This window comes from Excalfactoria chinensis, chromosome 18 (genome assembly GCF_039878825.1).
Source record: "Excalfactoria chinensis isolate bCotChi1 chromosome 18, bCotChi1.hap2, whole genome shotgun sequence".
NCBI lineage: Eukaryota > Metazoa > Chordata > Aves > Galliformes > Phasianidae > Excalfactoria > Excalfactoria chinensis.
The window spans coordinates 7,510,377-8,030,255 of NC_092842.1; the positions used below are offsets into that span (position 1 = coordinate 7,510,377).

The 519,879-nt window shown below is 42.2% G+C and overlaps 6 protein-coding genes across 40 annotated transcripts; 3 read left to right on the top strand and 3 right to left on the bottom strand.

Annotated features, from left to right (window-relative positions):
* Positions 1-3,339: 3,339 nt before the first annotated feature.
* On the bottom strand, positions 3,340-67,648 carry STRBP (spermatid perinuclear RNA binding protein). Of its 22 annotated transcripts, XM_072353141.1 has the most exons (19): positions 66,809-66,933; positions 46,723-46,890; positions 43,780-43,997; positions 39,821-39,986; positions 37,230-37,374; positions 31,968-32,062; positions 31,452-31,547; positions 30,560-30,671; positions 29,713-29,810; positions 29,154-29,265; positions 28,512-28,604; positions 27,522-27,721; positions 25,742-25,900; positions 24,202-24,336; positions 23,257-23,397; positions 21,432-21,558; positions 19,739-19,783; positions 13,335-13,399; positions 3,340-8,784 (listed from the first exon to the last, which is right to left on the bottom strand). In XM_072353141.1, the coding sequence occupies exons 2-18, from the start codon at positions 46,723-46,725 to the stop codon at positions 13,377-13,379; spliced, it is 1,968 nt and encodes a 655-aa protein (XP_072209242.1). In that variant the 5' UTR covers positions 46,726-46,890; positions 66,809-66,933; the 3' UTR covers positions 3,340-8,784; positions 13,335-13,376. The 22 variants fall into 22 exon arrangements, with proteins under 22 accessions (XP_072209242.1, XP_072209243.1, XP_072209241.1 ...); XM_072353142.1 differs by lacking the exon at positions 3,340-8,784 and having other exon boundaries at positions 12,431-13,720; XM_072353140.1 differs by lacking the exon at positions 3,340-8,784 and having other exon boundaries at positions 12,432-13,399.
* A 1,074-nt stretch (positions 67,649-68,722) lies between these two features.
* Positions 68,723-133,302, top strand: CRB2 (crumbs cell polarity complex component 2). Of its 3 annotated transcripts, none has more exons than XM_072353157.1 (13): positions 68,723-69,139; positions 104,770-105,465; positions 107,619-107,814; positions 108,311-108,450; positions 108,927-109,109; positions 109,600-109,713; positions 120,320-121,264; positions 121,709-122,265; positions 122,891-123,056; positions 123,820-124,687; positions 125,380-125,496; positions 125,975-126,101; positions 129,177-133,302. In XM_072353157.1, the coding sequence occupies exons 2-13, from the start codon at positions 104,889-104,891 to the stop codon at positions 129,402-129,404; spliced, it is 4,218 nt and encodes a 1,405-aa protein (XP_072209258.1). In that variant the 5' UTR covers positions 68,723-69,139; positions 104,770-104,888; the 3' UTR covers positions 129,405-133,302. The 3 variants fall into 3 exon arrangements, with proteins under 3 accessions (XP_072209258.1, XP_072209256.1, XP_072209257.1); XM_072353155.1 differs by lacking the exon at positions 68,723-69,139 and adding an exon at positions 95,439-95,725; XM_072353156.1 differs by lacking the exon at positions 68,723-69,139 and adding an exon at positions 104,100-104,159.
* Positions 133,303-133,342: 40 nt separating this feature from the next.
* Positions 133,343-311,860, bottom strand: DENND1A (DENN domain containing 1A). 4 transcript variants are annotated; one of them, XM_072353158.1, is made up of 24 exons: positions 311,634-311,860; positions 307,367-307,437; positions 283,753-283,796; positions 267,786-267,835; positions 263,268-263,387; positions 241,169-241,238; positions 239,957-240,037; positions 237,731-237,784; positions 231,620-231,730; positions 226,653-226,753; positions 217,355-217,400; positions 209,498-209,599; positions 203,689-203,814; positions 176,558-176,659; positions 176,242-176,329; positions 175,626-175,666; positions 174,010-174,081; positions 172,903-172,959; positions 166,748-166,879; positions 153,210-153,269; positions 148,839-148,927; positions 141,755-141,883; positions 139,855-140,110; positions 133,343-139,197 (listed from the first exon to the last, which is right to left on the bottom strand). In XM_072353158.1, exons 1-24 carry the CDS (start codon positions 311,648-311,650, stop codon positions 137,881-137,883), a joined length of 3,336 nt encoding a protein of 1,111 aa, XP_072209259.1. In that variant the 5' UTR covers positions 311,651-311,860; the 3' UTR covers positions 133,343-137,880. The 4 variants fall into 4 exon arrangements, with proteins under 4 accessions (XP_072209259.1, XP_072209261.1, XP_072209260.1 ...); XM_072353160.1 differs by lacking the exon at positions 141,755-141,883; XM_072353159.1 differs by lacking the exon at positions 153,210-153,269 and having other exon boundaries at positions 311,634-311,859.
* A 14,803-nt stretch (positions 311,861-326,663) lies between these two features.
* Positions 326,664-358,400, top strand: LHX2 (LIM homeobox 2). 5 transcript variants are annotated; one of them, XM_072352679.1, is made up of 6 exons: positions 337,540-338,499; positions 341,400-341,605; positions 342,069-342,451; positions 349,610-349,815; positions 351,468-351,516; positions 356,968-357,074. In XM_072352679.1, exons 1-5 carry the CDS (start codon positions 338,272-338,274, stop codon positions 351,501-351,503), a joined length of 1,059 nt encoding a protein of 352 aa, XP_072208780.1. In that variant the 5' UTR covers positions 337,540-338,271; the 3' UTR covers positions 351,504-351,516; positions 356,968-357,074. The 5 variants fall into 5 exon arrangements, with proteins under 5 accessions (XP_072208778.1, XP_072208779.1, XP_072208780.1 ...); XM_072352677.1 differs by lacking the exons at positions 337,540-338,499; positions 351,468-351,516 and adding an exon at positions 326,664-327,083 and having other exon boundaries at positions 356,968-358,400; XM_072352678.1 differs by lacking the exons at positions 337,540-338,499; positions 351,468-351,516 and adding an exon at positions 326,873-327,083 and having other exon boundaries at positions 341,403-341,605; positions 356,968-357,760.
* Positions 358,401-442,633: 84,233 nt separating this feature from the next.
* NEK6 (NIMA related kinase 6) lies at positions 442,634-490,991 on the top strand. 2 transcript variants are annotated; one of them, XM_072352580.1, is made up of 10 exons: positions 442,634-442,767; positions 460,628-460,752; positions 465,953-466,093; positions 466,380-466,442; positions 468,221-468,331; positions 471,711-471,819; positions 473,052-473,159; positions 481,840-481,934; positions 486,217-486,330; positions 488,844-490,991. In XM_072352580.1, the coding sequence occupies exons 2-10, from the start codon at positions 460,660-460,662 to the stop codon at positions 488,952-488,954; spliced, it is 945 nt and encodes a 314-aa protein (XP_072208681.1). In that variant the 5' UTR covers positions 442,634-442,767; positions 460,628-460,659; the 3' UTR covers positions 488,955-490,991. The 2 variants fall into 2 exon arrangements, with proteins under 2 accessions (XP_072208681.1, XP_072208682.1); XM_072352581.1 differs by lacking the exon at positions 442,634-442,767 and adding an exon at positions 442,846-442,960.
* PSMB7 (proteasome 20S subunit beta 7) lies at positions 476,483-511,633 on the bottom strand. Of its 4 annotated transcripts, none has more exons than XM_072352585.1 (9): positions 511,501-511,633; positions 511,328-511,421; positions 511,117-511,214; positions 510,514-510,654; positions 509,402-509,517; positions 504,198-504,256; positions 493,194-493,345; positions 491,730-491,882; positions 476,483-477,740 (listed from the first exon to the last, which is right to left on the bottom strand). In XM_072352585.1, the coding sequence occupies exons 1-8, from the start codon at positions 511,560-511,562 to the stop codon at positions 491,771-491,773; spliced, it is 834 nt and encodes a 277-aa protein (XP_072208686.1). In that variant the 5' UTR covers positions 511,563-511,633; the 3' UTR covers positions 476,483-477,740; positions 491,730-491,770. The 4 variants fall into 4 exon arrangements, with proteins under 4 accessions (XP_072208686.1, XP_072208687.1, XP_072208684.1 ...); XM_072352586.1 differs by lacking the exon at positions 476,483-477,740 and adding an exon at positions 490,857-491,219; XM_072352583.1 differs by lacking the exon at positions 476,483-477,740 and adding an exon at positions 490,857-491,486.
* Between the last annotated feature and the right edge of the window lie 8,246 nt (positions 511,634-519,879).

Consider the following 519,879-nt stretch of genomic DNA (forward strand, 5'->3'; position numbering starts at 1 on the left):
AGGGATGGGAAGGAGGAGGAGGAAGGCTGGCTGCTCACAGTATACATCTGAGCTCTCCACCTACCCAGGACATGCTGCATAATTCCATCTAGTCTGGAGGGGGAGGGATGGTGTTTCTAAGAGAAGATGATTGTGCATTGCCCTGAAGTGTTTTCTGCATGGTACACTGAAAAGCCCAGTGTGCCAAGGGGCTGTGGAAGCCTGTGCCAGACTTCTCTGAATTATGAATGAAGTGGCTGCTGCTAGCACAGACATGAACGCTGACTCTAGAGCTGCTGGGTGCCTTCAGCATTACAGTAACAGACTGGTTTTATATTTCAGTAGCTACTCAGCAGCCTCATCTCTGAGCTCATCGTAATGTCTCTAGACGAGTTGGGGCAGGGTGGGGCCAGGAATAGTATAAGTGGAAAGCTCTGAATTTCATTTTTCATTTATTTGTTCTCAGTGAGATCCATTTAAAACTCTTTAATTCAGTTTATTTGTCAACTTTCATTTGAACACAGCTTTGTTTTTCTAGTCTGAGTGTTTTGTTATTTTTGCAGGGAGGGCGTTGTCTTTAACTGTATAATTCTTGCTTTGTTCTAGTAACAAAATAAGTCAGTTGGTAGTCCCAGACAACCCTGAACAGTCCCTGTGCCCTTTGTGTACATAGCAAGCAAGGTGAGAGAATAAGCAGAGTGTAAGATATCCTGAGATAGCTGCTCAGACATGCAGTCCAGTCTTGGCAGCCCAATTCCATTGGGCATCTGTTGGGTGTTGTAAACAGATCCCTCCTTTAAGGAGCTCAGCTATTTACAGACAAAATGTACAGAACAGGGAATTGGAATAATGGCAGAGAATCTGCAGCTCTGCTTTCTGTACAGGGCAGCACGAGCTGTGATGGACAGGTCTTTATTTTTTATTCTGTGCTGTCACTGGTGTGGTTTATGGAGCTTGGTGCTTTCTGCCTTCAGGTGCAAAGCTGCTGAGTAAGAGAGATGTGGCACAGCCAGGGCTCTGCCCTCGTACTGCAGTGAGTGAATGAGATGTGCCAGATGTGCACTGCCAGAGCACCTTTCTGAGACTGCATGGAAATGGGCCCTCAGAGCTGGTTTGGAGCAGTTTCCTGCAGGTTTTGAGAGTCCTCAGCATCGCAGTTACTTGTAACAGAAATCTGCAGTTGCAACCTGTTTGTAATTACGAGAAAAGGGAACTGACACCTGGATAAGCCAAACTACATTAATAAATTAAGAGGCAGTAGGGCATGGAATTTAGATTGTTTGGTATTGGTGTTCATTGAAAAGTGAAACTAGAGCTGTGTGAATTTTTGGGCAGCCTTGGAGATGCATCAGGTCATGTAGAGTGACGAGCTGGCTTGTTCCTTCATGGCTGTCAGGCTGATCCTTTATTTGAGTTTTCTTTGTATCATGTGCAGTTTTTTAAGGTAAAGTTGATGGCGGCAAGATAAGCTGGACTTCTTGCTTGTTCAGTAGCTGCTTGCTTCTGCAGGGATCCCTTCAGTGCTTTGGCAGCCTAAGACAGGGCTGGTGCAGTTGAGCAGCTGTGGGAACGGCTTGAGCTTGGTAAGGGCTGTTCTTCTTGGGGAGCTCACTGCTTGCCTTCAGCTGCAGGCTGAAGGTATTGGAACAATACAGACATGGCAGTATGATGAGAAGAAGTAGATGGACTGAAGTGGTTGTGTTTTTTTGTTTGTTTGTTTGTTTGTTTGTTTTGGTTTGGGGTGGATGGAACAGTACTGATACAAGGGGCTAAACTAGCAGCCTCCCTGTGGTTGCCTTGACCAGCAATGTCAGGCCAAGGAGTAAGGAAAGACGGTCATGTTCTCCTTTATAGATCTAGAATCAGTATCGTATAACTCATGCCATGTGCCACTCTCTTATCTACCCCTTGTTTCATTCCTGGGATGCCAAAGGGCATTTCATTAGTTGGCACTGAGCAGCAGTTGCCAGGCTCCTGCTGAAGGGCTGTCAGTCTGCTCAGCACCTCTGAGATGCTAATCCTGAGGTAGCTTTCTGAATGACCTCTTAATAAGCTAGCTAACGCTGTGTGTACATCGGTAGCGTATTAGGGCAGTGTGTAGGGTAAAATGGAGCTCTATTTCAGCCAGTAGTGGTGTTTTCTTTACTGTCTACAGCCAGTTCTTCTTTGGATCATGCCTTCGAAATATTTGATGGAGCTCTGCATTGCAAGAGAAACGTGGTCTAGGCAGTTCTGGTACAGAGGTTCCCTCAATAGCTCTTAACGTGCAAAGCTGAACTGTTTGCCTCACAGTTGCAGGCTCAGCTGGCTGCACGCTGCTTTGCTGAGTGCAGAGGTCACACACCACTTCTAATTCCCATTGGTATTTATGCTAGGCTGTGGCTTTCCACACTTCTCATTTTATTAAGAGCACCCATGACTGTAGTCAGCTCCTAATGCTTTTTAAACCTTCCTCAGGGTTGATCTCCTTTGAATTGGATTAATGATCTCTGCAGTTAGATTTGAAAAGTTGAATATAAGATCAGAAAAAAAATACTTAGAAGACAAGGGCTCCTGATAAAATGGCTAGTGTTAGTTTCTGGAATAAGAGTATCTTCTGCAACTCCAGGCAACTGGACGTGTGTGTTCCAGGAAGTTGTGAGTTGCAGCCTCAAGCAAAGACAGCAAGCACGTGGTTCTCCTGGGATCCTGCTGGGCCTTCAGGGGCTCTGGACAAAGAAGAGGCCTGGGTTTGCTTCAGACCTCAGAGGGCAAACTGGGACCACAGGAATTTAATGTTCTAGGAAATAGAATGAAGGGATGGGGGTGGGATGGAATAAAAGTTTGAGAGAGGTTTGCTGTTTGTTTGTTTTTTTAATGTATCTAGAATTTACCTTTTAAGAAAACATTGTGGTAACAGAATGCTAGAAAATGTCCAGCTTTTATTCTGAAGTAAAACTTCCATTTCTGGCTAGTATCTTCACAGTCTTCTCGGAGTTTTGTGTTACTGCTTCCATCAGCAATCACATCCCCCCGCAGAATTTGTGTGCAGCAGCCCTTGCATAATAGCTGTGCCTCAGCATACATACACAGACATTACTCCCCTATGCTTTATTCAGTTGTAGTCTTTGGGAAGGAAGGCGTTGTACTCATTACAGTGTTAATGTACTTTACGTTTCCACTGCCCAAAACACAACTATGCTATTAGCCACCTCTGCTAAGACTGCAGCCTGGGAAGCCTGTCTTAACTTTTTGCAGTGCCTGTTACCTGACTGAAACAGAACAGGCGTATCAGTCTGGCTTCCCAGCCTTCAAAAAACCTGAAAGCCAGTTTCCTCTCTGCAAACAAAAATAATAAAAAAAAAACAAATAAGTATACAGAGATATAAGCCTTTATTGTATGCTATTGAAAGCAAGTGGGACATGGTTTTATATACAGAGAAGTCTGTAACGTTGGGTTACAATCAGTGGCGAATGAATTAAGATTACAGTGCAAATATAGGTGTTGTGTACATTTTATAACAGTGGCTGGCATATGAACCATAACACAGAAGCCAAATGAAGCCAAATGTACCGGGTACAGCATCATGTGAGGAAGCAACTCAGTATCCCAAGAGCATTCCATTTACTTTACATTTGCAGGTTTTTTGGCTAGTGAGTAGATCTAGCTCACTTCATTGAATTTTCTCCTGGTTCATAAATTACCTGTAGTTAGATCACAAGGATCTCTTATACTTCATTTGGAAGTTTATTTCTGAGTAACTTCTTGTGATACTTACTGGGAAGAAGGATGGAACTGTCCACCATACATACTTACTTCTGCAATTTGGTGATACTATTAAGATTTAGAGAATTCAAAGGCCTTGTTTTGCTTTATTCAATGCTGTAAGTAATGTTAGTGTAAAAATAAACATTCTGCCCTCTATGGGTAAATAAGTCCATCTGATGGCTGCAGGTCAGCCCTCTCAACTGGTGAAAGATTTATAAAAATAGACCTTTTCTTTAATGTTTACTGTGCTGACCCACAAAGGAAAAGTGAAATTCATTCAAGTCTAGAAACAGAAATACAGTACAAGTGATTTATAGAATTGCATTCCTTCTCTGTGCAAGCTTGCTGAGCATGAAACACTGCCCCAAAGCCCTGCCTCGCTCTTTTCCTCGTCCAGGAGTAATTGTCATTAGAAAAGTGACATCATACTGCATTGCCAGAGTACCTGTCTTCCTTGCAGTATGCACTCTCTTAGCAGAGATCTGCCTCCAGATGAGTCTTAAAGTTCTTCAGGTGGTGGTGGTAGTTTGGGCTACATGGGAGATATCTTAGCCCGAATTAACAGCAGTTGTTTGAATGGATTAGGATGGCAATGATTTTTGGTGGAAGCTCAACTTTTAAGTTTGTAAGATGAGTTGAATGTGGAAGACATCAGCCTTTCCTCAAAGTCACCTTCCCATGGATACCCTTTTTGTTAAGGGGCAGGTATTTCTGGCAGTACGGGTTTCATGCTCAACTTTGCCACTAAGCCCTGGGCAGGACTTTAGAAAGTGTACAGCCCACAGGGATTTGCTTCACTGTATTTAGCACTTTTGAGAATTACCCTCATAGCAGTGTTGCTCTCTTAGAAGTGCAAGTGTCCCAGAAGGTTCTGAGACAGCTGGAGAACAGGTGACATTCTGCAGTAGAAGTAGTAGTTAAGCACCAGTCATTGGCCCCTGCAGAGGCTCAAGAGGAGAACAGAATTGCTTTGTAGAGAGCTCATCAACCTAAAAAGCTTAGTCAGTTTGATCAATAAGTATTGATTTAGGGTTAGGATCAGAAATAAGATGCTGTACTTTGGAACTGGAAGACAGAGACAGCTTCCTTTATTTTCTGTCCAAAGGAGGCTGCCTTTAAAACATTCATCCTTAAAGGCCTTTGTGATATCTGATCTGTAACTCGCTAACACCTGTACCTTTTCTCAGGGAAGAGTAAGTGCATGAGTGGACAAAGCTTCAAGGCTTCTTCTGGGTTGTTTTTGTTTTAAACATCTGTTCTGTGTTCTGTTATCCCTGAAGGCATATTTACCCACTCTTAAATTATGCAGCATTGCCCAGAGAATGGCTCTGTGTAGTAGAACATGCTCTCAGCAGTATAGCCTCAATTTTTATCCAGTACATTTCCATGTAATAATGTGCTGTTGGAAAACTATGCTTAACTTTTTCCCATTTCTTTGAGCAGGGAACTAGTGATGCTAGTTTGAAAACACAAGAAATAATCTATACAGTGAATTAGAAGTTTCATAATTAAATTCATGTCACTACATTTCTGAAAGCTGTACTGCTCTGAATACTGCTCTTCAGCCCACAGCTATTCTGCTTTGAGCATTATCACTCTGCAATTGCTTATAAACAGCCCTTGGTGGGATTAATGAAAGAATAATACTCTACTTGTTTAGTTTGCAGGATGCTCTTGCAGAAACTGTAAGTTATACTAGAAGTGCAGGAATACACACATTTCCATATGCATAGATCATTAAATTATAACAGTACAGGTAGTAAAGCAAACCTGCCAAGATGTTCTGTTCCTCTTAATTAAACTTGATCTATTTGTGCCTGCTGACTTAAGATGCAGTTAGTGTCCACTGCTGAGATGACAAAGTACCCTGAGTGGCTTTGTGGTGGTTATGCTTATAGAAGCTTGTGCTTTTCTAAGAACATAGAAATGAGCACAAATAAATAAGTACATCAAGTTATTTCCATGGAATACTATTAACCAACTTATTCACAGCAGCTCTGAAATACAAAGCTAAAACTTACCTCCTGCTCTACTCCCTTACAGATTAGTGTTATAATTAAACATGCTGTTAGCTTAAGAAATGTAAGTGGATAGAATTTGAAAATAAGCTTTCATGGTAAGAAGAACCTACTTTGTCATAACGCCAGTATTAGAGATCTGAAATTCTTACATTAGAACATGTAGTTCTGGAAGCAGTATCTGCTTTCCCTTGTTACCATTCTGTTCTGTTCAAGACCAAATTGTCTAGAATGTTGTACAAGTACGTTACTAGTATTCCTATACTAGTATACTATACTGCATGGAACAGTCTCCCCATCTGGACAGGGCTGCACTGGCAAATAGAATTTGTTCACTGAATTTCTCCTGTTTCTCCACCTCCTCTTTGTATTACCTGCTTATTTACAAAAGTAGAGAAAAAGTATAATCTGCTGCAGCAGCTTTTAGCTTGTGATATGGATAGCTTAAGCCTCTTGCCTAATTTCTTGCAAACTATAGGAAAAAACAATATTATCTCCCATTGCTGTTAGTTTACTAAGGCTGCTGATTTACCATAGTAGACAAACGTCCTTTTTTACTGTAGATTGGCATTTATGGCTTTGGAAAAGGCAGTTCATCTTTTCCACCAAACTTGCTGTCTGTTATACTTAACTTCCTCAGACTGGAACATTTTACCTTCATTTTTTCCTTTTCTCTCTCTCTCTCTCTCTCTCAGTGCATTCTACCAGCCAGCAAACGTGCTCAAGTAGAAGCTGCACTGCACCTTGTAAACTGCAGAGTGGCTTATGGCAACTGGGAGCTTCTAGATTCACGTAAGAGGCAGGTAGTAGGGGTAAGTCCATATACTATTTTGGGCTTAAATTTTAATTTATTGCAACTCTCATCTCAGCTCCCCTGTAGCAGTGTATGACTACATTCAATTAATGCCCTCTAGAATTAGTGTGATTTATCATAGTGGAGATAAGAGTCTAGAGATTTTGACAAACTTGCGCTACTGGGCAGCTGAATTACATTTTCATCGTTGTTTACACAGGGTAGAAGAGATTGTACCTTTATCTTATTGCCACAAACCTTTGAAGTTGGAAATTTGATATCTTCTGCCTCAATCTATGGTTAGACTTTTTATATGCTCTTTAAATTCTTCAGCTCCCGTTTATCAGTGGATTATTAATTAAACATGCAAGTGAACTCACGCACTGAGACTTCAGTTGTTGCTACAGTTCCTGTAGGCTAGTTCAGTAACATCATTAAAGTACCCTTAGCCACTAAACTACCTCTTGTACAGTGTATTTAACATTAGATTGTAAAGAGTTAAGGCACCAAATACATAACAAAACAACATATAAGAAATTTGCTTTTGAACTGCACATCTCCACTTACCACTTTGGATCGTTCTGCTCCTCATAAGCGTCAAGGTAAGGATTTGGCCTGAATTTTTCATTTAGCCACATGAACTGGAGACAAAACACTGAATTGAATCTTACACTGAAGTGAATTTTTCTCTCACAAAACTCATAGAACAACTTTTACTAAGGCATTCCAATGGCTATGCATTATCAGCTGGGTCAAGCAGAAAGAATATCCTCTTCTGGAAGACCCTACTCATGTTTTTGTATTACCTTATGACCTGTATTACCACTTGTACGCAACAGGTGAATTGCTACCATTTCTGTGAGTACAGTGGGAAATGGGAAGATATTTCAGGGCAGTAAAGAGCCTGCACATAAACAGTCATGGATTTAGATGACAGAATCACAGCCCCATTCAGCCTGGCCTTGAATGCTACCAGGGAGGGGGCATCCACAACCTCACTGGGCAACCTGTTCCAGTGTCTCACCACCCTCACAGTAAAGAATTTCTTCTAGCTTTATAATCAGCCTTGTGATGAGAATTTTCTTAATGTCAAACAATTACTAGCTTAAGTGGTTAAAGTTCTAAATAAAATACGAATGAAAGCTGCTGTCATAACCAATAAGCACAGGGACTTGGATACTGAGTTTCTTCAGTGAACTGCTCTAAAATGACTATAACAGAAATTCTGCTTTACAGTAAGGATCAGTTTAACAGCAAATCAGATCTGTTAAAACAGAAGAATGAAACCAGAGAGTTGTTAGACAAGCTGCCTCATACTGATAGAGGATGCAACTGATACACCTTTGCTTCATTTTGAACAAGTCTGTAAAGAATCTCATTTTTCAGTAGTGTTTCTTTTCTTTCTTTCTTCCCCCCATAGGAAGCTTTAGAGGGTTTGTGTCTTGAACACTCAATTTCGGTTACTGCTTCTTCAGACAGTACAACTGTACTGAATGGAATTTCTCAGTGAGTGCAGCAGGGAGCTTTATTTATTTATTTATTCTTCCCCCCCCCCCCCAAATGAGAGGTACCTGCCCGCTTTACAGCTGAGAACCGCAATTTGAACTTAACTCATTCAGAACGTATCTCATCATGTATCCAAAAGAGTCCAACCTTTGCAGAGTTCTTGTTGTGTCTCCCAGAGCCTCAGGAAGTAGAAACCTTTTCTATAAGCTGCTCCTATGACTTGGAACTCACTTGAAGGTGGGAGGCAGGTTTTTTATTAACTAACTAAAATGCATCTGCCTACAGAGAATTTAGCTAAATGCACTAAGTAATAATGCAGAAAGATTGCATCTTAGCCTATGGAGCAAAGGAGGCAGAGAGAAACTTAGAATTTTGTCTAAGACTGAAATGCTGCACTATCTGTTTGCAATTCATTTATACAGTTCAGGGATCTCCACTAGACGGTGATGATCCATAGGTTCTTAGAAAGACAGGTGAAGAGGTATAAAGGAAGCAAGGACAATGTGCTTCTATACTATTTCTGTCAGGGATTGCTGACTGAAAATACTGAGGCATACAGGCTGGTTTGCTGTGGACATTGCTGGACTGAATCAAGCATGGTATGCTAAAGCTGCTCACATTTATAACTGTTTTGTTGTTTTTCAATTGCCAGGGGATTGATGTCCCACAGTTGAACAGCCTCCGGGCTGGAGATCTCTTCCCCAGACCACCTGGAAGGTTTCCATGCCACTCCTTTCTACCTAGTAATGCAAGAAACTCGTGGGTAGGGAAATTTTGCTTAGCAGTCCGATGAAAGGAAAGATAGACAAATAATTTTGAAATTGGAGAAAACAGATGCACTTTAAATCGCTTTTCACACCAGAAGGCAAGTGCTATTAAAGAAAGATCAAAGATATTAGAATAGTTGTCACAGATGTTTGCATGAGTAGAAATATTTCCTCAGCACATGGATGACTTTCTAGGAAAACCTGTTTCCCCAGAACTCTTTGTAGGCTGATTAAAAGCTTTCAGTAATCTAGAAGCATATACAGAAGAGTCTGTAATTCGACAGAATCAGTTATTTACAGGGATGCTAGAAGGAAATTCAGAAGAGGCTGTGGTAGGCACAGTATTTACAGGAGCAAAGGTATTTAAGTAAGTGCAGTGAAACTTATGGCAGCAGGGTTTACAGCACATTCAGCAGGAGCCATGACAATTGCTGAATCATTTTATTAACTCACGCTGGCTGCATGACAACAAATTAGACAGATTAGGAACCACCTACCCAGGCACTAAATTGTCTTTGTGAGAATTGGACTGTGTACTGTGTCCAACAGAAACTGTTTGGACAACAGAGGCTGCATGTTACACAGACCCTTCATGAGTAGAGGCTGGCCTTCCTCCATCTGTGTGGCTCAGTGCCCAGGAATAAGGTCAGCATGTTCCAACTCCTGAATGTGTGCTTAAGGAAGACAGCAAGCCCTGGCAGAGGGAGGACATGGTGGCAGGAAGCATCGTGTACCATGCTTTCATCTAGCCAAGTCCTTTCACTGTCATTCAATTCTGGTTCTGTAACATACAGGCTTTCAAGCACAGCATGATGATGGAATAGATCTCAAAAAGGTTTATGCAGATTTTTATATAGTGTTTGTATAATGTACAGTTAAAACACTAGCTCAAGACAGCAGTGCCCTTCCCAGTCAATCCAGTTTTAAAGCCTTCTCTAGACAGAACACGCCTGTAGAAATCTCATATGGCTGGCAAAGCAGGATTTAAGTTCCCTTATAAAAAGTATATAATTCCTTCAAAATACAGAGTTTCATATCTGGGTAAATTGACAAGCATTCCAGATGCCACTGACCCACTAGGAAGGAAAATGGCGAGGAATGGTTAGCAGTGTACAGTATCTAGGGATTTCCATCGGTGAAGACTGCTGTCTTGCATGGATAACTCAGCAGTCTGGTTATACTTTCTCCCTCACACAGTTCCATGAAACCCAAATTGTTACAAAAGGCAAGTAAGTACCTGCATGATTACAGGTTTGTACTGAAGAGCAGCTAAAGGCAAATAAATGCTGTTTTAACTATGGGACAGTCTGCATTTTAATCTCTCAGTTCTGTAAAGAGCTTTACTTCTCTCAGTGTCAACCAACCAGGCCACTTGAGCTCACATTTTTCTTCCAACGTCAATGTAAATGCTGTTCATCTCCAATCCAGACAACACACTTGTATGGGAGATAGGTAATCACAGCCTGAACCTCTGATTAATCAGCTGAGGCAAGTATGGGGTCAGCTGTGGGAGCACAGGTGAGAGTGATGTAGCTGTGCTCCCGGGAGGGGTGGAGCTTGACTCCATCCCCTCTGAGACCTCATTTAAGGGCTGACTCCCACTGGAGCAGTATCTCTTGGAGATCGCTCACCAGGGAGGACTGCCTCAGCTGCTTCAGTCAAGGCACCACCATTGGTGAGTTTTTCCTTTGCTTATTCACTTATATACCTTCTGTACATTTTGTTTCCATCTGTACATTTAAAACCAATACAACACTAGACAAGCCAGTTTTTCATTGTAAAGTTCTGGTTTCTTTTAATCCTTTAAGTGCCAGACATCATCTCCCAAAATACACACTAGCATCTGGTTAGCTAAAACTCGAGTTAAGGTGAGAAGGGAATAGATACAGACTTTTCCAAATGTCTTATTTATATGTAGCAGTTGAAAGGTACTTTTTCAGAATTCTTTCTTTTCCTTGAACCAGAAGTTCAAACTATAACATTTTTTGCTTCACAGACATGTTACTACAAATTGACAGCAGCTACACAAAGCACAGGGAACCAGTTTCCACATTTTACTGCTGGCTTTATCCAGAAAGACAAAGCTCAGTAACCATCAAATAACAGACCTCAAGCTCACAGGAAAGGCACTTTGAGACCATGCTCCCATGAGATGTCTTTTAAAAAGGAAATTAGCAAGTATTTATGCAAAAGAAAGCAGATTCTATCTCTGCCTTAGAATAATAGTGGTTGTTACAAAATTGATCGAGCAGCTGTTATCCAATTTACTCATCAAATTATAGCCTTGTATTTCAGCTAAGTAAAAAGCTACACTTAGAATTTAGTCCATAACTATTCTCTCAAATGCTTGTGTATTAGGCATGTGTGGAACTCACATGAGTGAGGCACATTCATGTTTTGCTCAAGTTCCACCAGGAATGAGTGAGGTTCCTGGGCTGTTTTACCAGCCATTCTGAATAGCTTCAAAGAAAGCAGATACAGGAGTACAGTATGTATTTCAACAGCAGGAAATGTTGTTCATCCTACTGAGAAAGGGTGCAGCAAAGCCATGAGGACAATTTTGGAGGTATCTACTGCTTTATGAGCAAAAACATACCAAAGAAATGTGGTATCTTTTCAGTGAACAAAAGGAGAAGATCCAAGAAAGTGAAAATTTCAAGAAAAGTAGTAAGGGCAGAATGGGTAGGGAGGGTTCCAGGAGTTAAAGCAGCAATGACAAAAAAACATGGAAGTTCACAGTCAAAACAATGCTGATGGAAAGCAGTACACATAAATTAAGCTGACAAATACAGGCCACAAAAGAGAGATCAAAGAAGTCAGCAAGACATTTCATTATTCAGTTCTCGAACTGGACAGATGACTGCTTGTCAGACTGTAATCAGTCTGAGTTAAACCTAGGAAAGGAATACTCAAGAGAAGTTAATTATAATGCACCTTAACGTTGCCTTGAAGCATATAAAATACTGTCTTCCAGAGGAAGCAGAGCAGCCTGCTGCTCCACTATCAGGATTGCTTAGCCTGACAAGCTGAAAGAATGAAATGAATTTTAAATGAGCTTCAGACCAAGCCTTGTGTTTGCACCTTGAAGGTAACAGAAGATGAAAATCTGCACCACCAAATAGGAAGTAGATTCTGATGGCTCATCAATTGCACCTGCAAATGCAATCGAACTGTTATGTGCTTTAACAGGCAAGTCACTGGTAAAGTTCCTTAAGTTCGTTTCCCCCAGTGCAAACACGTACGCCACTTGCAAGGTCAGGCTTCCACCAACATGAGCTAAACTAACAAAATTTGACAGCTACTTTTGTACATCAGCCTATGAATTCTATCCAGACATATCCTCAATTATGGAGAACCTACACATGCAGTTTATTTACTGAGTTTGATGTTTTCAATATTGAAATGAAATACGGTTTGTTCTTGGAATTATATTTTGATGCAAAACAACAAGCTTTGGGTCTGACTTACATATTTCATACCAAGTGATTTTCTAATTTTGAATCAGTATGAACTGTGATCAGTCAGGGCTATTTAATGCTTTCATCTCTGAATTGAGACCCTAAAATGTTAATACATCACCCTACTCCCCCCCCCCTTTTTTTTTTATTTTTTTATATTTAATATAAAAAGAGTTGTTTCCAGCAACTTCAAGTGCTGCAGTTAAGCAGCACTGCACTATGCAACTTTGCATAATGTAAGGTTATATAAATGCAAATTAAAAAAGTAACTATTTTAAAACTACACATATCATGTGCACCATATAAGTCTGAAACCATTTTCCTGCATGTAAAACAGTAGTTAAAACATCTACTACAGAACTGAAAATATTTATGGATGTCTCTATTTTCATTTCTAGCTTTAGAAAACTACAGCTGAACAATTTATCCGTGCAGGCTTAAACCCTTGCCTGCCTGCCTGCCTTCCTGTGCCCACAAGAGGAAAGCAAACCAGCTGCTTTGTGAAATAACTTGCCCTGGTGTAATCTGATCTCTGCAGATTTAGGCTGTAATATCATCAGAGTTTTTCATTCTCCAGTTGGAGTTCAGCTTTAGTAGTTTAGGGAAATAATTTCTCTTTTACAGTTAGATAGTGTTACATATTCCACTTGGCATTTTTATTTCACGTCCCTATCACCATGGCGTGGCTTTCAGTGCAGGCCATGGCTTTAGTACCTGTCCGAATGTTTTTGACAAACATGCAAGGAATGCAGTGCCTCACACACAGCAGTACCAGTACAGCTTTCTAGGCTATGCAAAAGGACATTTAAAGTAGAACAATCTGTTGATAAAACCAAACTATTTCTTAAAAGTTTTAACTAATATTTTCTCATTAAACTCAAACCAGAATATCTGAACTGGCCTTGACAACATAAAAACCTGGAATTTAGACCTAAGTATTGTTTAAGCACAGAAGTAAATAATAAAAAATGCACCATATACAAGACTTTCACAGGTAGGCGTGATTTTTAGGAAAAAAATAACAACAGTAAAAATACTCTTCAAGCTGAAAATAAAATCTCTTACCTTTTATATCACGATCTCGGCTTACAGTCATTAAATTTCTGCTTATTTTATACAAGTGCATATGGCTATGAAGGTCCAGAGAGAATGAGAATAAAGTGGTATTAACCTGCTGAAAACTGCTCAGAAGTCGTAACTGCAATATATAGATGTTCCAATACCATTTAAATAAGCAAGGACTTTTACCTTTCAGTTATTGCTGATTACTGATTCACAATCTTTGACTACCAACAAACAAACAAATACGTAAGAAGAAAAAACTCAACTAGTAAATAATAGCAGCAAAGATCCTGATCCGGAGATTGGCCAGACAGTACATTTTCCTATCATTTGGTGATAATTTTCAGAGACACAAAAGCAACTATTTCAAAGTCAAGTTTAGGCCTACCCTTTTTGTGCCTCACATTAATGATGTGGTAAAGAAAGAGAGAGAAAGAGAGAGAAAGAATAACATTTAGTCATATTTTGGAGAAAAATATACTATATTTTCCTGGCTTTTTGCTACATTTCATGTCTGCTGACATGTACAATGGTACAAAGCGCTACTGCTTCAGAAGTGACCATTGTAAGTCTTTGTAGCAATCTGTATAGGAAACATGCAAATAACCATAGTATTAAAATTCTAAAATACTCAAGTAATGCAGGATTCACTGCTTAGAGCAAGTGCCCTGCTAGGTCTTGTTTTGTATTTCCCTCCCCCTTAAGCCCACCCCTGCTAGACCAGTCTTTCCCTTCTAATGTAAAGAAAATAACCAGAAGTATATACACATCTATTGCTATGTACCCAAAGAAAGGACTGTGGCTTGGAGTATTGCTTTTCATTAAATGGACCAAAGTTCAAGAAGTGAGAAAAGCACTTTGGAGGGGGAAGAAAAAAAAAAAAAACAGAGAGAGGAAAAAGTTCAGATTCCATGTCTGAAGTTGAGAAACCTCAAAACGAGCCACTTTTGTTCTTGCTTTTAAGACATGTACAAAATGCCATTTCGAGCCACACAACCTGATGGTTCTAGAAGTCAGAGAAGAAATCTTGAGGGCCCAAGTGAATAATAAAAGGTGCGATGCTGAGAGGCTGGCAATAGGGACTGTCAATGAAAAAACCACCTACAGTGGGAAAAGAGCAGAGAAGCAAAACTTCATGTTAATTTCAGAGAGTGGCTGAAGCTAAAGCTCCATTTAAATTTCTCTGCTCTTTCAGCTGCAAGTGGAATTTTCATTGTAAAATGGGCACTTTGAATTCTGTGAAGGTACTGAAACATCTAACGCTTTCCACGGTTACCACTTTCTAAACAAAGAACTGACAGCTCATTCATATTTTCAGTAAAGCAGAGAAATGTAAAATATGCAGCAAGGGGGCAAGTTTACAATGTGGTTAGTAACTCCCAACAAATGACAAAAAAAAAAAAAAAAGACTTTTATCAGTTGTCTGAAATGACTGCCATCATGTTGGAAAAGAGCATAGCGCCCTCCTTGTGTTCGAAATAAGGAACAAGTTATTTGGTATCCAAATGTTTATTGTATAGAATTGGTTCAGACAATATTTTGTTAGAAAGTTTTACAAATCTGGGGATTAATGAAAAAGAAAACAGTTGCCAATTGGGAACTCCAAAACAGGGGCCAGGGGGGAAGGAGGGGCAGGAGGGAAAGGGGAAAAACGTGTGCAGAGGAAATACTCCTTTAATGAATATTTGATTAACAAAAATGGGCTCTTATCAGCCATGCTTTTTCTGCTCCGTGATGGCTTCCTTTCATCCATAGGCCAGCAAAATGTGTTGGTGATTTATGACCACCTCTCAATTTGGTTACAGCCTCCAGACCCTGCTCTTTATTTCAATACTAATGCATGTATGACAACAGCAGGCTCATCGCTGCTTGTCAGTAGATCTTCATTTTTATTAAAGTACCACCAGCACCAAACAAAAGTGAGAGCTATGGCAGGGCAGAAGAAAAAACATTTAAGATAGAAATATTTCTAAGCATAAATACTCATCTTAACAGCTGCAGTTAATTCCAAGAAGAGCAGCTTGTTACGTAAGCCACCCCTTATTAAGCTGTTCTGTAATTTCTTTCCCTACAGTGGAGGGGGTGGAGGAAAGGAGGAACTTTACATTGCTTTAAGCAGTTCTTAGATCCTCTTCATAAAGTTCACCCCTGCCTCAATGGCAGAGTCTGTTGGGGAACAGTGTATAAAGACAATCATGAAAAGAGCATGAACTAAAGCAAACCTCTGGTGAGCAGCTGGTGAGGTCTGAGTAGAAGTACTTTAGAGAAGTACAACCAGCAGTGCTGCTTATTTTGTGGGGGTGATACCTTAATAAAGACTACTAGAAGCCTACAGCAGGTTTTCTGCATGATTCTAAAATACACGGAGACAGCGTGGAGCTGGGACCTGTCTGGGAGTCCAGGACAGGTGCACACACTCCTTTACCTTAGAAAGGATTCATCTGGTTTGTGCACTAACTCTTAAGAAAAGTACTGGCCTATGGCTGAAGTGTGTCACTTTCCACAGCAGCACTCAACAAGAACTGGGACAATTAAATAGCAGGTTTTCATGGGGACCTTGTTGCTGCTTTAGATTCTTATAAATGTAAGGGGTAAAAGGAGAACCTTTTGTTTTAATAAGAGATTAACAAATAAAACCCTCACTGAAAAAATAGTGAATGGAAAATCAAGGGTGGGCAGACAATCTTAAGAGTGAAGAAGGCCACAAGAACAATTGCTTTTTTTTTTCTTTGCTTTTTTTTTTTTCTTTTTAAAATTTTTTGTAAAAAACGAAAGGAAAACAAGCAGTTTTTGAGTTCTAAAGAATCAGATTGTAATGTTATTGTTGTCCTTTCTCTGGGCAATACGGACTTAACTGTGTATCACTGTAATTACATAATGAGTCCTTTTGTGGGAAATTCCATTGTTATGTTTTTCACAGAATGTAACCTAACACAAAGAGACAGTCTAAGATTAATTCCCTCTGTTTGCTTTGCAGTATTCTGTATGCAAGTGAAGAGTCTTGGATAATTAAGACTAAAGTCACTGAGAGTTTCAGTACACCAACTTTAAAGATCCTAAGGAAACTCAGGTACTGATGCTTAGCTCTATAAAATAAGACAATATCTAACCCAGATCTTACTAAGTTTATTACAGACCATAATATTTACAAAGTTGTATTTTAACTGTGAAGTTTCTGTTGTGTGGTTGTTTGGTTTTTTTTAATTTATTTTAATTTTTTAAAGAACTATGCCCTATTTTAGGTAACCCTACAACAAATACAGGTCATTAATTGAATCTGTGCGACTGCATTAGGAAACAGGCAGTACTCTTGTGTTACAACAAAACAGTTTATTTGTGATCAGTGTTTTATATTCTATACATCCTTCACAAATTTAATTTTACATAATCGGATACTTCATTTAAAACGTAAGGTTTAAGCTTCTAGTTCTTCCCTATAACAGAAGGCTGGTATAAGTTATTTGAAAATGAGGTAACATTTCACAGAACATTTTTTTTTCAAGTTTTAGAGAACTAAATTTGCATTTTGTTAAAATCAAAAAGTAGGAAAAAGATGTTTCTTTACAAATGACTTTGCTCAAGTATGTGTTCAAAGAAAACAGGATAAAAAGGCTTTTTTCTTCTAACATTCTGTACTGTACTGTGTTGTTCAATCAATAGGAATTAGCTTCTGCCATTTGCTAAAAGAATGAGTAGTGGGGAACAGGATAAGTTGGGAATTTCATAACTGGTAACAGAACCATTCTCTTGGGTAAACCTACAGAGAGAAAAAAGGGAGAGGACTCCAAATAAGTTCAGTGATCCAAGAAAGTCAGATAAGAGCTTATAATCACGTTTCCATTAACCTTTTCCAGATCAATTGATGTCATTTTAGGGTGCAGAGTCTCAAACAGTAACATTTCAACACTCTGTGCTATTTCAAACAGATGGTTAGCTTTAAGTTTGCTTTTGTTTTTGTCGCTGTATTTGGTAAAATTAAGCAGTATTCTCAAAAGAGAATGTATTTTGTTGAAAAAAGACTGAATATTAACTATCATTTTGAAATAGCTTCATCTTTACTACCTATCATTCTGTTTTCTGACTTCATAGGCCAGTTACAACTGCAGGTATTCTAGACAGGGACTGGTACACATAAAAGAAAATTCACAGGGAAACTGTTCAGCAGTTCTGATAAGCATCCATGTAGATCAGTCAGAAATCAAGCACCTACAGTAAATTCTGTATCTCCTTTATTTTGTTTTTTCTACCCTGTATTGAAGTTGCAAGTCTGGATAGATTAATATATGCCTGATTCCATGATTATGATAGAGTTCTTGTGGCCTCGCAAGCTTCTGCACAATTAAATGCTTTTTAAAAATATTCTTTCCTATTTATATACTAGTTTTTAACCTACGTATCCATTTAGAAATCACAAAGCAGCAACAGCAGGTATTCCAGAGCATCAAATGATCAAAGTGAAGTTTCCCAACATGCAACAGCTTACAAAGGCAGAGAGACATGTTTACCTTACAGCCAAAAAGCATTATCCCAGTACTTCGCATCACAATCATAAGACATTAAAAACAGAAACTCTTTATGTGAAAAATGGGGGCATCCAATTCCACAGTGCTTTGAAGTCAGTGGTATGTCACATATACACAAATAAGTTATTAAAATCCAGCTCCCAGAATAAGCATCATGAGAAAAACATGAAACAGAAGGAACGAAGAAAGAAATATAAAAAGCTGCAAGTAAAACTCATACTGCAGGAACACTGGTAACAGTTGTTCTGTCTTCAGCTGGGAAAGGATTCGTGTTATGTCACTATATGCTTTGGCTTGTAAAAATACATATGGGCAGGTATCTACTGACATAGATTATAGCCAGTCACTACAGGTTTGAAAGAAATAAAGGGATTTAAAAAAAAAAAAAAAAAAAAAAAGCATGCCATGAAAGAAGCTAAAAACTTAATTTCCTTTTATTTTCCCTTGAGAAAAACATGAAAAAAACAGATAGTGTACAAAATACACTCAATTGGAAAGCACAGCTGTAAGCTGCCATTTTTCAAAGCACGTGGCTAGTCAGTGGGACAGGATTTGCAGAGCTAGAGAGGTTTACTTGAATTTACAAGGGAGAATTCCACACAGAAGTGCAGTCCATTGTCCACTGTACTGCCCCTTTCCACTGTAGAAGTATAGAATAGGACCAGCTAGTCTTAGTCAAGCAAAGTGAACGTTTTTGATAAAGCAGCACCATTCTTCCAATGCTTATTAGCTCATACCTCAAAAAGAAGGTGATGAAATAAATATTTGAAGCTGTTTCTAACTTCTGTAATGCTATCTGGGGAGTTGGTATTTTCCAAGCTATGCAGATTGGAAAAGAACAAATATTATAAATACAAAAAAAGCTAGGAAATAGGAATGCAAGCTTGGTTTTCCCATGTGAAAAAGAATTTCAGACCTTGAAATGTACCAGTTTGTCATTTGAGTAGCAGGATTTCCCTCCTGTCCTGTGACAAGTGTGACAAGTGAAGACATTGGTTCTAGTGGATGCAGGGTTTGTTGTTTTGTTTTTTTTTTTTTGTGTGCCAGGACATATCACTGACTCCAAACTGCTTTGCTCCCATTGCCACATAAACCTCATTCAAAGTAACCAAAAGGGCCAGTTAGAGGTAAAAATGCTACGTTAGTCTAACATTAAAAAAAAGCAGGTAGGGTGAAGTTGAAGTAAGAAAAACCTTTCCCATCATCGCTAAATTTTAGTTTACTTTACTGTCTTCATGAAACCAATCCTTTACTAGCCTGATTTTAATGTGTTTCTTAGTAAAAAACATTGTGGCAAATGACCATATGCTGTCATCCATGCAGCCTAATCACAGTAGAAGTGACACAAAATCATTTTGCTTGTCCCAAGTAGCAGTGGTTTTATCCTGCAGCAAGGGGGTGTGAGTGTTGGGGATTGGCCTGTGTGTGTACATTGACTTAGACTATACTGGATGTTTCACAGAGTTGACTTTATTAAGGGAGCTTAGTCCACAAGCCAGTTAAACTTGTGGACAAACATTTTACTGCTGTCACTCAGATAAATATTGCTCAGAGATGCTGACATAGGCCCTTCGGTAGTCTTTGAATGGAGCACAAATTGGCTGTAAAAAGTAAGAAAACTATTTCCGTTTCAGTATGAAAGGGAACAGGCAATTAGAACAAGCAGTCCTTCCACAACATCAGGCAAAGCATAGGCAAAAAGCTACTCCAACCAAAAAAGAACCACAAGGTTAAGGCACGGAAGTGTTCTTGTAGTCATGGTTTAAGAGCTTTAATCTCTTAAATTTCTAGTGTAAATCCTAAGCCAGCTTGGACTGCCACATTTGGACTGGCACAAGAATTTCTGTATATTTTCTAATTTGTTAATTACTGGGCTATACGTACCGTAAGCTGGCGCAGCTGTACTATACCCATACGGCGCTCCATAGCCTGCAATAGAAACACATGAAAGATGGGTTTCATTTTCCCTGGTAACTGAAGAGAGTTGGTATTTGTGCGCCAGAACACATGTACCCTTTCTGGTACATAGGTTTTCTTCAACTTCCACAAAAAGGAAGGTAATGCTAGAAGCCTGTGGCAGATGCCATGTCATTATCAGTGAAGTTCCTATGTGAATTCAGCATTTTCTGACACTTTGACAGCCAAAAGAAAGTTTCACAAAGAACATCTGAACATGTAGATGCAGACTGAGAACAGGAACCTTTTTCCAAAGAGGTAGGCGTTACTGTGGAGTAGGGGACAGAAAGAGTGTGTAACACCAATCCTGGTAACAACATCTCAATAATTAAGACTTCACAGGTTGCGTCCCTCACCTGCTTTATCTGGTGGGATCACGTGTCCATCACAAAAAACAACAGATTTCTGAGAAGAGGATGAAGAGAAATACTCTGTTTGCCAAGACCAATAAAAGCTTAACAACTGCAATGACTGGGAAATTAAACCCATTCCTGGAATAATTCCATGCTGGCAAAGAACATGCCCCTGACAGGTTCAAGTGTCTCGTAAATGACTCCTCAGGCAGAAAGACAGTTCCAAAACCAATGTTAATAGCCATTAAAAATGAATCACTGTTTTTTAATATTTATGATTACATCAACACACAGGAACAATGAAGACATCGTGCTGTTTTACTGTGCCAGAAAGGAGGTCTACCAAACAACAGTGCTTTGCTATTAGTATGTGTGAATGGCTGAAAGGTATAATTAGAACTCATACCGTAATCTGAAAAGGAGAAAGCAAATATTAAAGATTTCGTGCAGTTCTGTAACACCTTATATTGTGTGTATTTCATACCTGCTTGCAACCTACTGGTTAAACAAACAAACAAACCATCACTATTTTGGATGAGTCACTACTAGCTGAGCACCTAACCTTTCTAGCTTAAACAGTTTTGCTTCTGATGGTTGCAAATCTGCCCTGAAGAATCAGCAGTAAGGTAACCTGATTAATAGTTCACTTTCTCTATACAGTAAGTATGACATGCAGATGTGAACTTGGAGGCCTCTGAATCCCAGAAGATCCACTGCTCATTGCTAACCAGAACAGTACAACCAGGATGATAAATTAACATCAGCCAGAGTACAAATGGAAATTCTTTTTTAATCACTACAGAAGGTAACGTTAGATGCTGTGCTTGTATGCCCAGTTCATATGGACAACTTCTGGGATCAGAGCGACTCCTAATTCTGCCAGATTTATCCCTTCAAGAGGTTCTTAAGAGGGGCGCTCATAATGCTAAAGGTCCATGATCCAAGAGGTTCCTTAGGAAAAAAGTTTTGGGAATTGTGCCACGGCAGAGAACTACAGAAAAATAATTAAAAAAAATAAAAACAGCATGATAAAACCTAGCAAGGCATTGTGGGGATAGCTGCTCTCTCTTACTCTGTGCGCATGGAGTTCCAAATTGCAGACCTGTGAAGGATAGGTGCTGCCAGTTTTTGGACTCTGATTTATTTAAAGCCCCAAGGGAATTCTCTCTTCTGCTTCATCTCAGATAACTGAAGATGAATAGATAACTAGCACACAGAACACACCAGTGGTCAGAATTGAAGTATTAGCTATTTGTGCCATGCCTTACCTGGTGTTATGTATCCAGTAGCAGCAGCTGCTCCAACAAATGCACCTCTTGTTAAAGCACCTCGTCCTCTACCTCGCACAGCCTGGACTGCTGCAGAAACAGCTGTATTGACAACTCCTTTAGTCTGCTTGGAGTAATAATAATAGCAATTCAGAATGTTAAAACGTTGCTGGAAATAGAAGGCCTTCAACATTAAATCACTATCTGTCCTAAACCTCTTTAAGCACGCTTGTTGCATTGTCCTTGCTTAAGGCCGAGTACAGAATGGAAAAGTAATGTCAAAAGAATTGAAAGAATTGAAACAGAATTGACAGAATTGACAGAAAAGAAACTGACAGAAACCTAGTCCCCTCAATGAACAAGTTCTAGAGTTCTAGTTCTGAACCAGGACCGTATTCACCTTACTCAGACCTTGCAGTCAGCATGATCAGGCTATATTTCCTTTACTGGAGTTTTGGTTGTGTGGTCATGACCTACCCCAGTGGTTTCTGCACCTTTCTTTGGTATGCCTCTCTGCTGTCTTTTCCCACAAACTGCCTCTCACTAATTTACAAAGAGGCCTTTGCTTTTCTCCTACCACCCTGAACTCATGTATCTTCAGCAGGGCCAGGACTTCATTGCAAAGACAAATAACCACCTCACAGAAACACTAGACTGCTTTAGATCAGCATTTTCTTTTCTGCTGTCATAATATCTCAGAATACTGCAAGGAGCTGCAGAAGCTGTTGCTGCTTCCTGCATCAGAGCAGAGCTTTGCGTTACTAGATGTGTCCCTATCAAATTTCCCTATCATAATATAAAGACAAGTTATTGCCATCATTGCTTTCTGTAAAAAAGTGAACAAGTGAACACAGAAGTAAAAAAAAACAGTAAAAGTCAATTTAGAAAATGCCTGAATCTTAAGTCTTCATATCTTGGCTGCCAGTGGAACACTATCCTATGAGGTAGTGCTTTTCTGATCTCATAGACTTTCAGCACAATAATGGAAATAGAAATACTCCTAACCAGAAGTCTTAGTAAAATGAGGATTGTTATTATTAACAGAACAAAGACAGAAAGAGTTGGCTTGTCATTTAAGTCTATTTTATGATACATCCTGCTCCTGAAATGACAAGAAAATCCTAACGTTAATGTATTTGTACAGAAGAGACCCAGATGGTAATCCTCAGGGTTTGTTTTTCTTGTGTTGTGGTTTTTTTTCCTCTGTCAGCAGTTCTCTGTAGGAAAGACACTGTTGATAGTTTCTGCTCTATTCGTCCTTAAACTTGAGTCATCACTGAGGCTGTAAAACGTAATGGACAAGACCAAGTTTATTTTTTGTTTGTTCTTTAAAATTTTAGAAGTGCTCCTCACCAAATGAAATGTCTCATTTGCGAATCTGGTACAGAAATCTCAGCCTACTCCGGAACTCCAGAATAATGCTTTTGCCAAACTAAATGATTCATTCTGTGTATATAAGTCATGGAGGAGCACAGTACAGCTCTGACAAAGAATAGACTTCTACATCATCACTCAACCACTGACTTCCTGTATTTCCTCCAGCTCATCACCATCTCTTTGTGCTGCCTTTCCTACTGTATTTCCTGCAGCTTAAACTCCATAATAATACGAAAACATTTCATAGTGGCAGTAGTACAGTGTGGTCTGAAATGTCATAATGTGTTGTTATGCTCCTGTAGTTATTGTCAAAGAATAAAAATCAGAAGCCTTACTGCAAGCCCATAAGACAGAACACTGAAATTACTTCCTGTAGAGAATCCTCTACCATAAAAGACACAGAGCTGTGGTAACAGAACATACTAGAAAAGCCAGCAACAGTTCTTACCTGAGGAAGAATTTTCTTTTTCTTGTTGTTTGCTGCATTAGGTCCAGAAAACAGTTTCTCAAGTGCTGCTAATGCAGCACTTGCTTTTGCTACTTTCTTATTTGGGCCTGCACCTCTGAATTTCTGGCCATCCACTTCCACCTGAAAGATGAGATAAGAGTTTCTATTATATACTCTTGGGAATAGCATGCTGTACTTGCTGGTCAGTGACGATACTGCTTCAGTAGTTAAAAAACAAGGACTCTGTTGCTTCTGAAACATAATAAGAGAATACTGAAGTGATCACATGAACCACTGTTATCACTGAATCAGGAACCTAGAAACTACAGCTGAAATTAAAAGAGGACCAATATAGCTGTTTAATAATCAATTTAACCAATATGCTTTTAGTTCAACAAATAAGTGATGCTGCTTGGAAATGGGAATTCAGAGTCAAATTTTGAGGCCCCCTCATCTTTAACAATGCCTGATATCCCAACATCTTTGCTTACACTATACCTGCTATTTATCTGAAGTGCTACCTCATACTTCTTCTAAAGCTCAATGCTACTTCAAATATAGCAGAAGTAGATGAAGACAAACAAATCCAATCTCTCCCACAGTCATTTCAAATAATTCTGCAAAGATGACAACAGAAAATTCAAACTATGAGGTTACCAAGCATGTTTGCAATGCTTGCTAATCAGATATTTTTGTTTTCCAGGCTGTGGATCTTACTTTTCTCGTACTTGTGTCAAGATATGATATAGTTTAGGGCTTTTGAAGTCCAGTTTTAATTGTCATTTTGTTCTCCTAAAGCACAAGACATTCCCTTCCGCATGAGGAGCAGTAAGAGATACAAAAAGCAAAATCAAAAGAAATCTAAACTGTAGCAGCAAGCAGCTCCAAGAACTCAAGCACTGTTAGTAAAACCTCTTACTAACTCTACAATTCTGTTTTGCTTACCTCCATCACAAAGCGCTTGTCATGGCTTCCACCTGTCTCAGAGATGAGCTCATACTTCAGACCTCTTCTCTTTTCATTGAGCTCCATCACTGGATTTTTGCCACTTGCTGTCAGTATAGGACCCTGAGTTCTTACCTAGAGAGACATTCATGGAGTTGCTTTAGAACCTTATGTATTCAAATGGCAGATGAATATCTACAGCATGATAGCATACAGTGTCAAATGGTCAGCCATTTGGCAGCATTTTCACTTTATAAAGCCTCTGCAATAGCATGTTCTTACCAATACATGTGTCACTGGGATTTCCAGGTGCAGACCTATATCAAGGTAACACAGCCTTGATAACATGATGCATGAGAACAGCATGTAGAAAGTCTCATCTCTAGTGTGACAGCAAGCTAGTGGTTTCAGAGCCTAGTCTGCTATCTGCATATCACCAAGCATCACACCAGCTGCACTTGCAATTTAAAACTGCAAGGTATCCAAGACTGAAGTCATGGTGTCAAGTTCCTTGAAATCAAATCCCAATACAGGGGACACTGGCCTTCACAACCTTGCACACTTCTCTGCTGCTTGATCTAATTACTTCCTGGTACTGCTGAGTGCTCTGACTGAAGAAGTTTCAGCACAGGTCTGTTGAAAGAAACATACCTGGAAGCAAGGAAGGTTGGGCTGAGATCTAAGTGCACCAGCACATGGGCCTGCATTATAGTGCACTCAGCTACAGGTATAAATAACCACTCACAAGTAAAGAATGATGGATGGAGAAAGAAGTTTCCAAAAGCAGGTTCTAACTTTGGATATGGATCAAGAGTTCTAATGCTAGGAACTGTCCTTTGAAAGTAAATTAATATACTAGAGGCCCATATCACCATGATTTCAGAGATGTTCAGTGAGGACTGCTAAAACTACTGGAATTTTTTCCTTCGAGGAATACTGTATTTTTCACTACTTCAGTGAGGACATAAGCATAGCTTTCTTCGTTACAGCAACTGACTTCAAGTGCCAGTGGCAAAATTAACATTGACTGTATTGAAATTGATTCATTTTCAGTGCAGCTTTTTCCAAGCCATCAGATATGCACAGAGATATTAGGTTTACATTTCTTAACATCTCCTAATGAATTTTTAAAATATTTTATTTGTCACACAGATATATCATTAAGGTGATGTCTCCAGAACCATATACCTTTTTGACAAGCCTATTATAGAAGAGAAAATGCCAGATTTTCATTACTAAGGCCCAAAAGCAGCAAACAAATATTCCTTGGACCATATGTGAGCAAAGCAGGAAAGAATATCTATCAAAAAGAATTTATGATCAGAAGAGCACAAGATGGCTGCTCTACAAGAAAAAGCAGCAGAAAGATCAAATTATCAGTCTGCAGCCTATGGCAGGGCAGGTCTAAGACTGGAAAGTCCTCAATCACTGCTGTAAATTAGTATGTCATCAACTTCCAGGATAGGAAAGAAGGAAAAAAAAAACAACAAAAAAAACACTATTCCTCTCCATCACTTTGACTTTTCTATGGACTACTCACCTCTAGGGTAGCAGAGGTGTCAGCTGTAGAATTTCCAGTATTATTGCTTGAGATTGAAGACACTGTTTCATTTTTACCTTCATTATCTGATTTTTCATCAGAACTTACACATTCAACATCTGCATCAAAACCAGTTGGATAACCCATTGCTTGTAAAACCTACAACAAAAATACAAGTAATTGACTATAAAATAGGTAACAGTAATAGTACAGAAACAAAAACAAACAGAGAAGGCTGATCACAAGAAGAATGGCCACCAGACACTTTATAAAGGCACACTGCTTAGAAAATGTATTTTCTCCTGTGCTGAAGTAGAGAAAAGCAGAATAGCAATACGGAAAATAGTTCCAGGTTTCCAGAAGTGGAATCAGTACCGACAAATTTTTGTCTCTTTGTGCTGTACATTCAGCTGAATTTTCAGGGCTTCTAATTTTTAGGTCAGATCTAGAAATGAAAATGTTAAGAGTAAGTTCCCTTTTCATATGGGAAACCAGGGCCCAAATTTGCTTGGGGTGAGGGGGGGGGAGGACAGTGAGGGTGGGGTGCTGGCAGTCAGGGAAAGCTAGGGAAAACTAGTCTGCCGCACCATCCATTTGTCCTTGGCTTGAATCAGGGATGTTTTTAAGTGCAGCCCAGTATATGTGTGTGTAGATTGAGAACAGAGCTGGGTAGGTACCAGCAAACATCTGTCAAACACAGAGGAGTTCAAGGGCAAAGAAATTACAGCCCTCCAGAGCAAGTCTTATTTCCCCTTCTGCACTCCCTCTCTTTTGCTTCCCTGCAAACAACTGCAGGGACTGAGGTAAAATAAAGATGTGAGGAAAAAAGTCAGGAAGGAAACACATGCAGAGAGTTGCTTTTCCTGAGGAACAACGCATTCCCTCAGATACTTTTGGACACTTTGAACTTGAAAGCAAAAGGACAATGGGATTTTCAATACTGAAATCAAAAGAAAGCACAAAGTTGTCTGATGAAACTTCTGAAAAATGCAGTTCTTCCTAAAAATACATAGAATGAAGCACAGAATGAGAGATGAGCTTGTTTATATCATAACTGCAGTTCTGTTAAGAGGTTCTCCTACAGGTAATTCACATGAAAGAAACTTCCCTTTCTTCCCAGAAACCCAATAGGCTCAGTCTGCTTTAACATCTCTGCTATCCCCTTGTTGTGCAGTAAGGGTGCTCACATGGGGCATTCCAGTCTACTAATGTTTAAAATACAAGAGCTCTGCCAATGTACAGCACCTACAAGACGCAACAGTAAGTTACTCAGTGACTGTATTTTAGTCTCTTACTGAAAAACTGACTAGAGACCAATTGTTATGCATAGTGTTTGCCACTGTGCATGAAGGTATTCCAGTACTGAAGACAGGAAACAGCTCCTTGTTTCAAGGAGTTTAACAGTCTGTGAATGGAGAGATTTGGAGAAGAAAGGGGTCAAAAGAAGGAGCCACCAACATGTGTCTTCTAATCAACAAGAGGAAGAACAAAACTGACACAGACACCCCTCCCACTGCTGATGCAGAACTTAAATACTGCATTCAGTTCACAAGCTGACATGTAGAGCCATGAGATTTTCCTTCCAGACTGTTCCTCTCCACTATTCTAAAACCAGTGATGCTTCTTCATCCATTGCCCAACCGCATTCTGAGTACATAGGTAGTAACTCAGCCTCACTCAGTTATTACTGAGTTTCACTAGCATTACTAGTTCTGACAACCGTACTTTGTGCTCTGTGCTCCACGATCTGAGGTTAGCAGATTACTTTAGGCTTCCTTACCTTCACTGCCACGTGGAGCTTGGCTGTTTTCTTAGAAGGTCCTGATGCTTCATATGTCGTACCATCAACATCTACAGACATTGTGAAGACTGGGGCATGGACTGGACCAGACTGGGACAGCAGCTTGTACTGAAGCCCTGGCCTGATTTGGTTCAGCCTCATCAGAGCATTCATGAGATCTATTGCTTTACTATCTAGTACTAAGTGGAGGAAAGAAGAAAGGAGGGAGATTTAAAAAACAGGATGAATAAAGGAACAAAACAGTTTGTATCAGTTAGCATTTAAGTGCATTCTGTTGGTACAAAGGTGCAAAACAACCTCCCAGTCTCTCAAAGATTAAGGGTAGTCACAGCTTTTTACAGATGTGCTATTTCACTTTTGGGTAACTACAATTCTCCATATATTAAAATTAATACAACCCTCTTGCAGCTCTCTGTATTCTTCCTGGCCTTTATAATAAAAGTTTTGTAAGTAGCCAAGAACCAAACACAGAACTGGCACTAATGGCAGCACAATCAAAATATCCTCTAGAATTGACTGGATCACAGAAATACTGAGAGATTTTTATTCTGTGCATAAATACGATGTCAGTGTTTTGTAGATGAAGCTGTTTTATGCTTTTCTCGTGGGAGGGTATTGAGAGACCAGTAGCTATCTCAAGAAGGGAGTGCAACAAGGCAGATCTTCACAGTGCAGGATTACTGGGGAAAATCAGTAGAGGGAAGTCATCAATAAAATACTTTAATCGCTTAGTATTTTCCATGGCCTGACAGGTTACTAGAATTTAAAATGCTAATCACTGAGTTAGCAGTACATATCAGGAGACACTCAGATGCTGTATAACATTCTCAGTGCTGGACAACAGCAACAACATTTTTTATTCCAAAGACTTTTTCACGTGCTATTCCACACCACCACAGAGAAGCTCTTAAACCAATTCCTATCGTACGGTGTATCTTCGAAAACAGAATGGAGAAGTGTTGTGCTTACTTTTCCTCAGATTACGCTTCATCTTTTTATTTGGATCTTTATCATCCCCAACACCATCTTCAAATGGTCTCTTGAGAGCAGATGAGCCTGTACCTAGGGTATAAATTCCCTTGTAATATGAATGTACTACTAGAAAAATTCACAATAGTCCCATACTGTTCTTTCCATGTTTATAACTGAAAAAACCCTCAACCTTCAGTCAAAGCTTTCTTATTTGTACATGTGAGCCAATAATAGCTTATTACTCATTGTACTAAGCCATGGAAGATGTCTGTTTCCAATATTATATGCCATGTAAATTCTTATTATGGACATTCATTATATACTTTTTCACCAGTCTAAATTCTCCCCTTCCCCGGCATTACTACTATTTATCTTTAGATCCCCAGATGACTTTGTGCGTAAGGAAAATCATCTGTACGCCAGCTGAACTGCTACTACTCTGTTGGTAGTTCTGGAGAAAAGAACTTCTACACTTTCTCCTAACAACAAAGTAATTACATAAAAGACATAAACAAAAATTTAACATAAAGAAAAGCTTTCACCTTACATTCACAGCACGTAACTCAGGAATGTTGTTCATTCTACATTAATTCCTAGTTTACTACCAAATTAGTAACTTTTGGAGCAAACAATACCTACCTTCTTTGTCAGCTACTGACCAGGAATATTTCTGAAATGACTTATTTGATGGGAGGGGATCCATCTCCAAAACCTTATAAATCTGACCAAAGGCTGATAATCTGAGGGCATGCTATAAAGTGACAGTAGAAATAAAAGTTACATCACAGCACTGTTTCTTCCACAGTTGTCTACATTTCTAACTAGGTTTGCAAACACAGTCATTTCCTTTATGTGAAATGACAGCTATAGAAAAGTGTTTATTTATAAAAATCTAAAACTTTTTCCATAATACAAAGTGCCGGCAACACTGACAGGAGCCTACTCTAGGACTCTGGGTTGTGAGCACTTGAGATAGGATGCAGACAGTACGCACACACTGGGCTGCTAAAGGATTTATTTCATCTCTATTAAACTCTTGCACTCATAATATAATATCCTTTCATCTTTACATTGTAGGACAATAGAAGAACCATCAAGAGTGCTTTTAAAATATGCCACCCTGTCAGAGAATAAATTGAATTAATTATTTTAAATCTTTGGTATTATAGCATCCAGCTCTTCAGTATGAGTTCTGTACCTGAGCGCTGTGCGTAATGGCTTCTTTTTGCTGAACAGTCATATCAGACAAAGCATCTGTTGGCTCCCGTTCACAGGGGTCATGCAGACCAGGGCCTCCTGGGAAGAAAGAAGATAAAAATAGATTTTGTGACTAAACACACAATAATATGAAAACAGAAACTACTGGATTTTGCATGCGCTGGTCTCTATCTTCAGCAGAGTGGGAAATACTCCTTTTCCAATAAGGGATTCAAATACCATAGAAAGCAAGCTAACTGTTGAAGCAGGTGGCCACAGTACTAATCTCTGTAGACAATGCACACATACAACTGTGTGAACTAAAAGTAAGAGGTTTAATAACAGTAACGATTTGGGTAGACATGCTGATTTCAGTTTATCAATAGAAAGCAGCTAGTGATTAGGTCAGTATTTATATGTAACCCCGTAATGAAAATAGAAGTTTATTTATAAGCAAACCTAGCATTTCCCTAGAGGTGTTCATGGCCAGGTTGGATGTGGGCCTGGGCAACCTGATCTAGTGCCTGATTTAGTGTTTGGCAACCCTGCCCATGGCAGAGGTCTGAAACCTGATAATCTTTGAGGTCCCTCCCAACCCAAGTCATTCTGAGATTCCCCATGAACTCCTAACTGTATTGGAAGTACTTCATTCAAGCAGTTATGACTGTGCAACCTTCTTTTTGTCTTTTAATTTTAAACAAGAAGTCATTCATTTAGTTCCACAGCAGGCAGGGAGCACAAGGTAGGCGTTTTTCATGTAATCATACAGCAAACAGCAGCATGCTGTTAGAAGGATGAGGACTGCTTGATAAGTCTTTGGTATTCCTGAAGTTAATCCAGCCCCTTACCAGGAAGCAGAATTCCAGATGCCAAGCACTCCATCACTCGTCGTAATGCTTCCCCAGCGCCCAAAGGTCTATTACAAGTACCTATAGATTTTTCACATATAAGCTCGAGTGGCTAGAAGACATTAAATTATGATTAGTATGGACACAAGGGTAACTGTAACTGTAATTAAAAACCAAGGGGTAGAGGGGAAGAACATTCACATCAGTTACTCCAGTTTTAATGCACTACGGTCCTAACTGCAGATACTGCCATTCCAGCATGTATTTGTTCCCTGCATTGTATTAGTTACCTTCTGAGGAAACAAATGCTCTCCATTAATGGCACAGGAAAGTCTAAAAGGATGAGCCTTTTACAGACAAATCATGAATATTCTCCTCCCATCTAAGGAATATCCAAGGAGGTTGGACTTGATGACCTCTATAGGTCCCTTCCAACCTATACAATTCTTTGATTCTGTGATATCAGTTCTACATGAGAGAAAACAGCCTTCTGTGACCTCTGAAGCATTCCTTTCTGGACATGCAGAGTATCTGGCCCTCTCCAAACCTGCTAATATAGAATAACGTGCTCTGATTTGACCACCATTGCCATTGTAGCAGGAGACTCTGAGTAGCTGAAGTTGGAGGTAATATGGGGAATTCTATTGTAAATCTGTAACGGCGTGCAAGTCCCCACAGTGTCATTCCTCCTTCCGTGGTATTGGCACACCTAATAGACCAAACAAATACTCGTGTTTTGTCCTTCCTGCAGGCAGCAGTTAATGGAAAGTTCAGAGAGTTGGGAGAGAAGCTAAAGGAGACACGTCACACAGCGCACCCCAGTTCAGACACCACTACAATCCTTAAAAAAGTCTGATCTGAGCAGGTTGCCTTCAGCTCGTTTTGTACTTACCCATCCTTTCAGTGGTGCCCATGTGGGGACTCTGTTGCACAAATCCCGCAGAATACGAAGCACAATTACACATGATTTTAGTCCATTTGCCCTGGCCTAAAACAAACAGAATGGTTCCAATATACCTGCAAAAAAGCTTGCCTTCACTTTTCCTTTTCTTTTTAAATGCACTCCTGGGATAGACTTTTTTTTTTTTCTTTTTTTGATAACTACTTAATACTTAATCAGACTCATGCAAAATAGGAACAGTTAAAGAAAGTAAAATACTTCAATTTATAGAGAGACAAAGAAAAGGAAACAAAATGTCAAGATTGCTTTCGTAGTCTCACAACAACTCTAGACCAGTTGGCTGTGTACCTGTCATGCCTGCCCTTAGACAGTACAACACTGAATTCGGAATTGTAGACCTTTGCTCTACTAGGGACTAATCAGAAATTAAAGAGGCATTTAAATTAAATAGCTCAAATTAAACCTCGTAAGGCTACAGTAACAACAAGGTAAGAACAAATAGCCAACCTGAAACCATTTGGCGTGCCGCAGAGACGCCAAGGCCTCCAGGCATTTCTGCCTGTCCAATAAGTCCGGAGGATCTTTCATCGCAACACTGTCTACTGGTAAAAATGGGATAAAAAGAGACAGATACAATTTGACCAAGGGGTTTCTGTCACAATACAAAAAGAGCGGCAGCATCTCAAAGAGGTAATAAGACTCCCAGAATTTAAGTGCACTGTTATTTAATTTAAACAAGCCATTAAATGTAGTAAATGTGCACATGTGCAACAGAAGCAAAGGCATTCGCTCCTTATAGAATAATAGTAATAATAAAGATGACCACTGCTATAGACAATCTGGGATCTTATTAAAAATGCAGAACACATTGCAGGGCAGAAAAAAGCTGTATAGCACTTGTTTTGGTTGTTCTTTCCCTTCTTTGTGACTTGAAGTGCACAAAAATGGCACAGAATTTCAGACAAGCTTCTTTTGACAAGGGGAAGATTTTTGTGAGAGGGGTAGAATGTAAGAAAACCCAGTCGGTACAAAGTACTCTGACGTTACTCCCATGAACATGTTGATAATTTCAAAAAAATCAGATTTATCTGAAGTGTTTTTTATTGAGCAGCATTAGTAGTATTGAACAGTAATTCACTGAAAGAAATATGTAAGAAATGAGACATTTCTACGGTTGATCTTTCATATAACCAAAACATGTGAAAGAAACACGTTTGGTAAATTACAGATTATTAACGTTTTGAGAAGCAGCCCCCACTTGTAAAAATCTTCGCTCTCAACAGCAACCAAAAACAGACAGATGAAATTCAAAGAAGGATTGTAGAGACAAGACGTTTTCTGTTGAGCTTTACACCTTTCTCGCATCTCTTTTTTTAATCCAGCGTGCACTTAGCAGTCACATCCAACTCTATAACAAGGAATACTGTATCAGTCCTTTCCTCCCTGATTTTTATCTATATACAATTAACATCCAGACTTTCTGGAGACTGTACAAATGACAGACTGTACATATCTGAGAGGATTTAGGTTTCAATGTGAATTTTCTCTGATATGAGAACATCACAGTGGAAGCAAAATGAATTCATGGCTCAACTGTAACCTTGAACATGTTGTTTTCCCATGAATATACAACTATTCTTCAAAGTAAATATTTTGGAAAAGCTAAAACAACCTTTCCATTGTTCCTAATGGACAACTCTGCAGGTTGCAAGGGAGATTATGAATGTCTGGATGAAATCCAACATCCAGTCCAAAATCTGTGCTGGATTCAGTATCCAGGAAGACTTTTAAAATATCAGGGTGTTAGGAGAAAAAGTACAGTCGGTTTGTATGCTGAAATGTTACTCATCATTTATAAGTACTTTCCCATAGGCTACTTTCGGTGGTATTGTTTCTAAGTGTAACTGCACCTTTAATGTTAAGGTGCTCCTCCTCCTGTGCCACCAGTGAGAAGGGTACTCTGGTAAAAGCACATGATGTTACAATGGAGAAAAGAGCCCAAAGCCAAACAAAAGAAAGTGTAAAGCTGAACAGAACCGGGTATCTTGTCTGATAGTTCATAGTTGCATTTTGCACCTGCTTGTTCTGCTGTCAGCAGAAGACTTAAGTGCTATAAGCTTATTTTCTGACCCCGATGAACTTCACAGCAGATATTTGCATTGTTTCTTATTGCCCTCAACACCACCATTACAATATTGAGATTAATCACTCCTCTTGCGTGTTCTCCAAATAAAAGCTGCAGTCTCAAGGTACTTGATTGCTGTGAGAACAAAAGGTCACTTAGGAACAGAAAGCTGGCTTCTAAATTTTGCAGTTTCATTTATTTTAAAGGAGTAGTTTTATGGCACAGTTACTAGATATACATCTGTATAGTTGCATTAAAAGAGCTTATATTTTGGACAATAAAAACATCTGCTTAAAGCTCACGTATTTTATAAAACAGCTACTGTCAATGAATGATCAGAATCTTATTTTTAAACGTTAGAAATAGCAAAGATGACTGACTGCAAACTCATTGGTTTTTGTCAAGACACAGTTCATTGCCAAGCAAGTCTATTGCACAAGACTGCTGTAGCACATGCATCTAGTGACAAAGTAAATTTGTTTGCCTTAAAACTATAAGGCCACAGACAGAAGATGTCATCAGACATTCCAGTGAATGAAAAGGCTTTTCCATTCTCTTAAGATTTGTTCTCAGCAAACTGAAATCTCAATTCTCCAGTAGGAATAAGACTATTTCAGAAGGTGTATATTAGAAATAAGTTGGAGAATTCTGCTAATTGCAGTTTCAGTGCTGGTGTTCTGAGCACTCTGTGCAGATGCTGCAGTCAGCCAGCTTCTGGTGCAAGATTCTATTAAACAGGAGGATGAAGAGAACAGGCAGTGAAGAGGGTGAGCAGCTCGTAGCAGACTGCCTTTCAACATCCTCAGTAGAATGGCATGTTTCTTCATGCTCTGCCAGTCAGGAAAGTGAGACCCAATCAAAATTTTTCAAGTGTGGTTGCAAAGCTTTCTTTTTTTTTTCCTTGTGGTTTTAACAAAAGCAGTGATACAAGGAGTACAAACAAGTAGATAAAAGTAAAGCCCTGACATCAGCTCACACTCTGCAGCATAGAACCAATCTTCAGTAAATCTCTCTCCACTTGTTGTATTTACATATTTACACTCTCCTTACAGCGGCTGCCAACTTCATTCACTTAAGTCAGCCACACAAGGAGGAGCTGCATTCTCCACAGAGGCAAGGCTCCTCTGTTCTGAGCATCGCTGTCTGCCAGCAAAGGCAGGTTGTTTATGCAGTAGGTGCTCAGTTATGGAGCAGGGCTGATTCCAGCACCACTTCAGTAACTGAACTTGTTTATTATTACATAAGCTTATGTGACTATTGCTCAGTAGCAATAACTGATTTGCAAGGTCCGGCATTCTGGTCTGCAGAGCTCAATTTATATTTGATGTTATGGCTAAAAATTAGTTTCAGTTTAATCTGAAGCAAAATGCAAGCATTTAGATGCTTATCTTCTTAACAGGAGAAAGCAGAGCTTTATGGATAGCCATTGGAGAAACACTGAAATGCACGCGCGCACACATACACACAGTAGTCCACTATTTATTTTTGCTAACAAGCAGCAAAAGCAAATAGGGCAAACACCACAGCTTAAACATGAACACTTTTCCAAAGAGGTGGGGACTGAAGAGAAATCCAGAAATGTTTTTGATACATTCTGACATCAGGGCATGAAGGTACACACAGCATTCCTACAGAACAGATGGGAGCACTGAGAAGGAGGCCCATTGCCCTAACCTCACTGATTTGGTTAGAGGAGGATTAGTGGCTCACCACCGAACAGTGAAACCTTGGTCAGTTTCTTGCGGCCTCTGCACCCTGGGGGAGGCTCACAGGACACCTGAATGCAAGCAGCCTGTCTTACACTAGAGATGAAAGGCAAACTGACAACCATTTGAATTCCTCCATTCAAAAGAAGGTATGGAATAAACTTGGAACAGTTTTCAAAATTGCACAAGGCTGTAATTAATTTTGGTTGGCATTTTTTCCAGGAGTATTGAAAAAAATTGGCATATTTTCTTTGGAGATCAAGGTATTTTTAGCTGAAAATTTCTCTGAATATTTTTCCCTCGGTAAAAGGGACTCAGAGAATTGCAAATATTGTGAAAAAATATGAGCTTATCTATTTACCACTTTTATTGACATATCAATATCTGCATACCTTTTATAAAGGGAGACAATACATTTGTTTCACTTGGGATGAATCGGTGTCAAAAAACCTGTGCTTTAAAACCAGATCTATTTACCCTAACTATTCCTACCAGCTTTACAGAAATAACAGCGTAACACTGCTCCAGAGGCAGTAACACAGAAATATCTGAAAACAATGAAAACAAAATAGAGTATTTAAGATACAGGAAAGTATTAAAATTCAAATCCTCATTCATACTGAGATCAATTCAGGAGTCTTAAGAGTTCACTGCCACAGTGACATCCCTTTTTTTGTGTGTGTGTATCTCCTCATAAACATCCATCAGCTGCAGACACAAGCCTGACCAATATCTTGTGCAAAGTTGAAGAACAACTAAAGTAATACACAGGGTTTTTTTTAGTGGTCTTGCAAAAGAGCATAGTTACTAATTTGAGAATAAATAGACACTGCAATTAGGAAATCTTTGCCATTCATCTGTTTTGTAAGATTTTTCTGCATCCAACTGCTGCCAGAGTGCTCAGATTTCTTTCAAAATGAGCCTTCCTGCCCCCGCCTCGAACAAAAATGAAGAGAAACTGACCAACATTTCGTATTGTATCGGTAGTTCATGTGGGAGAGGGGAGGAAGCAAAGGACTTGTGGCAAGTCTAGAATGGGAAGAGAGCGACAGGGAGTTCCCTAGCCCACATGGGCCCAGCTGCCTCAGTTGTCATGACAGAGAATGGCCAGTTGGTCAAAGGTCTGACATCATCCAGTGGCAAAGTCTCTAGGGACAGGCTTGGGAAGTGAAGCAGAAATTACTGACATGATTTAAAAAATAAAATATGGCTACATTTGCTCTTCTCTATTTCTCTTTGTTTCCAGCCTCATTGATGCTACCAGTCAGCAGTTCTTCAATAGGGGGCTTATGACTAGATCGGAGGTCAGGCAGTTAGGGAGAAGGAATAGAAAGAAACTAAGTTACAGTTTTCTAAATCTATTTTGCACCAAAGATATGAGGTACAACATTGAATTCAGAAGCAGAAGTACTCCGTTATAGCACCCTAACTTCAATTGAATCCAAGTTAGGAAACTCTTAAAGCCAGAAACGTACACATGTATCAAGAACAAAAATTGAGGGTCAGGGGGATATACTTGCAAGCTTTGCAGGAAAGTTGTTATATATCAGAAGAGAAACGGTTTTATGAGTTTGTCAAGATACTACGAACCAATCCCACTTGACTGACTGAATTTAAAAAAAGACTGTGCAGCGCTGGGGTGCTCAAGAATCAACCAGCAAGTCTGAAAGAAAGGAGAACTAAGATACTCTGTGTCAAAATTAACACTACCAATATTGCTTGCAAATGAAAACTAATGCATAGTTACATGACGATTAAGTGACTGTTGTCTTCTTAAAGCACAAATAACGTAACCAACTGTGGCAATAGCCAGTCTAGTTAGTAGAAAATACGCAATCAAAAACCTACTCGCTAATTAACCCTGTGCTGCACAGTCGGGGCATTTAGATAGGATTTAGATATAACAGTCTTAAAAACAAGTTAAAACGCTCCGTGTACCTCCTTCCTTCTTCTCTGCTTCATCTCGAATGAGAGGGGATGTAAGTATCACCTTCAAGGTTAGCTTGGGCTCCTTTGTGTTACGAACAATAATAGCTGCCTCATTTACATGCTCCTCCACGAGATACTTCTCTTCTGTAAGTTTCTGAAAGTCACCAAGAAAGATTTCAAGAATCTCCTAATCAACTGGAAAACTGCTTTCTGTACCTGCAATACACCTCTTGAACTAACGAGGAGGCTACAAAAGATTGCAGTAACAAGTATGGCCCTGCCTCCCTCATTAAAAACAAGCTGAAAAACCCCAGTAATATGACTGAGAAAAATAATCTGCAACAAATTTAATTACAGTGCTAAGTAGCTCTACTATCAAAGAACACTCTATTATCACATTTTTCTTTATTTTAATTGAAAGACAGAAGCTGGCTTTTGTAGCTGCTAGTATGAGAAATACTGATAGCTCCTATTAGTCTTAGAAAATGCCTGTCCATTAACGCTGCCTCTAACTGTAAGAGCTCTCATGTGCACTAAGACCAGCACAGCCATAACTGTCAGCACACGTGGACAACAACCTCCAGAACAGGAGTGGCTTATGAAGGCCATCTCTTAGCAACTCTGAGCCACTCTTCAAATCCCCACAGATAGTTTGGAGGTGGTGAAATCTCTGCTGATTCTTATCCACACGCAATTCTGATGGCCTGTTTTGCAACAAAACTGCCTCATGCTACTTGCCTCTTCCGAATATGCGAATTCCACTTTAAACTACCATTGGTAGCCATGGCAGGTACTGAAGCCCTGCCCCTTTATAAATAACCACTGCCATCTTTTACAAATTCACAGTTGCATTCCATCTTGCATTTTTCCAAACACAAACATTAATCTTTCTTCAGAGGTTTAAGGTGCTCACTCTTTTCTGATTTTGTCTCTTGCTCCCTTTTCCACACAGCACTTGAATCCAGATGTGAGATTCTGCTGTTCCCACTGCACTCAGTAATAGCAGCCCCAGAAGAGATTCCTGAGAATGCCTGGAAAACCGGACCTTCCTCTCCTGACAGCATGTCAGTAAGTCAAGAGTGTTTCTTTTAAATCGATCTATTTTAGGACTTTTTTTTCTTGCTTAATTACTACCTACAAAAGAACTTAATGTAAGTTGCCTAATAATTTGTCCCTGTAACCAGCATCAAAATTATCTCAACTGATCTGTATCTCTCACCCTTAAGACCTGCTCAGAAAACTACAAATTAATTCTTAAGCTAACTCCTTGTATTTGTATGCTTTGGCAAGATCATAAGGTTAGAACATCAGTAGTTGGAACATATCTAACTACTTTTCCTGTTGTGACTTGCACTCCTGCTCCAGTAATGCTGAGATGAAATCACTTAAGCATCTGCTCATGGTTATCCTACAAGGCAAAATAAAGCAGAAGCTAATGTCTCTGTACATCAAGTGCAGGTTTTGCCCACTAACAAACCTACAGCTTCCTTGTCTGTCTTTCTCTGGCATGTCTGAAAAGCTTCTTTATTGTCATGATAGTTGTAAACTGGTTTCGTGATTCAGATCCCTCTTACCTCAGCTTCAAAAGAAAACCACCACCACCACCACCAACAAACCAAAAAAGCCAAGCATACACTAACTTTTCTCATCACTTTCAACCTTTCTCAATTCACATCTTGCTACAAATATTTAACTTTACTTTTTGATACGTTCCTAATATTTTCAGCTATGGATAGGGCCACATCTGCAAACACAGTATCTACTATCTCATTAAAATAAACCCTTTATGTGAACAAAGGATCAGTGAGAACCAACAGCTGTCAAGAGTGGCAAGAACACATGTAGTCTATGTGGAAATAAACACAAGACAGAAAAACAGATCAGGAGAGAAATGAACCCAGTTTGGACCTGGTTTGGAGAGAGGCACTTGCAGTAGAATATTCTGGGGCACAGTTTCTCAGTAACAGCACATGGTGCAATCTGGATTGGACTTAAAGGTATTAATCCTAGCTGCTTTAAAGAGACCGGCATTAACTCTTATGTGTTGGATGCCAACATTAGAATGAAATAGCCATAAATAAAAACAACTTGAAGCTCATGAGTAAAATAAACTGAGTGACCATCTAAATTGACATTTTTCTCACTTCAGACATAAGAGGCACTTATTTTGGGAAAGTCTAAGGAAAGCAAAGCTGCTACAGTGTAGAACTTAAAAAGTTCAGGCTGGGAAGCAGAGAACAAGGACCACATGCATGAGCAGGGAGTTATTTCTGGGACTACCAATTAGCTCACATTAGTGATTGGAGCAGAGAACAAAAATCAGCAGTATTAGTTACTAAATAAAGATTAGCTATCAGCATAGGAAAACTGACATCACAAAAAGAAATTAGGACAGCACCATGAGCAAGACGTTACATTTTGTGAATAGCTACCTCATAATAACACAATAGAGATGATACACACCTTACATGTTGGCCTAGATTCAAAGTATGCTCTCTATAATCTATAACACATTTCTCTTGTCTTCTCTTGGGTCTTTACCCAAACACACCTTGCAGTGCTATCAGCCATTACTACAGGACTATCCTGAATTAACTCACCTGAATTTGAACGGGGAGATTGTCTTTGACTATACATAATAAGGTCTTTGTGGGTTTTTCTTTGCACATGAGAACCAGCTCCAAATCCATATCATCTTTTATCAGCAAACCCTTTGCAACCAAGCCAATTCTCATAACACCACACAAGGTCCGACCACTTTGATCCCTGGAAATGAAATAATTCTGAGTAATTAAAATGGTATTTTTGCATATTCAAAATACTTGTATTATGCTATAACAGTGAGGAGACAAATGGATGGGACTGATTACAGTGCTAAAGTGGCATATTACTTATTAGAAAATTAAGCATAGAGTGCTTTTATAAAAGTGGCTCCTATGAAAAAAATAAAGCATTGATTTGCAGTTCACATGAATGCAGAAGATGCCTAGCTCAAAGTCACAAAGCACAAAAAAAGCAAAATTAACTATCTGCAGATCTACCATAAGAATACAGTAGTTATGATCTAGACGAGCTCTGACAGAGTTCCCGTTAGCAGAAGTGATCTGAGCTGTCTCTTAGCAATGCTCCAAGTTTAAACATGGCCATAGCCCTTCATGATGCTTTTAATTCATAGATTCAAACCTTTACCTTAAAAATTATAAAACGTTTTATTATGATTATTTTTTTAAACTTTAGCACCTCCTGCAAACTGATTTTTCAGGAAAAATTTTAATTCCAGAAAGCCTTCCAGGCTTAATTCCTTCAACAGGTCTCACCAGTGCAACCTACAGGAATAGAGGTTTTTGAGGAATAGAGGTTTTTGAGTACTAGGTATTACATTCCAGTCCCCAGCTAATGTTTAGGGGAACATTTAAAGACCACAGCAAACAACTTGCAAAGCGATGTAAGAACATTTTAGTTCTGAGTATTGAGAAGAAAACTGCAACAAAAACCAGTTTAGTAGGCTAAAGAAAAACCATAAAACTTGCATAATAAACAGCAAGGAAAATGCAAGAAATGCACCTTTGACAGTTCAAAACCAGCTACTGCCACGACTCATCTCACATACTGTGGCACCAACTAGCGGCACATCCCCCTTACAAAAACAACAGAAAGCACATAATCAGTAAAAGTAGGAAATCATCTCAGCCAGTAAGGCAGCATCCCAGTTCCTGTCATTCTTACCATCCAAAAGGTTAGACTGGTTAGAAAAAAACAAGGCATATCACGTTGTAATCCAAGATCATCAAATAGATCTTAAGAGATCTTAAGCTTCACTCAATAAATAATGTCATCTAATCATTTCACAGATTTTGCCTGAGTATTTTAAGTGGAAATGCTGCAAAAGGTGTTTGCACAGAAGACAGGGAGGTCAGTCTTGTGGCAATCCCACTATCCCTGGAACATCCAGAAGCAAACAAGCTTTGGTTTTTTTGCAACCAATGTTACAAAAGCAAACAGTATCTCAACTTCTAGCCTGGAGCTATGCTACTTAACCAGCATCTGAATGCAGATACTGAGAAAATGCAGAATTCCTTTAAATATGGTTTGTAGCTACCAATGAAGATAATTTACATTGTAGGGAAATATACCTTAGCCCCTCCCCTTTTAGCTTGTAAGTGATTAGTAAAATAATCTGCCCCCAAACAAATGCATAAATAAATTGTTCTCTGTGTATAAATAATGCATGGCTGTGTACAACAGCTGTACTCCAGATTTGTAATAGAGCAGAAGCACAAAATATACAACATGCAAAGGTATGAATAGCAAGGCTATCCAGTTGTTTTAAAAGTGCTGAATGCAGGCCTGGAACTTTACTGTTTTAAATTTATTATTTAAGAACCCATTCCATGGCTTATGTTGTCCAGATTAGAAGACATGTGGAAATGCAGCCAGTAATTCTAAAAGTAACCAACGAAACACGTAGTGCACTGCATGGCAAGAAAGACTCTTCTGTGGGAATCTGAACTTAAATACCTTCTTCAATAAGATGACAAAACTTAATTGTCCATCTGTAGAAGAGCAGCCTTTCAATACCCTGCAATTATTCCACAGTGGTAATACAACTGGCTGTCTAAAATAACTTTTTAACATTAGTTTATGTAACAATATCCATGAATTTATATGATTTGCTATTTTTGTTTGAATACATTTCACACCTAAAAAGTGATACATCACAGCTCAGCCTAGAACAAAAATGCCAGTGTTTGTGTCTGTTAAATATTTATTAGGGAAAACATAAAGCCACAGGAATCAAAATGAGTACGTTTACTTTTCAAAGCTATTATATTATGGTCTTCATACGGCTGAGCACTTCCTTTGTAGACAATATATCCTCAGAAGGTGGTACCCCATTTAAACTTCACACAGAACAAGCAGTTCTTTTGATAGCTCCCAGGCCCATAACTTTGAATTAGACACAGTCAAAGGCAACTATAAATGCTAAAAACAAACAAAACAGAACAAAAGCAGAAAAATGCTATTAATGCTTGAGGAATTTTCTGTAGAATCCACAGTGTGTTTGGAAATAGCAAGACACCAAGTCACAAATGCTTGCTGCTCCTCCCACCCATGAAGGATTTTTCCCAGTTAATACAGTAGCACATTTCATGTTTCTAAATTGGAGTTCATCCAGCAGAGCTTCATACTGCACTTCCTGAATGTTACTCTAAAATTTTTTGAGACCTGGAAAGAGCTGAGAACCACATTACAACAGGAAGCAGCATTTCATTGTCATGATTTCAAACATACCCCAATATGAATTTAGGAATAACTGATAAATATAATGGTTATCAGTGTCTCCTTCACATTAAGCAAGTATACTTTATTTTCAGTTCACAAACTGATACAACTCTGAATCAGGAAGACTGTGTCTTCTTCCATTATCTGCACTGAATTGCATCTCACTCCAGAAGTACACAGTGTAGTCCATCAGTATTTGCACTGCTGCTAGAGTAGTTTGTATTACACCCTGACTGCGTGTGTAAACAACTTTAAACACGTATTATTTACCAGAACACCAAAAAAAAAGGCCTCACAATAGAACTCTGACTAGCATAAAAGGTGTGAGAAAACATAAGGAATATATATATGGATAAAGAATACACCACTTATCAGTTTTAAGAACAGAACTTACTGGGCAAAGCCCATGTAGCTGCAGGCTTGCTTAATATTCCACACACCATAGGAAAGGAAATTGGAAGTCCTTTGACTACATCTCTAGAGCAGGTTACGTTACGGATGTAACCAGATTAGAGTCCCAAGAAGTTCAATGGAGAAGTATTATCTAACAGGAAGAGCAGAGAACTGGAAATCAGGTTTTTCAGGTCATGACAAATTTGCTGTTCGTCTCCTAGTGCTTCACTTCCTCATCTGCAAACTGGAGAGGATACTTACCAGAGCTGGAGAGCATATGAAACAGGAAGCCCAAGTTCTGGTTCTAAGTGCCCGAGTTAAAAAGTTATACATCAAGAAACCTAAAATAAGGAGCCAGTTGTTTCAGCTTCTTCTTCAACTACTGGAGTGATGCTAGAACAAGAAAACTAGGCACCATGTCAGGGAGCAGAGCGGGACATACAGCAAACAGATGTTTCACTCAGAGCACTACATAACAGAAGATAATGGATCCTTAGAAAAGCTGGTTTGCTACGTAAACAATAAGTTTATAAAAATCTTTTGTTTCTTAAATGGAAGGAGTCCCTAAGCTACATGACTGTGGATTTGCATTCAGGTGTCACAGGCACATATATACACTTATTGCTGAAACGTTTAACTGCTAAAATGCAACTTCATATTACATGAAAATAAAGGAAAGGGAGCAACTGCTGCCTACATTTTTCTTATTGCTATTCCTTCCACTCACTCTGTACGTTCCCACCTCAAGCAGTGCAAATATATCCACTTCCACCTATGAATATTTGTAAGCAGCAGACTCAAAGTACACTACAACTCTTATTTAGTAGGAAAGGAACCTATTCAGAGCTGTACAGTAACACATTATGAGGCTCAACTCACTCACTTGGCATTGCTTTCTGCAGCTTCCTCCTTTGCTTCCACATCACCCTCACATTTTACAGACTTGTTCTTTTCATCCATCCAGTCAGACACATGTTTAAGGGCACATTCTACTGTTGATACCATGTTCTGAACAGCTTCAAGTTCTTCTGGAGATGGATAAATGGTTGAATGTTTCACCATAACATGGCGGTCATCGTTAGCAAAAGATCGGATAGATCTCTGTTACAGAGTGGGAAAGGAGAGGAAAAAGAACAAAATTACTCAGTTATCAATAGAAGGACACTACCTGAATGGCAGTCCTCCTGAGAGATGTAAGAAAATGTTTTATGATGACTGTGTGTTATAATCTGGCAGGACTGATTTCTTACTAGGGTGATACACAGACACCAAAGACTACTGTGGAATCAGCATTAAACTGGCAAATGTATAAGGCTTTAGGAGGGGTTTCTTTTGGCACCTAGCATTAGATGCCTTTACTGGCTACTAATACATACAGGCTGCCAAAAGGAACTGGCACATCTGGAGCACAATTTATGTTTACGTCCACAGCAGGATGAGATTAATTGTGCTCTGGAGGTACATCCCTTGGGTCCTGTGCAACTTATTTCACTTTAAAATGTCTTCCCTCATCCTTTGACTTGCTTGTTAATTTAGATGAGGTTTTCAAGGTCAGTGAGAGAACAGCTAGACCTCAATCTTACCCAAAGCACCGACACATCAAGGAGATACAAACTGTGAGTAACAGTATTGAAGGAAACACCCTACCCAGGAATACTTGCAGGAACTTGGATCCTGAATTTCAGTGACCTTTGCTGACTTGTCTCAAGCTTTAGTAGCTGGACAGCTCAAAGCAAACAGAAAAAACCCGGGCATTCATTCCAAAAGGTAACCACATTTTAAAGTAGGCAAATTCAGAACATAAGCAGCCCAGGATGAAAGCAGAAGGCTGACAAGGATAACATGGAGATGACTCTAAATACAACTCTGTATATTCTAGATGCACAGAGAAATCCTCAATTTCTTTTACAGTCAATGGCAACCCCTTTAGAACAAAGCAATTAAACAGCCTCTCCCCTATGGTTTTGTTGCTGCTGCAGACGAAGTCATAGACACTACATATTACTAAGTGCAGCTTAGCAAACTGCACTGGGATTTACAAAGGCATGAACAAAAATGAGGGTAGGGATAAGCTGGTAAGGAATGCAGAAATAATTTCTTAAAAATTTGATGAGTTTGCAGTGAAACTTCAATACTGTTGAAGGAGGTAAACGTAACCGGTTAAGTGACTTGTGCCAAGAGGTTATGATTCGCTACACCCTATCCAAGTGAGACTTACCTGATCTGAACAGTGACCTGGACCAACTGCTCTCACAGCACAGACCTCCAGCAAGTACCCCCCTAAACATTCTCTAGACACATGCCAGTCACTGCTGAAAGTTCCCTGGGACGTAGAATCGTCAACCAGAACTCTGTCCTACACATTAAACACTGCAAATGGCTTTAGTTTTTACCCCCTAGTTTGCGGGTTTGTTAACAGCACATACTCTATAATAGCACACATCCTTCAGGTCATGGAAAATCATACAACTGCTCAGGTTAGAAAAGACCTTAAAGATCATCAAGTCTAACCGCAAAATGGGCCTGTGAAGGATGCGGAAAGGTTTGGGGTTTAATAAGTGTTAATGAACAGGTCGTGGCTTCCTAGGTTATTACATTCAAAGGTCAGCTACAGTTATTTCCTTAACTTCTCCAAGCACAACAACAATTCAGGTAGTAAGAACTCATCTTCCAGGGGTCTGGTGTTACTCCAGTACTTTCACAGATTACAAAAATATCTCCAGAAGGTTCCTCTTGAGGTTTATCTGCAGCTTGGGTACACAAAGGAGCTGCAGTTCTGCAGTGAAAATTGACAAGCTGGATTTATTCATTCATCCCTACCATCTCAAACCTCATGAAATATCAATCAGGAAAAACAGTCAAACAACAAACTATTAACTCAGATTTGAAGACATTTCTGTTCTTCTCTAATAGACAGACATTGGCAAGATCAATTATTCATTTCAATTTAGGCCAAAATTAATAGCACAAGAAGGCTTAATATTGACAACTCTGCTGCGTCAAGTGTTCTCCCTCCCTTTGTGCTCAATAACACGTAAAAATCTTGTTTTGGATCATACATATATAAATATTTAAATATAAGCACACATCCTGGCTATCATCAGCCATACAGGTGTTAGAGAACAGTATTTAAAATTTATTCATTTCCTTTCTCTCAGCAATAATGCTTAAGAGGACTTAAATCTACCAGAATGCTTAAACTGCTCTCCACAGTATTTTTCAGAACAGAGCAGGTTTTCTGCCCCTTTGTGAACACATCTTCAGAATCTTACCATCACAATCCTTCACATTTATACAGCTTGATAATTTAATCATCTCTGGTGTCCCCTGCCTGGGAGCAGCACCAGGTAGACCAGAAATGACTCCTCCTTTAGTTAAATCCTTTACTTACATCTCATCCGTGTTTTTAATGAAAAGCATATAGGATCGCATGCATTCAGCTTTTCACACACATGTACAAAAACATGAATAATTTCACACTTACTTGTGAGCAAGGAGTGGAAGCGGAATAGCAGTATTTGGTTACGCAGTCTGCAAGTTCAAGGTCACTCACACTATTTGCTACAGCTTGCTAATCCTAGTTTTATTAGAAAAACTTAGGAGCATCCCCTTCATTCGCATTTAATAATTCATGCAGTGCAGGCTCAGAAGATAACTCTCTGGTTTTAAAAGGCTGACAAAATATCAAGCCTTATCTGCTTTGCTCACAGTATGCAGCACTATCTCCAGTTTAGTGCAAGGTCAAAATATCTCCTTGCTTGTTTCATCAGGCCCTGTGATCAGACAATATTATTAATGCAAGCCTATGAAAGATAGAGATACCCACCATGATTTGTTACTGTTTCAGCTCTCTCTTTCTTCTTTTCCCTCCTCCTTGGTGTCTTTGCTAAGAGCTGTTTTGCTTGACAGAACCTCTTCATAAGCCTCTCAGTCCCTTGACAGCTCAGTAGTTCATAGAGCTAAGATGCTGTAAGAGTCACTTTCTGTAATTCACCTGAAAAAAAACACAAAAACAAGAAACAAAACAAAAAAAAAAAAATAGAAAAAGAAAAGAGAGAGAGAAAAACAAGTTAACAAGTTGAAACCAGGAGAAACATGTTAATTCCAATAAGTGCACTATGCAGAACACTAAGTCAAACCACTGACTAAAGCAAGCTGGCTTCACAGTAGAGAATTGCTCACCAAATCATTTTCCCCAGAACAATAGCAGATGTCACTACAGGAAGCAACTTCATGTGATGTGCCCACACATATGTAACCACCTTCCCATGCCAGTTAGAGCTCCTCTCAGTGCACTGCCAGCCAACTGGCAACCTACATTTCTGATGTGAAGAAGATTGGAAATCCAAAGTCTCAAATATATGAAACCAATTTGAAAACATGGCTATTGTTAACACTAACTTAATTGTTAAAAGTAATTAGCAGCTAAATTCTCGACTTCAGGTGGCGATAACCAATTTCTTACTGAAAACAGAGACGTACATTATGATAAACTGACGACACGAGAACTGTGATCATGTTTGGCTGAAATCATTCATGATGCTGCTTCTGCCCTTGCACTGCTTTTTGCAGCACATAACAGCTAAAAGCCTCTAAAGCAGCCCTCTTGTACTAAACTAGGAGAACAACAGAGCAAGTAGTGCTAGAGAGGAAAGTATGAGCTTACTGCATAGCACAACACACTAGTTCTTGGAGAAAATGTCTGTCTTCCTTTCATTGTATATATTGTGGCATCAGCTTTTTGGCAACATTCTGAAGTAACTGGAAAACCCAGTCACAATTTCCACAGGTTGACACGCACACAGAAATGTTTTCCTTTACTCCTGTATGTCAGTCTTCACTTCTCCAGCTGTATGTTGCATGTTGCCTGTCAAAGAATCCTGATGGCTCTAGAGATTAAAAGCAAGTTTGGCAACAGCACAGGGACAGGTGAGATGACTTGAAGGCTGAGCAGATGTTTAAGCCTCTGGGCTGTGACAGGGAATAATTAAACTGCTACGTCTTATAGAAATATAAGCATTCTAAAGGAAATGTAACTATAAATTCTTCTTCCCAATTTTTAAAGTTAAGAAGAGTAGGTTGCACTACTGGATAGAAAGAAAAGCCGAGTCTGCTTCAGCAGCTCAGGATTGCCAGGGAGTAACTCCGTAGAAAGTTAAACACTCATACTAAAAATGCCTGGGAAAAGCAAGCTAATAAGAGCCCTGACGGACCTCCTTTCTTATCACAAAGACTATATTGTACCAAGTTATCTTAACACTCTGCCAGATTGCTTCCCAGAAGTGATCAAATAAGATGTTCTTTAATGGGACCAGATTCCTACCTTAGGTGATCTTGAAAGGCAAGCAGGGACAGCCTGAAGCACAAGTAAGCACCAAGATTACTGCTTTGGCATTACTTAGTACATGAGCTGATTCAGACTTAACAGCTTTTCACCATCTCTGGTACCAGACTCTTTATGAGGTTTTTTTTTGCTTAGCTGTTTTTATAATAGTAATAATAATAAATAATATGCCTTAGAGTCGGCAGATGGCAAGCTAGAGATACTTATCAGACACGTTTCCAGATCATCTCTTTCAAATTAGTTGGATTCAATTTGAAGAGAAAACCATTTCCACATAATCATTCCTCCTTGTGACTCCAGCATTTCACTTTTCAGTTGCTGTCTTTGTAATTTGGCAAATCCAGGCAGAGGACACTGGAATGCGCTGCTGACTTTAGCATGAGCCCAGCACGACATCTCCAGACTCCAAGCAACAGCCCAGCCTGGACTCCCTCCTAAGTCTACTGCAAGCTGTTGCTTATCAGCTTGTACAGTATATTGAAAGCAGATGGACAAAGATAGCTGAGCAAATTCTGGTGCTTCAGAAAAACTGCAAGCAGGCTGTTGTCCAGAGGGCAAGCCTGCAGTCTACCTCACAAGTCCTGAAAACAGCCGTACCCCAGGGTGCAATTCTGGATATATTCAGTGCTTTTCAGTGTTTTTTGACAATATGGAGCAGATGTGAAACATTCATTTTCAGTCTATGATGCAGACAGCTGAATCAGAACTACCAAAACCTCCCAGCAGTCTGCTTGAAAAGGGTGGTAACCATCTTGTCTTAAAAGAGGTTCGAGTTTCAACAACATGCAATAGAGCTGGACAAAGATATTTATTTATGAGTTTATTCTACCTGCCCTTTTTCTCATCCATGAGTGGCTGAGGTCTGAACATACACAGCTGAATTACAGAGGAACTTGTATTTCCACTGGTACTCATAACAACTTCAAGTTAAAAAATACCTTCCTGAATGATGAGCTGGAGCTAACAACATACCTGCAAGTCATGCTAATTAACATTCCTCATTTCAGAGAAACACACACAGGAGTGAAATGAGAACCTAATATAATTCAAACTTTAGTAGAAATTTTTCAATAAAAGCACTAAATAGGATGTTTAGTACAAAAATACATAGACAGAGTATGGAACAAGGCATGTTTGAAAACATACAGAATTAAGGAGAACTAAAATATAATCAAATCTGTTTCAACCAAATGGACCAAGGCAGCACAACGCAGCTCAGCATCACACACGTCAGAAAGTATTACATGCAGTGAGCAAACAGCTGAGGTCCAGAGTAGAGGTACAGTAATATTATGTGTGGTTGTCCTGTGCAAGGGTTTCCACCCACACTTGCAACAAAATTCTAGAACAAGCTACCAGCAATAACGAGACCTCGGTGAGCTCGAGAAAGCCACTCCAGCGCTGTATCATGTGGCCCTAAAGTGTAAAACAGGGCCAATACTCGCTGACTCCAAACCGTGCAATGGAGGAGTTGAGTAGAGTCTGCAGTGTGGTTTAATGTCACCAGGAATCTGACACAGTAGAAATGTTATTGAAACACCACGACAGCCTAACAGTGTTTCCATTAAACATCCCATCCTTCACAGAGGAAGTTTATGCTTTGGTGCAAGACAAACAAGGAAAAGAATTTCAGATGAGGGCTTTGTAATAGGGCATCTTCCTGCATCTGGCAGTTCTGTTCCCAAGAGAGACATTCAAACAGCCAGAAATAATGAATGTGCTTACATACCTTCAGGTGCTTGGGAACAGAACAGTGAAAAACAGGAGAAACAGGTACTTGCCTTCCTTAAGGAGGGCGTTGTAACATCCAAACCTGAGAGCTGTGACCTTCTAGAATGCAGAACTACTCTGGTGTTCTGAGAGCCTCTCACAGCACACAGCAGTATTAGCACGGAAACAGCGCAGAAATGGCTTAACAGAGGAGGAAACTAAGGGTCACTGCGCTCCATGGCCTCACTTCATTGTGCTGCCGTTAAAGGCACAGATGCCATGCCATTTATTACAGTGTAAAAACTGCTCTTAAATGCTATGGCAAAAGGCGCAGGCCAGAAGTATTTATCTGAAGGAAAAATAACCTCCACCCTCGTAATCTACCCTTACGGCAACATCTGCTCCCAAGAGCTACCGTTTACAGCATACACACACCACCCTGATACCCCTCTGAGTTTACATTAACAGAACAGCAAGGACAACTACAGCTGCCGATAGCAAATGAGCAAACATCTAACAGCCTGAGGTGCATCAGGCAATAACAGAAAATAACTCCAGTTTGCATAGAATGGGTAAGAAATGGTGGGATTTATATCATTTTTTGGTACTTTCAAAAGAAGATCAGAATAAGAGACTGTAGCTTTAAATTGCAAGTTTATTTTCACTTCTGCTTTGCATCTAGGAGACAGGTAATTTTCCGTCACACCGTATATAGCGCTGCTGAAAATATGCTGGTTTTTTCTGTAGTATAATTTTATTGCTGGCCTTCTGCCAAGAGTCTTTCTGGCAGCATCTCCCACAGTTGGAAACTGTGTATCTGGGTCAGAAAAGACAAGTTGCTTTTCAGAACAGCTCAATACATTTGGCAGAGATGCTGATATTATAATTGAACTCTTTCAGCAACTCTTTTTGTGATGTACCCAGACATCAAACAAAACAAGATCTGCAAAGTTGATTAGTGTCAAAATAACTGACAGCAAAATAGCAAAATAGTTTTCTCTCATGTTAAAAGCATCAACAAACCAAGAGATACAGATAAGAAATACAATTCAAGAGGATTCTGTGAGAAGCGTGGGGCCGAGACCTGCACAGTATGGTCAACCTTCCCTTTGTGCAGATGTTGGCTGTTTTAAATGCAGACTCCCTGCGTGCTGTATGGAACTGCCTTCCTCATTCTGCATCACCAAAAAAGAGAAGCTCTTGCCAACTGCAACCATCAAAGCAGTCTATGAAGAAACACAACCATAACGCTGGGATATGTATTTATTCAGACACAGATCGCTTGCAACGATTTTCTCAGCATCCATCCAGTTTCACCTGGAGACCGTATATCCACATGAGTTTTATTGTTTTCAAAGTAATGCAGATTGTGGCAAAGCTGTATCTGGCTTTGCCTTTGGTCTGCAATTTTCCAGCCAGATAGAAAATTACAAAGCAACACTACAGCTGAGAGCTGGAAAGGTACTTCCTCTGACATCCTTACCCTACATACAGTACATACTGATCTAGTATTATTCCTGCCTGTTCAGTTCTTAGGACAGTTTGACAAGAGGCTCCCACGTTCAGATTTCTTCCAAGTAGGTAACCCCAACACCCCGCTTTTACAGGCGCCTAAGACAGGTTAGGCACTCATTTGATAAACAGAAGAATCACCCAAGTCACTGTTCCAGGAACTGGAGATCACAGAGCAAGGAAAGCAGCAGCCCACCTGTCAGTGTTCAGACAAGGCTTCAGGAAAAGCTACTGGAAGAGCTCCTAGAGAAGGTGTGGCTGTAACACGTGGATTGGGATCCTGGGGACCTTTTGTTGCAACGGTGCAACAAAGCATTTGCAACTGCAAACAGATCAGCAAGCACAGATTCCTCCAAGTGGCAGAGATGAAGAATTAAAACCAATCAGCTCATCAGATTAAGTTAAAAGGAAACAGATGAGTAGAAAATACCTTACATTTTTAACTCCTGGAGAGGGTGAAGAAAAGATCTTCATAGAAAAATGGCCTTCAGTGCAGCAGAGTCAGCTTATACCTGAGAGTATTTTTTGTTCATTATCTCTCTCCAGATTTTTAAATGGCCTTATGTTCCCTGGCACCTGTACCATACCAAACATGTCAGTCACAGCTAGTGCTACAGAGGCTCTCTAGTGAAATGGAGACCCTTTCATCCCTTGCTATTAGCATCTAGGTCAAAGACCAAGTCCAATAATAAGTACATAAATGTAAGAACTGGCTTTTGGCTCCTAAACAACAAATTGATGCACGAACATGAAGTGCAATGAACTTCATTAACATTCAACCTGTCAGTAACATCCAGAACAGAACTGTCCATAAGACAGCACTATAAGAATATATATATACATATATAAATAACAGAAAGGGTGAACTTCTTGGCAGGGTCTTAAAAAAAAACCAACAACAAACAACAACACAAAAGACCCACGATTAGATATTACATACATAAATAACAGCAAAGTATTCATCTTCGGACTAGACAGAAACCACGACTAGACTCTCCATGTCTGAAACGTTTAACCGATGTCCAGCTTCCAGCACCTAACACCTGCATTCCTGCTCTTCTTGCTAAACTGGACACTGGAAAACCGGAGCTACTTGGCAGTACAGAGCTGTTAGCGAAGCAGTCACAATCTGACATCAACATTCCAAAAGTAAATAAATAAACAAAATTCATAACACAGGCTGCATTCATTTACATTTGAAGAATTAATTAATAAAAAGGATTTCATCATACTGAAATGACTCCATCTGCACTGTCAGTTTTCCCAGAGACAGATCAGACTTAAGCAAGTTTCTGGATCTAGGTCTGAAATAAAATCAAACTCTCCAAAACAGAACCACATGTTCTACCTCCTCAGGCACACACTGCAGTTCAGTACCACGCTGGGCTTCCTACTGCCTCAGCCATGGCTTGCTCTCTGATCTCAGTACCACAGTTCTATGGACCTTCAAACTCTTAGACATTTTCCATCCCCGCATCATTTCTGTCCACATCCTTAATTTTGTGTTTTCCTTTGCTCCAGAACCATAGTGGGAAGCAGTCACAGCAAAGGAGAGGATAAGAACTGGGACATTCTTTCCCCAGCATCCTTCAACTTGTCTCAAAAAGCTGCAGTGCCCCAGTTTCCTTCCTGCTATGATTCATACCCCATTGACTGCAGGTTAACCTAAGCTGCAGATTTTATTCCCCTCAAGACAAAACCACCTAAACACCATAGGAAACACTTATACAGTTTCAATTCCTAGAAGACAGTCTCTGCAAGTACCGTTTAGCACATAGGCTTACTGCCATGAAGTGTCACTGGATACTTGCTGGGCACTCCAAAAGGTCACTCTTTGTGGCCACTTACCAACACAGAAGAAAATGTTTTAAAAATTCTCATATAAAAGAGACGGACCTTTTTCCCTCAGGGTATCAGGATCAGCCCCTGCCCTTGAATTTATTCCTTGATGTCCCCGGTGCCAATGCATGAGGAACCTGGCATTTTCAGTATTGCAAATTCACACTGGTTGGCGTGCACATCAGCCAGCTTAAACATTCATGACTCCACTTAAGTGCATTGTTTGGTATATCAGTCTTGCTGCCTCACTGACAGCTTAGTTTTGTTTTGTTTTTTTATAAGAGAGAAGATGCACAAGGATTTGGAAGAGAAGACAAGTAGTGCCTGCAAGTGCTGTGCAAAGAGTGCTCCTGCTCTACCATCAGACCTGACCAGGTTCTGGTTCCACTCTGATGACCAAACAAGGTTTAGTTGTCAGTTTCTGTATCCTCGGGTATTTCCTGGATTAAGAACTGAATTTCCTAACTCCTTATTCATAACAGGATATCAGAGTTTTATAAAGGTAAATATACCAAATACGCTAATCTGTAGCATCATACTCTAATTTCTTTGGACAACATAGCTAAGTAATTGTAATTGAAGTAATTGAACTTCAGAAGCTACATTAAGTATTTTTCTTCTTTATTTGAATTTTCAAGTATAATATCTTAAAAAAAAAAAAAAAAATAACCCCAAAAACAAATCAAAAAGAACCCCAACAACCCAGGGAGCTGTCAGCATAAATCCACCAACCTCACCTGGTTGTCATTTTAAGGACACAACTGCAACTGTGCTGCTTTGGCCCATTTCCCTTCCATTTCATGAAGTGCCATAGATTTGTTTAATCTCTCTTCGCAGGTAATGATATCATCTCTAATGTACCACTTTACTCAGAACAGCATGAAACATACCAATGGTTCTTCAGTCTTTGCCATTCACCACCGTTTTCTCTCCATCATGTAATTAGCATCTCACTTTGCTCCCTCAACATTAAGCAACACACATAAACAACAAAATACAAGGCTGTGCTGAACACTGGTGTCTTGGAGGCAACCTGCTTGCCACAAGCCAAAGATAACAGCATTTCAGTAAGTTCGTGGAGGTTAGCAAGATGTCATCCAGGTTAGGAAGCAGAAGTGCATGACAGCAAGCTCCAAGCATAAAGGAGGGCGGGTACCCATTTTTCCTCTGAAGGAAGCAAATAAACCATGGAATCAACAGCAGCATTCAAAATGCTCTCAGCTTTGCAAAGAGATTGATTTACAGCCACCACCACCACCTCACTTTCTGCCCAAAGCTCCCTCCATACACTGTAGTTGCTAGAAGTAACACTTGAAATTGCCGTCAGGGGAAAGACTGAAGAAAAACTGAGTTTGTTTATTTGGGGCCATTAACTGTATTTTGTGCCTAGAGATTTCAGTTTCCCTGATAACAGGAAACCTGCTGTTCCTGAAAGCAACAGCAAAGGGATCTTTGGCTTTATTTTTTTTAAAGAAGGCAGGCTTGGAAAGCTACAATGTGTCAGGGTAGGAACGCACAGCTCCAAGTGCAGAGGACGGGATCAAAACCAGAATAAAAATCAGCTACTTTACAAACTAACAGTATTTCTGCTAAGCAGCAAATACTACATGTAACCTTTCATCTCAGTCAGGATTTCTGACAGCTGCATCACACTACAATCATACTGGTTTTCATACCTGCTTAGCCATCTGTGTAAATCTGTGCCCATGTCACAACATCATTATTAAAGGATACAGCGAAGAGAACAAGAACCAGAGAGAAGCAGACACTGAACTCTAATCTTGAGAGCACAAATAAGTAAGTCTTTACAGTCAAAAACCAGTTCTTTAGTGTTAAAAGAATTTCAGGTTCTAATGTTGTCTAAATGACTTCTTCCACCCATGCAGAAGCCTCAATGAAAGAGCGGTGAGTGCCTGGAACTCAGTGGACAAACACTACCAGACAGTTTCACGCTTTACTGAGACAAAACCTGTGAGTTAAATTTAGACTGATGACTTCTGCAGGCGCTCAGATGTTTCTGCTTTAAGTTTTCTAGAAATTGCAAATTAGAACTTGGCAGACTTTGAGTTGACCCAGCTTGTGTCTCTGGCATCCTAATCATATTCTGTCCTATTACTCTGCAAAACTGTTAAGAAAAAAAAAAACACATGCTTTTCAACGCATGGTTTCAGACAACTGACAGAGACATCCCATTCATTTCTGTGCTGAGCAAAAACAGCCCAGGTACAGCGTTTTTCCTTCTTCAGAAGTCACTATAAAAATTAAAAGTTAATGGAGGAATCAGAGTTCGCTCCCTGGCAGCACGAGCAGTTTGATGAATAACACTACTTACGTAACCATATTAATTCAAATATGGCTGTGGTAATTTTTTTCCATTCACCATGGGAGAAGTACATTGCACTTGGAGACTCTGATCTCATTCTTAAATACCAGAACTAGATACTTAGCAGAGCATGCAGGTGTCACCGAGCTGTTCTGCCAATGCAGCTGGTAATCCTCGCAAATTTATCTGCAGTCTTTGAATGGCAGCAGAGACATCACGTTTTTTTTGCAATACCACAAACAGTTGATTGAATGAAAAGGCTCAGAGGTTACCAACTAAAGAAATGTAGGTCATTACTTCTCCATCTGCTGGTAAACAAACAGTACTACCCAATGTTCCACTGCTAACCTAGAGGATATTGTAATACTCAGATGAAGTTAACAGCAAAGACCAAACTATAATAAGCTTTCCCCTTTTGTTTGCAGTATGAACTTTCAATGTGCTTTTATCACAGAGAGAAAAACACTATCGGACTTAGTTACACACACAAGAGTTTCACAGCACTTTCATAAACATTACTTTTCTAATCCCTGTAATAGGAAAAAATTAGACAATTTCCATTTAGAAGAGACCCCATTCACCAAAGTCTAAAGTGACACTCCTAATATCATGGCAAAACTACAGTAGGTCTTGGAAAATAAATTAACTTTCCATTTACCACACACACTAAGCTGCAGAATATACCACCACCTCATCCCTCAGTTTTTACTTAGACTTCTTCAGTTTAATTTGAACAGACTGCTGCTGGCTGCTTCTGCTACTCAGTTTCTCCTTCATAGGACCACAGCCATCCTTCAAAGGCCAACTTGGCAAGAAGTCACAGTACATGCTTGACAACAATTACCTGTAGACTCATGAGATTCAAATTAGCAGTTCTGTGTCTGAGCATGGTGTGATTAAACTCAAGAATCTAATTCAGAATCTGTCCTATTTTCAGACATGAGATTTTTTTTTAACCACTTTGGAAAGTCAGATGCCATGGACTCAAACCTCGTGTCTTTTGAAAAAGAGCACAGTGGAGTCCCTTTGTTAGTCAGCACAAGGCACAGAGTCTGCTCTTGGGAAGAACAGAAGCCAGAGAAACGAGAACATTTCAGGACACTAATAAGGGACCTGTGCCATTCTGGAAGGTAAGGAGAAGCCACACAGCCCCACTGTGCAAAGCAGTCCACTCCTTAGCATCAAACTTCTTTCTCTGGGCACCAAGCTCTTGCATATTGTTTTGGCTTTGAATGTTGAATTTCAGTTGTTATACTCCACAATTTGGAGTCCAACTCAGTACTGACGTTAGACACAAACCACAGAGAAACTCTTCGTCATTCAAGAGCCATTGTCCTGCTTTCTCACAGATACTGAGCTCCAAAATATGTCCTCTGATAATGCAAATACGTAGAACTTCCCTCAGTTCTAGGATGTTTAACTCTTAAATTTTCAGTTACTTTTAATAAATGCTGCTTCTTGTAAGAATGGACAAACATTTATGGCTTCACTGCATAAGCTCTCCAAAAATAACTTGAAAGTCAGTAGTTAAAACCTATCAGTGTATCATGTTTATTTCTCAGATCTGTTACCAGCTCCTAACATAGAAACTCTGCCAGACATGAAACTTTTAAGAAGTTGTTCACCATTGAGTCCTGCTCTTAAAGACTCTCCAAATTCCTCTTCCAGCACCACTGCTGGGAGAAGGAGGGAAAAAAAACAACTGCTTTTTTTAATTATTATTATTACTTGCCTGTTTTTGTCACCTGAAAAACCACATGTGAAGCTGACGCTCTGACAGGCAGCTGCTTTTCAACACACAGAAGCATTTGGCCATTGAATTTTTTCTTCAGTGGTTTCTTCAAGATTCTGATGCCAATGTACATTCAAAATAGCAATGTGTGACATACCAGGATGAGCCGGTAGGACAGTCCCCTATTCCAGAGGCATGGGTGAGGAGATTTCTGTGCTCACAGCACCAACTCTCAATGCAGTTTTCCTTGACCAGAAGTGTCATATCCTCTCCCTCAAGTCTCCCTTATCCGGGATAGAAGATACAGTGAGAAAAAATGATGTGTGCCTTTAAAGACCAAGAAACACACCGAGGCCCACTGGACAAGACAGGAATGTAACTTCTCAAAAGGCATTATATCCAGGCACCACAGGACAACTCAAAACAATCCCAAACACAGAGCTATCGCTTCTTACAACTAACTGGCAGGATTCATCCCAGAATAAAATTGCGAGCATGTTTCACTGCGTTGTGCTGGGAGACACTTTTCTGCCATGAACCTGTGGATGGTTTTAACCAGTTTTTATTCCTCTTACAAAAATTCACTGAAAATTCAGCATGCAGGAGGTAAAAGAAGAGGTTAATCAAGATAAATGGCACTGAAGTTGGACAGTTGCCTCCTTTAGAACAGTGAAGCAATAATGTCCCATAGATGTAAATAATCGTTCTAAAAACTCCAATCTGCACAATTTCAAAACCACCAACTATTCAGTTGGGAAAGAGTGATTCAGGATAGCTTATTAATTACCAGTTAATTGCAGAAGGAATAAACACTTTTCCAAGAAGTGCGTTATTGAGACAACAGAGATATGGTGTACAAGGTCAGGTGTTACCCCATCACCAGACCCACTGCTACCAGTCCCACAACAGTGGCAGCTGGTTCACCATGAAGCATCCACAGCGTGACAGAAACAATTCAGGGCTGTGAAACCTCACATATGTAACCACAGCGGTACACTCTGTGAACTCTGCACATTAGGTTTTCTCTCCTGTACTGCAGAGAAGCAGAGTGCTCCAGGAGCTTTTCTCCCTTCTCCCCACACAGCAGGCAGTTCCATTTCTGCTGTGCTGAATATCTTCAAGCTGCTCCCATGCTGCAGTGCTGGACAGCCACAGCCCAGCAGGAGAAGCAGTTTGGAGCTCCTGCAGCTCACAGAGGAGCACAGCAGGCGGCCTGACCCCACCAGCCAGCTCTGCCCAATGTTCTGTCTCCCCGTCCTCCAGCCTCCCCTTCTTTACACACGAGGATGAGACCAAGCTTTTGCAACCACATGACAGCCTTAGGAGAGATTTTTCTTTCCCAACAAGAGTAGCCAAAAAGCACTTTAAAAAAAATCTTTTCCACACCACCAACCTTCTCTTTAAACACTTCAGTGAAAGAACACTGCAGTCCCTTCACAGCATAAAGCATGACAGTTTTCTGATCTCCAAAATTCTGAAGTATGAAGATGACTTAGGACTGCATTTTGCGGATGATATGCATGCAGTACACACCACACACACAGTTCTACAGGAAATATTCCGAGCTTTGTAAACACGAGAAGGACGAATGGAAACAGAACAAGGAAAAGGAAAGAGGGGAAGTACAACAAATCCCTGTACTCCTCAGCTCTCAGCCAAAATTCAGTCTTCTATGAGCATGAGACTTACTAGTGTACTGTGCAGTGAGGGTAAAGAGACCTCATTGAGACACTGCACACCTGCTAAAATTGGCAGTAAAATCAGTCAACTCCTGCAAATCAGTAGTGCCCAGTGCAAACAGAAAGCAAGTCTTTATTCCCCTGGCACAAGATTATGACAAGCACCACATACAGATCAAACATTTATGAACAAAAGTAAAGAACCTAGCCAAGGCATTTACATTAAAATAAAGATTACATTTCACTCTGTAGAAAAACAACAACCAGTAAGTGGACCGGAGTCCTATGCTCAGATGAGCTCTCCTCAAGCAGTTCTTCCTAGGAAAGACTGCATGGAGACAGCCTGAGCCAACTACACCCACTGCAGAAGCACCAGGATGATATTCAAACATTGCAGTAGCTGCTACAGCATCCATAGCAAAAGGATAGGCAAAATAAGGAGTGAACTTCTGAGAGGTTCATCTGGAATTCACCCACCTACAGAGAACTCATTGATCCAAAGCAACTCTGTATTAGAGTGTTTCTACTCGGAATCCTTTCCTGCCGTAACATTGTCAGTACACATGCTCTCCACCAAATATCATTAAACTTGACAGTCAGAGAAAGGTTTGTAGATACAGCACTGGAAGGACGACCAGCATCATCCTGTAAGGAAGAGACCAATGGCACCTTTGCACGGTACTGCTGCAACTTCTCACCAAGGATGGAATGCTGTTATGACAATGCTATGTTTGTGCTGCATTACTAAAAGCACATTTGGAAACGTCTCAACAGAAACCAAAACAGAGGTATGTTACTACCCAACTACACAGAAAAAGAAGATTCATTTGTAACACGCGGTCAGTTTAACACTATTGCACAGTCCATATAAAGAGCACAAAACTTTCCACCTATGCACAAGTTAAGTTTGACTAAGAACTGCAATTTACTAACGCTCAAAGCAGGCTGTACCGTTTCCTATTTAGTAAGTCACAATTCCTCAACAGCTGTAGCTTTATCAGTAGTTCTGTCCAAGCCCTCTGCAAGTTTTCTCAGCTCTGCCATCCTACTTTATTTCTCACTGAAACTGAACATGAAGCTCAAGCTTCAAACCCACAGCAAGAAATTAAACAACAGAACTTCGTTCATTTGTTCTTGAAAGAGCAGGAAGTCTCCAGTTCCAGGTTCTTCAGTGTTCTGGTTAGGGTGGAAACAACATAACATGGCCAAAATTTAGGAGCATTCAGCTTTTAATCAGAGACCTGCTCGAGATGCATATTGCCTTTTACCATCATTACCTCCAATAGCGCCATCACCATTCAGACAGCAGCAGTTTCTTTTCTCTAAAACAGGTAGTACTGTGAAATCTAAAATGGAAAAGTATCACACTGATTAGCCGTTACAGCATAAGCATGCAAAGAAGTGTTCTAAATCAAATGTGCTCCTTAGCAGGATAGTTTTGAAAGGAACAGCCCAGCCCCAGTCAGTATCTTTGAGTAGAAAAAAATGTAAAATGTATTTAGCAGCTACAGTGTCAGGATTCACATAATTTACTAGCACTGAAAATTCTACCACACTTCTTAAATGGTCAAAAAATACTCCAGTTACAAAAGGTTCTTATGCACTTTCAAGGTGGGAGTAGTGATTCTTTTCTCTTACACAAATTTAGACAACTGTGTTCTCTTTTCTGCCTCCTGGCCATCTGTAGAGATAGGGAGGTATGTGCAGATGTGGGCTCAGAGCAGGATGAGCTACTTGTCTCAGCTCGTATTTTTGGCAGCCAGCAATTCCACCCTCACCCACCAGAAGCAGAGCACTTATCAGTCTTGTCTTAAGCCCCTTTTCTAAGTATTTGCCTTTCTTCCTGGCTTTGCTAGAACACGTGTCACCATATTTAGAATCACCAAGGTTGGAAAAGACCCACAAGGTCACCAAGTCCAACCCGCCATTTGCCCAAATACATTAATTAGTGGCTTTAACAGTTTTTTTCCATGTATGGAAGAGATTGAGATTGAAAGTGGAAGAGGAACAGATGTCCAAGTTCTCTAAGTTCTTACCATATACGTTTGACATACAACTCCAGAAGATATCAGAGATTACATCTGAAATCTCGTTTTTCTATCTAATGATGCCCTAAGTCTTCATGAGGCAACTAAGATGAGCTCCGCTTCCTTTGCTTAAGTGAGGATCCAGCTGCTACTCCAACAGGAACTTAGGCAGAACTTCAGTCTAGATTAAAGAAAAACTGGCGGAAGCTTCCACTTTCACTGCACCTGTTTTTCATGAAAGGAACTGAGGCCCCACCAGGCACACTCATCATGCTTTATATAAAAAGCCAAAAAGCCATAGAATCATACAGCACGGCCTGGAATAAAGATACCACATAGAAGTTTCTAAAGCTTTACCCGTTTCAACAGTGATAACTAAATTCAGTGGGGTGCATCATGCTGCCTTGCATCCAATGCCCTACAACAAATAGCAGTATTTTTCATGCCTCCTTTGAGATTAACTCTGCAACCCAACAAAATTCACTGCTAAAGATCCATCCCCCCAACAAAAAATAACTCATAGTATTGTTCTAGTAGGATAAATCACTTCACAGTGAAGTCTCACCAGACAAGACCAGCAGCATTGTGTGCCCATGAAGATCCTGATCCCAAGTCTCAAGTCTCCTCATCCTCTGTGACCATTTGGCTAAAGCTCATTTCTAGAAACAGGCAATACTTGCTCCAAAACCAGCTCCACATGCTTCACGCTCACTTGTAGTCCCTGAATTCTTTTCCAGGAAGGCAGACACTGTCAGCTGAGAACTATGATTAGGGACAACTCTGTTCAGGGTTAATTCAGTGGTCCATAACACAATGACTTAACATCATGTCTGTGCCTCAGAGGATACTTAAGGACACCTCAGGGCCCAACGCTTTGAACACTATGCTAATGCTCATATTTGCTGTGTTACAAGTCAAACAAGAAATGCATTTAATGAAAGTGCCTCCCATCCCAAGAATAAAAGGAAGGGCAGAAATAATGGCCTTCCAAATCAGCTCCTCCTTTTCTGCTCCAACTGTGGGCAGTGTAAGGGGCAACAGCGGTTCCTCACCACTGAGTTCATTTGCTGTTAAGTTCGGCTCCAATCATTGCTTCACTTCTAACAGTATCAGGAGGTTTAAGGTCTAAAACCTTAATAGATTATGTTTTCTAAGATTTCTCCAGGTTCTGTGACATCTCACATTACCCACTAATGGCAGTGTTGTTCCCAATCAGATATTCAAACATTTAATTTTTCAATAAAGTCAATTTAAAGTAAATGGGCAGTAAGAATGTGAAGTAGCAAAATTTAATTTACTGTGCTAGCCAGACATGCCCCAAATTTATTTTTAAGCATACAATTAAGAGTAATATAATTCCCTTATGCAGACATTACATAGAAGAGAAACACTGTTGTAAAGAGTTTACTACTATTGGTACACAAACCTTACGGCAGATCAATTAGAGTCCAGTAAAACAGCACATACTTTACATTTTGTTACGTCCATCACAAGTGGCATTTTGAGGCCCTTCAACAGTTTGCCAAGCCACAATATAAGAGAACTGCTTTAAACCAACCCATGCAACAGCATCACTTCAGTTTCCACAATCCAACATATCCCCTAAAACTGTTAGCAAATGGATTTCATAAGATGATTTCTCTTCAATATCCACCAATACCTTCTGTTTACCAGCATATTAAGGATGTGTTTTACTATGAAAGGGGAAAATTTTTGCTTAGCTGTGGAAAAATCCCATGAAGTGAAACAATGAGGGCATGGCTTTTAATAATCCATGGCCTTCACTACTTGAGAAACCAATCAGCAAATGTGCAGATGGCCCAGTAACAGAGCAGCTCCGGTTGGCTGCACAGAAAATCCACACATAGGATTAGTCTCAATTCTTGGTTTTAGCTGGCAGAGGGCAGACAGAGCAGCCCAGCACCGTGCTTTACATACCTTTCAGTAGCAGCAGAACAAACCACATGCTCTGAATTTTTCCTTACGTTTCCCCTATAACTAGCACCTTGCCTACACTCCTCCACTGCACAGGAAACTAACAGAAAGGTCAGAATATGCATTGCAAAGCAAAACTATGAATACAGGGCAACAGACCAACACGGAGCCGGGTCCAAAAATTCCCAGTCCTCTTTCATTCCACAACACTTAAAGGTCCAGAAACATAAGGCGATCTTGCTTCAGAATGAAGTTAAAACAAAGAAAGTGGGAGCAGTTTAACTTCTCCATATCATTGGAAACAATTCCTACCCACACTTTTCTTAGAGACATCAATTTGCAGTTATTCAAAGAAGTTGGGCAGGAACACGATCTGTGTGTGAGCTGACACAGTGCACCACTATCTGCATCTCTGCCGTCACTGCTCTGTGAAAGGCTCACACATAAGAATGAAAAACTGCACAAGTGCCAAGAAATGCAGAAGAACAACTGAAAAAATATTGTCTCTGGTCTCGTCGTTTTTATTAACTGCTGCTTTAAGCAGAAATAGAAGCAAATATTTTCAGGTAGGGCATCTTAGGCTTTTCTTTCCAGAAACTTTGTACACCAAAATTCTCTTTGTCACATGCATGCTTCAAGTACAACATCTGTACCAAAACAATTATTTCCTCACAATTGTTTGAGATTTGCATTTTTATGCTATTTAAACCTGCAATTGTAACTTTCATGTTGCTTTTAACAGGATTTTTCCCTTTAATTTCATGGCTGCTGTGTATACAGCAGGAAAATAACCTTCACTTGCCAATACTGCTCAGTTTATAGGAAATCCAGGACACTACATCAGCCAAGCTTTCCTCACGCATGTGTTGTCAGAACAGAAAAGCCTCCTCTCCCTGACCTCAATACAAACTAAGTTACAGAAATGTGATGCTGAAGTCCTCTGTTGGCATGGCTACACTTATCTTAAGCCCTAACTCACCTACAGCTGCCAGTTAGCATAGCAGGGCACAGACTGAATGTGACCATGACACTGAAGCACAGCATTCTCACTTCCCTGGCACCTCCCTCAGACAGACAGAGCTGCGTCCTCACAGCTGCCCCAGGGATGCTCTCCCATCCAGCCCAGGCAGCACAAGTACTCAAACTGCCACCTCCTTACAGTTTCTTTTACATCTAGAAGTGTCAGCATATCTATGCGCATTACCACAACCAAGGACAAGACTCCGAAAACTTGTCTAGTGTTTTAATGGACACGTAATACCGATCACAGTGGCTTTTTCCACACATAAGCTTGTTAACCAGCCAGGGCATCTCCCCCTCCCTCCTTTCCAGCCATGGACATGCTCTTCAAAGAGCTCTATTTACATGCCAAGTTACAAAGTTCAGCTGCTTCCAGAGCAACATGGAAAAAGTGCAGCTTTTATGATTCCACAGTGAGGCTTTTTCACTACATGAAGCAGCCCGGACTGGTTTCTTTTCTCCCACAGCCCTCTTCCCCCCACCTCTACATGATTCACTTTATACATGACAGTCCAAAAGAAAAAAAATCTGCCAAGCCACAGACCATTGAGGAACATCAAAAGGCTTCCAAAGAAAAGAGCTCTGCAACCTTCAGCATCACTGAATGAACATTCAAGGAAGCCACTGCTCACAAGCTAGAAACAGGGGTTCTCCACATCTGCACATCCACCACAAGTTAAACCACTTCACAAGCATATACACAAGACACGCCTTCTGCCCTCTGCTCCTCTTGTCCCAATGGCTTTCTATACAACCGCTCAGATAACTTCAGGCTCTGCTTTAAGGACACGGACCTGCACACGTGGGGCCGATCTTCTGCAATCATCTGCCATTTGCCTACACGTTCCTCTTTCTCCTGAACCTTTGGTATGAAACCAATTGCACCTGCAGTGCCATCTCCTAGGAGCAGCCACGAGGCTGGATTCGGGCACTTACTCACCCGGGGCTCCCCAGCACTGAAGGATTTCTAGAAAAGCCTTAAGAAATTCAGCCCTGGGTTCCTTCCTTGCTTTTCGCTCCTGGACCCTCTGGGGCAAGAACTGGTGCTTCATCAGCATCCTCTTTGTGGAGTGATGACATTGTTAATAGTTCAGTAATAATGAATTGTGGAACAACAGCCTCCCCCCTTTTATTTTTTATTTACAAACAGGCATAAGAAATTCCGCAAGGACAAAAGATTCTACCAGGAATGTGAGAACAGCGCTGGGCTTCCACTATCAATGACAAGATAACGAGAAACAGAAAACTGCAGATATTAAAACCATACCATTAGCAATCCATACCCACTCTTTCCGCATTCCTCCCTTCTACACCAACACGAAAAGCTGGAAAGTTCCAGAGAGGATAAAAATAAATAAATAGAAAAGAAACACGCGCCATAAACACAACCAAGAACGCAGCACAGGTTTCAGGCAGCCCCAGCCGCTCTCACAGCCTCCTCAAACCTGCAGGAATAACTGCAGCCCATCTTCTGATGGTCCATCTGGGAGGCAGACCGTCCACCTTGGGGAATGCTTCTGCTTTTTGAGGGGCTACGAGCAACATACAAAGGAGTAGCACCAACACAATCCCTGCAGACACAGACAGGCCTTCCTCCCATCCCATCCCAAGAAGCTTTACCCTGTTACGTACCAAAGGCCTCCCCTACACCCCCTGTCCGGGCAGCACATCTCCATCTCCCTTCCTTCCACCAGGCCCTCCCTGCCTCCTTCGTTGCTTCCTTTGGGTGTCCCAGAAATGGTTACTGCATTCTCAAAAGGAAAATCCCATAAGACCAACTCCTCAGAGAGCCCTTCCTTCCCTGTTCTTTCCAGGAGCATTAAATTACGCGGCACGATTGAAGGAGAGGACTTAATTCTGTTTCTTTGTCCCCAGAGCACACAGCCACAGCTGCGGGCACATTTCTTACTACGGGAGATGCAGAATACCTGACATTGCCACACAGCAACAACACCCAGTAAAGCCGATCGCTACGTCAGCCACGTTTCTTTACAGGAGGCCTAAAATTTCTGTTCTAAACTCCGCAGAAGTTAAAGGGCAGCAGCACGCGGTGAAGGACCCGGCCGGGGCAGGACCGCTCCATCTCACACGTTTCAGCGCTGCATTCGGTGCCATCAGGCGCAGCTCTCGGCGCAGGACATTTTCTTACTTTCCGCAAATCACACAGCGCCATTTGCAGGGGCGTGTAAATAAATAATGCCACCTCGCCAGGTAACGCGTTCCTACTTCGACTCGAAGCTCGGGACCCCGTTTCTCCTCCCGGCTCGCTCACCGCCTCAGGACCCACCAGCTGCACGATTCACGGAGCGCAGCCGGCGCCGGGGGACAACAAAGCTGACGGCCACGAGCTGACGGCGCTCCGCTCAGCGCCGCGGGCGGCACGGCACGGGCCAACTTCGCGGAGGACACCCGGTGCCTGCCCGGTGCCTGCCTAATACCTGTCCGATACCTGTCCGGTACCTGCCCGCCTCCTCCGCCTCTCCGTCCCCGTCCGAGGACGCTTCCGCCCCGCCGCCCGCCCGGCCCCGGCCGCCCCGCACCTGCCGCCAGGTCCGGCCGCCCCGGAAGGAGCGGGACCCCCAACGGCCGCCGCTCGCCGCGACCCTCCTCCGCGCGCGCACCAGCGGCCCCCCGCCCCGCGCCGCCTCCCCTCCCCCGCCCTGCCCTTGCCTCCTGCCCGCAGTGCCCGGTGCAGTGGGAGGAGCGGTGCCCGGCGCCCGCCTCCCCTCGGGATCGTTCGGGGACCGCCGGCGGCTCCCTCCGGCCCTCCCCGCCGCCCGCCCCGTCTCACCCCGCTCGCCGCCGGCCCCGGCGCAGCCCCCCCCGGCCCCGGCCCGGCTCCGCGGCCCCGTCCGGTTCCTCCGGCTCCGCAGCGGCGAGCGGGGCTCCGGCACGTGACAGCGCCCGGCGCCCCCATAGGCTGCGGCTGCCGGGCAACGTGAGCCCGCCCCCTCCCTGCACCTGAGAGAGAGCCTTACGCCAACGACGTAGGGAGATGCCGGCCCGCCGCGCCGAGTGCGTAGCGGCGCCCCGCCGGCCGTTTCCTCCCTCCTCGCGGCATTGCAGCGCAGCCTTGCGGAATTGACGTAAACGTTCCCGGTCCGGCCTGGCCGATTTCCTACCTGCGGCTGCTACTCCTTGCGTAGCCTGCGTAATCCTCTCCGTCCCCGGAGGAAAGGGCTCTCTGCAGCTCAGCCAGCTCGCGCGGATGTGCGGGTGAGGAGCGGCCAGGCCCACACCTAAGAACGTCACTTACGTTAAGCCCCTCAAAGAAGTCGGTGTTTCTTACGGATTCTCCGTAATGTCGTCAGCAAGAGCACTGCACCTGAGAGAGTTGCTGGTGCGCAAATGCCGTAGGTGCTAGCGTGCCGGGCGCAGAGTGCGTAAGCGGCGTGGTAGGGTCCTCCCCATCCCGGCGGGCCTGGTGCGAGGCGAAGGCGGGAAGCAGGTGTGCGCGGGGTGCCTCAAGGCCGCCCCGGGGCTCCTCAGAGCGCCAGGAGCCGCCGACCCGCCCCGGGATCCTTTGGCGGCAGGACCTGAACCGCCACCCGCCCGCCACAAACGGCCCGGGGCCGTGAGGGTAATCCTCATCGTGACCCCGTAGGGTGGTGGGCTCGGATAAGGCCTCGGCCTGAGGAAAAGATGGATGGAGGAGGTGAGGGGTGAGGCAGAGTCCAACACCCCTTCACCGGTGTGTGTGCTTCACAGATCTTACGCCCTGCTCTGAAATCTGAAGCAGTGCAGAAAGAGAGCAGCTGCCCGGACTGAGCTGAGAAGCAGTGTTTCCCGGTGGGTTTCTGCTCTCCATCTGGGCTCGTCAGCTGTTGTCAGGGAGTGTTAAAATCGATGCTTTCCTGTGCTGAATGCGGCAGGCTGGGCTGCACGAGGGGCACAGCAGGCAGCAGTTATGTCTTCTAGGGATGGGGACAAAGCCCTGTGTCCTGGGTTCAGGTTAGGTGTCAGCTGCCCTATGACAATTCTCCCACAGACATCAGAGAGCTCCAGAGCTCCATCCGCCACCAGCACTGCTGTTGGAGTGTTCAGAAACACTTTCCAGACCCTTCAGAGAAGTCCCCATCCGCCCTTTGGATGAGTAGGGAGGGCTGAGTCTGGTGCTTGGTGGGTTTTTGTTACCTTTGTATGTGTGTTTCAGAGTATCTCTGCTTCTGCTTCAACATCCAGATGGTCAGTGCCTTCACGTTTCATGGCCTCAGATGATATTTGACTCATAATTTGTGCAAAAATATATATTTTTTTTCTTCCAGACTTAGCAGCCTTGATATCAGTGTAAGGGATGAGTCTCCCAGAGCTGTTTGCATGAGCGCATCTGCATTTCTGTGAGGTTTTCTAGTCTAAGTGCCTTTTTCAACTTTGAACATGACAATTGTGCTGCATGGTATTGCTTTTCAGAACTAATTCTATATAGGCTGTAAGATGAAAGAAATTGACTGGGGAGTTCCTTGCTAGCATAATCAATGCACAGCATGCTGTGCTAAAGCAGCCTGTGAGGAACTTTGGCAAAGGCAGTAGGTTCTGGAACTCTGCAGTGCTGAAGACAAGCAGTAACTTTCATTCAGAACAGCAGTTTGCAGCATTGCAGTGGAGGAAAAAAACACAAATGCATGGAAACGTGACCTGTAGTGGGAGGTTCAAATTGAGCTGCTGGTAGTTGGTATGCTTCTTCACAAGGCTCTGTCTACAGCTGTCACCCTAGTTGTGAAGAGACACAGCTCTACTTCAGTAGTGGTGTGTAAGGAGGATTAAAAGGGAAAGCATATCTAATGAATCTCAATTACTGCTTTCCAGTCTCGAACTGAGAACTTTTGAAGCAATAAATGAACTTGCTGATGTCTCCTGTTGCCCTGTAGTGTTGGCCTTTGAGAAGGGGCTAGAAAGTAACATCAAGGAACATTCCAAGGACTTGATGTAAGGACATTTTTATTTGAAATTGGTACTTTGTCATTTGCTGCAATCAGTGTAGCCTGAAGGAAGGCTGATGGAGGAAACAGAGGAATGGGCAGCTGTGGAAGAATGGCGACTGTGCAATGAAGCTGGAAATGGAGCAAGGAGAGAAAAATATATGGGAGACCACATCTCAGATAGTGAAGAAAGGTATTTTCAGGTAAGGTATGAGTTGTATCTTTTCCTGAATTTAAAACTTGTCCATGGAGCCGTCCTTTGGGCTAGATGTTTGCCAAGGGCGAGGGGAAGAAAGGAAGGCAAGGGGAATGATGGATTAATTTAGAATACAGGCAATTGGAATAGCTTTGGCACTGCAGTACAAGGTTATCTGTTTAACGCTGAAAAGAACATCTGATGTTTGAAGGAAGTTTACTAACTTTCTTTAGATTTCATGAAATAAAATGGAAGAAATATGAATGTATATTTTAAGTATAGACAGTAAGTGACGAGGACTTGATCTGTGCCAAAAATCAGTCTGCATGTAGCCAGTTACATGGAAGCAGTATACAGAACTGAGATGGTAATACAGAGAATACTTGTAGCAAGTGACTGAGGTCTTCTAAGACTGTTTATTTCACTCAGGTTTACTGAGACATTAAATGTACTTTGTGAAAATCTCAGTGCCTGGACTGATTTTACAGCTTGCAGATCTCATGTGTGGTTATCTTGTGTTCTATAAATCTGATAAAGAAATTTTATGAGCAGTTTTAAATAAAAAATAGAAGTCAAGCAGGAGTTGCTGTGTGACCAACGTGTGAAAACAGTCTTCAGAGACCAAAAAAAAATCCCCCAGAAAAATGGAGGAATTCTTTACAGGAAGCTGTTGAAAGTCTCCGATTTTAAGGTTGGCGTGAATGAGGCCCTGCAGCAAGGCAGCCTCGTGGGAGGATGTCCTTGGATGGTTGGCATCAGATACAAATGCTACTTTGAGGGCTAAATGACTATTAGCTACAGTAAAGAGAAAAAATCCTACCTGAGCAAGGATAAAATGTAACTTATCAAATTTCAAGTGTTTGGCATTGTTTGTGGACAAATGGGATTGTTCCTATAGTGCCTGAGGGAAGAGATACTCTCTTGTAATAGCTCAGAAAAGAAATCTCTGTTTGAGACTTGCCATTGTCCAGTGACCCAGTTCTTCACAGGTTTCAATTTCTGCCTTTAGGCATATGTACTAAAGTTAATGGGATTTGTGCACAAGTATCTGAGGACAGACTGTGAACTGGAAAAAACTAATGTTGTATCAGGCATATATTTCACAAATCTTCATGAAGAAGCTACCTTTATATGTGAAATCAGTCTCATAAGGCTCCAAGAGCTAAAAATAACACACACAAAACCCACAGAATTTGAAAAAAGGAACTTGTCTGACTGTGTTTTTAATCTATAAAACCAATTTATTTCATGTTCTGTACTTAATTTCAGCAGGACTGAAGATACGTTTATTGTGACTGCTTGCATGCTTTGAAGTTTGGCAGTGTTTGATTACTTTCCACAAAGGAGACTTGGATTTAGAAGGCTGATAAATTAAGATGATGATTTGCAAATGTGAAGTATTTGGAAAGAATCGTCGTCTTTAATGACAAGAATGAAGCCGGAAACAATTCCATGTAACATAGAACAATGTCCAGGAGCCACTTTCGCATCTTGTGTATCTACTTTGTGAGCAGTAAATAATAACTAAAGGAGGCAGAACGTCAAACGAAACAGGGGAAAAATGGAAGATCACAATGCTATATGGTTTATACAGGGGGAAAAAAAAAGAACAGCAGCAATACATACAGCATAAAAATAAGTGGAGAGTGGATTAGAGCTGTGCTCAGGACAGGTAAGCACATGAAAAGAAAACCAGCCTGTTACAATAGGAAAGATTAATGCTTTGGAAAGGCAATACAGGAGTAGAACAGCAAAAGCACCAGCATGGATGGAATGGTGTTACAAAGGAAAAGGAAAGTGCCTCCCATCTCTGAACATCGAGGCTCACAGGAAGGACTCCACAAGAAAGCAATCTCCAGCCAGAGCTCCTTCCTCAGTGGCAGACCTTCAGAGAGGTCTAACAGAGGTGCAGTCAGGCTCCATCCCATTCTCTCCCACAGCTGAATTGCCTTCACCTGTGCTCCCAGGGCTGATGGAATCCTTTTCCCAGGAGCTCTGTCAGTGGTTCAGGCTGGGACTCAGCTGTTCCCATACATAGCCTATCTTTGCTGGGTAACTGTGCATGTATTAAAACCCCAAATCACTAAAAATATTTCTGCAAATTGCATTGAAATCCAAAGCTAAAAATATGAGTAGTTGGTTTGTTGGAGTGCTCTGAGAGTGGGGGAAAGGAAACCAGCACTGAGAACCTGGCAAGATTTAAGTTATTTTTTATGCAGTGTGTGGATGGAAGATTCATGGCGAGAGAAGAGAAACTCAGGATGGTACCAGCACTGAAATGCTCTTTTCTAGGGTAGATAAACATTTGGTAGGTGTATTGGTGCATATGTATTCATCTTCTGAAAGTATAACTGAGCCTTAACCAAGCAGCTCTTCTTTGAACTCTGTGCCTTATGTGACTGAAGCCTGAGTTCTCACCCTATGTTAGGAGCTGTAATGTGCTTCAACATGGACTTTAATGTGTTTGTTAGTGAGCATCCCATGAAAGCTAAGTTCCTGTTTGGTAGTACTCAGATGCTATCTTGGGCATCCTGCTTTGCTCAGAATCAACTTTCTGTTTTTTATCTAACTGACCTCAGGTTTAATTGTTTTGTTCCCTTTTGCCTTTGTTTTTCTTTAGCCCACAGCGACAAGTTGGTTAATTAGTGGGATGATGTAGCAAAGAGTTCTATTCTGACAAAAGCTTATAAGGTCTGTACTCTCTCAAAAACAAAAACATCGGAGAAAGAGAAGAAGCAGATGACTCTGGGTAGAGGGTACTTAAAAATGTCAAATTTGTGCTGCAAATCAAAAGACTGTATGCATAAATCTGGCAGTTCTTTGCATTCCTGCCTCATTGCTGAGTTTGTCAGAGTACTTGCTAGTATGTCCTGAATGGCACTTTGGTGCTTGTTTTGCTTTGAACTGGAAGAAAAGGTGATAGAATTGTATGGGAGGAAAATTAAACAGCGATGAAGTGTATTGTGGTGCTCATCAAATCTCAAAGCAGTCTCTGTGAGGTAACATTGAAGAGATCCTTTTAGCAATGGGGATATGAGGATCAACCTGAAAAGCGAGCAAAATTGAACCAAGTAAGTGGGAAACACTTTCAGGTTATGACTAATGCAATTATTAGAGACTACTGCGTGCACTGAGGTGGATTTAGCTTCAAATAAGAACAGAAGTTATGCCATGTGTGATTGATTCCAGGTTGGATTACAATTTAGAAGTGCAATTAGTGAGTCATTTACTATTTTATATCAATTATTAAAAACAAAGGTCTAGGTTTAAAAAAAAAAAAAAAGGACCTATTCCAGAATGTGCTTTTCCACCTGTTAGTCTTCTGACTTCTTGTTTTGTCTGATGTGCCTCAGCTTTCCTGAGTGTGGTGGCGTGGAATGTTTTGCATACTAGCAAATGAATTTCTGTGCATCATACCAGCACTCAGCATTGCAGTCCCTAAGGTATGACCCCATCTCTGCATCCCTTGCTTCCTTTGTTTGGCTAGAACCAGCACAAGTAAAGTTGCCTGTAGTGAACCTGGACATCAGCAGCTTCCTGAACCACCTGTAAAAGAAGCACACAGCATGGCTCCTTGCGGCCATCCTGGCATCTGAGCTGTTCATAGGCCATGCTGTCTGCACTCCGCTCATTTTACCACCACCTGGCAACTGCTGAATGTATCATTAAAACTTTTCCACTGGTGGCCATACAAATCTCATAACAGTAAATGGTCATTTTTAAGACGTGTGTGCACGCAGGTGTATTTTCTGCTAATATTATTTAACTGTGGTGTTTGTTCCAGGAGTGCTACCTGAGCAATTAAAACTGTGTAGTTAATCTGATGGTTCCTCAAAATACCAATTGTGTCCTCCCTTACAGGAAAGCCCTCCAGAGGGCTGGGCCATGTTGCTTGTCAGTCGCCCAGAAGAGGCACATGTCCACACGTGGGAAAATGTGCCAGTGTGAAGGGGGAAAAAAAAATAATTCCTGTCTGCAAGTGTTTACATAAGTTGGTGGAATTTAGTACATCCGTGGTGCTGGTATGAGCTCAGTGCCTACAGAAAGGGAAGTGAGAAGCAGCAGTAATTTTTTACTTCATACCCTCTAACATCAATAATGCAATAACTGCAGACTGAGAGTAAAACAACATGCCATGGGAGGTGGCCAGGCTCCTCATGCTGTCTCCTGCTGCTTTCAGACACAGTGCCATGTTCCACATGAGGGTGATCTGACCCAGCAGAGCATTCCTTATGTGACAGGCAGTGCTGGAAACAAGCAATATTGCTAACCTCAAAAAAGCCTTTAATTAAAATTTGTAACAGGAGTGGGGCTCTAAACGATCATCTGAAATCTCCTGATCCTTAACATCTCTCCTTTGGGAAATGGAGCATTGGTATGTGATCCAAGTTTAACATTTGTCTTTTCTTGTGAAAGGAAGTGCTTTCACCTACTGCATACAAAGAGAAATACTTCGATGGATACGTGAAGGAGTATCTATGGCTTTCTAGAAGAATGATTATACATTTGTGAGGGTTATTGCATTAGGGAAGGGTATGATGGAACAGGAGGAAGAAAGACAGGAGCGTAGTGCTGGTCCTTGGTTTGATGTATTAGGTTGGTTCTCACTTTGTTTTTGTTTTCCTTTGAAGTTTAGGATTGAAAACCTGTCGTTGTTCCAAAGTAGCAACAGCTTGGGTGGCCTTTTTATCACTGATAATCAGAGTAAGGAGACAGGACTGTGACTCCGCTGAAAAGAGGCCCTGTCATAGAAAAGGTTTTCCAGGTCAAGATTAAAAGCAAAATATCTCTCATCGCAGAAGCCTTTGTACTGCACCCATACTTTTCTAAATACTTTTGGCTTATCTTTAATGATTGTGCTCCTATCAAAAATAAACCCAGCTTCCATCTCTGTGGGTGTTGTATAGAACATCAACAGCAAATAGGGTTTTTTGTTCTTAAATGCTGCTTTGCTTTCTGCTTTCAGTCTGTTTCTGGTACAGAAAGTTTTGGTTTTGCTCTTTTGTTTTGTAACGGCGTGTTTTCTCCTGCCTGTATCTGGTTTTGTCTGTGCTCTGTGTATTTTGATGAAAGCAGTAGCTGAGTGTCCATCAGTGACCCTGAAGCCTAGAATGGGAGTCAGAGTTCATGTGACTGCAGCTGGCAAGATAGTCATAAAAAAAGGGGGGGAGGGGAGTAAAAATCTTTTGCCAAGATTCATTTTCATCAACAGAAAATGGGGAGCTCTTAGGAGATAACAGATAGAAATAAAAAGCTTTGAACCATGGACAGAAATCTGGTCTACGTATTTTGCTGTAATGAGAACTGTGGTTATGAAGCAGTAGTTTTGTGACATCATTAAAAAAATATCGTGAGACTATAAGAAGAACTCGCATTTAGAAAACGTTCATGAGCTGTATCCTTAGCATAAAGTCCTGCCCTTGATGAAGCTGCTGTGAGTGCTCCCTGAATGTGGTGCTGCCCAAACCCAATAGCTCAGCACGGGAATGGAGCAGTCCTTAATTCTGATGTCTGTTTGTTTCTGAGTAGCTGAACAGATGTGGTCCAGGATGCTGAAAACTGTCTAACAAACATCTAACAAATGGATATTGGCAGAGTCTCTAACCAGAACCACAGAAGACTTTGTAATTTGTTTTGTCTCTTTTGCATTACCCTGCTCCGTTCTTTGTGCTGTATGAACTCAAAGTAAGCTTTCAATATCAGAGAATATTTACCCCAAGTACTTTGTATGCTACTGCTTAACTAGCCAGTATTGTCAGATGAAGGTGGTAAATGGGAAACAGATCTGCACCAGGTACAGATCGTATTCCTGGCATTCAGTGTATACCTTCAAGTTTTTTAAACTTTGTTATGCCAAGACATTATGTAGATGTAGGATATGCAGTAGCTGGAGGTTTCATTAGGCCTTTACTAGCAAGTGAGCCATGTGCTGCTGCAACAGCAGCAAGATTTGTATGTCTGTGCCATATGAGCTCTGTAGACTGAAGTGCTGACTATCAATTTTGGAGTATATCAGATTTCCCCTTTAAGGGAAAGTTGAGCCCAGTCTGTAAAGATGATCCCCTCAGCAGCCCGAAGTGTTTGGTAGGAAAAAAACACACCCTCATGGCAATCATGGAGTAGCAAAGAAACTCGAGGGTTTACCTGCCCAAGTGCAAACCTGAAGTGTCCACATTAAGTCATTAGTTTAGAAGACTGTAATCAGCTGTAGTGTGGGATCTGTCAACAAAAATGGGTTGAGAAAGTTGTTTTGAGGAAGCAGGTGCCTATACATGTGGAATGTGGAGCCACTGTGTAAGATACAGGGGTGAGTAGGAGTCTAGAAATAAGTGAATGAAATACTTGACAAGGTAGAAGTCCAATTTCGCTGCTGAGGCTGAGGAAGCCACAGTTTGAAAGCCAACCCTGAGAGAAAAGACAGTAGAAGATTTTAAAGTAAGACAGGTTGGCTTTGAAATGGGGTCAGGCAGGCAGGCAGGTCCCTGCTGTTCTGTGTCTTATGCTTTCGTGTGTGACCTATCATTTCACTCAACAACTACAAAGGAATTTGCATATAAAAATCTATATTAAATGTACGCGTTTGTGGAGCTGTGGCTTTTTATTTGTCCCACTTGCTATTTGATAATCTAAATGATTTTAGCTCCTCTAATTACTTATTTAAGAGCTATTGATGTCTCATGTTCCTTCTGAGAGTCTGTACAGAACAGTGAACTACACAGACAGCGTTACAGTTGCTGGCAAATGATGGAGTTTCATTATGGAAATCACTGCTGAGCAGGACTGAGAACGAGACCAGTAACTAATAATTGAGATTTGCTGGAGCTGAGATCCCATTGTCTGGGATGAACCACTTCAGTAGACTTGGAAAACACCAACTTTTTCCTACCTTCTGACACTTCTGAAAGTCTCTCTTCTTTTGTACATGGTCATTTACATGTGGTGTAAAACAAACAAACAAAACAGCAGCTTGTGTTAGGTGCAGAGACAACAGCTAAGTCTGGTTCTTCCAGATTCTCTGCATTAGAATCTCCCGTATGAAAGAGAAATCATAACGTAGAGGTTGCTGTGTGTGCAGGAGCTCTGAAGCTGTGCATCACCAGGGACAGCAGAGCGCACACATTGCTTCTCTGGAGATGGTGTCTTTGGTAGCACATGTGGTGGTTTGGACACGTGTAACTGGTAGGTGGCACAGGGAAAACCCCTACAACATTCTGGGCTTTGGTTCATCCTATCTAGGAAACAGGGTACAATGGGGATCTGGGAGTTTATGTACCTTGCTTGAAAATGCTTTCGATACCTCTTTGGGTTACAAAGTCCCACAAAGTCCCACAAAATCCAAATAAAAGAGAAGAATCATGATCTGCTCAGCTTCAATGCTTCATTACTGCTAGAACAAATTAGGCTGGTTGATGGTTGATTGGTGGTTGGTAGTGGTGGTTTGCTATTTTGTTATCTGTACTTTTTTTGTTTAAAGGAATTCCGTCCCTTCTAAGGCATTTCTCTTTCAAGGCAGAGCATCGTGCTTTTTAAGGTGTGCTGAGGATGATAGATGTTTCAGTTATGCTTGAATGTTGCTGATAATGTTTCTCTTCCTTTGAAGAGAAACAGAAAATAATAAAACCCATGAAAGCTCTTCTTAGATTCATTCAGGGTTTCTTTTAATTTCCGTTTGCATGTTCACAGTTAATCTTTACAGACTGACTTTTCCCAAGTTTTATGAAGGACTAAATGGGATGTGTGAAGATCATGCTTGAAAAAGACAATTTCTTATGGGCACAACAAGCACTCCTAACTTTTATGTTTGAACCCAGTGTCGTGTTCTGTTGTATTATGCTGGTTGTCTACATTTTCACTGTATGTGAATTTAAATTATTTTCAGATTATTGGAAAATTTTAAATGGTGACAACAAAGGAAAAAGGAGATTTTCCTGTTTCCTTTCAGTCCTGCTGCTTTTTGCATCTTGCAGTTAGTAGGCAGCCTGCGTATCAGCACTCCAACTGGATAACAGTCTTCCAGGTTTATGCTGCTTTTACCCTGAAGCATAGCTGCTGTTCCCAGGGGACAAGCAGAATGCAGTCAGTGCTGCTTCTCTGTTCTGTACTGCTAATTGATCTCTGGCTTGGTGACTTCCAGCAAGGTCACAGAATTAGCAGCTAAAAAAACAATGTCCTGTGGAAAATTTAAAGGGAAAGAGTGAAAGTACATAACAGGGGCTGATTTAAGGCTTTTAATTAACTCTTTTTTTTTTTTTTTTTCCTTCTTTTTCTGCAGAATCTTCTGTTTTTGTTTTTGTTGTGTTCTAAAACTTGGGAAGATCTGTTTCCATTGTGACTTATCCCTATCCTGAAAGCTGTTCTGCTCCCTGTAATTCTACTTCAGTCTCCATTCTGACAGGTCATCAGCATTCTAATTGTATTTCAAATCCTGTAAAGGTAAGATGATTTCTAAGCAAGTACAGTTTGATCTTCTCAGTTCTTCTTTTTAGAAGGTTTGTCATCACTTTGGTCTTCAGAGGCACCCATGTGTGCTTCTTGCAAAAAGACTTGAAATCATGTACTCTGCTTTCCCAAAAATGACTATCCAACTAATTCAGGCATTCTGTTATTCAAGGGGAGATGAAATTTGGTTAAAATACACAGAGTACCTGAACTGTCAGTCTCCAAATATGTGTTGCTCATTTAGATGCTGTGCAAGTAGCGCTCAGTCTTTGTCATTGTTACAGTAATGCCCTTTTTATAATACTCTGAATGCTGGTGGCTGTGCTCAGCAGGTAGCGTTACAATGAGCAGGGCCACGTACCATCTGGTATTCAGTTGAGCCATTCTAAGGGCATTTACATGCTTTTTTTTTATTTTTAAAGCTGCATTGCATGCTTTATGTGTCTAATATAGCAAAAACCAGCAGAAATGAAAATCAGAAGATACTTCAGCAAAACTTAGGTGTTTAAGTATGTAAAAAGCTGAAGAGTCCATGAGATTTGAATGTAGGAAATGGTCCAAACTAATGAACACAGGCCTGGAATACTCAGAGCAGAATTCAAGTGTGCTGTGTTATAGGGAGCTTTACCATTGGTGTAGCAGAAACCAGAAGATCTGTTTGGCTGATCTGGTGAAACTGGTGGTATAGAAATACAGGGATGTTCTGCAGTTCTTGTGAAGGTCTGGTGTAAAGAGCTACAGCAACTCACAAAGGAGCTTCTGCAGATGGCCGGACTAGCAAATGCTTGCACAGAACCTACGTTCTACTGGGCAAAGCACTGACTGCTACCGTACTGTGTCATATCAAGACAGTGGAGTCCACAGAGCTGCAGTGTTGTCACTGCACTGGTATCTTCATTTTCTGCTGCATTCATTTACTGTCATAGCTTTTCAGTAGCAATAGCAGGGTGCCTCTTGAGAACTTGTGTTCTCGGTAACAGAATGTTATTGTGTATGTATGGAAAGTACCGAAAGTGTTGAGTGTATGTACGAGATGTATGAAGTGTGTTATGTGCAGAGGGAATAAGCATGTACCTGTGAAGCATTACAGTAAATAAGGGAAGCAGACTGAGATGATCCAGACTGATAGTCGATGGTTCTCTACTTCTTTACAGTAGTAGATAGTGGTCTAACAGTGATGTTTATTTTTAGTGACTTCTTTAGGAAATGTAGGTCTGCTAAATTTATCAAGTAGTACCTATGAAAAAAAGTGCAGAGGTGTTGAGTATATAGTCTTAAGTTTGTGGATGCAATGATAAGGATGTATTTGTCTGTACTTCTTCACACTGAATGAAGACTCCAGGATGTCTCAGTGTTGGCATAAAAGATTTCTTTGAAGACTCCTGAGTGGGGGAGGAGGAATTCTAAAACTATACATGTTTGGAAGCAGGAGTAGATGTATGGGTTGGAAAACTCAACTATAAGTAGGATAGGAATATAGTGGGATACCAGTTATACAACGCCTCACCTGCTTTGAAAGAAGAGGTGAATGGGGATTTCACCACTCTGGCAGATGTGACTTAGATTTGGAAAATATTAATGTAATGGATGAAAAAGTAATATTCCAAGTGACATAGTTCTGAATTAATGGAAGTTTGATGTAGTACATTCAGTCTCTGCAGTAACTACTTCTGTTGAGAATTTATAAGTTATGCAAAACAGTTGGTTTCTCTCTTATGTGTACAGTTACTTTCTGCTCCGATTTTTTTAAACTAATGTTTATTTGGAAAACTAATAAATCTTCAGTAGCAGCAATAATTGCTCTGGAGCCTGAAAGTTACCCCTACCAAAGCATCTTGATGCATCCATGCTCTGCTCTGTGATCACTTAGTGTGTCAAAAGAGACCCAGAATATTTGGATTAACACATGCTTTGTAAATAGAGTGCTCCTATTTGATGAAGTGCAGCTGGTGTGCACAGAGCCACCCTGGCTAACCTGCTAAGCCTGCTAGATGAAGTTCAATCTAAGTTCTATGAAATTGTTTATTCTGAGATAATCTTTAATTATGCCAGTGTTTCAGATTAGAGTTTTCTTGTGTGGGCTAAGCAAACAATAACTGCTATGGGTAGGTGAAATGATCATTTTTCAGGGGGTTGAGATATTTATTGCTGAGGTTAAATGCCTGTGGATTATAAACTCTGTCTGAATGTCAACTTGTACAATCTGTACAAAGTTTCCTGTCAGGAAAAAAAACAGTTGATAAAAGTTACTTGCCCTTAAAGAGCTTTGTTCCTAATCCTGCTTCACTAAATATTGTCTAGTGGGAAACATTGTGGTTTGGAGTGTGGCAGCAGAAGTGTTCTGCAACTGTAACTTTCTCTGACTGGTATTAGAATTATTATGGAGTTGGAGATGTGGCCAGAAAAGAGTAAAGGTTGAGGTACCACATTTGTAGGAAGTAGAGAGTATTGTGGCCAAGGTTAGGCATCAAGTCTGCTCGTAGTGTTCAGCCCTGACCTTCCGCCAATGGGAAATTCTCCATTCCCTTTCCTCTACAAATAAACAAGATGGTTACTGCTCTATGTATTTCTGAGGCTGTCAGCATTACGACGGCTTTGAAAAGATTCTGAAACAAAAAGGGGAGAACACAGATGCAGGAAAGGAAATACCATGTAAGTTCAGGTAGGTCCTTGTGGCTTGAACAAGAGCTGTTTCTTTTGGCTAGCTCTTGCAGCTTACTGCTGTGTTGGGCAAAGGTGCTGAAGACATGAAGTTTCCCCTCTCCTGGAAAGGAAGGTTGTGGCCATAGAATCAGAGCTGTTGCAGCATATGAGGGATAAAAGATACTGCTTCCTTAGAAGTGGGATGTTAAGCTAGGTTTCATGAAGTAGGCAATAAGAAGCACCTGTTCATTCATGTTGTGAAAGAAAGCACACAACATAATATATGTTGTGTTTAGAGCTGCTCTAAATAAAACAGTAATTGAGTTATCTGCTAAAGACTTAAAGATTAGACATGATAACTTTGGAAGAGGAGTGTAGAACAAACTTCATTTGATTACTGCAGTAAATCAATTTTGGCTTCAAGCAAAGAACTTCTTATGCTCTTTCGTTTAAAAAGGTAGCTGCTGAAGTCTGATGTTTTAACTAACATGAGACATGATGCCTCAGAACAGAAAATAAATGTGTTAAATTCACAGACCCACCCCCCCCCCAAGCTAATTCTGCTTATTCTACTAAAATTGAATGTGATTAATAAGAGAAAAAAAAAAAAGAAAAGTTTGTTTGTATCCTTAATTGTATCTCAATATGTGCAATAATTAATGAGGTAGCAAGATGTGATCTTCAGAGTCACCTTGAGCAGAGAGTAAGTGTGCATGATGCACTAGAAATGTGATTCTGGTATTTAGCCTCTGCCACCAAGTGGCAGGTAGATAGCACTGCCTGCCACTGGACCCAGCCAGAGGAGGCCTGGCAGCAAAGCTGCACTGCTAATCAGCCTGCCTATGTGGTTCACATTTCAAGGGAAGGAGGACATTGTGCAAAGTAGAAGACAAAAGCAGAAAGGTTCTTAATACAAAAGTAGATCTGGATTTTCAGAATATTTTTCTCAGAGTGAAACAAAATCTGCATTTCTCCTGGTACGAGGTGCAGCCCTAATCTAAAGAGGCAGCAGGGTGGGGGAGCACATTTCATGTTGATGTGTGCCTGCTGAAATGAGTATGACAAACCTACCTGAGAAACTATCTTTGAGAATTAATAATTTACATGTATGGTATACATGTTTAAAATGAAGAACATTTAAGAAAAAAGAAAGAAGGGGACAGGTTTAAGGATGGACTGGATATAGAAGTCTTTATCTCAATGAACCAATCTGTGTATGAATATATCCGTTATAGGCAGAACTTGGTATCACCTCACTACCACCTCCTGTCAGGAGTTGTAGGGAGCAATGAGGTCCCCTTGTGCATCCTCTACAGTGAACCATCCCAGCTCCCTCAGCTGCTCCCCATCACATCTGTGCTCCAGACCCCTCACTGCTCCACTGCCATTCTCTGGACACGCTTTAGGGCTCCCATGTCTGTCTTGTGGGGGGGGGGGCAACACTGAACACACTACTCAAGGTGGTAAGTACCAGTGTATTATGTTATTCTTTAACAATTCTTGGTCTAAAAAGCAGGATATAGGAGGAAGTTCTTGCTCACTAGCAGTGTGAATGTTCTTCTGAGAGAGCTACAGTAAATTTCTTGCAGTGAGAATGGATGTGGAGATTCTGTCTGGGAATGGTAGCACTCATTTCAACTAGAGTAAAGCTGTGGAGGGCATGTTTATGTCTTATCCTGGGTGAGGAAACATTACTACACGGTACTGTTTCTTTCCACCAGAATTCCTGTATGCTCTCTGTTCAATACATAATTCAGATGCAATGTATAATTAAAGGAGTATAAAGCCACATTTACTTTTGTATATTTAAAATACCTGGGGAGCCTGAGTTGGTGTTTGCCTTGCCTGTGCCTTTGTTTGTCTTTTCCTTCAGAGTGTTGAAAAAGTAGGGACCGTTTTTAAGAAGAGCTTGTATGACATCTGTTTTCTCATACTGCTCTACAACTGAGATTGTCCTACATGTGAAGTAAAAAGGTTTTTACAGAAGAGATACTTATCTCTTGAACTTCCTCACAGTTCTCTTCTGTTCTGGTTTTTCTTCTCTTTACAGTAGTGGCTTGTGACTGGGTGTCACTGCAGTACTTCTCACTGGTCTGTTCTGGGAGCAGTGCTCTATAAGGATTGCTTTTCTTAGGCACCCTGGGCCTTTTTGTTTCAAACACTGGATGAGTAACATTTAGTGTATTTAATCACCACCAAGCAAAGTGATTGGATACAGACTATTTTGAGTAACTAGTGTCTGTGCTATCACAACCCACTCAAGGCCCCAAGAGACACCGATGAACAGAAAAAGATTCACATTTTGAAGATCTGTTTAGAGAACACTGTGTTTTAAAACAAGCAAAACTGTTCAGAGACTTCACGAAAATATGGCAAACGCTGCCTCTCTATGCTCTGAGCACCAGAAGATTAGTAGCTATGAAGAAAGCATCAATTATGTTGAGCATGAGGTAAAATCAATACCTGAAACATCCTTCAAAAGCAGAATTGAAAAATTAATGTCCTTTTTATATCACGTGGCAGAAAGGGCTTCTGCTTTATCTGAACAGGTGACCATTTAGAGTGATGTAGCAAAGGACATCCTGTCAAAAAGACTAAATTTTAATATATTGTTAACATTTTTAGTAGATAAAGCAGTACTTCCCTCAAAGTCTGTAGTGCTCAGTTAAAACTTGCTTGTGTATTTCGTGATGGTGATCCATAGCCTTTGATAGTTCATGTGGTTATAACTAAGCCTTTTCCACTGTGTGTTGATAACGTATAGTTATTTCATTCCTTCTGCTTGTGGGACATTTCATCTGTTGTACTTCCTGAACTATTTTGATAAGTGGGGGAAAAAACGAAGGCTAAAGTGTTACTTTTGTCACCTGATGATTCTCTGCTACCCAGAATCTGCATGAATGCTCCTGTACCCACTGTCATGGCAGAGCTGGTTGTAACACCAGGCCATTAGTCTGCAGGCTGCAGCACTGCTGAGCACAATTATTGGCGCATCCAGTTCTGCAGCGTGTGTTGCTTAGTGGTGTGGTGAACCGGTCCATCCCTGGGGATCATTTGTCTCTCAGGTTAAGGACTTCTGCTTATACCACTGCTTATCCCAGCCTGTGGGAGTTGAGCCATGTTTCTGACAGATCGGTACAAGCAGGACTTCACAGCATGATGATCTCCTGCAGTGGGACTCTCGCTTTTTTCTTTTTCACACTTCACTTATGACACCTCCATCTGTTTGCTGTACTGTACTTGTATCATTAGTGTGAAAAAAATGCAATCGTGTCTTTCTTTAAAGACACAACAGATGAGATTAGAAGGTCCCATAAAGCTGACATTATGTTGTATTTCTAGTGCATTGGGCAAGTCTTGTTCAGGATTTACGCTGTCTCTTTAATTTCTACAGACGTTGGCAGTATAATGTTTATCATAGCCTTCTGAAATGTGGATGGACTGAGCGTCCTAGCAGTGTTATCTTGGTGGGCCTGAACTGAAACCTACTGTAATTGCTAGGGATCTTTAATTAATTTACTGGGCTTTGGGTCAGATGCTAAGTGTAGAAGACATTCAGTAGCTAGCAGGCATGTTCTGGTATGTTGTCTTCTACCCCTTGTTCTGTGAACACTTCAACACTTCTTTGTTACTTTTCTTTTAATCTTCTCATTTTAGTATCTCAACTTTATGTTCCACCACCTAAAGCTGCCAGACCATTTTGGTGTGAGTAGGGCCTTGGATAACATTTGGAAATGAAAGACTGAAGAAAGTATAGTAAAAGCGTGTTCTATTTCCATGAGTTTGTACTGCCTTTCCCTGTGTCTCAGTTCTTCAGCAGCAGGAACCAAACTTAATAATTCTGCACTGATGGAGAATTTTGTCCATGGGCTTTATGTTCTGAAGAGGCTTCTGCTTTGTAAACAGTGAGAGCTGGACTGGAGAATGCTTTACTCTCATGTAGCTGCATACAGTTTTTCTTGAGCTGCCTTTTGCCTAAGTAATCATCATCATCACTTCCAGTTGCTGGATTAATATTCTTGATCATGTGAACAACATCTGTTTAGGGAGTTACTGAATTTACAGTTATGCATGCAAAGCAGAGAGGGTGTGCTCATGTGGAACTGTAACAGTGAGTGATTGGGTAGCAGCAGGTTACTCTTAACCCATGGAAATGCAAACACAATAGCATATCTAATCATGTACATATCAAAGTAAGTTTGTGTGACATGAATGAGTGTGATGATGAGTGGGCACTTCTGTTATGTTTAGCATAGTTTAATCCACTCCCAACTCCTCAGTGCTTTAATTTTCAAAAAAAAAGGTAGGTTTTTCTTGTCATCTTTGTGTACCTTATTAATTATGGCTCTCCATGCTAGTACACACAACAACTGCCCTCTTTTGTGCTCAGCATCTATGCATTTGTATGTGTTTTGGGATATGATTTGTTGTTGTTTTTTTTCCCCCATAAAATGGCAGTCTAGTAGGCCAGGGAAGGAAGCAGGAGCCTCATTTAGAGATGAGTCTACATAACTTTTCACAATCTGTTACCTAATTGCGTATGCTACAACTGACAGTCTCATAGACTAATCACAAAATGGGATTCTGGAAAGGAACTGTGTTAGGAAAGGAGATGCCATGATTTCTATGTGTACTACCTTGGAAGGAGGACATTGCTATTATGTTGCTACAGATCAGCATAATTCAGAGCATTTTATGAAAAGTGTAATAGTGAGAGGAGGCACAGAAACAACTGCATCAAATATTGATAAGGAGGATTATTAATTAGAGCAGGGGTACAGGATTAAAATGTCTCTTGAGTTTCATTCCCCATTTGGTATGAGAGTGTGGTTTTGTGGTCAGAGAATGGGAAGCTCAGGACAACTGGAATCTTATCTCTTCAGAGTGTTTGCTTAGCATCCTCAGTGGTTCAGTGGATATATAATGCTGTAGACCAGAGCTCTTAGAGTTATGTTATGCTGTTACGGTGGCACTATACAGCTGGTCACTATACTATACTGGTCAGCTTTACAATAGTCTTTCCGTTGGTGCAGCTTAGTCTGTGTAGCTAACAGAAATGAAAAATACCTGTGAACAAGCAGGTGCTGTACAGTCTGGTCATCCTGGAGTCTCACTCTCCTTCAAGAGCTGCATTCTTTTGTGAGGTGAAGAAAACAAACTGGATCAGAACTGTGGAGCAGAGTATAATACTACTGGACCATTTGGCCCTCTAGTGCAAAATGGAGGACAGTGTTTCACTTCTGACAGAATGTGTAATGCTGAACTAATTACCAAAGCAAAGAGAATGAATTAAGTTTTCTGGTTAAAGCCCTTGTTTAAAAAGGAGCTTTCAAATGTGCTGCATTTGGAAAAGACACTGCAGGTTAGAAATTAGATTTCCTTTTAGAACAAAGGCCTGATTTGCATTACTAATAACAGTCAAGGTTATTAAAACAGAATTTCCCTTTGATTTTGTTTTTGAGCAGCATCTGCATCATTCTCTGCATGTTATCTTGTTTTGTTTGTTGTTTTTTCCTCCCACACACAGTTTTGCTCCAGCAGAACTGTGCTGTGTGGATTTTTCCCCTCTTTAGGCTCTTCCTGCTTCTAACATAATACCTAGAAGAAATATCTTAGAGCCATTAGAATCTTACAAATTCTGTAAATTTATTTTTCCATTCACATGCATTGTGTTACTTCAGTATGTGTCTGTATGTGCAGTAGCTTAACATTCCCTGCATGCCCCAGAGCTGTTTTGACTGATAAAACTGTATAGCATATAGCATATTTGCACCCTTTTCTTTTTCCTTTATGTCCCCTGAGTGTTTCCCTGCTCCCACTGGAGCTATTAGATGTTCTAACTGTGTGCTTCAGAAGATCAATATGTTTTTGGTGGGCAGGGGAGAGACTGTACAACTAGTATGTATTCATCCTATTAACATCTGCTTGAAATTCCCAGTAACCCACCACAGTTAATAGAGAATGACAACTTTGTCCTTGGCTGGGCTCTGTTGGGCACCTGACACCTACCAGGTTGTCACTGATGGAACAGATTCCATTTCACTCTTTTGTTTCTGTTGACTTTTTTTTTTTCCCCGCTCACAAAGTCTCAGTTCCAGCTGAGGATGGATGAGTGAGCATGGAGGAACTGTCTGGTGCTGCTGTGGTGATTCCTGAGTCATTGCTCAAAACAGTTCTTCTGGTCCCTCAATGGTAGGTACTTGCTTTGGCCAAGCAGTGAGATTGTCTCAGCCCACAAACTGTGCTCATAACTGACATACTGACTGTGTGAAGTAATAGGAAAAGGCAGGAGACAGAGTCCTCTGCTGGGCAGAATCAGCAGGTCATGGCTTTTTACTGGCTTGTGTCATGGCAGGTTGTGTGCTTTAAAGTCATGCGAAGAGGAGGAGCTGTGACTTTCACCATAGCTTTAACTACAGTGGAGATTTTGTGGTGGGAATACAAGGTGTTAATGTCATGATTTTAACAGAAATTGTCTGTAGAGCTTAGTGACTGAGGGGAGGTAAACAAGGAAAATGGGACTAGTGTACAGCTGCAGTGAAGTATTTAATAGGCAAGAATGAATTCACAATTTTAAAATTGTGTTTGTAGGACAGAACCTCCTACTGCACTTGATGAAAGAGAGGAGACTGTTCCAGGGCAGAAAAACAATGTGCTGTCGTTCCTAGTTTTCACCGGTGCGTTTTGGTTTTAACGTTTTTCTTATTGATGTATTATTGAAAGTTGGTTGCTATAGTCAGAGTGCTGGATCATTCACATAAGTGTGCACTTTTTGAGTGCTGCTTGGGGTTAAGGCTTTCTGACAAAAAAGCCCTCAAGGTAGTCATTATTTCATTCAAGGTTTCAGAGAAGTCACAGTATGCCTTGGGTTACAGGAGGGAATGTTGTATAGCCCCTATAGTTGGTAGTGTTGCCGATGGTCTTTGTATCTTTTAAAACCAGATAAATCTGCAAAATCTCAGAAATACTGGGCACTGTGTAATGTTTAATCTTCATGTTATGTTGTCTGGTCTGAATAAAAGAAAATACAGAAGGAAAAGGAACCTGTGGTTTGACAAGCTTGGCAGAGAGAGGTAGAACCAGAATTGGAGATATTCCCATTTAGTCTCGTCTACCCCGATGGACAGTGATTTTATCTTTTTCTCAGAACACACACATCTAAAGAGATTTTCTGCTTGCTTCTCGGATTCCGTTTTCTCCAGAGTCATAGCCCTCCTGACCTTTTAGAAGTGAGACTAGCAGAAATATGCAAAGCCCCTTGGTTCAGAGTCATGCATTAAAAAAAGATTTAGGATCAAATGGAGTTTACATTTTCAGCCAAAGGCTTTTTCTGAAAAGCATTGACAGGCTCTTACCAAACATCTGTGACTCACTGAATGTACAAGCCAGCAAAGCTAAAGATCCAGAGAATGATCCAAATATCATGGAGTGAAATTAATTTTCTGCCACTGTTCTACTATAACAGGAAGCTTGTCCTTCTATACTTTGGCTTGCTTTCTGGTTACAGATACTGAAAGGAAATTTTTCTGAAGTCAAGTCCTTTAATAGAAAGAGGAGGAGCTAAAGCTGAATTGGAAGCAGATTCATCCCAACCATATACTCAAACAGTATAGCCAGGCTGGTATATTCACCCACTCCCAAAGCAAAGGAGAATTTAAACTGTCAGATTTGTGGCTTCCATCTCATAGGGCATTCAAGCACAATAAATTTTTCTGGCAAATTGGCCTTGGCATGGAATCTTCTTTAAATATACAAGATGCTGCTTCTTGCTGTGATAAATATAGGGGTGACTTAGTTGCAATGGAGTTTCTCAGGCATAAAGTGGATAGTGTTCCAATGAGCTGTCAATTATCATGTTTCTTTCCAGAGATATATATCGTTGGTGGATGGCAAGGCTGGACTGGCATCACACATCTGATTTAAAATATTAGAATTCTTTCCAGGTTTCTTGCCATAGTTCTTGGGAAGTTTCTGGATCCATCCTCTTATTTTGTATGCAGCATCAGAAGCCTTACATGTTTCTGGCCAAGAGAGCTGCCTTGGTGCTTATTCTTTCTCTTACTGAAACACTTGTACTCTTGGTGAAGCCACCGTTGTGCTCTTACAAGGATTTACCAGTTCTCTGTTCCTGTGGATTTGTTCAGAAATAGGTTGGAAAAGTAGAAAGTAGTTCCCTGTGTGTTTGCTTTCATCTGCTGACATCACTCAATACTGTAAGTTTCTGGGTCCTCTTGTGTATATGGGCTCTTCTGTCTCAGATGTGTTCTATTGCTGCTTCCATGTTTTTCCCCCCTAGAATCATAGAATTACCCAGGTTGGAAAAGACTTCAAAGATCATCAAGTCCAACCGCAGCCTGACCATAGTACCTCAACTCTAACAATGCTCTGCTGAATCATATCTCTGAGCACCGCATCCAAGCGGCTCTCAAACACATCTAGGGATGGTGACTCAACCACTTCCCTGGGGAGCCCATTCCAGTGTTTAACTACCCTTTCTGTAAAGAAGTGTTTCCTAACATCCGACCTAAACTTACCTTGGTGCAACTTGAGGCCATTTTCCCTCATCACATCACCAGTGAGAAGAGCCTTGCCCTGCTCTCACTGCAAGCACCTTTCAAATACTGGAAGAGAGCAATAAGGTCTCCCCTCAGCCTCCTCTTCCCCAAACTAAACAGCCCAGCTCCCTCAGCCTCTCTTCATAGGGCTGATTTTCCAAGCCCTTCACAAACCTTGTTGCCCTTCTCTGGACCTGCTCCAGTAAGTCCATCACACAGTTGTTGTTTCAGACATATTGATGATCTCGTGTGCACATTCAGCTCACCAGTTAGCAGAGCTAAAGATTCAGATGCTTCTGTTGCAGATCAATATTACCTTTTAGCAAAAGCTCAGCAGGAACTTGCTTTGCCTACTGTTGGAAGAAATGATGTAGAAAATGTGCACAAACCATGTTCCCTAAAAGAACTAATATAAACTAGAGCTTCCCTCAGGGCAGAGAAAAAAGCGCTGAACTCCTAAAAGCTTCAGCCTACCCTTGTCCAGGTACAAACAAGGCTACTGCAAAAGCACTGAGGGATTAGGCTTAATTAAGTGTGCAAGAATAACAGATTAAGGTGCAGATGCACAAAAGCAAACCCCACATCTTTGTCATCCAGGAGAAAACTCTTCAATATTTGGCAGATTTGTGGTCTGCATCCATGTTATGTCTCCGCGCCTGCTGTGGTGAACATGCCCTGTTTTCTGTGGAGGCTTCATTACAGAGCCTGCTGTGTGCATGATGGCTGTGAGAGATCAGAGGTTACTCCTGCAAGGCAAATGAGGCAATGCTTGCTGGTTTATGCAGTTTTCAGAGGTGTGCTTTTCTTGGTACCCACATCATATATGGCATGCGATGGGACTCGGGCTGGGCTGTTTCAGAACATGCTCACTGTGTGCTCACCTGGTGCAGCTCCATGTGTTTGTTGTTCATCTCCAAAATTCCCTTTTCTCCCCCTTGCGTTGGCCTTCTTTTCTGTTATTAGGATGCTCCTTTCCCCTGGGCTCTGCTGCAGGGATCACCTGTATACTCCTTGCTTTGGCTTTGATGGCAGGCAGCGTTGGTTCTGCCTGAGCATTCAGCTTTTCCCCTGAAGCCTATTAAGCGCCCTGGGGATTGGCGTCGCTCCAGGGTTGCCAGCAATGCAGACAGTTGCAACAAACATGCTAATTTAGAAGGTTGCCTCGGAGCTGGTTTTTGGCTTGTAGGTCAGAAAACTGCTCGGCACTGCCCCCGAGTGGCCCGGAAGCGTCTCTCTAAGTGGCACTCCTCAGCAACAAGGGACGGTTGGGAGCATTGGAGCATTCTGACAAAAACGATCTCATAGTAAATATTCAACACAGCTTCAAAACTGTCTTGGATTCAGGCACCGTCTTGGACACGTGCTGCCTCCTGCCGCAGCGTTTTACTTGCTGAATCTTTTGCCCGGCACCTCTGACAGTCATTGAGCTGCTTCCTGTGAGCGCCGGCTGCCCAGAGAGGCCTCCTGCAAGGGGCCGGCTTCCACTGGGGCAGCTGTGAGCCGGGAAAGAGGATCAAAGGGCCTCCAAGTTGACCTACAGAGCTCCGACAGAGCCTGACGGAGATCAAAGGCTGCATGCATTGGTTAGAGCCTGACTTCTGCAACTTCTCTTAGAGATAACTTGGCAGAAGCTTGGCTCCATCTTTACTATGGCCTCATCTGTGTATGTTTTGAAAGGGCTCATATGCTGGAGAAGAAGCTGTAAGGCTCTCTGCATGTACTGGATATTATTGTTATAGTTCTAGCGCTTTTCTGAGATGAGACGTGTTGTAATGATCTCCACGTGGCCAGTACTGCAATACAGAGCAGATGATTTCTGGCTTTAGGAAGTCTGCTTCAGTTTTGTCCTCTCGAATCCTAACTCCAGACCTATGGCAAAAAGGTGTCTTCTCAGAATTTGCTGGTAACAGTGGTTAGAAGAAATTTGTTAAGATGCCATTTTTCTTAAGAGGATTCAGTGTTGTCCCAGTTTCTCAGTAAGATTTCGGAGACTTTTTCCCTCGTTTGAAGCTGTACCGCAGACACGAGCTGTTCTTTGTCCGCTCCAGGTCGCTGGTGCATCACTGCAGGGAGAGCCGCGTGCCGCGCGGTGGCGTCGGATGGCCGGGATGTGCGGAGCGGGACACTGCCAGCCTCCCATAACGTGTTTGCTGCGTTCAGCCTTTGCCCGCACGGATCGTTCTGTGAAACTCCCACACATAAATGTTTGCTCCACCTGTGTCTTCCTGGGCTGCTGTTCCTCCTCTACACTATGGTTCTCTATGAAATCGTGATCGTGTTTCAGGAAAGTGAGGCTGGGTCAGAGTTCTGACCATCCTTCCATCCCTCATGTTTCTCTATTCACTTGTTACGTAGCATGAAGTAGCAGCCTTTTTGTGATGTCTTCTTATGTTGGCAGTTTATTTGCTGTTGTCCAAGAATGATCACTGTCATATATTAGATACTGTGTAGTTAATTAAGTTTATTATGTCTAAAAGGCGTGATTAGGATGTATTGAGACTGAAAACGTGTGATTCTTTTAGCAGCAGCTCTCAAGTTTTGACTTGCAGACAGAGCTTTTTCTTGGCTTGTCTGTCATGTGTGTGCATGGTGCAGTGGGCCTTGCAGTGCTCAGGGTGTTGCCTTGGCACAGTCCTGCTGCATTTCAGGATATTTCTAGTCGTGTTTGTTCGGTAGCACAGGTGATGCATAGTACATTATTTTCAGTCTTTGTGTGAATTTGTGCAGTGCAGAAGGGACATCTAGTGGCCAAGTGGAAAATTGCTGATGTGAATTGTAAGGGGAGCTGTCTTACAGGAGGAGACGTTGGGAGATTGGACCCCAGTGAGCCCTCAAGAATGACCTCATCTGTGTTACATCAAACTGTGTGTGAACCTTTCAGTTTGTGAAATTGGCCTGTCTGTAGGCTTGGAATTCCAAAGCCTGAAGTCTTTTTTAATGTACCCTGCACTTTCCACTGTGATTGAGAGCAGAAGAGTGTATTGAAACACTGGTTGGTTTGTTTATTTATTCATTTTCCTCACAGTTGTTTTGAGTGGAACTGGAAACTTCTTTCTTAGGTAGCTCAACATGCCCAGTTCCAAGTCTGCAGTCACGTGGAGTTGTGCCTAACAACACTTAGAGGAAAACAGGGAGGGGGGAAAAAAGGGGGGGAAATTGTGATTCTTTTGTGTTGTATTGTTCAGTTCAGAACAGTGGAATATTTGTGTTGAGGTTCCAGAGCTGTAGGGAGGGAGAGGTGAGACTCTCTCAGTACAGTATGTACACAGGCAGGAGGTGTGAACAACTGCATTCTTACCAGCTTCTGTCTGTGACACTGACTGACATATCACACAGTCTGTAATATTAGCAGATTATTTAACACCTGTGTGAGGAAAAGCGGTGCAGTATGTGCAAGTATACATAGTTCTTAGAATTGAAAGCATTGACTTTTTATGTAGGTACTTCACTGTGCAGTCCATTCTGAACTGTTTGTAGAAAAATGAATAGGATTGTTTTCCAGAAAGTTTACAGACGAGTACAGAATGTAGAAAACAGGTTCTGCTGGGTACCCCAAACCTGCACCCTCTCTTTTCTGCTAATCCAGCTTGCCTGCTGCTGCCCCATTTTCATGGCATGCATTTCCGGCTTGCAAAGTTTCCTGCCTACCAGCTGAGAATAGAAGCCTTGCTGTTTTGCTGTCCTTAAGTCTCCGGTAATGAGTGTTACACAGACGAAAGCAGCTGTGTCCTTTGGCTCTAATTTTAATACTATGTTAAAGAGCAGATTATAGTGACGTTGGACTGCAGTAGTGCAGTGGTAGCACAATCCATGGCCAGTTTGGGGAAGGCTTTAGCAAGGATGACTAAGGACTTGCAGCTTATTCTTTAGATAACAAATCCACCCAATTGTGCTCTTTCTTTGCAGATGTAGTCAAGCCTAACAAATCAGGGCCTTAGCAAAGTTGCATTAAGGTCCTTTAATTGGACTAAGCTGGTTAATACCCACATTGGTTTTTGTAAGCCCAAGGGCCCAGCACAGAAGAGGTCTGCCATTTATGCTGGCAAAATCCCATACAATTGCAGTTGTGAATGTTGAAAAATTAAATTTTAATACACTTGGATGCAGGCATTAGATTAAGGTATTTTATTTACTATAATGAAAGAAGGTATCTTATAACCCATGTAGACTTTAGCAGTTTGAGCAAAGAGCGATGCTAAATGAACCTTAAGTCCCAGCAGGTTATGGAGGTGTTATCAGGGGCTGTAGAGAATAAACCAACCCTTTTTAGGAGAATCATCCCCCCTAACACACTCTGCACTGCAGAATTCACAATGTCTGGCAGCAGTACAAACATGAGATTGTGACACCTCTTGTCTGTGGAAGCCTTCAGCTGGGAACTGCATTCTGCAGGGACTTCCCAGGTAGCTCAAATCCAAACCCTGTTGTGGCAAATGCATGAAATAGTAGCATCAAAAATATTAGAGCATTCCTACAGGTATAATATTATTGATAAAATGACCATATAAGCAATTTGGTTTGAACCCAACAGTATTACAGTGGCTGACTAGATGAAGGCTCTGGAGTAAGAACTGCATGTTTGCACAGGAAGCTGCTGCATGAGACATCATCTCAAATGCACCCAGCCACCAATAATGTTCCTTTTGGCCTTCTTAGTAGTTTAGCCTCAGCTAAACTGTTTGCTTTGTTCTGAGTCTTGCTAGCATGCAGCAGGTCTCTGTCCGGGGTTGTAGTGGTTTCTTCCCATGTTAGCTGTGCAGTGGATTCATACGTATATGCTTTGATCTGGAAAAAGTGCAGTGTGAAAAATTAGAGCAGTGCAATTTACGCAGGTGAGGCAGAAAAAAAATATGAGCAAAAAGGTTCTGCATGTGTCAGTGCTTGGTTAAGTCCTTGACAGCAAAATGAGAATCTGAAGAGAAAGAAATGAGTTCCAGATGGCTGAGGTGGCTGTAAAAAAAACCTCAGTGAGGCTGATCTTGAGAAAACAGACTGAAGACACCAGAGATGGAGATGGGAACGGAGTGGTCCAGATAAGGTTGATAACATGTGATATATCATCTCTGGAGCATTCCAAGTCAGCTAAGTGAGCCAAACCATTTGTGTCTGTGTTTTGGTAATGAAAATGTTCTTGCTGTTACTATCCTGCCCTCTGCACTGAAGGTAAAAACAATGTAGTAATAATCCATTTCACTGCATTGGTCCATCATCCTGTCTGTTCTATAAGGATGTGCAGATAATATAAATTGCCCATTGCAGGATTGTTGTTGCTTTCATCAGGTTCTTACGAGGTGGCTGTCTTTTTAGTTTTTGGGTTTTTTTTCTTGCTAGGTAAGATCCCACAGTCAGCAAACACGTAACAGCAAAAGCACTGGGAAACCTCACACCTTAGTTCCAACCACTGTTGTAGTTTCACATTCAGCTTTGTACCCTCACGTAAGACCCTAAGAGAGGCTTCTCCTGATTTTTAGCTACTTTTACTTTCAGTTTTAGCATTTAAATATACCAACTTGGAAGTGTCTTTATTCTGTTGCACGTTACCCTGTGTTTTCAAGTTAAAATTGGGGAAATTTGTGTGAATCTGAGTTTATTTTGGGTGTTGTTGAATTCTTTACCTCTTCATACCTTGTGGCTGAAGCTTATTTCTGGTATTCTCTATTTAATAGCAGAATGTCTGTGAGAAGGAGTCCGTATTTTAGTGTGTAACTTGTCTAAAATGTGGAACTATGTTGTCATCAGTTTCACACTTGCTTTTGAAGTGTGGCACAGGTATTGCTAAGAGTTTGGGAATGAGGGAAACTGATGAAGCTCTGGATTAGGTAAACAGTACAGGCTGGTCTGCACCAATTCCTGCCCTCTTCTTTTAAACTAGGAATTTGTATGGCATCTTCTATTTTTAGTTGTCAGTGGAGGGGTGAGGCAATATACGTAATTCTCATTAGGGTTAATTTAATCCAATTGTGGTGTGGGTTTAGAGGTATTTAGCAGGTCACAATTGAGTGTGAGCTCTGTCTGTTTCCAGTGACTCCCATAAGGCAATGGATGCTGTTGATTTTTTCCACTTCTAAAAATAAGCACGTCTAAGTGTGGAGGTGTGTTTTGCTGCTTGTGATATTCAGATACTTCTGTTGATCTCTGCACTTGTTCCTTAATTAGGAAAAGAAGGTTTATCTACTTTTTGTGAGTTTGTGTATTCTGTGGGTTCGCACATCTCATGAGGCAGCAGTGAAGGCTGATGTCTCTGCTCTTTGCAATGAATAGTGAGGCTTTTTGGCTTTTGACTTGACTTTGAACAAGCCATCTTTTATTGGAAAAGTATTAAAGATCTTCACCTGGAATTCAAGTAGTGACTGTATAGAAACCTGCATCCTAGAAACAGTCCTCAGCCCTCCCTTAGTCCTCAGGACAGTTCTGAGCTCCAGTGGCAGCGATGGAGATACAAGGTTCCTTTCCCTGTGGAGGGAGTTCAAAAAGCAGGAAAAACACCTGGGAACCCATTTTCTTTTTGCCTTATACCTTGACTCTCCCAGTTATCCAATTTCCTGCTACCTCTGACAGCCTGGGACTCTTTTCTGACTGGGGGCATGGATGAGCTTCAGCTGCTGTGCCTGTAAATCCGGCTTGTGCTGCCCTGTGCAGTTCAATCCATGTGATCCAGGCAGCATTTTCTCTGTGTTCCAGGAACATGAGTAAAGCATTTCAAAGTGAACAGGGACTCTGTCCACGGTGTTAGTGCTAGTCCCCAGTTCGGAGGGGTATGGAGTGGGTGCCTGGGGTAGAGAAAACTTTCTGAAATCCGTGATGTGGGGAGAGCTGGTAATCAGTAGCTTGCAACTGCTGTTTCTCCCCTGAGGTTTTTAGAACAGCCACTCTTAGACTTGTCATGGAATTAAAGAAAACTACATCCAGGGTATACAATGCTGCTCTCCTGATGCCACTTTTCCTCTTATTCTGGGGTAAGTTTTTGTCTTCTGTGCCTAATTCTTACCCAGCTAATATGCAGTAACTTTGGATCAAGTCTGTGATCTGCCCTTGTGTTGTAAAGGTAACCCGACAAAATGTCACCCTCACAATTAGATGGAGCCTGAAAATTTCTTATCAGGAAGATAAAAGGCATTCTGTTGTAGATAAGTTTTTCCCTTTACTTATTTCTTGTCTCCTTTTGTCATTCTCCCTGTGCACATGTGAATGAATTTATCCTCTAGAGCTGAAAGTGTGTGCACTTCCATGTAATTAAGTACTCAGCTGATATTTTCTCCTCTGAAAAGTTATAGATTTCACCATTGTGCCCGCACAGAAGAAATAAAGAGCTTTATTCCAATTCTATATATTTTAGAGAGATGTCAAAGCTAAAGAGGATAATATATAGGGGAATATACCGGCGTGCTCAAGTGTCAGGCATCTGTGGTACAAAATGTGGAGGAAGAAACAGCGCATGAGAATTCCCTTAGAAATTTTGAAGAAAGCACAAGAAGTGATGATGTAACAGCGTATGTTATATTGATTGTCTTTCATTGTTTTTTTCCACATTGAAAGCTTATTTTATAGCCCGTAGCATATTGACGTTGTGCAAGTCCATGTGAATGTGTCTGTGCTTCAGAAGTCACCTTTGTGTACAATTTGTTAGGCTCTATAAGAAAGAGATTTGTTTCTTCTGGAATAGGTGTCTGGTGATCTGCTGGGCCTAGACATCTGTTTTAGTCATCTGGGGATTATAAGGTCATGTCGGGAAAGTGTCTAACCTTTTACTGGAAAATATGATTGGGATTGAACTGGCCTCCTCCTGCTCTCAGCACTGCATGGCCAGTACCTGTCTGTAAATTCCTGTTTGTTTGCCACTCAACAGTGATGAGTGACGTGAAAAAGGAAGGGTAAAAAATATGGTCAAAGCGCCTTCTTGCTGCTGATACCTGCTGAACGCTGTATTTGGGTTTTTCTCATGGCACTGGATGATGCTGATGTTCTTTTTGAGTGTTGGATAAGGTTTTCAGCTTTCTTTTCATTCCTCTCGGTCTTTATTTTCTCCTGAAGCCTCCCTAAATTTACTTTGCTCTGGTCACGTCTGACTAATACTATGAAAGTCAGACTGGTTTTGGTTTTCACTTTTAGTCTGGATTCCTTTTTGTTTCCCTTGTACCAGCTTCTTTGTGTGGGCTCCAAGTGCCTGGAATTCCTCTGGCCACAGGGAAGCAGCAGGATTGTCTTTTGTATCTAGTAACCATAGCTACTGGTTTGAAGTGTGAAGCAATTATGGTGGTTTTGTATTGTGCAGAAGGAAGGCCCATTGCACCTACTGTATTGCTCAGTATGGGGCTGCTGGAAACTGGCATGTTTCTGGGGTTTTGTGCTGTTTGATCGTTGCACTCACAGCTTTTGGGTGAAACTCTTTTCTGGAACAGTCATTTACTGAGAATGTCCTTTGGAGTGCAGGTGGGCGACACCTCTCAGTACAGCCAGGGAAGCTCAAGGAAAGCTGCTTTGCCAGTCTCTGCCCTCTCCTATTTTGCAAGGGGAATTCTACCAGATTGTAACTGTACTGAATGGTGGAATTTTTGTAGCACCTGTAGCACTTCTAAGGCCATGAGGAAGGAAATGTTTTTCCTTGCCCTTCTGAGGCATGTGACTATTTTAGTTACTTTAATTGGCTAGGTATGAACGTCATTGTAGCACAGAGTGGCTTAAGTTATTGATTGAGAATGTGTTGATAAAATTCTGGTTGTCCGGATGGTCAATTGCAAGCTGTAACCATAAGAGCACTCTGCTTCCAGACCCACGCTATCTCCAGTTGTTTAAAATAAGCTCCAGAGGGAGTGGAACAGACTCTGCACGTCATTCCAGTTTCACTGCAATTTTCTGTGTAATGAACAGAATAGCTCTCAGCTTAATTTGTTGTGTTCTGAAGAGCATAGTAGATTCTGGAGAACAAAACCAAGTGTCTGCTCATTCCTGTTTCCCCAGCAAGCACAGTAACTCACATACCTTTGGCCTGGAACATGCTTTGGATGCCTATTGGGAGAGCACGTGCAGACAAAACTTTTCTTGGGCGGCTCACTGTCTGCTCTACTTGCAGGCTCTTGAGAATAGCTCAGACACACAGTTAGTTTAAATCACACACTCTCTTCTAAACCTGGGAACAAAGAAATATGAGCTTTCCAACTTTGTTGATTGTCAACATATTGAAATAAGAATTGGAAATTAAATCTTATGACTCATTTTGGTTAACTGAGTACACAGGAAACCCCCGTCTCTGTATTTGATCTGTGGAAATGGCTGAGAGATCAGAGAATGCGTAAGCCATGAAGGTTAGTTAGCTTGGAGGAGTGTTTATCAAGGGGAAATAAAGGAGTGAGTTAAGAACAGATGATCAAAGGGTTACTGTGGCAATATATTCAATGGTATCATAAAACATTTATTTATAACTAGTGTCTTTCTCCAGGTGTTAGAAGCAAGATAATAGAAGGTACATCTTCAGATGTGTGTTAAAACATTGAACAGATAATGAAAAAGATCTAGCTGGCTATTTGTTCTGTGTTAAGAGTAAATTTAATTCCCTGAAGTGGTACTTCTTACTAATGGTGTTAATGCCTCAGGCCATAATATTGGCACTGATGCTGCTCACCATTTGGCACCTTTCAGCAATTCACTGGGTAAGCTGGGTGGGAGAGAGGCAGGAATCAGCATTCTTCTTCTTTGATGGGGGAAATATTATGCATTTTTCACAGTAGGAAAATGAGCCACATCTTATGCTTGTCTTCATGGAGATCTAGTGGTCGAGGCCTTTATGAATTCTTCGTGAATACTTTATGCTAATAGTCTTTGTGCATATCTGCCATGAAATAGCTTTGCCATAACAAAAACTTAGCATGTAAATGTTGTGTGGAACCTGCTGGTCTCCAATAACACAGAAAAACAATGCATGAGGTAGGCTGACAACTTAGGAACACCCCAAAACATAGTTTGTATTGAGACTAGCAACATTGTCCTGTGTTGAGAGTGACATGGGGCTTGTAAGGATGCATTAAGTGCCTGCTCATAGTCCTTATGTGTTCCCTGTACCGGTAAACTGAAGATACTTCACAAGGAAGGGTTCGGTTTCATTCAGTTATTACATTCCATAGCAGATGCTTCTGAAGTTAGCAAGGAAGAAAGGGAACACAATGCTAAAGCCCCTTTTCAGGCTTGCCCAGGCCTTGTTTCTGTTGAGAATCTGGGAACAGGTCTCAGCGTGCACCCTGCCACTAATCCTTTACACTGACCAGGACAGGGAAAGATCAGCAGAGGTCAGCAGGGATTTGCTAATATAAGCACACGCATTCCTGTTGTCATGGAAACATAACTCTTTCTGTTCCTTTTTTCATTCTCTGATTTCTAAATTCCTTGTTGCTTGAGGTGAGGAGTGCCCCTTCTGCCCTTGGTATCTTTCCCAAGCAGGAAACGTGCAGGGGTGAGCGCTGCATTGGGCTGAGCTTTTGGGCCTATGCAGTTTAGACTCTGAGGATTCCTCTAGCTCAGTTATTGTGGTGCAGTTAGGGGCTGCTGTTTGGAAGCCTCTTTTTCTCACAGTTGGTTGTAACTTGTCTTTTTTCAAGTTGTTATAGCAAACTGGGCTGCTGAAATATACCTGAAGGAAACCCCTTTCTTCTTGAGTCTGCCATAAATTTTCATCAAAGATGATAATCATCAAGGGTAAGATGTAAAATATCCTGGAAGTCAAAGAACTTAACAGGGCAAATCCTTGCACAAAACATACTTAATGCATAATGGATGAATAATAATTTCAGAAACATAAATTACAACTTGTAGGCAATAAGCAGTCTTTTCCCAAAGTATATCATTAAAATAATAGAGGAGACTGCGTCTAAATCCTGTCTGGTAGAACTTGCTTAATAGAAAACAAAAGTGCTAATTGAGGAGACGAAGCATGTAATCTCTTTTCTCCTCCTTTTGGGACTCCTTCACATAAATAGGTCCTTGAGGAGCATGATGTGTGTTCTTGCTGTACTTGGTTTCAGACTTGGGGAAATGCTATTGGTTAGACAAGTAGCCTGGTTACCTGTTAAAAGCTCTGCAGCTTCAGTTTGACATTTTACATCCCACTTTTCATCTGGGTGATGTGAATTGTACTGGCTTCCTGGGAGAGAAAAGCTGAGGTGGATGAGAAAAATTGGACCCGTCTAGATTCTTATCTTTTAGTCTCAGACAGCTTGCCTTGGGGCTGACCCAAAGACAGGAAGGACAGGTCCTTCTGTCATTGGTGTTCCTGTAGTCTGGGTAAAATGCCCATCAGGCAGGGCTGTAGGGACTGCCTCCTCCTGCTAGGCATTGCCTGCTTCCTGAAATGGTTCAGGCAGATCAGAGAAGTGGGTGAACGTTCAGATCCTGGAAGTACTGAAAATGTGTGTGAATCCAGAAACAGGAAACAAAATATGCCCTTCTCTGTGATCATTTCTCCTGTTGCTCGGTGGTTGTAGTAACGATGTCATGTGCAAAAATACTATCGAGAGGGGAAAAATCCAACTTTATATTTCCCTAATTCACTAATACCTCTAAAGTATTAGATTTGCATAGTTTAATCTTACAGGATGCTGGTGAAAATAAACACTTGTATATATTTCAAAGGTTGGACAGTCTGATACAGAAAATTCAATTGACTTGCCTAAGCTCACATTATGTTCTTGCCACATCAGGAAATAATTCTCTGGTATCCTGACTCTTGCAGCATTTGTGTCTATGATTAAGGATACTTTTATGAGAGATTATAATCAGGAGAAAGTGACAAGATGAGAATGTACTGTGCGTGCTGTGCACATGTGTGAGCAGGTGTTCAGAGGGGAAGATCTTCAGTAGTTACCGCTGACTCTGATCATCATTTTTTCGGTGTGTGTTGAGAAAATATTGTCTTATTTGAATGAGGCATAAAATATCTTTTGGGGAAAAAAGCAGTCACAGCATTGGTTGTGCATCAGTGCTGTCCTTCAGTGAGAAGGAAGCAAGGTAATCTCTGGGCTAATCTCAACACCAGGCATGCCACTTCCCTTTTGGAATGTTAAGTGGCCTCTAGGGCACCTTTAAGGTAGTCAGTTATCAGTGAGTATGGTCGGTGACAGTTAAGGGATGCCATGTGAAGCAACAGCTTGAACTGCTAAAATTAAAGTGAAAGAGAAAGAGATTTATTTATTTATTTATTTTTTTAAATTTTAGGGTTTTTTTTTTCCATGAAGGTGTGGTACTGAGCATCTGCCATGAGGCCAGGTGTATCCCCAGCCCATAAGCATCCAATATCTGTCATAGTTTCCTCAGGCCTTCAAAAACCAAACTTGTGAAAAGCAAAACCAGAAGATACAAGGCAGTGAGTAACACATCACGAGCTGTGAATACATTCAGTGTATTATCTTAGCAATTGTTTGGGGTAGACTGGGAAATCTGAAAGAACTGATTTCAGTGCAACTCATGCTGTGGGACAGTTACCGCAGAGGTTTCAAAGTGTGTAAGACAACAGAATAAACAAAGCTACAGTTGTGGTGTTTTTTTTTTTAACTAAAAGGACAGCAGCCTTGAAGGGCATCTTCCTCCCACAGTCTCTGAGTTCTCACAGCTCTTTGGCATTGCAGGGCACCTTGTCCTGGCACAGTGAAGCGAGAGATTCCTCCCAACTCTCAGGGGAGAGATGGTGAACTCCTGCAGGGGTCTCAGGCTGCCTGCTGTCTTGTTAATTTCTTGCTTCTAATTTTATTGATATATACCTGAATGTTGTAATTGCCATTTGACAAGAACATTTAATAAAGTTATCAAGTATAAATTGAGTGAAGTCAATTATTAAAACAAAGCCTGGCAAAAAAAACAACTCATTTGCCTTAAAGTGATAGAAAAGGTCACAAACTGCATGTTTCAGGGAGAACCTTTGTCAGCTATTTCTAAAGTGTAAAACCAGACCTATCCTGAGAAAGCTCAAGGAATGCTTTATATCTGACTGTTGCCCTTTGAAGTCCCTCCTAATCCAACCCTAAATGCCTGGAACGTGTTCTTCAAAGAAACTGTAGTCTTCTCCAGTTTCATTTCAGAGTAGGATTGCAGTACAGCACTACTTCATTTTTATTTTTTTTTTCATGTTTTTTCACTTAAAATTGTCACTGATTTGTGTTATTCCTGTGAAAGGTAAAGGAGAAATCCTGAATGTCTTTGTTGATCCAGAACCAACGGCTTCTGTGGAAAGTTATGAACTCCTGCCTTTTGGTGGCTACTCTCATAAAACAGCCTGGTCTGAATTGCCTGTTTTTATGGTCAGTATGTTGTGTAGCAGGAAAGGCTAATTTTTCTGTTGTGCTTATTAGCACAACATTAGGGTTAGTGCCCCTGCAGCCTCTACTGGGCAGGGGAAATGCATGGTTAACTATCTGCAAGCTACAGTACAATGAATAATTTGAAGCGATTTTGGTTCCGTTATATTTCATGTGACATAAAGTTGCATTTTCTTCAGCTTGCTCCATCCATGTCCTGTGAGCAATTCTACTTCAGGATCTCAGCTAATGTTGCCTGGGCATCCCTACCAGCAGCCAACTGCTTGGTTCTCCTGGGCACTTAAGGCTTTGAGTTCTCTCCTCAAAGCCTTCTTCTTGCTTTGAGAAATTTACTGTCTCTAGTAATGACCTTTCTCCTTGCCTAGCATCAGTCTGTTAAGGGAAAAGGTTAATTGACGCACACAGGTAATGTACATCTTTTGATGTGGAAAGATTCCAGTGTTATGCTTGAAGCATCTCCAGCCAAAGAGCTCTCACAAGGAGTGGAAAGGAGCCTTTGCTAATGACCTGTTTGATTTTCAATTCCAAGAGGTGCAGCATTTCCTGTAATGACCACTGCCTTGTTCAGCAAGAGCTTAGAACAGTTGGGAAGTAGTAAAAAGGGGTTTTGCTTTCAACTTGGCTCTGCCTTCAGTGTATCCAACTGCCTCTTCTGCCTGAGGCCAAGAATGTTTTAAATTTACAATTAGAAGATAAAATACAGAAAGCAGGAGAAAGAAATTTTGTTAACCATTGAGACCCGTGGCATACAGAATCAGAATCTGCAGATCAATATGATAACGTAAGCTGGTTATTAATAACTAATCTTGAAAATGGGATCATTTTTCTCCACAGTGAGGTCTCAGGTCCTACTGATGTCATCACTTTTAGACCTAATTCAAGTAACATTTGGTCATAGGAAGAAGCTAAATCTAATAGAGTAGTAGTGCAAGAAATGACTTTATGCCATCCTGTACATAACTGATTCTGTTATTCTATTTGGTTATGAATACACATAACAAGATAGCTTCTGCTGTTGTTGGTAACTGTAGTGACCTTCGAGGAGACTGGGATTTTACCTGTTAATTTGCTACTGTCTTTGGTAAACCAAGAAGGCCTTCTGTCTCTTGAAGAAACTTCACATTTGCTTAACTTGGTATCTACGTAGTTCAGCCCTTTTGTATCTGACTCAGTGTTTTGGATGTCATGGGCAAGACTTAATGACTAATACACATCATTGAGCAATGCAGTCATACGATGAACCAAATTAGAGTAGCTGCAGAAAGGTGTACGTGCTGGGAAAGAACATTGGAAGAGAAGGTAACATGAAATTAATTTTATGCATCCTTATTTGCAAGAAGTGTTTAGACTGCCTGCTTATAATGGAAACAGAAGATGGTGCACGCAGCCTTTGAGATGATTGCAGCCTTCTACACTAGCAGTGCTTGCTGACTGTTTGTATAAATGTGAGTTTCTTTGTAGTTGAACTCTGTTGCAAATCGGAGAAATCATTCTGAACACATTCGTGGTCTTAGGCTCTTCTCTTGTCACAGACTGTACTTCTGGCCTCTGGAAAGTGCAGGCTGGGGCTGGTTACTCATTAAGTTTACAAAAGCTCATATCTCCTGTCTAGTAAATCTATTGGGAATAGTTTCCTGGGCTCCCACACTAATTGCTACAGAGATTCCAGGCAGATTCCGTCATCCTTGTTTTCTGCCTGACTGGGAATCTGAGAATAAAAGGGTTCATGGCGGAATAATGAGATTGCTGGACAGTGCAATGCTCAGCAACTCTCCCCAGCATCATATGAGAGAGGAAGGGGAGGGGTGAGCAATAGAGATGATGATGGGAATAGAAGGGGCTGTCTAAATCCCTGAACTCTCTCCCTCCCCCATCAATACTGCATCTTAAAAGAAGACTTAGAATCACCACAGTTTTCTGGTGAGAGGAATTAGGGGGAGGTCAGGGCAGGGGCAGGCTTTTGTAAACCAGAGTCTCCTATAAATCCCTTTCAGGCCCTAAAGCCGGATGCTTCCACCTTCATGTACAAAGGCTGGGGAGCTGATGGGGGTGCAGAGCTGATAGAAAACCATTGACACAGATTAACTACTGGGTGTGTAGAAGGTGCACCAGAGCAAGGCAAATATAACCAGAAATAGGCTGGAATAACGATAGCCTGGATGAGAGAATGGTTAAAGTCAGCTGAGAAGTTCTGGTGTGCAATCTTGGCAAATGCTTAGACTAGAGAACAGCATCTTAAAGCTTTTCTCAAAAAGCAGTGCTGCAGCGAAGGCAGGGAGCTGTGGGCAGTCAGATCTATGTAGGCTCCTGGCTGTTTGATACCTGCCACTGTTTCTTGTTGGTGTGGGGTTTCCCAGAGACATTCCTGTCAATGGATGGCCCACAGATATATACAGAACGTGGCAAAAATGGCAGAGCTGTTTGTGCTCTGACATGTAAAAAGTAGGTTAAGTTCTAGTGCTTCCACTTTCAGTGTGAAACAAAGGCAGGACTCTCACAAGGAGCGTTGCCTATTTCTCTGATACCGTCACTAGTGGACTAGCACAAAAAATAAAAGAATCCTTAGAAGCAGCAGCTGAGATATTAAACCTCAGTCAGTATATTAATACATACCTCTGAGTCGTGTGTGGTGATTGGTAGACGAGCTTTTATTTTCTTAGACTACTTAATGCTAGCTAACCAAATGTCTGTTTTCTCAACAGGAACTTCATACTCTGAAAATGATAGCAGTTGTTCATCATCCCCGTGTGAAAATGGTGGGAGCTGTAAGGATTTGGAAGTGGGGTACCAGTGCACCTGCCCCACACACCCCATAGCCTACATGGGCAAAAACTGTGAACTCCTCTATGATGCATGCACTAAACACAATTGTCCTGCCCATATGGTTTGCAGCAAGACTCCAGGACTTCCAGAATATGAATGCATCTGTATGCCTGGCTTTGCAGGTATTGATTGTAGTGTTAATATTAATGAGTGCGAGAGCAACCCTTGTAAAGATCCTCGTTTTGAATGTGTAGATAGTATAAGTGGATACACCTGTAAATGCCAAACAGGACTGAATGGAGAAGGCTGCCAAAGTTCTATGTGCTCTAGCCACCTCTGCCTAAATAATGGGACATGTGTCGAGGGTCCTGGGGACTATGCCTGCATCTGCCAACCTGGCTTCACCGGGGCCCACTGCAAAGACAACATTGACGAGTGCGCTTCCAACCCATGCCAGAACGGAGCCATCTGCCGAGACAGGGTGAATGAGTATAGCTGTTTCTGTGTGCCTGGGTTCCAAGGATACAACTGTGAAATAGACATCAACGAGTGTGCATCCCGGCCCTGTAAAAACAATGGCACCTGCCTGAATGAGATGGATCACTATCTGTGCGAGTGCATCCCCGGCTACACAGGTACCCTTTCATGCTCGTGTACTACCCTGTTGGTTGGGTTACATCTTGCTATTCATGTAGCTCCACGTGTCTGCTGCTGACAAGTTCAGTAGTGCTAGTAGCTGTCATGAGAAGCTGTTGTTTTACAGCTATGAGACTAAACCAGGTTCTGTGTTGGAGTAATGTTGTAGTGTTTGCAGCTTCCAGGCAATAGTTGAGGCTGATTTCTGTGGACAGTACAGATGCTGAGAGGCATGGATCTAAGAATGAATGTAGGGGAACAATCCGAGTCTAGGAGCACTAGATATCATGTAGGTGTGATTAGCCTCACTATGTAACGAAGGGAGATATACGAGAAAAGAGATTTAGTATCAGAAGGAGTACAGTTAGTGTTTTCAAGTATGACTGTTAAACTTGTTTGTAATTCTTTGTCCCATCCTGCAGGATTTGTCTAAGGGGAGTGAATAGAGTGGCTTTCATTTGGACACTTCTTTTCCAATTCTTTGATGTTCAGAGAATGTTTTTTGGCATATGACTTAAGTATCCCTTTTATGTGCATCATGCTATTGATGACTCAGAGTAGTCTACACCTGTGAGTTATCTGAAGGCAGTGGGAGGTTCTTCTAGCCCTGCTATCAGAGTGGAATGCAGTTGTCCTGTGCCCATTTCTGCCTGGTACCACTTAGCACATGAACTTTCTCAGCCTTCCACTGTCACAGATTGAAGTGTTTCAAGGGTTTGGTTGCTGTGAAGGAATGCTGCTGATTACCAGCGGAATGCAACATCAGGAATGTGCCTGATGCTGAGTCACTCTGATAAAAACGAACAGAGACTTGGGAGGAAAAAAAAACAGAATTTCTCTTTAGGTCTTAAGATAGCTACCGATGTGGGGTATCAAACATAGTTTTGCAAATCAGTTTCCTTTGACTCTTTTCTTGAATCGTCTGTTAAGGATTATGGGATTCTACTGATAAGGAAGTGATAAAATAACTCAAGTGGCAGGAGGAGTTTGTACTCAAGTTATTTTGATGTTGGATATGAGCTTTGTGGCCTAGCACTCCATCCTGACCTCAGAGGTTCTAGCACCTCTGTTTACTAAGGCAGGTTGTTTCCTGGTGCTTTCAGCTGGAATTTGGGTGAAGGGAGTTTTGCCTGGGTATTGACAGGTTTGAATCAGCAGATTAGGGGGCCCACATTCCTGAGGATTAGGATGGCCACTCCAGTACGTCCTGAGCCTTTAACGAGAAGCGGAGCTTAGATGGATTGGCAGGTGCCACTGCAATGACTAACACGTGGAGATGATGTCAGGTCATAGACAATTTCAAGTGGTGGAATGTAGAATGGCAAGACAGTTGCCTAGGAGTTTGCATGGGAGGTCTTATTCTGTCAGTGAAAGCTGAGACTTCGGACCAAAAATGCCAGATTTCTTTTTACTTTTGGCCAAAATTTTAGTAACATTTCATAATACGACTTCCTATAATTACCATCTTGCATTGCTCTAATTCTTTTTTCCTACGTGTCTCAAAGCAAGTTACAAATATTATTTAAACAAAGGGATCAATGTCTTGGAGAACCAGGTTGTGATCACTTTTCCCATTCCCAAAATGCAGCTGCCTTTAATGTAGGACACTGGATCTGCTTAATAACTTCACAAGTGAAGAGTACTGTATCTGACTTGAACTGTAAGAGCTACATAAAATACAAAAGGTTAAATAACACTGACTAGCAGTGTGATTCTTCTTACCCCTGTCCTCTCTGCCCTGAAAGGATTCCCAATCAAAACAGCTCAGATTTTTAAGGAGTGCATGCAAGTCAGATCAACGTGGTTTACTCAGGAATTGAATGTTGTTTGTGAGGTGCTGTCTAGTTGGTTGCTTCAGCAAACCCGAATGAGAGAAACTAAAGCTTTGTATATTCTCGAAACGACTTATAGTTTTGTTTTAAGACTAACATCCAGAGAAAACAATTCCATTTTCCAGTAATAATGAAAGGTCCTTAATCTCTAAGAATTGCACACTGTTCATAAGCTCACAGTGTTTTTACAGCAAAATTAGAAAAGATGGCTGTGCTGGCCGGTTGGATCTGATAACACGGCTTTTGCAATTCCAGCTCAGAAATGCAAGCAGCACAGGTTGATGGATTTTTAACACAAATATTTCTCTTTTCTAACCAAGGTATAAACTGTGAAGTGGAAATAGATGAATGTGATTCATACCCTTGTCAGAATGGGGCCCTGTGCAGTGATCACATTGGGTTCTACACCTGCACCTGTATGCCAGGTTATCAGGGAATCCAGTGTGAGGTGGACATCAATGAATGTATAAGCCAGCCATGCCAGCACAATGGGACGTGTCAAGACCTCATTAACAGGTGAGAAATCAGTATCTGTGCAGTTAGATACCAGTACTGATGTAAAATTCTACTTAGTGCGACCTAAAAAATCAGAGTAAAATACATGGAAAGAGTTGGATTTAGTGTTTTGTACATCCCAGTGGTAGTAACTGAAGGAGTGATTAATGGCAGCATGTTGTGAGAGGGGCCTTTCCAGTAGCAGAACTCCTCAGAGGCTTAAAAGAAGGTGGAAAGTGGTTCCTGTTGTTGTTTCCATTTGACATCAGATGCAAAGGGAAGTGATTTGCAGATCACGATCAGTGCAAGCAGCTGGTGAGAATGTACCTGTGTGTCAGTGTGCCTTTTCACAGGCACATAGGTTTAGAGATTGCTGAGGTTCATCTGCTCTGTAGTTAGTGTGGCCTGTTTGTTCAGTATGAAGACTAACTCCAGTCAGCCCAATTTGCTCTTTCCTCACACAAGCTCAACAACAAAATCAGGAGCTTCTGCATCACTCTGTTTTGTTGTCCTACAGTTACAAATGTGACTGCAGTGACACAGGCTTTGAAGGGGACCACTGCGAGGTGGATATCCTGGAGTGTGCCTCTGAGCCCTGTCTAAACAATGCCACGTGTATTGAAGGAATCAAGAACTACAGCTGTGCCTGCTGGACAGGTAAGTTTGAAATCTGTTTTGTATGTCAGCACCTGGGCATACTGCAACAGAGAGCACGTGCTGAGTTTCCCTGTTGAAGCAGTAAGGATTTAACAGTCGTACAGCATGGCCCAGTGTGAAGTTTTGTTATCCAAAACCATGAGGCTACCACTGCATCTCCCTTTACCGGTCATCCAGGATTGGATCAACCTCTTCACTGAGAAATGCACCCTGATCTTCAACCATAAAATTTCTTTCTCTTCTTTTCTGCATTTTTCCTGTGTGTGTTTTTCTATCATAAATTAATAGTTTCTTGCAAATTGGTTATCTGGCTCCCTCCTTTGATGTGCTGGAGAAACTGGAGGACTCTGGGACTCCTTACACAATGAGTTGCAATGTCTTTTGGCTCCTATTCTCATCCTCAAGGCAACCACAATACGTGGGTGACTCGTTTTAGTGCAGTTGTGCATGATGCTTACACAGATGTCTTCTGGCAGGTTACACAGGGCAGCGTTGTGAAGAGGATGTTAACGAGTGTGCGACAGATCCCTGTCACAATGGAGGTGTGTGCTTTGAGCGATCCAACCAGTCCTACTATGGGTCACAACCTGACTTCCCCAGCAATTTCAGCTACAGCCAAGCAGCCGGTTTCCTCTGTTGGTGCCAGCCAGGCTTTGCAGGTAGGTTTTGTGGTAAATGTTGCCCCCTTCCTGCTGCAGATTGACAGGGGTTTGAGTAGATAGAAACGATGGGTGAAATACCACCCACCCTTTCCCCTCATTTATAAATATATGTAAAAGCATGGATTTAAGAGCTGGGGAAAATGCTTGGAAGGAGAAACTAACAATAATTGGGGCGGGGGTTGTTTTTTGTTTTTAAAGAAAAAGATAAAAGTTTGGTCCACTGTTGTGCAGCAGTTCTGATTCTGGCACAGTTCCCTTTCCTGACGCAGGCAAATTGCTTAAGCTTTCCTCACTTCACTTTGCATAATTGTTTCAATGATAGAATCTATTTGTCAGGGTGTTAGGAGTGGCACACACAGTTTACAGAATTCTTCCATGTTTTTAGAAGACAGAAAAGAACTGCAAAACATCATGAATGCAGTTGCCTTTCAATTTGTATCCTTCAGTAGTACATCCATGCACTAACATTGGTATTTTTGCTTCAAAGGGGAGACCTGCTTTACTAACATCGACGAGTGCGAGTCCCAGCCATGTCAGAATGGAGGTAGCTGCGTGGACCTTGTTGATGGCTTTCTTTGTCATTGTTTGCCAGGTTATTCAGGTAAGGCTGGTGAAAGTGGATGGCTGGAATCAGGTCAGTCTGGCTAACTAATGCAGGGTTGCTGTGTTATTGTCTGGCTGCAGGACTGGATTGCAGTACTGAGTAGCCCAGACTGCTGGGTAGGACTGAGAGAAACTGTGTGGAGCTCAGTAGCTTTGAAGGGGCATTTCTGTCAGTGCTAAAAAAAAGCCAACAACATAATTTTGAGCAAGCAAGTTGATAGACTCTAAACTTGAATTTGAAACAGCTTTATGGAAAAAACCAGACTATCTGGAGACCTGCATCCTGGAGTAAAAGTTCTCTTGGAGAACTGTGTTTTTTATACATAAACTATGAAATGAACAAAAAGAGCATTCAAATAAAACATAAGAAATACTTTTTAAAAGGTGTGTGACACTTTGAATGCCACAAGCTACTTACTGTAGCAGATTGGATCATCAGCACATAAAACATCTGGTAAAACATCTCTCATCCCTGACACTCCTGGATGATAAGAGCCAGAGATTTTTGGCTGAAGGCAGTAATTTGCTGGGTTAGGAGGTCAAAGGTCTTTGTGATGTGAGCAAATGCAGCCTTCTCTGTTTACAAGGGAGCAGGGAGTTTAGATTCTTATACAAATGCCCTGCCTGACCCTAATGGGTCAGGGGATAGTTGAGTACGCAGCATCAGCTCTGCTGGGAGGGTGCATTGCTGACTGATGCTAACTCTTATATCAGTTTAGAACATTGATTTTCAGTTTTCTGCACCTTTCAATTCTCTATGTACTTTCTGTTTTGAGCAATTTGCATCAAAAAGCAGTTTGTAAGAAAGGTGGTCCCCAGCACAATCATGTATTTTTGAGGGGGATGTAACCTTTCTACTGTGTTCCTAGGCTGCCATCTCGTGGGAAAAAGAAAAACTAGAAGCCAGTATAAAATTGTCTTTCGATTTCTTGGAACAGCAGGTAGCAGCAGTAGCAGCATTCCAGAGTCTTAGGTCTGTTTTATGTGGGAAAGTTTTGTTTCCTCTCTGTGGTCATAATGGTTGAACAGAGCTGGAGCAAGTCTGCCCAGCTTTTTCCTGGGAAGACCCATCACCACAGGTACTTTCACACCCAGAATCTCAAGTCAACTCCTAGTTAACGTGTTCTGTTAACTGGGCTGAGTCGTTTGCGATGTCATACTGTATCTGCTTTGCTTTGGATTCCTAATTTAGGCTATGTCAAGAAAAAGTTGTTTTTGTATGTATGGCCTTTGAAAATGGACTCTTACTGACATTTTTTTAATGGCTGCTTTTTCATTAGTTACAGTGCTGCACTCATGAACTAAGATCTTGTCTAAAGAGATGGTTTAAAGTTCATCCTGCTTCTCATAATTCCCACTCACATGTGTGCCCTATTCCCTTTTCCTCCTTCATTGCCTCTGCACCCCTCACAGAGTTCAGAATTTCATTTTGCTCTGCCACACTGCAGATCTGTTTAATCCTTTCCAGTTCTTAGTGTGCTTATGGGTAGAAAAGCTGACAGGAACACAGGATGATGGGCGAAGGAGTGCTAGAGTTCATTCTGTTGCATCAAATTTGGGTTCATTAGTACTTGAAGGGGATTAGAAGCAAGTTGCTCTTCTGGACATTGCTTTTGGTAAAGGACTTTGTTTCATCTGAGGTAGTTCTGACACATTAACACAGTGAAAGGCTGTGAGCAGTCTCTGTGAGATCAGTGAGTGCATGTGGAGGAGTGAAGCTGACAGGGAAATAATAGCAATTAATCTCCCCTCCTTTGTCAATTAATCCCAGTACAGTCATGCTGGGTAAACAGCTTATTACTTCATATTAGGATCACAGAACAACTCTGTGAAGCTTCCCATAATGTTTCTGCTCAAAACACATTTCTGTGGCAGCTTAGATCTACCATGAACTTGGGTTTAAGCTGCCTCCGCTGATTAAAGTGAACTTGCTACTCTGATGAAGAATGCTTTCTTGGGGCAGCGGGGGTTCTTTTGGTATTTTTATTTCTTCAGTCTGAGGAATTTAGGGGGGTGTTGTGATAACAGTGTGAGTAAGGAGAAATTTACTCGTTGCAAATTAACTGCCTCTGTGCTGTCTCAGGCTATAGGATTGCAGGGAGGTGAGCTGCTCTTCCTCTGAAATGTAGTAGTTGGAAAAGCAGGGCCTCTTTCCATGGAGAGTTTCATAGTAGGTCCTGAGAGTCAGCCCAGTGCATTGAGTTGTGCTTTAGCAGAGGATGTGCCCTGAGAGGATATAAGAAGTGTGAATTAAAAGATTGCATGGACACAAAATGAGGTAAGAAGGAGAATGAGTCTTGTGCAGTCCTGGAATAATGTCAACTGTGGTCAAGAGAAAAAGCTCTCTCCTAATAGGAGAAGGCAATCTTTAGTAAAAAAGACAAAATGAATCATTTATTCATAGGAATGATTTCAATCCATCTTGTGTGCATGGGCTGTGGTTTAGGACAGGACATTAAAAAAAAAAAAGAAAGAAATAAGACTGGTGCCTCTGTTTGAAATGAGAACCAACTTTTAACCTGCAAGCATGTAATCACTGAAGTGGAATTGGACTAATTTGTTCTTTGAAAAGTTTTGAATGACTTGAGCACTCCTCATATTTCTGCTCCTGCTGAAGTTGCCTTCAGAAAGGCTGTGGCATTGGTCAGCCCGAAGGGGAAGGGAAGACCACCATCATTTCAATTGCAACCTTCCCGTGGTAGGAGAACCTTGTGATCAAGGTTACATTTTGAGCTTTTTAGCACATGGCTTAGGAATGCTTGTACTTCCGTGTGAAATCAGAAGGTAACGTGGTGGTAAATTTGGGAAGGATTGTCCTGTCAGTAGTAGTTAGAGTGCTTCCCAACCATTTCACTTTGTTCAGCCATGATGTCTTTGTCATTTGTCCTTAAAGAAGCAGAACACCTTCTGTGTAGCTGTGAATTGTTCTTTGCAAGCGTGCTGGCCCAGATCAAATAGGCTTGAATTTCTGGGTCGGGAGTCACAAAGTATCTGGGAGATGCTTCTTCCTTCTAACTGCCCTTGTGATACAGGTTGGCACTTGGACAGATTTAATTTCTTTTTCACAGATATTTCCTGATGCCAGATCTGCTGTAGAGATCTGGCGTCCACAGAAAGAGCATTAGCAATTAAAGGACTTGCTACCCCTTCAACAGAATCACACTTCCGTACCACAGAGGAAGGGAGTAAGGGAGTACTGCATGAGACACACACACACACCCAGCTCCCTTTCCATTCCACTTTGCATCTGCCTTCTGAGGTACAGCTCCGTGATTAATGAGACCTTTTGACTTTCTTGTCATCTGATGAAAATGCTGGAAGCACGCACACTTCTAGATCCTGCTTCTTGTACCAGATGTGTTTGTTCAAAAACATCTTCTGAAACGAACTGAAATGAACCTGGAGGTGTTCAAGGCCAGGTTGGATGGGGCCCTGGGCAACCTGATCTAGTAAACGTGGAAGTTTGGTGGCCCTGCCAGGCAGGGCGGTTGGAGCTTCATGATCCTTGAGGTCCCTTCCAACCCAGGTCATTCTGTGATTCTGTGAAATGCCAACACTTGCAACCATGCAGTCTGTTTGAGCTATCCCTTTACATCATCTTTCTGACTGGTGGACAGCCCGAGATGTGCCAGCTGACCACAGTTCAGAGAGGGTTACAAGAGGTGGAATGACTCAGATAAATTAAATTTTATTTCTGTACTACTTGAAATGGGTGAAGTCCAACTTAATTAAATCTTCAGAAGCAGGAGAGGCAAATATGTGGGCAGAGTGGTGTCCCAGAATAGCACTCCATGTAGGTATGGTGAGCAGGTGAGGTGGCTGTCTGCTCATGGCCGCTGCCAGGAGAGGTGATTTGAGGATTCCAGGCAGCAGATTAGATCCAGTGTGTTGATTTCTCTCATAAAATGCTGATAGCAGAGATGATCCTTTTCAGTGATAATGGATTGATGTGCCACTGAGCCACCACTTGCAGTATGTGAACTGTGCAGATGAAGTTTCTGTTTTTTAAGGTGGGGATGGCTGTCCCTGAAGCCTGGAAATAATTTCTTGCATTTCGGAGGACACATTTACCAACAGAGTGAGAAAGTTGCTAATTGCTTTCTGAGAAATGAGTGGAATTTGGAAATCTGTCCAAAGTTAACATTTAATTTTCTGCCATTTTTCTGTTATGAAGCCTCTGACATATTCAGTGCTGTTTTTTTATCCCGTCCTCCCTCAAGAAGTTTTACAAATGATTGGGAACAAAACATGACTGAATCTTGTAACTCGCATGGTTGCCAGCATGTAAGAAGTGGGAATTAAAACCTCTAGAAAATGAATCATCTGATCATTTTCAATTTCTTTAGACTCCTTCAAAGACTATCATAAGCTGCTTTGGAAGATACCTTTTATAAGTATTTTATCGCAAACATAAATGTGTACGACCTGGAATTTTCATGGCATTGTATGAAAATACACCATCACCATTATCTGTCTCTGAGAAGATCAGACGGTCTAAATATATCCTTAAATTGATCCTGGGAAAAGAAGCAACTGCAGCTTCTAACATAATGAATTTGGAAAGATGTGGGGGATCAGAATCTGTGCTGATTTATGCTACATGAATTCCATATCTATATTTCTAATCAGCAGCATACAGAGACTCTGTATGTGTGTGTGTAAATACATATATAAGTAAAACTATAGGTCTTCCTGAAGGGAACTGACATTCTTTGGTCTTCACAGTTGTCCGCTGTTGCAGTGGACAGCTGAATGAGCACAAACTACTTGTTTGCATTTGAACAGGAACAGCAGGGTCACCCTCTACTATAGATGGCACTGAAAATCTGCATGAGGATGATAAGACTATGCCTACACAACCCAGATGTGACTATCTGGGAAGTTTTGACCTCAACAGATCCTCACCATATCCCTGGTACGTGGTATGTTGACTGGTATGTTTGGACTGAATTAGCACAGAAGAAAGTAAACAAACTGCAAGAGTTCTTGGAATGCTTTCTTTTAATATCTTGAAGTCATACTGCTAATGCAGCTCCCTTATTCCAGAGAGTTTTTGTTTGCTGGGACCTTAAGTGGATCCTAACAAAGACTTGATGTTTAGGAGAGAAGCTTCCAGATAACATTTCTTCACAGAAATGACAACATTCTCAGGCTGCCTCACAACACAGAAGTTCCTGCTGGGACATTTGAAAGCAGCCACATTTTTCTGAAACCAGATCCTCAGTGAAATTGCAACAGCTGATTTTGTAAGATTGATAACGGAGAAAGGGAGCTTCGATTCTGCAGTCCTGCGGTTGAACTGGCGCAGTCAGCACAAAGCAGGGTGTTTCCTTCCATTCAGTTAGAAATCACATAAATGTGGTAGTTAAAGCTTGAGACCTTTCTTTGTGAATGCTGCACAGTGGAAATGCTTGTGCACGCATATGCACAGAGTGGAGCAAGATGGAGGAAGGAGACTGCGTGAAGTGCTGGTCCCAATGCTGAATGCACAACAGGGCAGGGGCTGTGCTCTGCGTTTGGAGCTCTCCTTATTCATATGCTTTGGTGGTGGAAATATTTTTTTTTGTCTCAGCTGGTAAAAAGAAAAATCTGTATTTTGTTCTTTATTTCATGGAACTTGGCACATTCACCTGGGAGGTGGCAAGGGCAAGAGATTGTCTCTTGACTTTCTGCTGCTGGAGCTAATGCTGTGGATACTGCAGGGTATTACTGTAATGCACCGAGGGAGAGCCCTGCAAGTACGCATTCTTTGTGTCAGCACTGACAGAGGCCAGCTGGGGAGGTTTAGAGCAGGGCTGGATTAGATCTCACAGCAGCGCAGGTCTCTGCTATATTGGTTAGTTCCATCTCCAATCCCTTTTTGTCTGACTGGCATCAGGGAGCGCTTACACACATTCTGCCAGTTCACTTCAGCCTTTCTGCCCTTCCCCACCCTCATTCACCCCCATTTTTTTTCCTTTACTGTCACAAATGTCCACAAGGAGTCGGCCATGAAATCTGTGCTGATTGGCGTGATCCTGAAGGGAATTTTTCTGCTAGCAGGTAATGAGATCTATACAGTAATTGCAATGTGTCCTGAATGTTTGCGTGCCTGCTCAGGGCAGGGAGCTGCTGTGCGATTAATGGTAGCTGGAGGCATGAGAAGGACGAGAATTCACTAGAAAGGAAGAATGTTTTTATTTTGAAGAGACCTAAAGTTTTGTTTTGGAAACTTCAGGACCAGGAATTTCCTAGTTGCCTCAAGATAAATGTGGAGCAGTGCGCACTCCGTGTGCATCTTTGCTACAGCTCTGCCTTGCTCTGAAAGCTGTCGGCAGAAATCCAACCTGGGGTGCTGCTCTGAGGCACGGGTCCTTGTTCTGTACTCAGGTGTACTTTGTAAACATGTCAGTGTCTCCTGTTAGTTCTGTGAAGCGTTAGATTTCTTTGGATGGAATCTTTTTGCCATTTTCCTTTTTGCTTTAATGATTTAAAACTCCTTTATCAAGAAGTAATTCTTTAGCTCAGGGGACAAACCCTTAGCTGGCCTTTGCACTTCTGCGTCTCCTCCCCCACATCTCCTTGAGGAGTAGTGCTCGGTGGGAGAGAGGTCAAAGCAGTGTGTTGCCATGGAAATGGCAGTAATTGTGCAAATATAATTGTGGCCGGGTCTGTTTGTTGCTGCTAATTCTCTCTCTCTCCCCATCTCTCCCTTCGCCTCCCTTCCTCCCCCCCATTTTTCTTTTGGTAATAATACAAATCCTAATTAGGATGCACCAGGGAAAGGTTGCTTGGAATTCAGCTGTCTTAAGGGGAAAGGACGTCCAGGGTTGGCTGGGAAGCCCCACTGAACTCACGTTTCAAGATATGAGACCATGAATAGACCCCATCCTTCAAGTTTTTTTGGCATGCGACAGCTAAATTAGAATCTTTTTCTTTATATGTGTTTTTTTCTTTTAATTTATTTATTCTTATAGTACAATGAATCTTTACTTATTAATAGCAGCTAGAAATGATTACTTTCATTCAGAGTAGCTGTGTGGATTTGCTTAATGCAGCTATGAAACATTTCATACCACGTCAGTAACAGTTCAGAATTTAGGGAATAAATTTCTGTTGGAAAATGATGCAGACTGTGAGAGCTCACTTAGCAGCTTCTGACCGACTGCTCCTGGCCCTGCTGTTACTGGGACCGTGCACCCAACGCTGCCGAATTATGTGGAATCACAGAGCGGGTTGGGTTGGAAGGGAGTGTTTGATAATAACCATCCTCGGATAGCAGCTTTTTAAATAATACTTTAATGATTTTTTACATAATTAATTCTATTGATTTGCATTTCTTAGTCTTTAACTGTATGAGAAGATCAGTACACATTTTAAAATCTAATAATGTAACAAATCACTGTCGTTCAAACAGCTTTGCCAATAATAAGAACAAAAGTAAATGTTTGAGCTTAGAGATTTAGAGTGCAAAGGAGACTCAGGAAGGGGAACTTGCTTTAAGTGCACACCTAGGAAAGGATGTCTAAGCCTTCCTTGGAGAAGCAAATTAGTTTAGAACTTCTTTGAAATCACAGAGTAGTGGATCCTGTGAGATGATCTGCACTTCTGGGCGCTGCGATGGCCGAGACCAAAAATCTTGATTATTATTATTTCTCTTTCCTGAAGATGGGAAAAGTTCCTTTACTTTCTGGAAATCTCTGGCTTTGTTTGCACTCAATGATCTGCAGACAAACCCCAAGTAAATACTTCTCTGCTGAGCTGAAATTAGCATCTAGGCAGCAATATTCAATTGAAATCTCCATTTTATTTTGGCGTAATTAAGAATTTGACAAATGAAAGATGTTTGTAGTTGACAAAAATCATTGGTGATAATGAAGAAGGAGAGAGGGAGGCCAGCTGCTTGCTGAAGGGTGTGATTATTGCAAGCTGTATACGGAGCAGTGATGTAGAACAGGGCTAACTGCTAAGCAAGGGGCCACACTGGCTGGAAAAAAACTGTTGCTAGATTTTTACAACTCTGGCACAGTTACCAGTTCTAAAAAGTGCTTCAGACTCTAACCTGATGCTGCACTGGCTTCTAGGGGGGGCAAGGATTCCTTTTGTTGTTTTAGAGATCTTTTCTTTCTGTTTTAGCCATGCGAAGGCTGCCTGTTTGCTGGCAGAAACAACGAGGGCGATAGAGACAAAGCTTGTTTTTAATTCCTCCAGGAAGAGCTGCCCTGCTGCTGCTGCTGAGCATTTGCTTGTGAGGTTAGACAGGAGCATGTAAAGACCTGAAGTTGCCAGCTTATTCTTTTCACCCATTTTAAATAAATGATATAGAAATCACACCAGCTGTGTCCCATGGGAAAGCTTGGTGTTTAATTAGCCACCAGCCTGGGGTTGTGCACTCACCATAGGGACTAATTTGCCACCTGGTGTGAAGCACTCACCCACAGGTGTCAGCTGGGAGCTGGGAAACAGCAGCACAGGCAGGTGTTCTTGCTGCTGCTCCTGGGGAGAGTGCTGGCCAGAGGGGATGTGTGCAGGCTGGGAGGGAGAGATGGATAGCAAAATGGGGCTCTTGTTTGCTGCTGGTCCAGCCAGACATCTTAGAAACAAATTAATGGCCTGTCTCCATTTGTTATTCAGAACAATGCTATTTTCTCCTTGTTGCCCAAGGAAATAAATGTGACTGCTCTGATCTCAAAAGGGGTGGCATCTCAAACACTTGGGACTATGCTGACCCTAAGTATCTTTCCAGTGCCATTCAATGGCCTCTCCCCTGAAATCCTCCTGCAAACCTGGCTCATAACATTCTGAAAGCCCTTCAGTCAATCCACTGATCAGTCAGAAAACCCACCCCACGTGGTTTCTTAATTCTTCCCATCTTCTCCCACTCGAGGGTTCTGCAGGCCTAAAGACATCCATTATGCCTTTTTTATTCCAGTGCTTTTCTATCAAGTGTGGTCGGAGCTTTGTGCCAAAATCTCATTTCTGCCATTGCTTCTTCCATTTCCTTGACAGTTAGGATCTTGCTCTGTGTGCTGAGCATTAACTGCTGGAGAAAAAAGGAAGGGCTGAGGAATTAGGAATTCTGAAGCTGGGCTTTTCTTCAAGGCAGATGTTACTGGCCAAATTCAGTGCTTTTCTAGAGGCACTACACAGAACAGTTCCCCTTTAATTTAAGACAAGTATAGCTGTGTCCTAGAGGGATCTGAGATAATGTTGCTGGCAGAACAGCTCTAGCATAGCTGAAATTACCAGAGCTTCCTGTTTCTGTGTCAGTGCTTCTAAGAGCACGTATATGTTAAGGTCTTATATTGGAACTGGAAGGTGGTGTTGAGCCTTCACATATCTGCAGATAGCACTGTCAACAGCAGCTAAATGTCTGGGCTCAGGAGAGTGAAGCAACTTGGTTAGACAGCAGTACCAGATGTTTGTGCAAGACTGGCTGCGAGGCATTGCTGGGGTGTGAGGCACTTCACAACATCAGCACACAAATTCAAGAGGCTTCATATCTTTGTTAATTTTCTCTATCATGCCATCAGGTCCGGTTCCAGTACTCCTAACACACCATCTCCCCTCATCCCTTTTTCCCTCTGGCAACTCTCTAATCTCTTTGACTGTCTATGTCTATTCTGTCTAGTGGCTTTTCTTTACAAATGTCTTTTGTGTTTTGATTCCCCTCCTTTGTGTGTGAATTCCTTCTTTTTCTTTCTGCTGTCCTCGTTGTGCTTGCTAGGTAGATTCTGTGTGTAATGCTATTAGATCAGGATAATCCATGCTTGGCTTATCTGTGTGACTGTCTCTGAAGATTAGTGAAAACCAATGTTATGGGCTAGATAAACAGTGAACTGGTTCAGGAGGGCTCTAATGTCAGTCTGGAGATGCTCAGGAAAATGACAGCTGATTTTCATTAACTAGATTTGAGCGTAATGGTCTGTAATTTCATTGAGCCCTGTTGGGATGCACGTGCCTTGAGGAGATGCACTAACTGCCACACAGTGCTCTTCATCCAGCTCACTTCTGCTGGATTGGAAAGAACTGAAATCAGCTTGGTGCAAGTAGGACAGAGTCCTGTGGAGCATGTGTTCCTTTTTTGTAATGAACTGAGTTTTGTGAATGTTTTACAACAGGAGGGCTGTCTGGTTCTGTTTTCCTGTTAGATGCCCCAACAATGGTGCTTAGAATATGCCTCAGTCAGATGTACAGACTTGAGTTTAAATGCACCAAATCTTTGTGTGGAAGATGCATAAAATCCTTGTCTGGGCTGTCTTGTCCCTTTAATATCCTCTGCTTGCTCTTCCTGCATGCTTATTAGCTGTGTTGTCTGAGACTGGCTGGGAAAGGACAGGGAAGTCTGTTGGATGAGTCAGTCTGACTGGCTGAAGCAAACAGCAATCTTTGCAGTACCTGGACAGGCAGCACAGAGTTATCTTTTGTTGCTATGTTAGTAGTAGGCCATTCTGCAGTGAGCGCAGGGCTTCTTGCTGGCAGCTCTTGGGCTTCTTGTGCTTTCCTGAAGAGAATGGCTTAGAGAGCAGCAGCGCTGGGGAGGTCACTGTGCCTAGCAGGCTGGCTCTGGGGAAGGGAATTGCAATCCCCTGCAGTGAGATCCCATTTCTAAATCTCTTTCGCAGGTGTGGAATGTGCTGTTAACATCAATGAGTGTGAGGAGGGTCCCTGCAAGAATGGAGCTGTCTGTGAGGATGGCATTGCTGACTATACCTGCCACTGTGCCCCTAGCCAGGATGGCATTGTATGGGGAGGGAAGAACTGCTCTGTGAAGCTCACTGGGTGCCAGACACATGACTGCCAAAATGAGGCCTTGTGTATCCCGACTTACCAAGCTGAGAGTCACGGCCACCTGTGCCAGTGCCAGCCTGGTTTCTATGATGCCACATGTTCCACACCAACAACATTTTCCTTTGCTTCCAGAGGGTATCTCCTCGTTGAGCTGCCCGTGAACAATCAGAGCAGGAGGGAGGTAGCAGGAGAGCAGCTTGCCAGTGTGTCCCTCCGGTTCCGAACCACCTTGCCCAGCGCCATCCTTTTTTACCGGGGCCACGAAGCTGAATACTTGTTCCTGGAGCTCTTTGATGGCATTCTGCATGCAGAACTGAAGAGGCAGGATGAGTACCTGCTGCTGCTGGAGGGACTGAGAGTTGATGATGGCCATTGGCATAAAGTTGAAGTTGTTCTGCAGAACACTGTGCAGCTCAGACTCTGGCACGAGTCCTGTGATGCAGGTGTCTGCGTGCAGAGCTCTCCTGTCCCACACAACGCCACTCCGATCCCACATGTCTTCCAGAGCATGTATATTGGAGGTGCTGAGGATCCACTGGCCAACAACACACAGAGCCAGCAGGGCTTTATTGGCTGCCTGGAAGACTTGCAGGTGGATGCTGAAGCTGTGCTCCCGGTGGCTCTCCCTGTGAGCGAGGTTTCCCCTGTGACACAGGGCTGTGACCGCACTGAGTGGTGCCTCTCTGAGCCCTGCTTTCATGGCGGGCTGTGCGTGGACCTTTGGACAACGTTCAGGTGTGACTGCTTGAGGCCATATGGAGGCCCTGCTTGCTCATATGGTAAGTGCCATGTGATTTACATCTGCCAGCTCCTTTGTCAGTTGGTGCTTCTAAGGTACTAGATAAGCACTTACAGTACCTCCAGAAGCATTATTGTCTATTTGACCAGAGAGAAGAATAAAGCAAAACCCTCCATAAAGAAAATTCTTATTGATTCCCTGTCACTTGCTCCTGCAGAAATGCTGATCAGATTTGTGGTACAGATGTTATTCCTGGTTGAACCAAAGGCTCCAACTCATCTTTGTACCAGATCTGAATAACTGTAGGAGAGTAGGGAAGTTGTTTTACTGTGAGAAGCTGAGCTTGAGCTTCAAGTGAATGGGAATGTATTGCTCTATAAACAAGACAGCATTTCTGAGTTAGAATTATACTTTTTTTTTTTGGTATAAAGTTGCTCTGCTGTGTCAAAGAGCTGATGTACATTTCATTTCATTTCTCTTCCAGAACGCCCAGCAGTAACATTTGGCCTGGAGAATTCCACTGGCTTTTCCTCTTTCATCCTTTCTGAAAGCCTTGGTACAGATTTCAACATCTCCTTTTTCATTCGTAGTCTGAAACCTAATGGTTTACTATTGCAAATCAGCAATGAAACAGACCCCTGCCTCACTATATACTTGAAGAATGGCAAGCTGAAGATTGAGATGTTATCTACAGATACGGTGACATTTCCAGAACATTTAGTTGATGGCAGAAGACATTTGGTAACTTTGTCTTTCCAAGGAGGAATGGTTGGTGCTCACCAAAAAGACACTTATGTGGAGCTGGGACAACTGGTAGGAAAGCCTCTTTTAACTGGCTATGAAGTGTATGTTGGTGGACATCCTGACCCAGACAGCACTGACCTGTGGGGAGGGTATTTTAAAGGCTGCTTGCAAGACATCCAGCTGAACGGCCGCAAAGTGGAGTTTTTTCAGGTTGAGAACTACAGTCTGCCAGATGAACTTAACAGGACTCGAAATATTAATCTGGTAAATGGATGCATCTCTGATAACACCTGCAAGGTAGGGGGTCTTGTTTCTCTCTGCATGTGTGCAGTTGTTTATTGTCAGTGTGTGACTGCAGAACAGTTTGGCTGTTGCTGGTACCAGGGAAACAGAACAGGACACCTGCACTGTTGGGCCTCACTGCTGTGATCGAAATTCTTACCTCTCTTTGCCCTTTTTTTTCAGTGACATTGTTCTGGCTGGAGTGATATGCTCAGAATAACCACATTTTTCACAGAAAGCTTTAGGCTGGTGCCCAAACCATGACTACAGTAGTACATGTATGCATCTGCACATGTAGAGCTTGCAACAGCTTGAAGGTCAGCATGCTGCAGACCAGTAGCTGTGTGGATGGATGCCCTCTAAAGTAGTATCTTTGCAGACGTGCTGCCAGCTGTTCTTTTCTAAACTGATGGAGTTCTACCTGGAGTGACTTTGTTGATCAGCACTGTATATAGGGAGAGGTGGGGGTCTCAGGAGTTACTTGCATAAAGGCTCCTGTACTTCCTTTGCTGCTGTTGAGTCACTATTTTAATTACTCTTTCTCAATTTGAACACCAATTGTCACATTTTCTTCCACCAGGTTCTCTTAGATCTAAACATGAATTATACTGCTCCTAAATTGTGCTATTTTGCCTTACAGTCTGAACCATGTCAGAATGGTGGCAGGTGCATTGTCACTTGGAATGATTTCCATTGCAGCTGTCCAGCAAATTTCACTGGGAAGTTTTGTGAAGAGAGAGTCTGGTGTGAAAGTGACCCATGTCCTGAAGCTACCACCTGTGTAGATGTTCCAGCAGGATATGTGTGTGAGTACTGTTATCCTGCTTATGTTAGTAATGTCCTTAGGGTCTACAACCAGTATTCCTAGTTCTCACTGTTCTGATAAACACGTGCTGCAATTAGCATGCTAAGAATGGTGGCCAAGTACTGCTACAGACAGCACATACTTCATGGATTTACCACCAGTATGCGATAGAGTGAAGGCAGCACTCAAAGATGTTTTCTTCTGTTACTGAGACTTGATCAGGGAGGAGCCTGCCCTCTATTAGAGAGTGATTGCATGCCTTATCAACACTGCACTTTTTCTCTAATGTTCATTCATTCCGAGAGTCTTATATTGTTTAACTAAGACAACTAATGTGTTTTCAACTAAGACAGAACCAAAAAGAATGAAGAAAACTAGTTTGTTTATGATTCCCTTCTTTGGAAGGGTTGTTCTTAGTGGCTCCAAGTGCCCAGGAACTCAGGATGTTTGCCAATTTTCAGCAGCTTTGGATGTGTTGCTTTCCTGACTTAGATCCTAGTTCTTCTGTAAGAAAAAGGTTTGTGTGCAGTGCTGTGAAATCAATGAGTAAAAATTGCTAGATAAGAGCTACATATTATTATTAGAAGTGTAACTGTAAACAGGAAGAGCTTTAATGATGCCAGCCACTGAGCCTCTAATCCTACTCACGTTAAGCTTACATGATTCTGAAGGGAGGAAACTCGTCAGGAAACTTGCTTTGGCCTGCTGCAAATATTACACCTACTGTCTTTCAAACCCATAATGCAGTATTCCTTTATTTATAGGTCTGGCTAATGCAACATTTAATAGTTCTGCTGCCATTGAATTTACCACCAATACATCAGTGACTAGAACTCTGGGCAGCCTCCTCGTGGATTTCAGAACCAGAGACGAAGACGCCGTTTTGCTTCGGGCTGTGGAAGAAGTGGACTCCTTCCAGATAGCTATTAAGAACTCCTCCTTGCTTGTTGACATCAGGAGTGGGAATAGTATTGAAGGTGTCAGCTTCATGAGCCAGAATGCTGTCACGGATGGTGCCTGGCACACAATCTCTGTGTCCATGGAGGAGCCTTCTGCACTGTCTTCCAGATGGGTGGCTCATTTGGATGGGTCTGTTAATATGACTCTGCAGGGAAATGCTGGGAACCTGGACTTCTTAAAGAACAATGCACTGATTGTTCTAGCTGAAAACTTCACAGGCTGCCTAGGACAAGTGAAGATAGGAGGGATCTACCTGCCCTTCACCTCCCATCTCTCATATCCTCAGCCAGAACAGTTCCAGCAGTCCAGCAGCAGAACTGTCCAGTTAGGCTGCACGGGGGCTGATGTTTGTGCTTCTAGCCCTTGCAGCAATGCTGGCATCTGCAAGGACTTGTTCAACTCCTTCAGCTGTGCCTGCCGTGGTGGCTGGGAGGGGCTGCTGTGTGAGATTAATATTGATGACTGCCAGTCAAGCCCATGTGTTCATGGGAACTGCTCTGATAGACTAGCAGATTTTCAGTGTGAATGCTTCCGGGGATACATTGGGAAGAAGTGTGACATCAATGTGGATGACTGTGTGCGGCACCAGTGCCAAAATGGAGCTACCTGCATTGATGGGGTTTATGGCTACTCCTGCAAGTGCCCAGCGCAGTATTCAGGACCTCGCTGCGAGTGGGTGCCTTGCTTGCTTTGAATCAGGATAGAGAAACCCCATATAAATAGCACTTTTCCTTTGGGCACTTGGGGAATTTTTTAAAATAATGTTTATATTGATAGCATTTGCATTGGTTTGGAAAATTTCAGCATATTTTAGTTACAAAGATATGCTTCATATTGCTAAAGGAATTAGGAATCAACGTATTAGTTAGACTTCCATCTATCTGTGCTGTTTAAACAGAATATCGAGATAAGCATTTAAATGGTTGAACTTCAGTTCTCAGATCCACGCAGGTTGAATTTCCTGTTGCTTACTCCATTTCTGCTGCAGATAATTACCTAGTGCTTGCTCTTTCCTTTTTGTGGCCCATCTGTGGTGCAGTTTGGTATTCCACCAATATCCTGTCATTAGTTCTATCTTCTTCAGCAAGAACAGGCAACTGTGAGAAGGGTCCCAGTACTGATACACTGCTACCACATATTCTATAAGTTGTACAAACTGCTTTTTGGGGGATGCTTAAAGTAATATTTGGTTACTATGGATTATTTCTGAGATGTTTCCCTTCTCAAACAGTGTCAAAGCCCTTCCTAGAAAAGCCAATGACTGCTTATGACCCTTTATACCAGCTCAGACTCCACTGTATCCGAGAATGTTTTTACCTTCCTAACAACTGATGTTTTTAAAGGCGATCTTCTGCTTTTCCCAGATGGCCATTCCCACCTGAGCAGTGTGGTAAGAACTTCACCTGTCTGAATGGTGGCAAGTGCATCACTGAGACCTGGGGAGCCAACTGCACTTGCAAGCCAGGCTTCACTGGAAGGAAGTAAGTCTTATTTTTCTGATGCCTGCAGTCGAGCTTGTGCTCTGATTTTTACATCTGTGGGATAGTTGAACTGGTTCAAATGCTTTGTCCTCTTATATACCTCTTATATATCCTTGTGCCATACAAATGACTCCTCCAAAGTATACAGTTTATTTTTAGAAGGGGTGGGCTTGATATTATACTGTTAACAGTATCAATTTTCACAGCATGCACCACTTCCAAGTATTTCTTTTGCCTCGTGAGGATTAATTAACTATGCTAGAGAATCATACTGGCTTCAATCATACAGAAATGACAAGTGGAGGATTAGTGCGTGTAAAACTTCCACATTGCTGGACTCTGGAGAAAGCACCTAAGAAAGATATAACAGGAAGTTTTCATATAAATGAGGTTTTTGTAGGCTGTTTGATCTCGTGTTCTATGACACAACAACGTATGTGATAAATTTCATTTAACTCTAATAGTTTTTCCTTTCCAGTTGTCAAATTAATGTAAACGAATGTGATCCAAACCCTTGCCAGAATGGAGGTACCTGTCAAGACTCTGAGAACAAATTCAAGTGTTTGTGCAGTGCCAGCTACACTGGAGAGCGCTGTGACATTAATGTAAGCACTTCCTTCCTTTTGCTTTTGGAAGCTCTTCTCTGTTCTTCCAACTTTGAATTATGAGAAGCATCGGCAGTAGGCTTAGTGTAGAATCCTTGGGTACCAGGGCATTAGTGACTGCCGGTGTGTTGTGTCTTGGCTAAAGCACACTGGTAAGCACACTTGGTGCCAAAGAAACTTGAAATGTGGAACAGTTTTGTGGCACTGCTGTTGTCTTCAACATTTAACGGCAACAAATACTTCTCAGTATCTGTGTAGGCAGCCAAATGGTTTACAGAGCTGCCTCTTGGACTTTCCTTAGATTTGTACTTTGGACAATAATCAAGCTATTGCAGCTGGACCTACAAAAGACAGCCTTACTTACATCTGCCTTGTGCTCGTAATGGTGGTACAAAAGGAAAATTAGATATTGTAGTTAGATCTTTTTCAAATAATGAAGACAATGAAGACGAATTTGATCCGAAGCTGGAAATGACCAGCAGCAAACGTAATGCTTGTGGAGTGCTAAGGCTGTTTTCATCTTCAATAGTGTAAATAAGTAAGAAGAGGAAAGAATGTGGAGGACAAGTTGATAGTGAATAAAATCTTCCCCCATTTACATTAAGTAGGAAGCTACTGGATAATATAAAATGCATAAACCAGGACTGGTTGATCCAGCTGAGTTCACACAGTGTGACAGAGATGCATAATGCACCAAGCAATAAGATGGTGTCTCAAGTGTTCAGATGTATTTTTTTTTAACTCTGTCCTCTTCTTTTCACCACTTTGCTCTCCCTCCCAGTTTCTCGGAGAATGGAATTTAAGCTGGCATTTTGTCTTGGATGAGCTTAGTTACAAAGTAGCTTCTCTCTCCAGAGATCATCTGCCTTGAAATTTGTTTAGAGATGACAGTCAGATACACCAAGCTGAATGTGATAAAAAAAGTAGCATGCTTCTATCTGCTGTGTTTACTTCTGCCTGGATGGGCAGTTTCTGCGATGCTTTTCTTTTTCTGCATAAGCGAAGCATTGCTGTTTGAGACTGGAATCCTTCCTGTGCTGAAGCTGTTATGTCACACACACTTGCTTTTTTTTCTGTAAAGCTGTTGCATGGGCAGATGGCTTGTCTGGTAACCTGGGAATGTACTAACCAACACTGCATGGAGTAGGCTGTGTACCAGGGTGGAGTCTGCTGCTGTTGCTGTTAGTAAGGTCTACATAATGCATGCACCATGAGGTCACCCCTGACGTTTCCAGTTTGCATGCATGGACTCCTTCAGGTATCTGTCTCTTATCTCCCCGGACACTTCTTGTAGATTCCCTGGGTTCGTTTTCATCACACCCACTGCTTTCTGCAGAACGGCCTTTTCCCTCTGTTCAGGACGGTGCATGTGGTGGCATCAGGGAGGACAGGCAATGTCTAACAGGCACATATGCTGTGAACGGCAGTTGTAGAAGCAAAGGCCTTGGCTGGATTCTCTAGCTCTTTCTCCTTCTCCCCAACAGCAGCAAATAAAGAGCATGCAACAGGCAGCAGGGTAGGCTGCTAAAACTCCCTCCTGTAGCATTGGTAAAGTGCGACTAATCTGCATGCTTGTGCAAAACTAGAACTAATTGCTAGAGCATGGCTTGCGTTCCTGCATTCTCAGAACCAATTTAAACTGCAGTCATTTGAAAATGGAAGAAGGGCTTCCAGGTAGTCTGGGAATAGTCCTTCTGTCGTGTATTGCTCTGTGACGTGGGCAGAGACTGGCATCCAAAAGCAGTAAATATTCGAGCTTGGATTCTTAGCAGATGGTATTTTTAGCAAAGAGAAATATTTCTTGGTTTTAGGCGTTTTGTTCAAGGTTTCTTTTAATGATAAAATTCCACATTAAAAAAAAAAAATTCTTTGTTGTTGCTCGCTGCCACCTTAATTCCACCAGTATCAGGAGATGCTCATTTGACTGTTTCTCTGCTCTGTACTTGGGCCTTTTATCTCCTCCATCTCCCATCCATGCGCTGACTTACCTAACATCTCCCTTCCTGCTGCAAGCTGTCTTCGAGTCTGTTTCAATGTATTTCTTACATACTGTGGACATTTAAGTATGTCTTTCTAACTTAAAAGTTTTGAGCTCACCATTCAGTATTGATATTATTTAAAATCTCATCAAGGTGCTGTGCCTGCCCTCGTTTCTGTAACTGCTGACTGAATGCTCTGCATGGCCTTCAGAGGCACCACGGAACTTAATAGCGTTCTCCTGCTCATGGAAGTTGTAGCGTTACTGAAAAATTCACGTCACTCTGGTTTGACTTTGTAGTTTTTGTGTTTTGAACTGCCAGTTAAATCATACTGGTGACACCTACGTATTTTAGTCTTACAACAGTAAGGAGGCTCCTTAAAAGATTCCTACTTTGATTTGAATCTTATGGGGCTGTCCTGCTGTGGAAAACCATATAGAAAGAATAGGGAGTGTGATGTTATTTGGATAGTCTCAGCTGATCTAATGCTGTCCGAATTGTTGGGCAGGCTCCTAACACACAGCCATTTGTTACAGTTAGAGCAGCAGTAGTTACCTTCATTAGCAAGCTGTGTGCCAAGGACAGCTTTTCTTTGTAGCAATTGTGTGGCCCCAAGATGAGTCTCACAAACTGCATTTAGTTTTGCTGTCCTGATGCCAGCCAGGATTTACTGTGTTGGGTAGCAAACCTGTCTTTGTTGTGGTCATTGCCAACATGTGCCCACTTGACTGACTTAACTGTTCCATCAGTAAATCCGTACTTGTAACTCATCCTAACGTTAAATGGCAGCTCTGGTTGGAGACCATTACTGCTGGATGTCACCTTATGAATTAGAGGAAAATTTCAGAAGCTGTTGGTAGTTTTCTTTATATCACAAGTAATCCATTAAAAAAAAAAAAAAGCTTAAACATGTTTTGCTGAGAGATTAAAGAATGAACACAAGCATTCCCTCAAGCCCTGTACCTCCCCTTTTCCAATAGGGTACAGATCATCTGCTTTTTTTCTTACTTTCCCTCTATTCTGACCATGTTGAGCTGTTGGACAGGTGATTGTAACCACTGGAGTTTCATTGTTTTTCCATTAATTTCTTTTACAGAAAGGGACTCCAGGTGCTTTCTTTCCCTCCCCAGTAATTGAAGTAGCTGTCCCTGTAGCCTGTGGCTCTTTACTGCTGCTCAGTATTGGTCTCATATTCATGATTCTCACTGCAAGGAAGAGGCGCCAATCAGAGGGAACCTACAGCCCAAGTCAGCAAGAAGTGGCAGGAGCTCGGCTGGAGATGGACAGTGTCCTAAAGGTGCCACCTGAAGAGCGGTTAATATAGGCACTGCCCTGGCAAGGAGACACACCTGCAAGGTCTGCTTTGACCTTGATCTTTTTCCAGCACTTGCAGCAGCAGATCCACTCTTATCTCAGTTTCTTTAAGGCATGGCAATGAAGACCTGGACTTAGAAGTACAAGGCAGTCTGTATATGTGGTGGCTATTCCAGCTGGTTTCATTTTATTGTCAGCTGCACACCACTGGCTCACAGTGAGCCTCTTTACTTCATTCTTTCCTGCCCCATGGGCTGTCCCATACTTTTACCTCAGTAGAAGCTGTTGAAGTGCACCAGCTTTGAAGCTCCTCTGGCTCCATTACACTTTTCACGTAGCAATGGCATATTTAAAACCATTTAAAAAGGTAGAGGGTTAAGTTAGGCACTAACAGACAGATAAAGATCTGTATATACTTGTAAGAAGAACTGGATAGAGGGTATTTATGACTGATTTATACACACTGTTCTGTTTTTGTCACAAACTTCTCAATGTACTCAAAGCTTTTTCAGCTCAGGCATATGAGGTTTTCAAATCTGTTCTCAAAAAGTGTTTTTCAGCAGCAACAGCAGCTGTGACCTCCTGCCCTGTGACGGACACAGTGTTACGGGGAATTGTCACAAATTACTGAAATCTTTGGTTTATGAAGTAATGTTAGACATTCCCATGGGTACCACACAACAGAGGTACAGTTGGAGCTCTGCAGGTTTGTGAACCAGCGCTGGAGGTACCTGCAGTGTCTGTTGCCAAATACTGAACTTAGGCCTCACAGAGGGGAAGTGTTAGCAGGAAGAATCACCAAACTGCTTCTGTATTACTTGGACTTGTAGGGGACCATGGTTCACAGCCGGGGAAAGGGAGGAAGTTCCAGTCAAGCACTGCTGTTGTCATTCTGATGGTAGTTTAGAGAGAGGCTGTGGGGACTGTGATGAGGGATATGAAATGCAGCCTGTCCCATGGAGGCTCTCAGTAACACCCTCTTCTATCACAGCAGCCTTTGTGGGCACACCTTAGCAACTCCTCCGTTGTGGGAGCAGTTGGGGCTGCGGGGACTGCCCTTCTCCTTGCAGTTGGTGCAGCCACTGTGATCGCCATGAAGAGGAGGCGAGCAACTCAGGGAAGATACAGTCCAAGCCGGCAAGAAAAGGATGGTGCTCGTGTGGAACTGTGGAACGTAATCAAGCTGCCACCAACAGAGAGGCTGATATAAGAATTAGGATCACAAGTCATCCTTTAACATAATGGAACTGCTGCAGTATTTCTGTCTTAGGTCTTGAAATGTGTTGGTTTTTTTTTGTAGGACAGGTCTGTTCTGCTCTAAGCTCCTTCACAGGACACAGGTAACTGCCTTCTGCTCACCTGGTAATATTCAACTGCTTGAAAGATCCTGGTTACATTATTAGAGTTCATTCCATAAAAGCTTTGTAGAAAATTGGTCTGTGAGCAAGGACAGTGAACCCCAGGGGAAAAAACCATCCTGGAGGGGCTACTGAGGAGAAGTAAGTGGTGGCTGCGGCACAGCAGAGAGAGGGTATTTAGAACCACTAACAGAATGCAGTACTGCGGGTCAGGGAGGTGGTAGGGCCAAGTCCCGCAGTCATCCAAGGGCTCATATCTGTAGTAACTGTCACTGCCTTGCAGTCAGTACAAACTGCACCACACAGGTAAGTAAGAACATAAGTAAGGGTGAGGAACAACCCACAGTATTAAGAACTTCTTTCAGAAATACACGTGCCTGTGCTCCCTCTGTAAATCCAAGGCTGGTGGCTGACCAATGGAATAGAATTCCCAGAGCTGCTGCTGTCCTTCCATAATGGGACCAGAGTTAAGAACCACTTTGCTGCAGTAGACACTAAAATCATTTCCTAAGATTAGACTAGAACTTTAAGTGCCTTTTTAAGACTGAGTGACCGGTTACAGAATTACCTTTTGTGATATTAAAACGTTTCTGTGATCAGATTTGAGCAGTACTGAAGTGAGCAAGCTGGATTTTTCCCCCATCTTTTCCTGGCCTCAGTATCTGCCATCCACACAGAGCAGACTGTACTGAGTCAAGAGCTGGCATACATAGCATGACCACACAACAGTCCTTAGTAGGACATTCAACATTTGAAGGTTAGATGATGCTTGTGTGAAGAGGGGCAAGGGAGTTGTTTCAAGGCCTGTACTCTTGTGGATGGCCAGGTTTGGGCTCGTCAATACAGAAGAGTGGAATTTAAATAAATAATATATTGAACTTTAATATAGAACTATTTTTTGGGTTGTAGCACAGCATTCATTTTCTACTTTTGCTATAAGAAGGGATATTGATTTTGTGGCTTTACTTCCTTTGTTTCTGTTTTAGCTGATAAGCGCCCTGTTTTTTTTCCTCTAGCATAATGTGGTAACGCCTGCAGAAAGAACCGCAGCAGAGCTGGCCCAATAAGGCCTCAAATGAGCAGGCTTTCAGGATAATTACTACAAGTATCAGTGTGAAATATTTAGAAAATAGTGACTGCTTTTTTATCTCCAAAATACGATTAATAAGCAGCGTGTGAATCTGCGCCCCACACCTCTCTGCCACTGGAAGAGCACGCTCCCCGTTATGCTCCTTGTGCTCTCAGATTATTATTTTTTTCAAACTGTAGCTGTTAATTTCTTCTGTAATTCTAAGCAAAGGGAAGAGATAAAACCACCGATCAGGTCTGTCCAATTAAGAACAGCTCTTCTGCATGTGTGAAACTGTTGATGTAAGGTGAGGAATGAACATTTTGAAAAAAAAAACAGAACAAAAGGAAGCATTAGAATGTGTGATTGGTTCATATTTCATAGGTAAGGTCACTTTTCCTCTAATATTTAGGGAAAGTTGAAAGAGCGTGCGGTGATCCCACCTGGCTGCGGTTTGGGAAGGAGCTGGAGAGGACAGTGCTGATAACTACAGAAACTACCTAACATCAGTTCAGGGAGCTTGCTGTCACTTTGATTTATTAGCAATGCTGCTGTTACTTTTAACAAGAATGATTTGCCCTGTGATTTTTCCAGACACTATTTAGGAGGGTCTAATATACTTCTAGAATAGAGACGGTTACACTGTCCCGTCACCTTGCTACAGGGGAATAGTTCAGTTGCACACCTTAAGAAAACAGTGAGTGCAGTTTTTTCCCTGACAGCATTTGGACAACAGGGGATAAACAAATGAAGCAGGCAGTGCTTTTCTGGGAGAGCAGTTCTGAAGGGGAAGAACGCTGCAGAGCTGGTTACCGCGTCTCTAGGGAAACAAAAACGCAGGCCTGGTCTGAGACTTGCCCTGCCTTAAGCTAAGGGTGGGTTTATCTCCTGGGGACAAAGGACTCACGTGCCACACTCCTATCAGTGCGCTGAGGCAGAGCCCTGTTTCATGTCCTGCCCCAGTCCTACTGCATAATTGTTACTTAAATTGCAAAGGTATGTGAGGTTTTTCTTCATCCTATAAAGTTACAGCAAGATTAAAATATGCTTCTGATTTTCCCCGAACAGGCCTGATTAACCTCCAGGTTGGTGCCAGGAGATGAGAATTACTGCTACTTTTTAGGTCTGTTCCACTCTTTTGTGTTAAAATTGTAGAAAAATGAAAGCAGCAAAAGGATCTGAATGAACAAATTTTACTCTGACCTCTATTATTGTGTTGTAAGAACTGACTATTACTGAGCTACTGAAATATGGTGAGAGGCAGGAAGTAGCTGCACATCCCCCAGCAGCAGACACCAAAACCCAGAGCTGCAAGCAGGGAATCTGTCTGCATCTCCTGCTGTTCCCAGGGCAGTCAGCAGGCAGGCTGCTGCTCAGTTGCTTTACAGGATTAGTAGAGCAGATGTTTGTATTTCAAGCACCCAAAGCCAGTACTAGGAAAAGTGTAAAAATACTTCGTCAGTGTCTTGAGCATTTCTGCTAAATAATTTATGAAAGTTTTTTGTTTGTTTTTTTTCCAATAATGAACTTAACTTTCTTTTGATATTTAATTTTTGAATATATTTTTTCACAAAACTGGATTTGTTGTAGTTAATTGTGATCCTGATTTCTTTTCTAATTGTAAATTTTATAATTTGTAAAAAATAAATAAATAAAACAACAAAAAAAATAATTTAGAATTTCTCTCAAAATAAGTTTGCAATAAAAATACGCACAGAATAGGCCCAGTTACCATCACCTGTGATTACTTGGTTTCTGGGTTGCTGATTTTGGTCTGTAACGGTTTGCTCAGCCACAAGCTTCAGTTTCTCATTATTTCTGTCACACACTGTAACTGAACAGCAAATCTGCTCAACAGCTCCAGAGTCCTGTAGGAACACAGAAGGGAGCTACTGAAATCTGTTGCGTTCTCTGTTAACCTATCCTGAAGTGTGTGTGTAGTGACACACTGTACTGGCTAAGCAGAGCTAGCAGCGATACTATTCACCAGTTATGAGCAAAGACACCAAATCAGCCTGTGTTTAGAGCCCTGATGTAGCTAACAGCCCATGTCAGGGCAGATTTCTGCAGCAACTCTGTTCTGGAGAAATGGGTACAGCACACTCCAGCAGAAAAGAAAAAAACCAGCAAGGACCACCCTTCAGTCTTTAGCACATCATCTGATCCCGTGTGGCTGGAGAGATTCTGCCCACAGCCAGGACTGAACGTCAAAGGAAGTTCACATTCAAGCATTTAGAGGAACATTTTCTCTGTAAAAAGACTTCACAGATCTCTCCTACCTCCGTGAGTCCGAAGACCTCCCCTGTAATCCCCAGCTGCAGGGACAGAGGCAGAAGTTGGAGGTGGGACCAGCTGGGCTCTTGATCTGATGTGTCCTCAGCCAGTGCGTCACGGGGGTGGATGCCGAGATGTGCTGTGTAAGGACCAGGGGCTCAGGCTGTGCTGCTGTCAGTAGTGCAGAGGTACGGCTGCACCGACACCACTTATCCCACACAGTCTTGGGAACTTCACGGTGCCAGTGTCTGGAGGTAGTGCCACAGGAGCTGCTGGTGGCAGCCCGGCTCCAGCTGCAGGACAGCTGCAAGCCCTTTCCTGGCAGGAGAGCCATTAACAGGCAGAGCTCAGAGTGAGCAGCCTGAACTGGAGCAACCAGAAAGGAGGCTAGAACATGGAAATAAATGACTGTAATGTACCGTGCGTGTCCCTGTGCAGTGAAACACCCAGAGCCACTGAGGTACATCTGACACCACTAAAATGCACATCCAGTTTGCTGCCGTGTAACAGCAACACATCAACATCATGGGGATTAACAACCACCTTGGTACTGAGGTAACTGCTGCAATAAACACAGCCAGGTGAGCCTGAAAGCAGAGACAGGTAATCAAAACGCTGCAGAGCAATGGGCCAAAATGAAATGGATTTAAGTTATAAAAGATGTGAAAAAGTTTGGTGTGTGTTCCTGAGAAGACAATTCTCAGTCTTCCTTTCAGAGAAAATACACTCGGTTTCTGTCAACTTCAGCAAACATTCCACAGAAAATTTACTAACTGTAGGCATACGCCTTTGCTTCAGTTCTATGCATCCAGTAAAAGAGTGGTGTGATTTCACAGAGCCCCTACTCTGCCAAAATGCTTAACCCTCTTCAAGCAATGAATTTTACAGTGCTACACAATGAATCATGTGCTCACGTTTGTTTTATGAGGGCAACCCACTGCGCACAAATCACGGGCACAGGATTATCACAGAGCTGAGCGTGGTGGAACCAGGCAGCTCCCGGGGTGGGAATTCATCTCCTGCATTCCTGCATTGCCACAAACTTCTGCAGCTCCCGAAGGACGTCGGGGGACCAGAGCAGCTCTTGTCATCACAGTGCAGAGATCTACAAAAACTACGTCTGTTAACCTCCAGCAGTCACAAACTGGAACAGATTTTTCCAAACGTGGATGTTGTAAGACGCAGCAGCAAACAGGCCTTGTGTTCACTACTGAGCAATTAAACCCGCCAGTGCTGGAAGAGGCACTTTGGTCACAAAGCCTACGGGGTAAGCATGTGAAAAGCACAAAACACATTAAAAAATTACCAATAAACTAGCATAAATCCTGTCGTGCAAATAAATGGACAGAGTTTGGGAAACATTCAGCCAGCATTCACTCTCATGCTCTTCTGAAGGCAGCACATCACACATTCCTATTTAACAGAAGAGACGCTGCTGCACGCGCTGCCTTCTGCAGTGTCACTGAACCAACCATTCCTATGGCTGGGCAAAGGGATATCACTTCTCTCTGACAAATGGCAGTCATTTGTTACAGACAGGCTCTAACCACCTCCTAAACAGAAAGAAAATGGAGCAGGTGCCAATCTCCTGTTTGAGTTTTTCACACACATGTAAAAAGCAGAAAAAAGATGCAGGCAGCACAGACCATTCACTGCAGGTGAGAAAGAAATCAGTGTGTGGCAAGAAAAAGAAGGGGGAAAAAAATAGATGTGAAATTCAAATGGCACATCATCTGCAGGGCTACCCGGTGCTTGTATGTATCCATCACACATGAGGAAGGGTTTTTTTCATCTAACTCACATTAAAGGAAGTCTACAAATTCCAGACTGGATGTATGTGCAATGTTTGTACAAAACAAAATGGAGCTATTGTCTTAGACTTTAAATATTTTACTATGCAATACTAAAACCATCTGTCTTCCAACACAAAAAGAAAATACAAATTCAACTGAATGGCTTGTAAGAGTAACAGTGCTTTACAGAAATATTAATGCAACACTATGTTCTTCCTCAAACTGTTTGCATTTCAGATATTAGGAGTATTTTTTTTCGTATTGCACAGACTCAAACGCACAGACAGCCATTTTCATACACTAGAGTAAGAAAACCTCCAAGATTATATGAATAAAATAGATACATTGGAAATAATTCAGATAAAGCTTACAAGAATTTCCCCGTGTGTTCAAAACGATTTCCTTTATCAAAGGCTTAATGGTGATGTGATTACCTCGATGGAGTCATGTTTTAAATGTGACTCTGCCCAAATACAAAACAAATCCAAAAAAAGCACCACTTAAGTAAAACAGAAATGATCGCTGCAAAGAGAGCAGGTTTAAAGGAGCTGCTAAGATTAAGATGAAATTTCTTGAGAATACTATTGCCACAGCTAAGTGTCTTAGAAATCCAGAATGAACGTACCCTACGGACCCTTTCACCTTTTCATTACATCTTTGTACTTTGTGACCTCACAGTCCTTTCCATGGTCCAGTTAGCATCTCGTTACACCAGCAAATGGTGCTCATCAAAAGCAGGATAAGGATTGTGGTTTTTAAGACAGGCTGAAGGAGTGGAGAGCCTTGCAGACCAGAATGAAATCCCACTGCTTCAAGGTAGCAGTTAGCACTTCTGAAGTCCAGCAGTGACGGGCAGCTGCCAGGGACTGGCCTTCCAACATTACATTACTTAGTTCCACTTGAGTCTGATTTCTGTCTGTACAGACAAGCACGGCAGCTTTCATCTCGCTGCACTTGGGCCATCTTGTCAGTCCACTGGCATTCAACTCAAACTCATCAGCCACGGACTTTTATACTTCATTTTTTCTCTTTTTTTTTTTTTAAATAATCAGGACATTGGTACATCCCATTCATATACTGCCATCTATAATGCTTATATATAATATTAACATACACATACATAAGAACTAAGATACTCTTTATGGATTCTATTTTCTGATATATTTAACAAAAAATAAACAACAACAAAAAAGTAAAAAAACCAAACACAAACGAACAAACAAAATCAATTGCTGGTGTTTCCAGTTTCCCAACAGGGATGCAGGACCAAACCCTGAGCATCTGCTCTGTGCTGTGGTTTCCTTGTAACGAAGGACTATGACAGTTCTACACCAGAGGTCCCCGTCACCTCTCAGTGTCAGCACACTGGGGGACGGAAATGAAAAATCTGCAACAAAAGTTCACCCCATAGTGTGACCTAAATGAATGGCTGACAGGACAAACTTGGAGCCTAATGGATTATTAACTCAGTACAGCCCGTACGTCTGGGATTGTTCGCTGCACTCCACACGGGAAAGCAAAGTATTATAGTTATGTATGCAACACAGGAAAAACTGAGCTGAACACCATTCAGACAGGCAGAAAGAAAACACTATATGATGCGCTGTGTCATGCTGCTGGCTGCTCTAAGGGCTGAAAATACAGGGAGTAAATTCTGCTTCAGTAGTATTGTCTGAAAAGCTATGAGTGGAAAACCAAGCTACATCAAACCCAAACCCAACCACCCTCATGCTTTGATCAGTGCAAGAGTCACTTAGTGGCAGAGTGTTTAGTGGCAGAAAAGTGAGGAAACAGTTGCAGGGACCAGGACAACATGGGAACTTCCCAGCAAAACAAATTCCGGGCAAAAAGCAGTCGTGTGAATTGCAGCATGGCAATGGTCCTGCAGCCATAAAAGAAATGCTTAGTTGTATGCTGGCTCAAAAACAAAACAAACAAACAAAAAACACCCTCTGCCAATTCCAAAGGGACATCAAAAGGCCACTGAGAACATTACTCAAAGGTTTCCCATTGCCTTCTGAGCTGTTCAACCTTACCTGGTGTGGATGACACGTCTTGCTTGGTCTTTTTTAACAAATCTTCAAATGGATCTTTTGTCTCCTCAGATTTTGAGGACAGTAACACTGACTCTAAGCCCTTAGCTGGCCTGGAAGGGATCAAAGGGGGTTCATTAGACAGAAGAGCTAGTGCTTGTTTGGTATCTACCTTGGAAGTGGACTTGCCCACCTGTAATGTTCTGGTTTTAGAAGGGCCACTTAAACATGCTGGCTGTAGAGAGCTCACTGGAGAAGGGCTCTGCAGCAGTAAGGAGCTAGCTGGAGACATCGCTGGAGCCTGGCTGAACAAGTTAGGCATGGACAATGTTGAAATGTTTGGCTGAGGTCTGTGTGGTGGGTAGAAACTAGAATTAGGTGTTATGAAACTAGAACTATAAGCATGACCTAAGGTGGGGGTAAAAGAGCCCCTTGGGGGCCTAACAAGAGACACTGACTGCGGTCCTGGCACTGTCTGTGTAAATGGATTAGGAGATGCCTGTAAAAAATGTGGCAGTGCTGGAGAAGGATAACTGAGTGACTGGACAAATGGTGCAGCTGGAGGAGGCATAAAGTCACTTGCCACCGATGCAAAGCCAGCTCCAGAAAGTGGAGTGGCTGAGCTCTGCAGGCTGCAGGAACCTTGCTGGGCACCACTGCTTTGCCAGCTGGCTGTTTTTAATGGATCCAGCAGATTCAGAAGGTAGTCACTTTCATTACCTGTATTATCTGTCTTCACCTTGACAGGCTGGAGCATCTCTGCAGTGCTGGTAGCACCAGACAAAAGCTGAGATGAACAAGAGGAATAATTTACAGACTGCTGGACTTCAGGTTCTAAGGACAACCTAGCAGCTCCTAAGGGCTCTGGGATAAGATCTGAAACCAATTGGCTACATCCTGCAGTGTGAGTGCTGGGAATTTCTGTTGGCCCAGTTGGAGTCTGATGCTTGGAAGCCCTGGGTGCTGGCGGTGGTGGAACTATCCCCAGTTCAGGAGTCTTTCTTCCCTGTGGCCTAGGAATGGTGATATTCCCTTGAGCGGTAGGATTTGAGTCGTCCTTTTCTGCAGGAGCCAGAATGCTGTCTCTGCTCCGGGGTCTCCTTGTGATTGGTGGTGCATTACCAAGTGCAGTCAGGGGCCTTTCTGGTGAGCTTTGGGAGTACTTAGTAGGAATAGCCATGTCATCGTGACCCATATTCCACAGCTTGTTGTAAGGGTGAGACAGCTTCACTGGTGGCACAATCCTGTTCCTCTCAGACCCGGCAAGATCCATTCTCTGCAAGAAAACGATGTTAACTTTCACTGATCTCCTCTCAGCATGAAGACAGACTGTTCAGCTATGAGTGGACAAAGATCTGTCCACAGTGTGAACAATGAAAGGAGAGGAACAATTGCATATAGCCTAGAAAAGGCAGGAAAGCAGAAGCAGAACTCTGCAGTTTTAATTACAGCTCTGCCTCTAATAAGTTATTCAGATGTGATATATCGTGGCATCTGTTGTTAGCCAAATAAGGAGCATGCATCTATATCTAAGGTACAGAACTGGTCAAACTTGAATTGAACAGCAAAGGCTGTTGAGTGAAATATCTGGATGTAACACTAAATTGAATATTATTTTAAGGTAGAAATGACATCCTCTTCTTTCCTGTCTGAGTTTGTCACTTTCTCAGCTGTACATCTTCAGCGAAGTTCCTCTAAGAATATTTCTCTCCAGCAATCTAGATTGTCCAACTGATGTTTTAATGAAAAAAGCCACTGTCTTTCAACTGAGTCTCATTTCAATAGTTTCTTAATTCAGAAATGAACTCTGAAACACATGGACAAATGGATGCACCTATTCAATACTAAGAAAATACTTTCCAAGGAATAATGGAAGACAGACAACCCAGTTCTTCACAAATTCCCCCCAGGGCAAATGGAACTCTGTCCAAACCTGGTAATCAAACGTGCATCGCTGATCTTCCTCTTCTTTTGGAGTCCGCAGATCTTCCAGGCTCTTAGCCTGGCTGAGAGGCTGAGGTTGTGTTTCTACTCCTAAGTTGGGGAAAATGTCTTCAAGGAGGTTGATTTCAGTGGTGTTGCTCGAGAGCAGAGGGCTTGGAGGCAGGGGCTTTTTTGCCTTTTCTGGACTGACAGTTTCTTCCCCATCAGCACTATCAGATTCTTTCAGAGCCCGGTACGGCTGAGGCCTACAAGACAGGAAAACAAAAATCCTGCTGCAAATGACTGTCTTCCTCTTATTTTTAAAAACAACTGTTTACCAAGGAGCTGGATGGCTTTACAGGCTGATTTTGGGTAGCAAAATGCAGCATACAGCATCTCACAAACAGCAGGCATGTGAGCAAAATGACTGAGGGCAGACATACAAAGATGACTTTGGCACTCAAGTAGTTTTCAGAAGGGAAAAAAAATGGAAGATGGAAGTACTTGGAGGAAAGCTGTGGCGATGCAGTTACAGACAGGCTGATAAGCCAAGTCTCCCAGAGCAGGAATAGCTGGATGCCAGCTCTCTGCTGTGACAGCCTGGCCCTTCCCACCCAGGCAGATGGCTGTTCCTGTGCTCAGGCCTCGCACACAGGAAGTCAGAGCAAGCACACAAAGTGCTCGTGTTCTGCAGCCACTTACATTCTGTTTCAGGCTAACTCAGCACAAAACATAATTCAGTGTTTTCCTGCAATAATTAGGAACACTGTGCAGAGTTCCAATGTTTGTACTGGTGTCATGTTATCAAGAAACAACACAATCCATTATGGAGACACCTATTTTACATTTACAGCCAAGGCCAAGTTAGCAAGCTGCTTTCCATGTACGTACCTCAGCAAAAAGAAATGAACAACAGCAGATTTGCATATAGGCCCTGAGTACAGAGAACAGCAGCATAATGCACATCCAATTAATAACAAGAAGTGACATACGTATCTGAAGTGATTGGCATTTGACTGGCAGTCAATTTTACTGTGGCATTTAAACAAGGTTTCAATTAAAAGAAAATATTTGTGAGACCTCCAAAGCCAAGGATAATATGGAAGAATTCTCCTCTTCTGTCCGTATTTTATTATAATACATCCTTATCACACAAATTCATAAAGTCCTGCCTTCCTTCATCAACAAATAAGTAGTAAGCATTCAGCTAGCAACACAAGAATGTAATAATGTAAGTACAAGACAGATAGCTGATGGTACACGTCCTCAGGAAAATGGTGATCTTGCAAATCTTGATTGTATCTTTAATCTCTCACATTCTGCATGCTCATCTGCTAAGCATGAAATCACACTGCAAAAATACCGAAACACCGAAGAACCCTGCACAAAAAACCAACAAACAGCTTGCTATTTCTTGTATAATTCTAGCTCAGGTTGTATTCAGAGCCCTTGGAGGGCCCCTGCATGGCAACTCCTCTGAGTCACTGAGGAGCTGGTACATGGGGGAACACGCAAGTGGAACCAGAAAAAGCTGATGACTGCACTGAAATAAAGCTCACAGGACAATCCAAAAAGCACAGCTAGCACTGTACGAGGAAGAACGGCAGAAGGTTTGGACAGGAACACAAGCAGCACGTTGGAACAAAGGGCAAGTGGAAGGAACCTCCTGCAGAGCCCAATTTGAATGTAACACAATAAACTGTGCATTACTGCATAGTGTTTCATGCAGAAGCATTTTGCATGCCTTTAAGTATGAAAGCAAGCAGGAGAAATGCAGAACATTCATCAAGTGCTGTACAAAGATTACAAGATTATTTCCAAAATTTCAAGTATAGGAGCAGGCACCCTGACCAATGCAAAAACCACTGTTTAAAGATTGAATTAATACAATGAAAGAATAAAGGATAGACCATTCAAAAGGAGCAGAGAAGAAAAAGTTTTCAGAGAAGCCAGACACAGGATCCTCTTCCTGCTGAAATTCATCATCAGAAGAGTCCTCAGAGAGGAAGACTGTATAGTGTCGCATTGGCTTTACAAGGCTGAGGGAAACAGGGAGAGAAAAGGAAGTTATCAAGTTGTCACATTGAAAACTGCAGAGGAGAGAGAAAACCAAGTGATTCATAGGCTCTAAGTAATTTCTGAACGTGACTGCCACTGCAGGGAGCTCTGCAGACACGTGTTGAGCTGTACTTTCTAGGCAGAAAATAAAACTCTTCTAAAAACGTCTAGGCTTATCTGGCTGGGTAGGGAGGGTGCTAAGACCTGCAAGCAGATCCCTCTTGCAATAGAAGCCAATACAAAAACCCACAATTCAGCCAACAACATTTTGTCAGTCACATATCACTGAGAATATCCCAGCTACTGGACTGATTCAAAACGTACATCATGACTGACAACTGAGATGGGAGCTTAGTTTTGCTAATACTGAGGTCCGCAAGTTTGTTATTTCAATGTAAGCAGCATCAGACTCGTCGTGTGGAACGAAGGACCGGTCATGACCCTGTGAGCAATGCAGAACAATGGTAATATATCTCACAGCTACGTACATCACAGATAAGAAGAGAATACGATACACAAGAGGGCCAAAAGCATAGGAAAAAAAAGGAATTTGATTTGTTACACTTACAGTACAAATATAGTTGCTCCTGTATTCATAATCAGCCTTCAGTATCTCTTGGTTCTTTGGTCTAATTGTTAAATAACTATGTAACTGTTCTGAGAAACGGCCCCAAACATTAGGTCAGAAAAAGAGAAGTTGGACACTGCAAGTGACAGCTCAAGAGGACCCAAACTGCCACCATGAATAAATGTTATTCACAATCAGGTCAGAGCTAATTAATAAAGTCTAAAATAGCGGTGGCAGCAGATGCAGCTGATAGTGTTAAATCATGGTCTGTGGTACTCCAATTAAAGCTGTTGCATAGCTGTTCTTTTCCTCTCATGCTATAATAGGCATCCAGGGAAGGAGAGGGAGCTGCCACTGCATTAGGAAAAAAATTGCCTTTTTTTTAAAGTTTTTTTTGTCTTTTTTGCTAAAAGGGAGCCTGCTATCCAAAGGCTTCAACTTGCATTAGAAAATCCATCTAAAACAGTTTTAGAAAGCAAAGATGCTTAAAGAGCATTCAGATTTATATTAGAACATAGAGTGTATATAAAACACAGGTTTTTTTTCTCTTTGTAAAGTAAATTAACATTTAATATGATTCAAGCAAATTTAGAATTGTTTTCCAGACATCAAGAGTGCTGCTGAATGTCCACGCACCCCGTGCCAGGCCGTACGTCTGGTGACGGCATACAACAGATGCCCAGGTGCAGCTGCCCTCGCAGCACCACCTCTGATACCTTTTGTTTGCCTTCAGAGCACACCAGATTCAAACGTATCGTGTCTGTGTGTGCGTACGAAGAAAACCAGCTCTGAAGAAATAAGATTTCTTTTGCTAATTCATCAGTTGCCCCTCAGTGCAATAGGATTACATTTATAGTAAGATAATATGCACCATCTTTGTTGCTGTTGCACGACTCCTGAAAGTGGGATCTCCTAATTAGAAAGAAGAAAGCACTTCAGCTTCGGTGTCAGTGTGCTCTGAAACAGATTTTGGCCAAAGATAAGGGATGAACAGTTTAAAATTGTCCGAGTTTAAATTTTTTATTAGCTTGAGGCAGTGGAATCCAAAAAAAGTACCTATTCCCTCATTAACCCAATTCGCCAACTCTCCTGCAGTCTGCCACCCACCACTTGCTAGGATTTCATACACAAAGAGCTGTCTCTGAAAGGCAGGTCACAGCAAGCTCGGCTACAAGGCAGGCGCTGCAGCAGCCTTAGAGGGAAGAAAGGATGTGTCCGTCACAGCTACAACCCTCATCATCTCCACATGACTGCACCAGCTCCTGCCTACCTAATCTCTTAGCTGAGTTACCATGCAGATGACTTGCTGATCTCTTTCTAATGTTTAGTTTAACATGTCTTCGGTTAGCACTAGCATATGACAGTACTGACAGCCGTGGCTGTTCCTTTTTAAATATCGTGTCAGAAACACAGTGCAATAAAGCTGGGGATGCGCTCCATGGCTCTGCGTACCATTATGATAGTATGGGTTTCTTTTTTAATGAGGAAGATCTGCATCTCAGGAGCTTTTTTCATGTGTCAGGATGCATGGACAAATCAGCAGCACATCACACTGGCCAAAAATGAAATGCTGACAAATGTAGATATTTCAAATTTAATTGACACCTAAATGTACTTGAGATAGAAAAAATACATACTGAAAACGCGAGGACAGGATTTGGATTTGGGCATTAATAAGGAGAATTCTGTAATAATTTTAAAAGATAGTTCAGCTATGAAAAAAATAAATTTGTGTATTTTATCAACTGTTTGCTTTTTCCTGATTACAGATGATACAGTGGGGTAACGTTGGACTCAATGTCATTGTTCTCCTGAAAAGGGCCTCCCAAATTTGAGGAAGATTTTATTCTTTATAATGTAAAGAATAGCTGTGCCGCTACTCCAGGGAATTAAGGAATTTGTCCCTCTTAGACAGTTAAATGAAAAGAATGAGGGTTTTGGATGCATTGGCTTTTTCTTGCCAGCATAAAATAAGAGATTTGGGGCTGAGGGGATTACCCTGTAACTCTTCACTATGAACAAAGCACAGACCTATCCCTGGAATTCCTTCCTGCATATTCTGAGCACTCAGCACACCTGAGTGTGAGCTCATAGAAACAGTAAGATATTGTATTTTTTAAGGTGACACTCTGCACACTGTGAATTTTCATAGAAGCAGCCCAAGAAAAATTAAAATATTTAGCATAAAGCATATTTTTGAGTTAAAGTATTAAAAAAAAAAAAAAAAAAAATCACAAGTAATCCAATTGGATAGCAGAAATAACAAGCTGTGATCACTACGAGCAGAAGGACAGGTAACTGTTTCCAACTTTGACTCAACTTTCCGTGCATTTTCTACAAAGTTGGAAAAAGGAACAAAGGATTTAAAGTGCGAACAAACTGGATGACACCTCTGCCTGCTCTGACAGATCTAGATGCAAGATTCTACAAAGACATCTCACATTTTCATCCTATTTCTCAATAATAAGTACACATTCACCAATTCCACCTACAGGTATCATAGCCGTCTCTCTTCACATAGGCAAGCTGCATACATTTGGTAGGTAGATGGCAGAAATGAACACCAGAACGATTCTTTGCAAAATATCTACTGGAATAGGTGGGAGAGACAGGAAGGAATCTGGGAAGGCTCCCAAGGTTCTTGCTTGGCCATGTACAAAGAGCACGACTGCTCTCAGTATGCATCTTCCCCATTTGCTGTCCTTTTGCTGGGCCATCTGCATTCTTGGCACCACTGTTATTGAATGTAGCTTTTTCTAGATCAGTTTTCTTGTGGTAGAAGAATCAAAGCCATGCAACCAGTCTATCTGCTACGGTCTACAGGACAGTCCTTTGGATTGCAGCCAACTTTGTTCAAATGAGTACTTGTGGGTTTAGCTTTTTCCTAAGCAAAGACCCTTGCTTGAAGTGATGCCATAAAAAAACCTGTACAGTACACAAATTCTGTGTGGCAGAGCTTCGAGAGTCTGGTTACAACAACTGGAAGTTAATGGGCTTTATGAGCCTGTATCATTTAACACAGCCATCACGCTGACTTCATGCTAAATTCGGTGTAATAACCTACTATTGCACTGCAGCCTAATTTCATTCATATGATATAAGAGAAAACCATTAGCTTCTCTAAGTCCTACATGAGTTCTGGAAAGTCATAATGAACTGCTGTAGCACTGACACGGGTTTAGCCAGCCCAAGACCCTTTTGACATGCTGTTAATTGTGAGCCTGACCCTTTGATTTCCTATTTTAATTTCCTCCCACTCTGCATGCCCTAGATGCCAGCTCCTCAGTAAGCCAGTACTTAGAGAACAGATCCTAGAGCTCTCTGGAAGCCTATTCTACGCTTAATAGGAAATCTTGCTGTGGTGTAAAAGAGAGCTCTTGAAAAACTGCTTATCTGTTAAAAATGCAACACCTTATTTCTGTGAACAGCTAATTTGTGTTTAAGGACATATGTCCCACATGTTTAATATTGCCTCAGATGGTAATCCTGTGTTTTCTGAGCTCTCAGGTTCTTCCTGCTACCTTATAACTTAATATTTTTTAAAACAATACATTTCAGATTTAATGGCAACTTGGAAGAATCTTTGTACATGATAAACCTTGCTTTTTTATCTAATTGCAAAACAAAACAGAAACACCAGATTTCTATTGAACTGGGAAGAAAATCACTGAAAATTGTGATGGGGGAAAAATAATTCTTCCACCAGCTCTTCTAAATGTGAAGGTTTAACAAGATTCCCACCCTCCTGCATTTTAATCGAAGACTGGTTAGAAAATGAGCACATATGTGCCCTAATAATATTATTTTGCACAGATTTTAAAAACTGACTCCTATAACATGATGCAAATTTTCTAATATTTTAAGAAATTCATTAATAAATGAATTAACAGTTGAAAGGACATCTAGATGATAGCTTACTGTTCAGAGATAACAGGCACCACCATGGAAAGAAAGGAGGCTGCACTGAAACCAGCTTGCTTGTGATCTGTGCCACAGCACCAGGACTGCGTCCCCAGCAGCCCGGAGCGGGATGCAAGTCCCAGTCTGAGTGGCGATCACACTGCCTGGGAAACGGCTCTGAAGCTTTCAGATGATCAATCAATTCAAGACCAGAAATGTAGTGTTAGTTTTAAATAGAAAAAAGATATTTCTCCCGGAGCAGATGCTTCTCCTCATAAGCAGATCCTACATACGAGCTCCTGATCATCACTGGCTAATAATTAGCTTCAGAACCAATGCAATTAAGCTAAATATTTTGGTTAAGTTCAGGTCAAGAAAAAGCACTCTCTCAGTGCTGCCGTGCCTTTCACGGAATCGCCTCTGATCTACAGTATGAATGTTACCAAGTTACAACAGCAAAAATGCAAACCGTAGTGTTTTTATTCATTATAGTATTATCCAAGAGGGAGAAAAATAATGGATGTCTTTTAGAGATAGAACTGGTGTTATAATTTTAGTTCAGAACAATAAATGAAAATTATTTTGTAAAGGGATAGAAAATACTTTTTGTGGAAAATGTCATTATAATCTTTAATTACTTTTTAAAAATATATACACTTTGTTTATTCAAAATATCATTTTGAGGTAAACAGTAAGAAAGAAGGTCAATGAGTGGTTCTTTCCCTATCTCAAAGGGGCTACAAGCCACTTATATGATCTTTCAGATATTCCTGCCATCACAACTAATTCTGGCTGGTTTGTGATTTTGCCAACTGCAGAAATTCAAAGTCTCATATACTGCCTTCTGTGCTGGAGATCTGTATCTGTCAGTGCCTTGAAGGTTACATTTCCTCCACTTGTACATCTGAAATCACAGTTCTTGTCCTCCTGCCTTTCTAACTTGCTTTTATTAAAAACTAACCATGCACATTATGGGATATCTGGTTGACTGTGATATTCTACAATTAACCGTCTGGAAAGAGTTCTGTATACATTTGTTTTGTCACCTGAAGCTCATGAAAAAATGAAATACACCAGTAGCTGCTGTGCCACTGAATTTGAACTAGAAAATAGTGAAGCTGAGGCAGGCAAGGAAAAGATCAAGTCCTGCCATGGCACAGCAAGTGCCCGTGGTTCTAGGAACATGACCTGCTTTTCTTTCACATTGATATGATGGAGAAATCTCTCAGTACTAATATGATCATAGAGAAAAATACATCAGCTTTATAGCTACAGAGAGCCATCATTATCTCTGGTAGATTACCACCAATAATTTCGACTCAAAAATATATATAAAATGTGTGAGAACAGCTGAAATGTACAGACTCACTAAAATTAACAGCTATCAATTAAAATTAAAAAAAATAATATTTGTAACTTAGCATATTACTAGCATTAGCATAAATATTATGCCTGTCATTCATGCTTCTTTATTTTTGCTCTGACACTGCCAGGAACTGAGAATAAACATTATCAGGAAGTCACAGTGGAATATCGAGCAGCTTCTGAATCAAGATATGCATAATACTTCATGAGAAACATACACAGTGACTCAATTACCTTCTACCTGGTATATTAACCAAGCAGTGAGTCATATTAAATATTAAGGAAAAAACTTATTTAACAATTCCAGTCATTTCTGTGTAGACATCTACCATCCCATAACCTCCCTTTGGCAGGATTTGCAATCTACTCCACAAGAGGGCAACCAAATTCCACTATAAAATGAACAAATGTAGCTGTAGAATTTACAGTTACCATTCATTTCTAGCCAAAAGGCAGAATTCCACTTCATTCTAAACTGACTGGAAAAAAAGCTCCAAGCACGTAACTTGAAAGGGGGCTGTGGGTGGGAAAAATACTCAACCTCCAAATCTTCTTTCCTTATGAACAATGGTGCCAGCAGTTGTATCCATGTGGGAAAAGGAGTACATAAAGAAACCAACCACTTTTCTTTTTATGGGATTTTCTTCTCTTCAGATGCAACAAATATCCTAAAATCTTGGGCATCAGCGAAAGCATTTCACTTTACTGAGAATAAAGCCACCATAGACTGGAACACAAGCAAGTAACTCCAAGTGGCTATGACACAAGCAATTTGTGCTGCAGTTAAGAGAAGACTGACAAGGAAATCTCTGTGACAGTTCAGATCAGTGCAACCATCTTGTCACCCTGAGTCCAATTCCAGTGTGATTTCCTGTACCAAGAGTGTACTGCCACAATGCTGGATATCTGAGAAGTGCTAATGCATAATTTCTCACTCCTCTATAATGCTCTAAAGATGTAAAAGTTTGTACAGTAGATCATTGTGGATTTGTAGGTTTTTTGTTGTTGTTGTTTTTTTAATAATTTTTAAATTTTGAATATACAGTCTACTAACATCAACGCAACTATAGAGAAGCAGAGCAGAAGAGCTGCAAAATACTTACTGTTCTGGACTAGAAATGGAAGTCCTTCGTCCTTCCACAGCAATGTTGCTCTTGGGCCTCTTAACGACATGAGGTCTTGGAGGGCGAACCTATTACATACACATACAGAAACACTTCATCAGATACTTCAAAAGCTGGTCATGCAACAGACATAAATGGCAAGATATGCATAATTACCACTACCTTAAAGGCACCTGACATTCACAATCAGTTTTAAACTTTTATGCTTCTACAAAAAATTCGCTGGTTTGGGTATAAACTACAGCGTCCCACAATTAGTTAAAAGGCAAAAAACCCACATGTTTTGAGTTGTCAATGACACGTTTATGCTTGCCACTGACTATTAGCCAGTCAATGAAAATTTGCTCAGCTGTCCTGTTTAGTGTAGGGTAATGTTCTGATAAAAAGGTTTCCTAAATGTAAGCTTCATCTAAAAGAGTGAGTTGACGGAGTGAAACTGGAAAGTCTGCAGTGCATGTTATACTGGAAATTGTCATTCAGCTCTGACCATCACCGTCCTTTTGCCCACCTGTTCACAGGAAGCCAGATCCTCAAGTGACTAATGCTGTGAAAGTGAGCACTGAGAAAAAGTTGTACTTAAGAGTAAACATTATAAATGAAAAAAATGCTATTTTTCTTTAAAAATATGATTCCTTCCAGTAGCTGATCAGAAAACCTTCGCAGACACATTATCATTGACATCACTGAGGTTATACTAGAATATCTTTTGTTGTCAGCAATAACAATCAAAGGTTTTCTGTGGAAGGTGATGTTGTTGCCAGTTGAACTGCACATAACATCATAATCTTCTGATGTTCAGAATTTACCCACATGAACTCCACAAGCAAACAAGCTAAACTTCAAAGAAAGGAATAAGCACACCTGATACACTAAATGGGCAAAATTTACACATGTGCTTACCAATACTAATGAGTAATCCTGTTGGTGAATTTACTCCTCTGAGCCAAATGCAGGAATGAACAATTGCAGGGTCAGGGTCATTTGTTGTTGTTTGTTTGTTTTGTTTGTTTGTTTTCTTTTTAAATTTTCTTTTAAACTACTACCCAGCTTGGAACATTGGAACAGAATCTGACTTGCTGGCTTTGCTGAATGTTAACCAACAGGAATTTCCAAAGCTCTCAACAAGGTGAGGAACACAACTCAACTTCTGCCCTCTTGGGCCTGTGATCCCTTTAATAGCCACAATATAAAAGGTGTCACAGCACCTACAATCCAAGTATTCTTTGGACAACTGATGAATTTGTTTGCAATGACAGCATTGGCACCCTGGTTTTGTTTGTTTTCATTCAGTTGGTTGGGTTTTGTTGATTATTTTTAACTTTTTTTTTAGGAACATATAGCTCAGATTCTATTGCCAGGATAAAGCTACTGAACGGTGAGCACTGTTTCTGTGCTGCACAATGGTGTGCAGAACTTAACAGTAAGATCATTGTATTGAATTTTCATTTCAAAGAAAAAGGTGTAGAGCAGATATGATGAAGAAATCCTGAGATGTATTGCCACAGTTTCTTAGGAAAAAGAGTTTACACAAAAGTCAGAAGTTAAGGTCTTCAAGACGTGTCCCCACACAGGGCTGTTCCTCTCTTCAATAATGATAGTTTAAGAATGTGAATTTATGGAAGGATTAAGTTTGTGGAAACCAACTGAACTTGCAACGTGGTGAAACATGGGGAAAAGAACAACAGAGCTAATTAGACAAGCTGAGCTGTCAGAGTGCGGCTGAATGGCTCGGTGCCAACAAACAAAAGGAATGGGCTGGCAATCAGCAGGATCGATGAGGAATACTGCTTCATTAGGGCTGATAAAACAGAGAGAGTGAGCAAGAGAAAGAGTGTGTACAACGGTGAGGGAGAGAGAAGCAAGAAGAACTGGGTGGGGGGGGGGGGGGGAACAAGAAGGGAAAAAAAAGAGGAAGAAAGAAACTTGTTTAATTAAATTTAAGCTGAAAGATTGCATGTAACACTGGCTTGTCATCATACTGTGAACACTTTCACCTTTTGGTTGGTATCCTGGGGGAGAAATGGTGATAAGCAAAAGAGATGAGAATTTTGGATGCCTCCAGGGGGCCACCAGACCAGTAAAGCATAGGGTGACATGCTAAGTAGGATTCTGAGTATTGTTCATGAGGGACTGCAGGGAAAAATCAGGAATCAAAGCCAATTCCTTGCTGGATTTTTAGCCAAATAGGCAGGGTTAAACGCATATGAAATGCAAAAGTAGGAAAGAAATCCAATTATGCAAGCACAGAGCCTAGAGAATAAAGGTAAACATTCAGTACAGGGTTAAATGTGCTTATTACTGTCCCTATCAACTTTATGAATAATTATCATATTACAACTTTTGCTAATTGAATGAAGTTTCCAAACAGTTACTATTAATTCTAACAGATCTCTATTAATTATAAACAACCACCCCCTTACAATATCACTACAATTCATTTCCAAAACAACAGAATGTAAAGAACATATCTGTTCTGCTTCTTTAACCTTCTTTGGTTTGTGTTTTTGTTCTCACTATTAGTAATGACTCACTGCAAGGACTAATTCCCACAGATTCTTTCTTGTAACAGATATAGCCTGAAAACAGCAACAATTTCTCAGCAATTCCGGCATTATGTTGACTTGGTTGGAGAAGCAGAGAGCTGGCCTCTCATCCAGGCCTTCCTGTGAAAGGTTAGGATGAATCTTTTGCTGATACCCACCTCTCCAATATATGCCAAGACTATAAGAGGGAAAAATCAGCCTGAACAAAATAATATTTACACACAAAAAATGTGTTTCATCTATTAAAAGCCAAATAACAGCTCAGAGTAACAACAAATTTACATACATTTGGTACAAGCATAGTTTTGGGACTGATTATAATTATTTACATTTTTCTTGAATTTCCTTTTGACAAATGAAGAACTTCTGTTCCAGTTACTGACACAGCAAGATGAATGCAACAGGAGCTTTCATTACATTTCCAACCTTTTATCAATCACATTGGGAGCAAAGATAGTTGACACGAACACATCATAGCAAGAACGTTAATGTACGGCAGTAAGATTAAATAGTCTTAACAAGACTTTCATGTAATAAATTAATCTGGACAATACTGTTCAGCAACCTCAGTACAGAGAAACTGCAGTGAGCCCTCATGGGGCTTCCCCTGCCAAGCACAAAACAAGAGGACCAAGAAGCAGTATGGGAACCCCTTTGTACCACAGAAGGCTTGTTCCCAGTGTAATGAATCTGGGAAGGCCTCCCATACAAATTATGTTTCAGAGAACACCAGAGTTAAGAAGAGGGAGGAAAGAAAAACATGCTACTGAAATGTCACATAGGAACATGCATCAAAGATCAGAAGTTCACACACACCCAAGTGCACTTGTTAACCAGTTGCCTGCTCATCCAAAACTACACATTTTTAACAAGTTTTAGCAAGATTAGATTTGAAAACTTGCATCTCTCTTTTTCTTACACACCTTCCTGTGTAAGGAAGCAAGGAGTAAGGTCTTTTTGCGTTTTGGTGAAATTATATTCATAAAGCAAAAGTCCTGAATAGAAACAAATATCTTTCGAGGCTTCTGCATAAACAACACCTCTCTAAACTGACGTCACTTTCCTGTATGAATAAGTCACTGAAACAGGCCCAGTACAGTCTCCATTCTCAGAAGTATCTTGTATAGTTAATATTTAACAATCAGCCTACAGTACTGTTTTGAATGAAAAAGTGCTTCGATAATGTATCCCATCCTAACACAGGAGTTACACTGAGAAGAATTTCCATGTAGTTCTGACTAAGACTCGTTTCTTATGGCCAACATTTTTCATTCCAGGTAATTTTAAATGAATATGAATTATATAAGTATATTATCCACAATGTGGTACTAATATTCCACTGTCCAAATAAAGACTTTGCTTTTTTATGTATATTCACTCATCTATTCCATGGTGAAAAATGAAGTGTCTGAAATGAATTTAAAGCAGAACTTGTGCAATCTCTTCAGACTTCTGCTTCCTTTTGTATTTGAGCTTAGTGCAAGTCTTCAAAAACTCACTGGCTAAAAACTTATCCCAGCCTAGCAAGACTTTCTGTTTAAGAAATCACCACAAAAGTAAAACAAATATTGCAATAGCAGCATCAGTTACCTGCAGAACTGACTGAAAGCTGCAGAACTCGTCAGAGAAAAGCAGAATAAATGCAGGTCCCAGGGCTGTGCCGTAGCAGAGAAGAAGGGAGTTTAGGTGCATAATTCAAACATTGTTTGTTTGACAATCCAAACTACCAAGGTTTAGTATTACTACTAGGAGAGCAATTCAGGCAGTGTTAAGCTGTGGCAGTGAAACAAAACTCCCAGCTACTCACGGGCCTAGTTGAACGCTGTATCTTTGGAGGCGGTGGCCGAGGCGGACGGAGTCTTTGCTGCTGTATCAAAGTGGAAACTTAAGTCATAGGTAAATTAAATAGTCACCTACATGAAAACACCTCTTATCTTGTGGGAAAAGCAGTTGGAGTGGAAGACATGATTTATCCGACTTCATACTCACCGTACAACATGCAATTACTTTCAAAACAGAGATAATGTCATGACCTTAAAAGTGCCATGTCAGAAAAGGAAGCTATCGCTACCTCCTTGACATTGGTTATGCCAGATCATCCAAAATTCACCTAAGACAACACAGATACTTAAGAAGGATTCTGACCTACAGGTCCACATGTTCTATGGACAAATGAAAAGAATGCTGCAAAACATGATTTTCAAAATCGCTTACATTAAAATCCCAAGAGAGATTTTAGTGCTAGCCAAAACTTACACTCTGAAGGCCTCAAACCAGCAAAGACATTTAAAAGAATGAGGGAAAACTGTAAGTCAGTTAAACCTTTCATAAGCAGATGAGCACATGCTTAGATACTATAGTGGACTGAGGTTTAAATGAATTGTCTACAGCAAGTGTGCACTGTTATAATAAAGAAAACAAATCCCTGCATTCCCAACAGTTCTAGTGAAGACACGAGCAGTGCACTGAGCTGCTTATTTTGGTCTCTCACTTTTAAAATTAGCAGTTGGTCAACTTATTGCTTTGTAACTGTGCTGGAGCTGTTCCAATTGAGCTGCTTTTGACTGAGCCAGCAGCATGACTCTCCTCACACAGATGGTATCTTAAGGTATGCTCTGTTAGACAAGGAACCTACTGATAACTAATGAGATTCTAAATAAAATCTTCCTAAAGTACAACTTTGATATTGAGAACAAGATCAAAGTTAACGTCTTTTCTGCAGTATCTTGCATACATGTATTAGCACTCAAAGTGAGAAGTAGAGCCTGCAGTGAGGAGTGTGCAGGAACTCCTTCAAATGCCTGCTTGAGCAGACAGCAGACCGTGCTGCTGGCTGCAGCACACGGCAGTGCATCCTATGGACAAAAGCGTGTCAGCCCAACAGAGGAAACAGGAACTGGCAGCAGGAGTTGGATTCCTCACACAGAAAAAGAAAGCTTACACAAATTACTGAATTTCTCTCAAAAGAAGATCCCAGACTCATATTTCAGCAGTTTTTAACTTCTTATTAGCGTAGTCTTTATTCCAGACTGACACACATTCTTTCTGCTACCCTCATGCTGTGTCACAGTCAATACTAGCCTACCCTTTTTCAGACCATTTTCATGCTCTTCCTGCAACTGATCACACATTCCCATTAACTCAGAACTTGCACCAACTGGTTTACTGCCTGTACTGTACACATTCATTCAGCTCATACTTTTGAGGTGGGTGAGGAAAAAATGGCACTTGCCGTGGAGAGCTGAGGCTAAAATTTTTCCATGTGATAACTTCCAACTATATATTCCAGGAAAGTAAGCACGAAATCAAAGAAAAATAGAGAGAAATGACCTGCCGGTGAACTGAGGTGGTTACTGTTAGCCCTTCTGCATATTTTCTCTTCTGCACCTCTTATTATGCAGTTCAGTCACAGATGTTGAGTTGTAGCACTGAGTATTTTCCCACTTTACCTGCTCAGGCTGAGAGCATAATCTTAAAGTATATTTAACTTTGTTATGTGACATAGCATACTTATTTTCCATTATGTTTCAGAATCATAATGGAACAGCTGAAAAAATCTGAAGATTTGCACTTTTCTTGTTATTTTAAAGATGCCCACTTATGACACAGCTACTCAGACAAACTATTTGATGAAGCAGGAAAACAATATGCTATTATTCTCCTTTTTTTCCCCTAGTGCCTCCTCTGTGTATGCTTCAGTTTGCATGAAGTCTTCTATGTATCGCATTACATATTAATTTTTGAAACCTTAAGGAGACATGAGAAGAACAATAAGACAAATCTCCACATTAACAGCAGTGTGTTCTCTCAATTATAGAGGGACAGGGAGACAGTACAGCTTAAACAACCAGTGATTTGAAGCACTGAAAAGAGCATAGGCAAAGGGCAGGGAGGAGTAGCTGAGATGGAGGCCCACCACCGGATAACAGTTATCAGTCCTTTGCCAGAGTTCCACTGTTAATGTTGATATAAATATGTGTCACCAAAATGGGACAAGCAAGTATATTTGAATTATATGAAGACCATATTTACTGGAAAAGCCGCTGATTACAAGTTAATTTGTTAATGCAGCAAAACACTCTGTTTCTGAAAGGTCAGTAGGGGAAGCTGTGTTGGATTATCAACTTAATTACCTGTGCTGTAAGGATGAAACAGCCCAGAGCTACATTGCTAAAAGCTGCTAAATTGCTATCCTAGGTATGTCCCTAAATATGTATACTATAGTGGTTTTTTTCTTCAAAGAGGAGAAATGTCTAAATTAGCACTTTCTTACCAGTAGCTGTTTACCAGCATACTTTTTTACTCTAGGTATTTTCTTAATTGTTTTACTCTAAATACTTCTGAAGGAACAAGACAAAGAAAATTTGCAGGAAGCCAATTTTATGGCTGCAGACATGGCACCATTTTCTAATTACAAGACAAGCAATTTTAAGCTGTTAGATGTTGGAGGAAGAGAAAATTCTTACCTTCACTTTTACACTGTAAAAGTACTATTTAAAAATTATACATATAACAGATCATAAAGTAGCTCCTATATATCCAAGAAACTTTCACAATACGGCAATTTAGTTTTTTATACTAGAGAAAACATTACAAAAAGATCATTTTTGTACTGTGAAGCAAGAATTCATGAGCAAAATATTACCTCAAACTAACTGGATGTCTGTTGAGATTTTTGTAAGGTGGTATTCAAAACAAGGCCTTTATCAGTAAATCAGAGGTGCTATTTCATACGCAACAAGTGCAATTAGAAACAAATGCATAAAGGAAACCCAACTAGATGAAAACTGGTTTGTCAGTTCATACAGAAAGAAGAGTTTCTCATTCTCAAGTTAGTAGTGAGGCGTTTCCAATGATTTCCAAAGCAAAGCTTTTCTACACAGACATCTTAATTTCTTCAGAAGTTAAGGGCTGATTTATAAACTGTTTCTATGTTTTAAAGACAATGAGAAATGGGGTAAAGATGCGCTGTCCTGAATGTACCCAAGACTCAAATACATCATGCTGCAAAGGATTTGGATCACACTGACTTTGGAAAAATATGCTGAAAATATGCTGAACATTCAGCTCAACATTCAATGGAGAGAAAAATAAAAAATAAAAGGGGTTGGGGGGGCAGGGGGAGGAGCGGAGAGGCAGGGAGATAAAATAACAACACTGAAAAGTGTACGGTACCTAAAAAGATTCAGTACAGAAAGCAGATGGAATCTATGAAGCAGATGTTTTATTACACATTCAGATCCCTGCACAGCACATACACTACTTTTTACATACTCCCATATGCACTGTTCACAAACTGGTATGACAAGAACAGTGTATGCTTTACAACATATATTTTTAATTTACACTCTAAAATAGTTTAACAGAAATCTGCTTGGTCCTGCGATTAAAACAAAAAACAAAAAACAAAACACAAAAACCCAACAAACCTCCATGTTTTAAGAGATGCCTCTTTCTCTGAGCTGTATTTGTAGATTTGGAAGGTAGCACGAATCTGACAAAAAGCCATGGCAATGCCTATAGCTATGCCAAGAATTTATGGAAGGGAAGAGAATCTGTCACAATTAAACCCTCTGATTAGTCTAATGAGAAAACGATCCCCTTACCTCTCTAGCCAGGAAATCTTCCGTTACATAACACAGAAGCATACATTCAGAGAAGGAAGTGAAAATAGCCTATAAGCTTGTGGTTTCCCCAAGGAAAGGAGAACAAAGAACCTTATTTCTGGCATGTAAGTCACACCCAGTGTCCTGGACACAGCCAAAGATTCATCCCAAGGTCACCTGGGACTCAGACTTTACAGAAGGGAAAGAAGGGGTTTTCTGAAAGCCTACTTTTCACTTCCTTTCTCTTGGATGAGACCGATTCTGCCCTTCCTAATCAAAGGTTAAAAAAGATGTGCATCTAAACACAGAGCATGGATAAACCATTCTCATTTGGCAATGTTGATTATATATATGTCACACAGAGCAAATAATCCCAGAATATCTAATTTTCAAGAATGTTAAATATTACAATGTACATCATACACAGTTTGCTTTAAATCTAGGATTTGTAAGGTACCTGCCAGATGTTGACGGGAAGAATATACAGCAGTAGCAGTTAACTTGTAATGGTATCTGTGTCTTAAAGACTTGTCACCTAGCCCCAGTGACAGAGGAGATCACGTGCAATACAAAGAAGCAATACAAAACCCACAATAGATGATTTCAATGGAGTTTCAGATTGTGACCACATCGTTCTTCTATTCCACTTGTTTACTGTGCAGTTGAAAATAAACCTTGCATTCGGTTTTTCTAAATTACTGTAAAATGCCTAACTGTATTAGACTGATGCTTTTCAACACTTTGCAGTTGGAAAATCCCTGAAATTTTCTAAAGGAGGTAACAGTCAACAGCCTCTTTTTTAACTGGCACAGATCCTAAGAATGTGCAGAACACAGCTCGATAACCATTGTAAGTTAAGCTCCATGCAGCGAACATCTCTTCCCACAGAAACGCATGTACAGAACACAAGATATTTTAGCCAAATCTAGAGTAGCTTAGGTGACTAAGAATCACTGCAGATGGCAATACAACATAAGTCAGGAGCAGGCTGGCATTAATGCAGATCCTAATCGTTCTACTCTGTTTCTGTAGTGCTTTGCAGTAACTCTTCTTCTCCGAGCCTTCCTTACTGCAGTTTGCTTCAGTTCTTTGTCTAAAGGGGTAATTTGCAACAATTCACTAGCTTAAATGCATACGTTATGCTTTTGTTATTGAGAAAATATCAGAATGAAACCAAAGGCGTTTCTGCTTATCAACCGAACTAAGGTTTCTTTGAGATACTCGCTTTTACACAGACTACTGTTGCCCACTTTATTTGCTCTCCCTGTCCTTAGGACAACTACTAGTGACTTCGTACCATTTTTTATTTCGTATTTCTTCTTTGTGCCTAATCCTTTGCAGCACATTTTTTTCTCTCCCTGCAATAATGACAGAATCCTGTGTTGATGGTCTCAGTCCCTCATATCCCAGATGGATAACCTGGTCAACATACAGGTATGTGCATGGTAATGAGACAAATTAACACCCAGACAATAGCATAGCCATGGACTCCACATCACCCAATGCACCTCAGCCTGAAAGCAGCATAACTTTCATTTGTGCAGAAATCCCAACCTCTGGTTATATTACTGCATGATGAGAGGACCAAAAAGCAAACTCCCCATGCGTATTCAACAGCACTGCACCCCTTCCGGATCACCAGTAAAACTGCAAGGAGGTTTTTCAGAACTATTCACAGAGATAAAATAGGGAAGGGTGTTGAGACACCGCTCACCGAGCAGACTTTCAAATTTCCAAATAACTTTTAGCAAAATTAGGTGCGATTTGCAGTTGCTTCTTTTCATTCTATTTCTCAACATATATAGGATGGAGGCAAATGTTGCAAAAAAAAATCCCAGACCCTATGAATATATTTATCCCTATGTATTAAAGTCTATCCATCTACTATCTCAGCAGAGTTTAAAATCACAGCTAATAGGTTAACAACTGTTTTTCTTTCGCTTCAAATGAAGAATATCAGAAAGCTGGGGGAATATTCGGCTTCCCAATTTGTACTGACTGCTCGCTGCTACCTGCAATGTCTGTTTGACAGGACTGACATTTTGTACTGCTGTGAGATGGGAAAACGTGTGACATTTTTATTCATGGTGGCGTACGCCCTTGTAATGATCAGCCCTGGTCGATGTGCTTACTGCAGCAGCCCCGAGCCCTCGGAGAACAAACAAGAACTGGAGGTGCCAGCAGTTCGGCTGCCTTATTAAACTCCACCAGGATTCTAACGAAGAGCAACCGCTGGAAAATCTCACTGTCAAATCCTCAAGGACACTGTCAACATGGAACTAACTACATATATTTTTCATTTAAAATACTGGAAAATACAGCAATGTGATTTTAAATATAAAGAAAAAAAGTCACTTTTCATCTGCTTTCTTTTTAAACCGGTCATTTTGTCAGTTATATACTGGGCTTTCTGGGGGCCTGATACTGGGATTCACATCAAGTAAACTGCTCAAATCACATGATTTGAAATGTTGGAAAATGTGTCTAGCCCTTGTTGTCTATTATCAGCTACAGCTCGCTAGTAAGTAGGATACTTGTATTAAAAAAACAAACAAACAGAGAGAGAGAGAGAGAGGGTCTCTTAGATAAGGAATCCCATAACAGCAATGACTATCCAATTGGTTCAACTTCATTATTCACTTAGGACATCTGCATAATCAGGGTGATATTTTTCCACATAAACATACAAAAGTACATGGTTCCTGTATCTGTAGCATGGCATTGTTCAACCATTTCACTAGGTCTTAATCAGCTCAGCTCTGAAGGGCAAATCCAAAAGATGCTTGGCCAAACAAGCAATCACAGAGGGGCTAGCAGCTGGAAGAATCACATGCTCCACGTATTCTCTCCTTTTAATGTTCTAGTTTAATCAAGTGATTTAGAGGTCATTTCAGACAGTTCTGGCCTATCCACTTCATGTAGTACATAAGAAACTTCTGGATGCTGCTCAACATTGATACACTATGCAAGTCATCCATAAAGCCTCTGAGCTTTTTCTAAAGTTGTCAATCTAGATGACTTGGTTAGCCTTGCATGCACTGACGTATTTATTTTATATGTATTATTTATAAAGCACAATTTTGTTTCCACATGCCAGCAGTGACGGACCAAGAATCTCTCTACAAGATATTTATGGGTTCCTCGACATAACAAGACTAACAAGGAAATTCTGCACAGACACGTTACAGCTGCTACTGCTTGTCACAGAGCACTAAGGAGGTCAGCTCAACCACAGTATTTTCTCCATACATCCAACCATTATGGCATATAACTTGAATGTACTCAGGGCAGTAAATTTATTCTGATCATCCTTGTTTAAGAAGTGCTTGAAAAGCCACGGCAGTTGGCAAATACTAAAAGCCACAGCCCAGAATATGCTGTATGGATGGATGAACAGTTCTGCTGGATGCAGGAGTAGAGTCACAAAACCTTACTGCAAAGTCTGAATTCCTACATAGTATAAGCTACACACATTGCTATGTTGGAGTAGCTGCCAAAGACATACCTGTCTGGTTGCTCATTACAAAATACTGGCAAGTGTGTGCCTCAAAGGCAGTAACTTTTGGGTATGCACTGCAGGTGGTGTATATGTCTTCCTAAAGTGAGAACCAGGTCTCACTTGTCAAATACTTACATGCATGACAAGAGTGCGAGCCTTTTAGTTAGATAATTTGTATCCTGTGGATTGTCATTTCTGAAAATCTTGCACACCACACAGCAGAATTTCAATCAAAGGAATTACTTTCTTGTCAATTGACATTGTTTTTATTCCCCTTACTACAAATACTGTAACCTAAGAACCTGATCAAACATTTGAGTTGTCTCAAGCAGACATGAGATGGACAATACATTTTCATTTCTATCAAAAAAACTTCTCCTGAGTTACGGTGAACTCCTTTCTAAAAGGAACAGTTAAAGAAATAAGTGAGAAGAAATCAGGATAGAAAATATGTTTTCTGAAGACAGAAGAATTTTAAAGAAAAAAACTTATACTCAAAATAAAAACACAAAGAATCAAATGGAGAGAGAGAGGAAACTCTACATGGTTCAGCAGAAAGGAACAGGGAATCCATAATGCTCATCACTGGGGAAGAGAGGAATGGAAGCTCATTTTGCTAACGAAGGTATCTCTATTGTCAGAATAGTTCAGAGTGGCAAGGAGAAAAAGAGGCTGGCTTTGCAGTCACTGCATACAGTTGCACGAATATTAGAAAATGAACTTGTTTTCCCCTTTCCCCTTTGGTTTCTACCTCAGTGCTATACAATGCTTGCTGTGATCTGGGGAAATCTGCTATTGTTCCAATGCACTTGGGTGTGAAGGGAGTCACAGGGTCTGGAAAAGCAGCCTTCCTCCCTTCCTTACTTGCTCTCTTTTACACAGGAGTTAATCCCTCCTTCTGCTTGCCTCTGCCCTCACTGATCCAGTTTTGCATTTCTGGAATGTAGCTGGCTGGTTTTCTCCCCATCCTCCCCCTGACCTCTTAATGCTCTTTAATCTTCTTGAAGAAGAAACCTACCCTAAAAAGCAGAGTTCTTCATTTTGCATGTCTTGGTACAGATCACAAATGGAATAAACAAACATTTCTGCACAGTTCCTTCACAGCAAATGAAAAAAAAACAGCAAATAAGGCGACTATTTCAATTCTGTGACCCAAGAAAGTTTAAGGTTTTGGACAAGTTTTTCCACAGTCTGATATGCTGCTTTACCACATGAGAACATGACTATTCTTCCATTTGTTTATTAACATCAATCCCTGAAATAGTAATTCTCCCTAGTTTGCGTACATAGTGGAGTATGACTGAATCTCTTGAGATCTATTTAGAAGTCTCTTTTAATTTTATTAAGCCTTATATTTTTGCCCATAAATAAAATAAAATGTTCCATTTGCCGGTAAATAAAAGTAAACCACAGAAACCAAAACATAAGCTTAAGCTGACAAAAGACATTCTAACTGTACTATAAACAATTTGAAAGCTAAACAGATCTGTCAGTATAACTGGCTTGTAATGAAACAACATTCTTCCCCAAGCAAAGAATGATTTTAGCAGCTTGATATCATTTGCTATTTTGGTTGTACCTGACCAGTTAGATTTCTGACTGTAAAAATCTGCAGAGAAACAAGTTTAGATTTATTGGTAAAGAATCCCCCTTTATGTTTACCTACATCACTTCTCAAAGACTAATGAGAATACCGGGCACACGTAATGATCTACCAAGAACATGTAGGAGCAGTCATGCAGCATCTTACAGGAGCACCATGAAGATTTGATTAGGGGTGGCAGGGGAAGGATGCAGTATGGTTAGTAAAAACCTCATTAGAAGAAGGATGTAAAATCCAAGTATGTTTTTGGAAAATAAAGTGCTCCCTTTACTCCCCAAGAAGAGAGCTGCAACTGCCAACCATGAGTGCTCTGTTGGACCACGTGACCACATGTTGGATCATCTCAGACTGCATAGTGCAACAAGTTCCAGCGGAGCCATACCTGCACACAGCAGGACACGCAGCTGCAGCAGTTCAAGTGACCAGTCAGTGTGTCCTCTGAGCTTAGTAGGTCAAAACTGAAAAATCATTGAACATTCCCTGTCACAGCTGTGGCACACAGACACAGTAGGTGTTTATCACAGCTCTTCTGGTGTACGAGTGGCCTAGTAAAAAACAAAAGTCTTTGTTATCAGATTTGGATACTAAACTACCTTTCTCCCTCAGCAAAATCATTCATTCTATTTATTTACTTTCTCCTTTAGATAGTGCAAAAAATAAATGCATAAAAACAAACAGAGAAAGCCTTCTGCTCATTGAAAACTCAGCAAGCAATTTAGGAAGCTGCCTCGTTACTTGAAACAGGGATACAATGAACATCATTAAGGAGACGCCGGCATTGCTTTTTAGATATAACATGTATAAATATTCCTTACCCAAATACTTGAAGCAGACATTTGAGACTTTTGCCTCTAAAAAACCCCCAAAACTACAAAAAAAAACCCCAAAAACTCCCTGTCAGGATTGCTAAGTCTTGCAGAAAGAAAATGTAAATGACCTATTCCATTTCTTGCGTGATTTTCTTTCTCTCTCTCTCTTTTTTTTTTCCTGGTGGCATAAAGGCAGCAAATAAGAAGTCATGATCATGCAGGGTATAGAGATATTGAAAGCTCCCCAGACAACATTCACAGCAAACTTCTAAAACGGACAACATTCAAATGCAATATAGATCAATCATCAGCAGATGAAAATCACAGAGCAGAAGAGCTTGAAGGTTGTTCATGTTATGCTCTCTGCAGCATCCTCACCACTGCAGTTTTCCCACCAATAACAGATCAGTAAAGAAAGTGAAATTTATTGCAAAAACACAATCCCCGCAGCATTAACATAAATATCATGAAAAGGTATTTTGAACATAAAAAGATAAAACCGAAGACCAATAAAGAGAACTAAAATCTCTGTAGCCATTAAGGTGAAAACAAAAGGACATATTTAAAACAAAAGGACCCATAAAACCTAACAAGACCAGAACCCCAGCAGACCTCAAGGTTTCAAGCTGTGGGTCCTGTCACAGGAGCCCCTAATAGCTACACGCATGGACAAGGAATGTGTTTCAAATGGCCACAGAGACACAGTATTTATTTTCCACACAAGAAAACATGACAAATATAAATATGTATGCTACCTAAAAAGCAGGAGTGTGCACATGGAGCTGTAACTGCTACCCCACAGTGCAGCTGAGCTGCAGGCTGTGGGCTGGCATTGCTGGCACTGCATGGCAGTGCCACACAGCCCCACATCAGCAAGGTGGTGGCTGCCAGAGGTTGAATATGCAGCACATGTTTGGATGCGTTAGGTAAGTTTTGGTCACGTTGTAAGGCAAAAAGCAGGAAGAAGGTAAGCAATAGCAAGATACTGTCAAAGGATGTTCTCTGTCGCAGAGTATTTTCTACTAAAATGATCCCCAGTTTTCCCCAAACCAGTCAGTATTACTCAGTACTACACACTGGAACCTTTCCAGTGATTGGAAAACTGCTCCCCCTTCTCCTCATTCATTAAGCCCTGGCTGTCTGTACTGCTCTTGCTACTTGTTGAGTAACTGCATTGCCTCAGAGTCCCTGAGACTTCCTTATACCTGCCTGATCCGAGGGCTCACATTAAAGCTACACCCTGTGTAAACTGAAGAGCACACAAAGTCAAAGAGAAAGAGCTGTGGTCACACTCTTCCACTGCAGTCTCTTCATGTAGTCTTCCCAAGATCACTTGTCCTTGTCCCAGGCTATCTAGCTAAAATCCTTTTCATAACCAGGGAGAGCCTTTGCACAATGTTCTAATATTGGTTTCTGTAACACTAAGACAATTCTGCAATAAATAACCCTTTTAAACAATGTCTGATAACCACTCATCAAAATGAGGTATTTCACTCCAACATCTCATACAGTTAGGTAATTGTTGCTGAATGTCTGAGAACAGTCAGTTGAAGTGCTATACATTCAGAGGCAATTTAAGATATTTTACTGGTTTTTTTTGTACTCTAAGGACTGCAGATACACAACTGTATTTGGAAAAGCTGAAAACCAACTCACTATATGGTGAGAGATAATGAGTTAAAATTAAAGGTTGCTACTGGCTTGCTAGCCCATCCCCCTTTAGCTAATCTGTCATGTAATGAAGAGAAGCACCTAGCATAGGACAGCTAGCTGCCGGCTCACTTACAGCGAGCTGATTAAGAATGTTCAACCAACAGCAGACTGCAGACCTTTCCAACGAAAATAAATAGACTGTATGCAAATGTGTTTGTCACTTTGACAGCATGTCTCAATTAAAGCATCTCGCTGCTGTTGGTAGGCTCTCTCACTGCAGTGGTATGGACGAGGCTTACTGCATTACTGATACACAGGGCTTGACCCTAATCCGCATGCATGCATTTTAAAAAAGTCTGCCTTTGCCATATATACCAGCATAATACTAGCAGACATAGAAAGCAAGTGACAATGAGAAAAAAGCCTCTTTCATCCTCTTCAGTTTATAAGAACTGTGAATGCACAAACAGCCCTTATTTCAGAGTTCTTGTGGCTTTTTAATTGTTCCCACCTACTGTATTCTAGACAGAGTTAAAAGTGACGCTAAAATCTCTCCCTTTAATCACTAGTTAGAAGCCATCTCCCATTTAAACAGTAAATGCTGCTTTTTTTCCCCTCTCAAAAGCCTTAATTTGTATTTCATAAACCTGACCATCTTTGCCTTTTGAATGAAAGTATGATTTAATTTTCAGTTTGGCATTGGGCTATTGGGAAAAAAGGACTTGTAAAAGGACAAAGGCTGTAAGCAAGATAGCCGTACAACTATGCAAAGCTGGCTGATTTTTTGGAAAGCAGCATTTGTAACGTAATGTCAGCAAAAGGCATTCAGCAAGAGTCGTTCACCACTGCCAGAGGTTCACTACAGCTAATGTGTTTTTCCTTTTGACACACAGAAATTTACCATTCGAAAATCTCATGAAATTAAATTCACAATTTCCACTTGATTATTCATTTCATTAATCACTAAAAAGCTCGAACCATCCATCTTTCATAAAATCTCTATCTGGATTTTTGGCTGTTAAATGAATTGAGATCGCTACGTTTCTCCAGCAGTCCCAGTTCTTCTCAGCTCTACTGGCACAGACAAACAAATTGCTACTGCAAATATTTAATTGGAAGGGAATCTGTTTTTGAAAGAACACCCCCAAGAAATTACATTTAGCACACACCGGAAAAAGTCCTGAAAGAAACAAATCAAATTCCAAAATGATTCCGACAATACTGCTCTGAGCAATGATTAATCTGACATACTCGTGCCCAGTATCTAACCAGTCAGTGCAGTTTATATTAATAAATACTTATCTAAAAGTCTGATTTGCTTCACATTTTGTAATTATCATCCATTTTATATTTTTTTAAAAGTCACATTATGTTTGCTTAGGAAAAATCAAATTCTAACTTCTGTTTTTTGATCATGATTAGATACATGCACGATACATACAGAGAAAGAAGATAATTGAAAGAAAATAATGTTATTTTTGAGTCAAGCAGCACTTAATAGGGGAACACTGGCAAACTGGTAGTAAATATTGTATGTTTTTCCATGATAATCACAGCAAATTCAACATTTTCTAAATAATTAGCTCTTAAAAACACACTCACTCTTCTGTAAACATATTGAAATAAACATTTTTAGAGTAACTAATGCGCATATCTCAGTTGTCAATGCTGAAATGGAGCACATAAATAAGCTATTAATTGATTTTTTCATCTTAGTTCATCACCTTTAATTTTCAAAGAATGCTAAAATGCTTTAATAGTTGGATGTTCCATATTGACACTAATGATCTGTCTGGGTAACAGAGATCATTTTAAATTATACATACTCAGTCCTGGGGGCTGTAGTACTTTGCATGCTAAAATGAAATGCAAAATATCTTATAAAGTTGCTACAATAATTTTACTTTCTTTTTTTCACCACTAAATTGACATAGGATCTGTTTTCCTTAAAACCATCATACGAACAAAAGGAATCCGTCAGCCACAGGCAATAGGTTTCAAAAATCCCACTTATACAGATATAACAGAAATTAATGTATAACAGTATAACCCAGTCACCAAAAATAAATAAATCAACAAACAAACAACTGGTATATTTGTTATTTGGAGCTTTCTCTGAATTACTTTTGTTCTTTCCTGAGTTGCACAGTTTAAAAACCTAACACCAACACGTACCTGACCAAAATGTACTGTGATTGGTCTTCTGTCCTCTCTTAATTTAGTGTCCTTCTTTTCAACCAATGGAGAAGGTGCTGGTCTTGGTAGAGACTGCTCTGGTACTGCTGAACACCCATTCTCAGCTATGTCCTATATGGAAGAAAAGGTGAATAGCATGGCCAAAAACATTCTTGATTAATAGTAAGAAGCACAAAGAGGAACACTAGAAGATAACGTTGACCACCCACTCTTATGTTTGCAAGATGAGAAAAACAAAGTGTAGGAAAGAAAAGCTCATTAGAATAAAACATTTCATTTTGTCAATCAAAGGCATTGTGAACAACCACACCGTCATTCAAATACCAATGCTGCGTGCAGATACATTCGATAGAGTCTGACTTAAACATGAAAAAGCTAGAAAATACATACTGAGAACAAAACACAGCTCAAAATTTTCATTCTTTGAACACAGTCAACAAAAACATAGGAACGGGGCTCTTCCATTTGTTGATTGGTTGCTACGGGCTTTTTTGTTTTGTTTTGTTTTTTCAGATGAAAACAGTAATTCTACATACCAACTTCCCAGAATGATCTGTAATAGAACAATTACTTGTGGAAGTAGCAAGGAGAGATCAAACTTACAGCATAGTTAACTTTGTATCTCATCTTTGAGTCTGTGCATACTGAGTTCGCCTGCAGGAGATTCTGTAAAACAAACTGCCGCGCAGCAGGATGCTTTTTTGTTTTGTTTTGCTTTTGAGGTTACTCCTCATCTTCAGAAGTAAAGTGACCCATCAGTCTAGGTTACAAGACTTGGCAAGAGTATGGATGGTGTGTCTAACACAGGTTTTGAAAAAGACAAAGGCATGCAGACACAAGGAATCAGAAAAGGAGAAAAGAGTTTGAAAATCAGTTGAGAAACAGTCTGTAACGCAGTGGGCCCCAAACCTTAAATCTCTTTGCAACAATGTCAAGGAAATAATGCTTGGTAAATATAGAGAGAAACCTGCACACACTGTAGCTCTGCAAGACTGACCTAAGGTTGGCTGCTGACACACACATTGCTTTGATTCACTGACCTTTGACATGCCCCCTCAAGTTTCCGTCTTGCTAAGGTACAATAATGAGACATGTAAGCTGATGGCCAATTAGAAATGGTTCCTTTGGACACTGACTGACCTAATGTGTTTAGGTCAAATGAAACAAAAAGCTGGATGGACTTTCTAAGGGTCTTTGTCTGCTCCACAGAGAAGCTGAGAGACCTTTTCAGATCCAGCCGGTAGAGCAGTGGTTCACCACTATGGGCATAAGGATCATGGGGAAATTAACAACTTCTTAAAGTCAAACTAGAGAGAAAAACTTTTTACTCCCCTCTCCCCCACTGGCAGCACAATAACAATACTACCTTGTCTTTATAAAACACATCCATGTGTGCTGAATTAGTAACAAAGTCAGAAGACAATGACTAGAAAGTTTCTGTCAAATTCATACTTCTGCTCCAAAACAGCACCAAACTATCTAGGGGTCTGGTCAGTTCTGGAATCACATCACCTGTGGCAGCAACACAACTGTTAGGACAAATGTAACACAAAGAAAACTTTTAATACAGCCTAGCCATATTAAAGGCACACCAAGCCAGGCTCTGGGCCTTTTGTGCGTACACTGCTCACAGGTCCAACACATCCAAAGCCACCTGGAATGCACAGCCCTGCTCTGCTGAGCTGCCCTGCAGCTGTGGCTCTAAACAAGGCAACCAATGGAGAGCAAAGCACCTCCCAGAACAGGCATTCCAGAAACATTTAAAGTACATGAAAAAGATTGGACACGCGTGCAATGAGAAAGAAAAGAGAAGGTGTAGACAGACCAAAGCCATTAAGCAAAATCCCCTAAGATGTATAACAATCACTGCAAGTCTTTGCTGCTTTTACTTGCTGTACTTCTCTGACAAATTAATTGCATACAAATAATAATACTTTCCTAAAATGTACTTCACCTGTTTAGTGTTCAGAGTTTGAAAGAAATGGCACCAGATTTCTGTCCAAGTTCTTAAAATATATATATGAGATTTAACTGGTTTGATACATGTCCATTTTCTCAAAACTCTGAAGAGATACTAATCAGTGACACAGCTTCAGTCATCAAAGTAAAATTTGCTTCTCAAAAGTTTGCTTTCTGCCTTTAATGACAAAACATTTGAGCTGAAACACATCCCAAGTAAGGGTTCCACATGCTCTGCAAAGATTAAATGTTAAAATAGATGACAATCCTATAATTGGAAAGTAGACAACAGTCCTTCAAGGACTGTGACAGGCCTTCAGTCCACTCTCAGATTGAATACAGCTACTCAGAGTTCTGTCAGTGCAGAGTACAAGAGTAAAAGATGGAGACACAAACCATGAACAGGAAATCAGGAGACACCAACTCTGAAATTCTGTAAAATATCAGTATTTGCAAAATGTCCATTGCTAAAAGCTGTGCCTCCACCTGCGAGCCCAAATGACTGAACAACTGCAGTGGAGTGCAGGGCAGAAAGGCCTTGAAAACGCAATCACCTTTCCTGATGCTGCTAAAAGAAAAGCAGAGTAACATCTGCATGCCACCCGAGGGAGAGGATTTCCAGCCAGATTGCTGACTCGTGTTTCCATATTGCTTTTGAGATCAGTGCTGGGACTTCATCTGTGCTGCGTAAACATATCTGGTTGGTTGGAGCCTGCAAGCAGCTCTTTGCACCGCCATGCACCAGTCTGTGGATGATGTCCTAATACTGACTGCTCAGTTCTGATACATTCCAAATATGGGATTTTGTATGAGTCAGTAAGACATTCCAGAAGTAGCTTAAGTCATCTATCATTCAAGATAAGAAAAAGCCTGAGTCCTCTCTCCCAGAACAGATAGCATTAAAAAAAAAAAGATGATGATGAAGTTATTCATTACTTTAAAAAACTCCAGAAATACAAAAACCTAACAATGCCTCATTGTCTTTTTAATAAAAAGAAAATATGTTAAGAATATTATTAAAACAAAAAACTTTAGGAAAAGAATATATTTTATGAATTACTGGATAAAGACTATCACACTCTGTAGTTAACTCAGTATAAAAATGGTGCTTCCCCTAACAACTATCTGTCCAGGGACAGTCTTTGCTACCTATTTATCTTAAAGGTGGAACTTCAGAGCAGAAGCAAGTTATAACTAGACATGTGTAGTTTAAGTTGAATAAGGTTTTCATCTGCTTAAAAATGCATTATTAATTTTTCTAGGGATCTTATATAATGGAATACAAATATTGTCTATTAGGAGCACAGGAAGCACATGCCAGAACATCCTTGGATTATTTTATAAACCTCTAAATGAGATGTTTCCAGCTGCACTGATAATAAAGCACTGACAACAGCCCATTGATAACAGACATTAACTAGAGCCACACGGGGCTCTAGTAAGTAAAATAATGTTGAATACATTAATGCCAAGTGCCCTACCATTTATATAAATTGTCTTATCCATAAGCTTTCAGTGAGTTATATTCTCGTTACTGAAAGTTGAGGATGGTACCATTCGCATTCCTTCTTCTTCCTAATTCTATGTAGTTAAGCTTCAAACGAGCCAATAGCAGAGTGACTTGACCACCACAGTCCATTTGTAAAACAGAAAAAGCAGCCTTTACAAAAGGAGGGGGAAAAAAGAGAAAGAAAGAAAAAGAAAAAGAAAAAGAAGAAGAAAGTTCTGTAGCAGATATAAAATAAAGCTACCATGCTGTATCTATTAACAATTATTTGCTATCACTCATAAGAATCCTCTGAAAACTATTTCTGTTGCTTTGAAATACTGTACCACAAATGAACAAGGGATGGAAATAGAACCCCATTCAATCTCTACTATCATATTAAAGAAGGACCTTACACACACCACAGTGACCTCTCAACAGGTCAATCCTGCATTTCCCATTTGCAATTCAAACCCAAGACTGGAGCAGACCAAGGGCAAAATGGGCTCTTGATTATATTTAAGAGGTCATCATTGCTATGCAGAGTTGTAGGAAGCAGACCTCTAGCTTTATTGCATTTTTAAATTCTGCCTTGTACAGAAGCTGCTCGTATTTGGCAGTGAAAACTGGAAAAAGGATGTTTATATTTGACTTTTCCTTACCAGTGGCCTTCATACTTTCTGTATTAATAATGGGAAATAATATTTTAAAATGCAGTGGACAGTAAATTCAGTTTAAAAATAACCCTGGGTTATCTATAGAATATGAAAGACCGTCACCCCAAATTTGGAAAAAATTAGCATTTAGCAACACCAGAATTTCAAACACAAAACATCTGTGCATACTGCAAGTAAATACATGAAAAATACAATGTGTGCCCTCACCCATTTCCACCTAATAGATTTAGAAATAGAGCAGCACAGACATCTAGATTAAAAAAAATACATGAAGGTGGTCAAACCAATTTTTGCTTTTATCACCTTAAACAGAGCAGTATCTTTTTAGAATTATTTTCTCATATTACACTAGAAATGGAGAAGAGGATGGGAAAGAAAAGATCTACTGAAGAAAGAAGAGGTAGAACAGTGTCAGCTACCTACAGAAGCCTTTTAAGCTCTTGTGAAAATGGATATTGAACAATCACATTTCACTACTTTATAGAAATGCCACATGGTAAGAAAAGTGAAACAAAATTGGGCCATTTATTTGTAAATGTTGTATGTGTTTTTTAAAAGGGAATGCCTGCTGCTTGAAGGACTAGGAAGACAAAAATAATAAAACAAAGCAATGAAGGAACGTTTCTCAGCCTTTTATACAAATGTCACAGAATAGCATACAATTATATTAGCATTTAAGATACAGGAAAACAATCTGGTTATTTTACACACCACCAACTGCTTCAGAAATGCACATAAGAAGGGCAAGCACTTTATTATTCATGAAGGTTATGTCCAGGAGTGAAACACATGGAATTATATATAAATTTCCACGCACAAGAAAACTGTTTCATGTTTCTTTTAATATTCTCATACCGTAAGTGGTCAGATATAAAGTAGTAAATGTGATAAAATGAAATAGAATTAAAAGCATCTGAAGCAGTTTTATCTCTCCCCAAACCTCCCACAGTCTGCTAGAGTATTTACAGACTGTGCACTGTACACAGAGTTAATTTCATGAGTTTATAACCTTGGTACAGAAGAATCCCATTGTATCAATATTCCGTGGACATGTTAAGGCCAATTTCTACTTGTGTTATATGAAAACATTTGCAGTATTATCTTAAGATGACGGTTTAGAAATTTAGTGAGAAAATTACTGCTAGCACAGACTAAACACACACACACACAACCCTTTTATGCAACAAATTCTAAATAAGAACTTCAGTTATATTAACAAATTAGCTATCTTGTTTTCCCAAAACTCTCTAGTAGCTTTGCTTCAAAGAATAAACAGAGTATCTGAAGTAAACCAAGGCAGAATCAACCATTCATCCATAAGGCATGTATCAGAACGACCACGCTTCTGGCTTAAAAGGAGCAACGAAAATTGGATAACACTTTTCTCAAACACAATTCAGTGTTCTGGGAATTGCACTGTTTACAAACAAAAACAGATTCAGAGAACAACAAACAGTTTGAGTATTTTTTGCTGCAAAAATTCAGATTTGAATTGAACATAAATATGTAATTCAGTTCCTTCTGCCTAAACTTTACAGTACATGGTCACGGAGGGTATAAACCCTTTGCCCAATGAGAGATGCTGTGCCGTTTTTCCTGAGAGATTACTGCAGAAATGACAACAATCTCCCATTTGGAAGAAGTTTGATGCCATTTCTGTAAGAAAGATCTCCAGTTCATGCAAAGTGCCCTTCCATAATGCCCCAGCAAAATGGACAGGAGATGAACCACTCCAAATAGAAAACTCAGTTTTCTGGCTTTTGTGGGTTTAAGTCAGAGTCTTAATGTGTTTGAAGACGGTGGGTTTTTGTTGTTGTTGTTGTTTTGCTTTGGTGGTTTTTTTGGTCTGTGAATATTTATAACAGTGTGAAAAATCCAGGACAGCTGGTAATGCATTTTGAAGTGTGCTAACAACACTGTATCAAACAGCTTCCTATTGATCACATAATGCTTTTTGTGACTAAGTGTTTCATACATGGTGCTTATACATTTTGAATAAGAACTTCAAGTACCTTTTGCTTCAAGCGGTTTTTCACTTCTTTTATTCCCATTTTTGCATGATCTTTTGCCTGCATGAAAAATTAATTTAAGTTAAAATTTCTTTCTATTTCTAGCAGTAAGTGTGCCTGATATCACTACATGAAGATTCACCTTCTCCAGTTACTAAAAATGGCAAGGAAAAAATTGAAACAGGGTACTGAAAACATACAGAAGCAAACAGAAAGCTAAAACAATGATAAAGAAATACTAAGCATACATTCAATTTACAGAAATTTTGCTTTCTGCTTTGATGCCAGAGACATCTTTCATCTCTTCACATTCTACACCCTCTGTCCTTCCCCCTACCTATTTATCTTTGCTACTGGTTAATGATCAATACCTGCAAACTTCTTCCTGGATGTCTGTTCCATTTAGTAGAACCAGTTTCATCCTACTCATTTCTCTCAGGTTGGAGAAAAGCAGGAAAAGAAAAATAGTTATCTCGATGCTTTTTGTAGCATTATTTCCTAAAACTGAGCTTACAGAAATCCGCACTTCTTTCTGTGCTGTTTTACTTTGCACAGTGAAACTGGCAGCCACAAATGACAATACAGTAAAATGCCAGGTGTTTGTTAACAGAACCAAAAACGTTTTCATTTAAAGAATAACTCAGTAAGTTGAACTCTAATAAGTATGTATAAGAAATCTCTATGGAAAATTAATTGACATTCAGAAAAGATGGAATAATTTGGAAAATGAGAGGATTCCCTTATTTCGATGAAACTGCAAGCGGAGAAACCTGAGGCAACAATGATTTCCAACTGAGTAATGATGAGATGGTAGAGCTGCTTAGCAGAGCATATAGGCACTATTTCTCAGAAACAGTTGTATTCAATAAATAGAATGTATCATCTATACTCACAAAAGAAATCGCAGGTTCTCATTCTCCTCTGCATTTCAATTATGTTTAAATTTCAAAATGACTTTTCTATTTAAATTTGAAATTGAAATGAATACATATTTTAAATAATTTTTTGAGTCCAAGAAAATGAATTGAAGCCCCGAGTTTCATTTGAAAGGTTAAAACAGGATCATAATTAGACTCTTATCTCAGTAGTAAGCCAATACTTGGTACTTACGAACTTATAGACAGTCTTCATGGCAGGGTTAGCTTTGGTCTTTACTGTGTTTAAAATGGCTCCACTTCCTTTCTACAATTACAGTAACAATGGAATAAATTTTATCAAAGCTCCTTAAAGTCAACAGCAGTCCATTCTTAACGTCATTCTTAACTTTAACAAAGCATTACCCATGTTTATTTGCAGAGCTCAGTATTACAGTCTTAAATGAAAAAGAACAAAAGTAAAAACAGATTGAATCTTTCTTTCTGTTTTACTGGAGGAACCCTGACTCTGTTTAACAGTGCAGTTTTCAAATTAAAAGATGTCAGTTTCTTGTAGCAACAACAGGTCAACTCATAAAACAGTATTATATGACTGTTCCACTCACCCCCAAGATGTCCTGTAAACTGCATTAATATCCTAAGCATGTTTAAGAAAAAAGTATCCTACTAAGTCAATACCTGAGGCAGAAAACTCAGTTTCAGGAAACCCTAAATATTCAACTGGAATTTTTTTTATTTTAATTTTTTTTAATATTTTATTTTCTTAACCTTTCTAAGATATAAATGGATAAAGGGATAAATTGAAGGAGAAAGAAATCTAACTACTAAGCAATCATAGAGAAGCTGATTGGCAACTGGCAAATATAAGTCATAAGAAAGCACTATGTCAGAAAGAATGTAATTTTTTATACATCTTCCACGCACCAATGACTATTGCTGAACAGTACCTCGCTTGATAAAAGAGATGGGCAAAATTGAAAGAATCAAATCTTATAAATCTTTGTGCTTTCCTATTTTTGTGCAAAATCGTACTTCCAGACATCAGATGCGTAAGCAAAACAATTTTTAAAATTGCTACATATGTTTCTACAGAACAATTGATCTTTAACAAAAAAATACCAAACTCCAAATGTAATGACACAGATTTTCATGTTAACTGTCAGCCATTCACCATTCCTATAATTTTAAAATCGTCATCCTATGTATTTATGTGCAGAGATTTTTGACTTTACTATCATAAGGTATAGTTCATTCAAAATTATCAACATAATACTGGGCCCAGCCTTTTTGTATTAGGTACGTAATTCCATTCATAACCAGAAAAAAAAGGCAAATGGAAAGGTACAAAACCAAGTCTGTCAGGAAAGAAACTGGCCCTTCCTACTGACTCATACTCGATATGATACAATAAATATTTTACCTTTTGATACATCATATCATATTTTAGGCATTAAAAGAGATGTCTGAAATCAGGTGCGAAATACTACGAGTAGCTTTTTGCAGTGGCAATAGTCCTTTTTCTTTCCTTTTTAACTGGTAAGGAAGGATAAAACACACTACTTCCTCAAATGACAATAACTTATTTCTATCTGTTTCCAAGACAGGTAAGAAATGGTGTTCAAAAACATGAAAATTCCTATGTTGATTTTAGTGTGTATATATATATATACACACTAAATATATATATATTTCAGCTGGAGCGTGCGTTATTTTCTCACAGCTAAGCTCAAATTCATTACAGCTAAACCCTGCAGGAAACAAGTTAGTCTTGTTCATGACTACAGATACACAGAACTGTCCAATGGTCCAGTGAGAGTTAGAATGGCTGTTGGAAGAGTTTTGTGTTCTTACCCTTACTGTAGAGAGCCACTGGAGGTACAATTTGTCACTACCTAGACAGAACCACAAAAATAAAGTGTAACTCTCCAACATGGAAAACAAGCTAGAAATGCAAAGTGATAGCACTCAGTTGTTCTAGCAGCAGGAATACTACAGGAGAGGATAATCATCTTTTAATTTTACTGTAAACAACAATACCAAAAGCTGATCAGGTATTTACATTTTTTTCTTTTACTTGCTAAGAGGAACCTCTATTTTATCTGGTCTTTCTTTCAGGAATTTGAGAATGCTAAGACTTCTTAGGTCTGCCAAAAGAAACTTCAGGTGATTCTGGGTGAAGACAAGGTTTTTTCAGTGTCCAGCACTGCAATACCTCTTTCAGTTGTACTTCAACCAAGTGGTAAAGCTGAAGTTTTGTAGGGCCAAACAGATTTTATTCAGACTATGATAAGTTATTTAAAGTCCCTTAAGCAGAAACAAAAAGTTAAAATTAAGATACTTTAATTTACAGAGAGATCACTACTAATTAGGTGAGTGCAAATAATGAGCCACTACGTCATGATAGTGCAAAAACAGTAAATCAGGGACAATCTCTGAAATTACTTTAATTTTTTACCATCTTGCTTACCTGCATACTCTCCCATATTTATCTCTTCTTCAAAAGCATCATTGAAGCCCTCCCCAGAGTTAAGAAGATCCAGGCGGCCATCGATGAACTACAATATCAGCATTAAAAGAGAGTGTTTTCCAGGAAGATGTTATTCTACATTGCAGCAGTAAGGACAACATTTTTAACATTCGTCTGTACATCTACGTTCTCACTCATTCTTCTTGAGGCAGTAACATCATACTCAACAATAATATGGTTTCTGTACAATAGAGAAATAAAAAACAGCTGCACTGTAAAATACTCTGCTTCTACATTAGAGCAATGAAGCCAGTACCTGCTTAAAGAGCTGGAGCTGAATGGCATTCTGCAGGAACTGCCTCATGACAGCAGAACGATGGGACACAAATGTTTCTTCACAAAAAGTGATGGGTTCACCCTGTAGAGTTCAAAGAGGATTAAGAATGAATTCATTTCACAGTCACAGTCTCCATTTTATCTACCTCATTCCAAAAATAAGTAGATAAATAAAACTTGCATTAAGTTCAGTAAACTGCAGGTTTATTCCAGGTTTTAATCTGATAAATGAGAAACAGGTTAAAAATTGTGGCAAATTATGCATCACCAAAATAAAACACATTCGCTTTCTACACATACTAATAAAACTGGGGAAGGACCTTTCACCAGACAAAACAGGTAATTTTACTTAATGTTCCCAGAATATGACACAAGGCCACCTAAATTTTGTGTATTGTACTCATCTTTTTTTCAGTTAATGTGCACAAACAAGTCAGTAATGTCTACTCAGCTCTTTCCACAGTTCAGAAAGATTACACTTTCATATACTGAAATGAGTGAAATTTCCCTTTTTCACATCCATGTTGGCAAAAGACAGGGATTGTTTTGCAGCTCTACTTTTATCTTATTTTAATGAGTTATGTTAATGCTGAAGTCTGCTGTACATCTGCCATAAGGGCACAAATTACCTCCACACTTAAACTGACAAATACTCAGTGTAGCAAGCAAATACATTTACTGAATTAAAACCAAGAAAGTAGCAAAGCAAGATAAAATTATACTGATGTATAATTAATATGAAAGCTTTTTCATAACCATGTTAAAATATATTTGTTGGGTTTTTTAATCTGTTGAGAGTAGAATCAACATTATATAGTAAAAATAACCCGAAAGCACATCTTTAAACATCTGCTACCATTGCATTTCTGAAAGCCTTCTATATTAGAAACATGGTTTGCCATTGGCCGTGTGAAGGCAGGGCAGCAAGGTGACCCAATGCCGGCTCACAGCCGCACCCACTGCATTGCTGGAGGGCGCAGGGTTTTCCCCATCAGCTTCTGCAGGAAGTTGTCACGTAGCCACTGAACTGACCCTGCCACTGTCACCAAACGGTGCGAGCAGTTCTGTCAGTTTTTAATGCAATTCATGAGGATTATGCAGGATTTATTTGGCTTAAAATAACTGGAATGTAGTAAGCTAACTGCTCCTGACCCCAAAGAACTGGAGCACCAGGATCACCGTGGGACTATGTGACGTACCTCACCCCTAACCCCACAGCCAACAAACGGCAGAGGTTACAGGGTGTTGTTAACCTGAGGAAAAGACCCATCCCAAGTGGGTGTGTGAACACATGTATGAGCCTGGCTGGGTCTTTCCCAGATAAGAGCCATTCCCAGGACAGTTCAACTTTTCCTGGAGCCAAAGAATGTCCAAGATTTTGGAGAAAAAAGCAGGTTTCTTATGTGACAACTATCATTTAGAATGTTTAACCTCATTTTAAAAATATCAACCTGCAATACCAACCATTTCCCAAATTCAGCTGTTGGAACATAATAAAGGCTGCACAAAACCCATTTGTGGCTAACATAGACAAAATCTGCAGTGCGAAAACAGCAGGAACAATACCACAAAGAAAAGCAGAAATTTAGCCCATGATCAGATTGGAGTAGTACCTCACTACAAGAAGGCTTAGCTTTCATTTAATCCTCACCCTCAAACTACTATAAAGAACACAAGCTCCTTTTCCTATAACTGCAATGTTACATTTGTCCCATGGCAGGGGAATGTGAGCACTGCAGACAGAAGCAGGCTCTGCCCAGCAGAAGCTCCCCCAGCACTGCTGTGCCCAGAGCTGGCATCTCCTCATGCCCAGCTGAGCCTTACACACCGCTCCTCACAGCACACACACAGCAGCTGGGGAGAGCAGTACGGCGCTACGACACTTCCTTCCCCAAAGTACTAATGACTGAGTTTGTTCATTAGGTTGATTAGACCTTTTGACTTCTTAAGAGCCAATTCAGGCTCGACTGCTGCTGGATGATAGGAAAAACTTTAATCATCAAGGTCAAGCGTGAGCTTTTCAGCTCAGAATGCATTAGTACCTCCCATCCTCCACGACCTCCAGAAGGGTGAACACACTGCTGCTAACCTCCATCCACAGCTTCATTACAAAAAGGCAAGGTGGACAGCAAGACCATTTCCTTGACAGATTTACTTAGCTGTAAATTATGAAGCTTATCAGCTTCTGCTTTTACTGGCAGATGACATTACGTGAGAGGGGATAAGCTAAGAATCACAGATATTTGATGAAATCAATAGTCTTGTTCACAGGTAAAACAATTACAAATGACTTCTTACAAAAATCATCAACTACTAAACTTGCTATCTCCGACAATTAGAATGTAGGCCTTGATTTATCAGCACCCTGAATTTCCATTTTTCTTCTCTCCAACTAAAAGCACAGCATCATTGCAAATAGTCTGGATGTGCAGACAAAGTAGCCCAGCAAGGAAACTGATTTACCTGCAAAGTTAGATAAACACACCTATACATCAAGTTTAGGTAACATCATTATTATTGTTTTAGAACAGAGAAGTTCACACATTTAAAAGAAACAATCTACAATCTTAAAGCATGGAAAGAAACTTCCAAATATAAACAATAAATTACACTTATGCTGTAAAAGCCCAACAGTGACATTTTGGGTTTTCAAGACAATCACTGCTCAAAAAGCAGAACTTTCTTGCAGAGAAAGTTGCAGGAGCTCCTGCAGACAGTTACTGGAAGAACCAGACCCGAAGTGCCCAAACTACCCTCCTGCAGACAGGGCAGCTACCTGGCTACTGCACTAGCAATCACAGCACAACAGAAAGGACTAAAACTACGTGTGACAGAGAAGATAGTGCAGGACAGAGAAAGACTTGGAGGTGGGGACGAGGGCAAACACCAACGATTCTGGAAAGACACAGAGGTGACCAGGGAAGTCACAAAGTCCAACTATTTCCACTCCAACTACAGAACGGACGCCCAACGTGTGGAACAACAGGGCTTCAAGGCAACCACGCACCTACTGGAGAGCACATGAAGACAAAAAAGACAGCTCTTTGCTGTCTTTTTAATTTAATTCCAAGGGTAGAAAATAAATAAATAAAATAAAATAAAATAAAATAAAATAAATAAAATAGCAAATAAAGATACTGAAGACTTTGTTTAGAAAACCCTCAAGTTACACCATGGAAGAGGCATGCAATCTCCTCCGCATTATCATGGTCAGCATGTGGTGCAGGGTAATGAATTTTGTGCTGCTGTATGCATGCCTTTAAACCACGTAGGTGCTCTTTCAAAACCTCTCTAATAAATACACAAGCCATTAAAGCCGCTCTGTGTACTACCCACGAAATGAAAAAAATGTGGGAGGAATTTAAAGGTGCAGCACAGGTTGACAGTCTGACAGTCTACAGGCTGTAAGCCTGGTGTCAGTACACCACGCAGCCAAAACCCAAACATACAGCAGGAACAGCGATGTGTAAGAGATCCATATATCACTGTTGCATTACCAATTAGATGTTGCAAATAACCACATCCTTTACTAAAATTGGTTATGCGGCAGGTGACAAAGTGAAGCCTGTAGAGATATTCTAGGAATAATCATTCTTAATTCCATCCAGACTTACAAGGAAACTAAAGATACGAGAACAGTCTCACTGATCCGGATATATCTGTCAGTGTCAGATACAACAGCGACCAAAGGCAAGCCACTGCTCTGCAGGCCTTTCAAGAATTGTGATTACGATGTCAAGGAAAGATTAGCTCGTCACAGCTGAAGAAGGATGATCAGTCAGCCAGCAGGATTCCATAAAGGAAGTCTGAAATTGGTGATAGACACCTGAGAGGACACTGCCTCATTCAGCTTGCATTTGCAACGACAAATAACCTCCCCATAACTAGTACATACATTCAGCACAAGAAAGCTCTTTGCATCTGCCTCAGTCATAATGGAATCAAGAAAGCATAGATCAAACACTCTGCATTAAGCAAATGGTACAGAGCTTTATTAGCATTTCAAGATGCTGCTCAGGAACAAAGAAATCACATGGTCAGAGATTTGACCAGACTTCTCCTAAAGAAAAGTGAATTAAGGCTCTGTTCAAAAAGAATCCAGTTTACCAGGTCTGATAAATTAGGATTTCTAAGGGCAATCTTGATAAGTATTTCAAAATCATGTATTTACCAATCCAAACTGAACTCTTCAAACATTTACTGTCTCATGTAAATGTCTGTTTCCATCATCAGTCCAATTTTGGACTTCTTATCATGTTCCTCAATAGAGTAGATAATAGCTATGGGTAAAGATACGGCTAGAGTGAACTTTTTTTCTGACATAAAAAAAACCAACAAAAAATGACAGTATTTACAGCATGTGTATTGTAAATCTTAATAAATCATCTATTAAAAGTATCAAACAAAATGGTACATTTTCCTAAATTCTCTTGCAGGTGCTGGTGAATTTAAATTCCTCTCTGACTGCTGTCATTTTTCGGCACGTGGTCTGATAACCCCGGTAATTATATAATTGAAGGACAAATAAAAGGGAGAATGAATGCAAGTCAAACAAATCACTGACGTCAATCATAACACTCAATCACATCAACATTGTCTCCAAAATGTTATAAGTCAAAACTTCCCTTACACCTGTGCCACAGCTCATAGGTACAGGCATGGGCAGCAAGCTGTGCCAGTGCCGGAGACACCATTACAGTGTTTGGGAGCCTTCTTTTTAAGATGGACCTCAGACAGCTCATGAGAGCAGTGAGAGATGGCATGGCACTCCTAGCTTGGACTGGATTAAACAGGCACAGAAGATTTTTCTGGTTGTATTACAAAGTAGAATCCGCTCTGCACTAATAAACAGAAATTAGAAAAATCTGAAGGAATGCAGAGGTGGTTTTTTGTTTTTGTTTAATGCTTACACGACAAAAACAATCCCACAGCAGTAACCAGGTGTACACTCATACAGACCCAAACTAAACAAATCTCAATTACTCACGTAATTCTCTGTACAAAACTAGACACCAGCCGGGTCTGACTGCAGACAGAAGCAGATTCATATCAACAAATCCATTCTTGATCAAAACTCAAATAAAACAGAAGTGTCCTCAGAAGGGACACAGATCTGCACCCTACAGCCACTTTACATTTACCAGCAGGCTGCCAGCTACGATGAAGCAAATTTAAACACACAATTCAACTTCGAATGTAAAAGCATAATGAGAATTCTGTGGCCATAAGTGCTTCTTCTATGCCTTTGATAACAGTATTATTACATTATTGTTATGATGATTATTATGCATGACTAGGTTGTAATTAATTCTACAAAAACCAAAATGTCTTCAGATCCAAAATCGTTAGCCATCTTAAAATCACTATGAAACCTTTGTAAGAAAGAATACAAAATAATATTTAATTGCTTTATAGCACTGAGAAGAAAAAGTTCAGATACTGACAAAGACAGCAGAGTTCAACACTCCCCCTCACAACTTATTTCAGCCCATAACTTCCTGCATCATGAAGGGATCAGACAAACTTTACACAAAAACTTTAAATAAAAGATGAAACTAACAAAAAAAATGTCACTGGAAAATAACTAAATCACATTTAGTTATTAGCTTTTCCTTTCAACCCTTTTTAATTTCCTGGCATAGCTGGCATTTTCTTCTTAGACCAAGTACATATTCACAAATTCGAAAACTACTTTCCAGTAATAGACAAGCTGTTTCTACAGGAGCTTGTCTGCTCTGATGTCAGAATCATCCACATGGGCCAGCTGTTCTCTCACCCAACTACCAATACAGTCTCATGCCTCCAGAGCTCAGGCAAGAGCCCTGGAAGACAAAGTGCAAAGAAGCCAGTAATAATACATTTAGGGCTGGGAGGGAGGGGGAGGATGGAAAGAGGGAGACAAAAAAATATATATAAAAAAATAAAAAATAAAAAAATATATATCACCATTTCACAGATCAAGAATAGAGGCAAGAAAATAATAAGCAACTTTTACATGGTCACAAAAGTCTCTGGCAGAGGCAGGAAAAAGAACCAAAATTTCTTTAATCCCTGCTCAGTACCTTAAATATAAGGCTATTCTTCCTCTTCCTACTTGATATTGTGTCAATGCACGAGTGTAGGTGTTGAAAGACTAACAAAAGGAAAGTAATAGTATGGTATTATGAGCTGAGAAACCTAATCTTTATCAGATACAGCAAATCTCTATGATGCTGCCTGCATCGGGAACTCTCTCTTTGTCCTGGATATGCTTTAAATTACTGGTATAATGTGTACTGTATATTGTTCAACTCTTATATTTATTCCACAAAAACCCCTGTGGCCTGCATGCGATTTTATCATTAGCTGGCAAGGTAATTTCAGGGCCTAGTTCTGCAATCACTCCATGAGCAGCACTCCCATTGAAGCTAGTATGTTCTGCATGCAAAGTGGCTATCAATTCCCTATAATGAAAAAAGCCTTTTTCTATTTTAGCTATTGTAGTGCATTAGCAACAACACAAAAAAAGAAGAAAAATTGCAGAGCAATTCTTTCTATGAGTTATTTTATACTGTGACAAAATATAGAAGTCAGTCTACACCAAGTATTTCCCAAGAGATGCCTGATGACCTTTTCTTTGTTTCTCTTATTAAAATTCAACATATTGTTAAAAGGAAAAAAGAAATCTCTGCAAAAATCATGAATGACGAGTGTTCATAAATAACAATTCACAACAACGAATTCTTTTGATTCCTTAGATACATAAAAAAGCCCAACAATTATCCAGAACAATGAAGCTTCCAAGATTCACTCATTAAAAACACTGCAAACATGTCTTGCACTAATGCATCTGATTGCGTTGTACAATGATCTCCAAAACCACACTGAAGATAGAAATATCTTAACATGTAGCTAAGACGTGGAAGGAAAATAAACAGGTTTTAAACTTCAGTAATGCAGGGTAAAGGAGAAGTTTTAGACACAAAGGCACATAATGAAAATCCCACTTAGCTCAGTAACAGCAACAAAATACAACCTTATAAATAAAAGGAATTAACTTTAAATTTTCACTGAGATCTAGTCTCTGGTAGTACATTAATGCACACGAGATGAGATAATATGATATACATCATCTCCTTTCAATAGTATCTGGCAGTTTGTGCTATTACTGTAACAGAACTTACTGAGGTGAGTCATCATGTTACACCTCTTGCTAGTTTGGTGTGGGAACCTCAGCTACTGCCATGAAAATGAGCCAGAAAAGCAATCGCTTCAGACTGCATTAGGAGCACTAGAAAAGGTTTCATTCCTTTCTGCTTTAGTCCTGCAATGATCTCTGAGGAAACTTAAGTGATCAGTCATTAACATATAAGTACATGCACACTTGCTGTATTAGTTTTCACATGATGGATTATAAACCCTTAACTTTCAGTCACTACTCTTAAAGATGCCTGCTCTTGGGATCGCCAGACCTCAGTTCCTGCCAGACCACAGCTACTCACACTGCAGTGATTACTGCACACCATATAGCATTCCATGTCTGCACAAAATGGTCTGGAAAGAACGAACACACCAGGACCACAAGAACTCGAGACGTTTCTCCTCACAGGTGAGGACCAAAGTAAAGCATTCCCTTTCAGAGTACTCAGGGAGAATTCTGATATTTTCTTTCACCACTTACTCTTGGTTTCTCAGAGCGAGGCTGTAACTCAACCATGAGACAACGTACCAAGCCTGGAGAAACAGCCATGTTGGTGCAATCTCCAGAAGCGTGGTCCTTTTCCTTTACTTTTAACAGAGCTGCTCTATTATTTGTACTGAATAAAGCCCTTTCCCCAGAACAACAACAGGTTGAAGATCCATTTTTTTTAAGTTAGGTTTGATTTTCTTTCCCCGTGGTCTCCTCTGTATTTCACTTTCTGCAGTCTTTATTCAAATAGTTGTGGGGGGGTGGGGAAATTCAGCCTCAGAGCTGAGAGCGCAGCACACTGCAAGAGCTGAGTGCAGGACGTGCAGTCTGTCCCAGTCCTGGGACAGCTTCCAGCATGTCCCAAAAGAGAAGGCTACACCGAGCATGAGGATGACAAAAGCAGATTTATCTTACCACCACCTTTGTCCCCCAGGGTTTGTTCAATCCACAGTAAAGTAGCCAAAGGGAATCTGTTCTCCATCACTGTTGAGCATGCAGGTTGTGCACACTGAAGCCCAGCTTTGTGACAAGTGGAATTATTTACTGTTTGGCCACATTACTCCTCCCAGCTCTCATTATTTCAGCTACATACTTTTGACATGGAAACAACACAAAATTTCTGAAGTCTTTTGTGAAGGGAAAGCTGCCACCTAATTAGACTATCTGAGCAGAGACACATCTGGCTGGGTACGCAGCATCCACGCAGCTCCCGGAGCTGTCCTGGAGACGGCTGTGCGGTGCCGGCAGCAGGCAGGGCCTGGCCGCACTGCTAACCTGTTCTGACAGAGAGCAGCTGGGCAGCTGCCTGCCGGGCCAGGGCACCCCTCCAGGCCCACACACCCCCAGTGCTAATTGTATTTTGTACAAGTCCTTCTCACCTGCCCCACAACCTCAGGCCTTCTCACCCAGGGAACACAACTAGGCCTACAGGGGTTTCTGTCAAGAAGGCTCCACAGACTTAGATGCCATGCATGCCAGTCATAAGTAGGACTAACTGACAGAACAGTATCCAAATATTTGCAGGATCCTTCACTGTGATGCCTTATTTTGGCATTCATTTCAAACTGCATTTATGAAACAATGCACATGAATTTCTGCAGCTCACACATCGCAGGATGACGTGCTCTGTGGGTGAGGCTCAATGCTGTTCCAGCACAGCAAAACTTCATTTTGTTCTGCATATTCCAAGAAGAGCTAACTATAAAGTCCATTCTTATGGTATCCTCAAAGATCAAAGACTCTGATGTCACTCACTGTCTGCTCAACTGACTGATGCTCTTTTCCCTGTTTTATTCTTAGCACTATAAAATTGTATTTCTCCACCTGCAAAAGTTAGACATCCATGGAATGAAAGTGTTCTCAGTTCTAGTAATCCAAGTGTCCACGTTCCACAGCAGTTCAAACTCATTTTTCAGGGTTAAGCAAAATAAATATTCAGGAACATTAAAAACACCTCTTGTCACATGCCCCTCTACTCTCCCCCACGTGCCCAATTTCAGTAAGTATAAAATCTTTGCTCACTTAGATTTCTACTCTACATTAATATCTTTAAAGCTTAGAAACAACTCCTATGGTGCTGAAGGAGTTAATACCGTGTATTGTGGTCACTGTAAACAAGCACAATTTCAGCTAAACAACATTGCTTTCAGAGACACAGGGCTTTGCAGGTGCGAGCAATAATTAAAGGTTTCAGCACATCTACCTGGGTGAGGTATTTCTGCCTCCTATTCCAAGGAGGAAGCCCTCTCTGTGGAGAGCAGAAGAGCTCATTAATGAGGCTAATTAGGTGTAAAGGGGGTAGAGTCTGGCATCAGCTGCAGCTTAAAGAAGCTAATCATTAAGCTTTGTAATCTCCACCCCAGAACAGCAGATGAGCATGTTCCTGGGTGACCAATGTTGCTAAGAAAATTTCCAGCACCTGAGTACCTGACCAAATACTTTTTGGTGATGCTAACAATTCTCTTAACTCTCACCAAGCCAGAAAGTGGACTCAACATCATTTCTTCACACACTAGGTTTCTAACAATGAATATCTGCACGGATCTGAACTTTACATGAGGTCTATAATGCGGTTAATCTCTTAATTACAAGAAGTAATAATATCAACAGTACGCGATAGAAGGAGCACTATGAAATACTGGCTGGTAATGTGCAAGAACAACACAGATAAGAGCAATAATGCTTGAAAAAGAATGATCATGTAAACCTCCCTCAATGTTTGCAAGTTCTCCCTGTAATTTCTTTGCACAAAGCAGTGAAGTTACAATACCACAGGGATGAAAGCCTTGTTAATAAATATGTAAAATAAGGATTTCATTGTACTCATCTAATTTGAAATGAGATAAAGGACATAATTTCCATGGAGAGTGAATACATGAAAGCAGAGCTCAGTCTGGAACTTGTTTTTGCAAAATGAATTGTAAGGATGGCAAAGTATTGCAGCACCTCAACGTGAACGTTTGAGTCGAACAGGCAGCTACTGCTGTCCTTTTTTTCCTCTAGTTTGAATCATCCTGCAAAAATCCAAAATCCTTAGATTTGAATTCAAAAACATCGAAGAGTATTTTTCATTGCAGATCACAGGGCTGGTAGAGAGACTTTTTTTTAACTTCCTGGTACCCACATGATTTCCAGTCCCAGAACTTGCAGGGCAGTTTACATTAATTCCCCCTCAAAAAGCATTCTACTAAATTGTGTCCCCTTGGGTCCTGTTTACCTGGGATCTCTCTGGCAGAGCACCTCCACCTACTCTCCCTGCAATACATTGACAAAAGGTACATACATTGAATACACTGAATAATGCACTGAAAAATGCTGACGAGAAGAAACTTTGATGAGTTGTTGTTGTTCCTTATAGCTTGGTAATTTTATCAAGTTTATATTTAAATAAAGTTTACATAGAATCTTTTCATCTATAGTAGATAGTAGATAGTGATGAATATCTTTGCTGTGCATCAGAAAAATACGCTGTCCTATTATTGCACGCAATGGTAATCAAAACACTGCAGTGCTTTGCAAGCACACCTTACTCCATCTTCTGGAATACTTCAAGCCTCCAAAGCACAGCATCCCTTCAGAACCACTGGTTTCCTCACAACCTTTTATCAGCTGCTTGTACCACTCACAGAAAAGATTAGCATCAGCAAGAGGGATAAGAACTAGGTCTAGACAGACATTCAACGTTTTAACTGTAAGAATGGGAGCCTGCCCAATTGCTATCAGTAACATGCGTCTTCCCCTTCCTGCTGCAACAGGACCCAATTGCCAGCACCACAGCTGGACATACCAGCCATAGGTAAACTTTAAATACCTAGTAACACGAAACTTGCAGGCAGGAAGAAAATCTAAAGGAATCCTCCTTAAGGAGAACCTGGAGACATTAGTAACTGGAATAAAGTAAATCATGCTACACATCGTAACAATGCCCCTTAAATCACCTAGGTCACTAGCACAGCATTATGCTCCTCAATACCAGCACTACATACTTTTCACACATATTACATTTATTATGCTTGCAGTAACTCACCTTTGCAGATCCTTGAATTGCTTGAAAGAATATTAAACCAAGGTATCTGAAACATATTGCTTACAACTCTTGAGTTTTCAAGAAAAGCTATATAGTTTAAAGGGTGCATTTTCCTACTAAGAAACTAAGCTGTAACTTTGTATGGGTCCCCATACTGCAAAAGTGATTAGATCAAGGAAACAATTTACTCTTATTGTCAGTGGAATGTAGAAAACCACTCAGTTTATTGTTTACTAACTGAAATGGTTAAGGATTGGAAAGAAAAATCCCTTGCAAAACCAGAGAACGTGAAAGTATCACTGAGGTCATAAGGGTTGCAGCGTATATAATATGAACTCCCTTGTCTTCATATTTCCTGTGGACTTTGAGCTGCACAGATTAAATTATGGGAGCTGCTCACAGGTGGCACCGGCTCTCATTATCAATCAGGGTATGGCTGAACACATCAAAATAACACACTGGTAATCCAAGACTCTTCTCAGCATGCGGAAAAAAAAATATCTCAACAATAACCAGCACCTCCTCTTACAACAATGCAGAAATCACTTGAATAGGATGACAAAAATACTTTATAACCTGCACTACACTGCTTTTAATAATTCTGCAGGATATACAAGAATACATTGTGTAATATAGGATTAACAAAAGCCTTGAGATAAGCCCGTACCGCAGTACTGAAGGCACTGTGGTTTTAGCTTCTTATACTCCAAAGGGACGGGTATACAAGAAGCTTTGAGAAAGTATACAGATATTCAAGACCAAAGGTACAACATCATTTCTTAAACAGAACCATAAAATCTTCTGACACAAACCTGTTACCAAAGTACCTGACTGTACCATAGGAAGCTGGGATGACAGAGCCTCATTCACAGTGTCAGAAACAAGCTGTTGCTTTTTCTTTCTAACAAGTTACATAATACTCAAGCAACAGCATTTCTCATGGTTGATCCCCAAATTTAGGACAAACAGGGGGAAAAAAATAGAAAATCACAGTTTTAGTAAAGAAATGCCATAACTGATCACATGAATAGGCTGTCTCCCTGGTTATCTGTCTCTGGCGGAGTCACAAGCAGATGCTTAGAACAGACCAGGAAGGTAGAAATCCTGAATGTTATTTCTCTACTATCTGAAAAAATGAATGGAGTCTCCTGTTGCTTGTTATTAAACAAACCCAAACAGAGGCCCCTCTCCAATGTCCCCTAAAGCTGATACAAAGTTCCTCAGTATCATGCCTTAAAGGTTCGCCTGGCAGGTCTGCTACCTATTGTACAAAGAAAAGCCTCTCTCTGCTTGCTTCAGATCTTCCCTGTTACAAATCCTCATCGGTTTTCCCTGTTGTTTTTCATATGGGAGTAAACAAAATCTCTCCCTATCCGCTTTCTCTAACTTGTCTGGGAGAGCCTTTCCTGCAAATAAAATTACAAAATTGGCTGATACGCGCAGAATCTCCAGTATTTAAATTAGATTAGGCATTTTATGGAGAAAGTGTGCAAAAATGATGCCTGTAAGCAAAAAGTAGGTGTGTTAACAATCTGCTAAGTATGTCCTAGTGCATGAATAAAAGAGCAGAAATGTAACCATACAACAATCTAAGCATACTGTGTTTTTGACAGTGACGACGAACTTTGTCTCCCCAAGGTCTAACTGGCCACCACAGCTATGCATGTCCCAAGCTTGCTCTTTACGGCCAGAAAAGAAAACCATACCGATCGACTCCAGCATTTGGCACTATTTCTGCATTGTTTTAATGTTTCTGACAAGTGCTCCATTGTTTCTTAGTCATTTACACACTTCATTTCAGTAATTAGCTGTCAGAGAAGGCCCAACAGCAACTTAGTGTTGTCTGCTCAAATCATATTAATGAAATGCAATGCACTCAAATGTCCTGAAAGCATATCTGTAATTGTGTTAAATGGAGAGGCTGGGGACATCAGCAAACTTCAAATTCTGAACAGGGCACTATGATCGAGTGCATCAATCCATTATTTCTTAGGGATCTGACAACCAATTAATACTACAGACCTTCCCGTGCAATGATAAGGACTGATGTTCCAACACCGTTTTGAATTTTTTAAGCAAAAAAAGTGATTTGATTTTTTTAGACTCTGAGATATCAAAATAAAATCTGTATCTAATGTGTGTGAAGACAATGCCTTTCAAGGTAGGAGAGCAAGAACTGCAGGTTACAGTGTCATGGAATTAGTTTTTATATTTAGAGATTCAGTATCTGCATATTGAAAACTAAACGTGGGATACCCATTGTATTTATTACACTGAACATAAATAAAATCAAATAAACCCCATCACTCTTATCAAATATATAGGTTTTTAAGGCTTCTTATAATGCTATTAAAATCAGTGGTCCAAAAGAATACAAAATGCAAACTGATTTCTTCTGTTTGAGTAATTGCCAGTCAAATTGCTGTATCATTTCCTCCTTCACACATCACCAAAGACTTCCAAAGGACAGCATTGGGACAAGATGAACAACAAGAAGAAAGAAAAAGAAGTAGGGGAAATGTCCTGCAGGTTTACTAGACTTTGGAAAATATTCACATCAGTTATGACTGAAAAAGAGCGATTCAAATGTAATTAAAATTGAGCGCAATATAAGCTATGGCAAAATAATAGGAAACATAATTTTTAGTGCAGTTCTGATATCTAGAACTCTGGCTAGATGTAATGCATTTTGGGGAAAATATTTACATACGTGTTGCAAATGAAAATTATTTACCTGGACTTATTATTTACATGAACTTCATTGCCAGGTTTCAGCTCCTGTCAGAACTAATTTAGAAGATCCCAGCACATTATGAATATTGCTGGTTGGGTGCTTTTGATTACAGTTAATACACTGGAAAAATTATCAAGAGCACATCCAGAGAGCTTTACTCACCATCACCCAATAAAAACTAACCACTTTCACAAGATTCCAGTACAAGGGACACATCAGTAACTTAGTTACTAACTTTCAGGCCAGTAAGAAAGTTAAATGACAGTATTATCATTTTTTGACTGCCCTCAGGTGTTGAGTATGAAATATTTGTATGTGTAAGAAGAAAAGCATCTGAGAACAGTGTTCTTTATTTCTTATATTTTTAGTGGAGAATTTGGTTGACAGGTGCAGGATGAACCTCACGATACTAATACAGACAGATCTTTAAAGAAAGGCAAATTAATCCTATTTGTGATTCCTACAAATTGCTTTCATTTTCTCCAATAATCCCTGCTAAGAACAAACGTTCTAAAGACACAGATTTTAACCACACCTCTGAGAGCTTCACCAAAAATAATTATTTGATACATCTTTGACTTCTAGTGACAATTCTAAGCAATACGTGTACACCTTCAGAGCTTATAAAGCGTATTCAGAGCAAAGAATTGCCATTCTTGCCTCTGCATCACTGTGAAAAGTGCCTGTTGTGTAACTTACTGAGTAATACTTAATGCTAAATAGAATGCTTCAAGAGAGCAACATCAGTAAAAAGCCTTTTAATTTTAGAATGAACAACATCTATGTACATATATATAAAACAGGCATATGGTTCTCACACAAGATAGATGATAAAATTTCTTATGATATAAGTCACGTAACTAACTGCTATCTTGGAATTTATTCAAATGAGAGCTACACTAGGAACACAAAAGTAACCTTTAAGGAGTTAAAATGTCCTCAACTACAAGTCAAGTTGAAACTTATTTAATTAGGTTCTGTATTTGAAAAAATGAAATAAATTCTTTCATTAACTAAACCAAACTCCCTTAAAGGCAACAATATGTTCCCTCTCTGTCAGGACAGAGCGCAATGAAATCTTTATTTTAATTGGGGTTAGCTACAGGGCCATTTGGCTTCAGATGCTTTGTTTATCAGCCCTAAGCTTTACAGCTTAGCCAGTACTTGAAATATTTTATCACAGAATGATTTCATATTAAAAAAATAAAAAATAAAAAACCCGCTCTTCCAAGTGCTTTTACACAGAGATCATTTTAAATACGCATTTCAAAACTTGGAATTCCAAGCCAAAGGTTTCTCAAAAAAAAATAAATACTGATTTCCCTTTGCATTCTTGTGATAGAAGTGTCCTTCATAAATCCCCTATTTTAATGGCACCTGCATCATGCCCTTCCCTGAGCAGCCCAGCAAAGATGCAGCTGTAGAACAACAGATCTCCCCACAGTGCCCACTGCAGTGAGGCAACCAGCACACCTCGTTCTTGTCTTTTGTCACAACCACACATCTACTATCCCAGACAACATTTCAAAATGCCTTACACCGTGTCAATATATGCTTCATACTTTAGCAGCGATGCAGGAAACAAGGAAGGCCTTCTGCAGTGCATAAGAACTGAGAGGCAAACCTCTTACAAGAACAGGAACACGCTGTAGATGCAACTCATTCCAACACACAGCGAAACTTCCATTTTTTTTCTGTACATTTTTGAACTAGCACAAAGACCTTGTGATCTGAAAAGCCTCGAGTTGATCATGCTTGTTTAAATACAGTTTTAAAACAAAGCAATGAATTCTTATTCAGTAGATGATACCTTTTTCCTGGATTACACTAATTTACAAATATCAGGCGTGTTCAGTAATGCATTTACTGCAAATATTCTGGAAAGCAGTGATCACAGGAATGGAAAGGGAACAGAAACTGTACAGAAACACCACACCAATTCATTCCAAACTGCTGCTAAAATTAATGCAACAACCCATGAAATTTCCATTTCATCATGAGGATTAAATACAGACAATTTTGTATTTATTTTATTATGAAACCACAAAGGCTTGGGAATGTTCCTAAAATAATAAGCCCCCCCTCTGAATCCAATTTCCACAGCTCAAATACAGTACTATGATATTTTCACGTCACTAAAATCTGATCCGTCAAAGACAGACTCTTCCTCTTTTCCAAAATTCTTCATGCAATTCCCAGCTTTTATTCTGAAGGATACTGAGGTTAAGTTGCCAACAGCTACATACAAATTATATGCTGCAGCAAGATATGGCGATTACTTAAGAAACAAAAACTATGCCAATATTATTTTACTGAGTCCAGTTTCAGAAATTTTCTTGATTTTTCAAACAAATGTACTGCCTTGGTTTTGTTCTCAGTGATAAAAGCACTGCAGCAAATGTGACAGAATAAAGCTTAATTTAAAGGAAGCACTGAGTTCTGTGCTTTGTATTTATGTTACTCTACAGAAAATACAACAATCTGGAATTAAATGTATAATTCATATATTTCTTTAATATTTAGTGTTGACAGCCATACGTTATTCTCTGGATGACTTTTTGCACATCTCTGTACTGTTCTCTCATGAGAACTACAATGAGATGAGCTGCTCCTGCAACTCCTCAGCAGGTATTTTGATTTGAAAGTAATCACAGTTATCTCTAGAATCTTCATACAATTTACATCCTGATCATCTAACAAATAAGTAAAAGACATAAATTGACATCAATATGTATACTTTTCTCTAACAATGCAAACTAATTGTATATCTTTAAATGAGAAAAATGTTTATTAAAAAAAAAAAAAAATCTAGTGAATATACCAACTATTGAGTTCAAAGCAAAAACACCACATGTGTCTAAATAAATATCAAGGAAGTGTCAGAGGTAAATGAGGAGAGACCAGGTGAAGTGTGTGTGATGTGTTAATTGTATTCAAAAAAATAATAGAGGCAAGACAGAGAAGCTGAACTTCCAATTATCATAATGGTAGCTACTTCACAACACATTTTCAAACTTGAAAGAGACATTTTAAGCCATAGGAATTCTGAGCAGAATACCTCCAGCTGTGTTCTGCATAAATCTTGCACACTGTACACACACAGTGTATTTAAATACCAAGTAAAGCTACGACTTACAAAATGCATATTTCAGTCACAATAGAATATCTGTCATTGCCAAAAGTTACTCATCATTGAATGAAAGGAACAGAGCACAATGACTCAAATTACAAAAAAAAAAAAAAATGAAGAAACCCTCTCATTTGATGTGGTACTAGACTGAAGTTGTTTGGTTTTTAAAGAACAGCACAGCCCTCTGCAGGGTTTATAGTTAATATACAGGAAGAAGAAAAAGGTGGTGGTCCTCATTGCTGACACGATTTCTGCCCATGCAGTTTCCTGGCTATAAGCCAGAGTTGATCTTTCATTAATGCTCTGTCCATAACAAAATCAACATTTTGGGGGAAAAGGTGGCCTAGTTCTCTGACAATATGCACAATCCAAACCAAAAAACAAGACTTAGTCCCCTTCTTAGTGCTTTCCAGAAGCCTTAAGCAAGTGATGAGTCCCAGACGAATACCCTGGACAGCAGCGCGCCCATCCCTCCCCAGGACTGCAGAGGCGAGATGACAGCGAGAGCAGCACTGAGGTTTCATTCACATGTGATTCTGCTGAGCCCCAGGGCAGCATCAGAATACCTTAATGTGATGCTGAGTTAAAGTACAAGTCTGAATGAGATCAGGTCTCCTATGCTGTCTGTCATGGAAATCAATCACACTCAACTGTCAACTATGTCATGCATACAAATGTCTCATTCTGTCTTTACACCTGGATCTTTTTAGGCTTTCACTGAATGATCTCTATCACTTACCTATGCAAATCATTGCAAATAATTTTGATTTACTGCCCCTCACTTTACTTAAATACCTTTTTTTGTACAAGTTTATGTTTCAAATCTTACAAAATCTATGTTGTGCATGGTGAAAGCCCACGGCAGCATGATTTTTCGGTTATTAGGTGCTATTAGTTTGCCCTTGACCTATTTTAATATTCTAATTTTTTTGCAAATCTGAAGTCTTTTCTGTCAACTGCTCTCGCAGGAAGCTACACTGATGCTGAGCCATCCAGTTGCCCACATCAGGGAGAATGCAGATTTTCCCCTCTTCATCTACTGATCAGAATTGGGTTTTTTTGCATTCTGTTGGTGGTTTTGGTTTATTGGGGGTGCTCTCTGTTCTTTGTTTTGGTTAGATTATTTATTTTGCCAATACAAATGCAACTTATTCATAGCTCATTTAAAAAACAGACAGACGTGAGTACCTTACACAGAAGCCGAATTCACGGGTTGTGTTATTTTATCCTTGGCGTTTGTTTACTTGCTTCATTGTTCTACTCTAAGTCCCCTGCGCTTTATTAGTTCAGGAAATATCTTCAACTTTTCCTGCCTGGCAGCATTTGCACACTGCTTCATTGCTTGCTGAGGCTGTGCACTCTCAATTATAAGTAAAGTATCAGGAGAAAATGCAATAAAAGCAAAGGGTAAAAGTAAGACAAAAAACTAACAAAGGCTTGAAACAAATTGAGGAGAAACAAAACCAAATGTATAAAATAGTACAAAACCCAGAGAATCAGGTGTGAAAGGCACAGAGGAATAATTTATCAGCTGAGTGTTCAAATCCTCCCCCTGTGAAGCTGAAATATGGTTCTGCTCCTCACTTTACAACTTTCCCTGGTAATAGGAAGATCTGGGGGCTTTTGAACAGATGCTTTTATTTCTCCAGCACCAAGGCAGAAGACCCCCAGCCTGACCCCACCCAGCCTAACAGCTGAACATGTAACATCTGCTAAGGCTGCAACATACACAAACGCTTCTCTTCAACATGCTCACAGGTTCCAACAAAGCTAATGCAGAAACTTCAATGTCAGTGTGTTCAGATAAACACTGATAATCTCAAGAGCAGTCTTGTGAAAGTCAGGCCTCAGAAAACCACATTCAAAGAAACTTCAGATTTCATCTGATGCTGTTGATTGTGCACCTAAGATGCACTGAACACGATCCCTACCTTGGGCACATTTCCATTCTACCATTTCTGGTTTTTCTCTGTAACACGTGGTAGACGGGAAAGTTTGACAACATACATAGGGTAGAAATGCCCTTCATGGGAGTTTAAGTTTTCCTGTGTTCTGTGCCATTTTCAGCAGAGCTGTGATAACTCGTCTCAAATATAATTTTTTATTATCTTTCATTGAGAATCTCAGTGATTTTTAATTCTCTTGTCATTCCTCCCTGCTGTGGTACACAGAACAGCAGAGCACAGTACCTCATCTTGGTTTGGAAGGTATAAAAAAAGTATACTTACCTCAGTTTCAAGATATTAAAAATAATCCCTTTAAGTTTCATTATATATGTTTATATTTAAAAAGATGTATATCATTAAATGCATTTTGAAGAGCCATAAATGTGTTATTAGGGGGAAAAAAGCCTTTTTAAGGTATAAAACAGCACAAAGGCTGAAATCTGTCTACAGCAATAGCATTACTGATAGAGAGAACACAGCAACAGGAGTGAAATGCAAATACGAATTACTCAGAAGCAAAATAAAACAATATTTCCCCAGTAACTAAAACAACTTTTTCACAAGTTACCACAATGTCTTCATACTGGGAAAAAAGTCTCAATTCCCGAATATAAAAGAATTCAATTTATCTCCACTTTTATAATGTAAAAAACTCAGGTTTTATACTCTGTCACTTTGCACTCCTATCAGTAAAGCCAGCAGGATGAGGCTGGGGAACTGCCATCACACAGGCACTACCAGACTGCCTATACAGGCACACAGCAGTGAGCTGACACGACAGCAAGTAAAATAAAAATGCAAAGCTATATGGGCCAAAGATGCTGTCTGGAAAGGATCGCAATAAAACTGAAAGCGAAGTACTTTACTTTATATATGCTTCTGCTCACCATTTGCCCTGCAGTGTTGTTGTTTTTTCTGAGCAGTTTGTACACATACAACGTAATCACCAGTGCAGCTCCTTCATTGGTTTTTCTACCTGTGAACAAATGCTCTTACAACACTACAATACTCTGGCATACCAAGACAACTCTCATGGAAAGGATCCATCAGTTCTGTGTACAATGCATATCTTTAAAACTTACATCTAGAGGGGAAGAAAAAAAATAAGTAACACAAGTGGTGGTTACATGGAAGTAACTGAGATGTGGCAGCTCCTGGGAGCTGGAAACAACTATTTACCCTTCCACTGAATAACTTAAAAAATAAAAAAAATCACCATGGCAACAATCAGACTTCACAGAAGATAAAGCATCAAATGCTACAGAGCATTTTCAAAGTAAATTATGTGCCAGTATGTAACACACACGTTTTGTGCTCCTGCATACACACATCCCAACAAAACTTCCATTCGGACAAATCTGGCACTTGCTTCTTTACTCTGCATCCCATGTTATCTATTCTCCTTTTCTGACACCTGCCCACTCGGATCTCATGGCTCCGGAACTGTTAAAGGAAATGACAGTGCCTGTCTGAGAAAGAGACTGATATAAAATAATGCACTGGCCTTACATCACAGCATCACATCGCTGCTTTGATGCGTATCGATTTGTCATTGTACTTCCCAGAAGCATAATAATTCTTAGAGGTACAAAAACAACAGAACTAAAGATGACCAAACTATCCTCAGAGTATGGAAAAATCCTTACTGTGATAGTGGCCCAGATTGGAAGGAGGGAATTTGTAACAGGGGTGGAATCAAAGTTAATACCTACTTACAATTGATAAGTCAACAGTACATCAGAAGTATCTTACACTGTGAAATCTTTACACCAACTCAACATTAGAACTGGAGAACATCTTCATGTTGTGTGCTGCAGGGGCACTGGTGGAAGCAGAGCCAGAAGGCTGTGTGCCCTGCAGACAGGGAGAGCTCAGAGGCCAGCTAACTGCCAAGAGAAGTGCAATTGAAACCCATGTCTCCAGAGGTGTGGATACACAGCAGTGCAGACATGACTGCTATCTTTACCGGACTGGATAACAGAAACTGTCAGCAGAGAACAAGGGCAGAGAGCAATTCTCCAGGGATGTCTCTACACTCCTACACCAAGGCAGAAAAGTTGGAAATGCCATACAGGAGATACCTTTGTTTCATTACATGATCCTTATGAAAGTCCAATGTCCTGCTCTTTCTCCAGAAGCCCTTACACTGCTGAGGAGCTATGACAAAAGCACAAACTGAAATGACTCATTTCCTTACAATGAATTGAATATTATTGTTATAAAAGAAAACACTTTCTTTTTTCTATTCACGTTGTTGTTTTCCTTTTCCCCACAATTACTCACAGAAAACTTGCACTGAAGTTCCAATTATGAAAAATAGTAATACACCATCTTCTCTGTTTAGAATTCAAATATAAATTAGCAGGGCTTGAAAGGACAACAAAACTAAGCCAGAAATGTATGCATACATACAATGTAATTCAGATAAAGCAGCTTGAAAACTGAGTTATATAGTTTCAACAGGTACAGGTTCATATTAAGATTAGGGAGTTTCATAAGGTCTTAAACACACAGTTGTCCACTTCATAAATCACCAACTGATTGTACCACAGAGAGTCCACAGCAAGTGTGAAAGTGGAAAAGTACACTCACTCTGTCCTCCGAGATGTTGGTTAATCTGAGATGGATGTATCTAAAGAATATTTAAGTCAAATTTAAATCAGTTCAATCCAGAAGAACTGAAGTTAGTCAGAAATTATTCAGTTATACAAGGAACAGTTGGACAGGCTGATAAACTGAGAAATACTGATTAACTAATCACAAAGGTGTAAAAATAAATTAATTCTTCACGTGACGCTAAAACCAATTTTTTTATTTATTTATTTTTTTTCCAGTTTGATATTGGTTTCACAACGCCTACATAAAATTACAATTACACTTACAATACAATCAGTTTTCCTTGCTCTTTTCCTCCCTCACTTTTCAGACTTGGTTTGTTTAGAATGAAGGCAAAGCTCAATAGATAACATGTTATTGCTCCATTGCAATTCATTTGCAGATAGAGAGAAGGGCCTCTCAAGGAGAGCGGAGCAATAAAGGATTTTGTTGGGCTCAAGAAAACAGCAAAAGCCAAATAATACAGACTGCAGTTCTCACTACAACTATGGAAACTGTATTAATCTCACCTCCTCAGAGACTTTGCTACAAATTAGAGCCACATACTGGCACACACTGCAACTACCCACATACATTGCTACTGTATGAATCCAGTGTAAAAAATGATAGATACTTGTCATTTCCATCAAAATCAGATTTATACAGCTTTTTCAATACAAGAAAGAAGCAGTTTCACAAACAAGGCAGAGTTCACCACTCTAATATTTGCATTAATAAATCCATAATCAACTTTAAAAACAAACGAGGGCAGCATGATTCAAATCCAAACAAACATCAGAATCTCATGCACAGACAGGCTTCCTCAGAGGAAGATCAGAAGGAAAACAATTTGCTTTATTTCACCTTGTATTACAAATACCTCTCAGTTTAGCATGCCATGTATACTGAGTCACTAAGAAAATATCAAATTCTGCAGTGTCTGCATGTAATGAGGAATTATCAAATCAAAACTGTGAAGTTGAAAACTACCTGCAGCAACACATTGCTGCTGATATCTATTTGGATTATGAATATTAAAATTAACTTCCTTAATTATCCATTAAAACATAGCAGCACTCAAGAAAAGCACAAGTTTTCACCTTACAGTGTATTTATGGCAACAAAATAAAAAAAGGAACAAAGATCTGTCAACTGAAATGTTTAGATTATACAGTGCAAGTAAATAAGCTTTTCAAACCTTCCAGCAAAAAAGTAAGTTGTATTCAGAATACATAAGGCCTGCTGCAATATCTACTGGATGGACCACATATCCAGAGAGCACACAGCCTGTCATTTCAGAAGACTGCCCAACTTGGAGCCTGCAGCTGAGCTACCCCACATGAGTTCTGGGGGAAAAAGCACCTCATGTGGTTTATGTTACCTATATGGGCATGACAAACCTCAAACCAATTCACTGTACTGCATCACACCCAACCTGCTACGGCTTTTAGTGAATCAAGTCAGTGAACTTACCTACATCACAGATGTGATGATGATTGATTCTTAACAAAGATTATCAGTGAAATAAGATCAACGAAATGCTGCTGCTAACCGCTAGGTGTCAGCATAGCAAAGTGCACAGGCAACACCCGCGGCGCAGATAACAGGTCGTATTGTTTCTCCCCCCATTCCCACCCGGTTACCAATACACACAACTTTTAAGTACAACAAACAACTCGAAGGTACCGCAGTATAATAAAAACATCCCCTCCACAAACGGCAAAACATTGGGAATTTAATAAAAAATCGTGAACAAAGTGCTGACAATGGTAACACTGCTACAGATTTAAGTAACATTCTTAACATTAACAATCTGCATCAATACAGCCAAAGTAAACACACCACTTCTAAAGTGATTTACTGCACCTGACAGCAGCAGAGGTTTGTGGAGATGTAAGTACACCACGTGTAAGAGATATACTTTCACACAATCTATCTGGCTTAAAGCAATTTCCAGAAACACATAATGCACAGTAGAAAGCATAAATGAATCAGTTATGTTACATCAACATTTATGATTACAGCTGCAGTTTGCACTATCTGGATATGTGTTTTCATGTAGAAGTCATAGCTACTGAACTCCTCAGAAGGGTCACAGCAGCAGTGACCCTCTGTTTGCGCTGATTTGGAAGCACAATTCATAAGATTACAATCTTTGGATTAGAAGCTTCCAGAGTACGAGCTCCTAACAATGAAATATACAACGAACATAAAGTCTGCAGGTCTGCCATGTGACACATTCTGGGCCTACACAGACTAATGAAAAATAACTTCACACCATTTATCCCAGAAAGTCAACTCCTGCCAGATGAGACGGTCTGTGCAATTAAATTGCCTTAAGAAAACTATGGAAGGAGGCAAAGCCATCAGTTCTTTGATTTAGGATCAATAATTCTAAAGAACAGCCAGATTTCTTGAGTTACAGGACAGCAAATACAACAAACTACATTGCAAGCAGTATTGCTTATGGCACACATCTACACTGACATGAAGGCAACAAGAAAAAAAAATAAAGATGGGGATATCTGAAGATACACTCTGTCCTTTTCTTAGTAGCTGTGTCTGCCAGCGGGTTTTGTACTTGTCTCAGAAATATAAAATATATTTGATTTACAACCATTGAAATCAGTAACAATTTCAAAACAGTTTTTCCAAACAGGCATTAAATTGGTTCAAGTTAGCAGCTGTGGTCTTTGCAGACTGACCTGTCAGTGGACAGCAACCAAAGAGCTGCCGCATCCACCATCAAACGAGAAACTCCCATCACCCCTCATTTCTTTTGCAAGGATCTCAGTTGTGTGCTGTAACCACTTAGAACACCTGTTTGTACAAAGCCCACAAACACAGCAAACTGAGCTACTCAGCCACCAACAGTGAATGTAACTGCCATGCAAAGATGGAACTGCATAAGAGCAAAGAGAGGTATTTCCAGTGAAGCATCCAAAGTGCCCCACTCCAGAAAACAGTGCTTTAAGCTGAAAGATGTCAGTTAAGTTCCAAATTGTCAATGATGATGGCTTACTATTATATTCACATTTCCTTTTGTGAACATAATGAGTACATTTCTGATCATTTTGCTGCATTATGTACTACTGCCTGCAGCTTTGCTGCATCTTCTTGAGATGAAGTTTTCCAACAGCTTTGAGTTAACTTTGAAACATGGTTTTCCCAAGAGCAACAAAAGTTTCTCAGCAACTGATTTCACTGTTGGCATACTTCAAAATGAAGCAAAGATTAGAGTAGTTGTGTGACCTACTCAATACCCTACAAGCTGCCCAGTGGCAGAGCTGGAAACAGAACCAAGGCCATTTGATCCTGATGTGCTCAGCACGTGAAAGACACACTTTCTATGTTTTGCAAATTATTTTTACATAGGACATGATATTAAATGATATTAAAATTTATAATCAGAAATCAGATTTTTAATGTATAACTTGGGAAATAATGATTTGAAATTTTTTTGGCTCTCAATCCTTAAAGATGCAGTTTATAATATATCTGGGCAATTATATTTACACATTTTCTTTGATAAAATCACACACAAACTAAATTTCTTCTACTTCTGAGGTTCACTGTCCCTTGAAGTTGCTATTTCTAGGGATGTGCCATTGTCAACTAATTTGGAATGTTCATCTTTAACATTCAGCCTTCAAAATACCAGATGGTATTTCCAGAAAAGCAATTTGAATTTTTATTTTTCTTCACAAATTCCTTAACTAGATAATCTCACACACCCAGGCAAAGCACACACCAATATTCCCAGAGTTGCCTGGCAACTACGGGGAGGAGCATCAGAGAACAAGACGGCCTGTGTAAATAAGGGGAAGTCTCCCTGACATCCTTGTTATTTATATGGACAACAATTAAAATATCTACCACTATTTCACCTCTGAAAGCACAATACTTACACCCAACTACACACGTACAAGTTGATGCTATTTATTCCCCCCCCTTCCATCCCCCCCCGCATGCCACACATGCATTTCCCCAAGTAAGAAGTAGAAGGAATTACACTGATTGCAAAAGTCCTTTTTGAACCTTGAATATGGCTTCTTGGAGAAATGCTTATTTGATGCTGATAACAAGACTCTAAAATTCAGACTGAGTAGTTTTTTCCCTTTGGCATTAAGAATAACATGTAAAACAAACAACAGAAATGATGAGATTTTAATAATAGAAACATCTTGAACCTCAAGAAACACTGTGCTAGCCATTCAACTTCCTTTCTTTTACACAACGACCAAAATTAGATTGGCAAGTACTAGTAAAAACGTCTGGCATGTAGACAAATTGTCTTCATAGAAAAGCAAAAGACAAAATACACCTTCGTTCAACTAGCAAGCCTTCATTCTCACTCCCCTCATTTACCCTCCCCACTCACACTCAGAATGTGTTTTAGCATCTCCAAGGGGTATTCAAGCTCTCTGCAGGTACCACCAGCTTCCTGCCCTACCTACAAATGTTTGTTGATGAGAGATGGTGATGTTAAGGCAAGAGCATGGTTTCCCCTCTACAGACATCCTCTGAAGCAGCCAGTGGTCAAAACAGCAGCAGATCAAATAAGCCTGTGACCACCACACTGAGATTTGTCACTGCATATGCTTAAATTTCCCCTGATTAAGATTTAGGGATAGGAAGAGAATATACATGGCACTTTCTGGGAGTGTTGTGCTGAACACTCTACACTTAGTATTTTCACTTGTCCCATTTCCCCATATTTCTGGAATGTATCTCACAAATTACACCTTAGTGCTCATCACTTCATCTCTCTTGACTCTATCAGCTAACGCACACACTTTAATAGAAACCTCCTAAGTACCTCATAGAAATGTCACAAAACATGGAAATAAGTGAATTTGGCTGGAATTACTTGTATTTAAGTCCACGAAGCACTTGCAGTAAGCCAGGAGCAGATGCCTCACTAGCAGCAATAAAATAAAGGATCAAGTACTGAAAAATCTTTCCCCCGCTCAGATGGCATGGAATCATTGCTAACTACAGATCAGTTTTTGAACCAGAAGCACGAGACTGAATTTCTGCAAGAGGACATTTAGTGTCAATAGTCAGAACTCCAGACATTCTTTTTTCCTATAAAAGCACAATTTCTTCGCTAATTTTTACTATCTTCTTAAAACATGTGATTCTATAATTGGCATTTATTTGTTTCAAATTTACACATATATCACATTAAAGGAAACAAATCTTCTACTGCCTTCAAAAACAGTACAGTGAATACTGAGGTTTTGCTGGTCAGCTGCACAATAGCTTCCTGTGATCATTAATGAATAATTTTTGTCATCTTTCTTTTAATTTTATTCTCTTCTAAAGGAAGCAACTCTCTTTGCTGTCCTGAGAGATTTTCTCTCTATGTGACTGGTCACGCTCGTTGCATTTCTTTATAGTTGATCATCCAGGCGGCCAAAATACAGACCTCAGGCAGTGGGTTACGCACTTTGAACTCCTGTTGGTCCCCCCACCCACCCCACAGAGCCCAACTTCTTCCCCACTTACGGGTTCGATTTTCAGTGCGTTCCTGTAGCTCCCAAAGAAAGACGCCTGCGCCTTTAGAAAAGCTCTGGCAACACCATCTCCAGTGGTTGTAGAAACTTTCTTCAATCTGTTCTTCAGAGCAGAAACCTGAAATCACACCACCAGTGCAGGTGACTCTCGTATCACAAGCAAAGCTTCACACCACGGGACACAGCTCTCACCACAACAACAGTTACAACAACAAAGGACATCATTAATTCAGAGTTGAAGTCTTCCGCTCTAAAATTATTACTCTGCCATTTCCGTCCTCCCAGGTTTGACTACTGTGGAACCATCAGGATAACAACAGCTTCATTTCAGCCCTCCCTCCCACACAGAGGTGCCCACACGAACACCTGACAGCGGGCACCCAGTGCAGGGCAGAGCACCGAGCCCACCACTTCTTCCAGCCCTGCATCAACAGCAGCATTCCTGTGGAGGCCGGGCTGCCCATGTGCCCACCCTGCTTCGCCCTCCATATGCAGATGTTTTCTACATAGACCAGAGCTGAAGTTGTAAGAGTCATCCACTGCTGTTCTCTGCACTCAGCACTGCTCAGACACACAAGGAGGTTCTTAGTTTGATACCTTTCCTGGTGCTGAGAGCTGCTGAACTAAGGTGGTGTACCTATATGTTATTGTTAGTGACAGCATTTTTCTCTCCCAAACACAGGCCGTGAAAGGAGATAAAAAATCTTTCAAAGACAAACATCAAGCTTGCCAAGCCTGTGCTGCAACCGTTATCGGGTTTGTTAAATCATTAACAAATAGTTATGTCAGTAGCAATTTTTTGGTACTGAAGACAGAACTAGGACAAGGTAATTTTTTGAGACAGATCTCACAGAACACCCAGCAATACAAAACAACAAATTCCACCAGTGCTCTTAAGGCAGCTCAGCGCGGTGGGATTTGTCACAAGGAAAGCAAAGGAGCTGGCACTCCCACAGGATGCAGGAAAGCCTCACTCACCCCAACTTGCACAAGAACATGACTCCATGAAAATACCTATCTATTACATCTTTAAAGACATAATTCTGTCAATAAAAAGTGAGACTTCCCTTAACTCAAATGCTATTCTGAAAAACTCCTCTGGACCAGCACCAAACAGCTATTTTAGGAGTACAGGTTAACAAACTGGGAGATTCTGCCACAGTGAACACAACCGACTGTGTTTGCGGGAGTCTGGACAGTACCTCATAAAACATACCCCAGTGGTTCAAATCTTCAGATTAACTTCCAGGACATTTCCAGAACCTTATCCTACATCTCAGAACAAAAAAGCTTATTCTGGCCTCATCCATATCTCCAAAATTATATCATGAGTTTTTTCTGTCTTGGAGTTTTGCTACAAGCTTGCCTTCAGTAATTTGGAATTAGGGAACTGCTCATTTGCTTCAGTTTTACCTCTCTGGAAAGCACATCACTCCTTTGTTGTTTTCATAGGGAAGGGAGTAATTCCTGATCGTGTTGTGAGGTTTTAAATACATAAATATATAAAACTAGATATTTCCACCTATTTTTATTAAAACAATTTTAAAAAGATTTGCTTTTACTTTTTTTTTTTTTTTTTTTTTAACTTTTTTTTAAACTTTTTTTTTCCCTGCAGCATCTATTATAGAATTTTCATTATGGCTATATAGGGTAACAGAAATAATCAAGAGCATGTCCAGTACTGTTTATACATTGGGATGCTGTGGCTTATGTCAATGATCCATGCGCTAATGAGCCTATGAGAACATACTGACATAATACAGGATAAGAGACTCAGTGGAAAGGCTACCACGTCCCAAAATCAAGCTCACAGATATTCCGTGAGATCATGACTCTCAAAGATTTCTCATATTCTACAACTGTAACAGCTTAATCAGATTTCAAACTGGAACAACACACTGAACTCTTCCGTGTCTGAAGGACTCCAACAATAGTTGTGATGATGAAACAGGACTTCATTTCCTGTGTTAAGTAGATCATTTACAGGTAGATCTTAAAAATGAAACAAAATGCTTCTGTCCATGAAAAACTTCTAAATCCATTTCAAACACTTTTATATGTGTTTTGTTTTGTTGGTTTTTTTTTTTAACCATTAGCGTGTTTTAACCATCTGTGTACAAGGAAGACTATTCTCAGCCACAAAACAAACTGAAAGTTTGAAAAACTGTGTTTCAGTTTCTCTAGAGAATGCTGATAGATATTTTGCTTATTCCTTAAGCTTTCAGCTCATTTGTTCCCCCTAAGATTAAATCTAACACTGTATGATGTCTGTTTTATGTATGCATTCATTTATTCCCTCTATCAAGTAATTGCAATAGGAATGTCATTATTTTAAGAAAACTAAATGTTAAGAGACTAATAAGTAAGAGAAAAAAGGTTCATTTTTTACTCTGGTAAAAGTTAATACACAGGACAAATTAGATTTTGCAGTACAAAGTTCTGCTTAGCACACAAGCAAAATTATGATTTTCTCTTGCCTAAAAGAAACAGTAGTACTTTGATAAAAATAAGACTGTGACCACTCGATATGAAGATTATTTCTAGCCAAACAGACACATATACATGCAGTCTACCCTGAGAGTGTTTTAAAGAAGATTTTTATACTTCTGGCAGTTCAGGTTTAAAGGTCAGATTTAAACTATCACCATGTTTCAAAATGCAATCTGTGCAATGCAGCATAATGAAATGGTTCAGTAAAGGTGCTAGTGGAAATTCTTTTAATTAGGTCCAAGGCTTTTCAGTTGTCAACATGAATAAAGCAAGAAACATTCTATTGCAACACAGTCTAAGATATAAAAATGGATTCACCTTTAAGAAAATGGCTTTCCTGTAGAGTTGTAGTTTAGTACTTCTTGCTCTCCTATAAGCAGTTAATTTCCCACTAAGTGGAAAAAACGTAACACAGGCTTCCCACTTGTAGCAACTTGCTAACGAATGGACAAAACCAAATTACTGACAGCCTAAAACATTCATAGAGCAGTACAAATGTACAATACAGAGTCATCAGATACGTAAGATCTTTTTACTGCTGCATACTGTACATTAGGCATTGCAGCAGGGCTTCATTTAATAAAAACTACAAGTTGACAGAGTCAGTTCGTCCTTTATTCCTTGTAATATGAAGCTCTGGCTACAACTAAGCCTAGAAGATGACACTTATTTGGAAATACATGATAAATCCATAAGGGTTGCATAAAAAAAAAAAAAAAAAAATTACTACCCCCTCTCTTTGCTATTCCTTGCAACACAGACGGTGGTGTAGGAGACTTGTCAGCAGCAGATGCACTTATTGTAATCACAGTCCTTAATAAATCTCTTCTTTTAATATTGACTATTTTAAAGGAAAGTTACTTCCCAGGGTGCTCTCATGCTGCCAGATTTTCAGCAAGCTATCAGAAGCAGAAGGTGATGGAGGGACAGTTTTCACGTTTCAGTTAATCAGTAACACAGTAGTACACACCTTGATTTTCAGGGACCCAACCTGAATTCTGCTTGCTGCCCGGTACTGCCAAGGTAACCAAGGCAAAGAAATGACTTAATCTGGTTCCTCCAGAACTGTCTCAATACTGTCCTGCTCCTGCAATGCAAACATTAACTGGGAAGACATTTCACTATAGCCCCTGTTCATCTAGACAGTAGGAGTAACAGCAGTGAAAGTTTATCTGAGACTGCTGATATACTATACTACTGTATAGGTAGCAACATCACTATCCTGAAACCTGAGTATGGTCCACTACTTCAAACTCCAAAATAATGATAGGGCTTCAAGGCATTGTTTTACTTGATTTAAAAGGCTGTTTAAGGAGAGGGAAAAAATAAAAAGAGCTTTACAATTTTTCCACTGGATTAATTACTCAATGGCAAATGCATCACACAGATGTTTGTCCTCACTACTGAAGATAGGTACATTTAATTTAGCAAAGTAACTATCGTGCATATTCAGCAGTGCATGAATTACTTGCTGCTCACACTGAGTAGAAAACTGGCAGAACAGTCTGGCAAAACAGCTATTTATGAGCATGAAATTGTTGAAGACGTTTTTAGTTTCTCAGATCATAAATGCAACTTTTTGGACTGAGATCCATGGGGGGACACACGCTCAGAGTCTCCCCATCCTTCCAGGGAAGAAATAAAATAAATAAGAAAAAGAAAGAAAAAAAAAAAAAAAAGTATAATGGATTGGCTTTAGAGTCTCCCTGCTGAGATGAACAACTTGATCCACTTACAGTTCCAAACACATGATGCATGAAAGAACTGACAGAAATTCAATTCTTGCAAAGAAGAGCAGCTGCTCTCTAGTGGTCAAAGCCAAATATTAAGCAGTATGAGGGAAAGGAAAAGACCTGGAGGAGAATACTTTATTATCTAGGTAACGAAAATAATGAAACGAAGCTAAGTAAGACATAAACAGTGATCCCAAACATTAATTACACAAAGCAACACAATTCAAGTTTAAGCTTTGTTACAACAAATATTAATCCCAGCTGTATTTATGTAGCAGTTGTGAAGAAGAAAAAAAAAATTACACCCTACATGCTATTTGTGAGCCATGCCAGTTAATTGAATTTGCTGGCAGCACTTCCTCTGCTATGCTCCAAACATCCTCCAAGATAAAATGTAGCTTTTAAACAGACCTGTGGAAAACTGAATCAAGAAATTTGAACTAATAAAACACAACTCTTTACTGTTAAAAAAATAAAGTAAAAGTAAATAACGAAAGGAAGGAAGTCTCTTAAAATTTACTGCATTCCAAAGCTTGAAGTTCTGTGTTTATTGGTGAAGTCTCTTCTGATGTTCTACAGTGCACCTACAACAGCTCCTTTAATGAAGTCTCATAAAGTCTAATATAATACTTGATTGTTGACAAATCATATACATGTTTGAGGCCCAGCACTCACTGTTATCCAGACATTTCTTACATAATTTCGTGAAATTTACAAGTCTGTCATTTCCCGGGTTGCGGATAATGGCACGAGTGATGACCAGCTGGCAGATTTGGATGCTGGGAGTGAAATCAAAATGAAAAACTATAAAAAGCCAGAAAGATTCATGGAAGTAACTTTTATAGACTAAATGCTTGACTAAAGCCAACATGTTCACAATCAGACGGACCTTTTATCTTCAGCTCACTGTTTTCGAAGAATGGCTCACAGATCATAGAGAAATGACGGGATGTCACAGTAGGAGGCACCGGGTATTCACCATTACTTGAATTTTTCGTCAAACAGACCAGCTCATATTGAGCTCCCTGCATATCAATTTTATTTCTCAACTACACATGAAAAGGTATAGATCTTTCTGCCAGAGCAATATTTTGAACTAGTTAAAGAAAGAAACAACAAAAAACCCCACAGATTTTCCCTTTTCTCCTAAACAGTCACCCTCTGACTCAAAAATATCTTCTTACACTCTGATTCACATTTCCACTCTTCGTTGAAGATAATTATAGCAGCAAGAAGAAAGCTGAATGTATTTTTGTCCCAGTAAAGGGATATATCAAACACGAATATTACATTTCTATCAAATTACTAAAAAATAAATTACCAGAAGTTATAATGAGAACAAGAATAAGTTTGTTAATTATTTGCATTGAGCAGTGATAGACATGAATGTGAAACAGCCCACTTAGTATCAAAGTTCAGGATGAAAATGCACCGTGCTCATCAAAACTCAAGTGAGGTAGAACAGTTTGCTCAAAATATTAAGAGCAGCACAATGGGACACCTGAAGGTACAAATAGGTCAAACGCATTTATGGTTCTACAAAATGGAATGGTTGAATAAAATATATTTAATACATACCACGTCATTAGGTAGGCTCTGAAGGTCATCAAAAGGGGTTTCCAGTGTGTTGGTGTCTACATTAAGAATCACTACATCTTCCAGGGCCATGTTTCTCACTTTCTAAAGATAAGCAAATTCAAGGGAAGAGAAAGGAAGGTATAAATACTAGGAGTTAAATCCTATGCATAAAGTACACAACTGACAGCACAACATCACGGTGTTACAATACTTGAGCACTTAAAGAAAACATCAACATTCCTGTCTTCCTGTCACTGCTTGTTTTATTTTTTCACCTTAGTGTTAAAGAATTAACATTCAGTTTGTGGAAGGGAGTTCCTAAGATTGCTCATTCTGAAATGTGGTTTGAAACCACACGGTTACTGGTTGAGATTATTCAAGCGGGGTTACTTCAAGCACCTCTGCTGATGTTCATCTTAACACTGACACGCTGCTCGTACACTGAACAGCTTCTAGCAAAGTAAAGATCTGAAGCTTTTTTTTTTTATTATTTGTAAACTAATTTAAATAACAATAATTAGTGGCTTCTCCAGCAGGTAAGAGATGTGTTAAGTAAAGAATGCAGCTCGACTTCTGAATCAGTGCTGAATCTTGTACCTCTAATGCAGAGAAACAAGAACAACTTTTAAGTATTTATTTTGACACTATTTCCACTATCAAGTCAATTGAATCATAATGTTCTCTTCTTGATTTTTTCTGTTGCTGGCTTTTTGTTTTCCTAACTAAAGTTACGCCCTTTGCAAATTCAGTTTTCTAAGTTCAAAACCAGAAGAAGCTTAACTGCAAAATATGGTGATCAAGGAAATTTCCCACTGCGCTGTAAACAAACATTCAAGAACACAAATACTTATGATATGCAGTACTAAATGTGTGTTATCAAGGAAGAAAATGAACAAACACATTCACATATTGTAATTAAGATTTTGTGGGGTGGAGGGAATTGTTTTCTTTAAACGAAAGGAACTAGAGCTCTAAAACAATGGCAACGTTGAGCCTTAGGCATCTAAATAATTACCTTCAGTTTTCAAGGCTCAGTTCTCTGTCTATAAATAAAGCTGCTGTGTAGTTATAGGAGTGGTGGGGGGAGAACAAACAAAAAAGCCAATAACTATTAAAAACATTTTGTAGACATTTAAGTTTAGGTCTTCTGTGAGGATTTTCTTTAATGGAAAAAAAAAAACAAAAACACCCTACATTTAATGCTTTCCATACAAAAAGCACAAGTACCGCATGATAAACCAAGGTACTTTCCTCTCCATTTCAGGAACCAAAGGTCACTCCCTTGGCTGCATCTGATAAACTCTAAAGCAATCCAGGAGTCTCGCTCCTTCTAGGAGTCCGGAAGCACCAGACAAACTGATTTGCTCCTTCCTGTTTCAGAAAATTAAAAATCTCACTTATACTCAGAGGAGTCTAAAAAGCCCATACAAAAAGGTCTTGCAAGGTACTTAACTAAAGCCAGAAGCTTGTCAAAATCAAGTGCTAGTAGGACAAGACAGAAGAAATTAAAACCTTCTCTTGATTCCTGCCAAAGAAGCAACAAATGTGCTCCAAGTTGTCGATGGGCGTTTCTGTAACTCTGGTGATGATTTTGAACTTTCCCTTCAGCAAAACTTTGGGATTTTCTGCAGCCACATAGGCTTTTCACAAGCATATATCTGCCAAGGCATATAGTACAATGGGATTCAGTTCACAGTGCATGGACTATAAATGCTGATCACTGTAATCACCTCCACATACAGCTCAGAAATGACTGTATCAGAAAGGCAGGGTAACATTTAAATGCTGTGTTATGTCTTTACAGAGTAAAGAGCACAACCTTACTTTAAACACCTCAATAGACGTATTAAGACGGTGGATTTCCCTGGAGACAAACGCTCAAATTTAATAAAACACCAGAGAATAACTTGATTTATAGCATCTCTCTGGCACTGCACTCAAAATAAATAAATAAATAAATAATACAGTTTTTCAATGGTCCATTTGTGCCTTATCCCAGAGAAACGCAGACTGATTGATCCACCATGAGCTGTTTACTTTCATATCACTACACTTTTTAATAAAGATATTCTCAGATAGATATAAGGGCTTTTGAAAATAATCAAATGGTTCTTTAGCTGACTGCAATACGTATCAGCCGAGCTGAACCTGGAAATTAAAGTATTTACTCTGCTGGAATTTCAATAAAAACTCCAAGCATCCAATTGCTGTTTTCAGATTAAATCCCACTGCACGCTACAAATTGCAACAACATGAAGGTTATTTCACAGGTATGCCTTGCAAGCTGTCCCAGATCTCTCAAATTACAGAAAAGCAGCCACTAAACTGTATACAGCCATATTCCACATTTCACAACTTCCTGAATATGCAAACAGCATTTACAAATGAGATGATACCTGCTAAATAGTGCGGACTATGATCGGTATGGTCAGATTTTGCAGAAAATGTGGAGAAGTAAAAACAAGAGAAAACATTAATATTCCTGTTTGCTTATCTAAACTTTCTGCACATTACAGATTTGCTGGGCCAAAGGAAGTGATTCAGTGAAACTGAACATCACAGATTACAACTGCAAGCCTTTTTTAACCATCCTTCCTGGACTCCTTGTAGCCATAATTAATCATCTAAACGCACCCAAATCGGACTAACATCTACACCTGCCTTTTATTTTATATGTCTCTGTTTAAAAGAGTGGAGAGGTAAGGAAAGCTGGTTTAACAAGCACACTGAACCCATTGTTTATGGCCTCTATAAACATGGCTTAGTAAGAATTACTGACTTAATCAGAGAGAACTTATCTCCTGGTGAAAAGAGCACTTTAAATTTCAGAAATGGCACCTTTACTGTGAAAATCTCTTAACTTTTCAAACAAACTCCAGGGGGCCTTAAACACTAGGTCAGTAAATATGCAGCAGTTAGTGCAACCTGTCCTGCTCACAAGCAGCCACACTTCAACTAATTTAAATGTTTCCCATGAAAGTTAACAAAAATACTGAGGAACTATATAGAAATGTTAAGAGGTGTGCCTCTGCTGTACTTGGGTCATATGCCAGAAGAAATATACATCAATACTACTAATAACATTTGTTCTAAACGTTACTTTATTTTCACCATTTACTGCTGGCAACTTTTGCTTCTCCTACCATAAAAAGCACCGAGTCACACTCAGATGAGCAATGGCATTGGATAGCTCCTCTAAAAGAAACAGTGCCCAGGCACAAACCAAACCGACTGTGAGGATTGATGGCCAGACACAAACAGATCAATATATTGAAAACATTGTAATAGCAAAGAAAATTTACCTTCCAGTAATCATTTTGAATCTTAAAATAACCCTCATATTTTAATAGCTATTTTGTACATGATATGTGAAGCGATTATGAAAGCACAATTCACTAGTCTAAAATCCATTTGCTTAATGACTCGCCTCTAATTAGTTAATAGTTTCCATTTATTTTCTTAAGAACACCACAACACTGCAGACAACAATGTGTCAATCTGGCTGCCAGAAGCAGGAAAGGCAGCGGATATAAAATTTTATTATTTCATGCCCCAACAGCAGCCAGAAGGACTTAATGAAATCACCCTCAGATTTACAACCTGAAGCAGCGATTCCGCAGACAGGCCCGGCCGGGTTGGCTGTGCCCCCTGACCTCGCGCCCCTTTGATCTGGGCACAGCAGGTGGCCCGCACCCCCCCGTGCATCTTCCACTCTTCCGCCACTGCCCTGACCTTGATGTGCTGAACCCTGATCCTGCACAGGTGATTCTCCAGATCCTTATCGCAGGCAGCTGCTGCCAACTGAGTGACAGACGTCACCGGTGCTGCTCCAACGCCGCGGGGCAGCGGCAGCAAAACCTTCTGCAGCTACCACTGTACCACCCTGCTACTGCACAGGTCACATTAACACTTGCCTGCTGGGAGTCCATACTCTCCAGAATCTCTTATAAAAGCATAGCATCATTTTCATTTCTTCTAACAATCGGATAAAGGAGAGTTTAATAAGTAATTTGGTATGTTTTAAAATGCGCATCTCTCTCTGGTGTCAAGAAAGGATGCTAGAAACCCATCTTCACCAAATTTCACTCACAAATTCACTCTGGCGAATTTTAACAGAATTAAGATTCCAAAGTCTCAGGAAAAGCTCTCAAAGTGACTGGAACCTTAAAACTAAATAGATTAAATTAATAAACACTTCTCTATTTTTTAACATCCCTTCCAAACATTCTGTTTGGGCCCTGACCAGAGGGAAGCCAGGCCAGGCCCTGCTGTAACGCAATAGCTGGAAGCCTGGCACAGCAGATTCTGCCACCAGCAGCTCAGAACCAAACAGCTAAAAGAGCCTTTCCCCGTGCTTAATGAGATCCACATGTGCCCACATTCCAACGGGCAGTGTACCAGGTCAAGGGCGCTCCTCTGCCATCAGCGCCATCACGTTAAGGGCCTTTGCTACAGACAGCTGCTGGAAAAACCATTTGCTACAACACAAGGTAAAAGGCTGCCAGCACAGTGTGATGCTGCGTGTAGCACAAAGGTCGATTCACTGTAATATTAACAATAAAATAGCATGGAGCATGCAGGCACAACATAAGGTAAGATTATGAAAGGGATGCGCTCGTTTGATGGAGTTTCAGCTCCATATCTCGTTATTTATCGGTGCTAAGTACTTATCCTCGTCTAATATGAATTCAATTAGTTCAGTAAGCATGTTCCATTATTCATGTGATAACTCCAGCCTTGCTTATCCAACAGCTTATAAACTTTTAGCCTTCTTTGAAGTCACTTTATGGATTGCTAAATGGAAATCTTATAAAGAATGACTAACTAGGTGATGATAGAAAAGCTGAAAAATAAGAGCACAAAACACAGCTCTACATTTTCTACCAAGATTTTCAGTCATATATCAGCCAGAGCCCTCTGACCTATAACAGGAGATTATCTTATCTCACTGGAGAACATTTCAGTCACAGCAAATTAGATTTAACAGTCAATGGATATGTTTGATATTTTAATTGCAAGAAAAATTTGTCATTTTCCATTAAAAGAGTTGTTCCTTCTAGAGACCCCGTACGATAGGATACTGGAAACTAACTTTAAGATGCACAATGGTCTGAAATAAAACTTCTGAGGTGAGACAGAAGGGTTACTATGTTTAAAGCATTATAACTGCTATGGTATTTCTGCCAGAGGTTCCACTGTGAGAAAGGGACAGCAAAAGTCCACAGAAGGCAACACCAAAGCAAAGCAAAACTGTTCTTGTTCCTACACTCCAAAGTCTCTTCCCTTTGCACCGCAGCTTTCTGTGCAGAAGTTTAGGCTTCACAGTCGTCTACGCAACAAATTCTGCAGAGCAGCTGGAGCACAACTGTGAGCATGCACACACCGCAGCTACTGCTGTGGGGCTCTACAGTGGGTGAAGAGTCCACCTGTCTTAACCTGAATGGAAAAAGAGGAATTAATCCCTTATTCCGAATCTAGAGTGCATGAATTAACACTTCTACAAGGACTGAGTGCTGAAACATCAGCATTTAATGGAAAATGGATTCTTCATAATGACAATATTTTATTTGCAGTTTATTAAAAAAAAAAAAAAAAAAAAAAGAGATGGAAAAATTAAAACAATGTGTTTTATAAAATACACAACTGCGGGAACATGTGAATAAATTGCCATTGCCACTGAACAGGTATTCTAACAAATAAACCTACACACGAGGAAAAGGAGAAAGAAAACAAGCTTTCAACACACAAACCAGGCTAAGAGGTAAACTAGTTATTGTGTAGTTTGTTTGACAAATGTCACCTTTCCTTCTCCCATGGCACAGGCAAATTACACAGTGCTTGTCAACAAACAACATATACAACATCTCACTGTGTGATTTGATTTGATTTTTCAGTGGTAAAAACACAGTTAGCTGTATCTGGAAGTATTCAATTTATCCATAAGAACAGGAGAGAAGACAGTTTTATTTATTTAATTTACTTCATAAGGCACTTTGAATAACTGTACTTTGCCAATGCGTGTGTGTTCCAGAATCTCCAGCTATTCAAACGCCATACTGGATTTAGTACTAAACAGATTTTTTCGCAAGCTATAGAAATGGATAAAAATTGGCTGCTCCAAGAGCAGCTCGGGTTTTGGGTTTTTTTTTTGAGTTTTTACAGATGGAGTTTGGAAGGCCTACAGAGCCCTGCAATGTGAAAAACTGAGCGGAAGGAAGAACTAATATCTCAGTCTGCAAGGCAGGAGTGAGACAAAGCAACTCTAACAAGTAGTTATTAGTTTTTGTTTCTACGCCCATTGCCAGGCTGACCACGTAGCTCTTTGTGAAAGAAGATGATCTGTGAAAGCTGACAAGCGCCTGCATTAAGATGTTACCCCACCCTCTAACAGGCCTCTTACTAGAGGGACCCTAATAAGCATGACGATGATTACCTGACACAGATATCGGACAGAAAAATTCTTGCTCAATATGAAAACTACATGCTAGGCTGCTCCCTAGGTATTACACTGGTCCTGCCTACGCAGTATTCAAATGCAATTATCAGAAATCCCTTTAACAAAAAACATACTACGTGCATGATGACTTTTGGATCAATAGATTATTCGCCAACACATCGTACTAAAATTCAGTGCTTTACTGGGAAATGCAAAGGGCATCAAAAATTATCTGTGTGCACAGCAGCAGGGGGAATCCCTGAATGTTCCACCCAGCTTATGAAAAAGTGACTCCTAAGAATTTACTTCACATTAATACTGGAGAAAAAAAGGAAAGCTACACAGTATAGTGCAGAAGTTTTACAATGAAGACAGAGAGGATCATTGTTTCATAGATATGCCCCCATGAAAGAACACATTTGATGAATACTTCCAGAGAAGTAACAAAATTTATGGGCATTATATAAACAAGTGTTCTAGTAATATGAATTAATTTATATGATGAAAAAATCACAATCATAAGTTGTTACATACCCTAAACAAACAAGCAAGAATCTAAAACAGGGGCACAAACCAACTGACTTCCAAGGGCAGTTGCAAAGCCTTCCATGTCAGCACTGTGTACTGATTTAAGTTCCTGCGAAAAGGCAGTGCTGTCTGAGAAGGAATGCCTCATCAAGCACATACACGGCACTAAGGCTTCCTGTGTAAAGGGGCACAATTAATAAGAGCAAGCATTTTCATAGGCATCTAAATTAATAGCTTATGTGCTCCAGATACTCTTAAAGAAAAGTCATCAAGTGTTTCTCCAGTATGGGAAGCAAAAGGAAATGTGTTATTTCCACTTTTAAGAGGGTGTGGGTTGTTTCAGTTGTTGTTCACTTGGTTTAAAGTCACACAAATTACTATGGATTGTTTGTATGTGATGCTTTCTGTGAAGGCTGCTTTTCCGCCAGTTTGGTGTTAACGTTAACAGCAAATTCCTTCTTTTCAGGTTTTTCAACATTAAAAAAAAAACAACAAAAAAAAAATACAATCTGTCTCTAAATGCCTAAAAGAGAGCTATAAGTGTCTACATGTTGGTTTAATATTAACTCTGCCTTTGTGAATACAGAGTAAAACTAGAGGCAGAAAGCTGTCTAAATGAAGCAACAAAAAGGAGAGGGGAACACACCATGAACTCACCACTGACTGCTGAACAGCAAACCAAGTACACCCAGAGGGTATGAGGTACCAAGGAGGACTTCCTTAAGATATGGAATGATTACCTGTGCCTAACTACAATTCTCTGCAGACTCTTAAATGAATTAATGGGATTATTTCATTTTTAAATTCATTTGAATGAATGTAAAATTACTTAGAGAATGTGGGTCTAAGTAATAAAACTACATGTATTTTCAGAAATGGTTAGAAAGACTTACCTCCATCAAACTTAAATGAATTCCAATGAGGTAGGGCATTGGGGCGCTGCAAAGAGGAGGAAAAACTTGCTTTACATTCTCATAGTACTGGATTAACATATATGACTTATAAAATTAGCAACAGAAAAAGACCCGGATGCTTGATTAGACTTTGGGATATATATGTATATATACATATGTATATATAAAAACCATGTGTTAACAAAATTTTAATCCATATTTGAAAGACTTATTTTACACTACACAATATTCACTCATTACTGTAAGACTTAATTTCTGTTGACATCAGAATTGCTGCGTGTCTATGTTAAGACAAGTACATAAGGGCAGCTATTAAACACGCACATGCACACACAAAATAAGGTGATTTCCTAAAGTACAATTTTCAAATAATTCTATATTGTCTGAGCAGACTGATTCAGTTGTAGCACTGAATGGTTAGCTCAGGGAATGCATATCACCCAGCCGTGTAAGTATTAAACCTTTGATTATGGGTTCAGACACATTTTAAATAATTCAACTAAGTATAAATCTTGAAATACATTCATAAAACAAGGATGTAAAAATTACTTTGTAAGATTTTGATCAACTCTATAATTACGGTGGCATACACTGGAATCATTTTCCCTTTCAGAACACAATAACAAACTACACCAAGAGGTTCTTAGGCCAAATTTATAGCTTCAAACATGGGTGTGACACTTCTGTTATCAAACAGAAAGTTAAGAAAGACTGATCTTTACAGACTTCAGTTCAATCGTGTTAGCAAACAGCAATATGGGCTACCATGTAGCACAGGAAGAATACTGAATGAAAGCTGGATCTTTGCATATACAGTATTCCTAATATTAAGCTTTACTACAGGACTCCCACTCAGCTAATCAGGAAAAGCTCATATTTGCATTGCTTATTAGAACATATCAAAGAGGATGCCAAAACTGCTAGCTGCAAATATGGCATACACTGCCTGTTAAACTGAAAGCACAGACAGACACAACTTTTAAAATAGAGCCTCATTTGATTTTGGATACAGAAGCTCAAAGAGCTCATTTTCAATTTCAGATGAGGAAGAAGAAAAATGTCACTGTTCTGCCTTGTTTTAAAATATCTTCCATATTGCTTTTATAGACGGGTGCCTACTGTTCTGTACAGGGAAGAACTACTGCTGCACACCAGCAAAAATCACTCTGCTTCTCATTTTTGTGAGGAAAAATTGTTTGAAAAGTATCGATTTCTGATATGCATATTAATAATTATCATATTTACTACTGTACCTTGAAAACTGCTACTCTGTTGGATGCTGCATCAAGAGATATAAACAGCCTATATGCTAGATACTTTGCATGAAAACATTGGTCTGTTCTTCTCATTTGAAAACAAACAGAAATAGCATCAATAACTGCAGAGAATCCAACAAGTTCTGAACCAGTGTGTACTGCATCACAGCTTACCCAACTGCACGGCCTGGCAGCAACGCCCTCACCCAAGCTTCACCCAACACAGCACTCTGTTACCACCCAGAGGCACTGTTAACTCAGGAACTAACTTGGTGCAAGTCCCAAAGCCTCTGCTTCCTTGGGGATTCCACAGATGAGAACCAAAACATATATCCAAGTTCTTGGATACAATTTTTTACCATTCAACATGATACACACTTAGTGCATATGGATTGCTGCTCATCTGAGGAGTATTTATTTGTCATTTTGCATGTTTTATTTGTGACAAACACTCTCTCTTTCACCCACATCTCTTCATTTCCAATGGCCACATTCCAGGAGCAAGAAAATACCCAGTAATTTCATATTCAAAGTATAAACCATTGGTTTGGCTGCCAGCTGCACAAATGCTCAACTTCCCTGTGTGCCTTGCTATGCTGTTCAAGGCTCCTCCAGTACACGCTGAAATGAATGTGTTTCTAATTAAGTAGTTTCAGAAACACGACAGCTTCAATCTCAAAAATACAAAGTCTGAACCTCGGCAGGAAGTCTTACGACTGCAAACGTCTCATCTAGTAGAACCTTGGCTAATGTAATGAAAGGAAGCAGGAAGAGTGCAGTATTCCAGAAAACCAGCCATTTTATTAATGCATCCAAAAGCAGAGCCTGTCACCAAGCATAGGAAAATCTGAATCTGCACAAGTTGATTAACTATCGTGTCCTTCCTCCAGCCGCCCAGTTCATCAACAAAAGAATGCAAATGCCTAAACCCTTAAAACCTTGCACTCCCAGTAAAATTTTAGGGAACTGATAGAAAGATGTGCCTTAAGACACAAGGGTCACCTTTGAAAACGCAATTAATTGCATCCAGTTTTCTAGTGAAAATCATCATATGTAAAGGCAATACAGCATATAAAGCTGTTACAGGAATTATATGAAGGCCACAATGCTCTAATTTTTGTCAGGTTTTGAAGGCTTTTTTTTTCCTGTGACCTTGCATTGCTGTGCATTAAAGGACTCCAGGCAGGTGCTTCATTGTGCTGCACTTGGACAAGCCGGAGAAAGCAGCAGGACAATTTGACCAGAGCACTGCAAGGAGTGGTTTTTTTACTCATTCATAAAAACCCCTCAGGTTCTGCTGATCAATAAGAAAAAGGAAACTTCAAAGCAGAAATCTGTTTTAAAATGTGCTAATTTTGCAACATTTGTGTTACTTTTATGAATAGTTGCAGAGATTTCATCTAGGGAATGAGGTAGAGCCCAGGAGATGATATTGAGCAACTTTATCTCTGAGAAAAAAAATATTGTTCCATGAGATATAAACCACAGAGCAAAAGCAAAACCATTTTAAGGATAATTCACTGTGATAGCTCCGTATACCTGCAACAGATTAACTAAACAAACCTAAATAACCACGATATAACGTATTTCTGGTAAAGAGCACATAATTATTTCCTATCAAGTCTACCAAAGAAATTACATTCTTCTGTCATCACTCATCAATGTGAGTGAGAAAGAAATACACCTGAAGTGAACGTTGAAGATTCACATCTTTATCATGTGCCATTACTTACTCAGCTACCACACTGTACTAGAGAACATTGTGCACTTCTCACCATCCAGACCACACTACAGTAATCCTTCCCCACTGCCACTCAGGTCTCAAGCCATTTTTACCATGTTCCATGTGCATTTCCAAAACTTTCCAGTCAGCTTCAGTAACATCCATTGCTTGTATAAACAGGGAAACACTTTGTGCAATCTAATCCTTCTGAGACCCATGACAGATTAAAGACTGACCAGTTTTACACACTGCTTGACACGTCTTGGGGCTTCCTACAGCCACAACTCGCAATTACTCCAAGTTGTTTGATCGAGGCAATAGCCATTAAGTGCGCAATAAGAAGTATCAGTTCTGCTGTGCACATTCACTGCTTAAACAAAAAGCCTGCCTAAGCCTTTTAGAACAAAGAGTGAGGCTATTGCTCCTCTTTTGCCACAGCAGTTCCCAATGCAGGGTTATTTACAATCAAATGAGTTATATAGGTAAATACCAATAAAGAAGCAATGCATAAGCATGAATATGGATACTGCGGACTTAATGGCGAGATATTGCCCATTTATTACAGTTGCATTTTACAATTTCTTTAATTCGTTTCCTTAGGCTAACTAGAGACCTCTTAATTACGCTCCCCAGAGGTGGGCAACAACTAATTGGAAGAGAATCAGGTGAAATAGAGGGACGCTTCCTCTTAAGTGAAAAACAACAGCAAATAAAACCAACAAAACAAGTTCATCTTAACCTACAGATAAAGAAAGTTGATAGTTTACAGCCGTGCAGGGATTTGCACCAATTTGCTCCATAGTTCCAGGAAAATTGATTAGATCCCGTTTACTAAGTTCAAGTCCTGACACAGAAATGGTGACTTTGTGTGTTGCTCACACACCACCTGCATGTTATGCTTTAAGAAGTCTCCTGATTTCAGATTACTTACTGGGATGCAAAAGATTCGGTCCCAAATTTATCAGGGTAATTGATGCAAATTAGAAACCTGACTGCATAAATTGGAGTGATGTGGAAGAGGCACAGCTAAGAAACCACAAGAGTAACTACAGCAGCTTTCAGTGAGTCCAGAGAAGGGCAACGAGGCTCGTTAAGGGCTTGGAGAATCAGCCCTATGAGGAGAGGCTAAGGAAGCTGGGGCTGTTTAGCCTGAGGAAGAGGAGACTGAGGGGAGACCTTATTGCCGTCTTCCAGTACCTGAAAGGTTCTTACAGTGAGAGTGGGGCAGGTCTCTTCTCACTAGTGACAAGTGACAGGACGAGGGGAAATGGCCTCAAGTTGCGCCAGGGCAAGTTTAGGTTGGATATTAGGAAGAACTTCTTTACAGAAAGGGTGGTTAGGTACTGGAATGGGCTCCCCAGGGAGGTGGTTGAGTCGCCATCCCTGGATGTGTTTAAGAGCCGTTTGGATGTGGTACTCAGGGATATGATTTAGCAGAGGTTGGTTTTTTTTTGTTTTTTTTTTTTTTTTTGTTTTGTTTTTTGTTTTTTGTTTTTTTGTTTTTTTTTTTCTTAGAGATGGGGTACTGGTTAGGCTGCGGTTGGACTTGATGATCTTCAAGGTCTTTTCCAACCTGGATAATTCTATGATTCTATGATTCTACACAGATGAAGCAGGTTACACCAAAAGCTACTCAGAGGCCCACAAGTAAGGAACCTTTGTTTCCCAAGCAGCAGGAGGATGTGCCCCTCGGTTCGCCTCTCCACCTTTCTAAAGGCTCACACTGAGCAATGCACACGTTTAGAAAACGAGAGAAAGGGAGTTTAAAAAACAACAACCACAAAAAAAAAACTACAGGGAAAGGGAAAATCGCACCTCTGCACCAGTAGAAACATTTGTGCAGCCCCTGTGTCAGGGTGCTCTGCAAAGGGCTCTCTCAATGAACCATGCTGGCTGCTAAGAGATCTATCTAATATAAAAGGCACTTTAAATCACCTTAGAAATTTTTTCTGCTGCTTCCAGTCGAAGCACACATAATAACCAGTGATAAAGCTCTGGACTGAGAGAACATGCTAGCCTGCAGCATGCCTAGTAAAGACCGTATTTACAGCCCAGTAAAAAAGTATTTTCTTATAGGCTAATTTTAAACACAATGAGAGCAAAAAGAAAGAGAACAGACACAGTGGAGATGCTCTTATGCCACGTGAAAACCAAACTGAAAAAAGTAGTGAGGAAAATTAATAGACTGTTTCACATCAAGAAATATTTAACTCTCAGCAACAAAGTAGATGGATGTGATCTGGCCAAATTTAAGTATCTGCACATGCTTGGTTACTGAAGCTTGGTGGCAGGAGCCCATTAACCAGTGCATCTGGCACCTGCTGGCATGCAGTCCCACCTCCTATGGCAACAGTTCATCTGCCTCCTCTGTTGCTCTCTATTCAAAGGAGGATGCAATTGTGCATTAAGGTGCAAACTCTACCAAAACCCACCAATTTTCTGTCTCCTCCACCCAAAATCTTTCTCTGGTCTGGAAATACATTGATGAGTGGTTCCTAGTTAGAAAAATACCACAGAGCCACCCCTCAGCACACTAGGAGTCAGGTGACTGAAATCACTTTCACACATACATGAGCCACTGTTACTGGCTCTGCATTCCCAGCACAAAGTGCAAGCGCAGGGAGAATAAATGTTTTGAAGATGGGGTGTTGGCCTTTTCAGTTCTGTTAGGTACACACATAAGGAGTGCAGCTGCACATAAATATTAATTTTTAAAAAATCTTTTCAAGAGGGAAGGGGGAAGAAAATGTATCTCTTTCTCTGTCATAAGCTAAAAAAAATTAGCAAAGGTCAAGCTGCAAAAATCAGAAACCACAGCGGTTTGAAAGTGTGTGATGTATAAACAAAGATAAAGGACACGATGCTACAGAAAAAAAAGAGCTTTAACCATGTCAGTGAGACGTTCACTGTACGCATGCTTGCAGCAGAGTTATCATTAACACGTAACAATATCCAATTATCCACCTTTTCCTTCATCGTCTTTCTCACAACAGCTCAAGGGAACTCTCCCCACTCTGAAATTTCTCTTATGTGCGGTTGGCGAAAAGAATCTTCAAATGCCGTGAGCAGAGTTGCCGTATTCTACCTTCCCAGTCTCTGGAAGCAGAGCTGCTTTTTTTTTCTGTAGTTCTGGAAGGATCCAGCAGTCATCGTGTGTGTCACCCCAGGGAAATGCAACGGATTTCAAATTTCACAGGCATGGAACTGAGATGGAGCGTATCAGTCAGGACATTAAAAGTTCCCTTTACATAAAAAGACTCCAGTGAAACTCAAATGATTAAAAGCAAATAATCATATATGGAATATCCTTTTTTTCATGAACTTTCAAGGGATAACAAGTAATAGAGCAATCCTATTTCCTTCAGCAATTTTCATTAAGCTCAGAAGGAGACTGAGAAGCACCAACAGCACGGTCAGTACGCACCAAAGGACAGCAAACAGCCAACTGAAGGAACGTCATTTTCTGCATTTGTAAGAATGGAAAAATTCACATCACTTCAAATCTTCTTAGTTTCCATTCCAGCTCTTTAAGATTCTTACATCACATTTGTGAAATAAATGACAAGACAGGGAATAAAACTAAATTAAAATAAACTCTTGTGTTTTTAAATAGTTTTAGGTCATTTCCCCGTAGAGACAGATGCTGATAAGTATCTGATTGCCTTAAACCAGACAGAGCGAAGCTGATTTCTCAGAACAGATAGGCAAAAATTACCTTTCCAGTTTCACACAGTTAGAAAATAAATGGACTCTATTTTAAGAAATATCATTCTGGCACACAAATTGTTATTAAACCTAATTACTCAAATGATTTGTGCATGTGACTACCTCTCCAAATGAAGTTCGTATCAGGCTAAGGCAATCTGTTGTATTTATGAGTGTGCAATTACAACCTAATAATAATATGTTTTAAAACCATACTTCTCACACACTGGCTGGCTTATTTGTTGTATGGCAGGGTGTTATACCATGAAAGAATTCATTCAAGTAGAGCTCAATGTCTCATGTCTTTATCTCTGGGTACACTGCCCAAGTGTTTGCTTTTGCACATCTCCGCACAAAGCTGTGGGATCTGGACTCAGCCCCTTTTTAACATGGCTTTGTCAGAAAGTCAATGAATATCACATCTTCAAACCCAGCAAAAAAGCCTCTTGTGGTCCACATCCTGGTCCTGAAAACTCCTAGCAGCATGTACCTGAAGAAAAAACTGGCAGCAGCAGCCTTCATGTGTTAATTACACATGCAAAGCCCATTATGCAGAGAAAGGGCACCTGCTGGCAGTGCAAATGACTAGAACCTGCCCTTCCTGTGCAGTGAGTAAATTGAAGGTTCACTTCTACAGGAGATAATAGTTTTTAGATTCCATTCTGTGTATCCTCGCAATAGGCACATACTTAACATTTAAATATTCTACAGAGGAACAAGCTTCCTTTAAATCTACATTTCAGCTCCTGTCACTTAAAAATGCTAGTTATCCCTGCTAGCTCCTTCCTCTTGCTTAAATGCAGAGAAAACATCACACAGAACAGTATCTCTCTTAAAAGAAAAACCAACAGAACAGCCTCCCTCCCCCAAATCACCATACCAAGAGCCAAATATGAAATAGTGTGACATAGTCAGTGTCAGCTCATTTTTTTCCGGAGGATGTTTTAAACTGCCAGGGCATGTGGTGAGAGAGGGCAGAGGTGGTGCTTTCATGAAGACTTGTTCCAAACTTCTTTGAGGAATAGAATCAGAGCTGACTGGCCTGTAGTACCCTGGATCTTCTTTCCTGCTTTTTCTAAAGATGTGTAACACTTCTCTGTGGACATCCCTTGCTGCCAATGCATTTCACGCACAGTGAAGCACAGCCTTACGACTTCCAGGATCAGCAGCACTCTCTGGTCAAATCCTTCCTCTCCCATGAATTAACAAATGTCCTGCTTAAGCTCAATTCCTACACAGAGGATTTGAGACCCGATTCCCATAAACCTTCCTGCTCCACGCAGAGTTGGCAAGCTGGCACCAAACCCTGTCAGCAAAGACATCACTGAGTCCTCAACCTTTTCCGCGTTCTCCGTCACCCAATGGTGTGACCATACAGCAGCAGGTCCACATTTTCCTTAGTGTTTTCCTTCTGGTTCTAGAACTGTGGAAGCCTCAAGTACCCTACACATTCCTCACTTCAACTCAAGACAAACTTTGGACTTCCTAATTCCACCCCTGCATGCCCAGGCAACTATTTCTTTAACTCTCTAGCACGGCTTGAAATTTTAAGTTCCCTGGGCCACTGAGGTAAGGGGGCAGCCAGTATTCCAGGGCAAACTTCATTTGCCTGCTGCATACAGAGTGGGAACAAAACCAGCAAGTCACACAAACTGAGTGACTAACGGCTGAGCAACTAAATGCTGCAGTATCTTAAATTCTTTCGCTAATTACTCAGAATTCTCTTCCTCCAGTCCCATATGCAGCAAATGGGAGATATTACGTTATGGCTGATTAGGCTAAACTGTTTGACTCTGTGCCAGAAAAGAAATTAAAAACCAAGAGACTGCTTGAGAGGTGCTGTAGACAGGCTTCTGAGCAACTGACCAACAATTCCAAGAGATATCTAATGGCAGACTTATCTGGAGATGTTAGCAGCAAAGAAAGTTTCTTAAGCCACATAGACAGTGTGGAATCACAGAACAATTTATGTTAGAAGGGATCTCAGGAGGGCAGCTGCCCCAAGCTCATGGACAAAACAGGGTCAGCTTTGACAGTATTTGGGATGTGCCAAAATCTGAAACATCACAACCAAACAAAATTGTTTTCAAATGAATTATAGTCATTCCCCCTAAAATAAGGAAAATACATTCTAACTACACAATGAGAATAAGAAAATATGATTATAGGAAAATGAATAGCTTTCTCCCCATCTCCAAAAGAAAAACAGGAAAGTAGAAAAACTAAAGTATGTTCTCCACTGTATCTTTTACTTCCAGAATCTTAATTCAATTTTTATGATTTAACACAAATACACTGAAAACAAATTACAAGTACAAAATATTTAAGTGGCAGCACTGCACAGTAACCAGTCACATCATTGTATTTCAACATACTAATACACAATTCTCTGATGCCATTAACATTTTTTTTTACTTCCTAGGTTCACCACTTCCTTAATATACATATGTATTTTTGGACTAACAGTATCACAATATAACGGGAATTCAGACTTGCAATATAGGAATATGAAAGCTGTTGTGAATCTAGATTTTATATATACACACACACAGGCATACACATACATATATATCGTATATATTTATAGCCTTACCAACAGTAGTCCAAGAGATGTGGGGGCAGAACAGGAATGTAAACGTGTTGCCAGAACATTGGGTAGAGCATAGCTGCAGATCCATGAATGCAAGCAGTTAACTGAAAAACAGTTTAATGGAGGAACATTAATGGAAGACAAAATAAACAAACAAAAAACTTTAAAAGATAATGAAATAAGAAAAAAAGTAAAGAACCAAATTTGGTTTTATAACATGCTTTTTTAGACAATATTCAGTGTTCCCATTGAAGAAAGGGTACTGGTGGATAAAGCACAACTAGTTTTGGTGGGTAACATTGACTGACTTTGTTAAATAGCTGAAAACACAATTCATTTAACAAACATAACCTGAAATTAACACCCAGTGTTTTATAAAGCAAAAGAAGTACAGAAATAAAAACTCAAAGGAAAGAAAAAGATGGTAAGGGTAAATAAAACCCTGATCCTAGCAATTACCACCCATTAATACAATAAAAATGCACTGAAATTATAAAACAAGCTGAAAAAATATTTAAGCTCAGGAAGGCACAATATCAGTAGCATAGTTTCTTAAGAATATACCACATCAAACTCCATGACTATATTTTTATTACTTGGAAAGTATCTTCCTCTTCTTCCCTTCATCAATCGTCTGAACCACTGATTGTTAAAAACTAGTTCAGAATGGTTCTGACATTGGCAGGTACTGAGTTAAAAAGCTCAAAAATAGCAAACAAAAGTGCTGGTCCAGCCCTGGGGAGAACCCCTGTAGTGCTTTGCTGGAAATTATCTGTCTCAGTTCTATAAGCTTTCAGTTTCTCTTCTCCAAATCAAAAAGATATCTAAAACCAGAACTGCTTAAAAATTTAATTTTTTACATAAGAATTGATTCTATCAGGTTTAAATGGATTATTTCCTGGCATTATTACAGAGCCTGGTTGATGCTGTAGTGGACTGAACTCAGTAATCCAAGAAGGCCCCTTCCAAATCCCCCTTCCATTGGTTTTAAAACTCAGCAAGAAAAGATTAAACAGACATAATGCTCAACACTGCAGACATCTGAGCAGAACCTGTCACTTATTTTTGAGATGTACTCCCACCTTGCTATCTGGCATGAATTCAAATAACACACTACCACAAGTAAGCACTGCTACTGTCCTTCAACTCTGCCAAGATAAGGACTCATAAAAAAGAAATAGCATATTTGCTGGAGACCTCACCTGATTAGTGATTGCCATACAGAAAACAGGAGCTTAATAATAAGGCAGCCTGAGAAATGCCCAACTGTCAAAACTATGGGAATCCAGCATTTTAAAATAAGATTAGTTCCGCTACCTCAGCTTCCTGCAGCTGTTGTTGGAGAATGTAAAAAAACAGCGATGTACAAAAGACACTGAGATACTGAACCACATTCTGCAATTATGCCTTTAAGATTTTAAAAGCAAATTAATCAATGGAGTTTTTTCATACACATAAAAATGATGAACTGATGTTTAATTATAACAGGCCATTTTCAGTATATTTTACTCCCTCCCTACTGATGGCTATACACTGCCCAGTGTTACACATTTGTACCAACATTTGAGAGTAAGATCTTACTGCATCACTCAGGGCTAAAAGCACAGCAGAAACATGGAGACTGAGTTGCACAAGAATTAAGCAGTGAAAGCAAGGCTGTTGTAAAGACTGTATGGAGGTGAAAGCCTATGTTGGCAGCTGGCTGTAAGGGCTGCAACAGAGCTCTCCAGAAGGAAGAATTCACACATGTAGAAGAGTAGTTGTAAGGCTGCTGTAGAACAAGAACAGCACAAGCTTTTAGCTACGTTGTATCACAAGGACATTTAGTGAATGGTATTGATCACACCTTGCGTTTTCCCTAACCTTAGAGCCCTGAGACATGTCAGAAACCCATCAAGGAAGAAGAGGCAGTGTGTTAGCACATTCTGTGACAAGGGAGAAATGAAATGGCAACCTCTCAGCTCTCAAGAACAAAAGACTATCAATGCCAGAATGGCATTTTTTGCTTTGTAATAATACACTACTTTAACACTGCTTTGTAAATAATGAAATTCACTCCAGTAAGACGGAGCCAAGCAGAAACATGATCATCTTTCACAAATTTATGCTTTTTAAGAATCGACTATTTTCATGTAAGCCATCTTTTTATGTCGAGAGACAACCTGTTGTCATCACACACTGTCAGCAATCCTTCCTGAGACTGGGCTGCAAGGGGAAGGTGTGATGGAAGACAACACTGGGCTATAGGAAGGCTTGTTTCCTTTTTCTAATGGTGTGCTCCCACCAGTAATTGCTCTTCTGTCTAACAGTTCTTATTCATTCTGATTCATATTTGGCTATGTATGAGCAGTTAGATCAGGGTATTTTTTGTTATTGCTGTTTTCGAGAAAAAGTAATTAATATTTTGAGAAACTACTTGAATTTCCTTTTGTAGAAAACAAAAGAGAAAAAATTGAAGAGGACAGAAATAAGTCGCCCAGGGGATCAGTACACATAGTTTATAAACTAGTTAATAAATTCAGACCCACTTACCTCTAACTGGCATTAAGGATATTTCAAATTTTACGTAATTTACTATAACATGAATTCATTCAATCAAAAAAGACTTTTCCACTCAAGACTGCTTAATAATCAGTCTTTTACTTGATGTTATATTTAAACAAGAATGAAGTGAGCCGCATCTCTCACAATGGAAAGAAATTAAGTGCACATGGGATCCTCCTGCTTTTTTTGTTAAAAAAAAAGAAAAAAGAAAAAAAAGAAACAAACGAACAACACCACAAAAAAATACCAACAAAACAAAACCACCAAGAAACCAATCCCCTCTCCACCACCACACCACCCTCCCTCTGCTTTGAGAATTCTCAGTTTGGTACGTTTCCAGTTACAAGGTCTTGGCTTCCGCTGAGCACAGTTTGAAATAAAATAATGCAGCTTGTTCCTACTGCTGGAACATGCAGAGCAGAGCGTGCAGGCAAGGAATCACTGGCTCCGGCCCAACACTTCAAACCTGTCTTACACTGTCACTCCAATCTTGGAGCAGTTATATATAAAGTTGTAAGATAAGAATGCGCAGTATGAATACCCTTCCCTACCAAAGAACGAGACATGCTTTTATCTTGGACAGAGGCAAAAGGAAGAGGAAAAGCAGAAGATAGGAAAGAAAACACAACCCTACTTGTGAAATGGCTCATTAAGGAAGGCAAAGTGACAGGTAAGTAATTCTTCTTTCCAGGCTCTGTCACAAAGAGAGAGAGATTAAACCAACCAACCACACATTTTGAAATGCTTTGGGTAGTTATTCTTTCCCTTTCTCTGCTAATTCCCTACTTTCTTCATTCCTTAGTTTTATAAAATAATCAACTCTTTAAATTTTATTCAGTTTACTTTAGTAGAGAGGACCTAAAATACTTGGCAGATGTAAAATTAAGATTTTACAAGTTCATTACGATACTGAGCTACGTAACACTCAAATCCTATCAGTTACATGTGGGATAGACTGTAAACATTTAATAATTATTCAGAGTTTCCAGAGTTTACTCTAACTTTCTGAGTTTTACCTACCTTACCAAGGAACATGGGAATAACTATTGTAAACTACTCTTTCCTTTTTCTGCCTTGTATCTTACATCCTATAACTTCTGCCTTTCACATTATTTACAATTCCAAGAAGTAGTTTTAACCTCAATCAAAAAAGTAGGTCATGGTCAACAGTAACAGGGTAGCTAACACCCAACCAAATGGACATGGAGGACTGTATTTTAGAAAGGATCATTTGAGTACTTAGGCCATAGCACTAGAGAGCAGCATTTATTAAAACCATCTTACGCTTCCCATTCATAAAGGAAAACAATCAATATCCATTTACAGAGCAAACAAAATGAAAACTTAACATTTCCTTTTAGAAAGAAAAATCACAATATTATTGACTGAAAAACCTTCAAATGCCTAACACAAAACTTTGAACTAAATCAAGCTTATGCTTGGTTTTGATGTGCAGTCATTTTCAGAAGAGAGCACTCCAGAGTGTTCAGTACCTTTTATCTCTCAGATCCTTGATGGAGCCTAAACAACATTAAGACTAAACCTTTAAAAACAAAATTGGAAAAAAAAAGGAGGAAAAAGAAGCAGATTGTCTTATTTTAGTCCAATTCTTGGGTCCATCCAGAGAAGGTTACTAAAAAACATATGTGACAGTATCATTTATCTGTCTTCTTTTCTGTCAAATAAATTATGAAATGCAGACTTCACTACGGCATGAACACTAGTATCCTTATTCACCAAAAAGCCCAACAAAGAGTGCATCAAAAAACTTTTTCATTTGAATGTTAGAGGGGAAAAGAAGTTGAGTAAAGTCATCATTTAGAACCACAGAACTGAGTTTAGGTTGCATGGCTAAGGCTGGAAGGGGCCCTGGAGATCATCAGACTGTATCTGCCCAGTTCAAAATATCACCAACTGCAGCTCTTTGCTCAGGGCACTGGTCAGTTGGGTTTCAAATATCTCCAAGCACAGAGACTCCACAGCATCTCCAGCCCCTTTTTGCAGCCCAAGTACATTCATGTACTTACTGCTTTTGTGTATTAAAATATATACATATTTCTTTAGTAAATAAACCCAAGTAATCTGAATGCTTAGTGGCACATCAATGTACACTTTTTTTTCTAGGACTCCAGAAAAACTCCATGCCAATCAACAAAATTATATAGAAAATAATGAAGGTAGTTATACTTAAATGTAAAAGCAGGGTTTCATCTCTGCTTACTGTGTTCTTCAACAAGAAAAGAATTTTTCACAAGTTTCTGGATATCCTCTTGTGCAGGAAGAACAACTTTCAAAACTATGTTTTCAGCAGGGACTTTTAAATGTTGTTTTTCACATTATAGATGTTTCAGCTTATTGCCTGTGTATGACTGTTATTTAAAAAAGCAGTAGAGTGAATGAAAGAAATTATTCTGCAGTTTACTTACAGTGCTGAGCTTACTACAACAAATGAGGATGCGGCGTTCATACAGCATACTGGCATAGAGATGCAGCATGTTGTTGACATCAACTGCTACAAAATACTCTGTCAGATTTCTCTAGGAAGAGAGATAAAATAATTTTGATTCATGATATTACAAAACAAAGTCTTCCATTTAAAAACAACAACAAAAAACCCCACATCAGATCCCATCCTCTTGTTATGCTACATAGAGTACATGGCTACACACACAGTAGGTCACCCTGTGTCAGATCAGCTTTTAATTAGCAGTAGCTTTCCCCTGACTTCTGGGGAGAGAGGTCATGGATTAATAAAATTGAGGATGCTTCATACACAATTCTAAAATACAAGATAATTCTCAGAGAAAGAAAATACGTTCTGTCACTTCTACAAAAAATGCTTCCTGATGAAGCACAAAAACCATGTTCTAATACGACACTTTTACTGAAACAAATTCTAGTTTTTTAAGGAAAGAAAGGGTAACTCCAGTCTATACCAAAGTAATTCTTATCATTGGAAATTCACATGGGTATTTAGCACAAGCTATGATCAGTTATACAGCTCATCTGATCTCTCTGTACTCTTGACAGCTGAAAAACCAAATTTAACTGTCCAGTTGATATGTTTATGCAGTAGAAAGAAAAACAAACAACTGCAGCACAAGAATATTGTAAACATAGTTCATTTGCAAACCGCCTCTAAATATAGGAGAACAGGAAGACCAAGACACAAGCAGGTAATGCTTCTGAAAATGTACACATACATCACCTGAGCAACAGTGGTTAAAAAATCTAAAGCACAAGAAAAAATCCAACAGAAAAAAGCAAGTTTCATCCACAGACTATCCCATCAGCCAGGAACAGCACCCAGACATCATTATCAATGTAACTGCTCTGTGCTCGTGCTGCAGTGGCATGAACATTGTATTATTTACTAAGGAATTAAGATTATTCAAAAAAGCAGCAGAATTAAAACTTCAAATGCAGTCCTTTTTACCAACAAGTTTAGAAAGCTATCAGGTAGATAACACCATCAAAGTGTGTTATGTTCCCCCAGAATAAAAGCTTTTGCTGCATAGTGTGAGGTCAACTAAAGGAAAAAAGTTGTTTTTTGTTTACAAAGGGTGTTTTCTTAAATCAGAGAAATTAAAAAAGCCGCAGTAGTGGAAATGTTAACACACTCAAAAATGCTGATCTAGGTAATTTGTTTCCAAATTGCTTCTTCTGGGTATGAAAGGGTCGCTACACAGTAAAGGCAGACTTGTTCAAAAAGCACATGTGAGAGCAAAATTGGATTAGTCATGAATTCAAGTGCAATCTTAATCATCCTTAAATAAAAAAGCACAGAAAAGCAAAAAGCAAATATGATTTAGAAACTTAAAGAAGCTCAACAAAGCCCATTAGCACTTTTGACAGATCCAAAGATAACTCTAAACCCACCAATACTTGGCCTGAGGAGTCTGCCAAGACGCTTCATACTGTGCAGAAATATGTTCCACAGCTTGCCATCCAAACACAAAGAACCAAAGAAAATTAAGCCTTGTATTTGGAAGATTTTTGTGCCCACATCTACATTGGTAAAAGCTAAGCTCATTAGAGTTAGCTTCAAACATGTTAACATAAAACAGTCATTCAGGTCTTGTTATAGAAGAGCTGTTGCAGCAGACAGGTACAGGCAAAAGGAAAAAAAAAAAAAAAAAAAAAAAAAAAAAACAACTGAAAAAAACAACCAGCCAACACATTTTGCCAAAAACCTATTAAACTATCATGTACTTTTTCTGTATTTCTCATCCCATCTGTGCTGATTAGCATGATATTTTTGTCTAAACATAAGCTGTCTTCTCTACATTTCTTCTTCCGCCTCTCACCCATCTTTCCACGACACCAAAACACAACGCATGACGACACAATTACCGCAAATAGTGTGAATTAAAAGAGTTCTCAAGCAGCACCGAACTTCTTTAGAAGCCACCCAAATGAAGGGCACGGCAAAAGGAAAACTTAATCCCTACATCCTGCCTGAAGACGTAGGTAGATATGAATGTGCATGTATATATTTGTAAGGCAAAAGTATTGACTAGTGAGAGGGAAAACAGACACAGGGAATGGGTCTGTAATTATTCTTTCAAGTTTACTGTAGTGTAATAGTGGCTTTGACACAGAAACGTACTTTCAGATGGAAAGATTTACAAGGCTTTAGTCTTATCTGCGCTCAGAAATTTGCCAACAGCACCTGCAAAGCATGTGGGCTGCATGGTAATGTATTGATACTAGAGAAATTCACGTGTTAGCTCTAAGTTGTATTTATAAGAAAGCTGTCATCTTTGAAGATGAAATTGGGACTTACACATGTATTTTGAAAGACATGTCTCGTAAGTGACAAAACCATGAATGAGTTAAATAAATACAAATGAAAGCGTTCCAATTTGAAGTATAATTGTTGCGTACTTTGTTTCCTAGGATTTAAACCTTTCTAAGAAGAAATAAGACTGGCATTTTCATAACAGAATACAGGATCTGGTATCCCCACTCCTCAAAATTCAGCAGGAATGGCAATAAAATTCCACTGTGTTCCTTTGGAAGTTCATTCGAAGAACAATCATCTTTTTGATCATTTTCTATTTAGTACCAGTAAATGGACGTGCAAACCGACTCTTGAGATCAAGAATAGTCCTTTCTTTCTCTGTCACCTAATGAAGAACTTTTCACTAGAAGCAGAAAAACAAAGGGCTCTCTCCTCTGCAAAGAAAGAGCAAAGCTCAAACATATTAAAAACATGTTTTATACTTCAGTAGTTTACACTGCTGCTGAAATGCATTTCCAGGACTTCTGTAAATGTTTATTTGGACAGATCAATAGAAGAGCCAAGTTTCCTTTTCCACCCTCCTACTGGAAATCCCTCATCTTCTAAATAAGTTTATTTTCTTTGTAATATCACAACTTCAAAGTCTAACATGAGTTAGGTCACTTGTTATGCAGTTAACATAATTTACAATGCCATGCAGCTACTCCAGAGACCAGAATAACACAGACAATACACTCCAGAACAGAGTGTAAGTATAGAAATAAGAAGTGAAGAAAAATAAGAAAACAGACAGCAAATGATGTACAGTATGCCAAGACAAAAAATAGGCACTGAGATAAGAGATGTAGCAATAAGAATTTCCAAAATAAAACAGTTAATACTAGGAAATTTAAACACTTGTGCTATATTTGCTGCAATTAATTCAATTTCTCTCTGAAGTTACAGCGTATTTACAAACTTTGCATATAAAAAAACCTTTTGAAAAAGTTAAAGCAGGCCCTAAAGTGTCTGTGCTAAATGCTTTGTGGTTCATCAAACACACTGGTGTGACACAGTCAGATAACTGCAACAAGTAAGTTAACATTCCAAACAGGCCTGTGTAGGACTCCATTAATCACTACATATGACATTAAAGTTTGGTACTACTAAAACTTGTGCTAATATGAGTTTAAAAATGTAGTTATCAATAAGATAGGTAGGATTTTGAATAAAGCACTCCAACTGATGAATGGAAATTCATGCTCATTTAATATCCTAATACTACTGTCAAATACACTGCAATCCTACATGAAAGCTGACCTGATAGATAAAATTCTTATAATGAATTACATGATACTTATTAGGAAAAAGAAAAACACACAAACAAAATATAAAATGGTCAACTGCAACAAGAGTCAGACGAGCGGATCTGAATTTTAACATTTTTCCCTCATAAAACAAGCCCTATATTTTTAAACCTGGATGTGCATGCATGCATACACACGTGTTGATGAACAAAATGTTCATCCACCTCCGTTCCCAGAAGTGCCCTGGTTCACCCCAGACACTGTGCAGAGTCCATCCTTCACAGTGACATCAGTGCACAGGATACCTGCAGCAAAAGCCACATTCCCTCAGAGGCACATCAGCACCACTCAATGATTCAAAGAGGATGCTTTTTAGCATCACACAGCACTCCTTTCCATGAAGGCTGAACATTCAGCTTTCAAAGGGTTTCCAACTCCTTCTGGCCCAAGGCCTCTGCTTTTATAACTGCCTTTGATTCATGAGCATTCATCACATCTCCTGCTCAAATGTTTTGGGAAGCTGACTCATACCTTTGAATATAAAGCGAACACTACCAGCAGACATAACGAACAGAGCATAAACACTTAGTAAAGGCTTCAGAAAGTATAGCTGTAGTGCATGTGTTAAGCTGCTCTACATCAGTTAAAGCAAGTCCAAGCCAGAAGACCTACATTTTATCCTGTCACTAGTTTCTTACTGCTCATTTCTTCCTGTTTTTGATTTATCAGCCTGTAAAATGGAAATGAACTTCATTTCACGCTCTCCAGGAGATTTGAGGCTTACCAAATAGAAATTATTAAAGTTTGAGATTATCAGCATAGAAGAGATTAACATAAAATATTACTCCTATAAACAAATAACCAACCATGTCTAGATTAGGACAGGAAATACTCCAGATTGATAGCCATTTTAGATTCAGGAACTGATTCTTGTTAATGTATCATATTTCTGTAAAAATAAAGCACTTTAGAGCAAAAAGTGCATCTACTGAATTTACTGATATATGTCTGTATGGAAAGCCTATGATACAGAAAAGCTACCAGTAACATTTTTAAGCAGACATAAAAAGCCCCAAGTGTATCTGCTATCCAAATCATCCACAAATGAGAAAGAATGCCCTAATCATTCTCTTCATTCTTTCTTTTTTCCCTCCTTTTTTCCTCCTTTCATGCCATAAAGTTAAGTGTATGGCACTAAGGTAGAATTCAAAATACTGTTAAGAAAACAGAGATGGCAGACACAGAAAATTGGCTAAGAGATATAGCAGGTGCATATTAAAGAATATCTAAGAGAAGCAAATGCTAGCACTGTCTTCCCACAGGCCTATCATCTGGTTACAAATTTGAGCAATGTTGAAAAGCATACAAGACAATTTTGTCAGGTTTAAAAAGTCTCACAAAAAGTGGCCCTAAATAGTCCAGGTATATAATCTCATCAAACCACCTAAGAAACAGATTCTATTTTCCCAGTCTCTTATGTCATTCTTTCAGAAAGGTCTCACTGTATGAATCATGATAGATCATGATAGATCTCCTTTTTTTTTTTTCCTTTCCATATCAATTTATCCATCAGTACTTCAATAAATTTCAACTTGCAATCACAAGAATGGATGACAAACCCTTCAGTGTTGTAGCCTAAATATGATACAGAAGGAAAATGTTATCACAAACGAAAGAATGACAACTCTGCACAACAACAGTTAGAAATGTAGCTTCAAAGCAACACAAGACTCTGCAAACCTAGATGTCCTTCTGAATTAATACAGACATTTTAAGTAAGGATATATGGTGTCTGAACATACCGACAGCATCTTGAAGAACAAGCCAAGTTAATGCCAAACTGGTATTTGATCTTTACTAAATACTAGCTGTGTAGATGTTGAGATCTTCCACTATGTAGATTACACCCTTGAGACACTTGAATAAACAATAATCATATTGTTCCAAAATTTTTTCTTTAACTAAAATTTATTTGAACTTAGCATGCTTCTAATACATCAAGAAAGCCAACACAACTATGGAAACATCACGGAGAGAACAAACTTGAATCTGGATGCAAAAGAAAAAATGTTCTCACTCATTAGGACAGAGAAATTATTGAGTGCTAACAGCTTGTAATAATAGAGTGATAATAATACATGGCTTTGTATTTTTTGAGTAACGATCTCTACTTACAGCTTAAGATAATTGTTCTGTAAATTTGCTACTCACTTGGTCATTTGATACCTTTGCTTAATTATAATGGCAAATACTAAAACCTTCACTCTGGTATGACGCAGATGTACTTCAATAGGCCTTTTACTCCTGTATCTTTATGCAGAGAAACACTATTTTTTCTCTCTGACACCACTTAGTATAAATTAAACATCTAAATTTTAATTCAACAACCAGCAGTATTTTACTGAATGCAATATATTAGTAGGCCAAACAAAGGTAATGCTAGCTATTTAGCATTTCTTTTTAGCATCAGCAGCAAAATAAAGTGCATGGTCCTCTATGATACTCACATTTTCAGGTATACTAGGAAGCTCTCTGATGTCAGGCACAGTAAAGTAAGAGTGCTGTAAAAGAAGAGCAAATACTGAATATTTTGATATTGTCAAAAGTATTCTAAACTTGTTGCTTCATATTAGCAGTTGCTCAACCAAGTAATACGGACAGAACATTTGTTACCAACTACCAAGATGACTTGTTTGTCCTAGATTTCAAAAGCTGCAATCTTAGATCCCAAATGCAACATGAAATATAATCAGATAGGAAGTATATCAAATACTCCTGAAGAGAGAGATTGCACTGCTTTGTTCTGCAGAGGTACTGACATAGACAGACTTGTACAATGTATGACATATGCCAAGAAATATCCAAGGCAGTCTGTAACTCAAACTTTTCATAGTTCACTGCAAGATGCACAACAAACCAGGAAACAACCAAGCTGTTGTTGCAAGGAGGTCCTTTTCTAACTTTTTAGTGAGTTTCATTAAAGGTAATCGTACAGTTATGGAACTTTACAAGAAATACATCCTATGTTTTTATGCCTATCTGTAGAATTATGGCTGAAGTTCTCAGCCACTTTTATCTTCCTTAAAGAATTTGAACAACAACTGATCTCCCAGTTTCACAGTCCATTATAGTCTTAATTTTTATTTTAGTAAATTGACTGCATTCTAAGAAAACAGCTTTATTCCAGTTCCTATTCTGATAACGCACAACTTGCATGATTCTTGGTTACAGCACTGGGAAAGAAAAAGAAAGCATGCAACTAAGTTGTTCTTGTAAACTGATGTTAATACAATTTACATTATATTTACAATGTTTACAATCTTAGGCCTTTTTATTATTTGCTGAAGCTTTATAGGGTTTTATATCCTTGGCACAGTTCCATAGTTGGCTCTGTTTTCTTGTATGCATCCCATACACTTCAATGCTTCATGAACAGTCTATAGTCTGAAATAGCAAGTGGGTGTACCAGCTATGCTGAACAAAATGAACTTCTATAAACATAACTTTTGCTTTTTGATACATCACTGTTTTACTTAGGCTAGAAAGATGTAATGAAGGGACACAGCCACAGAAGATGCAACTGTATCACATATAGGAGCCTCACTCCAATCCCAAAACAGGCTTGCAGCAGCCAAAATAAAATCCGTAAAGATACCCTAGCAAACAGCCTTTCAGCTGCTTCTTGGTAAATTTTCTTGCTTCACTGCCCATGAAATGTCTGAGGGAAGGGAGAACAGCAGCATTCCTTGAAACCACTGGTATGAAAAAAAAAAACAACGGAATATCCTAAATGATCACTGGCTTTCAAGACAGCTCTTCCTTTGGTCAAAGAGAAATGCTCTTCATAAAACAGCCAGCCCCAAAAGGACTGGGGCATTTCTACTGCCAGCTGGTGACCTAAGCAAGGCCACAATTATTACCTGTCGATGGACATCACAGAGTGAAGTGATGAGAGTAACCTGGTGGTTGCCAAAAAATACTTTAGAAGAAGGACTAAAGGCAAAGAGAGTGGGAGAAGAAAACTGGCTGCACACATCACTAGTTTCCATGTGAACTCCAAACAACTAATTGGCAACTGCAGCAATGTGCATCTTTAGTATTTTTCCACTACAACCTGGTACACAAGGTGGTTCTATAAAAATTAATTTGAATGCAGACAACCCAAAAGAGTAACTTCTATTCACAATCCCTTCAATAAAATCCAACATCTATTCTTGTGGTGGTCTTCGATAAAGTTTCTTACAAAATACTTATATGAAATAAAACCTTATTTGTGAGTCTTTTTCCCAGAGGAAGGAGAAGAAGGAATGAGAAAACACAATTAACAGCTAACAATCAGAACACTGTTATGACGGTACGGGACTGATTTCCAGTCTTGCCCCTTGCACATTCACATGGTCTAAGAGCTCTGCAGAAGTGTGGACAATAAATGTCATGCTGCTGCTCTGTGACCTCTAGCAGGTCGCAAATGATATGGTGAGACATTTCCATGGGGAGTACACACAATCTTCCTCCAATCAAAGAACAGCATTTCAAAGACATGTGAGGTTACGGAAAGGGAAACAGAGGGCCCCAGATGTGAAAAGGCGAATTTCACAGCTCTGAGTCCTCATAGGAAAACAATATCTGCATGCCAAGTTCCAAAAAGGAGAACTGCTTTGTACGTTTCTATATCTTTGCAAGCAATGAAAATTAAACACCTCAGCTTACATCTTATTTTACTCTTCACTTACCAATCCAAGCTGAACAGGGGTTTTTGGCTCAGGGATGCTAAGTTTATGAAATGTTTCCAGAAGCTCACTCCTTTGGTTATCCTGAAAGAAGAAAAAAAATAAAAAGAACAAAACAAGAAAACAAAGGAAAACAAAGTACACATTACTACAACAAACTAACTGGAAAACAGAAGGGTAATGTCTGTGATGGGGGGGCTAGAGAACAGGTAGGTGTTAGAATGGCTCGATACATCAGACTGTGAACAGTAATAAATGTAGTTTTCTCTGATGGCTGATTTTATAATTTTCATTTTAACATTATTTTTTCCCCATATATGCATTTGCACGTATTTCTAACCTACTAAGTCACCAATATATCACTACAGAGTTACTCAGCTTGGAGCAAGCCAGTTTTCACTTCAAGTTCTTTACAACATCTCATTATCTTAGGCTAAAACAAAAAGTATTTAGCCCCCGTAGGTGAAGATACAGTCCTACATGACCATACCTCAAACATCAGTGTTTCTGACAAATGGAAACTAATTACTGGAAAATAAATCAAAGCAGCAACCTGAGGTTTTGCTTACAACATTTTAATCTGTGAAACTAGGCTAGACATTGCAATCATGATTTCTCTGTATCATGAACTATCTTGTATAAAATTAGAATCAAATTTTAATAGTTTAGTTCATATTCTCACATTATCGCAAAACTTTTTTTAATGTTGTTTTGCTTTAAAAGCAAAACCAGCAGCTAAAAGAGCAAGGCCAGATTATACTAGGTGGGTCAGCATTTATTTTGCATCAGTAAGCTTAGTTCTTCACTTACTTTACATGACAAGTAAGGTTTGATAAGACACTGATCTGCCCAAGGTGCATGAAGCACCACGATCTGGGAATTGCATGGATGTGGTGAATACACCTCAAGTCATCAAAGAGTCTGTGCAGTGCAAGTGACTGCAGGGAAACCATTAACTTGAGTAGGATCCACAGTCACATTCTTAAATGTATTCTTTCCCCCCAAATAATCTAAAAGTTGGTTTATTTTTCATTGGTGATTGACAAACTTTCAGCCTAGCTCAACACATACTTGCTATAATTGCACAGCAGAGATTCGTAAATTCACATGACCATGTCTGATACGAGCATCTCTTAAAACAGCTTGCTTTTCAGTCTCTCTCCCACATTTGATACTGGGGCAGGGAAGAGAAGGGTTAGTACTTTAGAATAATACCTGTCCTTTTGCTGAATAATCTGCCAAGACATTGAGCAGCTTATAAAAGACTTCAAACCATGGTAGGTAACTAAAAAAAAACACACACAAAAACAAAACAAAACAAAACAAAAAAAAAAAAAAAAAAAAAAAGGAAGAAAGGAAGAAAAAAGCATACATTTAACTTGTTAAACTTCAGTTAATAAATCCAAGATTGCTGGCTATATATACTTGCATCCTCAACAATAGTCTTCACTGGACACACTCTACAAATATCTGTTAGTCACATCGGACCTTTGCTGAAGGACTTCATGTGAAGGACAGCACTGCTAGAAGGCTGAACATCCCCTTCCATTGGCAACTGAGCTTCAATAATAACTCCCTCCCAGAGCTTCCAACCATTCAGGGCACCTAGCTTAAAACTGAGTACAGGCTTTAAAGACACACTGAGAGCAGGGCAGGCAATGCCAGAAGTTCATAGGAGTTTCTTCTCATCCCATCTGTACCAACAATTCAGATTGTTACACAGATCCATCAAAGAACTGCACACAGATTATCCATGCTCACGTGTGGTGGAGTATTTTAAATTGTAATCATCACCCAAAAAGTACAGCTAGTTACTGTCATCAGAATAGCTGCTGAACATCAGGAAACTGAATATTAACAGCTGTTTTGGTTTTGAATACCGATACAACAAACTCCTTTGTTTAATTTTATTTACGTTACAAAACCAGTGTCTTGATTTTTTAAATAAACCATCATAACTACTAAATCTTATTCCGCATCCTATATCACTGCATTTAGCACAGCTAAGTTATATCAAACAGAAGTAAATCTGCTAACAGCTTACAAAAGCATTAAATTAAACAAAGACACAACACCCAGAAAATCCCATCTTTTTCATTTCCTTTACATCCCCACTCAATAAAATAAGACAACTAAGATGTTAGTTTTCACCAGTTTGCTTTGGTCTGATTTTGGACCACCTCTTCATGGCACAGTTCTTAATTCTAGCTCCCCTCAGCTGCTGCGAATGGGAAGGAAAGTTGACATGATGCACAGACTGACTCTTCCTTTAATCACAGATGCTTTCTGAAGCAAATGGATTCTATTTTGATAGAGTTAGACAAGATTTAAAGTTTTTATAAAATATGGCTACATTCTGACATCTATAAAGAATTGAGTGCCCTGTGGTTCCTAACTGTACAGCTTTTAGTAATAAATGAAGTGAGAAGTTATATATGAGACAGATAAAGTGAACGGCACTCCATCATTATCATTTGTTTGAAGACTGAAAATGCTACTGTAACATGTAAGTAGCTTATCAAAATGCGCTGATAAGAAACTTAACTTTTCATGCTATATGACAGTATTATCATTTAAATAAATATGCTTTAAGTATCTTTACAAACAATGTATTAGAATAGAGCAGAAAGACAGTCAATTACCACTTTAAACAGCATTTAAGTTTGGCATATATTGTAAACATTCAAGAAGGATTAGGCAGAAGATAGGTTTCTTTTTTTCTGTTTAGTTAAATAAACTTCAGTAGAGTTAAAAGCCATTACAAGAGTAACAAGAAATCCTCTCAAAACCTATCTGCTAAGTAGAGATTAAGAACCCAGGAAACAAATCCTTGCAAGCTATCAACCAAAGATAGTCAGGAGATGAAAAAAACAGAACACCAGGAAGACAGAAAGCTCCCCAGCAGAATAAAAACCACAACTTATTTCAGGAAGGCACATTTAAGTTCTGCTTAATTGCTCAGGAAATAAGTCAGTGTCTGAAGCAGACCTCAACACAACATGATACACAGAGGGATTTATGCTTGTGCTCAAGAGAGGTGCAAGACAACAACAACCATAACAAGACACTCACTCTGGAAAACTCCCAAAAGCTGCTGTTTCGGATAAAAAGTTTAATAATGTCTTAATAAAGAGAATTACAGCCAGCACTAAGTAGTTTTGAAAGAAATCAATGTATTTATTGAAGATCTAAATATCTAAATATATATGTCTGGGTTCGTATGATGCATAGGATAAAAAATGCAAAAAGAAATCACGTATGAATCTCTGCAAAGCTTCCATAAAGCGACTTCAGCCAAGTTTGACATAATGAATATATCACATAATCAATCACTTTAAGCTCTACCATCTTACTCGACTATAATATCCGTGTATTTACCCTATCTATTACAAATGAATTGTATGGCAAATTTATTACCACCACAAGTTACACTGCTGGAATCTGTGGGAGTTCCTTCTACTTTTTAAGGGCCAAAGAGGAGCACAAGCAGCTTTAGATTCAATTCAATGTATTTTAAACTTTTAAGGTCCTGTAGAGTCCTGCAGGTATTCAGACTGCTACACTGCTACCACAGATCAAGAAACAGTTGTTTGAACCTCTCTCTAGATATTTCTCATGAAGAAGAAAGGTGTGGGTTATGCCTCTGAGCAGCTCCTGCCGTAGAATTCAGTCAGAGTCCCTCTGTGCCACATGCAGCTGAAGTAGCACAACTGGTAGCACTGCTGAAGATTTATGGCTTATGACTCGCTCATATTTAATTTGTAACCAAACACTTCCCCTTCCTCTTAGGTACCTTAGAAGTTTTGATTAACTCTTGTTTTCACAGGTCAGAGGTTAAACAAAGGAAGGGAAGAGCTCTGCAGTGAAATTGCCCAGAGCACCACAGCATGCGAGCACGCGCACACACATGCACACACACACATACACATGGCTGTTCAAACAACATGAAGAAGGTGGCGGATGGGAGATTATTCACAGAACTTGAAGTTCAAAGACTCCAAGAAGCGTAAGCAGAATGTGGCTGCAGAGTGAACAAAAAAAGGGCAATCTGAAATTTACTTATAAGTTTTATGCTTCCAATTTCCTCACAAACGCGAGTGTGTGTGTATTTCTTTGCCACAAATCACGACAGCCAATTCCAGCCTGACCCAAGCAGGCAGCGAGGTCTGTGCTCTGCTTTGCTCTCCTCCTGCGATGCAGCTCGCTGCTGGAGGCAGGCCAGTCTGACGGGAAACAAACATGGGCACAGGAAAGCTGCTTATTATGCTACATAAGGTCTGCACAAACTCCACTGCACAAGTCGCACAGTACCTTATTCAGAAACTCGTATGTCATCACCTTTTTAGTGCGCTCCTTGAAAGCACAAAACATCATTAGTTACATGTGTCACAGCAATTAGGGACAGTCAAAACGTTAAGACAACAGTGCTGCACTGCAGCTTGTAAACACAAACGTTCCCCAAAAGCAGATTTTAAATAATACTGATGCAAAACCAACGACTGCTTGAGACATCGGGAAAGATCTTTATTTCTTATGTACAAAAACAAACAAACGAGCACAGTAACAAACCGCAGCAGCTGTGTGGCTGGCTGGCGCTGCTGGAAAGGGGTTCTCAGGGCTGCAGGAAGCAGCAGAGCCCCTGACGCCCCGCAGACCCGCTGGCACAGGGAGGCAGAGGGCAGCGGCCCCGCATGGCAGCTGTGCGCAGGGGCAGAGCGCGGCCTGCAGCACACCAGTTACGCGGAACAGAAAATGTCATCACCCAGCATGAGCTGCTGCACAGATGAAAATGCTGTACTGCAGTCAACTGAGCTTTGAATTTTTCAACATATCAATCTGTGCGTTTTAACATCTGAAAGGAAAGAGCTACAACAGCAGCACATGTGAGGTCACATTTCTGACCTCCAGAAAGGGCAGCGGCCAGAAGAGCAGAATACAGAGCCCTCCTCCCTGAAATGAAGGAGCTGCCCTGGGTTGTGCATGTGCATGTGAACAGCGTGCAAGCACACACATGCAGATAGAGTCTGCACAGCACAAAGTTGGGGGGTCTGAGCAGAACTTATTTCCATGGTGGTAAGTTTTATGATTGCCAACAGCAATGAAATGAGGTGGAAAACTACACATCTAGGATCTTCTTCCTACTAATGTTAAACACTTAGTAAAAAAGCTTAAAAAACAAACAAAAATCATTAACATTGCTTGTAATCTTATATTTTTTCTTAAGTATAAGGAAACACTATTTCCAGTTGAACCAGAACATTAATAAGAAGCAGAACATTAATAGAAACTAACACTTTGTTTCCACAGGTACTATTTGATATGAACAACTAGGAAAGGCCTCAAGAGCACATTAAAAAGAGTTGCCTGATTTTAATCAGTGATTTGCCCAAACTCTCTCCTGGTCTGTTTCACACGGATAACCCTGGAAATAAAATTTCAATATGTACAACCACACATATTGCTCAACTTATGGCAAAAGTTACATGAGAAAACACTGCGGGCTTCATTGTACTGCTCTTGTACTCTGTCTGCCATGCAGTTCCCCAGTTTGTAATATTAAATGAAAGTAAACTTACTCCTCAGAAAATACTTAAGAGACTGAAGAAATATCCTTCATAAGAGCTTTGGCTCTTAGGTAACATGCAGGGCACCCTGATAGGATGCTGTGGGGCTTCAAGCTGTGCAGATGCTCCAGTGCTATCAGTACCCAACAACTGCTTCCCACTGAATGCTCAAGCCAAGAAGGTTATTTATATATATATATATATATATATATATATATATATATATATATATATATATATATATGTATGTATGTATATATCTGTATATATATATATCTGCCTTATAACAGCTGCCTACATGTAAAGATGTAGCTAATTTAACTGAACATAACTGGTCAACAAATAAAGAAGAAAACACAGAATCCCTAGGAATAGCAAAGGAGAAATCTCCAAGAAGGCTTTCTACACATCCATGCAGCTGGTTCCTTTATCAAGTAAAACAGCATTTCCTCAGGAAAAATAAATAAATAAATTATCTTACTGTTTGATTCAGTTACAAAGCATTCCTAATGAACAGAGGTTTTGATAGCAAATCTGCTTTCTTTGAAATGTGAGAATTTCACCATTATTGCTTCTTTGGATATTTTTTGAGTGCTCATTACAATGAAGAGGAATCAGAGACTACAGTGTGTACCACTTAAATCAGCACAGCTACCTCATGAATAACATGCACATCCAAGGTCAAGTGCAAGGAGAGGATGACAAAGTGGCCAACGTGTGTGGAACCAGGAACTACTGTCAGAAAGTGAAGTCAACTTAAAAAGGTAAATCTTTTCTGGTGTTAACTGTAAGACAACAGCAGAGGAGGAAGCAACTCAAGATACCAACATATGCAGAAATGGCTCGTATGGAGCATTAAGCAATTTGAAAACATTGAGAATTTCAGCAGTAGAACATGCCATGTTCCAGTGCAACCACTGGTAACCCTAAAGGCAAGGGGTGCATTTCAAAATGATTTATGAGCGCTTGCTAATTAATATACCAAATTCCTCAATCTGATTTTTGACATTCTATTTTACTGGTGTGCTGACAGCAGTCAAACACAAAGTGAATGTCCGTGGATTCCTTTCTCACGTGATTTACCAATCAATGCAAAATTTAAGCAAATTTACTGAATTTTATGGCAGGATAATTTCTGTTCAGTTTACATCAGAATAATCTTTGAGCTCTGTTCTGCTGTCAGGAACTTTCTGTTTTCACTCTGGTGGATCACTCCCCTTAAAAAAAAAAATCAAGGATTTTAACTTCTAACATAAAAGTTATTCACAGCATTGGGAAACATTGCCAAGTGAGATTTCTCCAGTCAGTCCACATGCAGAAAAGAGAAAGGATTTCCTTTAAAAGACAGAATCCAGGGTCTGCTGAAATGAAATGTAGAACTGTAAGTGGATTTTGGAGAGTGCATACATCTCTAAAGCCTGGGGCACAGGCTCAAGACAGAAGAAAAGAACTGTGTCATTTGATCAGCTTTACAACAGAGCAGCACTACTACACAAGTCTCTCACAGCTTTTATGGAGTGGAAAGCTGCAGATTTTACTGTACCCAGCTAATCTAAGCATGTCTGACCAGGTAGGGCTCCACTCTCAGATTTAGCATCAAGAGCACTCACTTAAAAATAAATAAAAGAAGTTTGTTAGTGGATGTAAAATGAAATAGCAAGCCTCAAACACCCTAACCCAACAAAAGGTCTCTTGTCCCTTTTTAGAAGGCAGAGTAAATCTCTGTTGATTTCATAGTGGTCTTTTGTTGTTTTTCAGCTTAATTCTGAGAATGCAAGTTCAAAAGCAAGGTTCTAATGTAGCAACACAAAATAAAGGTGCATAAAGAAAGTAATTTTGTTTGCACCTACAAGGCAAATACTGACAATTAAGACACTACACCCCTATTAAAAGCTACAGGCAAACAACATCCCATACATCAAACGTGGTGAGAAGATGGATATAGTGAAGTGTTTGACAGATAACGTGTGAGATTTATCAAGTGCAACTAGATAGTCTCGGAATTAAAAAGTCACCAACGATTACATTCCACTCAGTGCCAAAGCAATGCATTGAGCAATGTTTGCTTTGGCCAAGGTTAACAAGGAGAGGGCAGAGAATAGACTTAAGCTGAGAAAAGTTACAGACATTACCTGCAGTTTGCTCCTCAGACAAAAAAAAAAAAAAAGACTGGGCACACAGGGCTTGATTTTAAAAAGGCAGGATGTGTTAAAAAACATGAGAGCCTAAAGATCACCACTGAAGCGACAATACAGAGAAAGGATTCCAAAGGCTTAACTTGTCAAGGAACCTCTTCTCAAACCACGTTTAAAAGTACACATGAAAGTGCTGGAAGAGAGAACTCTAGATGTGGCAGACAGTCAGAGATCCCACTAGGTTTGAGACATCTGGCATCAGTTGAAATCCATCACATTTCATTTGGGGATCAAAGAGTAGTGTTAAGTCTATCACAGGTTGAAACAGCAGATCCTAAACACCCTTTTTATCCCGGCACAAATTAACCCTTCTTCCTTGACCAGAAAACAGCTCCTTTTCATTAAAGATGCCAATCACACATACTTATTGGCCTATGTACTCTAGTACTGAATTTGATCTAAAATTTCAGTCGAATTATGAACTTCTTATTATAAATCAGGAGTGCTCCCTGTGAGGAAAATGCCCAATGTGCTACATCACACTGCTGCTTCCTTACAGCAAGGATCTTGTGTTACAAACACACCAGTTTGCAAAAACCAAAGTCAGAGCCTGATGTGATTGCAGACTGTCTATGTCTACAGTGCTAAATCTGTTTCAGGATTCCCAATGAGTATTTAGACTCATTTAGCTATTGGGCAAATAAGCGCATTAAATATAATAGTGCTCAACTCTCTGCTTGCAGAAATACCACGGATGACCCTGACCATCAGGCATCCCATAAATGTGATACAAATTAACAGAAAAGACTCTGGCCCTTTAGCTGGCTGGAGTGCCCAATTTTTATTTACAAGCCATTCTGCAATCAGTTTAAACAAATAATTATGTAGGAGATCACTCACTATCATTTTATTTTCTGAACACTCAGGCTGCAGCACCAAGAGAAATGAATTTGAAACTCACTGAGGTGAATTAGGGCCAGGTAAGTAGCACAGAAATTGTGTAGGTGTGAAGGAAGATCTGTCCCTTTATCAAGGATGATGATAAACATCTGCAGTTGTAACTTAAGGTTTCTTATTTCACATACACACACAGTCCAGATAACACTGATTCTATACAGCCACGTAAAGTCTTTCCATCTATTATTTCAGTGTAAATAAATCATGATTTCTATTGAAAAGAAAACACAAACAAGAACATGCGAAAATCAACTCATGCAGCTTTTCCAGCAGTTTTACCTCTCAGAACAGCCCCTGCTTCTCCAGTTACTACCACATAACCTGAGGGTTCCTGCCAGACCTTGATTTTTGAAGGAGGAACTTGCCAAGTACAGGATGGTTTCACTCCTAAGATGCATTCTCTTAACTTTCTGAAAGCAACAAAATAGAGCTCCACTTGCAGAAGATCTATTCATCTTATACTTAACTACTTCCTACTTTTTTGATGCCAGGGACCTAGGTTTTCCCAAGGGTGATGTGCTAATTCTTTTTGTATAAGCACTAAAATGTAAGTTTTCAAACCAGTCAAACAGGGCCAAAGGTAATAAAAAGTGACGTGATTTAATTACTTCTGTTACAGTTGTTCAGCAAGTAAAGGAGGTGTGACATGAAGCCCTAATTAAGTAAAATTGGTTTCTGGTCAGTAGGTAAGACCAGTGAACAAGCTGGACTAGACTCCCTAGACTCGCAGCTTTATCTAATTCCACTGGTAGTAATACATTAATATTATTAGCACCTGACATTCTTTGTTGTGATTCTTATCACTGATATTTCACAGAAGTGTGCTGACTTGCCATCAAGTTGAAAGCTTTAGTAAAATCTTCAAAACAACTTCCTTTGACACACCTTCATCACTCTTTGAATACAATAAAAGACAGTTTCCCTGGATTGGTGATAGAGAGGGAAGAGGAGGATTGTTCACTTGTTTTGTAGTCTTGTTTTTAGAGATTCATTTATTTTGGCAACATTTACCTTAAGTTAAGTATGGAGGATGGAACAAAGAACGATATCACCTGTGGAATAATTTTAAATACCAGATAAAAATTTAAGGGGTCTAACTTTCTTCTTCAACCAGTGCATTAATCATCTTTTACCCGTCCATCCTTACTTCTAGCTTTTTCCTAGAACCATTTTGAGGATTTGTCTCTCCCTTCTGCACATATTTCTCCTGCCCCTCATTTTGTTTTTTCCTTCACTAAACAAAACAGGAATGCTTAACTATATTATAGCAGTGCTCCTCAGCCAACATACTGGGGCCTCTGACTGCGCTTCTCTGAGTGCAACATCCATGAATTCAGATCCTTAATTTTACTACTGCTATGATTAAAAGCAGCAGGCAGCAGACTGAGATGAAACAAGAACAAAGGACTTGTTGCAGAGGAGCAACTCTCAGATAGAAGCACCGCATTCATTTATATAGCTTCAGGAAATACACAGAGTAATTCAAATCTGTGGTAAATTCAATCTAGGGCAACACAATTATACCTTTCCCTTGTCCCTGCACATCTCATAATAGTTTTTGGAGTCAGCACGTGGACGTTGCTATTAAAAAGAGAACGAACCGTGTACTGATAAGAACTCCAGGCCTGGAAAGAGTGGTCATACTACATTATTATGTGGAATATTTATTTTATTTTTAAGTGTTTAAATATACAGCACAGACTGTTTGCATTCTGGCCCCGCAGGTGAGACAACTGATAACACTTTTAAACAGTCACCTAAAGAAGATCCCATTATAAATAATGAAGTGAAACATGCACCTCTCTGGATTTGCCTGGTCTCCAGGGTATAGTCAGAAAGTGAATCACCTTCTGGAATATTCCCCCAGCTTAATCCATTTCTAAAACTCCTGTAAATACTGTGAGCAACGTCTGTGAGAGTCTGTGCATGACTTGTTGCCACCTTTGGAGAAACAGATGAGTACCTTACAGCACCAACCATGACATCGTGAAAGTGATGAACTGCACACGGACAAGCAGGAGTGCCAGCACTGCCACACTTTTGAAGCTGTACAAGTACAAGCAAGTTCACAGATTAGGTTATAAACTTTCAAAAGCAAATATACAAAATAAATAAAGAAATAAAGCAAACAGGACTACGTATGTTTAGTATGACTGTAGTCACAGATAAGATTCCTGTTCTGAGCAGAACTGGAAGAGCTGACAAAAAGCACAAGCATGGAAATAGTTTATTCTGGAAGGCATTAATCCATTCCTGTAGATTTGAGAGCTTCCGACACATTAACTCTTTTATAACATCATAGGATGGCAACTCCCCCAACCTGCTGCTGCATGCCTTACAGCAATTCCACAGTCGAGGCCCTTTCCAAGCCCTCCCCATCTCCATGATCCCCGCTCCCACAGCACAAACCAGGAGCCGCATGCCAGGGCAGCACAAGGAAGCCCATGCTGGGAGCACTTCACTTCCTGCTCAGGATCAACAGAAGGCGCAGGCAGTGGAACATTAAGGGTTCAAGCAAAATGCACATTTCTCTGTCCCATAGTTTTGAACTTGAGAACTGCTATGCTTTTCTGTCAACAACTTTTTTTGCAATAGCACTTCAGAACAAACTTCCTTTGGCAAAGTAACAGCAGTGATCCACTGGTGCAGGTTCTAGAGTAAGATTTGGAAGCATTTTACTATTACGCTCCTCATAATTCAAACTCTGTTTTGCATCTGCCTTTATAGGCTATTGTTGGCCAGATGGAAAATATTAAGGAAAACGGATTGCAACTAAATCATTCGGCTGTAGTCTGCTGCCAAAAGGCCCCAGGCTAACTACAAGCAGATTTGCAAGCAGGCTCTGCTCCGTTACAATCTGAGATCTGGCACATCCTTTGCCCTGACTAACAGCAGGAGGGCACAGGGCCAGCTGAGAGCAGCTACTGTGCCAAACAGACTGTGCAGGTCTTGCTGCTTGAATGCTTCCACAGAAAAGGAGAATCGATGGGACTCTTTTGTAAACAACTCCCTGTACTTTCTGGCTGCTACTAACTTCAAAAGTGGTATAAATTTATCCCCCTACAAAATAAATGCGAATACACAGCTTAGGCTTATTACCAAATCAAGACAGAAATAAACAACAGTGTTAATGCACAACATCTAAGCTTTCAACTACAATAATTATGCATATATGCACACATATATAATGAAGAACATTTTTTCCTCCAACAAACATTAAGAACAATAAAGAATGACTGAACAGTAGCCAAATAGTGTGTTCTTATTAATATTCTTTGCAACCTCTTATTTACAAGAAGGTAATTAAGTTCAATGATTGGAAAATTTACTCTTAATGCTTATTTCTAAGATACGTATTTCCCAAGGCACTCCTTTTGTTCAGCTCATATATTAGTTATCAATCAGCAGGAATGGTTTATCTAGGATGTTCAGTGAAGAAAAAGAAAAGACTGAAGATATTTTCCTAACACTAACCAACTGTCTCAGGCATTCAACATTTTATTCCAGATGTTCCCTCTTTCATTATCTGCCCCTATTGGAGCACATCAGGTGCTCTGGAAGGGACGGGTGTGCAGGTATCAAGGAAGCAGACTGGTTGGCATTCACACTTCATAGTATTTAATGTAAAAAATAAAAAATAAAATCTTGCAATGAAAATCAAACCACAAACTTGATGGATACAAATCAGAGCTGTTAGCTGTGAGGGAAACTCCTGTTTCAAACACCATCATCATACAGTCACATGCATCAGACATCTGCAGAAGGCCTTCATATCTCTGTTTCAACCATGAGGCATGTGCCACCGCTGAACAGAACAGAGGAGTGAGCATGTGCATGGCAAGGCAGAAGAGAAGCCAAAAATGGAAATATTGGATCTCTCAATTCATCAAAAAGAAATATACCAGTGTCCTTCCTTTTCCTAGAGAGACCTCAAACTCATTCAGAACATTTGTCATTACGGAAAAATCCAGACTTCAGCACTTGCAGAATTCCATTTTCTTCGATCTTTTTCATACTGTCGTTAATATCACATACGACAGCATCACACAACTTGCCATTACTACCAGAGGACTCAGCGAAAAATCAATAATACTGAAGTGCGGACAAAAATTAAAACAAAACAAATCAAAATATTTGGAAAAAGAAAGTACGTTTTCAGGTGGACTTATTTTGTCTTTATGAAGAACTACAGAAACTGAATTAAGCAGTATACACACTGCGGTATGCTTAAAACAATGAAACCTACAAACACAAGACCTTCCTGCAGGCCTGTCCATTTCTGGCAAGACATACAAGGAGTTTGCCATTTTTGTCTGTGCGGTGTAGCAGGGTTCTACTCTATTTAAGTTTCAACAATAATATTTAAACCAGTTCAACTGTACTTTAAAATTTCAAGCTCAGCCAGCAAAGCTTTTAACAGATCTACTGACACCATAACGAAAACTCAAAAGCTTTTCACTGAGTGACACTTTATAAATTCCCTCTTGACTTGTTATTTACCGAGTACATCTAGTTGAAAATAAGAAATTATTATTTAAGACTTCAGTGGAATCGACTCCTTTCAACGGTGGTCTTAAAACTCAGAACAACAGAATGCATTTCTACAGCTATTATTGTGATGTTGCTTGCAATTTCAAGGAAAAGAAATAAGAGGCAATATTGTACACACTTCACACATTAATAAAAAAGAAAATGCAATCCACATGTAGAATCAACAGGGTTCTCAAAATCTTCCCTTAGTTTGTGACACTGCTCTTTAGGAAATGCCTATATACAAAACTATTTATATACACACACATAGAAGCTGGCACATTCTTATGAAATACACGCCCCTATATTAATTTTGAGTATGTATTAAGAATAAAAACAGTAGAGGACCAGGAAAAGTTATTAAAAACTCCTGTTGAAGATTTTTAGCAATGGGACAGAAGAAAAAAAAAAATTAAATGTTTTTCTTATTTAAGACTATTTTAGTAAGCACAGTTTGTTCAGCACTGCAGGTATTACCATTTTTGAAAGCTAAAATAACTCTAGAAACGCTTCGAGAAGGTTTTTAAAGGTACCAGAATAAGAAAAGATATTAAGGCAACCATGAAGGCTGCCATTCAGACCTGAGAAACAGCCTGTGATTTAGCAGGGATAAAAACAAAAGCAAATAAGCAGATATAATAACAAATGTTTTCTGTCCTTTCTTGCTATATTTTAAAATAGCTCATCTCTATCCCCTAAGATTGGTAAGGAAAATGAGAAAAAAATTACAGGAAGTTTAGAAAACCGTACTGAAAACCATATCAGAAAAGAAACACAAAGCAGATAGCTGAATTTAATTGATGTCAAGCTCTCTTTCTACTAGGTTCATCACATTTCCGTACATATTCTGACAAGTAACTGAAAATAAAAGCCAGTGTTTGCTTAAGCAAATCAGTGGGGGTAAAAACCCTGAACTTTTAAGATGTAAACTGTTTTATAAACACGTCAAGTTAAAGCAAAATGCCTGCAACAACTGGAGACCCTTTGCAACCCTGCACACCACATTCATGGAATTCTCACATTTTTTAAGCCACTTTAGATCAATTTCCTCTCAAACACAGAAGAGGAAGTCTAACTGTTTTCCTACAGTTCTAGCCTGTAATTTCTGTGAAGGAAGGTGGGACTTCACCAAGTCTTGCTCGCCTTTTTCTCTATAAGGTCTATGCAAAGAAACTGAGAAAGAATCTTCAACCCTCACATAAATGGATGTGTTGAATTCACAGCTAAAAGGGAATTTAAAATAAAAATAAAAAGAAAAAAGAAAAAAATCCATGAAGAAGACAGACAGAGGCTCAATAACAACATTTTTATTAAGTACAATTTTCTTGTACTGTTGAATCAGAGGGATCCAATTTCTCATGACTTATACATGTACTTTTTGTGGCCTCTGCCAATGTGTAATAGAATCAGTTTGCTATTTGCTTTCATCTCTGAAGCATTTTAAGAAGTACAGGGATTCCAGGGTCGATACAGAACAAAGACCAAATAGACTGTCCAAAAAGTGTTTTGTATCATTTCCAGCCATTACCAAACATGTTTTCGGAAGGCTTAGAAGTATTGTACAGACAGATATGGAAGCAAAACATTGATTTTCTGTATTATCATTTTCTTTAATATATAACTATGGTCAATCCTTATGAGACTGGCCTTTTTTTTTTTTTTTTCCTTCTCTTATTTATATAGTGATGTAGGGACAGTTTTTTCCATGTCCACACAGAAACCTTAACAGCAAAACAGGGGAGAGAAAGAAGTGAAGGTAAGTAAGTAAAATTAAAAAATATCTATAGTCACTGCTTGCAGCCTGAGCTTCGTAATTACAGCTTAGAAATGAATAAAATAAATACTTCCCCTGGCCCTAAACAGTTAACAACTCATTTCTGCAGTTGCACAGTACTTCTTCAGTAGACAGATAGTATTGTGATTGCTGAGGACTGTGACTTTTCCCCCTCAAAAGTTTAACATGGGTCAAAATACACTAAACTAAACAAAAACTACACTAAATTAAATACAGTCACAAGACTGCTGGAAATAGAACTGATCCTGGCAGTCCTGGTGCCATGTTGCTCTCCATGCAAACTCCCTTCCCAATTTTCCAATTAATTCCAATTAATTCAAAATACAGGCTGAGTTCTCTATACATACAGTGGTGACAAGGGGAAAAACAGGAAAACAAGTGACAGCAATGTATACTTTTGAAACCAATGCCTATAAAACATAACTAGATTACAAATCTGTGGCAACAGAACACGAATTCAAAGATGGTGCATACAGAGGAGAGGGAGCAGGCTCTGATACCTTCAGTAGAAAAGGAAGTCTGCAAAGGGGAAGCGCTTTCCAATTTCTTCCACTACCCCACTTCTCCATCCCTAGAAAACAACTATTACTGGTTTATGCAGCCCCATCCCTGCAAGAAATGAGGTTGATTCACAATTTTATCTTTTTTTTTTTCTTTAAAGAACAAAAAGAAACTCCACGAAAGCTTTTCCAAGAGACAATCAGCCTTATGAAGTTGCCCTTTCATAAAATCAAGCCTTTACGAAATACTTCAACCAAAACGGTAATATTTGGGTGGTTACACATTGTGGGTTGTTCAAAGAGTTTCGAACCAACATGATTTTATCCTACAGAAGAGAAAAAGCATAAAGTCTCGTAAATCAATTAAGTACTTCTAATCCCAGTTTACCAGCTATTTGCTTCACAAAGATAATGCTTTTTGTGTACTTCTATTCAACTTACAATTAAGCAAAATTTGTATTCACCCTCCTGCATCCTTTTTGTACCTATCTACACCTAATGATGAGAATAATAGCAACATAACTTACTCACGTGAAGGTAAATTCTACTTCAAAAATAGAATTGAAGCCAAGTGAGGAGTCGCACAGAAGACCACATAAGGAATCACACCACGAAATCACCTCAGAATGCACAAAATCCACTGAAGTGGAAAGATTTGTAAAGAAGCAAGTAGAGCAGAGAACTTGTAAACTCAACATTTTATAGGGAGCTAATCAGATTTTTTTAAGTACAAAAAAGAAAAAATGAAAACATAAAGCACAGTCAATTATACAAATCCAAGTGTCTTTTTTTAGTGTCTTTTTTTTTTTCTTTTCCTCAAACATAAATTTCTGTTGCTTCTGGTCTGGTGAGTGCAGGGAGAAAATTCTAGAAGACAACAGGACAATTCTTTCATAGTTAAATATATATGTATATATTTATAAATATATGTTTGTTTTTTCAATTTCTTTCCCCAAGATAACTGAAAGATGTGAAAATAGAAGTAGCATAATGGATTTGGGATATTTTTTCTTTAGATTAGAAGGTATCACAACAGAAGCATGTTGTTTTGGAGGCACATACACAAACAGTGGTATATGGGCCCTTAAAGCCGTTTGTCCCCTATGCATCAGTGCCCTGCCAGTTGGCAAGCCTGAGCCAGGAAGCTGTCAATTCCAATCAAGTTTAGGTGATGCAGTCCTATTAAAGAAGTCTTGCTGGTTAAGGGGCGTCCACTGTTTCCAAAGCATGGGAAGAAAAAAAAAAAAAAAAGAGGGGGATGGGGGGAAGGGGCTTGAAGTAAAAAAAAGGCTCTGCTTTCCTGCTTTCCTTAGATTTGAGCTGGCAACTTTCACTGACTAGAGTTTTCAAGGAGCTATGAATGAGCTTAACAAAGGAGTTCTGTGGCTAGTTTCTGGCTGAAATCCATGTCAACAGTTTTTAAGGTCACAGGTCACACTAACTAACATTTATTCCCAGCAGACCCTGCTCTAAACACAAGCTGTAAGTAGTACAAATTTGGAATTTTTCTGTAATCCCTTGAGATATTCCTGATCCTTCCACATGTTTCTGCTCAATTAAAAACAATTCTCACTTTGCACCACAAGAGAGGCCCCTGCTCAGAAATCTTATTCTATCCTTAGAATAAATGGACAAAGACCGCAATCAAAGGAAAGGAAAGGGGGGAGGAGAGGAACTCACAACAAATCGCACCAAAAACCTCAAATAACTCCATACAGAATCACATTCAGTTAGTTACATTTTCTGCCATCTGCCACAAACTATTATAGATCCATTTCTTTTTATCTTAGAAAAAGAGTGGTGCAGAGCTTAACTATTTTGGCTGAAAGGGATTTCCACACCAACGTTTCTGCATTTCACTTCAGAAGAATGATTTTCATTTTGGTACAAAAGCTGAATACCCACTGAAAACTTCAAATCTGAGTTCCACATGGGTACAGCACCTTTGTATGCCAGTAACCGGCCAGTAAGTTGATGAACCAAGGGAAATCTATTTATAAGTTTTATCCTTTTTTTTTCTTATTATTAACTTTAACAGAACGTGAAGTAATATAAAAGCCATAAGCTTAAGTTATTAGTGCCCCTTCCAGCAATTAGAAGTAGGTGCTATAGCTAACTGCTTAACAGATAAAATAGAAAATCTACTAGTTACTTTAAACAAAAACAAAGTACACAAGGTACACGAGGTACCTATCGTGAGATAATAGCACCTGAGAGAATTCCTACTCACACCAGTTCCATTGGTTGACTTCCAGCACACACAAGCCTACAGGCCTCTGGGCCAGCACAGACCCCCAGCAGCACGCACCTCCCTCGTGGCATCAAAGCAGTAATTATTATCATCTCATCCACGTATCAGTGACCATGTTCCCCTCTCAGAATGTTTCATTATTATTACTGCAACCCTTTCTGATAGGAAGACAAAAACACATAGCTGGCGGCTTCTGAGGGAGAATTGATTCTGTATGGCCTGGCAGCATTTGCCTAATACCTTCCAGAGCTGCTTTCATGTTATCAGAAGCAAAGACACATTTCAAATTAAATATGGGATTAAACTGACCAAAATCATATTCATGCAGAAATGACAGTTAACACAGCAATGCATTCACCTGCATGGAGCTGCCAGAGCTCTACTGAGTTCAACTGCTGTGGAAGTGGAGAACTATAGCGGATGTTCTGTATGGCTTCACAGTTTTAGAATGAATAAACTACGGTGCTTTTGTGACATCCCAGAAGATATGTTTAAAAATAATCAGTAATGTACAAAAGTACAGATTCTGGTACTGTACCATAGCAGTAATCCAATCTGGATTAACAATTTAGAACTGTTCTTACACAGTCTGGTAAAGTTCTTCAAATAGGTAAAAACCAAGTTTATTCTGACTGTTATTTTGTACTATAGAAATTTTGAGGGAGGTTACTGGTGTTGGTTTTAAAAACACCTTTTTATTTTCAAGTATTTTTCACTTATTTTTTCATGTTACTACTTTTAATGCAAAATAACACCTCTCTCTTGTTTTAAGGATTAAACAATGAGAATATAAAATAAAGAATTGAATTTGAAGAAATGAATGAATCTTTTCTCTATATTATGAACAACTTCTCCCACATCAGCAGCTGGGTCCTCACATTGAGTTCTGGAAATATTTCAGATCACAAAAGGTAAAAAAAAAAAATAATAATAATAAATAAAAAAAATCTTTTGAAAACTACAAAGTTGTTGGTTTTATAAACATCCTGCAGGAAGGGTAGAAAAAGTTTGAGTTGTCCACATTTCATGTATTCTTAAAGCAGAACTTTTTTTTCCTTCAAATCTGCATGGAAGGACAGAGCTGTCAGAGCTGCAGAGTCTCCAACATATTCAAAAAATTTCAGCTGCAAATTTATACGTACTTTAATTAATACCTTTCTCAGGGAATAAAGCAAGGAATAAAGGAATTCCATTCAATGTCTCTTGAGAATTTAAGCTTCATACGCTTAGCAGCAGCTTCACAGCTTTATAATACATTATCTTCACACATCTTCGGAACATTCAAAATACTGTAAGAAACAGTTTAAGTATTAGAACTAACATGCTTGTAGTAACTTCAGCTGTGAGGCTTTCACTCTGCCCGCTTCTGAAGCAGACCATAACCAAAAGAGTTCCTCAACCTAATCGTCAAGAAACCAGACTGTGATATAAATCACAGCACTACTCTTGGTACACTTACTGACACCAATACAAGTTGTTTTCCATATTTTTTCCCAACATTCAAATCCATCAGTGTCCGTGCAGTTCGAGTTCTACGTACAGAAGTTAGCAGCACCCACAACACAGCCAACAAGGCTTCAGGAGAACTCTGCACAGAGAGGGCGGCTGGAAATTTGAGTAGACCAACTAGCAAGGAGACTAAAAGCAGCGATGAAATTAAAACTAAGTGCCAACATGCAAATTCTTAAGAATCAGAAGGTATCCATATACTTAAAGAATACAAGAAAGCTGAAAATTATGCAATTATATTACATTATTTTCTTTCAAGAACAAATTTTTTATGTCTTTGTCACCATGAGGTTAACGAAACTTTTTCACCCTATGAAAGAGCACTTCATCTACACAAACACAAACTTAAAAAATATGAGAAACTAGAGCATATCCATTGCAGAACAGAAGTGTGGGACATGCCTGGTAACAGAGTTAAAAGGATGCCTCAGAACTGGATGAGAAGCAGAGTATGGGACTTTCTCTATGCCTTTTTTAAAATAGAATGCTACAACTCTTCATTGAATTCAGAGCTATTTATACCATTCACCCTCAAAAGCCCATTACAAACCCAATGCAAAGTTATACGAAAGCAAATCTATGGAAACAAATCAAAGAAAAAACACACAAAACCAAAACAAGAGCAGCAAAACCCACAAAAACAAACATTTTTTTAATTCACTTCACTTTTTAGAACCTCAAAACACCCACCCGACCATCTGTGACAATTGTTCTGTGCTTTTGTTCGCCCTCTGCTGTCTGAAATGCAGCAAGTAACACTCCTACAGAGAGCTGTACAACTCAGCCATTCAGGCTGCATTAGATCACTGCAGCTGGTTTTAGCTAAAAATCAAGAGGGAAAAAGACAAAAAAAAAAAAAAAAAAAAAAAAAAAAAAAAAAGGACCCAGAACACCCAGACAATGCAGTTTTTCTCAACTTACCAGTTTCCAGAAATCTGTATGTTGGTATCCATAGCAGGAACAAAAGAGATTACAGAAATATATGAATATTAGGGAAAAATATGTTGCCATTTCTTGCAACAGTTATGAGAGCTACCTTGAAAGCAGATTATTAAACAGCACTGATTAAAATAGCCAAAAGACTTACACTGTAAAACTGAACTGCCTTCCTGCTGGCCACAGGAGCAACATCCATGCTGATAACATTGCTGCTATTGAAGTCCTAGAAGTGCCTTACTGTGCTTTGCGTGCATGTGAAAAGTCTCTGGATCACTTCACATCTCAAGGTCCAGGCTATGATTTACAGCATTCTGAGAGCTGTCACAGCTTTCAACTGTTTCCAGAATTCTGCTGACATTTTTTCAAAGCACAAACTGAATGAAAATAATTTCCTTTTCCCGTTCCTCTTTATGATAAACCAAAACTTTAGCAATTTTCTACCTCCAAATCCTTTCACCATGGCCAAACACACCAAACCTTTCACTGATAAACATGAAGATTATCTCCAATAACAAACAATATTGCTTAATTTATATATTGCCACTGAGCACAGCAGGGAATACCTGAAGCTTGCAGCCATCCGGTTTTCCACTGAGTATCTACCAGAGACACAGCATGTACAATTCTAACAGAGCGCTGCCAGCAATCTCCAACAAAGTGCACTGAGGCAATGCAATACTTTTAACTCAGAAACAGTCTTGAAATAAAAAAAATTAAGTCTAGTCCAAAAGTGCTGAAGCAGGTAGGGAAGCTTCAAGAGGAGGAGTCAAAAAAGTTTTGAAGACCCTTGGTGAAGGCTGCATTAATTTGCTGGGCTTAGTGTTCAGAGTGCACTGCTTACACAACTGCCCCTAATACAGTCTGTCTAGAGTTAGATGGTGCAGGTGCAAATGCAATCAGTTTGGTGACAGAAAAACACGCACTCCCACATTTTAAACAACCTATAACTTAAAACTAAACACATGAAGAAGCATTCTTTTCATCGTTACATGTTTTTTTCATAAAGTTCTCACATGCTTCAGCATATTTTGATGCACCCATTTATAGCAGCATCCTTTACGAATTAAATTAACTCTACTAATAGAACTAAATTATTAGAATTGTATATCCTAGTCATTTCTAATTTCATTCATGAAGGACACCAAGAAGATTCACATTATCAATGGCTGCTGCAGCTCTGGGAACAGAGAAAGTAAACCCATGTGATGCTTATTTATATTCTTCATTATCCTCCAAAACTTACATTCATTTGCATTAATCACCATCTTCCATTTCCTCATTAGTCCACAGATGAATGAGACAACAGGAATGAAGCTGAATCCCAATTCACCTACTGCTGCTCCCTGCATTGGTTTGGTTGTTTCTTTTAGTTGGTTGAGTTCTTAATTTTTTTTATTTTTTATTTTTTTATTTTAATTTTTTTTACTTTAGTTATGAGTTGAAGCAGAAGGCATTTAGCTACAACATAGCTCCTCCAATTCTTCTTGGCATTCACTCAACATAAGGGAGCTGACAGCAAAGAACTCTTATCCAGGAGAGATCAAGCTTGGACTCACAGTAATCGTTTAGACTCATTTCTTAAACCGTGTCTCCCCTTTAATTTATTATTAATCAAGAAAAGTTACTTTATGTAACCAGACACTCCCCACACGAGGAAATCAGCTTCCTGTCTACATAGGGGATCTAGGGAAACACCTCTGCCTTCGATATGTGGTTCACACTGCAGGATTGCCATTGCCATAGCTGTTAATAGCTGAAAATACTAAAGAAAGGATGGAATGAAAGAAGCTACTGACAAAGCACCTGTCATCCCTCCTCCCACACAGGTAATTAGTAATTTTGATAGACTTCATACTATTTTTTCCAAATGTTAGACTTTATCAATGAAGGTGTAGTTAGCAGATCACTGCTGCCAGTTAATGCTGAAGTGCAGGACAGTGAACAGTTGATATCTTTACAAGTCAAGTGCCAACACAAATTGCACAAATGTACTCATGTTAAATTACACACAACAATCATGATCTATTTCATGGCACTGCAGGATTTAACTCAATGAAGGCAGAAATGTTCTTGCACTTGACAGTTTCACTTATATTCTGCAACAGCATTCCCAAAATACTCCAGAGGCATCATCACATTCAAAAACACACATGCAAGAAGGTCCCATTCTGCCACTGCGATGGGCAGTATTTGTATGCCAAGGACAAGTTCTTTTTCTTCTTACACTGGATTCTCCCAAGCAAAAAACAAACCAGAAACAACTGAGACAGATGTTGACAATCACTGAGAACAGGATCCTCATTCATGATTGTTTCAACACCCAACTAGCTAAAATCTCAACTCTCTTTGTCTAGGTCAGTGCACCAATACATTCAATTTCTCATGAACATGAAGAAGCAGAAGACAGATCAATAAACTTATGTTAAAAATAGACAAATAAAAACAAAGGTAGGGTAGCATGTAGAAATCTTTATTTCCATAGAATTTTGTAACGGAACTAACATATGGGTAGATATGAAGCCTGATTGTACCTGCATCAATTCCTGCAGAAAATGTAAATAAAAATCACAGACTATTTCAACATGTCCTCAGGAGGTATCATAAATACTTGGATGGAACTTCTTGCTCTACATGCATTGTTCCCACCTTCAGTCATCCAGCTCTTTATGGCAAACACTACAAAACCCTCAACATGACAACATAAAGCTGATACACACAAACTTTCAGAATGTGGACAGCATGAGCTCTGAAGATATTTCCTCAGCTACCAGCAAATTCATCATTAATAAAACTTGCATATACGGATGTCCACAAAATGTCTTAACAAGATCAGTTCTGACAGTGAAAGATAACAACTGCCATCATGCAATGTCATAACAAATTACTGCAAAGAAACATTGATTTTTTTTTTTTCCTCCAAATGGTTAATTCAAGAAAATCGACTACAAACAAATACAGTTATCTACAGAAGGACTCCAAGTGCCACATATCTTGCAGCACTTCTGCAGAAGAGCAGTGACTTCACGAACCAGATACGAAAATAATTTAGAACAGCTGGAAATTGTAATTGCAATGTAACAATGCAAAGTCAAACACTGCTTCCCTGTCTGCCCAAAGCTAAACCACAGACTTACCTCAAGATACAGAAGCAGCTTTTGGCCCCAGAAGATAAGCGACAGAACCCAAACCTCTGTTTGCTGTCAATGTCTGTAAGGACAAATGTAAAGTTCTGTCCAACTTGGCTAACTGCATGGCTGAAAATAAAGAGAATAAAAAGGAAAAACTTAATGCTGAGCTGACTTCAAGTCAAAGGTATCTAATCTATGCAAGTCCTGTAGCATTTTCTCTTTTACTAGAAAGTTGTTTTGAAGTTTTTTTTGTTGTTGTTATTTTTCCCTCCAAGAAATTAAGTCAGAAAATATATATCCTCTAGAAATTTAAACGTGCAATTGGCTTTAGTGTGGGATGATACTAAACTACGCATTTATCTTTATATGAAAATGGATACAACTATAAGCTATGTTCAAAGCAGTACATACAGCACAAACAAAACCCATGTTCTGTCATGCAGGCAAAATATTACTCTTCATTTCAAAATTGGCTTACTCTAAGAGCAAGACAATCTTTCATAAATAACATGCTGAGCTTATTTGACACTTGGATATTGACTTGCTGAAGTTTTACATCTATCTACCAATTTTGTAAGTATGCCAGATAGACCATTCCTCAGCATCCAGCAACTCTGCCCATGCCGGATGACTCTCCTTTACTCTAGCAGCTATGCAATCAGTAAAAGGAAAGAACACACCAGTGTGCAAAGAAGGAAAAGATAACTGGGATCAAAAGCATACTGCCAGCTAGGACTGTAGACATAATTTTTCAAGACTTTAATACAATTTTTCAAGTCATTTGCCTCATCTGTAGGATCTTAATGACTCTTGAAGAGCAGCACAAATGAGCTAATAACTTCCATGGATATTGGCTGCCATTCAGACCCCAGTGGGAAATATCACTGTAGCAAAATACGTCTGAATTGGAAAATTCAGGTAAGTGATGCTCAAAATGGTCACAACAAAAGAATACGCTTTACATTTAAAGCACAATACTTTTTGAATGTTATATAAGTCTTTCATTCTATTAATAAGTAAGACATACCACATCTATCTAAAGTTAATCAAACACTCGTGCAGTGATTACAAATTCCACATAAACAAAGCCAATTCTCCTGCCACTTTATTGTGATGCAGTCATACTGCAGAGATGTAAGTTTGCTACTTAACACAAATGCTGACTTTCAGAGAAGCTGTGACTAATAAAATTATTAGCAGACTTCTTAGATTTTCAATTTGATTTCTCATAATGATACGAAATTAACACTTATTTCAGGTCTTTTCAGTGAGAACTGAGAAATATTAACAGAATTTACATGTGCATCTTTACAATGCAATAACAAATAAATAAATAAATAAATAAATAAATAAAAGAGAGAGAACAAAAATTCAGGCCATTTATCTATCACAGTAATGAGCCCTAACAACAAGCAAATATATAGAGAAAATAAAGAAGACTTTCACAAAGAAAAGTTGGATCCATCCAGCACTAAGTGCTCCATATTCACAGGACAAAAAGAAAGACACTTAAGAGCATTTCAGTAGCCTGAGAATTAGACAGCATAAGCATTAATATCCTACAGAATTCTAACTGTCAACAGAACAGCCATTTCCATAAACCATACTGAGCTGGTAGGGTATACCAAAAAATCCCTTACTGGTGTTAAGTTTTATCTGTAAAGCTTGGATGTAATGTTACTATGGTGATTTTACTATGGTGTTTTAGAAGGGGATTATATGCTTAATTTTAACAAGGCCAAGAGCAGAGTGTGTGCAAGAAAAGCATTCTAGCTGACAATTAAAATTACGGAACAGGAGAAAAAAAAAAAAAAACATGCTCACTAGCAGCAGGGATGAACTTGTTTATCACACAATTGCAACAAGTTGGTAAGTTCCTTCCCAGCAAACCTAAAGATTTTTGCATTTATGCGATTCACAGAAAATAAACACACCTAAAATGCCTTGCTCAACTTTCAGTTGTTAGTTCTTTATAGCGTAAAATAACCTATTCACTATCCTGGCTAAAGACGTCTTTCCTTATGCTCGCTCTAATCAAAGTATTCTTGCAGGCCCTTGTGGGAGGATCTCACACTACTTTGGGCTCTGAGTTGGTGAAAGGAAAAGTAGTCTCTGTTCATCGTAGTGAAGCATGGATGATCACTTCCACCAGAACCTCTTCATTCATATCGAGTGTTTTTCCAGAAATGCTGAAGAAATGCCCTACAGAGTATACTTCCAACAGAATAATTCCAACCCATGTTCCTAAAGTATTAGAACAACGACCTAGTATCTCCACTGTTATAATAAGAGTTTTTAAAATCTCAACCTAACAGAGAAATTCCAGTTCTAAAACTGTCACAGCTTGAAACAAGGCCATCTACTTAACTGGAAACAGTACCTAAATATTTGGAATGCCTATCCTGAAAAATGTTTTGGTGTTTATCTCTTCTTTTGTTTAGAAAGAACAAAAATATATTTGGGGAAAAAAAAAAAAAAAAAAAAAAAAAAAAAAAAAAAAGTCACCTAGAAGTAAGAATGACAGTAATTGTAGACCTGATCCAACATACTACTTTTGAGGTATACAGAGAGGGTTAAAATCACTGGACTACAAGTCAGCTCCATAGGTCACAGCTGCTAAGGACATTTCAGACATATAGACGAAGAAAATATTTCTTTCTGTCTTAGGGCAGGAAAACTGTTTACTGAGAAGACTGAGGAGAATATTAAAGCACTGTCTGTGATAATTTCATTATGAGGCTACCTGCTCCCTACTTTCAGTAACTTTTAAATGCAGTATAAGAAGTGCATGAAGAAATACTTAGTAATTAACAGTTAACAGGAAGAGATCAATTACTGTACATCTGTCACTTGCTGAAATGCAGATAAAGTCTCTATGAACGGGTATTCAATTGGTTGTAAATCTGAGGAAAACTTTTCAATTAAGATGGACTGTATTGTTCTCTTTGCCATGGCCCCACTAAATTTGTTTGTAGTGACAGAAGACTGTTGCTGCAACATGCAGGTTAGTTCCTTAGTTCCCACACACGGTTCAAACCAAGCCAAATTTACATCACGAAGGACAGCAGCAAGTGATTACGTACTTGCAAGCGCACACTCATAAGTGAACATGTGCATTTATTTATTTGTATATCAAGAAGAGGTGTGGCAGAATCTCTTTCAGGTGCAACTAAGGACATCTTTCAGTTTAAATTTTAGGTATACCCCACAGGCTACAAACCCTTCTTAGTTTTCAAAAAGGCTGGCTTTGTTATGTCAGCCTGTGATGCCCAGTCAAAAAGCTGAATCCAGAAATGAGACTTAATGAGACTTTTCACTATGTTCTCATGTGCATCCCATATGGGTTTTCAATGTTTCTGTCTTTCAAAAATGTTATATAGATGGGGGGGGGGGGGAGAGGGAGGAGAAAACAATAATGAAACCCCAGGTACAACAAAACTATACATTGTAAATATAAATGTGTCCACAGTATAAAGGGAACAACCTTATAAACGCACATTAGAAAAATATATACACCTACTTCCTCAATTCCATCCCTTAAACAAGGGAAAAGATCAGCACAAAGTGATTCCAAATTACCAGGAGAATTTGTGGCTTTCGGAGGTCACACAAGCCAACAGGCATTAGTTAAGAAGCTGTTGCTGACTGTCCAGGATATTCAAATTCTCTTTTTATGTACAAATCAGGTACAGCAGAGGTGTTGCCAATGTCAGCTGTCGCCAGCAGTGCCTCACAAACATCTCTCAACCCTGACCTACAGGGACTGCCCAGAGGGCTGAGAAAACATTATCACCTGCACGACCTGTTCAAGCTTTTAGCTTCCTCCAGCTCCAGATTGCCACGTGGCTGACCTCAGACATGTGATTCTAACCAATGAAGTGCTGCTGCTGCTACACAGCACAAACTGCAGTATACCCTTACAAAATCTGAATGTTTGATCTCGCCATGAAATCATCAGTAAGAACAAAAGTAAGCATCTAAAACATGAAAATACCTCTGACAATTCCTAAATCACAAGAATTAAATACTCTCAGCCAACTACAGTTCTTCTCTTGTCCAGTAGAAACTAGACTGCATTTTTTACAAAAAACTAGAACTGGAATTAAGTTGTCACAAGGCACCAGCGATCAAGCTAAGATCGAGGCCTTGAAACGTGAAGCACTTCATTATTCTTCCCAAATTTTGTCAAATGAGAAATAAAATTCAGGGGTAAAGAAGTACTGACATTAATATGCATATTTGACCATTACTACCCAAATGTTTTCACATCCAAACATTACACAGAAATAAAACAAAGCGCAATTTGTGGCTGTCACTGCACAGCTCAAACCTAAAACTTTTTTTTTTTCCTGACAATGTCCATAAAACGTCCAGGACAAAGGGATTCTGAGACTAGAATTGGCACTTCGGTGCTTTAAGTCACAGCCAAGCACACAGAACATTAAAAGCAATAAGTCTTTTACTTTCTGCAGTGGTTTGACTGGGAAGCTCATTTTCTTGTCAAGTTTGAAAATCTAATCCTACCTGTCCACATAGAAGGGGAAACAAAACTTGGTCAAAGTCTGTAGAACTTCCTGTGGAGAGAAAAAAAAAAAAAGAAGAAGAAGAGATAATTTATACATCTAACGGGACCAATAAATCTAATATTAACCACATCACACCATTTCACAACTTTGCCCTGAAGAAAGACGAGACAGATGAAGAAATATGGGCTTTATCAATTACATGGAAGGAGTACCAGGCAGTCAATCATGTGAAATAATAAACATGATCAAACTTCATTAAAAATGAAAAATTAATCAAGATTCACACATGGGCAGGCAGCAGGAGCCATCCAGCAATTCTCCAAAGGGTAGGAGGAGGTTGGATTGTTGAGTGTTAACACTTCTCTAGGGACAGTCTCTACCCTGACCATATGGATCATAGTGAATAACACCAACCCACATGGGTTTGGCCTGGCAGGACCACTTCTGCTGGCACAGCTTTTGACTGTTACCTAGGAACAGAGGTCTGGGGGATTAGAGAATACTTCCCAACATCAGCAAGATAAATAACAAAAGATAAAGCCAATAGGTCTCCTAGCAGGAATGTTTAACACTGCCTACTGCTATTAGAAAGAAAATGTGAGTGTTACAAGACCAATTAAAATAACGTGTATTAAAATAAATACAAACTGTTTAAACTACAAACCATTTTCTGAATGTTGCAAAACAGCACCACACAGAGAGAACTCTTAAACATTTTACATATAAGTATGATCTCAAATAAAAAAGCATGACTGTGAAAACTGAAAACATTATTAATATTTTAATAAATCACCTTCTATTGCACACCCTTAAATGAATATATTGATTAAAGAAGCAAAAAAATACATATACCAAATAATTGTATTCACACACAGAAGTAATCTGTTTGCACTGTATCCTCCTATCATATTCAAATTTCAAAGGTCAACTCGGATTGCAGACTTACTACCAGTCAGTTCATTGTCCACTGTCCTTCACAGTAAAATGCCTCAGGACCCACAACATCAAATATATTTCTGATTTCAGCTACAAGATCACCCTGACTAGATGGCAAACCTGATAAATTCAACACTTTTCTGGCCTATAGTAATAAATTATCACCAATAACTACATTGACACTTCTCACTTCATTTGTTTCTAAAACCAATGCCATCATTCAACAAATAAACTACATCAATCTAATAACCTATTCAATGAAGCGGAAAGCATATTGACTCCCTTGCAAGAACATGTTCCTCCTACATAATTCAAACAAGCACATCCCATTCTTAGCAATGGTTTCAAGCTCAACTACTCGAGAACTACTCTTCAGAGGTCTCTTGACAACTAAAAATGTAGCAAGTTCTTAAGATTTCAGGCAGAAACAGATATGGAAACTTTGACTTCTTGACAGTTTATTGATAGATTATTTAACAACCTTCTGTTTTTAAAGAACAAGAAAGAATCTATTGAAGGTTGGCATGTAAAGCAATGAAAAAATCCTTCTTTCAATTTTAACAGAGGAAACTTGTGAAACAACTATGCAGGTTTCAGAGTAAAGTCTGCAGAAATACACATTTTCATACAAAAAGCCTCGGTAGTAAAGATCGCATTAACATGACTGGATTCATCCTTGCGCAGACTCACTGACTTCCGCAAGGTCTGGCAGTCTCCTGCACAACTCCAATTGCTTATGCACAAAAACTGCACCTTGACATATGCACGTTATTCCACACTTGTCCTTTACCCACTGCCGAAAGCTCAAAGCACAAAATAGAAAGAAAAAAATTAGAACCATAAAACAATTGAAATTGTAATTGCAGGAGAATCAAGTGACTACCGATATATTTATTGACTTCACTGTATGTAGCAGCTACATAGAATTCTAAAATACAATTGTTAAAAGGTAACAAATAGCAATCACATGAAAGTAGAGAATAACATCCATTATTTTGGTAAAGACTGTTTACTGTAACTGCCAGTATAAATACTCATTTGATAAAACATGTTAGCATCTCATCAGCATCGTGTTATTGGAGGATAATAGAACATACTACTCAAAACTTTCCACTTCTCTTAATTTTTATAGCTTCTTAAAAATGAGAAGTGTGCTTAGGAGAAAATACAGCAAATTTATATCACTATACACTACACTGCCTTGTCTGTCAAAGAAAGACTTTGCAATGATATTATAACATAGTTTTTACATTTTTGGACAAAATCTGCCTCTCGTTATATACCAAAACCTATCTGTGTTGTCTTACAACCAAAAAATTGAGACTAATGCAGGTTAATCACAGACTTAGTTCTAAATTTTAACTATTAAAAATCATACACAGAATTAGGTTCTAAATAGCACAAATACTGATCTTTTGCATGTAAGACATACAGTTACTAGAGATCTACCCTATTTTTGCTCAAGTAGGAAGCTTGTTAATATAAATATGCCTTTTTTTTTCCCTCCAATTAAGCATTGCTCAGTTTTGAAGCTTAGCAATTCCTACATAAAATACACCTTTAGGCGATCAGTTATTTACAGCCTCGAAAAAAAATCATTCTCTCTTTAAGACTCCAAACAAACAAACAAAAATCCACCATAAAACAAAACCTGGAACTCCTCCCTGCCAGCATCTTATAATCCATTTTATGTTTTTACCCGACATGAAAGATAAGGTAGTATCTATAGACTTTTTTCTTATTTTATTCCCTTATGCCTATTTTTTCCAAAGAAAAACCTACAAAATGCCTGTAAAACAAAACATCTGAAAAGAAAACAAAACAATACAATCCAGGACACACAGCTGATAAGTGTAAATTACCCAGTAGCTGAAACCCACATCTCTAGGGTATCGCATGCCAGTTTTCTGGATCAATCCCCAAGTTTATATTTTCACAAATCTTCTTACATGCAGTTTGATTTTTAACATTTTAATGAGCAAAAAGTGCATCTGTAGCAGGCAGCCAACACAGTTAAAGTGCAGGGCATGAACTGCGTCCCCTGAGGGATTCAGCCCAGCCGTGTCACCAGTGGCTTTAGGACATACACCACCTGGTTCCATGTCCCAAGGTTCCAACTCTTTTCATAATCAAAACACTGCTGACATTATAAACCCCACATGGGTTTTCTAAAATCCTTCCCAATCAATAAAGCCAGTACATAACTTATCGGAGACAACACAGAGCTCATTGATTAAGTTTGGTTTCAGTAGCAAAGTTTTCAAAATAAATGAGCCAGGAAGAGAGTGTTCAGCCCTTTTGTGTCACACAGCAATTTATGAAGGAAAGGCAGTCTCTGAAACGATTTCTTTCTCCCTTCACACTCCACACAAGATGCACTTCCAAAGCACACAGAATAGAAGGCTGCTAAATACCATTTGGCTTACATCCTGAATTATCTCTAGTGATGAGAAATGGTGCAGAAAGCTCAACATTGCTGAAAAAAATTTTGCATATTTAATTGCAAATTTAATACACATGCTGTAACTTAAGGCTTACTTTTAAACCTTCCACTGTTTCCACTTTCAAGCCAATGGAACAGAGCCTCTCACACATCCAGGCCTGCTTTACTGCTCTTGTTCAAAGGAGCGCTGCTGACAAGTAACTGCAGTGCAGGCAGTGGATGGACCCAACAGAGACACAGCAGAGCAGGCTGGCAAACACGTCCCTGAGAGATGGCTGCTGCAATAAGGTGGCCCTAAGTGGAACAGGAAGTCTGAGTAGAAGCTGCAGCAAAACAAAATGAAAACACAGGCAGGGCAGATCTCTGAAAAAATAAGTGAGTAACACAAGACACTGTAATATTAAATGCAAATCAGAGAAGGAAAGCAACACAGCACAAAAAACAACAGGGAAATCTGTGCTGGGAAAACCTCTTTGGAAACCAGAGAATAAACATGCTGAAGTTGAACAGATCATCCAGAAAACAGACAGGACCTTTACATGACAGAAATCACAGAAAAAAAAAAAAAGCAGCTTCATGAAATACGTGCATTTTTATGGGAGAGAAATTGTGAGAGAATGGAGCACTGCAAATAAGCTGGGCTTTGGCATGGAGAGGAGACATAACTCAGTGATGAAAGAAATGAACACCAGTTGATATTCCTGACTTCACAGGAAGTACAAGTGAGGTTGTCATAAGCAAAATGCTGGACAGAAAAGGTGGAAAATGCAAGCGGTCTGTCTGCTGCAGTCAGAAATACCACCAGAATCCATGAAACCAGCGTGAAATGCATCCTGTTTGCATGGAGGACCACCCAAAAAGCTGCAGGAACACCTCACCAGGCTGAGGAGGGAAGAAGGAGCATAGAAAGCAGGGAGGGGTACAGAGGGGCTGCAGAAGCACCGAGCAGACTTCACTGGGGACATGGAGCTCTGCCTCGGCCTAAGCTGCAGATGCTTTTGTGAGAGCTATTTCAGCTGATAGATACATAACAAAGCAACTTCTAGAAACTGCAGGCTACCATGAAGTGAAATGAGGTACTCAAAGAGAAATTCACCATTGAAAGTCTTTGTGTATTTATTACTTCTGCTCAGAAACAAAATCAAATTTGAACATGTTAATGTTTGATTAACGTTAATATTAAAAATGGTAATACAGCATAGGAGTGCTAATACATTAACTGAAACATTATTCAACTATTCTTAAATTTGAATATTTCTTTAATCTATCTTATTATCACAAAATTGTAAACTGCTTTCAAATTTAAATCATCCCTTTGCATAATTCTAAGCTAAGAATTATTTAGATCACCCACTGCAATGGAACAACAGGATTAAGAACTCCAAACAGATGTCAGTGCACCCAAATAACCAACTTAAAACTCGCAACAACTCCATGCACAGAGCACTGAAAGGAAATGTGCAAAGTCTACAACAACGTAAACTCTGTTTTTGCCATGCAGAGTTGGTCAGAATTTCATATATGTGTTCCTAGGAAAGGAAACATCTTTATGCACGCCAATAAGAAGCACCTCAGTAACAAGTGCTGCTACTACCTTAAAAAGCACTTTACAAAGCAGCTACTTACAATGACCAGGAAAACATAGTCTTGCATCAGCATTTTATTGAAAGAACATAAATCTAAGAAAGTAATACTAGAACAAAAAAAATTCATCCGCTAACAAAGACAACAATGAGTAACGATCAGGGATCAGTAAATCTCATCTTCTGAAGGTTTAGACATTAATTTGCATTTATTAGTAATGTTGGCTTATATCAAATTGTCCTAAAGTTATTATTAAAATTATTCTCATCAATTATGTAATCGTGCCATGTAATCATGTACTTAACATTCAGAAGCATTCAAGCAGCTTTATAAAATGCATTCTTAAATTAAAGTAAGGTATCCTGTGTGGAGAGGCTGCACCACAACAAAGAGCTCCAATTTTTGCATGATATCAGAGCACAGAAAGCAAAGAACAATAAACATAAAAGCACGATTTTTCTCCATTTTAAAGAATTTATTTTTTTCCAGAACTGACAACATGCATTCTTAAAGGAAGAAAACCTTGGCTTGCAAAACGCATCAAATTTCATCTTGCGTTCGTTTTAACGATATCATTTTACATCTTGCAGTAGTGTTAAACATCAGCAGCTTTGACAGTTGGCAAAATATATCGGGAATCAATTTTAATCACTTCTTTAGAAAGCTCTTCCACTTTAAAAGAGAACAGGTGCATCATTTACAATTATATTGTCTCAACTTAGCTTTCTCTCTACTTTTTTAGTTCTCTTTGTATGTCAGCACAACCGTCCAGGACCAGATCATCTGTTTGCTTGGTGTCCCACAATTCTAGCAGCTCTTTCTAAGTAATTACAAAGCTTGAGCTAGAGGAGGGTTTTTTCCCTACAAAAGTCACTTCTTCCCTTGTGGAGGTCAGGAGTGAAATGATACTCAATATGAAATGGCATCGTTTCACTGACCTCAGGAAAATGCTGCTTAAAACAAAAGAAAACAAACACACACAGACACAATCACCATAAGATTAACTGCAAGAAATAAATAACATTTCTAACGTATAGCGAGGCCTGCTATTATTTAAATATTTTAAACATAGAAAATATGTGCACAGATGGGAAATTTTTCTCATTGAATTACTAAAAACATTTCACGATAAAGCTCAAAATCCCTGAATTTTTTAAACCTAATTGTGACTCTGTTTCTTAGAATTCACACCCCAAGGCCAAAGCTTTCCTGCCACCAGTCCTTCAAATCTGATTTGGACATTACACGGGAGGAGGCTCCAAGCCTCCCTGAGGTCTCACTCCTTTTACAACATACGCAAAAACAGCAGATAATGGGCCTATGCTGAATTCACCGCTCTGCACAGCTCCTCCTGGGACACAGGCCTAGCAGATGTGATAAAAACTGTGTCAGAGAAGTAGCTCTAGTTTTTGCCTTAATGACAACTTCAACCTCTCAACTAATAGAACAAAAGAGCAAAAATGACTATTACTTGGTTTTTGGTAGAAAAAAGCTGAAAGTAAAGCTGAACTAAATATTTAAGCAATTTTGCAAAGACGGGTCTTAAGTAAAGGCCTTTAAAATCCCTCCAAGTAAACTGAATTTTAGTTTTATTCTGAGACAATTGGATTTCAGCTAATGTGCTATGTTGACATATGAAAACCTACAGCTGTTGTGATAAGAATCACTGTTCCACCCAAATCATGAAGAACCGAAAAACTGTATAAACAAGCATTAAAATCAAGGTCAATTATGTGCTCAAACACTGAACTATTGCTACAGATAAGAAACACCAATATCAGATAACTAGGATTACAAACGTCTAGCAATTAAAGATGAGGAATATTTTCCTTTCAACATTTAGGAAAAAATAAGTTTGAAAAAATAATCCTGTTTCTCACACTGCAACTCAGTTGCACAGGTATCTCACATCAAGATATAGCGTTAAGTATATCCATTGGTTCACATTTGTTAAATATTATAATTCTGGCTTAAGATGACTGGCTCTTTTACACATTGCCTCAAATGCTCTATTCAGCTGCTACCACATACCCACTTAATCAGCAATCATTGTCCTTCGAGGCAGGACTTTGTTGTCAAGACAAGCACCGAAACCTTTAAAAAAATTTCAGAACTGGCATAAGAAAAAAGTGATCTTTGTCAAACAAGGAGAAATTTATGCAAATCTTTTATAAACATTCACAAACATTTATTTAGCTTTTGAAATGTTGGCCTCATTTGAGAGCATGAAAATGAGGGGGAAGTAGGAAGATGCAAAGGACAGCTTAGAGGCTGGCACACTACATAAATATTCAGAAGGAAGATTATAGGATTCGTGTTAGGCTGTCTTAGGTTTCTCCAAAGTCCACATAGAATACCAAAGAACAAAACTAACGAGAAGTAGAGCAGATGTTAGACAATGCAGCAGCCCTCTTTTCCACACTCACTTGGCTATACTTGGATGCTTTCATTTTTTCTTTCAATATGGTTAGGTCATTCAAGGATTCTCCTATAGACTCCGTATTGTGGCTGCAGAGCTATAAGCTGGACCTCTGTCAGCTTTCCAAAAGTTTCCAATGAAAAGGCATTATGCAAATTCCACCTCTCTCACTCTTTCAGGAAAAAAAAAGAAAAAAAAAAGCCTCCAGTATGCAGTCATTGGAGTATTGGAAGTCCCAGCCTTCATTTCTGTATGGTTGTGTTTGCCTTAGGGCCATGCTGCTTGTTTTGACAGTGGATCCCCCTAGATAGTTGGGATTAGTCGAGCTTGTTTAGATAAACTTGAAATCAAGGCCTTCTCTAGGTAGACAGCTAGATGTAGCTACTGAGTTTCCAGCTGCCTTCTTCTTTCATCCCAAAACAACTGCAGATTCACAGTAGAGATCACAGCCACAGGCTATGTCACATACATAAGTACAAAATTAAAGGCTGCTAAAAGAAGCCTTTGTATGCCTCAGTGCTAAAATAAGGAATCTGTACCGCACAGTTTAAACAAATTATTCAAAAAGCACCAATAAGGGTCTGCAATGAGTAGCTAACAAGGTGTGCTCACTAAATACGTACTGATTACGTACATGGACAAGATCATGATTTATTTTTTTTTCAGTCATTCCTGCATCATTCACTGACCAACCTTCTCAAAATATATGTGCAAGTAAAGACTTTTAAAAAGTATCTACCAGATTGTCTGAAAAATGTGTTCTGTTTATCAAACGCAAACTTTGTGATCAATTAGATTCTTAGTCACGTCCATGAAAAGAACTGGCTAGATGTGATCCTTGTGGTAAGAACACACTGCAAAGCACAAGAACTCATTCACACAAACATAATACATTAAAAGACAAAAGGCTAGCTTTCCAAAGCCACTCTGAAAACTAAAAGCAAATTCCACCCATGTAACCACATTACACCTTTACTGATCTGCATTGTAGCTTAGCCCCAAAAGGGCATTTATTCATCAGGGTAGGAAGAACAGTTCTGACTTTTTAAAATTTCAATCTCCTCTTGCTGGGTGCAGGATTTTACAGACACCTCCGCAGCATCCGGGCACAGACAAGAAACAAAAAGGAAAAATTAATCACAACGGTGTTATGAACAAATAAAGCAAAAACAACAGCCACTGAAGTGTTTAAGGTAACACTGAAGGAAATAAATAAGCAAGCTACTTCCATGAATTTTAAGTGTTATTAAAAATCAGCTCCCATCCCTTGTTAAAGAAAAAGGGCCTGAAGAAATTCACCATGTTGAAAGCAAACAGCTTGAAGACAGCAGCAGAAATTTACAGTTAAGAAGCAAAGAAAAGAATTTGCCACAAACAACTTCTTTGCCTTTTTTGCAAAGGACCTCAGCATCACTTTTTATTCATCTCCATAATTACAGCAATTCTACCATCTCTCATGGCAAAATTAGGAGATTTCACTGACAAGATCATTCGTAGAAATTCAAAGTATTAAAAAGCATAAGAGAATAACATTAGAGTCCAACTTTGTCCTGCACCAGTTACCAAAGGGAACATTAGACTGTATTCAGTGAGTCATTCCATAGACTCATCATCAACTCAAGCACAAATTCTCCATTAGTGACATCCTCAGCATCAAGTAAGCTACAGATTAGGAATTCTAACCAGTCAGTGAGTAAAATACGCAATTATTGAGAAGTAAACAGTTCTATTCTATTTGAAAGAAAATAAAACAACACATGTAGAATTGTTACTTAAAAAAAAATGAATACAGCTGCCAAGAAAAATGCCATGGGTATGCATAGCACAGAGTTATCAAATATAAAAATTTGATATAATTTCTCACAAATGTCTTGCAATTGCAATGACCAGGATTCTGCTCACTGCTGCAGAGAAAAGCACTAAGTTCTTTAAAGCCAGTTGCTGACAAAGTTACATATCAGCTATGCTAACAGGTGTTACCTGCTCTCTGCAGGTAAGGAAACATAACAAAACTGAACTATACCAAAGGGGGCAACATCCAGCCGCATTTTAAAACCTAGGAGCACCCATTTCTCAGGCTCACATTCACCCCAGTTATGCCAATACAAGCCTCACAACAGCACTACAGGAAAATGTACTGTCAGGAAATCAGGTTATGTAAAAATCCCAAAGATCCAGTTATAAACTCTTACACACCAGTTCTCTTTTGCAGCTAATAGTAAAGCATCAAAAGAACACATTAAAAGAACCATCCAGAACACACGTTCTGTTCTTCTCCTGTGTGTATTCTTCTTCTTACTGTGTGTATTATGTAGGGCATCCTACCAATACACTCTCTAAACTATATAAGGCATAGGGTTCTGAAAACCATGCAGAAGACCACAACTGAAGACTTAGTATCATTGAAGTAACAAATCACCAGCTGACTTCTTTAGGAAACCACACTTGCATATAAAATTATGTCTCCAGAAAAGAAACAGGCAGACGATGAGATCTTACAGTTCTGTGTCATATGAGGGAGCCCATAAAACATCATGCCTGCTTCAAAGAAGTTATCACACATAGTAAGACTCTCTAGTTTGGCGGGATGGGGGGGGAGAGGGGGGGGGTTGGAAAGGGAAAAAGAAGAAAAAAAAAAGAAAAAAAAAGTTGTATTTCCATCTACCACCACCCAGCCCGAACTCCAGGAAGTCCCACTTCTGTCAAAATCAGTCAAGGAAATCAAGAAATCTGCTCCTTTCAGTCAAGGAAACCCTGGAAATCAACAAAAGCAATAAAGGAGCAGCCTGTAGAAATCTTTCATAGCCTCTGCACCTGGCTGCAAGAATTCAAGATGATCTGAATATAACCACACACTGCTGGCATTTAGTTTAATCCTGTTTCAATCAGCGTCCTGATCAAACACTAGAACCTATTTGCCACTACTGTTCTGCATACAAACATCAACATAACCAACCATAACAAGAATGACCATTAAGGACACTGAGATGACAACAATTTTAATACATTATCTCTACCACATTGCTGGAATTTTTTATTATTTTGACAAAACAAAGATATTTCCTACATGTTACTGATTTTTGAAATTGTTCATGTACTGATCTACAGCACCAGGAAGTAACTGAATAGTTTCAGGAAACTGAAAGAAGAAAAATTTCTCTAACATTTTGATAAGGATTAATTTAAACAAGTAGAATATTACTGCATAAGCATCTCCCATTTAAAGGCTCTCATCTTTACTCGATGTGAATATTTTATAGTTTTATCAATGAATTTAAACATAGGTGATAATGATTACTCACTTCAGGCCTGATCCCACAACCTTTACTCATACGAGTAGTCCCCAAAGGATTTCAATATGGCTACCTCAACGAATAAGGGCTGGAAGGACAGGTTTTAAATTATTCATATATTCAGAGGTTTTTAAGGCCAGAAGGGACCATTATGATCATCTAGTCTGACCTCTTGTATAACAAAGGCCAGACTATTGTATTCAGTAATATTTGTTCTCAATTGAATAATTTGTGGTAAAATCAAATTGTGTTTATTAAACTTTGATACCAACTCAAATTTTACATGAAAGAAAACTGAAACTGTTTAGAAAGTTGCTTCAACCACTTTTCCTCACACTCAAACCCCATTATTCCTCTATTTCCATTCTAAATGTATCCCACTTCTGAACACTGGCTTTTGGCATGGCTTTCCCACACAGACTTCAGAGTCCAACACCATCCCAGGAACTCACAGGCCCAAATCAAGTCACCTCCTGGGCCCCTTCCAAAGATGAACCAGCAGCTCTTGTCATTTGTTTTCTACACTTCGACCACTGCTGCCATGCACCATATTCTCTGAAATGTTAATATCAGAACTGGTAAAACATACCACCAATGTTTTCAATGAGGTAACAAAGAGAGAAAACAACATCTCCAGCTCAACTGCTTTGTAGATACAAACAAATGCAACAACTGCTGAGATTGCTTAACTTGAAGACTAAAAAGCAAACCGTTCTGAGTACTTTCTCACTCAGCACACTCAGGCTTCAGGACTAACTTTTTTCAGGTACTGACTTAACTACTTTGCTCGGCACAAATCCACTGCAATCATTTTTGCAGCTTAGCACCTGGCAGTAGTAAAACAAATGTACAAAGTCATAAACAAGTCTAGAATGTTATGATGTTATGCAAAAACTCTGTTCAGTACCTGAAGAACTACTTCTGAATGACCAGTTTTATATATTTTGAGTGACTAATTACTCAGCCTTTCCAAATTAACTTCTTCACCCACTTTCTAAAAGATAGGTAACATTTCAAATTACTCCTAGGACAGGTTTCATTACAAAGCATACACTAAATGTCAAAGCAAAAACTTCATACTGAAGATATAACGCACAATTCAGAAAGATCAAATTGGATTACAGTCCTCCCTGTTCAAGATACTAAGTGTCCTCAGTTAACACAGGCTTTGCAACATGAGAACTAACATTCCATTCTGAGAGCTAGCATTGAGTACATATTCTCCAATCATACAACACTTTAAAATGATAAAAAGGTGCTTTTTGTTCTGTCCTGTGTGCAGCATTTCTGCAGTGCTCACAGAGAGCCCATTAGTTTCCATATAAAGACCACCACAAAAGTTTAACAGTTTCTATAAATGTAGAAATATTGTTGATTTCATTGCAGCCTCACTTTCAATGCCAGTGGAAAGAAAAATTACCTGCAGAATAGAAGCACCAATCTGTGTAAGTATCAGCTTGCAAGCATGCCTATTTGAGGCTTGCTTGTAGGTACTGATGCGTGCAATACTTCACCAAATTATAGAGAAGTTCTCATATCCACTTGAAGCAGCACACAAGTAGAAACCACCACAACAATCTTTTCCTTCCCTTCCAGACAAGCTACACAGACAAGACAGTACATTTTTAAAATGCATTTTACAAAATTGTGCAGTTCTTGCTACACTTTCCACTAATTGACTATTTGCTCTTTTGATATGCTTATATATTGACTTTGCTGAAGCATTCTTCCTGATGGAAGTTCATATTATTGCAACAAAATTCCTTCACTATAATTAGCTGGACCAGGATAGCCATTAATCTTCTGATTTATCTTCAAGATAGTAGACAGCAAAAGTTCATACAATGATAGGAGTAAACTGACAAAGCATAATTTGTATTCCAATAACACAGAATTTCACCTGCAGAAAAATGAAGGTGAACTCCATTACTATATCTTTACTAGAAACCCAAATTCAAATTCTGGGTTTTTGTTTGTTAGTTTTGCTTTTTCTTTGGTTGGCTGTTGCTGTTTTTAAAAGGATACTTCTAGCTACTGTGATGTTGTTTTACAAAGAAACTAAGTCTTCTCATCAAGATATATACCTAGCCTTGTAAGTGTTACAAATGTTCAGATAACAGGCTAACAGCTCAGCCCTTCAGACTTCCTGCACTTCATGTTACATACAACTGGGTATGCAAAAATACACATTTTATTTTCAAAGGCTCTTATAAAGCACCCCAAAAATTTAATATATTCTTATACCTTAAAAAGTAGCTCACAATTACTTCAGCCCTTGCCCCCAACACGTGCCATTCAAAAACAAACAAACACCAACCATGTTTTAACCACTCCAAGTGGCCTGGAGCCATCGTTAGCATTTTTGTTCCCTAGTAACGCTCCAAAGGTACCTTGTCTATGACACTTCCTATAAAATATTCCGTTATACAGTTATTTAGCAGATTTCAACCATAGATGTCATTGTGGTCTGAACGTGTCAAAGACAACTTGGGGGAAAAAAATAAGGACATGCTAAATTCACTTTGTCAGTAATTATAATCAAAATTCCTACAATGTGGCTAGCCTGCTCATTACTTCCTTGCTTTGTATCAAAACCCTTATTTACATTTCAGATTACATTTTTCATGAAACAGTAAGATCTATCAGAGCTGAGAGGACTGAAATAATGAGGGAGAAATATTTTAATAAAATGCGTTGGGTCTGCATTACTTCCGTGTCAGAAAGAAAGGTTTCTTCTGTAGCAATGGATCATTTATTCTGTCTCTAAATGAGAAGCAAAAGATGAAACTGATGAACTTTTACTGCCCATTTGTCTTTAGCAGACAATTAAGATAGAAGATCAAAATGGATTATCATACCACGCAGACAACTGGCCCAACAGTAATACATCTCCGGGACCACAGATTTGTAACTCTCTTTTATCCCTCCCCTTTCTTCTTACTCCTTTTTCCTCTCTAAAGGCAATGCTAGCTTTGTGGCTCAAGGGGAGCCAAAAGGCTGGTCATCATTATTCAGTCACAGATGTCAATCTAACCTCCCTTTTTTCTCAGTTTCTAAAGCAGTGAGGCACAATAATTTGTGACAGATTCTTTTACTGTAAGGTACAAAGAACACACAGAATAAAACATCTAGCAGCAGCGAGGGTCTCTGATCAGATGTACTGGTACATGGGAAATACAGTGTATGTAAAAACAAGCACTGATAGTTTAGATGAATAAAAAACCTTGCTTTTTTTTTTTTCTTACTAATAAGTGCTTTGCTTTGTGTTGATTTAACTCAAATATTCCTTCTGGATTAAATCATAAATGTTTGATTGCTAGAAACAATTTTTGCCTGCACTAACATGCACGCTGTTACCTCCCTTCTGCATAAAGGGTATGTATAGAAAATGCAAGTTGTTTTCTATTTATTTTTTTTTAATGTGCACCTTCACCATAAGTGACACAGCACTTCTCAAAACTTCTGATTTACTATTTTTAGAACAAAAAAAATTTAGAAGTAAACCTACTTGACCAAGTTGTAACCACTGTGTTTCTCAGAGCTCTAGGTTAGCCAGAAAAACAACAATGACGTAGCTCTTCCTTTCCCTATCTTTTTTCTTCTGGCCTCCTTCAATATTCACAAACAAGTGAATTTTCAGAGATATTTTTGAAGATATAGTCACCATTAACATAGTAAGTATTCTTCCTATGCAACATGAGGAAAACGGTTTCTCAAGTCTCCTGGAAGTTTGGGAAGTTGGCTTCTTATGCTTTCTCTAAAAGTTTGTATGTGCAAAATATTTGATGATTCTATGATCCGTCCCACTCCCCTACACACACAAACACACTGCTGTGATTTTTGTGCAGTCTGAAAACAGAGAGAGGGAATTCTGACTATAACTTGGCGAATACCTTAAGAATTATACATGAGCCTCTGGTTTCTCCGAGTTTTAATCAGTCTTGTATGCTCATGGCAGTACTGCAATAAGAATTATTTGCAGGAAGAAAGAAGAAAACTGCCAAGAATGAACTTGTACTGCTAACGTACAAGACTCCTGTACTACTCTGAACATAGACAATTGACTGCATCAGCCCTAAAGGGCCATCAGTCCACAGAGGACTAACCTGATAGTCCGCAGTGTGCTATAGTTAGTCTGCCATGTAAACACCAACCAAGGGATCCATCTACTCACAAGTTACAAACAGCAGCAGTAGGAATGCAGAGTTTAATTCCATACTATACTTCACAGGTAAGGGAAACCTTAACAATAAAGTCTAGTGAAAAGCAGTCAGGCTGCTTAAAATAAATAAACAAATAAATAAATAATTCCCGCTACTACAAATACTACAACAAAAGCACTCGGAGGCCCTGGTCAAGGTCCCATTGCACCAAACAATTACAGCTACTTATGAAAGCATTCGTTCTGGTGTTGATGAGCTATCATGTCTAACGATTGTTAAATGCATTAAACTAAACACCACAAGATTTTACTTTTCAGAAAGCCATAAAGTGAAACAATCTGAAATAAAACAGCTCTTCAGACCTTAACGCAAAACCAAGACTCACTGATGAAGCATTTATCGTTATATTAAAGACAGTTAAGAGTTATTTGAGCACTTCCTAAAAATAAAGGTGCAAGAAATAAGATTGCAGTCACAACCTAAAAATGGTAGTTACCCTGAATGACAAACAACAACAGCACAGTGTCTCCAGAAGTACCCACAGACACTGCAGTTATAATTCCCTCTGCCCAACCGCTAACCCATACCCCAATACATTACTAGTGAGACCCAGCAAAACACATGGTAATTTGAAGTTGTTAATTCCGAAGTCAATTAGAGATCTGTATATAATCTAAACAATAAATATCTGTGCATTCTACCTGCACAGGCAATTTCACACCAGCTTTTTGAACCAGGCTGCATGATGCAAGAATTTTAGAAATGCACAGTAGTGCCAGGTGCCCTGTTAAACACAGCCATAAACCCTTCAGACAACGAAGTGAGGACTGTCAAACAAACTGCAGACTGTGACACCCAAAGGCAAAAACTGAAATTTGTTAATGACTTTTCCTTCCCCTTCTCATGTTTGTCTGTAAAAGCAAGATTGTAAAACAATCTTACGAGATCCAAAATTCTTCCATTTTCTACTTTAAATGTGAAAATGTTTTTATCCTCTTTCCTCAATTACAGCTTCTTTTTCTTTCTAAGAATGCATTTATCTCTTTCAGTAAAAAGAGCAGCAATAATATGTTGTACAACCCTGAAATAAATTTTGTCATGTAAAAAATTAATTACGCATTCCAAACCTGGTCACTGTAGTCCTCTGGGAATTGCCTCCGCACCTCAGGATCTGTAAATAATTGACAGATAATATTAATTGGCTTTGGATTAGTGAGCAAGCAGAGAATCACACATTAATATTTGATCAGAAGATGATAGCAACCCTGGCAGGGGATCCAAGGAGGGCAGCTGAGGCTGCTATGTTGATAAGAGCAGGGAAGGACTTTTCAAGGCTCTCCCTTTACCCTCCTCCAGAAAGACAAAAAGTGTATATAAAGCATGCACACACAAAATGCATTAAGTCATAAAAATCAGTGAACACACATACAGATGTATGGCTACAAGTCAATTAATATATTAATGATTTTGTGAGACATCTTGGTGCTACACTGGATTTTAGTCTGTTGCCTTGTGCACTTTGTTTCTGGCAGAAGTAAAACATTGCTTCAAATTAGTGTTTATAGAAAAGGCTACACTCCTTAGGAAAAAAAACAAACACACACATATTCATCCAGATTTTGAAAGACCTAACTAATACCACCGGGTTAACAAATGTTAGCCGCTTCAGATTAGTGAGCACTCAGACTGATGCAATGTCCTTATTCCTTTGGATTGTCAGAAAAAATATTCTGGTAATATTCCCTGAGAAGTTGTGTTAAATTTAATTAGAGATGTTCTTGAAACAACAAAATACCATGATTGAAATTATTTATATGACAACCTATTTAAAACCGCACTCTTCAAAGCCATTCATTTTTCAAAGGAATATGGCTAAGAAGGCCATAGTCCTTACTACAAAGGAATTTTTTAATTATTAACAACAACAACAACCACCACCCATACAAAGATCATGTAACAGTTCACAATAAGAAGTATCATGCACATAATGCATAGGAAAACCAACCAGGACACTATGCAGCTTCTACCTATTGTACAGACTCCATTGGTTTGGGTACCTGCAGCTCAGCACAGGGCTAAACCCACCAGATTCTTCACTGTTTATACGTTTCCAGAAATGTTATGTAGGGAGGAATGTTGCATACACTATCTCTGCAGTTCAATTACTGTTATATCACACTGTACCTAAGGCTTCCAGGGTAAGTGACTCACTTTTACAACACATGCACATTATACTGCTGTTATAGGGCAGCACCACCCCAGGTTTCTCACTGACAAAGCTTATTTTAGTTTTGCTGCGCAATTGATTTGCTAGCAGGAGCAAACATTTTGTTAAGGTGCAATCATTTTAAGTTAGCATTACAGCAAGACTGTACGCTAATAGACAACTTTCTAGCTTAATTTTTCCAGCTATTTGGATGCTATTCATATAATACACTGAATTTCATATATGTATAAGAGCAAATCCCTCTACATTAACAAACTGCAAAGCAAGAAATTGCCTTTTAAAGCCTTAACCTGAAAATTCTTATATCTCTATGCAGGTTAAGTGTGTTATACTAAGTATGCAAACATATGAATGCAGCTGAACTCACGTGAGCAGTCCCTTTTACACAAGTCTATTAAGTAACAATTTACAGGACAACATATTTTATATTTCAGCAAAGCAAGCGCCTTATTGGTAAGATGGAATGTTGCAACGTCTACTTACAGAAACCTTGAGAGTGTGTACTGAGAACACTGTGTGGTAATGCACAGCAAGCTGTACCGTTTTTAACATACATGAAAGCTTCCCGTGTCAATCAACTGCATATATTAGAAGATATCAAATACATCCACAATGCATGAAATTTAACTTGATTTCTCGTCCACAAATTTCAGTGGAAAAAACAGAAATGTATACTGAGATGCACCAAGTGCCTGGTGGAACCAACTCCTGATAACCTCAGGTAACTTAGACATTGGGATATATGCCTTGGCTACAGTCTGCTTTGATACGTCTCATAACAGCATCCAAACAATGAGTCCACCTAATCTGGAGTCCTACAGTTAAGAAAGTCACCTTTCATTTACACCTGGCTACCACATTCTTGCACATCCGCATGTTTTTACAAGTACTGTATATCTTATACTGCACCCACTCTGTCATTTCAGCTTTTAAATGATCTGAGAATGTTTTCTAAACTTTCAGTATCTTTATTTGGAAAACACTGTACAATGGAAAGAGAACACACTACATGTTGTTACAGCTTTCTTTGCTTTCTCTATTCTTCGTTACTGATACAATCTTCATATAAGAGTTATTTTCAACCCTGCTTAGATACAGTATAAAGTGAGACAGACTGACTTTATGAAAGAACTACAAAACAAACAGGATTATTACTCAGTATGGTTGACTGTCCTCTGGGAAAAAAAAAAAAAAAAAAAAAAAAAAAAAAGCACAAGTTCCCTAATTATCTAAACCTGCTCTAAACCACAATGGACACAATCTCCAAATTCTTCAAAACAGGGGTGAACCGGCACACAAACTGAAGAACACAGAGGAGTAGCTCCAACAGGAATTCAGCAGCTATTATACTTTGATAAACACCACTAAGCATCAGCAAAATACCCTTCAGTACTCACGCGCTCATGTTTTAACTGAGCATTTCCTGACTGACAGCTTTGCCTATCAGCCTAAACTAACTTAAAATCCTTGAACACTTACTTGGACTAACAGTAATTTGCTTTGCATTTTGCATGCAGACAGAATTAGATGTAGCTTCGCTGTATCTCCAGACAATAAGAAAACCCTTCACATCTCAAAATACACTGAATACTTACTAGAGGTTCGTATTCTAAGACCTAACACAATTATGTTCAAACATGTTTTCACTTTTGCACTCCACAGGCAAAGTAAATACATGTAAAAAACTTCTTCCAAGCTCAGAGAAGTCTAATCCATTTGCAAACATCAGAGGAATTGATAGTCTGAAATCCTACTAACCAACCTCTTCCATAGTCAATGAAGTGAAGAGCTTGAACACTTCCAGTCATCCACAATTATTAAGCATTAAGAGCGCAGCTTAGGTCAGCAAAAGGACACATTACAAACCAATGAACAAAGTGAAAGTTCATGTCAAGAAAAAAAAACTCATGAATTATGGAACTAGTTCACAAGATGAACATCCCAAAAACTGAAACAAGTTGTGCCACAGGTTGAACTTCTGCATTGATGGTAACAATCATCTCACATTTATGTTTATCATATCTGATTTTGTAAGTTGCACCTCACAAAAGACAACAAGATTTGTATTTCTGCCATTAGCAACTATTGACAAAATATGGGTATTAACAGCATGCTGAAATATTGCACTGGAAATACCTAGGCTGTAACAAATGTAAAGCAGAACGTATATACTAATCCAAAAGGAAACTAAAATACACTGCCTTATTTGAAGCCTCCGCTCCTGTACAGGTACAGGTGCAATGAAACACAAAGAGGCAGATTTCAGAATAAAACTGCACTAAAAAAAGTCAGATTTATTTTATTGCTAATGTTTATACTCATCTTTAGGAGCTTTTAATCCAATGGCACGTTGTGAACTTCCCTGTTTCCTGAGTGACTTCACAGAAGTCAGAGTAGGTTCAACTTACCAACCTCATGAACATCTTTGTAAACTCTCTTCCCAGAAGATACAGTTCCATGCAAAGCAGTTTGGCCAAAGACCTACAGATCCACTATCCAGTATTACCCACAACAGATGCTCTCTTCTAAGGAGAAACAGTGAAAGAAACAAACAACAACAACAACAACAACAAAAAAAAAAAAAAAAAAAAAAGCCCACACCAAAACAACATAGAAACAAAACAGACTACAGTTGCTTTTTTTTGGTTGTTTTTTTTTTTGTTTTGTTTTGTTTTGTTTTTTGTTTTTTTGTTATTTTGTTATTTTTTTGTTTTTTTGAAGCTGCTTCCTCTGTTGCTGCTTTTAAGATGTGTTTTTTAGGGAAACTACCAACAGAACAGCTGAGTCACTTCTCACATGAACAGTGTGAAATTTCTGTCACTGAATATACTTCTCATTTTGAGAAGAAGGGAGAAAAGACAATGCCGCTTTCCTGTGAAGAGAAGAGTAAAATTTTCCTGCAACTGTCACAGCAGCATTTTGGTTTTGTACATGACAGGTATTTATAGACTATCAGTAAACAGACCGACCAAACCCATGGCTCCCTACTACATGAACACACCAAGTTCATGAAGTTTCAGAGTTCCAAAAGTCACCATAGCCTTACCCTACAGAATCACATTCAATGAAAAGCCAGATACAGAAGTATACGGTCTGCAGCTAATTTGAGTATAGTCCCATTGTTCAATTTCATGGCATTTAAGACGCTACCTTCCCCTCCTCAACAGGCTAGATGTTAATCCATGCTGTAACCTGATTTAATTTTCCAGATGACGGGATGGGAATATGCTACATTGGCATATTACTGTAACTTTGATGCCCTTTTACTCTCAACTTTTCATCAAAGATAAGATGAAGTGTTTTAAAAGAAGCATAATTAATTACTTTTTAAAATAGTGCATCTTGAATTGCTTTGCATTTGTAGAGGTTGGAAACTACAGAACCAGGGAAGTTCTTCAAATAATCATCAGAAAATACTTCCTAAAGTTAAGCACACAAACTACAGCACACACTGCCTGCTTCCTTGCGCAGAAAAGTAAATAAGTCAATTTATTCCATAATGGCTACAGATCATTCAGATATAGTAAATTCAAGTTTATCGCGCAGTGAGGATTGCTTCATTTTTCCTCCCTAACTAAATGATTCCTCATACCTTTTTTTTTTTTTTCCTTTTAAGACCTTTACAGCTGTCCATTTTGTTGTCCTGCTAAAATGAAATGGAATTTCATTCAAAGCAACTTTAATTTCAACCCCCACTAAACATACAGCTCAATGAAAAAGTAATTGAAACTTCTTTCCAAATCTCTGCAGACTTCTTGATGTCCTACACTCGGTACAGCCGGACACTTGGACCTGCCCCTAAACTGCTGCAAGCCTGGCATGGAGACAGCAGCTCAGGGTGGGGAAGAAAAGGGGAGGAGGAAACAAAGGGGAGTGGAGAAAACTAGAGAGGAGAAACTCAGACACATATACAAGCCAGTCAGACAAGAAGCCTCAGAACAAGTTCAGCAAGAAAACATACATAAAATGGTTTTTTCCTGGATATAAACTATATATTTTTAAACTTTTATTTATGACTTCAATTTTTCTTGTTGAAGCATTCCTCACTCTGAAAGTGTAAGGTAAATAACCAAAGTATAAAAGAAAAATCTATAATAATACCTTACAAACTATGTTAAAACAACAACAAAAAATGCACACACAAAGAACCATACTTAAAACACAAATACTGCCAGCATCACAATGAAGCTACCCCAAAATGTGAAGATACCAGCATGCATGACTGCACTGCATTTATGAGCTGGATGTCATATATCTTATTTCCTCCTGGGAATACGTTTGCATAATTTTTTTACACACAGACAGAACAGAAGAAAGCAAGGAAGAAAGTCTCTAGAAGAGCCAGTTACAAATTTATGGCCATCTAGAGCTCATACCTGAGTCACATGTCACAGCTAAAGACTGTCATTACTTATCACACAAGAACCCAAGAGCAGTGAAAGAGCTCACTGACTGCATTTTCTCTGCAAATTCCTCGATTTTTTGACTGAAACAGCTCACAATTTCCCTGTGAAAGCTGCTCTTAAGTTTCAGCAACCCAGCCACATCAAATGAACCAACAACTCGTCTTCTCACATCTATTTATCAGCCCACACAAATAAGTCTCAGAGGAGCTTTAACTTTAAACAGGAGTCTTCCACTGCTTCAAGCATCCAATCCAACTTTCCATCTATGAGCATCTTGATTAAACCTATTTTACAAACCTGTTAAAATACTGAAAGACTTTATGTGCAAGATAGAAACAACACTTGCTTCTCAGATAAAAATGCAGGAAAACATCCATTGCCTTGGGGCTTCATTAGTTTCTTCTTACCAAGTAACTGGCTGGGAGTTGCTGTCACATCAAGACACTGTTCTGTCCCTACTGTCATTTAGCACCACACACACCTTTAATTACAGAAAGGTAGCAGACATTAAGAACAATTTATCCAGTTTCCTCTGCCATGGTTACAAGTTCAAAATAACCACTTCTTTTGTTCCAATATCATTTGAAAAATCAAAGCATCATGAAATAAGTAGGTGTTCAAGAATTTGGAAAAGAATCTTGGTTAGGACTGATCTAAATGTTAACACAGGCATAACCACAAAACGTGAAATTAAAGAATCAATTCAATTTATATTATTTTAAACCTTTTCTGTACACGAACTCCTTTGCCTCTCAAGGAACAAGTTCAGCTTCTCCCCTCCAGAGCATCAAGTTGTAAGAGAAACAGATCAAGAAGCAACGGACTGAAGAAAATGTGTCAGAGTCAAGACATGATAAATGATAAGTAAAAAGATATTAGTTACACATCAGACTAGTTAAGATACTTTTATAAGACATCATGTCCAACTTCAACAACTACTGTTTAATAACTCGTCTTCTTAAATGGGATGGTGCCGCCTTCAATCGAAAACAATTCTTTCAGTCACATATGTGAAAGAGCAGTGATGCTAAGCAGAGAATACTGTGCACAAAATACAGCTGGGAAATTACCTCTGTACTGAATTCATAACTTCTTTTGCTACATCCATGTCAAGAAATCAGCATAAAATCCATCATGTTACAGTACAGATTAATTTCTCTTTGATTAACATTATAAAATGTAAGAACAAGGACAAATTAGGAGGTGCAAAATCACTCTGATGACCATAAAACTCAGAATTAAATCTTTAAAAGAAAACCAGAAAGCTTTCAGCTCTGATAAATATTCTAAATGGTGATATTGACACAACAAAGCTAAAATTACAACAACTGGATGCATAAGACAGCTCTAGAGCTAAAATAACATCATAGCTCAAATACAGAAGACAAAAGTGAATTTATTTGAAGTCTTGTTACATATTTGTACCATCTTTAATGGAGGTCATCAGACCTTTAACATGCATAGGTTAATTACTTTGGTAATACCTCAGGCCCACATTAAAGCATGGTTGACATATTTTGAGCTTGCTTTACTATGAACTTAAGTGAAAATTTCTGTTCATAACCAGCTTTTCTTCAATGAACCCAGAAATTCAGTAGCATTGGAAATCTAAGCCAAACTCCAGGAGTCCAGGAAGGAGTCAATTTCAAATGAATTAAGCTTTTCTTTTCCCTTTTTTGTTCCCCCTCCTGTAATTTTAGCCAAATTACACAGAAATTAAAATGTATAAAAATACCATTAGATAACATCCCAATTCGGTGTTCAAGGAACCACAAAGCCTAGCTTATGAAATAAAATACAAAGCATTTTAAAATGTTTTACAGACTAGTAATAATTATAGAACAGTAATGAAGAAGCTGTATAGAAGCACATCATTTTGGTAGGACTTTGTTTCGGGAAAATAAATAAATAAATAAATAAATGATCATTCATTTCTTTCCAGTGAGAATTATTTTTTCTTACAGCCTTTTCAGCGCGCTATAAATTTAAAGGAAATCTGCTCAGGCCATGAGCACCGAATCTGATTCTCTCCTGACGCTTTGCATTTATATTCTGAGGCAGCAGAGTTGCCTGGTGACAGCCTCTTCACTTCAACAACAGCTGGCAAGCACTCCTTGTCCTAAGAAATAGTTCACTAATATTTCATACTACGATTTACATGTGGTGATCTGGAACTGCCAGCACCACCCAGGGCAGAATTTACAAGTTACAATTTTTCTTCACTCTCAGAAGCAATAAAGGAAGTAAAATAAACAGACCATCACACGTAGCTGGCATACAGCAAACGAAGCAAGAGTTAGTGCGTCGTTGAGAGTTCAGTACAAGACACAATTAGTGATTGCACAAATCTGTCAATTTAGCTTATGTTCCCCAGAATGCAAATTCTCAAGTTATGCAAGATAAGACCAAAGCAACTGGAGATTTGACATTTTTACAAGAAACAATCTTCCTCTTTAACAGTTAAAGGCGTGTATTTCAACATCACTTACGCACACCAATCTGCTTTCCCAAGATTGTTTTTGCTGAATGGTCAAGCACACATAGGCCCAAAATGTATTTATTCGTCAGCTTCTTAAAGCAAAAATATAAGATTTACATTTGTAAAGTGACAGTTTATAGCCAATGTCATTCATACATAACAATGGCATGTTAATAAGCACTGTCATTCAATTAATTTTACGATAAATTTTTGCATAATGTCACATTTCCTACTTTCCTGTGTCAGCCAGCTGATTTTTAATTCTCTTTGTTGTTTTGAAGAAGGCCGGGAATAACATTTTAATGCAATATTGCTTTTTAGGAATACTGTATTAAAAGAAACACATAAAACCACAACATGGACATCGCAATCAATCAACTACATTACAAAAAGCTTAAAGACTTTATTAATGAAAACAAACTGCATTTTCCAATGTACTTCCAGACCCTTCATTAATATAAAATTGTTTATAAACCTTAAAACATTATCCAAACTGCATTATTTTCACCACATATTACTTCTGCCATCATAAATTCTGATAGACATACTATTAGTCAAATACCACCTACCAGCACTGTATAAATATATTCACTGCCATACAGACCATCACATTTCAGGTTTAATCTGAACCAACTGAAAAGGCACTGGGAACGAATGTGTTCTAGCCAGCCATAAGCTCTTGAAGTGTTGCAATAAAAAACAAACAAAAAAATCCACAGTAAACCACGACTCAGCAGCAGTTGCATAATTGCCTAAACTACACAGAGAGTACCTCCTTTGTTAAACACGCAACAGTGAATACTGATTTCTAAGCCTCAAGCTATGTAACTCTACAATGCCTAAAACTCTGACCTTACTTTCATACTTTCAATATTGATAGTATCAAACCAGTTTCAGTTTCAAAGTTACCACGTGTTACTTCAGTAGAACACCTGCTCCCAATGACTCTGTTATGCTTTATTGATCTGCACAAATACCTTCTCTTATGGGAAACTCCTTGAAAAGCAATAGAAGATCATATATAAAAGCTCTTCAGAACCATTCTGGGTTTTGAGAGCTTCAAAATTTCCGTAATTATATTTCTGTTTATTTCAGAATGCTTCAGTTACTCAAATAGCATTGAAAAGATTCTATCAGCAATGAAATTGTGCCACAAAAAAGTGGCAGAACATCATTTTTCAGGATAGACTTTTATGAAGAGCAGTAACAGTATGGTTGTGGTTTCTACAAGAGTGTACAATTCCTTAGAGAGTCATGCTTAATCTTGTTACAACTACTGAAATCTAAATGACTTCTCATTTTAAGGCAACCAAGTCCACATATAAAAGCAGCAATAATCATCTTGTTTATACACTTAAGAACGTAACCTCATGCTCCTCAGTACTTAATTTCACATTTTCGTTTCAGCTTCAACTGCATAACACCCCTATCTCAACTTATCAGCCATATTAGCTCTCTTCACTCTAACAAACGTTAATGAAAACTTGTAAGGGCCAGTAAACTGAAAAAGAGTTAAAAAACAGACAGGTCACAATGTGTATCAACAACAGGTTGTTGTGAACAACACTGTATGTTGTGAAAGCCTACAAGCTAGAGCATTACATGAAAGGCTGCAAAAACAGGAAAAGCGTTCAATACACTCTCACGCAAAAACTTTCTGTGGAGTCAGGTGTGTTGATGACGGATGTTGAGCTTCTTGAACAGCATTCAAAATTTGGTGAAAAGGATGTATGGGAAGAGGTTTTTATTTGGAAAAGCACACCTCATCTACCTATTGACCAGAGGATGAAAGAAAAAAAGAAAATAAAAATGACTTCCCTCTTTTGGAGCAAAAGTTTACAGAAGACAGCATCAAGCACTGGAGGACTGTGGGTATATGCACACTTGCAGTATTGACGTACTTTGTATGAGCAATGCGTTCAGCAACTATTAACAGAGCTCACTTTATGCTGTGTGTGATGCTATAATAAAAGACAGTTTCTAAGAAAGGAAGTTTAGCACATTTATAGCAGTACCAACAGCTGAAAGAGTTATTTGTTTTACGTAAAGAGGAGCTTGCTGATATTCAGTACAACTAGACAGGAAACCTACCATATATCCCTAAAAAAATTTAAAATATTTTTGTTACTGTAGAAAATGAAAGGCTAACAAAAGAATTTTAACTGCAAAACAGAAGCGTGCAGCAAATCTGTAAAGATACTGGACACTTCCACAACACATGCTAGCACATATCCAGCCGCCCACATGCTACTCTAGTTTTGAGGTCAAACATTTCACAGATCACATTATACTCATTTAATAACCAGCCCTGAAAATCAGGTATGTATAAAATTACCAATTCCATTTATTTCCCTTATCACGTCCCTGGTCAGTTTTGTTACATAAGAAAATCACATTTTAAGACTTTTTCAATAACTGCCAGTTCTTCACAATCTGCCCATCCTTAGCAGCTCCACTGAAAATATTTTTCCTTCACTATGAATTTCAAAGGAAACCTAAAAATGTAACTTTAAACCTCTTCCACATTTTTGCCCCTACAGGTTTATCTACAAAGCAGCAAAGTGCATGCAGATGCCATTGACTCCCATTGTGCTACCACACAAATCTATTGAGGGTGACCAAGGAAAAGAGAAGTGTAACTTGTGAGTACAGGAGGCAGCACCACCAGATTCTCCCCTATTGGCACATCATAACTGATTTGCAAAAACAAGCAGTATTACACAGGACAGGACGGAAATATGTGCCCTATAGACAAAAAATCCTCAGATACAACTTCTCAGAATAACTCAGAGAGATGATGGAGAACGTAAGAATGTCCAGAGACATTTTTCACAGCACTTGGTAGAAAAAAACACCAAGTGGAAGCCTTGCATTATTGCACACAGCTGAACATTTAGCACGATAAGCAGAAAATGAGGAGGAGATTTTAAACAAATCTTAAAAAACGAGAAGTAAGCTCAAAACCACTGCAGTATGCCCAATAGAGATGGTGGCTATCAACAGACAAACACACCTAAAATAGGAGTATATACTCTTTTCTCATTATCTCATACCACACCTAATCAGTCTTGCAATCTCTTCATGTTCTTGATGCTACTTTTGCATTGTAATCAAGGGACTTCAGTCTGCTGATTGAAGAGAATCAACAGGTCGCTTCTGAGAACTCTCAATCCCATCAAAATGCTATTTGTCCTGTATTTCATCAGTCATTACAGAGTAGAGAACAATATTTCCAGTATATTCCTTCTTGAATAGTAAACATACGTATCAGTAATTGCAATATCACAACACTAATGCTTCACACCATTATTCCATAGTGGCTCTACTCCCATTTCTTAAATGATATTTTTACTACAAACATATATGTTTAATTTTTAAACAGGAAAGATTAAATTAAAAGCTACACACACAAACACAACTCCTCTTAGAAAGGCTCAAAACACTGTATTTACATCTACTAGTATTCACCTTATTACTACAACCTTTATAACTGAGCTTAAGTTTGCTTCGAACAAAGCAGGGTTCTCAGCAACACAAGCACAAGAAAAAGCCCTGCATACAGTTAGTCTACAAAGAATTAACTGGATTAATTAGCAAGGGATTTGAGAAGCAGCTTGGAGCTAGAAAACCAAAACACTAAATTGTTTAAATACTTTGGCAATGGATCAAGGTTTCTAGGCAGCCCTATGTTCCATTCTCCCCTTTTTTTCTTTCTTTCTTTTTTTTTTTTTTTTAATTTTCCTCGGTGTTTTAACACATTTAACCTGACAAGGTACTTTTTCATGAGATATGAATGACACTGTCAAAATACTCAAAAAGAAGATGTGAATTAAAAAATGCCACAAGCTGTTAGCAATTCTGCCAACATATATGAGCCCAGGCAACACTAATTAAAAATCAATAGCTTGGGACATAAATAGCTCTTATCTCTGTTATACTATATCTCTAACATAATTCTTTCATAAAGAAAAAAGCCAGTGTCTTTGCTATTATACTGACTGAATTGACCACAACAAAGCAACGAAATATGGCAAAAATGCTGAGCAAAGAAACACATAAGAGAGAGGGAGGACAGGAGTATGAATGACTGGAATGTTTCAACCTTGCACCATCATTAACACATAACTGGTTGGATACAGCCACTCCGCCAATATCCGAGAGTAAGTTACCAGGAAGAACACATCAGGTTTTCACTGCTAATACAATTCTATACAGAAATCCTGTATGCCAAGGAAATAATAGCACATTTCTCTGCTAGCTAGACCTTATTAACCATTTTTTTTTTGTTATATTTCTCAACTAAAGAATAAATTACTGTGCATTCTCTGATAATTACAAAATAAGGGTGAGAAGAAAAAAAAAAAAAAAAAAAAAAAAGGACAGCAAAAAGCATTCAGTCTCTTCTTCTGTAATAATATGATGTTCAAATTAACATCAGAAGGTACCTAAGCTAGAAGTCATACTAAGCTGGGAGCTTAAGCCACCACTTTTGAAAGCTGTTTTCAAGCATCTGGCTTAAGGAGACTCAAAAGAATTAAACCCATTTTCTAATAAGAGACCATCTCAGATGCATCAAACTGGTGCATGCGTTGGGTCAGCCACACATAATTATGCAAATTTAGACTTCTGAACAGTTTCTACAGAATAAATGAAAATCAAACCAAAACTGAAAGGTTAGATTTAGTTTTACTTCTCATCTAGTGAATCCTGAACTATTCAATTAGTACTGATGATGGATACATCATAAACCTCCATACCTGTCTAAATGAAGAATGGCATTAACCAGGCAAAAAACAATTTAGCAAAAAATTTCCTTGAGTTTAAAATAAAAAGGAAAAAATATATATATTATGTAAGACCTAAATACATATTGGTCAAGAAAATAAAACTTATGAGATGCCCATACAAAAAAACAGTGGAAAAGCAGATAATACAACAGTAGCACTCCTAACACAAAGTTTACAGGACCACAGGAAAAACATGAGCTTTCAGGAACAGCTTATTGAAGCTAATTGTATGAAAGAGCAGTATATACATATAAATACATATAAATACAGAAGACAGCTTTGCTATACCTGCAGAGGAACAGCAACACCAAACATTTGGTAATGCTACAGTGGGCAGACAGCCACTCAGGAATTAATGTCTGGAACACATTAAAAAGTTGGATTTATTAAAAAGCACTAAGAATGAGCCACATCTCCATTGGAGATAAAATTTTCAGAAATACAGATCTGAAACACTGAACATACACGTCAGACTCCACCTTAGTGAAATTACATGCCAAACAGAAACATATTGATAGGAATAATCAGATTAAATAAAAATGTATTTCCATTATCACAATACAGTCAATGAAGTATGAGCCTTTCAAATCTTAAATGACAACACTTCACTAAGTCAATTGGATTTCAACTTCTATTAGATGAGTTTGGAGACATTCCTTTTTTTTTTCCTCCTCCCACTCCCTCACTACAACTCCACTTCAAAAACAATGTAGTTCATTGACCAGAGTGCAGCCCAAAAAAATCAAAGATCCCATTCACAATTTGCAGACACCAGGTGTGAAGACAGTAAAAAAAGACAACCTCAAATGTCCACAAGATCTTCCAGACCGTCTTACTTCCCAATGAGCTACAGTCAGAACCCCATGCATACACGGGGCAATGGTGTCTAAAGGGGAAAGAAGGGGAGCAGAAATAGGAAGTTAATGCAGCACTGTTATATTCTGCTTGGAAGGAGGTGGGTTTATTTGTTTATTTAATTATTAATATTATTAGAACACAGAACCAGAGCTCATACTGTCCCTCTAAACTGAAAGACTGAAATTCCAGAGTTCTTCCAATAATGCTTCAACTCAACATAAAAATACAAACCATTACTTCATTAACACTTCAATCACCTACTACATTGAAGGCTCAGGAAAACAAAAATTCAGAAGTTTCGTTACATCACCCTTCTCACCATTCTATCATTACAAATTAAGCTGATTATAAGACGGACAAGTAACTTGCAGACTCTTTCAAAGGACATGATTTACATTTTTCCTCTGCAATGATTAAAATATCCTCCTAATATGCTTAATACGTGTTAGATATTAACTGAAGATACTTCTACTATATACATAGTATATACCTCTATCTGTACATAAGGCTAAAAGCAGAAGATATCTTTATGTCTTGGGATTACTTTTAGTATTCTAACATTGTTTATAATACTGGTACAAATACTGCCACCAATAAAGAAACAAACATTAAAAAGGTGTCCTTTAAGCTTTCCTTTAAGGCATCCACCGTAATGGCATAATTTGCTATGGACATCATTAAAATGTAAAGTTAATGAGGATTCAGCTGAAAACAGAAGAAATGTAACCTATTTTCAGGCAAAACTTCTAACGCTGCAATCAGAGGGAAAACCTCTTTGATGTCTCTTTGTCTCTTCTCATTAATTTTCTTTTCGTTAAAAAAAAAAAAAAACCACAAAAAAAAAAACAAAGGCTGTTTAAAGTAAAAAATGCATAGAAGTTTAAACATGGCAATTATAGTCAAGCTGCAATGAGGTCGTTAGGTTTTTAAAACTTTGAGATAAACAAAATATGGATGTATGACTATTTTAAAAACAATATCAATACTCAGTTTTAATCGTTCATTTGAATCTACTGTATTCCAAGGGTTAAGTCTTTGCATATGGAATTGATTCAGGATGGTTTACTGAAGGACCTAATCCCATATCCAGGGTAAAGTAAACAATCAAGAAATAGATCAAAAATGAAGAGCACTATAACTGCTGCATTACTAGATATCACATTTGGTATTCTAGGAGTAACAAAGCATACATCTTGCAGTCTCCAAGAGAGGTGGCATACAGATTCTGCTACTTTTTACCTCTACGTTGATCAAAATATGAAGTATTGAATCATTAAATAACTCTATTTACTCACTAACTCGGATTTATGAATACTGCAGAAGCTACATGCTTCTGTTTTAGTATGCTAATTCTTTCCATCAGAAAATACTTCTAAAAGCTGTTCAGTTAAATAGCACTGACAGAATCCAAGACAAACAGAAGCACTATGTATTTTTAGTGAACAGTTATCAAGCAAACTTTCTGAAGCCATAATCAATATGATTTTTAATATTATTAAAATAAAATAAAAAAATAAAATACATGATCAAAAACAAATACAGAAAGTAAAAGCAAGAAACATGCAGGACAAACATTATCTTCAATGTATAAGGACATCAATCACAACAGAGCAAGATAAACAGGTACCTATAGCATTTTTCCACGTACAAATATCATATTCAGATAAATCAGCGTCAATTTCCATTCTGCTGTATCTCTTTCTCTTGTCCTACTATCTTTCCTTACTTGCCTGCACCATCCTACAGTCATTAACAAAAATATAAAGATCATGGTTTGAATAATATTAGTTGAAATGCAAATCTTACAGATACATGAAGGATGCCTGACTCTACTGCATAACTATACTATGATACTCAATTAGCCGTTTTGTCTTCACAGTTCAGTATCTGAATTTTTTTACTTACTTTTTAGAGCAATCATTTATTTATTTATGAGCCTTTGGAACAGAAGATCTCAAAAATATCTGAGTACCTTAGAGGTCAACTTGACATACCTGAAGAATTAATTATTTACTTAAGGGATAAAATTATTTAAGAACCAATTCAAGAGGTAACATTGTTTATATTCCTAACGATGTAGTTTCAACATATTTCTCATATTTTCTCTTCAAAGGAAGTAAAGATGGGATTCAGTAAATCCCAGTAGAATGCAAGGGGACTTGCTAGTTCAGTTCCCTTCAACAGCATATAAAATCCCTGAATGAATTCAGTGTGTAAAAATACTGCTAAAAATACTCCCAACAAGGTTTTGTTTTGTTTCTTTTCTTTCCTTCTCTACGCATGTAACAGTCAGTGAAGTCTAGGACAGATCATGTATTTTGGCACAGTGAATATTATTTTGGCAATAGTTCTTCATTCCTGTTTTACTATGGTGCCTTCCATCCAGATGATGATATTCATACACGGTCCTACACAATTCTATGGTATTTGACTATCCGTGTCATGTATCCTTTGTTTGTACTAGTTTATCTATCAAGTTAGAAAACATTATTTTCCATGTGGCCAGTAACAAAAGTTTGGAAAAATCACAAGCAACTAAGCAGGAGGCAGAGGAGTGTGCACATCAGTCTCCTATGGAAGTACAAACAAATAAACAGTTCAGATTATATCCCATTCTGGATAACAGACTGCCATTATCAATTGTTTACTCTCGATCCTCTACCCAAGATTATCATCCTTAATCTCTTGTACAGCTTTCTTGGTTTTTGTTTCAATTTCTGTGAAATAAGTTTTATCAGAGACAGAACATAAAGGTGTAAAGCATGTAAAAGTTTTCCCCCCAACAAACTGACCAGAAAAATAACAGGCCATAGCAGGGCCCACTCTTTACTCATCAGCCACAAGTCAGGAGCATCCTATGGCATTCCTTCCTCCCTCCCCAATGAGAGAATTCAGCAGAGTATGTACCTTAATCACAAAGAGTATGTTAGCATATTAACAGAATATGATGCAGCGATTAAACCATCTTACCACTGTTATTCACAAACACTGCTACAGGGAAGTGAACCACACTCTGACCCTTAACTATGAATCAGTGCACAATAGCATTTTATACAGAAAACTGCGCTATTCTCTGATAGCACAAAAGATCAGAGCTTTTGTTTGTTTGTGTTCTTTAACATACAACCATGGCTGAACCAAAAAAGTAGTCTTGGATTGGTTTTACACTAATAATTTGACAATAACTTCATCTTGCTAACTCTTCTCAATTGAAAAAAGAACCATCACATTAAAGAGGAGCAGGTCAGTAGTGCCTAGAGCACTCAAAAAGAATAAGTAACAATAATGGACCCGGATCATCTCTGCTTCACCGAATTTACTTTCCTTGTCTGTTAAACTCATTCTCTGGGTAGAATTACTGGCCCATGTATCAGCAGACTAAGTGTGGACACTGCTTACAACATTAGGAGGGAAAAAAGTCCCTACTCTTAACCTACAGGGAGTCTTCTTTAAAGTCATTATTTCTTATTTCTTTTCCATCTGAATGACACTCTAATTAAAGTCTTTGTTCTGCACAAGTTACAGAAACATCTATACTGAGATTAACAGCTGATTTCAGATGCACTAAGCAGAAGTTAACACTCCTTAATGAGATTACCTGTTGTGATTAAATAAGGACAAACAAAAACAAACCACCTTGGAAATTTCTGTGACTGAGTATGAACTATAGTTAAAATTACTCCTTTAATTTAAGTCAACACCTCCATAACAACAACTTTTTGACTCTATTCAAAGTATAATCTGTTTGCAGTTATTGGGATAACAGCTTTACTCTTAAAGGAGCACATTAACAGAGTTAATTGCAACAAGCACTGTGTCAAATTCTTAAATACTTCAAATGCTGAAATATCGAATGCTTCAGTAGCATTTGGTATCTAAATTGAAACTCACAAGAACTCTTTAAAAAGAACCACTCGAAGTCCTCTATAAATCCAAGGAAAATGCAAATACAGCTAGTGAATGAAATTTTTTGTTAAAACCATTTCAAAAAAGCTCCCTAAAAAAGTTTCAGTTTAGCAGTTAATTTCAACCTGCAGTTAAAAAGGCACTAGCTGTCAGTCAGTTTTCTCACCCAACTCTATCATGAAAAGAAAAACTGACAGATCACAGGAGCTCGCCTTTGTAAACCAATTCAGGAACTTTCATGCTTCTTATTTGTTAGGTTAAAGGTTAAATTGCTGACCTCTGCCCTCCTGCTTAGCAGCCTTTCCCTTTTTCTGTAAAGCTTTATTTTGGGGCTGTATTTACATGGATTAGTCTCTTTTCACGCTAAGAAGGAATCTGTTCACAGCCAAAGCCTTAGTTCTGGTTGTACAAAAAGCAGTCACAATTATTCAGCAGCAGACAATGACCATATTGTGGATTTACAAAAAAACCACCTCAGCCATGGCCAGCTCTGTCCTTGCTGCACAAAACAATAGAAGAAAAATCTTATCAAGCATTCAAGAGAAAGCAAACAAAGCAGGCCCACTGTGAACTTGATGAAGATGTCAAGCTCCTTTAAAAAAAATATAAATCAACAAAAGAGTTTAAAGTCTTGTGAGTAAGACTTTCTGTGCAGAATTTTTCTCTCTAGTTAAACAGTGCCAGCAGCACCAATATAGCGCAGACTAGTAAATACTTGAAATAGAAAAGACTGTAGACAGAAGCAGTTAAAGCACAATGCTAAAAGAACAGATCTCTTCCCACAAAGTAAATTACAGAAATGGAAGAACATTCATGATTATAGCTAGCTTTTTGCTTTTTATTACAGCTAGCAAAATGAGCTAAGAACATACATCAGAAATGTTTCAAGTAAAATGTATGAAGACTTGCAGTATGACAAATTCTAAGATGTTTTATAAAGTGAATTGAGTTACATATTTGATTTATTCTGTAGAACTCAAATTGGGAACTGCTTTTGAACAAAATAGTTCAGACAGTTCTACTTGATCTGGTTACTCCAGTCTTAGTAAGTTCTTTGTGAATGTCTTCCACCTTGTTGGCACTTAGAAGTGATCAAATGGAAACAGAAAAACAAAATAGCAGCTTAGGAGAATCATCATTCCCAAATGCTTAGATTTAGTTATTTTTCCATTCACATCAAACAAAGTTTGACACAGTACCATAAGGGTAGGATAGGAAAACTTGTGGTACCTGAATTATGGCACATGTTCAACTCAAAGCCTTTTTACCAGAAAGGAGTATGTATTTTGCATTTCCTTTGTTACTTATTTAATGTTACCTTTTTCCCCAATACATAACAGAAAGATCTCAAGCACAAAACGTTTTCACTTTACAAAATCAAGGTTGCTCTATTGGTGCATGGGTAAGATTTACAAACTTCTGAATTACTAACTCTTAACCTTACTCAAGTAACTTTGTTTATGTTCAAGAAAATACACCAATTTTAGTAGGTACTGATGTATTACCTAAAATTACAACCTACAACAAAGAGAACAGGATAAGGGGCAGCAGTACGTGCACGCCGCAGAGGCAAAAGCCTGCTAGGTCTTTCTACCTGAGAAAGTCCTATCATGGAAACCACAGGGAGAATTGTAGAACACTTTCAGAGCCCAAGTATATCGTATCACCCGGTAGAGTGAAGGACTTCGATAAATTTCAGTTATAACATTTGTGATCTACCGGGGGGAGGGGAGAAGAGGGAAGAGCTATTACCACACTAGGCTAGAACATGAAAAGTAAAGAAGGAAGTACTTAAACTACTCACAAGCTTCTAGTAGGAACAAGATTAGTAGTACATGCTACTCTCCGAGCCAATTCAAATGCAAATTCCATCCTTTCTCTCAAACAATGATAAACTCCCTCGGAGTTAATAGTTTCCTTCTAAGACTCATCTCCCTTTTCAACTTAGTGGTATGTTTTCAAGAAAAGAAAGAAGCACATGGTGAGTCTACAGCAAGACCTTTTAAATTCTGTCATAAAAGAAGTTGTATAAACTACATTTCCTTTACTAATCCAGTGAACATTTGTTAAACTCTAACACACTTACACTGTGTCCACGCTATCACATTTAGGCTTCTAACTTAACATGATTTAAAAAGGAAAAAAAAAAAAAAAAAAAAAAAAAAAAAAGAAAGAAAGAAAGAAATCCTTTAGCTGTACTAGACCATTTCAGCTTTTTCCTTGAACACACAGCAAGAATTTATGCTACACTCACAAAAAGATGAAAGATGAGGTCCTTGGAGAGAAAGGCCTTTTGGCACACTACATGGCAAAGCTACAGCTTTGACACACTTTTATAAAGTCTGCTTTGGCGAGAACACAAAAACCCTATACAAAAGCATGCTATGTCCTCCCAGATAGGGGTTGGGGGGGAGTGCCTTACTCTTATGAGCATTTACTTTCAAATTTTCATACTTTAGAGACTATTCTGATCTGTTACTTTAGACTAACAAATTCTTTTTCTGCACCAACAGTGCGATAGTTATGTTCCAATTCTCCTCACAGCCCATTCAAACAAGAGAGAACCTTTGGCTCAGGTCCAGCAAAATCCTCAAATTTGTCACACATTTCTGATGAATCACGTGCACCAGTTTTAATATCATAACGTGCTTTGAAAAGTGAAAGCAAGTAGTTAGTTAGTACAGTTTTGGTTTCTTTAGATAGGCATTTAAACCAAAGCTGCTATTAATTTATTTCTACTAGTGCGTCTCAAAAGTTCTGGTGAAAAAAGAATGTTTTAGCTGAGGTTCAAAAGTAACAAATGCAGTTCCAGGGTAACGCAGTCATAAGCACACACTATGTCCAAAGTACAGAATGCTACTGAATGACCAGAAGTCCAGCAGCTATGATTTATAACAGAAACAATTAAAGTTCCTTGTAGTTTACATCAATGTCTGTGAATTTTTAATATTACAAGATGTCAAGACAAAAACATAAATGAGATAATCATAATCTCATGGAATGCATTCTTCCTTTACATGAGATTTAAAAGCAGGAGAAGAAAATCAGTTAAAGAATAGCACTTCATACAAAGCATCTATTTTGCTCTTAAATTATGCACTGAATAAAATAATTCTGAAGAATAAAAGAAGACCAAAGATACAGGTCCCATCATGAAATCTCAGTAACAGTTAGGACTGAAATAAGTAAGAAAAGACTACACATATCCAAACAAGATCATCTATGAATGCATAAAATGCAAGATCACCAGCATAACTTCAAGATACAACTTAATTAGGAAATCTGTAATATATTGAAGACTTCATGCATCAGAAATACAAAAATTGCTGAGCACAGATATTTAATTATTTCTAAACAGTTCAGAGGGGAGAGGGGGCAAGAGAGCCCACAGCTGAGCTGATCCAGCAATCATTCCTTTCTCAATTCACACACTACATTGTGGGTTGGCAGAGCTTAGAGCTCTGTCTAGACTCAAAGAAAACCATTTGTGATTTATCAGCTTTCATGATTTTGATGAAGTCCTCTCCATGCCTTTACTAGAAATAGAAAGCACCTCCTGCATGTTCTGGAACTTACATTTCTAGAAATTGAATCATATGACAGTTCAAACTGGAAGGGATCTCAGGTCTTGAGTCCAAGCTCTTGCTCAAAGCAGGATAAGGTGCAAGGTCAGGTTCAGGCTGTCACACAGTCAAGTCTTAAATCGCAAAGGATGGAGACTGCATAACCTGCCTCAGTGTTCAACACTTTGCTGCGCAAATTGCAAACATGTTTCTCCTGATATTCATTTGGAACATCTTATTTCAATCTACGTAATTGCCTCTTGTCCTCCTGCAATGCACTGGCATGAGAGCCTATCACCTTGACGAACATCTTGTAGGTATGGAAGTCTCCTGAAGTCTTCTCCAAGCCAAACAAATTCTGCACTCTCAGCCTCTCCATGCAAGTGCTCCAGCTCACCCACCATCTTTGTGGCCCTCCAGGAACACATTCCTGTTTATCAATATCTTTCTTCAAGCTCAGGACAGGTCTTTCTTCTTTTACAGTCACCTGCCTTGGAAACTGATGGAATTTTCTACATGGTAGACAATGCATAATGCTCTCATCCATTTAGAAAGGTTTTAACTATGAAAATATTTAACGTAAGATTGTTAAGTATTGTACAAGCAATGAAGCTACTCGAATTTACAATTGTCTGCTAGAAGTTAATAACAAGAATCAATATTTCCCATATTTGCAAGAAGCAAATGAACCATGAAACATTTTAAAGCTTTTAATTGCAGATGATATTTAACGGTCACATGAAAAATATCCTTTCCTACACAAACTTTTTTCTACAGCTCTGGAGTAATCCATACTCCTCAAAAGTATATTAGAAAATTGATGTAAGAATTAAATGCACTTTAAGTGATCAATACTATTATCACACCAGACATAAATTTCAAAATCAGTTGTCTTAGTTAATTTCAGAATCCATTACATAGGAAGAAACAATTTGCCTGACAATTTGCTCCTTGCACATTTTTTATGTTTTGCATTTCTGAATAGTAATTGTTCCTCATCATTTAATATACATTCCTCTGACTCCAGTAAAATACAGATATAAACTCTAGGTTTTCCAGCATAGAATAGTTAACCAATAAAGGGAAGACTGCAGACTCAAACAACAAACACTGATGAGAACAGAAGAACAAAATATTTGGAGACACACTGATCTAAAATTTCTGAGAATAAAGGGCATCTTTTAAATGTTTTCTAAGAATGTGGGGAAAAATGCCTAAAGAATATTCAGACAATTAACTAACTTCAGAATATATAAACTATTTTTTACAAAGTAAAAGCAACTATTACTGACAATTTTGCACTTACAAGTAAATAGAACAAACTTAAAAACACAACTGAAACTCCTACAGAATCAGTTGGTTTATAGAACAAGACATATACTAAATTCTCCAATTAAAAACCTGTAAAGTAGTTTCAGTGCTTTTTAACCCACCTTCCCACAGCAGGGAATTAATCCCTCCAGGGGGATGCAAACACACTTCAAAGAGAAGATTATACCCAGACACTAGTACTGTACAATGTAATGTTTACGGTCAGATTTGTTCAGATTTTCTGGCACTAGAATCCAGGTCAGATGTGCAGAAACAAAGATTAGTTATTAAAAGGGCTCCTGCAGTTACATCTAATAGTTGTGACGGTGTACAACAGTAGAACAAGCCAAAACTGTATTCCAGTTACAACTCTATGGAGGTTTTGGCACTACAGGAAAAAGCTGCAGCAATTCTACTTTCACAGATAGTTACAATCTTTATCTACAGACAGAGAAGGAGATAAGTGGTTTTCAGGTCAGTGAAAGATCAAAATCCATTCTATTGGTATGCAGTACCATATGTACAAAACACAAGATTTTTTTTTTTTTTTTTTAAAAAAAAGGTACATTATTACTTCAAAATACGTTGTCTAGTCTTATTCGACATCTCTCCTTTTCATAACAATATAGAAACTGATATCACAGAACAACACCTTGAAATAAGTTCTGGCTATAGGAATTTCAACTTCATTTTATCTATTTCAACAGTTGCACAAAGTAAAAAGGTATAATCAAACATTTGCAAATATATTTACATGCTGGTTTAAGCTGCTATGGGACTTCTCTAGCATAAACATGGAATCTTTCTTAGAAATTTTGAGTATGAACATAGAACACTTGTGAGTAGTATGTAAAAAACAGTAAGTAAATCAAATTTCATAGAAAACTATCTGGAGTATGTTTTGGTTTAAACTTCACCATTCCTTATGTGAGCAGCAAATACAAACCTGAAAATGCATTTATTTCTTGAACTCAGTAAAATAAGAGTTATTTCTGTTTTAAAAGACAAGAAATGCTGAAACTTCTACAAACAAGGACAGACTCTCATTATTAGTTTCAACTGTAGAAGATTCTGTTTGCAGAACTAGTAAGACATCTTTAAATCCAAAACAGCATAATACTGAATATAGATCTTATTATTTTACACTGCATGGTTCTTAAGAATAGTTTTTGCCATGAAATAGAAATACAGTGTAAAACATTACCTTTCCCAATGCAGCTGATGCCTGAATAAGTTACTTCTGCATACACTTCAAAGGTAGTTTCCGGATTTTGTCTGAAAGGAAAAAAACATGATTTTTAATAACTTCATCTAAAAGGGTTCTAGGAATGTACATATTAGTATGACAATTCAATAAAAATGGTTATCTTATTTCGTGACCTGATGATCTCAGATTTTTCAGCCTTACAGGTATGCAACAGGTGTGTACTGAGTTCAGGTTAGTTGGCAGAAATAGCATCTAAATCAATTCTACTAGGAAAGTACAAGTAAATCAAACCCAACAGAGATCAAGCACAGATCCTTTTTGTCATTTCAATTGTTTTGACTAGATACTGCAGTGTCACAGAGCTGTCATTCAGAAACACTGCCAAAAAAACAAACAAACAAACAAAAAAAACCCCACCTTTTTGTAACATTTATTCTAGTTCTTGGCCATAATATTGATTAAGGAGTTCAGCCCATTCTTCAGGGAATTTATGTTATCTTTACCCTACTTCAACAGCAAAATTGATTAAAACAAACAAACAAACAAACCATTTCTACCCACACCACAGACCCAGTTAGCGGAACTGGAGTGGCACTAAGCCATGCTCTACACCTATCTGAATTAATAGAAAACCTGCCACTGGTTTCAGTAGCACAGGATCACACTCTCCAGTTTCATAGAGCACCTTTCAACAGCAACAATATTCTCCATAATTCAAATTATTTTAATTTATTTTTTGACAAGTTCCCATCTGATCTGCATGTAGTAACCATTTTTCAGAAAACTACATTGGTAAGATACAAGAAAACTAAAACCAACAAATAATTGTTACTTTGCATTATGAATAAACCTGCAGAATTCTCTTTGTGCAACGCAGAGGTGCTGCAGCACATCATCTGTTTCAGATATTGAGATTCTTAGCCACATTCCTACAATCATGGCACAGGATGGCTACATGATATGGCATCTACTTAACATCAGAGACGAACTTTCCTTTAAAATATACTGCTGTGCCGTCCTACCTTACCACACTTGTTCACATCTATTTTTAGTGCTAAGTTCTCTCTATTAAATTTTAGAGCTTTTCAAATACTTTTACAACTAATAGATAAAATAACAAATGTCTTTTTAGTATTATATTAGGGTCAGTGTTTAAATTATTTAATGAAAATACTTCTTCATGCAGCTGGAAATAGAACATACTATATACCAAAACTTTCAGACCAAAAGACTTTAGATTTTATATTTAATATCCCATGACAAACATCCACTTATTTCTACAAACAGTTAAGTTAAAGTAACTTTGCCAAGTTAGAAACCTGGTATTAAAGACTGCATTCAACAAGCTAACACCTCAGTATGAGAATGGAGCCATTGTTAAATACTTAATATTTTATAACTTTTCTGTCAAATTAAGGAAACAACTCACTGTGAAACTTTGTACACTTTGCAAATACAGCATAAACATGCATCACAATATGTATATTTTGCAGCCCCTTTTTATGACTGTTAGACTCCTCTGCAGACATGTAATGGCATGCACATATTGTACTGAAATCCTATCACTGACATTGTCCATAGCATTATGAACCTCAAAACTCACACATGGTTTTTCCCTCCAGGTAATGCTTAAAGAGCCATGGTCCGTTATCAAGAAAACACAGATGTGATTAAAAAAATTAATACACAGAACACACATAAATGCACTTTTTATTTGATAACTGAATAATCAGACAAGTGCAATTTCTTAATGAACAGTAATTTAGAATGAGATCTATGACAAAAGATTACTCCTGTGATAAACCTTCCTTGTAGGAATTACTTCAAATCTGTTTGATATATAAATAGCTGTAGAGTACCACAGCAATCCATAGGAAATTCAATCTTAAATTGAAATATTTTTAAACTAAGCCTTATGCAACTGTTACAACCAAAATTATTTCTGTAACCAAGAGACTTATGAATAATAAAATTAAAATTCTCTCCCAAGCTGTATGCATGGAAGCGTGCATCTTACATACATAAAGCCACAATTTGAATTCTCTCAGCACCATTTTCCCTACACATGGGAAAAATACAACAGCTCTTGTGACACAAAGAATCATTCTACTTTAAAAATAAAAAAATAAAAAAAGAGGTATAAGAGAGGAGTCAACACTATTCAGTTATCACAGTCTTGTAACAAGACGGTTACCCAACTCTTCAAGAAAAATATATTAGAACAAGTCTATAGTTGCTAATACAATTCAGAAATCACATTTCCAACCCTTATTATTTCCATATTTTAACTTTTTCTGCCTTGTATTCTATTCCCTAAGGAGATAACGTTGCATCTCAGTACACAGCAAGCTTTATGGTAAAAGTCTCAGACAAGCGTTAGAGTTCTTTCAGCAGTGAAACACTATTGCCTCTGAAATGGAGATTGGTACTGATACATTTAAAATACATTTAACACTGAAGGCTACCAAGAGGCGATAGCCATGCTAAGCAGATTCCTACTTTAGTCACCCTCTTTGGAACAGAGTGCCTTGCACATACTGTGTGCAACATGCTCAACGTGAGGCTCAGCCCAACAGCATAACCCAGCATTACCTTTTCTCACCTGTGGTACCACACCAGCCAAAAGCTTACTGGATTTCTAGCAACTTCTGATTGCTTTCACTCCATTTCGATGCAGCTGCAGGTAACTTTCTCTAAGCGATCTTTCACTCTAACGATTCATTACTATAAATCCATCAGAAATATAACTGACACATATGCCTAGGTTTCATGCAGAGCAGGTCACGTGCCAGGAAGTTTAACATCCCTCATAACTATCAATCTAGAGTAAGAAGTAAGAAACCTGACTACAGGATTTTTGCTAGGGTTTCAAAACTCAATCAAAATCCAAGAGAAGGCAAGCAAAGCTTGTGGATTTTACATGCATACAGAGGAATCACGATTTAAAGTAAGCCGTAACCTTTTGGTTGATTTAAAACAAGATCATCATAAAAAGTAACTTCAGACCATATTCTTTAAGCAACAGCTGCGAGGCCCACAGCTGCAAACTGCAGACAAAACCTTCTCTGCTGCCAAACTGACAACGATTTTAGATTCTACCTTGATTTGGAACATAAGGACTTTAATTCATTTTTCTGACCTTGATTTATTTATTTATTTGTAGCAACAGCTGAGAACACATACTCCAAAGAAGTGCAAAATGTATCCCCCCTCCCAGAAAAAGAAACAAGTTTACTCCTGGAACCAAACATCACCTCAGCATTGTCACTACAAGCACGCAGCACCCATTTGAATCTTGAAACATCGGCACACTTATGTCCACCCAGCCTAGGAGCTTGGGAAGTGGAAAGTAACAGGCAAACGACGTGTCCTCCAGTCTTACAGTCACATTAAACAACAAAGGTAAAAAGTTAAAGCCCTCTGTTACCGTGAAGAACAAGGTGTTAAATGCCGCAAAGCAATTGCTCAGCAGCACCCATCCATACTGCTCCAGGAAATGCAGGCTGATTGGATGCCCCTTCTCGAGTGCAACCATCAGCACACTGCTTGGCAATAGCGTTATTACACATCCACCAGTCTCAAGCGAACAGAATTCACCTGGAACAGCATCATGGACGAGCAGGGATGAGCAGTGCTTACCGATATGTCACAACCCCAGTTTGTGAAAATGAAAGAAGTACTGTGGGCACAGACCTGCGGGGCTGGCGCATCAACAAGCTCCAGCACTTCTCGCCTTCTTCCCTCAAACTCCCTTGGCAGCGCAGCCTAGAGGTACCACAGCCAGGCTGCCCCTTTCCTTCAGGGCACTAACCCGGGCAATGAGGCTTTGATCACCCTCGACCCTACCGCGCCCCCAGAACAGATGTCACCAGTGCTGAGGTTAACACGTTCCCGTTCCAGCAGCACCGCTCCTCCTAAAGGCCTGCACTGACTAAAAAATAACACTGCCCCCGCGCCAGGCCCTGTTCGCTGCCGCCCAGCGGGCCCGGCCCAGCTGGCCGCGGGCAGGAATCGGCACCGCTCCCCTCAGGGCCGCGCAGCTCCTGCCGCTCCGTAGGGGCCCTCCCGCCGCGGCCCGGGGGGGCTGTGCCCGCTGCTGCCCCCTCATCCTCCTCGTCCCACGCCCGAGGCCTGTGGCCCGGCCCGGGGTCCCGCCCGCGCGGCCTCCACACGGAGCTGGAAGGAGGGCGGGGAAGTCCCCTTCTCTCTCCAGAGCCCTCCCGCTTTCCTCAGGGCCTCGCGAGCGGGGCCGGGGGGCACTCACTTGATCCTGGATCCCATGGTCTCTGGGGGGCCGCATAGGCCCGAGCCAGAGAAAGCCAGGGGGAAGGGGGAACCGAAGCTCGGCGGGCCGCGCTATCTCCGCCACTCGCCCCCTCACTCCATCCCGGGCAGCGCCGCCGTCGCCCGAGCCGAGTCACGGCGCGGAGGCTGCCGGGAGCTGTAGTGCGGCGGGGCCGCGGGCGGGGCCATTGGCCGGGAGCCGGACTGCCGCGCGCCCAGCGGCGGGAAGGTGGTAACGGTGTCGGCGCTCACAACAGCCCCGCCCACACGGCTCAGCGCGGGCGGGAGGAGCGGGAAGCGGCGCCGCGCCTCAGGTGTGTGCCGCCAAAGAAGCGGGACGTGCGTCTCCTGCCTGCTCCTGTACCTCACGTCCCGGCGGTGGGAGCCGGTGGGTCAGCCGCCCCCTGTGAGGGCCCAAGTGTGCCATAGGCCTGACCCAGAGCCGCGGGGACCGATGCCCGCGGTACGTGAGGGGTCAGGACCGTAAAGCCCATTGAGGAGGCGAGCCGTCTCCATGGCGCTGTGCGTGGCAATAACACGCTGCAGTCCGCGGGCGGAAAGAAGTGTCCGGTGCCTGAGGGCAGTCGAGAAGGCTGAGAGAAAAGATGCAGTTGTCACGACGTGGGGCTGCGAGTTGATGCTCCTCCAGAACCACGATAAAATATCTTACACAAGTTGGTCGTGGAAACAGAAGCTGCTAAAGGGTGGCTAGGAAGAACTGCGAGCCCGAGTGAGGTCACACGGGGACTGGAGGCTTTCCAGAGAAGTGGAGGAGAGGTGAAATGCAGCCCGCTGAAAAGAGCGCACAAATTAATCCAGAAGTTAGAGTGAGACAGAGAGCGTGCCTCATTGGAGCTGGCCAACGGGAACAAACAGGTACCCCCACATTACTGAACATCTTCAGGAGGTTTTGAGGAATCTTTGGGCAATTTCTAGCATAGTTTAACAATTTCCAACCATTGGGTTTGGAGATAATTGGAGATAATCTGCAGCTCAGAATAAAAAGAAAAAAATAGAAGCTCTCTTCAGAAAGAGCTGCATGCTGCGGGCCGCTGTGGGGGCTGACTGCTCACTGCAGGGCTGGCACTGAGCTGGGAGCTGTGCAACACTGCTGTGTCCATTGGGTCCTCATTCAGGGAATAAGCACAAAGTAAGGTAAACAGTCACACAGAGCCCTAGAAGTTCTATTTACAGTTGCAAGTTGAAATGATTGGGGTGACAAGAAAAAGGAGCACTACCCATCCTCACCTGGGTATTAAGAGGCGTAACAATTGAATTTCATGCACTAGGCTGAGAGGACAGGATAGTACAGTTGGAGGACGAACTGGTGAGGGCTGATAACTAACAAATGCGAGCAACAAATGGCTTTTAAAAGTAGCATTTGGGAATCACCTTTAAATGTTTCTCAGTGAAATGTGTATTTTATAGGTAACTGATTTGTACTGAGACTATTTTCCTAACCCTGGGGTTAGGAAAAGCAGCAGCCCTTTGTAGATACCTATTCATCAGCGGCTTCTCAGCCTGCATAATGTGATATGAATGCTAGAACTTTTGAGCAGCATTACAGTTACACAGGTTATGGAACAGGTGTGCAGAATTGATCTGAAGGCCAGTGCATTTGTACATTTAAAAGAGAAAAAAAAAAAAAAAAAAAAAAAAAAAAAAAAAAAAAAAAAAAAAGTTGATCTACTTCAAACTCACAGTTAATAAAGAGGAATTAAGTTAATAAATATGGGTGGAATAAGATCACAGTATCACACAGTATCACAGTATCGTGCGAGTTGGAATCATTTAATACTGTATAGGTGTTCCTGTTCAAGTGCAGGAAGTTTTTCTGTCTCTCTTTCTAGTATTACCTAACTTTTCCTCCAAACTGTAGAACGTTGTTTTTTTTCACTTTACCTGGTATGTTTATCTAAATAAGCTTCTCAGTAGGTAGCTCCAATTACATTTTCTCTAGTTCTGTTGATGGCAGTAACATCTGCAGCTGGTCCAGTCATCTGATGGTAATTGTATGAGAGTTACAAGGCAGTAGCTGTGGTGAAGCCCCTAAGGAAAGTGGGGGGTTTAACCACATAAGGGTTATAGCAATGCCTGCTGGCCTATCCATGGAGCAGTGTTTTTGAATGTCTGAGAATGGATGAGCTGATTAACTGTGAATCGCCCTCCCGAAAGAGATGAAGCATTAATAGCATACAAAAGGGTAGCAGAAGGGAAACTTCAGGCAAAGAAAAATAATCCAGGAATTAAAAGACTGGTGAAAGCCTTAGGATGCTTTCCAGATTGACCAAAAAAGCTTTATTCCGAACAACAGAAATAAAGATTTTACATTATATCCTCTAGGATGAATTTGGGTGAATATAGCTGAACCTATATTTTAATACCTTAGATATCCACAGCAATAAAAACACATGAGAACGTAGCTACTGCTTCTCCTCAGTTAGTGACAGCCCTTCTGAATTGTACTGTAATCTTGATTGACTTGGGAAATTGTCTCAGCTGCATCTCACACAATGGAAGTGCCAAGAAATAAAATGCTGGCTTCATAGATCAATAGCTGCATGTATGGTTTTCCACAAGTCTCAGTGGGTGAAGATTAAGAAAATCCTTGTAAATGTTTGTAAATCAATAGAAATCTTGTTAAAGATAACATTTTTATTTTTATTTTTATTTTTGTTGCAAAGCATGAGTTATTTAATCAACCTCCAGCTTGTAATTCTTGTCGTTAACAAATATGCCTCATGAGTTATGGATCAGGTCATTGGCCCATCATATGTGCAAGCAGCCTCCAGAAGCGTTCACATATGTTGCTTTAGAAAAAAAAACCTGTTCCCAATGCTCCCGAACTATGATTCATCGGGCATTGCTAGGATTGCTGGTAAAGCCTCCAGAGAAGTTGGTTGTGCTCAGAAACAAGAGGGGTATATAGTTCAGCATATGTACCTACTCATATAGGTGGAAATAGTTACCTCTACTTTCTGCAACAGGTTGAGAAACAATAATCTGTAACTGTGAAGTGCAACTTATCCTTGGGAAACACAAAACAAATTGCAAGAACTATCACACACAAAGGAAACAGGAAAGTTGTTAGAACATAACTGATAAGTTAAACCAAAGGTCTGTCTAGCTCAGCATTCTGTCTCCAGCACAGGATACTGGCAGCTGTTGAAGGAAGTGCGTAAGAACAGGGAAGCATGTAGAATCTTCTCCAGTCCTCCAATAAATTCAAGTATTTTCTCAGTGCTGTTTTTATATAATACCTTTGGGTGGATTTTATATTTCCATGAATTTGTTGCCTTTATAGTTCAAAATCCTATCCATTTCCTCGCATAGAGTTTCTGTAGGTTATGGAAGGCCAGGTGAAAAAACACTTCCGTTTGTTTGCATTCAATCTGCCATAATTATTTAGTTTGATCTTACATTAGAAATACATACATACATACAATACAAATCTTACATTAGAAATACCAGGGAAGGACTGTTTATCTTCTTCATGTCATCCATGATTTCATAGACCTTATGGTTTCATTGTCAAAATAAGAAACACAGGGATATCTCAGGTTCTCTCAAAAAGTAAAAAAGGTTCTTTCCTTCTGCGTCTGCATAGCAGTGTGACATTATGCGTACTTTCTATATCATACATAAAAAGCTAAGTAAGCAGTAAAATACCTTTCCTTTTAAGTGTTTGAAGTACCATACACTGAATGACCTTTTCATTCTCCATTCACAAAGAAATACGAAATAACTGTTCTTATTTCTGAAACCTGTGATTATACCAATAGCTATAACTCAGGCCCATGAAGTCCTTTAATATAAAGAGCCATGCTGGAGACTCATTCCCTTAAAGAAAAGAGCCCAGGATGATTGACCTGAAATGACCTCTTCATTTTTTAGTGAAAGGAGATCTAAATATGGCAAACATTTCCTTGTGCTACTATCTCTTAAGGGACTACATTTTCCCCCATAAGAATCTCCTACGAGAAATATTAAGTTAAAAAAAAAAAAAGGAAAAGTTGATTAGTTTTACAGGAAAACTAGCAAAATGCCTACCAGAGCTCTCCGTTCTGAAAATCTATTTTATCCTGTTTGTTATTTGCTCTGCTTGGATCACTTACAACATTGATCATATTTTCTGTTTCAGGGTCTTTAAGCATGCATTTATCTTGTTGACCTGTGGGATTAGAGAATTGCAAGACTGCCACCGTAAAAATGGTGTTAAAATTACTAATATTAGTTATTATTTTTAAAGAAAAACAAAATTTGTACACATTTTTCTTTCAGTTTGCCTCCTTTTTCTCTTTTTTGAGAGAAAACTAATCCAAGCACCCAAACTGATGTCAGAGGATGATTATTAAAAATTGTTCTTCTCTTTAGCTTTCATTTTGGAGTGTTGGAAAAGTCTGTGTTCCTTCCCACATCGCTCAATACCCATAGCTGGTGATAAAGCTCAGGTCAAAGAATTATTGATCTAGTTGGCCAGTATATTTCTTTGAAAGCAGAATATAGATTAAAAAAACCAACAATTCAACCTGAAGCCCAACTGAAGAACTACAGAAACTAAGAAGCACTGAGCTTTCTGAAGAACGTCTGCTTTGTGGGAGATCACGTGGTGCTTCAGTTGGTAGCTTTGAAACTGTTCTGGATTCTTTCCATTGCAGAAATGGCCACATATCTGTGAATGATCAGAACAAGGCATCTTCTGTTAGTGGCTGCAGGCCAGTATTCATGTGCTGATCTCTGGGTTCCTCAGTTACTGTTCCTAAAATTAAGCATACTTAGGCTTCTCAGAAAAGGTTCTTGTCAGTACCTCTCACCATTCTGTTGCTTATGATATTTGACTCCGATTGAATTAACAGTGAACTTCAGGCCCTATAATTTGTCAAAATTCTCCTGAGGAGTGGTAGAAAGTGTCCTTCATAGGAGCTGGATTTTATCAATTATGCACTGTCTGAACACTAAAAATGATTATGCGCCTTAAACTTTCAAAACTACATGAAAAAAAAAACAAAACCAAAAACCTCTTATCTTTTGTTTGTTTTTTCTTTAACTGATCTCTTATCCAAAGGGGTCTGAGCTTCTATTGTTCTAAAAGCCTAGAAACTGAACTCTTAGGTGATGGGTCTGTCAAAGATTTAGAAGAAGAGAGAAGTAGCCAATTCAACATTAAATGTTGTGCTTAGGAACGTATGGAAAGAAGAATCTACAAAATATAATGTTTCAATCTTAGTTATGTGCATTATTTAAAACATGATTTTATGTTTTCTTGCATAAAAATAACAAAAATTGTGGTACGCAGTATTAGTGTAAGCAGTACAATTTTCCATACATTGCTTTTCCACCCATCTCACGGGTGATGAAATTCTGCTTTTTTCAGCGTTGTCCATTTTGTGTTTTCAATAGTAATTACAGCTTCTTACATAGCAATGAAACATTTTGAACCAGGCTTCAAATATAATCACAAAAATCACTATTAACCAAAAGACCACTTGCAGTGTCAGCTTCACTGGCTTTCTAACAAGGAATCTGTTTATCCTTTTTGCCATACTGTACAGTAACGTGATAACTATTGATGGCTGATTACCTATTAAGATTTCATTGGACAACATATTGTCATAAACCATTATTTTTAAATTGTTATTATGAAAAAAATCAAGTAGATCTTCTGTGATGTTAGCTAGCTCTTTTGGCAATGAGAAAGTATGAAGTCAAATGAAAATTGAACTACAAACCAATATTAACTTTGTACTTCTAAGTGGAAATTTGATTTAAAAATGTAGGGATTCCTGTCTGACCTGGAGATTATCCATTTATTGTCATTTATAAATGTCTTTTGTTTATTAAATTACTAAAATGCTCAGCTTTATTCTTGACAGACTGCAGGTTCACAAGACAGGAGAGGTTTCTTCCCACACTGTAGGTGTTATTCAAGAAGAATAAGAGCGCTGAGTTGATGTCAGTTTCATTAGTTCTCTGACACTTATGGTTACATTCCACACTGGGGAAAAAAATCCCAGGATGCAAATCCAAGTACACTTCTCCAAACTTCACTTATTTTATACATCATAAAAAGTCAATTTTATTTATGTAGTTACTGTAACTGTACCACATTGAGACGTAATGAGGAAATACCACGAGCTATGAAAATCCATCCCCTTCTGTATTTAATGAAGGAACTTTAAGTAGTAAACTGCAGCAGACTGTTTTTTCAAGACTGCAGATATCTTTCCTTCCTCTGAAATGGGGATAACGTCCTGCTGGAAGTGCTCTTTTCTAACTGGTTCTTAATCTTTTGCAGAATCATTTAAAATCATACGGACGGAATATCTCAATACTTCTGCCTCTAACATGGAGCTATCATTAGTAGATTTGATTTATTGTAATCTTAGGAAGATTAGGTGGCATTTCACCAGTGTGTCAGTAATGCCCCTGGTCTTTGCTACTAGTTATCCTTAAGTATATGCCTTTTTCTAGCCTTCCCATTTCATTTTGCTGGGATGTTTTTTTTTAAAAAAAAAAAAAGCCTCCCATAAGTAATACACAGGAGTTGATTTATAAAGTACCTAAAGTTGAACCACTAAGTAATAGTGACCACTGTATAATTAACTTCAACATCCTCAGGGCAGAGATTGTACAAAAAAAAAAAAAAAAAAAAGGAAAAGAAAAAAAAAAAAAAAAAGAGAGAGGAAGCTAGTTAAAAAGACCCTAAAGTCAGAAGTGAGGAAATTAAAATCCTTAGACTCAGCATGGAGGCTACTTGAGCAACCATAACAGTGTAACAGAAAGCATGCATAATCCTAAATAAAAAAGGAAGCTGACAAGCAAAAATGAATGATGTAGATACAGGAAAGTTCAAGAAGTTAGTATAGTCAAACTTATATTTTTTCTCGAGGTAGAAATTTAACTTTTGAAGTCAATAGGGATAACATACTGTGGCTAAGATACACAGTGAAGATTAGAAGGATGACAGAGGATTTGAGGAGCAGATAGCCTGACATGAAAACAAGATTTTTTCAAGTACTAAGAAGCAGAAAGCCTGCAAGAGATTTTGTAAGTCCAGTGGACTGTATGGTAGAAAAGTAAGAAAGCTAATGAGAATATAGAGAGTGAAGTGAATTGTTTGCATTAGCATTTTCCATAAAAATTTAGGCAAAATAGATCTAGCAGACTTCCTCCTACCAGGCAGTGTAGAGGAGGTTTTGTCAGCCACAGAAAATAAAGGAAGATGTGCTGGAGCACATTCACATATTAAATTAAAACAACACTTCCTAAGACTAGAGTATAAGTTCAGAGGGGATCTAGAAAAATTACCAACAAGAATATGCAACATTTTTAAAAGCAGTTTGTCTACTAAAGGACTGGAGAGCAACTACCCTCTACAGAAGATGAAGAGTGGTTCTGAGAATGTCAACATGGAGACCTGTATATGTCAGTAGTAAGAAACAGTAACAGTTGCACATCGCTTAGATTAGGATGATTTGGTCAAAGTTGGAATTTGAGTGTTTTAATATTTACTGTTTCTAACAGAAAAACTGTCAGCAAGTTGGAAAATAAAAGGTAAGTTTTCAGCAGACCAAAAACTCATGGTGGGAGGAGGGATAACTTCAAATATACCCCGTTCACTGACATTAAAATATCTGTTTATTATAAAAAAGTGGGAATAAACACCAATGGTAAACAAATGCAATGTGTGTTCAAGGGCATATCTTCCTTGAATTTGCATTATCCATGCAAAATGTGTTAAATTTAAAAATAGCCACAAACATTATATTAACTATGATGAGTTTTTAAATGTACGGTTCCATCTCTAATATTGGTCTCAGTTCTCACCTTCTCAGTCTAGAAACATGCAGTGAATATAAATATTACCACAGATATTCCAGAGACACAATATTAATCAAGCTATTAAACACATAATTCCAGTTCAAAGATAATGTAAAATGTTTATATTAATTAACTGAGAAATTTTACCCAAATAAATATGTAAGGTATTACAGAGACATGCAACAGATAAGCTGCTTCTCATACCATGCAAAAGCAATGGGATGCCCAGTCCAATGGGAAGCAGGTAATCAAGAATTGTTTTCAGTTCTTTGTTAGCACAGCTTGTAAATAGCCCATGAATTCTGTGCCTCAGTTATCATAACATCCAAACATTCAAAAATATTTTAAAAGTAACTAGAAATTTATACTCTGAATATATCTGATTGTATTACTTGGTGCGAACAATTTAAGGGATGCATGCACTAGTATGAATCTCACCTAACTTCAGGTGTGCAATATTAAAGAGCTAGAACAGTCTAGGTTAGTTGTGTAGACTTTCTGTTATTAGCAGAAAGAAACAGAGCCTAGGACCTTACCCTAAAATGAATGGAAGTGCCTTTTTCTCTCTGTTGTATAGAGTGCTGAGATTACTTAATTTTAGGACATGAAGTACAGGGAGAGATCATAGAATCGTAGAATCATAGAATCACCAAGGTTGGAAAAGAGATCATCCAGTCCAACCGTTCACCTATTACCAATAGCTTCCACTAAACCACGTCCCTCAACACAACATCCAGTCGTTCCTTGAACACCCCCAGGGTCGGTGACTCCACCACCTCCCTGGGCAGTCCATGCCAGATGAGCCTTATCCTGACTGCTTGGAATTAAGAAGCTTTTCTCCAGGAAAACATTCTGGGGATTCAGATAATCATTTATGGGAACAGGCCACTGTATTAGACTATTTTTTTAAGATTCCATTTTAGACAGTCAAATCTAATCTCTCTGCATTGCAATGTTTGAGGGAATCAGTAAATTAACCAGGAAAATTATGGGATTTTAAAAGTAAATTTGTAAGAGACTAATGTCTTTGCATGGACTCTGGTGATTTATGTGATAAACAAAAGCAGATGGAAAGAAAGCCCAAGCATGGTTTGAAGTGACTAGTAATGACAGACTCCCCAACAATTGTGTTATATATAAGATATTTTGTGTTTTGTCTAGAAACTCCTAAATCACTTTCAGATCCTTGGGCTTTATCAGAGAGGGAAAGTTACTGTTTTGTAGTGTTGAAACTTCTTAACATTGTAAATTTTATGTTTTCATGCAAGATGACATAATAAAATTGCCAAATTATGTCTGCCAGTGGCCCATGTTTAAAAGTGGAAAAACAGAAAAGTCAGTAGTAAATCCAGTGCTTTACTGAAATAAATCATGCTACACTGAAAACATTTGGTCACGTTGCTCAAGTTTGCATAATTAATTTTTCATATTTATGAGGAATCCTGGCATTCAAAATAATTATGTTCCTTTGCCAACATTGTGATCTCCTAGACTGTTGTACCGCGAAGTTACAGTCTGATACAGTTGGACATCTTTCTAATTCTAAAGCTAGTTACCTTCAGTCTGAGCTTAAGTAATGTTTATTGTGTTGCTGTAATAAATCTCTGGTTGGCCATCAAATTGTTTTGCATGCAAACATACATGAAAACAAGGAAGCGTGTCCACCTGTTTGTTTTTGGTTTTTGTTTTGTTTTGATTTGATTTGTTTTATTTTAATAGGTGTATAATGATTAATTGTTTTATGTACTTACACAAACCATCCAACTTACAAACTGTCACCAAAGTAGTACCTAGGAGTCTTAACTACATATGGTATAGACTTACATGGTAAAGATGAGAATTACTCCAGTTTTTTCAATTTCACCCTCTTTTGTGTTTCATCATTCAGAATTGTTGTCTGAATCCTCATTTTTGACATTTTGTCCTTGATTTCCACAACCCCATTCTTGGTTCTTCTGTAGCATCTCTATCATTTCTTCTTCCTCACATCCCCAGCTTCCTCCTCTCCCATCTGACTAAATCTTCTTTTGGTGTAATGTTATCACTATATTGCCTACTGTCAGATCTACTTATTTATTCCAAACCTGCCTCCTCTTACCCAAACTAAAATCTCACGTTGTCTTCTTGAAAGCTCTTCATAGGTACCTAACCACCCTGCTAGCATGGGGCTAAAGAGAACTTGAATCTTTCCTTTTCAGCAAGTTGTCCTCTGTTTGTAATCACTATGCACGTTCAGGATCATAACCATGTATGATCAACGCTTTTGTTTTGAAAATAAGTTTTGCTTGAACAAAGTCCAAAACTCTTTATGTATGGAAAGGAAAGAAAAAAAAAAAAAAAAAAAAAAAAAAAAAGAAAGAAAGAAAAAAAGGAACATGTAGATAAAATGTAGAAGAAGCATAAAGATGATATATATCAAGAAGCCTGAATATTGTAGTATTCTAGCTTCAGAGAAGATAAAACATTAGTAAAGAAGAAGCAACCTTCTTCTACCTTGACCCCCTGGTGTGCTTTAACTGTGACCTCAAGAAGCCATATCTAGATAGGAGAGGGAGTTCAGTTTCCTAGACCCATTCAATTGTAAGCTCCTCTGCAAAGTCTCCCAACATGGGGTCCAATTAGTGCCTCTTGTATTGGTGATTTTTTTTTTTAGAGATCTGCTGAAAGCAACTGGAATAAGATTCTCAGAGTAACTACTATATGGCTGCAGAACTCTCTATCATTTTTATTCAAGATAGATTTTTACTGAAGTCAGGAGTTTTTGACTAAGCAAAGTGGGATCAGGTCCATTCTTTTGCTAATTTTTTATCCTTGGCTGATTCCTATTTCTGCCATCCACTTTGCAGACTTTATTAGTTTTTCTGTAAATTAGAAGTAGTAATACTAACTACTTCTGTTAATTGTTTATGATTTTATCAGTGAGAAAAGGCAATATTTAATTTCCTGAATTACCTACCTTCACTGAATGAGCAGAGCCCGTATAAATCATTCTAAATTAGGGCCCTGAGAAATGTTGAGTCCTAAGTTAAGCTTTGTAAATGCTGGAAAGATACAGAAAAGAAAATAACTATAAGGTCCATCAGCTGGAAGTTTTCCAGACAACAACAGAACTATGTTAATTATTCAAGGAAATCATATCACATTAACCCTGAATTCAGGTTGTAAAACCATGAGCACTTTCCTTTGGCAAAACCCAAAAATCTACTATACCTATGGAAAGAGAAGGAAAGAAGAAAGGTGAGCTGAAGTTTTCCTCCTGCTCAGAGGGCACTGGGTTATCTTGACTGGAACAGGTTGCCCAAAGAGGTTGTGGATGCCCCATCCCTAGAGGCATTCAAGGCCAGGCTGGATGTGGCTCTGGGCAGCCTGGTCTGGTGGTTGGCGACCCTGCCTGTGGCAGGGGGGTGGAAACAGGATGATCTTCAAGGTCCTTTTCAACCCAGGCCATTCTATGGTATGATATGATTCTATGATTCTATGACTGTTTCTCATCCACTGATAATAAAAAGTAAACTAAAAACTGTGTAATTCTCTGATATGCTTGAGCTAGAGCATACTAACTATTAGAATATCACTGCATAATTGGGTCTGACTGTCGTTTAAAATGTGGTAGAAAGAATTAGCATTGTAAAATGTTGATTGGAAATGTTATGATCCTAAAACAAAGCAGACAGCTTTTGTGCTGGTAAGTATTCTAAGCTGAATTGTATTGTTTGACTGATACAACACAGAAAGGAATGTTTAAAACAAACCAGCAACACTCACACAGGAAAAACAAAAACAAAAACACACCACTGTCTGCAGTTCAGAAACTAATCATGCTGTCCTATAGAATAATCCCCTAGTTCAGTCTAAGTAAACCCAACTAAGGTCCACAGAACCAGGTCCACTGCTTGTATTTTACACTTAGGAACTTTCTCATATCAGATGAAGAGGTAACACAAAATCTATTTTAAGAAATATTTCTTCTTCCTATGTAAATTCCTGCTCACCAGTGATTACTTACAAATACTCCACTAGGGAAGCTGAAATAATTAAATAAACAATTTAGAAGCTGATGTACAAAGCATTGATTGCTGTAGCTCAGCTCACCAGGCTCTTGAGATGCAGAACTCCTTGCCAGCATAACGACAGATTTGGAAATAACTGGAGTTCCCATTTCTATACCTGTAATAAGCTGGTAAGGACAGAAGTGGTAAACAATGGAAAGACAATTACTACAAGAAAGACTTCTGTTACTAATCCAAGCGTTGTCCCTACGCTGCGGGTATAGCAGAGGGCTATAATCAGGATGTTGTGCTAGTGTAACGCCTACCTATTTAATACAGTGATATCAAGTTCAGTGACTTGCTTTGAAATTCATACTTCCAGTAACTTTTTGAACTGAGTTATTCATATCTCTGTATTTCTGTTGTTTTTGTTTACTTTGTTTGCTTATTTGTTTGTTTTTCTAATCTCTGACCTGCTGGCTGCTAAATAAAATAGCCCTTCACTGCTGCTGACACAATGGTTGCAGGGCTTACTAAATACCTACGGTATTTGCATTTTCACTTAATCAAACTGCATTACATAGATAGATTCAGTCCAGAAAATTGTATGCAATTTCCTCTTTCTTTCTTCCTTTCACCTAATAGCAGAGAGGCACCAGAGGGTTACACAGGGATGTGTGTTACAGGCTGCCTGCAGGACCCTAGCGGACTAGGCTGTATTTAATGAGCGCGTCTTCACTGACAGATTCATTATTTGTGTTCGGTCGCTTCAAGTCAAAACTGATTAGTTACACTTACTGCAGCAAAGATTTAATGATTTTATTGTTTATCTTCAATTTATTTTGATTAACATCTCCGTTCTTTTCATTGCAAGTGCAATTAGGTGTAATATAACAGCTACTACTTTAATTTTGCTGAAATTAAGATGAATAAGTGACGGATTATGGCACTTTGTTTAGCAAATAAATCATAGTTAAGAGGACTGTATTAGTAATAAATGCAAAAACAGACAATCTAATTAAAATGCGTGGAGCTTATAGTTTGAGTTTCCAGAAATGTAATGAATTTTCATTTTAGAAATCAACTAGATTTTGGTGTACTACTTAATTATTGACAGCAAGATGAGAGAAAGGTACATTATTCTGTAAATCATCTTAATTTCTCATATTATGCTGGTAGAAGGTTGGCACAAGCAATGAAATGGAGGCGTGCATTTAGATTTTTTTGAGTGCTCAGACTATGTTTTCAGGAAACACTGCAATTAGGGTATAGCTAAAAAGAGAGTGAGGGTCTAAAATGAAGGAAAAACTCATTAGTTCAATTCTCACATGTTCAGACTTCAGCATTTTCTGCAACAGATTAATATTCTCTAAGTCCCAGTCATGAATTTCCTTTAAGTTCCTAACATTCAATTCACTGCCACACAGCAAAAGCCTCAAGACATGTAAGATGGGAGAAAGAACTAACGTGAAGAAAACTGAACCCAACAAACAGTGAGCAAATCAAGATTGCTCTACACAAGCATCCCCAAATCATGGGGCAAGTAGCAGGGCAGCAATCCTGGAGCTGGCTTACTGTGGGGGTCATATGGGCTTAACTTCTGATTGAGGAGAACCAAGAGGAAAACGAACCCTTCAGAATCAGAAACTTTATCCCTCTGATGTTTAAAAGACCTTGTATTTGACAGGACAGCTTTGAAGATAAAGACCGAAGCACTCTCCAGCTACAGGCTGTTCAACACCCCACACTGCTACGTGCTATGTGCACTTTACTTCAGTTTCACGGAGTTCAGTCATATTAGAAAGGAGATAGTGGAGACATTTTTAAGTATATTGTACTATATTTTTGAGGCTTCTATATCTTGCCCAAGTTCTCTTTACAGAGCCTGGAAGAGCTCAGCTCCATTCTACACATTGCTATCATCATTCCTTCCCACTGTACTGTCTCATACTGTTGCTCTTGGCTGGCCAACGTGCAAATTGGTTAACAAAAATATGCTGGCACCCCTGACATTTGAGATATCTCTAAACTAAGAGGCTACCACTAAAGACAAGAGAGGGAGGACAAGGAGATACTTCTGTTTCTTAACGTGCAATATCCTTTTTTTTTTTTTTTTTTTTTTTTCTCCTGCATAGGAGAATTCTATCCCAGAGATTACAGTTAGCAAGGACTAGGACCAATAAATGCCCTACTAAGACCCTATTTTGACACTTTTCCCCTTCCCATTATGGGCTGGGAGGATGGGGAGAGAAAAAAAAATGGGAAATGCAATTCATAAGATCACAAAGCCTGCAAGAGAGTAGTTTGTTCTTCTTGAACTTTTAAAGTGATCTTCTTATATTACTTCTTCTTTTTTAGCATTTTAAAGATTACACAATGTCCGGATGAAAGGCGTTATTGAAAGAAGTATTTATTATGATTAAGTAGTAACTTTGTTTGTTGCTCTACCTTATTTTGGACTTCATCGCTATATAGTCCTCAAAAGACAGAATTTCAGTGGCAGTACAAATGCTTTTCAGCTAACAGTATGCCTCATAGATTTAAAAGAGATTTAAATATCATTTTTTAGCAAATGCCAGGGGGAGAAAAAAAAAAAAGAAAAATAAAAAAAAAATGAAAAATGATTCCTGTCCTATGGGTGCAGTGGAAAAAAACAATTAAACATTACTGAATTCATTTTTACTAGCATGAAGTAAATAAAGGGAAGGAGGAAGTGCACCGAGGAGATTCCTTTTTTCCTGACTATATTGATCAAATTTGCTAATTCCATTAAAACAGGTATCTACTCCTGGGCGCATAAAATCAAACAAACTAATAAATCTAGCGGCTTTTAACAAGGCTATATATGAACTTATATATGTGTTTCTGTGTGTCACAGTCTCTCTTCTAATATTACTTTTTAATATTTGATAAATAAACAGATGATTGAGAAAGACTGAGCAAGAGGGAGAAAGAGAGGAAACAATGCTAATGACCAAACCAACCTGTAAAAAGCAGCCTGCTCTGACTGGAGCCCCAGCCATCAGCTGAGTGTCATGTAGAGAGGCAGGAAGAGCCGGGGGAGGCTGTGGAGGGGTTGGCAAACTGGAGACTGGCAGCATCATTGGTTTGAACAGGCCGTGATTGATTTGTCACCGGAGGCCCATTTGACTGGGCAAAAAGCCCTTCTGATCTCAATCCCTCTCTGTCTCCTTACCTCTGCTATCCCTTTCTCCCTCTCTACATTTTGACACTGGCACAGCAGCTGGGCAAGGGGACTCAAGTTGTGGCCGACACAGAGCAAAAGGGTTGAAGGTCACTGCTACCGAAAACATATAACGACTGACAAGAGAGATCCAGCTCATCATACTTCTCATTTTCTATCTTGCCTTTAGATCTCCAGAGGTTTACAAAGCCCCAAATACACCCAGAGACAAATATACAAACACACCATTCCCCACGCAGAAACACATAACCAAAGCCTCTGTCCTTCCCTTTCCCTCTCTCTCCCCCTCTCTCTCACACATACTCACGCACACACACACGCACACATTCTCTCTCCACCCCTTCCACCTTGTTGTTATCTGTGGCTGGGAGAAACATCTAGATCTACAAATATTAATTACAAAGGACAACAAAAGGTAAGAAGGCATAAATTATCAGAGGTGTCGTGATGTTATTTCAAAGTCAATTGCAAATGTGTGAGAGGGGAAGATTTCACCCCAGTGATTCCTGTTTGCCTGGCTGATGGGGACCGGAGCTGATTCCCTCCCAGAACTGCTGCAGCTATGCCTCAAACCACACACTTTCCAGCAGGAGCCATCAGCATGGGCCTTTCTGAATTCTCTCTTTATTTCATTCATTAAGGGCATTAGGCAAGTTGGAATTTGTATGAAAAGGATCCTATGGGAATACTGTCTCCAGGGTAGGTATTTTCATGACTTTCCACATCCTGAGGCTTTCTCTGTATCTCTTTCTCTCTCTCTTCTGTTAGATGGAGCTTTAAAGGAGGCTGCACTCATCTTCCAGCTAATCTGGGGGAAGGAAATAATCTGAGCTGCATATATTGAATGAAAAAGTATTTTATTTTATCAAGTGATAGTTACTAAGAAATTATGAGACCTGCCTAGTTGTGTTAATTGGCTTTGTTGCTATTATTGTTACTCCTGACTGTTTTCAGGTTTTTCTCACACAGGAAAATGAAAATTGCCTTCGTTATGCAAAAAGAAAGATATAGCAGACAGGACAACAGCAAAGAAATATTAGTTAAACAAAGGCAGACTTTCAATTAAATGTGCTGTCGTGTTCCCATAAAAGCAGGACAATCTCAATGCTATAGCTCATTTCACTTGGCAAAAGAACATGGCATCAGTTTTTTAACTTTAAAATAGTTTAATGAACACGAATGGAGAAATAATTTTTCTGTGTATTTAGCTGCCTATAAAGAAGAGAGAATGCTTTAACTTTGATCGCCACAATTAGTTCCCTGGGTATCTAGAGGGGAACAGGGCAGCCCTGGGAGCCTCAGTTCTTTAGATACAAAAGCATTTAGATCGCTTTAGAGCAGTTAATCCTGAGACTGGCTAGGGTCCCTTTTGTTTTCTAACTCCATTGTGGGTTTTGTTCAGTTTTTTCTATTCGCATGATTGACTGCCCAATGGATGCTAATTATCCAAATGTCGCTTCTGTCCTTTGAGTGACTTTCTATGTATTATGGGCAACTGTCATGCATTCTGTCATTCTATATCATATTACATGTATTATCATATGAAAATGGTACTCTGCATAAAGGAAGGTGTCTGAACCAGCAGATGCTGCAGATATTTAAAGGACTTGCTTAATCTGAATGGATTTTCTATAGAAAAATCGGTCAGAAAGCATATAGGGGAGAGTCAGAAATGGAAAGTTTATCAGGTAATTATTTTTGTCCTTTTGCTGTTTACATGATAATGTACAAAGCGTTAACTGTCTCTGCTTCTGAAATCTGCAGCCACCTTCCTCCTCCCGAACCAGGCAACCCGTCTGTATTTATTAGAGTATGACAGCTTAAGCTAATTAAACTGATATCTGTCTAAAATAATAAGCCCTGAAACTTAGAATAAACATTATGATTATAAGCTGAAAAGGCAGCTATACAAATGTGGCATCAATGCTATATTTTAATGATAATGTGAAATTCCTGTATGAAGAACACTGGATGTGGAACTGCAAACAATAATAAAGTTCTGCAAAGACATTTTCACTATAAATATTTTTACTTGGATCATTATCTCTTTACTTGGCATTAATAAGACTGAGGGCTAACACAGATGTGAACTGGCTTTTTTTTTTTTTTTTTTTTTTTTTTTTTTTTTTTTTTTTTTTTTTTTTTTTTTCCCACATATATGAACTTATATTTAAAGGATATAAAAGGAGAGGTTTTTACTACAGTATTTCCACTAAAATAAACGTAGCACACCTCGGTGTAATGTGCATGCCAACACTTAACAGGAATGCAAGATTTATAGCAATAGGGCTTTTTAGATTTGTACTCTGGGGTCCATTGAATCCATAGGCACATCTAGAGTTTCCTCTCCTAAATGTTATAATAGCATTTTACATTTGGCATTGATAGAAATACTGTGGATATGTAACACTGAAATTAATGATCTTGTCCTTCATCAGATATATGTGAAATACGTTTCCATTAATTGTAAAGCTAAATCTCGTGAAATTTGTACTTTATGAAACAACAAAAAATCCCATAGAAAGACTTGCTCTGCTGTATCAAGATGCTTTGAAATTTTACAATGATCAAATATACATGATCAAGCTGTGCTTGTTAGGGTACGAGGGGCTCAAAACGGTCAATGATTATTGATCAGACTGTTAAGTATTTCTTCGCGATTCTTTATATCCCAGAAGATTCAGGGAAATGAACAGTGAAAAATTGCATCAGAGTCCACCTTTGTTTGAGATTGATGTATTGAAACAGAGTATTCATTTGCCAAATCTGTGGGAAAAATTGTGTAGTAAATGATGACATGATAACCCAAAGTGCAGAAATTAGGTGCTACCTTTTTAAATTATCTTTGTTTAATTTTAAATGCTAATTTGAAAATGTGAAGACAGTCTTTGTAGAACATGAATAGTGAATTATTGATAAGAGCAGATTTGCGCAGAAAAAAAAAAAACAGAGGTACAAGCATTGCTAATCCACTGACCTTTACATTTCATCTTACACTGTGCTCATGCAAAAAAATTCCAAACTGAAGTTGCAGTGAGAGGGACTGAAGAGAATCCACAGTGAGAAAGTAGAAATTTCTGTTCTTTTTACAAAAGAGCAGATCTTACGGAGGTGCTATTACTGTCTTTTGGTAGTTTAATAAATATTACTTCTCATGAGCACTTCCAATTAAATGTTTTCTTACCATATCACCATTTGGCAAAAGTCCCAAAATATTTGCATAATAATTCCTTTTTTTGTTTCTTGATATTTCTACTGTATCTATTTCCTCAAGCCCGCCTTACATACTATTTATTATTTGAAGACTGACCATAAAGTTTGTTCTGTAATTCAAAATACTGCATGTGTTGAAAGGGAGTGCTAATGCATAATTCTTGCAAAATCAGAAGGCATACTTTATGTGACTTCATTATGCTTTACATTGCATAAATTCACAAGATCTTCCCTGAACACACAGAGCAGTTAAGATAAACTTACTATACATTAAAGAAAACTACTGAACACAAAGAATTATTTCTGCAGATATTTGCCTCTAAGAAATGATGACATATGTCTGTGTCTGAATCTACAAATAGATAGATGGATATACACACATATGTTCATTCACACACACACATAGCCTCATAGTCATGTCTCTTATACATATTTATATAAACAAATTTACATACAGAATCTTTTGTAAATTTTAAAAATCAACACTACATGTTTTGTATCTCATTTTTAGGTGTTAATTCCCTTAAAGTTGCTTCAAATTTCTCTAAATGTGAACTATCTTGAAAATAATCAGCCATGTATATACTTAAATAAAAAGTTTGCGAAGTATAAAATTGGCAAAATGTCACTGATTGGTTGGAAATGCCCTTTCACCTTATTGTGTCTGACCTGCCATTTAATTAATCTGTTCTTGTCTGAGAGCAGACAGTGTTAAAGATAAGCAGCACATTGAGCAAAGCCTACAGCACTTTGAATACATATTCAGCTTTTTTATAAAATAATTTTACTTAGCCATATTGATAAGATTCATAACTTCTACTTCAGTTTGTATCTTATCTAATTTCTCCTGATTGCAAATATTTACATGTGAGAGTCTGCATTTACCTCTTCTCTTTCAGCTGCATCTGTTCTAATTGCCTAGGCTGGTGCTATAAAGTTTGCATCTGCTTTCCATACCTGCTTTCTGTGTTTTCAGATCATTTTTTCGAAGACATGCGGTGGGCATTCAGGTAGTCCAGATAAGGATTTATAGTGACAAAATATTGACTGGATTTGGTATTCACTTATGAAGGATGACGTTAGTGCCACAAAAATCCCTGTGATGTACAGGGAATAGTTAATTAATTAAAGGACCTGCTAATTGCTACTTGAGGTACTGTGTGGAGATGATGAAGAGTGCTTGGTACAAGGTTAGGTTCTCAGTTTTGAGTGAACATTTTCATTTAAAGGATTTCTTTAAAGTACATCCTAATTTTTTTAATGATTTTTTTTTCCAGGTTACTGTATCTAGTTCAGACTCAAGTGTTCAATTGAGCTTCAATTAATTATAATATATAGTCGGGGTGCTTTAGCTGGGATAGATTGATGGAGAAGCTTTGTTTCATTTGGTGCAGGTGGCACTGTTTAATAAGCACAGGGGAGAGTGAATAATGTAGTGTTTGCAAAGAGAAATAAGTGCAAAATAGAGAGGTGCAATTAGATCAGCTGAAAAAATAATAATAAAGGACAAATATTAAATGGTCAGGTATCTTGCAAATAATAGATAAAATAGTAATAAGTATCTCATTGCAAACTGCCATCTTAATTTATGAATATGTAAAAGTATTCCTTTAAAATAAATCTAGTGAGCTAGTCTTCTGCCTTCATTAGGCAGGCACATTTCCATATCTGAAAAATACCAGAGTACTAATTTTTAAACACTACCTATTATTTTCCGCATACTGAAGTATAGGTAGGATTCTAAATAAAAATGACTTCAAATATGAACTTCTAAACTGTATTATAAAAAAAAACTCAAACCTTTGGCATTCTTTAATTATTGCTATTTCATAGTGGATAAAAATTACCCCATGTAAAATTAATCTGTGCAAACTTGTAAATCTATATCAATAATTTACTAGCAGATGAGTGGCTTCATGCTTCTCGTTCATGCACTGAAGATAAAATAAAGTTGAAGAAGATTATACAAAAGAAAACGAGATTGTAGATAAAAAATAAAGCCCTTGAGAATGAAAATCTTCTTCTAATTGCACACAGCAGAATAAAAAGGAGTATATACCACTGAAAGTAATGTTATTCGACTTAGAAAAAAAAGAGTATCTGGTAGCTAAGAGGATACTCTTGTGAGTTACTTAATAAAAGCGTGTGTATGTATTAGGCATTTCAGCAACACTTCTGCATCTAAAAATTTCAGCTGTAGACAGATTTTCCACAGACGATTCCCCCCTACTGCTAACCTCTTAAATATACCTATAAAATACAAAATGTTCCCAATCACCTCCAATAAAGGAAGCTTCCTTACATTAAATGCGTCTAATATTTGGGTTAGAAATCTGAAGTGCTTTCTGATGTGGTTAAATTCACGAAGAAATGTGGTTGTAGAACAGAAAGGAGGGCATTCAGAGCACATCACTCTGAATATTTGCAGATGGACGTGGAGCTGTGAAAGTTTACTTATGAAATATGGAAATAATCATATTCTTAGTCTCTGATTATTCAGCGTGGGTAATACTGTCGGACTCTATCTTCAAACCTTATTTTTGCTGTGTAGCTATGTTTACCAAATCCATGATACATCCAATCAGGGCAGCCTCCCAAAGCTCCAGGATTGGCTGGTATTGAACTTGTAAAATGTTTATGAGTGAGTGTTTGCCTGGTAATGTAGCCCTGGGTGCCCTGCTGTCAGCATGGAATTACTGATACTATTACACTCATAGGGGTTTGGAGGGAAGAGAAGGGGAGCTGGGTAATGGCGGGGAACTTTCTCATCTGAAGTCTCAATGTGTATTTAGACAAAATAATTTTCACCAAAAAAGCTTCACTGCTTTGTTTTTAAAAAATAATCCATTCTCTTACTCTAAGAAATGTTTTGCTACAAATTACAGGTACGTGAGCTCAAACTGTACAGTGTCTTTATCAAGTAAATTAAAAAGAAATTATTAAGAAGCAGCTACACTGCCAGATCCAACAAGAGACATTTTTGCAATCTTGCATAAATTTTACCAAATGACTAAAAATTAACAATTCCTACTGTGTAAAAATATTCTGTTATTTACTATGGTAGAATCTCAAGTCAGGCAATCAAATCTAAACACAGCACCAAAAATCCATCCAAAAAAACTCTCTATAGCTATCTTGAATATACAGCCGCTGACCTTCAGAATCATATTTTCTTCACCAATTCACTGTAATAAAAATGAACATTTTGTCATCACTTTGGGAAACTGTGCCAAACACCTTAAAACACATGTCACATGCCAACTTTACTTCATTTTTCTCCTCAGGGAATAGATACATCTGGAATCATAATCACAGATAAAAACCTTGACAAAATTGCACATGAGCCCAGCCCTTCTCTCCAACACCTACCTTTTCATAACATTTAATACAATATTAATATCAGTTACTAAAAAGGCTTCCAACCTTTACATTTCTGACATAACATGTTCAAACCCATATTTCACACTTCTTGTTCTGTTTTAAGTTCAGTGGATTTAACAGGACTCTGGAGAGAAGATCATGTGGCTGAAGATTTCCCTCCCTCTCTAACACCCGTAGAGGCAGTTTTGGAATTGTTTAAATAGCTGTGGCTGTATAAACTGAAATATTCAAGATTACGGGTATCTTATTTCTCTCTTGCACATACAGACACATGCTTGTATATTTATCTGAAATCTACTGCTTGTACCAGCACCAAACAAATTCTACGCAACATCTGGGCAAAACGTTCTGAATATTTTCCTTTTAAACTTTATGATTTATTTTTTCTGCGTATTCTTGGTTTATCAGACAAATATAATTAGCTCATATTATATAAGGATATTACTTGGTCTTTTTTATCTATGATTGACAGTTTTTCAAATCAAAATAAAACCCATTCTTAGCCAATCATCTTCTTGAAAGCATGTTGCTGTTTTAAGCTTGGTTTGCTTCAGAGACAGCTAGAGATCCTATTCAGTCAGGGGTAAACGGTGAAATTACAGATCCAACAGATTTCCCACTCCCCCCAGAATGCCTGGCTTAGGTAATATCTAATGGCTAATTTCCTAGACTGATGTTTTTACTGCGTGTTTTTATATAACATTAATCAGCTGATGCTGCAAAGAAACGGAATTTGAGAACTTTGCAAATTTTCATTTTTTATTGTGTTTGTAATTAGTACCATGCTGGAAGTACCTCAGGCAGCTCGCTGTATGGCTTTGTTCATGTCAGAATGGTGATAGCAACCTCTTTTTGTTACATATTTAGCAGCTTTGAAAGACATTTTTTATACAGCAAACGTACTAGACAGCTTTAAAGCAAGGGACATTAGATAGGTTGCCAATTATTCATTCAGCAGCTCTACGTGCATCAAAAAAAATGCATACCACCAAATATTCCTGAGACAAACCACTTAAATTTCCTGTGACTCATACACCATTTCTGCACTAACTGGGTAGGAATAGCAATCATTTAGACAGAGAAACAGATATTAAATGTTTCTTACCCCGGAATACTAAAAACATCTTTATAAATATGCTCATTTACAGTTTGGGGACAGCATCTGTGGCAAGAAGAGTCTTCTTAAAAATAACCGAATGGTGTTTCTTAATAAGCTTATTTCATTATTTTCTTTCACTTTAAAATAACCCAAAGTGCCTCATTTGGTATATAGGAAGTGTAAAGAGTGATATATGAATGGAGCAATAATTTCCCAGAATCATTCCAAGTCAGCCTATCGTGCAAAAGTGGATCTGTAGCATTCTAGTCTGCCTCCAGCAGCTCAGGGAGATGAAGCTGAGCTGAGCTCCACTTGCTGACAAGAAGCAAACTGTCTCACATTTTAGGAGAACAACATCATTGCCTATAAAAATGAAGAAGAGACAAAATAAATAAAACCAGTTAATGTTGTAGTTAACTTGCAAATCAAGTAAATCTGTTGGTACAGTATTGTAGAAATAAATGGTAACAGCATCACACCAAACACACATTTCTGAACATATAAGCGCTCTGATTTTGATTTAATGGTATATCAGCGTCAGCTATTGCTTCCTTTGCTGGTACACACTTCCTGATGCCTACTGTGAAGGGTGCCCATATTTACAACTGAGTAAGATGATTAATTACACCTTGTCAATCACGGTGCATGAAGACATAACACCACAGCAGACAATGAAGAAGATGCCTGAAGCTACAATTACATTTTAATTCATAGTTTATTGTATGCCCCCATATATTGCAGTCTAATAACCGTAGGGGCATCAAAAACATATGAGATATCAATCACTCTGCCCCCTGGTTTTTCATGTTTATATTATTTCACAGCCCTTAAATTACCATAAGTAGTTACTTATTTCCTAATCTTTCTTATCTCTTACCTTTTGCTTCCATTTATCTTTTATTCTTAGTACCTTTATCCAACAGCTACAAGTATTTGATGGAAGTTTGTAGCTCACTTAAAATCTGTAACAGACAACCTGAAACCCAGCAATTAGCAAAGACAGCTTAGACTTGTGTTCCTTTGTTGAAGGAGGCGTTGAGTCTTTTGTTCTGATTTAGTCACGGTAGCTGGGTGGAAGCTGGTACCTCATTATGTGGTTGGTCTGTTTGTCTGGTAGGTAGCAGATGGTACTGGAGATGACGTTACCAAGAGAGGCAGGGTAGAGAAACTCAAGACCTGTGATTTGTTCACCTGTCACCTATAACAAAATACAGGTTAAAAGACTTTATTATTAGCTGAACCATTTTTAATGGAAAAAAAAAAAAACAACAACAAAAAAAAACCCCTCTTACTTCAAATGAATTCGCATTTGATTGTAAAGATATTGCAAAATAGCTGTAACAATTTTTCTGTTGCTCATTATTCAGGAATACCCTGGATTTTATTCTGAACAATGTAAATGTCATTCATGTGTCAGTGTGTACATTAGCAGCTTTGTGTTTACATTCTGCTACTCTCCTTGTGTTTTGGTAGCAAGGGTTGGATGTCTTCATGTGTTTGTATATCCACTTAGAAGGCAATCAGAGATGGCCTGTGAGTTGGAAGTCATGCCATACCTGTCTGACACGCTGTTGGTTTTATTGGTGCCAGCCACTTATGTTACATAAGTTACATAAAATATCGTACTTGAATTCAGAATATGTATCTTTTAGAAAATCAGCAGTGTCAGATGGTGTATAAATCCATGACCTTTCCTGCTTCCAAAATCTATGTTATCAATTATATGTCACAGAACTGAACTGGTATTCAAAGATCTTTAGGGTAGTACAGTATGCAGCTATCAATAAGGATACAACAAATTGCCTGAGTTAAGGCAATGCACTGCTGCTGTTCCACAGCAAGATATGGTGTCCGTGGTGTCAAGTGAGCAGTATTCCACATCAGCATCACTGGAGGCAAACCTCCCATATGAGACGGTAATGTCTTGTAATTTAAGGAAGGGATAAATTACTTTATTGACATAACCATTACACAGTGCTAGTAATTCATTGTAGAATTCTAATCTGAACTGAAACATGAACATCTGTTGTCTCCAAGATTTGACTTTAGGACAGTCTTTGACTAGTTCCCAGGGATGACAAATAGCTTGTGTTCCGAGCGCTTTCCAGTGCAGTCTGGTGGCTATTTCATACGCATCTCTACAAGAGACTTTGTTCTCTGTGACGTGCAAGTATATTTAACTGCTCAGAGAAGTTCGACACAAAGATGGTAAAAAGCCTTGATTATTCTAAGAACAGAACACGCAAACCTAGCAAGATTTCAATATAAATGTAGTCATTCCAATTGTAGCAAGGACAGCAATACCTTCACCCCACCTGTAAGAGGCACATCCCTGTTTCACACCCTTAACTCTGTTGCACTAAGCCATGTAATCATTTGTGGGCACAGATAAAGTATCAGGTCTCATCATTTTGTGTTCAGGTTTACTTTCCACTGCTCTGCCTTTCTAATACAATCATAACCGTGATATTTGACATTCTTAGCACTAATTACTCCACCCTTAGTATCCACCTTCTGGGTACATATTAAGACGTGATGAACGCTTTCCCATTGTGCGCTCCTCATCTTTTCTGGAGGCTTCCTGAAGCTCCTCCTGAAGTTCAGAGCAGGTCTCTCCGGCCCACGGCTCCCGCAGCCAGCTCGGGCGGAGGAGAAGCCTCCACCAGCAGAAGGCTTCGCGGCCAAGGGCGGCACACCCGGCAATGTTCTCATGGCGGATATTGCTCGGAAAGGGCCTTGTTGGAGGAGCTCGGCGTGCTGTCATTGGGCTAGGTGCCTCGGACTCGGAGCGCTAACAACATCCGCAGCCCCCAGAGCGCCGCCAAACGCGAGACGCGAAGCGCAGCGCAGCCGGCACCCAACAGCCGCTGCGCACGCCGGGCCGGGAAGCGGAGCGGCCGGGACCTGGGCGGCGGGGCTGAGTAGGGCCGCGGCCCCTGCGCGCTTCCCAGCCCCGAGCACATGCCGGCGGGCCCGGGCGCGGCGGCAGCCAATGGCGGCAGGGCAGGACATGATGTCAGAGGGGCTGTAGAAAAGGCGCGGAGCCTCGCGCGGCGTCTGAGCTGCAGACGCGCCGCTCGCAGGCACCGCGGCGGGCGGCGGCTCCGGCTCCGGCTCCGCTGCCACCGCCATCGCCGCCGCTGCTTTTGCTACCGCTTCTGCCGTGCTCCCCCGCGGCGCGGCCGCCCCCCGCCAGCAGTGCCCCGCCAGCAGCCTCCTGGGCCCGCGGGCCGCGCCGCTTTAAGGAGAGAGGGGGGCCGCGGAGTGCCCGTCCCATCTGGTGCCCATCCAACTCTTCCTCCTTCCCCTTGGCTTTTTCTTTTCCCAATGAGCTCCAGCAGGCTGGGGGAGGAGCGGGGGAAGGAGCAAACTTTGCCCCTGAGCTGCTGCCGCTGCCAGCCCTCTGGACTGTGAGTGCGTACGGTGGGCACCCGCCCCATCCTTGCAGCATCAGCCTGCTCTCCGCCTGCTGCAGCCTCCCTCTCCCTCGCTTTCCTCCTCTAAATTTCGCACAGTACGATGTAGGGGCTGGTCGTTACTCTTTTTATTTCTCACCGAAGATGGTGCGTTTTTTTTAAATATATATTTCTCTTATTTATTAATTCCTCCCGATCGTAAGCCTGCCCAGCCTCCTGCCAGCTGGGCCAGAGCGTAAAGCCTGGGACTGCACCTGGGGCAATGAGCCCTGAGCTGAAGAATCCTCCCGGAGGGATGCGCCGGGGCCGCGCCACAGCCTAGCTCGGCGTCCCGGAGCGCGCAGCGCCGCTCGGCCCCTCTCCCTCGTCCCCTCCGCCCGCCTGCTTTGCACCCCGTCCCCTCGAAACCTCGGATCAGAGCCTGCGCCCCGCTCCGGAGATCTCCGCCGGGTGGGGAGCCCGGAGCCCGAGGAGAGACGGGGCGGCCGTGCTAGATGCATGGGGGAGGGCTCCGCTTAATGCAAGTTCTGGGCTCCTGCAGGGACCCCGACAACTGTCAGCAGCAGCAGCAACTCGGGGCCTCCTCCTCGTCTTCCTCAGCGATGCTTTTTCACAGCCTGTCCGGCTCGGAGATGCACGGGGTCATCGACGAGATGGATCGGAGAACCAAAAGCGAAGCACCGGCCATCAGCTCGGCTATAGACAGGGGAGAGACCGAAACGGTAGGAGGCGAAGGAATGGGAGTCGTTCAACTCCCTAAACGTAACGAACCCTTCAAAAATACATCTTTTCCTTTAAAATAACAGATCGGGGGGAAACGTATGCAAAATACTAAATCGGAAGAAATTTAAGCATGAAGGCGCTCCAAAAGGTTGAGTAAAACCATGGGGAAAGGCATGAAACTGTTAATTATTAATAACATGCATAGTAATAGTAACGCTTGGGTGGAACAAACGGTGCTGCTTTTGCAAGAAGCAGAGAGCTGGAGCAGCCTTTTGGTAGCGTCCAAGCACGCCTTCCCTTCCCCCAGCCTGTCCGGCCTTCAAAAGTTTTTAGGGAGAGGCAAAGTATGCTTTTGTACCGATAACGTTTGGGCACAGCAAAATTTTTGTCTGCAGAATGGAAATAAATACCAGAGAACCCAATTCGGTGTTGTTTTTCAGGTGAGGTGTCTACACTGAGGTAGGCATTGTAGGACCAGAAAAGAAAAGCCCGAACAAAAGCAAACAAACAAAAAATAAGCAAAACAAAATCCCCAAACCTCCACCACCTTTAAATCATAATTTCTCATAGTAGGAAGATCCATGAGCACTGGATTTATGAACCTGGTAAACGGATCTGGAAGATGAGTTTCAGGGAAATGGATGCAAATCTTTGTAACTTTGCCTCTTTTTATCTTCTATCTGCTGATGGGTAGTGCTTGCATGTTAATGCATTTAGATAATAAAAGGACGCATCCATCCTTCGAGCCAGAATTAAGCCAGCAAAGTGGAAGAGATTTCTGAAGAATATTAATCTGACTGAGTCAATATTTACCGCATACTCCTTTTTTTTTTTTCTTTTTTTTTTTCTTTTTTCTTTTTCTTTTCTTTTTTTTTTTTTTTTTTAAGTAAAGAAAATTCTGGAGTGAAATTATAGCATATTTTAGTAACTCTGTCTTGTAAGGTGATGTGGTGATGTGCAAGGAGGGTGTCCAGTCACGGCTTTTAAGACTTCATCAATGTGTTAGTTCTAAATGTTATGTAGAAATGTACATAAAAGTGACAGAGAGATTATTTGATCCTGAAATATGGGCTAGAGCAGCCTTTGTACCATAGCATCAGTTCTTATCTGAAGGGTTTGGGGGGTTTTGTGGTTTTGTTGGTTTTTTTTGTTTGTTTTTTGTTTGTTTTTTTTTTTTAAGTTAATATTTCTGCATGAAATTAAACAATATCAAGTTATCTTTGCTGGAATAAATATTGTGGCGTGATATTTTTATCTATCGATATAATTTATTTGTATTCACATGTAATTAGTAGTGGGATAGAATACTGGACTCTTAAATACCAATTCTGGGCATATTTTAGTTACTGGATAAGCAAAGTGGAAAAGTTGTGTTTCATTGAAGTTGATTTAAAAGAAACTACTTCACATGTAAAACGATCCCAAATCAGAGTTCAGTTAATGCCTTAAAGAAATTAGGCATCGGCAGACTCGTGTGGCTAACGTACCCGTGTAGTGCCATCGTTGTGTTTACATGCACTTCTGATAGTGGAAATGCTGTGCTGCCAACTGTAGTGCTCACAGTGATGGGGTTTTTTGATCTCTGGAATTGCTGGGTGAAAGTAGTCCGTCTCTCCTGTGCTGCACAAATAGCTAATAGCTCCGTTTCTTTTGGGTCTCCCCGTTAGCTGCCTTCTCTCTTCTCGCTTTGCACAGGGACTTAAGGCTCTAGAGGAGGTAAAAGTAAACAAACAGATCCCCCCCCCTTCCCGAATCAAAACAAACTGCGTGTTTGGGGGGGGGGGCGGGGGGGGGGGGGATGTTTCGAGTTGTCTTACACAAGGGCAAGTCTGCAGTGTGTTTTCAGCAGAGTGCCATGATAGCAGTAAGTTCAGAATGAAGTGGACAGCAGTGCATTGCCAGATCTGCCGTAAATACTGCTCGTCTGAACCTCTCGGCTCGAACTCTGTTTTAGGGTGTGGGGTGAAACACATGAGAGCACTTACACGGTTTCCGATATTTTTTTCCTTTTTTCCTCTCTCTCTTGCTAGGAGTTGACGGAATTTGTACGTATTTGTTTTTCTTTCTTTCTTTCTGTTTTTTTTTTTTCTTTTTTTCCAGGGGGTTTCGATTGGATTGTGATTTGACACTGAACTATTAAATTATATAGGGGTTACATTTAGTTTTATTGCTTCCAAGTTTATCCGAGCGTAATCTAAAGCACTCTGTTGTTTCTCCCCACTTTATTTCTCACTATTTCGTTTTCCCGATAAAACGTTCTGCACCTCAGATTTAGTAACGCTCGTCTTCTTCATAGTTTTATTTACCGATCCCTCCCGTGCTTTGGGTCACGGCAGCTTTGGGTGCGTTTGGAAGCAGCTTGCAGGGAGCTGCGTCTCTGCCACTGTGGCTGCTGGGGGTTTGATCGTAATTCACTTGGAGTTTTATAGCTAGGAAAATACACACGCGGACAGGCTCCACGTATACGCACTCACAGAACATTAACTATGCAGATACTCTCCGTGTATCCACAATAATCAAATCTAACATGAACTGTCTGCGATTTTCCCTATTCTAATTGTTGCACCTGGCTGTTGAGGTGCATCTTTTCTAGTTCCTGGAATTGGCAAATTCATAAGAGAAAAGGAAGGAGGAGAAAAAAAAAAAAAAAAAAAAAAAAAAAAAGGAAAGAAAGAAAGTCCTGGGTCTCATCCGGACGCCTCCCAGGTTCCTTCTTGCTGCGTTTCCCCCTCCCGCCGGGCCGGGCAGTGTCTGCCCCCGGGGAGCCGCGGGGCCGGACCGGACGGAGCCCCCACGGCGCGCTCTGCGCTGCAGCGGGGGGACACGCGGCCGGGCAGGGGAGCGCAGCAGCGCCCGAGCTTCTCCCTCACGCTAACGGTCCGAAATTGTTTTCCCCCAGCAGACCATGCCTTCCATCAGCAGTGACCGGGCTGCCCTGTGCGCCGGCTGCGGGGGGAAAATCTCCGACCGTTATTACCTCCTGGCTGTGGACAAACAGTGGCACATGCGCTGCCTGAAGTGCTGTGAATGTAAACTCAACCTGGAGTCCGAGCTCACCTGCTTCAGCAAGGACGGCAGCATTTACTGCAAGGAGGATTACTACAGGTACAGCCTGTTCCGGCGCGGGGGGACCCACTCGAACTTCCCACGTCCGGTCCTGGGGACTGAGTAGGGGTCGTAGGGCGCGGGGCCCCGGGGGCGGGCAGCTCCCGAAGCGCCGGCGGGGAGGGATGGCGCGGGGAAGGGACTGCACGCGGGCTGCACGCGGGCTCCACGAACGCGCGGGGCGGGGAGCAGAGCGGTACCGGGAGGGCTCGCCGTTCCCACGCGCGGGGCCGTGGGCTCGGAGCACGTTGTCCGCCCGGTCGGTTGCGGGCGCACCGCCGGGGTGGTTCGCGGGGCGGGGGGCAGCTCTCCCTGGCGCCCGACCGCCGCGCTGCTGGTGGGAAGCGGTCCTGAGACCGCTGGCGGGTAGCGGTGCCGGCTCCGTGCGGTGCCGGCTCTGTGCGGACCCGACGAAGAGCGGGACGCGCCTCTCACCGCCTCCTCTGGTCGTTCTGTTTTGCAGGAGATTTTCGGTGCAGAGATGTGCGAGATGTCACCTGGGGATTTCTGCCTCCGAAATGGTCATGAGGGCCAGGGATTTGGTATATCACTTAAATTGCTTCACTTGCACCACTTGCAACAAGATGCTGACCACCGGCGACCACTTCGGCATGAAGGACAATCTGGTGTATTGCCGCCTCCATTTCGAGACTCTCATCCAGGGGGAGTACCAGGTGCATTTCAATCACTCGGATGTAGCCGCTGGGAAGGGCCCAGCGTTGGGTGCGGGCTCTGCCAATACTTTGGGACTGCCTTATTATAACGGCGTGGGGACTGTCCAGAAAGGGAGACCCAGGAAAAGGAAGAGCCCAGGGCCTGGGGCAGATCTGGCGGCCTACAATGCAGGTAAGAGACCCCATCTTCCCCCAACAACAATTCAAACAGTTTGTTTCTGTTCACTTCCAAAGGGGGATTTCCGTTTATTTTAGCTTAAACCGTTAATAATAGTTTAGCTGCAGCATAATTATTGAGATCAAGTGCTGTCAAACTGCAATTACAGAAGCTAATATGTTAGCATTTTTCACTTCAGCTGGAAATAAAATGTTTTGAAGCAAGGTCATCTGGTTAAGGAGGGGGAGAAGGGGGGGGGGGGGGGGGGGGGGGGGAGGGTGTAGCCTGAAATAAAATCTGGAAACCAGAGATTGTAAGTTAGCACTTCAGAGAGCTGTGAATTTTCTTTAGTAGCTACACCCTCAAAGGCTGCTGATGAGTGAATTATTCTGTCCTTCTCCCGAGCTCTTGCGCCTCGGAGTTTTGGAAGGAAAAGGAGAGAGAGAGAGGAGGCGCAGGGGCAGCTGTTTCCCGGCGGGTTGGGCTGTGGTGCCCACGGAGCCTGCAGGGGCTTCAAGAAGCAGGTGCTGCCACAGCCTCGAGTCTGCTCCTGCAGTGCCAGGCTCGGCCGGGTTTGTGTGCATCAGAGGTGATTCAGAGGAGTCAGGAAATTCACAGCATCTCCATTCGCTGCCTCGAGTCACAGCCCCTTCCTCTTAACTGAGAGCAGCAGTAAGAAGAAGGGGCAAACGCGGCGGCAGCCACAAGCCTGCGGACTCCGCAGGAACTCCGCGTCTCAGGCTCTGTGCGCTGAGCTGCCAACTTTCTGATGTCCTTCCTCATTTCACCTCCCCACCATAACAGTACTGTAATTCTGTAGGAAAGGGAATTCGAGCAGTCTCCTGCCTCCCCCCCTCTTTCCCTCGCCAGAGCGGCCGCGATCGCCGGCGCTGTTCCTTGTGTGCGAAAGTGGACTGTAGAAAACGCTTAGTTATCGGTGTTGTTAGAACTCAAGGCAGAGGTGGGGTTTCCTTCAGACCTGAGCACCCATAAGGCGTCCCGTTAGTCCCCGGGCATGAAACTCCTGCACCCGTTTCGTTGTGCCACTTCCGTATTGTTTGCGATGTTGTTTGGAGAGCGTTTTCTTTTCAATCTGCGGGACTCAGATTCGTCCCGTAGGGCGCACGTCTTTCCGTCACGTTTTGCCTCCCGGAGGTGGAGTTGTTGGGGTGGGGGAGCAGAGCCGCAGCGGGCAGGGAGGGAGAGCGTGTGGGGAACGGGGAACGAGAGCCGATGGTTTGCGCTGAAAATGGCTAGGAGAAAAGAAGTACCTCCGAGTGACAAGTAACGCCTCCGGAACAGAATTGTCACCTATCGTGGGTTTGACCGATATCTGAATAATTTGGAAATCCGTACAAAAATCCGTAGGTGTCCCAGTGGTGAAAGGTGTGTGTAACTGCGAGCTTTCAAACGTTCAGAAAACGTGCGTCCTGCCCGTTTAGAAATGTTTCCTTTTCGGAGGGATTAGACTGTAATTGCCGTTCCGCTGTCTCCCTGTGCAGGGCAGATGTTCAGTTTCAAAGGACCTGTAACCGAACCGGCGGCATCTGTCCCGGCTTGGAGCGCAGCCTGAGAAAGTCCTGCCGCTCCCTGACCTCCCGAAGGAACCGTCCTTAAATGTACCTTAACAAATCGTTTCAAAATTAATTGCCCTCCCGTTTTGCTTCTCTAATATTGGGTTAGACCCCATAACTGGAGCTTAACGGGTCTTCGAGGAATCTTCAGCTTCTCTACTGAAACTATTTATCTACTTAACTGCTTACTAAACCAATAATCAATTAATTTATATGGTAATAAGTGCCATTGAGCTTGGAAATCAGAGCGGGTGTTCTGTTGGTTTAAAATTTCACAAAGCAGGAAATGATTGCAAAGCCTTCTATTCTGTGTCTTCTAAAGGAGACCGTTGAAAAGTGTGTGATCGGTTCTCTCGAGTTATCTTTAATGGACCTTCTCCTTCCCTTCTGAGAACTGCACTAGAAACGAACCGTGTTGTCCTCCGAGAGTGTTTGTTGCTGGTAATTTGTGTAGAATACTTCGTGTAAATAAATCTACACCCAGAGGTGGTGGGAAAAGGGGGACCCGTAAATACAGCCGGGGTTGAGATGGGAATTATTTCGTAAATAGCAGCAAACATTCATCTGCGACGTGAATTGGTCTGGCTCGCTGCCTTTTTTTTCTACTTAAACGAAACGCTGTTTGCACGGGGACGATGGGTTTTGGATGTGGATGGAGCCTGACAAGTGGAAAATAGCTTAGAAGGATGCCGAAACTTCAAAAAGATTTCGTGATTTTTTTCCTCTTCCCCCCCCCCCCCCCCCCCCCCCCCCACACACACACACAAAGTGTGTTCTGTGATCATCATTCCTTTTTTCACTTGTTGGGTTGGATTTTGATGTTTTTCGTGCTTTTTTTTTTAGGTCAGTAAATCAATGGCTGAAAGCTTGCTGAACACAGACGCACCTGTAAAGAATTCTGAACACTCCCTTTGTGAATTAGGCCCCAAACCTCCCACAGCTTGTTATATTTTATTCATATCTATCTGGTCTGTCTTTAATATGAAGACAGTAAAATATCCCTTAACATGATAGATGTAGAGGCTTGGGGCGGCACGAGCTGATAAAATATCCGTGATTTGTGCAAACAGAAAAGGTGCCGAGAAACATTTCCTTCCATCTCTAGCTGCGTGCTGCGGGGCACCGCGGGGTCGGGCCGGGGCGCTTCTCTTGGCAGCGCGGGGCTCTGCGGACTGCCGCCCTGCGGACCGGCCCTGCAAGGCGCCTTTGCCGAAAGTTTTCTCCCGACAGAATTCGGGAAAACCCGGAAAGTTTTGTAGAGCTAATTTCCCTTCTCTCTCCTCACGCCCCCTGGGACCGAAAGCTCAAAATAAGCGTTCCCGCGGGTACAGTTGCAGAGCGAGCAAACAGAAGTCACAGCTAAAAAGGGGACGTTTCACAGCAATTTCCTAAGGAAAAATGAGAGTTCCATCCTTTCCCTCCTTTTCTTCCCCTCACCGCTCTGACGGGTCACCCCGGGCACAAGCAGCCGCTCTCCGGGGGGCACTGCCGGCCCGGGGAGCGCAAGCAGAGTGGGCGCGGGGCTGCCGTGAGGCTCCGCCGTGGGCCTGGCGCTGTCCCTCGGGACACGGCCCGTGGGCTCCCCGTGCAGCCTCCGCCCGCTCCGGCCCCTGAGGGCAGTGCGGATCCGCGGCCGGCCGGGTTAATAGCGGAGCGCAGGGACTGACGGCGCGCTCGCACCGGCCATTCAGCGCCATTCAATTGGCTTAATTGAGGGGAAAAGCCCTCCGCGGACGGCTCCTCCCGCGGCGCCCGGGCCCTTTGTCCGCTCCCGGCCCGGGCCGCTCTCTCCCCCTAGAGGCGCCGCCGGGCCGCTCTCGGGGTGCACCGGGGCTGAGGCAGCGTTCCGTGCCCCTCGCTCTGCAGCCCTGCCCGGTGCCTTCTCCCGGGTGCTGCCGGGCACCCCAGCAGCAGAGGGGGAACCTCGCGTGCTTTGCGCGCCACGGCTCCCGTAAGGAAGCCGTTCCATTTTAATCCTAGTTGTGATGAGGGTTCCGGTGACTGAATGTCCTCTCCTGCCACTGGGGAGAAAGGCTGCTTCCAACCCCTCTGTTTCTCCACGGAGTCCTTCGCGTGCTCCTACCCGGCAACAAACAGGTCCTCAGCCCTGCCCCATCTCCTTAACCCAAGTTCCCTCTCCAGGCAGCGGTCTCTTGCAGAAGGAAAGGGGTGCATGTTCCAGAGCCATGAGAATGGCGAGCTGATGCATGCTCCTAATGTGCCTCTTGTTTCATCATTCTTTCAGCATCATAATTCATTTGCTTTCTTTTTGGGTAATTTAGCATGTCAAACAAACTATTAAAAAGAGAAGTTCCTCCCAGGGAAGTTCCTCTTTCCCATCTTCTTCACGTGCCGTAACTTACCTACCTGCTAGCTACAAAGCACGTGATTTGCTCTGACTCCCAGCACGCATAGTCTGGTGATCAGTGTGTGAAACAATGCTCCCAAGTTTTCTTCTTCAAACAGTGTTTGCTGTAAGGATAACAGTGCATCCCTCTTTGTTCTCTCTTGGTTTTAGAGACAGTTGTGCACATTATTCTGCAGAGAATATTTTGATCACCAGTGTCGAACTTAGAGAGCAGGACCCAATTTCTAGTAATGCTCTCAGTGGACTTCACCTTCTGTGGCCAAAAGAACATCTGTGTCAATGCTGTGATGTGGCTGTAAGCTGAGAGCAGCCAGGGGACGGGAGGGTGATGGTCTGGTGTGGGACTGGGGCAGAAAGGCCCTACAAATAAATCTGGGATCTAAGAGATACTTGGCACCGCTTCAGAATTGGTTTTATCACAAAGCAGAAATGAAATGTTGGTTAATTTAAAACTCTTCAGACTGACCTGAATTTTAACAGTTTTATTTCTGAAGTTCCCAGCATGAGCCCTAGGTACTGCAACTGAATGGGGATAAGTATGGGTGTATGAGCAGTTCCTTTGGGAGACACACAGAGATGACATGAAGGAACAGGGAGCATGTGTCTGAAAACAGGGGGCTGCAGGAGGAGCCTCTGTGGTGTCTGACATTGTGGTGTCTTCTGCAGAAACTCCACTCTGCAGATCTCCATGTGCTTCTGTACCTCCATGCCTGCGATGCCCATAGACATTGCATGTTGTGCAAGAAAAGTACATCAGGACAGATCTAATGAAACAACATTCTGGAGATGGTGCCAAGTACCACAACCTCATGTAAGACCAGTGCTAATGTCAGGCTGGGTGGTGCCCGGTGAGGAGCAGCTGACACTCTTATGTACTTCAAAATCTGCTTTGTGATTTTCTTCCCAGCAAAGGACAAGAGTGATGCATATTTACTGTTATTTTAGTATTATTTTTATTAAGAATTATGAGAATTTTATAGAGCAAATTGCTCACTGTCAAGCAAAGGTTTGATGAAAAACTGATACCCCCATTCCCTTCTGGGAGCATTTAGAATCAAGTCTGTTTTCTTGGGTCCTGATTGTATCTCATTCTTTACAGAAGAGGTTAAAATCCCACTACTTGCAGCTGTAGGACTTGTTTTGTTACATATCAACATGAACATCTCAGTCCTCTGGATAGATATTTTGGTGCGTTTCCTCCCAACTCTTGGCCTTGTTATTTCTGGGAGAATTTGAAAGAGTTTAAGAGAACACAGAGATCTTCTCTATTCCTAATATATGAAGTTCTGTGTGTTTGACAACGAATGCCATGTTGTTCTACATTTCCATAATGCCGTTTGCTATAAGCAAAAGAGTTTCAGTTATTCTTCACCGTATTCTTTAGAGGAAGAACTGTAGCTGTGGAGGAGTCTGGGGCTGGTGGGATCGTTGCAGCTTTGCACCTAGGATCTCAGTTCTTGAGCCAAAAGGCAGATCTTGCTGCACTCTGTCCAGCTCTATGGATACCACAATTTTACCATCTCCTTTTGTGTGTCTTACACCTTCTAAGTTCTGACGCTTCCAGTCCTATACTTGACAAGAAGCAGAAATGCTTCTTATTACTGGGAATTTGGCATAAGGAAGATATCTGCAAAGGGTTCGTGCAAATGTATGCACATGTGCACACACATTTATGTGAACAGCACTATTTTTGTCTTTTTTTTTTAAATTATTTTTTAATTGTAGCAGTACAGAAGCACAGACATATTCGAGGCTTTTAATCACTCTATGGAACAAACGGCTGTTGGGGTAGCACTGAGCTCTCACAGGCCTCATCTGAACTGTGCCACAGCTGGTAAAAAGTTTTTGAAAAGCTGAAGTTCACAGAACAGTTCCGGTACATGCTGCTGAACTGCTTTCCTTTGGATCTCTTTGCATTTTTTTTCTTATAAGCACATGCATTTTATATAGGTTTTTAAAAAGCATTTTTAATGCATACTGTTCAGAAATTGCATGTATGCAGCAGGGATGAAAAACTGATAAATAGTTTGAAGTTAAGTTAGACTACAGGTATATGCATGTCTGTGAGATGTTCTCATGTACCAGCTGGAGTGGATAACTGAAAAAAACCTGTTTACCTGCTTATGAGTTTCAGCAATAGTTCACATTTTAAAATGTGCTTGTGAGGGTGTTTTCTTTCGCATGCAACAGAGAACAGACAGTAGTGAGTAGTCATTACTTTTAACATAAGACTTACAAGGAAATTAAAAGGGAGTTGCAGATATTGGTGCAGAAGAAGCACATAAATGATATCTTGTCAGAGCTAATTTTTAGATCTATCCATGATTTTTTAGTGAATCTAAGCTTGGTGCTTAATGGTTTTAGGTTTTTGGGTTTTTTTTTCCCAGAGTTTTTCTATGATTTGCTGTGTGCACATGCAAATCAAGATCGGCTTTTGGTCTATGAGACTGTTTTGCTTGGCATTCAACATGTAATACTATTGGATAATGATTGCAGTGTTCCTTGGTCGCAGAGGTCCCTTGCAGACTTTGATTTGTTATTCCCATTCAGTGACTTAAGAGATTTCAACAGAACGGATCATTCAAACTATTACTTTCAAATACTCAAAGAGTGAAATATTAATAATAAAAACCTTTTTTTTTTCTTTTTTTAATTTGGTGAGCTGCTGATATATTGTATTAACAGCTTTATTTCTCAAGCTAGTCAAATTATAATTTGCTGTCTGGTACCCACAAACTTTATTTCTTTTATAGTGTTTCATTTAATGGTCTCTCTTGTGCTCTACAGGGTTTAGTTTGATGGAGGAAATAATTATAATTTTAACTGGTCTGTTCCATCGAGGTTTAAGTGGACTCTATTGTACAGCTTTCTTTGTACATTACAATGCAATTTATAGTGATACAAAGTACATTAAAACACTTTACAGAGTTGAGGACAGCTACTGTCCTACAAACAGAAAGTGGAGGAAAGGCTGTGTGGAGATGGAGGAAAGAAAAAAGGAAGCAGACTTGACATTTTAAAAGCCATAAAGAGGCAGGTGAGGGTCCTTGCAGGCTGGTTATTGTAAGGGAAACATAGAAGATGCAGAAATGGAGGGGAAGGCAAGTAGGGTTTGTACCAGTACAATACATGCCATGGTATGTTATTTTAATTGCTGCACTCAGATGAACTGCAAACAATGTTGGTCACGGAGCAATAGATTTCCACGCCTTTTCCTCTTGTTGCCTTAAGCTTTAAGCTGCAATGAAAACGATGGTGACCACCTGGATAGAGACCAGCAATACCCCAGCAATCAAAAAACAAAGCGTATGAGGACATCATTCAAACATCACCAGTTGCGGACAATGAAGTCATACTTTGCTATTAACCACAATCCTGATGCCAAGGACTTGAAACAGCTAGCTCAGAAAACTGGCCTGACCAAAAGAGTTCTTCAGGTAAGAAGAGCAGTATTTTGTCTTGAAAAGTAAATAAAATATCAATTTCATGCTTGGAATGCTGTGGATTTTGCTTATCCTTGAGCTTTTCATACTCATTCGTACCTTCTGTGAGAATTCAGTTTAATTCTAGAAAGTATAAGAAAAGTTGTTTGATTTCAGCTTCCCAAAAGCAGATCACTTGCGTTATAATTTTTAATGGCAGCTGTGAAGCTGTGTGGGGTCTCCTTATTTTCCTGAAGTCAGTTAATTCTGGTGCAACTTCTGATCCGCTGCAAGAAAAAGTAAATGATTTCAGTTAATGTAAATAGGTTTTAATTTAGAAATTAATGTGAGCAGTTGTCTTTAAAAGAAAGTAATTAGGCATTTGGATCCATTTTATTAGGGCAGGAAAGATACCTTTTCTGTCAAAATGCAAGAGGACATATTTGATTTCACAAATATATGTTTTGTTTAGTTGCATTCTAGACCTTAGAATGAGAGAGGACAGTATTTTGGAAGTACTTTTTCATGTGGGAGGGTACATGCTTTGCTTGAGTTGTTATGGGAAGGAAAGGTAAGAATATCAGTTGGCTCAGTTCCATTTTAATTTATAGTTCTGATTCAGTGAGTTAATTTTAATGGGCACTTATTCAATAACTGTAACTAGAGATAAATTTAGGCATGTAGGAGCTGTGATATTCCAGGATCCAGCACTGAAATCTTTAAATGGATCTTAATAATAGAAAAATAAAGTCTGGGGGCCTTGTAGAGAAAGCTAGAGCTCAGAGATGGACTCCTGGGAAAGCACTGTGGATAGCTCTCACACACTCACAGCCAAATGGAGGGCAGTAGACAAAAAATATAGAAAAACCTGACTTTACTGGAAAGACTGTGGGTCTTACAGAGTTAACACCTAAAGGTTTGTAGGCTTCCTAATAAAAACTGCTAATAAAAGACTGTGTGTAATTCATTTTCTTGGCTAGATCCTCCAGAACTGGATTTTGTTTGTTTTTATGAAGCTGATTTGCGGTGGTGGAACGGATTCCTCCTTCATTACTGGTGTGCATCCTGGCACTTGGCATAGTGTCTTTTGTAGCAGCTCTCCTTTATCCATGCGTGTGGTGGAAAGGATTTTCTGCCTTTAGCTATCATTATTTTGAAACTTCTTCATTTCATCATCAGTTTGTACACTTTGGTAACATCTGCTGTCTGTTACAGTGTATTCACACCCGAATTATCTTAGAAATTTCATAGAGTGTGTGAAGAAATCCCTTCCGTGTCTGGAGGACACCTCTGTCTTGGTCATCTTTCTGGTCTCTTTCCTCAATCTGCACAGCCTTCTAACTTCAATCTCTCCTCTTATTTCAACTCATGGTTTTGTCCTTCCAACTCTTTTCTAAGTCATGTTATCTGTTCTGTCCTTCCTATTTACATTTCCTCATCTCCAAAACTGGATTCCATGTCTCCATTCAGTCTCTATTTCAGTTTGGTTGCTTCTGTTTCCATTTTATTTTATTTTATTTTATTTTATTTTATTTTATTTTATTTTATTTTATTTTATTTTATTTTATTTTATTTATGTACTTATTTTGGTGGCAATCCCTTACAATTTCACTGACTTTTTCTTCATGGTTTTGGTAATTAGTGTTTCATTTCTTTTACTTTCACAGTTAAATACTCCTTTATCTCTGGGCGCCTTTAGCTGAAGAGAGTTGCGAGGTAATAGTTGGTGGTGAGGACTGCACACAGAGGATGATCTGTTGGAGGCTCTTCAAGAAAATGACTTAGAGCGATACTTTGTCTCGTATCACTTGAGTTTTCCCGTCTGTTAGGAGCATTCTGTACTCCATGCTCTGCTGGTCTTTTTGTTTGAAAATTAATTTGGCCATGAAAACAACAATTTATAAAAAAATTACTTTGGAACCTTTGTGCCCAGTTGGTTTATTTCTAACCTGTGAGAGAAAATAATACGGTTTTGCGAAGCTGTGGAGGTAATTTTTCAAACACTGAAGTTCTGCTGTGCAAGTTTCAAGTTTTGCTCCTTGCTGGGGAAAACTCTTTGTGATGTTGGTTACTGAGGTAGTGTCACTTGTTAATCCTTCTGTGCCAGAAAGATTGGCATTCTATCTGTGTCATTTACTGAACGCAAAGTAATCCACTGACACTATTGATCTAAACAAGCATCATCAGTATTAGTCTGTCTTACACATTAGAGGCACATGGATTTCTAAATGCATGTGCACACATTCCAGTAGGGAGAAATTTTCTGTTTTCCCTATGTTGCTTCTAGGTGTATCTGTAAGCTCTTTTATTTTCTGCATGTTCAGATCTCAGTTCAGCTGATGAACGATAATGACTTCATATATCATCAGAAGATTGGATTTTAATAGAGAGCATGAGGTATCAGATGAGGTGAAAACAAATCCTCTTGTTCTGAAACCAGTGGGATTTCTAAGCACACATAGCAGGGTTCCTAATGTTTTAGGAAATGGATATAGTGCCCTTAATGTAAAGGCAGTGCCATATAACATGTAATGAAGGTTGTTTATCTGTAAATTAGTACACAGTTTGTCCATCGTCTAAGTGATCTGTAATATTAGACTTGGAAGACCTGACTTCTGTCTTGGCTTTGTATACAGTCAGACATTGGCTAGCCAAGTCCAGAAGCAGAATGGCAGGGAAATGTAACATCCTGCTTCAAGAATGACATTTCCTTCAATGGCCTTGTAGTGCAGACTATTTTCCTAAAGTAACATTAGAATTACAGTAAGCCTATTTATACTTTTACTCCCCATTTTATTTATTTTGACTCTCATTTAGCCTCATGTTTGCAATTTAATGTGTATGTATCCGGTATTGTAGCTAGGGAGCACAAGCCCATTGCTGTGAGCTATCATTCATGACTGAAGTGACCAGTTAATGGTAAGCCAACTAAATGGCAAAAATGTTACTCATTTGGAATTGATATTTATATTTGTGAGGTCAGAAAGTGAAGGTGGAAATAGGTAGATGTAAGAGCATGTGATTTGCTGGCTATAGCTATGTGTACATCCTCTCTACCTTGGAGTCTGGAATACTATAACCTGTGGCAGAAGCAGTCTAGGAACATGAACCATTGTTTTTCAGTGGGTGTCTTGTACACTGCTTATGCTTTTGGAATCACTCTCCAGTAATGTTGCTATGAAGACCTTACAAAGGTTACTGCATACATTTACACTTCGCTAACTTTCCAGTAGTCAACAAATATGAACATTTTCTCAGTCATTAATGAGTATCCTGCAGTCCTCTGTGATGAAGGTTTGCTTTAGGACAGCATACTGCAGACAACTTACTGAGACTTCGTTCCTATAATATCCGACAGTTCTTTTTCAACTGTGCTCTTAATAGTAGGGACAGAACAGTCAGAATGCATGTGCAGTTTGCCATGTGGTGGCACATCCTTTACAGTTTTACTTGTACAACCAGCATATAACCATTTCATTACAAACAAAAAATTAAGTTATCTAAGGCAATTACTTGGCTTCATTCATGACAGTATCAAAATTCTTTACAGTACTTAGCATATTTATTATTAATACTTTCTTATGGCGATAATATTTTATTCCCATTTTAGAGTTGGAGAATGGAGACAAAGAGAGATGAACTAGTTGTGCCTATCTCTGAAGCACTAGTATAATGTTTTAACTGCAGCACCACTCTGCCGAGCTGCCGAGTGCCCAGCGACAGGCATTCAGCTCTGCTTGCTGCAATGTAGGAGCATCAGTGGAGCTCACAGCTGCTTTTATTTTTCAGTGGGAGTTTTCATCCATATTTTCCCCCTTTGGTCTGAAATAGCTCAGCCCTATAATGATACAGTTGGGCAGAAAAGCACTACGTACCTCTCAATGATTTTGTTTATTTTTCAGAGCCCCAGATTCCTAATTGTGTAATTGATGTGAGTTAAGTCCTTCAGGAACAGTTCTTTCAGTTATGTATATTTGGATTATTATTTCTTTACTTCAGTGTAATGCTGTTACAGGTGCAGCACTGCCACCATTCTGCATGGGGCAGCAGTCCTGCCTTGGCAGCTCCTACACGCTGCTTTGCTCAGCTGTGAGTAACAATGCAGAGCAGTAGAGAACTGGGGCTGCATTCCTACAGCTCAGAAAACAGCAGTTCCAATTCTCTCACTGCTCTTCAATGTGAAGCTTTTGCTAAATACTTTGGTATCATACCTGCATACTGGAATATCACTGTTACAGTAATTATTTTGTTATTCATTTCTATAATAAAACACGGCATTTTCAGAATTTCAGCTAAGAAAATTTAGATGACTTTTCAGTAATAATACAAATATCTATCATTAGACAATTTTAAAGAGCTCTGTAATCATTAGCTGAAAAACCTTGACAATAACTCAGTGAGGAAGAAGGAGAAAGGGTCATATTGTCTATAATTTTTATAATGCTTGCAAGAATATGAAATATTTTCTATGCCTGATGTGAGCTAACACTATTAAAGAGAGGATGAATCACCTCACATACACAGCTCCTGAGAGCAGCATTAGTGGCTGAGAGCACATCTGAGTACAGGTTTTCATGTTTAGTGGAAGATGAAGGGGAATACAGAAGCACCACCAATCTCGCCCAGTTTCTTACTACATTTCAAATCAGAATCAGAAATAATATGGTAGAGTCTTTTGCCCTGTGAAAGTTAAGAAGCAGCTGAACTGAACAAAATACTGTTCTGCAGTTCTACTTACTTTATGCAAGAAAACTGCCTGTGAGTAGGAATGCAAATTTTACTCATATTTGAGACTCTTATGTATATAAACATGTATATTTTCAGTGAACACATATGTAAAATTACAGAGGAGTGCGCGTACACAACTGGACTGGTGCTTATTTCTGATTTAATTATGATGTAACTATGGTACATATCAAAGTGGCACTCTCTAAACTTACGTTTAAACTTCATACACGTGATCCTTTTTGGAAAGGGTATTAAAAAGAAATCAAAGCCAATTTAATTCATTTGTGGGACAAATATAAACGATCTCTTATTGAGAGGTAAAAGAGTCACAAAGAGATAAAATTGCTGTTTTTTATCATTCCTACTCATTAGTGCTTGAGACTTTACAGCTTGAATGACCAGAGCAAAGTAATTTGGTTCACCTGCACATCCTGCACAGGAGGTTGGCTCAGAGCCATGCAGTGGCTCTTCCACTCCTTCTTGCAGGGCTCTGAATGAGCAGCTATGCGAGGGGAAGATGCTGGCTGAGAGTGTTTCAGGCAAAAATACTGCATTTATTGTTTTTATACCGCATCACTGGCCTTTAACATCATCACTGCTATAATGAACTGTATAAAAATATATTGCATATATTTTTGCCTGATCTAGGAGAATGCCTAGTGCTGATCTAGGAGAAGCTTTTTCTTGATGAATGTGAAACCAGTATTTACTGTTTAAACTAGGTGTTTTAACAAAGGGAGCACTGTCATAAACTGCTTTGAAATACTAGACTTTCAGGAACAAGGACCTGTGGGTGTGTGAGCTATGAATGCACTCTCATGGCCGCCACTAGAACCAATGGCTGAGAATCATTTCCTTGTGGTATTGGTGGGAGATAGTGCAGAGGAGAGTGCGTGCATTTACAGACCGTTGGCTTTCCTGAGAAAAAGCAGGAGTGTGAAACAGGTGGAACTTGGAGCTGGACCATCCGTAGATGAGAATTAAACCAGTCAGAGGAAAAATAGTCTGAGACATCTTCATCAGTTCTAACTGCAGCTGGTGAGATGAGAGGAGAAAGAGGAGACTTCACAGGACTACATCGTCATTGTGTATCACTCCTCTGCTAGCAGTCTGACTTAAGGCAGATCCTGCAGCAGGAGCTGTGCTGGCTCAGAGTTAAAGTCAGAATTTCTGTGTAGGATGTTGTGACCACACCACAGCCTCACAAGCTCTGCACTCTCAGTTTTCCTGTATGAGCCACAGGGGAGAAATCTGATGGAATAAGGCTGTGCAGGTAGTTCGACTCTCTCCGTTCCGTTCTCTGACAGACACAGAGATGATAAAGTTAATTACACCTGGAATTGAAAGACTTGGTCTTATTCCTTAAATAGGTCTACATGAGAACAGTAGGATCAGCATTGAGTCAATTGTAAAGAAGGCAGCAGTGACAGAAGGCCTCCTGATAAACAAGCGCTGTGAAATTTCAGCTAATCGTAGCAGTAAAATTGGATGGCATCAACAAATTGAATGTGGAGTCTTTAATGACATTCTCAAATGTAATCTGTGTAATATTCTGCACCTAGATTTTGTGTGAGTTTCAGAAATAGATTTTATTATATCCATTTTCAAATAGGTCAGAAAAGCATTATATCTTTAAACAAATTCTGCATGGAGAGCATTATTAACTTAGACCCAAATGCTGCAATTTAACTGAAAAAGCTAAAGTCCTATTTTTGTCCTTTACATATAGTTAGATAAATAATGCAGGAAGTAGAAATCTTGGAAAAAATATTGCTGTATATGGATATCATCTATTCTGAAATAACATTTTTTTTTATGCCACTCAGGACACTTTTTCAACCATTAATCCAGGATGGAAAAATTTGAGCGTGGCATAGGAGCTGAAGCGTTTGAGAAAGAAGAGTAAGAGAGGCAGTCCTTTTAGAAAAGCGAGAGCACTGCTGAAGCTCAGGTGTGAGAAAGCTCCCAGGAGAGCTCCTGGAGCGCAGGCAGGCAGGGCTTTGCAGGCCTCGTCACTGCTGCATGCCATGGGAGGTGGACTTGAGATGTGAGGTGCTCAAACCCATTAGTTTGTATTCATCAGATGCTTGATTTCTATCTCGTCCTGAGAAGTACTTCTGGGAGAGATGGAAGTCAAGCATTCAGGACCCCAAAACCTACAGGCATCTTCACATGCAGCCTTAACAGAATGACCCTTCTCCCTCCTCAGCCCTTTTGTGTCCCAAGCAGACTATTTTACACAGAGAACTGCAGAAGAGGGAAAGAGGAACACTTTGTAGGCATCCAGAGGACGCTTTTTGTGACTGGGGCTACATTTCTTACATGTTACCATAAAAGCATCTTCCCCAATTCAAGCTTTCATGAATTTGTGAGTTTGCTTTTGCTTTTTTGAACACTGCAGCTCTTTAAATGCTACCCTGTTATATTAAACTATTTCAGGTTTGGTTTCAAAATGCTCGAGCCAAATTCAGACGGAACCTCTTACGTCAAGAAAACACAGGGGTGGATAAGACTTCAGATTCAACACTCCAAGCAGGGACCCCATCAGGTCCTGCATCAGAAATATCCAATGCCTCCATGAGTCCATCCAGCACTCCCACTACTTTAACGGACTTGACTAATCCTACTATGCCTACTGTGACATCTGTCTTGACGTCAGTGCCCGGAAGTCTTGAGGTTCATGAATCCCGAAGTCCTTCACAGACAACTCTTACAAATCTTTTCTGATGACTCTTTCTTAATAATTTCTTTAAAAAAGAAATTATTCTTAGTTGAAATTCCAAGTGTATTTTAATAGAGGCTTTGAGCAACTGACTAACCACCATTAGGATCTCTCCTAAGCAAACAGAAGGAAATGTAGTGTTCTGGTATTACAGAGTATGGACTGAAGAATAACTTGGAAGATCTATTGCAACACAACATTTGTGTAACTGTACAGTTTTGTGGACTGAGCAAGGGAAACAGCAATTAATTTAAGTTGGCTAAAGCTTCTGTATTTTCAAAGACTGCCATGTGCCTTATACACTGTTTTATCTACATACTTTGAATTCCATGTCCACTTCTCTCTTTTTCTCTCTGTATATTTATGACCAGGGCAAAAATGCTAAGAGTTTGTTACTTTGAATAGTCCTAAGCCTTTCATTGGTTGTTTTGTTGTTTTAGAAATTTAAAGTCAAAGTCTGTTTGAATACCAGAATTTGTAAAATCTAACCAATAATAAAACCACTTATGGAAACTACTTTGTAATGGCTACAGTTACGTCTAACGTGAATTTCACAATCAAGATAGGCTGATTGTATTTAAAAGGATTAGAAAATTGCACTTCAAACATGATATCTGCCTAGAATAACTCTAATGTGATGTATACATTCCTCCTGTTCCTAAAGTATATATGGGTGAGAAGTCTGCCTGGTGCAACAGTCTAGCTATTTTCACTATAGAGAAATAAATGTTAGTTGCAGATAGAAATCGTCAGATACTGTTAAAATTCAAACAGACAAAATATACTTAATTTTGTTGTGTGGAAAAAGCTTGACTTCAGCTGGTATTTAGGAAAGCAGTCTTGCTTTAGCACAAGAGATGGCTTGTCCCCTTCCACGGTGGAGACAGGCGAGGTACCTGATGGCTGTGCGGCCACGAGAGCTCTGCTGCAGAGGTAGCATTAGGGAATATTTTCCCTAGGAAAAAGACAGAAATATTTCAGGTAATTTTACAAAATTGGTGGGCAAAAATGAGGCAAAGCTATGTTTTACGAAGTCACAGCCTTACATTTTTTTGGTAATGCTTTGAAGGAATAAAAAGCCAAGGAAGAATATTACATTATCATCAATACCAATAAAAGTGATTATTCGTTTAACTGTTATGGACCTCTCAATATGAGTGAATTCATTCTCCAGGAGAAAAAAAACAGTGCAGAATATAACTGATATTTTGAGTTCTTTTTCCTATTGTTCTTAAAGATGCTTTTCTGTAATTAAAGAAATACCTCAGCAACGTTTAAATATGTGTAAGAATGAGTATACACTCTGCTGTTTGCCCAGTAGCTTTATAGATATTGAGTTGCACATCACATGTGTGTTGTTGTTCCTTTCCAAATCCGCTGCAGTCCGACTGTTTCAGTCAGTGTTACGTGGCTCTCTAACGGTAATCTGTCATTCCCACTGGATCAAAACTATAGGTGCCAGGATTTGTGTTCTTTGCCCTTTTTGGAGCACTGAAGATGATTTATTGGGCCAGACCTTTTGGCAACAATGTTTTGGTTTTAAAAGCACTGTATTTGTTCAGCTTTCTCAGCTGAAAATTTGCCATTCTTGTGCAAGCCACATTCCTTTCAAGCTTGGCGGGAGATCTCAGAGAAGGAGGACTGTGGGATAGAAGTGCTGACATAATCAAGTCATTTATTAACCTTTTTTCACGCTTTTGCTTAAAAAAATTCAGGTGAGTTCTGAAAGGCAAGATAGTCCTAAAAATCATAACTAGCTTAGATCTGTGAAGGGGATTATGTTTTGCTCTCTAAAACTAATAGACTAGCATAGCTCTTTATGTTCATGCACAATGATGGAACATTTTAGAAGCTAATTCAGGTTTAATTATTTGCCCTTACAGATTTGTCCAAGGCTCTTTCTCTTTTTCTTTTTCTTTTTCTTTTTCTTTTTCTTTTTCTTTTTCTTTTTCTTTTTCTTTTTCTTTTTCTTTTTCTTTTTCTTTTTCTTTTTCTTTTTCTTTTTCTTTTTCTTTTTCTTTTTCTTTTTCTTTTTCTTTTCCTTTTCCTTTTCCTTTTCCTTTTCCTTTTTCTTTTCCTTTTTCTTTTTCTTTTTCTTTCTCATAACAGAAATGTCTGGTAAGTAAATTGTGCTGGTTATGAACTGTAAAAGAGAACGTGTCTGCCTTTTGAAGATACTCAGGCACAGGAATTCTGCTGTGTGTAAAGTTTTGCTCATTGTCAACTACCTTGGAGATTCATATTTTTATTTTTGACATGCTTCGCTGTTTCTTTTCTTGATTTAAAAGGCAATGTTGGTCCAGTGTTAAATGGATACAGCCCATAATTAGAAACGCTGCGTATTAACCTGTAAGAAGTTTTAAAAAACAGAATCCTGAATTTGTAAGTGCTACAGCTCATAGAGCAGACAACAGTTCCAGTGGTTCTCATTTGTGACCTTGTGTTTTAACTACCTGAATCCACACAGCTGGAAATACCTTTCAAAACCATTCTCAATATTGCCTTTTCAAATGACTGAAATTTATGAAGGGGAATCCTCTGGTGTTAATATTACCTGAAACCTATAGGAGAAAATTAGATAAACTGTCCAGTTTAATCAAATCAGGGATTTTGCATATAAATAAGAGACAATATTCTACATAGGGTCTTTATGTAGGTGCATTAGGATTCACTCACTGGCTCCGATGACCTATGTTGTCCCCATGATTGTTTCAATCCTGTGGTATTGTTTGGTTGTTTAGAGCTTGTTGTTTTTGAATGCTGTACATTTTTTTACTACTGCAATCCTAATGTTTCTTCACATACTTGTACAGTTCCACATTTGATGTAATAGTCTGAAATTCTGTTAAAAACATGAACAAAAAATGGAAATGATATTTCTTTGGAAGTGTATTTTTACTGTATATCTAATTTGATCTAGTTGAACATACTTCTTTACATTTTGCATGATAGGTGTGTAGTTCATTTTTTAAATATGAAAGAGACTAAAGAGTAACTTAGAATGAGAATATAATGAAACCTATATATGGAAAATACATACAATGATTTGCTACATTTTGACTCAAGAAACTTTTTGAAATACACTTTATCTAGTTTATTTAAGATAATACAGATATTTTGTCTTCGAGTTTATACACAATAAAGAGTAAAAAAGGAGAACACACATTAGAAAAAATTTCCAGTCACCTTGGTACAGTATAATGGATTGTTCTTGTCAAGCAAAGAAAGAATATTCGATATTAAGAATGCTGAATAGACATACTTTGATGTACAGTATGGAGGGATGGTATCGCTGTAAGCGATTTGTAATTACAGAATGGTTTGGGTTGGAAAGGACCTTAAAGCTCATTTTGTTCCAACCCTCTGTCACAGGCAGGGACACTTCCCTTCAGATCAGGTTGGCCGGGGCCCCATCCAGCCTGCCCTGAAACACCAACTGGGCTGAGCACCCACAGCTTCCTTGGGCAGCAATGCAGTTCAGAGTTACAGTTCATTAAAGTTGTTTCTTCACTCATATTGTCCGAATCTGGGGAGAAGATGCTAGGGATCATTATAGAAACAATGCTGAACACTTGCTCTGGAAGCAAAAATGAATTGATGGAAGGTACTGTGAGTGTGCCTCTAGAGTATTTTGTTTTCCAAGCTATAATTTCTTACTGTTAGGAACACATTTAGAGCACTTTCTTATAACACTTTGCTATCTTTTCCCTGTTGAAATGTAAAGATTAAAACGTAGACAGTTGTAGTAGTCACCTTGTTTGATCAGAAGAAAAAGAACAACAACAAAATAAAAAGAAAGAAACAGGCTTCAGAGTTAGGCATGATGGCAGCAAAGGCATCAGGTGATTAAGAGAAGTTCCAAGTGCATGTGCTTATGGGCTTCATAGTGACTTAATAATGCTTCGTGGGAGAGATTTTTATTGAATATAGGTGAATTACAATGTGTCTCCTCTGAATAAGGAGGTTTCAGCCATTTACATCATTATTTACATCATTCCTGGTGGCAATTATTTTATTCACAACAAATAAGGAAAAAAGTGGGTGTTTTTTTTTGTTTTTGTTTTTGGTTTTTTGGTTTTTTTGGAAGTGTATTTAACACTTTGGGAGAGCTAATATCCATAGTAAAATAATGACGGGCAAAATGATGGTCTGTGCATTTTCCAGACCATTTTGACTTGCATTTGAAAAAGCTACAGAGTGAAATACATGTGTGAGGTCCCCAATTCACATTAGCTGCCAGGGTTTGGTTGTGTGTGAAATGCTCATGCATCTACAATTTGGTGCATACAATTTATACAGTAGCCGGCTGTATGCATTTCTGCTTTCCAAGTTTTCAATATTACATCTCCCTTTCCAGACCTACCAGTCCTTTTTGTTTTGTTCTGCAAGTGAGTTGACTGGAACTCTGATTACCTCCATACTTGAAATCATTATTCCTGAGCCTGCAGCATCTTTGTTTAAAACCTACATGGAGCAAACCATGCCAGTTGTTCAAACACCCATACATCGCACTTCAGGCTGGTCACTCACCGGTGCCATAATTCACTACCAGCATGGACAGCAGGGGCTATTCAGAGCACAGCCTGTCCTCATCCTAATTAAAGAGAAGCAGAAGAATTAGATTATTGGACTACAGTTAATAAACAAGTGTTTTAAGAGTATCTTACGATTGGCAAGTCACTTTAAAAAGGGAATAAAGAGGGCATGTTTCTGACACACAGGAAGCTGCCGTGGTTATGAAGACAAGCAACAAAGAAGCCGGGCTGCAAATGCTCGTGTTTTCACTTCCATAAATGGAGAGACGGTCTTTCATTCATTGCAGGATTTAGCTGAGATGCTTAAAATGATGTGATTTCAGTCTGGAAAGCAAAGAAATAAGTTTGACTCTATCATGACATTAGGTGAGTTACCAGTAATTTGTCTGGAAATTACTGTAAATGGGGAAAGGATGGCTGTCAGTAAATTCAGACCTAACGATACCATTTAGCATGCTGATGCATAACGTTGTGCACATTACAATTACTTCCTGGGAATGCCGCTTCTGTGGGAGCTCCTCTTTTGTTACAAAAATCTCTGCAAATGGTGTGGCTCTCTCTGCATATTTACACAGCTTGTTTACATGGCACAGTATCAGTTTATTAGACTGTAAAATCCAGCACTTAACAGAAAGTAAAGTTTTTGCACCAGCCTCCAGAGAAAAAGAAGTAGTGAAGCTTTTCATCAAAAAGAGAGACCTGCTCCAGACATTGCGTAGTTCAGCCACATACTTATGAAAAAAAGTAACAGCTAAAATAGGAAGAATGTAAATATTTGGAAAGCATTGTGCAGTTCTGTGCTGATTTAATCGATAAAATCAGCATTGACTTTTTCCAGGTGCAGACAGATTACTGGAAAGTATCGTTAAGGAAGTCACAGTGAATCTGCAGCACAGTAAGCGAAGAAATAACCATCTCCTTTTCTTGCACTGGCACAGAACTAACCAGGCTGTTACCCATAGTAATCCATGGTAATTACTGCGTACTTTAATGTTCCTTGGTTACTGTTTGAAAGCAGTGAGAAGACAGACACTCTCTGGTAATTTAGAATGTTCCTAGGATGGAATTTTGAATTTCCACAAACATATTGGTCCAGTAAGGGATAATGATGATAAGGAGCTCTAATCCATATATTATTTGTATTGACCAGAGCTTTCAAAGCTACAGACAGTTTATTCTTTCTGATTCCTACACAGTGCCAAACATCCAAATTCTTTCCTTCCTGATCTGCTTCTCTGTCAGATGTTTTGCTCTTCTTCATGTCTAAGGGGGAATTGAGTTCAAGAGGCATTTTATGCTGTGATCAGTTCTGATCTTGGTGTGTTTACAAGAAGATTCTGGCAGCTCCAGTTTATTCAGTTTGGCTGAATGCCTCTGACCCACACAGCTGTGCCTCTGGAGCTACCCAGCAGCTCAGGCAGATCCACCTTAGCTTGTCACACCTTCAGAACATTGTTAGCACCAGGTTTTTGCCTAACTAACACGACATCAGCAGTGTGTTCCATCTGCTTAACCTCGGCATGTGGGAAGTGCAGATGTGAGATCATTGTGGACAGGTTTCAACTGAGTTTTCTGATTACAGCCTCTAGCATTCAGAAATGGCTTTTCCACCAGTAACTTCATTAGCCTTCTCACATCATTTCCACATGCTTGATCCCTCACTTTTTGCTGTCCTTGTTCTGGAAATCAAGACTAACAAAGAAGCTACTCTGGAACATTGTTCTGCAGGTTGTGTTTGGGCAAGAAGCTGACACCAAGCAGTCAGGACATGGATTCTGTGCATGTAGGGAAGAAGGATTTCTGAGAGGCCAGACCTGTCACCCACAGTCAGACAGGAGAGAAAACGGGTGGCATTGCCCAGACCATGTCCCTCTGGAAATCTCATCTTTTACACCTAGAGATTCCAAGGGTTTGTTAAGGGTTGGATAACAGTTTTTTCAAGGCAGAAGAACTCTTTATTTCACATGGCTTTAGCATTTATTCTGGACAGACAGGTTCAGATTTTCTACTAGACCTGCTGAACATTTTGTACTGAGTTACAAACTGTTGTCAGTGGATTTAACCCAGCTGACCACAGACTTGCCTTTATTAGTGCACATGCACAGAGCCCTTAGAACTAGCTCAAAAGCTTTTATATCCATTTTTGTTAGTGTATGATCTGACTGGTTCTGGAGAGGCAGGCAGACAAGCGTGAGCTACCCATGGACTCAGGAGATAAGATGTTTCATACCCACGAGCCTGCACTGCTCTTTGAAACAAGGCTCTTCCCCTCCAGCGCTGTCTGCAGTGCTCACTTTCATCTGGGCAGGCTTTGGAAGAGAAATCTTGGAACGGCCTGCTGCACTGGCCAGCTGCTGGGGCCTTTTGGAGACTGTATTATGCTTAAAGAAATCAATTGCGAATGTTCCAACGATCTCTTTCATTCGATCCTAATTAATACAGACCTGGACATTCTCCATTTCATATACACTTGACACGGGCTCCAAAAACATAATCCGACATAATAAATGATGGCAAAAGTTATGCTGCAGCCAGTATCATTCACGTTACAGAAATAGGCGGAACCACACACATCCCAAAAGGCTTTTGAATGTAATCCCCATTTGTGGCCTTCATTTATGTCTTTTCCAGTTCTACCTCCATTGTGCCTACAGAATTCAGGGATCCATTTTAGATTAATACAAAAGCTGTACAATGCTCTTTTCTGTGGATCTTTACTCTTTGGCTCCCCGAGTGCAGGCTGTTCCCTGTCTTGTTTTGTGTGCATACTCTCTTTTTTTGCCTTTCTGTTTTGTCCCAGAGGTTACAGCCTGTGTGCACCAACACCCACTAGCACTGACAGGATTCTCCAGAGCCCCCCACCCCCCTCCCCGGCTGCTCCAGCACAAAAGAGAAGTCACAGAAAAGACATTTGCAGCTATTTGTAGAACTACTTTCTCTGCACAAAACAGCTCCAGCTCCTGGGGATCTGTGTTTGGAATGTAAGGTGTGCTGCTGCCACTTACATGCAGACACCATCATTACTTGCTGGCTTAGAAAAGACTGAAAGCCAGGCTGCTCTTACGGTTTACAAGATCTGCATATAAATATAATCCATTTTAATTCCACAATTATACTGGAGGTGATGCCAGGTGTTAGAAGGGAGAATGCGTTTCTGGCAGGACTCCAAACTTCTCTGTTCTCTCTCTTTCTATGGGTTGGAGCAGAGACCAAGGCAGCACTCCTGCGTCCGGTTTCCACCACTGACGTGAGTTTACTTTGTAGCCGCCACATGGAGGCTGTCCAGAGGTTACTTAACTTTATTTTGAGACAGTTCTTTGAAGTCTTTGAGCGAGCAGCGCCAAACGAGCACAAAATGTGTGTGACTGCAAAGCAGAAGTTATTGCATTTCACGTGGGAAGCTGCAAAAAAAGAAACGGCAGCAAATGAATGCAGCCATGTGTGTGTATCTCTTGTTCCACCTCTGAGCATTAACTGCTGCTACACGAAGCCGTGCTGGAGACAGCAGAACCAGATTTATGCTATTTTGGGAAAGGCAGAACCTGATTTGTGTTATTTTGGGAAATGGAAACCATGAACTACTGTGTGTCCATTCGGGGATTTGCAAGTTATGTGAGAACGCACAAGTCTATCACATATAACAAACATAGGAATTTATACTGGCTGGTACTGAAGGAAATCTTCCTTCTTGGGAAGGAGACACTAGATCATATCATTTGGTAGCTGCAGATCAGAAAGCATGGACCTGTGAAGCAGGGCTGTGGAAAACTAAACACGGTTAAAAGAGGTAAGGCTGGGAGAGCATGAAGAGCTATCTGTTCTCCTTCCCTGAGAGACAGGAGAAGTCCCAGGAGCTTTACAATGGAAAGAAGGTAAGGATGCACTTCTGTATAAAAACAACTGGGTGATCTTTGGGGAGAACACGGGTCTCAGAGTTCAGGAGCACAGGACTGCTCTGATAAGGAGTCACAGCGATAGAGGTGACACAAACCCAGACACCAGCAAGGCTGTGGTTTGAGGAAGGATTTCAGGTTCATGCTGAGCAGGTTATGGAGAAAACCAGCTGTACTGGGGGTAGGCATACTTAAATGTTCAGTACTTTCTAACTGGTTGGTGTCCCAGCCTGTGCTGTTAGCACAAAGTAAATGCTGGTAAGAGTACATCAGAGAGCTTATTGTGTTTGTTCATGTGCCCAAGCTTTCTGTCAGAAATGTGCAGGGGATGATCCCAGGGCACTGCATCTGTTGCCCTTGAACGCAGCACTGCGCTTCACTACTTTAAGCTTGTTTTCTTCATTAAATACATTTACCAAGCGGTAAATCAATTGTTAAGTATGAATAATTAACAAGGAACGGTGCCACTTACTGCACTAGTGCTGCACATCTCTGGCCATCGGAGCTTCCAGCTCTACAAAGCCTGTAATGGGAAACTGTCAGCCCAACTTCTCGTCTCTTTACAGAGTTAATTTTGGGTATGTTTCTTATCTCGGGGCTTTACCTAGCTGTTGAAAGTGACAAAAACAGATGCCATAAAACACGGGAAAAATGCAGCTGGACTGAGTCTAAGTATTAGCAAGGCATATTCCCTTGGCATGCACTAATCTTTTACCTTCAAAACCAGGAAAGATTCAGTTAAACTCACAATCATTTTATAGTCTCTGTAGAACCATAGAAGCCTGGGGATTCTTTGTTATTCCTCCATAAAGAGGAAGTTATATTGGAAGTGCCCTGTTTAAGTTGGTTGTTTTTAAATACTAACATTTATTGCTCTGCAGTTTCTCTTTAATGTGTGCATAGAGAACAAGAAAACACCTAGCTGCTCAAGCATATATTTAGAAACAGTAAAAGAGTCCTCTGTTAATAACAGGTTACCCATTTTGCCTTTTGTATAACTGATCATTGTTAATGATCCAGTTAATGGGATTCATTAGGGAGGCTGATGGCTTGCAGTTATACAGCACATGATCTGCACAGCTCAGGAATGATGAGCCTTCTGTAGCTGTCACCTTTCTGGGAAAGCTCCCTTGGTTGGACACACATTGACCTGCCCGGTCCCAAACCTGCCCAACCCTGCATTTTCATTAGTTCTCAAAAATGGACTTATATGTTGGCACAGGTCTGCAGCACCTCGTCACAGCTTTTTGACAGGTGATGCCCTGCCAGGTTGGTTGGGTGGCTGCAGTGTGTCCCAAGAGGCCACTGACAGCACAGCGCAGCTGGAGCCAGCTGGGCTACTTGCCTCTGTGCCACCTCACACACAGCAGAGCAGACCTACCTGCTTCACCCTGCTTGTGTCCTCACCAAACAGAATCAGATGTGTCCATCATTCTGGGGTTCCATTTTTAGATGGAACCAGCTGCACACAGTATCTTTTAAAAATATGCATCTTTGCCCACATCTTCATCAAGGCTGTTTCTACTGTTTATGGGGGGGGAACAGTAATGAAAAATTGGTTTAATTTTGTGAGTTCCTGAGGTGATATGTGGATGGTCAAAATTACATTGGCCCCCAGGCAAGAGTGTTCTTAAAATAAAAGATAAAAGAGTTACCAGTACACCAACATGAGCGTTGTGTGCAGAGCTCAGCTGTACATCCGTGTGTGGGAAACACAATACTTTGATTGAAAGCTGAGCCCTGCGTATCTCACAGGACATTAATGCAAAAACGAGAGAAATCTAATCTTAATCTTCTAGAGACTGAAACACTGATACAACATGTCGTGCCCTGTCATCACCTGTTGCTAAGGGTCGAAATATTCCCAGTGTTGGAAGGAGGCTGTGAATGAGGAGTGCATTTTGATGACTGCAGGGGAGGGCAGATTCTCAGAAGCAGCTGAAGATGCTGCTATTTTATAGAGTATAAGATAAACCTGACCCCGGGCAGCAGATCAGCAGGGGCAGCCTGAGGTACATGCACGGAAAACATCTCCTTTGGAGCTACTGGTACATTTAGCAGCTGTCAGTCAGTGAGGGGAGCTGATCCTCTCACAAGCAGAATTCCTCACAAACTGCAGTTGCAAAGGCCTAAAATGCGGCTTCTTCAGCCTTCCCTTGTCCCAGATCTAGCATCTCTCTCCTGCAAAACTTTACAGGTGCAGACTGTCAACTAACTCCAGCATTATGCCACCAAAGGCTCAAAAGACTCTCAAGTGTGAAATGCAGACACGGTGTGCTACAAAGCAGCATCGCATACACTGTCCCACCAGCAACAAGCAGGCCCAGGAATTTCATCCATCCAGAGCAGGCAGACAGCACACTCAGGTGTGGGCTTCTGCAGAAAGGACAGTGCAGGAAGAGCACCCAGCATCTCAGGGGAGGAACTTGGCCAGTTATCTGGTGGTAGAAGCAATGAACAAGATTAGAAGAAATTGAAATTGCAGTGCACTCCTGTCTCCAGTGAACAGGCCAGAAGCCCTGCTGCTCGGGGCGCTGGAAGTGGACTTGGCAAAGCAATGGGAGATACAGCAATAGCAGAGAAGCTGGGGCTGCAGCATCAAGTTTCCGTCTGAGGATTTCCTGACCTAGAGAATGGACAGAGCCTCCCCTTCCTGCAGCATGAATTCTCTTGAACAGAGTCCTCAGAATCTGCACACAAACTGCATTGCCATGCTGCTGGGTAGTGAGCAGAGCCCAGCACAAAACCTGCGAGGCTCTGAGAAGCAGGGGCTCAGCAATCTCATTTAATTACAAGTGCAGCGCTTGCTCTGCTCAGCTCCACCCACATGCCATTTCACGCCTGATTTCTTCTCTGATTTCTTTGGGGAAAGAGAGGGAATTCGAGTGTATGTAATTTGGGTTAACAAGACGCATTATATGCAGCCTCATTCTTGTAAAAACTTTCACAGGGAAATCACCCAGCCCATGGAGGGAAAAAGTTCTCTCCTTATTGTAATTTTTCCAAGGCTAATCAAACTCTCGCCGTCATACTATTGATCAGAGGGAAGGTTTGATTTTCTACCGGCTCCTAGTTAAGGTACAGTAGCTGATGCTTGGCTTACTGCATGCTGTGAGTACAACAGAGATCAACCCTCCATTTCTATGCTTCTTTTTGTCCCTTTCCCAGATCCCTTTTCCTTCAAAGCTCACCTGCCTTCTGCTTTTGTGGTGCCCTACCTGCATTTTGCCTTCTCCTATATCCGTTAAGCAACAAAAGGTGAAGAGCCGGGTTTGTACAATTAAAATTGACAGAATAAGAATGGGGAAAAGGCAGAAAATCCTAAACAGCTATGAAAACAGGAGGAAAAAACTAAAAGTTTGGTATGGATGCAGCATCCCCCAACAATGTGGACAAATAGGCTGCGTCCAGTACCTGTGGGTGTCATTAGCATAACCTCCTTCTCTCTTGGACAAGTAATTATAAGGCGTGTGTGCTTAATGGCGTGAGTCCAGAATTGCCCCTGAGTGCATGAGATCTGATCCTGCCATTATTGCCATATGCTTTATAGTCCCCAAAGCTTGTCTTCCCGTGTGAGGGAGAGCACCAGCCTCCAATTCAAGGTGCAGCTCCTGTCCCTCTGGTGGACAGCTGCTGTGTGTCAGTGCGCAGCAAGGAGGCCCAGAGCAGCTCCACGAGAGCAGCGTGCTGGAGAAAGGTGCTGGCTTTGCTTTGCTTTCCTGAGCAAGGGTTTCTTTGGATGTGTTTTGTGTCCCTTCAAGTCACTTGGGAGTTTAGGAGAGCCAGAGAGAATAGGTTTTTCTGTCATTATTTGATAACCAATACAGTTCCCTTTGACCCTCTCCCCTCTTCCCCAAAAAGAAAGACCAGCTCAGCATTGTGTTATTTTTCAAAGCCTTTACAAATTAAGACAGTAACGTGGAAATCCTTGTTGGGTTTCAGTTCATACTTCCTCCCATGCTGGGCTGAAACGGGGACTCTTTTGTGATGGCTGTGCTGCTTATTTTTTTAAACCTCCTGAATTTGGCACACTGCCCTACTTTATTTTCTTTCCATTCTCTAGTGCTGCTCCCAATGGGAGGCTCATTCGCTTCTAATGCATGGTGTTATCTTTTGCAAGTTGAACTCTAAATCCCCATGTTGTTTTTCCTCGCTTGTTATTCAGGTGCAGGGAATGTTAATGATGTCTCTTTGGTTGGTGGATGCTCTGGCTATGTGGCTTTAATTGTTTTTATTAATGTATTTTATAAAGTAAATTTCAGCTAAATGTAGATTTTGAGTAGAGCTAAGAGACAGCACACCTGGGAGACACCTCGACCACGCATCCATGTATGAAACGCATCTTCCGTGGCAAGGAAGGACGTTCACAGGCACAAGTGGGAGAAGTTTTACTAAAGTTAAAGTTCCCAAACCATAAACTGACACCTGATATGCAGAGAAGGGGAGAGGCAGAGGAGGAAGATCTGCAGACTAACCAGAGTCGAGGGTCAGTTGGTATCATTCCTGTGTGGGGACTGATGCCCGCACCAAGGAGAGCTCTTTGATTAGCAGCACTTAACAGTCCCCTTCCACAGAACCAGCATTAGAGGATTTGGTGGAAGGAAGTACATACTGGGGTCTGTCGCTTGCTTGTTTGTTATTGAGCCGAGAGTCCCGTGGGTGCCATGCAGTAAGTAAGCAGTAAAATCATCCAACAATGCCTTGAAAACAGTTCTGTCTCTAAACACCGCATCTCTCAGGCACTGATTGTGTTCAGAATGGCTTTCTTCATCCCAGGAGACCGTGTTACCTTGGACAACATACAGCCTTGGCCAAGAATAAATAATTAAAGCTGGGTGGTGCTTGACTTGTTGCTGCAGTGAGAGGATGCAAGGCTAGAAAACAAGCTGATGGGTTCTGTATGGGCAAAATCTCCAGGCCATTATCCCCTTCCTGAGCACTTGCCCTTAATTTCTATGCAAGAGACATTGTCAGTTTGGGGGATTCTTACCAGGAGCTTGTGAGAGAAATGTTGAAAAGGGATTTTTCCAGGTTGCCTTTTCCGTCTTCCCGCTGCATTAACTGCAGGTGGTGCAGCTGCTGTTTCGGCATTTCTTCTTCAAAAGCTACATCACGTAATATCACTGAGATCACAAGGAGATGAGAAGAAAAATGGCCCTGTAGGATTTTTGATAAAAAAAAAAGGATACATCCATAAAAGATGAAAGGTTAAATTGCTTTTAGAAACACAGCAGCGTTTAAACAGGTGAAGATCCTCGGAAACGGAGTTTGGATTCAATAAAGTAGCCGTGCAGAAGGGCAGAGGAAGGCCTTTCTTTAGAGGGAAATGTCACACTTTAGTGTTAATAAAATGTCTAGTGGTATGATAATAATGATAGCAATCAGGAGCCTTTATTTTCCACCTGGCAGGGCTGGTTCATGCGTGTTTTTTTCAAAGCTACCTGCAATTCAGGATAGAACAAAAAAAGAATCAGGCATGCATTGACTGAAAAATATCACAGCATAAGAGAAGAGAGCCGAAACGGCCCAAGACACCTGAATGTTACTGGGGAGATAAAACGTGCAGCTCCCAGGTGGCAGGACATTTTCTTCTTCAGCCTTTTAGATATTGCCTCTTCACAGCTGAGTTGTAAAGACATTGCAGGAGATTTACAATCCTAAAAGAATATACAATGAAAATGTCAAAAGGAAAAGGCAATTGCAAACAATAGTTTTGCTCTGGGCTGGCTCACTCTACACTCTGCTTAGTAGTGATGTATCACAAAGGCAATGAGCACACAGCATTAGATACCGCTGCATCTCCTGCATATTTAATGTACAAAAACTCGGTGGAACAGAATTTGCTCTCCACCGACAGAGATGTCATTTACAACTTTTCTGTGCAAAGAGAGGCAGAGTGGGAAGCATCATTCTTCCAGGGGCAGACGGTGACACCACAGACTGATGCAGAGCTCACCAAGCGGTCTCACTGTGCTCCCTCTGCAAACACACAAGAACACCTGAAAAAATCACTCCTTTTTCCTCCTCTTTTTCCTGCTAGCACATCGCTCGCTGTACCTCTGGTGTATCCTGGATAACTTCTCTGTCTGCATCATTAGGTTAATGGATTCTCTTTCACTGAAATACTGTTTACCCCCAAATAAAAACTGACGTGCCTCTCTGTCAGGGTTCAGCTTTGGTTTGGGCTATGACGTTCCCATGATGGGGACAGTGGCTGCCAGCAGTTCTGCTCTGCTGCTCCCTAAAGGAGCTCATTTGGTGAACTTGCTGAGGGTGGGAACACAGCAATCGCCGCTCTGCCAATGGCTGTTTTCCTTTCCCAAAAGCACTTCAGGATATGAAAAAAAGGAGCTGTGGTGAGCTGGTTAATTCAATGGGGATGAGAATTAAATATAGCATCCACCAAAGTAATAACTTCACGGTAGTTAAATACACAGAGAAAAAGAGCTCATTTTTTATGATTGTACTCTTCTACCGAGCAACATTTCCTTTACTGAAACTTATTAAGCTGTGTACAGGTACTGGTCTGGTCTCTGGCCTGCTAGGCTTGTGTAGTGCAAACACAAACCCACCTGTGTTAACAATGCAGACGTGGGCTGATACATGCCTATGGGCCAGGCAGAGGAGAGTATCTGCCCACACTGAGCAGAGAAGTAGGTCCCCATGCAGCCATTCAGAGCCACACTAATGCAGAAGCAGCCCTGGGGCTGGGACTGGGCACCAGCAGTGTGGCTTCGCCTCATCCCCAGGGCTGGAGCCCTGCTGCACAGCCCCACTGTTTGCGGTCATGTCTGGAACAGCGTGGGACGGAGCGGGATGTGTAGCTTGAGCAGAAGCTTCTCAGAAATGTTTCCGACACATGTTTGGCACGTGCAGAGCTTGCCATCTTCCCAGCACTCAGATGCTCTGAAGCTGAATGCCAGAGTGCGCATCTGGAAGGAGGAGACTGCTGTCCTGTGGAGAACTAATAGGCTGCCGGGACTTTTCAGCTATAAACTCTCCTCTTGCCTTGTGCAGCAGCTGGCTGGGTTAGCTGTAGCATTAATATCATAGCATTAATATTAACTTCAGCAAGGCTCACACTGGAGATGATACACTCCAGCCCCAGGAGCCAAGTCTTTTGAACAGTGTTTGCAAGATTCAGCCATGAGCACTCACTCCAGCATTTACTTTGAGACTCCTTGACTGTAGATATGCTGTTCATGCTGGCCCAGAGTGTGTGTTGATGGGGAAGGTGCCAGCTCTTGTCAGTCACAAGTGTTGTAATGAATTACCAGGGGCCTCACAGGGTGCAGCTGTGTGTGTCAGCCTTGAGAATGAGCCCTGGAGCAAGATGCAAAAACATGAGGACCTGCTAAGACTAAGTATCAGAGAGAGAAGGAGCTTCCTTGGCACAGGAGCCTCTGGATCCTGCTCACCCTGAGCCTCTTGCTGTGTTGAGCCCTGACAACAGCATTGCTACTGTGGGAGACATGAATGCAGAAATATCAATATAGAAAGGACTGACCTAAGGCAGGACTCTGTGGCATTTCAAGCTGCAGGCCTCAGCAGCAAAAGGCAGCCGGCCAGTTTGCAGAGGAGCTGGTGGGATTTTGCATGGGTTTCCCTGGGATCCACAATTTGCTCTGCCATCCTGTCCTTCAGAGGAGCTGGAGAAGTTTGACACCAGTGAGAAGTGCCTTCCTGAGCCTGGAGCAGGCACCGCATCCTTACAGAGTGAATCCACACAGGTAGCCTTAACAATTTGTCTTCTCTGTGTCGGGAAATGGAGTGTTTTTCACAGTGTACTGAAACATTTTGCTTGAGGAGGACTTTGGTGGGGGCAGGAAATATCATGGAAAGTCTAATGAGAAAAGAAGCACTGTAGTATTGCAGTGAACTGGTGTGTTAATTGCCTTTCAATAGTTAATGCTTTTTCCCGGCGTATCTTTGCTACTGTAATTTGTGCAGCAAAAATACATCATTTATTGCTGTACATCTAGCACAACTCTGAGCTGGCTGAGTGCTGTGGCTGTTGATTCATCAGCAGTACACTTGGGAGAGCTCTGGACTTATCTTTTGCCAGGGCAGCATGTCTTTTGGACTAACTCTGATCCAGGATTGTCTTGGAAAGGAAAAATAACTCAGAGCCTGCCCAGATCCGTAGAGTGCTGCACATCTGGGCATTTGTGTCCCTCTCTGCCTCCCAGGACCCACTGCTGGGCGCACAGCACGTGGAATAAACTCACCCCCAGAATCTGGGGCTGGATTACCTCTTAGCAGAACATCAGAGCATTTTCACTCTAAAACTCACATGGTGTTGAAATGAAAAGCAGAAGAAGGAGATGTTGGAGATGACTAATGCAGGTACAAAAGTCTCTGTCTTTTGTTGTTGTTTTTTATCCCTGGCACTAACTTTCAGTTTTCACTGTTACACTGAGAGGTTTGCAAACAAATATTGCAACTTTGTTCTGCTAGAGCCCAGGACAGCAGGCAGCTCCCCGCGTGGCTTTCTGCTTCCCTCACACTTTTGCCTATTTCCCCCTCTTCTTTTTTGGAGCAATCTTGAGCCTCTGCCAAGGAGGGGCTGTTAAAGGCTGGCTGCTCCCAAAGTTCTCCGTGTTCTGTTATAGCTGGGTTTAGGTATGGCTGTAAAAATATAGCTGCACTGTAATGTAATGAGAAACACGAGAGAACCAAAAGTGAAGCGGCCTCAGAACGCTGCCAGCAACAGTGAAATGAGCTCGTCTGTGGATTGAAGGGGCAGAAAGAAACAGAGTAAGTTCTGCAGTTTCAGAAATGCCTCCAGTACAAAGGAAGTTACACAGACAACATAGAAAAAGAAGGAATATTTGGCACCTTTCTAAAATAATGTGCTTTTGTGGGACTAGAATCACTGTATTCTAAAACTAATGGTTTATAGTGCTGAAAACAAGAATATCCTAACTACTTTTCTATTATTTTCACGCATTCCCTATTTGTTGACTATTTAGGGCAACCCTCACGGGGACCTCTGATCAGTGTGGGCCCAGGCGCCATGTGCAGGCCCTGCCTGAGGAAGGAGCTTTATCTCACCACGGTGAGCCCCAGGGATGCTGCGGTTCCACTGTGCTCCTCTGAGCGCCGCGGAGGCGGCCTTTCCCAGCAGGTGAGAGCATCTTCCCATAGGGTGACACGGTGCGCTCGGGGCTGACTGATTTCCAGCTCTGTGATAGCCACTGGCTGAATCCACGTGGCAAACCTCCATCTGGATCTTGGTGCGAAGCTGCACTGCCTCTCCTCTCCTCCACTCTCACCATCGGATTCTCTGGGAAGTGGAGAGGCTGAGGGAAATAACGGATACAAATTACGACCACAGAAGAAATGGCTGTCATTGTAAAAATGTATTTATTAATGATCTTCACATAATTCTCCAGGAGTGATATTCTGCAAGACAGAATTGTAAGAGATTTTCACCAAATGGGAATTTTTTTTCCTCCAGAACGATGTAGCATTAAAGGGAGCGAAGCAGCTGAATATATTTCCTCCAGTCAGGGAAATGACGGATCAGGGACAAGAGACAATACATTAGTAAACAATATAAAAAATGTACATTTTGTCATTTTGTATTCCTGAGTTATTCTAAATCTGTGAATAAATCGAGAGCTTAAAGTCTCTGGAGCTGTTTTGAAGTCTCTTGCTTTCTATAAATATTGCATTTGCCTCAAGTAAGAATTTCTGACATGTATTAAAAAAATACACATTAGTAAAGCTTATAAAATAGATATTTGGAATGCTGTTATTGTTATTTCTTATTCAAAATACAGTTTAATGCAACAATTGAGTTCTACTTCAAAGTGTCAAAATTATTTTTCATGCTTTTTCTCCGCGTTCTTTGAACTTCATGGTTGAAGCTCTAATTTTCTGCTTTCTGCTTTTGTCCTCCTTTGAAGCAGTCGTTCCCCAGCACAGATAACGCTCTCTGCTTCCTATTAGCGCTCCCATTAGCGCTCATTATGGTCTCCCGGCTCTGCCCACAACGGGCTGCGTTTGCCCGGCCACGTCCGGCGCAGTCAGACCGACCCGCAGGGCGGAGGGCATCGCGTGCAGCCGCTCGTAGTGCTCTTATGGGGGACTTCGGGGGAGAATCGGTGTCAGACACGAGCACGTGCCCGCACTTCAGCTAAGCAAATGGTGCGAGATCACTTACTGTAACAAACCAGCACGTAATTGTTTGCAAAGGGAGAGTTCTGGAGCCGGAACGTATGTGAGAAATCTGCTGGGGGTTTTCCTGCTTGTGACACGCCGTGTTTGATGCGCGCTGCCCCACGCAGGCTGCTGTGGAGCCGATGGCCGGCACGCACTTGCAACTTTCAGTCCGGCCGACGCCCGGAGCATCACAGGGCCGCATTCCTGCGGTGCAACGATGAGAACCTCCCGGATGCGGCACTGACAGCCCTGCAGCCCCGGGGACGCGCAAAGCGCTGCGGTGGTGCTCGGAAGCACCAGGAACGAATGGAGCGGGCGGGGGAGGCCGCAGCCGGCACTGTGGGTCGCGGGGCTGTCTGAGCAGCGCGGCAGCGGTGTGAGCCCACGGCACCGACAGCAAAAAGCCCTCAGCGCACTCGCCGTCTGCAGCGGGGTTGCTCGGGCTCGCTTTTGTGCTCACGAGGAGGGGTTCTGCGTCGGAGGGGACTGCGGCTCTGTAATTAATTAACTCCTTTCCAGAGCTTTTCTCTGTTGCAGGCTCTCCGGCCTGACCGACGAAGAAAGCCATCCCCGGCCTCGGCGCGGCGCTGCCCCGGGACGGCCGTGCCCACCTCCGGCCACCTGCAGAAGCGGAGCGCTGCTCTGCCCCGCCGGCACAGCCCTCGCCGGGTCGTCGCTACCCAGGAAGTGCGGAGAGCCGCAGCGCGGTGCCCGGCCGGGCGAGAGGAAGCGCCGAGTGCTGCTCGGGCAGCCACGTGCTGAGCGCGGCGCTTCGCGGGGCTGCGGGGCTCTCCTCGGGTGCACCGCGCTTTCCGTGGGTGTCGGCTTCCACGGAGGGAGCGTTTTACCCTCAAACACGAAGGAAACGCGAGCAGCTGTTGGAGCACAGCGGCCGAGGAGCCGGGCACGGGCTGCGGCTGCCCCCCTCCTGGACGGCCCGTTCCGGCCTCCCTCTGCGTGGTGTGTGAGCGCCGTGGAGGCTCGGGGCTGCCCGTGAGACAAAGAGCGGCGCCGAGAGGAGCGGCGGTAAGGTTTGGCTTTGTTTCTGCGCACGTGGAGTTGAGGTCCTGTGAAAATCGTGTCAGGAGTGCGGTGAAAACTTACACGGGTGGCTGCCCTGCAGGTCGGCTCTGCAGTGTGTTGAGGTGGGGCCGCCTCCTCTCCTCCTGCTGCTGCTGCCTCGTGGCACGGCGGCCCGGTGCTGTCCTGCAGGGAGCGGTGCAGTCCTGTGCAGCCCATAAGGGTGGGCGTGCAGCCGAGCAGGTGGAAGAGGTGGGGAAACAGGATCTGTGCGTCGAAGTGTCCGGGCAGACAACGCCTCGCGCTTTCAAATGCTGACACGCCTGCAGTGCAGAGCGCCGGGGCAGGAGCCCCATTGCGTGCCATGTGAGGGAAAGAACCGCAGAGCTGCTGCTCCCCACAATGCGGGCAGCCCTCGGGAGGCAGAGTGACAAACACCGCTTTCAGCAGGGCCCTGCAGTGTTGGGTATCCTCTCATTTTCTGACTCTTTGACACAACAAACCTGCACCAGAATACCGGTGGGTGTGAGGTTACTTGCGGAGATGCACTCTTCACACATTTATGTCAATTGCATCATTATAGTTCTCTTAGTTCTCATCCACTGCCCACTTCAGTTAGTGACAAAGGATTTCAGTGCTGGCCATGCAAATTAAAGCGGGAGCTGCTATTGTTTTTCCAGATACCTGACAGCTCCTCTTATTCAATCTAATGCAGACTGAATTTGAAAACAGAGCCGGGCCGGGTCTTGCTGGCAGAATGATAGCTGACAGGCCCCTCGCAGGCTCCAGAACCAGCATCGTGTCTGACACGGAGGAACGTGTGTTGGCAACCTTGCTTGAGCCGTGTTTCCAGAGCCGTAAAGAAACGGGAGCTCTTCCAGGGGATGACAGCAAAGCTGCTGTTTGAGAGGACAGCCAGAGGCCATGTCATTGTCATTCTTCTCTGTGTGGCAGTCTGCACTCACTCCTTGGAAGAGCACCTGGGAGCATATATGGGACAGGAGGTGTAATACACATTAAAGTGATGGCCCAGTACTAGCAAGGAAACATATAAATGAACATTTATGGTGACAGTGGATCTTATGCCTAGCATGGACTTGCTGCTGTTCTGCTGGGGCAGGGCAGCCCTGCTGGGCACAGTGTGCATGGTGTGACCCCACAGCCAGCAGGGGAAGGCTGCCCATTGATTTGTTCCTTGGGAATCTGGCTGTGGTGAGTACTGGTGTTACTTCATCAAGTGCCTCCTGTCCTGGGTGCACTGAGAGTGCGTTTTGAGTGCGCTCTGCTAGTGGTACTGTGGCAGATTGAAAGGTCCCACTTAGTACCAGTGATTCACAAAGCTCTGCTTTGCTGCAGGTGCATCTGAAAAGCTTCCCAGATTAAACACCTGCCCCTTTAACACTGGAGCAGTTGTGCAAATTGGAGGCCAGAAAGAATGGAAAACAGATCTGATCTGGGCTGTTCTTTGGGGCAAGGACTGTCTGCTTAGAAAGCAGTGGGTGAGCTACACGAGCCTAGGACAGTTCTTAGAGCAGAAGGTCTTAATGCCAAAAAATTGCAAATGTGACTGGAATCCTGGAAAAAGCAATGATTCCTCATAAATCTGTGTTGTACCATCCGTGGATGGCAGGTAAATTGAAAGTTGCCCTCCTGCTCCAATTTCTGCAGGAGGTGGTTCAATACGTATACACGGAGCGAGGCCAAGACACAAACATAGTCAGGTGTTGTCTGACCAATTCATTACAAATTCTAAGCTGTTAAGGAATGTGGGAAAGATGGGAAAGGTAGTGATAGTAAAGAGTGGGATTCTAGTGTATGGATTATGGTAAGCATTAACCACAAAAACTTGCCAAACAGGTTATGTCTCGGATGGGTGCTGCTGAGCCAACTCTGAGGAGAGAATTGTTTGCTTCCAGCTTCTCAGAGTTGCCCATTTGTGTTCCCAGTGGCAGTGCTTGCTGTTTACCTCCTTAGCACCTCCTGTGCAAGCTGGAAAAAGCCACATAATTTTAAAATACTGTTGATTTGGCTCCACGTGCTGTGAGAAGCTGTAGACGCATTTCTCTTCCATTAAGTGTGCTTCCTCTGACCTCGTGTGAGAGGGTGGAGATGAGGATACCTTGTCTGGCCACTTCTCAGCTGTGGCTTTTCTACTGCACCTACTGCAATGGGAAGTGGTCTGAAGCACCCTGACACAAAGAATGACTTCTGTGGGAAGGAGCTGCAAAACGTGCAAATGGGGAAGCAGTCATATAAGGACTGAGGTGAACTGCTTTTGAATGTGGCTGGGAATTCCTTGCCTTTCAGTTATTGTGTTATGTTAATATGGGATGAAGGAAGGGAAGCTATCTGTTGATTGTTTCACTAGTTTTGTTGTGTTGCAATCTCTATGAAAAGAGGCCAATCTATATTCATGGTCCTTTGTAGAAGCCCTTAACACAGTCTCCTCTAAAGGCAGTCGGGTGCAAGGGTCTGCTTGCTGCTGTTGGTGGGGTGGGAGGCACCCTCAGCCCTCTCACAGGTGACCACCAAACTCCAGGTGTCACCTCTGGGCTGTTTTCTGGGTTGCAGTGAGGGCAGTGTTGCAGTGAGCATCTGACCTGCGTCTGCTCGTGCACTTCCTTCTGCCACTGTAAGTCATGAGCTCCAGAAGACTTTCCAGTAGATCTAAATAGGAAAAAGTAAAGTGTATCATAGGCAGCGCTTCTTTTGTCTTTGTAGCAGCTGCGGTGCAGCAGTGTGGGCCTTGTCAGAGCCTTGCTTCTTTGGAAGGTAAGACCAGAAATGTTCCTTACGCTTCGCTGTCCAGGCTTTTGACACGGACCAACCTGCCCTGTATTAACTTTTGCATTTCTCATCAAGATGCAACATACTTTAAATAGCATCTGCATGACTGGCTCTTTTTTTTTCTTTTTTTCCTATGGAGGCTGATATACAAAGTACCTCAAGTGGCAGCTGTCACCAGTGAGGTGGCATTTTTCTTCACTGAGGCTGACAGCAGCTGTCCAGGAGAAGTATGAATGGAATGAGAATGACATCATGTTTATTCAGGAATGACATTCCCAGCCATGGATCAGTGTCAGCAATATTTTGATAAGTTTTAGAATGAGAAAACATTTCTTGAAATGTTCCCTGATTTATCCTTTGTAAAATACACAACACAAAAAATAATTGAAGAGATTGCAGCAGGACAAAGCAGGGCTTGCCTAGCATATGTTTCAACACACACTTTTATCGGTACTGGAGACAGTCTGTTGGCACTGGGGCTCACAGCATCTTTAACTCTTGTGAGCCTGACGAGTTTTCTGAGCCTGCTTTTCTCTCTGCTCCTCCTTGCTCTGGACCTGTTTGTAGCTGGACACGACTCAGGTTTCGTAAATATACGTGGATGGTTCAGTGCAGTGTGTAGTGTGATGACTGTTGATGCTTACAAGAGCTGGTTCATCCTGAAGTCTAATGAAAAGTTTCAGGACACTCAGTGCGCAGCTCTGTGGATTTGAACACCTGAGTCCCACAGGCCTGAAGGTCTGTTTGACATTATTGTGTTACTTCTTGTGAACTTTCTCACCAAGATGGTACAACTTTCCTACCCTATTGCCATGGTCACGCTTTCCCATCATCCAGTGCCTGGCTTTAATGCCTGGGCTTTTAATTCCCTGCTTGCCAATATGCACCAACATGTTGGTGCTGTCTGCGGTCCCACCCAGTGGGTCTGAGGAGAGCTTGAACACGGTGGGAGCGGATCCCCATCAGGTGGGTGCCAGGAGAAGCCTGGGCTTGCACCAAGGCAGGAGCTGCTGCTGGCTTTGTTGTGGCTGTGTGGCACCCGCTGCCAGCTGGGTGCTGGTGGTGCCGGCAGGCTGCAGAGGCTGTCCTGGGGTAACAGCCTCTGGGGGCACTGACTTCCCATCGGTCAGGTGCTGCTGTGCATGCTGACAGATCTCAGAGTCTGAATTTTCCTTCCGTCTGTGACATTTGAAGACGCCTTTATCTGCCTATTGGGCATGAAGCAGAGGGACACTGAGGGTGACCTCACTGCAGTGAGTGCTGTAGTGGAGTGGGAGAGAGGCGAGCTTGGCCAGCACCACAGCCTGGTGTGCAGGCTGGTCTTAACTTCATAGCTTGTTGTGTAGTTGTGATCTCCCATTCATTCTTCCTCCTGCCTCCACCCTTGGCTCTCTCATGGTGTCACATTCAGCTGAGTTATATTTAATTTGAGTTCAACAGAAGGGCTTATTTAAATATAAACTATGTGAGTGACAGCACACGGCTTGCTGTGTGCAGAGATGCTGCATGGCAGAGGCTGATGCTGGGGCAGAAGGCTGCAGAGATGCACCTCTGCCCTGCCCTGCCTGCCTGCCTGCAGCCCTCAGGGCTGGGAGGTCTGCATGGTGCAGGGGGATCTGTGCCAGCTGCTTCACTTTGCATCCTGATTCTTCATGGGAGTTGCTGCCATCAGGCTAGGAAGCAAGAAGTAGCTGGCAGCCCTGTGTCCCTGAACAATTGGGCAGATGAACTCTGCTGTAAAGTCTTGGTGGTGTAGTTTATTTCCTGGATATCTCCAAAACCGTCCTCCCCAGAAATTGATATTTTGTTGTTCATCTACAGCTATTTATCTGTACTGACCAGTATGGCCTCAGGAGGGGCGTTCATGTGGCCATCAGCCGGACTCTTCCAGCCAGGCTGTGTCATGTCTGCCAGAGTGCCACTGCAGCACAGCTTGTGCAGGGGTTGGAAGAGAGCAAAGGAGGTGGGAAAAAGCTGCAGCTTTGTGATCGCCAAGTAAGGACCGTGATTGCTGTGTAAGGACCTGCTCCACCAGGCGGAGAACGTCTTACATTGGGTACAGAGGAAGCAGCCGCTTCATCTGTGTGAGCTGTCCGACTCTGGGAAACAGATTCCTTGGTTGATTGCTTTACAACCACATACTAAACATTCTAAACAATTTATGTGTTTAAACTGTATGTTTCTCTCCCTCAGAACTTGCTACTCTGCAGTGTTCCACAGATCTTGTTTATAACACGTTCATCTAAAATTATCTCAGTGCACACAGCACCCTCCTGTAGAACAGATGCTATGTAACCTGCAGTTCTGTTTTGATCTCAAATCAACGTGTTTAAGCTACTTGTGTGAATTATAAATTGAAACTAAACTAAGAAAATGAAATTGTTGTGTTTTTTGCCATGATGCTTCTGCAGTTCAATAGTTCTACTCGTTTTAGAGTGCCTTTCTGGTGTGACACTCGCAGTTGCTATTTCAGGTTTAACTATTTTGGTATTGAAGGAGTTTCTGGGTTATCTTAAAATAATCTCTAAAAATTAACCTTTCCCAGCTACATTACTGAACTTTTCCTGAGTGTCTTCTGGATTTGTTTTTGTATCGCTTCTGAATTTAGATGAGATTTATATACAAGAGACATTTTCCTTTGTAATTAGCCTACTTGTGTGTCTTCGCACATCTTGAAAGGATGGCTGAGTATCTCAGGAGATTATCACTTGCATCCCAGGGCTGTTTCATATCTAAATCACTGGTTATCATCCTCAGATAATTATTCCTATTTATTTACTGTTTATATTACAGTAATTCCTAAAGGAATCTCCCAGGTTGGGCCCAGAGTGCTAGATGCTGTAGGTGCATGAATAAGATATGCAGCTGCAAATACCCCCATGTTGCTCTAAGAATAAGGCTGTGTTTTGCAGCACCAGCAGGACTCTGGCAGTGCTCACATAACTCCTCTAAGCAGAGGAGGCCAAGGGTGGATGCAGGCTGGAGCCCAGCATCTTTTTGCTTTTAGAAACAGATTCAGGTTTCAATTCTGGGCAAAACAGGCTGGGGTCAGGGATTTTATTGCTGCTGTCTGTGACAAAAAATGGACTTCATGATCTGGAGCTGCCTGGTTTGGTCCTGTACACATTCCTGGCTTCACAGACCTACCAAGATGCAGTTTTATCCTCATCTGGAGCCCTGCAGAATCCCTCTGTTTTGGCGCTGGACCTTCATTTCTGAAATCTGAAAATATTTCAGCTTCTCAAGTTCTCTTGTTTTGGTGAGATGGAGAAAAACTGATTTCCTTTCTCAGAACCTCCTGATAAGAATGGAGCTGGAACCTTTCTCACTGCCCCTCAAAAAACCTTCAGGACAAAAATGTGTCTTTTTAAGAACACTTAACGTATCTTTGTGAGAATGGAAAGCTGAAGCTGGGATTGCTTCAGAACAGAAGCATCAGATCCACTTTCAGTGTCTCCCGATAGGAAAGCTAGGAGTCACAAATATGGGCGAGCCAGCGGCAGCAGTAAGGAAACTTTGGACTGAGATTCCCCCAGACTTGAGGTACTGTGGATTATTTGCCTCATCCTGGCCTTGCTGGGTCCCCAAAGTGTCCGTTCTTGTCAGCACGATGCTTCCTTCTTGAGGTCTGAGAGAATCACATCTTCCTCCTCGCCCCTCCTGCTGCTCAGGAGGACACAGCAGTTCTGCACCGCGATCCAGGCACTGGATGGGGCTCAAGTGTGCAGCTCAGTGCGACCTGGGGGAGAAGGCAGGTTAGCAGGAGAGGGAACACCTGCAATCCTGGGATAATTGCAGAGAAGAAAGTCATGGTGTTGTGGCCCTGACTACCAGTGAGGTGGAACAACCCAAGAACAAGGAGGCACCAAGCAGGAGCCTGCTGCTGGCACAGCATGAACAGATGGTGCCGACAGGCAGAAAGGCGAAGGTGTCAGCTCTGCCAGGGCTCCTTGAATCCACTAACATGAGCTGCAGGTTCACAGCCAGCTGTGGAGTCATCATCCCTCCCCGGTGTGGACCAGCTCTGCCCCAGCACACCACGGCCCAGCCAGCCCCGACCTCCAAGGCAGGAGGGGAGGCAGGAGGGGCCCTCACCGTGCTGAAGTGCGCTTGGCTGCAGCTCTGCTCTGAGGATGGAAGCGGAGGGCTTGGTGGGTGGAAGTGTGCTGAAAGGCTGAACAGAAAGCTGCTTCTGCATCAGCACGCACAACTCAAGGACGGCTGTGCCTGGCTGAGCAGGACGTGCGTTTTCCCGGTGGCCGTTGTTTAATTAGGCTGTTGTTGATACTGACACTGTGTATTTTCTTTGCTCTATCTCCTTTCTTTCTTTATTATTTCCTACTTTGGTTTGATGTTGTTGGTATATAAAATTTAAAGAGCTCTAAATTTTTTTAAAGGCCCCTAAAGGGAACGGTGCGTTTTGTGTTAAAGTCATTACATGAACACCTGTGAACTGTTGAGTTTAATTGGGCTACAGCTGTTGGGGAGCGAGTGGGGATTTATTGGTTTGATTGGCTGTCTTCAGGCTGCAGCGCATTGTCAGGCACTGCCCCTCTAACTTGTCTCTTTAAACAGGAACCACGTGTGCACATCAGCTGGCTGTGGGCACTGTAGGTCCCAAGGACAGGGCTGCCATGGCACAGCAATAGTGTGACCGTTTGAGGGCACGGCAGCAGGGAGCATGGGAGCTGAATCAGTGAGGGGACAGCAGCCAGCTATGGCTGTGCCGGACCTGCTGGGTGCAGGGACATGATGGGCAAGGGCAGAGCAGAGGAGAAGTGTGAAAACAAGGCCTGGTCTGGAACATCAAGTGTCTGCATGGTCAGCTCTGGAAGTGATGTAAAAAACAACTTTATTAAGGGTGCAGTCAGTTAGGAAGACATCAGTAAGCCTGGATGCGTCCTCTCACTAAGATGGATCCCATGCACAACAAGCTGGTGCTGCTCTGCAGATTGCAGGGGCACCATATGCATATCACAGTTGGAGAGGTAGAATGGGGAAACCTTTGTTGTACCAATGGTGGAGACGGACTGTGCCCAGTCTGTCCCCTTCTCCTCACACACGTGGGAGGCAGTGGCTGGGTGTGATGCCCGCCTGACTGTGTGCACCCACTGCGCTGTGCTCTGCAGCACCCAGTGGGTGACAGTGCTGTGCCCATCCCCTGCGTGTGAGAGCTGCCCGCCTCAGGTGAGACCCTGTGCAAACATCCAGACCCTCAGTGGGCTCCGTGGGACATGGCTCTCAGCGTGCCCCGGCTCTATTGTTGTGAGTCCCTTCCCTGTGAATGTCTGGGAGGGATGTGGACAGAGATGTCTCTGTGCTGTGCCTCAGGGGAGGGGGAAGGGTAAGAAAATTCCTTTTGATTCCTTTCTTTTTTTTTTCCTGTTGTTTTCACACCATTAGGAAATAATTAACCTCCTTAGTGAAAGCGTGTCTCCTTTGCACCTGAGTAGGAAAACCTTAAAATATACATACAATACTTTTAACACTAAGCTTAAATTATGCAGTTGCTGCATTTTGATGATAAATATGCAGATGAGAAGATTTCTGCCTCTTTTATCTTGTGATTCTTACTCTGTCTAAAAACAGATTGTCGCAGCCACCCTAATTCTGAGAAAAACAGCCTTTTGTGCATTGAGAAGCCAAAACAAGCATGTCTGATGATCAGATCTTCTCTTCCTGGCTGGCATATGTCTGCCATGCTAGTGAAGGAATCACTTATCTTTTGTGGCGATGGCAGTTGGTGCCATCAATTCCTGTCAGCTGGGAAAAGGGATGGGAAGCCAAATTCGTACACTGGTGATTAATTCTGGAAGCTCACGAGAAGAAAGACATTGTGAATGCTGCTGGAAAACTATGAAATTGCAGCAGAACAGGCAGAGTAGATACATTATGCCCAGGTTATATAGGGCAAGTCTTGTCTTTCTGCACCCCAGAACAGCTCTGAGCAGAGATTCACTCAGACCAACTCCTGATGGTAGACGTTCCAGCCAGGCCAGCCTGAGCTGAGTGCAGTGCGGGTGTTGAGGAAGGTGGCAGGGCTCAGTCAACAGCAGGTCTCATCCTGTGCCTGTGCTTACTGCTTGCCTTTGGTTTTGCAGGCGACGTTTTCCTTGGAGGCCACGACTGCTTTGGGCACTCTGAGGATGGGCATGGCATTTAAGGATTAGCCCGTTTTGTTCCTACCATTTCTTTCTCCGCTGGTCCTCTTGCTTATTCTCATATATACATGCATACAATCATTTTGTCTCCAAAGCATAATTGCCTATTGCCCTGCCTGTTGCAAATGGGCTGCTCCATTGACCACTGTGCACTTTACAGTGTTTGCTGAATACTCAAGGTCAGGAAATAAAGCTCTTGTGGGAGTCAGGCTAGCCTCTCAGCTACAAGAGACAACAAAACCTTGTGCTTGCCTAGCAATCCAGAGCTTGTATCTGCCAAGCAGCTCTTGAGCTTTGGTTAAAAATAAAGAAGGAGGATTCTAGGGTTCACCTCTCCAGGCGATGGCTGGGAACAAGCTGCTGCTGCCCCTGAGCGTGACTGAGCTGCACTGCACGAGGCACCGGTATCTTTTTGCTCTCCTCATTTCTGGAATAGTCATCATGGGGGCTTCTATTTCTCCTAAGTTTTGTCTTTGTTTCTGATGTTGCTGATGGTCACTACCTCCCAAATACATATTCTGAAACTTGACTTACTGAACGTGGCAGAAAGTGCATGGGAGCGCTTCTGAACTCATAGCATCCTCTCTGGTGCTGCTAATGACAAGCAAGAGCAAGTTGCTGTGTTCAGCATCAGCCATTTGCCTTTTCCTGAGCAAACTCCAGGTACTCGTATGGGCTGCACTCAGGCTGTCCTCTGGCACCAGTGCTGTGCTGTGAGCGATGGCAGGGCAGGGAGAGCCTATTGCTTGGCTAGACCCTTCTCCTTCCCCTTCCCTACGTGCCTCTGACAGATCGTAAATGAGAGTAAGAAATTTGGAAACGTGTAATTAATAAAACTGAGCAGATCTGCAGTTTGGGAGTCCTGGCTCCCGGTCACCTCCCCACACCGCTGTGCAGCCCAGTGCATTTCTCTGGACACCTGTCAGATCAGTGCTGAAAACACTGCTTCAAGCTTTACATTTAATCAGGCATTCAATGGAAATGCTGCAGAGTTTGGGTATAATGATTTACATAGAAGATGGCCTCTGGTGGAAGTTAATTGGCCCTGCGTTACCTCTGCAGAAAACCCCCACTGTAAAATAGCAGTTTGCAAGAGAACGGCATTGAATCAAAGAACTGTAAAAAGAAATCGCGCTGTCTGCGAGGGTTGTGAAACTTTGTTCCCAGACAGTATAACTTCTCGTTTGACCTGTATGTATCCCACAGTCAAACATGAAGGGCTTTGGACTCTAATACCAGCTGTGGGAATGTGATCCCTTGGCTAGTTTGCAGCTGTTCAGCTCTCTCTCAAGATACGCTGGAATTTCTAAGTTCAATTGAACAAGGCAGTGAAAATAAGTGTGAAGGGTTTTAATATCGATCTATGGAGATCATGATGTTCATAGGCAAATAAACACTTCTGTGTTATGTTTTCTTGCACTAGGGGTGCAGCGTAGTGTACTTTTCTTTTGAGCTGAGGAAAACTGTAGTGAGAAAGAACAGAAGGCAAGTCCCCATGGCAGCACGGCGTGCGTCTGCACACACATGTCTGTCAAGCTTCTGCAAACGGTTGCAGACGCTCTGAAAACAAAGTGGTTGTTGAGCTGTGCACACGGGAGAGTTCTTACAGTCATACAAATGCAGCCCATGGAAAGCAATGGACGCTTGGACGCCTACCTGTGCGACCTGGTGTAGGGAACCTGCTTTGGCAGGGGGGTTGGACTCAATGATCTCTAGAGGTCCCTTCCAACCCTTACAGTTCTGTGATTCTGTGAAAGCAATGGGCCCTCGAAGCTTGGGCTGCGCAATTAATACAGCCTCACACCTGGAAGTGTGTTTTCTGATCCCCCCTCCTCCCTGCTTTAGGCTGTTGGGTAATGAGGGTGATTCAGCCACATTAGGGTCCTGTTCGTCCCATTTCCTTGTGCTTAAACAGGCAGTAGCTCCTGGAACTGCACAGCCCATCTCTGTGCTGACTCAATCACACTGCTTATTTCTCTGTCTCTTTTTAAAACCTGTGTAAAAGTAAACCTGCTGGGGCTGTGCATTACTTTTCAATCCATAAGCAGTTCCTTTCCCAAGAAGCCCAGCACCTCGCTGCTCTTGGCTCATGTAGGCAGTAAAGCAGAATTGTAGGAGATTCTGTAGAGAATCTGCCATCTTTAAGGGTTTTCTAGTTCTTTCCTCATACAAGAGGTCTGTCCAAAGAGCAGTGGTCACAGAGGCATGTTTCCCTGGTGGTCTGTGAATAGTAATTCCTCTTCTTATCACCCTGATCTGGTATCTCCTTTTCTGTGTCATGAATCCAGCATGTTTAGCATGTTACATGTTCTGTCTGAATTGAATTGGTATTTCTGCAGCTGTATCATGTGATCACCAACATTAAAATGGTTGTTCCAGGATTAATAGTTCTTTCTCTGCTTTTTGGACTATTGCTTCCTTTTGCAGGAGGGGCAGGAAATCACATCCTGTGCTTTACACTCACAACCTTGGCTCTTACCCAGAAGAGAGCAGGATTTAGTGCTGCTGATGCTTGTATCTTGCTCAGATTGTTCAGAGTGACAGGAGATGAGCTGTCGTGCAGGAGGGTAGGAGTCCCCATGACCCTGGGAGCAGTGGTGTTCCAACCTGCTGATTTCAGGCTCACTGGTTTTCAGAGCAGGGCTGGCACTTCCTAAATATGAGTGTGGAGTGTAACCAGTTTGTCCACAGCTGGGGGCATGGCAGTCCCAGAGCCCCATCCAGGCAGAAGGGTGTGGGTGGGGGGATGCTGCCCATCTGCCTGCTGTGCGCACACGCAGCTCCCAGCAGACACTGGTGCAGGGTTTCTGGGTGGGCAGATCCACAGGCAGTGGGCTGCCTGTCAAACTGGGCTACAGGTACATGAGCATCCTTCTGATACTAAGCCTGACATGTTCATGTCTCTTTGGCCTCCAGAACTGAAGAGGCTCCTCTTGTTTATTGCTCAAGAGACTGCAGGCATTTCTTCACTCTTACCATTGCTGCTTGTCACTTAGCAAGGCCCTGCAGGCTCTCCCTGGCAAGCATTGGACACAAACTCTCCCGTCATGCAGCCTGTGATGTCTGCACAGCACAGCCCTGCCCTTCCATGTGGCTGCTCCCAGCTGTAGTTCTCTGTTTCTCAGAACCCACTGCTGACATGAGCAGAGGGCTGTATGGGTCAGTGGAGCAGCAGGAAGCCAAGCCTTGCCCCCAGTGCTTTGGACACTGAGCGGACCTGTCTCTGTGCAACCTCAGAGGATGAATTCAAAAGTCTTTGCTGGATTTTCAGATCTGAATCTCGTTGACTCCTGGATTTTGACCATGGACAGCCCCACTGCAGCACGGCTGCCAAACACTGCCTTTGCCACTGGCTGCATTGGATGTGGCCCTTCAGCTGTTTCCTTGGAAGCAGGACAGCCACAAAGCTGAGAAACTTGAAAACCAGAGAACTTGGTGAGATCATGTAAGGAGCTGCAGCGCAGGGCTGTTTGCCCTCTGCAAAACAGAGCGGGGCACGCAGTGCTACAAGCGGGTGGCATTTGGATGCTGGTGTGCACTCTTAGATTAACCTGATGAAATGCAACAGTGTAGAGAGGAAATGAAAGAGTTTGTACAAACTGTAGGGGCAACATATGGCAGATTGGAGATGGGGAGACCTTGGAGAGCAGTTCGTGGCCACAAAGATACTCAGCCTGTTTTACAGCACAGCTGCTCTGAACAAAAGAGCCTGTCTGGATCGCTCTCGTGTTAGCTAATGCTGGTGACAGGAAGTTTGGAAAATGTCTGAAATATTGCTCGTTAAATGGGCAAATGCAGCACTCAGGTTTGAAACACACTGATCAAATGTGTTGGTCATAACGGTCATGGTTATGAGATGTGTCAACAATTTAACAGAGTGGGTGCGAAAGCAGGAAACGGAACAGTGAGACCAGAAGAGCGAAGCAAGCAATGTGTTGCTGCTTAGGGTTCTGCACTTCCCTTGCAAGATAAGTTTGTCCAGCTTGTGTAAAGAAATTAAATAGAGCAGAGGGGGCATGTGGGTGAGCTGCCCAAATGGGTCTCTGAGTGCCCCAGTTTGGGTTTCTGCAGAGAGTCAATGAAAATATCTTTTTCTGAAGCTAAGTTTGCAGCTGCAAGCAGCAGATGGTTACTGTGAGTCTCATGAGCAGGGAACACCCTGACTTTGGTGATCAACAGATCTAATGAGTGAACGTGGTTCAGAACTGATGGTGCAAGACTTGTCAATAAATCATGTGAAAGTGTAATCTGGGAAATAATATGGAGTTGTTCTGATGAATGGCTCTGCAGGTACACAAGCAGGGATCAGTAGGATTTCTGTTTTTATAGATTTAGTCTGGATTTGCAGAGGGGCGTGAAGGAATATCATCAATCAGGCAAATATTTTCAATAACGCTAGTGAGTTTATTATTCTTGCTTGGCATTCATAGAATAACTGTGGATGGGAGGAATATTTGAGTCCGGGTTATGCAGCAACTGCTGCTGCTTTGAGTACGGGGAGCAGCCCTGCTGTATGGGGGGCAGTGAACTTCTGAAACTGGTGTACAAAGGAAAGTAGTTTTGATGGACTCTGTGACGGGTGTACGGGAAGTTCGCTGCCTAGAGTTGGTCTTGCCCTACACAGCAGCACGGTGAAGTCCCTTTGGACACCAAACAAAAGCCAGTCTGTTTCCTGTTCTTGAAGTAAAGGATGATTCCACTTCCAGCTGAATAGTAAGAGCGGAGCTTTCTGTACGGTTGCTGTCACATTGCTGCCTGTGTTTCTGCAGGTGCACGGCGATTCCGAGCGCTCATTCTCTGGGTGTGGAGGCAGGATCTCCTTCAGCAGCACTGTTGAAATTTCGGCTCCGTGCGACCCATTTTTTTCAGAAGCTGCTCATCCAGCAACGCCCACCGCTGTGACTGCGACGCCTGGAAGGACTCCTGCTCAGAAAAATTACCCGCGTGTAATGAGCGAGGACTGCCTTAGCCAGGCTGGCTTTGATCTTTGCTCAAGAACTGGCTTGGGATAATAACGGGCTGACATAAAATACAAATGGCCACTTTGCGAGACAAAGATGATTGCTTGTGTAGAGCTTTGGCTACTGTGCAATTCATTTCTTTTCACAGACATGCAGCTAATACCTAAGAGCCATTTGTAAGATATTTCTGATCTACATAGTGGCCCCACCTTTCCTGCAGCTGCCACTGGAAAGCCAGGTTGGCTGGGGGCTAACGTTGATAGCAATGAATAATACATGATCTGCAATCTGGGCTCCCTTAGCCGTGCTGTTTGCAGGCTGCATCTTTTTTTCTGGCTTAAGCAATCGCTGTTTTAATGGCTGTGCTGGAATGTGGTTGTGTTCTGCGGTAACGGTGGGCTGTTGGAAGTGCTCTTTGTTGCTCATCCTCGTGCAGGATGGTGGTGCGACAGAAATACGCGAGGGAAATGAACTTGGTAGAGGAGCGAGCTGTGTCTCTCGGTTTTTTGTTTGTTTGTTTTTTAAACCCTGTTGGCTTTTTGCTCTCTCGATTTCGTAGCTCTCCGGGAGCCCGTTACAGTCCGTACCGTTCCGTTTGGGCTGTGAGTTTGCCATCTAGCGGCTGCTGTGTTCGTCAGGGAGGTCCGGCCGGCCCGCGGCCTCGGGGCTGTGCTGTGCTGCGTGGGATGGGGCTGCGCTGGGCTGTGCTCCGAGCAGCTCTGCCATTCCCAGCATCATCCTGCCGTGGAGTGTGTGCGCTTCAGCGGGAGCAGGGAGGAGCAGATGGGCAAAAAGCAGGTAGAAGTCTGGTGAGAAAGCACTGCAGTAGCTTCCTCTGCCTCCTTCTCCTCACAGGTTTTGCAGAAGCAGACTTGGTTGTGTTTGCTGTGCCAGGTACCAGGAGAAATGATGTGCTGCTCCATGCATGCCTGCTCTGTGCCTTTCTCCTCCATGATCTCATGTATGAATCAAAGCTTGCCCACAGGTGGTGATCGAGCCCCAAAGGCTTATCACTTACCAAGCAACTGTCTGCAATTATTTGCTTGTCCTCAGTAGCCAGCTTAGTTACGTACTGATATCTCATGTTTATCTCCCCATGTTATAATGAAAAGGAAGAGATAAAAGCCCCATTTCTGCTTGAAGTGCCAAATTAGCTAAAGATGGTGACACTGCTACTGTTCTCTCATGTGCTCAGATAGAGACTCACACCGTTGCTCCTTACAGGCAGGGGTAGCTTGTTACCTGGGACAAGGCTGCCTGTACTGCATGAACTGCAAGCCAGAAGCATGTGAAATATTTACTAGGCAGTTAAAATAGTAGAAGTGCTGCCTTGCCAGATCAGATGTCACACCAGGAGTCAGCGTGAAGGAAACATTTCCTCCAGTGTATCCGTGGCAGAGCCTAAAGCAATCACCAGAGCCAAGGGCTGGCTTTCAGGAGGCACTTCCTGAAGCATTTGTAAAACCTCCTGAAGGAGTCAGTGCCATCCTCTGATCTGAGGCTGCGTGAGAGCGAGTTCAGCAGTACCTCTGGATGTGGTGATGTTGGGCAGGAGCAGCTCTTGGCAAGAGCAGTGAATGTGCACGGGTGGCACTCAGCCACCTCAGCATCTCCCGGGAGGAGGTGGGGCTGGGCCCTCCCTCCTGCTTTTCGGTAGCCACTGTGCTTTAGAAGGTGAGATAAGAGTCAGCCCAGGCCCTGAACCACCACTTAACCCATTGTACTGGACAGTGGGAGGGTGCTTCAGGTGCTCCCCTGTGTCATGGGTGGCTGCTTGAGAGCTGTTTGTAGGTGGAGGGGGAACTCGCTGATCTCCAATGCACAGCAGGATATAGGTTTTTGGCAATATAGTAGATGTCTGTTCTTTTTAGTAGCAACATTAAGGCAAATATCCTTGAGACAGTAACTTGGACCATGTGCTTCCCTTTCCTTACGTTCCTCTGCAGCAAGAAGAAACAGCTGTTGAAATATTTTTAGTTATAATCTGATGGAAATGAAAAAAAACCATGTGACTGTGCCTGTGCTTCACTGTCTTTATGGCTGTGCCTACAGCCGGACCACCAGCGCTGGGAGCCCATTGCCCAGGTGCAGGGATGGTACCCAGGCACTTTTGGCTCGCAAGTAGCAGTAGGGGTGGCTCAGGAGGAGCTGCCTGCAGCTTCCAGGGCAGCAGGGACATGACTGGCTGCCACTGCTGGGCCTGGGCAGGTGATGGGACCATGGCCTGTGAGCACCTATATGTGCTGCTCTCCTGCCCAAGCACTGCAGCTCTGTGTGTGCCTTCTGCTTGCACAGGTTTTTAGTTAGTTTTTAGAGTCCAGCTGCAAATCAGAGTTTATAACCTCCGGGGATTTTTATTTTTTTGTATGTATGTGTGTTAAAGTGTTGTAAAATGATGTCCACAGCATAATGATGGAAGCCAGGGTTTGAATCAAAACCACCTCGTTTCCCCCCAAACCCCACGTCTCTTTAGACTTGCCTGGATCCCATTAGAAATGTGTTAATCGGAGAAGAATGACACGCGTCTCTGCTCTGAGGTACGTGTAAATTTGGTGTGACATTGAAGGAGACCCCGTGCTCCGTGCTGTGGTGGGATGCCTGCAATGCTGCTGCCAGCATCTGGCCATCTGAGTCCCTCCTTAACTCCGGCACTGACGATGTCCTCCTCCCATGGCTCCCATGGTTTCCTTGTCCTGAAGCTGTCCTGATAGCGGGCGTTAAGTTTCTTTTGCTTGGCTTCATGGTGTGAAAGCAATAGTTGAGTTTTCTCTCCTAACAGAAGGAGTAACTTTTTATTTTTTCCCCCAGCAAGAGGATGAGTGATGAAGGAAAGAAGTCTTCAGTGTGCTATGGTCACACAGCGAGGACTGTTTTGTATAGAAGGCATCAGCAGGTGGTACAATTGCATGCAGTATCCACGACATTTCCTCATGGATATGAGAGAGCTGTCAGCCTGCGGAGGAGTTGGCTCTGCACGGCCTGGGGAGGTCGAGGTCAGAGCTCTCCTTGGCCGCATTCCCAGGGCAGGGCTTCTGGGACCCCGGCACCCAGGGCAGCCTGCGCTGACGGGAAGAGGCTCGCCGGGTGTCCTGTGGGTACGTGACTAAGCGCTATGGTATTTGGTGGGGCTTTACTTCCAGATGTTGAGAGAAACGGAGTTTGGTGCAATTTAAGCTCTCATTTTAGAAAATATAGTTCTAATCTTTGTGGTTGCATGAGAACTTTTTAAAACATGAAATGAATGCAGCCCGCTGGCTCAGAGACCAGAAAGCCAAGGAGAAGGAATGGAGTCTCTCTGCACTGTGTTGGGGAGCACTGCAGTTTGTCAGGATGGTCGGAGGGTGGTGGGGGCTGCGTGCTGCCCTGCTGGGCACAGGGCACAGAGCTCACCCCTGACAGAGCCTGCTGTCTGAGCACAGCCCTGATGCTGCGGCAGCCGCAGCCCTTGGAGAACCTCTCTGGGGTGCAGTGCTGCAGTGGCCATTTAAGATGTACTTTCTGGATTCATCAACTTGTGCTTTAATTCTTGGTGCTCACAGCTTTAACTTCTAAAACTCTGCTACTTTATAATCTCCACCTCTGAGATCCCTATTATCCCCATTGTGCAATTACTGTGGATCAGAGTTGAATTTATTTTTACCCTCTTGTTTTTCCCTTCTCTGCAATGCCTCTGGGAGTGAATTCTGGGAAGAATCTGCTTTGGTTTTAAGCTGTGTGGTGCCGCCTCCTCTCCCATTATCACTCCCTGCTTTGAATGGCCCCATTGTGCTGTCCTGCCGGCACTTTGCTTGGTTTGAAAGGTGGGGAAGGAGTTGCTCCATCCCGTGGCTTTCTCCCTTTGCTCAGCAGTGCTCTCCTGCCTGGGCTGCACCTGGCTGCACAAGCAGGGCAGGTGGGGCAGCCACGGGGAGGATTTGTGGCATCAGTGCTGTCAGTGCATTGCACATGGGATTTCTTTCAGGGCTGTTTTCTTGTGAAACTGTTGGCTTCTGCCACTGGTTGAAGAAGGACACGACAAACATTCTGGTGTTGCAAAAAAAAAAAAAAAATGTTGTAAGGTAGAATTATTTTTGTGTAGCTACTTTCTGACTGCATCAAACCCTCTCCACTGTGCATTTCTCGGGCTTTATTGAGTCCCGGTCAGTTTCCTTCAGCTTTGTCTCATTTTTCTTCAAAGCTGTTTCATCTCAGCTCTGCAATATTTGTGTTGCTGTCCTTTCCGCAGACCCTCACCTGCATTTAAAACCTGATGAGGGATTACCAGCCCCACACTGGAGGTGTCCGTGGCTGCCGTACACCCAGCTGCTGCCCCATGCAGTCCATGCTCAGGCTGACAGCACGAGGCTGTCTCTCTTGTGCTCCCAGGAGCACGGCCCTTTTCTAGGCTTCCTGTTGTTTCCCAAAGGAAGTAAAATCCCCCCGGCCCAACTGCCTTTTCCTCTTTCCCTCCCCTTCTTGCCCAGCTCTCAGCTTCGCTGCTCCGTCCTTTCTTTGGCTGCCGGGAGCCCACGGGCACCCTGTTAGCAGAGCGGGGCTGCGGGGTTTTTGTGCGTTGCAGTGTGTTCACTTCTGATGAATATTTCGGATCCCAATGTGAGCACCTGGCTAATGAGCTGCGCTTCCAGCGCTCACTGCAGAAGTGTTGCAAACGTAATGGGGACAATATTTGCTTAAAATTTGTTTTGAACACTTATGGCATTTTTTTTTTTCTTAGTTTGCTCAGTTGTTGTTTTTTTTCCCCCTGCATCGTATTTATTTTGGACTGTGAAACTATTCGAGTTATTTCCCCTTTTTTTTGTTTTGAATAAATTTCCCTTTACTGTTCTGCAGACAGAATGACATTGCGGGCTGTCATCTTTACTTCCTGGACATATTGTATTATTAATGCATTTTAAAACCTCTTCTTTTTATCAGTTCTATGATTAGAAAAGCTTGGATTTTGAGTCTACAGCCTCCCCTCAGAAACAGGGTGTTAATTGCTTGTGACCGGTGTGCGCGGTGTGGAAATGGAGTGTGGGGTTGGCTGGGGAGTTCCCAGCACACGCTGGTGCATGAACCCAGCCCTGCTCAGCACTGCCCGTTTCGTCCTGGAGTCCTGCTGATGGTTCCCCCCTCCTGCCCCGAGGCACCGCTGCTGTCAGCCAAGGCTGTGCCCCGCACCCATGGCTCTCACAGAGCAGTTCTCAGCCTGGCCCATGTGATGGGTGAATCCAGGTCAGAGAGCATGGTCCCTTCACATCTGCTCGGTGCTTGCTGCTGACATTTTCATTCAGCCTGTCGGTACTGGGCAGCGATGGAGGTCTATGAAGGGGGGACAGAAACATCTTTCTGCTGGGGAGGACAATGGCAGGACCTCCCAGTAACTGCAGCTGTGTCGGGGCTCTGAATACAACAGGCCACTCTTGGCAGTGCTACTGAGGTCTGGCTCTTGGAAAGCAGCACTGTGATTCAGCTGTCACTCAGCTCCCAGCAAAGGGAGCTTTGAAAAGGCGCCTCTGCTGCTCTCCTGGAGTAGCAAATATTTCCTAGGCCTCTGCTGCTGAATGGGAGAGATTGCCATTGTCCTCCGTCCCCTCTCAGGCTTGCTGGGCTTGCTATAAATGGGCCTTTTGCAAGGGAACAATAAGCTCAGCGAAGGGTCCAGGTTGCACATGTCTGAGCAGTGAGAACACTCGAGCACTTTTTCATTGGCTCCCAAGATGTGAAAAGCTGGGCAGCCAGAGCAGGTTTATTTTCCAGCCACAGCTGTGGGTTTGTTTTCTCTCTCAGGTTGCGCTGCTCTGGGTGTACATCTGCGCGTTTCAGCTCATTTCCTAGAAAATGTCTTCACCTCAACGTTTCCTTTGGCCTCAGAAAGCCGTTTCCTCCTCTGTTAGAGCTGTGTGATGTGTTTGCAGTGGAACCGCAGCCAGGTGGGACCGCCTGCTTTCACATCTCTGCTGTGACAAACTTGGGCTTGGCTTTGGTAGAGTAGCCCCAAAGTCGCATCGCTTTGTGGCTTTGTGGAAAGCCACATGCACCTCTCTGATTCAAACCTGACTAAAAAGCAATGCATAGCTCGGGCTGAGGCTCACAGTGATTCTGGGGTTAATTCGGGTTGAAGATGATGTTCCTCAGCAATCTGTATAGAGGCAAAAGGTAAAATTTTCTGCCTGAACCACTGTGGCTGCAGAACATCGTCTGTTTTTCCCTCAGACCTCGACGTGAAACTTCCAGCATCACAGAATTAGATGCTGCATTTCGGGTATGACTGATATTATTCTTGCTCTCCTCCAGAAAATGAGCCATAGTGATCTTTGGGTCACTTTTAAACACAGGTGTAAGTTATTAAACCCCACCCTGATCCCAAGTGTAGAATAATGTATTCATTTCCTTCACCCCTAACCTGTAACTCACTTTTTAGAGGGTCTTTCAGCAGTGATCTGTGTAGAAATGATGCAAGACCAAGGATCAGCATTTGGGGACTTGGAGCCTTCTTGCTCCTCTGAGTGCAGCTGACATCGTTTGCTTTGTTTTTCTGACACTGCGTGGATAGGGAAGAGGGCAGTGCTCAATGCGTGTGCTCTCTGCTTACATACACCTACCAATTAATGCTGGCTTTTATTTAAAGGTGCTATCAGAAAAATGCTATTGGAGAAGTCAGTTCTTTGTTCTTTTCAGATATCCTGTGGTCTGTTTTTCTTCATGTGCTGGTGTTACTCCGCTGCAATTTGCATCGGAGCTCTTCCTGATTTAGGCCTGAGTGAAAAGAGAACCAGCCGCGGCCGGGCTGCAGGTCCAGGAGCTCTGTGCTGTGGCTTGTCTCCAAATGCCAGTGAGGAAAATCTCTTTGGAAGTTTCTGCCTTGCTCATCCCATTTACTGAAGCCAAATTTCAAGAAGCTAATCGGGCAGAGAGTGCAAAGGATGAAACGTTAGAAATCAAATTAATGAAGCTGAATCACCAATTTGTGACCTAGAAGACTATTAGGAGTGGTCAGAATTAATTAACTCCTCTTTGCAATGCTTCAGAGGAAGGCAGCTAGCCAGGCGTAGGGACCCGAAGGACACCGATGGGATCTGACTACCTGAAGCTACACAGAAATGCTGCGTGCTGCTGTGCTGCTCCTGGGCCCCAGATGAACTCCAGGGGTGGCCGGGAAGCTCGGTCAGGAGGAGCAGAATGGAGAGCTGCCATCGTCCCTTCCTGTGTCCTGCTGCTTCATGCTTATTCAGGGACACGCAGAGAAGCTGCAAAAGGGCTGTCCATGCAGTCCTGCCATCTAGCACAAGAGAAGCTGCACAGCTCCCAGTGGGCAGAGTGGATGTGCTGCTTTGTGGCTTGGCAGCCTGGAGCTGGGTGTCAGCATCAGCCCTGGGCAGCAATGGGATGGAGACATCAGCACACAGCAGGGCACCCTCCTGTGGTCCCAGGGAGCTGGCAGCCACCAGCAGGGGTACAGGGATGGTGCCACAGTGCCCTGCTGATATGCTGCTGGTTTAATCAAAACTAGGACTGAGCCCTGAACTCTTCCAGGGAAAGATGATCCACGGATCAAGCTGTGGCTCCTTTACTTTCAAATATGGGAGTTTTAGGCAGCTCCGGCTGATCATTGCCAAAATAAATTGGTTGTTTGCAGTACTCAGCGATATGAAATCAGCTGATCAATTGAAGTGAACGTGAGAGGCAACACCCAACTGAGTAATTCTGGAGAATTTTAAAGATGAGTATTTTCCTCACTGATATTTCTGGGGCAAATATGGAAGGAAGAAGATACCACCTTACTTTGTTTTTTTCACTAACCAGAACTGCGGTGTTTCTTCTTGAGTTGATAAACTCCTTTGTGTGCTAAACAGCCCATGGGAGAAAGAGTGGAAGGAAAGATTGGTGGAGACGTGGCTCCGGGTCCTTGAATAATGCATTGTTCAGTAAATTGACTGTCCGACCTGGAAACAGTGCACTGTGTGTGATCAACATCGACAGTGCAGGCTGGACAGCTTACAGAGAAGCATTTTGGAATTAATTTGATGATTATGAAAATGTCTTAGATCCTTTGCTGAAGGCTAAATAAACACAATTAAAATATTCTTAGTTTTCACTGTGCTTTGTTCAGTTCATTAAGTGTAACTAGAGCTTCCAGTTATCTGCATTTAGTTTTTCAAAAAATTGGAGGGTATTTTTAGAGCAATGTAAAGCTTATTGCTAATTACACCTGGGGGGAAATCTCATTAGGTATTCATTTGCTTTCAGAGTTTAAAACAATTCTAATGAGCTGCATTAGTTGTGATAACACTGACTGACTCTCCCTTGTCTGCTCCCCCTGGCCTGTCTGGAGCAAACAAAGCTGCTCTGGGGCCGGCAGCTCTGTGAATGTGACCTTGGTGCTCTTTAGGTGGGGGAAGCGCAGTGCTGAGCAGAGTGTTGGGAGCACAGTGCTGCGGTGCTGCTGCCGCTTCTGTCCCAGCAACGTGGGCTGGACCAGGCCCTGAGAGGCGGCCACGCAAGCATCTGTGTCCAGGCTGGGCCAGGTGGGTGCAGCTGGGGCTGTGCAGCACTTGGGCTCGGCGGAATTCACAGGACCCTGCAGGAGCAGCTGCTGCCGCTGGACATCTCTGCTGCTCATGGTCCCCGCAGTGTGTTTTGTCAGCCGATGTGTCTGCCTGGAACAGTGCTGTGGGCACTGACCGGCGCTGTTCTCAGCCCTCTGATCTCTGGCTCCCAGAAGAACTGCTGTTGTTCCGCTGTCTGGGGGTCAGAAAGGCTTCTGGGGAAGAGCCGACGCTGCCCTGGATGACCTGCAGCCAGGGCTGTGACGCTGTTGAAGATGAAGAGCTGGCCTGACTTACTGTGAAGAGTGCTGAAGCAGGGCAGATAGAGCAGAACCATTTGCATTTCTCCTTACACTGATACATTTTGGATGAAATGAGAAGCTGAGAGGAATTCGGTCTCTGTGCCAAATGCATAATTTATTGGGGGCTGAGATTTTCATCCCTCCCCAACAGTGCCTCACACCCAAGAGCTTCTGCCCAATATGAGTTTTGATCTTGCTCCTTTCTGTTGTACAAATCTTTGTCCAGGGCAGTTTGGGTAAATGGAGGATAAAAATTACAACTGCTCCACACAACTTACTGTAACTAGCCCGTGCAATCATTTGAATGTGTTTAAGTCAGCTCTTTCTAATCATGCAAAGCAACGTGGTGGCCTGGGAAAATACCTGTTTATAAGGCTATGTAAGCAACATAAGATATTCATCTCCTCATCTGGCATGCAAGGAGGGAAGCTGTTTGCTCACACATATCTCTATAAATGGCATAGCAGGAAGGTGACTGTGAGCTGAGACACTCCTCTGGAGACCAAGGAGACTCAATGTGGATGTAAAGTGGCACTTTGAGACAGGTTTACTGCTGCTTCTAGGCAGAGGCTATGAATTGAGCGGCAAGATAATGGTGTAGGAGTGATCACACACAGAGCAGGATATATGGGATTCTTTGGTAATTGGGGACGTTTTGGCATTGGAGCTGAGCAGGATGAGAACAAGCTGGAGGAGTCTGCATGTCAGCAGGAAGGAAAGGGCTGGCAGCAAAGATGGAAGCTAATTTTGTTTTAATCTATTGGTTGTGGAGTAGAGAAGCGTAAAGAGGCAAGTAGAAATGTCAGGCTCGGCTACTGGCAGAGAGAATGCACCCGAGTCGCCTGGACCAAAGTTGTAAGTAGAAAGGTGGAAACCAGACTTTATTCCTCAAAGGAAAAGAGAGCACAGAAAACGAAGCTTTCAGGGAGCACAGGTATGAAGTGGATGGTTGGTACCAAACCCCCTACTCTATGGCTCTCTTATTAGAGAGGTTAAAGGAACTGTGGGTCTAAATTGGAAAGGTTTTCACAGGCACTTCACAGAGCTGAAGTGTTTTGCAGGAGATTCCTCAAAGGTGGAAGGCGGACAGCCTCCCACCATTATTTAAGGAACGACCCAGATGTGCACCAGGGTCTTGCAGGGAAGTTCGTTTCTCTTTAGGTGAAGACAAGTCTTAGAAAATGTTTTAATAGATGAAAAGTGGCCTGTTGAGAAACGCACAGCTTGACCAAAGATAGCCAGTGTGGTTTCCGGAAAGGACCTTTTCTGCCTCGCTAACTTTTGGAAATTTCTTTTTTTAGAACATACACTCCTGTCAGCATAGACAAGAGGCTAAGCAGCAGTCAGGAGAGGCTTGGATCTTCAGACAGTGTTTGACAGGGTCCCACGTCGGAGGTTAATGTCTAAAGGTGGGGAGTTGGAAAGGGGAAGAATTGGCTTACTGATTGAAAATTGGCCAGAGGACAGGAGCAAAGTGGGGAAAGGAGGCATAAATAGAAGCCTTTCAAGATGAAAGACAAGTTAATAAAGGAGCATGTACTGTAGGAGACTGCACTGGCGGATCCTGGTCTTTCTGATAGTTAGAGTGTATGAAAGACCTGGCTGAGGACATAGAAAGCAAGATTTCCTACTTTGCAGATCACATCAGATTCAGAAGGAAGTGGTGAATAATGAAGAATTCCAATACAGGCAAATTGGAGACCAACTTCTAGGCTCTAATATGATGGCAAACATAGATCCAGACAGAATAATGCTTTTTACAGCAAGATATTTGGTTACTGGTATCTGACTCCCCTTTAAGCAGTCTGGGATGGTCATTGCTTTTAGTACATCCCAATGGACTGTATTTCTTGCCAAGCTGCTGGAAGAGCCTCACAGAGGGTGCACACATATACATGGTAAATTTCATTCTTGTTTTGAGTTGAGAGGAAAACAACCGGAGATGTTTCAAAGGGCAAAAGCATCTGGATGGAAAAGGGCAGGAAGCAGGACTGAATGAACTGGCTTAGAAGAAATGTACAAGGAACTGTGCCTTCCATATTCAACCCAAAGTTCAGAATAGTTCAGCCTAGTTGGAGAACAAACCAAGCCCACATAGATAGAAAAGTCCACCTGATCCTTGTATTTCTGCCACAAAATTGAAGAGACCTCTTCTCAGTATGTCCTGCCCCTGCAGTGGTGAACAACTGTAGCCAAGAGGAGGCCTATTAGCATTAGAATGGCTATTTCCCAAGCATGCCGCTCATCTGGGAAGGCAATTCATGTGTCTGTATGTTACCTGAGGGAGCCTGGCTGACTGTGAGGCAGCACATCTGTCCGCTGGTCTATCAAAGATCGATGGCATTTTCCACTGTCTCAGAATGAATAGTGGAAGGAAGAGGTATCTGTGCTAGTGCTTAAGTGGTATTTCTCTGTCACCCTTGAGATACTGCGATTAACCCTAACAAGAAGAGCAGCCTTGGGAGCAAAGTACTGCAGCGGGAGAAGCCGTTCTCGGACGGGTCGGGTCGCAGTGGTGCTTCTGCCCCATTTGCCCACAGCAGGGTTCCAGTCCTGAGCCTCATCCTGATCGGAAATCTGCTGACATCAGCTGGATGAAAGCACGTATCTGTGGGATGAGGAGTAGTCTGGCTGTCTGAGTATGGCATAGAAGCAGACCTTGAGATGCTTCTGAGCTTCTTCCAAATTGTCTGTTTTGAAAGCTAAACAGACTGAGTGTTTCACTTCAGTAGTGAAAACAGCCTTACCTTTCCCCAGGTCTGTTCCTCACTGATTTATTTCTTCTCCTCCAGCTAGGCTTGTGCAAATTCCTTTGGTTATTTTTGGGGTACTAATTAAGTGTGCAGTAGAAATTATACTATACAACTGGTAATGAGCAAAAGCTCAGATACAGTCATATACCAACCAAACCTTGGCAAAATGTAATGAGCTCAGCAGTTGATACTTTCTTATTCTGCACCTGATTTTTTTTCTTGTCTGAGAAAGAAATTCCCCCTCTAATGAGTTCTTTGAACCTAAATCAAATAACATTTTCAATGGAGATAGGTAATGAAATATTAGTCAGACCCATTGCGATGGGCAGATCTGTCACCGCTTTGTAGGATCTTAAAAGGAACTCAGAGGTAATGGCAGGATGGCTCTTGCTGCAGATCCTCCAGGCCAGCCCTGTGGGTTGTGCAGGGATGTCATGGAGAGCTCTGTCTTTCAATCTCAGCACGCTGGGAAAATGAGTTGCCGCTTTGCTGAAAGTGATGGGATTGAGACAAGAAAAGCCGCTTTCACTTTGGGATCAAACCAGGAGATTCTCTGTGCCAAGAGGGAACCTGGAATAAGTATTAAGTCTTGCAGGAACGCCGAGGGAACTAAATATGTGTGCTTGGCCTCATGGCAACAACAAGGGAGCTTATAAAGCAAACACTTGTGAGCTACTGAGCTCGTTGTTCACCAGGGAGAGGAGCGGTTTGCTGGAGCTCTAGTTTCCATTTTAGCATCGCACAACAGCCTCATCTATTAGGATGGTGTACTCTTATGTCTCAGATGCTGCGGCAGTGCTGAATCGCTTCCCCAGACACTAACTTTTTAGTTTCTCAGCAGCAAGGTTGTTTGGAAAACAAAATATTGGTCCCCCAAGAAACTCTGATATTTTAGATTATTTTTTTTGGTCCTAAATTGTCATAAAAATCAAAATGTTGAAATGCTACATTGGACAGAACATCTGAAATATTTCAGCTGGGACGAAGCCCGCAAAATATCATTATCAAAACATTATATTTCTCTAATACAGAAGCATCTCAGAGCAATAATTTCAATGTGTCAGGGATGATATATAACATTAAGGTATGTGGGGATATAGACTTCAGAATGTAGGAACAATTTGTTTGGAAATATTCCTATTTCAAGCTTTGTTGAGCCGCTTTGTTCCCAGGGAACGCTTCTGTTCTTGACGAAACAGCATTTTCTGGTTTTTTTGACAAGTGGACAAAATAATTCTGAGCAGCAGGGCTGCGGTGGCAGCAGAAGGACGGGCACAACTCTTGTCACCCAATTTATTTAATGTTTGGCTTTGCTTCAGCCGCAGTCCTGGAAGTCTCTCACACTTGCGCTACCTTTGGCCTTATCTCTCTGCGTTACAGCATGATTTGGAAACCAGATCCAGGCTCTGAGCCGTCACCCATGTCAGAGGACTTGCTTTTGAACTGGGCAGTAGCAGGAATGGAATCAGTAGCTGTTTCAGCCACTGGCTCTGTAGACTTGCAATTCCCACATGTCTGTGTATTACTTCATCTCCCAGTGCCCACCGAGGCACCCTTTCTGAATGCCTGTTCTGTTGTGACTTGAGGCAGCCCTGGTGACACATCACTGTGTGCCTGGCAGCAGGTTTTCCCCATCTGCCACTGCCACTGCCCCCAGCAGCTCAGCCTGAAGGCAGCGGGGACTGAGACATCACCCACAGCAGCAACAAGAGAACAGGATTTGTGTATTCTTTTCAAAATCTTTCTAGCAAATTCCTTCACTTCTGTAGAGGCACAGTCAGAGGCTCTGCTGTGCAGGCTCTTCAGCCAGGGATTTGTGTATGTGCTCAGCAGAAGACCTCTTCCTTTCATCTCTGATAGGATTTGCGTGGGAAAAACCAAAATGAAATTGGCACTTGGAGGTGGCAGGAGGTGATGGACACACAGATAGTCAGGGATGCCCAGGTAGCCCTGGCTGGGGCTGCAGCACAGGGGAAGAGTGCCCCAGGATCAGCACCACAGGCAGTGCAGACTCTGCACTCCTCTGGTGGGACTACGGTGTTACCAGTGCTGTTATTCACCTGGTACTGCCCGGTGAGCCTGCACTGTGCTGGGAATGTCTTGGGGTACATAAATGTGCTGCTGCTAATTTGCTCTTGCCGAGCAGTTCCCCTGGGTTTAGATCACTGCTGCTGAAGGAGCTGTTTGTTCCCTGAGGGTTAGAGGAGCACTGTTCCAAAGCACCCTTGGAGAAGGTGTTCTGTCTCTGCTCTGCCTCCTTGCTTGGTCAGGGATCCTGGTGTAGGTTAACCCCTGTGTTGGGCAGCCTCACCGCTTGTCTTTTATTGCCTGGTGACCATTCTGCAGGCCAGAGTGATGAGGGCTCACCAAGGAGCCCAAGTTGCCTGGCCTCTGCAACAGGATCTGCCCGATGCTCGGGCAGCCTCAGGGCCTTTGCTGTCTTTCTAAACACTCTCCTTCTCTCTGGTAGAGCAGCCTTATTACAGCAATAAAAATAACAAGGTCCCTGCAGACCTCTTTATAAAGAACAATTTAGAGCCAGGAGTACGTGTGAGGATCGGGATGAAAATAGGCTATCACAGTGCTAATGTGATATACAGGTGTGATTCGGGCATTATATTGGTGCAGGGAAGCTGTGTGCCACGGGAAGGCCTGGACTCAGGATGGAGCTTGGGAGGGGGATGGGAGCCATGGGTTCAGCACCCACTGGGGTGATGTGACAGGTGTGAAGTGGTTCTGCTGGGTTTAGTGAATCCAAATATCAAATGTCAAATCAATCTAAGAGCAGCCTCCATGTTTAGATATGTTAGACTGGAATAACAAAAACAAAATGCACGTCCCTTTTCATTGTGGAGGAGTTGGAATGATGACCTTTAAAGGTCCCTTCCAACTCTAAAGGATTCTGTAGTTCTATGATTCTGCAATTCCATGTTATCCATTCACATCCATGGCCATTTCCAAGTGCTGCTCATGACCTCCACCAACGGCTGCTGGGCTGAAGAGAGGCGTACAAAGCAAAGGCAGCAATGCAAAGCCCCCAGATGTCACCTCCTTCCTCAGATGCTGCTGTGTCTGCACTTCTGGTCTCTGGCACTGGAAACCCACAAAACCATGCAGAGACCGCAGGCACAAAGCAAAGGCAAATTGGTTGCTGAGCTTGCCCAGGGAGTAAGAAGGTTAAGTGTCTTGTGAGGGTAGTAAGAAAAGGTAAAGCTTTTGCATGTGATTTGGGGAAAGAGGAAAGAATGGAGTTGTGTCCCTGATGGGAGAAGCATTTGTGAATGGAAAACCTGCTGTTGGAACTGGTGTTTTCTTCCAAAGAACAAAAATTCCATACTGGAATGCACAGTGAAAGTCTACTCAGCTGCAGCAGGGGCGAGACCAGCCGTGCCACAGACAGAAGGCAAGCAGCCGGCAGGCAAGGGAAAGATCTTTTCCCATCTCCTGCTTCAGTTCAAATGGAGGCTAAATAGGAAACAAGCCAGGATTCCTGAGGAGGCTTTCAGGCACATACATTGCGTGCATGTGTCAGGAGGGAAGCATTTGGAAGGCAGGCTTGTGTTAATGGCACATGCACAGTGCCATCTATTTTTTTTTTTTTTCTTTTTCAAAGTAAACTCCCAGAACTGCATACATTGAGAGGGATGAGAGCGTAGCAGCAACTGACACCAGCGAGACGGGGCAGATGGAATTATAAAGGGTCGTTTATAAAAAATTGGAGTATTAATCATGGCCACACTTTCTGCCTCCCGCTCTTCACGTGCTTTTTTCTGGGGCAGGGATGTGTCCCCCTGGTCACGCAGTGCCTCTGAGTTCCTGCTCTGTTTTCTGACCCCTTCCTGCAGGGCAGTTGCCCTCTGGTAGCTGTGGGTGGGAGCCCTGACCAGGGGGCTCTTCTGCTGACTTCCACTGAGGTGTGCTAGATTCCAGGCTTTGCTCTGTGCAAGTCAGGGGAGCAGCGGCTCTGCAGCTGCAGGAACTCGGCTGCCCAGCGGTGTTACTTCCTGTGTGACATCTGCCTGCTGCTAGCTCTAAATAGAGCAAGATGGAGATCCTGGAAAACCCAGAATGGCTTTACTTGGAAACCTCATTAAACGGAAAAGAAATCACTTTTGTTCTAACCGCACTTTGCGATAACTATAGCGGGTTGGACTATTCACTTCCTGCAGCTATTACCACTAGCAGCAGCTTTGCTAAGCTATGAAGTTTGTCGTTCTGCACCTCTATTTTCAGTCTGTACCAGGAACTGTGAACGTTCCTGTGTGCTGTATCTTTTATACCCAGTTGTTTCAAAGCAATTCCTGCTGCATGAACGTGTGAAAGGGATGAGTGCATGTTGCTTACGTTTGTAAAGTGCAATGAGAAATCACTATCCAAACTAAGAAATTCATAGATAAGGCTGCACAGTGGGAGTACTTGGCTATATGTGCACGAGGAGCAGCTGCGTTGGTGCAGGGCTCAGCTGTGGCATCAGCCTCTGCCACCTGCCCAGGGAGCAGCGCGGGGATGGGAAGGCAGGGTGCTGCAGCCCCACTTGCTGCCAAGTACCGGTCAGCTGGACACAGGGCAAAGGAGCCCTCAGTCTGGCTCTGCAGGCCTCCATTTCATCCTCGTGTTTCTGCCTTGGCTCGTTCCTTGGCTCCCTCGGCAGGATCTTGGCAGCAGCGCAGTGCCCGGTGTGCTTGGAGGCCCAGCTCCTGCTCTGTGGCTCAAGTGTTGCTAAATGAGTGATGCAACCGACTTGGGAGCCCAGGCCTCTCCTGCATATTAAGTTACTGCTGCCTCTTCAATATGTTTTTCTGTGCTACAGACAAGCCCTTGTAGCCTTTCTTTCTGCTTCAGTAAGGATTAACTGCCCCGTGCTGAAACACTTGGGTTGGTCCCAAGGAAACTTAAGCACCCTCGGGGAAATGTTTCTAAAATACAGAGCAGCGTCTTTCTGTGCTGTCTTCCACGGAGCTCCCTTCTGCTGACCAGTGGATGTGTGCTGACAGCAGTCCCTGCCCAGCCCCTGCCCAGCAGCACCTCGATGCTCGGCGGCTGTCGAGCTCTGCTCTGCTCCTGCCTGGGAGGGCGGCCGGCTGTGAGCCCTGCTGGCAGCTCCTCCTCGCGTCGTGCGAGGCTTGCGAGCACGAGATTGCTATAATATTGAGCAAGGTTTTCCAACACATGCTTTTCTCTGGCAAATCGCCACCCACGGCGCAGTGTGCCAACATAACACTTTGACTTAAAGAGGGAAAACTGCCAGATAAATGTTTTAGTTGCAGGCCTGTTTCATTGTTGAATTCTCAAATCTTGGCGAAAGCCGTTGCCAGTGGATGGGGAAGCAGCCTTGCTGTTGGGGCTGGTGAATAGGGACCGGAGTGAATGTGTTCAGGAATGACATTTGGTGGACATCACCCGCCAGCTCATTACATTCCCTGCTTCCTGCAGCAGAGCAGGTCAGTGACAACTGCATGGGGGACCCTGTAAATGTCGAGTGCTTGGCAAACAGGAGGATTTCTGGTGATTTTGAGGCATTTTTCAGCGTTCTGTGAACACCCTCTGAGCCTGTAGCTTTCTCTTTGACACGCTGTCCTTTCCTGGCTGTGGGGTTAGGTCCCTGGCACCAAGAAACTTTTCAGTGGAGCAGAACGGTATTGGATGAAAAAAAAAACAGCCTTTGCATTTGGGTGGGACATAGCTGTGCTCCTGCCGCACCTGGAATGCTTCCTTTGGAGTTCTGCTATTGCTGTGCTCTCTGGTAATGGCATGTAAGCTCTCCTACTACTCTGAGCACCCAGTGACGGCTGTGTGTGCACCATCTGGGCATAACATCATCCAGAAGAATAGGATTGGAATAGAAATAGAAATAGAATAGAACAGAAACAGACAACTATAATTGTTGATTTTCAGGAGAAAACCCTGGCTGTGTGTGTAGATAGCCACTTTTGCAGCTTTTATTCATCAGGTATCGCTGTGTCTGATACAACAGTAACTTTCTTTCTCTTTATTCCCTATGGGTCTTGGTGGGAAGGAGGAGCCACTTGTGTTATCAGCACTGAGATGAGCCCAAGCTGAGCAGAACCATCTGAGGGCCGTAAGGAGAGCTGAGTGCTGGGGCTGCTCACAGCCTCTGCATCTGTATCCATCTGCATCATGTAGTTGAAGAGCATCTTTCAGCTGACAAAGTGCCCAGGACACAGCTTTTCATCTGCACCTGAGCTGCCCTGCAGTGCGGAGCCCTGTAGAGTGGTTCTGCTGCTCCACTCCGGCTGCTGCTATGACATGCAGGACTTCAGAGAGAAAATCAAACTGCCCTAAATTCCAGTAAGTGTATCTGTGACTGTTCATGGCAACTCCACATTACTCCCAGGTTGTTTGCTATTTTCTCTGTTCCTCCTTCCCTGCTGCCTTCATTATCACGCTGAATATCACCAGGGCAGCATGACAAGAATCTGGAGAGACACATTATTAGGACAGCCTTGTTCCATACCTCTGAACTGCAGCGTTTGTTAACATTTCTAAGCTTGAAAGGGTGGGGGAGGACGGCAAAATCTGATTCTCCAGATGAGAAAGCCATGTTCTAGCAGCGTGTCTCAGTGAGATGCACACTTCACCCTTGTTACAAGGACCATCCATAGGCACCAGGGGCCCAGCCTGGACAGGGGCAGCTCAGGGCCACGAGGGCACAGCGTGGGACCACAGAGCTGAGCTTTTCTGTGCCCTTCTTTGCACTGGTACCTGATGTGAGCAGCTCTGTCCCCGTGCAGTGCAGTTACAGCGCCTTACAGAGCTCTGTGAAGTGAGATGCTGTATGAAGACTTGCAGATAACATTGCGTGCAGTGAGCAAAGGCTTCTTTAAAAATGACCCTGCTCTGTGCACGTGGTGCTGTGTTTGCAGAACCCAGCAGTGTGATGAAGGCATGGGTGGGAGCATCAGGTGGAGCTGTTTGAGCCTGGGGCTCAGGTACTTTGATGTGACCTCAGGTGTGCTGCCAAAGGCCTCATCTTCCAGTGAGTTCAGCTTCCATTGTTGCTGCAGACCTCGTCTGCCTTCAGTGTTAGTTTGCCAGGAGGTTTCTGCTGCCCTCCTCCAGCTGGGTGCCCAGAGCCCTTCCAGGGGTTCCCAGGAACTTGGGCAGGACGCAGAGTACAGGGCTGGCATCCTGCCACAGTGACTTCCTGCAGCTCTCATAGTGCCAGCAGGGGAACTGAGGGAAGTTCCTATGGACAGAAATGTGTTATTACTGTTTCCTGTTATGAAAAACCACCAAAGCATCGAATCTTGGTGGTTTCACTTGTTTATCTCAAAATGAACTAAGAAACTTAAAAGTATTTCTCACAAGTAATTAAATTAGGATTTTTTTTCTTCAGTTGCTGGAGGTAATTTTACATTTTAATTAGCTCTAAGCTACACATTCCTGACCTGAGAAAGAGACTGAAACTGTGTTTTGGTCTCAGGCACTCAGCAGTAAATAAAGTATTCCCTTGTCTCGCTACCAGCGCTGATGCAGCGCTGCTGGAAGGTGCCATGATGCTGGCCTTGCTGGCTGCTTCTCCTTCCTACACAGGGGATATAAGGAGGAGAGCTTGCCCTGAAGCTTCACAGCTCTTGGCTCAGGTACTGGCCTTGCTGGGCTGCTGCATTTCATTGCATGTAGGAAGGCACCTGCCCGAGGAAGCACAGAATGGCCTGAGATGTGCACAGCTGCCTTCCCCCCTTCCTCCCCTCAGTCCACTTCTGATGGCCTTTTCTCTTTCCAGGAACATGTGCTTTGCTTTCTCTCCAACTCTGTCACTTTTTATTAACTCAAACAAAACGTGTGGAGGCAAACACATCTCTGAAAACACTTTCAGTAAGTTGATATGATGGTGTCTGAGAAATGCTGAGACCATTCCATGCTCTGAGAGCAGGCAGTGGCTGTGTCAAGGAGTGTCCCAGCGCATGCAGCCGGGCACACAGCTCCTGTTACCACCTGCCAGGGCTCCTTCCCTCTGCTGGGAACTCATCTGGGGATGCAGAGCGCAGCGGCCGCTGCTGTGTTTCTGGGCATGGGACAACAAGGTGTGCACATCACACTGTTGCTTGCCCAGCCAGGTTCCTTGATAATCCCTGCCCCATTCAAGCAATTTCATCTCAACTTGCACACAGTATTCAACGTATCTGAAGCACTTGCATGGCCCAGACAGTGGCCAGCCGTGTGAACAGCCCTCAGCGAAGGGCTGGGTGGGATCAGACTGTAGTGGGTTCAGCTGGCTCTGCTGGAACAAAGCTGGCTGACAGCAGCCAAGCGCACTGCCACAGTTTTGGTTTTGGAAAGCGTGTGCTGTGGAGGAGGAAGCAGGGCGAGCTGTGCAGCAGTGCCTGAACAGCCCTGGCATGGCCTGGCAGGGGTCACCTCCACAGCATGCATGTGGGGCCCCAGCTCTGCACCATTCTGTATGGAACAGTTCTGGTGTTGCTCAAGATCAGATGTGAGGTGTCAGATGTGACTGCCAGACTACAGAGGAAAGATTAAGTTTTCACATTAACAGAGATCTTGGCAGGCTCTGGATTTTTCAGCTTTTCATAGTTTGCAGAGGTGCCAAGAACCAAGGCAAACAAAGGGTGAAAAATATTTCATTCATCCTGTAAACAGCCGGCGCTGGGACACTCTGTATAGGCTGAGTCAAGTGCCAAGCTCTGGATCCAGCCCTGGGCAGGAATGCTCTCTTCTGAGGCTTGTCTTCGTAGGATCTCTGACAAGGAGAGGAGTGCTTTTGTGTTGGAAAGCAGCAGGTAGGACTGGGCAAATGCAGGGACAGTTCAGTGAATGCTGTTCTTACTAAACTGTGCATAAGCCACATATGTTTGTGTGTGCCATAACTGAAAGATATTTGCTCTCCAGAAAGCAGTTCACAGATTTCCTTGTGCTCCATACTCAGTGTATAATGTCCACAGTACAAAACCCCTTTTTCAACTCAGAAGGCAACATAAGCTAAGAAGAGCTGTAAAGAACCATTGCTACCTGCTATATCTTCTTTAGCCTTCCACCATTTCAGCACTACAGTGATCTCCTCAACCATGACAAGTCCTGCTGGAAGAATGTGCCTTGCAAATCTACAATCAACAAAACACCAAGTCTGTTTTTCATGCAGTTTGCACTTGGAATCCAGAGTTGCAAATTGCAGCCTGGGTCAAAAAATTTATCAGGGCCGAAAAGGCAGTGGGCATCTCCCTCTGGATTGCCTTATTATTCACATGTAATAATGAGCAGATAAACACTGCATCATTCCAGACTGGATATCTGAACCTTGCTGCTTCAGAGCACAGATTGCTCCCCTGCTGCAGGGGCAGGGAGATGTGCTGCTGGCAGCACTGTTTCCCCACTCTCTGTAGCAGCTTATCCTGCAGCAGTTCCTGCACTGCGGGTCATCACTGTGGAGGGACACGCTGCTTCTGAAGCTTCCTGCTTCCCTGCATGGTGCTCCTGAGTGTGCCCCCAGTAACTGGAAGGCTTCTTCTCCCATGCACTCTCCAGCACTTTCTACTCCAGTGGAAACAAGGAGCACGCATTCCAAATTAATTATTGTGTCACCTAAAGTAGATCTGTGTAACAAATCTCATCAGCTAAGACAGGGTGAAAACCTTTCCTGAGCTCTCTGAGAGGTCCACAGTCCCTCTGGCTGCTCAGTATGCTGGGAGGCTGTGGTGCTCAGCGCTGTGCAGTGCTGCTGTGGCGCCCAAAGATACCATCCAGGAGCTGAAGGGCACCTCTGCAAATTGATGGGGATATCAAACCTTTGTGAGCAAAATCCTTACTCTCCTAGCCTAGATAGATCAGACAAACTCCAGTCTTTAGAAGCAAATGGCTTTGAGAGGAAAAAACTGCACCTCAGCACAGGAGAAGCAGCTTTTCTACAAGCTGTATGCTGTGATTTAGGGAATCTGTCTGTGTACAACTTCTGAACTCTGGCTGAGGTTACACAGCTGCTGTGTGAGTGTTTCAAGTGTGTTGTTTCCACATGTCATGCATCTTTCAGATCAAGCAGTGTGGAGGTCCCTTAGGTGTAAGTAAGTCCCACTACAATGGGGATAAAGCAGGGCTGCAGCCTAGGCAGCATCTCAGCTGAGAGCTGGTAGGGCTGGGGAGCCAGGCAGGATGTAATGCTGGAGCTTGAATGCAGCAGTGCCTTGGAAGTTAAAGGAAGAATTCAGGCTTTTCTGCACAGAGGAAGCCTGCTAAGGAACACAGAAGAGAGATCATCTTTTCATCTGATGGAGAAGGTGTGTCCTTTATCACTCTAGGACCAGCCACATTAAAGGAAACCATTTGCATAGGAGAGAATGAGAGAACTAAAGACATTTTCCCGTCCTTCGGAGTGAAGAGCTATTTTCTGCTGTCTCCAAACACTCTTCCTCAAGCATATACCCTCTTGATGGCTTTCAACAAGCCATGGAGCTATTTTACGCGCTTAAAATGTATTCCCGAAAACCACTTTCCAGTTGCAACCAGTTTTGAGTTGGTTTAGTTTCCTCAGGGTTGTGATAGGCTGCCATGGGAAGAAAGAGCTTCAAGTAGCAGGGTGTTCAAGAAGCAGACTAGTTCCTGTGAAGGAAACACAGTCCTTGAAGTACTTCAGTTCTGAAAGCTACTCTTATCCAGTGTAAGTACTGCTGGGAGTAATCAGCAGCACTAATAGCGTGTGTGCAGAGACTGGATTTTGCCTGAGTTTCCATGTGTCTGTGCAAATCCAGGTCTAAATGACAGCAGAAGATGAACACCCCAAGCAGAAACAGGGTGTCCCACGTGCTGGCAGTGCAGCATGGCAAGCAGGGTGAGGTGAGCGTGAATATCCAGGGCTGTGTGCAGAACTCTCTGCCGGAAGGCAGACTCATCTGATTTCTATTACGGGAAGGAAACCAGGGGCAGGAATTCATCTGGTCTCTAGAGAATGATGAGGAATGGCCACTATGCATAGGCAAAATGTCTTTGTAATGTGCAGGATGGCAGCCAGGGGATGTGGCTTGGGATGCCAGCACTGGGAATGGGCACATTGCAGGGGGTGCCTTGCCCAGAGCAGAGCTGATACAGGGCTCAGAGAGGTCATCTCTGACTGCTCACAGGAGCGGCTTTGGATGTGTCTGTGTCTGTGTGCTGCCACAGCGCAGAGTTGGCAGGGACCAGGAGCCTGAGGAGCTGGGTGAGGTGAGTGCTGGGCCCGTGTGTTGCCTAAACCCTGCCCTGTGTTGCTGGGCCCACTTTGTGGCTGCAGTGACGGCAATGTAGACATGCCCCATTGGAAATAATGCATAAAGGTTAATGAAATACTTGTAGCTATTTTAATCAGTGATTGATCTTTTATTACATACTGTTTCACAATCCAGCAGAGCAATAGATTGCTTTTAATTGTAGCTTGTAATTGTAGCTTCCACTGATGTGCTAGTGATGATTTTGGACACATGCTGCTTATATATATAGCAAGCCAACAACATCAATTAATTAATTAATGCCTTTTAAGCTGTGTACAGCTGGTGCCATAACATGGAGCCCAACTCGGGCAGACCAGGACTGGCCTGGTTGCCCAGGGATGCATGGCTGTGTGGCAGAGCTTACATGGCTGGCTGTGAGGGAGGTGTAAGCAGGGCCATCGATGGGCTCTGTGCCCCTGAGGAAATGGGGAATGCTGCTCACTGCACCTCTGTAGCCAAAGTGGTGGTTCTGGGCTGTGGTACAGAAGGAGCCCATCTGCCAGAGACGTAACTCAGGGACTCTCCCTTCTGCTCCCAGCAGGGTGCTGGCTCCCACCCTTCTGCTCTCACTATGATCCTGGTGCCTGCCATTTGCTGGCAGCCCCTCTGGCTTTGCAGTGTAGAACAGTGTTTCGGGTTCACCCACAACCTGAGGTTTGTGTGGCTTTTCTTGCAAAAGGCAGAGCTGCTGTGTGTGTTCTGTTTGAGGTATCTGAGCCCAGAAAGCAGCTTCATATTTTGTTAACTCCGATGAAATGAAATCTGATGAAGAAACTCTGAGTGTGACTCACTATCTCACTCTCTGGGTCTTGAAGTTGCTTCTTAGAAAATGAAATGGGGAGATCCTGTTGCATCCCTCTGATGATTATCTGCGAAGAGGGTGATGTGAATAACGATCTAATTTTATCATCTTGTGGTTTGAAGAAGCATCGGGGCTGGTTGCAGATCTGTAATTAGTGTACAGCTGGTAAATGGTACCTGATGCAGTCATTACCAACTCTGAGGCAACCTGGAAAACAGAGAAGGGGAAATTCGGCACAGAGTGCTTACTGACTCATCAGGCAAATACAGGAGCTGATCAGCAGTCCAGGCACTGCCATCTCACCGGGCTGCAGTGCAACCAGAGGTGGTCGTTAACTGGCAGAAGACCCTCAGCCCCCTGCCCTTCCTTCAGCTGTGGGTGTTCTCTGTGTGATTGCTTTCCCAGAGGATACCCCTGCAGCCAGGGCTGGCTGTGACTCCCTGCACTGAGCTGTTGTCCAGCCTTTGGCATTGCACTCATTCTGCTGGCTGCATGGGCTGGAATTTGCCACATGATCTGTAAAAGCACTAAGGAGATGATACTGAAGGCAGGATTCATACCAGCTTATCCCTTATGAGTACTCTCTTGTGTTTGTTCCAAGTCCAGTTCCTGCTGCTGTACAAAGCCAAGAAGTTGTGGGGATGAGGGTTCCTGCGAAGCTGGCAGTCCTTGTCTGTTTTAATAGCAAAACAATATTGATTTAGCTACAGTAGTAGAGTGAAAAAATGTCTGAGAAGTTTGCTTTGGTGCCACATTCCCATGGAAGAAGGATATGAGTAAGCTGTAAATAAGAGGTTTGTAGGGACGCTCGCTTTGAAGCAAATGCCTGCCTCAAATCCAACATTTGAGAGCGCTGCACTGTGATGAGTGGAGGCAGCAGAGAGGGAACAAGGACTGGAATGTTGGACTGAGCTGCAGGTCTGCCTTCTCTGAAACGTGGCCCCATCTCCATCCTGTGAGGAGCCCCCGCAGCCACGTGCAGGGAGGGCAGCCGGGGGCTGCCCAGGGCCAGGCCCTGCTGGCTGCGTGCTCCTGGAGCAGCCCAATGAGCATTTGTTCCAGTGCTGTCTCTGCGTGTTCGTCTGCCTCAGGTCATGCTGCAATTTAGTGCTCTTGAGGAGCCCTGATGGAAGTGGTGCCCCGACAAAGGGTGGCACTGTGAATGGGAGTGCCAGGAGCAAGGTCCCCTTTTGTGCCGGAGCTGGAGAGGAGGCAGCTGTGGTGCAGGAGGCAGAGGACCCCTGGGGAAATAAAGTGCAAACCAAGTTCTCGTTGTTTCAGGACTATAGCCCCAGACCTTGTCTGAGCATTGTCTGAATCCCAGCATCATCCTGGGAGCCTTTCCAGCCACTCCTGCACCCCACCAAGCAGTTTTTACTTGTTCCCCGAGCATCTTGGTTAATTGTTTCATTACATTTGTGTGGATACGTCCCATCTTCATGCTGGAAAATGGAGGACAAAAATCAGAAGCACGCCCAGAGAAAATGACCTCCAAAATACAACCTTCGCTTCTCTCAGTTGGGCCTTGAGGCCTCGGTGCAAATGAGAAGCACAGTGGGCTCAGCACCCCTCCAAGTCACATTAAGTATCAATAATGGAAGTGCTTACAGATACCCTGCACAATTCAACCCTTATCTTTTATTTATAGCTGACAAAGCTCAGAGAAGGAAAAAATATCATCATACTTTAAATAATAGAAGGTGGAGGTATTAAAACTACCCAGGCAGTTACAGTAGTTGCAGAAATGTCTCCCAGCAGACCTGAGTGTGCATACACCGACTGCATTTTTAATTTTTAAAACATATTTCTTTCAAAATTATTCAGCAATACAAGAAAGCCACTTTTATGGGGTGATAAATTACTGTAATAAAGTGTCTTTTGTCCAAGTGTATGGGAAGAAAACAATTGCAGGCAGCAAAGACAGGCGCTAGCCCCTGGAGAGCCAAGGCCTATAAGCAGAGGAGCATGTTGATTTGTCTCACATGATTTTAATTATTTTTAGAGCATCCTCTCTGGTTTTTAAGTGCAATTTTGCTTTCATTTAACATTTCTATGAGGGTTTGATTTCTCAGTGAGTTTGGAATGCAGTACCAGACCTTCGCTGTGGTTCCAAAGGACTCTGCTGCCCCTTCCCTGCAGCCTCAGCTACATGACACTGTACCTGCCATTTACATGCAATTAGAAGTGCTTTGATAAGATTTATATTCCTTTGAAACTTTAGAAACTTCCTGCAAGAATTAACCGAACAAGGAATCATGAGTGATAATTAGGGGTCTGATCCTGCTCCCTTCAGGGCCAGTGTGTTTTTACCACAGCCACATCCATCATCTCAGCAGTCTGCTGTGCGATTACAGATGCAAACGGAGTCTCCTGGCTCTCAGAGGACAAGGCAGCAGCGGACGTGGGGCTGTTCTGTTGTCCCTCTGGACAGGAGCGTCACCCCTTCACCCTCTGCTTCCCTATTAATCATCAGCGTTGTTGTTTTGTAAACCCAAGCAGATTATCTGTAACCCCAGTCCTAAATCTACCTATATTCCTGTTCTGCACGTAATTCTTGCCCCCAAAGCTATGGCGTTTGAACTTCAGAGAATAAAGTACATTTAATTGGACCTATTATTTTCTTGCAAAGGCAAAGCCTTTCAGATCAGGCTTCAGCCTCTCAGTGCCAATGAAAATACACGTGCCTAATTATTTCCATTTTTCAAAGAACCTCAAAGGCAGCTGATGAAAGGAACCTCTTGCAAAAGCTCACAGCAAACAGAGTGAAGTCACCTCATGCACGGAGGGAGGAAGCAGCGCTCTCCTCCCATGCGCGTGGGGCAGCAGTCGCTTTGCAGTGTTGTGGGAAGGGCACGTTGTTGCTGCTGTGGGAAATAAGGTTGGGAAATGGTCGTGTTGAGTCACCCAAGAGCTTTTCAGGGCCTTTCAGGGCACTAACACAAAATGTTTCCCCTGCTGCTGCCGCCTGGGTTATTCAGTGTTTCTTCCTCAGCTTGGGAACAATGGCTTTGCACTGTGCCTTGATGCTAACGTATCTGCCTTCACTGACTCAGAGTCTCCTCCTGTGGTGGGGGTTTGCCCTGCATAAGTTCACGCTGTGACAGTGAAGCTCTGCCCGTGCGGGTCAGTCCTGGAAGGGTTTCCTCCATGCAAGGAGTTGCTCCATTACTTTCGTCATGTTCTGCTTTTGCCATACATACTGGCAGTGCTGGTGGGTGATCAGTGTGGGCTGATGGGTGACAGCTCCCAGTGAGGCAGCAGGGCATGGTGCTCCCACAGCCAGCAGCCCAGGGAGGGCAGCAGTGGCCACTGCTGGCCCTGGCATTTCTATATGCTTGCGTTCTCATTTCTATGGACAAGGAAGACTGTCCTCTTCAGCTCTTTGCACACACCGGGATGCTCTGCTTGGCTTCTGCTGGCATTACCTGTAGCTGCTCCATCTACCTCTTCTGCTGTCAGTGGGAAATGGATGCAGTCTGCCAGCTTTTGTCCTCTGTCCTTCAAGGCTAGTGTGTCTTATGGATTTATTAGCCTCAAAGGACCCGGGCTAGGCCTGGACAAAGAGGTTGGTAACAGCAGAAAACACTTGAGCTGAAACAAAGACTGAACTCAGATAAAAACTATTCTGGGCTTTTGGTCCGCTTGCAGTCATTTGTTCAACGGTTATTGGCTTCATCGTGGCTATCAGAGGACTTTTCTTCACCTGGACCCAAGCCCAGCTGGACTTAAGCACGCGCTTAAAGCTAAATACAACTTGCATTGCTGTGCTGAATCAGGGCTTTTCTTCTTTCTAAGTTATTTTGCTGTGAGTGCATTTTTGGTGCACATGAATATAAACTGGAGCTGTTATGCTAATAAAGTTGAACCTCCTGGTTTTAATATTCTATATTTCTTTTCATTCTACATGGAGACGGTGATGACTTCTTTTGTATCTGAGATTTACATGCGGTCCCATATTTTAGCAGTGACACATAATTTACATGTGATTAGATCAAAGTATTTACTTCCAGGAGTTTTAAAACAACAGAATCTGATACTGAGTACGCCTATTTCCCCCACCTTTTAAGTGAATGCAGAATAGAAACAGCAGCTTGAAGCAGCAGAAATTTCAAGAGATCTGAGTTTAAGGGAGAGGTTTCGCTGCACCGTCCTCCTTTCAAACGCTGCTGTCATGGCTGGGGAGTGAAAGTGGCAATGTTTTCAGAAATGTTTCATGAAGTATATTATAAGTGCAGTTTAAATTACTTTTTAAGCTGGGTAATCTGCCAACACTTTACATTGTTAACAGAGAAGGAGAGATTGCTTCAGAACTGACTGGTGTGCTCAGGAGATGGAAAAGGAATTCCTGCCGTGAATGCGCCGTGCTTCACACAGAGTGTATTCCAGCAGCGCCGAGCTGCCTCATGAAACGTCCCTACCTGGAGAGGGTAGGCATATCTTCTGAGCTGCATGGGAAATGCAAGGACATCTGCATGGAAATGAACCCAGACACAAAGCCTCCCAGACAGACTCCACACTCCTGTAATAGTAATGACTGGGGAATGTCTTCAGCTTGAAGGCAGCTGGAGGATTTCAGCATTTTTGAGCCTGCTTTTTCAGGTACTCGGTATGTAAAACCCTTAGGTTGGTGACCTGTTCTGTTGGTTCAAATGCAGTCCCCTGCGTGTCTTCCATTCAGTTCTGATCACTGAGCCCTGCTGGGATCCCAGCTGGTGCCCTGGCAGCTGCCCCACACAGTCACTGTGTGATGTGCTCACAGCTCCATGCTGGTAGCTGGTCTGCAGGGCTGGGAGCCTTTTTGCTCAGCTGTGGTTAGGTCAGAGCCACCAAACGCTAAGCCCTACTGCCTCCTCAGAGGGCACTGCCTCTGCTGGCTGTCATGGCCACACTGCTGGTCCCTGTGACTGCTGGGCATGGCTGACATCACGAGGGTTCTGTTCCACAGCCCTTAGCCCATCAGTAGGAGTTGTGTGAGCATTCTCAGCCCCTTGCAGGAGAAATCCGTCCTTGCTCCAGCTCAGTTCCATGCACATGGATATGTGCATCGCTGTGTACCAGGTGCACAGCGCTGCACAGCCCGGAGCTGGTCCAGCCCGGGCTGTAATTGACTTTGAACACTGTGCGAGACCTAATTCATCAGTCTCACAAGTCCTCTCGTAACACAAAGAAATCGCCTCTCCTCCGCTCTTTGCCCAGGCACAAGGAGCAGATAATTAATTCTCTGGGGTGGGGATGAGGCTCTGGGGAGGTTCCAGAGGCAGAGCCCTGCCCTTGGAGAAGCAGAAACAGCTGCACAGGCCATCCTGGCTGGGGATTTGTTTTCAGCTCATCCAGATAATAAGATCCTTTCTCCTCTTAACCTCTTACCTAGAGTGCAATTAGGGGTAAACTGAGCTGGCTGCTTTGTAAAGAAAGATGTGTGCTTAACCTGGCAAGAACAACTTAATTACTAAGCCATCGGAGAGAGTGGCCTGAGTCTGTCTGAGCCAGGTGAGCAGGAGGCACCACAAGCATCACCTGGCTCTGTGCAGATGCTACGCCGTGCTTTGGTGAGATCCCACTCACGAAACAGGCTCTGCGAAGCTGCCTGAGGCTCGCCCTGGCTGCAGGACATGCCCACGCTCTCCAGAGCCACTGGCAGCATCCCCTGCTGCCCTGCCCTGCCCTACTTGGTCGCCGTGCCCGAGCCCCTGCCACTGCCTGCTGGGTTACCCAGCCCAGAGCCTGCGGTGCTCTCATGGGAGCAGGCACAGTTAAATGGATCACAGGACACTTGCCACCTCTATTATCTGATTCCCTCTGAATGCATTTGTTCAGTTTCTGCTGTGCTGCTGTTTGGTGACAGCTGTGCTCAGTGAACCATCTTCCAAAAGCAAAGCGTGTTCAGTTTCCCACTTAACCTGGCACAGCAGCAGTGAGGGTGGAGCAGGGGAGCTCTGCTTCTGCCCCACTGGAAATTCCTGGGGTGAGGGAGCAGGGCTGGCACGGAGGGATCAGGACTTCCCAGCAGCTCTCACCAGCGCTGTGGTCCTGGGGTTTTCCTGTGCATGAGTATTCTGAGTGTTCTTTTTTCCACCAGCAAGCAGCAGACAAGATAAATGCCTTACATACATGTTAACAAGCACCCCATCTTTACATCATCTTTCTGCTAAAGTTGGGCAGAGGTGGGAGAGTTTGGACAGGCCCCCTGCAAGGAGCAGCACGTGTCCCAGCGCTGGATGTGGATCTCATTTTGCAGCCCACAGCTGGGCTCTGTGTGCCTCTTCCAGTTGGAGTCTCTGCCCAATCCTTTCAGCAAGCACTGCTAACCTCCCCTTGGGCAGCAGGAAGGCATTGGGTGCTGCTCACACTGCGCCTCCTCCCAGCGCACCAGGCAGTGTGGGGAGGGTGGGGGCTGCACCCAGGGTGGGTGCTGGTGGGGGTGAGCGCAGCACAGATGCAGCCGTGCCCAGTGCAGCCCCCGCTTTGCTGTGGGTGGTGTCCGCAAGGCCGAGGGCTGCTGGTGTGTGCAGAGCTGCTGTGCTGTGCAGCAGGGTAGTGCTGCCCGGCTCCTCTGAGCCTTGGGTGCTGCCTGCACTGCTGGTTTCTCTCTGGTGGTGTATTTCACACCCTGCTTATCTCTGTGTCGTTTTTATTCATTGCTGTCTCTGCGACTTCCCCACTGCTGTGCTGTGGTAAACCCCAGCGTCGTTGGGCTGGGTGCTGGCACCTCTGCTGAGGGCTCAGAGCTCAGTGCTGAGGTGCTGCAGGTGTCTGTGTTGCCCTCCCAGCTCCGTCCATTGCCCGGCAGCAGAGCTTCCCGCTGAGCTTCCCCCCGGCCCCACAGCAGTGCTGGTGGGTGCAGACGACTTAAACCTCCCATTTCCCACGTCAGAGCGTCCATGACCCTGTGAGGCAAGGTCTGGGAGATTAATTACTGCTAATATAATTGCCAGCAAATTATACCTCTTTCTCTGCTGTCACTGATCAGACCATAATAATTGCATTTACGCTTTGAAATGACCGAGGCAGTGACGAGGAGCTCTGGTTTGCTGGCAGCAGGAGCTGCCGGCGCATGCGGTCAGGGCGAGTCATTCTGGTTCTGTGCACTCCCTGGCCAGCTACGTGCAGCTCCTGGCATCGGGTGCAGGATCCAGGTTGTGGGCCCCCAGTTCCCTCCATGGAGCTTTCTTCTGGGATGATTTAGGATTTGCTGCTTTGTGGTCATTCCTGAGGTGCACGCTGTGAGCTGATATCAGAGGAACATTTTATCCCAAGAGCAACAGCCTCTGCATGGCTTAAAATCCTTTCTCTATAATGAGAAAATAAAAGTGAAAAATGTGAGGCTCTGGGCCTCAAAAAACATTCGGAACATTTCCATTAGAAACATTCCCTGAGAGAAGGAACATTTAAGTTCCAGCCCTCTGATAAGCACGTTCAGCACTGAGAGCCCTTCTCGCTGCCTGCCCTGTTAGAAGCAGGCTGCCTGCTGCCCGCAGTGCCTGCTGGAGCTGCTGCTGAAGCCAGCTGCAGGGCAGTGGCGTTGTGCTCAGGGGGCTGAGGCACCTTTTGGCCCCAGAACAGGAGAGGGATGCAGCGGTGTGAGCACAGAGCAGTCCCATTGCAGTGCTCTGCCTGCTAGCTGTGTGCTTGCGTTCTGGCAGGAGAGTGGGAACGGATGACTAAAAAGAATGGAGCTGTGTCAGATGAAAGGCCAGGCCCGGGAATGGATGGCAGGACTTCAGTGTTCTGCTCTGAGCTTTTTCCTTGCCCCCTGGGTACCCATCTCCTGGTGCCTTGTGGCTGCTAGTGCTCCAGCAGTGCCCACGTGGCTCCCCGTGCCTGGGCCCTCTGCACAGGGAACACACGCATATGCCAGGACCTGTCAGTCCCCAGGAAATGCTGGCACAAAGCTTGGTGGCCCTGGGGCTTTACTTCTGACCCTGAGGCCGTCAGAGTTCTTCAGAAGCCCAGCACAGGGTGGCTGGGGATGAGATATCCCCCACCTCCTGCCACCCCCCGCAGCAATCCCCTCCTCTCCCCGCCTCGCAGGCAGAGCTGCACCCTCCTACCCTCCTTGTTTCGGGAGGCAGCAGATTGGTTTGCCTCCTGGTGCTTCCTAAAGGAGCTCTGATGTGGCAGGCTGCCTCTTGCAAATGAGCTGAGCTGCAGCTGGGCTACTAAAATAGGTCCCAGTTTCCACCGACAGACCAGATCTGGCTTGCAGGTGGCCAGCACCGAGTGCCAGCACGCTGGGAACTGCTACCAGGAGCGGGGTGGCAGCCGGAGCTCGCCGGGCTCGTGGCAGCTCTGTTCCCCGGCACGTTGGAGCCAGCTCGCAGGCTCTCCATTCCCAGGCACTGTGACATATGCTGTCTTAATGCCTCCGGCAAATTGGAATCAGCTTGGCTTTTCAAAAGCCCTTTCATACAAAGGGCTGACATTTTCTGTGCTTTATTCCGGAGCTGGTTTGGGTTGTTAAAAATTATACCCAGTGGGTAGGAGCTGCCATACCTCCAATTGCCTGTGAGGCTACTCTGTATTTTATCAGCCTATTTTTTTTATTATTTTGGTGTAAGGAGAGGGGACCATTGTTTTGAAACTGTAACGAGAGTTTCCAGTAGATCTGGAAATGTGCTGGTGGTAAATAGCTATCGGAGGAGCCAGCCCCCCCGGCACCTTGAGGACAAGGCTTCCAGCTGTTCGGTTATTCAGCCTGGATCATGGGCTCCAGCTGTAATTTCTGTTCTGCTAGCTTAATTCCACACCATTTTCACACTGGCTTTTGAAAAATGCATGTTTATTCTCTCCCTGCCTTCCCCCATTAGCTGTAAATGCCTTTCAGAGGGTCACGCTCTGAGTGCACACTTGTCTGTGCAAAGCTGCTCGCAGTGCTGTGCCGGGCCCCGTCCCTGCAGGGAGCCGGGGACGTTCTGGAGAGATCGGTCCGAGCCCACTCGTGGTGCTGAGCACAAAGGAACCAACAGCAGGAAAAGCACAGCTCCCTTCTCCTGTCTGACTGTCAGCCCATGCCGGGGCACAGGCGTACGTACAACAGCAACAAATGCATTGCAGGCCTTCAGGCTCCTCTTCCAAGACACCCTGGGAACCTGGTCTGATTTCTCCTTGGATCTTCATCTGATAATGTTTTTTCTCACTTACTCAGTGCAGCAGCTCCTCGCTAAGGTTGCAGCAAGGCCAGCGCGGTCATTTTCACAGCAGGGGCAGGGAAACTGAGCCAGGCTGCAGAGAGCTGTGGGAAGAGCAGCCGCACAGTGTGCTGGCAGCAGCAGGGCAGGTGTCCCTGCGGGCAGCTCGGGGCCACGCAGCGTTTGAATAACAGCAGAAATACCGGAGTGGAAATAGAAGAGATGGTGCTTGGCTGGGAAGGGGGGAGTGCGTGAGGCTTTTGAATCATTTTTCAGAGGAAATGGCTTTGCTTCAGCCCCGTGACTCCCTGCTGGCCCAGGCACGAGGTCAGAGCAGTGACTAATCGCGGTGGCTAATTTAGCTTCAGTGCCTGTTCCAGGAACAAGGTGCTGTGCTGGAGTACGCCTTTCACTCAGTCCTGCAATAACTATTTCAGACTCTGCTCCTGCATTCCGATCGCAGATATTCCAGGCAGAAGCTCTGCTTTTCTGTGCTGAGCAGTGGGACCAGTGGCACAGACCCGTTCCTGGTGCCCATCCATCTGCAGCTCTCAGCTGGAATTCAGCCCGTCCCTCCCCAGCGCCGGTACCCAGGAGGCAGTGCTGCAGCCCACGCTGCTCCTGTAGGCAGCAATGTGGAAACCTCTTTTCCCCTACTGCCTCCACTGCAAGTCCTCCCTAATTGTGGCCCTATGCACTACATCCCCTCCCAGTGTCCCACTGTCTGGCTCCAGGGAAGCCTCCTGTCCCCGAGGGAAGGCAGTGTCTGTCATTAAGGGACTGAGTGCTTGGTTTTCTGTTTGGCTAATTCTTTGTTAGCTCAGTCCCATGGGTGATGTGGAGGACCCGAAGCTAAAAAGGGCTGATTTGTTGTGTTCCTATGTTGTCTAATGGCTGCTGCCCATTTGTACCGTGCATAGAGCTTTAGCGAATCCAGTCCTGCCCATTAGATCACCCCATTGAAGTGGAGAAAATGAAACATGTCCTTTCTTTGCCAGGGTCTCTGTAGGCAGTAAGAAAAGAAGCGAGATGAACCCTCCCTGGCAGAGATTGCTCTAACAATTATTTACTTTGAGCAAGCATATCTATATTAATTTGCTTTGGGTTGGCTTGATTTTCTTGATAAAGATTACAGTAGACTTGTTGTAGAGGAAAGTGAATTGCTTAATTGCCATCCAGTACTGGGGTATGCCTGGCCGTTCTGCGTCTGTAGAAAGCTGTAGCAGAAACACTTGATTTGGTATGAATGAAGTACAAATGGAAATGTGTCTGAATCTGTGTGTGAAAATGCAAAGGAAGAGTTAAAGGAAAAGGTCTGTGCTAATGGCTACATGGCACCGTATGTGTGATTTCATTCATGTGAAGACAAGGAACAAACTGAACTAAAGATAAGGTGCAAGAAGATGGAGAGCAGGACTGGAGCCATAAACACCCAGATAAGGAAAAGAGGATAACCAAAATCCAGGAATTCTGTGTCAGACTTCTGAGGGTGGGACAAAGCAATGAGTCAAAGTCCTCGCACAGAGCCCAGTCCTCAGCAGTACAAAGGTCATCGCTGGAGCCCTGCAGAGCTGCTGTGGCTGGGAGCTGGGTGTCCATCATCATGGGCACGTGGGCTTCGTGTGGAGGAGCACAGCACGCAGTGGGCCCCAGCTCACGGTAGTTCTTTGGAGAAGGGACCAAGCAGCAGCTTAATGTAGGCATACTGTTCAATGTGCTGGTGAGGAGGGGTATGTGGCTCAGCTGGCTCTTTTCTTGCTTGCGTACACCAGAGAGTTTGTGGGTTTAGGGCTCATGTTTGTAATTAACAGTAGCAAAGGAATTGCACTTTGCGGTTCAGTAGAACAGATTTCCCATTAGGTTCCCATACTCTCACCCCAGCACCTACCCTGCAGTGTGGGGCTCAGCACTTCAGATGGATATTTTGTGCTCCTGCTCTGACTTGTCATTGGGGAAACCACCAGTGAGCTGTTTTCCTGTCTATGTCAAAGCGTGGCTCTGGCATTACCTTCCCAGCTTTCTGTGGTCTTGGTTTCTCCTCACCATCACTCAACTGCTGAGCGTACAAATCAGTAACTTGTTACTAATTCCTTTAGGAAATTTAATAGCTATCAACAGGATTCGGCGATGGGGTTCCACTGTTTCATATTAACATTCAAATAAGACTTCAAATGCAACTTTGCACTCAGCTTTCATTTCAGACTGTCCTTCAGACCCCATTACCACTGCTGAGGAGTCCGTCCCCCTGTGGGTGCAGCAGGAGGTCATGCCATACTGAGCAGAGCCTTGCAGTGCACACTGAACCCCTCAATGCTGCTCCCACCCCAAACAGATCAGCTCTGAAAGATGCCAAAAATGTGTGTGTGCTTCAGAGCTCAGCAATGGGTGATGGGTGCCCTAGAAATAGCTGCATTTTCCGAACTGAACCCTTTGAAGTTCACGCAGCCCTGTAAGCTGGGGACAGACCAAGGTAATTTCAGCATTTCGTTGTGTCATCTTCAATTTAACACACAAATTGCTTAATGTGGAGTTGTGACTGCAGGCACACACTGCCGTTTCCTGCCCTGGTTTCAGCAATATTGAATTTCCCCAGCCCTACCAGGACGCCAAGCCTCATGGCACTCGCAGAGACCGGTCATTAGGAAGGCAGGGGAAGGAGAAAGGAGCAGCTCCTGTGATTTCCCTGTGGCTGGGGCTGGGGCAGAGTGAGGACGGGGCTCTGCTCTTCCCCAGCTGCACCCTGTGAGCTCCATGCTGCCCCATGGGGAACATGGGGAGGCTGTGCCCTTACCAGGGGCTCTCCTGGACTCGCCTCCCTCTTCTCTCCTGCCGCTCTGCCCCAGGTGGCTGGGCAGGGCTTTCATTGCACACCCAAGGCAGGCTCTGCTCTGTGTGCCATCACTGCCAGGAGAGCCGTCCACCTTCTGCAGAGCTGCTGGAGAGCAGCGTGGGGAGTGTGCAGTGTTGGGAGCGTGCAGCCCGGGGCCCCTTGAGCAGGTTGTGGGAGCACAGCAGGCACTGCTCCGGTTTGACAAGCACAGTGAGTGATTAATGAGCCAGGGAAAACAGGGTGACACATGCAAATACTAGAGATCTGCAGAGGAAATTCTGAGGATCAAGTCCACCTTCGTAAACAGAAATATCTCTATTATCAGTGAAGACAAGAAAGGAGCAGAGAAGCTCTCTGGCTTCCCCAGACAGTCTTTAATGATACTTTCTGCAGTTTGCATCAATCCAGATTAAGCTTTGGGCTGACACAGACAGACCTTAACTAGGCTCTCATCCAATGGAGGCGTGCATCCCCATCTCCTGCCCCTGCATGCCTGGGTGGGGGATCTATGCGTGCCCCCGAGCACTGGCCCCGCTCCCTGCTGGCTGTGCCACGTGAGGTGCTCTGTTTGCTGCAGTGATGGGGCTGCAGAGATGAGGGCCATCCAAGTGGCTTTGCTCTGTGGCTTTTGTTGTTCTGTGTGTTTGCCTGGGAAGTGATTGGAACAATTGAGAGTAGTGCTGAAGGAGACATTCATGGTGTCCCAGGGTGCCAGCACACGGCTCCTTCCACTGTCTGTCCCAGGCTTCAGCAGCAGGCTGGACCTTAGAACAAGCTCCAAGTTGGAGCTGTGGGCAGTGATAGTGTCGGCGGAGCAGCCAGCTCAGCCCCAGCCCAGCCCCAGCGCTGCACACCTGCCCAGACACTGGGCACTGCTGAGCATGAAGGATGATGTTCTCTGCTGGGATGGATTTTGCAGTGTCTCTGAGGAGACTGGTGACTGTTTCTCTGCTCTTCCTCTGTGGAGCAAAGCCTTGACCTTCTGGTCCATGGTTAGATACTAAATTTTCAAAGATTTCCCATGTTTTAGGATGAAATGTTGAGAGCTGTTGTCGAGCCCGTTTTCTTCACACACCAAAGGGAGATTTGAAAATCTGTACTTTGGTGTAAGTGAAGGATTTTGCTGGGACTCCTCCACAAAGAGCTGTGGGCTCTTTGCACCAACATTCTGTGTCCTGTGCCCGCTGCTCACAGAAGTGATGCCAGCATTCGTGGGGCACTTCAGACCGTATGGCGGTAGAAAAGCGTGTGCTCAGCACAACCTGCTGGACACAAAGCTGTTGTCGTGGGGCAGGTGGGGATGTGAGGAGCACGACTGGAGAAGCCCCATGTCATCTGGGGGTGGCTGCTTCTCCAGTGAGTGAGGAGTGAAGTAATTGAGTGCTCCTGTCTGGTGTTACCTGGAAGCTTTCTCCCGGCCGGTGAGAGCCTGCAGGAGCAGTGGAGAGGTGGGTAATTGCACAGTGCTCTGCTGTGAGGTGAAGCCTTCTACTTGAGGAGGCGCCTGCTTGGAAGGGTTCTGGGCTTGATTGTCATTCTAGACAAGTGTATCCTGACATCCCTTCCTTTTTACTATAAATCAGAAGCAAAATGAATAAATTAGTTATTGAAGTTCCTTGTGGGCTTCATTGATGCGATTGCAGGTGGAAAAGACAGGTAACATAACCAGAGGGAATTGGTGTCAAGGCTGCTCCTTACAGACCCAGATTATGTCACCAATCAGCTGGTGAAATAAAGAGATTTCCCGCGTATATTTAGTAAATCAACATGACAGTGTCATATACAATCGGAGTTAATTAGGCAAACCTTCTTGCTGTGCGTAGCGTACCTCATGCCTTAAAGGTAGAGAGGCGCCCGCATGGGGAGCGGGCTGGGCTGTGCACCAGGCTTGCTGTGGGGTCACAGCCCCACGGATGTGTTTGCAGCCCCATAGACGTGGCCGCTGCAGTCCCTGTGCGGGATGTTGTCCCCGACGTACCTGTGGCAGGCACTCCCCGGGGCAGGGAGGGACAAAACGGACACAACCCCTGCCCTCCTCTGGCTGCACGCAGCTCGCTGGTGCACCCGGGACAGAAGGTGTCTGGTCTGCGGTCCTCCCCTCTGCCCCGGGAGGAGAGGCCAAGTGTGGGAAGAGGGGCGGCTGGGCGGGGGTCAGCCCAGCATCACCCTGACCGGGGGACCCCCATCTGGCTCGAGTCAGCTGTCAGCCCCACAGCAGAGAGTGGCAGCAACAAAAGGCTTTTTCAGACATAATCCCGCTAAACGAAGACAATCCAGTTATGTTTCCAGGCGACGGGAATTGAGACTTTAGTGCCAGAGTGTGAGGACTCTGCCCTAAGGGCTTTGTTTCGGGACTTAATGTCAGGTGATCTCAGGGCCGGCCCGGTCTTTGTGCCCTGCAGCGGCACGGATTAAGCCCCAAATATGTATTTTTAAACCGAGCGAAGCCCCGGAGGTGCGGCACACAATGCGGGACGGGAGGAGAGGCGGCGCGGCGCGGGGATTACCCGGCGCAGACAATGGCCACCCGTCTCGGAGGGGCACAGCGTGGCAGCTGAGCGCTGCGCTGCCCGCTCGGTGCCAGCCGACAGAGTTCAGATGTCTGACACGCGTCACACCGCCGCTCCCGTATTCCCAGCCCATGTGTCCCCGATCCCCAGCAGAGGCCAGCTAATACCCAATTAACGGCACTCTTTCTAATGAACTGAGGCCGTGCTGCCGCCTTGCCGTCCTCTAATCTCTCGCAGCCGGAGCGGAGGGGCCTGGCAGGTGTCACTGCAGGCAGGAGCACACGGCAGCCCGGGGCAGGCAGCGCGTGGCCGCGCTCCATGTTTGTCCCCACAGCTCTAGGTATGTCCCTTCTCACCCGTCACCCCCTGGGCTGCAGGCGGACGTGTTACTCTGTGCCAGTTGGCCATTGTCCCGGCCGTCCCAGCGTTTTCCCAGCTCTGCACCTACCTGCTGCTGACCCACTGTGGGAAGGACCCACACCCATGGCTCGTGCTCAAGCATCCTTTCTGGTATGTGTTTCCCAAAGGCACAGAGCTGTATCCCTTAGCACGAGGCTCAGGGAAGTGGGGCAAGATGGGTGGCAGTTGGGGTACGGTCTCACCGCCAGCAGTGGGATGGGGCACCTTCAGCTGCAGAGGGGCTGTCCTGTCCCACACCCACCTGCAGCCCTGGATGTGGCCATGGGGAGCTCTGGCAGGAAGCAGTTTGGGGTTAACTTGGCTTTGGGAGTTTCTGAGCCAGGCTGCTCTGCTGCATAGGAGTGGCTGCCCTGCTTTACAGGGACTGTTGTGCAAACTGGATTTTTCCGTCTGCTGATGTCAGAAGTAGAAATCTGAGATAGTGCTATGAGCGAGGAAATCCCCCTGCATGCCATATCTCAGCAGACGGCAGCCTTATCTCCTTTTGCAGGAGGCTGTGTGCATGCAACAGGCAGCCCAGCAGCTTTGGGCACAGCACAGCCCAAAGATGCAGCACTGTGGGTGCTGCAGAATTTGGGTTCTGGGCCAAATCAGGCCATTAGGAAGGGAAGATCAGATGAGCAGGAATCTCCAGTGGACAAGGACAGCCCATGCTCCCCCTGTGCTTCTTTGGCTGCAGGTAGCAGCAGTGGGAGCCAGTGCTGGCTGCAGGAGGATTAGCACATAATGGGCATCTTCCTTGCAGCCTTGCAGAGCCAATTTGGGTGCCTCTGCCCCACACAGCAGGAGTGGGACTGTGGGCTGGTGGGGTTGGACACAGGGTTGGGATGAGCCTGAAGCTGCGGGTTGGACCCTGCTGCCTGGCCATGCTGCTGGGAGAGGTGGGGCAAGGACACTTCTCTGCCTTAATGCCCTCCCAGGTGAATTTCTACTATGCCTCTAATTAGCTTTCTCTTTGGCTTAGCGATGTGGGCAGTGGGAGTGTTTGTAAATTACCCCATCCAGCAGACAGGCTTTGTCCAGCTCTAATTATTCTGCTCTGCCCCTTGAGACGGGAGATGTGCTGGAGACAGAGAGGGACGTCAGGTGCCACTGCCTGCCCCAAGCAGCGCTCTGGGACTGTGCACAGAGGAAAAGCTCTTCCCCTCTTTGGGGACCAGGCTGTGGTCAGCATCCCCCTGTCACATGCTGGCACAGCACAAGATCAGTGCGATTTCCTGCCACATGGATCTGTGTTCACCTTGCTGTAGGGCTGCAGGGCTGTAAAGCTGTAAGGCTGCAGGGCTTTGGGCTGCAGGGCTGCAGGACGTGGCTCACCTCTCCCTGTGGGGCTGGGCAGCTGCTGCCGGAGTGCCCTATGTGCAGAGATTGAAAGGAGAAGGCACACCTCTCGGAGCTGGCTGCTTTGTCTAAGTCTTGAATGATTTTCTGTCACTAGGTATCAAACTGTAGTTGAAAGGATTTCCCGTTGACATTTAGCAGTATTAAATTACAAAATAACCACAAGTCAGCCACTCAGTATGATATAAACAGTGGGATTTGACAGAGCCTTTTCTGGCCTTGGGGACCAATTTACTCATTTTTACAGTCCCAACTCCAGTCATCCGCTGGTAATGCACAGCGCCTTTTGGACACCATCTATTTGGAATTAGAGACACATATGGCGGGGTGTAATTACCTATTTATTCTGCTGCTGAATCAGCAAACTGAGGCTAGTTAACATTGCAGCTCATAAGTCCGTTTCATAAACATGGGTCAGCGCTGGAACTGGGCAAAATTAATGCAAAAGAAAGAAAGAATTCCTATTGGAAGGGGAGCCAAAAAAATCAGATGATTTAACAGGGAAAAAATTGACTCGGTACATTCTGCAAAGAAGAAATGTGAGGAACCCCAGCCAGGCTTCTGGGAGGAGGGGCCGGGACCATCCCTGCTCCCACTGCTGAGAGTCAGGAGTTGAGGTGGCAGCACCATTCTGAGGCCTGGAACCACTGGAGGACCTCGGGTCACTGCCCAGAGCTGCGACCCCATGCCCAGGGGGTTCGGGGTGGGAAGTTCCATGGTGGTGGTGGGAGGTTCTGTAGCCAGCGCTGATCCCAGCAGTGGGTGCCCTGCAACTCTGCGTGAGACCAAGTGCCTCAAAGAAACAGGGGCTGTGCAAAACAAAGCCCATCCCCGGGGATTCCCAGCACTGGACAAGAATGGGAGGGAGCTGTGGGTTCTGGTTGCTGAGGCGGCTGTGGGCAGCTGGCAGGCATGCTGCTGGGCAGGGAAGGAGGCAGCTCCCTTCCTCCCCTTCCACCCCATTCAAAGAAAAGAAGGAAAACAAGCGTAGGATCCTGAGGTGCCAGCAGGAAACCTGGGAACTGATCTGGGCAGGACTGGCTGAAGCTTGTTTTCTTCCCACTGACCTATGGAATTATCCAGATTTGCCACCACACACTCTCGCACTCTTGCAGGGGGTTTCCTTGTGGGATAGGAGGAGCTGCACAGCCTCAGGGCAGTGTGAGCCCGGGCAGGAGGGCAGTGGTTGTCCCTCGTTCCGCCAGCAGCACAGAGCTCTGTGTGGGCACTGGAGCACGCCGTGTCTGTCTGTCCATCCGCCTGCTCACAGGCTGGGAGGAGCCCTGCATCTCCTACAGGTGCACGCACTTGTGCTCCTGCTCTTTTCATTTGTGCTCTTCAAAGCGCTGGGCAGCTTGTGCATGCAAGTGTGCAGGGCGCCGGGGTCTGAGCTCATTAGCTTTGTGCAGCCTGCACCTGCATCTCCTGTCTGCAACCCGCGGGGAAGCAGTTTTGTTTTCTCTCTTTTTTTTAAGAGGGGAGGAGAGTGCAGAGAGCAAATGACAAGTGCTTGGGAGAACCAGCTTGGTGCAGGGCCAGGTGCTGCACAGGAGGAGCAACAGGAACAGCAGAGGTGGTTGGTGGGGCTGATCCTGCTGGAGGGGGGCGCCCCTGCAGGACGTGTCTGCTGGGCAGGCCAGGTGTCTGCTTGCGGGTCCCCAAAACCAGAGCTCTTGCCCATCGCTGGGCAGTGTGGGCAGAAGGAAATAAGGGCGGATGTGAGGCTGTGTGGCAGGACTGGCGTGTCTGCGTTCTTCCCTCTGCTGCTATTCACTCTGCTCACAGGCTGTTTTTTACTGGAAACATCAGTTTCCCCATCCCTGAAAAAGAGACGGAAACTTGCAGGAATACCCTCTCCACCATGGACACTTTGTCCCATCTGAGCACACAGTTTCCTGTCTTGCCCCTCCCCGTATCTTTTCCTTTCTCTGTGATTTCAGATAGACTCCTGTAAATCTTGTTTCAGGCCTGAATTGAGTGGCTGCAGATCCCATCTGTGGCATGCCCTGTGACCTGGCAGCTTTCCTTTCCAGCGCACAGAGCTGGCAACGTCCCAGGCTCTCAGGGAAGTTCTGCAGTAGGATTGTCGGGCTCCTGGGATTTGGTTTAGATCAGAATTTCCATCCCTAAAACCTGTATTCAGGGGGAAGGGAAAGAAGAAAGGAGTTCAGTGCAGAGCTTTAAAGTGGCCACGCAAGGTCCACACACTTAAAATATCAAGCAGACAATCCATTCTGTATCTGCGTTTGCTGGTCCCATGGCAGGCTGTGGAGCTCACACAGCTCAGCCCTGTTTCTCCCACACTGGCTGTCCCATGGCAGCGCTGCCTGATCGGTACCCACTGCCTGGCAGGGTGAGCTGCTGCCCTCACAAAGCTGCTGTGGAGAGCCCTGGTTCTGTCTGATGGGAATGTGTGTGCTCAGCTCGGTGCCAGCACTGCAAGGTGCCTGAGCACTGCTCTCAATGTACCTGAAGCTGTTACAGAAGCAGAGAAGCCGTGAGGGCTGGGTGTCCTTGGGGACATGGTGCTGGGAGCTGGGCAGGAGCTGGAGCTGGGATGCAGGTTCACTGCAGAGCTTTGAACAAAGTCACAATCGCTGCTCTGTACTAAATGACTCATTTTGGAGTCAGCCCCTCATGAAACAATCCCTTCTCAGAGACTGCTTCCGTCTGTACACATCTCATGAGCACAGCGTACTTCTGTGGTGTAAATGCTGATTACGTTACTGCTGAGCTCACTGCATGTTCTCACCCCCTTCTTTTGGTGGTCAGTGAGATAGAGAGAACTAGAGGAGGTGGGGTGGCAGATGGACGGTGTGATGCAGAAGTTTGCATTCTTAGGAAGCCGGGCTTGCAGCATTCAGAGCTGAGGTCTGCGATCCATACCAGCTTTGTTCCCAGACACCGAGCTGCCTGAGCCCACAGGCTGTTGAAGTGCTCAGTGATTTAGTTACCTGCTTTTGTCTGTTTGCTTTTTGAGGACACGTTGGCCAAAATTGTGTCTGAGAGCACAGTGTGCTGTGACGGCACATCACAGCCCTGCAGAGCACACAGCGAGCTTTTGTAACCCGAATGCAGGCTGCCAAGCACACGTTCATAGAATTCTGCTATTTTTATTTAATGTGTATATATTTTCTTTTACAGTTTGGACATAATGAAAGCTAGGTGGGTTGTGCTGAGTGTAAGATAGAGTTTTGTGACGTCCTTGTTGGTTCCTGCTGGGTGTCACCAATGGTGTGTGCTCTCTTGTTGGCCGCGGCTCCAGATGCTGCACAGTAATTGGAATGGGTTCCTCAGCCCCATCCAAACCTGAGCACTGTGGTTTTCCAAACGCTGTTGTCCTGGCAGCCTGCCCGGCCCTGTCTGGGCATTCACTGATTGTGGTGCAGCGTGAGCCCTGTTCCAGCGCTCTCCCAGCTGTGGCACACATCTGGCTGCCATCCTGCTGTGCTCTGGATCCTTGGGCTCTTTGCATGATCCTGCTCTTATTTTTGACAGCAGTGGCACCGCTGCGGTGCCTCCCTGCTTCCTTCCTGTTGCAAAGGAAGCCCTGCATCCGTCCAACATCTGAACCGGGGGCACCAGCACGTTCTGCCCTGTGGTTTCTCACAGCAGCGAGGACGGAGATGCCTCCCAGGCTGAGTCAGCACTGAGCTTCCTGCGCAGCACCCGATCGGAGGGCACGGAGCTGGGGCTGCTGCAGCAGAAATGCCACCAAAACATTGCAAGGGCAGAGAGCTGCTCTAGAAAAGGTAAATCGGAATGAGTGCTGTTGAAACACAGAGAGAGAAGTCCTTGTGGTTGTTAATTTAAACACGATCTCTAGCTCCTGCCTCCCCACACAAAGGAAATCTGCCTCTGCCCTTGGTGAGTGTTTTACCAAGCTCAGATGAAACTGCATTTACAACATCCCTTTGTCTCTCTTGGAGTCTGACCAACAATTATAAGATGTGAAAGAGAGCTTCTTGCTTGTTCAGGCCCAAGGGGAGCAGCTGGCATAAATAATAGATGGGCCCATATTGCTTCCCGTGTTGCTGTGCTGCCGCTGCTCACAGATGCAACCTGGGCAAGGTGTGGTGCAGCAGCAGCAGCAGCAGCACGGGGATCTGCTCTCCTCAAAGGAATGTGGTGATGAAGTGGGGAACAGCTGACGGGAGCAGGGCTGGTATGCGCGGCCGGCAGACGTGACACTCCAATTTTAGAAAACTACAACTGGGGAGACTCAGTGCTGGACCTTGCTGCTCTCTTCCATACAGGGAGCTCTGGGAGGGCAACACCTAATCTGTGCGCAGCACTAATGACCCCTCCTCCAGGCAGCTGGTGCTTCACAGTCGGTACCTTTGGAGCACACACCTAGCTGAGGAAATATGCTAAGGGTTTGCGATATACAGCCACGCCATATGATCTCACTCTTTCTTTTCCAAGGTGAATAGCTCTGCCACGTCAGCCTGGAAAGCCGCAGTTAACCTTTGCTTTTGGTTTTGCCGCTATTGCCCTCTCCATCTCACACTGTGTGCATCAGCACTGCAGCCTGCAGCCCTGCTTCCTGCCTGCCCTGCTGCCTCAGCCCTGCCCTCCTGCTCTGTTTGTGCCTTCTGAGCTATGCATGAGCATCTCCCCATCTTCTGCAAATAGTATCTGTAACTGCTCCCTCTGCTACACCCGTGTCCGATTCTGCTCTGAATTGCCAGGGCTGATGCTGGCGATGTGGTGGAATCACGGTGACCTCCACCTGTTTTTGCATTGCTGTGGTTTGTAAGGAAGGGAGCTGGGAGCTGCCCCATATTCCCAGAAGGACGGTCCTGCAGTTACCCCTCAGAACCAGAGGGAGGGACGGAGGCTGCCGCTCTCTTGTGTTCCTCCATTCCCTTCTCGGTCTCTCTGGGCAGATGAAGGCTTTCCTGCTGTTTTCACCAAGGCCAGCAATCTATTCTTTTGTATTTTCTGTACTCCACTCAATTAGTTGAGGGCATTTAACATGGATTTTTTATGTTTGCATCACAGATTCTAAATGATCCATGAAAAGCAGCTGTTCAGAACTTCTGAATTCATTATCCCCAGAGTTTTTAAAGCATAGAAACTTTGCCAGCCATCTGACTGGGGCCTGTGTAGTCAGTGCGATGGGAAACCATCAGTCGTTCTTAGCTATCATTGAGGAAATAATGCAGTGGTATGGCATCTGTTTTCCATTTTCCATGCACTGCAACCTCTCCTCCATCTGACACCGTTTGCTCGGAGCTGCCACAACTGGTTGGAAGCTGAGGGCCTGCAGTGTTGGTGTGGCTGTGCACAGGGCTGGACAACACAAAACCATTTCCATCTCTTCTCTTGAAGAGAATATGCATTGGATTTGGGCTGGAAGTTGTTGATTTGTACACGGTCTTTTTTTTCCTTCCTGCTTTAAAATGGAAATCTGACCTTCTGGGGCCTTATCTCCTGCTGCCCACCACTGCTCTGTGACCCTCAGAACCATCTCCCACTTCAGTGCCTCTGAGCTGTTCATCTGCTAAAGGAGGATAGCGGGGGAGAGTCCTGTGTGAGCTTCCTGCTGATGTGACCAGCAGACAAGAAGGGATCTTCCTTCTGCCCCACCAAAACCTGCATGTGTAAAGGAATTTCAAATCAGGGAAATATGTTGGGCAAAGCAGACACAGCAGATATGAGCAGTGCAGGTTGGTTCCTGCTCCTGACCATCACCCTTATGAAGTTCTGGGTAAAGCTTTGAGTCTTGCTTCCTGGCTCTTTCAGAAAGACCTAGCAAAACAATATGGTGGTGTGAATAAACAATTAGAACATGTCATGGCATCGATAATGTGAATAAGTTTAAACCTGGGAAAGTTTCAGCTCCAGGCAGTCTGGATTGCTTTCCCAATCAGAATGGATCTGCAAGAAGAGCGGGGAAAATGCAGAACACAGAGCATGTAGGTTCCTCTTCTGTAAACAGGTAATGGCAATCTCACCAGGGAGCGCTTGGAGCTGTAATTCATTTGGGGCTCACGTTTCTTCTGGCTTCGATGTTTTGTAGCTAGTGAAAGGAAAACTCATGATCTCCTAACGTGAGCAGTATTTGCAGTACTGGCTCCCCAGGGTTTGCTCCATCACTGACAATCACCAGCAGAGGCTGTGAGAAGGATCCCATCAGCCTGCAGTGAGCCATGGCTGTGCTACTTGCGTTGCCCAGCACAGAGCTTGAGGCAGCTCGCACAGCCTCATTCAGGAACCCCACCAAACCCCATCTGCCTTTCTGCCTGTTCCACCCGGCCTGTTTCTCCGCAGCCATTTCATCTGCCCATGCAGAAGCGATGTGGCCAAGAGCTGGAGCCTTGCCTTGCTTTCTCTTCTCTTTCCTTTCTTCCTTTCTTGGCTTGTTGGGTGTGACAGCAACGCCTGTTTATTGCTTTTGTTTCCACACATAGTCAGGTCTCTTTCCCTGACATTATGCAGCTCAGCACAAGCACTCCAGGTGGGAAGAATCCAGTTCAGTGCCCTCCTCCCACCCTGGGCTGCTCCCATCACTAATGAACTGCAAACAACCATATTCCTCATGTTCAACCTTCACCCTGCCTGGCGCATCTATAATCTAAATATAGGCTGTAATTATTCCACTGGCATCTGTAGACCAATTGACAGAACTGACAGTGGCAGAGGTCGGGAGACCCTTTGCACCTTTAATATATTCCCTTAACTGTTTCCCCGCCACCAGTGGCTGTGGTCTCCCCAGCACCCGGTAGATGCAGGGGATCTGTCCTCTGCCTCTTCCAAACCCATTTGTCCCACTCTCCTCTCAGTCTCCGTGCCACCAAGCTGCAGGCTGATTATTTCCTTCCCTCTAATTGGGACACTTTGCTTGTTTGTCTGGTTGTGCAATCAAAATGTGAACTCCGAATGCTCTTTTCAAGCCAACGACCCACATCTCCCCCAGATGCAAATCCCAGTGCCTGAGAAAATGAGAGCAGGAATCGATCTCCTGACTGGCGTGCTGTTTCCATCTTGGAATACCCTGGAAGCCAAGGCACCGATTTTCCATATTATTTTATGGTCCTGTGGAACAAACAGATGAATGTGGTGCCGTGAGTGAATAGCAGGGGGAGAAGCTAATCTGTGCTGTAAGTAATTTGATCACAAATCATTTAGAGAATGTAAATTGTAGGGGAGAGATGTCACTCCTGGCAGGAGGTCGCCTGTGTCACCTGTCAGACCATCCCCAGTGGTGGTCATGAAAATTTCTTTGTGGGATTATTAACAAATAAACATAATGCTCTGCATTTCTGCAGCACCTTTCACGGGAGGGACAAAAAACACCTGACCATTAAGAACCGTGCGATGCCATTATTTTAACTTCCATTCATAATACTATTTTAAAGGTTAAATCTGTCATTTGTTTCCTGGGATTGACATGGAATTTAACCTCCAAGATGGTCTCACAGAATTTATAATTTCATACAAAACGGTGAAAAGTGGCAGAAATGGAGGAGGTGGTGGAAGGTTGGATGACTCTGTGACTGTTCAGATCTGCTGTAAGCACTGTGTGGGATGGGAGGTTACAGTTGTGAAGCTGTAGTGCTGCCATTCTGTGTGCGGTGATTTATTGCCACACTTTCCCACATCTGGGTCGGGGCGGTGCATCTTGGTGTAGGCATCACCGTCACTGCTGGTAAGGCAGAGGAGGACGCAAAAGGGTGACAGAAAGATGGAAGAAAAGCCGCTGTCATTGTATGAACCCCAAGTGCTACACTGACCAGCACTGCCTCATTTTTTCTTTGCATTCTTGTATCTCATATCCATATTGCCAGTCCAAAAGGTAATATGCACTTTGAAGCCTTTTCTGGGCAGGAATCTGCCTTTGTTCTGTGTTTTGTTTTTTTTTTTGCACAAAACTGGGTGCCATTTGAGACCTGACTCATGAATGGGACCCAAGAGTCCCGAGCCTGTCCTGCTCCTGCTGCAGCCCATGGCAGAGTGCATCCTGCTTTCTTTAGCTGTGAAATTGTGTAGCACCGATGCTGGGAGCAGACCTCAGCATTGAAGAACAACTCACAAAAGAAAAGCGTTAACCATATCAGATTCTTCAGCAGATTTCCCCTTTGTGCAGGGCTGTGAATGGGAAGGTGCACACACAGCTCCTGGCAGGGCCACACTCCTAACATCTGGCGCAGAGCCGCCAAGCCCTGCCAGCAGCTGAGCAGCAGCAGAGCACAGAGCTGAGAGCACTGCATTCCTACAGAACTCACCCAAAACTCGTGGAAGGGTCATGAGGAGGAATGTCAGGGAAGTAGGGGAAGGGCCTGGGCCTGTTAAAATCGGAGCCGCACAATCTGGAGTCAGTTTCTTTTCTTTTCTTTTCTTTTCTTTTCTTTTCTTTTCTTTTCTTTTCTTTTCTTTTCTTTTCTTTTCTTTTCTTTTCTTTTCTTTTCTTTTCTTTTCTTTTCTTTTCTTTTCTTTTCTTTTCTTTTCCCTCTCCTCTCCTCTCCTCTCCTCTCCTCTCCTCTCCTCTCCTCTCCTCTCCTCTCCTCTCCTCTCCTCTCCTCTCCTCTCCTCTCCTCTCCTCTCCTCTCCTCTCCTCTCCTCTCCTCTCCTCTCCTCTCCTCTCCTCTCCTCTCCTCTCCTCTCCTCTCCTCTCCTCTCCTCTCCTCTCCTTACACTCCCCCCCGCCTCCCTTCCCTCCCCTTCCCTTCTTTCCTTCCCTCTCTTTCTTGTTTTCTTTTTCTTTTTCTCTTCTCCTTCCATTTTCCAATTCTTTCCCCTTTTTCTAATCCATTTCCTCTTTCAAGAAATCTGCACATGAACGGGTGAAAGAGAAAATCTCCAACAAAAAAAATGAAGCCTCCAGCACAGCTGAGTAAGGGAACACACTGAATACTGCTGACAACCAGAGACACTGTGTAAACAGGGATCCACTCAGGACAGTTTGTTAAGAAAGCCAGCAGACATAGCAGTGAGGCTGTTGCTTTTGCTCTCATGGTACCAGAGAAATATGCTGCCCTTCCCAGCAGCCATATTGGTGGTTTGGGTTCTCACCTGGCTGAGCCCTCCTGCTGTCCCCCTGCCTGGGTGCTGTGTACAGCTCCAGCACCACACTCGTGGGCTGAGGTCAGCCCTGCAGCAATGGGGAGGCACTGCATTGGGGTCGAGGTGCTTCAAACACTGCACAACTGGTGACATAAACTGTAACAGATGTGAGGGTACCCCCTAACACAGACACTGCCAGTCATGGCTGAGGCAAAGCGCCAGTGTAACAGACCATGCTCCATGGGGTCTGGGATCTGCAGGGACACCCCAGGGCAGATGCACCCCATTGGGGCAGGGGAAATGTACACAAGCAGGACTGTAGGTAGGAAAGTGCCCGTATTCATCCATATATTCATGATCTGTAGGCTCAAGTGCTGTGATGCTCATTATCCAAGCATGACCTTAAAAACTGGAGCTGATGGAGAACATGGCAGCCCATCTGCTCGGCAGTGCAAGCTGCTGGGGGGCCTCGCCCCGGCTTCTGTGCTTCTGTTCTTTGTCTGAATGCAAAACCGAGGGCTTGGGTTTCACCTCCAAGTCCTTGGCTGGCATGGTGGCAGCTCCTGCCCCATCCTGAGAATTGCAGTGGGGACAGCGTGTAATGGGGACAGTGTGCGGCGGGGTCAGTGTGCTGCATCCCACACTGAAGGGTGTGGGCACCCCCTCACCACTCTCCTCCTGTCCTGATGGGGTGAGTAGGGCTGAGAAGGCACACAGGAGGGGACACAGGGCCTCTACCACTGCCTCTCTGCCACCCTGCCCTGCTTCCCACTGACCAAAGAAATGAATGGGCAGTGCTCCTTGCCATTTAATCCTTCCCAACATGCAGGAACGAATAGTGAGAATGTGATGTTAAATTTTCTATGTGAGCAATCCTTCTGCTCCATCCTGCAGGCACCCTCTTAACCTGCGTTCCAGATCCCTTCTTCTTTAAAAGAAATCATGCCTTTCTTCTGGGCAATTAAACTCCACAAAAAGGGACATTTTCTCCATCATACTTTCCCATCTCCCCTTCCCTGGATGGTGATCCCAGGCTCCAGCTCTCATGCTGTGCAGGATATTCTGCCACCAGTCCCATTTGGTTCCCTGATGAGATCAGCAGGCGGTGTGGTTGGAGCACTCAGGGTCACCATGTCTGCCTGCAGGCCGCTGCTTCATCTCCTCCACTGTATTTATCTCTTTCTGCAGTGCTCTTATCAGCCTGAGACCAAACTGTTGCACAAATGCTCATAAGATCCATCTGCAGACCTTAAGTATGGTGAAAAAGAGGTGTTTCTCTGAGCAATCTGTTGGAGAGATTTCGTACTGACTTTTAGACGAGTTCCACACTGGTATGCATTCCTTTAGCATTAATGCTTCCTCTGGGACTCAAACCTTACAGAAATCCGAGAACCAAGCATGGGGCTGCAGACACAGCATGGAGACGGCGAGCACACAGCGTGCACAGCGAGGGGAGGGGAAGGGAGCCCATGGCCATCGCCTGTGGCTACTGCTGGAAAGTGGGATCTTGGGGAGCCCTGCACCTTTCAGTGCAGGAAGAAGGGCTTTTTCTTCTGAAAATAACTTTTAGCAGTAAGGCTGGGAATTATCAGTACGGGATGGGGAATGAAGGACATGGTGACAGCTGTGTTTAGCACTTGGTATAAAGTAAATCAATCACATTGACTCCATCTTCATTTAAAATCCTCAGAGAGCTGGGTTGAGAACGTTGCAGTTTCCCAGAGAGAAGGTCATTGCTGGGAACCTCAGAGCCACCAGGGTGAGGGCATTCCCCACTGGCTCTGCTCAGCCCCACAGCGCAGTGCCATGACAACAGTGCTGTGACTGCAGTGCCATGATTGCAGTGCCATGACTGCCATAATTGCAGTGCCATGATTGCAGTTGCCCAGCTGTGCCTGAGCGATGGGAGCAGGGCGGTTGGTGGGACAGCAGGGCTGCTCCATGAGCACTGGGAGCTGCAGAGAGAATTCTGGCAGCCTGTATGAAGGAAAGCCTATTTGCGACATCATTGAGGAAACTTAATTTTCTTTCTTAACTGAGTTGCTGTGGATAATCCCAAGTAATTCTGTCCTGCGTGTCCAATTCAGCAGTGAAAACCTGGACCCTGGAGCTGTGCAGGAGAACGTGGCAGATTTTTAAAGACAGCTTTCCCAAACAGAAAGAGGAACTCGTGGCAGCTGAAGGAAGGATCCTCTCTTTGGGTTTTGTTTGGTTCTTGCACCTCCATCCACCGGCACTCTGTTGTTCAAAAAAAGAAGTGCGTTTTTGGAACGGAGTGCCGACAGACCTCGGGAAATCGAGTTGGGAGGAAAAAAAACCCAAATGGAATTCACGTTGTTTCTCTAAGCACATTCCCATGTTTCAGATTTCACACCGATAGATTGATGGTACGGTTCGCTTTAGAACCAGGTGGCCGCATGGCTTCCATCTGTTGTGTCTCCTGCTCTGTCTCCAGCGAGGAGCGTCGCGGAGCCGCGCGGCATCTGCCCCGCGGGACCGAGCTGTGCGCCGCGCGGATGGGGGGATGCGCTCGGGCAGCAGCGCACGGCGGGACGCGGCGGGCAGTGCGGTGCTGGGCGGTACTGAACGCGTTTCGCTCGCTCTGGACGCCCTGAATTTGCGCTCGTTTGGCGCAGAGCTGAAGGAGGAACAGGCGGCGGTGCGGCCGGTGGGGCTGCCGGCACCCATTGGGACAAGAGCCCGGCCGTGCCGCCCCCCGGGGCCCGCAGGTGCTGCTGCCCGGAGCTGGGACGGCGCTGCGGTTCCGCCCAAGTAAACCAGACTTACACTTTCGCTTTTATTGACCGCCGCGTTCGGCTCTTTTTTTTCCCCACTCGTACAGAACCCGACGGAGCGCTAATTGGAGGCACGGCCCGCGGCCCTCCCCCCCGCTCTCCCTGCCCCGGGGGCCGCGCTCGGTTGGGGGCCCGGCCCGGATCGGTCCCGCCGCGCCCTCCCCGCCGCCTCCCGGCCGCGCTGGGTGCGGGAAGCCGGCCCTTTCCGGGGGAGGCCGGCCGCGGGAGGGCGGTGGGAGGGCTCCGCTCATGCTCCCTCGCTCCGGGGCAGCTCCGCGCGGTGACTCATCGCGGGACGTGGAAAACACGCGCGCGGACGCAGACGCGCCCGGAGGAGCGGGGGCAGCGCCGGCCGCCAGGTACGCGGGGCCGCAGGTGGGCAGCGCGGGGACGCGCGCGCTCCCGGCCCGGCCTGCGTGGCAGCCGCCGAGGGCGCGCGCGCGCTGGGGAGGCGAGGGCGCGCGCGCGGCTGAAGTTGTCTCCGGGACGCGGCTCCGCTCCGCTCCCGCTCCGGGCCGCCCCGCGCGGGCCCTGCCGCTCCCACGGCCGCAGGTGAGATCCGCGGGGCCCCGCCGAGCTCAGCCCGGCCGTGCCGGACGGCCCCGGAGAGAACGGGCCGCGCGGGGGCGGGAGGCGGCCGGGCCGGGCCGGGCCGGGCCGGGCCTGGGGCTCCATGCGGACACATGCGGGGGGAGCGCGGGGAGTCCGGGCTGCAGGGGGGGGTGGGCGGCTCCGCGTCGCTGCTTTTTGTCTTTTGGGTCGCTGGGTTGTTCGCTGATGGCGATGGGCGCAGCCGCAGCCCCGCGCACGTGTCGAGCCGGGCCGCCAGCAGCGCGGGGTGCGGGCTGTGCGCCGCGGGGCGGTGCGGGAGGAAGCGTGTAGCGCTGGGGAGGGCGGTGATGTAAGTTCCTGACACGCTATGAGTGTCCCGCTGTCATCTCGGCGTCTCTTCTAAAAGTTCAACGCCGTGAATCACCGCCCGCGGCCGTTTGAGTTCTGCTCCCGCATTGAGACATCCCTCGGCACCGCACCGCGGCCAACTCTTTCCACTGCTACTTTTTTTCCTGTTGACATTCTTGGTGACGGTCGTATTCTTTCAAGAAGAAACAGGAAAAAAAATAAAAGAAAAATAAAAAGGGAACTTGTTTCAGAGCAGTGCTGCAGCCCCCACGGCCTGCGGCTGCGTGCCCTGTGAGACTTAACGAGCAGAAAAAGGGGGGGCTTTCACGGCCGTGACTCCTGTGGGAGCAGCGCTGGGTCTCAGCCCCGGGGAGGGTTTCGGAGTAGAATCGGCCTCTGGCTGCAGCACCTCTGCCACGTGCTGCCTGCTGCGCTGCGTTTCTCCCCCAGCGCACAGACAAGAGAACAGACGCAGTTCAGGGAGTTCTGCACCTTCAGTGCCTCGGTGCTCCTTGTGCTCTGGGGAAGCAGCTGCAGGCAGACGGCTCAGCGGGGCTCAGTGCCTGCAGTGCTGCTGCCCAGGGCTTGGTGCAGGTTGGAGTGCTCGGCGTTGGAAGCAGTGGGCGGCCGTGCTCCTGCTCACACCTTTGAGATGGTGCTGCAGATGGCAGCAGGATGTTCTGCCGTCCATCTCACGCTCCCACGTCTCTGTGGGCTGTTTGTCTGAGAGCCTCGATCGGGCCTGGGGGTGTGGGGGTTTGGTTTGGTTTGACACGCAGGAGGATCTGTTTAGCAGTTATTTACTCAGAGTGAAATGAGTGTGGGATTTGTGTTTGTTTGTTTTTGTGCAAGAGTAGGAGCCAGAAATGCCCACGTGGGTTTTCTCTACTCCTGCATTTTTGTGACTGCAAAATGGAGGTAGTGACGGTCTGGTTCATCTCCTGTGCACCTTTAGAACACTTTCTAGCTGTATAGAAGATGAATTAGTGAACAGACTGAGCACCTTTTCCTACCTCATGTGTGCCAAATGTATTGAACCTCAAGGCTGTGACAGATAGGTGCCCAGGGGTTGGGGCAGGCCCTTTGCAGAGCAGCAGTTGCTGTCCCTGTGGATGTCAAGCCCCAGCTGATGACATTGGGCATCAGTGCAACCCTGGGGGCCTGACTGTTGTGCTGTTCTAAATGGAGACATTACCAGGATGCAGTTCTTTTAGAAAATAGGTTTTGTGGTCCAGTTTACTCTGATTTACTCTTCTTAGATGCTCTTGCTATAGAACAGAATCATAGAATCATAGAATTACCCAGGTTGGAAAAGACCTTGAAGTTCATCAAATCCAACCGCAGCCTAACCATAGTACCCTAAACAGGCTGCTTGTGAGAAAGAACCTATTGAAGTTGTCTTTTTCTCCACCTAATGAAAAGAAAACACTGTCCAAACAAGCCAGGAGCTTCATTTGGAAAGCTGGGCTGATCTTTACTATGTGGCTTCTCCAGTATTGTTAAAATTCAGCACATGGAGATGGAAAGTGGCTGGATGCTGTGTAGGATATGGGTACAGAATTCTGGTTCAAGAAGTCAGGAATGGGCATTTTACCTGTGACACATTAACTGTGTTTGGCTCATGAAGTTACTGAAGCAGCCTGTTCTGCCTTGTGTGGGAGCAGCTGATGGAGCACACACCTGTCTGGGTGCTGTGCTGGTCTGTAGGGGATGTCAGCCTTTGTCTCCAATCTGAACACACACTGCAGCGGCGTTATTACCATATGGAATGCAAACACAGAACATCTGTGCAGCTGAAGTAAAGCTCTTGATTGCATTGATAGCACTTACTGAGGGGTGCTGATGTGCTGGGGTCAGAGAGTGTTTGGTGTGGCTGGGTGATGCTCAGTGCTGGACACAATGGCCTTCCCCCGTGTAAATGCATAGGAAGGTTGAGGGTGAGTTAGAAAGGCTAAAAGCTTTGAAAGACAGAGGCCCTGAAACATTTCTTCTGTAGCAATCCCTGTTGGTGCAGGTGTGCTTGCTACTCTCACTGGCTCTATTGGGAAGCTTGCAGCACACATGGAAGTACTTGGCATGGTTTATGCATGTGTTGTCAGTGCCCAGGACTTTAAGTGTGGGTCAGCTCAAAACTGAGGGTAACAGAGCTAGCATGACTCGACATCACAGGGAGTGATCAGGTGCTGAATTGGTTCCATGGGATGAGCTGGTGTTAAACCAAGAAGGCAAAGATTGGATTCTGCGTAACCACTTCATGAGGCTACTGGGGAAGAGAAACTGCTCCAGGGGCGGTTTCTGCTCCCCATGGCTCTCTGCAGGGGGGAGCAGACCCAGGTGGGATGGCTTCACAAAGGAGTGTTGAGTGTGTTCACTTGGGGCAGCAGGCAGCCTCTGCCCCTCGTTGTGCCCAGCTGAGCCTGGGGAGGTCATCCCTGTACCAGGTGTGCAGCTCCGTGCTTCCCACTCGGGGTTTGCTGTCTGCTTTTGCAGTGCTATGGCATGTGTAGCGTGGTCCTTGGATATGAGAGCAAATGGGCAGCAATTATAAGGCTCTTCCACCAACAGTGGCAGTGGTTCCCCAGGGAAGGGGTGGTATCCCCACTGCTGTTTGGTTTGGGCAGCAGGATCTACAAAATGCAAAATGTACGTTTTAAATTGCTTTTTAAAAGCATGCTGTTTTTTTTTTCCTCCTTGCAGGTCACAGTTGCTGCAGAGTGAATTGCACAGACCTTAAGCCCTTGTTTAAAAATGCTGGGCAGGTGTGGGGGAGGTTTGTGGGGCCGGGTATGGGGTGCTGCCTTGGGAGGGCTGAGCTGGGGCAGGAGTGAGGCCGTGCAACGTGGGGTGGTGGTTGTGTGAAGGCAGAAAGCTGTGGGGAGTTGCTTTTAATGGTGGTTCCAACACGGCAGTCTGTAAAACTGTCAAAGCTTTTTATGGCCCGACCGAGCTGTTTCTATCTTGGCTTATTTCTTGTACGCATATTGGCTTGGTTGGAGGTCCTTCAAGTTCTAACCTGCGCTGAGCATTCGGACACCTGGCCGTGCAGCACGTGGCTTTTTACACACGTAGCTCTCTTGAGTCGTCCTGACAGTTTTAGGGTTGTTTTTTTTTTTTTTCTTTTTCAGTTTTCAGAATATTCGAAGTATTTCAACAAAATATCATTTGAAATGAAATGGGTGACAAACTGCCTGCTTAGCTTCCAGCATTTAATCAGATGACTTGGTTTATCACATAGCAACTATCATATTGAAAGTACTTCCACACTGTCAGTGCAATTAAAGAAATTAGATTTCCGCAGTGTTTACTTCAGCGTGGTGCTGCTCTGAGTGTCTGCTAGCACAGATTCCAGGCAGCGAGCAGCTGTCTGCTGCAGATTGAGAGGAGAAATCCTTCCCCTTCGCTTCTTACTTCTAAAAAGGTTTCCTTCCAGATCCGGCAGTAACGTAACACTACCTGGAGCTCGGATCCCAGTTTCCTGTTACACGTTTAAGTGAACCAATGGCAGGCTGTATCTCTCCAAAACCAAATGGTGTAAGTGAATGAGACTCAAGGAATTCTGCATTCCAGAGCATTCTTGAAACCTCACAAACGATTGTTTAGAAGTCAGAATATGTTATTATGTCTCTTTTTAAGGGGAAAAAAAGGGAAAAATAAGTAGAATTAGAATTGCAGGACTGATTTAAAAGCTCCCCCTCCTTGGCATGGGGCAGCAGAGTCCTCACCCACAGCAGTGCTCCTGCCTGGACTTGGAGGTGATGGCCTGTTTGGTTGTTTGCTTATTTGTTTTTCCTCCGGTGACCTGAGGGTACTTTGCAAATGACCTCTCCAGGTTCTGCAGCGTTTCATTAGACTAACAGTGGTATTGGCAGTGCTGTTCTTGTGTTGTATGCGTGACAGAATGGAGCGGTTTGGAAGCTGGAGGATGGCAGCAGATCCCAGTTGTTAGCGTGGTCAAGGGCCTCTCTGCATCTGCTTGGAACCATGTCTGCCTAATGGGGGCTGTGCTGGGGGAGCGGGGACCCCACAGCACTGATCTGGAAATGGAGCTTGTGCACAGAGCTCTGCAGCTGTGTTGGGATCAGAGGTTGGGGCAGTCAGACGTCCCGTTGTATTTCTGCGTATGCTGTGACAGCTCCAGGGTGCTGTGGGCATTACGGTACGGCCCAGATGAGATGCAGGAGGTGGTGAGATTGCACTTATATTTTCTTATTTTCTTAACTGTAAAAGCGGTGGCTGCTGCTGTACAGCTTTTCCCTTTATGACTGTTCCTTCGCCATCGGTTTGTTTTCATTTCTGGACTGCTGGCGGCAGACCACGGCCCCACGGCACTTGCTGTGCTCCTGCAGTGGCTGACGTGGCCCTCAGCCATGGGCTGGTGTGGGCCTTGTGGAGCCCACGTGGGCTGTATGGGGCTCAGCACTGCTCTGCTCAGGGCAGCAGGGAATGCCCTGTGGGGCGGGCAGAGCCCTGAGCCCGCACTGACCAAGGAGCAGGCACTGTGTAGTGCAGATGCTCTGCAAGTGCTGTGCACGTGGGGAGGGCCTCAGTGGCAGGGAACACGTGTTCCTGGTTCTCTGCTGCCCTCCATGTTCTGTCTTTGGAGAGCACTTCTTCCTTAACCTGGCGGTGTTAGCTGGAAGTTAGCATTGCTGTAGGTGATGCGGCAGCAGCTGGGGAGTGCTGGCCTGCAGGCTGCTTTGCATTGAACTCAGTGCCGCTCCTGTGAGGTGTAGTCTCAGTTGTGTCTTCCTGTGGACAGGTCTCTGCCATCCTAAAAAGCAGTGGCTTTCTCCTGGTTGGGATGTTCTGTATTTCCCACGCAGAAAGGCTGTGGGTGTCAGTGCTGTTGTGGAGACCTTGCAGTGGATTCTGGGGTGTGCGGCTGTTACTGCAGGCAGGAAATGGGGAGAAAAAGCCATCAATATTGATCAATATTGCCGCATTCCTTTTCCCTCAAGGGGAGAAACTTGGACTGAAATGGATATTAGCAAACGTGGGCACCAGAAATCCCCTTTTCCTTCATGGTACTTCTGTTTTCATCCTCCTGCGCTGTCAGTATTTAATTGGACCTTCTATCAAACAGCTGCTCAAAATGTGACTCTTATAACTGTTAGTTAGAACAACAACAGGAGAGCGTTGGAAAGGTCCTCCGGAGCGTGCGGGTCTGTTTCAGAGCAGCCACGTAAGTCAGAGCCGTGTGCAGCTGTGTGTTACCCTTTAGTCAGTCGGGAAATCCAAGTGGTGACTTTCAGCTGTCACTATATTAAGAACCAGCGCTGCCTTTCGTGGCAGTCTGTATATACTGGACTCGGTGCTATGTAGTAAATATTCTTGCTGTGTTTTCATAATCATTCTACTTAGAGTAAGTGCTTCTTGGGTGGGTATTACAAATCTGTTAATCTTTATGGTATTTATGGGGTAATTTTTAACTCTCCTGAGCTCCTTACTTCCTTACAGGTCAATTACTCAATTTATAACGTTATGTCAGGCATAAGAACTTCACCGTCCAAAGGGTAAACAGTGCTGGGTACGGTTCTTTACCTGTGTTTGCTCTCGGTTCTTTGTGTGCTGCGGAATGCAATAACTTACAGTGTGACCTATTTATTGGGATTTCTTTTACTCTGGTTTGTACTTTAAAGTGGCTGCGATGACTTATTTTAGCTTTTGTGCTTCATTGCTAATGGAGGGAGGGGGAAAACTTGCCGCAGCCCTCTCTGAAGAACACACTGTTAATCACATGGCAGCTACTTAAGCCAAAACTGCTGCAAACAGTGCTAAGGTATTTTCAGTTGGCCACTGCTGTAACTGATGACTGTAAGTCAAACATTGCTGTGCCTGGCAGCGCACAGCTCTCCAGGGGAGGCCTTGGCCCCACGAGATGGGCGCTGACCCCAGCCTGTTCTCACTGCAGCTGTCGGTTTTAAAGTGGGAATCTGTTCAAGTCGATGGGGTTTTGGTGGCCTGTGACAATAAGGTGATGTCCCTGTGCTGCTGTGTCCCCAGGGCATGTCCTGCTGAGTGCTGGGGCAGAGGGGTGCACAGTCACGGAGATCACTGGTGGCTTGGAAACCCCTCTGGGGACATCCCTGATGGCTCGTGCTGCAATCAGCTCTCCTGCAGTCAGCTCTCTAGGAAGTAGAATGGTGGCAGATTTCTGGAAGGTGGTGTGTTGGTGAGCTGGAGAGGCTGAGCAGTGTCATATGGAGCTTTCCTCCTCCTGCTGCCTTAGTAACTGACATCCAGTCTGTTGGGTTTTCTTTCACGCTTTTCTGTTCTGTATTTGTATAAGATGAGTCTTCTGCTGCAGAAGCAGGTTTCAGTGTCTGTGGTGGCTCTGCGAGGATCTAATGAATCCCCTCAGGAACTTGTGCCTCTGTGCTTTTCTTTCTTCCCAGAGGTAAACCAGGATGTGTTCCCTTGTACAGCAGACCTTGTTGCACTTCAGATATAACAGTGGTTTCTTTTTGAAGATTTGGCCAGGTGTTTCTTTCTGGAGTTGGCTGTGTTTTGCAAGCACATCACTGTGTCATTCCCTTTCAACCTTTCCTTTTTCCTCCATTAATTCCCATAATACTCTGTTTGCTTATGAGTTAAAAAAGAAAGGATAATGAAGGAAACAGGAGCTTTATTTTCAGAATAGGAAGGTGTTTATGGCCGGGATGTGGGGTCTCAGGGGCATCCCTGGGGCAGCTGGAAGGTACGTGATGAAGGCAAGCCTGGGTTGACGTGTGTGTGTCTGAGTGACCTGCGTGCTTGTAGGAAGCAAGGTTCAAAATGAGCCATGGATCATTGGTCTTATCAGGCTTTGGCACAGTTGCCTGTTATCTTTCCTTGTGTTCATCTGAGGCTGGAGACAGCTGAGCGCCAGCTTGCTCCTTTTATTGCTGACGTAGGTAGCACTAATGAGTTTGGTAATAGCAGCTAGATGATGTGCGAATATATTTTCCCTTTGGAGACTGTCTGCAATTTGTTATATATAACCATATTAAGATTTCTCTTTACTCTGAAGTCATCCATCAGCAGGCACAACCCCGGTAGCTTTTGTTTCTGCATCCAGCCTGTGGCATTCATTCTGCTCCATACTCAGTTGCCTTTGCCCATAGCTTTCCTTTCACGCTGTTCTGCAGAGCAGACTGTTGTTGCTCTCAGGTCTGTGACTGAGTGCTCTGCTGAGTGCACGTGGCTGCTCTCTTCCTCATAGGGCAGCTTCTCTTTGCCAGCATCGTTTGGGATAGACTGCAGACTCTTGAAGGGGTGAGTGTGGCAGAGCAAGCTCCTCATTGCCTCCTGTGCTGTAGAGGTTGTTTGACCTCCGAAGTGGAGTGGCACGGCCCTGCCTCTGCCTCCTCTCTGCTGTGTTCGTGCTGAGACTTCCCATTCTCTCCTCTGTGCCCTGGTTTGATCTGGGGTGGTCTGGGTCTGCTCACCTGCAGCTCTGGCTTCCAACACCCTCTGGAAGAAAAAAAAATAAAAGGCCTCTCAGAATCCTTCCTCTTCCTGTAGTGTCAGGTGTGTCATCCCTCCTACCTGAGCACTGTGAGGGATGCATGTGCATTTGTTTAACCTCAGTTCAGCTCCACTGATTTATGAAATCCTCTTGCAAGCACGGTGTTGAAGGACTGAAAACCACTAGTTTGTGAGGCTGTGCTTGAGGAGTGAGCAGGGTGGGTTAATCACGTTAATTAGAAACTCCATTAAGGTTTAGGAGCAGTGAAAAGCCCAGCTTTGCTGAGCTGCTATATCTAAGGCTAGTTTGAATTAGAGCTCAGACTGCACACTGAAATTCTGACTCTTGTATAATGTGTCTGAGATAACTTTGTGGTTTGAAAATGGTGTATGTAACATGTTGTTTTCTGTTTGGTTCTACAGCAAAACAAAACTGGGTTTAAGACAGAGCAGTAGTGTTGCTGTCACTTGGTCTGTGAGCCGTGAGCAGCTGTTCTGAGCTGCGGGCAGCTGGGAGCTGTTGTCCATGGGCAGCAGCTTCAGTCTCCTCTCTCCTGTTGGGAAGAGCTGCAGAACAGGATGTGGCCAGGGCTGCTGCTGGGAGCCTCGGCCTTGTTGAAGGCCCTCTGCATATCTGCGTGCACTTAAAATTCCTTAAAATTTACAAAACCTACATCTGAAATTGCATGCAGAGTGGTTTTAATTTGTATAGAAGATGTAATAAAGGCATTGGATGTGTTATATTATAGAAAGACCGGTAAGTATGACTGCATAATGGAACCTCTTGTGCGAATGCCTTACACAGGCTGGTACTTGTGCTCTGGGAAGTACACAGGGTTGTGCCTGGGCAGCAGCTCTGTTTCTAATGGCTCTGGGCAGAAGGCTTCCTGGCACTGGGAAAAGCCCCGGCCCCTCTTGGTCCACATCCACCACTCACCAGAAACAGCTGCAGGTGCAAGGTGGATCCCGTCCTTTCCCCAAAGCATGTGATGGAGGCACGTGGAGGATGGGTTTGTGTTTACCTGCTCTTACATGCTTGCTCATGAGTTTAAATGATGTGCTGGTACTGCTGGGTCCATGCTCCAGCATCGGCGCTTATTAACATAAGAGTCATTACGCACGGAGCGGAATGTGGCACTGAATGGTTTCTGTGTGTTGCACAGAGCTCGTGCCTTCAGTTACGATTTTCTCAAAAGGTTGATTCCCAGCTTCTCGTCAGAACATTCTGTGCAGGCCTCTGCAGCAAGAAAAATTGGACCCAATTTAAATAGACAGTCTTGTGAATTCTGAAAGAATTTGGGCATTTAGCCCAGGAAAGGGAGAGTTCTGTGCAAGAACTTCATTAACCCTGTCTGTCAGCAAAATAAGGAATCAAAGGAGCTGTGCAGACTTCCCAAAGAACAGATCTTCTTGTTCTGCCCCGCAGCCGCGATGTGCAGCGCTGATCCAGGAGCTGTGTCTGTGCCCTGGGGAGATGGAGCCAGGAGCAGGGTTACGCATAGAAGAGTGGCTGCTGTCAGTTCCAGATCCTCAGGAATGTGTAGGGAAAGACACCACAGTACTAGTGCTAGTATATTGTTCGAGTATAGATGCTAATACAGTTGTCCTTACCATATTTAGTGGAGGAAGGATCCAAACCTGTTTCTAACGTAGATGTTTTTGTAAGTAGAAAGATGTTAAACCTTTTTTACTCTGGGAAGAATTTCTGCTTCCGTTTGACTGCTCCTGCAAGGTCCAGATACCGGGAAGCTCCTGCAGCATCTGGCTGCTGTGTCTGCTGCACGCAGGCTTTACAAGGTGGCTTTGAAGTTGCCTTTGGATTTGAATCGTATGAATCTTCAGATCGGCTGGGCTGCGTGGTCCTCAGCATCATTTCCTGTGACTTTTGATTATGAGGAATGTAAATACTTCAAGCTGTTGTCCTGATGTTTTGAAGTTGGATGTGCATATATATATATATATATAAAAACACATCCCCTGGGTTCCTTTGCATGAGAGCCAGGTGTGCTGGCTGCAAGGACTGCAGCACAGAGCACCCCTCATGGCCACGTGTGAGGTTACTGCAGGCAGGTGGAGAGATGTGGCAGTGTCTGGCAGGGAACAGACATGATATGAGTATATTTCTAGCTCATATTTAATCGTTCCTTCATTGGAAATGAATGAGTTATGAGGAGGATAACGTAAATGTTCTTAAATAATTTGGCTTCAGGCTTGAAAGTTAGAAGATAAGCATGTTGTTGCATGCTTAGTAAGCACCATGGTAAAATTCCAGGTAGATTGAGTATATGTTTGTTTTCAGCATGTTTCCTTAATGCTAGTAGCGGCCTGCGAGGTCTATCTCAGCTGTTTCAAAGACTGTAAAAATGAACCATAGTATCATAGAATGGCCTGGGTTGAAAAGGACTACAATGATCAAGTCGTTCCAACCCCCTGCTATGTGCAGGCTCATCAACCAGCAGACCAGGCCACCCAGAGCCGCATCCATCCTGACCTTGAATGCCTGCAGGGATGGGGCATCCACAGCCTCCTTGGGCAGCCCAGTGCTTTCGAGAGGCTCCTAGTTGCATGAAGAAGAGTATGAATTAAGGAGCCTTGGCTTCACAGCATATGTGAGTGCTGGCTGGAGAAAAGCAGCCCATTCCTTGTTGGTCAGTAATTACTGTATTACCTGTCTTCAGAGGAACTGGTTTTCACTTTAAATGCAGCTGCCTGCTGTCCATACTCGATTTTGTATGTGAATATGCATTTGGTATTTATCTGCCCACAGTAGGGACAGTGTACACAAATATGTATGGGTGGCGGTGGCGGCACAGTAGGAAGTTCTGTGCAGGGAAGGAAGTGTTAGGGCTGGTGGAAAGGAACATTTATCTCACTGTCACAGTGATTCTCTATTCATAGCCATAAATCTCTGAGTACCCCTGGCATTGGTCTCTTGGGAGCCCTGTGAAGCCATCCCTTGTAATGAATGGATGGAGCTAAGTAGTGTTTCAAGTGTGTTCAGGTTCAGAAGACTTTTAGAAACAATTCTATCTCCTGGTTTGGGACCAGGTTCTGAGGAGGTGACCAAAAAAATGGGACTAACAGCAGATATCTCACATTAAACCTATTGTGTGTTGTGTGCCACAAGAAGAGGGCTTGCAAGAAAATAGTGGTGGCAGCAGCAAGGATCAATCAAATAAAAGGGAGAAGGAAATTGATCCGTGGTTGTTGCTGTTTGGAGCCATAGGGGACAGCATGCAGAGCTCATCCGCATCAGAGCCCTCTAAGCTGGGGTGGGTGCTGCTGCATCGAGGAGCTGAGTGTGAAGGGAGGCAGGATGGATACGTGGGAGATGCTGAACCAAAACTGGAAGCAAGCTGGTAGCTGCCTGCCTGCTTGGTGGTGGCACTTAATGAAAGTAATGGCATGAAAACCTTTCTGTCAGACTTATCAGCTCAAGTACCCTCTTCAGGTGTATGGTATGGATGGAAAAAGGGGGATTTTGATGCAGAGAATGCTTGGAGAGTACTTTGAAGTTGCACTATAGATTTGTCCCTGAACTAGACTAGAGAGTACTTGAAAAGATAATGTTGCCACAATTGGGAATAAGCTCTGGGTAGCTTAAAGTTTGTTGACTTAATGTCATTTTGCTTCTAGGTATGAAACAGTGAATTACGGTGTCTGTCACAGCATTTGTTTAATGAATATCAGTTGTTGACATGAAAAAGCTGTAGGTCTTCTCAGCCATTTTGCTGCAGCATTCTTGGTGGGTTTGGGGTGTTCAGGAGGCCGGCACCCTGTTACTGCCCGATAAGGCTTTGCAGAGAGGATCTCAACAAAAGGTCAGCATGAAATCTTAACACAGTGCTGTCAGGATAAGCACCGTCCCAGTGTGGGAGGCTGAGTGCTGCTCTGCAGGCAGGGGATGGGTGCTTCCATCACCTTGGCCTTGGGGGGCTTGGAACCACAGGTGCAGTTCTCACTGATGGCTGTGCTTTGGTTTCCGCACTACCTCTGAAACTAGGAATACGTAAATGTATAAGAGTTCTTTGCTGTTTTTGTTCTTAGAGGTCGTTTCCATTGTGGGACCATTTGTAACTTGCATCCATGTGAGTTGGATGAAGGAAACCTTCTGAAAGGCTTCAAAAACATCTTCTGCTAAATGTCATTCATGTGAACTTTGATTTAAAAAAATGCAGCGTGGTGTCCTTAGGACTTAAAATATTGATAGTTTTAGTTTGAAGCACAACTATTAGTTGTGTCTGATCGTCGATGCTTTGTTACTCACAGCACCAGAGCCAGGCTCTGCTGCTTGAAGCTTCCCTGTTTCCACAGGTGGAGAAAGCCATTTTCTGCCTGCTGCAGTTCGTCCTTCAGAGGTTTTGCCATTCAGAATGCATAACATTTTTTAGATAGTATCTTAGCCTTTGGTTATGGATGGTGTTACCATGCCTAATATAAAGTTGTGTAACTGGGTGATACTGTTTTCAGGAGTTTGTTCACGCTTCCATGTATTTTATGCTTTCCTGGGCTCTGCAGGTGTGCCATGTTCACACTGTTACATTTGCTGGTGTGTATGTAGATGTGGTTTCTTCTTAATACAGAGACTGAGATTTTTGACTCTCCTGGCTGATGGCACATCAGCATTTGTGCAGTAGTTCATGCCTGAGTCTTCTCACGGCAGCCTGGACAGGCAGCAGGACAGCAGCACTCCATGGGGCTCCTCATGCATTTTTGCTTCACTGCCCTGTGCATTTCACTGGCATTCCTTGTGTTTTCTCCTTTAACATTTGTATTTATAGGGACCTTTTTCCAGTGTTGGCAGGTATGTGTTTCATGTCACCATGAGGGTTTGGATGTTAGACTGCTATTTGCTTATGGTAATTTCCAGTCATCATGAGGTGACTGAGAGAGATGAGCAGAGAGGAAAGAAAAAAAAAAAAAATTGTCAGGCATTTACAGTAAATACTCCCTGCTTTTGGAAACACTGTCAGAAGTTTAATTGTTGGGTTCAAGTGAGTTTGTCACACGCCAGACAGAAGCAGTCTGCCGCGAGGAGCGGGTCGTGCCCTCCCACCAGGCAAAAGGGAGAGTGAGAAGCGGGGCTTTGCAGGGCTGCGTCACCTGGCGCTGCAGAAGGGATGGGGCAGGCGGCTGAACCCAGCCTGTAATGAGGTTCTGCACGGCGGCGTGCATGGCTGCGCTTGCTTTGCCAAAGCTCTTCAGTATGATGGATGAGATTTAAAGGTTGATCTGCCTAAATTGCAATGAGAATACTAACGACTGAGATATTTCTGTTGTGAACTATTCCTACCAGACATCACAGCCGTGACAGAAATGGTGTAAGATAATGGACAATAAAAGTCACTCGGAAATAATACTCTCCCAGGACTGGGTTGCCTTCGGCACAGCACGTACCCTGAACCGCAGCGATAATGTAATCATGAGCCAAGATCATCATTTAAATATATAGGTAATCTCATACAGCATCCTGACAGATTTATTTTATGAGCAGGCAAGAGAGAGAATGTTATTGGGCAGTGGAGAGGAGGAGCGCGGCTGTGCTGGTGGGACAGCAAGCCCTGCAGCTCTGTCCCTGGGGACCCTGAGCCTACAGACAGGCCTGTCCTGCAGCATGGCCCTGCCTTCCTGCCCCTGCGGGGGTCAGGGCAGCACCTCGTGCTGCTCTGGGCTGTGGTTTAATGCCCATAGGTTGCTGGGACAACGTGAGGACATTTGGATGTGTTTTACACCGGGTACCCAGATAGTGCTGCATGGAGACTGGGAGAGGGAGGTGTGGGGGAGCAGCTGAATGGAAAAGCAAATACAGATGTAAATAGTCTGTATGCGTGCCGTGATACTGGAGGGTGTTGGAGCTGGTCGGAGGTGCACTCAGCCCCAGGACATCCCATGAAGGGCACAGATCTGTTAGGAGAAGTGAAGCAGCTCTCGGTGAGCTCAGGTACATTTTCTCAAAGATGGATTTATTGCAAACTGGGTGCTGGTCCAGCTGGAAGCCTTTCTCTTCCTTCTGTTGTCAGAAGCTGTGTTTTCCCAGTGCTTCAGGTGCAGACAGACTGTCCCCACCACTGACATCTCTGCAAACATTGACACAGGCTGCACATTCAGCAGTACACTGCTTCTTTGTGTGCACGATATCTTGCCCAGCCAGTATCAATGTTTCAGCAGCAGGGAATTGTGGTGTATTTGGGAGCAAGAGTTCCCTCTGATTTTGGTACTGTTGTGCTGGCACAGAGGGAAGCATTCCTACTTCCAACTGGCGGGGAGGATGCAGGCTCCCGCCTCCTGGTAAGGATCGGATCATTGAAGGAATACATCAGATCACATGAAACCCAGAACCGAGGTATAAACAACTATTTTCCTCAGGAGAAGAGGCTGCTAAAATCTTGCTGTTTCTTTTTTAACCTCCTTCTGACCTTTTAATGAATAATAGGGACACCTCATCACCAGCTGATAGCAGCTGCTGTGTTGTTGTGTGCTGTCACCTGGCTGAGCCATTGCGTGGGGCTGCAGGTAACTGCTTGCAGGTGGGACTCGTGCCTTCCTTGGGGAAGTCATCCAGCTCCATGGCTTTTGGTGTGCTGCGTCCCATTCCTGTACTTCTATGAGTTGCAAGGAAATGTGCCATGCTTGCTGCTGGAATCCACAGGGTAACTTAATGCACAGGTTGTGTGGCACGGCTCTCCAAAAGCCAGCGGTGTTATGTAGGATTGTGCTGTGCGGTGCATGTACCTCTTTGGGTGTCACGAAGGGCCCTGCAGCGCCGACCTCACGAGGATCTTGGCCACCTCCGCAGCGCTGCCAGCTGCCCAGAATAGCCGGGCTGCCACTTGGGAGGACACGCTGTCCTGTAGGTGTCAGCGGGCCGCTGTCATGTGAGCTGTGTGTATCTCTTTTCAGAGCTGATATTTGGTTCTCTCTGCTTCCTTTGCTTCCAGCTGCAGTGCCTTAAACAAACAGTGATCAAACCTGGACTCTCCAGCTGGTGAATTTGCGCTGCCCTGAGCTGCTGATGGCCTTTCCTCTGCTCAGCCCTCACAGTGACACAGCCTGGAGTTTCCCATGGAAGCCAGAAAGTTTGGGCTCCCCCGGGGTACCCCAGACGTGTGTCGGATCAGACGGTGGTTTCTCACATTCAGAAGTGACCACCTCCACTCTCTGAGCTCTGCTCCCATCATGAGGCAGGATGCAGATCCCATGTTGGGTGGGTGTGAGGCTGTGGATGCTTCCTGGCACTGCGTGGTCGTGCCTTTTGGTTTTGAGGCTGCAAATTCCTGAATCCCTGTAGAGCTGGGTGTGGTGTGAAGGGCAGCTGCCTGAGCTCCAGGTGTATCACAGCATTCTCTGCCTGCGGCCTCAGATGAGAAGGAGCTGCGTGTTGCGTTCTGCCTTGAAGGAAACAACCTTTCTTAAAATAACAAATATTGAAGTAATTAAGGTGGCAGTGTAAGGCAGCTGTGGCAGTGTAGCACAAGGTAGCACTTTCCTAGGGCAGTTTTCATAGGGATACATTTTTCATTTTCAAATACCCTTGCCGCTAATAAATCATCAGATACCTGAAACTAAAGGAAAGTTAAAATGGAACTTCTTTGTGCTAATAGTGGCCGTCCTGCTTCCAGCAGAGCTGCAGAGTACTGACTTTGGGAAGCTCTTTTCCCTGAGGGCAGCTCAAGCAGCAGCTGTCCCTGCGGCCGTGTGCGTCCGTTTGCTGCAGCCCACCAGGAGCTGCTGCTGGAAGGGTCCGGCACGGCTGCTTCAGGCACTGCTGACAACTGTGAGAAGAGCTGAGCCTGACTTGCTGCAGAAATTCTTCTGCATCGTATTTTCTCTTTCCCCGTTCATCCCCCCCCAAATATTTAAAATACCTTTGCATTTTAAATTAAGAATTAGTCATTGCTCAGATGCCAGGCGTGCACTATTAATACACTAATGAGATCAGGTTGTGCTCTCGCTGAGTGAATCCTTGCCAGAACTCTTGAAACAAAGTACTGAAAATGCTGGGGCTGCCACTAAATGTTGCCTTGTCGGTGCTAGAGACAGCAGCAATGCAGCCCTAAAGTGGATCTCCCCCAGGACGTGTGTGGATGGTGAATATTTAGCTTGGAATAACATTCCTTAATCACACAAGAAATCTACAGCATTCTATTGGATGGGAAAGGACATCAGTGCAGCTGCATGTGCTGTATATGTGGGGAGTGCATTTCTGGGCTGGCAGTGCTCCCAGGGCTGGGTCCCATCCTGGACATTGCTGCAGGAGCAGTGCAGTGCACGCTGAAAGTGCCCCTGTGTAGCAGAGAGCACAGCTGGGCTGAGTTCTGGGCAGGTTTGGGTTGGGTGGCACCAAAGGTTTCATTCTCTGGAAGCAGCGCTGCCCGTTGAGGTCACATAGTGCCACATGGCACCAAAACCTGCAGCTGCATTGGGGCTGGTTAAGGCATTCTTCTTGAACATCACATCTAAGTGCTCGTCCCTTCCTGTTACCTGCAGGCTTCTGCTTTCTTCTGCAGTACAGCTCAACATCCATGCAGGGTTGTCATGCTGAGGAATAACTTGCTCTGGTGGAGGTGCAGGATGCAATGCCAGGGGTTTGTGTTACAGGTGCTGGATTTCACAGCTCTCCACTGTGCTGTCCACAGCATGAGTGAAGTTACATTTCAATCCGTGTCCTGGCTCTAATCTCCACAATTTAGACCTTTCTGCATAAAGTGTTGAGGTTGCTGGGCTGGTCTCCATGAGGTGTGAACGGTGAAGTCAGAGTAAAGTTGGTGAGCTAACTTTAAGCCTGATAATTTTGTGGGATTCTTCTATTTCATGCTATGGCCTTTTGCTGTGTAATGCAGCCATAATGCAGAGCGGAGCACTCCAGTTCCCATGTCCTCGGCAGTGGCCTTCTTGCACTTTCAGATGTGGATCTGTGGAGCGTGCACTTATGCTCGAGCACTGTCTGGCTCTGAGTAGCATCTGGGCATTGTTTTGCTCTTCCACATGAATTGAGATGTGTCAGCTCCCACATCTCTCTGTGGAGTCTGTAACAAAATAGATGGTAAACTGGGATTCGTAGTTACTAAGTGCATAAGAATCATAAGGGAAGTTTGGAAGTTTTCTGTGTTTGAACTATGTATTACCATCTCTGGAAGAACACACAGAGTTGGATTCATGTTGAACATAAGGTATAAAGTATTGCAGGACAATAGAAGATGCAGACCCTAAACCAGAACTTAACTAACGTGATGCAGGGAAAAGCATGCCTTCTCCTTGCCCTGTGCGTGCCTGGTTGATTGCGCATGCCTCAGATTTTCAAAGAGCTTTAAATGCTTTAGAAGCAAGCAGTGTATGTCTGCTTGGAAATTTTCCAGAGCTGGGTACCACTGTGCTCCAGCACAGGGAATGTTCTGCTGGCTTGTAGCTTGCTCTGCTGGTTTGCAAGGACTGCTCTGGTGCTTTGGAACCGTCTGGAAGCTGGCACACTGCAATTCACTGCGAGTTCCTGATGCCTGGCAAAGGTGTCTGCAGTAGTGACACTCACTGCTGTTAGATTTCATACTTAAGTCTTTTGTAGTGCACCAGAGAGAGAATAAACTGCTGTATTTTGCATTATGAAGTGACACCCATAGTATCTGTGATACAGCTGTTCTTGCTCTGCACCCTCAGGAGCACTGTCTCAGCTCGCCCTGTTGCTGTGCTCCCTCCACATGCGTACAGACATGCTTGCGCTTGGGTTTGTCTTCTCCTGGCAGGTGCTGCTCAGGGCAGTTGGCTCCGCTTTGCTCTGGTTTGGGGAATTACACACTCTAGAGGAGGGATGCAGGGGATGGACGGTGTCCCAGTGCTCATTCCCATGAAGTGTGTGCTGATGGCTCTCTCTGCTCACAGCCCGCAGGTCCAGCAGCGCTTGGCATGTGGGCATGGAGGGGCAGCACGAGCACCCGCAGCACCTGGGGGACCAGACCAGCGCCCTCTGCAAGCTGCCAGGCCAGGACTTCCAGCACGACCCACAGGTGAGCATGGCCAGCCCTCACCTTCCCTTCTCTGCCCTTCTTTCCTCAAAGACCTCTGCGGTTCTGAGCCCTGTGGCTGTTTTCTCTTCTGTCTATAGCCCAGGTATATCCAGTTTGGGATGCTGCCAGCCAGCCAGTCTCCTGAATCCAATTTTTGATGATGATAAGAGAAAAAGGAAACAGTTTAAATTTTGCTTAGTGCAAGTATTCTTTAAGCAGCCTGTAAATATGTGTTTTGTGTTGGCTTTCTCTTCTCTTTGATTTTTTTAAAAAAGGCTGAAGAAAAGCATTTGTTAGAGTGTAAACAAATAATATTTTATTTCCTTGCATGCTTTGATAATAACTGCTGAAGAGGTAGTTACAGAACACCAGATAAAGTTCATTCTGTGTGCAGGCTCTGTGACTCCGTATTCAGAGAGCTTCTGGGAGGTTTCTGCCCCAGAGTGTTGGGTGGATTCTGTTTCCATCCTGCCTGGCAGTGGTTCCCCTTCTCTTGCCTCCTTCCGTACAGCAGAGAGCCCCGACCTGCTGCTTGGGTGCTCCGGCCTTGCAGCCAGCAGTGCTTGTGGCTCCTGGGACAAGTAAGGGCTGCTGAGAAAGCTGTGCCTTGTGCCCAGCGCAGGGTCTGCAACGACGATGAGTTGCCTGCACGTACAGCAGTGAATGTATCCTACACAGTACTGCTTGGAAAATGCATCGTATGGAGCAAAGCCCCCCTTTCCTAATGTAGCAATTTGTCATATTAAGTCACTTAATAATAATTGAATCCCCTTGATTAATCTCCTAGAATTAGCCAGTTGCATTTTGAGCAATTAGGGTTAATTACTGCCTCATTTGGCAGGATAGAGCCCCTGTAATTATTTCATGAACAAGATTAGGAAGTGTTCCTGTGTAGCAGATACGTTCATGGCATCTTGGAGCACATGTTAGAATTTGTAATGACATAGTTAAATGTAATTAGTAGCTAGTAATCTGCGTGCTGCTGTTGTGCTGATGCTGAGTGGGCTCATTTTGCCGCATGGTCACTGTGCAGTGAAACCTCTCCTCAAGGCTGTGAGCAGCCAGGTTGTGCTGGTGGGACTCTTGCAGTAAATTGTCTGTCTGGAGAAGGATTAGGACTGTAGGGAGACTTGCTTAGATTTTGTTTTTGTTTGTTTTAAAAGAAGCAGTAAGTGTGGTTTAGGAATGAGCATGAGTTGTCACACTGACAGGGCAGGCCCATGTCTGCTAATGGCATAGGATGGCCTGTTACATGCCATCCAGCTGCAGAGGCTCTTTGGTTTTTCCAGATTGCTTTGCTTATTTCCACGTTACTGTGAATTTCTCTCTCTCCTTGTCGTGAACTGCTACAAATGGCTGTCGATGGCGATGGTAAAACTTTGACATTCAAGCCCAGTTCTTCAGCAAACTTTAACTTGTGGGTAACATTTGAGGTGAAGGACACCTCGTGCTGTGGTGCAGTCTGGTTTTGAAGCCACAAAATGCAAAACCTGATGTATTCTTCAGTAATTACTTGACTGCCTCCTTGAAGGATAATCCATATTTTAAAAGTTTCCTCATCTCTTGTGAGCTCAGAAGTTCTTTTTTTAATCATTCTGCTCTAAAGTGTTCTCATAAATTCACACTGGAATTTCAACCTCAAAGTATCTGAAATTCTTTTCAGGTAAGCATTACTAGTGGAGGTGGGTGTAGAATTCGGGACATCATAAAGAAGCTCTGGAATGCTGCTGCTGATAGTAAATCATTGCCTATAATGTATACGTGTTCAGCTGTAGGGGCTACAGCTTCTCCATCTCCTATCACAGATGTCTTTTAAAGGTGAAATTAGTTTACGGTAAATGTCATTCAGATGAAGTATGCACTTTAGAAGCAAGGAAACAGTTGCTTTAAAATTAATGATGCATTGCAAATATCAGAAAAAAAAAAAAAAAACTTATATCCAGCATAAAGATAATTAAAATTCAGGTCAGAGCTGTATGACTTCGTCAGGCTAAATTTTTTAATGAGATTTCAGAAAATTAATTGGGCGAGTATGTTTTTTACTCTTCTAAAGAGTATTTCATTGCGTGGCTCTACAGGAAAGAAGCTTTTATTAGTATCGAAAGGCTGTAGCATCTGACTTTTAACTGTTGATTTACCAATCCTTAACAATTTTTAGCTTGACTCAAAATAATGGAAGCCTTGTGCAGCCTTGTAGTGCCCATGCAGACTGCTGGGCAGTGTCAGTTCTCCACACAGCAGTCAAACTGCAGCAAAACAATTGAACATATCATCATGATGAAGATATAATAAGACATTAATCGGTGTTAATGCTCAGGGTTTACTCTTTGAGCACTGGGCAGCGGCCATTGCCATGTGCTTTTGGGCTGGTGTTCTCTTCCACCCCTCCAGGAGCAGCAGTCCCACAGGTGCTCTGCAGCATGCTGACACTCTGCTGACTTTCTGTCTTGGTTCTGTTTCACCTCTTGGTGCTGTGCTTTGCTTAAAGCACCAGTAGTGGCTGCAGGGAGGGCTGCCAGGAGTGCTCTCAGGACTGCTCCAGTTTCCTCCAGTGTTCTAATAATAACAGAGAGGTAAATTTATTGGTCTCATGTTTGCAAGAGCAGAGGGGCTGCAGCTCTGCCCGTGTTCTCTGTGTCTTTGAGTGAGGAGGGCCAGGTAAGTCACCGAGCATTGCTGCATATTGGCACTTCTGGAAGGGAAGCAAAGCCTCTCATCAGGAAAACAGCCTATGAGGTTGACTGGTGTCACTGCAACAGACATCCCTGAGAATCTGAAAGCAGGACTAGAAACTGTGTCCTATCAAAGAAAAGCATGTAGAGAGTAAGGATTGTTTATTTTAATGCTGTTCTCAATGGTTGCCTGTGCGTCTTAACAGTCTGATAGGTAAGGACTCCCATTTATCTTTCATTAATTTCTTGCCACTTTGGTGTATCCATTTGGGGCCGTGCAAGGTAAAATAGATGAAGTCTTTATTGCATTGTTTTCTTCTGTGTTTTTTATGTTACAAAGCCTTACTGATGCCGCTCTGCAGGAAAGAACTTTGGGGCTGAAGTTATGGCAGACATCTCCCTAAAGGACTTGCAGAGGGCTGTCGCCCCGTAACTTCTGAGAGCTTCCAAATCCTTGCTTTTGCATCAATGATTACATCTAAAGCAGGGTGTGTGTGCTGGAGATGTAGTCCCGAATAGCTCGTTCTTGGAGTGATCTCTGCAGTTCTGAAAAATGAATGGCCTCTTTATCCGAATGAGGAATTAATTGACTTCAATCTTTGGCTTTTTTTTTTTTTTTTTTTTTTAATTGGAGCTCTAGAAAAATGAGACTTCATTGTGTGGATGAAGAGAACAGCCTTTGTCTCTGAACGAGCTCTTCCCAGCCTGTCCCCTTCCTCCAGCTGCCCCAGCAGGCGTGTGCAAACAGCCACGTTTCACAATGTCTTTACAGTTCTGGGGCTTCACTTTTCAGGCTTTTTTCTTTTTTTTTCTCTGGAGCTCCATCACTGCCCTCCATGGCTCGTGGTCCTCCAGTATTCACACAGACACCAACACTTCCCTGAGCCTGAATTTGTCTGAAAATGAGAAAATCTAGCTTTGACAGACAGATCTGGACATAATGGTGTTATCCAGTCGTACACCCTGTTTGTGTATGGAACTTCTTAGATTTGCAGAAGTAAAGGTCAGAGTTTATTTGAGCGAGGAGGTGTTGGTTCTTTGACAGCCTTATGGGAAGTTCTAGTAGTTCAGCTTGGGGGAAATAAAAAGTCCCCTTTGTCAGAAGTCATGACAGAAGTGCCGTGTGTGTAAGGCCACATTCGGAGTGATGTTCTGAGTAGGTCAGTGTTTCTCAGGTGTGCTAATCCTGTAACGTGACGTGTAAATGTTACCTGCTTACATCCAAGTGCAGGAAGCACGGGAGGATTTCAGACAGCCATGGGAAGGCAGCGCTGCCCTGGGCTGGAGGGAGCTCTGCTGCGGCCTGGCCCAACCTGAGCATGCTCTCTGCTTTGTGCTGCAATCAAACATCTTCCAGCCTGGACGAAAGCTCCATTATTTTAATTAGGTCTGATAGGTTGTGATAGCGAATGCAAATCTAGGTCATTGCATATGTAAATGTGCAGCTGTAGTCCTGGAGGATGCCAGAACATATCAGCTGAGGTGTCCAGTCGTCACCCAGCATTAACTCCAGCACGGCAAGCAGACTTCAGCTGCTAACCATGGCAAGTGGTGGGGACGCACATGTCCTGTCACTTGACTAACATTTATTTACGTTTTCAAGTTAAGGAGTTGCTAGATATTTCTTGGCACGTGCTTATAGTACTGATTTGCACTTAGGCGCTGTAGATGTAAACATACAATTTAATGATTAATGAAGGGCAAACAGGTACCATCCCTGATCCTAGTATGAATTTCTTTCATAAGAGGAAGTTTTGTCATAGCTGCTTCATCAAATCTCATTAGAAGCATTATCTTTGTTCCTCCCAGGCAGGGAAGCTGTTCTCCAACTTTCACACTACTTGAAAGGAGCTGTGTGGGGGCTGAGGGGCAGTGGGGGGCTGTGCAGGGCATGGGGGGGCTGAGCTGTGTCTGGGGGGGGGAGCACTCCCTGACCAGTTCAGCTGAAGGTGCTGGTATGAGCTGCTTGTTTCTCTGGGAGCAGCCTTTATGTGTAACTGCAGATTAAGCTCTGACTGTACTGTCCTCAGCCCAGAGAAACAGAAACCATTCCTCATGGTATGAGAGTACTGAAATGCTCGTCATGTTGGATGGAAAAATGTACCTGTGGCGTTGGTGTTTCAAAAAGAATTACTCCGAGTGTCATTTCATGTGAAGAGGAGTGGTTTTGCTCTTTTAGGGAACTTAAACTGAGAAAGCTGCTGCTGACTGCCTGGAGATAAATATCCAATTATGTGCCTAGTTTAATTAGCAGACATTGTGTGGACGTTCGGGCAGTGTGTTACTGTGTTCTCTGGAGCCCTAAGTCTGGTGCAAGGAATGCATCCTGTAAGACATCCTTGCACTGGTGTGTGTGCAGCAGTGGTAGAAGTTGCTGGGCTTGGAGCTGTACCTGCACTCGGTTCTGTTCCCACCTGCACCCCTCTGGGCTGGGAGGTTACAGCAGCTGCCATCCCCTGTGGCTGGCTCTGCCTGGGTGTGGGACTGGGGCTGGATGCTGAAGATCTGGTTTGTTTTAAATCCAACAGAGACATTTAACGTCATACCCGTATCGCTGCACGCTGGCAGACTTTCAGATAGAGAAAAAGATCGGACGAGGACAATTCAGTGAAGTTTACAAAGCAACTTGTCTTCTGGACAGAAAACCTGTGGCATTAAAGAAAGTTCAGGTGAGTGCTGGAATTCAATCTTTCTTTTTGGTGGACAGAATGGCACTGTTTCTCTCACTGCTTGGACTATTGCCTACAGCTTCTGGGGTCAGTTTACCCTATCGTTAGCCCTTGGGTGGCTTTAAAATAAAGAAAACATTTGTCTTTGGTCTGCGGGCTGTATGTGTGTGCACTCATTGCAGGAGGTGCCATACAAAGATGGGAAACAAAGACCAGTTCCTTGTTGAATAAGTTCTTGGGTTTTGTCACCATCTCACTTTAACCTTCTGCTTTTTTGTCTCTAAAGATTTTTGAAATGATGGATGCCAAGGCTAGGCAAGATTGCATTAAAGAGATTGACCTCTTGAAGGTAAGAATCTTATTTTTCAATTGCTTTGTTTTGAGGAAAAATCCCAGCTGATATAATACTGATATAATACTGATATAATACTGGAGTGTTTGTTTGCACAATATCTTAGAGAAGACCAGACAACATTCCAAGAAATTTGTTTAGTTATGGTGAAGGGAAGAGCGGGGATTTTTGCTGACAGTCTGCATACATTCCAGTATCTTGCTTATTATGCAGATCATTACTGTGTGGGTTGATTAATTATTTTTTGGTTGTTGAAGACAAATGTATCTTCCCAGCTAACGCTACTCAGGCTTAAACATTGTTAGAGGTTTGTCGTATGGGATAAACTAAATGAAGGCTGGAATGCAAGAAGAGAGAAATGCATGGTAGGAGTTGGGAGGGATGCGGGCTGCCTTCCTTGTCACTGCTGTGGTGGTTTGATGTGTTCTACTGGCATGTGGTGCTGAAGGCTGCAGCTGGGTTTGTTGCATTGCATGAACTCTGATGCCTCCAGCAGCTCAGCAGAGTTTTCCCATCAGAAAGTCCTACAGAAGGCAGAAGAGAACTCTCAAATCAGAGGCTTAGCTTTACCTACAAGAGCAGTGTGCCGTGTCCTGCCATCAGCCATGCCCTGAGAGCTTGTTTGATGGATGTGAGGCGTCCTGATGCACATTGGGTGTTGGTACCCACTCTGCTTGGGGCTTTGGTGCTTTCTTGCCTAGAATCTGATCTTAGACTGATGTGTCTGAGGGCAGACACAGGAGAGAAATTGCCCAGAGAGGATGGGCTCTGCGATTGCTTTATTTATCAGTGTCTCTGTCTGGTGGGAATGCTCCTCTCCTGATGCCTGCACATGGATCCCATTAGTGCTAATGCGCGCCAGTGTTGAGGCATCGCAGATGAGAATCTATCCCCTAATGTGCATGCAGAGAGCCTGATTAGCATGATGGATTGTAACAGTGTTTCTTTTGGCTTTGTAACCCCAGAAATAGGCAGGTTGAGTCACAGCTGTTTAGTAGATGAAATGCTCACTTCAGTAGTTTCTAAATTTACTGCATTTCTAAGAGCGCAAGTGAAAGAAAATGTGATGCAAAATGAGCAAGAGGGAACGAGGAGAGAAATCTGGGCTCTCCATTTTCTGCTAAGAGATCACAGGTTTCCATTTTAAGAAATTGAGACATAAAATATTAAGATGAATTTTAATTTGAGCAGGTTTCTTAATTTGGATGTGCGAGTCAACTAGCAGTCTGAGCAGATGCAGGTTTTTAAGAAACACTGATGGTAAAAAGATGTCAGCAGAAAAAAACAACCGTACTTAAATAAAAGTAAGAAACAAATATGGAAGCATAAATAATGGGAAAAATAGAGCGGCGTACTGCAGGAGATTTGTACGTTATTTTACTTCCATCAGATTTTAGTTGAATTCTGCTTTTGTTTGTAGTAAGGAGTCTTGTAATCCGTAATTGATGCTGTGGTTCTGTTGGGTTATTTGTATGTCTGGTTCTACTGCTTACCCAGCTTCTCTCAGAACGCTGCTTTAAAAATGTGTTTACAGGAGGAAAGGTAGCTTCACCCTGTTCTGGGCCATGTTGCTCTTTAAGCACGCTTTTTTATGTTGTGCTTTTGATAAATGAATTTATCTCACGTACATTTTTACTAGGATAACCCAGAACACGGTTTGTAGTTGCAACTGTTATCAACTGCTTTGCATAATGATTACAGAAGTGGTGCAGGTTGTGTATCTTTGAGTTGTTACTGCGCCATTATACATCTTCTTGCACTCCCTCTATCTACAGCAACTGAACCACCCCAATATAATTAAATATTTGGATTCTTTCATTGAAGACAATGAACTTAACATTGTCCTGGAGCTGGCAGATGCTGGTGATCTCTCCCAGATGATAAAGGTAAGGACGTGTTGATTCTGAGGGGCTGCTCAGTGGTTGGGCTGGGAGGCAGCTCTGTGATGGCTCCCAATGGTGCTCCTCGGGGTTTGCTCACCTGGAGGATGGTGGCAGGACCCGGGTGGATCACAGAACTGTAGGTGTTGGAAGACATCTCTGGAGGTCATCCAGTCCAACCCCTCCCAAAGCAAAGGCTGCAGAGTGGGGTGGTGGGTGTGTGCTGTTCCTTATGGGATTGATCTGTCCCATCTCTGATTGATGGGGACATTTAATTCTTGTTGGATTCACTGTTCACATGGCGTGTGTGCTACTCTGAAGACATTCAAGGCAATGTATTGACTTTCCTTGCAACAGGGATTTGGGTTTGAGGAAATGTTTCAAGTTCTTGCTCTTATGTTGCTCTCAGGAATACTTGTATCGCTGCAAACCAGCTTTAGTTAAGCTGTTACCACCTGCTTTTATATTTTCTTTGACATGTTAATCTTTAGACATACATCCCTTGTGAGAACAGATGTGTTATATCATGTTTGTTAGCACTCTCAACCTTCTCTCAATGTTTTACCTGTTTTTTTTGCCATCATTATTCCGTAATTATCATAAATGAATGTTTGGAAAGTTCTCCTCCTCCTTGTTGTCACAGTTAAAATATCTTATTAACAGATTTGTTTTCTTTGCCAGCAGAGCTATGAGGCACTAGGCCAAAGGCTGTCAAACAAGTTACACATCGAGTCCGCAGTCAGTGGCTAGATTTACACTTCCCATGAAAATGTGCTCCCTCTCAGGGAATGCCCAGGGTGGGTGAGTGCGCCGGGGCATGGCAGGCTCTGGGGAGGGCCGCAGGAGAGCAGGCCCAGAGCTTCCTGTCATTCCTTACTGAGAGCTGAGAGCCTCGCTTAGTTACCTGCAGCCAGGAGGGGAGTTATGAAGAATTCCAAATAACAGGTTGGGGCAGATCCCAGCACCAAACTCCTCCCATGCCAAGCTTTCCCCTTTTCCCAGCAGCTCATAGGGAACCTGCAGTTTGTCACAGGCCTTTGGTAGCGACGGCGGTGGGGCCGTGAGGACAGAGTTAGGGCTGCTGTCTTCCTGGGCCATGCAGGGGTTTGTCTGCTTTTTAAATCATAGCTCACAAGAAGTTTTACCAACATAGTTGTCAGATATCATCGTGGAAAATACTTGCTCTTGTGTTTGGTTTTTCAGCTTTTAGCTTAAAACCTTTCTTACTGATGAACATGGTTTTTCATCTGTCAGAATTGGCTGCTTAATTATCATAAAAATATCTTTATGTCGTATACACAGGAGTTACATGTTTCATGTCTGGAAGCTGCACAGCACACGTTCTCTCTGCTGCTGCTCCCAGGTCCAGTCTGTTCTCCCACACTTTTGTTACATGAGTGGGGAGAATGCTGAGGGCCTTTCCTGGGTCGTATGGACCTTACCTTTCAGTGGTGCAAATATTTGAATTCAGATGTTTATTTGTTGGTTGTTTTTTGTTGCTTTTTCTTTTAATGAAGGGAAACAAATGAAGTACCCACCAACTAACACCAGGGGGGAATTAATTTCTCCTCCTGAGCACAGTAGGAAGCAGAGTTGCTGAACCTGGGTTTGCTGCCTGCTCTTCTGCAGCACCGCCGTTCCCTCCATCCCTGGGGAGTTCAGGCTTACGTGAGGATTTTCAGTGTTGGAGAGGCGGTGGGAGCAGCAGCAGCAGAGCTCTGAAGGTGCGAGAGTGATAAAAACAGGGACTGTCTTTGTCACGCCCCTGTTGCCTGCATTATTTATGAGGTATTGTAAAGCTGATGTAAGGGAGGGCCGCTGGAGAACCCACTGGAGAGTTGGGGCTCTCTTGTAAATGTCAGACAAGTCTTATTGGACATGACATTTAGAAAATTATCACTTGTGGTCTTGCATATCCGCTCTTAAATACTTAACTGAAAATTAAATAATATTATCATGTATATAACACTTTATCCCTCACCCTCTGTAATTCCTCTGTGCTCTCTATCAAGTTTGGGTTTGAAACTGTTGCAAGCTGTCAGACTTGCTGCCTGGGGAATTGCACGGTCGTGCCCCTTCACAGCTGATGTGCAAAATAAAATTTGCCATTACTTGAGTCAAACACGAACCAGTAACAGCATTTCACATAAACTACAAAATGTGACAACGGACATCAGATGTCTGTACGGAGAGGAAAAAGCACGAGATGCGGAAAGGGGCAACAGCCAATTTCCTTCCTTTATTCTTGCTCCTGCATGCTGCTGACTGAAATTCTCAAGGGTATGATGCAGAAGAAATGCGATTGTGGAATGCTAGAAGGATGTGCAGCATTTCAGAGCTGGTTGTTATCCAGCAATACCTTATATATCAAAGGCTGAGGGTAAATCTTAAACCACTGCAAGTGTATTGGAAGCAAGTTTAGTTAGTGCTTCAGAGGAAGAACGTGCTTTGTGTCTAGCACAGGAAGAAGCAATGAGAAGTCAGGGACCGATAATTGGAAGTAGTGCAGTTTTGGGAAGCACTGGAGGAGGCTGAGGTACTTTGCACGATGTGCACGGCTGTGGTGCAATCCTGAAATGGAGACGTTGAAGGTGCGTCATGTTTAGCCTTCGCTGCAGCGTACAACTGGTTATTTATCCTGTAATAAGTTACTGGGTAGGAAGACCGAAGTATTGGAGATAACCATCCCTATGCTGCACCGCTTCTTATTGACTGCATCATGTTTATGATTATTTTATCTGAGAGTTTTTAGTACCCAGAGGTCCACAGAATCTGGACTCGGCTATGCTTGACGCTGTATAAATGCACATAAAAATGGTCTCCTTCCAAACCCACGTGTGTCTTGATCAGCTGTGTCTTTGCATCTCACTGGAGATACTTCAGTTAATTTAATATTCCTATTATGCATGAAAAGGAATATATTATCCTACCTGATCACGGAAGAAATACAGATACTTTATTGATGCTATGGCCATCTTAGAAGAGGAATCACGTTTCTTTGTTGTTAATAGACTGTATGATAATGAATGTTTATGAGATATTTTTTTTAATGATCTTTTGTTACTTAAGGCAAAATATTTGAGACATTTGTTGTTCTGAGGCATTAAATATGTTTTGCAAGGTAATTAAGGAGATTAATGCTGATTATAATTGGTGTCCATTCAAAAATGTCAAACCTATTTAAGCGTATTTTTCGTAATAGTTGTTAATTAGTGGACTGCATTGAAGTTTGCATACAGAGAGCAGGAGTTAAAACTAATCAGAAAAAAAGTCATGCTGCTGCCGATCTGGAAGACGTGAGCGACCGGCAGCTGACGAACACGAGCCCAGGACCTAGTCAGATATGTTGCTTTTTCACTGATCTTTTATTTATTTCCTTCCTCAGTATTTTAAGAAGCAGAAACGGTTAATCCCAGAAAGGACGGTGTGGAAATATTTTGTGCAGTTATGCAGTGCGGTTGAACACATGCACTCCCGCAGGGTGATGCACAGAGGTAACATTAATTCAGTCTCTTTTCACTGAATAATAATATAATGTTCCAATTAGTAAGCGCCTACATTCAAAAACAATTATGCTGATGTTCAGCCAATGCATGTTTAGAGGCTGGAGCTTGCGAGATGGATTTCTCCTTCTGTCTTTTTGCCTCATTGTTAAAGGATTCAGTTCGAAGTGAGTGTGCTATTAGGAAGATGAGCTGCTTTGTATTCCAGACACTGATATTGAGTAGAAGTGTCAAACATGCCATTAGAAAAGTGTCAGAAGTAAAATGCTGAGACTACTGGATACAGTGAACTCTCTAAGAAATAGTCTTCATTATATTAGTTGTGACCTTAGAGAGTTTAGGGGAGTTTTCCTCTCTTGCAAGCTTTTCTCAAGTATTAATACAAGTTTGTCCCCACGCTCTGATCACCTTTTCTCCATTTCTGTTAATTGTTTTGGATTTCTTGTCTTGGATACAAGTTCAAAGCAAAAAGTTCCAAAAATTATGTTGCTTCTTCCAGCGTAAATGAAATGCTTAGTGAAGGACCTGACCCAAGAGGTGCCGATACCCAAAAGGCACTAATTCCAGCCTCTTCTGCTTCTGCCACTTTTTTCCTTCTTGGAAGCAGTGAATACTTAACCAGTTTTCTTCAGCAGTATGATATCATTTTTGCTCCTTTTTCCATCCACCCCTCGTGTAGCTTGTCTGTACCTGAATTGCTTGTACTGTAGGTAACTGAAATATGGAATCCTGTGTATTTAGCCTGCTCTGTGAGAAAGAGCCTCCCTAATTTTTGGCCGTATGTGTCTTCTTGGGAAACCAGGCTTGTAGTGGCTTTTACAGTACACAAACAAAATGGGCTGTACGGAGCCCAGAATTTAAGTGTGGCAGGACAGTAATTTGTGGGTGGTGGGCTGTACTGTTTGATGCAGAAAATTGTTTGCTTCCATTGGGGAACAACTCAGCATTGCTTTGATTGCATCCATTAAAGAGGTTGCTGCTATTGTGTGATGCTGTTTCCAATCACTTTTCCTCACCAGTGTTTTTTTGTGTTGAGAAGTATGCTCTGTGGTATATGTATGGAACTTGAAGTCGTAAAAGACTCAGTCTATCAAAGCTGTATGGAGGCACGGTTCTGTTCGAGTCTGTCCTGTACAGGCAGTGCTCCAGGCTATGCTTCTATTGCAGTATTAGAACCAAATAACCTTTTGTGGCTTTGACCTTCTACCTTTTTCTTCTTGCAGACATAAAACCAGCCAATGTGTTTATAACAGCCACAGGGGTGGTGAAGCTGGGAGATCTTGGATTAGGCCGGTTTTTTAGTTCTAAAACCACTGCAGCACATTCCTTAGGTAAGATGATTCTTCTCAACATTGAGCAAGCACTACTGTACAGTTGTCAGCTGTGATGTTCAGAGGAAGTGGTGTCTGTGTCTTATAATGACAAGTGTGGTTTGATGGGCACGTACATTGCTTTCTGTGATTTTCTTTTTGAATAGTATTGAAACAGATGGAGTGTTCCTGTAAAACTGCTTAACGTTCTTTTTGCTTTAAAACTTGCACTTGATGTTTTTGTTGTGTTGTTGTTGTTTTTTTTTTTTCTGGAATGTCTGGCCTGTTAAAGGTGTGATTTATAGCAAACGTTGCAATTGCAGCCTTTCCACTCTTAAGTAGCGCAGTTGCCTGCACCCTGTGTACTAGAATTAGGTGTTATACCACCACTGTTTTTTAGCAGATGCTGCTCAGCTGTCTTCCCCAAACAGGGACTGTGATGCTGGCTGAGGTGAGGGAGGTATTTAAGGCCTTCACAGCTTGTCTGTTCGAAAGAGGGACTTCACTTTGAAATTCAGTTTCAGCTTAATAGATCCAAGTTTTCTTAATGCCTTCCATGTATCTGAAGTTTGTTTTCCTGCTCTGCTGCGTGTGCAGATTTGTTTCTGCCAAATACTGAATCGTATTCCATTTTCAGACTCTGATACTCATCTCTCTGAAATTTTATTCTATACTCTGCTATGCTTTGGTTCATTCCAGGTTCTTGTTATCCACAAGGGCAGCAGCATTCACACAGTTAATGGACATTCTCATCAGAACTTGGGCTACTGGGTGTCTTGCAGGACATCACTGGATGTCGCCTTCTGTTACAACAGCAAACTGTTTTCTGATCTGTTCTTCATTTCTGAAGTGGTTTCATTCAGACAGATTTCAGAGTTTACTTATAAGCAAAGTTATATATTATTGTAAAAGGTTATAACATATCTGTTGCTTATCCTTCCCTCCCTCTGAAGTCCAAAGCCTTGTCCTGCAGTCAGTGATAGGAAGTTCTCTGGGCAAGTCAATGGAAAAAAAAAAAAAAAGGAAGAATAGGAAAAGAATGAACAATTGTAAACGATATTCATACTGTTTTTAGGTAATAGTGTTACTTCCTCATCTGTTTGCAGAGTAACTTCTTGCACCATTTTATAATTACAGTTCCAATAAGATCTCTAGCAAGTAAGCTGTCTATAAAGCTGGCAAAGCAAACTGATCTCTTATACAGATGAGCCTCTGTGCGTGTTCTTACAAGAGAAAGTAAGCTCTAGGAAACCAGAGTGGCTGTGTGCTTTTCTCACATCCTGTAAGAGAATTCTTGAAAAACGTTTTGTGTTTTGTGTTTTCTTCTGTCTGCAAGTTGAGGTGCTTGGGACAAACCCTTTCCTTCAAGGGGAATTTATTTCAGCATGAATCCAGTGATAAATAGCCGTGGTTTGTTAACGTGAAGGAACTATGTGGGAACTACTTCATAAAAATTTTACTATTAGCATTAATTACAATGCTGTGGAAAAGCGTACAGTATACAGAGCTCATTCTTTGGCTTACAGTATAAAATCTTTCATAATTGTTAGTTTTGCCCTAAGTGCGTGTACTGGAGGGGTGGCTCATTTTCCGTTTGTGTTGACGTGTCTGTTGAGTCATGTTCAGCAGAGGAGGACCCTTGCCTCAGCACAGTCACAGCTCCCACACGTAGCAAGCTCTGTTGGTTTTGGAACGCAGAACTTCTTTGTTTCCTTGTTTGTCCTCAGCCATTCGATTTCCTCCATTGAGTGCAACTCTTGCTCTGTTGTTTCTTTATGTGAATGCAAACTTAGGTGAGTGTGTCTGATGACACTGGGGCTTCTCATTGCACAAAGAAGAAAGATGTGTGCCTTATTTTGTGTGCTTAGAAGAAGCAAAGAAGGAAGATGTGTGCCTTATTTTGTGTGCTTAGAAGAAGCCTAGGTGTTTCTTCAGTTTGCTTTCATGAAAGGTTAGATTTCCCTTTACATCAGCTTATCCTGGGATATGTGCACTAAACTCACTAGGTTAGAGTGAGTCCTCTTCAGAGAAATTTATAACCTCATCATCTGAACAGGCAAAAATGGGACTGTCTTAATTATGTGATGTTATCTAGTCTGACTGCTGCGCTTACTACATTAATAAGAATAAATTGGGGCCAGGAAGCCATGTGCAGCCAGCTTCCCGGCCTGTGGCCATCACCAGCACTGCTCTCTGCTGTTGAGAGCTCCTTAGGAGGAGATGGGAAGACATGGGCCTCCTCTGCCCCTCCTCATCAGCAGCACCCTGAGAACGGGTGGGATGCAGGGCAGATTTGGAGGCAATGTGTGCTGTGTGGGGGTGGGCCGACCACCACTCACAGTCTTTGCAAGTGGAAGGAGTGTGTTTGCAGTCAGAGGAAGTATCACATGCTTGAAGCTGTGTTTGTTTGTTTATTGTCCACTTGCCAGGCTCATTGGCTGTGTGGCAGCAGGAAAGCTTCAGATCCTGGTATTGCAGTGATGAAGATGTTTGTGTCAGTAGCCGTGAGGGATGGCAGTGCAGGCTGGGCTGAGTTGGGTGCTCAGTGCAGCCCTGTTGCCCCGGCAACCAGCCCGGGCCTGCTGCTGGCCGCTGACCCATGAATCCAGCGCAGGGCTATGCAAATGGAGCCATCTCATTTCTTTCTCCCTTGCATTTGCCAACATCAGGCTGGCATAAAGGGGTGTTCGGCCATACCACGACCCTTCTGACAGGTGTACCACTGGGCTGCCGCGCTGGGAATGGGAGCTGTAATTAGAGAATGAATGTCAGACGAATTACCAGGCAGCAGATCATATTTGTCAGGAAGGATTGCATACATAAAAATTAAGTGACAGTACGTGCCGGGGTAATGAAAGAAGAATGAAAGATTTGCCCGTACACAGCTCAGGAGAGGCTGGTGAGCCCTGTGTGGTGCAGGATGGCTGCTCTGGGAGCTGGGCACCTCCTGCCTACAGTCACTGCCTTCTGCTGCATCCCCGGCCTTCTTCCCCCCATTGCACAGCACTGTGTCCCCAGAGCAGCAGTGTGGCACTGCAGGCAGCACCTTGTCCCAGGCTGTGCTCCCCGGGCTGCTCTCCAACCTTCATGCTTCACCACTCCCAGGGCCAGGATGTTCCGTGCCCTGCTCTGCTGGCAGTGCCTGTTCGTGTCCGGTCTTTAATTCGGTAATCTCTGAGGAGGGCATCCAGAGGCAGATCTGGTCAGCTACAGTGTGACTGACAAGCACATTAGAATTACCTCGTTGTTAGGTTTTGCTGTAAAGCCTGGTTAGTTATGAATATTATAAGTATTACAGTGGTATTATAAATAGGGAGCATTTAATACTGCATGGACTTTGGGAAACTTAACAATAGAAGGAAAGATTTTATTTTAGGAGGAGGATTAATAAATACAATAAATGCAATGAATACAGAAGAGTTCCATTAGTATTAAAATGGGCCATTTTACTGTTGAACTGAATAACGTGCTCATTCTTTTGCCAAATAAGTTGGCTTATCCAAAGCTTCTGATGGGCTTTGTGTCTTGAAAAGCAAAAACCAGAATAGCCTTGTTTTGGAGCAGATGACTTGTTAATTGTTCTTGGACAAGAAGGAACTCGAAGCAGATTCCCCTTGTGGGATGTGTGCAAGGCAAGCCTTCCACCATGGGCCAGCGTATGGGGTGATGCATGTCCCCCAGGTCCTTGTTGGATGTGCAGGTGAATGGGGAGCAGCTCTGCGGCCATGAGAGAAACTCATTTGTAAATAAATTGTTGTTTTTTTCCTTTATTTTTATTGGCTTGCTGAGCCCGTTTGTCATCTGAAACAAAGTAAGAGTACATTGGGGTGGGGGGTTGGTGGTTGTTTTTTGAGAGAGATATACACAAGAAATCTACCTAATATTACCACAGCCAATATTCCTTGCATCACATCTAGAGAAACTTTGGCTTTTGGTTGTGTTCCTGAGGTGCTGTTTGTGTAAGAAACAATTGCTGCAGAGTTTCTGCAGGTATATTGCAGTACTTACATGTGAGAAGTGTGACTAAAAGTCACGTCAGGTTCTGTCTGTAACTAAAAGAAAAATAGAGAACTTCAAGCCTCCTAGGAACAGCTGAAATACCATTCAGAAAATGTTCTTCTTTGTAGGAATAAGTAGATTAATTTTTGTTTTCCTTTATTAGGAAAATAAAATACCCAATTAGCCTGGGTACCTCACTGCTGTTTGAAGTAGTTTAAGGAACATTTTAATGCCTTTGACTTCAGCTTCATTTTTATTTTGCTTGACATCCTCTGCCAGGGCTGTCCTTGGGACACGGTCTGCCTGTCTCCTGTCAGGCACTCACAAATCTTCAGTGCTTCTGCCACTAATGCACGGCTGAAGCAGGGGAAGCAGCGGCTGAGATGCTCTCATGGTTTCCCTGAGCTGAGCTGCTCAGGTTTCGGTTGTTTCTTTTGTTTGTTCGCTTTATAATCCCGATGTGAAGAAAAGCTTTATCGTATCTAGTTTTTGTTATTTAACATTTCTTCGTCAGTTGAAAGAAGCTTATCCTTGACAGCTGAGAACATGGGGAGCTTCGTGTCTCCTCACAGATCACAGAGGACTAGGGACAGATTAAGTCTCCTGCAAATAGGACAGAATACAAAAATTAATGCCTGAAAGTTGGTCTGATTCCCAAGCTGTTCTACAAAAATATCTGGAAATATCCCCCAAGTAATGCAAACTTTTGTCAACTGATACTTAAAAACCAGACAGATTAAATAATGCTGAGACTTCCTGGGAGCCCATGAGCTCGTTTGGAGAGACGGGGCAGGTGGGAGTGGTGCCCTTGCAAACAGGACTGCTTCCCTGCAGTATTTGCACCACCAGGTATTAAAACCTACTAAAATGTTTTTCATAACATCATGGCACATGTTATAGTGTGTTGTGAGCGTTAAAGCTAAGCCTATCACTTAGAAGATGCTGTATTAGCATCTTTAAGCTGTTTTAGTTTTATTTGTCTTTAACAGCAGAGTTGCTTGTGGATGGTATTGCTGGCTTTCGAGCATAGTTTTGTTCTTTTCATTTGTAATGAACATGTTTCAAAAAACACAAGTATTTCAAACCATGCCAAAGTTTGTTTTGACAGGAGCAGAGCATCTCTAAAAGGAAGGACTGCTTTAATCAGCATTACCCCTTTGAGGCCCACGCTGTGCTCTGATATCTCTTGGTTTGAAACCGAGAATACTCTGTAAAGATACAATAAAGGTCAGAACTTGTTAGGTTCTTTCATAGGCAGAACTCTGTTGCCTGCTGTGAGGAAGTAAAGCAGTAGGTTCAGAAACACCTTTCAGCTCCATATTAAAGATTAGCTGGAAGGTGCTGTTGAAAGCAAAGCAATAAAAGCTTTCCTTATCAATTGGGTTAGTATTTTTTAGCCAAATATGGCTGTGGATTTTGATTGGATTCAAGAGATGCCTGTATCTTATAATGTTGTTTATGAAATGTGCAGAGCCTGTGAGAGAAGTGGGAGATGTTCTGCGCTGATTTTGGTGTGCTGGCAGTCTGCCCGAGGTGTGGGAGAGCATTGCTGCAAGAGACCAGTCTGTGCTGTGTTACATTCAGTGAATGAGGCTCTTTGTAAGAGAGATGCTTAAAAACGTGGGTCAAATTTTCTCTTATTTGTGCCTGTGAGCAGCGAAGTATAAACTTAATGGGAAGCACTGATCCCCGGTTAAACCGTGTTTGTGTGGGGGGAAGCTCTGTTTAGAAAACAATTGCGTACGTACAAATTCAGTCGCTGTCACTTTCACAACAAAACTCCTCTGATCCTCTGATTCAAGCTGAAGAATGTTTTCAAGATCATTGAGCATAATCTTTCCTATGTAGTGAGCGCCCTTCTGCATTGGAGGCAATGCAGCTCTGCACCTGGCGTTCTTGGGGCAGCTTTGGGAACTCACTGTGGGGTATCCATGCTCGCTGGCTGCTGGAGCTGCGCCATTATCTGTTGGTTTCAAACTCTGTTTCGGAGGAAATCTTGTGTGAGTTGTATTTCTGAAACAACTTCTCTGCCTTTGCCTGTGTGTTTTCCTGGAGAAACAAGAGCTGCTTTTCATCTAACTCAGAATAATTAGTGCTTCCCTCCCTTGGATGTTGCTCTGGAGCCATTCTGGTCCATGTGGGTGTGTTAGCTGCACACGCAGTGCTCGGGGGGTAGGAAGAGATGTTGTTCTGAGATCTTTGAGGCAGGCTGATATTCAAGCGAATTGCTTTGACTTCCAGGAATAGAATAGGAAGATGCTTGCTTAGTCATAATCTTCTCTACAGCTCTGCAACCTTTGTAACTTTAAAGGCATTACTCTAGCAGCTGGTGATTAATATTGAATCTGAACAATATTCTGTATTTTCAGCTGGGCAAATGCCAAAGAAAGTTTCTGATTAATAGTCTCCGATTAGACTATTCTTGTCAAATTGACTAATGTGATGCAATGGTGAGCCCTGACTGATTGCATTGGAAGTCTTGTGCGGTTTTCTAGAAGATGCTCATTACAGGAGATTCCCACGTAATGTTGGACAGGCCATAAAGAGAATTGGGCTTGTCAGTCTTTTATCATGACAGCTATTTAAAAATTAATGCATCAGTTCTGAAATGCGGAGCCCTGCTTGTTCATATATTTGCTGACAACACTACAGTAATGATAGGTAAATGTGCGAGGTAGACTTCATAAAATCAGATCAGGCATGGACTGCTCCGCAGACCTATTAATATAATGGAACAGACTAATGCACAAAAAATCAAATCCGGACTATAACGCACTCATCCGTGTTACAAACCCTGTCATTTTGCTTTGATCGAAAGTTGTTTTAAGGCATTATCTGAAACGACAATTTTAGCCTACCAAGCAGACCCCTGCTAACATGGCAGGCAGGACCGTAACTTTAGAGCCCACACGTTGTTATTTGCTCTATGCTTGCCATGCAGTGACCCAGAATAACTGATAGCAAGAACAGCTACTGCTGGAGGCCGCCACTGGCACCACGCACTTTGGAGCATGCGGGTGCTGGGCAGGAAGGGCCAGAACGAGCTCCATGTTCACTCCTGTGGCTCTGTGCTGCAGCCCCATATGCAATTCCTTTACTTGCTGTGTGTCAGGGCGGGCTCTCTTCCATCTGGTCTGGTGGATTTCTTTTAGATTTGAGAAGAGAAGCAATGCTGACTTAAAAGTTAGGATGTGTTTTTTGTGCTTGCATCTAATGGAGACTTCCAAACCAAGAACTTCGTATACGGAATCACTTCCTTCTGCAGCAGCATTTTTAAGGAAGAAAAGAGTCAGTGCTACTCTAACCAAGTGCAGTTCCTCTGCACAAATATGGATGATGTATGGGTGCCTATCAGTGATATATCAGTGCCTGTCTCAATAAGCTCATGGTCCATGTTTCGATTCTGTGGATGATGGGAATGCAACCAAGTTTTGGACTCACCTATTTACTTAATGCAGCGTGCTCTGAGCTCCAGGAGCCTGAGGTGATTTTGCTTGGGTCTTGCACCGATGGCAGCAGCACCCCATGTTGTGCTGCACCCTGTGTGCTCTCTGGGGGGGTTTTGCCTTTCAGGAGCTTTCCACTCCAGAAGTGATTTGTTTCCTAACGTGTGCAAACCCCTTAGGAAAGCTGGGGAAGGTAGTGCAGCTCTTCAGCTCTCCCCCCTCTGCCTCCAGCACTGCTGTTCATCTGCTCAGGAATCTTTCAGCTGTCTGCAGTCAGAGCTTTGGTTGAAGAAATGGCAAACTGAAAGTTACAGGCAAAATAAACATTTGCCATCTTGTGCGAAAGGTCTTTAATTAAGAGCTGGGTGTGCTGGAATGCCAAAAGCAAAAAAATAAAAAAAAAAGCCAGAAAAAAACCACAGGATGAGAAAGGAGAGAGCATAGAAAGTCCTTGGATGCTTTAATAAATGATGTATCTGAGGATTATTTGATGTAGTTGAAATTGCCAGGATGTCTTGTATTTTCAGTACCACAACTGAAACTTATTTAGGATTTTAAAAAGAGCCTTTTTGAGGTAAGGAATTTATTAATAATTTCCTGCAAGTCCTGTCCAAAATGCAGTAGTACATTCCTTGTGATAAAACACAGACTTCTGGAAATAGATAATCCAGCAGCTCCTGATGGGACTGGAGCTGGAACAGCGTTTAAAAGCTTGGAATTACTGTCTTGGTTCTTCCGGAAATCTGTGGGTACGTGTCTGGGGTCAGGTTTGTCACTGGCACCTCCCTGCTCCAGTCAGTGGTCTCCAAAACTCTTCATCCCATCATCTCTGGAGCCGGGCTGTCATGCTGCCAGTGCAGGGTATGGCAAGTGAACAAAGTGATGTGCTGTCACAGGTAACTCGCTGCCTCCTGCACTGCTGAGTGAACCAAAGCAGAGCCATCATTTATGGTGGCTCTGCCCATGAGGAGACGCAGTGGTGGCTTGGGAGGAAGGAAAGCTTTCCTCAGATTTCCGAAATAGAGAAGCTTCCAGCAATGTTCAGCAGTCATCGAGTGTATCATGTGATTGTATTTTTGGTTCTAGATGAGAATGTGCCTTTGAAAGCATGGTTTCTTTCCAAATTCTTATGCCAGACTCCTCTAATGAGCTGCTTCTGCTAACCCTCACCCTTCAGCTAAGTCACATTTGTGTACAATGCAGGTTGCACCATCTTTCTTTGATGGTAACTCCTCATCTGTTCCTTTTCTTTGCAGTGGGAACTCCATACTATATGTCCCCAGAAAGAATACATGAAAACGGCTATAACTTTAAATCCGATATCTGGTCTTTGGGCTGTTTATTGTATGAAGTAAGTATCTTCTTCTTTTGCCCCTTTGTCTTAGCTGCACAGTACAGTGAATCAGCAGTTGAATAGGTCAAAGTTTCCTCTTATTTGTTCAGAAACCTTATGAGAAGTTAACTCTTTGTGTTCACTGCGTGATCTGTGAGCATGAACAACAAGGGAATTGTGCCACGCGGCGCTTGTGCAAAGTTAATGTAGTGGGTCACGGTGGATGCTGAGGATATCGACACAAAGAAGCCAGTTTACTGTATTCATTCTTCCTACTGTGAGCAGAGCTGTAATTAGGGCAGCATATTCGTAGTTTCTCCTGAATACCATTTGTTCTACAAATAGAAAATTCATTTGAATGTAAGCCACTGGTTTGTTTAATTGAATTCTGACTAATTGGAATATCTTAACTCTGAGAGCTTTCAATGAAGAATGGGCAGAGTTTTTACGTAATGTGAAATCAGTTTCTCTGCCCGTGTCAGAGCTCAGCTGGGATATTTTCCAGCGGTACACTGTCCTTCAGACAAAGGTGGGGTGACAAAGTGGGCGCTCCTTGACTGGACTGCACGATTTGTAACTCTCCTTAAAAGCCAGTTGGTTTTCTTTGCACTGATACATACTTGCGTTTTAAGAAGAACTGCTTGGATTCACTCACGACACTCTGAACTTTGGGGTTTTGTTTCTAGCAGGGCTCAGAACAACATTGTAGTCACTGATGGTTTTAAATGCATGCATCATTTCTGAATTTAAGTTCAAGTGCAAGTCAGCATTTGCAAAGTTTTATCCCGGCCCCGAGGATGAGAAATCCCTGGCATGTTGAACTGTGAAGTTGCAGCTCACATCCTCGTTGGGAAATAGAGCTCCAAGTGTCAGGGTCGTGCTTTCCTGAGTTACTTGAAATTGTGTGAACTGATGAGATTTTGTTCCTCGCTGCAGTTTCTTATAACCACGTGGAATGAGAGAATAAACAGGAATGCAAATTGTTCTGCAAGTGAGCAACTATGAAAGCAATGGCAGTTAAGCATGTCATTCAGCTGGTTTAAGAAACTGCCTTCTGGGACAAGAGGGTATAAAAGTAAATGCTCAGATAATAGATCTCTTCCCAGCAGGAGTTCAGTGCCTGTCACTGTTATCTCCTTGTGGGAAGGATGTTTGTCTCAAAGAACGAAGTGCTGCTGAGTGCTGAGCCTGGCAGCTCCATGGGTGCTGGTTCATTGTGGGCACTGTGTGGAAGTGCCATGTGGTGCACAACTCCAGGGCAGAGCGGTGCTGGAGGCTCCATGACAGCGATCCATGCAGTCTCAGCCCATGCTGTGTGCTCATGGAGCAGTGGTGCAGCACGGCCAGAGGCGTTTGTCAGAGGTACTTGGAGAAGTGGGAGCTTAAACTGAGTGTTTCTGTGCCTGTCCTCAGGTTCTTCTCAGCTGTAGAGAAGGAATTCCAGAGTTTGGATAAGTCCTGAAGCAACAGCGACGGGCCATAGAAAAGCGGATGTTTTCAGTGGAGGATGGCTTTGTTTAAAATACTTCTAAGGAGATACTGGGATGAATTTCTGATGAAAACCAGGGTCACAAAACATAGCTGTGTGTACCTGGGTCTTGTGTGGCCATTGGAAAATGAGTACAGAGACTCTTTTAAGTGAGAGCGAGGGGAAGGAACCTGAGCTCCAACCAGCCAGTTACTATTTTGAAGAATTCCAGCTGCGTGTCACTTATCAGACCTCACCAGGAGCTCCCAGCACAGGGCACTGAGTTGTGGCTCTGCCCATACGTGGTACTTACCCCAGGTTGCTGATAGGGAAGGGCCCACATTGGGCACAGGCATCCTTGAGACTGAGGGCACTGCTGGGAAGGGATTCCAGATTTATGCAGGGAGAAATATTTAGCGTTGTGCTGAGATGTGTTTCTGTTGCAGGCAATATGGTCCCCTTATGGCATGGTAGTCTTAGTACTCCTCTTATTTCAAGGAGCTGAGTTAATTGCACGCTGAACAGTAGCAGTACTGTAATAATGTAAAGGATTTGGCATCCAAAGCATTTCTAAATGTACTTCCTATGTAGGTAAGCCTTTACTTTGTGAGTGAGAGCTCGTGCATTCCAGGAAGGACTGGGCAGGTCCCAATTTTGTGCTCACCAGACAAACAGCCGCTTGACTTATAAAACTTTTTAGATATTGGAAAATGAAAAATGAAGTTCACGTATCTCTGGAAGAGCCTTATTTCAGCCACCCCCCCCCCCCCCCCCCAATTCCTTATAATGAAAATCTTTTTCCATTTGGCTTAAAAGTAAAGAAAGCAATGTTTGTTTGGTTATGAGTCACTTCTGATATTTCTCCAGATCTGTTGTGCAGATAACTGCAGGGGGATTTAATGCACAAATTGCCATCAGAGATGTGCGTGTCCGGTGGAATCCACTTACATAACAGTGAGGGGTTTGGGCCGTGATGTCAGATAGCACCGCTTAACTCTGACATTGGTAATCGTACAGTGATTGTTATTAAGTCTTATCAATACAGTAGTAACTGTCTTCATCCCTCTCTTCCTGTAGAAATCTGTCAGCAAGATCACTCCGGGGAATAAAAATAAGTTGTTAATTCCCAGAATGTAGCTGCAAGCAATGACTTCAGCGGTTCTGGCAAGACCATCAATTTAAACACCAACGATTCCTGCGTAGGAATTTTTTTAACCAGCCATTCTGCATGGTGGTCATTTCCAACGGAGATCTTGCTGTCCTTCAGTAATTGCTCTAATCAAAATGCCGGAAGCAAACCCAAAGAAAGCTGCACAAAGTGCTGTGCACAGTGCCGGTGGTCGGAGCTGTGTCAGCCAGAACAGGGGGATGTCGCTTCCCAGTGTAGCCCCCTCCCTGCATCGCTCCCTTTTAATTCCTTCTCTTATGCATGTGACCACTTCACTGCACGCAGAAAGCCATGTTGATGGGAATGGAAAAATCTCTTTGAACCCACTGGTAGTTATTGATCTTTCTGCTGAAATCTGGGAGATCTGTTTGATCTGTGCTGGCCATGTGTGCCCTCCCCGATGCGCCCACACTGTTGTTCTTGGAACAGTTTTGCGTGCTGGGCTCTCCACTTGCATGTGACTGATGGAGCACTTTGCTGTCAGTCTCTCATTAGCAGTTTACCTTACAACTGTAATAAGAATATGCCTTCACTTTTTTGTCCTTTCTTGCATGGAGCAAGTGTGGCCCTGGGACTCAGCTCCTGCCTGCCCTGCTGCTCTGCTGCCTCAAGGGCCATTGCCCTGCAGTGGACCCATCCTGTGCCACACTCTGTAGGTTCAAAAAGCATGTCTTGCAGCAGCTGTTCTCCTGAGGCTCGTGGTTTGGGGGTTCATTTAGACCTGGCTAAGAACCTGCAGAGTAGATGATAGTCCGTGCAGAGATGCAGTTTCCATCCCAGTGCTTCAGTATCAGATAAACACCACTCTGTACAGAGCTGGAAGTTCTTCCCCACCAGCAGCGCTGGGTTGTGCTCTCTGTGCTGTGTGCTCGGTCTGTTTGCATCACACATCTGTCGTGGGTTTGGAAACACAAATCTGGGTTTAATACAAAAGAATCTAAAGAGGCCGAAGATGTGGCTGATGAGAAAAAGGTTCTTCGGTTGGGCTCCCAAATCAGCCTGGGATGTTCTTTCCTAAGCAGCCAGTTTCCAGGAGGAGAGGATGTTTGTTTTGAGGTCTGTTTTTAAGGCAGAGCTGCATCACTCACATTTATAAAGGTCTTTTTTTTTCTAGATAGCCAAATTCAGAATTAATCTACTTATTCCTTGTAGTGATTGATTAAAAATTTACCAGAGAGAGTAAATGCATTGGCAGTTCTGAACATGGTGGTTACCAAGGAGGGCTGAAACCACAATATTATCAGGAACGGTTCTTTCAAGCTGCTCTGTCAGAAGGTGATGGTGTGTAGGAGAGTGTTTTGTAGCCATCTTTCAGCCGCTGGTCTCTGATGGATCGCCCTGCAGCACAGGCATCCTGTTTCTCACTTCAAGTAAGAGAACGTTTCTTCTGCATACATGTGGAATTCCCCACCAACAGTGTCCCACATCTGCAGTGTTTTCAGCAGAAATAACCGCGGTGATGGGGAAGCATGGGGAGCTCACTGAGTGCTGCGGCCCGGGGCTGTGTGCAGTGCGGGGCTGTCCAGCTCTGCTGAATGGGCTGGCGGAGCAGCAACGTTGCTTGCTCACCATCAGAGAACAGAATTTGCTCTTGCAAGTCGTTAGCACTGAGGGCTATTACATCTTTTCCGTTTCTGAAATACTTTCTGTGTTTTTCTCTCCAGATGGCAGCTCTTCAGAGTCCTTTCTATGGAGATAAAATGAACCTGTTTTCTCTTTGCCAAAAAATAGAGCAATGTGACTACCCGCCTCTTCCAGCTGAACATTATTCTGAGAAGGTAAACGGGGAGCATTTGTGCAGGGAACTGGTGGGGGTGTGGGAAAGAGCCTCCCCATCCCGGGTGCAGGGGTGGGGGTGCAGCGCTGCCCTGCGGCTGCCCAGGGAGCTGCTGAGCCTCTGAATATCAGCACGCTGAAGTAAGGCAGGAAGGAAGATTTCTTAATGTGGTTCCTTAACATGGAGAGGATTTTGAGACTGAAAGTCTGTTTCGTTGGCAAAAACCAACAGTGATCCGTGGGAAAGCCCTCTCCTTCGCTTTCCTTCGCTTAAAATAACATACCATGAAACCCTGCTTCAGTTTTTGTCCCAGCAATCTTCAGTTTGTTACAGGGAGAAGCTTTATGTTTTACTCTTTTTAAATGTGTTAGGGGGATTTTTGAAGTCTGGGTTTTATGTATGTGAAAGTAAGAGGTGGAGAGCAGTAACTTAACTGGGCTGTGTTAAAACAATAGAATTGCTGCTTGCTTTGTCTGCTCCGTGGTGTTGCATTTGGGCTGCAGACATGGGGTTTGTTTTTATGCAAGGCTGTTTTTTTCTGATATTTTTTCCTTTTCCTTGGTAAACCAGCTCTTTTCCTTACTTTCTCATTCAGTCGTTGGTGCCCCCTGTTTGAAAGGAAAAGGCTAACGTAATTTCAGATGTTGTTTTACATTTTAAACTGTGGGCTGTGCAGGGCTGAGCTGCTTGGGCTGCAGAGGAGTCTGCTGCACCACATTGAGCTTCCCAGCTCTGCTCCATGGGCGCAGTCACGGCGCGGTGCTGTCCCGTCCTCTGGGCTGCCACGCAGTTTACATTCGTTCTCTCTTGCGAAGGTGCAAGAAGGAAATTGGAGAAGTGTTGTGGAAAAGTGGATTGTTTTTTTCCCAAGCTGCTGTAGCAGCACGTCCCAGCTCTGTGCATTCACGTTTGCTGTGCTGTTGTAGCGTGCAGCTCAGGATATGCCTGCTGGCAGCAAGAATTAGTGTAAGTTGACAGATGTGTTTCCTGTCTTTACAATTACTGTCTGTTTGCTTCCCTCTGGCAGTGCTAAAGAGTGTGTGTAGTGTAGTGATACAATCCGGGGTGAGAAGGATGGTTTAAAGCTCAAAGGCGCCAGGTCCCAGAGAACCAGACTCCAGATGGTGTTCATGCACTATTAACAGAATGCCTGACAAAGTCTGAGAGGGCTGTGCCTTTGGCTGTAGCTGTATGAGCTGCTGCTGCCTGCGTGAACCACAAAGAGCTCTAATTTCCTGAGTCTTAGAACATGTCTCTGCCACGAACACTGTTTGTTTTCATGCTGGTTTTAAGGGTTGGATTTTCAGATGCTCCTGGAGCTCAGAGCTGAAGGAGGTGGGTTGGTGTCTTCCAGCAGCTGAGCAGGATGAGCTGTTGGGTGGGAGCCCTCGTGCTGCAGGGCTCAGAAAAAAGAGTGGCAGCACCTTCCTGCAGCAGTAAATTGCACCGGCAGGAATCAGTGCTGCTCACAGCAGGTGTCTGTCCCCGTGTGGACATGTTCATTTTCCTTAGGCTGATGGAGAAGACTCTTGGGGCCACTCCAGTATTGTCACTGGGGCAGGCTTGGTAGTGGTGAGGAACAGCTGCCTTTCTGTCCGCTTCCTGGGGCAGAGATGAGCATCGGTCAAATGAAGCCAGCAGAGTGACGTGCCCCCAGACGAAGCCTTGCTGCAGGGGAGCTGCTGACCCCCTGGATGCTTCTCTTGCAGCACTGTTGCGGATGAATGGGGCTGAGCATTGAGGAATGCCCGCTTGGGGTGTTGCTGCCTTTCAGTGATGGCCTCCTGGCTGTGGCCTTTTCTCCAATCTAGATCTCATGATGAAGTGGAGGAGCCAAAACTGATTCATTTTCTGGCTCAGAAACATGTGCTGGTAATTGTTGGCACCGGTTGGGGCTGCATGTTGAGGTCGGGTCTGCCAGTTCCTGCTGGGATGGCTTCAGGCCCTGCAGCGACCCAGCGCTCGGGATGCAGAGCTGCGGCCTCATTTGGGTGCATTCAGTAATGCAGCTGAACTGTGTGCTTGATAGCTGTAGGGTCATGCTTTTAATTACCATTAAAATAATTGGCACTGTGGCTACTGGGAGGATGTGAGAAGATCAGAGGCTCAAGGCTGTTTCTCCCTGTGCCTCGGGGGTACGAGCAGCTTTCAGTGTCTGTATAATTAAAAGCTACAATCTTTCATGTGCACAATAAAGAGGGTAGGGAGGTGGGGGGTACTTCAGCCCTTCTGCATTTTATTTATTAAACATAATCAATGGCCGGTTTCTCTCCTTCTCACAGAGGTTCTCGAGGAAATGCCGGAGTCTGACAGCCACGCTCGGGCATCCTGTGTCTTAAGAGGTGTACAGATTAACTGTGGTTCTTCCATAGAGGTGGGGTGGAAAGAAGTGAGCAGCATCAGCCGCAACAGCTGCACGAAGGGCTCTCCGCTCCCATCTGGGGGAGCCCCAGATCCTCTGCCAGTAAGAAATAAGCTGATCCATTCTTGTTCCAATGTCTTTCTGTCTTTCAGCTCCGGGAGCTGGTCAGCATGTGCATATATCCTGATCCGGATCAAAGACCCGACATTGGTTACGTGCACCAAATAGCAAAACAAATGCATGTTTGGACCTCCAGCACCTGAACCATCTGCAGACACTCTCAAAAGCCAGCACAGCTTAGTCTTACTTGAATTTTTTTTCTCAGATGAAACCGACTGGTGCCCAGTCAGCGGGTGAGGGGAGGAGCGGCTCGTAGCGAGATGCTCCCCTATCTCTGCAGGTTATTTGACAAGGACTCTCACAAGGTGGTCATGCTTTAAAGTGAAGATTCTGTGAGGTATTGCAAGTGATTTTTTTTTTAAGCCAATAAGATGTTACAGGTGTAGATCATTTAAGGGTCTTTTCTTAAACTGTCGTGTGTAATCTAGGATAGACGATATTAACCGGGGTGTCAGCGTTGGGCACACCTCCTCTATCTTAACTGTAATGTGAAACATTGAAATAATTCCTTCAGTGAAATCACTTTATACTAATGTAAGAATTTCAGTAGATTTTGTGTTGTTTGTATAACTGCTACTTTGCCTCTTCCGCAAATGGTTTATAGCAAATTTCAGTTTTTACTTTGTGTATTTTAAAGCATCCATTTATGTGTTTTTATTAATTCCCTCCTTCAGACTTAGAACTGGGAGGGTTTTGGGGGGCGGGAGGGGGTAGAAATGCATTTCTTTCATGACTTTTTTCTTTTTTAACTGAAAACTTAGAGTGAGAGTATTTTGCCGCTGCGTTGGGCTGTTAATTCAGCCCCTGAGCTGAACGCAGCGTACAGCTGGGGAGAAAACCCACAAGTCCTGTGCAAACCACCCCACAGAAGCGTGCTTCAGCGGGGCCTTTCTGAGCACCTGTTTGTCCCGAGTCGTGTGAGACTGCAGGTTGGAAAAGCAGCCTTTCTCTGCCCCAGCTGGGTTTTTGGGAAGATGCCTGTACACATTCAGTAGTATATTAGGTACCAGTAGGTAGAACTTTAAGCAAAGCAGTGTTTTAAACTAGTTGAGACGTACAGAAACCAAGTCAGTCAAAGGCTCTGTGTGTCGTATTCCACACAAGGATCAGCCCCATCTATTTAACTAACTGTGAAAGCTGATTTAGAATGTGAATTTTTATAAAAATCTCAAGCTGATTAGAAGGGGTCGTCATCTTGGAATTAAAACTTTTAACCAACTAAATTCATTCATTGAATCAATGGTTTGTTTCATTACTGCCAGTGACAGACATTGCGTGCTTCAGGAGCGGCCCCAGCCTCGCAGTGCAGTGGTTGTGCTGGGGGGGCAGCAGTGCGGAGCAGTGCAGGTGGCACCGAGTGGGAGCAGCGCTGCTCTGCTGCTGAGCTGCAGTCTGTGCTGCAGTCCCAGGGCAGCCTCTGCCTCCTTTGGTGTTTTTCAAGAAATGAATAAAAGCCTGAACTTTTTTTTTTCTCCTTCACTAAGGTTAGGGTTAGGAGGTTATATACTCATATATGCTTTTAGTGGATTTTTTTAACTTGATTTTTCTCTACTTAAAGGAAAATTGCAGTGCCGTCTTCAACTACTATCTACCAAATTTTGTGTATTGCGTAGGGTAGCAAGGAAAGCTACTAATTGCTGTGAATGATGTTTGTTGGTATCATTAATGCAAGGTGCCATGTTATCGTGGCTTCTCAGCAGGAAGCTGAGCCTGCTGCTCTCCTGAGAGCCTGAGGAAATTCAAATCAGCACAAGAATGGAGGAGAGGCGGCACGTTGCTTCCCACATTCCCAAGCCAACTTGTTTAATTTATAGCCATCTTCTTTAGCAATTCTTAGGTGCAAGACTCCAGACTGTCACCTTTACACTGCAGGTTTCCTTTAAGCCATGGCAGCAGTGGGCTGTGCTGGCTGTGCTGTGGTGGTGTACCCAGCAGGGGGGCTCTGCCCTCTGGGGAGCACAGCTCAAACCACAGCGATGCCTTGAGCAGCTCTGCTCACTGTCTTGCTACATAAAATCTATTAGTGCCTATAAGTAAATGTATTTCAAAAGGTAATTATTATTTTTTTTTTGCAATTGTGCATTTTTAGATAAATAAAAAAAATGATTTACAAAATAAACACCATTGTTTAAAAAAGAAAAAAAGGTTCAGTATTAAAGGAAAAAATTAAAACAGGCCTGAATATGTGTGAGGTTTGGTAACAGCTTTCGTGGCATGTAGATACCTGATGCAAAGTCCCGCTCTCATAAAATGGGCGACATAAACCATCATCTCTTGTCCTGATGGAAAACCTCAGCCAGGGGAACGGCTCAGCTGAAGGTGCTTTCCCTGGAGGGCGGCTGCAGGCTGGAGAGAGTGAGGGCTGCCACCAAGAGCTTCTGAGGCTGAACGTTACCTTCAGCCTAACCCTTTAACAAGAAAAGAACTTGACAGGCGGATTTTCAGCCAGGTTTCTCCTTCTTACGGTTACATGGTAAGTGTAAAACACAAAATGAGTTGATCTCAAATACGAGCTCAGGATTCCTGGACACGTCCAAGTGGAGGTTTGCAGAAAACATCGGTAAGTAACAAGACAGTTAAGGCTTTTTAGTTGTCTTTTCCTCTCTGATGTAATGTAGAAGAGAGAACATTTCATATGAGGTGGAGGCTGGATCTGCTCGATTGCCTGTCCCTATCTACAAAAAACAGGGAAGAATGGATATAAACCTCACAATACAGCTCTTAATACCCTGTGATAATTAAAGCAGAAGCAGTTCTGCATGAACTCCATGTTTACAACAGGTAAGAACGGAAAAGCAGCAAAAGAAATGAGCACCCCATGACACACTGATTAAGAGAACGGTCAGACCCCTCTTTATTTATTCTGTGTGGGTCACATGTTTCTCTGAGGCAGGAAGGCTTCCAAAAGTGAAACGCACCTCATGTGTGTCCTCAGTGACACAACGGCTGCATGGAACGCTCAGGAAGTATCCATGGTTTGTACGGTTTCATCCACCACCTCAATCTCCAGGTGCGCTACGTTCTCTGTGAGAACAGCAGTAGTTCCTCTCTCACACTTGTATCTGCCAAACCTGGTAAACAAAAGCAGGAGGGTTAATCTGGGAGATGGTACTGCCTAGGAAAACTCTCAGAAGACCAGAACTAATTAGCTGACCATGATATGGAAGTTTCTTGCGGTTGTCTAAAGTGAGCGAGACGCTGTGGTTAATGCAGAATCTAAACTGATGGCAACAACTGATTCAGCTAACCTAGCATTTCTAGGATGTGCATCACCTTTAAACAAATAAGCTGGATTTCACTGTAGGACGGGCTATTCTTGCTGTATATCCTTGCCCAAAGAAAAAGAAATATTTGTTTTCTTTTCAGCTCTAGATTAATTTTACCACTGTATTAACTTTGGGTTTCTGTGCTAAACACAGCATTTAACACAAAGACAGCCTGTAACCAAGCCATGTTTCAGAAATGTTGCTGCATCTGACCTAGCATGGCATGGCACACCAGAAGCCATATCTCGCTTTGACAGTGTAACTTATCAACCATAGCAGCTTCTGCTCAGAACTATGATGCACATGAATCTGTACAGTAAGAAATACAATGGGTGTTTTATTGGAGCAGCACATCGTGGCTTTGGCCACAGTGTCTGCCATAAAAAGAAGGGAAAAAGGATTTAAATGAACTCTACTATTTGGCAGTAGAAGAGTAGGGAGGAGTTGCACAACTTATTGCAAAACCTTTATGTGCAACATGTACTTTTATGTTAAGTGCCCGGGGGCTGCGCTTTCACTGATGAGGCAATGCACCAAACAGAACCTGAGCAGCGTAAATATTGTCAGCTCTGCTAACAGTCACAGTTTGTTCACTTCAGAATTCCACCACTTCTCTACCCTGAATATTCTCAGTGTTGCGAACCCATGTTATGTATTGAAATGAAGCCTTGGTTCCCAACAAGTTCAACAGCAGGTTTTTGTGTTCATAATATTCAGGATCCAAAATAACTGTCTTACAGAAGCAAGTCACAGAATGATGGCGTTGCAATAAATATGGGAAATCAGCACTGAGAACTGAAAAGCAGGGAGTGGACGAGCCTCTACTCAGTCCCAAATGTGAAACTTTATTCTCAAGCTGCCTGAAATTCCAAAGGTAAAGAACGTGGTAAAGAACTGACAGGGAGGCAGCAGTTAATTTCTTTCACTGACCTGTAGATGCCACCAACCCTCTGCTCACCGGCCTAACGCAGCCACTAATTGTGTTTTCTTTGTTAGATGAAATTCAGCACACTGATGCAGCAGGTACCGACTGCCCCCAAATTCAGCATTGTGGGAAATAGGAACTGCTGGGAACAGCCTTGGGTAATGCTCAGCTTCACAAATACTCTTTCTTACCTTTCGCCTTTTCTGTTGGCCACGTCATACGGACGGATGAAATCCAACTTGTTCTTGCTTATAACACAGATATCTATGTTACTGCCAGAGCCCAGATCATTGTATATGCCAGCTGCAATGGCATCCCTCACAAGCTGTTTGGCTTCTTCTTCCTGGACAAGTTAAGAAAGCTGTCATTGCACAAGTGTTGGCATTTCACAGAAATGTTTGTCCATGTGACAGAGGAAGCTGTGAGCTCTCACAACAATAAGTGAGACAAGTACTGCAGAGTGTCAACAACCGCACACTGAGCAGCAGGCTGCCTTCCTCCTGCTCACCATCCACCTCTTCCCCCTTTACAATGGACATTCACAGTTCAGTAAAGGCAGCCAAGGAAGCAAGGCTTTGTCTCAATGGAGAAATTAAATTGCGTGGGTTTTATCAACAAAGCTTCTGTACACATGTACAGGCTCCCTGTAGTGCCCCCTGTAAAAGCTGCATACAAGGTAAAGACCCACATTATTAGTTCAGTTACTGCCTTTCCCAGGTAGGGACAATTTAATCGTCCTTTATAGTACCAAAATTATATGTATGATTGTGGAATGCAGTGTGGTTTTCAAAACACATCCTGCTCATCTTAACACTAACTGCTGCAGGCAGCTCCAGTCTGAACTGCAGCCAGTAGTTCGAATTCCAGCCCTGAACACGAGTGCACAGAATTTAAAGGCAGGTGCTGACTGAAACCACGCACAAAAGCTGCGAGGATCCCATTGACAGGTTTGTATCAGCTGCTTTCCTGTAGAAGTGCAACCAGGCAGCAGCTGAAATACGCGTGCTGGGGAGTTACCATTCCTAGTTGTCACCATTTAGAAGCTGTCTACATAGCCTGAAACAGGACAGAACCTGTTGACAGTCACATCCAGGTTAATGTCCTTTACAAGGAAGTATTTCAAACCATCAGAAGCGAGTTACAGTGTTACCGCAGAGCGTGGTCACTCCCCCCTCCCCAAAGGCCTCAGACAAGTTCTAACGCTCCCATAAGCTCCTTCGTAGCCCAGGCTGTTCCAGCTGCACTGGCTCCCTCTACAGCTCCCAGGGAGGGTTTTTATTTCGAAAGCGACTTGCTGAAAGTCATAGGTCAGACCCAGCACTATTTGAAACTGGCAGAGCTAGTACAGCTCTAATTTTACACTATATGTGAGGACAGCAAAGCACAAGGAAATGCTACAAAACCACCTTCCTATGGCATCCATTCGGCTGCCACAATAACACTGTGCGGCTGCATGCAGGCAGCCCACCGTGTCACTGCACCTGCAGCTCAGTGCCCAGCAGCACCCTGGGGATGGAGCTGGGGTGGCTCAGGGCCTGGCTGTGCCCTCATCCCGTGCTGCAGCCCCACTCCCCTCAGCAGGTCCTGAGCACCAGAACACAGCACACTCACTGCCCTGGTGCAGCTTCTCTCCTGTACACGTAAGGGACACACTGACGGGCCGCATGCAAAACATGCACGTCCTCTGTGGGCAGCAGGGAGGCTGAATGCAGCCCACAAGCGCAGAGATCTGGCACCAGCTTTACCCCATCAGGTACCGCACAGCCCCATGCATGAACACATTGGAGACGTCATCTGCCATCAGCACAGAGCAGCACAGCAGCTATCCTGCACTCACCCTGACAAACACAGCTCCTCCATCTGCCTCAAGCTGAAGGCCTCAGCTCTGTGCACAGAGCAGTGGTGTCAGGGCACAGAGCCATGGGGCACCCAGCCGGCTCAGCCTCGGCACCAACCACCGCCAGCACATACCTGCATTCTGCACCAGCCGCTATGCAGGAACATTAATAGCAGCAGTGCTCCTCTGACAGCTTAATTAAGGCACTGGCCAGCAGTGGGAAAACTACAGAAATAGCATCCGTTTCTATCAGCCCTGCCCTTCAAACACCAACCACCTCCAGCACCGGACTGCACTTACAGCTGCGCCAACCCACCATGCTGGAGAAACTGCTCCTGCAGGACAGCTCTGTGCAGCACAGCTCCGCTCAGAGCACTTTGGTGCTACAGCACGAGCACATGTGGCCAACAGCTCCATGCAATGAGGTGGCTGCAAATTCATTTTTAGAATTAACCGAGGGCAGAGCTGAAATTATGCTACACCGTTCTATGAGCTTAGTGTGAGAGAGGCACCACAGCTCAGGAAAAGCGCAGCAGGATGGTGGGCGCTTCTTCCCCCTTTAATTGTAATTCAGTCTTTTCTTAGGACATAAAATCTTGCAGAGTCATCTGGCCGCATTTTGTTCTCCTTTTTAGAACGTGCTGTCAGTCTGCTGTTATCAAAATAGTCCCAAAGTGACGGCTGCAGTCACCACAGCTCAGCTGTCCCCACGCTGCGGCTCTGCTACGCTGTGTGCATAGCCCAAAATGTCACCTCAGCTCTTTGATCTGATGGAGTGCTGCCCAGCTCATGAACCCGGAGTAATTTTAATTATAGAAAGGCCTGCTGCAGAGCTGCTTGCTCTTCCTCTCCTGTCCGTGATTTAGAAAGATGACCAGAATAGCCACAAGAGGAAAAAAATAAGACATCCTCGGTAGAGATCCTGCATACAAAGTTGCAGCAAAGACTGCTGCTTTACAGGCTGAAAATAGGGGGTTCTTGGGAAAAGTGCTGACACAGTCCTGAGGACGGGGGCAGGAAGGAGTCACTGTAATAATTAATCTTAAAAAACCCTAAAAGTTCAGAGTATATAAAAGGAGCACTTCCTACTTTACGGCTGCAAAGACCTCAAGCTAACTGGGAATATCATTCTCTCGGGTCCACGCTGCTTCTTAAATGAGATTACAGCAAGAGTGATGTACTGCAGCACCAGTCAGCGGTGACAAGCAGCGCTTTATAGAGCTATCTGTTTGTCTCCATCACTGCATCACACAATGTGTCCCAGGACTCCAATGTGCAGCTCCATTTACCACTCCATGACAAACGGGCAGCACTTGTAAAAGGCGCAAAGAGGTCCAGATCAGCCGTGTAATGGTCACCACAGATGCACCGCAGTACTTGAGGGGGAAAAGCAGACCCCAAGTTCATTAAACTGACCAGTAATGGATCTCTCAAAGCGTGTCTTAGGAATAGCACAGTAAAGGCTAAAATAAATAACTCAGCGTGGAAGGCCAATCTGAAACGGTGTTTGATAAATTATTTATAACACAGACAATTGTCTGCATTTAATATTGGAGCCGCTGGTAGCATCTTTAAAAGATGATTTATGTGTTGTAATGCCATTAAGCTTTATATGGGCCCACTGCTAGCCATAAAGTCTGCTGAGATTTAGAGAATGAGTTTTAAACTGTCACTGCAGCATCATAGTAGATAGAGACTGTATTAAATCTTTACTTTAAACCTGTTATCTGGAGAGTTGCATTTTGTAGACGCTCAGGAGCTGATGGATTACCTCTCCACTGCTGCGACGGCGCAAGTCCCAAACAGCACCAATAAGGAACTTTTACACATTACTCTTGTATATGACTTGAATCAAGTTTCTCCCCTCACTTAAGCCATTTCCAGGTTTCAGATACTACTGGAACAGACCTTCCCACAGCAGATGTGGGTATTTCTACCTCACGTTACTGCAGCCTGCGCCAGCAGCTCTGACACAACTTAATCACTGCCTACAGCAGCGAAGGGAACGGCTGCACTGCTTCACCAGCAGCTTTCTGTAACTTCACAAGTCACACAAGGCATCATCTCCAGATTTAAATCTACAGAAAGCATTGTTCAAGAAGATTCTTACCAAAAACAAATGAGCGCCTTCTGCGGGTCACCAGCATCCTCTGGTTTTCCAGCACTAAACCTCATCAAGAATGTGAAATATCAGCACACAGTGGATAGGAGCACACGGTGAATACCACAGGGTGCAAAAAAAAAAAAAAAAGTCATAATAAAAACTGACTTTTACACCAGAATGAAATTTGTTTGAATTCTGTCTCACGTAGGAATTTCAACCTACTTAAAGGAAGAGTCTTCTGGTTTGGCAGGCTGGAAGAGAAGGGGAAGAAATCAGAAGCCTGGGGAAGGACCGAGATAGTTAAAAATAAATACACATAAATAAAAAATCTATAGAGAAGTGATGGGAATTGAAGGGTGGGAATGCGATACCTCTTGAAGGACATAAGCACCTGCAGAAGCATAATTAGAGTTTGGAAGAGTAATCGGCAGGCTGCAGCATGGAGAGGATGTGCAAGTCTGTCTGGAGGGAGGAATTGTGGTGGAGATCAATACATAACTGGAAGCGATGCTAAAATCTGCACTAACTCCAAAGAGGGAACAGAACTGAGAAGAAAAGCACTTTGCTTTCTTACTTGTAAGGAAACACCAAGAGTCCATTCAATGAGAACAGATTTGTTCTGAGCTGGAACGGGCTGGGATGTGTCCCTTCAGCCAGGCAGGTTTCACAAATCTTCCCCACAAAGCAGGGGGAAGTGATGTGAGGTGCCAAGCAGCACCTTGTAAGCAGCTGAATTACAAACTTTGTTTCATGAATGTGTTTTGCAAAAACAGACAATCAAAACAGCTTGCTTTCCTTCATCCCTGAGAGTGAACACAAACTGGAAGCAGTCCGTCCTTCCAGCCGCTCCCTACTGCTTCCCCATCATCTTTCATTGGGTGTCTGGTAAGCCACAAAGCAAGGCAGAGGTGTTGTGAAAACTAGTCTAAAGATACGCCTTCAAATATCATCCATAGGAGCATTCAGTGCTACTCAGCAGCTGTTAAAGACCTGGAAGCTGCCCCAAAAGCGGCCACACCGCTGCAGCCTGCGCTGAGGTGCAGCAATGGGCTGGGTGACCTGCACTGCAGCTGATGTGCTTTGCTGTGAGTAACGCAGTTACATCTCAGAGGAAACGTTTGCTTTCCTACCCGTTCTTGGTAAGAACTTTTCAAATAAAACATACCAAAGTCCTCAGTTACCACTTGCAGTAACTCCATTTTTTCCTGTTCCATGGGAGCGGCCGCTCACGCACCACTCATCACAGCTCCTCCTCCCCGCCACCGCACAGCACACCACTACAATAAACCACGTTAATATTTCATACCAGTGTGAAATATGCTGGAGTATCAATTCAACATCTGCTGTCTTTAGGGTACTGGCATCCCGCAGAGACACTTTCAATTTGTAATTGAGTTCTATACTGAATTAATCAGCAGTTTATCTTTTTTAGTAAAATAATGTCTTCCCCACTAACCTGGATTTACATTAACAATTTATGCCAAATTACCTGCCAAGGCAAAAAACGTATATGACTCAGAACTACTATTTGGTAGCACCAGTTCCTATATTTCATTCCTTACATGGAGCCGTGCACAACCCCCAGCTCCAGCAGAACTGAATTAAATCACGAGCTCCTCTCACAGCCGCAGGATTTCTTTTAATGCTATTTCCAGAGTCTGAAGTCAGAATTAATAAGACGACGCATTTAATCTATTGCTTATACTGAGGAGAAGCTCCTGGTTTCCAGGAAGGTGGTGCTCAGAACAAAACAAACTTGCCCCACAGTAACCAAGCATTAAATCCTGCCAGGCTGTGCTGCTGCACACTGTGCCTCAGGCTGCTCCACTGCCCTGCACTGCAGCCACCAAAGCCACCTCTTGAGCACAGCCACCTACCAGCAGCACGGAGCAGCACCCTTCACCTCCCTCCCAGCCAGGCTGTCCTCATTGCATCACTGCATGAGCAGCTCCACACCACCTGAAATATCACCCAGAGCACTCAGAGTCATCAGGCTGCGGCTCTGCAGCTGTAGGAGATGCACAGATCCCAACAATTTAAGGTGGAACACCTGCTCCTGAGAAATGCATCAGAAATGATGACCTGTCCTGCATCCCCCCCTCAGCAGTGAGATGATCTCCTGGTGTGGAACCCTGTGTCTGACTTGCTTATCTATGCTATTGTGTGCAAAGTTAAGTATTACTTTGCAGAGGTGAAGCAATGGCTGCCCTCGGTCATGCAGCAAGGCCCAATTTCAACCAAGGCAAGACGTGTTTATCTTGAGCCTGTAAATGGAGAAGCAGAGGAACATGCTTCAGTGCTCTGCTGGTACCAGATGGATCTCCCTCACCTGATTTCTGCACAGAAATTGTACTTTGATGCACTCAAAAGGAACATCTCTAAACATGCCTCCAGTGACTTCAGCCATTGGGCAATCAGTGTAAGGTGCAATGCCGTGAGAACAGAACCAACTGTCTGACACGCCATGCAGAAACTGAGTGAGCATACAGTCATTTTAGTCCAAGAAACAGCATGAAACAGCACTAAAAAGCCACTGCTTCCCATCCTTCTGATCACAGTAACCCTGATGTTTACCCTTGGAAACGCAGGTGTCCCAAGGAGAAAGTAACACAGGTACACTTGGACAGCAATAAACCCCATTCCAGAGAGCTCCGTAAGCACAAGGCAGTGGAAATGTGCTGCTAACCATCTCCATTACTGTCACTGCTAATGGAATAAATGGATATACAGAGCACATAAATACTAAGTACTTATTTTTGTTCACAGAATCAGTTCCCCCCCCTCCCCCCATTTCCTTAATCTTTGTGTTTGACACCAATAGGGGTTCAAGTATCCCAGGCAGGATCTCCAGCTTACCTCCCAGAGCCTGGCTTGATCCCTATTGTCTGCTGCCCGAGTTCAGCCAACAAACCTCCCAGCAAGCGGTCACCTTCCAGAGTCATTAAAGCTGGCGGTGTCAGCTGGTGGGATTAGCCTGCAGCCTGCACACCTGAGCCCTGTGGTGGGACACAGGCATTCTGATCACCATCACTAATGAACACAGCATTCATATGCAGCTTGTCATTGCTCTTGAGCCTCGAATCACACAGATGCAGCCTAAATAAGACTGATGAGACAACTATTGTTGGAGATCAGAGAGTTCTGACAGTTTCCAAAAATAGCCTGGTATTATTGCCAGTAGTTAATAAATGCAAGCAATGCCATCGTACCAAGGGGCAGCAGGAAATACAACACAACGATCTGTACGTCGCCTGTTTAAAAACAGAAGAAAATGACACATTTCTGTAAGATTTTGTACTGTGTCTGATGCTTAACTGCTGTAAAATAAATACGTGATATGCAGTGAACGTGGTGAAATTGGCACCTCTGCAGCCTTCCCTTTGGTACAGCACAGGCCTTTGGTGCAGAGCCTGGAGGAAGTAATCCTTTGCATCACAGCTCTGACATGGGGACACAGCACTGCCCTCATACTCCTCAATCACAACAGCCATGCCAGGAACAAAGCTGGGTCAGGTGAGCCAGGCCTATGCACTGTACAGCCAGACCACTTCCAGCCTTCTCCTCCCGAACAATTTCCCTGTGAGCACACCTACTATGACAGACACAGCCGCTACCTCTGACCACTCATTGCTTCTCCCACAGAGGGTTACCCAAATCTGCCAGCTGACCTGCTCCAAGGGCTGCTCCCCAACCTGTCTTTGTCAAAACCAAACAAGTTAGCAAAGGCAGAATCATCAAATCGGGCCAGCAGGTGAAAGAGCACAGCTCTGGTATGGGGACAAGCTGCAGAAGATGGTCACTTTTTCAGGCAGTACAGGTGCAATGGCTGAGCCACAGCAGCAGCACCACCCCATTAAATCTCCTCCCACCTTCCAGAGGCTTCTGGTTTTCACTCATCACCTCTTAATGCCACGCTAAAAAAAAAAAAGGCACCTTAAATGACTGTAAATATAACCTCATATCTTTGCAGCAAGCTGTCTTAGTTACAAATATCTACCAGGCTCCACCACCATCTATTTTCCCCACCTCTTTTGTGCCCCTGAACTCATCACACCAAGGTGTGCCTCTCTGCTCTACAACAGCACTGCTTTCTGAAGCTTCTTCCCCCTCTCTTCCTTTTAGATCTTATTGCTGACCTGGCTGTTCAGTTGAAACACAAAGGAAGGCAGCAGCAGCCTTCCCCACACGGAGCTCTGGTCCATGGCGACCACACAGCCTCACCGTACGTACAGGAATTCTTCCACAGACCAAAACTGCTCCTTCCCCAAAAGTCAAACACCAGAACAGAATACACAATGCCCCCCAGTTTCCCCAGGAATTCAACAACCACAATGTAGACAAAGCCTAAATTCCAGCATCTACCACCACAGAAGAAGTTTTCCGCTGGATCATGATGGTTGCCATATTTCCTCGCTGCTGTTCAGCACCGGAAGGCATGAATGCATTTGCAAATTCTGACTGAGGTTTAAAAACCATGCGGCCACTCTCCTGAAAGAAAAACTGGCTGTAACGAAAGATCTGAGCTCAAACCACTCTATTAGATGTGCTGTTCTTCCACTTATGTTTTTTAAAGCAGACCTATAGCTGCCCACATGACAGATTAATATTGTTCCACAGTAGTTAGGTGCTTGGCATTACATTTTTGAAGCATCTACAGGCCTTCAGGGCTGAAAGTGTTCACATCTTCAGCAATCTATAATGGTTCCTCTAGAGGCCAGCACTTGCTTCATAATGAAACATGCCTCCATAAATCAGTCTGCAGAAGTGGCACTTGTGTACGTCACCATCCATCTTAGCAGTTTCTCTGAAGGATGTTGGGTAAAGATCATCTCCCTGCATTGCAACCAGGGAAAGGACCATCACAGCTGGCACTGATAAAGCATGTGCTACTTAAATCTGAAGACACACTAAGTCTGTGGAAAAAAAACACATCCTGCTGGTGTTAGCATGCCTCAGGCGGTGGTAGAAGCTTCAGCAACTCATCTTCAAAAGGCAGAGAGCCAGAGCTCCAGAAACCTGCAAAAATTGGCTAAGCCTGCAGTCTTTTTTTTTTTTTTTTCCTTTTTTTTTTTTTTTCTCCCCCCTTTTCTTTAAGTTGAGAATCTTCAAAGTCTACGATTCTAACTGTAGGGCACAGCAGCTGCCACTGCAGATTTGATCCTCTCAGCTTTTGGCAGCTCTCAACTTGAAATTCTAGCAAAAGAATTTTTCAAGTTGCTATTATTGCCTGTCACGGATTTATAAATATTGTGCACTATCTGCTGTGGCACGGCTCTCATGGGACACCAGTGCATGCCAAAAGCGTAACAGAATGAAAAACAGTTCCTATTCTTCAAATAAATGCTAATTTTTTTTTAACTGCGCTCACACGATGTGTTTGGTGATCAGCTTCAATAGTACAGAATATATATCAGAGGGAAAAAAGCTGATTGTCTTCTCCAGTAGTATTCAGCTGCTACTTTCATTAAGCTTGTTTAATTACATTCCAGATGCTAATTTGCAAGTCGATACCAGAGGGTGCAGGACAGTTTGCCTTTGAATCATGTTTCTGTGATGTGATGGTCTTGCAGCACACCACTCCCCTCCAGTAGCCCCAGCAAGATATTCTGACAATTAGCACACAAGAAAGCAGCATTGATCTCGGCAGAAAAATACTACTCCTCCATCCACTGTACTAAATTAATCTCCAGGAATTTGAAGTTCCTCATTGTTGCCATTTCATGGCAAATTTTATATAGAATACACAACGTACTTCAGATTTAATTTCAACTGAAATACCGCGCTATTTGGTATGTTACTGGGAAAATACATTGGGCACAAAAGGTGAATATTTTAAGATGGCAGCCACGACACGAAGAGATGCTGAAGAGCAGGGCTGGACTCGACAACCTGAAACTGCACTGGTGTGGATATTCAGATTATTACACTGTTAGCAGACAACAGAATGTTGGATGAAAACAAAGGAAGGGTTAAGGTGCTCCCAGAGATCTAGATATCTGCTTCAACAAACTGGTACGCTGCGTTTCTACACGCCTGTTTTAGCAGTGAGTATCTGTTGCCATTTACGGTTGCGTATGAAGACAATTTAATTAGAATGACCTTTCTAAGTGGGAAAAGTTGGAAATTTACCAATTTTTGGTGCCTTTTTTGGTTGCTCTTACACAAAGAATGACTTAAAATACAAGCTCGAGAACTAGCTGAGGATGAGGTAAGATTTTCAGTTCCATCACACAGCAGAGACACATTTGTGTCTCTGAAAGGGGATTATTATGCTGTAGCTGTTGATTCCAAAGATTTCGTCTCTGTTTTCAGTATGAATAGCACACACGTGCCAACTGCACAGTCATACAAGAGGCTGGAAAAGAGACTGTGTTGTTCCCACAGCAGTAGAAGAGCAGGAAGTCTACACCCAGTAGCCCCTCCTGTCATGCACCTACTGCACCGCTGCATGGCAGAAGATCCGTGAGCACCTATTAAAAGATTACCATTTTTTTGGACATTATTTATGAATACCCTGAAGGCCAGAAGTCTGGTCTCTTCAGATCTTACCTAAGATACAACACAGACATCATCTTACTGCACTTCAGTAGTCATTTGCACCTACAGCTGTTTCAGCCAGCACAGGGACGTATCCGGGAAGAACCAAACAACTCCTCACTGCTGAATCTTCAGCAGTTCTGCTACTGGAAAACTGCCCGACCAACACGAACATCTTCCAGGTTTGATCAATATCATCAGCAAAACCACAACTCACAACCTTGCAAATCTCCCACTGACCAGTTCTTAGGTAGACAGGAAAAGTAAGAAAGCAGCTGCTAGTTCTGTGTTCAGAACCCAATCAACCCAAAATCTAATGGGTTTCCTACACCACTTGAACACTTCGTTGATTTACACTCATGCATTCTTTTTTTTTCAAGAAGATTAAGAGTTGCATTAAAAACAAAAGAGACTGACCAATGGCCAATGGAAAAACAGCAAGACTGACCATGCAAAGGTCATTAAACTTGTGAAGTCAATTTCAAGCTTTCATCTACATTAAAATCATACAAGCTTTTCCATTTGTAGATCTGAGAGAAATTATTTGTTTCTTAAAATCCACTTCACCCTGACATTTTTTTTTTACAGCTCTGCAGTAAGTGGAAATCCATACATTAAAATGCTAAAGCAGACCTTTTTTTATAGCTTCAAACCTCTTCAATTCTTAACAGCAAGTATTATCCAGAAAGAAACACTTGTTTTAATAACATTTCTTACCTCCATGTCCGGTTTGTATTTATCTTCAAAAACTGCCATAGCTGCCAGTGAGCCAGAACCTGCAGCAACACAAGTGGGACATTTATTTAGGCAAGGTATCAAGATACCATATTTAGACACAGGAGTTTGGTTCTCTGTATTTACTTGGTAGGTTTTTAAAGGAAAAGCTGACAAACAGCAGCACACGTAAGCAAAACCTACCCACATACTGACCTGCTGCACCCAACCAACCTCCACAGCTCCCAGCACACACAACCTGCCATGTTCCCAAAGGTTCCTGCCGTGCTCTGCTCCCATCACTCCGTGCCATCCCTTTTACTTTTAGCACTGACAGACCAGATGGCAGAGATGAGGAGTCCGGTGCTACTGCTGTACAGCACCACAGCAGCGCCCGTCTGCACCCACAGCACTCAATGGCACATGTTACAAGCACACTTTCTATAAATTAATACAAAAAGCAGAACAATACTGTTCGGAACTGTAAACCTGCTTTGTTCAGAACCTTCAGGAAGAGCTCTCGTCTGTCTGCAGCCCTGACCATATTTCAGTGCGCTACTTTTGGGGAGCGAACAAAGTTAGCTGCCATTTTTTACTCCAATTAGAAGATTTTTTGGCATTTATTACTTTTTAACTTGTTTTGCATACTGCTATCTGTTTAGCTGGGTCACAGAGAACGCCGTATTTTCTATTTAAAATGATTTGTGTATATCGCTTGACCACCTCAATGGTTTAGTGAAAGAAAAAGGCAGCGATTAAACAGTTTCAAATGAGGTGTCCTGCTGATTTTATCAAGTCTGCTGAATGTATAATGAAAAAGGAGAAGCTGACAGCGACACTGTTGAGAAAATACAGACTACCTTATCTGAACCATTTAAGGAGGTCCAATTATAGATCAAATTTAAAGGGTAGAAACAGCAGATTTACAGACACAAATCAATGAACATGGTAATCCCAATGAATATGACAGATATTCCTGTTACAGAATATTGCTGTGGTTGAGGATCATTACCTTTACAGTACCAAATACATCACATCTAAAAGCAGTAGGACGCTCCAAGTGTGTACTTGTATTACAGGCAATGACTATTCATTCACACCTCGGAGCAATACGTGACTCCTTTTTTTAAATGCTGAAGCTGGGAATAAAAAGGATTTTTAAGCAGGTAATAGCAGAAATGAACTGCTTATAAAAACAGCTGATATCACAGAACAAACTGCCAAATAAAAGGGTTGTACCAATCCCTGCAACGAGGGCAGAATGAGGTGCGTTCCAGAACAAACATGGACTTAAAACACGATTCTTTCTGCAGAATAACATAGGAATATCTCTAACAAATATCTCTAACAGGTCCTGAGACCAGGTTTCAATTTTAAGACCATACTCCTAAGGCACCCTGCTGAAGGCCTACCATCAGCAGAAGGGAAAACCCTGGAACCAGAGTAGAAACAACACCGCCCTCAGATAAGGTGTCTCTGAAACTATAAAGCCTAAAATATTTTGCCAGAATGAAAACCTACCAGATATTGGCTGACAAATTCCTATGCTGAGAGCACTGAGCAGTGGTCTTCATTTCTTAAGACTTGTAGTGTCTAATAAGCTAGCCAATAATGGAATGCTCCAACAACTCAATAAATGGCACAGACTGGAGTTCTTCCTCCAACTCCTTTTTAAAAGCAGTTCACCAAAGAACTGGACAGAGCTCAGCAGGCTCCACAAGGAAGGGGAGAGAAAAGGAAAGCAGCTCCTCATGTTACGGCACATGAAATAACCATCACCATTTACTATCAACTTTCAAGAGACGCAGACAGTCCCATAACAAAGGTTTCTAGAGAGCTGTCAGAAGTCTTAATTGTACCTATATGTAAACATTTACACCTAAAAATCCTTTTTCTCTACTGGTTACAAACAGTAAGGGTAAGATTAAAAGCCCTAGCAGAAACACCACCAAACACCTTCAGAAAGAAGAGATCTTTGTCATCCTGACCATCACAATGGAAACTCTCTGTTACCAGCACCAGCTGGAACAACTGCCCTTTCAGAACCACAATACTCATACACTCCTGAGCTTCTCCACCAAAACACATCTGCTGTTTGACAACAGCCATAGGAGCTGCTCTGAAGCACGCTTACACCATACACCCACCTGTCACAACCAGGAAGCCCGGACCCAGCTGGCTGTGGGTACACGAGCAAAAGCACTGCGCTGATTCAAAGGATTCCCGGTGCGTACATGTTCTGTGTGCTACACCTCTAGAAGAGGAATGCTTGGGGAGTATTAATCTAGCATCTAAAGATCTAGAAGCACTGACTGCTAAAAAAAAACAACCATAAAGAACTATACAAACTGGAATGCAAAGCTAAATCGAAGTATTTTTCAGTCTAATAATCAGCACAAACAAGAGGACTTACGAGACTGTAAGAGTTTGTTTTACTTCTTCAAGGAACACTGGCCATTTATTAAGCGTTCACAACAGAGTCATTCAAACACCTCCTGTATTTGACTGAAAGGGACTTTAAAAACCTCTGGAGTTCACACAAGGAGCTGTACCACTTCAGCATCCCATTTACAGGAATAGGCAGTTGTCGATACCTACAGAACAAACAGCTGGCTCATCCCATAGTGGTCTGCAGCCACCACAGCGTGTCCAGCCAGAGAACCAGGCCCATGGGCAGAACCTCCACCAGGAGAGCTCTCAGTGCTTAGTACAGCCTGTTTCCATCAGCCAGGACCTGCCTGCTCCCCCGGCAGAGGATGAGCACAGCCTGGAGAGAGCAGCATTTAGCACTCCTCATCCATCAGTGCCGGGGCTCCCTGACAGGGCACTTACTCACACGCACTCATTGCTATTCAATTTGCTGTTCACTCTGGGTAAAAACCTAGTGATCTCCACAGCCCCATCGATCGGGATCATTTTTCAGCCCGCTTCCTGGCCGAGGGGCCGTGGCTCAGCGGTGCTGCTTGCTCGGCAGGACAGCACTGCCAGTGCATGAAGAGCTGATTTATGAATATGGAGCACTGCCGGCACCAGGGGACTGCTTTCTGCCACCAGAGACTGCTGGAACATACTTACTGCTTCTGAAAGCTGAACTACAGACTTCAACTAGTTTAATTTTATGCATGCATTTCATTATGAGCCTTGGCCAGAAGCTTTCCTAGACAAGCCAAGCAATCAGACAATCTTGCATCGTTTGCTGAAATCCAATTTTGTCCTTTGTCAGCATAAACAGTTTAATTTGATGTTTTCACTCCTGAGTAAGCACTGAGTATCTTTTAAATCTGCCTTGCAAGGGAGGACATCACTCTATCCATCTACAAACATATTCCAGGCAAGATATTTATGCACATTAAAGACAGAAAAATCCAACACCTCAAAAACATCTTCTATTTCATTTCCAGAAAATAACTGCTCAAAGATACGTTTGCTGATTTAATAAAGCACCCTTACAACATTGGGGGAGGGGGCAAAATCACACTCTAAATAAAACAGAAACACGGTTCCTATTCTGATCTTTGATTTGACCTTTGATACATTTTATGCCTCAGCTCCATCTTTCACTGATACAACACATAAGCAAATCTCCTTTCACTCGAACACACACAGCCTACCAGGAGCAGAAAGGTAAAGGACATCGTGCTGAGAAGGGCTTTGTGTGGGATCCTGCACAGGGGGAACGTGCAATCAGCAGGCGGATCTGGCACAGCTGACAGCAAACCAAAGCTAAAGCTGCAGTACAATTAATCCCATGAACGTCTGCTCCCTACCTAATTGAGCTTACTCTGCTACTTCAGTTTTTGGCTGTTTTTGGAGAGGAGCAGGCAGGATGTTCAGAAATACCACATTTTAAATATTTTAAAACATAGGCACAAAAGTAACCATGTACATAACGGCAGCTGCGTGACCGTATTCAGCCAATTAACTACTCACAGTTGGCAGCTTAAAGTCCGTTACGGTTTCACAGTTTTCCACAACATTGGGTATAAGGCAATTACAAAAACCAAAGATTAACACTTATTTTTTTAAATATATATTAGAGGCTAAACAATGGCATCACATAACGTGACTGTTACACGGGTTTTATTTGCCAAGGAAACAATTCACTTGTTCCTAAGGTAATGGCACCATCTATTGGTCCAGCACTACCTCTGCAGAATGAACCACAGATTAACCATACAGTTAACTGCAACATTCTGTTTAACAGTAGTGGAGTTTTAGCAGTTCAAAGACGTGGAAAGCTTTAATTGATAAAGGCTGTGTGTTAAAAATAGCTTTGTTAACTTCCAGCACGGCAAATTAATTCAGAGGCCACAGCCTCTCAAAACAGGTGCTACACTTACTGGTACATATAGGTTCACACTTGGCTGTCCCACACAAAACCTCAGTCTCCTAAACCTTTATGAGATACATCATGAGACACTTCTCTAAGCTTTGCTTTAAAGCATTTTAGGTTTTCATTTTCTGCATAAAAAAAAGCACCTTATGGACAAACCTGGTTTGTGTGTACCAGAATCTCAGTGTTTCCTCTAAGCTTTCTCTGAGTTTCTAGCATACTAAGAAGGTGATCTCAAGGGCATTCATTTTCAGGAGAACACCTTCCCCTCTATGCAATGAGGAATATATTAAAGCTCCAATTAAAAAAAAAAAGACAACAAAGTTGGTTTGTGTGCTTTTTCTGACAGTTATGAAAGCTTTATGCACAAGAATCGTTACTGTTTGGCTTGGTTTTTCCTCATTCTCAGAGCCCAAACTGCTGGCAGTAACACCAAAACAGGATCAGCGCTGGTGTGAAGGGATTCAACACTTGTATCCAACTATAGGCACCACAACGCTTCCTTAAGACAGACAACATTATGTTTAAGTTGCAAGTAGGAATATCTGGAATAACACACCAGCTCCTGTGAAGCAAACCTCTGCACCTGGAATACAAGGACCACAGCTGAAGAGGGACACAGTATCTCCAAAGAAGACAAAGGAGCGACAGTCATAAGCAAGGCAATCTTGTAGATTAAGGAATGGTTTGGTTCTCAGGTTCTGAGGAAGCCATCGTTTCTATTCCTGTGCAAGGGGTGAAAACCATGTGTTCAAGGAAACATTTAACCCCAAAGCTAGCTAAAACACTGGTTATCTCTGGCCAGCAAAGTAGAACGCTCAAGTCAGGAAGACTTAATGCTCTTACACTGCAGTACAAAGGAGGCAGCACTTACCCATGGTAACATAAGGCAATTTGTCAGTTGATCCATGGGGATATATGCTGTATAGGTGAGGTCCAGTGACATCTACACCTCCTAAAACCAAGGCAGCACCGATGTAGCCTTGATACCTAGGAACAATGTTTACAGGTGAATCTGAGAATCTGTGATAAAGCAGTGTGACTTTGTGTTTGTTTAAAAGCCACAATACACACATTTGAGAATTCCTCCATGCTTACACCATACACACCTCTGTACTACAAAGATTGCTGTTCCGATCTGTGAAATTAACTAAAACGTGATTATTTCACCATCAATCAGAACAAGCAACACAGTGGACAAGCAAGGAGACTGGCTGTTATGTTTGTGATAACCAGGAGATAATTCCATTTTATAACATTACACGAAGTTCCTGCATCTGTGATCAAGTTTATAATTAGGGACTTTGAAGAAAACATATGCTCACTTCCTCCATGAGATCTTCTTGGATGCTTTAGCTTTTTAACTCACTGTGTCTTATGACACACTTAAGGCAAACTGCCCAGCAATACAGCATCAAGCCAACTACGACGGATTATTAGAACCCATCTCTTTGAACATAGCTTTTGTGGAGTTTTGTTTGGTTTAGGCTTTACTTTTCTGGAGACTCTCCCACAGCTTGAATAATCTCCAAGTGTACACACTTCATTCTTTCTTCTCTTCCAATAGTAACTTTCATAGAAGTAAAAAACAGTATTAAAAACAGGATTGAAAAGCTTAAAGGCTTGGAGAACGCGCCCTCAATTTAATGACACGTTTTAAGTCACACTGCTGACAGAAGTACAACTGCCAGAGTACAATAAGTTGTAGTTTGCAATCAACCCAACAAGCAGATAATTTTTCCTCAGGACAACCACGGTATAACTTCCAGTAATACTAATCAACACTGTACAGCTGCAGCACTGGTTCTCTACAACACTGCAGGCTTTGTTTCCTTCATCTTGGTCCAAATAACTATGAAGGAAAGAACAACTCTTAAATCTTTCCTAAAGTCTTGTTATGGAGGTTACACAGACGTGCCATCACAAGAACAAATCACAGCCAGGGGCCTTAACAGCACAGCTAATAAATAGGAAAGCACTCAGTACCTGAAAAGCATTTGCTTTAGCATTCGATTAGCTGTGACCACACGTGGAAGTCGACCCGTAGACAGCGCATGGAGCTCCAGATTGGAAGCAATCAGCTGAGTTGTCATCTCAGTGTCTGCAGCTGTGCCCGCACCACAACAGCTGGAAGTCATTACAGGTAGGACATGGTGAGCAGGGAAGCAAATAACCAAATAGGGCCAAACTGGAGCTCTGGTTGTGTTATTCAACATGTTCAAGCTCCTTTTCTGCATGTTTTCCCTGAGTTATTCCAGCTCATTCAACACCCATAACTGCTTTGTTTTTCTCCTCTGCCGCCCCAAGGCAGAATTTGCAGTTTCTGAACCACGGCAGCCTTAGTGCAGCACGTAGCCCCAGCGCTCCTTTCCCCCACTGCAAACCTGAGGAAACCAATATCCCACTCAGCCAATAGTTGCAGAGTATGAAGCAAAAAGCAAGTGAAACTCCAAACCATTCCCAGCCCATTCTAATAAACATAAACTAACGTTTTAAAGTACACCTTAGTGTCTGCTGCCGGCAAAGCGCACAGCTAAAGAGCCCGTCCCTTACCAACGCCATCACACCACGAACGCCTGCGATACTCACTAGATGTTGGAAGAAATGTAATGTATCTTCGAGCAGTTCTTGTCAGCGACGACCATCCCTTCGGTCGCCCTCGTGTCGGCTCCCAGGACCACGCCATCCTGCCCAGAAAAGAACAAGGCCTGAGCCCGGCCCCGCGCCCGCCCCGCGGCCTTCCCCAACGCCCGCCCCGACCCGACCCGGCTCCGCGCCCCCCGCGCCCCCCGCCGCTCACCTTGTAGACGATTCCCGCGATGGTGGTGCCCGTCTTGCGGGCCGCGGGCAGCCGCTGCCCCTTCTGCCCGAGCTCGGCCTCCAGGAGCGAGTTCCTGCAACGCAAGGAAAGCCGCGGCACGTGTGAGCCCCGCGCCCGCCGCCGCCCCGCGCCCCGCCCGGCCCGCGCCTCACCGAGCGCAGTTGTCGAAGCTGAATCCGCCGCTCGGGGCCCGCAGCACCGACACCGCCGCCATCTCCGCGCTGCTCCGTCACGGTCGCACGGAGCGCTTCCGGGGCGGCCGCCTGCGCGCGCAGCGGGGGCCGGGACTGGGGCCGGGCCGGGAATAAGAGTCTGCGCGTCTCGGGTGTGAAACGAGTTCAGCGCGGAGCTGCCCCGAGCTGTGCTCCTCTTTTGCCTTTGTTTGACCTTATGTTAAATGGAAGTGCTGCTGCTTGTACTGGCGGGTACGACTTGTCCAATGGGTTGTGGAAAAGGATTGAGGCTTTCAAAGAAAATGAAAGAACAAATGAAGGACAAAAAGGGGGGGAAATCCAGGCTTTTCTATTTAGATCTTCTGAAGAATCTACAATAATAGGAGAAAGTGCAAACCTACCTAAAATTACTGAGCTTTTAATGTAATTGGATGGTGAGACAGAAAGGAGAAATGCCCGTGCCTACAGCTGACAAAGCCCTGCCTGTGCATGGAGGTTGATGATGCTGTTTCGGTGTCTTCTACCCCAGACCTCCGCCTTAGCTTTTCTGTTCCTCCAGTTGACCCAGGAAACAGAATGGCCCAATGTGTCTGCAGACAAGAACCCGTGGCAGCTCCTCAGGAAAGGACCCATTTCAAAGCAGCTCAGACATTCAAAAGTTTGCCACTTATTTCACATGTACTCCAGAAGTATTACGTGCTTGAAATTAAAACCATTACACAAAGCCCTCTTTCCCTTTAGAACACCATAAGAATTTATGTAGTGTGTGTGTTGGCTTCCTGCCTAAAGGAAACTTTCCTGCTCTCTTTACCAAACATCTTCCTTCTTGGCGTGTCTCATCCTCAGGGCACAGCATCCTGACTATGAGGCACTGCTGAGCGGAGCAGCTCTGCCTGTCCAGAAGGAGCAACAGTTCCCGCATCAGAAGTGGATCGGACATCTTGCAGGCTCCTCTGGGTGGGACGCAGTCAGCAGGTGGCCTAAAAACGAGCCCCACGTGTCCGGACCAAATCTGCATGTTTGCAGCATCCTCCCCAATTATTTATCAATGAACGTTCCTATCCGTGTGCTGTTCAGATGAAGGGCTGGGTGGGCAAAGCTATTGTACAATGTCTGCTTTTCCCTCTGGTGTTCTGGGGATGATTCTTTTGGCATAGGCTAAATCAGGCAGTGTCCCACACATGGCTGCACTGGCTCTGTGTGTTGTGGGCTGCAAATAAGTTTTGGCTGCCTGTTTTGAGGTGGTGCACCATATATTGAAAGCATTGACTCCTACAGACTGCAGAAGACCACCTGGAAGATGAGCACACAAAGAACCTGCAGTCCGCACTCTCTTCCCCCCCTTCACTCAACCCCTGTGTAACTAAAGTTCCCATTTGTCTGTACACTGGCACACTGGTTTGGCTGGGAAGCTGTCTGAGAGGAGGAATATCCTGTTGCCAGATGCTCTTTTTTTAATTCTAACACAGTTGTTTTTCTCTTCACTTGATAAAGTTAAAATAAATAGTCTCAGGAGTGAATTACAGGCATCAAAATTGGATTGGCATACAAACTGTGGAGCAGTTGGTGGTTGAGAGTCTAGGGAAAAGGAAACAGCAGGTTTTAGCTAGAGGGGACAACAGCTTTATTTCCCTCTTGGTCCTTGACAACCAAGCAGATGTCCTACAATTATTGTTTTACCTTCTAGTAATGCAGTGTCTTTTCCTATCCTCCCAGGTATGCGGCTGGTTCTCCTGCAGATGTGCAGGTAGGGCTCTTATCTCATTCTAAGCTGTCTTGGTGCACCACGAGCTCCATCTATTGCTGGTTAACACTGGCTGAGATTCAGATAAACACTTGTTTCTCCCTCTCATCTTGACACAATACCTGTTTCCAGTCCCACATATGTAGGTAAAACTGATGGTTTTCTGAACTCCCTACGTAGGCTTTTTCATACCTGTTGTTTTGCAAGCTTTGCTTCTGGTTTGATGCCCTTCACTGTATACACAAATGACTTGCTTGAGTTTTTTACAGTCCTCCAGAGACCTCCACACAATAGAATGTTTGTTTCCCTCATGCTTAATGCCTGCAGAACTCCTGGGAGACTGTACTGGATCCCTGCACGATCCAGCCCTGTGTGTGGCTGTGGTCAGAGGCAATGCACATTGTCCAGAAGCTGAAAACACACCGTGTTGTTGACCTCAAACCCTCACCATGGCCATCTCAAACATATTCCAGCAAATACATTCACAAGTTCCCCAGCAAGTCGGCAGTGACTGTCATGTCCCAAGGTGAACTTGTGTTAGGAGTGGAGCCAGGTAGAGATAATCACTGAACTGGAGAATAACTGCACCATGTGTCTCTCCTGCTCAAAATCACTCTAATTTTCAACATCTTGCCTCAACCACGATCTGTTAACAATCTACAGGCCAAGAATCTGTCAGAGGAATTTAAATACAATTCTGACAGATCGTAACGAGACAGATAGACTAAAACTTTACCAACCTGTGGCTTTCTTGTAAGGCTAATCAAGGAAGTGCTCACTCAGGTTGGGACAGAAAGTGGTCTGTGGGGAATTTCTGTTGTATAACTTCTTTGTTTCTGAAAGCAAGAGACCTATGGAGGTGTTCAGACCCAGAGGAATTAGAAGTGTGACCTGGTCCCAGAGGGCTTATTTACTAAAATCTGAAAGAAGAAACTGAAGCTGGGAGAGTGGCAAAGTCAAGGGGTGACGCACGGAAATATGGAGTGAGTTTCCAAGATCTTCTGGAAAAAAAAGAAAAGCAAAAACAAAAACAAACAAACAAACAAGCAAAATCCAAAAACAAACAAACAAAAACCCCACCAACTTTCTGAACAGGGAAAAGGAGCTGGCAGAGATACAGAAGTGGAAGCAGACCACTCCCCTCCACGAGTGGGACAAGGGAAAGGCATGGGGAGCCCTTGGCTTGCTATTAGCTAGATGCTGTAGGATGCTAGAGAGGAAAGTCCAGTGCTTATCTCATTATATTTTCTAGCATTACGGTACTGACATCATTGTGCTGTCTATCACTTGTCAATACTGTTTAGAACAAGTGCCCGAAATTCTCGTGTTCTGTTGACAATTGCAGAAGTCCTTCTGTTAGTAATGTTGGAGCAAGTTTTCAGCTTTATTTAGGCTCTGGCAGAACAAACGGGCAGAACTACACAATTGGGAAGGAGGAAGGGAGCTTCAGTTGTGAAAAGCTCCTGTGCAGGGAGGTGCAGGACCCCTGCCCAGCCCAGGGGCTGCAGGGAAGTGCGGTGGCCATAGGGCTCCCTGCGTTCCCGGCACTGCCCCCACCTCACACACTGCCTGCTGTCACAGGTCTGCCAGCACTGGTCCTTGGATGCATGCATTGATGTTGCACTGGGGATTAAGAAGGAGACGATGGGACAGAGAAGAAAGAAGGGGAGACTTTCTCCCAACTGCCTGTGCGGTCTGTCCAAAGCACTGCTCCAAACAGCAGAGACACACGCAGCTCAACCGGACACAGAACATTTCCTCTTTTTCAACATCTGCATTCCTGTAAGTTGACGTAGAGCTGCTTATGGCAGTTGTTTGTGGACCCTCCCTCCTATCTTGTGCCTGAGATGAGTAGCTGCAGTACAAAGGTGGTTACTCTATGGCCAAGTTTCTGAAGCAAAGCCCTGGGCCATCTGCTTAGCAGTGTGCTGCGTGCTGCATGTTGCTGTACTGATAGCTGGAGTTCTGGTGTCTCACAACAGCCACGTATGGAAAGCTTTACCCTCTAATGTGAAAAATGGGAAAGACAGATGCAATGTGTGTCTAACATCATTCTCACGGTTATTACTCTCATCTTGCAGGAGCTCTCCTGCTGCTGCCTTCCCCCTGTGAGAACAGCAGGGCTCCTGGTGCAGAAAGCAGGTACAGGGCTCCTGTCCCTGGGTCTCAGGGATGTCAGATACCAGCCAGACATTGGGGATGTTTGTGAACCTGAGCTCATGCATGTTGCCCAGCCCCACTGCTTCAGAACGGACCTCACAGGAGCAGTGATTTTAAGTTTTTGCTAAATGTGATCACAGGTTAAAGAAGATCCATAGCGGGTTTTTGGTGAATCCAGCAAAGTACTTTCAGAGAAGACCATGGTAAAAAGTTATCAGAGACATTTAGTGTTTCACAAAGGGTCGGAACCAAACACCCTGCCTTAGCAGTAGGAGGATGGGAGATTTAGGAGCAGTTAGAAGCTTGGGCAAAAAAACAAAGATGAATAATAATGGCAGCTCCTATTTTTTTTCTATTAAAAGTTCCTAGGCTACACAGATTTGTTGTAAATGATGATACTGAATAATAAGCCTTGCCCAAGCTCTGCTGAAAGGCTCTCTAACATCAGCAGCCGATGCCCTCCTGCGCAGGGACACAATTGAGTCTGCTCCTCCAGACAATGCACCTGTCACTGGAAAACAGAGAGCTGGCAATTAGCAGGGGAGGCTCTGTGCTGTGCTTTTATCCTAGACAATGAGAAGGGCCTGGAAGAACACGATTAAGGCTGGCATGTCCACAAGAGATTGTTGGAACAATCCTCACTGAGACGTTTGGGCATATGAAAGCACAAAAACAACAAAAAACCCCGGTTAAATCTAACTCTACAGACAAGTCTCTAGAAAGCAAAATAACACTGGAACAGGATTGTTCACTTTGGAAATATATGCCTGAAGTTTCTTCTCAACTGAGAGATCTTGTAGTTATCAGTGGTTATCATAAGAAATAAGCACTATGGGGGATTCGGCACATGCAGCTGCAGCAGGAGCTGTGCACTGCATAACCAGGGCTGGGCAAAGCATCACCAACTGGGGAGGGCATAGGGAGCACGCTTCTAGCTAGCTCATGCAAGTGCAGAGCCCTGGGCAGTGCTCCACACTTGGCACTCTGAATGTTCAAAACTTTCCCAAAGGATGAACTCTGCAGAGGCCCTGAGTGCTGTGCAGCCACAGAACTAGTCTCAGCTACATCTTGTGACCAGTTCTGAAACTGGAAGCTGCCCAACTCAGCCTTTTAGAGCTCTCTGCCAGAACAGACAGAATTGGTCAGCAAGTCTCAAACTTTTTCTGCTGGTGGAGGAATTCTTCCAGCTCTTGGGCATTAGAAAAGTCACAGAGGTAAATTAGGAAAATCTTGCTACTGGCTCCATCTTCTCAGGCATATGATTTATGATTGTTATATACTACCAAGTAATTCCCACTGTGGATCTTCAGTTACAGGTCTCAAACTGCACTTTCAGCAGCACAAAGGGTGCAGAACAGACAGGGGAGGCACAGGTATTCTGCTCAGAGCTCTCACACAGCTTCCTACTGCAAGCAGCTCAGGTGCAACCTGTATACTGAGGTCAGGTCTGCACTGGCAGCAGGCGTGGAGGCTGCAGGGAGAATTGTGTGTTTTGCTGCATGAGGCAGTGAGCTGGTGCAGACAGGATCCTGAGACCTGTGTGCCTGGGTCACTCCATCCCCTTGGGCAGGGGGGGCTCTTCCTACCTCTGAACTTATGCCCTCTCCCCTCACTTCCTGTGGTGCATATCCCTGACATGCCGGACTCTCGATGTGAAGCTTGTAGCATCAGGAAGTTTGGTCAGCCCTGATGTGACAGACTTGGAAGGAGAGTAGGAGAGAAAATAGAACTTGACAAGTAATGGGATTGCCCACATGTGGGTATTTGGCCATAAAAGCAAGTCGCTGCAGACCAGTGTTGTACAGAATAAATAAACTTGTTTAGAAACCTGAAGAATTAGCTGGACATACTTGTGTATTCTGCTGAGCTGTGAATGTGAAATGGCATCCACAGTCCAAAGTCCAAAGAGCAAGTTGTGCGTTCTCTGACCTCTGCTTGGCTGTCTAACTATGGACCAGTCTTTTAGGTGATGTGTGCAGGGATGTTAAGTGGTGATATTGTGTCTATTGTGTCTTCGTCCAGAGGAGGTGACTGAATTGTGTAGATTTTTGCAGTCAATGATGCTTCTGATAGCTCAGTCCACGTGTGGGTTAACGTTCACAAGCAAGCAAGTTGGTGTCTTCCTCTGAGTGAGATGGGATGTCACTGCAATGTCCAAATATTGATTAATTTCCTGCTGAGTACTGAGGATCTTTCTTCAGGAGAGCTGACCTGGAGGTGCTGCAGGAGCAGAGCCAAGTGCTGTGGGCCTCCCACCAGCAGGGGTTAGCAGGACAACCAGCCCACAGAGGTGTGGGAAGGACAGAAGAGTCTGTTTCAGGGATATGTCAAATACAACACGCTCAGAAATCCATTAGTTGTCTTGGTGTTGCAGTGGTAGATGGTCCATTCTCAGCCTTAAATCTGCCAAGACTTTAATTTGTGGAAGTTACAAACTGTCAACTTGCAATACTTCATTCTAGGGTGGATGGCATTTAGTGGTAGGCTTTGTTAGTGGAACTGAAAAGCAGAAATATCTGTGGCCTGTAAAAGCAGCCTGGAATTTTCATTTTGGCATGTGAGAGACTTCTGGGCTCTGTGCTCACCAGGAAAGACTCTAAATTTAAGAAAGCATAAGGTTATTGTCTTTGAATTTTGGGTGGTCCTGCATGGAGCCAGGAGTTGGACTCGATGATCCTTGTGGGTCCCTTCCCACTTAGATATTCCATGATTCTGTGATTCTAAGGTTCAAATCCTTATCTGTGTACCCACAAACAGCACAACTGTCCCCTTTCAAGTAGTGCTCAGAGGAGGAGCAACTGCTTTACTTTTCTTTTGAATAATGAATAGTGAAACAGTTCAGGATGGTTTCTTAGGATGCAGAGTGTCTTTTCAGGTCCTCCCCAGCCCTGTGGCAAATGCCCCTTGCAGACAAACAGGGATACCAAGGGATCTTTGAACTGCAGAATTGAACTGTAGCATTCATTTATGTGAGACACTGGCACAAACAGCAGGTTGGGAAATTTTCAGATGTGTGAAACTAAAATAATTAGTGGGCGGGATGCAGGTCTGAATCTTCTCTGCCAGTGCCTCCTGAGTCAGCACTTGACAAGCCCTGTTTCTAATGAATCTAATTCAAGCAAAATCTGGGATGCAATAAATTCAATGAGGAGGAGCTGGGTCAGAGAGGTGACCAGTTTTGTGCAGCAAATGGTGGGGAAAATAAACAAATACCAGAGTAGAATAACATCTACAGCTGTGCTAGGGAGATGTTGTTTTGAAGGGTATCTCTGCAAGGGACAGGCTTGCAGCATGACCTAGTGATCTTTGACACACACATCACTTTGTGCCATTTTTCAATACATCCTATTTAGACACATGGCTTTCTACTCCACTTGGCAACTATTTGATTTATAAAGATTAACGTGTTGCTAGCCCATGTGCTGGGAAACTCCTCCATGGGCTGTGTGAAAGATGTGCCTCAAGGGTGGTAGATCGGGGTTTACTAACTGGTAAGGATAACACTTCCTAAAATGCACCTGAGCTGATTTTTTTAATTGACTACATGAAAACAGAATTGCAACCTATTTATAAATAAGCTAACCCAGAGTGACAGCATCACCCAAACTGCACGACACGTTTTGCCCTTTGCTCATCTGCTTATTAAAGAGATTTGCAGGCATTAAAAGTACACTGGGATTTCAGCATCTTACTGTTCTGAGGTCATACCTCTGCTTGCCGAGGTCCTTTGCACTGGATGGACATCTCTTAACACTAAGAACTTTGTTATTCCTAATTGATTTTGATATGTATGGAATGAAGGCTGACCTTAGGAACTGCAGGTGCCTTAAGGAGACAGCTGACTGTCTTGAGTATTTGCTTTGTGTGAATTAGTGCAGATACAGTGATGAATTACCAGAACTGGTGACGATGACTCTGCTGCCATGGCAAGAAGCAAACAGATTGCAGAGCCAGCATGTGTGTGTGTCTGCAGGACAGCCGTGGGGATCAGAAGCATCCAGAAGGAAGTTTGCAGCAGCCCAGACTTCCCTTCTTCTGGACTTTTTCAGGGGTTTGAACTTCAGGGCCCTTCAGGGCAGGCATGGCTTTAGGTGGCAAGACAGTGAGGTGCCAGGAACCAGCTTCCATTTGGCTGGAGCTGCTGCTCTTCCTTTACAACACCTGTGAAGTATACTCAACAAATCCTGCTAGAGCCGACCTTGATTCCTTCCAACAGTGTGTGATTATAGGAAATAGTTCAAATTTAAACTTAAAGAACATGTGTGGATGAGGTTACAAACTCAGGCAGCATTCACTGGGCACTGGAAACTTTTCTTCACCTCTTTGCACATGTACAGAGGATGCTTTCTGTCATAAAGAGGAGTGAGGCTGGAGGCTGTGGTCTGGATTCTAGACCTAACTACCAGGGAACTACAATTAGTGCCACTGAAAAAAGTTGGTTAACTCAATCTGAA

Excerpts from the sequence above, each read along its gene's own strand:
- NEK6 (XM_072352580.1), top strand. The coding sequence starts at position 460,660 with ATGGAGGGGCAGCACGAGCACCCGCAGCACCTGGGGGACCAGACCAGC. Across the intron at positions 473,160-481,839 it reads CACTGCAGCACATTCCTTAG|TGGGAACTCCATACTATATG; the intron begins GTAAGATGATTC and ends TTTTCTTTGCAG. Across the intron at positions 486,331-488,843 it reads CTGAACATTATTCTGAGAAG|CTCCGGGAGCTGGTCAGCAT; the intron begins GTAAACGGGGAG and ends TCTGTCTTTCAG.
- CRB2 (XM_072353155.1), top strand. The coding sequence starts at position 95,653 with ATGGAATTAAAGAAAACTACATCCAGGGTATACAATGCTGCTCTCCTG. Across the intron at positions 107,815-108,310 it reads TGTCAAGACCTCATTAACAG|TTACAAATGTGACTGCAGTG; the intron begins GTGAGAAATCAG and ends GTTGTCCTACAG. Across the intron at positions 109,110-109,599 it reads GTGCCAGCCAGGCTTTGCAG|GGGAGACCTGCTTTACTAAC; the intron begins GTAGGTTTTGTG and ends TTTGCTTCAAAG.
- PSMB7 (XM_072352585.1), bottom strand. The coding sequence starts at position 511,562 with ATGGCGGCGGTGTCGGTGCTGCGGGCCCCGAGCGGCGGATTCAGCTTC. Across the intron at positions 511,422-511,500 it reads AGCTTCGACAACTGCGCTCG|GAACTCGCTCCTGGAGGCCG; the intron begins GTGAGGCGCGGG and ends CTTGCGTTGCAG. Across the intron at positions 511,215-511,327 it reads TCGCGGGAATCGTCTACAAG|GATGGCGTGGTCCTGGGAGC; the intron begins GTGAGCGGCGGG and ends TTTTCTGGGCAG.
- DENND1A (XM_072353158.1), bottom strand. Across the intron at positions 241,239-263,267 it reads AGCTGCTTCTGTATCTTGAG|TTACCTACCATGGTTTGAAG; the intron begins GTAAGTCTGTGG and ends GTTTTTTTTTAG. Across the intron at positions 140,111-141,754 it reads TTCTCTGCTCCTTTTGAATG|GCCTCAGCCGTACCGGGCTC; the intron begins GTCTATCCTTTA and ends CCTGTCTTGTAG.
- LHX2 (XM_072352675.1), top strand. The coding sequence starts at position 338,272 with ATGCATGGGGGAGGGCTCCGCTTAATGCAAGTTCTGGGCTCCTGCAGG. Across the intron at positions 341,606-342,068 it reads TGCAAGGAGGATTACTACAG|GAGATTTTCGGTGCAGAGAT; the intron begins GTACAGCCTGTT and ends TCTGTTTTGCAG. Across the intron at positions 342,452-349,609 it reads TCTGGCGGCCTACAATGCAG|CTTTAAGCTGCAATGAAAAC; the intron begins GTAAGAGACCCC and ends TGTTGCCTTAAG.
- STRBP (XM_072353121.1), bottom strand. Across the intron at positions 39,987-43,779 it reads GCTGCAGAAAGCAATGCCAA|GGATCAAAGTGGTCGGACCT; the intron begins GTGAGTGAGTTG and ends TTTCATTTCCAG. Across the intron at positions 30,672-31,451 it reads GGGCACCACTGAAAGGATGG|CCACTCGAGCTTATATGTGA; the intron begins GTAAGTACAAAA and ends AATGTCTTCTAG.